The 449,992-nt window shown below is 42.5% G+C and overlaps 2 protein-coding genes across 7 annotated transcripts; one reads left to right on the top strand and one right to left on the bottom strand.

Annotated features, from left to right (window-relative positions):
- Positions 1–17,234: 17,234 nt before the first annotated feature.
- LOC119657361 (otoferlin-like) lies at positions 17,235–392,742 on the top strand. 6 transcript variants are annotated; one of them, XM_038064235.1, is made up of 27 exons: positions 17,235–17,467; positions 17,767–18,190; positions 83,068–83,118; positions 180,524–181,027; positions 264,408–264,466; positions 283,698–283,893; positions 298,397–298,467; positions 323,349–323,529; positions 324,004–324,229; positions 324,294–324,440; positions 324,932–325,115; positions 325,224–325,286; positions 359,041–359,125; positions 368,688–368,844; positions 368,926–369,112; positions 369,169–369,264; positions 369,530–370,204; positions 378,719–378,916; positions 378,981–379,097; positions 379,163–379,315; positions 379,367–379,567; positions 379,743–381,592; positions 391,191–391,437; positions 391,497–391,747; positions 391,809–392,047; positions 392,113–392,389; positions 392,452–392,632. In XM_038064235.1, the coding sequence occupies exons 4-27, from the start codon at positions 180,949–180,951 to the stop codon at positions 392,630–392,632; spliced, it is 6,120 nt and encodes a 2,039-aa protein (XP_037920163.1). In that variant the 5' UTR covers positions 17,235–17,467; positions 17,767–18,190; positions 83,068–83,118; positions 180,524–180,948. The 6 variants fall into 6 exon arrangements, with proteins under 6 accessions (XP_037920163.1, XP_037920164.1, XP_037920165.1 ...); XM_038064236.1 differs by having other exon boundaries at positions 17,235–18,190; positions 392,452–392,742; XM_038064237.1 differs by lacking the exon at positions 359,041–359,125 and adding an exon at positions 350,148–350,232 and having other exon boundaries at positions 17,235–18,190.
- Positions 392,743–417,092: 24,350 nt separating this feature from the next.
- Positions 417,093–440,163, bottom strand: LOC119658326 (TNF receptor-associated factor 3). The gene is made up of 8 exons (XM_038065665.1): positions 439,707–440,163; positions 439,355–439,630; positions 418,449–418,586; positions 418,246–418,390; positions 418,060–418,189; positions 417,705–417,985; positions 417,526–417,641; positions 417,093–417,464 (listed from the first exon to the last, which is right to left on the bottom strand). The coding sequence occupies exons 1-8, from the start codon at positions 439,806–439,808 to the stop codon at positions 417,144–417,146; spliced, it is 1,509 nt and encodes a 502-aa protein (XP_037921593.1). The 5' UTR covers positions 439,809–440,163; the 3' UTR covers positions 417,093–417,143.
- Positions 440,164–449,992: the final 9,829 nt, after the last annotated feature.

The raw sequence follows: 449,992 nt of genomic DNA, 5'->3' as shown, positions 1-449,992 counted from the left end.
ATTCACGGTTATTTCAACCATTTCGTGAATACGGCTGTCAAGCATGCGTTCAAAAATCTGCATGGTATGGGAAAGTAAGGGGCTGGGATCGTAATTTGAACATTCTGCTGGACTACCTTTCTTTTTCCATATTGGAATAGTGGTACTTTCCTGCCAGTCAGATGGTGTTCTTTCTTCCTTAATAACCCGATTAAAGAATTCACTAAGCCACAGCGTTGGGTCCCGGCTATTCGCTTTTCAGAGCTCAGGTGCGATATCGTCAGATCCTGTTGCTTTCCCCCCATTTCATTCGTATTATTGCCTCCTCGCTCCTCGACTTCAGTTGCACTGACAGTGAGTGAGTCCTTTACGTGGGTGGGGTTTACGTGGGTATCTGTCGGGGAGACTTAATCCCACGGTCTTCTTAAGACACGGATTGATTTTGTGACCACAATCAGAGCTCCGCTGAGACAAGCAACAACGGTACCAGTCTATGCCAAGTGCATGGTTTAGCATTCATACTGGTGGATGCAATACCTACCTAAATCTCTACCGAACTAAGGGGTATGGCACCCGTGTTGAAACGCAACACCACGCCGAGGGCCGAAGGTCTCCTCTCGCTTGAGTATATCCAACAACCCCCATGAAGCTCCCACTAGAGGGCCAACGGCAAACAACTGAGCTGTACTCACATACGACGGGAGTTCACCCGAAGTATGAGAGTCCAGGGGCTATCCCGGTTCCCATGGTACCAGTATTCCCCTGGTGAGGTTTCGTGACTAAATTGCCCCTTCAGATGAGTCCCCGTGCAGACTCGGGTCTGATCGCCCTGATTATGCCTTTGAAGCATTCGCCTACTGCATCACAGCCGGCAAGTCAAAGTGAGTACAACGTCTCTCGGTGCCACCACTATGGAGGTTCTCCTCGGCCACTCGGTTTTGGTTTGGTCGACAGGGTTGCCGCCCCGTTTTCCTCATCGCCACCTCTGAGCACCAGTTTCGCTGACAGATGTAATGGCTCCAAATGTCGGCAATGCCTGTGCAAGTGGAGGATGAACAAATTCTTCAGTTGAAATCTGCTCGAAATATTCGCGCCATCTATTCGTTGCGGTTCGTCGGTTGGTAAGAAAAGTACTGTTCATGCCATTATCGCAACAGAATTGTTCGATATCCTGTGTGGGTTATTGTCGGCTTTTGGCAAATCGATATAGAACTCTCTCCCCATCCCAAGTGTCCATTTTATGTTAAAAGATTGCTCGGGTAACACCAATCGCTTTCTTTGCTTCCCGGTTGGCATTCTTGTAGATTTACCAATTGACCCGCGTTTTATCGTTGAGAAACTTATGATAGAGGCGTTTCCTTTCAAAGACCTTTATTTCAGCCAAGTATCTCAGTTGATGAGCCGCTTACCTAGTTTGGTGACCCCGAGAGTGGCAGAGGCTCCTTTTTGAATCGTGTCTTTAACTTGGTTCCACGATTCTTCGGCATTCGTAATGGTTGGTAATCGCGTAAGTGAGATCATGTCTGCGTTTTTCTCATGAACTCACCACCATTTAATCTGCGGTGGACTAGTGCTTTCCTCACACTGTTTTACCGGTGGCTTGATTTGCAATTGATGCTGAGGTACGATGGTTCCATAGGGAACGGCTTTGCAGTCAGCGACGGTCTCGGCGTCAGATCGACCTGCCTCTGGTGCGTATGCGGTGAAGTAGCGAATAATGTGATCAGCTGATATAATGGTGAGCTTCAACAGCCGGTCATCAAATCGTTAGATTTCTTTAATGGTGTCACCCTCTGAGATGGCAATGCCAAAATCGTATTGAGCGTGGTGGCTATCAACATAGAAAAGTTGATTTTTGGCACCAGGCCATCGGGTATCTTGTAGAGGGCAGATATCAATGCGCCTTTCTCAAAGGGCTCTTGCGAGTTTCTCGGTTTTTTCCAGTTAGGGTACCAATGTTTAGCGTGCAGACACGAATTTTGTTTACCTACGACCCCTTGCTCATTTCTAGACAGGACTGGGGCCCGTCCAGCCGCATCCACCGAGGTGAAGGATTTAGCATTTTTCTGAGACTTAGGGCTCAACACGATCACTTTGTTTCTAATGACATTGGATATATTTTCTTGGTGGGTCTGTCGCGGGACCTTTCACCAATAGAGATCAGGTTGAATTTAGCATAGTGGAATACGTCTAACTATACTTTATTTACCTGTTTTCCTAACCTTAACACTTTATTTTTGTTTGCTAAGAATAGTATAATACAAAGTACGTTGCCTCAAGCCCTCCCACTTTACCACCTTGGGACCAGCATGCAAAGTTGGAGAAATTTATGAAACAACTAACAGAACGATATGAAGCAACGAAGGAGGAAATTACGAGCAGACAGCAGGTTACCGAAGAACAAAATTATTATGATCAGGCAGGAGGTGACTAAAGAGTAGGGGCGAAACAACCAAGAAGCAGTCGTTCATGGAGAGGAGGCCATAAGTGAAGGTTCAAAATGGCAAGAGAGAGCCATGCTATTATAGAAGCTACGAAACATCAGGAAGCAAATCGTGAAGATTGTGAGCGTGCGTGGCAGGGTAGTGCGAAGTCGGAGGAGATGACTATTCGAGAGGTGGAAAGCGTGAAGAGGTGAAAAGCGATCGATAAGAAGAACATGAGATTTTTCAGGTCAGTGGTAGCAACAGTTACATGCTGGAGGGCGGGAAATCTAGCAACACCGTACGGCTTGCTTTGTGACTCCAAGTTATAATATTGATAAGCATAAGACAACAAATCTATTAGGCATTATGTTTAGGATCAGATTGTATAAAATTATGGGAATAACTTGACTTTGCAAAAGAGCGGAAGAGACAAAGACGGAGGGACACGCTGATATATGAGATTGGAATTCAAACGGGATTTTAGCGTTGAGGCAAAGCGAGCACTAAAAAGAAATTGTTCCCTCCAGGTAATAGGAGGCAACCATGATTTGATGAAAGAACCTGTTCTGTTGGTTGTTCCAGAGATTGTAGCACAAGAAGTCGTAAAGTTTACAGCATTAGAAGGGGGAAACATTAAAGTTGCAATCGAAATTAGAAGGGTGGGGTTCAATTGAGTTTACTGTCTATTTCAGTTTTGTCAAATTTATAATCGAATCCGAAAGCGTTCAATTCAGAGCAGTCCATAATATTATAACAAAAATCGAAATGATTACATCTGAAAAGGTATAGAGCTTGGGCACATATATATACATTCAAATTATTACAACGGGCGTCCAGAAAGCATGAAAGTGGTACTCTATTTAGGCAAGATATTTTTGGGTTGTCTGCAGGCAGGGGTTCACCTTTCTCTGTTGTGACTCATTGGAATGAAACCCTTCGGCTTTTGAAAACGGTGTTCACCCAAGCAAGTTTGCGGATGCGAATCGGTTGATTACAAATCTGTAGATGATCTATATTTTGCCCCCCAAAATGAACTCACAATAGACGTCAGGGAAACTAGACTGGAATTTGGTGTTCTGATGTCTACTAATGGCAAATAATTTTTTTGTTGTCCATTGAAAGGAAGAAAGCCAAGCGTTAATAGGGCTTTTAATGGAACACTGTTTTTCAAACAACTGCGGTGTGAAAATTGGGGTGGTCATCCCGGTAATATGTAGTCAATTGAAGAATTTTATTTCATGTCCAGCTGCGCGTTCTATTTAGACTTCAGACAAAGAGACTTTAGCAAGGGTTTCTTCTCTGGGGGCCGTTTTCAGATTCACAAAAGCTAGGCGAGAGACCATTGTATAGGCTTCCTCCAGTAGTTAAGCCAAAGGGCCTCATATATGCGTGCTTGAATCAATGTCTCTGTCCAAAGAACAAAGAACTAACAACATCGAAAGGCACTGGTCAAACGAAAACAATAAAGATAGGAGACCGCTGAGACGTTGAGAGAGCCGAGAGACCGTTGAAAATTTCTCCTATCTAGGATCGAAAACCACAGCCGATAACAGCTATGTCGATGAAATCCACGCACGATTTTTAGTTGTCAATAGAATCTATTTTAGCTTACAAAAACCCTTTGGCTCGAAACGTCTCACCATAGGGTCAAAGCTCTTACTGTACAAGACTATGATCTTGCCAGTCCTTACGTATTCCTCGGAGATCTGGATTCTTAGCAAGAAAAATTGCAAACTCTTGGCCGTGTTCGAGAGAAGAATCCTCAGAAGAGTTTTTTGTCCCTTACATGAGGATGGGTGGCTCAACAGGTTACGGTGGGCGGGTCACCTAATGCGTATGGATGATAATGATCCAGCCTGGAAAGTCTATAAGGGCAATATACATATGTGGTACAAAAAGAAGGCGAAGCCGACCCTGACTGAGATGGAGTAATGGCGTAGGTCAGGACGCCAGATAACGATGTCAAATTGGTGGACCTCGGCACAAAACCAGGATGTCTGGACTTCCTTATTAGGACAGGTCTAGAACGGTTATCGGTTGTTGCACCGTTGATGATGATGATGATAGAGATATGTTTCCTACCAGTCTCCTAACTTAAGCTTACCAAGGCAATTTTGTGATCTTTCTGGCAAAATGGTCACTATTTAATTTCCGGCGGACACATGTGGTTTCTGTGTTAGCGGTGGAACGTAGCGCAAAACAGTAATCTACAACTGATGTTGAGGTGCGATATTGTCCTCTCTGTTAGACTTAAGAAAGCTCAAAGGGATGTTAATGCTGCAACCATATTGAGTGCGAGTATGGTTGGCCTGTTTTAAGAATTATCACCAGCAGAAAACACCCTTTTTCTGTGCTCTCGACGAACTATTATAGTAACGTGACACTAATAACAGCATCTTAAATTCTTTTCTTTTAACTGGACTGAGTAAGGTATGCACTGATGGCTGCGATCATGAAGTTGATATTATATTATTATTGGAGGGCGCCATGACTAGTTATCGAAGTGAGCTGATCCACAAATAGAGTAAGTGGCTCTATTAGAATTGATTCAGAGGGTCAGGTCACGTCAGGTGATGAGTGGTACAAACTGAAATTAATTTAAGAATCACAGGTTTGATTCTAAAAAAATAAAAACTTCTAGTTTTTCTAGAGACGTTTACCTTTCATATCTTTTTAACTTAAATCTATACACATCTGGGCATTCAAGCGTATTGGATCTAGTGTTACATATGTACGAGATTATAATTGGGATTGTCTTTAAGGGGGTCATCCCGTGTGAAGGCTGTTTTTTTGCCTTTTTTTGAAAAATTATTTTGGAGGACTGGACACAGACAGAAACGTGATTTTTTGTTGTTTATTGGTATCTCTAGTATATGTGATAAGCTTTCAGCTTGATATCCTAGCTAGTTTTCGGAATACGCGTCAATTTATGCACCCATCTCCAAAAAAGGTGTTTTTCTGATGCCACGCTGGAGGGCGCTGTGTTCATCTGAGGAAACTAACTAAACGGCATTTTAATGTGGATAATATTCCACGGCCCGCAAACTAGGATAATTAGAAAATATTAAAAGGTACATTTTTGGTGGGCTTTTAAACTTAATTTTTTGGATTTTGGTGTTTTCTTATGGCTTATGAATAAAAAAAACGACCTGTGTGCAATTATCCTAGTTTGCGGACCGTAGAAATATGAATTAAAGTAGTCGTGAAAATTCCAAAGAATTTGGTTGGATAGATTTTGAGCTATGATGGCAGCCGATTTTCAAGATGCAGTTTCGAGCACAACGCATTTGAAAATTTAAATGTGATTATCAACAGTAAAATTTTAACTCACCATTAATCTGCTATACCTGGCCCATAGAGAGCACCCTCCGTTTCTTCAAAAAAGTCTTGTAAGGCCGATTGTTGCTCTGGTTTCAATTCTGGTTCTTTTTGCGAGGTCTGTCGATCGTCGTTCGGACCGCCAAATTCGCGCTTCATTACGGCGGTCGGCATAAACCTGACATATGTGACCAACTTGACATCCCATTGTCACTAGGCTTTTGAGAATGCCATTGAATCCTTCATTGAAAATAATTACAGCCAGAAAAGTGGCTATTTCTACGACCTTGGCCCCAGAATGAAGGTGTTTAGGAGCGAAAGTCCGGATCAACGCATTTAACGACTCATTGTTATTCTGAGTCTCTGCTCCTAAACATCTGTTCAAGAGATTATCTCGCGACAAATCTTCGTAGATTGGTTTGATGACTGTTTGAACTTCTTCAGTCAAAGGTGCCATCTCTTGGTGGAAACTATCCAGTTCTCCTTTAGCTTCCGCTTTTCGCTATTTGCACCAACTGTCCTCGCCTGCTGGACAATTTTGATGCTGAAGATTTTCGTCTGTAGAACATTTATGGAAGAAAGTTGCCCAAATTTCTTGCTTCATTCCTTCTATCGAATTTGCGTGTCGACGAATAGCTAGCCCAAAAAATGTAGTGAGGTCGTTAATAATCTTATTAGTAAGTTTTCCAGCCCCTTTTCCACCAATGGCTTTGTGTACAATATACAAAACTTGTTGCAATTGGAACATCCATGTTCATGCTTGCTAAAGGTTTCTTTGCTGATGTTGACGCTAAGTCCTTTTTAAGGTTTTGTGTAAACACAAAACCTTATTAAAATTGGTTTACCGTCTGTCTGTCTGTCTGTCTGTCCGTCTGTCTGTCTGTCTTTTTTTTTTTTTTTTTTTTTTTTTTTTTTTTTTTTTTCCGATGGAAGGTGGAAAGCTTCAAAAGCTACCGCAGGCTCCTGCCACACGGTTATGTGGGACTCTTACCCACTAAAACCACCTCCTTCTCCTTCCACTCTCCCCGCGGGACTCCCATTTGGTATTACGTCGCGGGGCTGGATCAGAATTTATTCTGCGCTCATGTCAACATTCGTGTTCCTCTCGGGTTCATTCTTTCGGATGACTTCCTCCTGCCTAAGCTTCTTTCCGATGGCTGTAATCACTTTTTCTACTTCGGTCCATATTCCCTTGGCTTTCACCATAAGCTCCATGATATTTTCAGGTGTAAAGTGCTCCCCGGTTGTAGCTTCTAATGTAGCCCTTTGGGTTTCGAATCTGGGGCAGTGAAAAAAGACGTGTTCTGCGTCCTCTGGAATGTTTACACACTGTGGGCAATATGGCGAATCATCGCGCCCAAATCGGTACAGATATGCTCGATAGCCTCCGTGTCCGCTCAAGAATTGAGTTAGGTCGAAACCTACTTCGCCGTGAGGTCGCTCGATCCATTTCCGGATATCCCATATGATTTTGTGAGTCCAACGGCCTTTTTCTGACTCGTCCCACTTCTCTTGCCATTCCGCGACAGTTTCAGCTCGTGCGAACTGTCGCCGACGGGCAGGAGATTCTCCGGTGAGGTACGTTCGATCGTAAAGTCGTTGTATTTCTTTCGCCAGAATCTCAATCGGGATCATTCCTGCTATCACGCAAGCTGCTTCATTAGAAATTGTTCTGTAAGCGCAACATGTTCGGAGCACACTTATGCGATACGCAGCTCCAATCTTTCTTTTATTTATTATATTTTCCAGTGCATCTGCCCATACTGGGGCTGCATACAGTAGGATCGAACTGACCACCCTTGAAATAAGGAGTCGACGACTCGGCCTTGGGCCACCTATATTTGGTAGCATTCTCGCAACCAGCGCTCCGATGTTATATGCCTTGGTTGCTGCACCCTCCACATGCAATCTGAAATTCAACCTCTGGTCAATCATTACACCTAAGTACTTAAGTGCAGGCTTGGAATAAATTGTTTGCATTCCAACTTTGATCTTCATGGAAGTGCACTTTCTCCGCTTGGTAATAAGTACTACTTCCGTCTTATGCTCTGCGAGCTGTAGACCAGCATTCTCTAACCAGGATTTAATCTCATAGACTGCTTCATTTGCATAGAGCTCGACTTCCTCTGTCTGTCTGTCTGTCTGTCTGTCTGTCTGTCTGTCCGTCACACGCATTTTTCTTGGAAACGGTTACAGCGATTGACACCAAATTTGGTAGAAAGGTGGGAACTGTGAACGCTCACGCATACAGTGAGTTACATCCTTTTACGTTGAATTTAAGGGGGGGTCCCCATACATGCAAAAGAGGGGTGTAATTTTTTTTTTCATCAAATATAGTCATGTGGGGTATCAAATTAAAGGTCTCGGTTAGTACTTTTCGAAAGCAGGCTTAGTTTTGACATTTGTTGGAAAGGTGGGGAGTGCGGGGGGTTGAAAGTGACCATTCCTTTACGGGGGCCATTCTCAGAAACTACCCAACCGAAAAATCTGAAAAAAATCAAGAGGCTGCCACTATATGGTGCCTGGGCTCCGAAATACCTTCCACACTGATATCTGCACAAATAAAGTTAATAATAGTATATTACTATAATTTTTAGTAATTCGCTGCAAAACCCCCCTTAAGTTCATGCTAGGACGACGAAATTTCGCAACAATATAGGGTGTAACATAGAGCATGATGTTACCAAGTTTGGTGGAAATCGCACTATTGCTAACAAAGTTATAATACGTCAAAGTTGTCGCTTCTTTGCAAATTCAAGGCTATAAATGTCAATATCATCCGAAAGTGGATATTCTCACATAATATTGTATATGCATATATTACATGCTACGTACTAAGAAATGCACAAAACCTTTCGTAACTGAAGCGTCCAGCTTCCGGTTTCCCGACTTGTTCTTCTCTGATAAGTATCGATTCCCCTGAAATATTCGTTTTTTAGTGCGAGCATGACGTTGAACGTTAAAGCGATCTCCCTTCGTACGATCCATTTAAAAAAATCACTGAACACACTGAACGCACAATACTTACAACCAAATATAACTGAGTATAGCTTGACAGCCTTTCAGTGCTCAATCTAGACTGGATTATCCTTTTTATTCCAAACAGCAAATAAGTTTAGACAATTGATTGGTTTTCCATCTTTTTATATTTATACCTGTGTTCGAATTTATAAGGCTCAGGTAAAAAATTAACAGGTAAAAAAAAATTCGATGCTCTTTCCCTTCGAGTACTCTAGCCGCGGCTGCAAACGCCTTACCTGTTTAACACTGTAATTTCTGAACAACTCGGAATATCGGAATATTGCCCACATATTCTCCACTATATATATATACAATTCATGCAAAAAAAATCGATTTCTCTAACCCGACACATGAGATGACCCCCTTAAGCCCTGTTGGAAAACAAGCTTCTAACCAAGTAATTTGAAGTTTTGGTAAGTAACGACTAATTTACTATGGTAATCATCAGCATGAAACCTACCCAACATTTTCCATGCTTTCGAAGATTAACTCTTCTAAACGACGTTGAAAGTGGAAAGTCAAAGTCACACCATACCACACACCTTCAAAGTCATATCAAAACCCTCTTCAGAACCACAAACCAATTAAAAATTCCGCAAATATATTCAAGAAAACAACCCCGTTAGACATTCTTTCATATTAATGAAGGATAAATTATAACATAAATTCTGACTTATCCTGCTTCAAATGTAGTCAGTACACTCCATGTGTACGCGCTTATGCAAATTGTCTGCAGATAAAACATTAAAATCCTATTCATTACCCTTTCAGCCCCAAATTTCAACGTCGTCTCACATACATCCTTTCTTCATACCAATTTCACGCATCCTTGGAAAGACGCACGTCAGCCGATTAATTCCAAATCATGAAATCCTACTTAGCTCCAACAAATTCGAATCTAATCTCTAAATTTCGTTGACTAATCATTTTTAATGATACCTGACCAGAATACAATGTCCGAATGTCAGGATCGAAAGCTAGTCCTTCATTAGTTCAAGTGTCTGTTAACGCGGCATCATCCTGTTGCTTCCAACTTGGGAACAGACGCTCGAAAAAAGCGCCTCCCTTAAAACGGAAGAATCAACAGTTCATATCGTGCTGACACGAATGCCACGGTTAGCTTTTTCAAGATATTCTTTGGCAGAGTTACAAGTGGCTACAATAGCTGTTAAGGGTGAAGGCGGAGGGGACGGGGTGAGTGATGTTGGTACTAAGGAAAACTTGGACAAAACTGTTGAACAACCTGTGACGTGACGTGACCTCAAAACGAGCTCACGTTAGGGGAGGAATGCGGACTTGATGTGCCATGTGCTTGGCTGTTTACAAAATATCTTTGGATGGGGAAAAATTGTTTAGGGGTTGGAGTGGAATGAGGGGTTATGATGTTTGTAATGGAGGGGTGTACTTCCAGTTAAGCGTTGCGGAAAAGCTTTCCTTCTTTGGTGTTACCATTATAATTTTTGCTAAAGCAAGTGAAGGCAATGAGACCTACTTAAAAGAGGTTCCTTTCTTTTTTCCCTCTACACTTCTTTTCGCCATTGTCTAGCCTAAAACGTATAACAATTATTTTTCCTTTCCTATTACTTTAAATAAGGGCGCCGTTACTTGTCTGCCAAATAAGGCGTTGGGAGCTAAATTTCATGTGATTGCGTGTGTTGCGCTCAGTTACGGTAGTAACTACCGTCGATATTGATTTACCCACAACGAATCCTCAAATTAAGGAAAGTGGCCATGTAATGGATATGGAAATGAGGTATTCCAGTCTAAGCTGTAGAAGTTTGCAGTGGGATGCTTCAGGAATGAAAGGTTTTTTGTATTTCTCATGTGAGGAACTGTAACTGAACGACTGTTTTATAGAATTGGTAACCAGCCAAAAATTCAACTGTGCACTATGGAAGAGAGCACTAGGGTGTAAGAGCAATTGGATGAGGGTAAATAAGTTAGTGGCGTTTATTATGTACGAAACTTTCGATGTAGGTTTTACCATTTATATATACACAACAAAAAGGAGAAAGGCACACTAGCAGTTCTGAAGAACGGAACTAAAAGTACGATAGGGAGGAAGCCTCTGCTCCAAGTGCCACTATCTGCAACCAAAGCGAAACCTGTCTCCTTCCTGGCCAGTTTGTCCACTGCTTCATTGCCTTCCAACCCAAGATCATGTGGAACCTAGAGCAGGAATAGCAATGCTCCATCCGTTAAAGTTCTTTTGGAGGTTAAAGGAGGCACATTTGTCTATACGTAAATTTTTGTCTGGAATATGCTAGGTGGTTACCAATAGGTTCCAAGTACATTTTCCTTGGACCAATGACCTCGGCGCCCGCTCCCTCTCTTATGAAGGATCCGTCAGTGCACCAGATAATCAATTTGATTTAAGCCGTATGCCGCAGCCACGGTCTCCCAGTTTGTCCTGCTACTACAAATTCTTCAAAACTTCTGAACGAAATCAAACCTCGTTGCCATCAATAATTTGAATGTGTCGCTTAGGAAGAATATCAATCTTTCTTCGATTCAGGCAGCTCCCGGTATCAGGCTCTGTTGAAAGTCACCCGTTTGTCGTGCTTCTGTATGCGCCTATGGCAAGGAGTCAATCCCAGAGGGAACTGCATGAAAGCCGTTGGAAATGTCTTCTATGCCTCACTGATATACGGAAGCCAGTTTTTGAAGGTTGTGTAACTCCCTCAGATTACCGTGCCGTAGGTAATCATAGCCTTTCCGCTCACAAAGGTAATTTTTCTCCTATACTCCACCATGTATGAATCAAATGCGTTTATAAACTATATGGGCTTGATTTTAGCATTAGATTAAGGCTTGTATTTGGAGTCCCTTCAAATTCCGAAACCTTACTGTCCCCAATTCGTCCACAGATTTCTCATAGTCCTTTTTCGGTTATGGCGAGGGTAAACTTTTTTTATGTTGTGGGAAAAAGAATTGCATTTATTTTGGACAAGAATCGCCGGAAGGTTACTTGGAGTGAATTTTCGCCACGAATCTTATTCACTACAACTTTTTAGGTGGGGCACCACTTGTTCATATTTGCCCCAAGGCACAGTTGCTTGTAGCTAATCCGCTTACTTGCCCGTATATATTTCTTAAGGCTATTTCGAAGGTTACTTTCTCCATCTGGCTATGTTCTAGTTTCCGTTTTGTTCGTCTTCTTCAAGCTTGTGCAAAAAGTTGGATTCCTGGGATGAACTTAAAGGGATTTTCCGGTTAATTTCGAGAATTAGGTTATACAATATTAGTAAGTCTAGTTGAGTAAGTAGGGACTTTAAGTAGGGGTCAACCAATCTCTCTGAGAGTGAACTGTTTCTCCTCTAGGGTGATGTGTGGCCAAGCCTCTCGACCCTACTGTTAAGGAACGCTAGGGATCTACACTGGGCACTCGAAAAACACTTCCCCAATCTAGGGTATCATGCGAACTGTGCTCATTGGATAGTCTGCAGTCGGGGGTAACTAACTGTGGAATGGAGCATCACGGATACCTGGTCGCCGCAGGAAGTAAGTTTAACCTTACCATGCTACGATGGGCTATGGCACGGCAGACCTCATAACCTCTATACTCGTAAGAATCAAATGAGTACCCGTGTTAAAATAAAAAAACTACAGCCGGTCAAATTGTTATACTACGAGGACAACAACCAATAAACACCACTGCTTAAAAAGCAGGGACTAGCAAATGCACGTCTGAGACAAATATATCAGACGTCCGGAAGAGGACAGGTCTCAGCAGCGCAGGTGCTAAATGGTACCTGCGTTATCTGAAGGAAGGTCGGAAACCAGAAGAGGCCCTTAAGAAGGCTCAGCGCAGACCTAAGCCATATTTCTTGGAGATTAGCCCGCATGAGGGGAATGTTCCCAAAAATCCAATAATACTTCGAAAGTGGAGAAGAGCTTCAGACAAAAACGGAGTCAACGGCTAGCACAAAGATAGCCCAGATTAATGTCCACCATGCGAAAACTGCATCTGCGGTGATTGCAAGGGCAAGTTCCAAGGAGAACATTGGAATAGTGTTGGCTCTGGAGCGCTGGGTGTACGGGGGACAGATTCGCGGTCTGCAAGGAAGAAGCATGCAGGTAATTTGAGACTCCTCTTGGGAAAAACCAGGAGCTTGCATAATTCTTAAACGTAATTGAAAATATATATGCCTTTCAAAGTTCCTGCCCGCGGACCTTGTGGTTATACAGGTCTCACTCCCGAGAGGAACCTTCGGGAAGCATCCGGATGCCACCGGAGCTAGTCGCTAAACTGGTGAAGTACTGTGACAAAAGGGCGTTACCACTTCTCCTTGGCTGCGATGCCAACGCCCAGCACGAAGTCTGGGGAGCAGCAATAAGTTGAAGATAAATAACATCGGGAACACTTCAACGTTCGAGACTAGCACTAGACTAGTATTAGACTTAACTCTAGGAAATACTCTAATAAATGACCTGTTCAAAAATTTAATGGTTTCGGATTGGGATTCCTAAGCAACGCACCTGAGCAACAACATGGCTCACCTTTAAAGGGACGGTGATATTAGCAGCGAAATGGAACTAGAAACAGTGGTGGAAAACCTCAACACAGTCGTTATTGACGCCAACTGTTCGGCTAAGACAGTTAAGTTATAGGAACCTAGCCAGAATGAGAATAGGGGTACGAAAACTCTTCAACCGGAGAAAACAACACGGTGACTGACCGAGGTACTGCCTGATATTCTAACAACGAATAAAAGAGGAAACTAGCAAAAGAGGTAGGGTCGGTAGCTAGGGTAAAGTGGGCAGTGGGATCTTTTAAAACACTGAAATCACCCGGAGTAGATGGCACCTTCCCAGCACTAATCCAGAGCGGCTTAGAAATCTTCTTAGAGTTTCTTCTGAGGGTAATAGGAGCCAGTATAGCCTGGGGTATATCTACCATATGGAGGCGGGCAAAAGTGGCCTTTATTCCGAAAGCGGGAAAAAGGATCCTTTTCACCTTGAATCTTTCAGATCAATTTGCCTAATATCGTTCATCCTCAAAACGGTAGAGAAAGTCATAGACAACTATATTAGAGCTAACGTTCTGAAGCGTAATCCCTTGCACCAGTGTTAAAACGCTTACTGTGCAGGACGGTCAATCGAAACTGCTCAGCAACAACTGACGGATGTTTTTCAGGTTGCCAAAGAAACAAAATAAATAGAACTGTGTGCATTTTTGGATATCGGACAAGCATTCGATAAAACATTGAACACAGAGATACAAGCAGCTGGAAACACTCTAGCACTCTGGAAGGGCTAAATGTTAGAGAGTAGGCAAATTGAAGTACCGACAAGTACAAATTCTATTGTCATGAATACTGCTAGGTTACATAGCATGGAAGTAAAGCGAGAAACAGAGATTAAATATTTGGGAATTACCCTAGACCAAAAATTATTTCCATACCAAAGAGGCTTCACTCCAGGCAAATCAGCAACAGATCAGATTTCTCTCTGCGGCAAGCGATGGAAAAACTGTTGGAATATGGACAACAGTTGCACCATCTATTCATCTATTTTAAAGCCGCCTATGATAGCATAGCCAGGGTGAAACTGTACACGGCCATGAGAGAATTCGGTATCCCAACGAAATTGATAAGACTGACTAGGCTGACCCTGACCAATGTGCGAGGCCAGATAAAAACAGCAGGATCACTCTCAACACCATTCGACATCAACAACTGTCTACGACAAGGGGATGCCCTATCATGCGTGCTCTTTAACCTGGCCCTCGAGAAAGTGATCCGTGATGCTGAGGTAAATGCAAGAGGTACGATCCTCTTTAAGTCCACCCAACTACTGGCCTACGCTGACGATATCAACATCATGGAAAGAACCACCCGAGACGTAGAAACTGCCTTCATCCAGATCGAGCAGGCGGCGATTGAGGCGAGATCTTGGGCTGCACATCAATGAAGGTAAGATAAAATATATGGTGGCAACGTCAGCACCGAAGACGAATCAACCAACAACATCAAATCGCACTAGTCAAACATGAAGAAGAATAAGGATAGGAGAATACAACTTTGAAACCGTTGACAATTTCTCCTATATAGGGTCGAAAATCACAACCAATAACAGCTACGATGATGAAATCTACGCACGGTTGCTGTCAGCCAACAGAGCCTATTTCAGCTTACAAAGACTGTTCCGCTCGAAACGTCTTACCATAGGGTCAAAGCTCTTACTGTACAAGACTATGATCTTGCCAGTCCTCATGTATTCCTCGGAAACTTGGGTTCTTAGCAAGAAAAATTGCGAACTCTTGGCCGCGTTCGAGAGAGAAATCCTCCGAAGATTTTTTGGCCCCCTACATGAGGATAGACGATTCCGTAGCCTACATAACGACGGAATCTATGAACGACATCATGACCGTCAGAATGTGGATAAAATCCGGCTCAATAGGTTACGGTGGGTGGGTCACTTAATCCGTATGGATGAGGATGATCCCACCCGGAAAGTCTATAAGGGCAATATCTATGGTAGAAAAAGAAGACGAGGCAATCCCTGCCTAAGATGGAGTGATGGCGTAGGATCTAGGATATCGAATTGGTGGATCTCGGCGCAAAACCGGGATGTCTGGAGTTCCTTATTAAGGCAGGCCTAGACCGGATACCGGTTGCTGCGACTTTGATGATGATGATAAAAAATTACTGTAGCAGGGGCATGTCGGAAACAATTTTTGGAAAGCTACAACAGCTCTGATGACTTGTAAAAATGATGTTGCACCCCGAAGATACTAATTTGGATATACACCACAATAGTAGGGCCAATGATTGATCTATGGGGCGGTAATCTGGCCAGAAAGAACTGAACTCAGCACACAAACCAGAGAGTTACACAAACTCCGAAGACTGGTTTGCGTGTGTATCAATGGGGCAATAAGAACATGCCCAACGGTATCCCTGGAGGAAAGAAGATTGATATTCTTTCTAGGCGGTATCCTGAATTATTGATACCAAGGGATAACATAACAATAAGGTGTCGCTTCGATAAGAGATTTGAAACACGTTGCAGTAACAAGGCAAACTGCGAAAGCGTGGCTCTAACATACAGCAGCTGATTATTCGGTAAATTGATGGATCTCTTATAGCAGAGGGATTGGCTGCGGGGGTCATTGATCCAAGGAAAATGTACTGGGAGCCAATGGGTAAGCACACTAGCATATTCCAGGCGGAAATATACACCGTAGACGGGTGTGCTTCCTTTAATTTCCAAAGGAACTACAGAGGGCAGAACATTGCTATTTTGACTGGAAGCCAAGCGGCGATCAAGGCACTTAGGTCCAACCAGGTAAATTCTAAATTGGTATGGGAATGTCTTGAGAAGCTAGATTGCAGGCCATATTAGGTTGGAAAGCAATGAGCCACCGAACGAACTAGCCAAGAAGGAAGCAGGGACGCCTTTACGCGGGCCTGAATCCTTTTGCGTAATCGGAAGACGGTGTTCACTGTCGGCTAGGAACAATAAAAACACTATTCGCTAGTGTTATTTATTAGTCATGTAAATACCGGCATTTCGGGAACTACTTGTTTCCTTCATCAGTGCTAACAAGTGGTTCCCGAAATATTGGTATTTCCAAGACCAATAAATAACACTTACGAATTGAAAAAGCAAGTTTTTATTATTTAAAATAATTTATTCACTAGAAATAACGCGTAATTACACTCAGATATCACCTAAGGAACCTAGGAATATCTACGGACACTGCTTGCAGGTTCTGTGTGGAGTGTGATGAAACCTCTGTACACATTCTGGGGCAGTGTTTGGCACTTGTGTAAAGTAAGTCGGGGTGCCTGGGAGAATACTTAATACTAGATGAAAAGTTGAAATATTTGAAAGTAGGGAATATACTGAAATTCCAAACGGTTATAGGCTTACTTGAGATACTATAATTAATAGGGACACTATAACCAGTAAAAGGGGCAAAATAGTTCTTTAAGGACGTGGTGGGAATCCGCTTAAGAGAATAATTATAATACTTTAAGTTTGGAGTTTTTTACCCTTTATTTCCCTATTTTGCAACGGATATTGAAAGTTGGATCTGCTTGTGAAAGTAATAAACGCGGCTCCTCATTTGATACAGAGACATTGGGAGAAAATAAATTTTGGGCCCCTTTGGGAGAGCCCCCCTTTAAACTACACATAAATTCATGCTGCTCACTATATGTGTGAAATTTCATAGTTTCCATATGATTTTGAGAAAAGTGGGTGTTGCAGGCAGCAGCCTGATTTTAATAAGGTTTTGTTTTACACAAAACCTCAAAAAGAACCGGAAAGGGGTATTATGGACCCTTCACTACTTGACTCTCATGGACATGTGTCTAGATACAGATATGAACATATTATAAGGATCTGATTCAGATACGGCAACTCATTACCCATTGCTACACTTCAAAGCTCTATTTCCAGTTTACCTTGCGAAATCGTCCATTCTACGCTTGGTGGTATGTTTCCCAGAAAACTTATGTTAGTTCAGAGCAAATCCTCCTGTGCATCGGACGTGGAAGTCGGAGTGTCTCGATCTCCTGGGAATTGTTCTCACTGAATTATTCAGGATCTCACATACTTATCCTTCGAGTCAACTTCCACCCCCACCCCGTCAATGAGGACTTTCGGTGGAGATACAATCTGAGTGAATAAATAAATACATAAATCCTTTGTTTCGGTTGATAGCGAATAGTTGGTTACTTGGTGTGTTCCGGTGATAGTGAAAACTCATTCAAGTGAGTAATATCCTTACACGGATCATTTGCGAAAGTGGTGCGAGTCGTCCTTTTATTTGCGTGCAGTAATCGGAAAAATGTCACTGTCCTTTCCTTTGGGGATTTTTTTCGTCGCTGACCCTCGGACGGAAGGGATTTTTTCAAAGTGAAAAACGGTTGCTTATCCTTTCCCTCCGCTTATGATTTCTTGTGTTTTTCCGTATTTTCTGTGGCATTCACGTTCCGGCGGACAAATCCCTGTCGATCCAGCCATGAGTTAATTATATTTGTTGGTAACGTGTTTTTTCCCCCATTTTTAGAATTTTTCTTTCGGTCAAGTCTGCGGGCGTTTGGGGGATGTTTTCGTCCTTTCGGGTGAACTTAGCAGGTCAGCTCAGTTGGCGGTGCTTGTGAAAAGTGTTTTGAGTGTAACGAAAAGAAATTTTTTGATTAAGCCCATTACAGAGGCAGAATAAATAAAGAATTTTTTGGATATTTTCTCAACGCTCAAAGTCCGTTGCCGTGCGGATTGTGTGAAAAGTGAAAAGTGGAAAATTAAAAGAAGGAAAGTGTATGAAATTGTGGGCTTTGTGCAATGTGTGTTTAGTACCGAATTTATCAAGGCATAAGCTTTTCCTTGGAAGGAAAATTCTTTTGAGAAAAGTGTGACCAGACAAAAGATTGTTTACCTTGGGTACCTTTTCTGAGTATCTATACTTACGGCTCTCGGAGGGTCAGATCAAGGTATGTATCTTATTTAAAAAATTAATGAGTTGGGCTGGAAGTTATCTTTGTGTTAAATACTACAGAGAACACAAATAATTTAATCAGAGTCAAGGAACAGATATGGCAAGGGAAAATCCTGTTCGTCCTAAACGGAGGAGATCAAACATAACTTTTAGAGGTTTTCTGCAATTATTAGGAGCTATAAATCCACATAGGCTATGAATTTGGTGGGCGTCTTGAGAATTTAATATTCTCAGCAGGAGAATTTAATATCGTCAACGACAAGCACTTATTTTCAACGACAAGCATTTTTCGTTCTATGTCAGCTTTCCTTAATGGACCGTTCAAGATGGATTACTTAGCACTGCTTATCAGGAGCCTATAAGGTCGGAAAAATATTGTAAGTCTCAGGAGATATTTATTTTTCCCATTCTTAGTGGTTAGAACTGACTATTATCGAGCTAGGGAGAGAAAATTTGCAATTCTTGGGAACAGTTCATACTTTGTCATTGGCTGATCCAAATCTTCATAATCTTTCCTGCTAACCATTCTTTCCGTAAGTAATTGATGTGGTAATCCATGGTCGTATGTGATAGAATATAATGGAAGAGACAGCAATTCGTGCCCATTATTTTCGATGGGTTCAAGCCATCCACGTGGATTATATTCTGAAAACAGATTTTCTCGAGGCTTTTTCATTTTGGTTGCAGCTTAGTCACGATAAAGTTTGAAGAGGTGGATGCCGATGTCGTTGTTGCGTTGAAGTTATGATTCAGGAATAGTGAATGCACCTTAGATATCTTTTGAAGTTGATCATTACTGCAATCATTTCAAATTTCCGGCTTTTTTAATGTGACCAAAAGCCTTTTTTCAAACACTAGGGCAGAGCATCTGAAAATTGGTGAAAGGGATGGTCTAGGTTCATACACATGTAAGTGCAGACAATCTAGTCAGAATAGACCTTTATCAAGAATCGTATTTCTTTTTGAAACCAACCGTTTTCGGACCCCACGTTGGGCGCCATTTCGAAAAAGCAAAGATTTTCTATATTGAAGCAATCTAGTATGATAGACATTGCAATAAATGTCTATTCTAACTCTTTTTTTCGATTTTTCTTTTGTCCAATTATTAATTTAATTAGGTGAAACTAAAGGCATGGTTTAAGTATCTATCGTTGTTTTATGTTTTGGGGTTTCCTTGTTATTTAAGGTTTTAAAGGAAAAAGAGGGCTACAGGTCAGCCATTTCATAGCAAATAAAGGGAAGTTAGGGTAGGTAGGTATCAGTGCGTGAAGGTAGGTATCAGTGGCCGATTCGAGGAGCCCAATTAGCGCTGCGGTGTGCCGTTTTAATGCCACAAACTCCTAAGGTCGTGACTGTTGTTATGAGAGCTCGGAGGCAGAGTCCACTCGACCTAGATTTTCAGAGCCAGCCCGAAGCTTTTACGAAGGAAAGTAGCTCTCCCACCCCGCAGCTAGAAATCTCTCTGAGGTCCCTACAGAATGGTTTACCCAGTGTCCGTAGCCTGACTTTAGCTAGAGCTAGGCAACCACAGAGGAAGTGTCTGAGGGTTTCCCCCATTCTCCACAGCTTCGGTAATGCGAATTGTAAGGTATGCCGGGCCTGGCGGCATGGTTCCCTATGTGCCAGCGCCTCGTGCAGACCGTCGTAATCTTGTATGCATTTGCAAGCGTCTGGCACAGGAGCTCTCGTGATCGGGTTTTGTTATAAGCGGGCCAAATCCTCCTTGAGTTGGCACAGGTGATGAGCCTTCGCCACCTGAGGTCAGAATGGGTATGTTGTATTTAGGGGTTCGGATTATGCCCCAGCTATCGACAGGCTTCCAGTATCGCCACTACTTTCGCTTGGTATGCACTGGCAGAACCTGGGAGATGATACGAATCGGATGCACTGTGCGTATTCGAGAAAACCCCCGCAACGACTCAACAGATCATCTTTGATTCATTGGTGAAGAATACTCTATCATAGCATTGCAACACGCCGCCGATGTTCCACTTTGCGCTAGTTGGAAAGTCCGCAGCAAAGTTTCTGGCGAAGTTCAGCATGCGTTTGGCACAGTATGTGGAGAATGCCGGAATGTATCGAAGAACTTCATCTAGGATTTAACTATAGCCATAGGACTTCGCTGTCCAGCATCCGGGCTGACGTAGTCTGATTTCACTGCATGCTACAACGTATTTAATTTGGAGGTCTAGGGGCAGGAGTGCATTGATAGCATCTACCGGGCAGGACTGCAGAGCTCCAGTAGCATCTGGAGACGCGGTTTTTTGAATCCAATTAAGTTTTGTTCTAGTGTACTTTTTGCTCAAAGTTTGCCACCATACAATAGCGCCGTATGTTAGGATAGGATGTACCACAGCTGTGTACATACCGAGAATCCCACTCGGCCGGAGATCCCATTTCTTTGCAAGGGTTCTCTTGCAGGCATAGAAGGCTATACAGGCCCTCTTAACCCTGAGTTCTATGTTTAATCTCCAATTTAATTTTGGATCCGGGATTACACCCAGATACTTTTCATTGGAAGAAAGAACAATTTTTTTTCATTCAGCCGTCGTAGGTGGAATTCAGGCACAACATCCCTGGCACCAATATTGCTAAGTTGTCGGCATACACCACCTCCTTCACCCCGCTGCTGTTCAATATTCCCAAAATTTCGTCCATCACCATAACCAGAGCACCGGTAAATCTCGAGAAGCCGCAGCACAACCCTTTCCTGGTGCTTCTGTAGCATGACTGGCATTATGCCATCTGGATCCGGAGATTTATATGCGGAGAAGCTGTTTATAGTCCAGCCGATCTTATCCTTACCGATTACCGATTTGACAGTTTCGGACGGCTGGTGTGGCTGCAAATTATTCAAGCAAGGCTCTGACTGACAGTCTCCCTCGCTTCCGGAAAGTGCGTCTGAATCAGAAGCTCTAGAGTTTTACGAGAAGATTTCGTCTAGGAGCCTCCTGGGCTCGTATGTTCCTTGGAAAGAATCTTACTGAGCCTCCCAGATTCGCTGGTGCTTTCGATGTTCTGACAATAGTCCAACCAAGACGATCTTGGTAGCCGCTAGCCGATACCCTTTCACAATATGCAAATGATAACGGGCAGTATCACACGAAATGGTTGTAGAAAGTACCTGGTTTGGGCGGAAAGCGGTCCACAAACAAACATGGGCCTCTCCAGACGGGACCACTTTCAACTAAACTGACCACGTGCTGAACGAACATCGCCATCTCTCAGCCTTGATAAATGTCAGAAAGGGGGCCAATATCAACTCGGATCACTATCTCGTTGGCATTGTGGAGCTTGAATAATAACACCACCCAGAATCCCCTCAGACAATCAGATGAGAGTTAACACTGAAGCCATCCACAGCACAGCCCTCCGCAACACATATAAGAGAGAAATGGATGCCGTAATAACCGCAGTCAACAGAGATCCTGGGGATGAAGCATCAACTAATGATCTTCACAATCGCCTGAAGAACGTTATCATAACTTGGCCCAAGCGGCAAAAAGAGTCGGAACGGCTGGTTTGACGATGAATGTAAGCTAGCAACGGCAAGGAAGAATGTCGCATACCGAGTAATGTTGCATTCTCAAAGAGCGCGTGCTCGTGTAGAAACTTATCACGAACTTCGGCGAGCGGAGAAGCGACTTTACAGACCGAAAAAGGAAGCCTGGGAGACCCAACATGTCTATGAACTAGAAAAGTACAGGGAGCAACCGCACCAGGCGCGGAAGTTTTACCAACAAGTCAGCAGGATGAAGCCTTATACTCGATTCTCATTCTGTCGAGACAAAAAGGAAAATCTGATTTCCGACAGAATGGGCATATTGGAGCGATGGGTTGAGTAATTTGATGAGCTACTGTACAACCAGAAGATCGGCGAGTTGGAGCTCCCGCCAACTGAAGACAACGGAGAAATACTGCCACCACTAAGCATTGAACAGTCCTTGAAATTCATTGACTTAAAAATCATAAGCCGCCAGGAGCCGATGGAATTACAGCCGAATTGGTTAAATATAGAGGCCACCAATTACACCAAGTGGTTCATCAAATTCTGCTCAAGGTGCGGGACAGCGAATCAATGCCTGACGACTGGCAAAGAGGCATTATCTGTCTAATACATAAACCACGACAAGGGGATGCCATATCATGCATCCTCTTTAACCTGGCCCTCGAGAAAGTGATCCGTGATGCTGAGGTAAATGGGAAGGGCACGATCCTCTTTAAGTCCACCCAACTGCTGGCCTGTGCTAACGATATCAACATCATGGGAAGAACGGCCGGAGACGTAGAAACTCCCTTAATCTAGATCGAGTAGGCGGCGCCAGATCTTGGGCTGAACATAAATGAACAATCAACAACATCAAACCACATTGGTCAAACGGGAAGAATAAAGATAAGAGACTACAACTTTGAGACCGTTGATAATTTCTCCTATCTAGGGTCGAAAATCACAACCGATAACAACTACGATGATGAAATCCGCGCACGGTTGTTGTCAGCCAACAGAGCCTATTTGAGCTTACTAAAACTGTTCCGCTCGAAACGTCTCACCGTAGGGTCAAAGCTCTTACTGTACAATACTATGATCTTGCCAGTCCTCATGTATTCCTCGGAGACTTGGGTTCTTAGTAAGAAGAAATGCCAACTCTTGGCTGCGTTCGAGAGAAGAATCGACGATTCTATAGCCTACATAACAACGAAATCTATGAGCGATATCATGACTGTCTGATTGTGGATGAAATCCGGCTCAATAGGTTACGGTGGGCGGGTCACTTAATCCGTATGGATGAGGATGATCCAGTCCGGAAGGCTATAAGGGAAATATCAATGGTAGAAGAAGAGGACGAAGCAGAACCTGCCTGAGATGGAACGATGGCGTAGATCAGGACACCAGACAGCTTTTAGGGATATTGGATTGGTGGACCTAGGCGCAAAACCGGGGTGGCTGGAGTTCCTTATTAAGACAGGCCTAGACCGGATACCGGCTGTTGCGCTTTTCGCGCTGGATGCTCCTGCCCTGACCACATGAATGCGCTTCAGATCATTTTAGAATAGTGTGCAGAGTTCAGATTCACTTCGAACAGTCTTCATTGGGAGGAATTCGAGCTCCAAAGCTTCTACATGGATGTATCTTGTCACCAATATTATGTCTTCTTGTTATTGGTAACGTTGTTGACGCTGTCTTGTCCGGGAAGGGTTTCAATAAGCTATCACATCTTTTCTAAAATGTTTCGAATTCACCAATTGGCTCTGGATTTTGAAAGAGAGGCAAGTATAGTCGGACCGGAGATAAACACCATCAAAACCAGATTTCTTCGTCTGACTGGTTATCGGACTCTTCCTATCTGCATTAATGGGTTCGGTTCCTTTGAACACTTCAGTCCCTCATATATCAATTAACAAAAACTTTACGTGTCCGTATACCGATATATTGATCCGCACTGGAACCTGAAAAACGAATGAATGTCGGGATATCGCGTGTACCTAATAGAATTAAAAACTTTAATACTTAGTAGCTAAATTAAAATGAAATAATACTAATAAGGCAAACGGTTATAAACCAAAAAATGAAATAAATACCAGAATAGGGCAATTAAAATGAGATATAAAAGATTTATAAAAATAGAGCGATTCATTTCGAGAAAAAGGGAATAATAAACGAATGAGAGAAAGTTGAATGAAATTAGAAAAACTTGAGCAGATATCGGAATGGGATGTATTTAAAGCCTAGATTTTGGAGAGTGTGAAGTTTTCTGTTGGATAGGTTCTAAAAACGAGACCTGTTACACTTTTCGGGACATACAATTTGAGCCCTCCCTCCTCAATATTTCAACCAATATCGGAATGAGCGCAATGCTGACCACATTGTTTCCTACAGTGTCCTGTAGTGGACCGTTACGGTCTTGAATGAAGTGCTCTAACACACTTCAAGGCCCCGATCCAATATGGATTGTTGTGCCAACGATTATTATAGTATCAGAAATAAGATCAGTTTCGAAAAGTACTAATCGATGCCTTTCATATGATACCCCATATCACTATATTGTGTGAAAGAAATATATGCCCCATTTCCCATGTATGGGGAATAGAACCGATTCTAATAAGGTTTTGTTTCACGTATAACCTTGAAAGTAGCTACCCAAGAACTGTACCGGGTCCCAAACAGAATTCACTGCAGGACCCAAAAATTGACCATCCTCTGTCACCTCCAAATTGATTCTACATGAGTCGGTTGACTTCCGGTTCGCCTTCCTCAGCTATCCAATGTCGGCTCAGACAGAACTCAAAATGCCTCGCCAGCTGGGACAACAAAGCTGCCTGGAATTTTGTGATAATTTGTACGGAGACGTTCTGCCTTCAACCGGCCTCATTACGGCAACAAAATCGTTACGGAATCAATTTGCATTCGTAAGCATTTTACTTTAGTCAGAAACAAGCGTTAGAACTTAATAATATCCACACGAACTGGCCTATATTAATGCAACAACAAGAAGGTTAATGATATTTTTAGGAATATTGGAAAATTGCTATCAGAAAATTAATTTTAGTATTTTAATTTTTTTTATGTAGGTGAATGCCGGGATGCAAATTGGGAAATTGAACACACGCGAATGAAATGCTGCATATCCCGCAAAGCTGCGAATACTACAAGCTATTGTTAGTGGCACGATTTAATTCCATATTATTGTCTCATTTGGCTCTTGTGGGTCGCTCCTGATATTTTTCATGTGCAGATTCTTCTCATCGATTGCCTACTTGAATTCTTCCTTAAAGTATTCATTCCTTTTACGCCGAAGTTCGATGGTTTTTCTGCACTAGTCTTGATTGCGTCTTTTGGCTGCTATCGGCTTCCTGGTATCAGTGGAATTTTTTCTTCCAGCGCTCTGACATGATTCGATCTCATTTCTTCGTTCTGGGGCTTTTAATATTGAAGTTGATGTGGTGAGTCTACTACTCTCATTATTTGCTATCCTGCGTTGATAATTTACTATGACGAGATAGTGGTCGCTGTTGTCAAGGATGTTACAAGCAGCTCATTTTTCAATATCGGCGTAATCAATCTGGGTTAATGTCATTGTCTCATCTCAGTGAGGCAATTCCAGTATCCGCTAAAAAGTACGTTCAGTTGTCTGGCCTATAATTTCTCTAATCTCTTCATTTAATGTTTACAAGTTTTGGTTCACTGGTATTGTTATCGAGTCTACAGTACTGCTACTGATTGTCCTTGAGTTACTACCGATATTATATTAGGACTAAATGAATGAGCAATTAAGTCTTGGTCGTTTTACGTGAGTACCCGCCGCGTCAGCCAAATTCAGTCCTCTTCGGATATGGATTGATTTAGAGACTATAATGGTCTGGTTGCCTCTCCTCCACTTCATGTACACAATCAGGGTTAGCATTCATACTGGTGGATGCAAGGTCTAGCTAAAGCCTCTACCGCAACTAAGGAGTACGGTACCCGAGATGTACAACGCAAGGCCAGGCTTGATCGCACAATCACAATCCCCCACAAATAACCGGGCGAAAAGCACATCCCTTCATTCTTGCTGATAGGTTTGGACAACATTCGTATACGGCAAGGCGCTTAGGTCGGACTCACTTAGTGAAAACCAACATGCTTACCATCGTGGAAAGTTCTGTGAGTATACGCTTCCTTCTTTGGTTTCAAAGATGGAGGCTGCAACACTGATGGGTGAGTACGCGATGGGGGTGTTCGTGGACATTGAAAGGGCGCTTGAGGGTGTACCTTTCCAAAAACGTTGTGATGCCGCCAGAGCGCATGATGTTGATGATACTTCAATTACCTAGATCTATGCTATGCTAGAAATGTAAAACGTGCCTATGATCTGAACGTCAGTTCGTGCCTCAGGCAGTTAATCAAAATAAAACCACAATAGTATTATTTGAAAAAAAAATAAAACTGGGTAGACTTTGCCTACCAGAGATGAGGGGTACAACCCTCAACTCTCCGAAAAATTATATCTGGGGATCACTCTATACGAAAAGCTTCTTTGGAACAAACATATAAACGTAAAGTTCAAACGAGCCCTTAAAGCTTATGGCTTGTATTGCAATGAGAGCAACTCATAGACTAATTCGATTATATCTTCTTCTTTTTCTTCAGCCTTTGTCCCGTTCACAGGCGGGGTCGGCTCGTCGTGATCGACTTCGCCATTTGGCTCTATCGAATGCCTGATCTGGGTGCAATCTCGAGGCTTTCAAATCCCCATCCAGCGTATCAAGCCACCGTTGCTTAGGTCTGCCTTTTGGTCGTTTACCATCGACTTCGATGTTCAGACCAATTTTGGTGAGTGAATTCTCGTTTGCACGGATTGCGTGACCATACCATCGAATACGCCTCTCTCGCAATTTTTCCACGATCGGTGCAACCCCATAACGATCGCGGATATCCCCATTTCGGATGTGATCTAAACGTGTGACGCCACTAGTCCAACGTAGCATCTTCGTCTCCACTACCGCAAGACGCCGTTCATTGTCTTTTATGGTCGGCCAACACTCAGAACCATAGAGAGCGACTGAACGGACGACATTGCGGTAAATTTTAAATTTGAGACGTTCGTTGATACGTCGATCACAAAGGACACCAGTTGTGGAACGCCACTTCATCCAGGTTGCGTTAATGCGTGAAGCAATTTCATAACGCAGTTCTCCATTGGCTGATAGCGTTGACCCGAGGTATTTAAATCGCTCAGTTCTGGGCAGATCACTGCCGCTGGCAGTGATTGTGCCTGTTTCATGGGGATCGGTCGTCAAAAATTCAGTTTTGTTTAAATTCAATCTGAGACCGTGTTGCATGAGGCGATCATTCCATTTTTGAACAAGTTGCTCGAGATCGTTTTTGCTATCAGATGCTAGGAAAACATCATCTGCATAAAGCAGTGTGTAGGGCGCTGGACGTTGGATATCCCGTGTGACGGTGTCCATAACAAGGACAAAGAGGAGTGGTGAGAGGGCACTTCCTTGATAAACTCCAACAGAGACACTAAGCGGTTTTGATACACCCGCCATACTTCGAACTTTACTTTTCGGATCGTGGTAGAGCAATTGAACCCAGCGCACGAGTTCTTCTGGCACGAAGTGTTGTCGTAAAGCATACCAGATGAGTTCGTGTGGTACATGGTCAAACGCTTTCTCTAGATCCAGAAAGGCAATGTAAAGAGGGCGATGCTTCCCACGGTGTTTCTCCATGAGTAACCGTGCAGCGTGTATTGCGTCAGTAGTTCCGCAGTTCTTGACAAATCCGGCTTGATTCACGGTTATTTCAACGATTTCGCGAATACGGTTGTCAAGAATGCGTTCAAAAATCTTCATGGTATGGAAAAGTAACCGGATCGGACGGTAATTTGAACATTCTGCTGGACTACCTTTCTTTTTCCATATTGGAACAGTGGTACTTTCTTGCCAGTCAGATGGTGTTCTTCCTTCCTGAATAACCCGGTTAAAGAATTCACTGAGCCACAGTGTTGGGTCCCAGCTCTTCGCTTTCCAGAGTTCAGATGTGACGTCGTCAGGTCCTGTTGCTTTTCCCGATTTCATTTGTTTTATTGCCTCCTCGACATCAGTTGCGCTGACTGGTGGAACTGCTCCAAATGTCGGCAATGATTGTGGAAGTGGAGGATGAGCAAATTCTTCAGTTGAAATCTGCTCCAAGTATTCTCGCCATCTATCCGTTGCGGCTCGACGGTTGGTAAGCAAAGTACCGTTCTTGTCATTAACACAACAGAAGTGTTCGATATCCTGTGTGCGTTCATCACGGCTTTTAGCAAGTCGATACAGATCTCTCTCGCCATCCCGAGTGTCCAGTTTATCATAAAGATTTTTGAAATGGTTCGCTCGGGTGACAGCGACCGCTTTCTTTGCTTTGTAGTAGAGGCGTTTCTTTTCACGGACCTTCATTTCAACATCATCATTCCAAAGCCAAGTATCTCGGTTGATGTACCGCTTACCCGGCTTGGTGACCCCGAGGGTTGTAGAGGCCGCTTTGTGGATCGTGTCTTTCATTTGGTTCCATGATTCTTCCACATTCGTAATGGTTGGCGATCGTATGAGTGAGACCGTTTCTTCTTTCTTCTCACCAAATCGCCACCATTTAATGCGCGGCGGGCCAGTGCGTTCCTCACGCCGTTTTATCGGTGGTTTAATTCGCAGGACGGCAATCAACGGCCGATGTTGAGGTGCGATGGTCTCATAGGGAACGACTTTGCAATCAGTGACAGTGGTGAAATGTTGGCGTCTTGTGAGAATATAGTCGATTTGCGTTTTATTGTTCCCACTATAAAATGTGGGAAGATGAGACAATCGTTTGATGAACCATGTATTCATAAGTGCAAGGTCATGGGTGTCCGCAAAATCAATTATATGCTCGCCACCTTCATTGCGCGCTCCGAACCCCTTTCCCCCATGGCACCGGTTACCGTCTGCCTTTTCACCCACATGACCATTAAGGTCGCCGGCAATGATTATGTAATCGTCAGCAGGCACGTGATAAGTCTTTTCATCGAGAAGTTGCCAGAAGGCATCTTTCTCGGCATCAGGTCGACCTGTCTGTGGTGCATACGCGGTGAAGAAGTGAATAGTGCAATCAGCTGATATAATGGTGAGCTTCATCAGCCGATCATCAAATCGTTCGACTTCTTTAACGGCATCACGGAAACCCTCTGAGATGGCAATGCCAACACCATATTGAGTGTGTGGGTTACTAAAATAGAGAAGTTTGTAGCCATTTTTACCGCGTTCGCGTTCAATGTCGCAGCTTTTAGCACCAAACCATCGGGTTTCTTGCAGAGCGCAGATGTCAATGCACCTTTTCCGAAGGGCTCTTGCGAGTTCCTCCGTCTTTCCAGTTAGGGTACCAACATTTAGCGTGCAGACACGTATTTGTTTTGTTCGTTGTGTGCGGACTAATTTGCTTACGTCCTGACGCCGTCCATGCGTCAAGAACCCTTGCCCATTTCTCGACAGGACCGGGGCCCGTCCTGCCGCGTCGACTGAGGAGGACGCCCTAGCATTTCTCCGAGGCTTGTGACTCAATCCGATCATCATGTTTGTAACGACATTCTATGCATTTTCTTGGTCGACCTGTCGCGTGGCCTGTCACCAAGAGAGATCAGGTAGGATTTAGCATAGTAGAATAACTTCAACTATACTCTATTTATCTCTTTCCCTGATCTCAGCATTTTATTTTTGTTTTACTGAGGGTAGTACAGAGTACGTTGCCTCAAACCCTCCTCCTTTACCTGGGCTTGGGACCAGCATACTATGTTAACAGCATGGCGGAGTTACTAATTCGATTATATCTATAGGGAAATAACGGACGCTGGGGGCACAAAACGTTGGAAGAGTTATTGGGGGTACTGAATTCAGTTCTTACAATGCCTTCTGATTCTCTGGTCTCTATATATCTGTTTGGTAGAAGATACGAAGTTACTCTGAGACGTAGAAAGAACTGGGAAGGCCGAGAGGAATGCGACGCGGGATATAAGAAAGACTTCTGCACCGATGCCTAAAAAACCGAAGAGGGTTCTGGAGCCGGAGTCTATATCTCGTATAAAAACCAGAAGTGTGATGTTTCCTTTGGGACAATATCCAACGGTTTTTTAAACTGAAGTATATGCGATCCTAAGGGCGGCAAACTGGGTTATGGATGAGCTTCTGCAGTGATAACCAGGCTGCATTGAGGGCGCTGAGTACTCATTTGATCACCTCGAAAATCGTTCAGGAATGTAGAAATCGTTTGAATTCGTATCTCTAGATTCAATACGGTGGAACTACTCTGAGTACCTGGTCACTGTGGTGTACAAGGAAATGAAATCTCTGATGCTTTAGGAAAAGAGGGTTCAATCTCTCCCATGTCAAGACAGTAGCATTGGCTAAGACTGTCTTCAAGAACTGGGACCAAGGTTCCCACAATGACAGGTGGCAGAGCCTAAATGCTGCTAGAGACACCAAACTTTTCCTGTCAGAACCAAACATAAATACCGCAAAGTTTATCCTGTCGAAAAGCTGGAGGACTTACAGGTGTATTGTAGGCATTCCGAGAGACCATAACTCACTAACTGGACATATGTTCAGAATAGGAATTATTCAAGATGATACTTGTCCTTCCTGTAATGAGGAAGTTCCGCTCAGGGAACATTTTCTATATGAATGCCACACCTCTCCACGCATCAGACATCAGATCTTTGGTGCCCATGTGCTCAACTGCAAAGGGGTAGCATCAAATTCACTAATGGAAATCCTGCGATACATTCGGTATATTCCGTTAGACCATGGTGGCCCATTATATCGATTCCTCCGAGTACAATGGGCCACCATGGTCTGAGTACTCAGAGGCTATAGCTTCTCTCCCATCACAAACAGACACACACATCCCCCAGGAATTCTTCTTGGAGATATGAATCGAAGGACTAGCGCAATTCCCATGTTGTCAGATAACCTCTTGCGAGGCTTCGTAGCATGTATGAAATAAGCGATAATTTACTACTTGATTGATTTTGCCCCACAAACTTTCTCCTTTCCTCCCAACTCATTTGGGAAATTAGTGACATTTTCACGAATCATTCACATCACTTTCATCATAACTGTCTGGAAACAATACAGAAAAGCAAACAAAATTATCGAAATGTTCTCGGAAAATATTTTCTTATACAAACGCACAGACTGATTCAATTTCTGCTATTTATGTAGGGTATGCAACAGGGTTGGTTCCCAAGGGATTTTCCGGAAAATGTGGAACTGAAATGAATAGCTGGTTTCATTTTGATTCCACATTTTTCGTTGAATCCTCTGGGAGACTACATGGGGTGATATATGACTGTATCGTTCAGAAAGAGGCTAGGTTTGGACTTTTGTGCATACATATCAGGAGTGCAAGTGTAGTATGTAACATATATACGTATCTACAGATATACTTGGCTGCAGATTTTGAGTATATGGCTAACCTGTTGATGTATACACACACATGCACTTAGGTACAGTCAACCAATTAAAAAGTTGGACAGTGACTGAAAAACATTTTGAAGTCAAATATTTATATTTGAAGTGAGTTATTAAAGAAAAAACAATAACTTTTCATTTGTATTTTTTGCTATTAATTCGTAATTGTTGCTGTAATTTTAGGTTGTTTTTGTTAATTCATTGCAAGTACTGTGCATTAAAGGGCCGAAAATGAACAGTGAGCAGCTGTCCTATGACTGAAATGAGCTGATAATTAATTAATTAATTAATTTTTTTCAGATTCTTCGGTTGGGCAGTTTCTGAGAATGGCTCCGTTAAATGAATGATCATTTTCGACCCCCCAAGGCGGGGAGCCTTTCCAACAAACGTCAAAACTAATATCAGCTTCTGAAAGTAGCAACCGACACCTTTCATTTGGTACTCCACATGACTATATTTGGTGAAAAAAAATGTACACCCCCCTTTTGCATGTATGGGGACCTCCCCTAAAAATCCGACATAAAAGGATGTAACTTACTGTTTGCGTGAGCGTTCACAGTTCCCACCTTTGGTGCCAATCGCTGCCACAGTCTCCGAGAAAAATGCGTATGACGGACAGACCGACAGACAGACAGTAAAGCGATTTTAATAAGGTTTTGATTTATATAAAACCTTAAAAAGCCAAAGTTTACTCTTCATTAGGTAATAAAAACTAAAGAAAGTGGCTTCATTTCTCACGAAAGAAGCGGTGGTGGATCTGCAAAAATCTAAGGGAAGCTAACTCCAAAACAACTGCAGTACCTGCAATGAATTTTGGCATAAAAGTAGAGTAAGAATTCATCTTTAAGCTGTTTACATTTCTGTTCACAGAGAGGGATTCTTTTATGAAGACATTTGAGTGTGAATTTTTCCCATTTGTACGTAACACGTATTATACGCATATATTATGTGAGAATATTCACTTTCGGGTGATATTGACATTCAAAATCTTCAATTTCCAAAGAAGTGGCAACTTTGACCTATTATAACTTTGTTAGTAATAGTGCAATTTCCACCAAACTTGGTGGGATCAAGCTTTATATTATAGCCTATATTGCTGCTGAGGGGTCCAAGACTAAATTGGGCGCAGAATTTTTGGTATAAGAAGTCAACCAGTTTTTACAGTCGGTTGACACATAGCTTAAATAAGGGCATTAGTCGGCCGGAGGAATTTCCATCCTTCCTCACAGCGGGAATTATCTACCTTGTCCTTAAAAAGGATACGGTGCAGTATCCCGCGGATAAAAGGCGGATTACTTGCTCACTAACCCTCTACCAATTTATATCGTCCATTTTTAGTGAAAGGGTCAATGCGCACCTCGAGACCAACATGTTGCCGAGTTGGGTAAAGGGGTTGCAAAGAGCAACTCATTCATTAGTTGCTATATCGATTATACCGCATTGGTGCGCATTCATCCCAAACTAATAAAGTTTTTGGCGTCAGTCATGAAAAGGTGGCATACCATCTTATTAGTGCGTTCCTCTGAGGGTGCTTATACTACAGCCGATCTACATTCGGAGGGGCATCTTCCAGGAGGATTCATTGAGTCTCCTTCCGTTTTGCATGGGACTAAACCCCTTTTCATGGCGACTGAATGATGCTAGAGGGCATGGTTTCGCTAAGTGCGAGCTGACACATTTGATGTATTCAGATGACATCAAGCTGTATGCTGATACTGACGACCATTTCAGAAGTCTGTTGCAAATACTAGACACGCTCAGCCATGATATTCGAATGGAACATGGATCAGACAAGTGCGGAATCCAAGCCATCCGCAAAGCTCATCATGAGCCGCATGCCAGACGTTGCATTGGTGACCTCTACATCGAAGCTATGACCGAGACAGGCTTCTACAAATAGCTACGAATTCTGTAAAGAACCACGCTCGAGTTGATGATCTGAAGAATGTTCTGCTGTCCGAATTCTGTCGACGTGTGAAACTAGTGCTGAAATCGCATCTCTCGTGCTATATGTATCCACTATTCCTTCACTGGTTTATGTATACGGAATATCGTGTGGATGAAGTCTGGCCTGGAGAACGGCGGATACGGACTACCATAACCAAACTCCGAATGCATCATCGACAATCTCCCGTGGAGCGGATGAACCTGCCTCGTGACATCGGAGGTAGGGGCGTGGTTGACGTTGCGTCTACGTGCTTATTTTTACAGCAAAAAAAACAGGCGGGCTCTTTGCATGCGGCTGTTTGAAAGGCAGTTTGTGGGCTGATTCCACTTAACTTGAAGGATCGACCTTCCGATCCTATGAGTGGGGTGAAGTCGAACCAAGAACGGATCGGTGAATGGAAGTCGAAGGCAGTGCACGGTGAACAAGTGAATTGTCTTTGGCAGCCATTTGTCGATTTGCATTTATCAAACAGATGGCTGTATGCTGGTGAGTTTTTTGCTGAGATTCACATGTGCCGACGTGGTCGCCACTTGAGCTTATAAAAACCTCATCATGAAAGAGCGGGTGGAGAACGACTAGTGCAGAATGTGTGGCTCGGCGTTGGATACGTTGGAACATCTCATTTTTGGTTGCACTGTAATGGCACCGGTGCAATGTACAAACAGGCATAATGTTATATGTAAGGTGTTTGATCGAGACCTAACGTACAAGCATGGGCTGCTCAGGGGAACATGTACGGTTTACCGATGTGAGCCGCAAGCAGTATTTGATTGTTTTGCTTACAGCATGTATTATGACCGGCAAGTTCTAACATTCCGCACAACAGGTCTGACGTGCTGTTAGTTGATAAGACGCTCCGCGTATATTATTGATGTTGCTTGATGTCCACTATAATAGCCACGTTGAAAGGAAATACGTGGAGAAGAAGGTGAACTATGAGCCACTGGCTCGGGAAATCACAGAAATTTGGCGTTTCGAGCGGGTGGTTGTAGATTCCATAATATTGTCAACTACAGGTATTGTACCTAAATCCCTCCCGGTTTCCCTTGACGTCCCGCGACTCCCACACACTCTGGTTCAAACCGTGCAAAGCACACCATTCTGCATACTTGTTCGATATTGTGGGGAGTTCTTGACGGATTCGTCCATCAACCTACCATCGGCTACCACCACTAGCTTCCCTTTTTTAAGGTTTTGTTTGCAAAACACAACCTTGTCTTTTAAGTGGATAGGATCGTCCGAGCCGAGTGTTTGGCACTTAGTGCTATTGTTAGGTAAAATCCGCCATCTGTCGAGATTGTGACAACTCGAAAGCTAATAACGAAAGAAAGTGCACATTGAAATTTATTTGTTTTTCTCCAATAGTTTGTTAAAAAAATATAATCTGGGTTTCGAAATATTTGCCTTAAAAGTGTATTGCAGCATCTGTCCAACTTTCTGTTTGTCTGACAGTACGTTTTCATGGCCACTGCATGATGATAAATGCCTTTCCACTTTCGGGAAATTCCCGAAACAGAGAATGGAAAAATTCATAGTGAGACAATTTATTGTAAATTTTCTCTGTCATGGTTCAATTTATGACTTCAATTTAGAGTATTGTTTCTGCTGCAATTCATTACAAGCTGAAGTGGAAATTGCCCTTTTACCATTTATTCAAAGAGGATGGAGATATGGATGAAATGATTTTAAATTTGCAAAACAATTAACTAGAGGACGAGCAGAAAGACATTCACTTTTAAAGGTATCGGCAAATGCATGCATGCAATAATGATAATAATAACCGTTGGCATAACAATTCATATTGGATCAGGACCTTCAAATGTGTTAGAGCAGTTCATTCAAGACTGTAACGACAGACTACAGGGTTACAGTACCCTTTAGGAGGCAATGTGGTCAGCATTGCCTTCGCCCGAGATTATTACCTTGATTTGACTCAGGCATCCGGCATCCCGTCACAATAATCCTTCTGCCACCAATGAGATTTAAACCGTATTGTTGTGTATAATTCTTAAAATTCATAGGCGGTGAAGGGTTTCGCTCAGACACTACTTCACTTCTGCCCTGGGAGCAGCGTGACCGAACCGGTTTGCAGATGTTAATCGAAGTGGTTCGTCTGATGAGTTTGTTGTCTCTGTTTGACACATAGCGTTCAAAGATACAACAGCTGGATCTTGAGCGACGTGGCGTCTTCAATCGACAAGTCTGCTTCGGGCTCAGCCTGTGCTACGTTGATAGATTTTACATCGAGTTTGGTTGGCCTAACAATCTTCATCTGGAATATGAACAATGTTGGTGCTGAACTGATCTATATAATGAAGCTGCAGCATCTGACGTGGAGAGGCTTTGTAGGATGCTGTTGAAATGACGAAGGGCACAAGCGTAAAGGTCAGTACGTATCATGAAGTGTTTACCTTCATCAATGTAGGCAAAGTGCTTGAGCCTCATGAAAATTGCCAACAGCTCACGATCGTGTGGGTTGTACTTCTGCTCTGTCGGTGACAGATTTCTGAAAAAAACTAACTGAATGGTACTTTCCACCTACTAACAACCAACCGCCGGTAGTTGTTGAAGATGCGTTGGCCGAGAGAATGATTTTTGCGTCCAAATGAAGAAAACTCGACATGTGGCGTTGGCGACAACCTTCTCTCGTCTCGAAAGCTTCTATGAGCTGCGAAGTCCAATCAATTAGTCTCTAATTTCACTTCTTTGCATTTGCTTGTGCTTGAACTGTGTGTTGAATGTGCGGTCTGAAATAATTGACAGCTCCCAGGTAGCGCTGCGGTGGGGCAAGATGGCTTCGATTTTCTCTTCCAATGGCTCGAAACCATGTGTACTAACTGTAAAACCCAAGAAATCGATCTTATCTTTAGCAAACACACATTTAGTCCAGTTGAGGCGGAGTCTATTTTCCAATAGAATGTTGAAGACAATGCGTAGGTACTCTAGATGTTCCTGCATGCCGGACCACGAGATGAGAAGATCATTCAAATAGATGGTGATGAAATCTAAGTTCCCAAAAATGCAGTACATATTTCTCTGGAACGTTTGGGTCACATTTGTAAGACCTAGGGGCATCCTGATGAACTCAAAGATTCCGATTGCCATGGTCACTGTCGTCATTGGGATATCTTATTCTGCAACCAGGATTTGAAAGTATGATCTTTCCAAATTTTTCGTACAGAAGTCTATTTGTCCATGCAGTTGAAAAAGTTGGTTATATATTTGAGGAATCAGATACGAGTATCTATCCGGCATGCGCTACGCGTTGCGATTCCGGTAATCGTCTGTAAGACGGAAGTTTCCGGGCTAGCTAGCTAGCTATTTACAGTGGGCTTACATACGGACTGCTTAATGGTCCGATCGGCGCGAAACTCTTTTAACATTTTGAACTTAGCTTTAGCAGTCTTAAGTTTAATGCCAAGCATTTGACGGGGTTGAAAAAGATAAGCTGCCGGTGGTCACTATGTGGTGCTTGGCTGTAGCGGTTGGCCCGATGGTGAGACCTTCAATGGCAACAAAACGCTTATTAATTATTATTACTCTGCGACGGCTTCAGCTTCCTTCTGTATGCTATCCGTTATCCGTACCTCTTTGGATTTGCGACAATGATGAAATTGAGTGGACGAAAGCTATCTTCACACCTGCAACAATAGAAGAGAGTCTCATCGATGAGGTGTCGCCTTTCCAAGTTGCCTGAAATCGGTACTTCAATATCTGTTGGGAGAAACGACCATAGAAATGAGCGGCGAAGGTCTGGGACCAGCTGCGCTATCTTCCGTTCGAATGTATGGATAAGTGACCCGTTTGTGGCTGCAAGTTTTGGATTGAAATGGACTTTTTTGTTGGGATATGCATTATGTGGTAGGACAGATACGATGGAACCGCTGTCGACCAGGACGTGAACTCGGTTTTCTCTCCAAGGCTTGTTGAGTGATGTTTGGGCGATGGTAGGGTTGCTGCTTGGTGACTAGCCAGGTAACCGCGTTATTAGTTCAAGTTTTGCTGTGGCAGTTGCTTGCTGATAAGTTTTGAAAGCAGCTCAGAATTGATAAGGGTTGCTTATCAACAGAGTAGCAAATAGATGATGGGAAGATTTAAGCGATTTAATGACCCGTTGAATGGTATTTGTTGAAATTTAGTATCAGCTTTCCACTGGGTGCTGAGCTTCCAGTTTCCGACTTGTTTGATAAAAGCAACATTGGTCGAAAATTATGCATAAAATGAGAGGGATATTTTGGGTCAATTAAAAAGGAGAAACTCAATTTACAAAGCAGTGAAGATAGGAACGACGAGCGACTCAGAACAGTCTACACTTGTAAAGGGCATAGGGGGTGCAACGAGCGAGGAGACGTAAGGGGATTGTTTTGGAAAAATGGCAGTATCACCGATAGGATTGACTGATTGATTATTGCGGTGCCGCCTCCGTAGTGAACCAAGTTGAATCAGAGCGATATATGGGAGAAGAAAGAATGTAACAGGAAAGGGGATCAGGAACGATGTTGTAAAAGTTCTAAGCTTTTGATCGCGCTTTAACCTAGCTAATATGCGATTCCAATTGATTGATGCTAAAACTTGAGAGCGTCTAAATTGTTTAATTGCAAAAATGAGAGGGGTTCGAAAATTCCTAAGACAAGGACAAGCACAAGGTATCGGAAAATAATTAACGGAACGGAGTCGCGTGGAAAGACACATAAGACAACAAATCGGAAGGGGGGCCATGGTTGGATATCTATAATAATAGCAATAAGGACTAGATCGACGATGGACATGCGTTGTGCAGCTTGGTCTCTACCACGGCACAAAATTTAGTACTCTTCGGGGAGTTCGTACTTCACCATTTTATCATTTAGGCAGGTTTTCTATCTTTAAGCCAGAAAAGGATGTGGTTGAGCCAGCGCGGACAAATGGTCTTACTTTTTACATTGGGTGAAACATAGGATAGTGAGGGCTCAAAACGTGTGCTCCGAAAAGTGGAACAGGTCTCGTCTTCAAAACCTATTTAACCAAAAAATCTGAAAAGAATCACTTTTCATAAAGTAATCACCATTCATTGAGTGCGGGTGCTATAGCTTTGATTATTTTTGGTATTCGCTACCAATTTTTTAAACTTCAGTTTTGTATCAAAATTTTGGAAGTTCAGTTTTCTAGACCGCTGTGGTCGCAAAACTACTACTACTGAAAAATGAATATTTCATTGATGGGTACTGGTCTTTTAAAGGTTTTGTGTTAAACAAAACGAGCAATGAGTTCTACGTGGAATCTGATTTCTGACTTGTTTAGCTTAGCTTGGGAAGAACTTAGTGGAAACACCTGACTAATGACATATATCATAAACAGAACCTATAGATTTACTTACCTTAAACATACAAAGCAAATTATATCCCTCTCTTTGAATCAAACTAAATCCTCACCAATTTTTTAACCAGGTTTACTAGTTTCGCCGATTATTATTCTCTCGACCAACTTGCCCCTCCCCCTCCAACCCGTTGAAAAGTGCCTTTCCGAAAACACTTGCCGTCAAAGAGTCCTCTTCCGTTTGTTGATCAAACTGCTATCTTTCGATAACTGGGTGAAGGAAAAGCTGGAAAATGGATCATATAGAAGATTCAGAATCGATCGCCTACTACAACTCGTAAAATAGATGCGTAGAGTTATTAAGGAATTGCAACCACTTTAGGGAACCAACAGACTGAAAGTCCCAAACCCAGTACTTCTTAGGATCAAAGGTATCCGAGGATCCAAAAACCAGGCAAGAGATGAGGAAAATCGTTTCAGCAGAAATATCTCCCACGTATTAGGTTGCCAAGTATAATAGTTAGTAAAGGAGTTCCAGAATATGAAAAAACAGTTTGAGACTAGATCGACGTGAATTCTCAGGTGGGTGCTCCAACGTTCTTGAATAGATTGTAGTAATCGATGAAGGCGAAACCATAGTGTTTTTCGACGTGAAGGTTTTTTTTCCAAGTATCTCGATAAGCGAAGTGACCGCTTTAGTAAAGGACTGGCTTCTTTAATAACATGAGGATGCAGAATGAACAAGTATGGTAAAGCAATACATGAAACCAGTAGAAATGTGTACGGAGGAAAACTACTTAATTTTCAGGGGTGTGGATTATAAACAGCTAAAAGGCGCCCAATGGGGAACCCCCTTCCCTCTTGGAGGGAAAGTTAACTTCGGCAGATCGGATGACAAGATTTTGGAAGAAGTGTGTATATGGAAAAAACGCTCGACTTCCGCATTAAACTGCATCCCAATATCGAGTTCACCCTGGAGATGGAAAAGAAAAGTCAATTACTTTTCTTGCTGTTGCTGACGGACACCAAACGAGTGATCGTCAGCACTTCGAATCACGCTTATCAGCGCAAAGTTCCCTCTTTTAACCGTATGATTCACCGGATGCTAAGCTAACTCTTTCCATTTCTTCGGAGGGAGTGATGAAAGAAACGAGGCATATTTTTCAGGTTGCCAGATTGAACGGTAATTCTAATCATACTATCAGCAGCTTGATTAGCAAACGGAAGAACGCGCTCTATCGGCAAGCGCTCACCACGCTGACTAGGGGTCAACAGCCCAGACAGATAATAGCTTTGGAATTCAACAAAATTTCCCTTGCGTTGAAAAGAAAGCTGGGGAGACATGGTTTGGACGTCGCCTTCAGCAGCAGGAACAACCAACTCAAAATCCTTTTGGACCAAAAATACCATCGATCAAATGACCAAGTCTGCGGTATACGAAATTTCCTGCCCTGATTGCAGGAAAGTATACTTTGGAACACTTGAATGAAGGAGAATTGGCGGAAAAGAACGGTGCGACGGCTTTCAAGTCAAAGGTAGCGCAAAATATCGTCTTCAATAAACACAGGGTTTCCAGGGAGTACGTAAGGTTAGCGAACTACATAAACGATATGAGGAAATTAGACGTGGCGGAAGGCATAGAAATTTACAAAATATCGAAGGATGAACGGGGATCTAGGCAACGCTTACTTTTGGCCTGTCAAATTCATCAGGAGGCTCACTCGTGCACAACATTTTAATATTCCTCCCATCGGAAAGACAAATGGAGGTGACGGTAAATGAGTTTTTAATTAGCCTTGGGATACCAAGGAGAGTAAGTATAAATAGACAGATTCTGGATTTCTTTTCCCATCCAAAAGTAAGCACTGAAGCAGACGACAAATGGTCACCCAAATATGCATCTTTTTCTTCAGCCTTTGTCCCGTTCACAAGCGGGTTCGGGTCGTCGTCATCGGCTTCGCCATTTGGCTCTATCGAATGCCTGATCTGGGTGCAATCTCGAGGCTTTCTAATCCCCATCAAGCGTATTAAGCCACCGTTGCTGAGGTCTGCCTTTTGGTCGTTTACCATCGACTTCGATGTTCAGACCAATCTTGGCAAGTGAATTCTCGTTTGCACGAATTGCGTGACCATTGAAGACGCCTCTCTCGCAACTTTTCCACGATCGGTGCAACCCCATAACGATCGCGGATATCCTCATTTCGGATGTGATCTAAACCATGTGACGCCACTAGTCCAACGTAGCATCTTCGTCTCCATTACCGCAAGACGCCGTTCATTGTCTTTTATGGTCGGCCAACACTCAGAACCATAGAGAGCGACTGGACGGGACGACATTGCGGTAAATTTTTGCATAATCACAAATTATTAAAAATTGTTTAGTAAACTAAAAGGCAACTGTTTTGGACTGAAGGAAGGAAGTTTTGTTAATGTCCTAAATTATGATTATGATAAATAATTTGGAAGTCATTCATCTCCTGAAATTGGAATTGAAATCCCGAGAAAATGTTTAGAAAATTTGGAACCTCAAACTACTTCGCTGGCGCGGAATACAAAATAGAACTCTGAAAGTGATGGTAAAAACGGCCATGCACACATTGGTAGGAGCACCATCGCCTTTCTTTTCTCAAGATGTACTCGATTTTATCGGAGTCAATTAAGAGCACCGAAGACCTGTTTTCACATCAATCCATCTAAGCCATAGAAATTCAAAGGCTCCATCGAGATATAAGAAAGTATACCGATAAGAAGGAAGAATGAAGGCGGTAAAAGAGAAGAAAATATTTGTTGAAATACTATTATACTATTATATGTACCAACTATGAGAGCTATAAGGTAGAAGCTATTGAAAACCATAATCAAAACTCGATTCAACCTGGGACTCTCCGTCTGGGTGATTTATTATTAAGGATAAGTCCATCTTGGCTATTTTAGATTGCATGAAGTGGTAAGATGGATGTGGATTTAAAGGGCTTAAAAGTGAATTATTCGCTAATTCGATTTTGATTAGATTTAAAAGTTTTTAAGTAGAAATTCCTTTTGATCCTATAACTGTGAAACCTAGTCCTCCATTATTTTCTCTTTAATTTGGTTTAGGTAAACTCTTTGTGTTTTTCAAATATAAGATGATTTTTCTGGGGGTAAAAAGCTTCTAGATAACACTCCATCATTCCACCCCCGCATTGCAACCAATGCAATGTATAATATTTTGCGTAACTCCAGCTATGTCTCCAGGTTTCACTCTCTACACTTTCTAGTGCTGCTGTAACCTTTATTACCTTCAGACCCATTCTTTCAACAATGAATCTAGGAAAAAGTAATCTATGTGTTGTCCGGAGCGGGATCGGGAGCGGGATGTCCAGCCTGAATATAATCAGCTATCAAACATTAACATTTCACAAGCATGCAGATTTCGAAATAAAATTTACACTTTCCACATTTCTTTCAAGACTTTCTCTAACATTTACTTCAGTCATCGCGTAAGGGCCAACTTTGGTTTGTGAAGTGTGTCCAACCATTTGTAATGCTATTAAGGATCTTCAGTACTTTCTTAAAGTTGGCTTAAAATATAAACTTGAGCTTGTCAGTCTGAGCGAAGTAAGATGGTGGTGCGGGGTAGCGATAAAAATATTGTCAAGTGGTATAGCACTCCATCCTAAAAGGACTATTGTGTCATTCTATTAGTTATAATATACCTATTTGTTATAGTATGTTGTTTAAGGCTATAACCGACAGGAACTTTATTATGTCCCCTTCTTCAAATTGTTCAACTTGGCATTTGGTATTAGGTGCCTCAACCTACTTGTCAAAGGTGCCGGACACTGTCCCAAGATATGTGTGGAGGTTTATTCACAGAATTTACATACAGTGTCCGTAGATATCCCTAGTTTTCCCTGGTGACAGTCTAGCCTTTGGTGACTAGTGAATATTCTAACTATGTTCCGGAGGTTTCTCTTGGTGAAGTTTCCAGTGCTTGGGTTCATGTACCCCCATACCCACATGAACGTCCTGGACTGTTTCATTCCCGGTAAGTTCCCAGTACATTTTTTTCAGCCGTTCCTCTTCGTTTTTTAGCGTGGTAGCCATTGGCCCATTTCCGACACTACAGAATGGCTCTGGCCCGTGCAGCCGCGCACCTGCTTCTTTCCTGGCCAACTCATCCGCTGCCTCATTGCCATCTAACCCGATATGGTCTGTACCGCACAGTATCCAGACCTTATTGAGCGAGCCGAGCAGTTTGGAATTCACCTGGTAGGATTTAATTGCCATAATAGCCGCTTGACTGTCGGATAGAGTACTGCAACGTGTTTCAAACTTCTTATCGAACAAGGTATCAATTATTGTCATGTTAACCTTTGATATCAATAATTCGGAGCGCCGTCTAGAAAAAAATATTATTCTTCCTTTCATTTAGGCAGCTTCCTGCGTTGTAGATATTTCCGGATTTTCTGAAGATATCGACCTTCTTGCCTGCGTCAGTATGTGTGTGGCGCGGCAGTATTCGCGGCATTCGAAATTTATTTAAGCGATCAAGGACTGATGGGGAACACAGCTCCGGATTCGGTCGCTGAAACCCCTTGGTTTCATCTGGGGGCGGAGTGATGTGGCGCGGCAGGATTCGTGGCATTCGAAATTTATTTCGAATGTCGCGAATACCAGCGGACAGATGACGTCACCGGCGCTCTCCACTCAGTTCAGACCTCGCTACAAGAGTGAAGAACAGAGTAGGTGACGAGAAACGTCAGATAAAAAAAATAATAATACTAAGAAAAAAGACAGTTCGCAGTCTTTGTGAGAAGAACAAAAATAGTTACAAATAGAAATCAGTTTAATTTCACCCCATAGTAGTGTGTGCATTAGACCTTGAAAAGGCATTTGATTCCGTGTGGGTCAACGGACTTATCTTCAAATTAATCAGCCTTGATTTCCCTATCCCGGTGATCAGACTTAAAATAAGTTTCTTCGAAGATAGGCATTTTTACGTCAGCGTGAGAAATGATTATTCCGATCTCCTACCGGCCACTTCTGGAGTACTGCAGGGATCCATTTCAGGACCTAGACTCTACAACATTTTCACGGCCGACGCTCCAATCCCAGAGAGCGGCACAGAACTATTACAGTTCGCTGACGACCCGCTTATCTTCTCGTCGAGCCTCCGACCCGGTAAGGCAGCTAATGCTATAGAGAAGTACTTAACAGATCTCTGCAAGTACTACCAGACCTGGGGGATAAAAATCAACGAGGCCAAAATATAGGTAATTACTCTTCGGAGAAAATCCAGATATTTGGGATCTAGATCTATCCACAGAAAAGCTAAACATTTAAAGCTACGCATCGGGAATACCGTAGTCAACAGTCCACAACAGATGAAATACTTGGAAATGCTATTTAATGAACACCTACGGTTCGACCCCCACCTTAATCTTGCTCTCAGCAGAGCACGCGATGCACTAAGTAAAATCTACTCTATTCTTCGTAAAAGAGTAGGATTTTGCACTAAATCTAAACTGACCCTATACAAAATCTTCATAAGACCGATTCTTTACTACGGAGCCCTTACTTGAATCTCTTGCTCGACTAAAGCTATGAGCTATGAGCTACGAAGTGTACAGGCGAGCAAAAGTTAAACCTCTCCGAGAGTTCACTCTCAACCTGTTAGAAAGATTCTTCGAAAAAACGGAGAATCACCCCAATCCACTCATGAGGCAACTTTATCTGGAGGGTAACTCCACCCCATTGGCCACATTCTTAAGACCTTGCCAAATTGTGACCTCTGCATTTAAACCCGCCATTGTCCCTCTCTTCGACACTCCTTGCCTGGTAGGGGTGCACAGAGGTTAAACGCGAAATTGTGAGCGCTGTAAAAACATTAGTTATAAGAATTAGATTTAAGTATTATTTATTAGATTATATTAAGTAAGAATAAGTAAGTAAATAAGTCTTCTTGCGCTCTAGGTGCAGGCGCAGTTTTTTTCAAATATATGTCCATTTTTTAATCATGAATTGTCAAGATCAATGTGTAACGTAAATACACCATAAAAAGTAATATCAAAGAAGGTCGGGCAGGCCAAACATTGTAATAGCCACCCGTTTTTTTAAATATTTAATTATGATACATAAGCTACATTTAGGCTAGTAATAAGCAACAAACGCTATGTATTCAATGTAAGTCAGGTTTTTAAATGATTAAAAAAAAAAAAAAAATTCCAGACAGTGTCTTGTAATCCGTGAAAGAATTAGTATTGCGTATTTTTAGTTTCGTTTAGTTTCCCCGTTAATTAAAAATAGGTTATCCTCATATGTGCCAATACAAATTAAAACAATGTTATCAGGTAACCTGGACCTGTATTCTAGTACTGGTTAACTCTAATAAGAGTTCGTCAACTACCATACTCCACATTATTGGTGATAATACATCATCTTGTGGACAACCTTGAGTAATGATCATGACAAAAATGCACGTAGAGCTATTTCACCTGTTTTTATGGCACTGTCCTGTTTCAGCTGACGGATGTGTTACGTCAGCTGATACTGGGCGGTTTCAGTTGCTCTTCTTGCCTGGTAAACGTGTTTATATGGATGTAGGGCACTGGCTATTAAAAAGTTAGTTCTTATATAGTTATCTAATATCATTTCGATGTGAGGAAAATTGGCCTGAAAGATTTAGGGTGAAAGGTTTCCTTTTTACCAACTTTCAGAATAAAGACTCCCTTCATGCTCTTGGTATATATCCCAAGGCTATGCTGCTACTTATCACTCTTAGAAGAGATCGTAAAATGATTTCTTTGTCTCTCTGGAGTAGCACTGGAAAAATGCCATCTACACCGGGTGATGTTAGTTGAAAGATTCCCACTGCTATCTCACTCGAGCTTTCGAGCACACCTCTATCGCTAGTTTCTAGTTCGTCCTTTCCCCCTTCCATACGTTGTCAAGTAAAATGACGATGCATTCCGTTGTGGGGCAAGACTCCGAGAAATGGGATTTGGCAAGCAGGTGTACCCTGCTCTCCTCATTCCCGGTAAATGTTCTATCTTTCTTCTTCAGATAGATAGAAGATATTGCCTTGTTTTTGGTTATAGCTTTGTAAAGCCTGAATGCTTCAGGGATTTGCTTGATCTTTTCACAAAACTCCCTGAAGCTGTTTCGTTTTGCTTCCCTGATCGTGTTGCTATACACCATCAGTGTGATTTGTTTCACCCGGTTGGAGAGGGTTCGGATCTCCGTTTTCATTCTGGTTAGGCTTATTTGTCCCTTGATAATTCGGCTGTCTAAGCTAGACAGCTGGCTTCATTTGTGTCAATCACGGCTTTCATAAGGCGTTCCATCACTGTTTCCAGTTGTATTTCGCTTCTGATGTCACCATTCACCCGTAGATAATGTGCAGGAGTCTCAGCATTTTCTATTCTATTCTTTCTAGTAATCAGATTAAGGCAGGTTAGCGAACGTTAAATTCCAGTTTTGAGTGAGAAGTATTTAAATAGTGCTTTGGTAAACCCCACTTATTATATTAGACAAAATGAGGAAGGAATTCTATGAGAAACTCAACGCAGGCCAGTAAAGGCAATATTATTGTTATATTGCGAACCGTGTCGAATTGTTCTTCTCCATGCAAGACTGAGACCTCTATAGTCGTTTGGAAGTTGGGCAAGGAAAAAATCGATTTCGCCATGTGAATCTAAGTTACCAGTGAGGCGCGTAGTCTATCAGCCTCTTTGCTCGTTTTCCCAAAAGTGACCTCATTCATTCGTCTTTGACAAACAACACCTTCTCTGAGTACTCTTCTTTGCGCTTATAGATGATCTGGCATTCCAAGGAGGACGATGGGAATCCCTCCCCCGATTACTTTCCGTTTTAATTCACTCTCATTTGCGCCTGCATAACTGACAGAACGCGACCTTTATGTATATCTAGTCTTAGAAGGCCCTCATAGGAAGGAACTTAGCCCTAGGATGGATTTTTGTGCTACCTTCAAAGTGATTTCCCTCCAGTATGTCGTAGAGCACAGAGCGGTCGCTCAGATAATTTCCCAAAGTCCGCAAGAGGTAGTCCGGTACAGAGAAAGAATTCTTTAGCGCTCTTAAAATAGCTGCATATCTTACGGAATTGAAAGCGTTTCTAACATCTAACATTAAAAGGAGCACTACCCATTGGGATCAACGGCTATATGCCTCCATGACAGCATCCCTTTTGGATCTCTTAACTCTAAAAACGGACATTACGTTAATCTACTTTTGATTAGCTTTTCGAGCGCCTTCTTGGCTGTGTCAATCATACGGGATTGCGTCAGGCAAGCGTTGAATATGAGTACGTCGAGGAGTATGTCAGGCTGGTGGTGGGGCACTGGATTGTGTACCTCTGGCTCCATCTATTTCTTTATGAAAAGTGGGCAGCTCTCAGAGCCTTTTACGTAGCTAACGTCAACTCGAACAAAAAGCGTAAGGAATAATGTCTGAAAGAGCGGGCTCTATGTTCCGAATAAAGTAAACAATGCTTTCGAAGAGTCCTTATTTTTAAAGTGTTCCAGCAGCGAGCTGGGCTTTCACTTGTGATGCTACGGAGCCTTATTTGATATTCTTGTACCTGCATTCTCCCGGTCGCTTGAACGCTATACTAAATGCAGGAACTTATAGCATTTCCTTTGGAACACTTCTGTCGTTCATAAATACATGAAAGGCTTTTCCGGGGAATGGAAGACATACTTAAATGCAGCCCTTCTACCAGCGCGGGTCAGCCTGGTCAGGAGTTTTAATAAATCTAACAATGTCCATCTTCGCGACATTACGCGCGCAGAGAGGGCGCCCGGCTTATGGAGACCGCGCTATTTCAAACGTGAGAAGTCTTCTAGATTTCGATCATTCCACCAATGATATCAGTGATTCCAACGCGAGGTATATATCGGGAATGCTTTCTTCGTTGGTGAGAATCACCATTTGCAGGATTCGTTTCCCTTTAGAATTTGGACGGGACATGCACCATTCAAATGTCTTGGCGTTGAAGTTTTCCTTAACCAGAATCAGCTGCCTTCCTGTTGGATCTCCAGTAGGTTGTAGACTTGTCCTCATAGTCAAAACAACTAACACATTTTATAAAGGCTGTCGATATAAATATTCTACATATTAGTTAATGGATTGACGGTCCTTGCAACCCCTACAACAAGCAACCGTTGCAAGGTGAACTAGAACACTGCAAAAGCAGTTATTACCTATAAAAAGGTAAGGGGTGCCATATTGTCCTTTGAACACTTCTAAAACACCTGGCATGGATGGCATCTTTACAGCAATGCTAAAGGAAGGTAAGGAGCATTTAGAGCGATTGCTGATAAAAATTTTTCTTGCATATCTTCCTTTGGCTATGTGCTTATCTCTTGGCAGAAGGTTAAGGTAGTTTTTATACCTAAGCCTGGCAAAGATGACTGACTATTCAAACAGAACTGACAGATTAGCTTAACTTCATTCTTGCTGAAAGGTTTGGAGAGACTGGTTTAGCGTTGTATTCGTGAGAACGCGCTTAGGTTGCACCCACTTAATGAAAATCAACATACTTACCAGCGTGGAAAGTCCGGAGAGTATGCCTTTCATTCTTTAGTTTTAAAGATGAGAGGATGCAACTCTAAAGGGCGTCATGGGGGTGTTTCTTGACATTGAAGGGGCGTTTGACTATGCGCCTTTGCAAAACTTTGTGATGCCGCCAGAGCGCATGGTGATGATACTTTAATTAAGTGAATCAATGCTATGTCAACGCAGATATTGTGTGTGTTGATCGCAGAAGCAACGAAAGGCTGGCCCCAAGGAGGTGTGCTTTCGCCACTTCTGTGGAGTATGCTGATGGATTCATTATTATGCGGATTGCAAAATTTGCCAATACACGCTCAAGCTTATGCTGATGACGTTGCTGTTGATCGTGCCGTTGATCTGACAGACAGTTCATGCCTCAGCCATGGACTTTCAGTTTATCCAAATAAAATCACAAAAGGAAGCAAACTGGGTGGACTTTGCCTCCCGGAGATGAGGGGTACAACCCTTCAATTCACCAAAGAAGTGAAATATCTGGGAGATACTCTAGATAAAAAGCTTGTTTGGGGGAAGCAACGGATATGGGGACACAGAGCGCTGGAAAAGTTATTGGGTACTGAATCTAGTTCCTACAATGTGTTCTAATTGTCGCGTCCCCATACATCTGTTTGATAGAAGATATGAAGTTAGCCTGAAACGTTGAAAGAACTGGGAAGTCTCAGAGCAATGCATGACGGGTTATATGAAAGTCTCCTATACCGATGGCTCAAAAATAGAACAGGGCTTGGACTCTACCTCTCGAATAAAAACGAGAATTGGGTTTTTCCTTTGGGACAATATGCAACGGGTTTTCAAGCTGAAGTATATGCAATCTTAAGGGCGGCAAATTAAGTGATTGACGAGAGGTTGAAGGGCAGGTGCATCGCAATCTGAGCTGCATTGAGGTAGTTGAGTACTCCTTTGATTACCTCGAAAATCGTTCAGGAATGCAGAAACCGTTTGAAATCTATCTCTAGATTCAGGACGGTGTAGTAGAGTACCTGGTCACTGTGGTGTACTGGTAAATGAAATCTTGGATGCTTTAGCAAAAGAGGGTCAGGACCGGAAGCAACAATTGGAGTATCAGTAGAATTGGCTAAGGCTGTCTTCAAAAATTGGGAACAAGCAACAAACTTGACACAATGACAGGTGGCAGAGCTCAAATGATGCTAGATACATCTTTGCCTGTCAGAACCAAATATGCATACCTTAAAGTTTATCCTGTCGAAAAGAAGGAGGAATCGCAGGAGTATTGTGAATATTGTGACAGGCCATAATTCACTAGCTAGATATATGTTCAGAATAGGAATTATTCAAGATGATACGTGTTCCTTCTATAATGAGGAAGCGGAATCCACGGAGCATATATATGAATGCCTCGCCTCTAGACAGTCAGTCAGTTCAGATTTTGCGACTTGTCGGCTATCTTTGCACCCAATCTCTGCTCCATTGTTTTTTGAGCTTGCTTTTATTCCTAATTTCGCTGAGGTTTGCCTCATTTTTTGTGCGCTCCGGATTATTTGGATGAAGTTTCTTCTAGAGGCGTTTTCCACTTCTTCTCTGGAACTTATTGTGCTTTCAGTCGAAATTATGACTGTTTTTGCGCGTTTTCGGCTATTATCCTTGTTGCCGTTGCGGAGTGCATACGGTTCACAGTGGTTATAGATTTTTTAATAAGTCTGTTCTCTGGCTGGGGCCTCACTCAACCATCTTTCCCCAACAGGAGCACTGCTAAGCAGTGAGGGTGGCGGCTCTACATCAGCAGTGGTATCATTTTATGACAATTCCTCGATCTCCATTGACTTTATACCAACAGCGTGTGGTGTGCAAGGGAGTGGGCCAGAACAGTCTGAAACGAGTATACCTTGGGAACACAGTTTGTACCCCAGTTCGCTAAAGTCTTTCCTACGCTTAGCCATTCCGGTAACTCATGGACAGATCAGCACTTGCTGCAATCAATACTATTTGTAAAGGTTTGCCTGATACCTTCTGCGACCACATCGACGTCTTGAGAAAGCTGTCGATGGCTTTGTGTAGCCCCAGTCTCTTCTGATGTGTATCGGTCACTCACAGTTCGCTCTTCATTTCAAGACTTTCTCAAGGCTAATACGAAGGACGTGGGTTCAATGGCAGCTAAGGGTTTAGAACTTCTTGCTCGAACACTTCATGGAAGCCATTTGCGTTTTGTTAAGGATCGAGCAAGATTGAATATTAACAGAAGGAAGTCACCGCACATTTCTTATCTGCATGGAGGGATACAATATGGAGGATGACGAGCGACTTATATACATATTTCGGTAACAGTGTTTCTAATGACACTGGTACTGAGCTCGATGTCAGCTATCACGTTACTAATAAAACTAGCCTAGAAATTGTGTTCCACACAAATTCCCTTCTTTGAATTTCTAAATGTATGGAAGCAGTTCCTCGCCGTCACATGGCTATGTAATGCTCGCCAGATAATCAAAAAATAGGGAATTTGCAGGAACTCCTACTCTTCTTCAGTCTAACGCCAATGTTACGGCATAGATGCTTGTTTGTTCTGTGGGAGGAGGTTAAAGTCGTTCATAGATGGATAATCAATCTCTTGCTACCAGAGAGTAAGACATCAATTTTGCATTGTTACATGCCATCTGCATTGTACGTCCTGTTCATACTCTCCAACAGAATATGAATGACATATTCGTATTCTCGTTGCATGACTTAAATAATGTCAGTTCGTCGACCGCTCCTGTAATTGTTTCCTAGAACAATGGATGCAACTTGATGGTCTGCTTTTATGAAAAGAACATCAATTTAGGGGCTCAAATAAAGAAATGCCTAATTAGATTGTTCATTTACAATTGACAAAATGTCGAAGGTTTCAATCTTAATAGCCAATATTTGTTAATTACCAATGCCTAAAGCAATTCCATTACCATAAATGTTGATAATAGTGGAACACCCTTGGCTGACTACATAATTCCCTTATTATCATCAGTGTGTTAGCCTGTAGTTATTCAGGTTCACCATTTACGTAGGGTTCATAGGAAAATTTTGAAGTAGAACAAAAACCTTCTTATTGCTTTGGTCAGCATAAAAATATGGAAGCTAGTCTGCAGGTTATCATTGGATCATACTTACAGTAAAAAGGAATGAGAACAGTCGTTTAACTCGAACAAGAATGTTATTTGATTTCTCATATGTTGGCAAACCAAATCACAATTCAATTCTCCTGTACAACTTCAATTTTCAATTCATCAATACTTTGTCTTCAATGTGTTTACAACAAAATAAATTAGATCCCATAATCTCAAAATCGAAAGCCTTTCCTCCTCCGACGGAGTTAGTTAGTTAGTTTAGTTAAATGGGGGGAGCCGCAGCTCCGAGCACTCAGGCCATTATTAGGCCCATTGTACTATCCCCGTAAGTTGCCTATTCAATGGCTTCCTGCCTACGGTGTTCGCAGGCTTTAGCGAATCTGAGAACATTCTCAAGAGGCAGAGAGTGTGCAGATTCTTCATTGAAGAAAACCTTGCCAAGGTGTCTTCGTCTGAGATCTGAGGATGCCGGGCAGCTGCATAAAAAGTGCAGGGCAGTTTCCTCCTCCTCCTCACATTGGCTGCACACAGCCGAAACCACTACCCCAATCTTTTCCATATGGTAGTTTAAGGGGCAGTGTCCCGTCAAAAGCCCTACTAGGGTTTTCATGTCCCACTTCTTAAGGGACAACAAAAATGCCGCTCTAGTGGCCCTAGGCTCCTTTACAAGGATTTTCGCTTGCCGGCAAGAGTCCAAATTTCTCCACTCGGTTGCGTGAATCCTTGCAATTTCACCTTTCAGAGTAGACTTGACAGTAGATGGTCGGATTCCAAGAGCTGGTTCTGGGCCCACCATTGTGGATCCAGACCCTCGGCGAGCCAGTCTATCAGCCCCCTCATTACCGGCGATGTTAGAGTGCCCCGGCACCCACATTAGGAATGTTTCGTTCAGTCGGCCAAGTTTCAGCAGCACCTGACGACAACTCCACACCAACTGGCTTGATATGTTGTTGCCATCTAGTGCTGATAATGCCGCCCGACTGTCGGAACAGATTCGAATGGTGCGACCCCTCCATTTTTGTCGCAGACATTCTTCTGCTGCCAATGAAATGGCATATATCTCCGCCTGGAATATGGTCGTCATTTTTCCGAGGGGTCGGGCCAGTTCTATAATCGGATTCTCCGAGAACACGCCTGCACCCGATCCATCCTCCGTGACTGACCCGTCGGTGAAGATTATTAGGTCTGTAATCTGAAAAGACTCATGGCCACTTGTCGACCATTCTTCTCTTTCGGTGATTACGACAGTGTATGTCTTTTCAAAGACGAATCTGGAAACCATATGATTGGTCGGCATCAGGGCTACCGGATGTTTTTCAAGGAATTTCCATATAGACGCATGCCCGTTGGATTGGCCGCCTTTCCACGCCCCAATGGTATCGAGCCTATATGCGTCGTTTGCTGCTTTCCGTTTCACCTCCAAGTGGATGGGGGGTAAATTTAGAATGGCTTCAAGTGCCGCAGTCGGCGTAGTACTCATTGCTCCAGTAATACTTAGGCAACCAAGTCTCTGAATCTGCGTTAGCAGCTTCCTGCTGTTAGCAAAGTTCAGTCTTGGCCACCAGACGATGCATGCATACATCAAAATGGGTTTTATTATGGATGTATACATCCAATATATCCGTTTAGGTGAAAGTCCCCAGGTCTTACCTATCGCATTCCTACAGCACCAGAGCAATCTGCAGGATTTCTGGTATTGTTCCTGGATATGATGCTTCCACGTTAACTTGGAGTCGAAATGTACTCCTAAGTACTTGACTGTTTGTGCCAGCTGGATTTCCGCCCCTGCTAAGGTGGGTAGCGTATAGCTGCCCCACCTGACATTCTTAGTGAACATAACTAGTCCAGTCTTTCTAGCGTTCACCGTGAGTCCATTGCGGAGGCACCAGCTGTGGATTACATGCAGAGTTGCACTCAAGCGGTCACATACTGTGTCCGCAAACTTGCCGTTAATTATTACGGCTAGGTCGTCCGCAAATGCTTGCGCGAAGACTTTTTTGTCCTCCAGGAGCCACAGCAGGGTATCCATCACCAAGAGCCATAACAGTGGAGAGAGAACCCCTCCCTGTGGGCAGCCCCTGAGACATCCTGCTTCAATAGACTTCTGGCCGACCGATATGTGGATTTTTCTCCACTCTAGCATGTGAAGGATCCAACTGATTAGCAGCGGTTCGATTCCATGCTGTCTTGCCGCATCACAAATTGCCGCAAATGAGGCATAATTGAAGGCACCTTCGATGTCCATGAATGCGCCTAAAGCGTATTCTTTATCGGACATCGCCTTTTCAATTTTTACCGTAAGTTCATGGAGTGCTGTCTCCGTGGATTTGCCTTTCTGGTAGGCGTGTTGCCTATGGTGAAGTGGCCATTTAGGAATGTGTGTATCCCTTATGAACCGATCTACTAATCTTTCTAGTCCTTTTAGCAGAAAGGACGTTAGGCTGATCGGTCGAAAGCTTTTTGCGTCTGTGTAGGTGGGTTTTCCTGGTTTGGGAATGAACAACACCTTCACATCCCGCCATCTAATTGGAATATAAGCGTGTGCTAGGCATGCCCGATATATATTCCGAATGTGTCGACCCAGGGCATCCATTCCTTCTATTACTAGCGCAGGAATGATGCCATCCGGACCTGCAGACTTATATCTGTGGAACGAGTTAAATGCCCATTTCACTCGCTCCAGTGATACTACTTTGCATGCCAGATTCCAATCTCTCGGCTGAGGGCTGTATGCACCTGTTGGCCCCGAGATTAGATTTTGGATGCTGCCTGGGAAGTGTACTTCAAGCAAATGATTTGCCGTTTCTTCGTCGCTTTCTGTGTACTTCCCATTCTGTAAACGTAAGTAACCCAGTTTCTGGCTACGTTCTTTGACCAGAATCCGCTTCAGCTTTGAGGTTGCCTCAAGAGAGTTAGTCTCTTCGCAAAAGCGTCTCCAAGATGACCGTTTGGCCGATCTTATGCTCTTCTTTAGAGCCTTCTGTGCCTCTTTATACCGATTCCAGCTAGTGCTTGATTCGCCCTTCAGAGCACGATTAAGGAGCATCCTTGTCGTTCTCCTCTGTTTTGCCAAATCCGAGTTCCACCATGGTGTTTTACCCTTCTTTGGCATCCTGAGTGGACAGCTTTCTTCGAAAGCTTCTCTCATGCTAGTTGTGATCATCTGGGTTGTCTTCTCAATTCCAGCAATGGATTTGATGCGCCTCCCAGGGATCGTGACTCGGGCGTTCAATTCTGTTTGATACATTACCCAATCTGTCTTCCTCGGATTCCGAAATGGAGTGGGTGGAGGTAAATCCATGCCCATAACGAAATCAATGCGTCTGTGATCCGAGAGTGTGACATCGTTTGATACTCTCCACTCTCCGATCAGAGCCGCGATGTCAGGAGATGCCACCGTGATGTCGATGACCTCTCGCCTGACCACGTTGAAGAAAGTGGGTTCATTACCCACATTTAGGATCTGCAAATCGGTTCCTACTAGATACTCCAGTAGTCTCGATCCTCTTGCATTGATGTTCGAACTTCCCCAGCATATGTGGTGAGCGTTGACATCACATCCTGCTATTACCCCCATGCCTCTACTTTTGGCATATTGGATAGCTCTGATGAATGTTCCACTGGGAACGTCTTCTGCGTCGTAGGGGAAGTATGCAGAGCACCATAGTATCTCTTTATCTCCCTGTTGACTTTTTATGGTTAGCTTAGCCGATGTGGTGTCGCCATCACATAGATCGTTAACCAGGTTAGCCTGGAAGTCTTTGGAGACTACCATGCAGGTGCGGGGTCGATCGCTTCCATTGGCATACAATAGGTCAGCATGTTGGAAGTTTAGGCCCCTGACTGCCCCACCAACAACCCACGGTTCTTGTATGAGGTATATAAATGTCTTGCAGCTATTGATCCGACGACTGATAAGTGCAGTCGCCGCTTTACAATGCTGCAAATTTACTTGGGAGATGTGGCACCTCATCTATGTTTCAGATGTAGATGCCGGGGGCTGCATGTCCCCCTCAATGGTTTTAGGAGCCGACACTTGTAACGTGACGGTCCCCAGCCCATAGTAGAGCCGGCAACCCGATTTTTCCCGAACTATCTTAACATCAGGTTCGGGAACGCCGATAGTGAGAAAAGTTCCCGGCCTATCGGTTCTCTCTCCTGTTTTGCTGCCTAGCAGCAACCAGGTGGAAGTGTTAAGGTTGTTCTGTACACCAAGTTGTTCCAAAACCCCGACACCATTTCGCTCTTCTTCTGGAAGCCAGAGAAAGCACTTTTTGATCGATGGCAGCTCAGAGACCCTTTTCAAGGTTAGTCGCGCACCCTCCCACACATCGTTAAGGGAGGAGCAGTACTGCCTGAGCCACTCGCTCGTGTCTTCGTCGGCAAAGTTCAGCCGTAACATTTTACGGTATACACCTACCGACTCAAAGCAAAGCTTAATGCCTTGCGCGGACGCAGTCCTTACAGCTAGGAGGAGTTTCCTTCTAAGCTGTTCGCACTGCTCAGTATCGTAGCCGGATGGATTAGAGTCGTCATACAGGACCCATCCGTCGGCTTCGATAGCCTTGGCTGCAAATGAAGGCCTAGCCGTTGCCGGCCGAGCCCTCTTTGCCGCCTTTTGTGTCGAAGAGTTAGGATCGTCCGAGGACCGCTGCCGCTTCGGTTTCCCCTTAGCCGCAGGTGCCTCGAACGCTCCTTTCCCCTCAACCTTGGCACAGCTCTTTGGTTGTGCGTTGCCCGGAAGCGGTTTGCCCGAAGGCGGTTTGCCCGAAGGCGGTTTGCCCGGAGGCGGTTTGCCCGAAGGCGGTTTGCCCGGAGGCAGTTTGCCCGAAGGCGGTTTGCCCGGAGGCTGTTTGCCCGAAGGCGGTTTGCCCGAAGGCGGTTTGCCCGAAGGCAGTTTGCTGTCCGTGGACAGGTGCTTACCCATGGGCAAGACTTTAGCCTCAGCAGGTGGCGCCGATTGGAGCCTGGGGTCAGGAGTGCTGACAGAAGGGGCCTGCATCGGCTCATCCGTTAAGGACTGGGTCCCAATTGAATTGGTTCCCACTTGAATAAGTGGGGAATCTGAGTCTAGACTCAGGTTCTCCATCGATGAGCTCAGGGTTGCCCCTTCACTCGGGGTTGGATCGTCACGACCGAAGTTTATTTGTGTTTGCTTAGTAGATTTGTGTTTTTGTTTTTTTATTTTTTTCATAATTGGCTGCCATGGCCTCAATTTTTCCGGGGAAAGTAAGTCGATCTCGGCAGAGCCCCTTTTTGCCGAGACAAGGCTAGTTGAAACTGGGGGTCGCCTGGTACCCAGAGTTCACCGTTTACGGCCACATCTTAACCCCTGTGACCATTCAGCCCTCGGCACGGTAGTCACACCTTGGCTTGGGGTTTTGATTACCGCTTGGCTTCAGGTGTCACCTCCCGTTTCCTGGAGGATCTTCCTTACTGAGCTCCCTCACCACGTCAAGGTAGGTAATCGTCGAGGGAGTCGAGGGAGCTCCGACGGAAATAGAGAGAACCATTCAAGGATTCGATAGGTGATTTCAATCAGAGATGTTTCAACAAATATCATAGTCGAAAAGTCTATTGATAAGAGTGTTATTCCGGTAGAGTGGATTCAGGCATCAGGAGCACGTAGCTTCTCAGCACATAATGTGTTCATGCAATCCATAGACGTTCCCGTCTTATTTACAGAACGTGTCCTTCCGCCTGTACACGTTCCAGTTAGCAAACGCGAATTAGATGGAGGAATTGGGACACTTATCCATTTAAATTGAACTTACATTTTTAAAATCGCTTCTATGCAAATTCGAAAGTTTACCTTCAAATTCTCACCTGTTGGTCTGGTTTTATTTTGGGTGCTCTTATTGTAGTTTGTTGATAACCACAAATCCTGAAGGGATGTATCGCACTTGGAAGTGGGAAGTATCTAATTTGGCTAAAAGGTTTATTTTAAGAGAGCAGTTGAATTTAATTTTCTTTCTAGGCCATGCAAAGCGAATTGGGCGATACGGTGGTCAAGTTCAATGAGCATTAGTCTCCTTCAAGTCGTAGTTGCGTCACGCGAGCACGCGCAGAGACTTAGCACGAACGTCGAGCGAGGAAGCGACTTCACAGACGGAAAAAGGAAGCCTGGGAGAACCAACAAGTCTGTGAACTAGAAAAGTACAGGGAGCAAACGCACCAGGCGCGGAAGTTTTACCAACAAGTCAGCAGGATGAAGCTTTATACACCTCGATGCTCATCCTGAAGAGACAAAGAGGGAAATCTGATTTCCGACAGAATGGGCGTATTGGAGCGATGGGTTGAGTACTTTGATGAGCTACTGAACAACCAGAACATCGGCGAGTTGGAAGTATCACCAACTGAAGACGACGGACAAATACTGCCACCACCAAGTTTAGGAGAAACAATCATCGGCTAAAAAATCATAAGTCGCCAGGAGCCGATGAAATTACAGCCGAATTGGTTAAATATGGAGGCGACCAGTTACACCAAGTTGTTCATCAACTTGTGCTCAAAATATGGGACAGCGAATCAATGCCTGACGATTGGCAAAGAGGCATTATCTGGCTCATACTTAAAAAGGGAGATATCATACAGTGCAGCAATTATAGAGGTATCACGTTGCTGAGTACCATCTATAAGATATTCTCGGCTATCTTGCTAGGCCGGATAGCATCATACGCCCAGAACATCATTGGCCCATAGCAAAGAGGCTTCACTGCAGGCAAATCAACAACAGATCAGATTTTCTCTCTGCGGCAAACGATGGAAAAACTGCTGGAATATGGGCAACAGTTGCACCATCTGTTCATCGACTTTAAAGCCGCCTATGATAGCATAGCCAGGGTAAAACTGTACACGGCTATGAGAGAATTCGGTATGCTGACGAAATTAATAAGACTGACTAGGCTGACCCTGACCAATGTGCGAGGCGAGATGAAAGCAGCAAGATCACGCTAAAGACCATTCGACATCAACAACTGTCTACTACAAGGGGATGCCCTATCATGCGTCCTCTTTAACCTGGTCCTCGAGAAAGTGATCCGTGATGCTGAGGTAAATGCAAGAGGTACGATCCTCTTTAAGTCCACCCAACTACTAGCCTATGTTGACGATATCGACATCATGGGAAGAACCACCCGAGACGTACAAACTGCCTTCATCCAGATCGAACAGGCGGCGATTAGCGCGAGATCTTGGGCTGCACATCAATGAAGGCAAGACAAAATATATGGTGACAACGTCAGCACCGAAGACGAATAAACCAACAACATCAAACCGCACTGGTCAAACACGAAGAAGAATAAGGATAGGAGAATACAGCTTTGAGACCGTTGACAAGTTCTCCAAACTAGGGCCGAAAATCACAACCGATAACAGCTACGATAATGAAATCCGCGCACGGTTGTTGTCAGCCAACAGAGCCTATTTTAGCTTACAAAGACTGTTCCGTTCGAAACGTCTCACCATAGGGTCAAAGCTCTTACTGTACAAGACAATGATCTTTACAGTCCTTATGTATTCCTCGGAAACTTGGGTTCTTAGCAAGAACATGAGGATGGACGATTCCGTAGCCTACGTAACGAAATCTATGAGCGATACCATGACCGTCCGGTTATGGATAAAATCCGACTCAATAGGTTACGGTAGGCGGGTCACTTAATCCGTATGAATGAGAACGATCCCACCCGAAAAGGCTATAAGGGCAATATCTATGGTAGAAAAAGAAGACGATGGAGCGATGGCGTAGGTCAGGACGCCAGACAGTTTTTAGGGATATCGAATTGGTAGACCTCGACGCAAAACCGGGATGTCTGGAGTTCCTTATTAAGGCAGGCCTAGACCGAATACCGGTTCTTGCGCCGTTGATGATGATGATGATGATTATCTTTTCGACTGCAACATACCCCTCTAATTGCCGTTCTTTTGACATCTTACCTCTTCCATTTTTTCGCAAAAATTTCGGTGTTCCGGTGCTTTTGTATAAGAGGAAGCGGCAATTTGCCTGAAACTGAAGGCTCCGCGGTGAACTACTCGCAGGGAAACTGTCAAGCCCAGCGGTTAGACTTCGCTTGAGCTAAATGAAAACAGAGATGACTTCACTTTGATTGAGGGGCAATTCCTATCCCCTTAGTACGGTGACTTACCATTTCATTTATAAGAAGTGAAACTTTACCAAATGTAGTACGGTTGAAAGCCATCATGAGTAAGGTGTCGACTGTTTATGTTCCTGCCTGGGGTATCGAAAAATTCTCGACTATCTGCCCGCTCTTTCGTGATGTCACATACATTTCGGGAATCATCATCATTTGCTTCAGCAAGCCTAATAAAAAATGTTCTTTTGTTATGGCGCACACCGCGTTGAAATTCTCGAGATTTCTGGTGGTATTGGAACTCCAGTGCGTTATGTTCACCAGTACTCTCAGCGATCATTATAGCCTTCAATCCCGTACCGTTAATTGAAGCAATTTTGCCATTCCGTTGTCAGTCGGATCTTATGACACCCCTGTAAGACTTCGATGACTTGAGTAGCGTCCGAGAAAGGTTCAGTTTTCATGGTTACCAACATTTTCAGGCCACTCATCTGCAGTCTAACTATTATCTAACGCTCGGCTCGTATAGACGCTCGGTGCAGAATTTGGGCAGCTGAATGAAAGACATAAGCAAAGACATGACCATCAGATGATAATCCTTTTGGTGACGATGTTAACATTCCTCTGGCGGTTGCCGTGATCATTAATTCTCTACTGGATATATGCTCGCAATACCCCAGTGCCGCAAGAGAGAGGACAGTGCTTTTCAGTGTCACACCACCTAACCTCAATTAACCGTAACATGTCCAGCCTGTAACGCTGGGTCTGTTGCATAAGTTGGAGCAGCCTCCCTGCTTTCGATTCAATTATAGAAGGGCGTATACATATTTGAGAAAGCGTCTCAGGTCCTGATCCGATTGATAGAGATCGTAATCGATAAGTATGTCCTTTTCCGAAGCACTAGCAAATCCAAATATTTCTATCCCCTTTAGCCTTTTACGACCAACAAGGAATACTTTGAGTGCATTCTCCTTCCCTAACTCAAGAGGTAACCACTATCTCAGCAGGATATAAGATACATTAAGTTAGCGGAGAATTCCCTAAATAAAGCTACTCTCCAGGATTCCTAGGTATTACGCGGCCATTCAGTCTGTAGTATGTTAGCTCATCCCTCCTCCTTTCCCAAATGGATTTAATCTTAAGGGAATTGGGACAGACTAGTAACTATAAATGAGATATGAAAGGAAGATTAATGTGAGTGATTGAAACACTACCACCTCAAGGTCACTAGCCAAAAAGGGTAAAAGGAAGAAGGAGAGAATGAGAATTCGTCCCGAGCCGATCATCATTTCAAAAGGAAAAAGCTTACCTTGATTTCAAACACTTAGAGGAAGAAATGTCAGCAAGATTCGAAGGAACCAAAAGAGGGATTTCTTACTCAGAAAGTAGCAAAGCTGAAGTGGTGAGAATACAGGCGTCCATTCTCAAATGCATAAGTCGTTATACAGCGCAAGGACTCAAACGAGGTTATTTTTAAGGCAAAAATCGGCACAGGAGACATCCAGCGTAAATCTCAAAAAGGGATATGTAGCCACACAGTAGGCGACCATTCGGCTGCCAGCAGAGGTAGTGCGTAACTAGATGCACTGAGGGGTCGCGCAAGATCTGTTCTCGCAGACTATCTACGAATTGCAAGGAGCTAAAATAAGCGAACTTTCAAAATTATGTATGATTAGCTTATCTTGCATGGAGATCGGCTTTGTGGGCATGTGATGATCAAGTGATTCAGGAATGCAGCAGCCTACAATTGGGTTTGTACGGACGCAAAAGTGTAATGACCCTACAACAAATTATTACAAAAGTTATCTATTCAATTTGGCTCAGTGGTCAACGAGGTTATTATTGGGGTTACATTGCAATTGCCTATCCAAAAAGGGGAAAACGTACTTTTTCACTTGACAGGAGGTGCATTTTTGTCGTACAGTGAAACTGATTAGGCCGAGTTTGTAATTAGTTGCAATTTGTTGATAAGAATGTAATGACCGGAACAGATTCATTACATCCCCTACAAATAAGAATCTAATGACCAGAAGAGAGTCATTACAAAAGGACGGAGACAAAAAGTCATTACCTATGATTCAATGACCGGGTTGCAGAATGGAGACGTTCACTTATGAACGTAAGAGGGCCTTGTTGATGGAATCCCTCACGCAGTAAGACATTATATTGGCTAACGATGGTCTGCTTAATACTTACCGGGAAGGTCTGGTTTGGTTGTGGACCTGACCTTTATTAGTCCGTCACTTGTTCACGATGTGTCATTCGACAGGACGTAAATGGTTTCAGTGAACACTACATTCACAATGATTACCAGGCAATATAGATGTGCGACGATGTCATGCATACCCTCGAAACGAGCCTTCCATATCACGGAATGGAGACGTTATACTTTCCTCAATAGAAGGCCTACCTGTTGGGGGAACATCGAACTATCTGAGCTATAGACTGTGTGTCTTCATGCCAGTGGATAAGTCTGATCGGGAGGGGAAGCAGCAAGTTCAAAAAACCTCAAGCTAATTAAACAACGAGACAGGGGCGACCACTTTAAACAACTCTGCGCGGAGGCAGATATAACTCCCTGGGGAAGCAGGGTTGCAATGGGGTAATACAAAGGTCAGTCACCTCAGTAAATTACATGTCCAGATGCCCCATTGAAAATTGTTCACGCTTTGTTTCCATGTTTCCAGTCTCCATAGATCTTTAACATCCGCAGTAACGACGAAAAAAAACATTGGAAATTTGCAGTAGCACGGGAAACAACAAACAAGTGGGACTCGACTATATACCAAACAAAGCCCTTAAGTTGGCCGTTAGTCAAGGCGGAACATATTTATAGAGTTGTCTGAAGCATCCTTAGTGGGAGAGAGATCTTTCCTGAGATGTGAAAACGCCAAAGAGTAGTGTTGTTGTCTAAACCTGGTAAAGCTCCTGATGACCCAAGGTCCAATTTCTTGCGAGGCAACAATAGCAGGTTAGCGGTGACTGTTGTTGCAAAGCTTCTCGCAGATGTGGAGTTGTATTCATTTTAAGTAAACACTGCTATAAAGAAGTGAATCTAAAATGCAGATCTTGCGTTTACAACATAATTGCACCATTTGCCTTTAATGTTGTTAGCATGCCCAGTAAAGATGACTGAAAATGTTGGGGGCCAGTGACGCATTCGAAAGTTGCTTATAGCTAGAGTGGGTGAGTTCTATGCTGCTCTATGCAGCGCCAGTTTGGACAACTGCCTTGTATTCCATATGCAATTCTCCAGAGATGAGCGAAGTTTGTAGGAGGAGCGTCTTAAGAGTATGCTGTGGCTGTACAACCTAGACGAAGTGGCCTACGTGGTAGGTGAAATGATGCCCATCGACATTTTGGTCGACGAGATGAGGCGTATCTGCAATGGACCAGGGCCCTTCTCTGATCGGTATGTTTAACGCATCCAAAGGGAGGAATCATTGTGCAATTGAGAATCAACGGGCAGAAAAGGCTCGATTGACCCACACATTGATTCGCAAAATAAAGGTGTGGACGCAGAGAACGCATGGCCAGATAAACTATGATCGCACACAGTTTCTCACCAGACATGGCGGATACCGTAAATAGCTGCATAGGTTTAAGCTGGACAGTCTACCTTACTCTCCCAGCTGCCACGGTATTCCGGGGCTCCGGACCTGTCTTCTTCTATTGTTTTAAATTCGCAAAAGATAGACAGACATTGCGAATAGCCGCAGCACCGGAAAGTTTAACTGGAGAAATTATTGCGTGCATGAAGAACTGGAATGCAATTAGCCACACGGTGGGGCTGATTCGGTGCAGGTTCAGAGAGGCAGAGGGGAGAGAGAAAGGTGTGATTTCGAATGCAATCGATGGGACCCCCCACCCCACGACAAAATACTTCGCGGTGGTTCTACCGGGAAAAAGACAGGCGTTACAGGTTGGTTTTAGTGGGTAAAAATCGCTCAAGCTGGAACATTTTTTTTTAAGGTTTCCACTTGTGGAAAACGGAGAGACAAAAAAATAGGATGTCTGGACATGAATAGGTGGAGGAGAATTTTGAGCGAGTTAAGAGAGGGCATTACGAAGCGTTAAAGGTACCAATATGTGTTGATAGAACAAGGAAAACTGCTAGTTGGGGACGTTGCCACTATATATAATTCATAACCGAATTCCAAGTAAGAAAAATGACTTCCTTACTATTGCTCGGTGTAACTTGGTAAGAATAAGTCGAGCGCTGTCAAAGTTAAATCTTTCTTTGTGCAAAGGGGAATGAAAACCGTAGTTCAACGTGAAAGCTGCTTGCTTTTCCGTATGTTATCAAAACTAATCACAATCAAATTATCCCTTCAAATGTCAATATTGCGTCGATCCCTACTTTGTACTTACAGCAAAACAAATTACATCCTATCAAGCCCAAGTCAAAAAGCTTCTCTTCTTTCTCCATTGTAAATAAGGAAGTGCCTTCAAGGATTCTGAAGGTGATTTCAATCAAAGATATTTCAACAAACATCTAGTCGAGAAGTCTATTGATAAGAGCATTATTCCGGTAGAGTGAATCCAGGCATGAGGAGTACGTAGCTTTTAGACAGATACATAATACCTTCATACAATCTGTAAACGTACCTACTTTATTTGCCGAACGTGTCCAACGTGTCCTTCCATCTGTACACGTTCCAGTTAGTAAATATGGATTAGATGGAGGAGTTGAGAAACTTATCAATTTGGATTGAACTTACATTTTCGAAATTGCTCCTAAATTGGGAAGTTTACCTTTAAATTTTTACGTGTTGATTTGGTTTTGATTTGGGGGTTGATTCTGATACTTTCTTGGTAGCTGTAATGTCATGAAGGGATTCACCGCGTACCTACACTAAAGGTAAAATGTGTCTCAATTTGCTTTCTTCGTCGAAATTAGCGAATATTCTTACTAAATACGAGTATATACACATAGTATAATATTCGCAATGTACAGACCGTTGCATGCAGGATATCAACGCGTTCTAATAAAATATTCATTTCAGCCTATCTAGGCAAGGATAAATGCCGCCATACACATTTCCTGTGCGCATGGACCATAATAATGAAGTTTTGACTAATCGCTTTTGGTAGTCATTTATTGGTGGAATATTGATATTTCGGTCAAAGTGATTTTGGTAGATTCCGCCCGGAAATCCGTTTGCGGTTCTATAACGGATGTAATGGATATCCTTCATTTGAACTCAAAAGGCAAATTCATTTACGGTTTTTGCATGGATTGCGTTGAGTTCCACGCTGCGGTTTTATTTGAGCTTTGTGAGGTACCACGGTTGTACAGAAACAGAGCTAACCATATTTGGAATGAATTGTAACCAATTATTTCCGCGGCGAATGAGCTGAAATTGAATTGGGTGTGCTACAATTACGTTTATGGCCCATTTTGCATTCCAGAATGTTTCACATGTTCGCTGCTCTCTTATTGTAAATGGTGCTAATTAGTATCTGTATCTGTGTGTGGTGAAACTTATATTTTATGGATGCAGGGACGGTTTATCATACATACGTTGATGAGGGATTATATGTAGAGAGATAGCACAAAATAGAGGAAATTGTTCCCATATTACCTGCTATCCTGCGGTCATATTCCTAAAGGTTTGGGTGATTCGCGGAACTTACTAATTATATGGTTGTGACTTTTATTTTGGGGATATGGTTCCGTACAAAATCTTCATCATCATTTTTTCGAGATTTAACTTGTTTAGTTTCTGAGAATGGGGATTCACACACTATATTTTTTTAGCTTTTGTTATCCAAACAGTCTGTTTCTCTATTTAGTATTTTCTGAGACAAATCATACTTTCACGACTAGAAGAGGGGGAATTTCAACTACGGTGAATTATATTATAGCTACAAGGTATCAAGTTTCAGACATTTGATACCAAACATGGTTTTATTCGGAGATAAAATAAAGACAAAAAAGGCAAATAGACTCACAGTAACGGACGAAAAAACGTAATTAAGAAACAAGCCTCACAGTGGACATAAATAACTTGACTTTAACTCCCCTCAGGTCTTGCTGAGAAGCCTGCAGTTGCCCTCTACTATTCCGCGTGACTAATTTCTATAGCAATACACTCTTCGGCCATTCTGGGATAGTGGGTTTTATTGACATAGAGTGGTCAACCTTTCCTCAAGTGTGCCCACCCTACTGGCACTTCCACCTTCTAATCTACGTGAATGGCGTTATCAGTGCTTCCAGAATATCTAATTTGGTCTCGCGTTTCTTTTTAGACTATATTATGCTGCAAGCCTCTTTTACACACTTCAATTTCTCTCCTAGGTGCATCCTTGCATATTACTTTGTAGTTTGGTCATGTTGTTGTCTTCTTGGTTTAAAAAGAACTTTCTCCTTTAACAAAGTAGAACTTTCTTTAATATGTGGGCTCCTTTCAAACTTTTTAATAGCTTGATTGTCTATTCGCCCTGTGTCAATGATTGATAGGTTATGCGAAATGTGGAGAATTTCGAGGTTTTCTTATCGGAGCTTTAAAGTCTATATTCTACTACAATTGAAAGTGCACATGGATTTTCAAACATTATTTTGTCTCTTGTCTCTCTGACCATTTCTGGCTTTCTTTTTTTCCTTTCTGGCCTATTGCTAGGCTCCATTCTCCCCCAATATTATTTTTATTCCACATCAACGACCTTCCCTTTCTCCTCACGCTTCATTGTTGCAATTTCTCTTATAGACTGTGTGTCCCTTCAGTCCAACGCAGTCACGCCGTTAGTAAACGCCATTGGGGTCTGTTTTTCTCCCTTTGGTGGACACCCTTTTTACATATTTGAGTATCTCTCCAGACCACGGTGTAACTTTCAAAGATAGGCTCCGCTTCGGCAGACACTGTCTCAATGGCTGCAATTGTGCTTCCAAAACGAGTGTACCACCTGTGACTATGACTCAGTCTAGTTATCCTATCCGGCTCCTCTTTCCTAATTTCCATTTCTTGAAACTACAGTGAACCTTCCTTGATATGTGCGTCCTCTTTAGACATTTTACTGGCCTGATGCGTAGCTTTGTCTTTACTGACCGTGTGGTAAGACTCCGCATAGCCCGAGCAATCGCAAAATGTTCAAAGTGCCTTTCGTGGGGTTTGCACTTTACTTCCACTCACCGATTCCAAGGATATGTCAGTGCTATAATGTACTACAGTTTGGTCCGCTAGACTATTGTTCGTAAATAAAGTGTTAAATTTAGGTCAAGCCTTTTTCTTTCACCTCCTTTTGGGAAAATACTTGATTAGGATTTCTGTTGTTAAATAAACAAATAACAAACAAATACAACGTCCTCTAGTTCGCCTCTTTATACTTTATACTATTATGTACTTTTCGAAATTGATCTTACTTCTTATACTGAGTAGAACACAGTGGTGCATCCACACAAAAATGTTATAAGGCACTGATACGATTTGAAAGCCCAAGAAAACTGTCGTGAGGACCTTCCCCCTGACAACCAATATTTGAATATATTGCGAGCTCCATAATCCTATTTTGTTCACCAAATACTACTCTGTTTATTCTCGTGCGTGTAGTGGTCTACCTACATTTCATCAAATACCACTTTGATGTAAAAACATCATCTCCTTCATGTTTGCAGAGAATGAAAAGCCTCAGAGAAATGATAAGACGCTGTTTATATTGGCACCCTGACTGGAAAGACTGAGAAACTCGCAAGAACCCTTCGGGAAAGGCCCATTGATATCTGCGCTCTACAAGAAACTTGATGGTCTGGTGCCAAAAGCTAACACATAGAGCGCGAGGACGGTAAAAATGGCTACAAAACTTCCTTATTTTGGTGGCCCACACACTCATCTTAGAAGTTTTCCGTTACGCCATTTAAAAAGTCGAACGATTTGATGAACGGTTGATGAAGCTCACCATTATGTCACCATTTACCTCTTCATCGCGTACGCATTACAGACAGGTCGACCTGATGCCGCGAAAGATACCTTCTGGCAATTTCTCGATGCAAAGACCTGCAACGTGCCTGCTGATGACTATATCATCATATTATCAGGCGACCTTAATTGTCATGTGGCTGAAAAGGCAAACGGTAACAGGTGAAATGGAGGAAAACAGTTTGGAGCGCGCAATGAGGGTTGCGGTTGCATATCGATCGTGGAAAAATTGCGAGAGAGGCGTCTTCGATGGTATAGTCACTTAATTCGCTAAAGTAAATTCTTTTGCCAAGATTGGTCTAAATATCGAAGTCGATGGTGAGCCACCAGAAGTCCGGGCGAAACAACGGTGGCTTGATACGCTCGATGGTGATTTGAAAGCTGCGTGATTCCGTCCAGATCAGGCTTTTGCTAGAACCAAATTGCGACACCGATCGCGACGAGCCGATCCCGCTTGTTAACGGGGTAAAAGTTAAAGAAAAAGAAGAAGATTCATAAGTCTTAAATTTCACCTGACTGAAACGCTTTAACATATAGCTAGGTTCGTCAGTGACGACCTTCTACCATCACTTCAGGCTCGCATGATCCTAACTAATTAAGAAATATATAAAGACTTTGGTGATTGCGTGAAATTCCCGGTACACCAAAAGAAGCAGTAAAGGATTTAGGATACCTGTAGCTGACCATATAATGAGAACTACAACAACTCTTTCGAGACGCCAAAGTGGACGCCAAGTGGTTCGTAGTTCACCTTCTTCCTCGCGTATTTCAGGTCAATGTTGCTATTATGGTAGATAGCAATATCAATAATATACGGAGAGCGGCTTGTCTCGTCAACTAACAGTACGTCAAAATCTGCCGGTCCCATTACATACTGTAAGTAGAACTATCGAGTACTGCCTGCGATTCATATCGGTAAACCGGATATGTGCCTATGTTTGAATGCAAAGTTCTGATGAATCGTACGGTCATTATAAATTTGGAACCAAAGATGAGATGGACCGACGTTTCTAACGCCGGATCACGGTAAAAATAAGCTCATAACAAGTTGACTTGGACTTGATGTTGTGTTACCACGTCAATCACCCCCGTGTCTCCTATGTCAAGAGGCAGGTTCACCAGCTCCACTGCAAAATTTGAATGATGTATTCACAGTTTGGAGGCAGTAGTTCGTGTCCGCTACTGAACGCTTCCAAAATCGAATTCGGGCAGCAGTGCATCCTTGAAATTATTAAATAGAGCATGGGTTTCTTTCAGAATTCCCCTCCCTTTTATACTGGAACAGTGCGATATCAGTCGTTGGGCGAAGTCTTTATTTTCGTTTTACTCGGTCGACCGCCTCCCGTTTCGAAAACCCAGCAACCTGCAATTCCCATTATTAATCGAGTCCTCCCATCTGTTTCAAAGCTTAGGTATTTGAAAATCATATCCCTTTCTTCCCTCACTGGGCCTAAAATCTGCCGAAGGATCGGACCGTTAAACCCATACCTACAGTTTTCATCTGTTCCTACCTGCCGACATTCAGCCTTGCACTCCCTAAATATATGAAACCCTCCTCCACATTTTCTGCACCTTTTTGACCCGCCGCGATCACGGTCAGACATCTTCGTCTGTCTGTCATCACCGATTTATTCGGAAACTGCTAAGCCCAATTTCTACGAAATTGGGTGAAATCAAGTGGATTTAAGGACTCGCCATACATGCGAAAAGGGAGGGGAATGTAATTTCTTTTCATAAAATGTGGTCATGTGGAGTAACAAATGAAAGGGCTCTTTCAGTACTTTTATGAAACTGGTCTTATTTTTGATGCTGGGTGAAACATACCATTTGGAGTAGGGACCAAAATCAGTGCCCCAAAAAGTGTAACAATTCTCGTTCTCAGAAACAATCCAACCGAAAAATCTAAAAAAATCACAATAGTGCGTCCATCTGAAATATATGCCTCAAAATACATCCCATTCCGATATCTGCTCATGACTCTTAAAGATTCACTGCAGTGTTTAAGTTCAACCAATTTCAGGAAGGAAATTTTCCTTGATTTGATAGGAAAGAACTTTTATACGAAATATTTCAAAGTCATATTTTATTAGAAACATTTTTTTCATTGCAGCTTGTTCATAGGAAAATGTTAGTATCTTACTGAGGGCATTGACTTTTACTATTCTCAAATATGTAAGAAGATTTTCATTAAAATGCTAAAGTCCGCTTCATGACCTCATTAGACGCCAAAAGGAAATGAACAGACTTACAAGGTGAGATCAGGATAATAAGCCAAAGCAAGCAAATCTGATTTAGCATAAGCTAAGGATATAATCGCTTTAGGGAAATGAAACGAATATTAGATTAGGACGAACACTGTTTCCTTAAGCGCCACGTTTATAAATATTTCAGCAGTCCAGGACTCATTACCAACTTTTTCTTTTAATATTAATTACGTTAGGGACCCAGCTAAGGACAACAAATACCCAAGGAATTTTTTTGTCTGTCTTCTCCCTTTTTCCTGCATTATCAAAAATTTTCATTTTATTTTGCAAATGTTTGCGGAGTGAAAAGAGTATTACATTCAACTGGTGGAATGTGTGTCATGTCCTGTCGTATATAATTGCCTATTATTTTGCAAGGAGAGTCCTCACCCTCAATAATATTTGCGACGGCATTCCTCCAGAATTGAACTCCATTCGGAACAGGGTCTGGGCAAGTAATGCTATTTCATCAAATCCCCATGGAGAACTATGTCACGAAAACCCATTCATTTTTCCGGATAAAAATAAATTAAACCTTCCCAGGGTTGATTTCGAGCAACAGGGATGATGTGGATTGTGGATAAAGAACATAAAATTTACCAGGACGATGGGAAAGCTAATTATGTTGACAGGATGTTTTGTTCCGAGCAATGACTTTATGCTTGCCGGAGAACGAGACACATTCGGAATAATAAATGTCGGGAGTCTCCATGAGCCCTGTCACAACTATTCCTTAATGGATTCAATTATATTCGTAATGTCATATAATTTTTGGAAATTTGATAAATTAATTTGTTCAACTTGTTTGGGAGAAGCTTGACGCAATGCTTGTGCTTATCTTCTTCTAAAAAGTACTTCTGGAATTGTCAAGAACCTACAATTGCAGTCATTAGCTCAGACATTGGGACAGTTTCGACAGTAAAGCATTTGAGGCATTAGAATTTCTCCAGCTATTTTATTCTAAGCGATTGGAGTTTAAAATTGGAGATTTGATGCAGTAAACCTATATATATGGCAGTAAACCTATATGGTGGCATTTTTAAGGTTTCGCGTAAAACAAAATTGGCGTGGACCGGTAGAATTCTTGGCAAGTATTCCAGATTGATTCATCCAGACATCTGTCAGGGATTCGGCTACTGTGGCGGCGTTGGCGGCCTGAAGCGAAGTCGTTTCGGTGATTGGAGAGCGGATAAGATCAATGTTGACGCCTCAGAACTGCTTTTTTTTGGGGCGCTGACAGTCCATGTAATCAAGGAAAAATACATTAACGTCGGAGGTTACCCTTGCCAGGGTCTTTGCTAGGGACACCTCAAATGTCGATATTGAAATTCGGTATTTATTCCAGTTGACATTGTTGCCGTGGGTTTGATTTTCCGGGGGGTTGTCGGATAGCAATTTACAGTAGCTTGTAGCTCGAAAATCTAATGAAGGCTCTACCTTGGAGTTTGTGCCAAAAGTGGTTAATGGCCTCATAAATTGCGAAATCTACATCGTACGTCCCGTACCTCTGCTGGCATTCTGAAAATGCTCCTGAGAAGTATTCAAGTGGTACCTCCGAGTCTCTGTTAAGCTCTATCCAACCAATTGCACAGTCCGGTGCATCTACGCTAATGGACCAAGTAGCAGAGGCGCTCGGGTGTATGAAGGGAGAAGCGTTCGCTATGTTGACTTTGCTTTTCTCGAATGCGGTGTTGGCTCCTGGTACCCAAATGAGCTTCGTTTTGGCCCGTCTTTTATTTCCTGCGAGCATATGGGGGTTGGCTGGGGTGTGGGGTAAAAACACTTGTAGAAGTTGATCATTCCAAAAGACGACTTAACAGTCAACACTCGTTGGCCGTGGTGTGACAGCAATGCGTTCAGCTTTCTCTATATGAATTAGTGAACCTTTGTTTGACCGAAATGGCATTTATCGATATTTAATGCAAACCCATATTCTTTCATTATCTTCATCATCAATGGGGCAACAACCAGTATTCGGTGAAGGCCTGGCTTAGTAAAGAATTCTCGATATCGCGTGCCCTTAAAAGATATCTGGTTTATGATTTCTTCCGTTTTGGCTGCTAATATTGCCACCATGTACTTTGTCTAGCCTGCATTCATGTGCTGTCCAAAATCAAACGCAGTTTGGGGCCTGCTCGATATGGATAAAGTGTTATTAGTTTAGCTAGGATACCGCATCCATATTTGACAAGTTCGGATACAATTTTATTAGCTTTTGGCGTTTTATGTTTCTTCCATGCTTGGTGGGAGGGGGACCTCCAAATGCCTTCTAGTCTAGTTGTTGAGCAGTTCATCAAATATGCTTATACGGACTAAAGAGGTTCATCCCCAGGAACCTCTATTTGTTGCGGTTACGGTTGTGACAGCCATATATTGACCACCTATATGTTCGGACATTCATCATCATCATCAACGGCGCAACAACCGGTATCCGGTCTAGGCCTGCCTTAATAAGGAACTCCAGACATCCCGGTTTTGCGCCGAGGTCCACCAATTCGATATCCCTAAAAGCTGTCTGGCGTCCTGGCCCACGCCATCGCTCCATCTTAGGCAGGGTCTGCCTCGTCTTCTTTTCCTACCATAGATATTGCCCTTATAGACTTTCCGGGTTGGATCATCTTCATCCATACGGATTAAGTGACCCGCCCACCGTAACCTATTGAGCCGGATTTTATCCACAACCGGACGGTCATGGTATCGCTCATAGATTTCGTCATTGTGTAGGCTACGGAATCGTCCATCCTCATGTAGGGGGCCAAAAATTCTTCGGAGGATTCTTCTCTCGAGTGCGGCCAAGAGTTCGCAATTTTTCTTGCTAAGAACCCAAGTTTCCGAGGAATACATGAGGACTGGCAAGATGATAGTCTTGTACAGTAAGAACTTTGACCCTATGGTGAGACGTTTCGAGCGGAACAGTCTTTGTAAGCTGAAGTAGGCTCTGTTGGCTGACAACAACCGTGCGCGGATTTCATCATCGTAGTTGTTATCGGTTGTGATTTTCGACCCTAGATAGGAGAAATTGTCAACGGTCTCAAAGTTGTATTCTCCTATCCTTATTTTTGTTCGTGCTTGTGTTTGACCAGTGCGGTTTGATGTTGTTGGTTGATTCGTCTTCGGTGCTGACGTTGCCACCATGTATTTTGTCTTGCCTTCATTGATGTGCAGCCCAAGATCTCGCGCCAATCACCGCCTGCTCGATCTGGATGAAGGCAGTTTGAACGTCTCGGGTGGTTCTTCCCATGATGTCGATATCGTCACCATAGGCCAGTAGTTGGGTGGACTTGAAGAGGATCGTACCTCTTGCATTCACCTCAGCATCACGGATCACCTTCTCGAGGGCCAGGTTAAAGAGGACGCATGATAGCGCATCCCCTTGTCGTAGACCGTTGTTGATGTCGAATGGTCTTGAGAGTGATCCTGCTGCTTTTATCTGGCCTCGCACATTGGTCAGGGTCAGCCTAGTCAGTCTTATTAATTTCGTCGGGATACCGAATTCTCTCATGGCCGTGTACAGTTTTACCCTGGCTATGCTATCATAGGCGGCTTTAAAGTCGATGAACAGATGGTGCAACTGTTGTCCATATTCCAACAGTTTTTCCATCGCCTGCCGCAGAGAGAAAATCTGATCTGTTGCTGATTTGCCTGGAGTGAAGCCTCTTTGGTATGGGCCAATGATGTTCTGGGCGTATGGGGCTATCCGGCCTAGCAAGATAGTGGAGAATATCTTATAGATGGTACTCAGCAACGTGATACCTCTATAATTGCTGCACTGTGTGATATCTCCCTTTTTATGTATGAGACAGATAATGCCTCGCTGCCAATCGTCAGGCATTGATTCGCTGTCCCATACCTTGAGCACAAGTTGATGAACCACTTGGTGTAACTGGTCGCCTCCATATTTAACCAATTCGGCTGTAATTCCATCGGCTCCTGGCGACTTATGATTTTTTAGCCAATGAATTGCACGGACTGTTTCTCCTAAACTTGGTGGTGGCAGTATTTGTCCGTCGTCTTCAGTTGGCGGGACCTCCAACTCGCCGATGTTCTGGTTGTTCAGTAGCTCATCAAAGTACTCAACCCATCGCTCTAATATGTCCATTCTGTCGGAAATCAGATTTCCCTCTTTGTCTCGGCAGGATGAGCATCGAGGTGTATAAGGCTTCATCCTGCTGACTTGTTGGTAAAACTTCCTGGTGCGGTTGCTCCCTGTACTTTTCTAGTTCACAGACTTGTTGGTTCTCCCAGGCTTCCTTTTTTCCGTCTGTGAAGTCGCTTCTCCGCTCGACGGAGTTCGTGATAAGTCTCTGCGCGTGCCCGCGTTCTTTGAGAATGCAACATTACTCGGTATGCGGCATTCTTCCGTTCCGTTGCTAGCTTACATTCATCGTCAAACCAGCCGTTCCGACTCCTTTTGCGGCTGGGGCCAAGTATATTTGTGGCCGTATCCATGATAACGTTCTTCAGGTGGTTGTGAAGATCATTAGTTGATGCTTCATCTCCAGGTCCTCTATTGACTGCGGTTATTGCGGCATCCATTTCCCTCTTATAGGTGTCGCGGAGGGTTGTGTTGTGGATGGCTTCAGTGTTCACTCTCACCTGATTGTCAGAGGGGATTCTAGGTGGTATTGTTATTCGAGCTCGGAGCACCATGCCCACGAGATAGTGATCCGAGTCTATATTGGCCCCCCTATATGTTCTGACATTCATCAAGGCTGAGAGGTGGCGGCGTTCGATCAACACGTGGTCAGTTTGGTTGAAAGTGGTCCCGTCTGGAGAGGCCCACGTATGTTTGTGGACCGCTTTCCGCGCAAACCAGGTACTTCCAACAACCATTTCGTGTGACCCTGCTAATTGAATAGTCCGCAGTCCGTTATCATGTGTTTTTTCGTGTAAGCTATGGGAGCCAACGTATCGCCTGAATACGGGCTCCTTCCCTACTTGGCTGTTAAAATCCCCAAGTATGATTTTGATATCATATCTGGGACAGGCTTCGAGGGTTCTTTCTACTGCCTCGTAGAAGGTATCCTTCTCCGAGTCTGCAGTCTCCTCTGTAGGGGCGTGAACGTTTATGAGGCTTATATTTCTAAACTTGCCTCGCAAGCGCAGAGTGCATAGCCGTTCGCTTATACTTTCAAAGCCGATAACAGCAGGTTTCATTTTTTGGCTAACTAAGAAACCTACTCCGAGCACATGGTTTACTGGATGGCCGCTATAATATATGGTGTAGTGGCTCTTCTCCAGGAAACCGGTCCCTGTCCATCGCATCTCTCTCGGACATTGATCATGGATAAACCGTGGCAGCGGTCGACTAACACGCTGTAAATTTGGTTGAAAATGATCCTGTCTGGATCATTCCGCGTTTGTATGTAGACCTCTTTCCACGCAAACCAGGTACTTGCAGCAATCATTTCGGGTGACGCTGATAGTTGCATAATCCGCTTTCGGATATCATTAGTAATTTTATGCAAGCTATTGGAGCCTGATTACGAGCTTCATTTCTAATTGCCTGCTAAGATCTCCAAGAATGATTTTGATATCATACTCGGGGCAGAGTTCGAGGATTCACTCCACTGCTTCGAAGAAGGTGTCCTTCTTCGACTTTGCATCTCCTCCGTGGGGTTGGAACTTCACCCTACCGGGCAGAGAACCTTGCCATTCACTTTTGATTTCAAAGCCGAGGAGATCAAGTTTCAGTGTTTGGCTGATCACTAATATTATATATGATGCGACTCTTGTTCGAAACGGTCCATGTCTCGTACAAGTTCCTCTGGCAATAGGCATTGTTGCAATGCATGCTCGATTAGTTTGTGTGGTGCAGGATCAAACACCTTCCAGCAATGTAGAGAGGGCGTGACTTTTCATGATATTTCTCGATTAATAGCCATGTAGCGTCAGCGCAGTTCTTCACAAAGTTAGCCTGATTCATGATAATTTGAAAGATGTCGCGAATACGGTTGTCGAGAATTCGTTTTCCCATGGTATGGGATAAGATAAGAGTCAGATGGTGATTTGAATAGTCTGTTGAATTCCCTCTATTTTTTCATATTTAAGCGACTGTGCTTTTTTAATAATCAAATGGTTTTCTGTCCTCATCAGTAAAGTGATTGAAGTTTTTACTGAATCAGAGTTTTGTTAGTTCTTCACTTTTCTGAGCAGCATCAGGTCATACTGCTTTCCTGGATTTCTTCTTTTGATTGACACAAAGGCCTTACGTTCAGTGAGTGGATTATTGGTGAATATAATATAATTTCACTTTTGTTTGGAGGATCAATCTAGATTGACATGCTATGGTGGCTTGTCGTATCATTTACTAGAGGCAGAGCTTCCCCGGATATAAGACAATTCAGAATTATAACATTTCGTTCTTCCCTTCACTTTTTCAGGGAAGAATCGTCGTGGACGGGAAGCTTACTTTAACGTCCAGTAAGGCTGTCGAACAATTGCAAGCTTCTTCGAGATGCAATATACGATGTCAAAATTATTGCTCTTTGCGGTAGCTTCTGCTTTCTGGTTAACCCCCACTTCTTGTGATATACCATGGTAATGGAGCGATCCGCCTATACATTTCAGTAAGCGAAGGCGACGCCAGCAAACTTATTATTGATATGGTCACTCTTCATTGCTGTTGCCGCGATATGCTTATTTATTGCGGTCCACTTGGAACCAAACTAACCTTGTGAAAGACCTTCTGCGCGACCAGGGTATCGGCAGATATCTACATACGTACGAAAGTAGTTATTGGTGTTCCTAAAATCATCATCATTCCCCATTACATGATCGTGCAGTGTTATCGTGTTTTACGGCAAGTAAGTAATTTTTGTCGACCTAGTGGTTATAGCACTAGATGGTCGCAGCGCAAGGTTGCGGTCCAAATCCCACTGGGTTGGGTGGCTCGGGGTTTCTTTCTCATGACTATATCTCAATACGTCAAGCGCATGTGTACCAAAAAGTGCTGCCAAGCTTTTGACCTCCTTTTATAGTATGTAACAACTAAAACTCGTTAAAGATTATCCGAATTCGTCGAAGCCGTTCGCGTCGAAGTTCTCCCAAAAAAATGAATTGATGAAGTTCCACCCAAAAATACGACAGTTTCATGGAGTTGTCCCGCTAATGGGTGCTAGACCGTCTGTGTGCTGGTTATGGTGCCCAATGTGGGACCAAACATTCGTTCGATTTTATTATGATAAACCTGTGGGAGATACTCTGTCCAGCTTCTATTCGTTTTTCAAGTGTTTCTAAGCCTCACTCCCGCCTCACCTTATAGAGTAGAGCTTCCTATCCTTTCGTTGGTATTATACCTTAAGAATTTTTCGCTTCGTATGTTCATCCCTCATATGTAATTTCCTTCCAAAAGTCTCTGGATAAACGGAATAAGCTGAAAAGTATTACCGTTCGATTTTCTGAGGAGATCTGTAGGAACCTTTAAGTTGAATGATAATTTCTTCATTTCATTGTTTGAAGAATTTAATAGGAAGCTTAGGTTATAATTAATCTCCCCATGTTTTCTCTCCAACCACTCCCTGATGTTAGGGATCAAGCTATATGTCCAGTGACGTTTCTTTGAGTGGTCCCTTCGATGTGGCCATTTAATTATAGATTTACTCCTTTCTTTTTTTTTCGCTTTCGATAAAGGCTTGATGTTATTTTCTTTCATTTCTTTCATCTGCTAAGATGCCAATTGGCACTATTCCTGAGATGACGAAGCCGGCATCATTTGAGACAGTGCGGAAGGTAGAAACCTTTAGGGCAGTTCTTTGGTATGCTGCACTCAGTTTATGTGCGCAGTGCTGAACCCCGAGATGGAATTCACCAGCCTGGACCCGGCCCTCCTACATTCGACATCATTTTTGTCAGAACCATACTAACGGTGGATGGCTTTTTGGAAGTATACTTCAGGTGCTGCTTAATATTGAGCTTTGCATTTATCATCTGGCTTGTGATGATATTCCAATTGTAACGTGAACGATATTTCTGCTCTTGTAATCCTCATAGTTTCCGTCTTTTTCTCCGCGCCCAGCGCAATTTAATCAAGCAATTAGCGCTGTTTACTTGTCGTAAGTGCAACTCAGCACTCTCGAGATGCTTTGCAATCACAACCACTGCAATGTCGTCGGTGTAACTCAGCACCTCCTACGGAACGGGGAGGTTAAGAATACCATTGTACATGATGTTCCACAGTAGTCAACCTAGTACGGAACTCTGTGGGACATTCGTAGAACGTAGTCGTATCAGAGCTTCCGTTCTTATAAATAGTTATCGACAGTTGCAGCGAGATCGGTGTGAACACCAATCGTCGCCAGGGACTTCTGTATATGGCTCCAATTTGTCAAATTGAATGCATTTTTCACGTCCAGGGGTAAGATTAAGATTTCCTAGTACTATCCTTTCCATGAATTGCATTTTAGGCATAAACAGTCTGGCTTTATGGACCCCATACTGTCGATCTGAAAAGCTTCCATGGTTTTCAACGACCGGGAGTATTCTTTCGTAGATTACCGGTTCCAGCATTTTTCCAATAGTCTCCAAAGTCCATATGGGCCTCTAGGAGGACGGCTCATCTAGAGCTCTGCCTTAGGCAACAGTATCAACTTTTGCCGCTTCCATGCTATAGAAAATATTTCCTGGGACACACGCGTTTCGAACAAGTCGGCAAACATAGTCTGGATTTAGCGGCGAGCTTAACGCCCCTATCTGGTATTCTGCCCAGGCCCGGAACTTTGTTGTCGGCTATTCTACTACTAGGGGAATAACTTCCGGATGATTTTCAACAGGATGGTAGGGTACATGATGTGCGGAGATGACCGGTCTTTAAATCGTTCCATCATAATTCTATACGCGTTCTCCCACAGGTTTAAAACACCCTCAGAGCAGAGCTCCTTAAAGCATTCCCTTTTGCTCCACTTGATGGTCAGCTTGGAGTTTCTGCAGGGTTTGCTATATGCATGCCCTTTTGTACCCGTTAGATCCCAACTACCGCCTTCTGGGTCATTCGCCTGATACTGTCTGTCTGTCTAACGCATTTTCCTCAGAAATCGTTACACCTATTAACACCACCGGCAGAAAAGTCCCCCACATGTGGGGAATTATATTGTGCGGTTTGAACTTAAAGGGGGTCTCCATACACTTAAAAGAGGGGTACAATTTTTGTTTTCTTCGAATATAACTATATCAAATGAAAGGCCTCAATCACTAATTTTATCATAGAATGAGGCGTTAGTTTTGACATTATTTGCGAAGACACGAAAGTGCGGGGGGCTCCCCTTATTGGTGTACATATTGTTTTTCTGACATAGTCTTCTCTTGTAAGGAAAAAAATCGTTCGAGCAATATCCGTTATATATACCGTTAGTTGAAGAAATATGCTTTTTAATATTATATTGAGAAAAAAATAAGTAGTTTATCGACTAGGTTTGAAGCTGCCCTTTCATATAATTACTTGCCTACCAACCCCCCCAAATTCACGTCCAGTATCAGTGGACAACTGATTATCGACTGAGTAGTTTTAGGTCAGGCAGCTAGGCAACTAATGTATCGCATTAATCCCCAACTAATAAAGTTTTTGGCGACAGCCATGGAAGGATACTACACCACCATATCAGTGCGTTTATCTGAGTGTACCAACACCTCAGAGCCTATCCTATATACAGAGAGGCATCCTCCAGGAGGATTCGTTGAGTCTTCTCTGGTTTTGCATGGCACTGAACCCCCTTTCATAGCCACTGAATGGCGCTAGAGGGCATGGGTTTGTAATAAGATATCGCCTAAGTATTATACGAGCTGACACACTTGATGTATTTAGATGATATCAAGCTGTATGCTGGCACTGAAGACCACCTTTGAAGTCTATTGCGAATAGTAGACACGTTCAGCCGTGATTTTCGGATAGAATTTGGATTTGACAAGTGTCGAATCCAAGCCATCCGCAACGGTAATCACGAGCCGCATGCCGGACATAGCATTGGCAACCTCCACATCCAAACTATGACCGAGGCAGGCTTCTACAAATACCCAGTAATTCTGCAAGGAACAAATGTTCAAGTTGGCGATCTGAAGGATGCTCTGCTGTCCGAATTCCTGCGGAGTATAAATACTATAATAATAATCGTTGGCGCAACAATCCATATTGGATCAAGGCCTTGAAGTGTGTTAGAGCACTTCATTCAAGACCGTAACGGTACACCACAGTACACTGTGGGAGGCAATGTGGTCAGCATTGCGCTCGCCCGAGATTATTACCCTGATTTGACTCAGGTACTCATTCACAGCTGAGTCGACTGGTGTCCGACATCCAATCACGATAACAAATTCCTCTGCCTCCAGCGAGATTTTAACCGCGACCTTCCGCTACGATAGCCCAGCGCTCTAACCACTAGCCATCCGGAGTATAAAGCGGCGCTGAAACTGCATCTCCCGGGGAAGAATAAAATAGGCAATTGAATGTATTCGCTATCCCTTCACTGGTTTATGCATTCGGCATATTGCCGTGGACGAAAACAAGTCTGGAAAACGTCCACCGGCGATACGGACTATAATGTCCGAATTCTGAATGCGTCATCCAAACTCTGCCGTGGAGCGGATGAATCTGCCTCGTGACATCGAAGGTAGGGGCGTGGTTGACGTTGCGGCATAGCATCAACGCCAAGTCGACTCGTTATGCGCTTATGTTTAGAACACAGAGCAGGCGAGTCTCTTACATGCGCTGTTCGTAAGGCAGATTGCGGCCTGACTTCATTTAACTTGAAGGATCGATCTTTCAATACTCTGAGTGGGGTGAAGTCAGACCAAGAGCGGATAGACGAATGGAAGTCGCAGACAATGCATGGTTAACACATGCTAGGACTGATGGATTTATGTGTGCCATTTAGGGCCACGTCGTCGCCTCCCGATCTAATAAAAACTCATAATGAAAGAGCGGATGGAGAACGACCAGTGCAGAATGTGTGGTTCGACGTTAGAAACGTCTGCGCATATTATTAACGTTTCTATCCCAGTTTGCTATAAACCGTCGGCTCGGGAAATCAAAAAAATTTTGCGTCTCGAGAAAGTGGCTATTGTTCCCATAATACTGTCGGTTGCAGGTATTGTACCTAAATCCCTCATGGTTATTCTTGGCGTCCTGGAGCTCTCACGGATTCTTTCATTAGCCTACCACCTCCGCTTATCTTTTGAGTATGTAGGTAGGATCGGCCGGCATTTGCCGAGAATGAACTCAGAAATAATAACGGTTGGCGTGACAATCCAAGTGGATCAGAGCCTGCTGAACCACTTCATTCAAGACTGTAAAGGTACACTGTAGGAGATAGTGTGGTCAGCATTGTTTTCATCTATGATTAATACCGTGATTTAATTGAAGTACTCATTAACAGCTAGTAGACTGGTATCCGACCTCTAATTATCATGCAAGTTGCTCTTCCACCAGAGGCATTTGAAACCCGACTGAGAGCTTAAACCTCTTACCGCTGAGCCAACCGGACACCCTCTTAAGTTGATCGTGCATTAATATAGGTTTTGATATGGGGCAGCATACTGGAAAGTTAGGTGGAAATTCTACTATTATAAACGTGAAGTGGGCCAAATTACAACCCCCTAAGAAATAAAATGGCCTTACCACATCGAACTGTATTTCACGTATATTCATCATATATATGAACAAACATTCTTACATACAAAAAACAAAACCTCTCATACTTGAAACGCCGTGTTTTCGGTTCCAGACTTCTTCTTATTTTTGCTTCAATATATTAAAATGAATTGCAGCTAAATTTTTCTTGATTTGAGGACTCTCTCTCCTCTTCCCTAATCCAGGAAACCTCTTCATAAGGAGAGGTATTCTCAGGTTTTTATGAACTGAAGATACCAAGACAGGATCTTTCCTATCGATTTATCTTCTGGTAGGTTCGTGTGAATTCCTATGTTTGTTGATTTTCAGGTTCCGGTGTGGACCTACGCATTGGTTAAAGACTCTTGAAGTTGTTTGTAAAATGGTAATTGGGGGGACTGAAAGGCTCAATGGCTCGCTCTCCCCCATATTCTCGGACCTGGCTAGTATTAAGGCAAGTATGCGGGTGTTGACGGAACTCTTCGGTGGAGCTTCAAATTTGCGAGCATTTTCGCAATCTTTTAAGGCTTTTGGATAGTCTCTCCTCTTGCCCCTCTCCGGTCACTCAGGATAGTGATACCCAATTTCATTTAATCGTAACAATTCTTAATCAATGTTTCCTTTGCGTTGGATCTAGGAAGCTAGTTGAAGCAGGGTTCAAAGGCAAGGAATACCTTTCAGAGCTTCCCGCAGTAAGTTTTACAGTGATTGTCTGAAAAGTCCTCCTTAGAATACTAAATGGTAGTTTTTGATAGACCTGCCTCAGTACCTCCTGTGTTCGTGAGATAATAAGTGTAGGATAAGTACGAATTCAAAAGGAAAAGATTGGTGTAAACAGGAAAGCAGGCCCGATGGCGATTTTCGACTCCCAATAGTTCTGTCCCATCACGGATTTTGAAGGTTCCATATAAAATATTTACAGTGATTATTATCATCAAGGAGCCAGTTGCATTGTATCTTTATAAGAATTTTCGTTTCTTACCTTAATGGGGGCTTAGCAAAGATTGCGCAGACGAAAATAATACTATCAGGACCGGATTCAGTTTTCAAATTCTTTGATCTTTCTTTTACGGTAAATTATATCAACTGAATACCCGACATGAACCCTCTAAAACGACCATTAAACTTATCATCTGGAATAAGATATCTCTCACCTTTTCTTGCAATGTGTCCTTGAATCTTTGATAGACTCTTTGAAACTGCCTTCATTGCACAGCCAACCCAGGCGAGCTCAAAACCTAAGTATTGTGTTACAGAATAATTCTTGAGTAGACATAAAGTCGATCCTTTTATGGTGATTTCTTAGTTATCTCATATTCACGGGACGATGAATATTTAATGCCGTACAAAGGTAACGTAATAAAGACAGATTCCATCTCAAATAGAATTCTATTGTGTAATATATTAAAGTCGGAATGCAGAATAAGTCATGAGGGCTGTTTGTTACTCATTCAACCACTATATCAGATTGTTAGGGCTGGGGCCATGAGCAGACTTAACAGGTATTGTGGGGATAGAGCATGAAAGAATCATCCAATGACGTGGAATTTTCATAAGTTTGAATCCTTTGGAAGTTATTTCTTTGTAGTAACTTAAGATCCTATGGTAAGTTGGCTTGGAAGATCAAAGATGTCGAGCCAGCTGATGTGAATATTAAACTTTACGCGTCCAGAGAATTCATGTGGAACATTTTATCAAGGTTGGATTCAGGTGCTTAACCAGTTTATTATCCATTGGGGATTTCTTTACTCCTGCTTATGTATTGTGTATGTGCTATGAATTTTTTCCTGGAAGCGTGTATTGTATTTATTCAAATGTACTACCCAAATTAGTGTTTATGGTTGAGCTGCAATTCTAAGCCGCACATTTTCTACTAGCACGGTACAGTTGCGGAGAGTCCTGAATTTCCTTTATATGAGAAAGTTTACCTATGCATATATACACATGAAGAAGGTAAAGATATTATAATATCTTCGCGCGTATTCATGATGCGCTCCGTTACGGTTGGGGCTATATTTCTGAGCAGGAACAAAGTCGGAACAGTTTAGGTTCTCTGAAGTTCCAGGTAGTGTACACGGTATGACTTGCTTCTGTCCCACGAAATAACAATTTGATTAATTGCGTTTTATTCCTCTAATGTTCGCTATTCAAATATAACAACGCTCACATCGTACCACCATCTTCTTTCAGGCGCATGTTGGAGAAAGGAAAGCATTCTGGAACCAAGGCCATTCCGTGAAGGTAAGCAGTAAATTTTATGTCATTCAAGCAAGAAATTGCACTTTAAATTTCATTGGCTTCAGGACTCAAGCAGCTTTCAGCTGCTGCCTTGAGAGAACATGAAAAGTTAATTTTCTCTAATTTCATGTGCAAAGTACTCACTCTAGAGTTACAACGAAAAATTGCATTATGCACTCCCGCCAAGCCCTGAAAAGATGTTTTCAGGGATGCAATTTCTTCTCATCAAGCAGTGAAAGAAAGCATAAATATGACTTCCTGAGTTGCTTGACAAAGTATCGGGGATCGTCTACGTCTAATGTCTGGATTCCTTAGCGACAAGAAGAGACGATATTGTTTCATTTCGTTGCGAACGACCAACCAATTATTTTTCACATATTGATTATCCTCTCCTTGTCGCAAATACGTGCCATGCATTTCTTGTGCCCTCTCTTGTCTGAGTTTCGCTTAAGTTATTTGAGCAAATGAGGGATGGAATTGGCAGAACTTTTCAAATAGTCGCCAGTAATTGATACACGTTAGGAAAATCTCATTAGTATGCCACTTGGGAATATCGCAATGTTACTTGACTGCTCAATTTCAGCTCGCAGGAAACAACCGAATGGAGACTAGACAGGAATTCTTGCAATGAGACCATGAATTCCGTTGTTTGAATTGTCCTTTGTTGATTTTCAATCAGTTATTTATATTTACCTACCCTCTGGCTCCTAATATAGTCACGGCATCCTCTGGTCGCAGACGTCGACTTACAGGCAGAGGACAGAAAATTGCTGGGGTCCTAACTAAGGAATTTTTTGGTTATCCGTTTCAAATACAGAAGGAATTTTCGATTATGAATTTGTTCCACCGGATGTTTGGCTCGAGTATATGGACGGCCCTACATAAGTGGTTGGTTATCAGTGGCATTCCTTATGGGATTCTGTGTAATGCGAGCTCTCATGGGGATATAACGATTCAATTACGGAATGGCATTGACTTCAGGCGATGTACTTTAAATCTCTGTAGGATTTTCTATCAAGCTTTTACTCCATCTTACCTGTTGCATAGCTCTATGGAGAGCCGTTATATGTATGTACTTTGCTTAAAAAACTAAAATATAAATATATAAAATATAAAGCAATTACGTGGTGATCCCAACAGAGAACGGCGGAGTTTCGCAATCTCAATCTGCGTGAATTCCAGCAGCAAGTTTTTTTATATATTAAAGTTAAGGATTGAGAGACAATAGCTAGTTAGTATAGTAATTTGAAAGTCAGTATAGTAATTTTACAGCGGACGGCGCCCAGCTCTTTTCCTCCCACTAGGAGGTCCACGCGCGACCCATGGTTGGCGAGGTGACTCGTGACACCAGGTTGCCCAAATGCAGCAGATATTGGCAGCGGTAACAGTAATCTTTTCTAAATTGCCAAAACTAGTCGGTGGCTTGCGTTCAGGAAGTAAGACTTGATCCGCCACCCGAGAAAGGATCGGTTAGTTGGTGGCCAAGTACCACGGCAAGTCTGAGAAAGAAGTCAGGCACCACCAAAAATTCGCGGAAAAAGCCACGAAATGTACTAGCTTTTTCCCTTTTTAAAAAAAAAACTGGAATTGCTGGGAGCTCTGCCGACAGCTACTTGCAATGCAGTTCCACGTCGCCCGTTCCGTTACCTAGGCCCCACTATATAATTGATACAAACGCTGAAACCGCGGTTCTTCCCGCATTCCAGAATCATCGCCTATTACCGCAGCAAACTGCTCGTCGATCTGCAGGTATGGTTACGGGCAGGCAGACATCAGTCTAAAACGTCCACGAGCATTTTCTTGGTGACTTCCTGTCCTCATTGGCTACCAAGAAGAATCTCAACCTACACATCCCACGTATTTGCGGAAACGGTAATATGCACAATTTTCAGACACTTCCGGCTCACTAGGACGACTTTTGGACTGTGCAATGCAGCGCAAACCACACAGAGGTTTGCGAAACCTTCATTTTTGGTTCATTTATTTAGATGACGTTCTGGTTATGCCTTCTTCTGAGTTCGAGCATTTAGAACACTTCGAGTGCTTTTTTCAGCGTCTTCTTGGGAAGGCCGATCTAGTACTCAACTTTCGGAATTGCAAATTTTTACAAATACAGGCGAGATTACTCCTGAATTATTCAACCGGACCCAGTTTCGTGCTTTCCGTTGTTGAAAGTAGTTAAAAGTCTGGGAAGGTTGTTGGGCGTGCCAAACTTTTACGAAAGTTTTTTGTTCAAAGCCGCCCACTATTAATCGCTTATTTGACTGCGCCGACGACCAAAAACTACCGCCTGATTGCATGGTGCTCAGAGACTTTCCAGGTATTTGAGATCACCAAAAATTAGCTGGTGGAAGCTACCCTTCTGGTATTCTTCGATGCTTTAAGCATTTCTGTATGTGCTTCCTTTCGGCAAAAGGTGAACTTTATCTGGCAACCGCTGAACTTCTTTTCCAAGCATCTAAGCTTCAATGGAACCATGGCACCTATGTTCATGATTTATTAGCTGCATATCTCGCAATGAAAAACCCTCGATATTCCGTTGAAGGACATTCGTTTACGAGGTTCACGGACGATAAGCAACTCACTTTTGCTTTGAAACAGAAGCTCGAGCAACCACCCACCCGAGATGAGGGAGTCGTGCGCCTGATGAACGCTCTGGAAAGAGTCGGTTAGCTATGACTTTTAAAAAAAGAAAAATAGTTTTGACAGATGGCGAAAGGGCAACAATTTGGGGCAGCCTTACGTAATTTTTGTCCTTAGGTAGCGATCCACATCTTAATAAAGTATTATCACGAATATTCTGGGAGTAAAAAAAATCGTAAGGTTTTCCACGCTGATTTTCAACTTGTTTTCATTCAGAGGAAACGATGTTAGCGCCTTTTCGAAAATCTGACGTGATCAATCACACATTTTAGGAAGAATAATGTTAAGCTATGTAATTTGTTTGAAGCCTTTTAGGTCAGCTTCACTAGGCTTTCGTATGAAGAGAACCTAGAGGAAAACTGGCCAGAAAAATGTTTTCTAAAAGTCATATCTTTTCTCTTCTCTGCTCGCAGGATGAATGTCATCCATGCCTTGAAGTGCTCAAGTTTTTGCAATGTTCCGGTTTCTCTTCCAATAGTTTCCTGTTGAAGGGTTCGCAGAAACCGCTAACTTTTTCCTGTTTAATTCAACCACCTTTTCCCTCGAATAATGTACCTCCAAGAGAGTCTGAACTGGCTCAACTTTGCACATACACATCCCGTTTAAGCATTTTGCACAATATCGCTTTTCCGTTCGTCACATGTCCGCAATCAAGGGCTGCTGAAAGAATAAAATCAAATAATTCATCTCCTCCAGGGCTGTATTTGCTACTTCGTTGAGCCTTCGCATTACAACTTATTAAGTTTGAAGACTACTTGATTTTACATACTTTGTCTTATCCCTTAGTCCTTCCATTGGCGAAGGTCACAATGAGTCGTAGGGTAAGTACAAAGGAGCTGTGACGTTTCTTCTCTTCCAATTAACATGGTATTGTAAAATTGGCGAAGCTAGGTCCTGGGTACGGAATTGCCTCAACATGGTTGGTTCTAACAGTTTTGACACAGGCTTCGGGATTTTTAATTTCCCTTTACCGATCGAATATCATAGATTTCATCAGACGGAAACTAAAACCCATGGTTTTCGTCTGAAGAAATCTACCAGAAAACGGCAAGGTGTAAAGGCAACCCTTAAATTTTCTTAGCATTACTGCGAGTAGATAAGACGAGGCTTTGGATTGCTGCAGGTGCTTTAGTTTCCTTTGGTGTAAATTGATCTGTCAACAGCTGGAGGGTTTCTCAGGTTCGCTGTGCCCGATCCATATGGACATATTTTGACATGCTGGTTAGTATTAGATAAGTTGCGTTCGAGGCATGAGTTTCCCTTCAATGAGCAGGAGAGACACCCTTGCATCCAATGAACAAAGGAGGTTATCCAATGGATAGTTAGTTTAGTTTAGTGGGGTTCAATTACTCAGGGCTGTTATTAGGCCCATTGTACTATCCCGGAGTTCATCATTGAAAGTTATTGATCACGTCCACGGGGTTTGAAGGCTTTTGAGAATCTGATTGCATTCTCCAGAGACATAGCATGCAGACACTCTCTGTTAAAGAAAACTTTACCAAGGTATCTTCGTCGGAAAACTGCTGAAGTGACTTTTCCTCCTTCTCACATTGGCTGCATGTAACCGAGACCACCACTTCAATTTTTTCCATATGGTATGATACTTTAAAGAGCATTGTCCTCTTAGAAGCCCTACTAGGGTTATGATGCCCAACTTCTTAAGGAAAAAAAAAAGCCGCTCTAGCGGCCCGGGTTCTTTTAGAATGATTTTCGTCTGCTGGCAGAAGTTCAAATTTCTCCATTCGGCTGCCAGAATTCTTGTAATTTTAACCTTCAGAGCAGACTTCATAGTCAACGGCTGGATGCCAAAAGATGGTTCTGGTCCACCGTTGTGCAACCAGACCCTTGGTGAGCCAGCCTGTCTGCTTCGTTATTACCAGCGAACTTTGAATGGTTTGGCATCCACATCAGAAATGTTTAGTTCAGTTTGCAAGCTTCAACAGCACCTGGTGACGGTTCCACACTAACTGAATTTAGATGCTGCTGCTTTGTCGTGCAGATAATGCTGCCCGAATATGGGAACAGATTCGAATGGTGCGACCTCGCCATGTTTGTCTCAAACATTCTTCTGCTGCCTATGAAGTGACATATACCTCCGCCAGCAATATGATCGTTATTTTTTCGAGAGGTCAGGCCAGTCTTATTATCGGATTTCTCGAGAACACTCCTGCGCCCGATCCATCTCCCATGACTGATCCGTCGGTGAAGATTATTTAGTCACTCAAACGTGTTCTGTTATCTCAGTGATTAGAGTATTAGGCTGTCGTATAGAAGGTCACGTTTCAGCTCTCTCCCTTGTACGGGAAATTTCCACTAACGCATAGCACCACCACAATTATGATGGAGGTTATCCTGGATCGTCATGTTGCCGTAAGGATCCTGTCAGAAACTGGCTCTAAGATTAAGAGCGCCCCTTGCGGTAGCCGTCACAAACAACTTGACACCGGGTTCGCGCTTTCCATCACTTGGCTTTCCAGAGTACAAAAACCAGTGAAGGCAGGAGGAAGATGAGTACTTTCCAGATTCCCAAGATCTCACTTCGCCTAGGTCCCAAATCATCATGACGCTCTATTTATTTGTTGGACGGATCGAGGATCACAATCCTCCCGACTTCTGTTCCGGGTTTAAAAGTATTTACGTCACAAATGTTTTTGTTTGCCTTTGTGTTATTCATTAAATGCAATGATAATGAAGTATAATTTTATTTCATAACATAGGAAATGAGAGGCATGTATACCTTCTCTTTAATACTTCATAAAGGAATAAGTGGGAGACATAAATCCCCAAATTATATTCAGTTCTGTCTATCAGTTACGTCTGAACAGTTCACATTTGACTGGTAGCCGAAATGTGGATAGAGGGCTCTGGCCTGTCAGTTTGGACCCAACAAGCGGCCGGTGATCGAATGCAAAAGGATTCAGCTTACTGAGCGAGGATTGAATGTTTGTTTAGGCCATGAGCGAGAATTAATATTGAAGATTTGGAGAAAAGGAGCTTAATTCGTGATCGCTAATGAAGAGGAGAATTAGAACTTTGAAATAGTATATAAGTTGGGCGTCTAGGTGCCGGGACAATGGTCGGAAAGTGGAGGAACCTTTTGAAAAACTTTAAACGGTCCATCTATTATCGCTGGTGAACATTTTTAAGGTTTTTTTTTGTAAACAAACAATAATAATAACCGTTGGCGCAACCATCCATATTAGATCAGGGCCTTGAATTGTGCTAAAGCACTTTATTCAAGACCGTAACGGTACACTACAGGACTACAGTACCCTACAGGAGACAATGTGGTCAACATTGTGCTCCTGATTTGACTCATATATATTACGGGCTACATACAATTGGGATAGTTCTGCACTCATCTAATGATATTTATTTATATGATAAGAAAGAAATGATAAGAAAATCTTTCATAACTAAAGCGTCTAACTTCCGGTTTTTCGACATGTTAAATGTTCACACACAAAAATATCTCAAATTCTTCTCGTCCAGAATTGAACTAATTATTTTACGGCTCGCCAGTATGTGGATTGTGCATTGAGTTCAACTGGCGGCCGGCTGCATTCCGGGCTCTTCCGGCGTAACAGACAGGACAAACTGAACGTGGATGGCGGGCTATATTGAAGGAATCGTCAAACGCATTATAAAAAAAGGCCCATCCCGGTTATTGACCGTAGAGAAGTAATAGTGCAGATTTCAGGCTGCAGTAGATCAATTAAAGGCACTAGGTGGAAAATGCAATACGACAGAATATTGCATACGGTTTGAATTCAATTGAATCGAATCCAAGCATACCACAAGACCTGTATACAAGTTGAATTACTGGGACATATAAGGCAGGTTATTACAGACTATTTGGTAAGTTAACTCGGCCCCGTTCAATATATAAATAGATTTTTTTTCAAATAAGGTAGGTGAACTGGGTACTGGAGTGTCGCAACTTAGGTCTGGGTCTGGGTCTGGATAGGTTATGCCACATTCAAGTACCCTAAAATTGAAGTCACTCCATCCAGGATCGGCCCGTTCGCGTACAAAACAGTGTCCTGTAGAGAATCAAGCTTGCATCGATAGTCCAACATCATCTCATTCAGTATTAGATAGGTGTTGAAATCCTAAGCACCGAGTTCAGACAAAACAATTGCTCCAGCTGAAGTTGGAGGCCGCTTCGAACACAAATGACAGGGGTACCTGATGAGTCGAAATATCATGAAGGTGGAGCTTTGTTTGGGTACTGGTAGCTAATTTGCGCTTTATCAATTTTTGCCTTCGCAGTGAACTATGCAAGAAGTTCGTGAACGGTTGCACTGCGATACATGTTGATTTTTATGATGTGGATCATTTTAGTTGCGTTTTAGTTCACCCGTTTTTAAGAGCGGACATGGCCCCGAGCCTCGCCGGAGGTACATCCCTGCGGAGAACTCAATTCTCAGTTGAGAAGACTTGCATAACAGATCTTCACTTTGAGGCCAACCTAACTGCATGTACGCCGCGTTCCTTTCCTGTCAGATCCCCTCATAGTCTAAACCCTTATTACACTTAGTAGAGCCTATCCGTATTCATATCATTCATATTTCCTAACCAGATTTGATTTTACCGCAATTATGAAAGTGTTTTGCAGATTGTTCGACGCCTCCCACCATAGTGAGCCTTGGACTCGCAGAGGTGATGCCTATTTGGGTATTGGTTGCCTCTGGAAATTCATGCTTGATGACCTTACCTACTAGAGTAATTACTGTAAGACAGTCAAGATGTTGGATTTCCAAGGATAACATAGACTCGAGACTAGAAAGCAGAGCCTTCTCTCCCAATAGTTCCAGATCTCCTCTGAACTTTTTTCCGTAATAAAAGCACTACGGAGTACTGGATTTGCCGTACTTCGTGGTGCCTTCGTCTTGGCAAAAGGTTAAGGTAGTCTTCATACCGAAACCTGGGAAAGATGACTATTTAGTCCAAAGAACTTCAGACAGATCAGCTTGACTTCATTCTTGCTGAAAGGTTTGGAGAGACTGGTGGGGCGTCAAATTCGTGGAAACGCACTGAGGTTGCACCCACTTAATGAAAACCAACATGGCTACCAGCGTGGATAGTCCTGTGAGTCCGCTCTTCATCCTTTGGTCACAAAGATAGAGGATGCAACTTTGAATGGTGAGTACGTGATGGGTTGTGGACATTGAAGGGACTTTTGACTGTGCGCCTTTTCAAAAACTTTGTGATGCCGCCAGCCAGTATGGTGTTGATGATGCTCTAATTAAGTGCTTATGCTGATGACGTGGCTGTGCTTGCTGTTGATCGGGATCTTGGAACGGTGTGTAGGAATATACAACGTGCCGTTGATTTGATAGACAGTTGGTGCCTCAGACATGGTCTGTCAGTTAATCCAAATAACACCGCAATGGTATTATTCACAAAAAGGGGAAAACTGGATGGTCTTTGCCTCCCTGAGATGAGCGATACTACCCTCCAACTCTCCGAAGAAGTGAAATATTTGGCAGTCTAGATAAAAAACTTCTTTGGAACAAACATGTAGAGGTAAAGATGAAAGTGAAAGTTCTCACAGCTTATGGGCTGTGCAGATGGACCTTTGCCTCGACATGGAGACTCAGGCCTCACGTGCTAATGTGGGTATACGTTGCTATCATTAGGCCGATGTTCGTATATGCATCCCTAGTCTGGTAGGTTAAGGTGAGACAGAAAGGTTTTCACCGTAAACTAGCCGCACTTCAAAGAACTGTGTCTCTGGATATCACTGGTGCCATGAGCACGACATCCGGCGCAGCTCTGAATCCACTACTCAATTTGCAGTCCCTGGATATATTTATTCAAAGCACTGCAATAAGAGCAGCTCATAGACTAATTCGATTAGATCTATGGGGAAATAACGGATGTGGGGGGCACGGAACATTGGAAGAGTTACCGGGAGGACTGAGTCCGGTTCTTACAATGCCTTCTATTTCTCGTGTCCCCATACATCTGTTTGGTAGAAGATGTGAAGTCACCCTGAAGCATAGAGAGAACTGGGAAGTCCCATAGGAATGCGTGGCGGAATATACGGAAGTATTCTACACCGATGGCTCAAAAACAGAAGAGCCGGAATCTACCTCTCGAATAGAAACGAGAAGTGGGCTTTTCCTTTGGGACAATATGCAACGGTTTTTCGAACCGAAGTTTATGCAATCCTAAGGGCGGCAAACGGGCGATTAACGAGCGGTTGAATGGCAGACGCATTGCAATCTTCAGATCCAATGCGGTGGAACTACTCTGGTTACCTGGTCACTGTGGCGTAGAGGGAAATGAAATCTCGGATACTTTAGCGAAAGAGGAGTCAATCTCTCCTATGCCGGGATCGGAACCAGCAATTGGAGTATCAGTAGCATTGGCTAAGTCTGTTTTCAAAAACTGGGAACAGGCTTCCCACAATGACAGGTGGTGGAGCCCGCTCGACACACCAAACTTTTCCTGCCAGAATCGAATATGCGTACCGCAAAATTTATCCTGTCGAAAAGCAAGAGGACTTGCAGGTCTGTTGTGGGCATTCAGAATAGGTCAGAATTGAATGTCGGTTTCGTATAGGCAAACACATCACTTTGCGAGTCTGCCACAGTTATTATCTTGACAGAAGCGGGCTTAGATCACCCAATCTTAGTCATCCTTTGTACCTTTTACTCGTGATTCACAGTTGACTTAGAAAGTTTCTCTACTACTGCTACCTACGAGACAAGTATAAGACCACATAAATGGTTAGAACAACTTGCCTTCGCATTTTAAGCGAACCTTTGATGATCGCGTGCAACTCCTGATAGTTCTGCATTATTATTTTATTGGCGAATATCACCTTTGCTTATTTTGGGATATCATTTCATACCTCAGTCAAATTGATTTATTGCAAATCTCTGTTTAAACCATAAAGACCCTAAATTTGACACATAAGAAGCATCTCTAACTGAGAATGAAATTTTCCTAATACCCCACAAAGGTAAACCAAAGTCACCCAATATTTCTGGAACTTGTAGTCGGCGATGATTACTCTGTTTAGTCTCCCAACTTTTATCGAAAAAGATTGAAAAGAAACTCAAGCGATCTCAAATATATGCCCACAGTCTCGTTTGTCTGCACGATTTTACAAGGATACTGTTTCAATACATACAACACTGAAAGAACTAGAAATTGCCATCCCATTAAAGGCTATTGCCTTGCCTATGGAATTATCTGTTAATGAATTACCCATTGAAGTCCTGGGGTAGCATCGGGTCGTAAAAAAATAATCAAGATATCAAGATACTTCCTCAGTGATATTCATCTCATGAAGCTCATTGCCTTAATTGGGTCTCGGCTTCATGCTTATCTTTTTATTACAAATTATTCCATATTATTACGGATATAATCATCCACATCACATTCGTCGTTGCCATCGCCATCGTTGGAAAGTATTTTCTATTGATAATATCTTCTTCATAGTAAAAGTTAACAAACATCCCCTCAGAATGGATGAAAGCTTCCCGTCCACAACACGAGGGAGAAGGATACTGGGGCGCGAGGATCTACCTCCTCTTTAATCTAGAGTTGATTAAAATTTAAATTTGTAATGAATGGTGAAATGAAAGGTGAAGGTGAGACAGCTATTTTAACAGAAGGATACGAAAGAGTATGCTAAGAGGGAGGCAATATTGAGGTTTACCACCCATTCCTCAGTCCTGTCGCAACGAATTTTCCTGAAAGCTTTGCCACCACTCCTTTCTCTCGTGAAAAATTTTAGAGGCGACTTTTTTCAATTATCGCATTTCAAAGTAAAAGACACGCTTCAGGCGATTGATTCCAACGAAAGATACATTTTGGGAGTTTGTATGCAATTGAATACACGCTTCAGATATTCGAAATTTTAGAGGCATTTTCGAAAGAGATAACAAGGAGTCGCTGAACCTTTAGCTGATATAGGAAAATCAACTGGAAGAACGTAAGTTACGGTAGACGATGTCGAAATACGTTTATGGAAACGGCTTCAGAAGTTTATATTAATCAAGTGATGCGAACTCAGAGGAGTTTTTTCAATGCCTTGAAGAGAGCACTTTTCTTTAATTTTCTTTCATTCCTCGAAGGATTCTTTAATTTATCAAGATAGCAAGTGAAGGAAGTTGGGAGAAAAAATTATGCAGACATATTTGTTTTAAAACTTCCACGGTACTTACACGTTCGCTTCAACAGGTCGGAGTGGGGTGTAACGTGTAGAACAGAAACGAAGAATGGGAGGTAGTGATTAAAGAGGGATGAAATAAGATTTCATAGCGTGATGACTTACTGGTTTTCATGGGATCTAAGACAAATCTAAGACAAATTCGTACTGATATCATGATAATTTGTACTGATATTTTTTTTTTTATAGATTTTCACATTCATACCTGTACTCAGTAACTCAACTTATTGAAAATGGATGAAATAATACCCCTTTGGAGCAGGCTTATGGATGAAGCTGGCCTGAATGCCGACCAGACTATAATTTTGTGTATGCTGTAACAATACGAACAAACAAGAAGCGTTTGAGGTGCAGGTCGAGGTTGAGAAGTCTTTACTGGCTTAGCTAACCGGGCATTCCCTGGAGAACTTAGGGATCGACTTTGGTATTAGAAGCGTTAGGAACAAACAACCCAAGTTTGTGAGGAACACGTGAGGATTCGCAAGATCATTATCTTGTACAGTAAAACCTTTGACTATATGACGCAAGATAGCGGCAAATATCTTCTAGATGGTACTGTGCAATGTGATACCTCTATAATTGTTATACTGCCTATTATCCCCTTTTTCTTGTATGAGACAGATAAAACATTTTTGACAGTCAGCAGGCATTGATTCGCAGTCCCACATCTTGAACATTAGTTGGTGAACCACTTAATGTAATTGGTCGCCTCTATATTTAACCAGTTTGTCTATAATTCCATCGGTTCCTGACGACTTATGATTTTTAAGCCTTCAGTTTGTGGGATCTTTAACTCGTCGATATTTTGGTTGTTTAACAGTTCATCAAAATACTCCACCCATCACTTCAATATGTCCATACGATCGAAAATCACATTTCCTTCTTTGTCTTAACAGAATGAGCATTGAGGTGTATATGACCTTATCCTGTTGACTTGTTGGTAAAACTTGCGCGTCTTGTGTAGTTGTTCTCTGTACTCCTCGAGTTCACAAAAATGTTGATTCTTCCAGGCTTCCTTTATCTTTCGGCGGAGGTGCTTCTCCGCTCGATAGATCTCTACGTATGTCCGGATTCCTTGAGAGTGGAGCATTGCCCGCTATGCAGCATTCTGCGGTTCCGTTGTTAGCTTACATTCATCGTCGTTTTTTTATGACTGGGACCAAATATGTTGCTGAGCATATCAATAATAACGTTCTTCAAGTGATTGTGAAGATCATTTGTCAGTACTTCATCTCCAGGTCCTGTGTTGACTGTTACAGAGAGCTTTATTGTGGATGGTGTCAGTATTTACTCTCACCTGATAGTCAGAGGGGATTCTAGGCGGTGTTATTCGAGGTCGAAGCACCAAATCATGAACAAATCTTCAGTTAGACCCAAAGATGGAGGTGGGAAGCAGTGATTGCTGAAAAATGTCCTTCCAAAGTGATAAAAGTATTGGAGGACCGTTATTGCGGGAATTCGTCATCAAGGTTACGGGTGTAATGGACCTAATGTTGTTGAGCCTCAATGCAGATTATTCTCTCAACTAGAGAATTCCCAGGACACTCGCTCGCCCAGTTATAGATTTGGGGGACTTTATCCCTATCCTGCTATAAGGAAGCCGTTACACTTATGGGGTAACAGTAGCATTAGGCAAGAGAGCGTATCTTCTAAAAACCAAAGGTGATCATCATCATCATCAACGGCGCAACAACCGGTATCCGGTCTAGGCCTGCCTTAATAAGGAACTCCAGACATCCCGGTTTTGCGCCGAGGTCCACCAATTCGATATCCCTAAAAGCTGTCTGGCGTCCTGGCCCACGCCATCGCTCCATCTTAGGCAGGGTCTGCCTCGTCTTCTTTTTCTACCATAGATATTGCCCTTATAGACTTTCCGGGTGGGATCATCTTTATCCATACGGATTAAGTGACCCGCCCACCGTAACCTATTGAGCCGGATTTTATCCACAACCTGACGGTCATGGTATCGCTCATAGATTTCGTCATTGTGTAGGCTAAGGAATCGTCCATCCTCATGTAGGGGGCCAAAAATTCTTCGGAGGATTCTTCTCTCGAACGCGGCCAAGAGTTCGCAATTTTTCTTGCTAAGAACCCAAGTTTCCGAGGAATACATGAGGACTGGCAAGATCATAGTCTTGTACAGTAAGAGCTTTGACCCTATGGTGAGACGTTTCGAGCGGAACAGTTTCTGTAAGCTGACATAGGCTTTGTTGGCTGACAACAATCGCGCGCGGATTTCATCATCGTAGTTGTTATCGGTTGTAATTTTCGACCCTAGATAGGAGAAATTGTCAACGGTCTCAAAGTTGTATTCTCCTATCCTTATTCTTCTTCGTGTTTGTGTTTGACCAGTGCGGTTTGATATTGTTGGTTGATTCGTCTTCGGTGCTGACGTTGTCACCATATATTTTGTCTTGCCTTCATTGATGTGCAGCCCAAGATCTCGCGCCGCCTGTTCGATTTGGATGAAGGTAGTTTGTACGTCTCGGGTGGTTCCTCCTATGATGTCGATATCGTCAACATAGGCCAGTAGTTGGGTGGACTTGAAGAGGATCGTACCTCTTGCATTTACATCAGCATCACGGATCACTTTCTTGAGGGCCAGGTTAAAGAGGACGCATGATCCCTTTGTCGTAGACCGTTGTTGATGTCGAATGGTCTTGAGAGTGATCCTGCTGCTTTTATCTGGCCTCGCACATTGGTCAGGGTCAGCCTAGTCAGTCTTATTAATTTCGTCGGGATACCGAATTCCCTCATGGCCGTGTACAGTTTTACCCTGGCTATGCTATCATAGGCGGCTTTAAAGTCGATGAACAGATGGTGCAACTGTTGTCCATATTCCAACAGTTTTTCCATTGCCTGCCGCAGAGAGAAAATCTGATCTGTGATGGCCCACAAAATTTCCTAGCCCTTAAAATATGCTTCATTAACCAGATTTGCTAAACATATTTTGGACTTTTCTTTGACCGAAATTTATAAACGCTATATACTGGGCGATTCTACCCGGACTTTTGTCCTAAGATAATTTCAATTATTCGCATGATTCTCCGGCACCTTGTGAATTAATGGTCTTCTGATATCGAAGTTTCTTAAGGTTCTCCCAATTTTTCACAACACATCGGCCATTTCGTAGCACCTCTTCTAAGGTAAGTAATATTTTGGACTTACTCTTTTCAAATTCGATTCTGGATTGAATTTGTCGAATATTTTGTTTACCTGTTACTCTCAATTCGCGTCTTCCCACATCAAATCATGGTGTTCACTCTTGAAAGGTAGAAGCCATTGTTCAGTCTCTTTTGAGCTTGAAACGTTAATTGGAATTTCAAGTAGATTTACGTCTAGCCGCATTCAGTGATATCATCCTTCTGGGGCAAGTGTCACTATGTAGATTCATACTAGAAAGATGATGACAAAATTAATTTCTTCCAGCTTTTCTTCTCTACAGTAATCCTTGAAAGAGTTTAAAATAAATACGCTATTTCCATTGGATTTCCATTGGTACGATTCCCAAACACCATAGATTACTATTTAAGGTGATTTACAATCTTCATAGATTTCGTAAATGTTGTGGGATATAATGAAACAGGGTGGACTACTATAAAAAAAATGTGCTATTTTTTTTTTCTTAGCCGCAACCATAAATCTTATGTGGACAATGTGATACGTATGCATTGGATGCTCCCTCGACGATTACCTACTTTGTCGTGACGAGGAAGTTCAGTAAGGAAGATCTTCTAGGGAAGCAGAGGTGAAACCTGTAGCTAAGCGGTAATCAAAACCGCAAGCCAAAGTGTGATTGCCGTGCCGAGGCATGAATGGTCACAGGCGTTCAGATGAAGACATGCACTGTGAATTTTAAATACCGTGCGACCCTCAATTTCAACCCCCGGGTTGTGCCAATGTTGGGGGAAAAGTATCCTCCAGCCATCAAGGGCAAACCAAAGCGGTAGCGGTCTTCTGAAGATCTCAACTGTTCAGCCCAAAAGGCACGGCTAGCAACGGCCAAGTCTTCATTCGCAGCCAGGAGGAAACTAACTAAAGACGACATTTTCGCAAGGGATTAACCCTCGGTATATACTGTAAAATGTTACGGCTAAACATTACCGATGAAAATACCATCGAGAATGTACTTCTCTTCCCTCAACAGTGTTTGGGAACGTGCGCTACTACCCACGTGCCTAAAGTAACCTCAACACGTCCACCTGGACATTGTTAGGCAGCCAAGCAGGAAAAAAAGCGGATAGACCGGAAATTTTCTTTAATGTCTACATTATTGGACTAAATTTTAAAAAGGTTCAGGAACAAACGGGAGTGTCGGGACGTGCAGTCCATGGTATCTTCATCTGAAGCGTAGATGAGGTACCAAATTTCTTAAATAAATTTGCAGCATTGTAAAGTGGCCACTATATCTACCAGTGATCAGATCAAAAGCTGCGAAACATTCGCATACCTCATACAAGGACCAGGAGTTGCTGAAGGGAAAGTTAGGTGCTTATACTTCTGACATGCTGAATTACTGTATGTCAACGCTATCTTAGTTAACGATCTATTCGACAGCGACATCACAATGGTCAAAATGACCATAAAAGACAACAGGCAGATAAGGAAATTCTTTGGTGCTCTACTTTTCACATGACACAGGCGAAGTTGATATCCGGGAAGTTCCCAAAATCAATGCAAGAGAATCGAGACCACCACTAATGGAAACCAAACAGCAGATCCTCAATTAGGAGTTACCGAACCCCATTATTTCAACGTGATCAGGCGAAAGATCATCGACATCATAGTGGCAACTCTTCCATTGCAACTCTTGTAGAGCGGAAAGTATCAAATGATATCACGCTCTCGAATGACAACCTCATTGACTATGTAATGGGCATGAATCCAACTCCAAACACTCCATTTCGGAATCCACACAAGACAGATTGGGCGAATTTCAAAATAGAGCTGAGTGCACGAGTTGTGGTCAAATCCATTATTAGAAACGAGAAAATAACCTAAATAACCACAACTAGTACGAGCAAAGCCTTTGAAGAGAGCTGCCCCCTCAAGACACCAAAGAAGGGTAAAATACCCCGGCAGAACTCCAATTTAACAAACCAGAAGAGAAGAGCAACGGTGCTCCTCAATCGAGCGCTGATGTCTTATTAAGTACTGACTGGAATCGGTACAAAGGGGCTCAGAAAAAAGAGTTTAAGATCGTCTAAACGATCATCATGGAAACGCCTTTGTGAAAGGACTAATTCTCTTGAGGCAATCTCAAGTCTGAAGCAGATGCAGAAGCTATCTACATTTACAAAGAGGGAGGTTCACAGAAAGCGATGAGGAAACAGCAAACCGTTTGCTTGAAGTGCAATTCCCAGGCAGCATCCAAAATCTAATCTCGGGGCTGACAAGTGCATACAGCCTTCAACCGAGAGATGGGAATCTGGCATGCAAAGTATTATAGTATCACTAGAGCGAATAAAACGCGCATTTAACTCGTTTCATAGATACAAGTCCGCAGGTCCGGATGCCATCATTCCTGCTCTACTAGAGGGAATGGATGCCCTGCATCTATATATTCAAAATAAAAATCTTGCATGTCTAGTACGCGCTTATATTCCTATTAACTGGCCTGATGTGATACTGGCAATTCACTATAAACAAAATGCCTACCAGAAGAACAGATCCACGGAGGCTGCACTTCATGTTGTTAATCAGTTGGATTCACATGCTGGAGTGGAGGAAATTCGCAAATTGATCGGGCAAAAGTCTATTCAGGTGGGATATCTTAGAGACTGCCCACAGGGAGGGATTCTACTACCTCTGTTATGACTTTTAATTCCGGGAGGACCCTAGGTCTTTGCTTAAGCATTTGGTGGCGATCTTGCCGTAATAATTATCGGGCATTTTGAGGACTGCTTGAAGGCAACTCTATAAATAATCCACAGTTGGTGCATCCGTAACGGACTCACGGTGAACACTAGGGAAATTACACTCACCTTATCAGGGGCGGAAACCCAGCTGGTGAAAACAGTCAAATATTTAGAACTACATCTCGACTTCAAACATGGAAGCACCATATCTAAGAACAATATCAGAAATTCTGTAGATTACTCTCATGTTGCAGGATTGCGATAGGTAAGACCTGGAAGCCCTCACCACCACGGATTCATTGGATGTATACATCCATAATAAAACACATTTTGATGTATGCGTGCATGGTCTGGTGGCCCAGACTAAATCTTGCTAACAGGAGTAAGCTGCTGACATAGATTCAGAGTTGTGGTTGCCTAGATATTACTGGAGCAATTAATAGTACACCCCTACCTCCATTCATTTGACGTGAAACGGAGACCAGCTGATGACACATACGGGCTTGATAGGATTGGCGCGTGGAAAGGCGGCCAATGGAAATTACTTAACAAACATCAAATGGTTTTGATGCCTGCCGAACATATGGTTTCCATATTCATATTTGAAAAGACATACTCCGTCGTAACATTGCGGATTTTGTTAAAACGAACCCATGGCTCTTGAACCAGAAATATATAGGGACAGTCCTGCAACTTTGCTAGTAAATAGAAAGAGGGTTTAGCATGCTGCAGGCTAATCTGAATTGCTCTTATGTTTGTAGACATAAGTATAGTCTAAAAATGGAAACTGCCGCTAACTGAAAAGTTTGTTACATTCAGTGTAGCTTGTCCTCACCGAAAGTTCGGCTTTTTTGCGTTCGATTTCTCTGGATATCCCCTCACTTGGTGGTGTAGCAACGCCTCACTCTCAAGAAACTTCACCTACTTTCACAGTGTCTTCTATTGTCGCTGGCTGGGAGCCCTCCCAGATTCACGATCTCCGGGTTGCATGGATCTATTTCCGCATATCGGAATTAGACCAGTTCTGTCCACATCATCAGCTTCCCTTTCTTCTGCTTTTCTTGGTAGAGACGGAGGGTAAGGTTCTGACAGGTGAGCCTGTAGTCCCTTCTCTTTTGTGGCTGAAGTTTCCTTCTGCCGAGCCATCCTCTCCTGTTTTTTGGAAGAGGCCGGCCGTAGTTAGGTTTCCAATTCATCTCTTTATGAGAGTTGCTATACTATCTTTTCGGGCTGACAGCATAGTAAACACCGAGGGCAGGTTTTCCACTGAAGTGAGAAACCTGTTTTCCACAGATTTTTGAACTTTGTTAGGCCTCCAAAATCCAACTTCTTTGGCATGGACCAGTTCTGTTCTAAACGCATCGCGAAGAATGTCTTATAAGTGGTACTTAGCAATTTGATGCCGCTAAAAATGCTATATATATATTCTGGATTTTGAGCAGTTCATGGAAATACTCAACCATATGGTCGGAAATTATATTTTCCTTCTTGGTTCCAACAAGATGAGCAACAAGGAGCACATACCTTCATCCTGTATATATTTTGCGGTATGCGGCATTGTTCCATTCCGTTGCTAGCTTACATTCATCGTCGATCCAGCTCATACAAAGCCTGTTTGTGACTGGATCCAAATATGTTTGTGGCCGTACCAGTGATAACGTTCAGGTGGTTGCGAAAACCATTAGGAAGATTATTTGTCCATTAGCTATCGATTTCGTGGGCTTCTGTTAACTGCAGTTACGTATTACGGCACCCGCTTCCCTCCTATAGATGTTACGAAGGACTTTGTTACGGACGCCTTAATTGTTCATTTCGAATGTCAGCGGTGATTCGAGGTAACGTAATTTGAGCTCAGAGCACCATATCGACGAGGTAGTGAGCCGAGCTATATGACGGCGTTTAATTAAGACAGGATCAGTTTGGTTGAAAGTTGCTCCATCTGGCGAAGTCCACACTTGTTTTTGGATGTTGTTCTGTCCAAATCAGGTTCTTCTGGAAACGATTACGCGTAACACTGCTAATTGAAAAATCCACAGTTCGTTGATCATTGGTAGTTTTGTGCAAAGCTATGGGAGCCGACGTACCGCCTGAATACGGGCTCCTTCCCTACTTGATTGTTAAAATCCAAGTATATTTTGATATCATACCATCAAAAAAGTGCGGAAATCCCCTTTTTTCCCTAGCTATATCTATCCTTTCGCACACATCTTCTAGCGGACCAGTTCACCAACTCAAAGAGTTATTCGGTTTAGCATTCTCTATTAGTTCGGAAAATCGAGTTCCTACTCGAAATCAATCAAGACCCTTACAATAGCCTGCCTACTTGACAAAAGGAAAACTATTGACTCTACATGGCATACGAACTTGCCTATAAACTAAACAACATCATTCACTAACTTTAGAAGGTGGAAATCTCAAAAAAGCTCAAGAACAACTTCCCCCTCCTTATACCAATCGACCTAGAAGTTTTCTAATTTTTTACAGCGGATATCCCGAAATTAGTTCCACACTCAACCCAATCAAGATCCATCAATATGCCGATGATTTCATCGTTTACACCACCACAAGCGACATAGTATTTAGACATCTGAATTCGTATTTAGGCAACCTCTACTGATGCTCCACCAAGTTTAAACTAGCATCTTTAGAGGGAAAATGAAGATGAAACCGAAAATGATTTCTGACATCAGAAACCTTTCCTTAAGAATCCTTTCCTTATTTACCTTGAAATCATTATAAATTCAAACATATCCAAAACCTTTTGCATAAGCCAATAAGCCTTGCAAACTTACTCTTCGAATCATTATACTCCATTTTAAGCTTTAACTCCACTCCATCAAAAGTCAAGATTTCCTGCTGTAATTAATTAATCCGAAATCTAATCATTTTCAGTTTCATGTTCTAAACTAGCACCTCTCTTCATATTGAAAACGTCGATGATACAACAGGCATCGATTCCTCTCTGGCTAGATACCCGGTGAAATTACTTCAGAGGTGTTCATTGCACCCTAACACCTTCGTTGCTCTTGCCAGGAGATTGGTATCAGCGAGATAAACCTCCACCGCTCGAACCAATTCTCACAAATCCTCCTTAAAAAGACTGAAAATATCGACAGGGAAGGTAAGTCTATTCCCTTGTACTTTCCGCCATCCAATAGACACCTTCCATCCCTAATCTCTTTCCCATCCGTATCCTTAACTTCCCTCCCCTCTCCATCCCTATTTTTGAATTTATCGACAGTAATAGTTTGTGGTGGAATGAGAGAAGCAATCGTTAGGATAGCAGTGGCGAATCTGGTAGAACTTTTTTAAGGTTTTTTTGTAAAATAAAATCGGTTCGATTCAATTCGGTTTACTATCAGGGTTACGAATTGTTTTGCCGTAATGCTTTGAGCTGTCAATTCTTGTATCGTTAACTGCTCCGAAGAAAATTCTCGAGAAAATACCCCCTTTTGAAGCACCAATGAGTAATATGCGTAATTTGGTGAAACACCAACTAAAGCTTAGCTAAGTCAATCATCCCCAGCAGCCTCCGTAGGGCAAAATAAAAAGGCTTGAAGTGTGGGATGAACAATTCCTTATTTAAAACATTCTCTTAAATATAGTTTTTGTGCCTATTAATATTCGTACAATGCACCTAGATTGACCTGCATAGATTGCAAATGCGCTCACAGATTTCCATGCAGGTACCGCCGGTAATTGATTTCTGTGTATCTTACGTTTGCACAAAAGTTAAGTATAATATTATGGCCGAGGTTTGCCTATTTATTACGCGTACTTTACTCAAACCTGTTTGTTCTATTGGTGTGAAATTCAATGGAAATTTTGGAGCTGTGAACTTGCAGTGAATAACAACTTTCTACGCTGAGTTTAATGGAAATTTCAACATTATTCACGAATATTATGATGCCAGTGTTACATTAAAGTGGAAAGTCTGACATACTAAGGACCCATTACAGGGCCGTAGAGAGGAAGTGCGGGCCCGGGATACAAGTTGGGAGCAATCGGGTCCCGGGGTGAAAATTATACGAGCCTGGTGAGGAATATCAATTTCATTTTCAGGTCGCCGAGAAAACTGGGTGACTGCTTTCACCTCCTCTTATCAGGCATGGGCCCATACATGTGTGTGTGTGTGTGTGTGTGTGGTGGGGAGAAGCTACAGCTTCTGAGCACTCAGGCCGTGTTGGCCCATTGTACTCGCGTCCCCCGTCTAACGGAATATTCCGGATTCGTTAACGTATCGTAGGATTTCCGTTAGTGGATGTGATGCTACCCGTCGTAATTGGAGAACATCGGCACCAAAGATTTGATGCCTGATGCGTCCATAGGCGGGGCATTCACATAGGAAATGCTCCGTGGATTCCGCTTCCTCATTACAGGAGGGACACGTATCATCTTCGGTAATTCCTATTCTGAACATATGCCCAGCTAGTGAATTATGGCCTGTCAGAATGCCCACAATACACCTGCAAGTCCTCCTGCTTTTCGACAGGATAAACTTTGCGGTACGTATGTTGGGTTCTAGCAGGAAAAGTTTGGTGTGTCGAGCAGCATTAAGGCTCTGCCACCTGTCATTATGGGAAACTTGTTCCCAGTTTTTGAAAACAGATTTAGCCAATGCTACTGATACCCCAATTGCTGGCTCCGGTCCCGGCATAGGGGAGATTGACCCCTCTTTCGCTAAAGCGTCCGAGATTTCATTTCCTTCTATGCCACAGTGACCAGGTACCCAGAGTAGTACCGTATTGAATCTAGACATAGAATTCAAACGGTTTCTGCATTCCTGAACGATTTTCGAGGTGATCAAAGGACTGCTCAACGCCCTCAGTGCAGCTTGACTGTCACTGCAGGTTGCGATGCGCCTGCCCTTCAACCGCTCGTCAATCACCCAGTTTGCCACCCTTAGGATCGCATAAACTTCGGCTTGAAAAACCGTTGCATATTGTCCCAAAGGAAAAGCCCACTTCTCGTTTTTATTCGAGAGGTAGACTCCGGCTCCAGAACCCTCTTCTGTTTTTGAGCCATCCGTGTAGAAGACTTCCGTATATCCCTCCACGCATTCCTCTGGGTCTTCCCAGTCCTCTCTACGCTTCAGGGTAACTACATATCTTCTACCAAACAGATGTATGGGGACACGAGAATCGGAAGGCATTGTAAGAACTGGATTCAGTCCTCCCAGTAACTCTTCCAATGCTCTGTGCCCCCCACATCCGTTGTTTTCCCATAGATCTAATCGAATTAGCCTATGAGCTGCTCTCATTGCACTGCTTTGAATAAATATATCCAGGGGCTGCAAATTGAGTAGTGCATTCAGAGCTGCGCCGGATGTCGTGCTCATGGCACCAGTGATACCCAGACAAACAGTTCTTTGCAGTGCAGCTAGTTTACGGTGAAAACCTTTTTGTCTCACTTTAACCCACCACACTACGGATGCATATACGAACATCGGCCTAATGATGGCAACGTATATCCACATTACCACATGAGGTCTGAGTCCCCATGTCGAGGCAAAGGTCCGTCTGCACAGCCCATAAGCTGTGAGAGCTCGTTTCATCTTTACCTCTACATGTTTGTTCCAAAGAAGTTTTTTATCTAGAGTAACCCCCAGGTATTTCACTTCTTCGGAGAGTTGAAGGGTAGTACTCCTCATCTCAGGGAGGCAAAGTCCATCCAGTTTTCTCCTTTTTGTGAATAAAACCATTGTGGTTTTATTTGGATTAACTGACAAACCATGTCTAAGGCACCAGCTGTCTATCAAATCAACGGCACGCTGTATATTCCTACACACCGTTCCAAGATCCCGATCAACAGCAAGTACAGCCACGTCATCAGCATAAGCTTGAGCGTGTATTGGCAAATTTTGCAGTTCACATAGCAGTGAGTCGATCAGCATACTCCACAGAAGCGGCGAAAGCACACCTCCTTGGGGGCAGCCCTTCGTTGCCTCCGTAGTCAGGTAGCGATCGACCCCTACCTCAGCGCACAGCAATCTTTGCGTTAGCATAGCATGGATCCACTTAATTAAAGCATCATCAACACCATGCGCTCTGGCGGCATCACAAAGTTTTTGAAAAGGCGCACAGTCAAAAGCCCCTTCAATGTCCACAAACACCCCCATCGCGTACTCACCATTCAAAGTTGCATCCTCTATCTTTGTGACCAAAGAATGAAGAGCAGACTCACAGGACTTTCCACGTTGGTAAGCATGTTGGTTTTCACTAAGTGGGTGTGACCTAAGTGCCTTTCCACGAATGTGACGCTCCACCAGTCTCTCCAAACCTTTCAGCAAGAATGAAGTCAAGCTGATCTGTCTGAAGTTCTTTGGATTAGAATAGTCATCTTTCCCAGGTTTCGGTATGAAAACTACTTTAACCTGTTGCCAAGAAGAAGGCACGTAGCCCAGAGCAAGACATCCTCGAAAAATATTTGTTAGAGGTCGCTCTAAATGCTCCATACCCTCCTTTAGCATTGCCGGATAGATGCCATCCATGCCAGGTGCTTTGAAATGTTCAAAGGACAGTATCGCAGCTCTCACCTTTTCAAGGGTAACAACCGCTTTCGCAGTGTTCCAGTTCCTCTTGCAACACTTGCGTGTTGAAGGGGTTGCAAGAACCGTCAACTCTCCCCCTACCACTTCTCTCACCCGTTCCCCCGGGTGGTGTACTTCCAGGAGGGTCTGTACTGAGTCCAGTCTGGAGTTCGTGAAAGTACCGTCGGGTTTTCTAAGAGAATCCAACTTGGCCGACTCATCCCTTTTGAGGACTCTGCACAGCCTTGAAGTCTCCCTTTCGCCTTCCAGTTCCTCACATACATAGATTGAGTTGATATCGTCTGCAATGCCTTCCAACATCAGGGTTGCTTTCACTGGTTCTACACCCCTGATCCAGCGGCCTCTATGCCACGAGTTACGGTCCACCGAGCCTGCGATTCCGTTTCGCTCCATCGCGACTACTACGGGACAATATCGGTAGCCTCTTCTGCAAGTTACGAATCGGAACACAGCCGCCCCACTTTTTGACATCGTTCCTGTTCCTGTTTCAAGGTGACTTATCCACGCGAAGTTGACGTACTCGGCAACAATTCTTTTTGGCCTGAAGGTGTGTTCATCAAGCCATACAAGCGCTCCCATTCGCGGGCAAATTTCAAGGCAACCCGCCTGCCTCGCCGAGCTATATAACTAGATCCATGTTTACTGTTCGTCTGTTTTATCAGAACGTTAGGGGTTTAAGAACCAAGCTGTATCTCTGAAACCTGGCTGGACTATACCATATTAAACTCCGAGCTCCCCAAAGGGTACTCTACTTTCCGCTGTGAAAGGGACCGGGGTGTATCTCGTAAGTCAACCGGCGGTAGGGTCCTAACTGCAATAAAATATACACACCCCGCCGAACTTGTCTTCTCCTTCTCTGGCTTTCCTTTTGATTGTGTTGGTCGTTATGCCTCCCTGCCCAACTTCCTCCCGTTCATTGTATCTTGTGTATATGTCCCCTGTGCTTGCCCTTCTCACCTGTATGAAGAATTGTTTGACATATTGTCTGAACTCCTTACTGTCAGATTCCCTTCCCTCCCTTTCTTCCTTTGCGCAGATTTTAACCTCCCCATGCTCCACTGGCCTAATCATCCTACAGCCTTGCAGTTCCTTCTAATAACCTCTCCTATTCTACCCTTCCACTTTCTTCCTTTAATGAACGTTTGCTCTGCCCTGAATTTCAATACTACCAAAAACTCCTTGGGCCGCACTTTCGATCTCTTCCTTTCCAACCACATACCCGAATGTTAAAACTGACGCTCACCACACCTCGCTTGAATTTGAAGCGGAGCTCCCTCGTTCAAAGCCCAAAGCCAAACGTAAATTCACTAAGTTCAACTTCCGCAAAGCCAATTTTGACGGTTTGAACTCAGCTTTAACGTCTTTCAACTGGGCCCATATATTAAGCAACTCATCGTCTGATCAAGCTCTAAAGACCTTTTACATTATCCTGTCCGATCTCGGTAATTCTTATTAACATTCGCCTGAAACATACACTGCGGAATAAGTTTCGGGCTTCTAAAAATGACGCCGACCTTGCTCACTTTAAGGCTATTCGCGCTACCGTGAAATCAATGGTCAGAAGAGCTCATAAAAGGTGCTTATTGAGCGTCAAAGCCGCCCTTGCCCGCGGTAACTTGAAACCCTTTTGGTCTCACGCTCGCAATTCTCGTAATCCCACTCAGTCTCTCCCTTCTTCTATCAGTTTCGCCGACTCCACTGCCAACTCCCCACAATAATCCTGCGACCTACTCTGCGCCTACTTCTCTCCAGTGTTTTCTCCCTCGAGCCCTCCACCTTCTACACTTCTCATTACTGCAGACTGCTCCAAATCTCTGGCCATTCGTCTCCTTACGCCTTCCTTGGTTGATTTCCTCATTGGTAATTTTGACCCCAATCTTGGACCTGGCCCGATGCGCTTCCTAACCTCTTCATCCTTAACTTAGAAAACACATTTCCCTCCCCCTGAGTATAATCTACAACAAAAGTCTAGATGAATGCTACTTTCTTCGTCTCTGGAAAGATACCCTTATCATCCCTATCCTCAAGAGCGGAGATCCTTCTCTTGCTGTGAACTACCGCCCTGTTTCTCTTCTCTCCTCTCGCTCCAAAATCCTCGGAAGATACCTCAACGACAGGTTGACCCGACACTTCGGCCACCTCATTGTCAAAGGGCAGCATGGTTTCGTTAAACGTAGACATACGGCTTCAAACCTTTTGGTCTTTACCAACTTTGTTACTAAATGCTTGAAATCACGACAGGAGGTACATGCTATTTATACCGATTTCTCCAAAGCCTTTGATACCGTTGACCATAACATTCTCCTCTCTAAACTCTCTTTACTAGACTTCCCTCCCTCTGTCATCTCCTGGTTTTCCTCCTATCTCTCATACCGTTTCTTTTAGCAAAAGAACCTTCCACGGGTTGATTATCCGTCACGACTCAGCATCCTCAATCAGAGATTCAAAGTATTCCCTGCTATGGCTTTTGGCTTTCGAAAATGGCTTACGATTGAATTTTGGAATGTGCACACGCTCATCGAACACGATTTTGGGGCACTTCTTTCGAACCTGAACGAGAATTCCAACGATGAAACTTGAACATGACCGTAAACGAAGTGACATTGTGGGACTCTGGAGAATATTCCTCTCACCTTGCAGCGCTGCGTTTTCGTACTTTAGAAAGTCATGAGGTAGCAAACCTGAATCCAGTGTCAGACTGCTACTGACCACAATCGCAATACACTCTTAATTTGAGAGACAGAATCTTAGTTGCAGGATTCCGGTCCAGGTTAGGTAGTATCACAATTGTGCAGTGCTGCACTTTGGATATTTTCTTTGAGCAGCTACACGCAGTTCACAAGAAGTGTGATGGGAGATCTGCCAAGGTGTCTTTTAAAAACAACGACGTGTGATGAGGGCGCACGGTGTTGGTGCTGATAACAACAATAGTAAAAGTTTTTCAGACTTTCCCAACGTTCACTACCTTCTCATCGGCAGCAAACTGTTTGCACGGAGAGCTTGCCACAAATCAATAAAGTTTTTGCTGACCAGCAACAAATACCTTATCAGATCCACTATATTACGATGAATGAAGCTAGTTTCCACATAAATGCTATACAGATAATGGTAGAGCTACCTTTCCAAAACATCATTTTTTATGCGAGTTGAGGGAATCATCAAACCCTTCCTGGAATACCTTGGCTTTCCGACTGTTTGGTACCATGAATGCGTGAATCAGAAAAGCTGACAATTATATTACTAACTATACCATACAATGTTATCCTCTATCTCAGAATGACGGACAAGTGAGCCGCCCTAGAAATAGAAGACGTTGGTTTGGTATGTGCGTTTTTCAGAAAGTAGTTCAAAAATGAGTTTGAGTTTGAGAGATCTAAATACTATTACATTATCTGTCATTAGTCCGTTTATGGAATGTGCGCCAGTAAACTTTACTTTCAATATGTTAACCTCATACTGCATTGGTTTTGGTTCTAACCATGAAATCATTCCTGAACGCGGGGAAAGTTGACGTCTAACATTTCAATTTTGATATGATTCTCATTAAAAGCGCATTTGTGCATTCTGGGGTTCCTTTGCTCTTTACTTTCGAGCGAAAATCATCTTTTTGTACCTTTTCTAGATGCATCATACGCCCAAGGATTTGCAGCTGATCAAGTGCCAAAACTTACAAGTGGACATGAACGACTCGATGATGGTTGGAACATTCCACTTTCTAACATGTTAGATATCGCCTTCTGTTCGTAGTTAAGTCCAAAATTAATAGACCATTAGCTTAATCCCACCTACAATTTTATTTTATTATGTATATATATATTTCGGGAGTAACTTACTCCCTTCATCAAAGCTTTGTACTGATGAAGGGAGTAAGTTGCTCCCGAAATATATATATACATAATAAAATAAAATTGTAGTTGGGATTAAGCTAATGGTCTATTAATATTCCACTTTCTGTTCTTAATGGAAATTAAATTACGGCGGTCAAAGGATAATATAGGTTCCAGGGCGAAACGTGGATTGGTATCCATGATGGAAGATAAAAGTTGGGAAACGCCTACTGACCCAACACCAGCAGCTCTACTACCAAACCCTATGTCCACCTCCACGTTGTGATCGCCGGGTGTTCCTTCTTAATGGAAAACTGCAGATGAAGGAGGATGAAAGCGAATCTCCCGCGCCTAAAAACGGGACAAATTGTACCAACTGGTCTTTCAAGTTGGCCGTTGGGTAGAACTGGCTATCCTACACGGAAACCGATGTTACGAAGCCATAGAAGGAGCCTCAGACAGGATGGACTTTAAAACAACGAACTCGGCAACGAAATCGGAATATTTGGGCATTTTCTCATGGAACGTGCACTTCCTCTACAGACCGAATGCTGCTCAGTAGCTGGCCGATACCCTGTCCTAATATAAGGCTGATGTAACAGTGCTGCAAGAGCCACTACACCATATATTCTAGTGGCCATCCAGTAAACTATGTGCTCGGAATAGATTTCTTAGTCAGCCAAAAACTGAAACCTACTGATATCGGCTGATATCGGCTTTGCGAGACAAACTTAGAAATATGGGTTTCATAAACTTTCACGCCCGTACAGTGGAGACTGCAGAGTCGGAGAAACATACCTTCTCCGAGGCAGTTCAGCGGATCATCGAAGCCTGTCCCAGGTATGATATGAAAATCATACTTTGAGGTTTCAACAGTCGAGTAAACCCGTATTTAGGCGATACGTTGGCCCCCGTAACTTACATAGGGATACCAATGATAACGGAATGCGGATTATTCAATTAGCAGTATCGCACGAAATGGTTGTTTGAAGTATCCGGTTTGCGCGGAAAGCGGTCCACAAACATATGTGACTCTCTCCAGATGGGACCACTTTCAACAAAATTGACCACACGCTGATTGAACGCCGCCACCTCTCAACCAATATAGACTCGGATCACTACCTCGTTAGCATGGTGCTCCGGGCTCGAATAACAACACCGCTTCGAATCCCCTTTGGCAATTAGGTGAGATTGAATACTGAAACAATTCACAGGGCAGCCCTCCGCGACACCTATAAGGGGAGAATGGATGCCGCAATAACCTGAATAACAATAACTGAAGACGACGGACAAATGCTGCCACCAGCAAGCATGGAAAAAACAGTCCGTGCAAGCCGATGGAATTACAACCGAACTTGGCGATCAACTACCCTAAGCTGTTTATCAACTGATGCTCAAGGAGTGGGACAGCGAATCAATGCCTGACGATTGGCAATGAGGCACTATCTGTCCCTTACATAAAAAGGGGGAAATCACACATTGCAGCAATTATAGTGGTATTACGTTGCTGAGTATTATCTATAAGATATTCTTCACTATCTTGCAAGGCCGGATAGCCCCATACACCCAGAATATCATTGGCTCATACCAAAGAGGCTTCACTTCAGGCAAATCAGCAACAGATCAGATTTTTTTTCTGCGGCAAGTGATGGAAAAACTGTTGGAATATAGACATCAGTTGCACCATTTTTCCATCTACTTTAAAACCGGCTATGATAGCATCGCCAGGGTAAAACTGTACATGGTCATGTGAGAATTCGATATTTCGACTAAATTGAAAAAACTGATTAGACTGACCTGGAGCAATGTGGGGAGCCAGATATCACTCTCGAGACCATTCGATATCAATAACGGTCCAAGACAAGGGGATGCCCTGGAGTAACTCGCGATGCAGATGTGAATGCGAGAGGCACCATCCTCTTCAAGTCAACCCAATTGCTGGCCAACGCTGACGATATTGACATTATGGGAAGAACAACCCGAGATATGCAGTCTACCTTGGATAGAGCAGGCGGCTGCACATTTATGAAGGGAAGACGAAGTACATTGAGGCAACGTCATCGCTAAAAACGAAAGAACGAACAACATCGAATCGCACTGGTCAAACGAAAATAATGAAGATAGGAGACTACAACTTTGAGAAACTCTTCTCCTATCTAGGGTCGAAAATCACAACCGATAGCAGCGATGACAATGAAATCCGCGCACTGTTTCGTTCCGAACCTCTCACCATAGGTTCAAAACTCTTTCTATCATATGATCCTGCCAGTCCTAATGTATTCGTCGGACACCTGGGTACAAAAAAAATGCGGACTCTTTGCCGTGTTCGAAAGAAGAATCCTCCGAAGGATTTTTGGCCGCCTACATGAGGATGAATGATTCCTTAGCCTACATAAAGATGAAATCTATGAGTGATACCATGACCGTCTGGTTGTGGATAAAATCCGGCTGAACAGGTTGTGGTGGGCGGGTCACTTAATCCGTAATATGAGGCAAACCCTGCCTGAGATGGAGCGATGGCGTAGGTCAGGACGCCAAATGGTTTTTAGGGTTATCGAACTGGTGGACCTACGGGTAAAACAAAGTTCTTACTAAGGCAGGCCTAGACCGGATGCCAGCTGTTGCGTCGTTAGTGGTGATGATGAATGGAAATAATATTACTTATGTCAAAAGCGTTCGTAAAGCCATTGCGATTGACGGTCTCACCGTGGAATGATTCGTCGCGGTCCCTACGGAATTTGGAAAACTGCTACTCCACTTTAGTATGTTGGTTGAAAAGCTAGAATTTTAACCAGGGGAAGCAGATGGAGGAGGGAGTGTGGACTCTCCACGTCATAGAAAAATTAAAGGATTCAGAATCAAATTAAAAAAACACCGCGACAACTTGGCGAACAAAGAACAAATTAGTTTGGGCCTTAAATTTACTACGCCCCGTCAACACCCTGTTAATCATATTGAAATAATTTGCGGAAATCAGCCTCACGGCGTGCGAATTCTCTGTTTTCTCCGTTCTCTGGTGCCAATGTACAGCACTTTCCTCACATCACATCATCGATTCCAGCAATTGTAGCAAAGGGTTCAATCTCGTTATATGTAGATATTTTCCATGAAAGGAGTTCCAATGTTGTTGAAGTTTTCGAGCAGCAGGGTAGGGAATACCTTGTGCTGTTTCCCGGGACGGCTTTCGTTCCAAACGCGAGGGAATCAGTGTCGTCCCCGTGGGGACCGTTTTTTGTCCCACTTGTAGCTCATTTTCACTTGCATTGGACTGAAGATTCTAAGGTAGAGTAGGGACCCCACGGACCGAGACTCATTAACATGAGACATGAAGAGCATCGATTGAAGAGATGATCATATAAAGACATTTAAAATTTTTGATAATAACAGAAAAGCATCCCTCACCCCGCCCCCCACTTTCACTTGCCTGGCTAGTACAGATTTATTTAGTTGTTCTTTTAATTTTTTGGGATAGTTCTTCCTTTGTGGTCGATCATGGTTAAACTAGATGGTCGTTCCAGCAATTCCACATTCCATGAATTCAGGAGGGGGGGGGGGACTTTAAGCTGTGGACTAGGGGTTAGAGACAATAGTTTGGTATTATATTTCGTGCACTTTAAAGTAACTACTGTGCATATTCCTTTAGCGCATTATGTGCTTCAGTTCTTTCAATTCATTCTGCCTCATCCTGAAAAGATGAATCATGCATCTTGTTCTTTTTGTAACTATCTGTAGTTAGCTTAACGACAATTATGACTACACAACTTGGGATAGATCCAATTCGCAGTTTGCCAATGTTAAAGCTGCTGCTCTAAAATTGAACTTTTACTTTTTTTCATCTCTTTCAGGATTTTCATCACCTTCTGCAGTAACCCTAATTTATCTAAACTTATCACATTCCCTATCAAAATGAATTTTGTTCTGCCAATTATACCCATGGTGTTATCTCCACTTACCCTTAATTTAATGGATATTTTCTTGGCTTACATTATTTTACTTAGATTGTTGTTGACAAATTACGTTAAAAGTGACCTGTCAAAGCACTCGTCACGTTTCATTTCCAAACCTAATCACATTCAAACATAATTGCATTTCGAATCTACCTAGGTACCTTAGAAATAATTTATTCCTCACAATAAGAATTAAATGTAATTTATTTTCCGCTAATTACTTGTTATAATTACTTTTCCTCGTGGCTTTTCTTCCAACTATTCCTCTCTTTTCTGTTTTTTCATTTCTAATATGGCTTATGAGTGGCTAATAAGTGGTGGTTGATTCAGAGTCTAATAATCATTAGATCCGAGAAAGCTAACAGTGACCATGAACCTCTGTTCAATTTCCACCAAGAATCAGACTTTTTTCGGAAGCCGGGGGTTTTCCCTAATATATATTAATAATGAATATGAGGGCGAATTGCTATGGCGGTGGCATTGGTTGTGAAGAAATTAATCAACAGAAGGAAGGAGCACGAAGTTTAGACACCGTGGTCAGATCATTATGACTAAGGGGCTATTCGAAATGTGTTCTTGGTATGGCCTTGTCCTTAGTTTCATTCCGCTTAGGGCCAAATCAGGTTCGATGTTGAAGATCCTTTAACCTAGAATAAGTAAGTAAGAGTAAATCTTTTAACACAGGCAGTTGTTGTAAATACCGCCGAAGATGTATTTATCTGAACCATACGGGGAAATAATATTGACTATATAAACATAGAACAAAATTTAGGTTGGTCTTCTTCCACTTCAATTCAACATGTAATAAATGTCAATGCCAAGGGTGACTTAAATGACTGTCCGGATTGACTATGGTCAACAACGAGGGCCGAGCTTTCCCAAAAATCAGAAAAGCAGCCTGCAACTTCACAGAGTGTCCCATCGTCCCTGAGGCGTTTGCATTCCTTTGTGCCACCAGGCTCAACAGTGTAAGGAGATCAAAAGGATCAAAGTTCCCGGGATTTCACACGGCGGTATCGTAGTTCGAACACGCCACGTTCGCTATCATTTGTAGCGGTCAATAAAGCCTTCAATCCCTTCCGTTCATCGATCTGCTTCCCTGATTTCGCAGTCAACCAGATCTTGTGACGCCCTTCGGCACGCGGCTGACTACTCAAAGGTTATTTGAGATGATAATGTTCATCGATATTCTCAGGGGGGTTACCCAGGGTATTTGCCGTGCCGCATCTCCCTCTATCGGATGACAGTTGAATGTTATAAGCTGCCGATGTTGAACTTGGGGTGACCCAACTCTCCAACCCCGTGATCCCTTTCAAGGCTGTTATGAGCGCTTGTCTTGTTACGCATAACCAGGGGACAATTTCAAAATCTAGTGTTTATCCCTGGAAAATCTGACTGTTCGTAAGGTGTTGGTCTGTGCTCGAACAATATGGTATCAATGAGGAAGTAGTGTAAGCTTCAGAAATCCTCCCCCCCCCCCATTAAAGGTTCGAGCAACATTCTGTCTAAGCCCACCTTGGTATTCAGATCACCGATTACGATCACAATGTCACCTTTAGATAGCCTCTCCTGAACTGCATGTAATTGCACGTAGACACTGACCAACGCTTGATGAAATCTCACCTTCAGATCCCATTACTTAGAATTTAGTCTGACAATTGCAGGCGAACACTGTGTAATACAAAGACGGAATCCTTGGAAAACGGACTGGACAAAATTCAATGAACTGCTCGGGGACAAAGTGGAGCTCCCCAGGGATCTAAGGACTCCATTGGTGATAGAAGATCAATTGGAAACTTTGAATCACCCACTTTTAGAGGGCTTTAAAGAGGCTTGTCCTTTTTCTCGAGGACAACGCGGTGAAACAGTTCCATAAGGGAACCGAGAATTGCAAAGACTTAGGAAATCAACCAGATGACTTCTGAATCGTGCTTAACAAAGCAATAAGAATGAAGGTTGGTTAAATTTCCGGACCGCACTCCCCTCCTTTAGAGCATACTATGACGAACTGGAAGGTGAAACGGACACTTCCAGGTTGGGCAGAGTCCTTAATAAGGATGAGTGGCCAAGTTGGACTCTCTTGGAAAATCAAATGGTACTTTCACGAACTCCAGACTTGAGTCTATATAGACTCTTTAGGAAGTACAGCACCCGGGAGAATAGGTATCAGAAGTGGGCGAAAGTGAATTGGCGGCCTCTGCAAACCTTTCAGCAGGAAGGTGTCAGAAGGGGTCAGAGCATTGAAAGAGCTATAGGGAGAACTAAATCCAGTTTTCACAATTTTTTTTTTAATTTTCGGATCCCCATACATCTGTTTGTTAACAAGTATGAAAAGTGGGACGAACCACAAGAATGCGTATCAGAATATACTGGCGTCTTCTACACCGATGGCTCAAAAACAGAACAGGGTTCAGGACCAGGAGTCAACTTCTTGAATAAAAACGAGAAGTGGGCGTTTCCCTTAGGACAATATACAGCGGTCTTTCGAGCTGAAGTGTATGCGATCCTAAGGGCGGCATTTTGAATAATTACCGAGCGGTTGAACGGCAACCGCATCGCAATCTGTAGCGATAGTCAAGCTGCATTGAGGGCATTGAGCAGTCTTTTAATAATAATAATAATCGTTGGCGCAACAATCCATATTGGATCGGGGCCTTGAAGTGTGTTAGAGCACTTCATTCAAGACCGTAACGGTACACTACAGTATACTGTAGGAGGCAATGTGGTCAGCATTGCGCTCGCCCGAAGTTATTACCCTGATCTGACTCTGGTTCATTCACTGATTTGAGCAGTCCTTTGATCACTTAAAAATCATTCAGAACTGTTAAATTGATTCAAATCTGTGATTGTGGTGTAGAGGGAAATGAAATGTCGGAGGCTTTAGCAAACGAGCAACTTCCCCCGTGCCCGGACCGGAACACGCAATTAGGATGTCAATAGCATTGACTAATGCTGCTAGCAAAAACTGGGAACAAGCTTCCCATAATGACAGGTGGTTGGGCCTTAATGCTGCTAAACACACGAAACTTTTCCTGTCAGAATCAAACAAATACATTGCAAAGTTTATCCTGTCGAAAACCGGGAAAATTGTGGGCATTCTGATAGGCCATAATTCACTAGTTGGGCACATGTTCAGAATAGGATTCGTCCAAGATGATACGTATTCATCCTGTACTGAGGAATGTCTGACAGATATCGCATTTGGTGCTGATGAGCTACATTTACTAACGGAAATCCTGCGATACATAAACGAATCTGGGATATTCCGTTAGACGACTAGAGTCTAAGTGCTCAGAGGTTTTTCCTCTCCCCCACCTCAAATACACAAACAGACACCAAAGAGACTCCAATACTCATCTGGGGTAAGCGAAATCGGCATGCGATTGTTGGCAGCCAATAGAGCCTATTTCAGTTTACATGAACTATCTAGGTCGAAATGTTCCCATAGGGTCAAAATTCTTGTTGTACAAGACTCCACATGTATTCCTTGCAGACTTGGGTTCTTAACAAGAAATATTCCAAACTCTTATCCGCGTTCGTATATAAAGACAAAATTTATAAGTGATACAATACCCGTCCAGTTGTAAATAAATTTCGACTGAAGAGGATGGGGGAGGAGAGTCAATGAATCCATATGCGTGAGGATGATCTAGTCCGAGGAGTCTATAAGAGCAATATCTATGGTACAGAAAAAATATGACTTAGTCCTTGTCCCAGAAGGCGTAATGGCATAGGTGAGGTTCAGGCAGCTGTTATGGATATTAAATTGCGGGCCCTCGGCACAAAAATGGAATGTTTGCGGTTGATGACCATTACGATGATTGCCTATCATTTCTCACTTTTCTCGCCACACCTTCACCTTCCCCTTCGGTTTCCATCGAATCTCTATTTCATTTGTCTTAATTTTTGTTTCTTCATTGTTTTCTATCTCTTCTGTTTAGTTCTTCTACGTTTATCATTCGTTCTGCTGATTTTTATAAATTGTGTAGATCCTCGACAAAAACTTGAATCATCATCATCATCATCATCAACGGTACAACCGCCGGCATCCGGTCTAGGCCTGTCTTAACAAGGAACTGCAGACATCTCGCTTTTGCGCCGAGATCCACCAATTCAATTTCTCCAATAGCTGTCTGGCGTCCTGACCTATGCCGTCGCTCAATCTCAGGCAGGGTCTGCCTCGTCTTCTTCTTCTACCATGGATATTACCCTTATAGTCTTTCCGGGCTGGATACTTCTCATCCATACGGATTAAGTGACCCGCCTACTGCAACCTGTTGAGTCGGATTTTATCCACGACCAGACGGCCGTGGCTACGGAATCATCCACCCTCATGTAGGGGACTAAAAATTATTCGGAGGGTTCTTGTCTCGAACGCGGCCAAGAGTTCGCAGTTTTTTTTGCTAAGAATCCAGGCTTCCGAGGAATACATCAGGACTGATAAGATCATTGTCTTGTACAGTAAGAGCTTTAACCCTATGGTGAGACGTTCCGAGCGAAACAATTTTTGTATACTGAAATAGGCTATGTCGGCTGCCAACAACCGTGTGCGGATTTCATCCTCATTGCTGCTACCGGTTGTGATTTTCGACCCTAGATAGGAGAAATTTTCAACGGTGTCAAAGTCGTAGTCTCCTATGTTTATTGTTTTCGTTTAACCAGTGCGATTCGATGTTTTTCGTTCTTTCGGTTTCGGTGTTGGCGCTGACACCATGTACTACCCAAGATCTGGCACCGCTTGCTCGATCTGGATGAAGGTATACTATACATCTCGGGTTTTACTTTCCATGATGTCAATATCGTCAGTGTAGGCCAGTAGTTGGGTGGACTTGAAGAGGATGGTGCCTCTCGCCTTTACATCGGCCTCGCGAATCACTTTCTTTAAAGCCAGGGACGCATGATAGGGCATACCCTTGTAGTAGATCGTTGTTGATGTTGAATAGTCTCGAGAGTGGTCCTGCTACTTTTATCTGGCCTCGCACATTGGCCAGGGTCAGCCTAATCAGTCTTATCATTTTCATCGGGATACAGAATTCTCTCATGGCCGTGTACAGTTTTACTCTAGCTATGCTGTCATAGGTAGCTTTAAAATCGACGAAAAGATAGTGCGACTGATGTCCATATTCCAACAGTTTTTTCATCGCTTGCCGCAGAGAGAAAATCTGATCTGTTGCTGATTTGCCTAGAGTGAACCCTTTTTGGTATGGGCCAATGATGTTCTTGGCGTATGGAGCTGCCCTAGCAAGATAGTGGAAAATATCTTATAGATAGTACTCGGCAACGTGATACCTCAATAATTGCTACACTGCGTGATATCCCCTTTTTATATATGAGGCTAATAGTGCCCCGTTGCCAATTGCCAGACATTGATTCGCTGTCCCAGTTGATGAACCGGTTGGTGGCTGTAATTCCATCGGCTTTTGGCGACTTTTGAGTTTTAAGCCGATGAATTGCGCGGACTGTTTCTTCTTGGTGGAGTATTTGTCGGTCTTCTTCAATTGACGGGACCTCCAGCTCGCCGATATTTTAATTGTTGAGCAGTTCATCAAAGTGCTCAACCCATCGTTCCAATGTGGCCATTCTGTCGAAAATCAGATTTCCCTTTTTGTCTCGGCAGGATGAGCATCGCGGTGTATAAGGCTTCATCCTGCTGACTTGATGGTAAAACTTGGGCGACTGGTGCAGTTGCTTCCTGTACTTTTCTAGTTCACAGAGCTGTTGGTTATCCCAGACTTCCTTTTTCTATCTGTAAAGTCGCTTCTCCGCTCACCGAAGTTCGTGATAAGTCTGGTCAATTTGGTTGAAAGTGGTCCCATCTGGAGAGGCCCACGTATGTATCTGGACAACTTTTCGCGTCAACCAGACACTTTCAACAATCATTTCCTGCGATACTGCTAACTGAGTAACCCGCAGTTCGTAATTATTGGTATCCCTATGTAAGCTATGGGAGCCGACGTATCGCCTGAATACGGGCTCCTTCCCTACTTGACTGTTGAAATCTCCAAGCATGATTTTGGTATCATACCAGGGACAGGCTTCGAGGGTCTGCTCAATTGCATCGTAGCAGGTATCATTCTTCGACTCTGCAGTCTCCTTTGTACGGGCGTGAACGTTAATGAGGCTTATATTTGTAAGTTTGTCTCACAAACGCAGAATGCATAGTCTTTCGATTATAATTTCAAAGCCGATAACAGCAGGTTTCATTTTTTGGCTGAATAAGAAACCTACTCCGAGCACATAGTTTACTGGATGGTCACTATAATATATGGTGTAGCGACGCTTCTCCAAGGAACCCGTCTCTGTTCAACGCATCTCTTGCAACACTGTTACATCAGCCTTATATTTGGACAGGGTATCGACTTGCTGCTGAGCAGTATTCGGTCTGATCAGGAAGCGCACGTTCCATGAGAAAATGCGCAAATCGTTATTCCATTGTCGTTGCAGGGTTCGTCGTTTTGAAATTCATCCTGTCCGAGGCTTCTATCGTGGGTTCGTAACTTTCGTTTTCCGTGCTGGTTTGTCAACTCTACCCAACCCTCAACCTGGAGGGCCAGTTTTGTCCCATTTTTAGGCGCGGGGGACTCGCCTTCATCCTTCTCCGTCTGCAGTTTTTCATGAAGAAAGAACTTCGAGCGACCACCGAGTGGAGGTGTAGATTGGGTTTGGTAGTAGAGCTTTTGGTGTTGGTCAGCAGGCGTTTTCTAGGTTTTATGCTACATCGTGGGTACCAATTCACGTTTCGGCCTTGGACCTTTACTAGCCTTTGACCGCCTTCTTGAATCATCTCGTGCAAATCTGTGAACTTCTAAAAGTCGACCTGCTGGACTTCCAATTTGGTTCAGTTGGTCGTTTAAGCCCTGCACTGCTCCGTTCTCCTCTCTTCTAAATACATCACATTGTAGCTATAACATCCTCTGTCGGGGGAAATTAAACAAGTAGACAAGTAGGCGGTTTAGGGAACGAGTGAAGTTTTCTAAACTGATTCAACCGAATCATAACCACAATTGTAATAAAAGGATCGGATTACGGAAGTGTACTCGAGAGCATTACGGACGAAGCAGTTATAAAGAATGATAATGATAAGATTGTTTAACACAAAATCATCATAAGAAGGTATTTTTTTTTGGGTGTGCAGCAACACATAATGAAAGGATTTATTTTGCCAATCATTCTCTTCTGTCTTTTCCTGTCTCAAAACCGTTCAGTATTCTTTCGATATCTCATTTATAATAAACAAAAATTTTAATTTCACGGACTGTAGATCCGTAACTCCTAGGAGAGAGTTTGTTTTTACTGTATGAATATATCATAAAGCCGTCCTAGGATAATAGTCTGCTTCCTGAAGGAACCAGGTGCTCCTTCAATAATTCTTCGTAGCGTGAAATAGAGTCATTCGCAAGAGTGCTCATCTCTTCCGCGAAAATGTGTGACGTATTTGAAATGTCATTGATGTTTCTGTCTAGAAATTGTTTGTTCCTTTTCCCATATTCAGTTACCTCCACTTTGAATGGCATCGTCCCCGAGATGAATTATCTTGGTACACGAAATTGGATCAAAAGGCGTACTTTCACGCGATCCCTCTCTAAAGAGTAACTAGGCTCCGCATCGCGAACGGCAAGGATGTAGAGAATATTTTCCCTCCTCGTTTCAATTTCCCATTTATAATCCTAATAAGCATGTAAATGATGGCGCTCACCACTAAAAGTTCTCATTGTTAAGTATTTTCAGCACGAATTATGTGTAATTATCGTTTCGTTTCGGTGAAATAAAAGCCAGTGAAATTTCCATTCACGGTTACTTGCTTTGTCTCGGAACATGGAAGATCCTTTTATATTTCTTGAGGCCGGTGAGTGGGAGAAGGCCTCATTACCCAGCCTCCAATTTAGCATGAAAATGAAATTGGATGCGGACTTCTGTGCCATTTGAATGAATTTTCATCTTTTGAAGTAGTTGCGTTTTTGTAGACCCTTCAAGCACTAAGGACGCAATGCTCCAAATCGATTATTCTCTTGTCTGGAGATAATCGTCTGTAATGTGAAAAGAAAGGAAGGAAAAAGGATCCGGATTAGGCTGCATTGCTCTAGGTTTTGTTTTGTTTTGTTCGTGGGTCTGGAAAGATTTAATTAAGTCTAAATGTGTTTACGTTTTATAATGGACTAATTGATTCATCTACCGAAATAAATTCCTGTCATACACAGTTTTTTTAATTATCCACAATGTCATGTTAATGACATGTGACTTTGTTAATGAACATGGAAAGTTGAGAACGCTTCTTTTAAGTGATCTGTTAACAATATACTATGTGCAATACCAAACACGAGCGTTGGTTCGTATTTATTACATAGATGGGATTCGCCAGGGAGAAGAATTATGTACACCAATTCCAGAAAAGCTTTACTTCAATGTGTTGCTCTGTGATTTAAGGCGTCGAGTTGATCAAATTAATCATTAAAGGGAATACTAGATGAGTGGATTTACAATCAAATTGATTTTAATTGTTTTGTAATTGGTGCAGCGATATTGGAAGTCTGTCGATGGCTGGAGCGAGGTTCGAGGCCCAAGCGTAACATAGCTATTCTGACCGACAGTCAAGCGACCATCAAGGCCTTGTTGTCAGCGACGACATCTTCCAGGCTGGTGAGGCAGTGCAGAGGTAGAACATAGAGGTGAATGAGCGGGCTGACGGATTGGGCAGGCAAGGCTCTGCTCTTGACAGTCTTTCGATGAATATAGTCGATATTCCACTGGCGGCTGTCGGGGACCGAGTCTACTCGCAGCCGAGGGCCTAAGATGGCGAAGGCTTACGAGCTGTGTCAAGTCAAGGAGAATTTGGCCTGCTTATAACATAGCCCGATCACGAGAGCTCCTGTGCCAGACGCGTGCAAATGCATTCAAGATTACGGTGGTCGACCCGGGGCACTGATCCATAGGGGACCATGCCGCTAGGCTCGGCATATCCTACAATTTTCATTGCCGAAGGAGGGGAGACACTCATGTACTTTTTCTGTGATTGCCCAACTCTGGCTAGAGTCAGGTGGACACTGGGTAAACCATTCTTTGGGGGCCTCAGAGAGATTTCTAGCTGTAGGATGCTTGCTCTGAAGATCCGAACGGGCTGGACTCTGCCTCCCTGCTCCCATAACAACAGTCACGATCTTAGGAGTTTGTGGTATCAAAACGCGCACCAAAGCGCTAATTGGGCTCCTCAGAGCGGCCACTGATACCCACCTATCCTTGGTGCAGGGCTCCTAGGGGCCGTCCAGGGTCTGTCATTTGGACTGTATATTAATAAATGTAATATTAAATTCAATCCTTGAGCATTTCAAGACCCTTTTAACCACACCGTTGAATGCCTTAAACTAATCATAAACAAATTTAATACATTTTGAGAAAAAGTTGTGATTAATTTTGATAATTTTGGTTGCAGACGTCTAAAATTTCAATCTTAAAACCTAAGTATTATTTGATGGCGCTACAGCTCAAATCGAGCCTTGGCCTTTCGGATACAACGCGTCCAATTATCTCGATCCAAAGATCGCGCCCGCCTGCTAAAAAATCTTAGAATTGATCTGCAATCTGCATCCACTAAGTCTTCCTTTTTGGTCGACTACCATATTTCGCTCGTGCATTCGTTTCGGAATCCTTCCCTCATGCATCGATATGGCCAGCCCATTGCAATTTCCGGATTTTGTTAGCTTCGACGCGTAAAAATAATTCATACAATCCATGATTCGCCAGGCATCTCCTTCCTTAACGGCTTCGAAAATCTTTCGGAGGACTTTCCTCTTGAAGATGTCGATCTGCTTTTCCGGCATTTGCGTCAAGCTCCACGTGTCACATCCATACAGCAGTACGGGACGAATTTTTAAAATTTGTTGATGCGTAATTTATTTATCTGTGTTCTCTTCCCGATCTCATTATGGGAGGGACCACATCACCTGCATACCCCAGCAGTTGCGCGGATTTTACCAGTAACTCAACTGAGGCCACCTTCCTGATGACGTATTGGAGTATCGAGTTAAAGAAGGTGGGACGAGTCCATCCCCTTGCTAAAGTCCTCGCACTATGGGAAAGCTTTGTGTCAGTTCATTGTGGATTTTTACCTGGTCCCCATTGCGATTATTGTAGGTTTCCCTAGCCAGACTAGTAGTATAGATTAGTATTTTTTTACAGAGCATTACGATTTACACTATTATACCCGTTACAGAAGCCAATGAACAGAAGTGCAAATCGATGTCATATTCCCAGCACTTTTAAGGCACTTGATTAATTGCGAATATCTGGTCCGTTGTCGATCGTGCGAATCCGAAGCCACGTTGGTGTTCCCCAATGATACTGTCTATGTACACCCTCAGTGGTTGTTCGATTATAATCGTCCGCGCCTTGTAGCACGTGCATTGCAATGAGATCCCCTTGTAGTTTTCGCAACGCAAGGATCACCCTTTTCGTATACTGGACAAATTACACTTTCTCCCCAGTTGTTAGATCTATGTTCGGCTATCCACATTCTGATGATTAGTTTGCAGATCCGACTGGTGAGCTCTGCCCTCCCTTTCTTTTAAAAGCTCGGCTAGGATGCCATCGATTCCGGAGCGTTATACGTTTTTAATTTAAACGAAGCTGCATATACTTCGCACAAAGTTGGTGGTGTGTGCACTTGTTCTCCGTTTATGTCATCCGGAATGACGAAAGGGTTCGTTCTGATCTCTACAGAGGGTGGTTCGCGGTTTCAAACCTATCCTCATCTGTTTCACCGTACGAAATATCTCTAGTACGTTGCTCTTCTTCCAGCTGCTGTCAACTGTTAAAATTTTGTGGTTATTGAACTTTCTTTGCTCTTGTCTACAATTCTTCTTAGCGTATCACCTTAATTCATGACACTTGTCTTTCCTGGTTTGGGTTCGTCTTTAGTAGTCAATAAGCTGCGTTTGTGTTGTTAATCGCTTCCCCGCAGGCATCATTGAACCAAGGGTGTTTTTAGTTGCACCTTTGATACCATCCTTAACTTTTGGACAGATTTCGTATACATGGTTGCCCTCCACCCCTTGGTGGGGTACAGCGCGTCAACCGCATTTGCGCGCCATCGCTAGCCTTATAGAAATGCCCTTCAGCTCCGCTCATGACTTTCCGAGACGCTGTCATTCGTCCTCTATTGTTCTGCGCCAAGTGCTCTTTAGGTGACCCACTTGTCAGCCGTCTTGGGAGAGTGGATTCTACTGCATGGTGTAGTCCGCAATGCAATTGTCGTATTGCGTACGAGTGCCAAACTTGTGCGCTGACCAAGGTCTTCGTTTGAGGTAGTGACAGTCCAGCGTGCTCCGATGATATGATGACAGGTACCGATGAAAGCTTGAAGCTTTTGGGTAACAGTGGATTTCGCTGCCCATGTGCTAGTCCCATATAGCAACACAGAAAGAACACTAGCACACATTCTAGCGTTGAGATAACTGCATTTTCTGATTTAAGACAGGGCAGCGGAAGCTGTTAATGCGTCGAAACTCTGCTCGTTAATGCAGATAGGGAGAGTACCATAACCATTCAGACTGAGAATTTTGGCTATGTCGGTGTTTATCCTCTAAAGGGTAGTCCATTTTACGTTGCTGAGGTGGTTACAGTTTGATCCGCCCAGTCCGAGTCTGTATTCCCAGTTCTTAGGCTCGCTGATATTCTATAAGGAGGCGTTGTCAGCGCCTCGCCCAACCCCCTTCAAGGAAATCCCATTAGGATTGTTTTTATTTGCAATTTTAGGAGCGTCTGCCATTTTGATGGCAAAATACCTACTGGTTGCCACGTGGAGGTGAAGTAGAATTTGATAGCAGAGCTGTCGATGTGAAAATACTAAAGACGTAAATCACAGGATTTGTGATAGATCACGGTGTCGCCCTATGATCCTTACTATCATTTGATTACCTATACCAAAGTATTCCGAAAGGCTATTTCATTAATGTTTGCCTGGGACTTCCGCTTTTATGTAATAAGATGCTACTGCCTATCCAACCAAATGCGCGGCGACCATATTAGTAATTGATAAAAGCAACGTCAAATACAGGCATCACAGTAATGATGCGTTTCATTGCAAAATATTCTTCTTTTTCTTCAGCCTTTGTCCCGTTTACAAGTGGGGTCGGCTCGTTGTGATCGGTTTCGCCACTTGGCTCTCTCGAATGCGTAATCTGGGTGCAATTTCGAGGCTTTTAAATCCCCATCCAGCGTATCAAGCCACCCTTGTTTAGGTCTGCCTTTTGGTCGTTTACCATCGACTTCGATGTTCAGACCAATCTTGGTGAATGAATTCTCGTTAGCACGAATTGCGTGACCATACCATTGAAGACGCCTCTCGAGCAATTTGTCCACGTTCAGTGCAACCCCATAACGATCGCGGATATCCTCATTTCGGATGTGATCAAAACGTGTGACGCCAATAGTCCAAAGTAACATCTTGGTCTTCGTTCATTGTCTTTTATAGTTGGCCAACACTCAGAACCATAGAAAGCGACAGGACGGACAACATTGCGGTAAATTTTAGATTTGAGACGTCCGTTGATACGTCGATCACAAAGAACACCAGTTGTGGAACGCCACTTCATCCAGGTTGCATTAATGCGTGAAGCAATTTCATAACGCAGCTCTCCATTGGCTGATAGCGCTGACCCGAGGTATTTAAATCGGTCAGTTCTGGGCAGATCACTGCCGTTAACAGTGATTGTGTCTGTTTCATGGGGATCGGTGGTCAAAAATTCAGTTTTGTTTAGATTCAATCTGAGACCGTGCATGAGGCGATCATTCCATTTCTATCAGATGCTAGGAAAACATCATCTGCATAAAGCAGTGTGTAGGGCGCTGGACGTTGGATATCCCGTGTGACGGTGTCCATAACAAGAACAAAGAGGAGTGGTGAGAGGACGTTTCCTTGATGAACACCAACAGAGATACGAAGCGGTTTTGATACAGCCGCCATACTTCGAACGTTACTTTTCGGATCGTGGTAGAGCAATTGAACCCAGCGCACGAGTTTTTCTGGTAGTAAGTGTTGTCGTAAAGCATATCAGATGAGTTCGTGTGGCACACGGTCAAACGCTTTCTCTAGATCCAGAAATGCAATGTAAAGCGGGCGATGCTTCTCACGATGTTTCTCCATGAGTAACCACGCAGCGTGTATTGCGTCAGTAGTTACTCCAACGATTTAAAAATCTTCATGGTATGGAAAAGTAACCGGATCGGACGGTAATTTGCACATTCTGCTGGACTACCCTTCTTTTTCCATATTGGAACTGTGGTATTTTCTTGCCAGTCAGATGGTGTTCTCCCTTCCTGAATAACCCGATTAAGGAATTCACTGAGCCACAGCTCTTTGCTTTCTAGACCTCAAATGCGATGTCGTCAGGTCCTGTGGTTTTCCCCGATTTCATTCGTTTTATTGCCTCCTCGACTTCGCGCTGCCTGGTGGGACTGGTCCAAATGTCGGAAATGATTGTGCAAATGGAGGATGAGCAAATTCTTCAGCTAAAATCTGCTCGAAGGATTCTCGACACCTATCCTTTGCGGCTCTACGGTTGGTAAGCAAAGTACCGTTCTTGTCATTAACGCAACAGAAATGTTCGATATCTGCTTGGAAGAAAAGTCCGCATCCGCGTCTTACGGTGGCTAACCACTTTACACGCAAAAGAAGGATCTTCACTAGATGTGGTGTGGTTAAATATCATAGTGATCTCTCCAGCTGCTCGTCATTATGGGTAAGGGGTCGACCGTTAAGCACTATCACAGGACCATTAAAAGTTTTGCCGCGTTCACTACGTTCAACTTCTCCGGATTTTGCATGGTATCGGTATTGATCGTCGCACTCATCGTCACTTGCAATAATCAATAGAGCCTTTAATCCCTTTCGTTCATCGATCCGCTGCCACGATTCCGCAGTCAATCAGGTTTTGCAACACTTCACAGCGACCTGCATAGCACCTGAAAAAAGAGCCTTTTTAATGGCGATCCAGTGCTCATCAGTATTCTGAGGCGGGTTAGTCAGGACATATGTCGTCTGAATAGCAAGAATGCAAAGTGATTATGTACGAGCAATCAGGTACGGTGTCGGTCAGTTGAAATCCAACTGACCTACGGCAGACTCTGCGTTCGAACAATGTGCCATCAATGGTGACGAGGTGGAAGCTACAGAAATACACAAACCTCCCACCATTATCATTAGGGTCGCCAAGATCGTGCTGGCCCACAACATGTCCAAGCAAAGTGCTGTCAGAGTCCACCTTTTTATTTAGGTCACCCATCATGATCACAATGTCACCTTTATCAAGTCTGTCCTGAATTGCGTTGTAATTGATTGTAGAAAGTATTTTTCTGAACTACCCAGGTCATACACTAGATTCGCGTCTGCTATCACTTAGTTTTCTAGAGTATAAATGCATATTGGACAAATGGCAAGAGGGAGAGAAATACTGTCCCGAGTACCACCATTTTGCTTCGTTTTAGATAGCCAAGGGTGTTCGCGTGAGGCCAGTTTCTATTCGAGGCGTTGGTGATGTTCCGCTAGCACTAAGGTTTCGGAAATTTACAGGTTGCTAAGGATTGTAAGGACTTATCATAAATCCCAAAGTTATTGCTTTTTACATATTTATGAATAGACCTACGCCCAAAACTCTCACAGGATTAAATCCTATAGCTGAAAACACACACGGCAGTCTCTATTTTTGCCTTCCATTATTTGCCAACAGTTCTCCGTTCCAGATTTTTTTAATGCATTTCAAATGGTCAGACTATAGAGAGAATTTTGAGAACTACATAAAAGACTGATGGATAGCGCCGGTTAATGGCCGAATCTCAGACGTCCTTGATTTCTGTGTTTGTGTTATACTTGTTTCGCTGCTGTGAGCTTGCCAATTACTCAGCATTAAGTGTGATGATAATGAAACTGAAACATTTTCATCAGAGACTCTATGAATGCCCTATACTCCGCTAAGGAGAGAATAGGAAACACTGGAAGATTGGATGAATGAAGGCGAGTGTCCGTTCAAAGTCCTATGACCGGAACTGCTATAGGAAGGGCAAGTGGTGCAGAATCCAGCAGGCTCAGATCTTGAGAGCCAGCGCAAAGTTGGGGTAAGATCTTTATGAGGTCCTCGAGGATTTTTCTACCTGCATGGCTCTAGCTAGAGTTGGGCAAACGCAAAGGAAAGGTTTCAGAACCAATTGTAGGCATAGTGACTCCCAGTAGGCTAGCGCATCTGCGCGTTTGGTTCAAAAGCATTCGCGATTATGGTCAGATTCTCCTTGACTTAGTAACGCAAATGATTAGCCTTAATCGACGAAAGTCAGCAGCTGCTAAATAGTGCAAGTAGGCTTCATCCTTAATATCCGCTGGCGGGATGCGGGCTGCACCCATCGTAGTGAGATTGTTAATAGCGTAGCTTCGCTTTGAAACTCCGTTCGCCCCCTCACTTTCCTCTATGTTTCTATGACTACTAATCCAGAGGAGGGTGACTTTGAACGCTCCTACCATGTGGTCACTGAGCAAAAGACTTTAATGGTTGCCTGGCTGTTGGTCAGAAAATACGTTACACTTGGCACTCAGGTAATGTCCCTATTGCCGGCAGGCTTCCAATGTTGTCAGTGCCTCTGTTTGGCATATATGAGTACCGGGTAATCCTAGAACTTTGCTACACCGAGCGAATCCGAGAATACTCCCGCGCTGACTCTACAGATCATCTTTGATCCGACGATGAATATCATTTTACTGAATTTCGTGAAAATAGCTTTCTGCGTGACAGACAGACAGATAGGCATAGAGTTGATTCTAGCAAAGTTTTGATGTCCACAAAGCCATAAAGTAGCTGCGACTAGTGTTTATAACTACATTTACCATAAACAGCATGATGATATAGAGCACCTTCTAAATCTGAAGTCATAAAGGAGTTTAATTGAATATGGTTATAGTTATTTTTTTTCACTTCAATGTTTAAAGATTTAGGAAACAATAAAAAAATCAATCCGCTTGAATGGAGGCAATTGAAACGCAATTAACGGTTTTCCTATTATTCCGAAAATCTAACTCTTATCATCAATGAAAAAAAAAAACAATAAAACCAAGCAGATATAATTGAAAAGATATTTCGAGGTCCTTATCTGTGTCTATGTCAACAGTCTTGCTTCCTTTTGAAGCAATAAATCCCTTCCTTTGAAAATTGAACATCCGTAAACCATCATCCCCGTCTTTGAAGGGAGGACCTTTTTTCGCTGACTGATATTTATATTGCGTACCCATTACCAAATTTTCAAATGAAATCCTTTTTATTTTTTGAGTTTTTCAAAATTCATTTGCTGTTCATATCTATCTGAAAGGAAAGCCTAAATTCAAGGTAGCTGCCTTCCCCGTCTCTTGTATAAAGTACTTGAGGGACTGGTTGTATGTTCCGGTTTCCTTTCCTGTTTGTGGCTAGTTTTTCCTGGGGGGCATTATTTTTATATCGAATTTCATTAGAGTAAATGTTCTAGTTGGTGTGTAAAGTTTGTTTATGCGTATTACCAGATTTAATAAGAATATTCGCCACTGGCGTGGAACATTGAAACGTTTTTTTTGTGATGGAAATTGCGTAAATTGTGAGAGGAGATTTGGCGGTTTAACAATGTGCTAATGCAGACCTGAAATAGAAAAGTGAGGTGGAGGCATTGGAAATTGGCATTTCCTCGAATTTTTATCGTCGGGTTTTATATGAACTCCTCTTCCTCCTCTTTTCCTAATTCTCCGCTATTTAGCATTCATAGCAGTAAGAGCCGTATATGACTGACTCCGATAGTAACGATGGGAAATTTGTAACTAAACATTCCCAAATTGTGTAATTAAATATTCATTTTTCACTGACAACAAGACATTTCCTTTTCCCCTGATGGACTGGAGCAAAAGGACTCCGGAAAATAAAGAAAAATCACGGGTAATGTAATATTCCTCAAGTGAAACCCAAATAAGAAATCAGTTTCCATTTCCCAGCTGTAACATCTGTCTTGCTTCGAATTCTCTAATAAGATACATTTCTCTGCCTTGCGGCGCAGAGGTCACGCTTGCTTGTGTCTGACGGCTTTCCCATCTTGAATTGTGTACTGGAAAACATCCATCACAAAATGTGAATACATATATGTATGCTAGGGAAAATGTGACAAGACAAACAGCACCAATCCCCCCAAGTTATGTTATTTTGGTGAAATCATGGAGAAACCGATATTTTTGTACTTATCTGCTTTCAAACAAAGTTCTTGTGTTATCTGTGTCTTTTGATATTATTACTGTAAAAAATCCAGGGAGAATATTCATGTTTATTGCGTTTGACACGGCACATGACTCGCAAATTAGTGAAAAATGCTGTTGTTTTGAGATATCTAACTTCAATATTCGTGACGGAAAATATGACGGATGGAGCGCACAAATCTAAAAGTGAAACTCGGTATTAGCAAGGAATATAAAATATATCGTAGCTAACATTTCGTTTTAAACGCTAACAATCCTTGAACAAATCGAAACACGTGGATAATCCTGTTTTTACTAAAAACGGACGGTGATAGCTCGTTATCATTAACTGCGGAACAGCCGGTATCTGGTCTAGACTTGCCTTAGTAAGGAACTCCGTACATTCCGGTTTTGTGCCGATTTTTTCGATGCCCCTGAGGCTGTCTGGCGTCCTGCTCACCGATATCCCTCCATATGAGGCAGGGTCGTCACGTCGTCTGGACTTATATTATCAAGGCTCTGCTCTAATCCGAGCCTGCTGGACTCTGCCTCCCTGTTCCCATAACAACAGTCACGGTCTTAGGAGTTTGTGGCATCAAAACGGCATACCAAAGCGCTAATTGGGCTCCTCGGAGCGGCCACTGATACATACCTACCCACCCTATATTGTCAACGGTCTGAAAGTTGCAGTCTCCTATCTTTATTCTTCTCGTTTAACAAGTGCCATTTGATGTTGTTGGCTCTTTCGTTTTTGGTGCTGACATTTCACCATGTACTTCGTCTTGCCTTCATTAATGTGCAGCCCAAGATCTCGCACCGATTGCTCGATTTGGATGAAGGTAAACTGTAGATTTCAAGTTGTTCTACCCATAATGCCAATGAGTCAGCATGCTGTAAGTATTAACATCAGCATCCTTCATCACTTTTTCCGGGGCCAGGTTAGCCAATAGCGCTTACAATATATCAGAATGGTGTATTCCTCCAAGGTCTGACAAGAACACTTTCAAGATTCGATTTTTTTTTTATTTCGCGATCCAGTGGTGGATAGGCCGTCTTCTTCTTCTTCGTCTTATCTACATTCCCATTAGAAAAACAAATAATTTACTTGGAGGGAACCGTTTTATCAACTAAAACCGGCCATCCACGGTCAAGCAGGCCTGTCAATCATGTTTGAACAGTTCGTGCGCAAAAAGGCATACACGTGCCGATTTGCCTTATCCTCTTTCCGTCTGACCGCAATCATTTTTCATTTGATCATCGGACGCCTGAACAGTCCAAACTGACAGGCCAGTCCCATCTCATTCACGTTCCGGCAGACACTTTGCCTGCTACCTGTTCAGACGAAACTTACGTGGATGGCTGCCTCAATAGAACGTATGGAATGTTAGTTAAAACTTGCCATTGGGATTGACAATACATGCTGCAAAAAGAACGTTTTTCAAGCCGGTTTTCGTCCACGGCAATATATCAGTGAAAAGTAGCTAATATATTCAATGCGCTTATTTTGTTCTTCGAGAGAGATGCGATTTAATCACCAGCTTCACATGTCGCAAAGGTGCTGCCTTCCTTCATTTTATTTTCGGAGTTATCACACAGTTATACCTAAATACTAGACCTAAGTGTCAAGTATTTAGGCTCGGACAATCCATACGAATGGAAGTGGTGGTGCCTGGTAGTAGGATAATGATAAAATCCGTTGTGGAGTGGTTTGAACTGTTATCAGGTCGACCTGTTTGCGGTGCGAATGCGGCGAAGAAGTGAATTGTGCGATCAGCTGATATAATTGAGTTTCATCAGCTGGTCATCAAATTACTGGACTTTTTTAATGGCATCATGAAAATCCTTAGAGGTGGTGATGTCAAAAATATATTTATGTGGAATATAAATGACAATGCGCCTCTTCCGAAGAGTTCCTCCGTCTTTCCAGTAAGGGGAACAACATTTAGCGTGTCGATACGTATTGGCCATCGACGCATCAAGAACGGTTGGCGATTTCTCGACATATTCGCGACCAATCCTGAGCGTCAACTGTTGCTTTTGCTTGGTCAACCTGGATCTGTTCCCAAGAGAGATCAGGTAGGATTTAGCAAGGTGCAGTAACTCCAAATATACTTTATTTATCCCTATCCTTTATGCCAACATTTACCTATAACCCTTACTATCTGTGCTTGGGACCCGCAAGCTATGTAAACAACACGACACGATGCTGCTATTTACTGCCAATATTGCTGCCCTATTGTTGGAACCGATTTGAATGGTGGAGCTTCGGAATTTTTGACGTAAATACTTTTGTGTTGTCAGTAGAGTATGTTTTCTCAAAAGCAAATAGCAAAATCTTTAGCGACGTAAAGCTATCTGCCTATTTAAGAAACTCCAAACCTCTGGGATTCGCATCGAGTTTCATCAATTTGGTATCCTTAATAGGCGTAAACGCCTTTGCTCTATCTGACTTATGATCTGTCACGCCTTCTTTTTCCCTCCTGTCAGAGATATTACCATTATGAACTTCTTCATACGGATTAGGTTACTCGCCAATCGCAGTTTATCCAGCCGGAACCGGTTATGGTATTGCTTATGAATTTCATCGTTATATAAGCTACGGAGTCGTCCATCTTCCTGTCGAGAGGCAAAAGTTTTGGGACTATCCTGCTCTTGATTGCGGTTAAGAATTTGCAGTTATCTTGTTAAAGACCCATGCCTTCGAAGAATATATGAGGACTGACAACTGCAGTAAGAGGTTTAACCCTATGGTGAGACGTTTCGACGGGAACAGTTTTTGTAAGTTGAAATAGGCTTTGTTGGCTTCCAACAACTTCAATTTCATCATCACAGCTAATATTTTTTTTTGTATTTTGAAAGACAAATCTGGAAAACATATAACCGGCAGGTATCAGACCACCATGTTGTCTATCGTTTTTCTTATATGCGTCGTTAGCTGCTTTTGGTTTCACCTCGAATTGAATGGGGTGAGATTTAAGCTAGCTTCGAGAGCCACGGTTGGAGTAGTACTCATCGCTCCAGTAATACTTAAGTAACAGAGCCGTGCAAAGTTCAGCCTAGGCTACCAGATAATGCATCTGAATAGACTTTATTGTAGATCTGTTCATCCAACGAACCTGTTGACGTGAAATTCAGTAGGAACTGCCTACCTTAGTCCTTCATCATCAGAGCAATCTGCAGGATTTCTGATATCGTTGCTGGATATGGTGTCTCCACGTTATCTTGGAATGCTAAATACTTGCCACTTTGTCTTAGCCGAATTTGGAGCAGGAATAAGGTGGGTAGTGTGTAGTTGCCCTACCTAACATTTCTATTGAACATAACTAGCCCAGATGTCGTAGCGCTCACTGTGAGTCCGTTAAGGAGGCACCTTCTTCTTTTTCTTCAGTCTTTGTCCTTTTGATGATTTCGCCATTTGGTTCTATCGAACGCCTGATTTGGATGTATTCTGCATGCAGCGTATCAAGCCACTGTTTTTTCGGCCGGCCTTTTGGACGCTTACCATCATCATCATCAACGGCGCAACAACCGGTATCCGGCCTAGGCCTGCCTTAATAAGGAACTCCAGACATCCCGGTTTTGCGCCGAGGTCCACCAATTCGATATCCCTAAGAGCTGTCTGGCGTCTGCCTCGTCTTCTTTTCCTACCATAGATATTGCCCTTATAGACTTTCCGGGTGGGATCATCTTCATCCATACGGATTAAGTGACCCGCCCACCGTAACCTATTGAGCCGGATTTTATCCACAACCGGACGGTCATGGTATCGCTCATAGATTTCGTCATTGTGTAGGCTACGGAATCGTCCATCCTCATGTAGGGGGCCAAAAATTCTTCGGAGGATTCTTCTCTCGAACGCGGCCAAGAGTTCGCAATTTTTCTTGCTAAGAACCCAAGTTTCCGAGGAATAAATGAGGACTGGCAAGATCACAGTCTTCTACAGTAAGAGCTTTGACCCTGTGGTGAGACGTTTCGAGCGGAACAGTCTTTGTAAGCTGAAATAGGCTCTGTTGGCTGACAACAACCGTGCGCGGATTTCATCATCATAGTTGTTATCGGTTGTGATTTTCGACCCTAGATAGGAGACGCTTACCATCGACTTCGATATTTAGACTAATCTTGGCGAGCGAATTATAGCTAACGCGAATTGCGTGTCATATCGATGGCGGATATCCTCATTTCGGATGTGATCAAAACGTATCACGCCAGTAGCCCAATATAACATCTTCGTCACTATTACCGCAAGACGCCATTCATTGTCTCTTATAGTCGGAATAATAGAGAGCAACAAGACCGACGACATTGCGGTAAATTTTAGATTTGAGACGTCCATTGATACGTCCACCGCAAAGAACACCAGTTGTTAAATTTCTTCTTTCAGGTTGCGCTAATGTGTGAAGCAATTTTATAATGCAGTTTTCCATTGGCTGATAGCATTGACCCGAGGTATTTGAATGCTCAGTTCTGGGCAGGTCACTGCCGCTGACAGTGACTGTGTTGTTTCCTTTAAGGAGGCACCAACTGTATATTATCACCTGAAATGCATTCAAACAGTTACCTACTGCTTCCACAAACTTACTGGTGATTGTTACGGCCAGAGGATCCGCAAATGCTTCCACAAAAACCTTTATGACCTCCTGGAGCCAGTACAAAGAAGATAAAACTCCTCAGACTTCCTGCCTTAATAGACTTTCACACCGCCAATATGTAGCTTTATCTCCAGTTCAGCATATGAAGAGTCCAGAGTTTGCCGGGTCAGAAATCGCTGCGAATGAGGCATAGTTGAAAGACCTTTCGACGTCTATGAATGCGCCCAGGACGTATATCCCTTTTCGGATGTCGACTTCGCATTAGGGATCTGACGGACGAGGTCATTGAACTAAGAAAACAAACAAGAAAACAATGCGTTTAAGAACCCCACGTTTGAAGCCGAACAAATATAGTGCTTGAGGAAGTAATTAACGAAAAAATAAGGAAGATAAGAAAAACCTGAGCTATATATCGTGAACAACAGCAAGAAAGGGCTGTGTTTAATAATAGAAGATACTTCTCAATGAGAGGGAGCTGTATCTTTGCGCTATTTTACACCTCGGCTCTACTAGTTGAGCAGCTAAAATGTTTCCTAACATTATATTTAATTCGGGTCTAGTTTCTCTTATTTTACTAACTACCCCCTAAAATGAAAGAGAAAACAGTTTTTCCTAATTTAATAGAGTTTTTCCCAGTGAAAATTTGTTTATTTGAAATAAACTAAAACAAGATATTTGCATGTAGCCTTGGCAAAGAAAAGTTATAAGGACTTCGTCACGAAGACGCAATGTAAGCTTGGCATTTATGTGTTTTTCTATGAATTCCCACAAAAATTCTATTTTTCTATGGAATATCCATAAAGTTCCTTATTAGCGTGATGTACCAGCTAGTCACCGACCCAGTAAGAGTAAAATCTGACCCCAACTCTTTAATAACTCCACTGATTTTCAAGATAGATATTTGTTACCACAATTTGTCCTTAATTTGTCCTGATGTCAGCACACACCAGAACAACGAGTGCTATTTTTAGCGTTAATGAGCAGGACATCCTAATTATGTGACTAACTGACAATTCAAATTAAGTACACATGAATTACAAACCGTGTTATGCAACAACTTTCGACGCGCATTGGTGGCGAATGGATGCATCAGAATTATCGTCCTTTGCCGGCAGAAAATTAATGCAACAACCGCAGTTGAGTTCAGTGTTATTGCAGCTTGACAGGATGCTATTCATACGTACGTTGGTTTATGGGCACTTCATCGTGCGGTGAGTTCACCCAGCTGGGTGTTTGCTGCTCATTTAATTCCAGCCATCAAACTAAGCAGGAACATGGAGGAGCTCTGTTTGCTTGTTGATACTGTATTATGACTACATAATGTCTACTCGAGTAATAAGTGTCATTAAACGGTGGTGTGTACTCTGAACACAGTTAATTTGGTTCCAGTATGTGTAGTTAAGGCGGTTTTGTTTGGAAGAGACAGGATAATGACAATTTGAAGAGGAGTGTGAAAATGGGAGAGAGATGATATCCATGAAATAGTGCTTCTGTTTGCAATTTAATATTTTATTAAAACTGATACTTTATTGATAAAAACCGATCACAATTTGCAGTACCAACCGGTTTGAGAAAAGATGTCATTATCCATTGAATTCCTCTATGTCCTGTGGCCAAGACAGCATGAAGAACGTCATCGACAACAAGAATATAGTAATATCGGTGACAGGGTGCAACCCTGGAGGACTCCGCTTTGGACCTGAAAATCCTCCTAGATTTGACCTCGGTGCAGCGTGTGACATTTCCCTCCCTCACATGTCGCTCTGATAACAGTTATTAGTTTCTCCCTTATGCACTCCAGATACGCTCCTTGTTCACGCTATCGAGAGCTTTCTCGAAAACGATGAAGACCAGGTGCAGCGAAGATCTAAACTCCGCGGAAAGTTACAAAATGATTCATAGGGTGTTGATGTGGTCAAGGCAGGATGATCCGGAACGGAAACCAGCCATCTCTCTGTCAATCAAGCTTCCGATATGTCCTTTGATGCGTTCCAGGTTCCAATAGTCACATTCAAACCGGGTCCCCTTCTTTGGGATCGGATCTTGACGATCATAGTGTTCTTCCACTCCTTGGGATCTTGACGATAATACCCTCCTTTCACTCTATGGGAAATATCTCAGATTCCCAAGATTTTCGTACTAGTTGAAATAGCAAATCAGCAGTAACTGCAGATGCAGCGATAAATATTTCGTGAGAAGACCGTCAAGCTCCGGCTTTGCTCCGTTTCAGTGCATTGATGTGTGAAATGATTTCCCTTCTGCTTGGAGGAACAGACCCTACCTGCATGTTACTGTGGCTAGCCATTTAATCCACAAGAGGAGGAACCTCACCGGAAGTGAAACGGTTAAGAACCGTGGTGAAATGTTCTTTCCACCTCTTCGGTTGTTCATCACCGTGGATGAGAAGTCGACCGTTAAAGTGTTTCACAGGGGTATCAAAAGATGCAAGCTGTTTCGTGATGTGGTATACAGTCCTAAAATTGTTGCGATCTGCGGTGTCTTTCGGTTCTCCGACCAGCGCAAGAGCAAATTCTCCGTTACTAAGACGTACGCTACGCCGAACTTTTCGGGATTTCACTCGGTTTGGGAGTTTGAGCGCGTCGTGCCCGCCATCACCTGCAGCGGTCAGTAGAGTCTTATAATGAACTGAAAGGGAATAGGAGGATCAAACAATCATCCTAAGTGGCCGAAAGACCTATCCAAAAAACCTAAAAAAATAGCAAAATTGACCGTGAAGGTCCGCCCGCAAAGACTGAAGTTCCATCAAAGTGCTCGGTCGACACGTTCTTGCATGCCTCTGTGCTAGCCAGGCTCGAGGATGTGGGGGGTCCTTGGAGCGCTTTGGTCTCTCACGTGCCATTAATACAAAATCAATGGGCCTATGCATTCTTCCGCACCGGATTTCAAAATAGACAACAGCGAAGTAATTCGCGATGGCCTAACGAACCAGAACGCGAGCTAAAATTGAAAAATAAAAAAAAACGGCTCGATCGCACACGTGGGGCCGTAAGTGTCCGGACCTGAGTGTCACGATTGAGAGGGAAGATCCACGACGGATCGCAATCCCGATCATGATTTCTGCTGCCTCAGATCGTGATTAAGGCGTGGCCCCTGAGTTTCCCTCCCTTCCTTGACATACTCAGGCCACTCTAACAGAAAAAAAAACAAATATATAAAAATAAAAGAAAAATTGAAAATAATACAATTCAAAAGGAAAAAATTAAATAAAATCAAAGAAAAAAAATTAAAAAAAATATAGGCAAAAGAAATGAACTCTAAACAAAAGAAAAATTAACACTTATCCATGGGATCATTCCGAGCTCGGCGTGGTGTGTAGATATGATGACCCTGATTCTGTTGGCGGCTAAAAGAAAATATCTACAACATTACAATGTGAATTTAAACAAATTTGCAATTTACTACTTCATTTTCCTTTTTCAATACAAAAAGCCCTTTTTGAGTTCGCGGTTGCTTCTATGCTACGCACTGGGATTTTCCCAAGATCGGGCTGTGAAAACGACACTTTTGGCTTGCATTGTTATACCACAGGAATAACAACGGTATTCACATCAACTTAACATGAATCCGAAATTGATTTTTGAACAAGGACAATATCCAAAATTCTTTCCTTTGGATTTTAGAACTTCTGCGGCAATTGATACACATGAGTTTACAAGCTCTGTAATAATCACGAATGAAGTCTTTGGACAGTTGTCCGCAATGGCAGAAGTCAAATCGCGAACGATACCAGCATTGGTGTTGAACCAATTACTTCGAGTCCTTCCGGGTATTCGTGATGCGCCCGCTGGGATAACAACTCCGTGGGTGCCTTTAAAATCATACGCAACTTCCTCAGCTCCGACGTATCCTTTTTACCAGGCCTTCCAGGCTGCTCCTTACCGCCAGATGCTTCCGCGACAAAAAAAAAACCCAAACTTTTCCTCTCCAGATGTTCCAGCGCGAAATTTTTTCCAATTTAACCGCCAAAAGAAAACCGATCTTTAAACCTCCTTCCTTACTAAAAACCAGAACCGAACTTTTTCGCAAAGGCAAGAACGATCTCCTCTTGTCATCACCCGCCACTCCAGCTGTTCACCCGAGAACCGCTCCCCATGCCGCTACGTTCCTGTTGAGTTCATGTTGCAGCAACATGCGCGTGCACCTACGGATGCGGCAAATCATTCCCCTCTATCAAGATTAATTCGCCCGAATGCATTCAATAATGTGCAATCTGCGGCGAACGTTAGGGTGATTGCACATTATAAAATGCGTTATTTGAGTAAATTAATTCAGAAAGAGACGAATGAGATTTCGCTCCTGTCGCGAAGCCGCGGTCACTTCACTTTTCAATCCCTCTCGTTCATCGATCCGTTTCCACGATTCCACAGTCAATCAGATCTTATGACACCCCTTCGGGACGTTGCCGAGGATCTGTGTAGCACCCGAGAAAAAAAAATTTTTGTTGGCAGCCCAATGGCGGGTTTCTCGGAATATCTGCCGTTCGATCAGCATGGTAATTCCCACACTATCGAGCAGCAACTGGGTTATATACATCACACACATCAGGCTCGATGTCAGCGGCTCTCCTGTTACGCACATCCAGGAGACAACTGCTAAATCGACTGCTGATCGCGAAGTATGTGATCTGATTTCTCGTACGGCGTTAGTCAGTTGAAATTCAACTGACCATATGCCAGGTCCTGTGCGCGAACAATCTGCCACCAATGACGTGGTGGTGGAATTTGCAGAAATCGTCGAATCTCCCAGCATTACCGCCAAGACCGTGTTTTCCAACCACATGCCCTAACAAGGTGTTTTCAGATCCCACCTTGGCATTCAGATCACCCATCACGATCTTGTTATCGTCACCATTAGGAAGCTTCCCCTGAATCGCGTTTCGTTGCTCGTAGAAAGCGTCCTTCTCTACTAAATCAGAAGTCTCCGTTGGTGCGTAGCATTGGACTGAATTCTTGCAGTTAGAAGTCTTTCAAAAGCCAGCTCACAGGTGAAGAAAGCACGCCCTGTGACAGCCGTCAAGAGCAAGGCTTTCCAGACTACAAAAGCACATTTTCATAAGTGTGGTAAGAGGGAGAGGAGTACTCTCAAGAGTCCCATCATCTTATTTTGCTTAGGTTCAGAATGTCTAGTTCGCTGGAATTCCCGCTCAAGTTGGGGAAATCGAGCATTCTGAGGACCCTTGCTATCATTGTCGATAAGGGGCCCATATTGCAGTAACCAGTCATAGTCCGTTTTTGATAGCCAAAGGTCGTTTCCGTGAGGTCAGCCTTTATCCGAGGCGTTGTTGACGTGTCGATAGCAACAAAGTTTCACAATTTGTAGGTTGCTAGCACACAAATTTCATTCCCTTTTAGTCACTTCTTACAACAACCAGGGCAGGCTTTGAATGTATTCTTAAACCCCAACTCACAGGGCATCCACTTGTTTGGTTTTAGCTTTTTTATGTTCATTTATGTTCTCATTTGATTCCCTCAAGTATGGGGGTTAGGATGTTTGCCGTACCATAGCCCCCGTAGCATGGTAAGGGCAAATCTACTAACTGAGGCGAGCAGCTATCAATGAGACTCCGTTCGAATGCAGTTCGTTGGGGGGTTTGTATGCCACCTATGATTGGGGGATGTGTTTTTCGACTACTCAGTTTAGATCCGTAGGGTTTTCTTAATAGTAAAGTCACCTGGTACAGGGCGTGGCTATGACCATTCTATAATGGGCTTGGTAGAAAAGTAACCATTAGAGAAAACTTGGCAATATTCAGAACAGTGACAGTAAAGTGATGTAATTCAATTTAAATTGGAAACTCATTAATATTGGATGGCGTTTATAAAACTATACAATGCGCCCGTGAATATTCCTGAGATACTTCTATACACCACGTATGCACGTTTTCCTATTCAAAGTTTTCTTTTGTGACGTCATGCAATCGACCCATAAAAACATAATCCATTTCATGCGCAAATTAAATCACGTTACTAACGTGAAAGACCACCGTCAACTCTATTTCACTTGAAGAGTCTTTGTCGGGTTCTTCTCTTTATTTTACGTAGTAAATTCAGCTATTTTACATATTAAAACCTCTACAAAGTCGGGGCATGACAGTGTGCAGGAATCATATCGTTGATGTCCTTTCGCATGCTAACCAATTTTCTGTTATTAGCACAAGTGAATGAGGATATAGAGGGAATGGCAATTATTGTTGGATAGAGGAGCAGTGGCTGGATACTTTTAGTTATCTGTCAGTAAGAGGCAACTAAAGAAGGCCTTCCTTTCTTCTCGAGCACTGCATACACATATGAGATTGAAGAAACCGGCAAACTCGCGCTAAAGAAACAAACCTTGCGACCGATGCATAGACCTTCATTTAACCCGGAAACATCCTGAAATTGACAAGATGAAGCGTACAATTCATTAGGTCTCCGAAAACAACTGAGACAGCAAAGTTTCCATAATGCAGCGACTCTCCTCTATGCGTTCTTCATATCAGCGAAGGTTCAACAGAATAAAACCACACGGAAAGGTGTATGTGTAATTATCCTTCGTGAATAAGATACAGAGTTGTAATTCAAAGGGAAGGCAGAAACTGAAAAAATATATTCACAAGTCCGCACACATATTTAAACACGTCGAAAATAAAATACTTTCACTCCGCCTACACCTTCAGAATTTTACTTGGAGCCTAGGAATGTAACAGCAACGTTTCCCGATAAGCCTCTAAATGGGGTACGTTACCGAGGGTGAGAAGGTTTGAATATTAGCTCGCCTCTAGGATATGCGCACACAACAATTTGTCGAAAAGTTTATCCTTTGAACGTAAATTCAAAAAAATTTCAAAGTGAGTTACAGAAATTTCATGACAGTTAAAATGGAAACGCTTTGTTCATTAGTAATTTGCAGGAGAATTTCTGCGGTTCAAAGTGCAAATAGCGCTGAGCACATTTTTCGCAAATTGTGTTTCCTTTTTCATGGGATGGCATGCAACGGATTCAAATACGAACGAAAAGTACATTTTCTACAAGAACTATTCTGGGAAACTATTTCAAGTGGTTTTACATGGGAGGCATTCAAATTATGAGTACAACGAAGCGGTTGAAATTACAAATATTCGAGTCATGTAAAACGATGAAAATGTAAAGAGCCTGTACCGTAGACGGGATGAAAAAGGAATCTTTCGTTCCTTGGGGCACGAAAATGTAATAAAGTTGGATAAAGTTTATGAACCAGAATAATGTGATGTGACAAGCAACATACATTAGTTGGTATACGAAAATTGTTTCCCATGCTTCCTTACATAGAAACCCATGTACCCTCCAGAGGTCGTTCTGGTATTTATAAAAGCATCTCCGTTGTCCTGGCCGAGGTTATGAAAGAATTTTTAAGGTTTTGTGTAAAACAAAATCTTATTAAAAACGTCTCATTATCTGCTTGTCTGTCTGTCTATCCGTCAATCACACCCAATTTACTTGAAAACCTTGAAACCTTTTATCACGTAATATGTGCCCTGAGAAACTCGTTACACATCCCGGTGGCCGGGAGGTCTACTCATACGTGGGAAAATGTGCGGGCTTGAGGTGTCAAACGAAAGGGATCAACTAGTATTTTTAGAAACTGTCAAACTAGACAGTCGTTGGAACGTTGAGAAGTTAGGGTTCAGCATGTATGCATCATAAAAAGAAGGCGAGCTCTATCTGAGAACCCAGTTAACCTAATATGAACAAAAATACAGGGTGCGGCAGCATAACTTCCTTTTTTAAAATGCGCGCCACTCAGTTAGTTGATGTCATAGCGGAGCGCTAGTGGTCTTGTTCAAGATACTGTAAAGTTTTGTCCCGACACGGTTCAGTCGCCATCATGCGTTGGAATAGTGAGGAGCGTGCCTTTGCCGATGAGGTTTACTTTTCTAGCGGATGTTCGGTTATTGCAACACAGCGTGCATTTCGGTTAACAAACAAAACATGCGGTACTGGGCTGACACCAACCCTCGAGAATTGCATCAAAAGCCTTTGCATTCACCCAAAGTCACAGTGTGGTGTGCAATTTCCTCAGCTGGAATTATTGGTCCCTGGTTTTTTGAGGAAAATGAGGTTACAGTGACAGTGAATTCGGACCGGTATGTAAACATGCTACAGAATTTTTTTTTCCCACGGCTAGAAAATTTGGATTCGGGGACACTTGGTTTCCACAAGACGGTGCAACAGCACACACTTCAAGAGCATCGATGGCGGTTTTGAGGGAACACTTTCCAAAGCGCCTTATCTCAATTAGAGGCGATTTGGAATCGCCGGCACGCTCTCCCGATCTGTCCCCTTGTGATTTTTTTCTATGGGGTTTTTGGAAATCCCGTCTTTATGTGAACCGTCCAAGAACCCTACAAGATTTGAAGACCAACATCCAAGAAGAAATTGCCAACATAACACCTGCTATGCTAACAAGAGTCATGACAAACGCCAGATATCGGTTTACGCAATGTATGGAGAATGGGGGCGTCATTCATACATTTAAATAAATAATAAATATTTTCCGATGCATACAATAGTTTTTATTGAGTTTTGAAAAAAGGAAGTTGTGCTGCCGCACCCTGTACAATGATATATATTTGAAAAATTACAATGTCTTCTCAAATGAAGTTAATAATCATAGTTTACTATATTTTGGAAATTTGCGTGAAAAGCCTCCTTAAGTTCACTCTAGAAATACAAAGTTTATTGGGACATCAAGCACGATATTGGTTAGTTTGGCGAAAATCCTACTATTATTAAGTAAGTTGTTATAGGGTAAAGTGACGTCTTGCGAATGAACTTAACTAATCAACTCTAGCATATCCATGCGCAATTAATGTCTGTTCCTGTCAATGTTTTCCATCATATCACCGTTCTACGCTATGCACCGGCCATCATAGCATAATGGATACCGCGGCATACTACATTAGAACCAGCCATGCAGTTTTCACCTGTTCTCAATATGGGACTCCCATCCTGTGGTGCTCCGCGTTTTCATCAATATTTCTACACATAGTCCGTAAGTCGGCGAAATTTTTCATTTTTAAGGTTTTGTCTGCTGTCTGTCTGCCACACGCACTTTTCTTAGAAACGGCTATACCGATTGACACGAAATTTAGTGAGAAGGTGGAAACTGTGAACGTGCAGACATATAGTGGTTGAGATCTTTCTACGTTGAGATAAAGGGGGGGGGGGGGTCCTCATACATGCAAAAGGGGGTGTAGGGGGGGGGTGCGAATGTAGTTCAAACGAAAGGTCTTGATTAGTACTTTTAGATTTTTGACATTTGTTTGAAAGGCGGGGAGAGAGAGAAGTCGAAAGTGATGATTACTTTAACGGACCCATTCTTAGGAACTACCCAACCGAAAGAGCTGAAAAAAATCATGAAGCTGAAAATACTCTCCATATCGATATCTGCTCAAATTAAGTTAGCAATAGTAAATTACTACATTTTTGCCAAAATTGAGTAAAAACCCCCTTAAGTTCATCCTGGAGTCATAAAAGTTTGTAGTAATATGGATTATAGCATGGAGCATGTTATCCTCTGTTTTACAAATGGGATAGTTCTGCGCCCAAATATACTCATTGAAGAAATAAACAAAAGCTGAACCTGAATACCCCGATCATACGACGTAGACATGAATTGATGAAAGTTTGGAACTCTCGTGTAACAGTGGCAGTCAGTTTCCCTGAGGGTAACGCTGAGTGATCATTGGCGCTGTAAAATCTCAACGTACTGTAGGTGTTGAGATGACTGCATTTTTGGATTTTGGACAAAGTAGCGAAGGTGAATCTAGTACTGTTAATCCATTGAGCGAAATCAAATTGGGCGCCACCGTCAGCCAGATTAAGAACCTTCCTTTTTGGCGCTTATCTCCAATCCAACTCTACTTGCTTGCTTCCTTCCAGAGTTATTCTACCATAGTCTATGACTTCGTGAGGGTAAACAGATGTCATGAGCAAATTCGATGTGTTGACGAAAAGATGACGTAGTCCATTGAACCGCTCTACCTTCTCCAACCAAGGCAGCATGAAAAACATCTTTGATAATCAGGAGAAAAATATCGTCGGTAAGATGCAACCCTGGCGGAATTCGCTTTGGATTTCAAATTTCTCTGAGATTTTATCTCCACGCAGAATGTGACATTTGGTCCCATCATATGTTGCTCTGATAATAGCTATTGATTTGTCAATGGCCACAATGATCGAAACGGTGTTAATGTATTCGATATAGGATGGTCCATAGTTAAAACCAGTCTTCTCTTTTTCCACCAAGCGTGACGCGTTCCAGGATAAATTTAGCTAATATCTTTGCGACTTCTGGGAGCACGGTATTGCACCTCTAATTGTCGAACTTAAGACAGCTGAATTGCAGAATTGTTCCTTAAGGCTAATTAGCTGCTCATTATCTTGGATGAGAACCGTTACCGTCCCTCGTAGGAGCAACAAAAGGGTTACGACCACCTGCGAATTCTTTCACGATGCAGGCGGACAAAATCCTTCACTAGTTTTGGTAGCTTCTCATCAACTTACCACCGCAATGGTGGGATTCCCTTTGTCATGGTGCATACTGTGCCGAACTGCTTGTACTTTTCTCTGAAAATGGAGATCCAGAGCGTCCCGCTTACCCCCGTTTGCAGCTTTCAGCAGAGCCCCACGTTTCCGCAACTGGGCGGGGTTTTTAACGTGCTTTTTGGGACGTGGTCATCAATACTTTTGGGTGGGTAGTTTAAAATTTGTGTTGGTTGTGCAGCAACAAACTTTCCTTTCATACATAATAATCTGGTTCTGTGAGTTGCCCATATTGAATTAGGGAGACCGACACTCTGTGCGAATGCAGAAGCGGCACGCAAGTGGAAGCAACGGACCTTCAAATGACGGCCCCATCTTGATATGCAAGTCACCCTCCACGGTTATAATGTCACCTCTGGGAGTCCCTCCTGGGCTGTGTGTAATTGCTTTTAGAAAGCATATATCTCTATTATATCGGAAATCTCCGTTGGTTTAACATTGAAAATTGTGATGCTTATTAACCTGGATCGCAACTTTGCGATCAAGATCTTGTAAGAAAGCGACTCCAAGGTCAAGAGAGCGTGTCTGGCGGTAGTCGATAGTGTCAGTGCGACATATATCTGCTACCACTTGGTCTTCCAGAGTACAAAAGCACATTGCCATAAGACATAAAATCTACTCTCTGCTCTGACTAAAACTCACTGAGGAAAAGGACAATTGGTCCTTAAAGTACCTGTATCTGTAATAAAAAAAAAATGCAATTGGTATTTAAAAAACAATTTAGTCTTTTTCTTTTTAGTTTTTTCTCCATTAAAAATAAACCGAAAAACTACATACATAGCAGAAGGAATTCTCTCTACAGTCCCACTAGTTTACATTGCTTAGGTCTGAGGAGGAGACAAAGGTCATAGCTGTTCCCATTTTGAGACGTTTATGCCGTTTCAGTAGCAACACAGATTCAAAACTTCCAGATTGCTGGCTGACAAATTCGCTTTTAGTCACCTTTTACGACAAGCAAGGGAGACTTGGAATGTATACTTGAACCCCAATCCATGAGGTGAATTAGAATTGGGTACGGCATTTAGGAATTATTCGCGTGGCAGAGGTGCAAAGCCTGTGGCAAACCTGCTGGTTCGCGAATGTGGAGAAATCTAGATACTCACTTTTAGAGTCTCGAATAAGTATGTCTAGCGGTTTATGCAAGATTGGGTTGTAATATTCAGTGATTCTGGACCCTAATTCGTTCAACCCAGTTTGTTTAATTTTGGTGACAGTTGAAAATTTGAAAAATCCCAGGTATTGTGTCTGTTCTCTCTACAAAGGTAGTCATTTGTGTAACTCTTTCATTAGCGAAGAATTATTGATGAAAGTGATTGAGGATAGTCCACTGATTTATCAGGCCACCTGTGTTGGCCAAACTCGGCTTAGAGCTATCCAGGAAATCTAAAAAGATAGTGAAATCGATCGTGAAGGTTAAAACTTCACGTACCCATTTCATCTTGTGTGGCATCTCGCCGGAGCCAGGGGAACTAATTAATGAATGCAGCGTGAAATTCTGGTTCGACCGCGCAAAGAGGGAGAAGAACTTGGGACCCGCGAGTCGAGATCGAGAGGTAGATTCATATTAGATTCTCAAGACGGGCGGTCTTTGAGGTTCCTACTTTTTCTTACCACCTTGCGGCCGCACAAAATTAAAAAATAAAACTAATGAAAAATGAAGAGAGAATAAGATCAAACAAAAATTAAAAGCAAGTCGGAAAGGCAACTTCAGGTTTGAAAGCCTTTGTATTTTCTCTCGTGAGGAGCCTTGAATAAAAAAATATATTAAAAAATATTCAATTGCATACTAATAGTAAATATAAAATAATAAAATAATAATAAAAAAATAATAATAAAATAATAAAAGTAAATATTCAATTGCATACTATTTCCGAGAAACATTTATAACTTTGAAGTAGTATAATTGTGTTATGGTTAGCAAGATTTGGACGATATTTTGCAATATTATGCACGATACGATTCTAGGACCTAATTGGAATGAGGTGTAGTTTAAGGAATATATTTCACATAAGCGCATCAACCTGATTTTTTTTTGTTGAGATTTTTGATACGTTAATTCCCCATTTTCAAATTTACATCGAAACCCTCCTGAAAGTACTAATTGAAACCTTTCATTTGATATCCCACCTGGGTGCATTTGGAGAAACGCATTGCATTTATGAGGATCCCCCTCTAAACTCCACGTAAATCTATGGCATTCACTGTATGCGTGAGATTCAATAATCCCAAAAGGTCCTCCAATTTCATTTCAAGCCGATCCAACGCAATTGAGCAAACAAATGCAAAGTCGATTCTTCAAATCCACGACATTTTCAATTCGAATTTAAATAAATTCCGTTTACAAGTTTAGCTTGTTATTCCAAAGTCCGAAATACCAATCTTACAATTCTCTTCTTCAACTTTTAAATGTTAGTGAATCTTTTTAATGAAACAAAACTGCCTAACTGTCGTCTCAAATTCCTTGGCCAGTAAAAGAAACAGCCCCTCCAATTCCTGGAAAAAAAAACAGACTTCATGGAGAACAAAATAATAAGCATCAGTCTAATTCTCATAGAACAGATCCCTACGTTTATAATAAAAAATTCCACAATATGGGCTGATTTCGCAGTAATACCTTCATAGAAATATAACTTTGTTGTAGTTTCCAAACAAGCGCTAAAAATGCATTTGCTAATACACATCATGGCATGTATATCGACGAACCATGCAATATATGGGGCAAACAACAAGGAGAAGAAAGGGTTAATGATCATATTTGTACATTGGACAGATTTCTCAAATATTGAAAATGCCTAAATAGGTATTAGGGTTTCGAGAAATTTAAAGAAGGAATGAAAGTGATAATTTCTAAATCAATATTTTAAAAAGCCATTCCACTTTTAGTGTTATATGGTGTAGGCATGGGAAGTAGGAAATTGAAAGGAGGATAATCGAGGTGTTGAACGAAGCTAAATAGGAAAACAAGTCGGAAAACGGTAAGCTCGGTGCTTCAGGTATGAAAGGTTTTGTTTGCTTCTTCTTTGAGTATATTTGAGTGAAGAACTGTCCCACTTATACGTACCCCATTATGTATATTTAGCATGTCAGACTACTCACTTTAGTGTGATATTGATATTTAGTTGCAGTAAATTTACACGGTAAAGTTAACTTTGAGTTACTGTAACTTTGTTAGTAATAGTATGATTTTGATCAAACTTGGGGATAACATGCTTCATATGATATTCTATACTGCTTTATAACTATGAGATAAACTTAAGAGGAGTTTTTGCTCAATTTCCCCAAAAATATGGTAATATACTATTATTAACTTAATTTGAGCAGATATCAATATGGAGAGGCCTAGACATCATATAGAGGCAGCTTCATGATTTTTTTTTCAGATTTTTTGGTTGGGCAGATTCTGAGAATGGGTCCGTTAAAGAAATCATCACTTTCCATCCCTCCTACTCCCTGCCTTTCCAACAAATCTCAAAACTAAGAACTTCGAAAAGTACTAATCGAGACCTTTCATTTGATACCCAACATGACTACATTCGGTGAGGAAAAATGTTACACCCCCTTTTTGAATGTATGGGGACCCCCCCCCCTAAATGTCAACGTAGAAGGATATCACTCACTGCATGTCTGGGCGTTCACAGTTCCCGCCTTCTCTCCAAATCTCGTTTCAATTGGTATAGCCGTTTCTGAGAAAAATGCCTGTGACAGACAGCGACAGCGCCCACATTGCAGGAAGCAGTAAATGCGCAGTGTTCAGAAAGGCGTTCATAAATAAGTACAAATGAAGTTTATGCAATTAAATCTGAATTACTGTCGAGCGGCCAAAGACCTGCTCTCCCAGAGTGTGTTCCAAAATAATGTGGTCATAGCTATTGTGTGCGAACAATATGAAAATCTACATAGCGGAGTATGGGTAGCCGACAAAAACAGCAAAACCGTGATATGAAGCTGCGAAAGTCGCGCTATAGAAGATGTGAAAAAACATCCAGAAAACGGAATTGCACGTGTCAAGATAGGAGATATATATATATATATAGTTGTTACGCAGCCTGAGCCTCAAGCTGGAGAAATTCACTTTGTTGCTTGAGAAACTATCCTTTGATGCCAGACTCTACAATCTCAAAATAATTGCCGGCGATTTCAACTCATGGGCGGAAGAATGGGGAAGCAGAAAAACCAATGCAAGGGGGCAAATACTGCTGGAGACATTCTTGCGTTTAAATGTCGTACTTGCGAATTCTGGGGGAGCCAACACATACCAGAGGGGAGAATTACAATCGGTAGTAGAACTCACTTTCGCCAGTGATACCCTTATCAAAGACTTGCAGTGGCATGTTAGCGAAGAGTACACACACAGTGATCATCAGGCTATTGTCTTCCAAACCTCGCGTAGGAATTATATGAAGCCACCAAAAAGAATAACGACGAGCTGGGTAACTAACAAATTCGATGAAGAAATGTTCAAGGAGGTACTTCAAGATGACATATTATTATCGGGATGCGTACAAGAAAAACAGGTCGCGGAAAAATTGCAGTGGGCATGCGATGCCTCTATGCCACGGTGTAGCGCTTTCCGAAGACGAAATCCCAATTTCTGATGGATTTCAGAAATAGAGGAATGTTGAAAAAATTGCCTCAGAACTAGGAGATGCTTCCAGCGCAGAAAAAATCAACCTGAATTCGTTGAGCTACACATGCAATACGAGAACGGGAGGAAAAATTGCAAGTAGCTGTCAAGAAGAGCAAATCCGAACATTTCAAGCGGATGTGTACTGAAGCTGATTCTGATCCATGGGGTGGCGTCTACAGGTCTGTAATGTCATCACTGAAAGCCAAGCGGTTCCCCACCGATTAACTGTCCTAAATTACTACAAAACATAGTGGACACTCCCTTCCCAGAGGATGTGTACTACACAAATCTGCCTAAAGTCCATGTAAACCCCGACGAAATTCCTGTAGTGGTAGAAGAGGAAATTTTTTATGCAGCAAGAAAATTCGCTGAAAATAAGACCCCAGGGCCAGATGGAATCCCGAATATCGCATGAAAGTGGCAGCCAGGACAGCACCAGGTATATTTGCTAACGTTTTTACGGCATGCCTTAGAGAAGGAGAGTTCCTAGAGCAATGGAAGCTTCAAAAGTTTATACTTATTCCGAAGCCAGGTAAACCATTGGGTGACCTCATATCGACCGATATGTTTGGTCAATACCATTGGTAAACTATTTGAACGAGTATTATACAACAGGCTGTTCGCTGTTGCGGAAAAGGAAGGAGGCCTATCCGACAAGTAATTCGGGTTTCGTAAGGGGAGATCAACCGTCGATGCAATCATCATGGTGACTGGCCTAGCTCGCGCTGCAATACAAGATGACAAATGGTGACACACGATGTAAAAAATGAATTCAACACTGCAAAGTGGACGAAAATGGTAGAGGCTCTAACCAAACTACAGGCTCCGAAGTACATTGTACGCATCGTTGTTACATTTCTTCTTGAAAGAAGATTATATTGCGCCTCGGACGATGGACAGAAATTATTCGCAGTGACGTGTGGCGTACCGCAGGGGTCTGTCTTAGGTCCCATACTGTGGTTAATTATGTACAATGGAGTGCTGACGCTACGCCTTCCTAACGACGTGGCAACTATTGGCTTTGCGGACGATATCGGGGTAACAATAGTTGCTAAACGCTTAGACGAGATCGAAATCTACGCAAATTAAGCCATATGAGAGATCAATTTCTGGTTAAAAAAGTCCGGTCTGCCACTTGCTGAACATAAAACGGAACTGGCGATAATCAGGCAAAAGAAGGAAAGACACGACCGTGAAAATTAAAGTTGGTGAAAAAACAATTTACCTCCAAGAGTCGCTTAAATATTTCGAAGTAATGATTGACAAAAGGCTCAACTTTAAAAAACACATTGAGTGCGCTGCAACTAGAGCATCTTCCATCGCTGTAACGATCTTGAGGATACTACCGAACATTGGTGGACCAAGACAAACCCCACGTCGTCTTATTTCAAGGGTAGTTAGTTCCGTGCTAGTCTACACAGTTCCAGTTTGGGCAACCGTTCTCGAAAACAAATCAAACTGCGGAAAACTAGGAATGGGGTATCGACTAAGTGCACTCCGGGTATGCAGTACTTATCGAACAACATCAGGAGAAGCAGCATATGCACTGGCAGGGACAATCCCCATAGACATCTTGGCGGATGAAGGTCGGCATCTCTACGACAAAATGTATGCAATCGGGGAGTCTATTGTACCTCGATGGCAACTAGCACGGAGGGAATCCATCGCAAAATGGCAAAAGAGATGGAACGAAGCACAAACTGGTCGTTGGACCTACCGTATCATTCCACACATTCGCAGATGGATTGAAAGGAATCACGGGTAACTAAGCTACGACATGGACATGGAGGTTATTCGACTTATCTATATCAATTTGGACACGACGAGTGACCATGCTGCCTAAGATGTGGTAATGTGGCTGAGAATACGGAACATGTTGTGTTTGAGTGTCCAAGGTTTACACCGAACTAGGCTAGAGGCGATCGTAGACAGGCGCTTAACACCTGAAAATATAGTTGAGTTTAGGTTGGAATCAAGTGGTAATTGAGCTGAAAATGATTCATCAACAGCTAAGGCATGATTTTGAAAGGGCGCATCTAAAAATCTAAAAAAAAATCAGATAGATATAAATGTGTCCTTCTTTCAATTTACTAAATACATTAGACATCATTTTCTTATCAAAAGATTCCTATTCGTGTTTGAAAAATTACTCATTAGTTGCTGCACTTAAGAATTTTCATATTCAAAACTAAAATAATTCTCTTCACTTCACTTTCACTTTCTGACACTACTTTTCTCACTCCTGGCTAAAACAGTCGCAACAATGTCAATCGAATGAATGCTGGGGAATAGAAATAAATTTTATTCGGGAAAAAGTTTATTACATGTTGATATTAAGCAATATTCCTCGGAAACTTGGGTTCTTAGCAAGAAAAATTGCGAACTCTTGGCCGCGTTCGAGAGAAGAATCTTCCGAAGAATTTTTAGCCCCCTACATGAGGATGGACTATTCCGTAGCCTACACAATGACTAAATCTATGAGCGATACCATGACCGTCAGGTTGTGGATAAAATCCGGCTCAATAGGCAACGGTGGGCGGGTCACTTAATCCGTATGGATGAGGATGATCCCATCCGGAAAGTCTATAAGGGCAATATCTATGGTAGAAAAAGAAGACGAGGCAGACCCTGCCTAAGATGGAGCGATGGCGTAGGTCAGGACGCCAGACAGCTTTTAGGGATATCGAATTGGCGGACCTCGGCGCAAAACCGGGATGTCTGGAGTTTCTTATTAAGGCAGGCCTAGACTGGATACCGGTTGTTGCGCCGTTGATGATGATAATGATTAAACAATATTCACCATTGTTGATGTTAATTGATGGCTAAATTTGTCAACACTGTTCCAGTTGATGACTCTAATGCAGGTAGCGTCAGGTAATCTCGTCAACTCAAATACCAACATGTATTATAAGAGGATTGGTGTTAGCTGTGAATTACTAGATAATCTCTAGGATCCTCATCAAGTGAAATTGTATTATTGAGTAATGCCATAATTACCAGTTGCAGAGACACGTGACTGAATGGTATATAAAATTACACCGTATAACATGACTTTGCATTACCAATTACTAAATCGATTCGGTTATTCGAGGATTGTCCCAACGGATGAATTGGTGGTCATTCGATCCCCAAGGTTCAATGTTTTTTGTAATGGTTAGTACTTGGACCGTGGACTGAATATCGTTATTTTCATTTTGCTGCTTTTTTGATTAATTATGTGATAATTTGTTACTACAAGATATATCACCACCGTTTGCCTAAGTATTAGACAGCAAAACAGGGCAAAATTCAATTTTTACGTACGAATTTTAAGCAAAATCCTCACTTCAGAAATATATAAAACTGTGTCCCCTTCCGGTTTCTTATGTTTACGACAGTTTATGACTGATCTCATCCAATTGAATGCGTTATTCAGGTAAACAATTATTCGCTAATTTAATATGTGACAAATCAATTCCAATGCACTAATACATAAACACAAATGTAAATTAGAGTGTCGTTTTGAAAGTTTGATTATCACACAAAAAATAATTTGTCCTGAATTTATTGCCCTAAATATAATCCGTGAACTTGCCTCTGGAACGGACTCTGCAACATTCTATAAGTTGTATAGAAACTACCTGCCTGTAACAAACTTAATGATTAAAGTTTTGGTATGGAATCAAAAGTAGTTTTCATTAACCTTATACTACTATTGGTTCCCATTTCTATGTTAATCATATTATCATTGAAGGATTTTAGCCACCTCTGACTCGCGGATGGGTTTTGTACTAAACTTTCCACGTGTACGGCCAACATATTCGACTTGGAAAATGTCACCGAGTTTGAAAATGTCACCTAATTCATTGACAAAATATATGGAAAAGTGACATTTGAAGATTGAATTTCTTTATGTCGTAGGCATTATCGATTTTGTCATCCTCAGTTTTAAAAAGAAAGGAAGACGATTCATTCTCATTGACGATATTAGTAGATAACACCGTTCGCAAAACAGGAAAGGTAAAAACAAAGAAAATGAGGTGGACGAAGTGAATGAGCTGATTTACAAAACAATGGAAAAATGCTCTCCTAATCCAATAGGAAATGTTCGAGTTTCAATGATGAGTACTAGCGATAATTTTAAAAATATCAACTTTGTGGGAAAATAAATTCTTTGGTGTTCATATCAGAGTATGCAGACATAAATGCCAACAACGCAAGTTTTTAAGGTTTTGGTAAAACCCCCCGAGACTTGAATCCGTTAAAACCAATATTCATCTCGAAAATACAACAAGGGATAAATTTGACCATACCATTATCGCCCATCTTCCCAGAATGTGTCTACCCTAATTCAGTCCATTGTGCAGTTGAAGCCTCCGATGGCCCATACAATGCTCCTTCTGTCACAATTTTCTCAAACAGTTCCGCCACAAAAATCAGATCGATCCCCGTCCAATTTGCACTTTTTACTCACTCCCCTGCAAGCGCTCCAGTTAGCTTATGGAAAATGAAGGTAAACCTTCTTGCATGATTGAAATCTCAAATGAATCGACACCGACTGTCACTATATTCACTTGCCCTACTCCGGTTACCATAGCTGATATCCTTCGTTTCAAAAATCAACCTCCTCGCTGACAAAGGAACACTATGTGCTCCGGTCCACTAACACCCCAATTGAACCCCATTGAACATTTTGTATCGCTTTGAAATAGGACCTGCCTGCGCCATCTGCATCTTTTGGAAACAATTAAGACAGTGCCTTCTGCGCTGACCCATTCTTGCCCTCCACTTGGAGAACTTCCCCCAAATATAGATTTTATGACACTTATTGCAAATAGCACACTCTGAAAACAGAACTGTTCAATGATACGACTTGAGCTTTTTACCTTGGTCTAGGTCCTGGCTTATTTTCCCTTCTTTGTCATCTCCTTAGACTAATCAGATTAAGTTCCGGTTGCACAAGCATATTTTTAAGTTACGTTTTGGCTATGCTCCGATTTTTGTCAACCAACCCCACAGAAGGATTGTTTAAAGAAGGTTACTTGAAATAAGAGACCCGCATGTCACGCCTCTGCCGGAACTACCTTTAGCAACTATCCTGCTGTATAATTTAGATTCAACACGATATATGCTTCCAAACGAATCGAACACCATTTTCTCACTGTACAAAACTACAAAATTCTACACATAGCTCTCGATAAGTGCACATCTTTGTTTTTATGTACCCTAGAAACCTGATTTTTTATTTATTTTTTATTTTTACCCTACCCAGGCTTAAAATGTTTATTAAGGATTTTTGTTTTCAATGTTTTGTGTGAATCACAACCTTATTCAAAACAGTTCAATATCTGCCTGTCTCTCTGTCTATTAGCTCGTCCGTCCGTCTGTCCACCCGTCCACCTGTCCGCCTGCCCGTCTGTACGTCTGTCTGTATGACTGTTTGAAGTATTCTTTCGCTGAACTTCTCGTAAGTTCGCGCCACATCGGAGTTCGAGTGCGTCTCGCCCGTCATCATTCGCAGTGATAAGTAGAGCCTTCAACCCCTTCCATTCATCGATCCGTTTCCATGGCAGTATATCTGCGTTCGATCAATAAGATAGCTCTGCGAGAAGTGACAGACATAACAGGCAAGCCAACGTAAGCGACCATCAGATGGTGATTCCTCTCGACTCTTCGCTTGTTACATACATCCAGAAGACAACTTCTAAATTTACTGCAGATCGCAAACTAGGTGATCTGATTGATCGTATGGTGTCGGTCAGTTGAAATCCGACTGAACACTGTGCCACCAATAGCGAGGCAGTGGAAGTTGCAGAAAACCACGAACCTCTCATCGTTATTGTTTCTGTCACCAAGATCGTGTTTCCCCATCACATTTCCGACCAAGGTATTGTCGGAGCCCATCTTGGTATTCATATCATCCATAATGATTACAATGTCATCTTTAGGAAGCCTCCCCTGAACTGCGTGTAATTGCTGGTAAAAGCATCCCTCTTCACAATATCCGTTGGTGCGTAACACTGTACAATTGTGATGCTCTTTAACCTGGAGCGGAATCTTGCAATTAAAAGTCTGCCAGAAACCAACCCCGAAGTCAAGAGAGCGTTCCTTCCGGTAGCTATTGGTCGTCTCCGGCCATTTAGAATGGCAATCGACAAATCACATAAAGTTCTTACAGTGCGATCATCAGCTGGTTTTGTGGCATTTATGCTTAGTCCGATTTTACTTAGGGTTTACGAGTATACCTGCTTCTCAAAACTTATTTTCCAGGGTACTACCCCCGGCGGCAGGCTTTCTGCCTGACATCCCAACAACGAATAAAAGGGAAGAAAGGAGAACTGGAAACTGGCAGGTGCGCAGTTAGAACTTTTAAACCACTGAAATCAACTGGAATAGATGACGTTTTGCCAGTACTAAACCAGAGAGACCTAGAAATCATCTTAGAGTCTCTTCTGATAGTAGTAAGGGACAGCATAGCCCTGGGATCGTGTCCAGATCGCTGAGTGTTTAGAGCACAAGGCTGTTGTACAGAAGGTCGCGGTTCAAATTTCATTGTATCGTGATTTGACGTCCAGCCGACTCAGCTGTGAATGAGTAATAATCTCCGGGGAGCGCAATGCTGACCACATTTCCTCCAACAGTGTAATATAGTGTACCGTTATGATCTTGAATGAAGTGCTCTAACACACATCAAGGCCCTGATCGAACTGGATTGTTGCGCCAACGATTATTATAACTCTGGGACATATGGTCTTTATTCTGAAAGTGGGTAAAAAGGATCCTTTTCACCCTAAACTTTTTGGCATCATCGTTCGTACTCAAAACAGTGGAGATGGTCATAGGCAGCTATATTAGAACGTCCAAAAGCGTAATCCCCTACATCAGTGTCAACAAGCTTACCGGACAGGACAGTCAACGGAAACTGCTCTGTATCAGCTGACGGATGTACTACGGGATGCCATAGAAACAAAAGTAATAGCACTGTGCGCGTTTTTGGATATTGAAGAAGCATTCGATAACACCACGCACACAGAGATACAAGGGAGTGGGAAACACGCTGGCTCTCTGAATGGGCAAAATGCTAGAGAGTAGGCAAATAGAAGTACTGTCAGATACAAACTTATGGATGAGCTAACAAATACTGGAATTCATGTCCAGGGTTACGCGGACGACATTGTTTTAGTATGTAGGGACAAATATGAGGATATGCTATGTGATAGAATCCAACCCGGATTCAGGGTTACTAGCACCTGGTGGAGGAAGGGGGGACTGCGTATCAATCCAGCCACAATAACTATAGTACCATTCACTAGGAAGCATAAGCTTGGTCAGCTGAGAACCATAAGGTTACATGACATGTATGTGAAGATATTACTTTGAATATTCACTGCAATAGTAAGAATAATGTTTACCTATGGGCGGTAATCTGGCAGAAAGAACCGAACTCACTACAGAAGCCAGAGAGTTACACAAACTCCAAAGCCTGGCTTGCGTGTGTATCAGTGGGGCAATGAGGATATGTCTAACGACATCCCTGCAGATCCTTCTGGAACTAAACCCTCTCCATCTGCACATATAGATGCAGGCAAGGAGGCAATCTTCAGGATTTTGGGGAGGATCAATAAGGTGGGGAGCTGCCTAAATCTAAGAAAAATTTTTATTCCTTCTAGGCGGTACTCCGAACTATTGATACCGAGTGATAACATGACAACGCAAATTCACTTCGATAAGAAGTTTGAAACACGTTGGAGTAACAGGCAGCAAAGGAGAGCGACTTCGATGTTCAGACCAATCTTGGCAAGTGAGTTCTCGTTAGTGCGAATTACATGACCATACCATCGTAGACGCCTCTGTTAAAGTTTTTTCACGCTCAACGCAACCCCATATCGATAGCGGATCTCGTCGATGAGATCAAAACGTGTCACACCACTAATCTAACGCAACATCTTCGTTTTCATTATCGCAAGACACCGTTCATTGTCTTTTATAGTCAACCAAGACTCAGAACCATAGAGAGCGAAAGATCGTACGACATCGGGGTAAATTTTACATTTGAAACGTTCGTTGATACGTCGATCACAAGGAACTTCATCAACGCCACTCCATCCATGTTGCGTTAATGTGTGAAGCAATTTCATAACACAGTTGTCCATTGACCGATAGTGTTGACCGGAGGTATCTAAATCGCTCAGTTCTGGGCAGGTCACTGTCGTGATTGTGTCTCTTTCAGTGATTGTGCCTCTTTCATGGGGATCGCTCGTCAAAAATTCTGTTTTATTCAGATTCAATCTGAGACCGGGTTGCATGAGGCGGTCATTACATTGTTCGAGATCATTTTTGCTATTAGATGCTAGGAAAACATCATCTGCATAAAGTGCGGCTGTAATACGCGGCTTAAACCATAAACTGATTCCTTGGAATACTGCGGATTCCTCCAAGTAGAGAGAGCGGGTACCGGGGTCATTGATCCAAGGAAAATGTACTTGGAACTAATGAGTAAATACAAATCAGTAAATACAAATAAATGAGAGGCGGTGATATATGCCATAGGGAGATCTCCAAAAGAACTACGGGGGGTAGAAGATTGGTATTATGACTGGCAGCCAAGCGGCGATCAAGTCACTTAGATCCGACCAGGGGAATTCTATACTGGTATGCGAATGCCTTTAGAGACTGAACACCCTCGGCGCGCTCAGTAAGGTGTGGATACTCTGGGTTCCAGGCCATATTGAATTGGAGGGCAATGAGGCAGCGAACGAGTTGGCCAAGAAGGGAGCAGGGATGCCTTCACACGGGCCAGAACCCTTCTGTAAAATTGGAAACGGGCTCAAAGCTATGAAATTAAAAAAAGAAGTGAAACAATTGAGTAAACTATGCTGGGCTGGCCTACCAGGAATGGAGTAGTCCAGGGTGCGTATAGGGGATACAAACCTAAGTGCACAAAGGACTGATTAAAACTCACCAAGGAGAACCTCCGAATCATAGTTGTCACTGTCGGCTAAACTATCACCCAGGGAAGCTAGGAATATATACGGACACTGCGTGCAGGTTCTGTGCGGAGTGTGTCGAAACCTCTATACCCGTTCTGGGACAGTATTCGGCACTTGTGCAAAGGTCGAGGCCCTTGGGAGAACACTTAATACCCGATGCAAAGTTGAAAGATTTGGAAGTAGGGAATATACTAAAATTCCTAACGGTTGTAGGCTTGCTTGAGATACTATAGTTAATGGGTGCACTATAACCAGTAAAGCGCCGAACACAACATATTATACGATGATACCTTTCGAAGCCAACGTCAGCGCCCCGTTTGTTGTACGTAGCCAGGGGAAAACTGTTACATTGATTATTGATCACAATGTGGCTCATGGTGGTCCATCGCATATAGGACCAAAGTTTCGTTAAGATCTATATTTGCATTCAGATCATCCATAACGATCAAAATGTCACGCTTAGGAAGTCTCTCTTGGACTGCATTCAATTGCTTATAGAAAGTCTCCTTCTATTCCGCATCTGAAACCTCCGTTGGTGCCTTTTACTGTACTATTGAAATGTTCTTCATGCTGGATCAGCATCACGCAGTCAGTACAATATCCGACGCTCCATCCCAAAAAAAGAGGACATACCTTGTAGTTTTCCTGAATTTCATGAATTCAACTCCGGATTCACGTTTGCTTCTGTCAAACTTCCCAAAGTGCAATAGTACAGGGCCACAAAGGGTGAAGATGTGTTCCCCAGAGTACTACCATTTAACCTTTGATTTGATTGCCATTACTGGTGACTATATCCTTATCCGAGGCATGAACAACGTTTCCATAGCGAGGAAATTCGGAAGTTGCAAGCCGCCAAATGTCAATTTCCTTAGGCAGTCGCCTTTTCCGATAAGCAGGACATACTCTGATTAAATTTGTAATCCCCACCTCGCAGGGAAGTGACTGGCTCACTGAGGTAAAGAAGCAATAAATTACTAACGAATATTATTAAGAAGCCTCTGGGTACTTCACTGCAATTCAGACTGCTGTGACTCGTCTTTACTGCTTTCTCAGGCGGAATTGGTCATCCCCTAACCCCTCTACTTATTACAGATTTCTTGCTTGTTATTCTCGCAGAATATCAGAGTATATAGAATGGTTCTACGACACGACTGCAATCGATTACGGCGTTTTCTTTTGTACTTTCAAGGAATCAACAGGATAAGATTCGTGAGTTCTGCGGCGGGAAGTTTGGGTGAAGGTAATACCAATACCCATACACCTCGGGCTTTCTCATGGCTCTGTCCCCAATGGTTAACATTAGCCACTCATGCTTTTTTCGCTCTTCCAACAGTGAAATTGTTTATCTATAGTACTATGAAGATTGCAGCGGTTTTAGTAGTGGTAGAAGGGTAATTACTGTAACCTCCCCATATCAACGTCCCACCACTCGACAGTTATTTCTCATATTTGGCATCGTGAAGAAGATTATATAATCTATAGTTGTATAGTGTTGCTGTATATATATATATATAGGATGCATTTACACGCAAGCACCATAGTCACATAAACTTATAGTCTACATATGGCCTACATAAAATACAAGTATGACAGGATTTGCGTAAACTCCCCGTCATATGAGTAAAGACTTTAAAGTGGAAACGTGCAATGGGTAAACTTTCAAAACAGATTCTTCTCTTACAAGCAAGAAGTAACCAAAGTGTCTATGGGTGAAATAATGCAGTTTGGAAAACGTAGGAAGTAGTTTTCGCAACTTTACATCTTCAAGAATGTTTCGAAAGTAATTTGTTAAGCTTCGCAATCTTGTTAGAGTTTTGATTGTGGGAAATAACTGCAACTTTGGACAAGAAGAATATTACGGCTGAAGTTGGACTATCTGTTGCAACTATACAATGTCACTCGGTTGTGAATCTACACTAACGAAAAGTTTGCAGTTTCTTCCAGTTACTACTGTAAAAGTGTGCTCAGAAATGAGGGAGGAAACCTGGCTTACGGTTTTCATTCAGCTTCAATTTATAAGATGCGTACAATCCGATTATAACAAAAAATATTCAATATAATCCTCGCGACACATGTTCGCTTTACGACAACATAAAATTGCAATTTTCGGGGTCCTTTTCAGATACAATAGCGGAAACGATCCCTTGTCATCTACAAACACGTAAACGGTGATTGTTGCGAATATGCTTTTCCTGAATTTAATTCCAATTTTATGATTTGCATTGGTACCAAGCACTCGTATCTCAATGTGGATATACCATATATCCAAGAATTTCCTAGTAAAGTAATAACATATCTTTTCCAATACATATAAAAATATCGTAGATGCAGGACTTTATTGGGGAACGAGACAGATATTACAAGATATTGAATGACGGATCTGTAACCATGCTTGATCCTTCAGTTCAAGCGTAGACAATAGTGAAAGATGGAAAATGGGTGAAGAATGTTATCAGCAGAAAATGGAACTCCCAATCCAAATTCTATTAAATAAATTCGCTCGCACTTTCAGTCGAAAATTTAGTGAAAACACTTCGAATGCAGATGAAATGAAAATTGTATACGTCTGGAACTGAAAAATGAACTGAAAGTTTTCTTAAAACATTTCCCAAGGCATCAGCATCTATTGTCTTATCATCTAATTCAGTCCAATTTTGAGAACGAGATGATAGAACTGTAATTTGAATAAGTTGGTTTTGAAAGGAGCGAGCATTTGTGTTCTTTCAATTATCCTCTATGGTGGAAAGCACTTGTTGATATTTCAACTGATTTATTCTGAGAAGCTGGGGTGCATGCCTTTTAGGGTTTTTCACGTCTTCTGAAAACAAAGGGTTTGTGGAAGCTTTTTTCTTAAAATTGAGTTTCTGGCTGTCGTTCTACATGAAAAATTGAACATAATTTCACGTCCTTATCGCGTACCAGTTCGAATATCCTTTATATGCTGATACTGCTATATCTATTAATCTGCTGCGTCTACTCTGCATTCCTTCGAAATTTAGTGGATTGTAAGTGTTTCAAATCTCCGGATGGTGAAAAATGTACAGATAGATGTAACTATTTTTTAAACAGCATTTCTATTTATAAATTGAGGACAAAACAATTTGAAGATTCGTAGCCTAAGAGATCTTAACAGCTTACATAAGTATTCTAAGGTTGATGTCCTTCATTCATTGATGGTATTTGGAAGAAAAATAAAAAAAAAATACTGGGGGTGGTATGGTGGTGATAGGGAATAACAGGCGATGCAGGGATAAGGGTTGGTAAGCGGATCTAAAATAACCGTGGCGCTTTTGTTGGGAGATATGTTTCCAGTTTACTCCTTTGTAGAGCACTGAACACCCTTGTTTTTCGTACCATTTTTTTCCTATTTTTTTTCATTAAAACTATACTTTGACTTTATTAACATCACATTTAAAACTGTGCAAATCACAAGTCTATAGCAGCGTTACACCATAAAGTTCAACATTATGGGATGCGCAGATTATCATAATTAATAATATCATCACCATAATAGTTGGGTGGAATCGCATTAATTCCGTGTGTCGAATCCCCGGAATCGAATTCTGTATCAATTCTGTCTAGAAATAGTGTAGAATATATGGGCAAAGTAATTTTTTGATATTCGGAGTCGTTCGGAAATTATAAGTTTAATGCTAGATTTATGTCGATCGTCGTAATAAAGCTCGTATTTATCGGTCCGAATGACGTGCGAATGACTTCGCTAAAAGGACAAGAATTGAAGCCAAGGCCGTACATGTGGTTCTTCAAGAAATCTAAGGTTTATTGATTAGGTATAGCAGAATAATGATCAGTTAAGATTTTATGGCTACAAATCACATTCTACTTTTTAAATGTGTTTTTCTCGAAACTGCATATTGAAACCGGCTGCCACCATAGCCTAAAATCTACTCAACGAATACTCTGATATTTTCACGACTTGCTCAGAACATATTTCTACGGTCCGCAAACTAAGATTATTGCGAATCATTCAGTAGTTTTTTTTATTCATTGAAGAAGCCGAAAAAAACCACCAAAATTCAAAAAAAAGTTTAACAAGGCACTAAAAATTTAGTTTTTAATATTTTTTAATAATCCTAGTTTTGCGGACTGTAGTTAAGTCTGTACGTTAAAATGCTGTTTACCTTTTTTCCTTAAGATGATCGCAGCGCCTTCTAGCGTGGCAGCAGAAAAACACCTTTTTTTGGAGATGGGTGTATAAATTGCTCTGTATTTCAATAATGAACCATGCGATCGGGCTGAAAAAATTACTATGCATGCTCAAGATATTAATAAATCTGTGGTGAAAAAATTGTATTTGTATCTTCATCCAGTTCTTCACAAAAAATTTATAAAGAAAGCCAAAAAAAACGGCCTTCACGTGGGGTGACCCCCTTAACATCAGTTTTTCCAACTTTTTCCAGGGCCAGATTAAAGAGGTGCACATCCCCCTATCTTAGACTGTTGTTGACGTTGAATGGCCTTTAAAGTGATCCTGCTGCTTTGATCTGGTTTCGCACATTGGTTAAGGTCATCTTAGTCAGTCTAATCAATTTGTACAGCTATTCAATCATAGACGGCTGTGAAAAGATAACAATATGGTGCAATTGATAGCCATATATCAGTACCTTCTATGGTGTGAACCGGTGAAGTTGCGAGTATGGGGCTACCAGGCCTATTGAAATAGCAGAGAAAATAGTACAGATGGCACTAAGCAACATGACACCTATTATTGCTGCACTGCCTGATATCTCCCTTTTTATGGATGGGGCAGATAATGCGTTGCTGCCTATCATTAGGCATTGATTTATTTTCCCACACTTTGCGCATAACTTGTCAAACTGCTGAATGTATGTAGTTGGTCACCGAATTCCATCCGGCTCCTGGTAACTTTTGGTTTTTAAGTCAGTGGATAATTCAGTGGATTGCACGGATTGCACATGCAGGTAGTATGCTTGGTAGTGACCGTATTTCTCTATCATCTTCGGTTGGTTCCAATATGCCCATACAGTGAGTCATACAGGATGAACATCGAGGTGTATAACGTTCCATACTGCTGACTTGTTAGTAAAACTTTCCCACCTAGTGCGGTTGCCCCCTGTACTTCTCGCGTTCATAGAGCTGTTGTTTCCCCCAAGTTTCCTATTTCTCCCTTTTCCACTCGAGTTCGTGATAGGCCTCTGCGCATGCCCGCTTTGTTGCGTGGAGCATTACCGTTACTAGCTTACATTTATCGTCGAACAAGCTGTTCCGATTTTTTTTGCGGCTGCAGCCAAATATATTTTGTGGCCGTATTAATGAAGATCATTTATTGTCTATGTTGCCCCCCCCCCATATGTTCTGACATTCAACGAATTAACGCGTGTTCAGTTTGGCTGAAAATTGTTGTTTCTGGAAAGCCCCACGATTGTTTGTGGACCGCTTCCAGAGCAAAACAGATACTTCCAACAACAATCTCATGCGACGCTACTAACTGAATAATCCGCAGTCTATTTTAATTTATGCTTTATCTAAGCTATAGGAGCCGATATGTCGCTTGAGTACCAGCTCCTCCCTATGTGTGTTTTATGCATCGCAGGGTATTCGTTAGTTGATGTGATACTATTCGCTGCAGTTATAGCACATCAGCACCAAAAATCTGGTGCCTGGTGCGTCCATAGGCGGGGCACTCACATAGAAAATGTTCCATGAATTCCGCTTCCTCATTACAGGATGGGCACGGAGAATTCTAATTCTGAAGCTAGTGAATTATGGCCAGTCCGCTTTTGACAGGATCAATTTTGCCATATGTATGTTTGGTTTTGACAGGAAAAGTTTTGAGTGTTTAGCAACATTAAGGCTCAGTCTCTGTCATTATGGGAAGCTTGTTCCCAGGTTTTGATAGCATCATGCCAATGCTACTGAAACCCCAACTGCTGGTTCCGGTCCCGGCATGGGGCAAATTTGACCCCCATTTGCCAAAGCATCCGAGATTTAATTTCCCTTTACAATACAATCACTGAGTACCCAGAATACATCGTGTTGAATCTACAAACAGAGATTAATCGATTTCTACATTCTTGAACAATTTTTGAAGTATTCAAAGGACTGTTCAACGCCCTCAATATAGCTTCATTATCTCTACAGATTGCGATGCGTCTGTCCTTCAACCGCTCGTCAATCATCCAGGTTACCACTCTTAGAGTCGCATACACTTCTCGTTTTTATTCGAGAAGTAGACTCCAGCTCCAGAACCCTGCTCTATTTTTGAGCCATCGGTGTAGAAAATGTCAGTATACCCTGACACGTAGTCTTCTAGTTCGACCCAGTTTTCTTTTCATTTCAAGATAACCTCATATTCTGTACCAAACAGGTGTATAGGGATTCGAGAATCAGAAGGCATTTCGAAAACTAGATTCAGTTGTCCCAATAACTCTTTCAACGCTCTGTGCCCCCATGTCCATTATTATTATTATTCTATTAAGGGAAAGTCGCACCGCGTCCTTGAAGAACTATTGTGCCTCTTTTACTGGTTACAGTGTACCTATTGATCAAAGTATTTCAAACAGGCCTATAACCGTCAGGAACTTTAGTATGTTCCCTACTTCCTGATCTTTCAGCTTTGCATCTGGTATAAAGTGTTCTCCCAGATGTCTCGACCTAGTTTGCACAAGCGCCGGACACTGTCCCAGGACGTGTATAGAGGATTCGTCGTCCTCCTCACAAAACCTGCAGGCAGTGTCCGTAGATATCCCTAGCTTTCTTAGGTGATAGTTCAGCCGACAATGACCAGTGAGAATTCTCGCTATGATTCGGAGGTTCTTTTTGGTGAGGTTTAAGCAATCTTTTGTGCGCATGGGTTCGTATCCCCCAATAAGCACTCTGGACTGCTCCATCCTTGGTAGGCCCGCCCAGTATAGTTCCCTCAACCGTTCCTCTTCATTTCTTAGATTCATAGCCATGAAACCGTTTCCGATTCCACAGAAGGGTTCTGGCCCGTGTAGAGGCATGCCTGTTCCCTTCTTGGCTAGTTCGTCCGCTGCCTCGTTGCCTTCCAACCCAGCATGGCCTGCAACCCAAAGTATCCAGACCTTGTTCAACAACCAGTGTGGCAAGTTTATAGCAAAAACTCCTCTGTTTCACCTTAGTCCATCACACTACGAATCCATGAGCGAACATCGGCCAATGATAGCAACATATATCCACATTACTACCTGAGGCCTAAGTCATATCATATCGAGGCAAAGGTCCGCCTAGACAGCCTATAAGCTGTGAGAGCTCGTTTCATCTTTATCTCTACATGTTTTTTCCAAAGAAGCTTCCTGTCTTGAATAACTCCCAGATATTTCGCTTCCTCGAAGAATTAATTGGTTGTACCCCTCATCTCTGGAAGGTAAAGACCATTCACTTTCCTCCTTTTTAAAAATTATAGCGTTGTGGTTTTATTTGAATTTACTGGAAGTTCATGCCTCTGACACTGTTAATCAAATAACGGCGTGTTGTGTATCTCTACACACTGTTCCGAGATCTCGACTACAAACTAGCACAGTCACATCATCCACATAAGCGAGCGTGTATTTTGCAGCTGGCATAAGTAGTGCGTCGATCAACATACTGCACAGAGCACATATCACATCTTCTTGAGCGTGTTATCATAGCGTAGAATTACTTAATTAAAGTTTCGTCAACACTATGGTCTCTGGTGACATTGCAGAGCTTTTGGGAGGGCGCATAATCAAAAACCCCTTCAATGTCCGCGAATACCCCAATTGCGTACTCGTCTTTCAAAATTGCGTCCTCTATCTTTGAAACCAAAGAATGAAAACCAGATTCATAGGATTTTCCACGTTGGTAAGCATGTTGGTTTTCATTGAGTGGGGGCAACCTTACCGCCTTCTCGTGAATGTAACGCGCAACCATTCCCTCTACACAATTCATCAGAACTGATGTTTAGCTGATTAGCCTGAAGCTCTTGGGATTTCAATGGTCATCTTTCCCAGGCTTTGGTATGAAGACGACCTCAATCTTCTACCAAGAGCAAGGCAGGTAGTCCAGAGCAAGACATCCTCGAAAAATATTTCTTAGAAGCTGCTCTAAGTGCTCTATACCCTCCTTTAGATTCGCTGGATGGATGCCATCCATGCCAGGTGCTTTGAAGTTTTCAGATGATAGCGTAGCAGCTCTCGCCTTTTCGGTGGTAATAACGTTCCTACTTGGAGATTAGATTTTCTTCGATTACTTGTGTTTCAGCCTAGAATTAATAGACCTACTTAGCTGTTAAAAACTCCATGTATGATTTTGATATCATATTTGAGACAAACTTCGAGGATCTGCTCTACTGTCTCGCAAAAGTTATCCTTCTCCTACTCTTGTGTCTGCTCTTTAGAAGTGGCAACGCTAACGATAGATATATTTTAAAACGTGCCTCGAAAGCACAGAGTGCAAAGTCTTTCCCCTATGTTTTCAAAGTCGATAACAACAGGTTCCATTTCTTGACTGACTAAAAAACCTACTTCGAGCACATGGTTTACTGGACGGCCACCATGTAGTGGTTCTTCTCCAGGAAACCGGATCACCACGTGGAAGTGGAGACAGGGTTTGGTAGTAGAGCTGTGTGTATTGGTTCAGCGGGCGTTTTCCAGGTTTTATACTCCATCGTGTGTATCACTCCTAGTTTTTCTCTGACCTTTGACCTTTGACCGCCACCCCGCTCAATGGGAATGAGGCAAGTTGTCCTCTTTTTAAAACATGTTTGAAATAAGTTCGGATCGAAAAATGATTTGTATGTGCCCTGTGAGTGCTCCTGAGCCGCTTTATCCAAATGTTGTGAAACTTATCAACTGCTACTCCTTATATTTACGTGCCTTTTCATGGGCTACTACAACGTAAACTTTTGTTATATTAGGCGTGGTTATTTCCAGGAGGGTTTCGCAAATCCATTTTGGTTTTGGATAAACAAGTGGTTGTCTGTCCTTCCTTTCAAGCTCTGTTGATACCTGCGAATGCGATTGTATCATACCGCAAGCACCCCGGGGATTTCTGTGATTGACGTATTATTGGGGAGGTGGTAATTTTCAATGATATTTGCGACGTATCTGTGCATTCTAGGCGTGACGCAGTCGATCCTATCTCTTAATTTTTCGGCTCTTTTGCTGAGTTGACACATACAATGGTAAAGTTTTCTCCGCATACCTCTTTCTTTCACTGCAAGAACTGGTTGCGAATACGAAAATGGTTTCAACGCAACGTAGATAAAACAATGAACCAGCCAAACAATCACTCAAAATTGTGGCAATGGCAACGATGATGTCATTAATTGCCGAAGTAAACTTCAGTTTTGGGATCTCTGGGGTAGAACCTGGAAAATCTCAGCATCATCTGTGAATACGATTACAGCCTGATTCTAAATTTGTTCAACATCCCAAGTTACTAAGCTTCTCCAGACTACAGGGGTTACAGGGTGCCTTGCATGTAGAGTATTTGAATTGATCCTTTGATCCGTGTAGTAAATTGACAACTTCACACCGAGCTAAAGTAAAATTTGTTGGAAAATTTGTAGCCTAGTTGGTAGGTCAACTCGGTTATAACCACCCGATATTAGTTGACAACGTTCTGTTCCCTAGTCCTTCTGTCCCTGGTCAAAATATCCAAAGCCTACGGGCAACTCTGATGTTGTTGAGCTCTCTCCTAATGTCTTCCAATGAGTAATGATGAAGCAGTTAACCTTGCAACCCAACCTCAATAAGTCAGAGGAAGGGAAGGTATTTGAAGGAGAGCCCATAAAGTAAATTGCAATTCAGCCGGTAGGTGCGCCGATCCCATCCCACGTTGGGCGCCTTTTATAATAACTTAAGTAGGATGATCTCTGGCCACCACACAATTGACTTAAGTCATTACGATCATGCTCCATATTATGTCCTATAATGCTGCAAGGTTTGCATTTCTGTGATTACTTTAAGAGGGCATTTCCAGCAAATTTCAAAAATTTGGTGTGAATGTGTAACATAAGCACATAAAATGCGGCAAATAAAATGGAATATTAGCAGGCACTAAATTTGTAATGTCCCTTTAAAGCCGAATTAAGGTGGTGCGGCAGTACATAAGAAAAATCCCTGCAAAGTAAAATGACAATGAAATTTGAAATCGAAATTATTATTTTTTCATTCCAAGAGATAGATTGAAATCCATATCTTTAAACAAGTACCGTCTTTTCAGCATGGACCATAAAACGCACGCGTTGGCCATATACTCTTTGTGCCAATAACCTGTGTATTATTTATTCAACCGAAATTCCGTTTGAATTTACTTAGATTGACGTATTTCCATCCACTTTATTCCAATCTTTCCTTCAACATTGTTCTAGGTGCAGGACAAATACCTTTCTTAAACGGTTTCTTTCAATTTCTAAGAAAAAATCGACTTAATTGTCTCTTCATGAGATTTTGTTGAGAAATATTTCAGAAGCAGAAAGTAGGAGCAGAAACAGCTTCTTCTGGAATTTATGGCGGTAATTTATAAACTTTTAAGACATTAAAGTGTGTTCGTTGTAAAACAATTTTCGGAGTAGACTTTCTTGAGCTTTTTCTGAGTCCTCTCGGTTTACTATTGTTCTTGTCCTTGGGATGAATCTAATCCACTTATGGTATAATGGACCCAAATGGACGTTAAAAGTTGGAAAGGAGTTCTTTGGGGAATTATGTTAGCGTCAAGTAGAATTACTTTTGTCAAGAAGGATGTCTTAACCATTGATTTCCGAAGAAATTTCTTTTTTCAACCGTCTGCTATCGCCCAAAAGTACTTTTGAAATCTCCTTTGAGACTATTAGGGACAAATATTTTCTCTCTTGTTTCTACACAGCCATAACTTTACGTGTTATCTTCATGACGCTGAAGCTGGTGGAGATAAAAGGAATGACAAACTAGAGCACCATCGAATAATCAACTTTGCAATGAAAATACAGTAGTTGCAACTGAATGAACCGCTCACTTCTATTGTCTTTCGCGATGTGTGAAACTTCCGTACTGTTAGTATTCGTTGGACTTTTTTGGGTCGAAATTCATAACATAGCATATTGGCTATTCATGGAACCAACTTTTGAAAACTAGCAATGAGAGATGAAAACGTCTTTCTATTGAATCCTTCCATTGATAAGCTCGAATCAATTGCACTGAAAAATGCTGTTAATAATCAAGCTTCGACAATTCAATTCAATCCATTTCGATTGTGAGATCTCCACATTTTCCGATTAACCAATCACTCAAAGAATTGTTCCATTTTTCATTGCGCTGTAATTAGGACTTGGTTAAAAAATAAGAGGAAAAGGCGGCTTACGACTTCGCATCAGGACAAAGGCAATTCATCAGACGATCGCCTCTGAACTCGGAGTAGCGTGGTCGAAGTCGTGACCGTGAATACAAAGTTGCTAAATCCAAAGTGAGTGCGATTTATATTATACGTAAATCTGCCCATACCAAAGACACCAAACCGTGATTGGAGTTAACATTTGTATTTACTTATTTAGGCATCCACGGACCGGACCAACGAACCTGATGCTTAGCATCTTGACACCATACTTGCCGTTTACCTCTCACGAGGTTTTCAAAGATGTTGTTGGTGAAAGAATGAATATATTTTCAATCTTTATATTATATGTTTATATATGATTTTGGAGCATATTTTATATAGAATCATTATCATCATCAACCGGTATCCGGTATAAGCTTGCCTTAATAAGGAACTCCAGATATCCCGGTTTAGCGGCGTGCGCGGATTTCGTCATCGTATCTGTTGTATAGTTGTGAATTTCGACCCTAGATAGGAGAAATTATCAACGGTCTCAAAGTTGTAGTCTCTTATCTTTATTCTTCCCGTTTAACCAGTGCGGTCTGACGTTATTGGTTGGTTGGTTTTTGGTGCTGACGTTGTCATCATACATTTTGCCTTGCTTTGATTGATGTGCAGCCCAAGATCTCGCGCCGTCTACTCGTTCCGGATGAAGGCAGTTTGTACGTTTCAGGTCGTTCTTTCCATGATGTCGATATCGTCAGCATAGGCCAGTAGTTGGGTGGACTTGAAGAGGATCGTACCTCTTGCATTTACCTCAGCATCACGGATCACTTTCTCGAGGACCAGGTTAAAGAGGACGCATGATAGGGCATCCCCTTTTCGTGATGTCGAATGGTGTTGAGAGTGATCCTGCTGCTTTTATCTGGCCTCGCACATTGGTCAGGGTCAACCTAGTCAGTCTTATCAATTTCGTTGGGATACCGAATTGTCTCATGGCCGTATACAGTTTTACCCTGGCTATGCTATCATAGGCGCCGTTAAAGTCGATGAATAGATGGTGCAACTGATGTCCATATTCCAACAGTTTTTCCATCGCTTGCCGCAGAGAGAAAATCTGATCTGATGCTGATTAGCCTGGAGTGAAGCCTCTTTGGTATGGGCCAATGATGTTCTGGGCGTAGGGGGCTATCCGGCTTAGCAAGAGAGTGGAGAATATCTTAATAGATGGAGCTCAGCAACGTGATACCTCTATAATTGCTGCACTGTGTGATATCTCCATTTTGATGTATGAGACAGATAATGCCTCTTTGCCAGTCGTCAGGCATTGATTCGCTGTCCCTCACCTTGAGCATAAGTTGATGAACCGCTTGGTGTATAATAAGAATATATAGAATAGGATATGTAATTTTAATTTTTGGAAAAAGTCATCATAAAGTATGATTGCTATCTTTCGTATCTTGACGTAGAGTCTTGTCGGGTTTATCCGCCCAAGGATTGGCTTTCTGTTTACGAGTATAAGCCTTCTCGCTATTTTTTTTGCGGCTTTGATTCCTATGTATTAGGTTGTTGCATATGAAATGACCGATTTGGCAATCAAGTGAAGTTAATTGCGATTTTGCTGTATCAAACCACCACCAGTTTTCTGTATTAGTTCAAACTCAGTCATAAAGCAGCGGAAAAGTCTAGGAACATTGACAGCGCATTTGGAGATGATACGGTGAGCGAACAAACCACACGGCGGCAGTTCGAAAAATTCCGGTCAGGCGATGTAAACCTTCAAAGTGATCCAGGACCATCGATTGATAACGACTGTTTCCCATCACTTGCAACAACTTGGAAAGGTGAAAAAGCTCGACAAATGGGTTCCGCAAGCCCTGACGGAGCAACACATGGCGCTTCGAATGAAAATTTACAGTTCTTTACTCTCCCGCAACAGAAGTGATCCCTTTTTGTACAGAATAGTAACATGTGATGAAAAGTGGATATTATATGACAATCGTCGCCGATCAGCACAATGGCTAGATGCTGATGAACCATCGAAGCATATGCCGAAACCCAGCCTCCATCCGAAGAAGGTAATGGTGGCTGTTTGGTGGTCTACAGCTGGAGTTATCCGCTATTCTTTGTTGGTACCTGGAGAAACGATAAATGCGCAGATAGACTGTGCCAAACTCGAGGAAGTGCACCAAAACGGTGAGATAATGTGATACTCCTTCACGACAATGCATGACCTTATGAATCCAGAACAATTGTTCCACCATATTCATCAGACCTTTTGCCAACCGACTACCACTTTTTTAAGCATTTGGATCATTTTTTAGTGGAATAACAATTGAGGAATAAAGAGATCATTAAAATTGCTTTCGACGAGTTTATCGACCACTAAAAATTGGACGTCTACAAAACTGGCATACATGCTCTTGTATCTTGCTGGGAGAAGTGTTTTGAATCGACTGACACCTATTTTGATTAATTAAATAAATTTTTGTAAGCTTTACAGCCGATGCCAATTTTAGTACCAAATCAGCCATTTCATGTGCAACAATATACTCTTCTATCTGCTCCATCGTTAAAATATTCTAAAGTCTTGCAAAGCCGGTATCCGGATACACTTACCTCAAGCTAGAGTCCTGCAATATAGCGAAAAATTGTGATTTTGCCCGCTCAAAAATTTATTTGAATTCATACTTAAAAGACACAATCAAGCGTAATAAAAGGCATGATACCAGAAAGTTTGAAGTAAATCCTAATATTACCAACAAAGTTATAATAAGTTAAAATTGTCATTTTCGTGGAGCTTTATGAAAACGTCTCACCATAGGGTCAAAGCTCTTACTGTACAAGACTATGATTTTGCCAGTCCTCATGTATTCCTCGGAAACTTGGGTTCTTAGCAAGAAAAATTGCGAACTATTGGCCGCGTTCGAGAGAAGAATCCTACGAAGAATTTTTGGCCCCATACATGAGGATGGACGATTCCGTAGCCTATACAATGACGAAATCTATGAGCGATACCATGACCGGTTGTGGATAAAATCAATAGGTCACTTAATCCATATGGATGAGGATGATCCCACCCGGAAAGTCTATAAGGGCAATATCTATGGTAGAAAAAGAAGACGAGGCAGACCCTGCCTAAGATGGAGCGATGGCGTAGGTCAGGACGCCAGACAGCTTTTAGGGATATCGAATTGGTGGACCTCGGCGCAAAACCGGGATGTCTGGAGTTCTTTATTAACGCAGGCCTAGCGGATACCGGTTGTTGCTTCGTTGATGATGATGATGATATGCAAAGCGATCATGGGACTTCCATCCAATTAAAATGAAAACATCATAAGGCCACACATTTTTATATATACTAACTAACTCGACAGAAGTTGCCCTGGCTTACAGCATTGCCATTCCACCATCAACTTCGACTCGTTTTTTCTTTCAATTTTGAGCTACCAACGTTTTTTAGACCATGTCAATTGAAAGCTGCCAAAGTATTTTGCACCAGTCAGATGATAGTAGAATTTGTTTCCCTTTATACTTATTTGAAAATAGGCAGAAAATTATTTCATTATGACGTCATTTGAAAGCAACAATTGTATAATAATCATAATACCCGTTGACGCAAGAATGAGAGAAGAGCTGGGTTTTGAAGTGTGTTAAAGCGTTTCATTCAAGATCGTAGCTGTACCCTACTGTACACTATAGAAGGCGATGTGGTCAGCATTGTGCTTGCCCAAGATTTGACTCAGCCATTCATTCCAAGCTGAGTCAACTAGTATCCGACATCCAGTCACGATAACAAATCCCTCAGTTACCAATGAGATTCGAACCACGACCTTTCGCTTCGATGGCCCAGCGCTCTAACCATTTGAGCCATCCGGACACATAATTGTATGATGGCGGTAGCAATGGCATCCAATTGACTTGGCTACTGACGCAACAAACCATTGATTTCACTTTTGGGTTTTGTTGAAAACAAAATTTGAGTAAAGGCGGTTTACTGTCTCTCTGTTGATCTGTCTCTGTGTCACACGCATTCCCTCAGAAACGGCTACTTTTATTCAAACAAAATTTTGTGAAAGGGTGAGAACTTGCATGCAGAGGGTAATATTGTTTTATATTGAGTTTAATGAGGAAACCTCGCATATGCAACATGAGGGTGTAATTTTTTCACTGAATATACCCTTGTGGGATATCGAAGCAGATATCAGTTTTGAAATTGACTACCAAGAGGAGGAGTCAGGGGGTCCGGCAGAGCTCAATTACTTCCAGGATCCGTTCCAACAAACTACTCCACCTAAAATTCTGAAAAAATCATGGTTCCCGGTACGCATGGTATCTAGGCCTCAAAATATTCCCAGTTACGATATCTGCTCAGATAATTTTGAGCATAGTACATTATTATATTTTGAAAATAATCCCAGCCTTGCAGTAATATAGGCTTTAATATGAAGCAGTACTTTTGGAAAGTTTAGTGGAAATACTACTATTTCAATTACAAAGTTTTAGTAGCTTAAGATTTGTATCTGGCGTGCCAAATGACTACCCCTCGAAAGATAAAACATCAGCACCAAGCCGAATTGAATATCGAGCATATTCAACGTATATTGACTACGAGTTCCATATAAGCGAAACCATCGTGAAACTAGATAGAAAATCAACAAAAACTTTCATATCTGAAGGGCTGAACTTTCGGGTTCCGACTTGTAAAGCTTAAATTTAATGTCTTGCTAGATAGAAACATCACGCTGGATTGAACCTAAATTTCTACGTTGTTCATTTCGATTTTATCGATTCCAGTCAACTTATTCATTTCGCACTTTGCGTTGAGCCCTTTCATTTGATACCCCAGATGGCCATATTCTGTGAAAAGAATGTACATCGCCCTTCAGACTCAATACAAAATCGCTTGCTTTATATATAAAGGGATTCACAGACCACAACTACTTAACAAATTTCGAGACGATTGGTTCAGCCGTAACCGAGTAAATCGGGCGTGACAGACATTGTTTCACACAAAACGTTAAAAATTGATTCACTTTGTGTTTCTGTATAGCTGAGTACATCATCTGTTAGTCTATCAATACTTACCAAAAATCGACATTAAATTAAACTTTTACTATAAGGCATGATCGCGGTGAAACAGCTGTCACCCTTTTCAACTCTTGTTTATAATTTGTTTCTGAACAAACATTTCTTAAAAAACTTACTGAACAAATTGAAAACTGGATAAACGTTCCGATCGGGTCGGCTACAAGTGCTTGTTAACCTACAAAAATCAAGCTAAAAACTCTAGGGACTTGTTTGAATTTGCAATGGCACATACACTTTTCATTTTAGGACTGACTCGCTCTGAGCACACCATATATTTAATGGCCGCTGCACTAGTTTAAGGAACAACTTATTTCCTCGGTGTAGTGGACGAACCAATCTATTTCTTGGTCGAGTGCCTAAAATGTTTAGAATTGCTTTCGGTTATTAAGCCGGAACTGCGATGGGTATATCATAATGTCAAAATTTTAACGAAAGTAAATTACAGATATGTCAAAACCCATTCTCGCCTACAATGGCATTGACTCTCTTGAATATTTGTTATTTCGAGTTGACATTTCGAACATCTCACTTTTCACTTGGTTACACGCAAAAACCAATTTTGAATGACACTCCCTATGACCTCTGTTTGACATTTCTTTCATTATCAAGGGCGCAACAACCGGTATCCCGTCTAGGCCTGCTGGTGCTCTTTTTAAGGTTTTGTTTGTAAAACAAAACCTTATTAAAATCGGTTTACTGTCTGTCTGTCTGTCCGTCTGTCTGTCTGTCTGTCTGTCCGTCACACGCATTTTTCTCGGAGACGGTTATAGCGATTGGCACCAACTTTGGTAGAAAGGTGGAAATTGTGAACGCTCACGCATATAGTAAGTTACATCCTTTTACGACGAATTTAAGGGGGGGTCCCCATACATGCAAAGGGAGGGTGTAAATTTTTTTTTCATCAAATATAGTCATGTGGGGTATCAAATTAAAGGTCTCGATCAGTACTTTTCGAAGCCAGTGTTAGTTTTGACATTTGTTGAAAAGGTGGGGGGTGCGGGGGGTTGAAAGTGGTCATTTTTTTAACGAACCCATTCTCAGAAACTACCAAACGGAAAAATCTGAAAAAAATCAGGAGGCTGTCACTATATGGTGCCTAGGCTCCGAAATACCCTCCATACCGATACCTGTCCAAATAAAGTTAATAATAGTACATTACTATAATTTTTAGTAATTGACAGGAAAATCCCCCTTAAGTTCACCCTAGAATCACAAAATTTTGCAACAATATAAGCTACAGTATAGAGCATGATCCTGCCAAATTTGGTGAAAATCGCACTATTACTAACAAAGTAATGCCAGGTCAAAGCTGTCGCTTCTCTGCAAATTCGAGACTATGAATATCAATATCACTTGAAAGTGGCTATTTTCACATAATATATGCATATTTTACGTGCTACATGCTAATAAGACAAATGCACACCTAAATCTCTTTGTAAAAGAAATACACAAAACCTTTCATACCTGAAGCGTTTAGCTTCCGGTTTCCCGACTTGTTTTAACATAGATACCGCCTTTATAGATTTTCCGGGCTGGATCATCCTCATGCATACGAATTAGGTGAGGCGGATTATATTCATAACCAAACAGTCGTGGTATCGCTCATTGATTTTGTTGTTACGTAGACTATGGAATCGCCCAACGTTATCAAAGGAGTCAAACATTTTTCGGGGGTTCTTCTGTCGAACGCGGCCAAAAGTTCGCAGTATATCTTGTTAAGAACCCAAGTCCCTGAAAAATACATAAGGACTGGCAAGGTCATAGTCTTGTGCAGTAAGAGTTTTGACCCTATGGTGAGACATTTCGAACGAAACGGTTTTTGTAACCTGAAATAGGCTGTGTTGGCAGCTATCGATTGCGATTCTGGACCTAATATCAACGGTCTCAAAGTTGTAGTCCCCAAACTTTATTCTTCTCGTTTGACCAGTGTGATTCGATGTTGTTGGTTCTTTGTTCCTTGGCGCTGACGTTGCCATTATGTACTTTGTCTTGCCTTCATTAATGTGCAACCCAAGATCTCGCACCGCCTACTCGATCTGGATGAAGGTAGACTGTACATCTTGGGCTGTTCTTGCCATAATGACGATATCATCAGCATAGGCCAGTAGGTTTTGGAATTAAGCATGATGATGCCTCTTGCGTTGACATCTGCATCGCGAATCACTCTTTCCAGTGCCAGGTTAAAGAGGACGAATGATAAGGCATCCCCTTGCCTTAGACTGCTGTTGATGTTGAATGGTCTCGAGAGAATATTCTAGAAGTTTTTCCATTGCATGCCGCAGAGAAAATCTGATCTGTTGCTGATTAGTCTAGAGTGAAGAACGTTTGGTATGCGCCAATGATGTTCTGGGCGTATGGAGCTATCTCGCCTAGTAATATAGCGAAAAATATCTTATGTGGAACTGGTCCAAATGTCGGCAATGATTGTGGAAGTGGAGGATGAACAAATTCTTCAGTTGAAATCTGCTCGAAGTATTCTCGCCATCTATCCGTTGCGACTCGACCGTTGGTAAGCAAAGTACCGTTCTTGTCATTAACGCAACAGAGTGTTCGATATCCTGGCTTTTGGCAAGTCGATACAGATCTCTCTCCCCATCCCGGGTGTCCAGTTTATCGAGATTTTTGTAATGCTTCGCTTGGGTGGCAGCGACCGCTTTCTTTGCTTTCCGGTTAGCATTATTATAAATTTGCCAATTAGCAAGCGTTTTGTCGTTGAGAAATTTGTGGTAGAGGCGTTTCTTTTCCCGGACCTTCATTTCAACACCATCATTCCAAAATCAAGTACCTCGGTTGATGTACCACCCCGAGGGTTGGTCGGTTATCGTGAGAGTAAGATCGTTTCTTCTTTCTTATTACCAAATCGCCACCATTTAATGCGCCGCGGGCCAGTGCGTTCCTCACACTGTTTTATCGATGGCTTAATTCGCAGGACGGCAATAAATGGCCGATGTTGAGGTGCGATGTTTCATAGGGAACGGCTTTGCAGTCAGTGACATTGGTAAGATGTCGGTGTCTTATGAGAATATAGTCGATTTGCGGTTTACTGTCCCCACTATAAAATGTAGGAGGATAAGACAATCGTTTGATGAACCATTTATTCATAAGTACAAGGTCATGGGTGTCTACAAAACCGATTATACGCTCGTCACCCTCATTGCGCGCTCCGAACCTCTTTCCCTATAGCGTCTGTTACCGTCTGCTTTTCACCCACATGACCTTTTTTGACCACGTGACAGGTCTTTTCATCGAGAAGTTGCCAAAAGGCATCTTTCTCGGCATCAGGTCGACCTGTCTGTATGCGTATGCGGTGAAAAAGTGAATAGTGCGATGGTGAGCTTCATCAGCCGATCATTAAATCGTTCGACTTCTTTAATGGCATCAAGGAAACCCTCTGAGATGGCAATGCCAACACCGTATTCAGTATGCGGGCTACCAAAATAGAGAAGTTTATAGCCATTTTTACCACGTTCGCATTCAATGTCGCAGCTTTTGGCACCAGACCATCGGGTTTCTTGCACAGCGCAGATATCAATGCGCCTTTTCCTCAGTCTTTTCAGTTAGGGTACCAACATTTAGCGTGCAGACACGTATTTGTTTTGTTCATTTTGTTCGGACTAACTGGCTTACGTCCTGACGCCATCCATGCGTCAAGAACCCTTGCAAGCGTGCAAGCGAGTAAAATCTAATAAGGAAACGTCGATAAATTTTCTGGTTTGTAACTTGTTAGATCAAATTTAGTTTTTAAAGCATTGAAAAGGCGAATTCAATATTGAAGATGAATCAGTTTTTAGTGATAACGAGATGTATTAGGAAACCTTCAGTGCTAGCCTTGGAGTTGGAAAGTCAATAAATGATAATGAATGTTCAAATTCATTATTCAATGAGTTGGGAATGAATACTTGAAACCCGAAGTCAATGTTTCATGAAATTAAAGAAAACAATTTACCCAATTTAATTTTATTTCCAAAATTTACCTCAAATCACCATTCGGTACCCATATAAGCTTCTCGACATTATTTTTTCTTACCCCCAACTTCTTTCTTCCTTCAACAGGTACCGAGCATCGGAACAATACTGCGCCAAGGACGACCCCAACTGTTGCTACAAACTCACTCAATCAGGACTACTCAATCAAACTTGAATGGCTATGCAATAAAAACAATTACATCGAGGCCAATTCCTTGAGGACACGAACCGTGAAAACGTAAAAAAGCAATTCTGTGGCGAACAAGCAGCGTCAATTGTTCACCAACTGTGAAGGATAATGGCCAAGAGCTGGCCCCACTCAGAGAAACGAAGCACTTTCAGCCACAAGCCTGAAGCGCCATTTCATGTCCGGAAAAATGCAAACCGACTTGAAATCACTGATATTGTGGCTAAGCTGATTCGAAAACGCTAAACTGTCCAAGTATTAGTAATTAGTCCTCTGTCGGACACACACAGTTGCACAATTTGCACTTGATGTGAAACTATTCAAAATGTCGTTAACGGTTAAATTGATCCAATTCAGGCTGGCTAAGAGCAAATCGAATCTGATAGGACGCGTGGAGTTCAGAGGTAAGTACGTTCTGGAATGAAATTGAAATCGGAAATACATATCTTTAGGGCATTCTGGAGATATTATTACGGCCTAGCCAACTGGGAGATAGAAAGGAGATGTATTTCGCCCGGAAATTGACGTGAAATATAATAAAGATGAAAAATATTTTCTCTCAAATATAAAAGATTACCTTCCGGAGGGCTGACAAGGTTCATTCATTTCTGATGCTCGAAATAAAGGAACGTGATTCATGTTTTATTGAGCACAATGTTCATTGAGGGAGGCTTTTGGAACTACAATAGATATATACATATATATATGAATTGTGTTCAGAAGCACTCACGTTTCAGTGGAGAATCCCACAAGAAGAAAAAATTTCGGGCCAAAGGCAATTTTTCCTTTCGGAAAAATACTGATTCGTGCCCAAAAGTCATCATACCTTAAAATCACTACCAAATTAGAATTTCTTCTCACATATTTGACACATAATACATATGGTTCTGTCATTCATGAACGCACTGTTGTCTTTCTCAAAAATTGTTTCTAAATACTTTTAGGAAGATTCAAATCAATTGAAATCTAAACCAAATCGAAAACCGGAAGCACCGAGCTTGAAAGATTTTGTGTATTTCGTATGTAAGAATATTTAAGCGTACATTTGTGTCATTTGCACCTAGCTCGTAATATTCAGTGTGATACTGATACCCAGACCCCCCAACCGATACACTATTTTGAAGCTCAGACCTTCTACGAATAGCAGTGATCACAAATTAAGCTCCAGTAAATTTGCACAAAAGAGTAATGGTGCAATTCCCACCAAACTTGATGAGGTCACCCTATATTACCACAATTGCACCTAAGTTGATGATTCTGAAATAAACTCAACGGATGCTTCCTGTCAATTAATAAAAACATAATATATTATTAGTAGCTTCATTCAAAGAGATATTATCAGGGAGGTGTTTGGTGATTTTTTCAAATTTTCGGTTGAGTAGTTTTCGAGAACGGGTCTGTAGAAGAAATTATCACTTTCCCGGTGCTGCCTTCCTTTCTTTTGCAGCAAATGTTAAAAATGAGCCAAGAAAGTACTAATAAAGACCTTTACCACGTGGCTATATTCAGCGAAAAAACTTTTACACTCCCCTCCTTTTCCATGTATGGAGACTCACCGTAGAAAGATGCATGCGAAAGGATTCACAGTTGCCACTTTTCCACCCATTTTAATATCAATAGCTTTGGATGTTATTTTGAATATTATTACCCTAGCATCCGAAGTTCTGTGAGTTGGGCCATAAAAATAGACTCACAGTCTTCTGCTTGTCGTCCAAGGCTACTACAAAGAATAGGAATCTGGGCCTGGTAACCTGGCAATTACTAAACTTTAATGCTAGCGAAACGTCAACAACGTCTCGGATAGGGACTGACTTCACGCCGAAGACCTTTGGTTATCGAAAACGGATTATGATTGGTTTCTAGAATGTTCGGACGCTCATCTACACCGGTGTAAGTGGTCCTCAGAATGTTCGCTTTCTCCAATTTGTACCAAATTTTCAATGATATAAGTTGGACGTTCTGGGTCTAAATGAAGTAAAATGATAGAAACCTGGAGAGTACTCCTTTTCCTCTTTCGGTCATCTGCTTTTGTACTCTGCAAAGCCTTGTAGTAGCAGACAAGGGGGTGTCGGGTTGTTACTGACGGCTATCGCAAGGTGCGCTTTTTTGGCCTGCGGACGAAATTCCGGTCCAAGTTAAGGAGCATTACAATTGTAAAGTGTTATGCCTCAACAGAGATTTCAAATATAGTGGACAACGATGCTTTCTACCGTAACGAAAATGGTAGTCGCCTCGTCATTGACGGCGCGTTGTTCGTCCACAGAGCTTGCCAAAAGGTCAATTGGGTTTCAACTAGCAGACACCGTACAAACAATCAGATAGACCACTTTGTGATCAATGATAGATTCGAGAGTAGCCTTTCCTGTATATTAAGAGCGGCACTGACATTAGCTTCGAAAGGAATCACCATCTAATGATCACCTACCTTCGCTTGTTGATCGAGCGGCAGATGCTCTCTGTAATCCGCTTGAGAATCTCGGTGAGCATGTTTTTTTTGTAGGGTGATGCATCCCGAAGGGGTGTTGGAATCCCATATCGTGCGACATCCCGGAAAGTTCAGTATAGTGGGCGCCGTGACAAAAGAAAATTTGTTCTTACGGTGGTTAGTGTTGCAAGGTAAGGGGTTGTTACCAATGAAAAAGTTATAACTACCATACTGTTCTTTAAATACTTCAAAGCACCTAGAATGGATGGCATCTATTCAACCATGCCAAAGAACTAAAGACATATCAGCTTGACATTATTCTTGCTGAAAAAGTAATTGAGACTGGTTCAGCGTCATATTCGTGGGCAGGCGCTAAAATCGAATTCATTGAATGAAAACCAACTCTTCATTTTTTGGTTACAAAGGTAGAATATGCTTCTTTGAAGGGTAAGTACGGGAACGAGTGTTCGTGGACTTTGAAGGGCTGTTTAACTGTGCGCCGTTCCAAAAACTTTGCGATATCTCCAGAGCCCATGGTGTCGATGATACTTTGACGCTGAAATAGCAGAAGTGGTTATCGGATGCTACTTAACAGCAGAAGCATCGAAAGGCTGCCCTCAAAGAGGTGTGCAGTTACCGCTTGTGGAATATGTTCATCGACTCATTGCTATCCGAACTGCAAAATTTGCCAACATACGCTCAAGATTATGCTGATGATGAGGCTGTAGTAGCTGTTGATCGGGATATCGGAACTGTGTTTATAAATATAAAATACGCCGTTGCTTTGATTGACGGTGGCTGAGGCATGGACATTTAATAAATCAAAATAAAACCATATTGGTATTGTCTACAAAAAAGAGAAAACTGAATGGACTTTACCTCCCAGAGATGAGGGTTACAACCCTTCAACTGTAGATAAAAAGCTTCTTTGGAACAAACATATAGTGTTAAAGTTTAAATTAGCTCTCAGACTCTACGGACTATGCAGACGGACTCACGCCTTATGCATCCGTAGTGTAGTGAGTTAAGGTGAAATAAAAGAGTTTTCACCGTAAACTAACCGCACTGCAAATAACCCCATACATCTGTTTGGTGGCAGATATGAAGTTATCCTGAAGAGTAGAGAGAACTGGGAAATCTTGGAGAAATGCGGGGGGGGGGGGGGTATTACACGCCAAGAGATTGACGGGCTCCTAGCAGAGTTATTTATTGCTGCGCCTGCAGTTTTGAAGGTCTGCAACTTCTGTATGTACGGAAATCCTCGGAATCCGGGACCCTCCCAAAGGGCGGAAGAAGGGGATGATCGTGAAGATTACAAAAAGAACATCGGTTTTAATTATGACAATTGGATGGGTATCTGCAAAATGATAGCTAAAATAATCTTACTTTTCGCTTTGGATCCTCCCTCATTAACCACATCAGCAAACACAACATACGGTCCATTTTAGAAGAGTGCTCGGAATTGAGATTATCCCTTCACTGCTTTTCATCGATTCGACAGTGTATTTGGAACGCTCCACACAGGAGCGCTATTCCGGCGAAGCTAGTAGTTATTATCGGAACGAAGTGTGAGACGCAAAAGATCCATGATTTGGAAAGAGAAGGAAATAAAGTTGAAGATAAATACCATCAAAAACACGGTTCTCAGTCTGACGGGTCGCCACACTCTGCCTGCTTGCATTGATGCTTAGAGTATCGAAGACATTGGTCCATTTGTATATCTTGGAAGCAACGGCGGCACCAAATTGGATGTTGCAAGACGCATTAACAGTGCTTGATCCGCGTTCGCTGCTTTGTCCAAAATCTACAAATATAGTTATCTCAACACCAAAATCAAGATAAGACTGTTCTGTGCTGCTATATGAGAGTAGTACTTGGAAAGTGAACCTCACTGTTACTGAAAAGCTTCAATCCTTCGTATACACTCGTGTGCGGCGTATTGGGGGAGTACCCTTGCGTGATTATACTTCGAACAGGCCAGTCACCCGTGGTCGGCATGATCTGAAGGCGGAAGTGGCAATGGTGAGGTCATACATTAAGGAGGCGCGGTTCTCTCTCTCTAGATTGCCCTTGAGTGAGTCGATCCAAGAGCCCTTGGCATAAAACGATTAGGTTGAGGCGCATTTCAGCGAACCGTGAACGATAGAGCGTAGACGTGGTTGGCGATGTTGAGATATTTTTATTCTAGTTTACATATGCCTAGATTCGGGGAGCAACTAGTTCCCTTCCCTTATAAGGTCTGCTCATATATGTTTTTTCCTGCAAATTAGTGGCAAGAGGTCCTAGACTTTTATAGAGGGTTCGGTAATTAGATATATCAATAAATAAGTAATTTTGCTAATACTCATCATCCTAGCTGTGTTTCTCATTAAGGATCCTTCAATGAGTGCTGCGGTTATTGGTCCTGCAGGGGATCACTTTGATGGGCCTTGATGGACAATCTCCTTCTTCGGCGTTTTGTAGTTTTTTTTGCGGGTAGTTCCTCATTATTCCCAGGCTCTAGCATACGTCAAATGTATGGGCTTAAATATCGATCTGGTTATACGTTGTGCATGGTCATCGTTGATTTCAATATATTTGCTCCTCGTGCTTCACCGTATCCTGCTTCCTTTGCAGGATGATGAAATTTTGTCGTGATAGATTTTGTCATACATAAGTTATTGTAACGTTGGCAAGTTATAGTGAGAGTCAAATGGTTATAAAAGCGTTCAACTCTACTTATCATTTTAGCTAGGGTCAAAATGGCATTGTTACGTGGCATAACGTCAAAATAATTTCAACACAATTTCATAGATATTCGAAAAACGGAAGTTGCACGAATTTTGCGTTGTGTGGACAGCTGAGACCTGGATGAATTGATGGTGATTTGGTTTTCCAAATGGTGATGTGCCGCCTACTGAAAATGACGAACAAATGCTGCCTTCGTCAAGAATAAAACAAATACCATTTTTTATCGACTTTAAAGCCGCCTATGCAAGAGGGACTATTCTCTTCCAGTCCACCCAACTACAGGCCTATGCTGACGATATTGACATTATGGGAAGAATAACCCGAGATGTATAGTCTACTTTCATCCAGATCGTGTAGGTGGTGCGAGATCTCGGGCTGCAAATTAATAAAGGTAAGACGAAGTATGTGGTGGCAGCGTCAGCGCCAAAACCAAAGAACAAACAACATCTAATCGCTCTGGGCAAACGAAACAATAAAGATAGGAGACTACAACTTTGAGACCGTTCAAAATTTCTTCGGTCTAGGGTCGAAATCACAACCGATAACAGTTACGACAATGAAATCCGCGCACGATTGTTGGCTATAAACAGAGCCTATTTCAGCTTACAAAAATTATCTCTGGCTCGAAACGTCTCATCCTAGAGTCTAAACTCTTACTGCACAAGACAATGATCTCGCCAGCCCTTATGTATTCCTCAGAGACTTGGGTTCTTAGCAAACGAACTCTTGGCCGCATCCGAGAGAAGAATCCTCCGAAGAATTTTTGAATCCCAACTTGAGGATGGACAATTCTGTAGCCTACATAACGACGAAATCTATGAGCGATACCGCTACCATATGGTTGTGGATAAGATCCGGCTCAACGCGGGTCAACCAATGCGTATAGATGAGGATGATCCAACTCGGAAAGTCTTTAAGGGCAGTATCTATGGCACAAAAAGAAGATGAGACAGACCTTGCGTTAAATGGAACGATGTCGTAGGTCATGACGCCAGACTGCTTTTAGGGATATCGAATTGGTGAACTTCGACGCAAAACCTATCTGAGGCAGTCCTAGACCGGATACTGGTGGTTGCGCCGTTGATAACGATAATGAAAGGAGTTGAAACAAGTGTTTCATCTGTGGTTTCGTCCGAGAGTCATCCAGTTCGTCCTTACATTTTCCATTGATTCACTGAGGCCAGGGCCTATCACCATTGATGTTGTCTTTTATTTGCAAAATACTTGTGCAAGTGTGACGCCCATCCGTTATTTTTTTTTATTATATTTTAGTTATAATCACTACGGCAAGGAGCATGCAAATATTCACCCAATTGTCGCATCCAAGACGGGGTTTTTTCGAGGGATAATTTGAAGTAACAGTTCTGCAAAAATCGCAAGGGTTGCTATGAATAGTTCCACGAGGAAGCCGTCAAATCAGAAAGCTTTCTTCCACTTGAGTGCGGTGGTGCCGAGATATGGTAATTTCCCATTTATTTTATATCAAGCCCTTATCAACGCACTGTACATACATATAGTATTTGAGCAACTTATATGTGGATGCTCTTGCTTAATTTGCATCAGATGATCCAATTTAGTTTTATAATGAAACATTTTCAGGGATGAAAGTAGAAGTTTCTATCCAATTTTCCTAATCAGCTTCCACCTCTATTATCAAAAGTTTGTGAATTTCAGTTCGCGCAATGCTGGAATAATATTAAAATGTTTTCATATGCCAGAGAAAACCACACATTCTACCATTTTGTATATCGCCTGGAGATTTCCGCTTGATTGAATCATACGTTCAACCATTGATTCGGTTTTAAATTGTGACCTATATTTCGTAGCTGAAATGAAATTAAATTTTAATTATGAATTTCGTTTGGATTTCATGAGAAGTAAATGTAGGAATAGGACGCATCAGATCACTGCTGTTTGCCATGGGGTGTAGGGACTTGAAGCTTATTCATTGAAGCCACCTAATTCAGAAGAATTTAGAGTTGTAAATTACTTAAATACTTTACAGAAATATGTATTCCTGCATTTTGCAACCACAAAGCCTACCTAGCTGCACGATACCTTGTGAATCATTCAAAAGAACTACCGCGCTAATAGATGCCTAGATACAAAGATATCAGGAATCAAAAACTCCGTGCTTTAGGTTTGGAAGATTTTGTGGATTTATCATGTAAGAATATTTGAGTGATGGTTTCATTTGTACGTAGCTCATAGTATAGATGCTTTAAATATGCTGGCTACTCGTTAATACTAGTAGCATTCCCGTCAAACTTTCCATATTCCATATTATGACCGGAATGGAGAGTATTTTGTTTAATATTCTATATAAACGTCACCATGGTTTTTGCACATTTTTGGGCAACAGGGCTAATCATCGAGTGTAGTAGTGAATTCAGGATACTAAGGAGACTCATGTAATCGAAAGTGAAGTAAATGTTTCAATGTTAGGGATCGGCGGAAAGGTCCAGCCAGTTTTTTTCCTTCCTTCCTTCTTTTCAAATGTTAAAAGCCCACAGTCACGTCGGATGGTTTTGCTTTGCTCTATTCCTTCATTATTAAAGACATTGCACATCAATCATCATTGCTACCATCGCTGACTATACCTTGTAATATTTGCCCTCACCCAAAACCTTCTGAGAACCTCTCGTCTTTGACTGACGCCCATGGCTTCATCGGCTCAATGAGTGGAGACTTACTTTACACCTTAGAGTCGCATCCCTTAATTGCGATAGAGCCGATAGAGGTTGACTTGGCCTCACATGTTGTGCGAGCATTCACTATAAATAAATGCCGCGGTTTTACTCCTGACAAGGCAATGATTATGGTCCCCAAATTAATCCTTGTTTAAAGAAGGCCGCAGTTTTAACATCTTAACAATCGTCTATTTCTTCCACTCTGATGAAAAGGCTTTTGAAGAAGAAGAAGTGGTGTCTCTTCAGGAACTTCAGGGGCTTTATGGAGGGGTTTCGCGATCATCAGGCCAGGTTTGTTTCATGTTGTTCAGTGTGCTGATGAACGGGATGATTCCACTTCTACTTTGCAAAATAGTGCATATCTGTGTGTAAAGTACGCGGCCATCAAATAACAGTGGTGTTCATGTTCCTTACAGCTCTTAAAAATACTGCTGATCGTCTAGTGATCGATCTGATGAGATGTTTGTTGACCATCACATGAAAACCAATTGATCTTGTGGCAGAATCCATGCTCGAATAATATACTACCAACAATGGGGTGACTCAATGTTTTAAAGCGTTCACCTTTACTGTTACAATCACTGACACCGAATGTCTTCATAAGATGTTTTAGCAATAGGTATTCAAAGCCCTCTTTAATGTTTAGTTCACTCATCCTGATCACAAGTTTACCTATAAGAAAATTTTCATAGAATGCGTGCAGCTGCTCATAGAAAGCGTCTTTCTCTACCATATCGGAAGTCTCCTTTGGTGTGTAGCCCTATATGTTATGCTTCTTACCTTCAGCCAGAATCGCGCAATCAAAATCCTGTGTAAAACCAATTCAAACGTCATGAGGGAGCGCTTTGTATAAGCTGTCGCTGTATGTCTACCATCGCGCATTCATAAGAATGTAAAAGCGCAATACCGCAAGAAGCCGTGGGGTGTTCTTCAGAGTCTTATTTTTGTTCTTATATAAGGTCAATTTAAGCCTCCATTTTGTAGATTATCTTGAAGAGACAATTCTGCGCGACTACTTTCTGCAGTATCCCCACCATCCAGGTTCACCTTTCTGATACACAGCATTCATTAGAGGTTCAATCTAGATCGTTTAAATCAGTGATCGGAAAATCGATTCAATATCTGTTTGTTACATCAGAATTACCCGGAAACGGCTGCGCCTATTGTCACGATCTTATGTGGTGAGGACGTGTCTGTGAATCCCTTTACGTGTAGGAAGTGGCCCCATTTTCTGTTGAGTTTAAGGCGGCCCCATACTTGTAAAAAAAAAGGTGTATTTTTTTCACTAATTACGGAGGGTGTGGGGTATAAAATGAACAGGCCCAATCTATACTTTTCCAAACTAGTTTTATTTTTGATATTGGACGGAATATTCCCAAGAAATGAAACAGGTCACGTTTTTACAACCTCTCCAACCAAAAAATCTGGGAAAAATCACAATGATGCACATATAAAATCTAAGCTTCAAAATTCATCGCGTTCCGATATCTGCCCAAATATAGTTAATTATGGCATGTTAATATATTTTAGAAACTTAGCGAGAAACCCCCCTCCTTAAGTTCATACAAAATTTGTCGTCAATATAATTTATAAGATAGGACATCATTCTGAAAAGTTTGAAGTAAATCCAAATTTATTGCATTCTAGGACATGACGACGTTGAAATGAATGAATGAATGATGCAATAAACCCATATGAGGGGCGGGTTACAAGGGAACAGTTTTCCTTTTAATAGAAAAATATGTGTTGAAGTTTGGAAATATATGAAAAAAATGTTTTAAATCCTTAGCTATGTACGAGTTGAAAACGTGCATAGAAAGTTCATATTAGATGAACATAAAGCCGCACCCGAAGCGCTCAACTTTCAGTATTCCGATTTACTCTCACGAGCAGGAGGTCCTAGGCTACCTTGACAAAAAGTTATATGCATGCCGGTTCGTGTAACTTCGATAAGTTAGTACACGTGGGGAGGGCTGAGTGTCATTAACAACGATATTATCGGGAACCAGTTTTAGACCCTTTCTTTTCCTTTACCCCTTTCTTTCGTGTTTAGTAAGAACACCACTTTATTCTTTGTAAAGTTGGAGAGCTCAACAGTTTTAGCTATAAGCAAAGTGAAAGGTGTACCCTTCAGATTAGGATTCTTACCTATGATGTAAAAACCCCAGCCCCTTTATATCGCTTTAAATGTGCTAGAATATTTTGAAAATATGTTTGTGAAGCGCGTAGGAGTCGAGCTGTATCAAGTTTCACAACTGTACCGGAAAAATGTATATCTGTGTGCCGAGATCGAAAAGGGAAAATCCCCAATTGATCGCAGCTTTATCCGATGAAGTCTCAGGTGTTGATGAGGCGCGATCTATGGAACAATTAACCTGCTGAAGCTATTCTCGGTCATAAATTGTAGAGATCTTGCTATAATGAATGACAAGAGTGTTACCTGATCAGAAAAAGAAAGAAGGAAAGGCCTTCAAAGTTGAAAAGATGGAATTTCCAAGAAGCCGAGGAAGTTTGTCGCAGTCACCAACATTTAAAATTTTTTTTAGTATAGATGCGGCCTGTGGAGTTGGCATAATACCCTGGCTTTCTGAGACCATAATAATGGAGGATGCCTCCATTTTCGCTATGAATTCTATAGAGTGTTCAGAAAACAAAGAGAAGGAATTTTCAAATCAAAAGAATTATCTTATAGAGGTCATTATCTTATACGCTAAATAAAAGTAATAATTCTTGATCTAGATAGGAAAAGAAAAGAAACATCACAACCTGTGGTCAGTCAGTTTTTCATATTAATAATAGTATGCTGAGTTTTTGCAGGTTATAATCCTTTGGTTACTTGAGCCGACACCGCTGTTGGAAGCGGAGTTAATTCTCGTCAGCTATTTGGGTGTCCTCTCCTTTATTAGCTTGTTTGTTTTTCTTTTAATGCTAGCACGCTTGCCGTTTTGTACCAGTTAATGATTCATTCGAAATTAACTTGTTAGTACTAAATGCTATGCTATTATTACTGGTATGGACAGTGTGATACGTTATAAAATGATTATGGTATTATATTTTGAAGTTCTTCCCACTTATTTGCCACCCGGATCCCGTCTCACTCCAAAATCTGCATGTTGGCTTGGCCAACATAGCATCGATCTTCGTATAGGGATACCAGCAAAATACCAGACAAGTACAAAACACATCATCATCATCATCAACGGCGTAACAACCGGTATCCGGTCTAGGCCTACCTTAATAAGGAACTCCAGATGTCCCGGTTTTGCGCCGAGGTCCACCAATTCGATATCCCTAAAAGCTGTCTGGCGTCCTGACCTACGCCATCGCTCCATCTTAGGCAGGGTCTGCTTCGTCTTCTTCTTCTACCATAGATATTGCCCTTATAGACTTCGCCGGCTGGATCATCCTCATCCATACGCATTAAGTGACCCGCCCACTCTAACCTATTGAGCCGGATATTATCCACAACCTGACGGTCATGGTATCGCTCATAGATTTCATTGTTATGTAGGCTACGGAATCGTCCATCCTCATGTAGGGGGCCAAAAATTCTTCGAACGATTCTTCTCTCGAACGTGGCCTAGAGTTCGCAATTCTTCTTCTTCTTCTACGATCACTGTCTTGTACAGTAAGAACTTTGACCCTTTGGTGAGACGTTTCGAGCGGAACAGTTTTTGTAAGCTGAAATAAGCTCTGTTTATAGCCAACAGTCGTGCGCGGATTTCATCGTCGTAGCTGTTATCGGTTCTGATTTTCAACCCGAGATAGATTATCAACGGTCTCAAAGTTGTATTCTCCTATCCTTATTCTTCCCTTTTCACCAGTGCGGTTTGATATTGTTGGTTGGTTGTTTTCCGGTGCTGATGTTGCCACCATATATTTTGTCTTGCCTTCATTGATCTCGCGCCGCCTGCTCCATCTGGATGAAGGCAGTTTGTACGTCTCGGGTGGTTCTTTCCATGATTTCCATCGAATCGTCAGCATAGGCCAGTAGTTGGGGGGACTTAAAGAGGGTCGTACCTCTTCCGTTTACATCAGCATCCCGGATCACTTTCTCAAGGGCCAGGTTAAAGAGGACGCATGATAGGGCATCCTTTTGTCGCAGACCGTTGTTGATGTCGAATGGTTTTGAGAGTGATCCTGCTGCTTTTATCTGGCCTCGCACATTGGTCAGGGTCAGCCTAGTCAGTCTTATTAATTTCGACGGGATACCTAATTCCCTCATGGCCGTGTACAGTTTTATCCTGGCTATGCTATCATAGGCGTCTTTAAAGTCGATGAACTGTTGTCCATATTCCAATAGTTTTTCCATCGCCTGCCGCGGAAAAAAAATCAAATCTGTTGCTGATTTGACTGGAGTGAAGTCTCTTTGGTATGGGCCAATGATGTTCTGGGCGTATGGGGCTATACGGTCTAGCAAGATAGTGGAGAATATCTTATAGATGGTACTCAGCAACGTGTACCTCTATAATTGCTGCACTGTGAAATATCTCCCTTTTTATGTATGAGATAGATAATGCCTCTTTGCCAATCGTCAGGCATTGATTCGCTGTCCCGTACCTTGAGCACAAGTTGATGAACCACTTGGTGTAACTGGTCGCTTCCATATTTAACCGATTCGGCTGTAATTCCATCGGCTCCTGAGGACTTATGTTTTTTAGCCGATGAATCGCACGGACTGTTTCTCCTAAACTTGGTGGTGGCAATATTTGACCGTCGTTTTCAGTTGGCAAGACCTCCAACTTGCCGATGTTTTGGTTGTTCAGTAGCTCATCAAAGTGCTCAACCCATCGCTCCAACATGACCATTCTGTCGGAATTCAGATTTCCCTTTTTGTCTCGGCAGGATGAGCATCGAGGTGTATAAGGCTTCATCTTGCTAGTCAGCAGTTGCAGATGGTAAAACTTCCGCGCCTGGTGCGGTTGCTCCCTGTACTTTTCTAGTTCACAGACTTGTTGCTTCTCCCAGGCTTCCTTTTTCCGTCTGTGAAGTCGCTTCTCCGCTCGTCGGAGTTCGTGATAAGTCTCTGCGCGTACCTGCGTTCTTTGAGAATGCAACATTACTCGGTTTGCGGCATTCTTCCGTTCCGTTGCTAGCTTATATTCATTGTCAAACCAGCCATCCCGACTCTTTTTGCGGCTGGGGCCAAGTATGTTTGTGGCCGTATCAATGATAACGTTCTTCAGGTAGTTCATTTGTTGATACTTCATCTCCATATCCTCTGTTGACTGCGGTTATTGCGGCATTCATTTCCCTCTTATAGGTGTCGCGGTGGGCTGTGTTGTGGATGGCTTCAGTGTTAACTCTCACCTGATTGTCAGAGGGGATTCTAGGTGATGTTGTTATTCGAGCTCGGAGCACCGTGCACAAAACACAGCCTACTTAAATAGAGCTAGGCGTTTTGGAATGTAGAGATACTGCGTTTATTATATCATATATTATAGTTTATATTATTAACTCTAAGATAAATACATCGGCAGCCTCTGGTCAATTTTCAAAAACATAGTACCATATCATATAATTTTATTTGAGCGGATATCGGCGTTAAGGGTGTTTCGAGTCCCAGACCCCTCAAATTATAGAGCGAATAAATGAGAGTCCTTGAGGTGCACTTATCCAAGAAATTAAAGTAAGAAACACCAACCTTTTAGTTATCGAGCTCAAGTTTTATTGATGGTAATACACAATTGACAGCCGAATACTCTTAATCTGATTCACAACTTCAATGCCATATTTTTAACATTATCTTTCAATTTTAGTCAACCGTTAATTGACTATCACTCTAACAACTGCTGGTATTTTTCTAATAGCAGTTTCATCCAAAAAGCTACTTATTTGATACTTTAGAAAACCGTTTTAGACTCTCGAGTGAAAATCCTCACCTTTCCAACTAGTGTCAAAATCAAGACCGGCTTCAAATGTACTAACTGGGACTTTTCTTTCGATACTGAACAAGTCCTTTGGTGAAAAAAGTTGAAACCTCTCTTTTGCACGTATGGGGATCCCTTTAAACTCAATGTTGAGCGTTGTAATTTCAAATCATAGTTCCACCATCCCACCAAATTTCCTTTTAATCGGTTCAACCGACAGACAATGAACCGATTTAAATGAGGTTTTATTTCACACATCTTAGAATCATTGTTCGCAGATTTCAAGGAAATAGAATACAACCACTAATATATCTACTCGAGTGCTTCTAAATCCTACTCTATTTCGTATATATATCCTAAAAATTTGTTTATGACTGCTCAACACTCTGATACCAACACACTTTTTAAGGTTTTGTGTAAACACAATCGGTTTACTGTCTGTCTGTCTGTCCGTCTGTCTGTCTGTCTGTCCGTCACACGCATTTTTCTGGGAGACGGTTATAGCGATTGGCACCAAATTTGGTAGAAAGGTGGGAACTGTGAACACTCACGCATATAGTGAGTTACATCCGTTTACGTCGAATTTAAGGGGGGGTTCCCATACATGCAAAAGGGGGGTGTAAATTTTTTTTTCTTCAAATATAGTCATGTGGGGTATCAAATTAAAGATCTCGGTTAGTACTTTTCGAAGCCGATCTTAGTTTTGACATTTCTTTAAAAGGTGGGGAGTGCGGGGGGTTTAAAGTGCTCATTTTTTTAACGAACCCATTCTCAGAAACTACCCAACCGAAAAATCTGAAAAAAATCAGGGGGCTGTCATTATATGGTGCCTAGGCCCCGAAATACCCTTCATACCGATACCTGTTAAAATAAAGTTAATAATAGTACATTAGTAGATTTTTTAGTAATTGACAGGAAAACCCTCCTTAAGTTCACCCTAGAATGCAAATATGTAGGCTATACCATAGAGCATGTTCCTGCCAAATTTGGTGAAAATCGCACTATTACTAACAAAGTTATACTAGGTCAAAACTGTCGCTTCTCTGCAAATTCAAGACTATGAATGCCAATATCATTTTTACATAATATATGTATATTTTACGTGCTACATGCTAATGGGGCAAAGGGGCACTTAAATCTCTTTATAAAAGAAATACACAAAACCTTTCATACCTGAAGCGTCTAGCGTCCGGTTTCTCGACTTGTTTAAGATTTCTTCGTCTCTATTATCAAACTTTGAGTTACTGCAAACAAAATGGTCACGTTTCGCCCCAAAGAACATAAATAAATTGCAAAATTACTCCATTTACGCGAAGGGTTATTGAACGCATTAACCTCTAAACTTTCTCCTAACCATAACTCACATAATAACAATCCTCCTTATAATAAACAAACAAAATAGGGTATCCTTTCTTGAGCACGAAAGCTAAATTTTTTATCGCCGACACACGTCCCAACACTTTAGCGGATTACATTCGGATTTGAGAATATCGAAATTGGGATGTGAATATTACTTGTCTGATTTAGGTTTTGTTTCTTTGTATATATATCCTGGAGGATTAATGGTTTTATCCTATTTTGATGCAACTTTTTCTAACGAATAGATGGAGTGCATTCGTGAATAAAATATTAGCTGCATCGTTTCCTAAATGTATTCCACCAAGAAAGCGTAAGTAGTACACTCGGATGTCCGTATGATTGTGCATTGGAAATAAGATAGTGATGACACTAGAGAAAGTTTGTCCTTTTTGGCTACAAAATAATTTCTTAAAGAAATACCGTATTTCGGAAATCAGTCGTTCCCTTCTTCAGTGTTTTTCTTCTTGAAAAACAAGTAACTGATTCCCGAAATATAGGTTTGACATTTGCTTAATATATTATTTTGTTGCCAGAAAAGGATGAATTTTCTGTAATTTAGTGGTTATTTTAAAATACTAAGTATCAAACCATACCAAATGATGATGGAATGTGCTGCAAATGGTGCTCTTCAGGTTTCGATAGTCTCGGCCATGGTCATTGAAGGATATTGCAATCCCAATTTATTAATATATTTTCAAATTCCAGTCATCAGTGAAATACTTACCTCACTGTGTAAGTATGTTCTATATATGTATCTAACATGTCAGTCGTAGTTACCCAATTCAAGTCACTCAATGCATGTGGCAGATCTCATTATCTTTCGCTTCGGGGCGACTTTCCAGACATTATTTTCAATTAAACGTTGGCTGTTCAAGGTAAAGCCACGAGCAGATCTTCAACATCTCCTTTGCTTGAAAATGAAGGTCAATTCCCAGTGAGATGCTGATTCGAAGTAAATTTCTTCGTTACCGTCAAAGTTGATTATATACTAAATACCATATAAATTTACCATCCTTCAATTCTGGATTGCTTACACCAAGTTATTTATAGAAACTCTTTCCTTTTTAAGTGAAATGTTCTTATAAATTCCTAATGGGTTGGATGTGTTTCTATATGTAGAGTATGTACAGAAAACCGTAACCATAAACCACAAGAGGTAAAGCGGTTTGTGAGGCAAACTTACCGAAATCTATAAATATTAGTAAATGATATGTAATAGAGAATTCAATAGAAACTTTATATAAGATAGAATCTAAGCCTATTACCCTTAAGGGTTTTCTTATTCACTGTGCAACTAAATATTCACATGACAGCAAATGAAACTAAAATTGAAAGGTTGACTCAAAATCTTAGTTTTGCTTATTTTCTTTTCAAACCCAGAGAACATTAGTCGGATAGACTATCCTCTTTATATATATTGTTGATATGTTGTTCGACTACGATCCACAAAGTGTTAGGATGTCTACGCTCGGTGGTTCACACCTTTGAAATGTCCATTTATCCGATCCAGTTTTTACTACTGTCAAATTTTGCTATCAAAACCTATCCTTCTTCCGGACCCCAAACATCATCCGTTTTGTGCAAAACATAATTTCATAAAAATTGGTTTACTTCCTGTCTGCCGGTACACCGATTGGCACAATGCACGCGGTGAATAGCGTCATTTTAAGTTGAACTTAAGGGTGGACTCCCTACATGAAAGCAAAGTTTTGGAATCACTTGTAAAGGGAGTGATGAAGGAGTGAAAACTGACGTTGAGAATCACCAACCCATTCTCAGAAACTATTAGATCGAAGAAGCTGAAAAAGGAATTATGAAATCGCGAAATTATAGTGTCGTTCAAATTTCTTTCAAGCAAGAATCTGGAATACTAGAACATATCATTCTCCGGATCCTCCGGTGCAGCGGAACATTCGGGAAATGGAAAAGGGAGATCTATCCAATCCAAAGTTACGCAAATGCTTCGTTTGACCACCGGGTCCGGTAATTTAACTTTCCCTCGACCTATCTCTAAATTCACCGGATCGCTCTGTGGATCCAACGGCCTTATTTCTTCCTTATTCCTGCTTAGTGGCTTCCCGGCAGTCCACAGGCAACTGGGATGGATTTTCCCTCCTCCTTTGGTGGAGATAGTGTGCTTCATCCGCTAGATGATCAAAAGGGGTCATTTTCGCCATGACACACACTGCCACATTCAATGTTCTATACGCGCTGCATCCTCTCTTCCAATGCTTCTGCCCAGGGAGGAGCCACATATAGGAGGATGGATTTTACCACTTCTATGACTATATTTTTGACATCCAATATAAGACGTCAGTTTTTTCCTTGTATAATCCGAAGTTTTTAATAATCGATTTTAAAACAACCTCCGGATTTCTGACTTGGATTTTTTCGCCACTATGACTACCGTCAAGTCGTCTGCAAAATCAATCAATGTTGCCTCCTCTAGCTAGCCATTTTCCAGCTAGAGGAGGCAAGCATTCCATCAAAAATAGTGTTCCACAACAGAGATCTCAATACGGAACAACAGAGCCCTACTTTTCAGTGTATTTTGTAGGCGGTTGTCCCTCTTTTACGGAAGAGGCTTCTCCGAGAAGTAATCATCGATAAACCGAGTCTTTAATCTCAGCCAGTTGGCCGAATGAATGAATGAATGAAGCGTTACCACAGCCTATTTCTTACCAATAGCCAACGTTTCTCGAGAGTAAAGAGAGTACTTTTCAGTGTATTTTGTAGGCGGTTGTCCCTCTTTTACGGAAGAGGCTTCTCCGAGAAGTAATCATCGATAAACCGAGTCTTTAATCTCAGCCAGTTGGCCGAATGAATGAATGAATGAAGCGTTACCACAGCCTATTTCTTACCAATAGCCAACGTTTCTCGAGAGTAAATCCGCGACTATTGCGTCGACCGAAGATTGGGTTCACTGAAACTCATACTATCGTTTCGATTGACCACCCACTAGCTTGATAAATGGAAGCAACTGTCATATATCATCGAAATAGAGCACGTGAGGTTGTTCATGTTCAATAGGAGACTTAATTTCTGTTTCATCTATTGGGCGGGAAATACTTCTCCCTCCAAGCGCGATTATAATTTGCTAATGAACAACTTGCGCCTTCTCTTAGCAGTCAACTTGAGGGTTCTGTTCGGGATCTTGTTCAATCTCGGAGCGTTGCTATCCTCACTATGTCCAAATATTTCTTGTAGTTTTTCTTTGGTAAAGCCGGAGATCCAAAGGATGCTCTGTAGCACCCCTGACCGAGGTCCACTCTCCTCTTCTTTTTGAGCAAGCGCCATGGACACGTCACCTGGGGTGCCTTTTAGCCACGTATCCTCTTCGTTGCCGTCTAGATAGCGTATTACAGGTATTTTCCTTAAGGCACAACTGCCTACAAAATTTTCGTTTGCTTTCCTATATGGCCTTTTTAAAATAACTGCGAACATCTTTAAACAACTGCTCTAGATAGAAATTACCACCGCCGTTCCCTTCCGGTGGTAATTTCTATCTAGAGCCGCCAGGGATGTCTTCTGCTTAAGAGTCCCAGTGAATCACCCATCTATTCTAGTTTGTTCACTTCTATTATGATTCGACTATCGCTTTCTCCGTTTTCAATCTCCAGAAAGATTAAGTAGTGATCATTATGGGGGTGGTGTTTACTCATCCTATTGACCATCTCTTTTGTTAGCGAGGTACTAAGGCATATCAGGTCGACAATTCAAGCTTAGCGTCAACTCGGAAGTTGAGCACGCCTCCAATGTTCATTAGTTCAATGACCAGCTCCGCAAAGCGCAAACGTCAAAACCGTCAGCAATTATTTGAAAGCTGTTGTCTTTAGCAACTATTATACCACCAAACTCTCTAGCATCTCCTCATATTATATTGCCGTAGGACCGGGATAATAGCTGTTGATATGGACGGAATTGATTTTGGCTCCTTCAAAGTCAACTCCTGCTAATGACATTGTCTCCTTTACGGCTTATCTTCCACATGTCTATATCAGGGTGTTACCAGATGTAACCGTAACCCCCGTTACGCTAGCAAAGTTTCAGTATAACTCGCAGATTACCACTACGCCCGCATTCAACTCATAAATGGTTAATTGGTTTGAGAGATCAGATCTTGATTTGTATCTTATCTTTAGCAGTGGCACTTTGCAGCTTGCTGCTTGGATGTTTTTCTGCTCCTTTGCCTAATATAAGACAACTTAATAGTCCATTAACAGGGCCCTGATATTTTAGAGAATATTCCGCCTCTGCTGAGAGAACTCACATTTATATAGTTCAAAAAGCCCACGGACCCTCTTCCCGCCCAACCGGACCGAGGGGCGACCAACCTAAGGATGGGCTGAAGACAACATCCAAAGGCCCGCATCACAGCGATGATGCGTTTTAACGCAAAGTGTGTGCGACCATGCGAAAATGTATTGCTACATCCCGATTGTCGCAAACACTTCAGCCAATGACGCGGAGGTCCTACACTACAGAGACATGGATCTTATATTGAAGACAGTGCGGATCAAGACTGAAACCCATTAGGTCAGATTGTTACCGGACAGGACTCTTCGGACTATAGCACAGGTTGCAAGGATAACTGCTTTTTGCATCTCCATGTATAGTCCAGCCCTAAGATCGAGCGTTTTCAGCGCTTTATGTAAGTTCTGCGGGACTAATCCCGTCGCTGAAATTATTACTGGGACTACTTGGATCTTTTGTAGCCTCCAAGTCTGCTTCATATCGTCTGCCAAGGGGCCGTAGTTCCGGATTTTTTCGTGCTGTTTTTCAACAGTGTTCCGGTCCAACGGTACGGCTACATCGATTATAAAGCACGCTCGTTCTTCCTTCAGAAGCAGAACTAGATCGGGTCTGTTATGATTTACACTGTGGTCGGTGGCAATAGTGTGATCCCACAGTAGTTTGACCCGATCATTTTCCAGGATTCTCTGCGGAGTATACTGATAGTAAGGATGGTAGGTTGCCACTAAGTTATACTTCAACGCAAGGTTTTGATGGAGAATCTTGCAGACGGAGTTATGACGATTGGTGTACTCGGTACCGCTCAACATCCTGCACGCAGATGTTATGTGCTGGATGGTCTCCTCTTCACAGTTGCATAACCTACAACTGGAGTTGGTGATTGAGGAGTCGTGAAGAATGTACCGTTTATAATTTTTTGTTGGGAGCGAAGCATCCTGAATTGAAGTTAGGAATGCTTCGGTCTCATAGAAAAGTACACCATTTGTCAACCATTTGTTGGAGGCTTCGATGTCAATGCCTGACAACAACAAATTTTTTATATGACCTCCGTGAATGGGTTTTTCTTTCCACATGTCGATCTTCTGGTGGACTGAAGTAACATTCGACATGGGATCCCATTCTCTGCTTCTCAAGTTCAAAGGAGATAACTTATTATCTGCCATGACGGTAGCCTGATGTATTTGGCTAGAGGATTGTTTCTCGTAGAAAAACTCACGAAGAGAATGCACTTGATTGTAGTGCATCGTTTTTAAATCAAGTACCCCCCTTCCTCCCTGATGACGTGGGATAGTGATCCTCAATTTTTCGGCAGCTCTATTGTGCATGTTGTTGTTTGCAAGAACTACCCTTACCCGTCTATTGACAGATTCTAAATCAGTATTACTCCACTGTATCACACCGAAAGTGTATAGAAGGACGGGAATGGCAAAGGTGTTGATTGCCATGATTTTATTTTTCCCGTACAGCTCAGTTTTAAGGACAAGATCCAGACGCCGCTCAAATTCCCCCAGCAACTTAGATTTAATTATTGCCACAGCAGGTGTTGTTGCTTGCAATATGCCGATGTATTTGTAGACGTCGTCCGAATCCATGCCCTCAATTCGGATGTTATTTTGGCTGTATCCTTCGTTGTCGGTGTGTTTTCCCCGAACAATTGTTTTTATGCGACATTTCTCTAAACCCAACTGCATGCCGATATCCCTGCTGAACTGGATGGTGATGTCCAGCAAGGAGCGAAGTTGGTTCTCGTCTTTCGCATACAATTTGATGTCGTCAATGTACATTAAATGGCTTAATGTACATTTCGACAATATGCCATGCTTGACTTGGAACCCGTATTTGCTTTCATGCAAAAGATGGGATAGCGGATTCAAAGCCAAACAAAACCACAGTGGGCTTAGAGAGTCGCCTTGGAAAATGCCACGCCTGATTGGTATCTCTCCTGATGTTTGCGAAGATACCGATAGCTTCGTGCTCCAATTCTTCATTACTGTTCTCAGTAGAAGAACAACATTCGGGTTGATTTTATACAAGCGTAACACTTGTAGTAACCACGAATGTGATATGGAGTCAAAGGCTGATTTATAATCGATGTAGGCTGTCGAGATGTTTCGTTTTTGGTGGACAGCTTGCTTTACAGCTACCGTATCGATTATAAGCTGTTCTTTGCAGCCTCGGGAGCCTTTTGCGCATCCTTTTTGCTCCTCAGCTATCAATTTATGAACATCAAGATGTTTTGAGATGTTCGCGCACAGAACTGAAGTGAAGACCTTGTAGATGGTAGGAAGACAAGTAATTGGTCGACATTTTGAAGGGCAAGAGACACCCTGTTCCTTGGGGATGAGGAAAGTTATCCCCTTGGTGAAAAATGGTGGAACTAAATCAGGATCGGCAATCATATGATTAAATTGATTTGCCAATATCCTGTGAGTGCTCTTGAACCGCTTCAGCCAGAAGTTGTGAATCTTGTCAACTCCTGGCGCCTTCCAGTTACCTGCCTTGTCAAGGACTGCTTTAACGTCGACTTCAGTTACGTCAGGCATGGTCATTTCGGGGAGGGCCTCGCATGAACGCATAAGGTGTGGGAGCCACGCTGCTTCTAAATTGCAACGACTGGATTCGCTCCAAACACTTCTCCAGAAGTCTTCTGCCTGATCCAGATTGAGGTTACTTTCCCTACCTGAGTTGATGAGATTTTTGTAGAATCCTCGTTGGTTCTGGAAGAACAAGGTGTTGTCTGTCCTTCGCTGAAAGCTTTTCTGATACCTACGGATGCGATTGGAGCATACCGCAAGTTTCTGTTTCAGCACCTCGAGGATTTCTTCGATTGGCATATCATTGGACAGATGGTAGTTTCCAATGATGTTCGCAACGCATCTGTGCACTCTTGGTGATGGATTTCCAAGGAGTGCTTGCGTCACACGACCAATCTCCTTTCTCAACTTTCCGACTCTTTTGTTGAGTCGAAACACCCAGAACGGTAAAGTCCTTCTGCGCATACCTCTGTTATTCGCTCTAAGATGTTGGTTATGGAGACGAATAACCGTGGCAGCTGCAACGTAGATCAGGCTGTGAACCTCTGCAGCAGTAATCTCGCTAGCCAAACGATCAGCCAAAATTCTGTCAACGGCAGCAATGATGTTAGTAGTTGCCGAAGTAAACTTCAGTTTTGGGATCTTTGGCCTAGCGTCTGGGAGAATCTCAGCATACTCTGTGAATGCGACCTGGAATGCGGTCAAAGCCTCATTATAAATTGGGTCGACATCCCCAGTTACTAAGCTTCTCCTGACTACTGGATTCATGGAGTGCCTTACAGGTGGAGTACTTGTGTTACTCCTTTGACTAGTCCGGTAATTTGATGACTCCAGCCCGAGCTCAAGTGAAACCTCTTGGAAGATTTGTTGCCTAGTTGGTAAGGCAACTCGGTTGTTATTCACTATCACCCGGTACTGGTTGACGACGTTCTGTTCCGGAACATGACTTAGCTCCGGAAATCGGGTTATGAACGCGTCATGTAGTCGATGTCTGTACCCTGATGGATTCCGTTCCAAATCCGTGACACGGTAATAGGCGCGGACGATAAATTCGTTGAGTTGGTTCGTCCAAACCATACGACGCCTAGGTCTCCCGTCCCTGGTGGTTGACGGCATAACCGCCAAAACATCCAAGGGCGAAGAGCCGCTCTGATGTTGTTGAACGACCCTTAACCGTGTTGGGTACAGTCTTCGTGTCCCTGGGGTCCCATTAAGAGAATTTAAATTATTTTCCCCAATTTTGTTCCCACGAGTATTGGGGAAGCAGTCAACCCTGCAACAGAGCCCCAATGTTGCAATGCCCCATGGTTACCTCCAAAGGTAGGGAAGGTATTTGGAGGGGAGCCACTGAAATACAGTGTAACGTCACTGCAATTCATCCGATAGGCGCGTCGATCCCTTCACCCCGGATTACGGATTTGTTAAGGAGGTTTACTCCTCCTGATCGGGAAGAATCGGTAAGGGAGGACGAACACAAAGGGAAACGTTCTGCTTGTCCGCGGCTACTTATTTACAAGATTAACTTGCGATATTCGTAGCTGACCCGGTGGGTCATGTCATTATCCGCAACCCATGACACGCGCCTGGTCGCATGCAGCTCTGCGTTTGCAACTCAGGTGAGGATAAACCTGGTACGCCAGGTATTGAGGTATATATATATATATACATTTATGTGCTCTCATAGAGAAAGAAACTTTGATATCGATCCGGGGACTGCTTGCATTCCCTTCCGAATCCTGTACTGTCGAGAGGCAACGTTTCTCTCTGTGCCACACTCGAGCCCGAGCTTTTACGAAATGAACCTTGTTCGAAATTCTTTTTCACTATTACTTGTGTTTCTTGTAGCATTAGATGTTATAATATCCTAGTCTCCCATTATCGGTTCGGAAGCCAGCTTTCCCCTCCTCAAAATCTCGGGAATTGGGTTTCCGAAGCCCTGCACCGTAAAAACTTCCTCTCTCCTTCTCCATATTAAGTTCATTTTCCGGGTATTATTTCCGTTGCCATTTTTATCCACGGGTGCCCTTCGTTCTCTGGGATCCTATTGAAGTTTTGACAACCGACTTAAAGCTACAGGGTTACTGATGGTTTTCTGGGCCCGGTGAGATTAAAATTTATGAACTCATTCTTTCTCCCCAGCCCTTTCATCCCCCCCCCCCCCCCCCCTTTCACAAACGTGGCCATCACTGTTACCATTTATCTATAGATCTTTTTCTAGCGACGGTCTACGTCTCCCATAAGGGAGAGATAGACGTTATGTATTCTCCATCGTTACCTTATGGCGCAGCAGGATTCGCAGCATTCCTTGACCAAGGACAAACGTGCGCTTTGAGACGAGCCCGTTTCAGATATTTACATTACTTTTGAGTGCAGTGAAATAAGAAATTATATTTAGTTATTTTTAAGTGATGAAAGGTTGCTTGACTAATAAAAAAGTGTTTCTTTTGTTTTGAGCAGTTTCTGCAGTTTTTCATGCTCATTGTTTCGCACCAGCCAATGCAGCGGGGATTGTCTCTCGATTTCCGCAACGGATAATGTCATTTTCGATTTGCTGACGATGTTATTCGATTTCTCTGGAAAATGATGCTTTTCTAAAGCCTCTTCTTCCGGAATGTCAACTCGCATTATTCTCGAAATGGCAAATGCCACATCATATGAGACGCTTTTGAAAACAGAACACATTCATTGAACTGCCTTTCGTTTTTGCTTTCTGCTCCGTAAGTGTTTATCAAAGCGCTACCCTGCTTTACACCTATATCTATTTCACCGATGTATCCCTTACCTCCCACTGGAACCATTGTACATGATGTTCCACGACAGGCCCAGTAGAAAGTATAAAAACACACTCCTCCAATCGGCCATTGATTTCATAATAAATAAATATCTATTGACAATAGTAGCAGGATAGTTGGGAATACTAATTGAGGGATAGGTGTCACCAAACACGCTCTAATTGGGTGAATCAAATGAATTTTTCACGTCCTTTCTACCCTTTCCGTGGATCGCATTTTCCATCAAGTCAATAACTAATTCAATGACATCAATGGTTGACCTGGCTTTATAGAATCCATACTGACAATCTCGGCTTCTAGAAGTCTGTCAACCTTAGGTAGCAGTATCAACTTCTCCTACATCTTTCAGGAGGGAAATATCCGATATATCACTTCGAGAGCCAAGAGGCCACTCTCAGAAATCACCTGAATAAAAAATCTTCGAACAAATTATGCCCTTGTTCATGGACAGTCAGAAATACTTCGCGGTGACTAACCGATTTGTTGTCCTAACGCCTGGGTGTGCCAGATCGTAAACGGTGGCGTTAAATATTTCCCCATCGGAAATCGGCCGAAACATATGACCTTGGTCCCTTGTCTGAGGTCTCGCAATAAATACTGGATGTTGAGCCGAAGATAGGAAACTTCCAAAATGTGTATTTGGAGTTGGTCATGAAGTTCTGAAAACTGCGTCGTTTTTCTGCGTCTCGGCGATTGCCCGAAAATCGACGGTGGTGGGGATCATGACGTCTGCAACACGTTGAATGTCGGAAGTGAACTGGCTGATAAAGCTCAATGGAGGAAGTTGGCGAGAGGACGCTTTGTCGAGCTTTTATTTTAAAGCAAAAATTAGTGGCTTATGGTCCATAAACGATGTGAACGTCTTGCCTTCAAGGAAATACCGGAACTATTTAAAAAAAAAATGTGACGCGATGACGGCTTTACGGTTTCTTACCAGGGCAGAGGCAAATCGTCAGACGCTGCCTCAGCTCTGCCCTGGGAGCAGCGTGACCGAAGCGGCTCGCAGATGTTGAGTGGTCCTTTATATAATTCGCAGAACACGCCATGACTACGAATTATATTGAGCGCAAATCCGCCTTATTGACCAGAGCTTGGCCAGACCTGAAAATCTTTTTTTGAGAATTGTGGGGTCCTAAGTCCGCATCAACTTAATGCTGGACCGGACCAAATGGGGAGCAACTTACTCCCTCTTTTTTTGGTCGACGGACCCCCCGTTTAGGGTTTAGTACCCAAAAAAAAAGTTGATGCAGATTTAGGACCCCACAATTCTCAAAAAAATATTTTCAGCCAAGCTCTGGTCAATAAGGCGGATTTACGCTCAATATAATTCGTAGTCAGCGTGTTCTACGAATTATATAAAGGAGCACTCAACATCTGCCAGCCGCTTTGGTCACGCTGCTCCCAGGGCAGAGGTGAGGCAGCATCTGACGATTTGCCTCTGCCCTGGTAAGAAAGCGTAAAGCCGTCATCGCCTGACATTTTTTTAAAGTTTGGGTGCTAAGCCTTAAACGAGGGGTCCGTGGACCAAAAAAAGAGGGAGTAAGTTGCTCCCCATTTGGTCCGATCCAGCATTAAGTTAATGCAGACTTACCACAGTTCTCAAAAAAATATTTTCGGAACTATTTAATTGCGAAGCACGCGGCTAATGACTCACGACCATAAGTACTGTAGTTCCCTTGAGGGGGATTGAACTGTTTGGAGAAGAAGCTCAACAGCTGCCAGATTTGGTTCACTTTTTGATGAAGAGCAGCACCTACGGAAATGTCTGACGCATTGACGAATACGGCTAGGGTTGCATCTTATTGAGGGCATGCCAGAAGTGTAGCATCCACCAGCGGTTACTTGGTGGTCTCAAACGCCTGGACAGCCTCTTGGAAGTACACAATCAGACGGGAAAGTTTGATTTTCGGCCCAAACAAGAAGGCGTTAAGAATCGTTTCTTGGTGGGCGGCCTTGGGCAAGAAACGACGATAGAAGTTTACCATGACCAAGAACGTTCTCAGATCCCTAACAGTTTTTGGAAGCGGGAAGTTCGAAATCGCATTGACCTTGACTGGTTCCCGTTGGATGCCTTCAGGGGTAATCTCACCGCCAAGGAATCTCACCTGCGATTACGAGAATTTGCATTTCCCCATGTTAAGAACGGCCTCAAGGAGATGTTGAAAAAAATTCTCAAGGTGCACTAAATGCTCGCACTCAGAGGAAGACGCAACCACATCATCATCCAAATATACGAAACAGAAGTGGAGGCATCGTAGCATAGAATGGATGAATCTATGAAAGGTTCGCACCACTTTGCACAGGGTAAAATTTATCCTAGTTAATTCGAAGAGCCCGAAAGGTGTGCATATTACCGTTTTCGAATGTCTTGGGGAACTACAGGAGTCTGATGTTATGCCTTGACTTGTCCAAGGTCGAGGAAATACGGTAGTTCGTCACAAAGTACACGAAGTCAAGGATGAGTGGGATAGAGTAACGATCTGGTCCCCATTCGCTAATGGAGTTAGGAACCATTTGAAGTAGCGAATGTTAACAACTGTCTGAAGGTGTGCAAATACCCAGTCTAAGAAGTTCGAGCTTCTGCGGTGGACGCACCTTAAAAAAGATCGGGGAGCCAGTAGTGTTTATGTGATGCTTAACAGGCTCAGAGGGACTACGCTCGGTAGTGATGTTACAGTATTTTTGAAGAAAGAGTATTGAGTGGGCAGGATGAGATTTTTCTTTATGGGCTAAGGGAAATTGTGGCGAAAGACCTATTATATATATCCACTAGCAATCCATGGTGGCACAGAAAATCCGCGCCTAAGATAGGTATACTGATTTCAGCGATCATGAAGCGCCAAGAGAACGCTAGTCGAAGTCCTAAACTCAAGTCTACCTGCCATATGTGCGGATCGACGAAGAATTTGCTGCCGCGAGTTTTAAATTATGATGCCGAAATACGGAAAGAAACGAAATTTCAGCGCCTGTACCGATCGGGCAGTTGCTCCGGCGCAAGGGGTGGCAGATGGTGAGGCGACGTGGTGTTGCATTTCCGGTAGCAGCCGCCAGAACTCCTGGCAAGTCAATTACAGAGGCTGGTATATTGCTTAGTTTTTTCAGTGAACTTACGATGGTACCAACAAGCCCCGATACTTACCTAAGGTCCCAAAGTCCTACTATCCGATCGCCTATTTCGGGAGGCGGATCTTGACCTTGATCTAGTACGACTCCCCAAACGCAAAACACCGACGGACGGCCTATGCCAACTCAGCGACGTTGGCTGTTAATGCTGCCTTCATCTACGGCAGCTGAACCACCTGTCGCGAGACACCTCACCAACCGTCGTGGGCCTCACGAACTTCGTCGTGGTGTCTAGGGACCCCGAATCCGCACATGCCAGGATAGTATGTGTGCTCTCCGAGAGTCTCTACAGCCACAAAGACTGAAGTAGCTCGGCGCCGACTTTGCCACCACCCAACTGCTTCATTTAACACTGCAGTTGGCTTGTCGCATGGTTACCTAGCATTAGCTCTGTCAGTATGTGGTTAAGTTTATCCGTCTCACTTACTCACAGGCGTTTTATGAACTGCTCTCGAATACAAGAGCAGTTTTCGAGGACGTCGAAAACAAGCTCAACCGCTTCCGCGTTCAGTCTGACCAGTGCGTAATTGAAATGTTCGCTGTGATGCCGGCCAAAGTGAATTGGGCTTCGAGCTGGAGGAACCACGCTGCCGAGCTCCTACGCAACACGTCGGCACCCGTACGGCCAAGGTAACTATCGAGGGACTTATTTCTATTCCGGAAGACATCGTTAGCGGAAGTTAATAACCCACACGAGAAAGAACATGCAAGTGGAACGAACAGAGAAAAGAAAATGGTTCTGCGCAAAAACAACAATTACGCAAAACAACAATTTTTTATTTTCTAGGAGTATTGATATAAACTTATAGCTAACTTAGGCACTACCTTTAACAGTTAAACTTAATCTAAGGTATGACATAAAGCTTAAACTAACTTATTACCAACAAGGTTATGTGTAACAGAGCTGATGACATTTCATTTTGGAGGAAAAGTCGAAAAAAACCTCCACTCGTTGAGCATATATAAAAACGGGGTGGGGCTAGGAGGGAACAGGACTGGGGTAGGATGGGAGGCGTGCGGGAGAGGGATGGGAATTAAAAGCTGGGAGGGGTGCTAATGATGGGAAGGTTTAAAAAAATGGGAGTCGGAGAAATTGCCTGTGTAGAAGACTACTCTATCTAGGGAATCGAACAGACGGTTCTGGGACTGGAGAGATAGAAGGATCTGAGGGAACAGATGAGTTCGGAGAAGGTTATCTTCAACGATCTCGATCTGCATGGCATTGGCTACAAGAGGATTGGGATGGGCTTGACACTTGGCTAGGAAATTGAGGGCAAGACGAGCAAGGAAGGCGTCGATGCGTGGAGTTTGGCAGGATTCATAGAGGATCTGATTGGAAATGTACTTGGAGCGGTCCTCGTTCTTAAAGATGTTGGCGCAGTGGCGAAAGATCCTGCGCTCTCTGAGGCGGAGTCGCTCCATTTGGGATGGGGAGCAATCGGACCAGAAAATGAAGCCGAAGATGAGGAGTGGGCGGATAAGCTGTTTATAGCAAAACAGCTTAACCTTTCTTGGAGTCGGGATGTTGTATTTAAGGATAGGATACAGGGACCGGAAGGCACCAGTTGCACGGCCTAGTGCCTTCCTTATGTGAGGTACGTGGGAGAGGCGAGAGTTCATTGTCACCCCGAGGTAGGTGACTTCTTTAACAGTGGGAATGGGCTGGTCATGGATTGTGAGTGATAGTGATCTTGTGTCACTCCACATCTTCGGAGTCATCCTCATGTCTCCATGGAAGACGATGGTCTCACACTTGTCGGGATTTAGGGAAAGTTTCCAACGGGTGAAATAGTGGTAAAGTTCGTCTAAATAAGCATTCAGACGCGCTTCACCACGGGAGATGTCTTTGGTGGCCATGTAGATGATTAGGTCATCCGCGTATTGCAGGATCTGGATGGGACACGGGTGTGGAGGTGGTTTGGGGATGTCTGCGGTGAACAGCGAGAAAAGGGTTGCAGACAAGACTGAACCCTGGGGAATGCCGGCTGGGCAAGTATATAACGAGGAAAGGTGCTGTTGGATGCTCACTAAGGCTTTCCGCCCATCTAGAAAGCTAAGTATTAGCTTACAGAGGTGCGGATGGAAGTTGAGGATTTCGGAAAGCTTGTACGTGAGTCCATATTGCCATACGGAGTCGAAAGCTTTCCTTAGGTCAAGGAGACAGGCTATGGTGGGTGTCCTCCGATTGAGACCCAGGATGATATCAATCTTGAGGACAAGTAGCGCGTGCTCAATCGAGTGTTTAGTTCGGTTGGCGAATTGAAATTCTGGTAATGTGTTGTTGGAAGTGCAATGCTCGTCTATGAGGGATTTGATAATCCGCTCGAAGATTTTGGTGGAGGAAGAAAGGATAGAGATAGGCCTGTAGCTATCGGGATTGAGTGGATTCAGGTTCTTTTTTGGGACGGGAACTATGCGAGCATTTTTCCATTCGGTGGGGAAGTGAGCGTTGAGGATACAGTGGTTGATGATCGAGGAGAGGGTGGTGGAAATATTGGGGGCGCACTTTTTTAGAACTACGGAGGGGATTTTGTCGAGACCCACTGATTTTTTGTTCTTGGAGGCTGCAACTGCAGCTTCCACTGAACTTGGGCTGACAAAGTGGATGGGAGAAACATTATCATGTTCATCGGGATGGATAAGGGGTTGAGTGGATAGGGTTAGGTTGGGACTGGGTTGGTAGAAAGTTGGAGTGGATTGTAGTTTTCCTATGGATTCGCTCACAACACTTTCGAAGTGTTGATCGCGAATGTGGAGGGTGCAATGGTGCGCTTAAAGGAAGTGATCGGCTAGGATGTTCACCTTTTCAGGGGTTGAAATGTTCTGTGGGAGGATGGTGGTTTGCTGGGAGGGCTTGCCTAGATGGGGCAAGTTTTTCTGATTTCCCTGAAGGTCTCAGGTTTCAGTTCGATGTTGGAGAGGCGTTTGTGTAGGTGGTTGGTGTAGAGGGTTAAAATTCTGTTGCGGATTGACCTGTCAAGGGAAAGGATTTCGTTACGGAGAGGAGAGGATTGCGGAGAGTATCTATTCCTAAATAGCCTCCGCCTTAGGGTACGCTTGTATTTGATATCTGCGAGGATATCGTCAGGGAGAGAAATAAGGTTGCGGTAGTTAAGGGACCGAGAAGGTATCAGCTCGTCACATATTTTCTGAATTGCTTCAGTGTACTGACGGACTGTCCAATCTTTGGTGTCGTTGGAGACTGTTTCGTTGGTAGGGAGGAGGAGAGGTTCGAGTCTGGATTTAAGGGTGCGGTTGATGAGTTTCCAGTTCGCCTTCTGGAAGTCAGGGACTAAGTTGGGTGAGGGCCTGGTGGCTCTGTCGGGGAGTGAAACTTCTAAGACCACGGCATCATGGTCACTGATACCGGGGGCTGTTTCTAGGAAGGGATAGGTGTTGGGATTGGGTTTGATGGTGAGGTTGCTGCTGATTAGGAAGTGGTCAATGTAGGAATGGTAGTACCCTTTATTAAATGAAGGGAGGGCAGGGCTGAAGTGGGAGAGGTTAATATTGGGATTAGAGGTGGTTAGGAAACGGTGGAGCTTTTCCCCGTTCTGGTTCGACAGTACATCGAACCACGACGGGTGCCTGGCGTTGAGGTCTCCCCCTATAATTATGTACCAGGACTTGTTTGCTCTCGGTTGAGCGGCACAGTGGGCTAGGATCGAACGGATGTCGTGGGTATCAAAGGATTGGTCGGGACAGTAGACAGCAGCTACGAAGACCAGGGATGATTGAGTTTCGAAGGAAATAAGGGTAACCTCAATAGATTTAAAGCTATTGGGCGGTGGGAGCAGTTGTTTGGAAAGGAATTTATCTGAAATAAGGATTGCCGTTCCACCGCAGGTGTCTTGGCCTTGTGAATTGGACTGTGGACGGTCAGTTCTGTATAGGTTGAAATTTGGGAAAATGGGTCTATGTCTATAGTTCAGCCTGGTTTCACACAGGAGAACTATGTGGGGCTTATGCTCGCCAAGAAATAGCTCTAGTTCGTGCGGGCACGGCCGATGATCGAGTTAATATTCAACTCGATGATCTTAACATCCATTATTGGACATTAAAATACCGACCATCGCGTTGAACATTTTTAGGAATTCCTGCGATTTCCTGGCGAACTCGAGGAAATCGGGGTTGGAAATGTTTGCGGGCTTCGGGTGTTGGGATGCTGGGGCGGACGGGTGTCTGCTCCGCACGGTGTCTGCGAAGGATACAGATGGCCGTGTGAAAGCAGGGTGAGCATTCCTCCTCGCCACAACTCGGACGAACATTGGGCAGTTTCTATAATTTGCAGGGTGGTCATTGCCCCCGCAGTTCACACACTTTGGTACCTGCTCAGGTGTTTTTCAGCACTCGCCCGGACCATGAACTACGTCACACTTGACGCAGCGGTACGTGAGGTGGCAGTTTGTTGCTGCGTGACCCACTCGTTGGCAGTTCTTGCATTGCAAGACCTGCTTGTTGTTAATTTGTTCGAAGCGCACCAGGGTATGTTGGATCGCCCTGATGCTTGAGATCTGTTACTCCGAAAACGAGGAGGTTTTCGCCCAAGTTGTGACGAAAGGTTTCACACTCATTGCACTGGAGGCTCCTTGTGCCTTCAGTTCTTCCAGAATCTCGGCAGGCGAGAAAGAAGCGTCCAGGCCCCTGAGGATAAGGCTCGTGGTTTTTTCTGAGGGAAGGGTGTAAGTAAAGAACTTGTTCTTGTTCTCTACCAGGATTTTTTTGGCTACAGAGTAGTCTTCAGGCGTTTGGGTAATGATTTGATGGGAGTTACCTGATTTTTTAATCAGGTACCTCTTAGGTAGGGCACGCGCAATTGAGTCTTTCATTGTTTTAAATGAAGTTAGCGGCTCAACTACAACTAGTGGAGGAATCTTTCGACTTACCTCCTTTTTGGATGGCACTGCAGCAGATGGTCTCGGCTGCTGTTGTCTAGTCATCGACTGTCTAGCTGTACTGGCTGGCTGGTGTTTCTTCGCTTCGTTCAGGGAAGGGAGGGCTTCGGGTTGCGTCCCGGATGGTAGGGCGAGTGGCGCCGGCGATGTCTGCTCGGTGTGGACAGTGGTGTCCATCACCTCAGCTATTGTTGTTGGTGTCGTTGGTGTGGTTGTTGGCTGCGCAGCGGCTGACGACCCGAACGTCCGGGCGATGGTCGCTTCTAGCGACTCGATGACGGACAGTAGGTGCCTGTTGTTGGCGCGAGCTTCGCGTAGTTCTCGGAAGAGCCGCTTGTTCTGCTTGCGCAGAGCAACGGAATCCTGGATGGTGCCAACGGACGCGGAGCTCTTCACCGTTCCGTCCGAGCTCGTCTGTGAGTCAGACTCACAGTCGCTGGAGAGCGTTACCTCACACGCGGTCTCCATTCCATCGTCTGAGTTTCGTGATTTAATTTCGGCTGTCGGGCTGTCCATCGCCTTGCGCCTCTTCTTCCGGGTCACCTTCGTGAACCCGGTTACGTCCGTCTCACTCATATCTCTTTCACTTCTTTATTGTTTTTGGTTTCTTCGACACTTCACTTCTTCTTGTTAAAAATTACGTGTTTGAACACTTATTTCTGTGCACAATAATATTGCTACACACAACTGCCGCTTCTTAACAATTACAACGATTTGAGTTCCCGCACTCGCAGACTAAAGAACCGGCCGTCTCGGTCGGGCGTTGAACTGAGACTGATCTTGAACTGTCTTGAAATGGTTCTGCGCTGTCTCTTGGGGCATTTTTATGATATTCGTAAGAGAAAGCAGCGGTGCCGGCTCTTACGTGTTTTACTTTAATATTACCTTAAATCTTTACAATTGAAACCAGTTAATAAATATAAACGGGTCAATAACATTTACATATTGTTGCTGCTGTTTCAAACTAGTCTGTTGTTGCTGCAGTACAAGTTTGTGCTGTTATTGCTGGAGGTAGTACCTGCGATTGTGGTTGTTGCACTTGCGAGTGTTGTGCTGTTTGCGATTGATGAAACCGTGCGTGATGTGAATGATATGGTGGACAACGGTATCCTTACTAAATTTCCTACCGACACCGGTGATTACTGCAGATAAGATGGGTGCTGTTGTTGCACCTGTGCCTTTGATGCTGCGGTAGCTGTTGAGATGAAGTCTGTTGTGATGTTGGTGGATTCTGATGTTGGTCGATTATGGTGATGGCCAACAAGATACTGGTTCTTGAGCCAATAGCTCCTCAGAAATCAGCAAATAAGAGAAGCACACCGATCAACAACCACTCAAATTAGCTGCGGCATCCTTCGCTGAGCTCGCTCGATTAGCAGAACACCTTGTTAGCTACTATGTAGTGGTAAGCGCTGCACAACAATTCCCTCTACATTCACAAACAAACTATGATAATCTACCACTTCTGTTGGGAACGAAAACAACTTTCGTTGTCGAAAATTGTTTTCCGGTGGTATGGCCATCGCCATTCGCACTTGCGTGCGTCCGACACATAAGCCGCTCGTTCTGTCACTACACACCACTTCCAGCTGAAACCAACGGGGGTTTCAGCAAGGAACCAGATGCGCGCTTCGTATGTAGGGTTCCTTCTTGGGATATTAAATGAAGGTGGATACAAGATAATTTCCTTCTTTCCTTTCCGGGAGATGCGAGCTAGATGGGAACCTCACAGACCCCGCTCCATCGAAATCTAACAGAAAAGAATCATTGAGTGAGAATGTGATCTGTCGTGGATCTTGCCTCTCAGAGTTTTCTACTTCTTTAGCCTCAAACGTTACGTTGCAAATTTTCAGTATTTCAGATCTTGATGCTAACCCAAAGCACGTAACGTATAAGACACGGGAAGTTTTGTACTTTCACCACTTTTCTGATTTTGGGGATAACTCTGCCTCCCTTATTAACCAAAGACCCTATTATCAACTTCGCTCCGGAAAGAATGTCTTCAACCTTTCATGTCCTCAAATTACGAACACCATCCTTCGTGATTTTCGCCAAAGGAAAATTTATTCGCAAAATTGAGTTATTCTGATCACAAACACAAAATTAGTAGTATATTTGTGTCTTAAAGGAATTGATTTGAAATGCAAATTGTCAAATTTACGGTCATAACTGCGAAATGAAAAGATTTAGGATATTTACGTTGAGAAAAGGGTGTGCCTGACAGTCATTGATAATGAAAAATTTCCCAGCATCGCACTTTTATTTGATACATTCCAGCAAATGTACACCAACATACATACGTATTGTAAGATATTAAATGTATGTATCTTTGTATGCATAGCGGAAATTGCCTTGTAATTACCCTTTTTAGGAAAATGAAAAATGAATTTACAATTTTTCTTCGTTTTCTTAACCGGAGGCCGTTAAATATTATGAAGAATTCATTGGGTTACCCTTTTCCAGCTAAGTGAACTCCTTTTAAGCCAGGAGATTTTCTGAAAACTTTTGTGTGAACATAAAGTATTTATCAACTTTGATAACGAATCTGCGGTTAATTATATTTAACGTGCCACCCACTGACTGCACGGCTTTTGAATATTGCATATGCCTGAAATTCTTTTAGGTGCGCCATACTTTTACAGAGCTCCAAACAGCGTACTTGTCAATATTAACACGGAAGGCTGAATGAAAATATCGTAATTACTTGAATGTTGTAAACGTTATCCAAACTACTCAAACTACCTAATGGGAGTACGTAATGGTAGAAATCATGCAGAATATCAAAATATGTAATTCTTCCCCTACTTTTTTAATGAGCCAGATAAAGTCATGGTCCGAATGTATGGATACCTTTCCATGTCCTTTTATGTGCGAGTTCTAATCTTGTTGCGTGTTGCATGTGCATACTGTATCCCTACATATTAGTAAAGTCACTGAATTCATATATTCACACCAAAGTGGATTTAAATAATTCTCCATAGTGTTAAAACTAGAGGTCTCCATGCAAGCGAAATATACCGTATAACAAGTTTACGTTGATTTTAATTTTCAGTGGGTATAATTCATAAATCTTGGATATATGAAATGAAAAGATTTAAATTTCACGTCTTACTTTATATCTACAACGAGCTCTTACAAATTTAACATCATCTAACGGGAAGTGTTTTCAGAAAGATCCTGTTGTAGCCACCATCTAATAGTGAGTGGAATTCGCGCCCACGAAGGATACAACAGGGCGCTGTAAATTTTGGCACGGTGCAGCCAGTGTTTACTTAAAGCTCCTACAGCTAAACTAGTCATGGAACATTATTATCATCTTTTGATGCACAGCCATTCAGATCCTGGATTGCTTATAGACAAGCTGCGGAAAGCAGTTTGAGAGGAAATGTACACACTTCTTCAAATTAAACCCGAAGCCACGTCAACCGTTAATGGGAGAATTATTGTACCGTAGAGTCCGACCCGGTAAATCCAGGTCGGACCGGCATTGACTTTACTGGATCGACCACTTTGGACTGGTTCGACCACTATGAAATGGAGCAGTAACAGAAGGGTCAAAACCAGTGTACGCGGACCAGACAAGATAATATCAATACGAAACGTGAAATCGCTGAAGATGTGAAATTTAATGAACATCTCTGGAGCTGTTATGGCTAAAGGAAAATTATTTATTAAAATTTGTGGGTAACATCTCTATCTATGAATGTAAACCATATCTATGAAAATCGGTAGAAAAGTCTCAGAAATATTTGATTTTGAAATTCTAATTTGGTAAGATTTGTTAATATTGCGACCAAAAATGAAGTCAGTTGCATTCAATTGCCAACAACACCCATCTTTCGGAAATTCAGAAAAAATGTGCAAAATTCATTGATAGTAAAATCAATCAATCACGTTTATGATCAATAAAGAACATGAACGAAACATGAACACATAAATTAGCAAAAAGTCTTAATGATTTCGAATAAATAGTACCTACTTATAGGCATCTTCTTATGGCTTTTCATAGTGAATGCGAAAAGGTTGAATAGCTAGCTTAACTTTTTGTCTTCCAACATTTTTCACATTTAAATATTCTTCTCCAATTTTATAATAAATTAATAAATCACCAATTTTCAAGGAAAATCCACGACGGATCACAGTCTCGATTCCTGATTCTCCTGCCTCAGATGGTTATTGAGATGCGACCTTTGAGGTTCCGTCCCATCCTTGACATACTCAGGCCATTATTTGGAAGATGTCCTTAGAAAGGTTTCGTGGGGTTAAAGAGGAAGAAGGAAAAAAGTCCTCAGATAGAAAAAAATTCCTGAAATTATTATTATCCTGTATTATAAAAAAAAGAAATCGGGACAAAATTAATTAAGAACGAGGAGCTAAATTCCAAATATCAAAAATAAATCATAAAATAAAATGCTCTAGAATAAGAATAATATAAACAAAACAAGTCGAAAAACCGGAAGCTGTACGCTTCAGGTACGAAAGGTTTTGTGTATTTCTTTGATAAAGATATTTGAGTATGAATTTGTCCCATTAGTACGTAACACGTAATATAAGCATATATTCATCATCAACGGCGCAACAACCGGTATCCGGTCTAGGCCTGCCTTAATAAGGAACTTCAGACATTCCGGTTTTGCGCTGAGGTTCAGTTTTTTTAAGCTAAAATAGGCTCTGTTGATTGAAAACAGCCGTGCGCGGATTTCATCATCGTAACTCTTATCGGTTGTGATTTTAACCCTAGATAGATTAGCAACGGTCTCAAAGTTGTATTCTCCTTACTTTAATTCTTCCCGTTTGACCAGTGCAGTTTGATGTTGTTTGTTGGTTGGTTTTCGGTGCTGACGTTGCCACCATATAATTTGTCTTGCCTTCATTGAAATGCAGCCCAAGATCTCGCGCCGCCTGCTCGACCTGCATGAAGGCAGTTTGTACGTCTCGGGTCGTTCTTCCCCATGATGTCGATATCGTCGACATAGGCTAGTAGTTGGGTGTACTTAAAGAGGATCGTACCTCTTGCATTTACCTCAGCATCACAGATCACTTTCTTGAGAGTGATCCTGCTGCTTTTATCTGGCCTCGCACATTGGTCAAGGTCAGCCTAGTCAATCTTATTGATTTCGTTAGGATATCAAATTCTCTCATGGTCGTGTACAGTTTTACCCTATCTATACTATCATAAGCGGTTTTAAAGTCGATGAACAGATGGTGCAACTGATATCCATTTGCTTGCCGCAGAGAGAAAATTTGATCTGTTGCTGATTTCCCTGGAGTGAAGCCTCTTTGGTATGGGCCAATGATGTTCTGGGCGTATGGGGCTATCCAGACTAGCAAAATAGCGGAGAATATCCTATAGATGGTCTTCAGCAACATGATACCCCTATAATTGCTGCACTGTGTGATATCTCCCTTTTTATGTATGAGAAAGATAATGCCTCGTTGCCAATCGTCAGGCATTGATTCACTGTCCCATACCTTGAGCACAAGTTGATGAACCACTTGCTGTAACTTGTCGTCTCCATCTTTAACCGATTCGGTTGTAATTCCAATGGCTCCTGGCGACTTATGATTTTTTAGCCGATGAATCGCGCGGGCTGTTTCTTCTATAATTGATGTGACAGCATTTGTCCGTCGTCTTCAGTTGGCGGGACCGCCAACTCGCCGATGTTCTGGTTGGTCAGTAGCTCATCAAAGTACTCAACCCATCGCTCCAATATGCCATTAATAAGATTTCCTTCTTTGGCTCGGCAGGATGAGCATCGAGGTGTATAAGGCTTCATCCTGCTGACTTATTGGTAAAACTTCCGCGTTTAGTGCGGTTGCTCCCTGTACTTTTCTAGTTCACAGACCTTTTAGTTCTGCCAGGCTTCCTTTTTCCGTCTGTGAAGTCGCTTCTCCGCTCGACGGAGTTCGTGATAAGTCCCTCCGCGTGCGCGCGTTCTTTGAGAATGCAACTTACTCGATATGTGGCATTCTTCCGTTCCGTTGCTAGCTTACATTCATTGTCAAACCAGCCGTCCCGACTCTTTTTGCGGCTGGAGCCAAATATGTTTGTGGCCGTATCAATGATAACGTTCCTCGGGTTGTTGTGAAGATCATTTGTTGATATTTCATCTCTGGCTATTGCGGCATTCATTTCCCTCTTATAGGTGTCGCGGAGGGTTGTGTTGTGGATGGCTTCAATGTTAACTCTCACCTGATTGTCAGAGGGATAGTGGTCCGAGTCTATATTGGCCTCCCTATATGTTCTGACATTTATCAAGGCTGGGAGGTGACGGCGTTCGATCAACACGTGTTCAATTTCGTTGAAAGTGGTCCCATCTGGAGAGGCTCATGCATGTTTGTGGACCGCTTTCCGCGCAAACCAGGTACTTCCAATAACCATTTCGTGTGACACTGACAATTGAATAATGTTTTGGTGTAAGCTATGGGAGTCAGCGTATCGTCTGAATACGGGCTCCTTCCTTACTTGGCTGTTAAAATCCCCAAGTATGATTTTCATATCATATCTGGGACAGGCTTCGAGGGTTCGTTCTACTGCCTCGTAGAAGGTATCCTTCTCCGACTCTGCAGTCTCCTCTGTAGGGGCGTGAACGTTTATGAGGCTTATATTTCTAAACTTGCCTCGCAAGCGCAGAGTGCATAGCCGTTCGCTTATGTTTTCAAAGCCGATAACAGCAGGTTTCATTTTTTGGCTGACTAAGAAACCTACTCCGAGCACATGGTTTACTGGATGGCCACTATAATGTATGGTGAAGCGACTCTTGTCCAGGAAATCGGTCCCTGTCAAATGCATCTCCTGTAATGCTGTGACATCAGCCCTATATTGGGACAGGGTTTCGGCTGGTTTATCTCTGTACAGGGAGCGCACGTTCCATGAGAAAATGAAAAAATTGTTATTCCGTTGTCGTTGCCGGGTTCGTCGTTGTGTAATCCATCCAGTCCGAGGCTCCTGTTGTGGCTTCGTAACAAGTTGTTTTCAGTGTAGGGTTGTCAGTCCTACCCAACCCCCAATCTGGAGGACCAGTTGGTGCAATTTGTCCCGTGTTTGCTCCATTGTGGATACCAATCCACGTTTCGCGCTGGGACCTATACTACTCTTTCACCACTATATATATAATATATAAGCATATATTATGTGAGAATATTCGCTTTCGGGTGATATTGACATTCAAATTCTTGAATCTGCAAAGAAGTGACAACTTTGACCTATTACGACTTTGTTAGTGATAGTGCGATTTCAATCAAACTTGATAGAGTCAAGCTCTATATTATAACTTACATTGCTGCTAGGAGGGGGATTCTGCAGACAATTACTGGAAATAATAGTAATATTAATAATATTATTATAATATTATTAACTTCATTTGAAGGGATATCGGTATGGAAGGTATTTCGGAGCCTAGTCACCATATAACAGCAGCCTGTTGCTTTTTTACAGAATTTTTATTTGGACAATTTCTGAGAATGATCCCGTTAAATAAATGATCACCTTCAACCCCCCAAACTGCCCGCCTTTCCAACAAATGTCAAAACTAAGACCAGCTTTTGAAAGTACTAACCGAGTCCTTTCATTTGATACCCCATATCATTATATTGGGTGCAAAAAAAAATTTACACCGCCCTTTTGCATATATGGCGAACTCCCTTAAATTCTATGTAAAAGGATGTAACTTACTCCATGCATGATTGTTTTATACAAAACCTTAAAAAGAAAACCTTTTACATTCCGAGCTAGTCGTGGCGTGTATCTGATGTTTTTTCATGAAGAGATAAGTAATCTCAGAAAGAAGAAAATATATGTATATAGAAATATAATAAAGTATAATACTAGACTTAAGGTTAAAATATACCGCAATACTTTTTTCCCTTATTTTCTTTCCTGAGTCTTGCCAGCGACGCACACGCGAACGGGAAAATGTCTCGAACACACTCCACACTCCAGAAATTCTTGGAGGCTACAAGGGCGATATTCTCTGTATGTCGCACACTCAATGGGAAGGTGTCCCCGCAGCTCCACGAAATTAAAACTTCACCACATAATCACTATACGATTTTCCCAGCAGGAAACTGAGAAAATTCACCATCAGCGGCAGCAAAGCAAGCTGCTTTTTGACAACCGTTTCGCCGTTCGTCAATTATGCCCTCTAGGCAGACTATGTTTTCTTCCGCCTCACGCTCATGTACAAACTTGCCAAAACTTGATTAATGTCCTTTTAAAACACATATTGGTAATTATTGGTACTTCGAAAAGATCGCCCGTCGTCACAACATCCAAAACTATTCACCGCTAGCTCAAAAAACTAATTCCCTGACTTTTCGACTACGCCTCCACGACATCCACCTCCTCGCTCGCCAACTTCCGAGCTATCTTTTCGTTTCAGAATTTGAAAAACTAAATATTCTTCCAGGGCAGAGGCAACTCATCAGACGCTGCCTCACCTCTGCCCTAGGAGCAGTGTGACCGTAAGTGGCTACAGATGGAAAACGCTCCCTTATATATTCACAAAAACACCCCCAGGGTATGAATTATATCCAAGTGCAACCGGCAATAGTTTGAGCCTAAGCTACTGGACGAAACCGTTAGTCCTTGTTTTTGAATGCTTGGGTGCCGTGCCCCAAACGAGCGGTCCGTGGACCAAGAAACGTGAGAGTAAGTTGTTCTCCATTTGGTGCGGTCCAACACAAGAGGATGTGGACTTAGGATCCCTCACTATCCTTAACAATAAATATTCTTTCTTCTTTGTAGGGATGAAGTGATGGGTGAGATGAATCCTTGAAGGAATATGAAGGTAGTTGGCTATACGCTGTGCCTTCCGTCCTCAATGATCCATCTTCACTTTGTTCTGTGACTTCAGACGAGGAAGATTGAATTCTTTCTACTCTGCGACGAGGAACAACTCGTTTGTTGTTTCTCTGTACTTAAGAATAGTGGGTGGAAGTTATTATGCACACATGTTGCAACAAATGGGGCAGAATGGCATTTGGCCACCCGAGAGCCTCTCGCAAGTTGATTAAAGGAGTGACAATTTAGAGAGAGAGAAGTCCTCAGCGTACAAATTTTTTGTTGTTGGTTATTTTTCTGTTTTCTGTTTGTATTTCTATTCTGTTTTGTATTTCGTTCTTTTTATTGTTGATTTTTTTTGTTCTCTTCTTATACTATTTACATTATTTCCGCTTTATCTTTTTGGTTATTTAAACTTTGATAAGAGATGACGTTTCTCGCGGCCTTTATCGCCTTCCTTCGACGTCACTTGTAGGTCAACGGAGCTCTGCTGAGCTTGACCTCTTAGCGCACTGCCATGATTGACGGTGGCAGGAGTTTACGAGAAGAGATCCTGTGGTTTGCGTTGATCCTTCCCCGCAGGATCCTAGGCGACGGACGAGTATGCTGCTTGACGAGTTGAAGGACTGGTTCGAGAACGATCGTCTGCGCTTCGAGCCTGGAACACAAATGCGTGCTCAGAGCATCAGGCACCACACCATCAGCCTGCTTCAACTCGTATCGCGCATTTAGGAGACAGACGTGACGATAGACGGAAGACAAACAATTTTTGCAGACACGTTAATTTTTTACGAATGACACGTGAGAAATCAAAGCGCTTAAAGCGCCCCTACATTCTCGAGCCTGGCCACAATAGAGGCGTGCAAGAACTTGTCAACCGTACACTTTGGTGGAGCTTCAGTATTTGCGGGCGGACCTTCGTGACAGTGAAGTCTTCAACTTTTTAGGTTTCTGGGACAGCTCTCCCTCTAGGTCGTCTTCAGCTACTCAGGATGGTTGTTTGATCATCCTACTTCACCCAAGTTCATTACACAGTGAAATTAATACTCCGTAGTCACTCAACTATATCTTTAAATATTGAAGCGGTTATACCACAATCGTAACTGTAATATCATATCATATTTTAACTATTATCTTCACAACGGCAGGGAGCACGCAGATTTCCTTCCAATCGTCACACTCAAAACGGGTGCCCTTCTTTGGAATCTTAATGATCATCTGCATCTTCCACTCTCTGGGAAAGGTCTTGGATTCTTAAAATTTGCATACGCGCGAAAGCAGCAGATCTAAAGAAATTGCAAGTTAGCTTTACTCCATTTGAGCGCAGTCGTGGCTGAAATAATTTATCTTCTGCTTGGTGGAACAGTCCGTATCCGCATATGCCGGTGACTAACCATTTCATCCACAAGAGCAGGTGCTTCATTCCTAAGAACTACGGTGAAGTGTTCCTTCCGCCTCTCCTTCAGAGGAAAATTGAGAGGTTTGCGACTACATGGAATCTCTTTCGTGATGCGGTATACCCTTCTGAAATCATTGCGTTCTGGGCCATTCTCTGACTAGCGCAATAGCAGATTTCCATTTGTCACGTCGGTCGATGTCAAACTCAGAGGATCCCAGTTTCCAACCCCACGAGAAGTGATGGACGTAGCATGCATTCGAACGTAAGCGACCATCGGATAGTGATCTCTTTCGAGGTCGATGTCAGTGCATCTTTTGTCGCCTGTATCCAGAAGACAATTCCTAAATCTACTGCTGATCGCGAAGCGATCAATTGCTCGTGTATCAGTCAATTGAAACTCAACTGATCTTATGGCAGGCTCTATCCTCGAACAATGTGCCACCAATGACGAGCCGGTGGAAGCTGAAGAAATCTACAAATCTCCCATTTTGATTGCTGTTGTTCTTGTTTGGGCTGCCAGAGCCCACTCTGGCATTTAGATCTTTAGCACCACTATCAAAATATCACCTTCAGGAAGCTTCTCCTGAACTGCGCGTAATTGTTCGTTGTGCATGACAATAATAGTCGTTGACACAACAATCCAATTGGATAAGGGTCTTGAAATGTGTTAGAGCACTTCATTCAAGACCGTAACGGTACACTACAGATTACATTACTACCCTGTGGAAGACGATGAGGTCAGCATTACGCTCGCACGAGATTATTACCGTGATTTGACTCAGGTACTCATTCACAACAGCGTTGACTGATATCCGACGTCAAATTACGACACAGATCCCACTGCCACCAGTGAGATTTAAATCGCGACCTTCCATACAAAAACCTTGTGCTCTATCGACTCATCTATCCCGATACATAGCATTGTACTATTATGATGCTCCTTAACCTGCACTGGAATCGTATAGTTAGAAGCCTATTAGAAACCGGTCCCAAACTGGGGTACCTTGCAGTAGCCGTCAGAACTAAACCAACACGGATTCGTGTCTGCTACCATTTGGCTTTCCAGAGTACAAAAACACGTTGTCATTAATGTGGCAAGAGGGGGGAGGAGTATCCTCCAGAAACTGACCATCTTACTTCACGTATGTCCAGAATATCTAGCATGTTTCGTTGGAATTTTCGCTCAAGTTGGTGAAAATGGGTAGTTTGAGTACCCTTGCTTCCATTGTAGAGGAGCGTGTGCAAATTCCAGAAACCAATCATAGTCCATCTCAAAATTTGCAGTTTGCTAGTCCGCAAATTTCTATCCCTTTTAGTCACCTCTTACAAGAAACAGGACACCCACAACAAGAAACAAATATGGAAGGAGGAGGGGGAGTAACAATTACGGTGCAGGCTCTCATAACCCCAGTACCAGCAGCTTTGGGGAGTGGGCAAGCAGGCTTAGGCCGTCGTTATCCCTCGACATCAGTGCCTCAATGTGAGATTGCTTGGCCACCATTGGGCATCAGATATTTAAGAAAGCCTTGAATGCAATGAAGAAATCAGGTTGGCTCAAATCAACCTCAACCAATGCGAGGCAACGCAAGACTTACTCTCACAACCATCTATGAGAAGGAAGTCGAATTGTCCACAATCAGGGAGCCTCATCGATACAATAAAAGTGGTGCCTGGGCTGCAGATGTTACAGGCAAGCATCCAAGAAGTGATGAAATTTCGAGAAGTTAGATTCGACTACATATATAGTTGCTATTCTCCACCAAGGGCGACGATAGCAGAATTCGAAGCAATGCCAGGTATGCTGGTCTTAGATGCTAAATAGTGGGTGATTTCAATGCGTGGGCTATGGATGGGGGTAGTCGAACCACGAGCACCAGATATCGTATTTTGCTCGAAGCTTTTGCGGAGGTGATGCATGCAAAATTCGTGCGACAGAGTCGGGCTCAATAGTCAATTTGAAGTATGTCAGTGTAAAATTGGTCTGATTCGTCAGTGAGTACTATACTCGAAGCGACCACCAAGTAATTTTCCTTCAGGTTGAGATTGGGCCCCGCAACGAGGTGCGTTTACGCGGAGCTGGAAATCAGGACTCGTCTTTTCACAATTAGAAAGCCATGATCCCGGTGAAATGGCGTCAGAAAGGTAAAGATGCGATGCGAACCTTCGAAGTAGTATTTAGCTGGCTGTTCGGACCAGCAAGTGAGAATATTTTGCGCAGAAGGAACCCTAAGGAACAGCATAGAGGGTGTTATGAATAAACAAGAGGATGAACACCTTAACTGCCGTGCCCGCACTTTCTTCTTGATATAGTGATGACGCTCTTCCTGGCACATAAAAGGGAGTGCAAAAATATAAACAAGGGCTGGACATCTCCTTGCGGAGATTTCTCTGAGCATTGTTGATAATAAAACTCCTGATTGTTACCCTCAATATAGCTCTAAACTCGCTGTTGAGAAAAAACCCAACTGGTTTATCAGCGTATTGGAGGTATGGATGTTAAAAGAAGTTCTCCCCGGTCGATGGAAATGGCAAAAACTAGTTTTGATACCGAAGCCCGATAAGCAACCAGGATCACCAACCATCACTGTAGCGCCCGATTTGTCTCATAGATACGGAAGGAAAGATGCTAGAAACAATCATCAGCAATTTTTAGTTTTCAATTCAAGCTACCCTAAGTAGCTTCGCACTGATGAAGGAGGTAAGCTGCCACCGAAATATATATCTACATTGAAAACTAAAACTTGCAATTTGGGGGAAGCTACCCCTTGTCTATCAATTTTAGGCTAGACTACAAACAGCGTACAAAATTATAATCTCTTAACAATCACCTACAATCATATTCTCCCTAACATAAAATACAGGGATAGATCATCGGAGCGACGGTTTGGTTTTCATCAAGCTTATTCAAAAAACTGGATGGTTTTGAAGTTGACTCGAGACACGATCGTCTCTAATAAGTGCTGTGCCGTGTTAACATCGGACGTCAAAAATGCAGTCAATTCAGTCAGATGAGAGTGGCTAAAAAGCTCATTGGCTAAAACGAGTATCCCTAGCTATTTGATTACGCTCCTCAAAAGTTACCTCTCCGCAAAGACACTTTGGTGTACGGAAGAGGGAACTTAAATAGTACACCGTCACAGCCGGAGTACCATAGGGCTTAGTATTCGGTCCTCCCCTGAGGAACATGATATAGAACGGGTGCTTGTTCTTCCCGTGTTATGCAGGTCATGATAATCTGTTTTACAGATAATCTAGCTGTGGTTGTCATCACAAACAACCTGAAGACGCTAGCGACACCATCAGCACCATAAAAGTGAAGCTGGAGATGGTTCAGATTGACCTTGCGGAACAAAGGACAGAGGCGGTCCTGGTTACCAACTGTAGAAAAGAAATACGATTAGTATTCGTGTTGATTGCCACATCATCACTTCAAAGCCAATTATCTAATGCCTCAAGGCGATGATTCACGTGAGGACAATTTCGAGCGACTGTACGTGTGAAAAAGCGGTTTATGCCAATGTGTCGTTATACGCAACACAGGTCTCGGAGGAAGCACCAGAGTGTGAGAGCTATCGGAGGATAGTAAACATGATTTCTAGCTTAGTGGTATTAAGGGGAAGGACGAAAGAAAAAGGGGGGGGGCAGTTTTATTGGGCAGGCGTTCAATACACTGCTGCAATTTTACGCTGGTGCCTCCATCCGTAAACAAGTTGGTATGAAAGGTTTTGTATATTTCCTTCATAAAAGCAGTTGAGTGGATATTTGTCTGGTTGATACCTAGCACAAGTTAGATGAATATGTGAAAGAAGTCTTGAATTTACACAGAAACGTCTACTTTGACCTATTATTGTTAATAATAGTGCGATTTTTATAAAAATTGTAGATTCATGCTGCTTCATCATGATTCTTACATGAACTTAAGGCTGGTTTTACAGTCAATTAGTAAAAATTATAGTAATGTACTATTATTAACTTGATTTGAAAAGATATCGGCGGGTATTTCGAAGCGTGGGCACTATATAGTGCAAGCTTCATGACTTTTTTCAGATTTTTCGGTTGAGTAGTTTCTGAGAATGAGCCCGTGAAAGCAATGATCACTTTCGTTCAGCTTTCGGTGTCCCGACGCGTTTATATGGTACTTGTAGGTATGTTTGCCTGCTGGAACTGGTCAGTCAGTAGAGCCTAAATAAACTTTATGCATGGATTTTAGGGAATAATTCTCGTTCGAACCTAATATTTCTAGTCTCCATGAATAGAATTGTGGTACTTCATGAGGTTTTATTGGCCTGAGAACTTACACAAACTTCGTATGCATTTTCAAGTTGCTACTTGCAGCATCGAAACACAAATCTATTCTACCGTCAAGCACTCTTTCCGAAGATGTCCTGAGTGGGCAGCAACTAGTTCATCCAAGCTCCGACGGAAAGGGTATCAATTCATGTAGACACACCACAATCGTCTTCTTTCATGCAAACTTTAAACTGGAAACCAATCTGAGCATGATAAATATCAAATTCAATTAGTCCTTGCTGCCGGCGGAACTTTACATCTATCTATGCATATTATATAGTAATGTGATGCTACTACTTAGACAATCTGAGAACCAACTCGAGAGCATAACAGTGCATAATGGATAGGACATAAGGATTCATTTGTATATTGCGAGGAGTAGGGACGCTTCGCCTGCTAGCTGTGGTAGACTAGGGTTTCATTCGTTCTTGTCTTCATTCTTTTGTTATCCTTAATATCTATTATTGCATTAGAGAGCACATTGTCATTCACTGCAGGAGCGATATTGGTGACGGACTTTTCCAGGCTAAGTATTGAATTCGAGATAGCATGTCTTGCTTTATGACATAGGTATCTCCCCTCAAGGAATATGAGCTTAGACAGAACAGATACAGGATGATGCTACTCACCTTGCACAAGTTCAATCCGAACCGGATTTCTATAAGTAGTCAAGCGTACATAATTGAGTATATTCAATTTGAGAATCGATTCGAAAACTGCGTCTGTACTTAGTATCATAATATCTATTCATATAATACTCCTATAATAGGTTCCATATACGAGTATGTAATTGTTTCGACTCCCGGATTCTCTTAACTGTTTGCTCGCATTTTTTTTCTAATTTTTAGTTGCAAGCTTTATACAATGCAACCTTTTTAGAAGGCTCTATTCCGGAAAAGAGAGCCGTGAGTATCTCAAGCACCACTTGTGTTAATTGGAGCTGTTGCAACGTTTCAGTTGGATTCAGATTTAAAGTTGAAGTTGTTAATACAAAAGACCCACATAGACGTTCCTCGTTAAAAGACCATGAAAATAGAATAGGCACAACTAAACTTTTGAGATTAGTGCAGTGGATGCTGTGTTGAATACAAGGTGAAGTAATTGTTATTTTAATTGTTTACTTAACTCCGAAATATTTCTGAATTTCACGGCCAGTGACAAGGGTAGTACTTAGATTTTGTTCACATCTTCTACTCGAGAAATTGTTCCTGAACATTGGTACAACGATTTCTCCTAGAATAGTTATTCATACGAAAATTGGCGATATTCGCCTCACCCTTCATAATCTGACAGGAATGATGATAATAATGGATCCAAATTTGAACTAAAAGAGAATTCACACGTTTTAAATGTAATAAACTGATGATCGGAAGCTGCGCGTGTCAGCTTCATCTAAGTAGCCAACAGTGTTTAACCTTAACAATAATTATTCGTTAGATACCACTGCGTCAATTGGTGTCAATTGTATCATCCCCAAGAGCTCGATGAGGGCGACCAGACCCAAGTCTGCAAAGTGACTCATCCACGAAGCCTCACCGAAAGTTATCTAGTACCATGGGGGCCGGAATGGGTCATATGCTTCAGGAGAATTCCTGGAAGATGTGCACTTGACCCGGTTATTTGCGGTTGACCTCTTGGTAGGAGTTCTAAGATGGTTGTATCCATATCGGGGGCAGGACTCCTTGTGTATTAAAGCATGTTCGACTCGGTACACTGGAACTAATGTTAAGCCTGAACTTAGTATAAACTAATACCATGATGCTCCCCCTCGGATACCACCTTATCGTGATGGGGAGCTTGTGGTAATTTACTACTACACTAAGAGTGTCCAAAAACACCTGAAGATGAAAACAGCAGATTGCAACTCTCCAAGTAGTAAGAAGTCATAGATTTCGAATCCACCCGCGACTCTGAGAAATCCGCCGAGGCACGGATTTTGGAGGCCTCACCTAATTCATGTTCCCCACGGAAAAATCTGGGGAAGACAGGCTCTTCACTTCAATGGAAAACCTACACCTGGTATCTATGGCGCGGCCAGCCAAAAAGGATAGTACAGCAACTCCCTTAATGAGAGGATTGATACTGTTACCTAACTCTTCTAAAATACGGGGGAGGAAGGCTCGGCAGAAGGAAACTTCAGCCGCAAAGGCGAAAGAACTACACGCTTGCCTGTCAGAAACTTCTCCTCCGACTGTAGCCGGAAAAACGGAAGAAAGGGAAGCTGGTAATGTGGACGCAATTGTTCTAATGCCGACATATGGAAATAGATCCATGCAGCCCGGACTCCGTGAACCTGGGAGGGCTTCTAGCCGACGACAACGGAAAGCAGCTGAGACAATTCTGTTCCCAGGACCTTGTTGCAGTCAACTTACAAAATATCAGCTTAATGGTAAGAGGAAAAACTTTATAGTTGCCTCTGCCTACTTATCCTATGATTCTTTCTGCCCTCCGTCGACGCAAGAACTAAGGGATCTGGTAGTGTATGCAGAATCAACTGGCCTTGGACTTTTGATAGGTTGTGATGGGAACGCTCAGCAGTAGCAAATGCAATCCTAGAGGAGAGAAACTCTTTGATTTTATTACTTCAACTGGTCTGATGACCGTGGACGTAGGGTACGCCCTATTTTAGAGTATACTGTGAGGAACTGGAAGGCGAAAGAGAGACTTGCAGGCTATGCAGAGTCCTCAAAAGGGATGAGTCGGCCAAGTTGAACTCTCTGAGAAAACCCGACGGTACTTTCACAAGCTCCAGACTGGATTCAGTGCAGACCCTCCTGGAAGTATACCACCCAGGAGAACGGGTGAGAGAAGTAACAGGGGCAGAGTTGACGGTTCTTGCAAACCCTTCAACACGCAAGTGCTGCAAGGAGAACTGGAACACTGTGAAAGCGGTTGTTACCCATGAAAAGGTGAGAGCTGCCATACTATCTTTCAACATTTCAAAGCACCTGCCATGGATGGCATCTATCTGACAATGCTAAAGCAGGGTATGGAGCAACCACCAAAAAATATTTTTCGAGGATGCCTTGCTCTGAGCTGCGTGCCTTCCTTTTGTCAAAAGGTTAAGGTAGTGCTGATACCGAAACCTGAGAAAGATGACTGAGAGATGAGAGACTGGTGGAGCGTCACATTCGTGGAAACGCACTTATGTCGCACCCACTTAATGAAAATCAACATGCTTACCAGCGTGGAAAGTCCTGTGAGTCTGCTCTTCATTCTTTGGTCACAAAGATAGAGGATGCAATCTTAAATGGTGAGTGCGCGATGGGGGTATTCATGGACATTGAAGGGGCTTTTGACTGTGCGCCTTTTCAAAAACTTTGTAATGCCGCCAGAGCGTATGGTGTTAATGATGCTTTATTTAAGTGGATCCATACTATGCTAACGCAGAGATTGCTGAGCGCTGAGCTGGGTGTTGATCGCTATCTGAACAACGAAGGCTTGCCCCCAAGGAGATGTGCTTTCGACACTTCTGTGGAGTATGCTGATTGGCTCACTAATATGCGAACTACAAAATTTGCCAATACACGCTCAAGCTTATGCTGATGACGTGGCTACGCTTGCTGTTGATCCGGATCTTGGAACAGTGTGTAGTTGGTGCCACAGACATGGTCTTTCAGTTAATCAAAATAAAATTACAATAGTATTATTCACAAAAAGAAGAAAATTGGATGGACTTTGCCTCTCTGAGAGGAGGGGTACTAACCTTCAACTCTCCGAAGAAATGAAATATCTGGAAGTCACCCTAGATGAAAAACTTCTTTGGAACTAACTGTAGAGGTGAAGGTGAAACGAGCTCTCACAGCTCATGGGCTATGCACACGGACCTTTGCCTCGACATGGGGTCTCAGGCCTCATGTAATAATGTCAATATACGTTGTCATCATTAGGCCAATGTTCCTATATGCATCCGTAGTGTGGTGGGTTAAGGTGAGACAAAAAAGATTTCATCGTAAACTAGCCGCACTGCAAAGAATTGTGTGTCTGGATATCACTGGTGCCAAGAGCACGACATCTGGCGCAGCTCTGAATGCGCAACTCAATTTACAGCCCCTGGATATATTTATTCAAACCACTGCAATGAGAGCAGCTCATAGACTAATTCGATTAGATCTATGGGAAAGCAACGGATGTGGGGGGCACAGAGCATTGGAAGAGTTATTGGGAGGACTGAATCCAGTTCTTAATGCCTTCCGATTCTCGTGTCCACATACATCTAGAGAGAACTGGGAAGTCCCAACGGAAGGCGTGGGATATACGGAAGTCCTCTACACCAATGGCTCAAAAACAGAAGAGGGTTCTGGAGCTGGAATCTACCTCTTGAATAAAAACGAGAAGTGGGCTTTTCCTTTGGGACAATATGCAACGGTTTTTCAAATCGAAGTTTATACGACCCTAAGGGCGGCAAACTGGGTGATTAACGAGCGGTTGAAGGGCAGACGCATCGCAATCTGCAGTGATAGCCAAGCTGCATTGAAGGCGTTGAGTAGTCCTTTGATCACCTCGAAAATCGTTCAGGAATGCAGAAACCGTTTGAACTCTATCTCTAGATTCAATACGGTGGAACTACTCTGGTTACCTGATCACTGTGGCGTAGAGGGAAATGAAATCTCGGCTGCTTAAGCGAAAGGAGGTCAATCTCCCCTATGCTGCGATCAGAACCAGCAATTGGAGTATCAGTTGCATTGGCTAAGTCTGCTTTTAAAAACTGAGAACTAGCTTCCCACAATGACATGTGGCGAAGCCTAAATGCTGGCCGACACACCAAACTTTTCCTGCCAGAACCGAACATGCGTACGGCAAAGTTTATCTTATCGAAAAGCAAGAGGACTTGCAGGTGTTTTGTGGGCATTCTGACAGGCCATAATTCACTAGTTGGGCATGTGTGCAGAATAGGAATTACATAAGATGGTAAGTGTCCCTCCTGTAATGAGGAAGCGGAATCCACGGAGCATCTCCTATGTGAATGCCGATGTTCCCCAGTTGCGACGGGTCGCATCACATTCACTAACGGATGGCCTGCGATACGTTAACGGATCCGGAGACTTTTCACTTCAAACCAATACGGACGTCTACAATGTCTTGGATCCAGTAAATTGACACGAAAAAATAACTTTGACCTATGATAACTTTGTTTATAATATAGGATTTTGTAAAATTTTATTCTGGTTATGGATCGATTTTATCACTGACTGAAAGTTGAAAAGGCTTTCATTTGGCTTAATCTCATTCACTCCATTGAGGAATATAGGGCATCCATATAGCTTCTAATTTCTCTCTGCAATTTTTTTGACAATATCTTTGCCTGCAGTAAATTCTCACGAAAATGACAACTTTAACCTGCTGCAACTGTGTTTAATATGTCCAATGTTATTGCTTATACTCGCACAAACTCTCGTACACCTGCAATATATTTAAAGGGGGTCTTCCACCAAATTTCCAAGTACATAATTATTTAAGCAAGTATTGGGAAGGGTTGCATTTTGAGACCTGAATTCATCATATTTTTCTACAGATTTTTTGGTTGGATAGATTCTGAGAACAAAACCCGCTTCAGTTTATGGTACGTTCCCTTCGAGTTCTAACCCCAGCATTTTTGAACTAATATTAAAAGTTGAGCCGATTAAATTATTAATAGAGCCCTTTCATTCGATATCCCAAATGGTCCTGTTCTGCGAAGCAAATGCCAATGCACTTTTGCTCGTACGGTGCAACACTGTTTTAAAATAATGCAAAATCGTGCTACTTGCTGCAAATAAAGAGCTTTATAGAACAGGCACTTCTACCAAATGCCTTCACAATAGTTTTAGTGTTTTCGAGTAAATTAGAAATGTACAAAGGCAAAGAGACAGGTGGACAGGTAGAGAGGCAGATGGAGAGGTAGACAGACATTGAACCGATTGTAATTAGATAGGAAATTGTACCCAAAGGAAAGAATTCCTCGAAAAGTAGTTGGTTTTTATAAGTTTCGGATCTTGTGTAGTTTTTTCCGAAAATAAACTGTGTCGAGTTTCCCCCTAACAAGCTTGGACTGTGCATTTGACTTTGATAATTTATGCCAACATCAGATACATTTTACCAATATAAAACAGACATTTTACCAATATAAAGCATAAGTGCCAAGATAATATCCGATTATTTCGAGATAAGGGCTCTCGCTACAGTTTTGGGTCAGGTTTAAGCTATATGAATTTTTGGAACAATTGTGTGCGTAAGGAATGGAGGAGCGAGCGATTTGACTCACCTTTCAGAGGCAGCTATTAAAAAGCAGAAGCAGCTTAGGTGTATTGGAACTTGAATGCCTAAAATTCGATTAGCGATGCACAAAGCGATATTTGTCCTTCTGAAACCTGAGATTTCAAGAAAAGCCCACCTAGATAAAGTTCCCATTTGCATAGTACATCAAAGGTGCATGAGCTCCACTGTCCACCGTTTAATAAAATTCCTCTCGGGTCCCTGCAAGGCTTCCCGTGGAGCTCCCACTGTTTTACGCCATGTATTCCTGGGGTTCACTGGCGGCAATGGGATTTGCATCGCGACTTGCGGTCGGACACCAGTCGACTCAGCTGTGAATGAGTAACTGAGTCAAATCAGGGTAATAATCTCGGGCGAGCGCAATGCTGACCATATTGCCTCCTACGGTGTACTATACTGTACCGTTACGGTCTTGAATGAAGTGCTCTAACACACTTCAAGGCCCTGATCCAATATGGATTGTTGCGCCAACGATTATTATTATTATTATTCCTGGGGTGACCCACTTATCGGCCATCTTAGGATTGGAGGCTTCAATATAAAGCGCAGCTACTAATAGAGTTTTTGCCCTACCTTACATAATACGATACCCATCCACGGGATACTTATCAACTTCTTTTCGAAGCGCCCGGATGACTCACTGAATGAGTTTCTGGCTAATAATCACGGACGAGCGCAATACTGACCACATGGCCTCCTACACTATACTGTAGTAATGTAGTGTCTCATTTCAGTAACTCGCCAATGTGCCGTTCAAAATTGTGTCAGGCCTAAGTATGATGAAGACACGTTGCATTTATTTATTGGCGAATGCTTGCAGCTTTTGAATAACAGTGGAAGTCATCTTCCATATGCTATTCATATGTAGCAACACAGAAAACACACCTACAGAACAGTCTGAACTGCCTTTCTAGAGGTTGAATAAAACAGCAAGGGCACATCTAGCACTGTGTCGAGCGACATCAAATTTGGTGTCACCATCGGTAAAACCTCGCTTCTGGGATATGCAAATTGATCGACGCTTTCGATGATTTGCCTATTAATGCAGATAGGAAGAGTGCAGTGGCCGATCAGACTAAGAACTTTGGTTTCGTTGATGTTTTCATTAGTCCAAATCTACTTGATATCTTTTCCAAATCCAGAGCGATTTAGCCCAGATTCTTGTCTTGGTAATCGACCAAAAAGGTGTCATCAGTATATTGGAGCTGCTTGAGGAGATATGTCATCGTTTATCGAAGCCCTCGAGGTCTTGCAGCCAAGGTAGCATTTCGAGTATCATCGATAACAAAAAGAGATAATACGGTGACAAGATGCAACCCTGACGCCCGCCATAGATCTCAAATTTTTCTTAAATTTCACCCTCCTTCGTAGAGTACGTCAAATATACTCCCTTTTCAAGCTGTCGAGAGCTTTCTCGAAATGAATCAAGAGCAGGTAATGTGGAAATCAGAACTTGGCGAACACTACAAAACACTATGGGAAGCAATGTGGTCAGGATTGCGCTCGCCCAAAATTATCTGAATTATCTGAATATAATTCATAACTACCGGAGTTGAAAGCAACACCCGAATAATATTTACAAAATTTACATAGTCCCACCATGAGAAAAATGGCTGAACTGAGCATGGCCACCGCTAATCGGCATCCCGAAGCCACCAATTCGAGGAATTTTCGTTTTCATCCTCATAATTTGACGAAGCAGTCCTGTTAAGTGCGTGCAAGCGCGCAGGCATTTTCTTTCAAAGATCCTTATTTTCTCCACCTGGCTAGCGCTCAAGTTAAACCAAATCGAATACCCGTAAGTGAGTGCTGGTCTAACCAGAATAAGGTAGCAAATGATTTAAACCTTTCGGTTAAGATGTGGAGTATAAAAAAGTCTTTGAAGACAGATTAATGCCTTGCGGGCGCTTTCTAGCGCAACTTTAACGTGCTCGTTACATTGAAAATTTTCGTCAAGATGCATATCCAGGTATTTAACGTTCTTCTTATGAGGGATGCGCTCAGAACCATCTTCTTTCGCGACAATATAGAAATCTCTCCAATTCCTTGTACTGTCGATTTTTATCCGCCAGCTGTCATTGAACATCTGTTCAACTTGCACATCAGTTACCTTCTTATGGGCCGTGTAGGCTATCAAATCGTTAGCGAAGGCAACCAACGACCTTTTCGGAGTTTTATTGAACTCAAACAACAGCCGGCAAATAGTGCAAAAAGTGTAAGCGCAGTCACTGTTCCTTGCTGCAATCCATTCAGAATATGAAATTCTCTATTAGTAGTGAGATTTCTGTGATGATAAAGCCGTATAGCATGTTATATATCATCGCTACGAGGTGATTGGGAAACTCGTTCTTCAAGAGCCTAAAGATCAGGTCATCCAAGCAGACCGTATTAAAGGCATTCTCCATGTCTATAAGACTAGCGCACGCACTCTCCATTGTTAATCCACCAACAAATATCAAACGTTACCTTTGTTATTGCATGTATTGTCGAAGGTCCAGATCGAAATCCGAATTGTGCATTCGACAATAATTCCTTCCTCTTGATATGCCAGTTCAAGGCTTTCAATACCAAAATATCAAATGCCTTGCTGATGTTAGGCAACAAACTGATTGGGCGGTAGCTCTTTGGACTCAATGAATCTTTCACTCTTTTTAGTATCGGGAACACCCGGGGGCCTAAGAACTACGTTGGGAATGCCATCTATACCGGATGATCTCCTTTTGTTTACCTGACAAAATATGCAGATTAATTCCCCACATGAAACAAAGTAATCAAGCAGATTATCACTCGGTATGAGATCGACCTGCATTGCATGACTGACTAGAGAGCTGTAGTGCCATTTAGGCTGCTTTTGAAATTACGGGGACCTCGTTTCACGATTTTCGAAGGTCGCGTTCGTCCTTATTCCATTTTTGGAAGATGCGCTGACCCAAAGTGCTCTTCTATAAGCTCGAGTTTGAGAGCATCATCAATCACAATGCAATTGCCTTGCACATCAGCAATTACACTATTAGTGTCTGTACCTAAATCAATAAGGTTTTGTATCTCGCTATTACCGACTTTGATTCTCGGCACAGTTACTCGTGAGTTCTTCCGGAATAACAAATTTGTCTTCGTGAACACGGCATCTGAATCGTTTGGCCTTACCCTTTAGCTTTTCCTGCCATTGGGAGTTCACTTCATTTATGTAATATTTTCGAATAAGATTCCGCGCAATTTTAAGGAGTGATTTGAACTCAAATATTTTGGGATGACGATAGTCCTCATATCCCCGATACATTTTGTTGACGCGAGTAAGCAGAAGACTTTTCACTTTTCTGAGCCGTTTTATGGCTGCATGTCCATATCCTTTTATATTATTCCGGGGTTTAATCTTAGGGACGACTTGTTCAATTCTGCCCAGCGTCAAGTTCTCCAGCTTGAAAAGATGCTGAAGTATTTCCTCGTTGCTCAAGTTTCTGTCACTTGGCGTAATTGTAGTATCGTTTTCCCCATCAAAAGCTGAACATTCCTCTCGATATCCCCGAATAAACATATTTTGGAATTCCTTCCAATCTGTTTGTTTAAATTTCAACCCGTGGACGCCGATGTCCATCGGCAAAAGGTGAACTCTTCGCCCATCAAACAGAACCTCAATTAGAATAACATTATGGTCGCTATCGTAAGGGAGAGTCTGCAGTTTTCGATGCGAATTCCTAAAATTAAAGTTCAAGCGCTCATCACCAATGCACAAATCCAGATAGGAATTGGTCGTGGGCCAGGTTGGACTATCTGACCCGTATAATTTGCATTTATACTCTATCTGGTATTGCTCTATCCAAGATTTGAGGAATACCCTTCTGGAATTGTTTGTGCTGTTTAGCTAGCCAACATTCAAGTCGCCCACTGTAACATAATAATTATCCAGCCTATTCAATTCGAGTACCATAAATAGAGAATGGAATTCCAACTTAAACTTGACTGGATTGTTTCCCACTGCAGGAATGACAGAATGTATAAATCTACTCCTGTAGAAAGCGAAAAGAAAATACAAGAGACTTTCATCCATTCAAAGGTTTCAAACTCGGGCCTACTTATATGCCTCAACCTTGCGATACCACCTCGGCCGTCTATCGTTCCTCATGAATTCGAAATCCTTAAATGTTATTGCATGTCTCGGCCTGAGGTGGGCGGGAAAACCATCATGCATAGTAGCTTGATTCCGTTTCCATGCTGCATTAATTGCCGAGATAATTTCTCTTCCATTTGGAGGAACAGTTCATATCCATAAATTACGGCTACAAGCCATTTCATCTTCCAGAAGCGGAACTACACCGGATGTGGTAAGTTTGAGAACCCTTTCACCTTTTCAAATGCTTATCATCATGAATGAGGAGTCATTCGCGAACGTCCACGACTATCGAAAGACTTGCAACCATATTCAAGTTTTTCGCAGTTCAATGTGCGGTTCTGAAATGATTGCTACTTGCAGCAGCTTCAGATTCTTTAACTAACACAAGACTTTGTCATAGTGCCCACTACTTCTACACTACGATCGAGGAAGCCTTTAATCCCTTCCACAACTCGGTGCAGGCACATGGAATTTTACGTCATCATATGTCGCTCTGATAATAGTTATTAGTTTCTCCGGAATATTCCTTCTGCGTAAAGCACACCAAATACCCTCCCTATTCACTATGTCGAAAGCCTCCTCGAGATCGAAGAACAGCAGGCGAAGCGAAGACTCTGGGTACTGTTCTGAAATGATCCGTAGGGTATTAAAGTGAGGAATACAAAAGGATCCAGAATAAAAATCAGTTTGCTTTTTGCCGGTCATGCCTTCAAGATATTCCTCCTCCTTATTTAAGCTACTACCTTTGCGACGGCAGGAAGTACGTAGATACTTCTCCAATTAGCGTACTCGAAACTGGAGCCCTTCTTCGGAACCTTAATGATAATTTCATTCTTCAACTCTATGGGATAGGTTTCGAATTCCACGATTTGCGATCTACTGAAACCACAGGTGCAGCGATATAAAATTCTGCGGGAAGGCCATGAAGCCCAGTGTCTTTATTGCTTTTAATGCATTGATGGCCGAAATGATTTGCCTTCTGCATACAGGAACAGTCCGTATCCGCATGTGGCGAAGAGCAGAGGCGAAACTTCAGACCTCCCTTTTTACGCGAGTCCAGGGGACGCAAAGTGGCCCATTTGATTGTTCGTATGGTGTCGGCCAGTTGAAAACCAACTGACTTTTTGGCGGGCTCTGCGCTCAAACGATGTGCCACTAGTGACGCGGCGATGGAGGTTGCATAAATCCATAAACTTCCCACTATTATCGTGACGGTTAGTAAGACCGTGTTTCCTCATCACACATTTTGTCAAAGCCTACCTTGGAATTCAAATCACTAATCACCATCACAATATTACCTTTAGGAAGCCTCCCTTGAACTGCTTCTAATTGGATCAAGAAAGCATCCTGCTTCAATATAGTGGAAGTCTCCGTTGGTGCATTGTGTACAATTGTGGCGCCTCTTAACCTTGACCGGAATCTTGCAGTCAGAAATCTGCGGCCACTGTCAGAAACAACCTGACACCGGATTCACATCTCCCTCGCATCTCGCATCTGGGCTTTTCAGAGTACAAAAGCACTTCGCCATAAATGCAGCAAGTGGGAGAGGAGTACTCTGCAGTGTACCACCATCTTACTTCGCTTAAGACCAGAATGCCCAGCTTATATCGGTGGAATTTTCGTTTCATTTTGGGAAAGCAAACTTTCTGAGGACACTAGCTACCATCGTTGAGGTGCGTCTGGTCATTTCGGAAACCAATCATAGTCCGTTTTCAGTAGCCGAAGGTCGGTCAGTTCATATCCGGGGCGTTATTGACGTTTCGATATAAATAAAGTTTCGATATTTGCAGATTGCTAGCCCACAGATTTCGATTCCTTTTAGCTATCTTTTACGAGTGTATTATTAAGCCCCAACTCACAAGGCACCAAATGCTAAGGAGGATTGGATTGAGGTGAAATCGGAGGAGAAAAGTAGGATAGAGCGAAACATTTCGAGATCACGATTAATGATGTCAACGAAGTGGCAATTGAAAGAAGTTTATTATCGAAGATTACCTCAGGTCTCTTAATAAGGTCTAAAGGAGCAGTGATAGAAGTTTTTCACCAAAAGAGTCTGAAAAGGATGTTTGGAGGGCTTACGAGAATAGCACAACCAGTCTGTCTGCATGCTAGCACCAACGGACTAGAGTGTCTAGGCTGTACTTCAAGATAACGCAGTTCTGGGTTGTCTGCGTAAAGCAAGTACAGGCAGTTGAGGGTTATTAAAAAAAGGTAGGAGTAGTAAGTTCTAAGTATAGAGTAATCATGGTTTGATAGATAGGTGGAAAACCCTGCGTTGATTGAGGAGGGCAAATCGATTAGAGCGAGCTGGGAGTGGAGAATATTGTCATCGACGGTATTAAATGCACCTCCTGTCGTGAATTAAGGCATTTAGCAACGAAGTTGGTAAAGACCACTTTAATGTGACGGAAGTGCGCGATTAGCCAGTCGTTGATGTATTTCTCGAGGATTTTCAAAAGGAGAAAAAATTGATAGGACGGTAGTTCACAGTTAGAGTAGGGTCTCCGCCTTTTGAGGGTAGGGATAACAAAGACCTCTTTCCAAAGATGACGAAAGTAGCATTCTTCGAGAATTTTATTGAAGATTATGCACGGAGGGAGGGACGACGTTAATGTCAAGATTACCAATGAGGAACTCAACTAAGGAAGGGGTAGGAAGCCATGGTTGAAAGTAGGTCGTAAAATTGTTGTGGGGAGTTGACAGTGCAGTCACCAAAATTCATGGAAGAGAGGAAAGATTGGGTGGGGTTGTGGAAATAGCGAGTGTGGTACCATCACGGTTTCAAGTCACCGCGAACAAGAGCGGTCTCCGCACTCAACAAGTACCTCTTATGCATTTTTTTAATGATATACTTCACAGTGGAGCGAACCTTGAAATGAACCTGGTCGGCATCATTCTTCGAAGCCCGCAACTTCTTCCGCAATGCATGCTCCATGCGGACATTTTTATCGATATCAGACCAGTTACATAAATTTGGCGAAGCCTATAGAATCTACGCGTCGGGCGATTGCTCGAAGTTTGTGACTTCTTACAACTTTGAGAGTACAAATCCTTCGCTTCTGTCTGCAATTGACAGTCATTCTTAATCGAGGGATTACCTACTACTAGCGAGCTCTCCAAATGAAGGTGAAGCTCGAGCCACGGAGCGAGGAGGGTTTTCATTGCAGTTGTGCGATCTTAAAGTATTTGTAACATTTGTGTTCTGCGGAGCACTAGGCTATCTTTCAAGTTGCGTGCCGATAATTTCATCACATTCACATCACATCGCCTAAGTCAGAAGATGGCGTGAACATATTTCTTGCGCATGCTACGCACCAACGAATTCACCAGTGAATACCTGGCGCCGACAACTTGCTTTTTTGCTAGTCTTTGTAATTATTAAATCAAACCTTGCAGTTCTATTTTAACCTATACCTGTGTGAATGTCTCAATAGAATTCGGCAATGGACTGCTTAAGGAAATTCTCATTGGTGGTCACATGTCTGATCATTGAGCGAGCGACGTAGCGTGTTGTCTTCACTTCAAATCCATGACGAACCATTTTTATCGTAATAAAGTTGTTTGATGTATTATTCACATTGACTTCTCAAGGATGAAAAACACTAGGCCACATCTGTATTTCAGTATTTTCATTCTTGTCATACCCGCTATCTTTGACTCCGGTGATCATTGAGTTGTACCGGAAACTTTTTAACGAAAAAAGAAAGACTCAATTATTAATGTTCATAAATCATCGATAAAATATCATCGGCATCTCGCACATCTGACTGTTTGATAGTATCTGCCCAATCTAAAAAGAAAATCCAGGCCCCGATTCTAATTTTCCATTCAATGGAACTTTAAATAATTGAGTACGAACAAAAAATTGACAGTGTTCAGAGCCCGTTCCTGATTTTATCTGGTATTTGACATTAGAGAGTTGCAGGGAGGAATAGCCTTGGCTATTCTGCCACCCATTCCTGCTCCTAATTCATTGAAATTATCGATTTCCCTCTAATGTCGGCTCGAGAACGAATGCCCTGGATAAAGTTGGATATTGTAAGGAAGAAACAAACGGAAATATGTATAATAAATATTTCATGAATTGAGGCTTTTCCAAGTGTATTTTGCTACCCTCAGGAGCTTGTTTTTGGACGTGTGGAAACCATACTATATTATTCTCTCGAGGACCAGATCAATTTGAAAACAATTCGCGGAAATGCTGCACTCAGTATTTGATAATGTTTATTCTGGGTTTTAGTTGGGAAGTTGGTGAAAGTTGCTATACTTTCTTCTTCAATCGTTTCGCAGGTACTTCAAGGCGAAGTTTTTTGATTAGAACAATGTTTAATCAATTCTTTCTCACCATTTTGGGAGGCGAGTAATTTCGTTTAGAAGATTCGGGAAGATTTCTACAGAATTCTGAAATATGTATTCGAGTGCCGAGTGGTTCAATTGGCGACCATTTAATTTTAGACTACTTTTCGTCGAACTCAATTTACCCTGCTTATTAACTGCAGAGTTATTATTGACGCTCTGTTTTTAAGGTTTTGTGTAAAACAAAACCTTATTAAAATCGATTCCATTTCTGTCTGCCGGCCTGTCTGTCTGTCACACGCACTTTTCTCCAAAACCGATCCGAACGAAATTCGGTGGACAGATTGGAACTATGAAATCCCACGCATACAGTGAGTGGCATGAATTTAAATGGAGTTTAAAGGGGGCTCCCCATACATGCAAACAGGGGATTTAAAAATTTTTTTCACCGGATATAGACGTGTAGGATATCAAATGAAAGGTCTTGGTTAGTGTTTCCGAAACTGATATTAGTTTTGGCGTGAATTGCTAAGTGCACGAGTAAGGAGTCAAAATATACGCACTTAAAGTGGGACTAGACCCATTTTCGGAAACTGCCCAACCCAAAAATCCGAAAAAAATCAGAAAAGTGCGATTAGATGAAATTTAGGCCTCCAAATATTCCGATATGTTTTCAAATAAACTTACTAATAGTATATTACGAACTTTTATAAACCGCCCTTAAATTCATCCTAGCGATTCGCTAACTGACGTCATAATTAGCGAGAATAATTGAAATTTGCGTGAAATATTAAAGTCACTTTCCTGAAGAATCTACTTCTCCCCAGGTCTTTTTAAGGTTTTGTGTGAAACAAAACCTTATTAGAATCGAGACGGTGTCTGTCTGTCCGTCTGTCTGTTTTTTTTTTAAGGAGGTGGAAATCTTCAAAAGGCTCTGGCCTGGGCACGCCAGAGTGTGGGATTTTTGCCCACTAAAACCACCCCCAACTCCCCCCCTACCCCGTCGAACCACCTTTAGGTATTACATCACGGGGCGGAGTTAGCTTACTTTAGCTAGGTCTCCTTCCATCTTCCCGCGGGGTTCGTAGCTGCGCCTTCTTCACTTCTTCTGCTTTTCGCAGTTCTCTCGGATTACTGCGATCATGGAATTGATCGCATCCCAGTCTTCCTGGCAAGCTACCATTCTCCGGACAAAATTTTCCGGTGATAGCACTTCACCTAGGGTTTCCTCTAGGTTCCTTCTTTCTTCCACGAACCTAGGACATTGGAAGAATACGTGCACTGGGTCCTCTGGGATCCCGTCGCAGTTTGGACAATTAGGTCCGGTGTCCAATTTAAATCTGTACAGGTATTGACGGTATCCTCCATGACCGGTGAGAAACTCGGTGAGATTATAATTGATCTCCCCATGATTTCTCTCCAGCCACTCCCTGATGGAAGGGCCTGTAAGTCCAACGACCCTTTTCTGACTGGTCCCATCGCTGTTGCCATCTGCTTATGGATCTCTCTCTTTCAGCTTTTTTCACCTGCGATAAAGGAGAAATGGACCTGGTGTAATAAATGTTCATCATTGCGGTTGCCAGGATGTCAATTGGCATCATTCCCGAGATGACGAACACTGCATCGTCTGACACGGTGCCGCGGTCCTCCTACGTTCGGCATCATCCTTGTCAGAGCCATACTCGTAGTGGATGCTTTTTTACAAGTATGCTGTATGTGCTGCTTAAAATTGAGTTTTCCGTCTATCATCACCCCAAGGTATTTGATGTCCGGCTTGGAAGTGATGATATGATTCCCGATTCTGACGCAGGCGTAATTTCTTTTGCGGCGCTTAGTGATGAGGACCGCTTCCATCTTTTCCTCCGCGAGTGCCAGTCCAACACTCTCCAGCCAAGCCTTAACAACACTGATTGCTTCGCTTGAGTACAACTCAGCATCCTCGAGATGCTTTGCGACCACAACCAGTGCTATGTCATCGGCGTAACCCATTACCGTGGCCTCCTCCGGAACTGGAAGGTTAAGTACATCAGAGTCCTGTGGGACACCCGCGGAGACAGCGTACTCCTTGGGTCCATCATCGGTATTATACCACAATGTTCGCTCATGAAAATAGCTATCTATAATAGCGGCGAGGTAGGTGGGAACACCAATCGTCGCCAGAGACTTTCGTATAAGGTTCCAATTGGCCCAGTTGAATGCATTCCTCACATCCAGGGTGACCACCACAAAATATTTGCTGGTAGAACCCCTTCCGCGAATTGCATTTTCGGCCAAGCCAGTAACCATTTTGATGGCATCAATAGTTGATCTGTCGCCTATTCGACTGCAGATCTCCAGCAGCTCGTCCCTGGTGACTGGTGGAATCGGCGTCACATTCACGGGACGCTGGAAAGTGTTAGTACCCCGCTCTTGCTGGGGAAATAACCCCTGGATTATTTTCAACAAGAGCATAGTGCACGTGATCTGCGGAACTGATCGGCCTCTGAATCGCCCTGTCACGATTTTATAGGCGCTACCCCACGGCTTTATGTCCGCTCCCAAACAGAGCTCCTTGAAACATTCCCTCTTACTCCGCTGGAAGGCGAGCTTTAGATTCTTACGGGCTTCCCTAGACGCATGCTCTTTTTGCCCTTAATCGATCCTACCTATTGCCCTCTGAGCCGTCTGTCTGTCTGTCTGGCTGTCTGTCACACCCGATTTATTCGGAAACGGCTAGACCGATTGTCACGAAAATTGGTGAGAGTATATAATCTGGTGTTCCCTTTACATGCAGTAATTGGCGACATATTGTGTTAAGTTTAAGGGGGCTCCCCAACCAAGTGAATGGAGGGTGCAAATTTTTTTTTCACAGAATGTAGCCATGTGGGTATGAAATGAAAGGTCTCAATTAGTACTTAATACGAAACTGGTTCAGTTTTTGATGTTGGGTGAAACATAGGGGAGTGAGGGCTCAAAATATGTAACAGGTCTCATTCTCAGAACCTATCCAACCGAAAAATCTGAAAAAAATCACAGCCGTGCATCTCTACGAAATCTAGGCCTCAAAATATTTCCAGTTCCGATATCTGCACAAATAAAGTTAATAATAGTATATTTCCACATTTTAGTAATTTAAACGGCAAAGTTTTTTTAGTTTTTTAGTTATTTGTCAACCACACATGTGTGTATGTAGGTATATAATATATGCGTGCTAATGAACTTTGCGGGTAGTGTCTAATTCAGATAGATATAAGAAGTAAATCGGAAATATGGGTACGATCAATTTATATACGTGCATATATGTGTACAGTATTCGGAAATAGGCAGCTTGTTTGTTTAGGGTGAGCGCAATATCTATGGCTGTAATATGCACGTATATCTCCTAGTTTGAAAAAATATGAAGGATTATGTTGGATTTGTAGCTATATACGGATAGAAAAATGTGCGTTGAAATTTCTTACATAAGATGAACACAAACCTTTATACCCGAAGCGCGAGCTTCCGGCATTCCGATTTGTTTATATCTGATCTAGGTTAATTTTTTCGCATTTACTAATAATATTAAACTCAGAATTTAAAGTGTATAAGGTTGTCATGTACTCGTCACTCCCCACATCTTTTGCAGCCTTTGTACCAGTCACAAGCGGGGTTGGCTTGTCGTGATCGGTTTCGCAATTTTATTTTATCAAATGCCTGATATGGATGTAATCGCGAGGCTTTTAAATCCCCATCCAGCGTATCAAGACACCATTGTTTCGGCCGGCCTTTTGGTCGTTTACCATTGACTTCGATGTTCAGACCAATATTGGTAAGCGAATTCTCGTTAGCGCGAATTACGTGACCACACCATCGAAAATGCTTCACTCGCAGTTTTTCCACGATCGGTGCAACCCCATATCGATCGCGAATATCCTCATTTCGGATGTGATCAAAACGTATCACGCCACTAGTCCAATGCAACATCTTAGTCCCCATTACCGCAAGACGCGGTTCATTGTCTTTTATAGTCGGCCAACACTCAGAACTGTAGAGAGCGGCAGACGGACGACTTCGCGGTAAATTTTAGATTTGAGACGTTCCCTGATGCGTCGATCACAAAGAACACCAGTTGTGGAATGCACTTTATCCAGGTTGCGTTAATGCGTGAAACAATTTCATTACGCAGTTCTCCATTGGCTAATAGCGTTGACCCGAGGTATTTAAATCGCTCAGTTCTGGGCAGGTTACAGCCATTGACAGAACTGAGCGATTTAAATATCTCGAGTCAACGTTATCAGCCAATGGAGAACTGGGTTATGGTCCTCACATAGGGAAACACCAAACCTTTTATACCTGAAGCGTGAAGCTTCCGGTTTCCGGACTTGTTCAGCTTATATTGAATACATTTTTTGTCCATTATCTATCAATTAATATTCTTTCCGCGATATTCTTCTATGTCATCATCATCATCATCAACGGCACAACAACCGGTATCCGGTCTAGGCCTGCCTTAATAAGGAACTCCAGACATCCCGCTTTTGCGCCGAGGTCCACCAATTCGATATCCTTGAAAGCTGTCTGGCGTCCTGGCCCACGCCATCGTTCCATCTTAGGCAGGGTCTGTTCTCGTTTTCTTTTCCTACCATAGATATTGCCCTTATAGACTTTCCGGGTGGGATCATCTTCATCCATACGGATTAAGTGACCCGCCCACCGTAAGCTATTGAGCCGGATTTTATCCACAACCGAACGGTCATGGTATCGCTCATAGATTTCGTCATTGTGTAGTCTACGGAATCGTCCATCCTCATGTAGGGGGCCAAAAATTCTTCGGAGTATTCTTCTTTCGAACGCGGCCAAGAGTTCGCAATTTTTCTTGCTAAGAACCCAAGTTTCCGAGGAATACATGAGGACTGGCAAGATCATAGTCTTGTACAGTAAGAGCTTTGACCCTATGGTGAGACATGATGAGCGGAACAGTCTTTGTAAGCTGAAATAGGCTCTATTGGCTGACAACAACCGTGCGCGGATTTCATCATCGTAGTTGTTATCGGTTGTGATTTTCGACCCTAGATAGGAGAAATTGTCAACGGTCTCAAAGTTGTATTCCCCTATCCTTATTCTTGTTCGTGCTTGTGTTTGACCAGTGCGGTTTGATGTTGTTGGTTGATTCGCCTTCGGTGCTGACGTTGCCACCATATATTTTGTCTTGCCTTCATTGATGTGCAGCCCAAGATCTCGCGCCGCCTGCTCGATCTGGATGAAGGCAGTTTATACGTCTCGGGTGGTTCTTCCCATGATGTCGATATCGTCAGCATAGGCCAGTAGTTGAGTGGACTTGAAGAGGATCGTACCTCTTGCATTCACCTCAGCATCACGGATCACTTTCTCGAGGGCCAGGTTAAAGAGGACGCATGATAGCGCATCCCCTTGTCGTAGACCGTTGTTGATGTCGAATGGTCTTGAGAGTGATCCTGCTGCTTTTATCTGGCCTCGCACATTGGTCAGGGTCAGCCTAGTCAGTCTTATTAATTTCGTCGGGATACCGAATTGTCTCATGGCCGTGTACAGTTTTACCCTGGCTATGCTATCATAGGCGGCTTTAAAGTCGATGAATAGATGGTGCAACTGTTGTCCATATTCCAACAGTTTTTCCATCGCTTGCCGCACAGAGAAAATCTGATTTGCCTGGAGTGAAGCCTCTTTGGTATGGGCCAATGATGTTCTGGGCGTAAGGGGCTATCCGGCCTAGCAAGATAGTGGAGAATATCTTGTAGATGGTACTCAGCAACGTGATACCTCTATAATTGCTGCACTGTGTGATATCTCCCTTTTTATGTATGAGACAGATTATGCCTCGTTGCCAATCGTCAGGCATTGATGCGCTGTCCCATACCTTGAGCATAAGTGATGAACCACTTGGTGTAACTGGTCGCCTCCATATTTAACCAATTCGGCAGTAATTCCATCGGCTCCTGGCGACTTATGATTTTTTTAGCCGATGAATTGCACGGACTGTTTCTCCTAAACTTGGTGGTGGCAGTATTTGTCCGTCGTCTTCAGTTGGCGGGACCTCCAACTCGCCGATGTTCTGGTTGTTCAGTAGCTCATCAAAGTACTCAACCCATCGCTCTAATACGCCCGTTCTGTCGGAAATCAGATTTCCCTCTTTGTCTCGGCAGGATGAGCATCGAGGTGTGTAAAGCTTCATCCTGCTGACTTGTTGGTAAAACTTCCGCGCCTGGTGCGGTTGCTCCCTGTACTTTTCTAGTTCACAGACTTGTTGGTTCTCCCAGGCTTCCTTTTTCCGTTTGTGAAGTCGCTTCTCCGCTCGACGGAGTTCGTGATAAGTCTCTGCGCGCGCCCGCGTTCTTTGAGAATGCAACATTACTTGGTATGCGGCATTCTTCCGTTCCGTTGCTAGCTTACATTCATCGTCAAACCAGCCGTTCCGACTCCTTTTGCGGCTGGGGCCAAGTATGTTTGTGGCCGTATCCATGATAACGTTCTTCAGGTGGTTGTGAAGATCATTATTTAATGCTTCATCTCCAGGACCTCTGTTGACTGCGGTTATTGCGGCATCCATTTCCCTCTTATAGGTGTCGCGGAGGGTTGTGTTGTGGATGGCTTCAATGTTCACTCTCACCTGATTGTCAGAGGGGATTCTAGGTGGTATTGTTATTCGAGCTCGGAGCACCATGCCAACGAGATAGTGATCCGAGTCTACATTGGCCCCCCTATATGTTCTGACATTCATCAAGGCTGTGAGGTGGCGGCGTTCGATCATCACGTGGTCAATTTGGTTGAAAGTGGTCACGTCTGGAGAGGCCCACGTATGTTTGTGGACCGCTTTCCGCGCAAACCAGGTACTTCCAACAACCATTTCGTGTGACCCTGCTAATTGAATAGCCCGCAGTCCGTTATCATTTGTTTTTTCGTGTAACCTATGGGAGCCAACGTATCGCCTGAATACGGGCTCCTTCCCTACTTGGCTGTTAAAATCCCCAAGTATGATTTTGATATCATATCTGGGACAGGCTTCGAGGGTTCTTTCTACTGCCTCGTAGAAGGTATCCTTCTCCGACTCTGCAGTCTTCCCTGTAGGGGCGTGAACGTTTATGAGGCTTATATTTTTAAACTTGCCTCGCAAGCGCAGAGTGCATAGCCGTTCGCTTATGCTTTCAAAGCCGATAACAGCAGGTTTCATTTTTTGGCTGACTAAGAAACCTACTCCGAGCACATGGTTTACTGGATGACCGCTATAATATATGGTGTAGTGGCTCTTCTCCAGGAAGCCGGTCCCTGTCCATCGCATCTCTTGCAACGCTGTTACATCAGCCCTATATTGGGACAGGGTATCGGCTAGCTGCTTATCAGCTTCATCTCTGTACAGGGAGCGCACGTTCCATGAGAAAATGCGCAAATCGTTGTTCCGTTGTCATTGCCGGGTCCGTCGTTTTAAAATCCGTCCTATCCGAGGCTCCTGTTGTGGCTTCGTAACAGGTTGTTTTCCGTGTAGGGTTGTCAGCCCTACCCAACCCCCAACCTGGAGGACCAGTTGGTACAATTTGTCCCGTTTTTAGGCGCGGGAGACTCGCCTTCATCCTTCTCCGTCTGCAGCTTTTCGTCAAAAAAGAGCTCCCAGCGGTCGCCACGTGGAGGTGGAGATAGGGTTTGGTAGTAGAGCTGTTGGTGTTGGTTCAGCAGGCATTTCCCAGGTTTTATGCTCCATCGTGGGTACCAATCCACGTTTCGCCCCGGGACCTATACTACCCTTTGACCACCAATTTTTCTATCATCATCATCATCAACGGCGCAACAACCGGTATCCGGTCTAGGCCTGCCTTAATAAGGAACTCCAGACATCCCGGTTTTGCGCCGAGGTCCACCAATTCGATATCCCTAAAAGCTGTCTGGCGTCCTGGCCCACGCCATCGTTCCATCTTAGGCAGGGTCTGCCTCGTCTTCTTTTCCTACCATAGATATTGCCCTTATAGACTTTCCGGGTGGGATCATCTTCATCCATACGGATTAAGTGACCCGCCCACCGTAACCTATTGAGTCGGATTTTATCCACAACCGGACGGTCATGGTATCGCGCATAGATTTCGTCATTGTGTAGGCTACGGAATCGTCCATCCTCATGTAGGGGGCCAAAAATTCTTCGGAGGATTCTTCTCTCGAACGCGGCCAAGAGTTCGCAATTTTTCTTGCTAAGAACCCAAGTTTCCGAGGAATACATGAGGACTGGCAAGATCATAGTCTTGTACAGTAAGAGCTTTGACCCTATGGTGAGACATGATGAGCGGAACAGTCTTTGTAAGGTGAAGTAGGCTCTGTTGGCTGACAACAACCGTGCGCGGATTTCATCATCGTAGTTGTTATCGGTTGTGATTTTCGACCCTAGATAGGAGAAATTGTCAACGGTCTCAAAGTTGTATTCCCCTATCCTTATTCTTGTTCGTGTTTGTGTTTGACCAGTGCGGTTTGATGTTGTTGGTTGATTCGCCTTCGGTGCTGACGTTGCCACCATGTATTTTGTCTTGCCTTCATTGATGTGCAGCCCAAGATCTCGCGCCGCCTGCTCGATCTGGATGAAGGCAGTTTGAACGTCTCGGGTGGTTCTTCCCATGATGTCGATATCGTCAGCATAGGCCAGTAGTTGGGTGGACTTGAAGAGGATCGTACCTCTTGCATTCACCTCAGCATCACGGATCACTTTCTCGAGGGCCAGGTTAAAGAGGACGCATGATAGCGCATCCCCTTGTCGTAGACCGTTGTTGATGTCGAATGGCCTTGAGAGTGATCCTGCTGCTTTTATCTGGCCTCGCACATTCTTCTATGTACTTACATATATTCATAAAGGAGCGACTTCATTGGAAAAATTTATTTCCAGAGTTGTCATAATCTCGGTAAATGCCAAATTTTATTTAATACTGTCATTAAGCGCCAATCATTTAGGCCCGGACGATCATACCTACTACGCTTGCGGTGGCGACCGGTAGTAGGTTAGTGGGAGAATCCGTGGAGAACTCCTCGCAACATCGAACACGTTCGTAGAATGGTGTATTTCTGCATGGTTCGAACCAGACTCTGCGGATCTCCCGGGACATTAAGGGAAGCTGTGAGGGATTTAAGTAGAATACCTGTAGCTGACAACATTATGGGAATCACAACCATCCGCTCGAGATGACAAATTTGTGTGATTTTCCGACCCAGTGGCTCATAGCTCACCTTCTTCTTCACATATTTCCGTTCAATGTTGTTATTATGGGGGATAGCAACATCAATAATATTCGCGGAGCGACCCGTTTTGTCAACTAACAACAAGTCCGGTTTGTTGTGCGAGATGTGGATCCAGAAACGAGATGGTCCAATGTCTCTAACGCCGAACCACACATTCAGCACTGGTTGTTTTCCACCAGTTCTTTCATTATGAGCTTTTTATGCGTCGTCCTAAATGGCACACATAAATCCCGCCAGCACACAATTCACATTGTTACCGTGGATTGCCTTCGACCTCCATTCAACGATCCCCTCTTGGTCTGACTTCACCCCACTTAGAGGATTGAAAGATCGATCCTTCAAGTTAAGTGGAGTCAACCCACAGTTTGCATTACACACATGAGGTCGATGATGACATTTGCGGGTGGCTTGGGTTCGACACTTGCCTAATCCACATTCCATTCGTATATCTCGGCTAAACATATCTACTATTCGCAATAGATCTCTAAGGTGGTCATCAGTAGCAGCATATAGATCAATGTCATCTACGTACATCAAGTGTGTCAGCACGCACTTAATATGTACGTAGGCTCTTTTTGTATAATTAGTCAAAAAATGATAATAATTAAAATTTTTCAACAGCTGCAATTTTTTTTTTTAATTTTAATTATTTTTACCTGCATTCAGATTCACATTCTTAGAGAATAACTTAGTAATCTTAAATTAAAACCTTTTTGGTTTGAAATAAGCTATACGTTATGGCCAATGCTGCGTAACTTTTGGCTTAAATTATTTCAAATAAATGTAAAAAGCTGTCCGAACTAACTATAAACTAAAACAACATTACAAAAAGTACGTGTAAATAAGCTTTTTAAAGCCAACTAAGGTTGGATTAAGAGCACCTTGGCTAAACTGAGTGTGCCTGGGTATTTACCTAGGTTACTGAACAGTCACTCTTGGCAAGCTTCTCTGGTAGGAAGCAGCATGTGCTCCTGTGGAATATAATGTATGATGAGGACTTGGATTCGCGCAACAGAAGAGGTAACGCTGATTGATTTTGCACACGACCCTCGCGCCGATTGTTGTAGTTGAGAAACACCCGACGGATGTTTAACTTTATGGAAGTGAAACCATTCTTCTTTTTCAATTCAGTCTTTGCCCCGCTCACAAACGGGGTCGGCTGATCTGGATGCAGTCGCGTCAACTTCGATGTTCAGACCAATCTTGGAAAGTGAATTCTCGTTAGATTTAAGTGACCATACCACCGTCTCTCCCGCAATTTTTCCGCGATCGGTCCCAACCCACATCGATCGCGGATATTCCCATATGCATGGGAACAAAAATTCTTCAGAGGATTCTTCTCTCGAACACGGCGAAAAGTTGGCGCTCGTCGATTCATAAGCGAAATACCGTTTTTGTTATTAACACAAAAGGAGTGTTCAATATCCTCTGTTGATATCGGGTTTTGGTAAGTCGATACAGGTCTCCATCCAGAGGGTCCAGTTTATAGCAACGACCTTTGTAATGGACCACTCGCCTAAAAACAGCGGTCACTTTCTTTAGTTCTCGATTCTTGTCAATTCTTGTCAATTTGCAAATTGGCCAGCGTTTGTTCAGCCAGAAACTTGCAGTAGAGGCGTTTTTTACGCGCACAACATCGTCATCCCAGATCCATATCTCGCTCGATGAGCCGCTTACCTCGTTTGTCACCAAACGAGGATTGCATAGGCCGCCTTGTGAACCGTGATTTTAACTTGTTTCCACGATTCATGGACATTCACAAAGATTACTAATCGTGTGCGAGATCAGTTTTCCTTTTTTCTGACGAAATTGCCACGATTTAATGCGCGGCGGGTCTAGCTTGATTCAAAAGGTGCCAACCAACAACCGACGTTTAGGGGCGACGGTGTCATAAGGAACAACTCTGCAGCCAGTGACTCCTCTCTTCACCCAAATTGCGCGCTCCAAACCGTTCTCTCTGATGGCACTTGTTAAAATCTGTCCTTTCACTCACGTGCACATTAAAATCTCCCGTAATAATGATACATGATAGTGCATATGCGGTGAAGAGCTGAACATTGCGATCAGCTGATATAATGGTGAACTTCATCAGTTATAGTCTCACTATCTCGTTGGCATGGTGTTCCGAGCTCGAATAACAACACCACTTACAATATCCTCTGACAATCAGGCGGGAATTAATACTGAAGCCATCCACAACAATGGCCTCCGCAACAACTATAAGGGGGAAATGGATCCCACTACCGCAAGGCAACAGAGATCAACAAATGATCTTCACAATCACCTGAAAAACGTTATCATAAACACGGTCACAAAGAAAAAGTAGGCTGACATTTGTAGAGAACGGACGTGTCTACAAATTGATATTATTAATAAAAATAATTTAAAATTCAAATTAAATTAACTTTTATCAAGAATATAAAAAGATACTTATATTACCTAATTAATAATATATAATTTAAAACTTAATTGAAACTAATTTACTTTTGAGTTGTTATCTAAGTTACTTTTCCTTAAAAAGTTTTGAGAAAAAATTCGTTTTTTTTTGGCTTGGCGGGAATGAGCCGCGAGCCGCCGGCGGGTGGCGGACCAGACCGGCCCCCCACCATAAGGCCTAGGGGCACTCGGATCGGTCGTGGAGTCCGCAACGAGGAGGATCCAGACTTGAAAATAGCCAAAGTGAGAATAGCCAATCTTGAAATAAGAAATGGCGAGCTGGTGAAGCCACTCGAAGATTTGAAAAAGCAAATGACAATGTTGATAAAAAAAAATGGAAAACTTACAGAGCAGCTAATGGCTGGGGAGGCGGGCCCGCCGTCTCCAAAGGTAGCCAGAAAAAAGGTTAAGCTTTCCTCGACTACTTTTGCAGTCATGGAGGAACCGGGCTGCCTTGAGGGCGAACAAGTTCTCGACAGCGAATCTGTCCGTATGGAGGACATAGAGAGCAGTAAAGCAGACGATACGAGAGTCAGCGACAACGGTGGCGATGGAAATGTCCCAGAAGAGGATGCTAACCAGGCAAGTTGCAGTAGTGAAGATGGAAAATTGGGTGAGTTTTTGCTCTATGTTTCCAAAAAATTAAAGAAAAAAAACAAAACTCAAGAAAAAATGTTAAATAATGTTAAAAATAATGCAAGTACGAGTGAAAATTTAAAAAATGGTCCGACTGGGGATACAATTAGCACCCGAAATAAAGAAAAGGGGGAAAGGGTGCCCCCCATTAATGTTTATAAATTAGGTGGTAGAGATTTAGCCACTCTACTTAATAGGAGCGCGGGGCTCTCAAATTTTGTTATTAAAGAGACGGGGGCCGAGAGAGCCCAAGTCAAATGTAATAAAATTGCAGATTACAAAAAAGCACGGGAGGTCCTCGAGCGAGTGAAGGCTCCTCACTTCACCTACACTCCAAAGGAAGAGAAGGTGCAAACCTTCCTTCTGAAGGCTTGGATGCGGAGGAAGAGCCCGATGAGGTGCTCAAAATGCTCCGGGAGACGGGAACTGAGGTCAAGTTCCTCTCAGTGTCACGGTTTAGTACGAGGAGATCCGTTTTGGAAAAGCGAATCCTGCCGCACTTCCTCGTGCAGATAAGCCCGGAGAGCCGGGGAAGCCATCTGATCGGCATCAGGTCGCTTAATTACCAGGCCATTCGTTTTGAGCGCCTGCTAAGGGGCGAAATAGTCCAGTGTCGAAGATGCCAGCGCTATGGTCACTCGGCAGTGAACTGTCAAATGACCTTACGATGTGTAAAGTGCGGGAAAGACCATACCGCAGCTGAATGTTCGCTGACTGAAGCAGATGGCAAGGAAAAAACTTTCTGTGTTAACTGCGGAAGTGGAGGGCATCCGGCTTCGTACCGTGGATGCCCTGCATACCGCAATGTTAAGGTCACAAGGCAGCAGGCACCGAGATCGGCCCAAAGAACGAAGGTGTCAGCGGCGTTGGACAGTACCGTCCCTTCGGCACCAATCGTCTCGGGGATCCCATTTGCAGAAGTAGTTCGACAAGGGGGAGCTAAGAAGCCCCAACAAGATGCAAGTGGCGGGATGAACACTATCCTCAATAAAATACTAACCATGTGTGAAAACATGCAGCATACGCTACACGTACACAATTTCGATCTGGACATTCGACAATACATGCAATAACGAAGGTAACGTCTGATATTTGCTGGCGGATTAACAATGGTGAGTGCGTAGGCGCTTGCCTTATAGACATGGAGAAAGCCTTTGATACCGTCTGGTTGGATGGACTGATTTTCAGGCTCCTGAAGAATGAGTTTCCCAGTCACCTCGTAGCGATGATGTGTAGTATGCTGTATGGCAAGTGCTTTGTCATTACGGACGAAAATCTCACTACTAACAGAGAATTTCATGTTCTGAATGGATTACAGCAAGGGACAGTGACTGCGCCTAGACTTTTTGCGGTATTTGCCGGCGAATTGCTCAATTCTTTCGATTTTAATAAATCTCCTAAAAGGTCGTTGGTAGCCTTTGCTGACGATCTGATAGCCTACATGGCGCACAAGAAGGTAACTCAGGTGCAAGTTGAACTTCAGAAGATGTTCAATGATATTAAGTTCTTCACGAACAGTGGGCGGATGAAAATGAATGCGCAAAAGTGTGAATCGATTCTGTTTCGAAATTCCTTGGCGTATGCCAGTAGGAACTTAAAAAGGAATTGGAGAGATTTCCACATTGTCGCGAACGAGGATAGTTCTGAGCACATTCCTCATAAGAAGTGCATTAGATACCTGGGTGTGCGTCTTGACGAGCGTCTCCAATTTAACGAGCACGTTAAAGTCGCGCTAGAGAGCGCTCGCAAGGCATTCATGTCTCTCCGAAGACTCTTTTATGCTCCACATCTTAGCCGGAAGTTTAAGATTATTTGCTATCTTACTTTGGTTAGACCGGTGCTCACCTACGGGTGTGCTATCTGGTTTAATTTGAGTGTTAGCCAAATGGAGAAAATAAGGATCTTTGAAAGGAAATGTCTGCGTGCTTGCACGGGGCTTAATAGGACTGCTTCATCAAACTATGAGCACTATGTAACTAATGAAGTGATGTATGCAGCTGCTGCAGTGCCAAGAATCGACACAGTTATCGTCAGATTGATTCGGAATCATATAGTGCGATCTGCTTCGCATGGTGAGAACCCTTGGGTTTCGCAGCCATTCTACCCAAATGATGGGTATTTCGAGAAAACTCTCACGACAGGCTTCATTCCTCCCGAAGCGTTCGTGTATCTTGACAGGAGTGGTCTAATTCTTGATTCTGCCGGTGATCCGGTTATGTATCATATACATAGACGGGCCACGGACAAAAGGATAGAATACCCCCCGAATTTGACAGTGGGGGCTCCGGGATTCGACTGGAGATACTCCAGAGCGAGAGCAATTGATATTAAGCGGGATGAAAAAGAGAAATCTTGGTACTGGTGGCTGCGGGATGCCGGTTAGCAGTGGCCGTGCTCAGTTCTGCCATTTGTTTCTTGGTGGGGCTTTGTAAATATGTACATATTGAACGGGTGCTGATTTTGTCTCCAGCTGTAACTTATAAATACATACGTATTGTAAAAAAAAAGAAAAAATGTGTAATATAAAATATATAATTATGATAGTTTTAAGAACAATAATTTAAGTTAAAAGTATTTTTTGAAGCGATCAAATATTTATTATTACTTTTATATTTCTTTATTTGCCACTAAGGCCAAGTGAATTCTGTCGGGTTTTTGACCATTTCCCGACAACTTATTGTAAAATTAGATTTTTATTTCTTATCTCTCTGTCTGTAAATTGTTATTCGAAAACTTTGAGAGCCCACAGTGGCCATTAGAATTAAGTTATTTTTGTTATTTTAAAGGATTGTTTTTTATTGTTCATTTTTCCAATCTATATACTATTGTTACCTATTTCTTAAAAATAAAAATGATTTTTTAAAAACACGGTCACAAACATACTTGGCCCCAGCCGCGAAAAGTGTCGGAATAGCTGGTTGGACAATGAATGTAAGCTAGCAACGGAACGGAAGAATGCCGCATACGGAGTACAATTGCATTCTCAAAGGACACGGGTACGCGCGGGGACTTATCACGAACTCCGGCGAGCGGAGAAGCGACTTCATAGACGGAAAAAGGAAGCCTGGGAGGACCAGCAGGTCTGTGAACTCGAAAAGTACAGAAAGCAACCGCATCAGGCGCGTAAGTTTTACCAACAAGTCAGCAGGATGAAGCATTATACACTTTGATGCTCATCCTGTTAAGACAAACAGGGAAATCTGATTCCCGACAGAATGGGCATATTGGAGGGTTGGGTTGAGTGCTTTGATGAACTGCTAAACAACCAGAACATCGGCGTGCTGGAGGTTCTGCCAAATGAAAACGACGGACAAATACTGCCATCACCAAGGATCGAAGAAACAGTCCGTGTAATTCGTCCGTTTAAAAATTATTAGCGACAAGGAGCCGATGAAAATACAGCTGCGAATTGGTTAAATATGGAGGCAAGCAATTACACTAAGCGGTTCGTCAACTTAGGATCAAGGTGTGGCAGTGCCTGAGAACTGACAAAGAGGCATTATGTGCCCCATATATAAAATAGGAGATATCACACAGTGCAGCAATTATAGAAGTATCACGTTGCTGAGTACCTATATAAAGTAAGATATTCTCCGCTCAGGTCAGATTTTTTATCTGCGGCAAGCGATGGAAAAACTGTTGGAAAATGGGCAGCAGTTGCACAATCTTTTCATCTACTTTAAAGCCGCCTATGATCGCAAAGCAAGGGTAAACCTGTAAACGGCTATAAGAGATCGGTATCCCGACGAAATTGATAAGACTGACTACGCTAATCCTAACCAATGTGCGAGGCCAGTTAAAAGCAGGAGAATCACTCTCGATACCATTCGACATCAACAATGATCTAAGACAAGGGGATGCCCTATCATGCGTCCTCTTAAGCCTGGCCCTCGAGAAAGTGTTCCGTGATGCTAAGGTAAATGCAAGAGGTACGATCGTCTTTAAGTCCACCCAACTACTGGCTTATGCTGACGATATCGACATTATGGGAGAACGACGCGAGACGTACAAACTGCCTTCATCCAGATCGACCAGGCGACGCGAGATCTTGGTCTGCACATCAATGAAGGCAAAACAAATATATATGGTGGCAACGTCAGAACCAAAAACCAACCAACCGACAACTGAACGGGCTGAACGGGAAGAATAAAGATTGGAGACTACAACTTTGAGACCGTTGAAAATTTCTCTTAAGTTGGGTCGAAAAGCACAACCGATAAAAGCTACGATAATGAAATCCACGTGCGGTTGTTGGTTGGTTATGTATTCCTCGGAGACTTGAGTTCTTAGCAAGAAGAATTGCGAACTCTTGGCCGCGTTCGAAAGAAGAATCCTCCGAAGAAGTTTTGGCCCCCAACATGAGGATGGACGATTCCGTAGTCTGCATAACGACGAAATCTATGAGTGATACCATGGCTGTCAGGTTGTTGATAAAATCCGGCTCATTAGGTTACAGTGGGCAGGTCACTCAATCCGTACGGATGAGGATGATCCAGCCCGAAAAGTCTGGAATTGCTTACTAAGGTAGTCCTAGACTGGATACCGGATGTTGTAACGTGGATGATGATGATGATGTGTATTTGAGGGGATATCGAAACGGGAAGTATTTTGAGGGCTAGATCTAATATACGCCCATTACGTTGATTTTTTTTTTCAGATTTTGGGTATTTTCTGAAACGCATTTTGCAAGTGTATGTCAAAACTTTCAGAAAGTACTAATCGAGACCGCTCCTTTGATACCCCACATAACTATAATCAGTGAAAAAATTTACTTCCCCCGCTTGCACGTATGAGAATTCTCGTGGGATTTCATAGTTCCCATATGTCCACCAAATTTGGTTTGAATCGGTGTGTTTCCGGACAGATTTCTAAAATATGGAGATATGCTGTAACTTTATTTGAGCGGATATGGAAATGGCAAAATACATCCATAGATAAAATAAAACTATGTAGCTTCTCCTTCTACAACACAAAACCTTATTAAAATCGGTTTACTGTCTGTCTGTCCGTCACACGCATTTTTCTCGGAGATGGTTATAGCGATTGACACCAAATTTGGTAGAAAGGTGGGAACTGTGAACGCTCACGCATATAGTGAATTACATCCTTTTACCTCCAATTTAAGGGGGGGTCCCCATACATGCAAAAGGAGGGTGTAAAATTTTTTTTCATCAAATTTAGTCATGTGGGGTATCAAATTAAGCGTCTCGATTAGTACTTTTCAAAGCCGGTCTTAGTTTTGGCTTTCGTTGGAAGGGTGGGGAGCGCGGGGGGTTGAAAGTGATCACTTCTTTAAGGGGGCCATTCCCAGAAACTACCCAACCGAAAAATCTGAAAAAAAAACAGGAGGCTGCCACTATATGGTGCCTGGGCTCCGAAAGACCTTCCATGCCGATATCTGTTTAAATAAAGTTAATAATAGTATATTACTACAATTTTTTTTAATTGGTTGGAAACCCCCGTTAAGTTCATCCTAGTACCAATTGCAGTGATATAGGCTATAATATAGAGCATGATCTTTCCAAGTTTGGTGGAAATCGCACTATTACTAACAAAGTTATAATACCTCAAATTTGTTGCTTCTTTGAAAATTGAAAACTATGAATGTCAATATCACCCGAAAGTGGATACTCTCACATAATATATGGATTTTATTTTAGTGATAAGAAAAAGGCTATTCAAATATTTAAGAAAACATTAACTTGCTTTTAGTGAAAATAACTAAAAAGCCAACCCCAAACTCCCTAAAACTGAACTCGACAATTGTGTTTACATTACCAAATTGTGTTTTTCCCGTTCATTAATTTGCTTAAGGAACAAAATATTCAAAATGCTCTATAGGTCTAGATTACCTTCACATATATAAATAAAACAGATATCATATGTTTTTGCAAATTGTAAAAGCTTTAATATTTATTTCAGTTAAAAAAATAGTTAAGTTCATTCCTTCAAATCATTCACAAATCACAGAAAATATATCGTTTTCTACCATCCACTTGAATGTCATCGTCCTGAAGACCATCGGCTTATTATAATTTGTAGATAGGTATTTCGAGAGCTACTTACTCTCTTCCTCAGTACTTTAGATTTCATGTGGATGCATCGTTCATTTGATACCCCACGGCCATATTTAGTGAACAAAATGTTGCACCCCCTTTCGTATATATGGGGAGCCCCCTTAAACTCGACAGAAAATTGAGTCACTTATATCTCTTGATATGTAACCGAGTTTTTAAAAAGGGGTTATCCGGTCACAATTCATAGAAAACAGAAAACACTGACGTGGAGAATCACCCTTCATGCAGTTTGGAGCAAAAATAGCTGAGCTTTCCGAGTCCATCAAGGACAACCACTGCACACAGTAGTAATTCCAAAAAACGGAGCTAAAAGTGTAGACAGGAGGCAGCCTGAGCCCTTAGCGCAATCGTCGGTAATCGAAGCGAAACCTAGGATAATCGAAAATGGTGGATGGACCAAAGTCACTCACAAAAAGACGAAGAAGAAATCGAAGGTGCGAATTGTTATCTCCAGCAAGGAGAATCTCTCGTTCGCAGAGATACTGAAAAAAGTCAAAGCTGACTCTGACCGAAAAAGATCTAGGCGAAAATGTTAGCGAAATCCGAAGGACCCAAGACGACGATCTCATGTTTGAGCTGAAAAAATCCAGTTTGGGCAAAACTTATGGTTTTCGTAACGAAGTTAATAACTCAGTTGGAGAGAATGTCGCGGCACGGGCCCAAAAACATGAGATCTATCTACAGTGCAAGGATTTCGACGAAGTAACATCCAGTGGAGAAATTTGCACTACATTGAAAAAGCAATTTCAGTTGGATGAACTGGAAGTTTGAGGAAAGCCAACAGTAGTACTCAAAAGGCCACAATGAGACTACCAGGTTCATTCAAATAAAAATCAATTATTGCAAGGTCGCTTAAGATTTATTTGAGCAGACCACCCACGAGTTTGAGACGGATGTTGCCGTTGTAAGTGAACTATACAGGAACGGTTACGAGGCGTATGAGTCACAGATTCGACTGATAGGCCTGCGGAAGGCAGTCTATACAATAAACCATGAGTCTGTTGGCTAGTGGCATTGTGTTGGCAAAAATAAGCGGGGTGTACGTATATGTTCTACCCCGTCTGACCTTGTCTGAGTTTATGCACGTGACATGATCATTATATTCTATCTATTAGAATTTTTTGCCCAGTTAGATAGTGTTCTAACCAACGAAGGTAATCTCAGTACCTTTAGGCAGGGAGAATCTGCTTAAACCGTGGACCTGACTTCTGTTAACCTGGCACTGACGCGTTATATGAGCTGGCGCGTCAGCGAGGACTACACCCACAGCAAACATCAAGTGGTCACCTTTGAATTAAGGAAACAGCCAAACGGTAGGCAAACAACATACCTAAAGCCGAGAGGAACTTCAGGCAGATCCGCAAAAGCACTCGATGAATAGACCTTCATAGAGGTGTGGCTGGACCAACCTACTAATTCTGGCAGCCCACGGAAAAGCTCTCTATGTCACTCAATTCATCTCTAAAGCATGTGACGCGTCCATGCCGAGGAGCTGCACATTCCCCAGTAGAAGACCCAACTACTGAACTGGCCGGCCTTCGATTAGTCTGGCACTGAGTCAGAAGAACCGCCCACTCGTTGAGGAAAAGACAGAAGCGGTCCTTATCACCAAGCGCAGGAAGATAAATTTCGCTCACACTAGAATTGGGGGTCATAACATCACTTCCAAGTCGGCCATCAAATACTTGGGAGTGATGGTAGATGCAAAGTTCAGTTTTAAGCAGCACGTTCTGGCTAGAATTATACCGAACGTATGAGGTCCGTGGCATACTTGGAGGCTGTATGCAGTCTCAATTTGGAAATCAGCGCTGCATATCTTATCTAGCGCAAATAAACTGAGTGTAGTTTACAGAAGAACAGCCCTAAAGGTGTGTGCTGCCTTTTGCATCGTCTCAGATAATGCGGCGTTTGTCATCTCAGGAATGGTGCCGATTGGCACTGATGAGATGACGAGCATATGTAATATCAAGTCCATCTCTTCTTTATCGGAGGCGAAAAGAAGTGATATATAATTAGATGGCAACATCGATAGGTCCACTCGAACAAGGTTTGTGGGACACACATGTTGATCCCTAACATCAGGGAATGGCGGGAGAGAAAACATAGGGAGATCAATTATAATCTCTTAGAGCTTAGAGAGAACTCTCCTTTAAATGCGATAACCGGAAAATTATGTTCGGAGAATGGTAATTCACCCGCGATTGGGATGCGATCAGCTCCATGATCGCAACGACCGAAAGTAAACGGCGAAAAGCGGAAGAGTTGAGGAAGGCGCGGTTGCGGGTAGACGGAAGGAGTCCTAGCTAAATGAGCCTAATTGGTGGCTCTACAAAGTAGACGGGGAGTCAAGGGTCTTTTTAGTAGGTAAGGTAGTAGTAAGATCCCACGCACTGGCTGTCCAGGTTAGTGTCTTTTGAAAATTTACACCTCTTCAAGACGGATGGACAGATGAGCAGATAAACATTGAATTGATTTTAATAACGTTTTGTTTGACACAAAAGCTTCAAAGAAATACTAGAGGCCATCTTGTTAGTTTTATGTGGGTCCTTAATGCTTATATCACGTTTATTTGACTATAGATAGTATACCCCACTCCATATGAATAGCGTGTATTGTTCCAGAGTTCGTAGTCTGGGAAAATGATAAATTTTGGAATTGTCTAAAGAGGTCGATTAGCGATTAAAATGAATGAACGACACCTGTTTCTGTTGATTCATTACTGAATCCGGCTAGGGTATCAATCATCGCAGAAACACTTACTGGAACATTTACCTTATTTGTATATTATAGATGTCACCTTCATGGTGTAAATGCTCCCCTCATCGAAAGATCATGTTGCTTTTTGGGAAAACATATTTTTCATGCAGAAAATTACATTTATGCATTTAGATAAATGAGTTACATATTTATGAAATGGGGTTATATTTCGAGATGTTGTACGCAGTTGCTACTGTCTAACAAGTTGATTAAATAGAAAAATGAAACAGGCTATGTTGGTTGGCTTTTATTTTTGGCCCAGATACTGCATTCCAGAGCTAGGCGAACTAAAGTTTTTCAAGAATGGAAGAGTAATTTATTCCCGAAGGAATTGCGACATTACCTAACTAAGTATACTCCCCTTGTTTTTCTTCCAGTTTGGATCAAAGTTGAAGTTAAACTTTATTTGTCAGCGACAAAGCACATATCCTTTTCGGTATTTATGAGATGGAAGTCTTCCTTTTCGTTATTTATGCGAAGGAAGTCATCTTTTTCGGTATTTATGAGAAGGAAGTCACTTTTTGTTCAATGGGAAACTTCCATCCGGCGGTTTTATGAAAAACATGAAGTAGCAGTAGCTTTACTCTAAACTTGGGTTGGTTATTTCATATGCATTATTATTTTTGCGGAAGATATCATAAACATACTTCCAGGTTATTTTAAACCGAACATTTATATTTTCTACAACACGCTTCAATGAAAAATGCTCCTAAACTTCCGCCCACAGCTGCTATATGCTGTGCTTTCATGGCATTTTTATGAAACGTGTCTCCTGTATTCACCGTGGCTCTAGAAGTTGATTTGAAAAAAAGTGCTCGAAATCCATTAAGAAAATAACATATAATGTACTGTACTTTTTTTCTTTCCAGGGGTAGCCCACACCACAACGGAGCTAAATTCTTCCTCAGATACCATTGACGTGAACCAGGTAAGGTCATCAATTAAATGGGGTTAATGTCAGCTAACCCGACTCATTCGAGCACATGTAGCTGCTAAGGGTATTACGTATCGAGTTCCAAAGGCAGCTGGAACATCCCATCCCGAACGAGCACTCTGAAAAGGCAGAATGGCTCGCTACTGCTCCAACATGTGTTTTAACATGTGCCTCCTTTTTATAGATACCCTTATTTGTGCTTTCGGGCTGAGCGAGTTGTGAATTGGGCAATCGAGTTTTCCTAATTACCTGAAAGCACATCAATTATTGACAGCGCTCAAGGACAGAGAAATTTCGTTATTGAATATGTTGAATTTGTTATTAATTTTATTATCTGAATTAAAGGGCAAGTTGTATTGGAACCCGTATGAACTTATGGGAAAGTTATTTTTGCATCCATGAGCCTTGAAACACCTATCACAGCTTTGTCATCGGGAGCTATTAAAAAAGAATTACTATTTAATGCACAAATTGCTCCTATGACAAAACTAAATGAACAATGGAGATGGACACTTTCTTTGGCGCCCAATGTGGGTAATTATGAACAAAACATTTCACGTATCTACGCTCGCATCCCCGCCCACATACTATTACAAAACACGTTGGAGTATACTAAAAGGGAGATACCGTATACACCATCCATTATATTACTCAACTCAAATAAATAATGTTTTTTTTTCAATTTTGATAAAGTGAAAGGTAGTGTGGCTCTCAAATCCCCATGCCTATCCTTGATTATTTTTAGCCATTTCCAAGCGTTAACCACGGTGTCCGCAGCCAAACCTTAGGGGGATATCATAAAATAATGAAATCATGGAGGAAGTTTTCCCATGAAAAACAAATACAATTCTCTTTATTCGAGGCTGTGCGGGTTATTTAAAGGTGAAGGAAAGGTTTAGAGTTGAAAGTTGAAGAATTTAAAAGATATATCGTAATGGCGTAAACTGTGCTGCCGTCTTTCAACCAGATAAAACGTTGGAAGGAATTTTGTGAGTAGCGACCGTAACCCGACATAAATGTTATCGGCAGTCGAAAACCAATTGAATTTTGACCAATTCTGGGAAGTTGTGCCATCAATGGCGAGACATTAAGGGTTGTGGGCATCCACGAAAATTCTGTCATAAACATATCTGAGCAAGGTATTGTCAGAACCAATTCTTTTGTTTGTTTTTCCAGATTCGGAGTTATTTAAGGATGATTTGGTGAGAAGGAAAGCAGATGCCATCTAAATAATCCAAGTGTTTTATGTCATCGTTCATTAAATTTCTCGGTATCCTCTAGACAAATAAGCATAAGTTTGTCACCTTTCATGAGAAGAAATGATATCAGTGGCACAATACTACCCTCAGCAGACACCACTTTCGTATTCCTCCTACACAAAGCTCTCCGAAACTTTCTGAAAATTTGCAAAAAGTGAACAAAGGTGTTCGACAGCGTGATGATTAAAGGGGTAGAATGCTAGCCACTTGATCCCGTTGCCCTGGGTTGGAATCTCAGTCGCCATGCATACTTTGGTTCGTCTTGAATTTTTCGTGCTAGCGTGAGATTATCACTCGCACAGCATTAAGTGTGACGATAATGGAACTGAAGCACAATCTCATTGAAAGTAGGGTAGAGAGATTCAAATAATAACAGCAGAAAGACTGTGTGGATACCCCATTTTCCACAAAGGAGTGGACGGCGGAAAATAAAGGAAGGAGCTATCAATATTTCCAAAATTTAACACAATCGGCGCGTTTTCCAAGTAAGCTGCTACGCACCAGTGAAAAATGTTAAGGTTTGGAGAACAAAGCCTTGTGAAATTGGTTTATTGTTTGTCTGCCCGCCTCACGCGCTTTTCTCCAAAACGGTAATACCTATTGACAAGAAGCTTTGTGAAAAGATTGAAACAATGGACTCAAGCGCATGTAGAGTGTGGACGTTTTTTCCATCAAATGGATATCAAATGAGAGTACTTTTATTAACAGCACACAGTTTTTTACAAAGACATCATTTAGTTTAATCAAATTTAATCAACGGAAAAAGCTGAACAAAAATTAAGATAATCGTCCCATATGACGCCTAAATACCTCCTACACTGGTATATCGACACGCTCAAATTATGTTAATAATAATATATAATTACGCTTTGAAAATTGCCCCGTGAGGCGAGGCTTAAAAATACACTCAAAGCTTCTTTTCCTGCTTGTCATAAGTGCTGACTAAAAAGGAAAGAAATTTGCGGGCAAGCAACTTTCAAATTTTGAAACTTTGTTGCTACGAAACGTCAACAACGCCCCGGATGGGGACTGATCTCACGCCAAAGAACTACTATAATTGATTTCTGGAATATGCGTACGCTCCTTGACGACGGTAGCGGGGGTCCTCACAATGTTCGATTTCTTCAACTTGAGCAGGAATTCCAACGACATAAACTGGACATTCTAGGCCTAACCGAATTAAGATAATAGAACTCTGGAGAGTACTCCCTTCTCTCTTGGGGCATGATGCTTTTCTTCTCAGGGAAGCCCAAAGGTAGCAAACGCGCCCTCTTGACAGACTACCTATGGTTTCTGACGAACTTCTAACTGTTAGGTACCGGTCCAAGTTAAGGAGCATCACAATTACACAATGTTATGCACCAACGGGGGCTTCCGATATAGTGGAGAAAGATTTTTTTTACGAGCAATTACAGCCGGTTCAGGGGAGGCTTCAGGAAGGTAACATTGTGCTCGTGATAGGTAATCTGGATGAAGAGGTGGACACGGACAACACCTTGCTCAAACATATGATTGGTAAACTCGATCTTGGTGACCGTAACGACAATGGCTGGAGGATTGTGGATTTTCATCGTCTCATCACGTTATTCGAGCGCAGAGCCTGACAGATAGTTTTCAATTGACCAACACCGTACTAGCAATCATAGCGGCCACTTCGCAAATAGTAATAGAGAAGGTTGGATGTACGAAGCAACAGTGGCGCTAACATCGGCCTCGCAGGTTAGCCGAGCTGTGAAGCCACAAATTTTACATCGAAGGCCTACATGATCCAGCTGACAGTGAAAGAGCTATCCTGTTGATCAGACGGCAGATGTACTAAGTAACCCACCTGAGAATACCAAGAGCATTAGGCTGCTGTCAAAAATGATCTTTTCTCGAGTGCTGCGTAGGTCGTCGACCTCGTCCCAAAGTGGCGTCATAAGATCTGGCTGACTGTGGATTCGTGGAAGCGGATCGGCGGAAAGAAGATGCGAAAGGCTCTACTGACCGCTGCGACTGATCGTGTTGTGTGACGCGCTCGAACTCCGATACCGAGCGAAATCCAAAGAAGTTTGTTATTGTGCTGGTCAGGGAAGCGGAAGATGGCGTAGAACGCAACGGTTTCAGATACGCATCACGAAGGAGCTTGCATGTGGTCGGAAATCTTTCGATGGTGAAAGACGACAACATGCGACTTCTCATCTACGATGACGAACAACGGCAGAGGTGGGAAGTACACTTCGCCATGATTGTCGATAAAATGGCTAGTCACCGTAATATACGGATACGGACTGTTCCTCCAAGCAGAAGAGAAATCATACGGCCCATCAATGCACTCAATCAAAGTAAAACTTCTTGACTTGACGGTCTTACCGCATAGTTATTTATCATTGGAACTTCAATTACTGCAAATTTGCTACTTCCTTTCGTATGGAAATCTTGGGAATCCGAAACCTTTCCCTGGGAGTGGAAGAAGGGGATTATCTTGTAAGATTCCAAAAAAGGGCACACTCCCTGCCGTCGCAAAGGAAATAGTTAAAATAATCCTGGAACGCATCAATGAACATCTCGAGAGTAGGCTGGTTTTTGCTTCGGATCCTCCTGCATTGACCATATCAACACCCTACGAATCATTTTAAAGCAGTGTGCGGGATTTAGATCTTCGCTGCACCTGCGTTGATCAATTTGTGTATCTAGGAAGTGTGTTTTCTACCGACTGTGGTACCGAACTGGATATTGGCCGACGCATGGTCATTCCATGTGATGGTCGTTTTATTTTCGTTTTTTTTTTTTAATTTTTCTTCAAAAATTCAATAAAGATACGAATCCGAACTTTTTTCCATATATTTATTAATACCGTGAGCAAACGTAACAATTTTTCAGACCGATTTCATTAATAAACGATGACATCGGTCTGAGAAAATACAAAAAAAGTGTTTTTCGAAGGTCACGCTATTAGGCACTCTGCTCATCTTAAAGAAAAAATCAAACGGCATATTAACTTGAGGTTCGTAAACAAGGATTATTAAAAAATACTGAAAGGTAAATTTCTGGTGCTTTGTTAATTTTTCTTTTTTTGTAAATATTTGTATTTTTCCCGACTTCTTTCATGTTTGAAAAACGACCCAAGGATCCGCAATTATCCTGGTTTGCGAACCGTAGAAATATGTTTTTAGTCATGAAAATTGCAAAGAATTTCATTAGATAGAGTTTGGGCTGTGGTGGCACCTGATTTTCAATATGCAGTTTCAAGAAAAACGAATTTCAAAATTAATTACTTAATTTAAAAATTAAAATCTGCCATATGCGGTCCATAAACCTTCGGTTTCTTTAAAAAGCACGTGTAATACGTTGGCTTCAATTTTCGCTCTTTTGGCTATCGATATAAACCTAACACACGTTATCTGTTTAATATTGTAGTTTCCGAACGACTGAGAATATCGAAAAATTACACTGCCCAAATATTCTGAACTATATCTAGATACAATTGATGCAAAAAAAATCGATTCCACGGATCCGAAAAACCCTCAACAGCGGTAGCATTGTGACTGGAAGGCAGATGAGACAGTGGATTAGTCACATATTAAGGAGGGGTGACAATTGCATCACTGACTACCCCATGCAGTGTAATCCATTCTCCCAAGACGGCCGACGATTGGTCGCTTCAAGGGCAGTGGGCGCAGAACAGTAGAGAAGGAGTGCGAGCGTCGCGGGAAGTCGTGGGAGGAGCTGAAGGGAATTTCAGATAACCGCGAACGATGGCGCGTAGGTGTGTTGACGCCTACACCCTACCAGGGAGTAAATGGGAGCCATATGCTTATTTTTAAAATGCGCTAGAACTTCTCCTTAAGTATTTGTCAGTACCCAATGCAATTGAAGTTATGTATGACGACGGAGAGCATCATCATGGTCAGTGGAATGGAAATCCTCTTATTATTACTGAAGGTAGACTAGATCAAATTTTTCTGTTGCAATCAAATTTTCTACACATTAAAGTGAGTAATCTGGCTGACTTAAAGGGGGAAACTACTTTGGGGGTTGTTTAGGATCTGCGGGATCCTAAGTCCCCATCCACTTGATGGTGGACCGGACTAGATGAGGAGCAACTTACTTCCTCGTTTTTTAGTCCTTGGATCCCTAGTTTGGAGCGTAGCACCCCAAGCATTAAGAATCGAAAAAATCAAAAATTTGACTGACGGTTTCGTCCAGGGCAGAGGCAACTCATCAGACGCTGCCTCACCTCTGCCCTCAGTCAGTCAAATTTTTGATTTTTTCGATTCTTAATGCTTGGGGTGCTACGCTCCAAACTAGGGATCCATGGACTAAACAACGAGGGAGTAAGTTGCTCCTCATTTAGTCCGGTCCACCATCAAGTGGATGGGGACTTAGGATCCCGCAGATCCTAAACAACAACCTAGCTTTAGTCTAGCTTAGACAACAACGACTGGCGTTTTCAGTCCAATGTAACTCGCAACCTTGTCGTGTTTTTACGATGATAAATGGGAGCGTCTTTCCACCTGTTGGCACTTTCGGTCATGCTGCTCCCAGGGCAGAGGTGAGGCAGCGTCTGATGAGTTGCCTCTGCCCTGGACGAAACCGTCAGTCAAATTTTTGATTTTTTTTTTTACTTTGGGGGGTTTTCAGAATCAAATTTTTTTACTGGATTGATCGCTAATTTAACTACCCCAGAATACAATGCAGAAATTGCAAAGCGAAATTCGTGATTCTCGTGGTTTCCAAGATTTCCGTACAAGTCGAAGCAGCAAATTTGCAGTAACTTCAGGTGCAGCGATAAATATCTCTGCGCGGAGACCGTCAACCCCAGCGACTTTACCCCGTTTAAGGGCGTTGATTGCCAAAATTTTATTCTCGCAGCCATCAATAGAGCCTTCTATTCATCGGTCCGGTCCACCGACTCCAAGGTCAAGAGGGCGTGCCTTGCGGTAGCTGTCAGATACAATCCCACACAGAATTTGCACCTACTGCCACTTGACTTCATAGAGTACAAAAGCAAATTTCTATTATTCTATCTCTCTGCAGGTATATTAATCAACAGTTTCTGCAGCGCAATGCTGACCACATTGCCTCCTACAGTGTACTGTAGTGTACCATTACGGTCTTGAATGAAGTGCTCTAACACACTTCAAGGCCTTGACCATATTGGATCAAGGCAAATTGTTGCGCCACCGATTATTATATTATTCTGCAGATGTCCTACTTCCACTTATACGAAAATCTTGGAATCCGATATCTTTTGCAAAGAGTGGAAAAACGGATGATCGCTAAAATGCCAAAAAATGCCCTATTGAGGATGAAAATTGGAGGGGTATTTGCAGCAAGGCCGTCGCAAAGATAATAGCCAAGATAATCCTGGAATGCATCGGTGAGCGTCTCGGAAGCCTGGTCGACAGAAAACGGGCTGGTTTCCATGCTAGATCCTCCTGCACTGCACAGATCTAACACTTTGTGAATCGCGTTGTATTTCATCCATTTCAAGACGGTCTTCGACAATGGTAAAAGGAAGTGTATCTGGCGTTCTCTACGCGGGAACGGAATTCCGTAGAAACTACTTCAGTTTCAATCTCATCGCACTTAACGCGGTGGGAGTGATAAACTCACAGCAACGAGACAAAAATAAAACGAACGCATACACCGATGGCGGATGGGATGCGAACCCAGGTTGACGCTATACCCACCCAACCATCAAACCGCTGAGATATATGATAGCGCCAAATAGCACATGCTGCATCGAGATAAAATCGCAGAGGAATTTGAGGTCCAAAGCAAAGTTTTTCGGGGTTACATTTTATCACCGATATTATAATATTTCTTCTTGTTATCATGGAAGTGATGTAAGAGGGATTTCGTAGTTGCACATAGAGACTCACCAAGTATGACTTTTTTTTGTAATTCAATCATCAACATAATGAAAAATATTAAATACTTTTCTCACTCTAAAATTACAAAAAAAAACTCCGAAAAATGGCGTGACATGAGAACACCCCCTAATGCCGCGTAAATAAGTTGTGCGAAATATGACTAATATAATATCATGTCCAAATTGAATTCCAATTAATTCTTCCCACAAAACAAAAACCCAAGAAACCCAAATATTCTTTTATACAAAATTTCACAAAACCACAAAAGAAAGCTCCGGTCTTCAGGGAGATATGGGATTGTCTATGCCATTAAATAGGTTCCCGTCTTCCTATTTCTGGTTCAATAGACCTATTTTGTTACTGGACTCCAGACAGCTTTTTGTCGAAATGTAGGAATTCTCTCGCAAGTAATTCAATCAGCTTTATGAAGAGTCAATTTAGTTCTGGTCCACTGTATTTAGATTGTCTCCAAAAAGTATAAATTTGCATTTTGGTATACCCGAGCTATAGTGGTATTTGCCAAGAGCTACCAAACAAAACAAAACAGGGATCGAAACGCGAGCCGTGAATATATTGCAAAATGGTGGCCTTGAAATGGATCCTTGCGATGCTCCCGAAATCACCGACAGGAGATTGGCGTATTCATTTTCACGCTCACATAACAATATAATAATCGCCGTATTGAATTGAAGATCAATCAATTTATATATATAACCCAATTACCTTCGCTCTCTTCTGGATTCGAAAAGTAACAATTGTGGATGCAGTTATTAAAGACTGCAAGAAGAAACTTCATTGAGGGCTTCATCACCATCAATAGCGCAACAATTGGTATTCGATCTAGGCCTGCCTAACTAAAGAACTCCAGACATGCTGGTTTTGCGCCGAGGTCGACCAATTTGATATCCCTAAAAACTATTTGGCATGCTAGCTTAGCAATTGCTCCATCTGAGGAAGGGTCTTAAAGGCTTTTCGGACTGGTTCATCCTTACCCATACACACACTGCACCCTATCCCACCGTATTTTATCCACAACCAGCCGGTGGTGGTATCGCTCATATATTTCCCTAATATATAGGTTACAGAATCATTTATTCTTTGGAGGGCCAAACATTAAAAATTTCTCTCTAATGTGGTAAAAGTTCACAATTTTTCTTGCTAAGAATCCATCCACTTGAACCTATGTTGAGACATTTCGTGTTGAGTAGTTTTTGTGAGCTGAAATAGGCTTTATTTATCGGTTGGTTCTCCAACCCTAGATGCAATTCGATATTTTCCTCATTAATACAAATAGGAAGTGAAACTGACAACCTTGGTTTTGTCATTGTTTATCATTTACTCTTAACTGATTTTTCAAATGCAGAGCTATTTGACCAAGGACCATGATTAAGTGAAGGACATGGATGTAAGTATCAGGGACCGCTCCAAGGAGCCCAACTACCGTAGCGGTATGGGGTTTTGTTGCCAAAAATTAGCATTCACAAAACACAAAGGATAGTAGCTCCCCCTAAGAGTTGAAGATAAATAGCATTGCCCATTGAACCCTCCTCACATTATTAAAACCAATTTTACTTCAATGTACATGCGACACATGTTCTGATAACAGGAAATAGTTTCTACGGAATACATCTTCTGCGTAGACCACTCTAAGTACAGTTCCTATTTACGCTGCTATTTTCTTGAAATTGATGGAAAGTAGGTAGAGCAGCAATCCAATCTCGGCACACTGCCTCATAATGATTCGAAGTGCAAGCTATTACCTGCGGCGACAGAAAGCTTGTAAGTACCCCTGAAATTGTCGCAATCAAATCAGGTTTTTCAGAATATTGACTATTATTCGACTAAATAGGAAATATTTTAAATTCTCATTATTTACACATAGAGAGGTTGAACAGTTTCGCACCTTTAAGCCCAGTAACCTTCTTCTTCATAGGTTATCGCACTTTTGGAGGGGCAGTTCATATCTGCTGGTTACGGTAATTAACCAGCTCATCTGAAATAGGTTAAGTTCGCCGGATATTTTCCGATTGAGCACCATGGTGGATTGATCGTTCCACCTCTTAAGCTGGTCATGGTCATAAATAAGGAGATTACAGTTTATATCATTTGGACCGTCGAGACACAAAGTCGTTTCATCCATATTTGGTAACGAAATCTTTACCGTTTGTAGCAGCTTCTGGCTATGGCGCGTTAGGATGTAACATCCTAAATTTGCTGTTCGGGGCCAATGTCAACACCCCTCTTCTTCACCCATCCGGGAGACAGCTCCTAAATTTATTGCTAATCGCAGTATGGTCGATCTGAATAGAAGTACCTTGCGGTTAGTTAAATCCAACTGTCGTAAAATATGTGTGCGGCAGCAGAACCTGCAAAGAGCCACCTCCTCACTTTTATTATCGTTGCTAATTCCGCGTTTCCCCATCATATGCCCAAACAAGGCGTTATCAAAACCCACCTTGCTTTTCAGGTCATCAATCATTATCACGTTGCCGCCTTTAGGAAGTCTCTCCTGGACTGAATTGAGTTGCTTATAGAAAAGTCTCTTTCTTCTCTGTATCGGAAGTCTCCGTTGGTGTGAAGGACTATACCATTGAGATGTTTCTCATTATGGACCGGAATTTCACAGTTACCTGTTCCCAGGGCATGAGAATGCAGCTCTGAAATCAATCAATCTTATTCAAATTTGACGACTTTCATGATTTTTATAAATTTTCAGATGGTATATATAACTGCGCATAATGAATTGTAGTGTCCGCGGCTTAGCGATAGGAGTGGTATTCCATTTTCCAGGGGTCAATCTGACCAATCCATCCGGATGGGTCAAGAGGTTAGAGGGCTGGGCAGAGGGATTTGTTATCGTAACAGGATGTTGAATACCAGTCGACTCAGCTGGGAATGAGTACCTGAGTCAATTTAAGGTAATAATCTCGGGCGAGCCCAATGCCGACCATACATTGTATGGTGTGCTCTAACACAATTCAGGCGCTGATCCAATATGGATTGTTGCGCCAACGATAATTATTAATAATCTCACCAAACAATGCTTTAAATAATGTGTAATATTTTTTTTATCCTCACATTTTTTCTCTCCTTTAGTTTTCTCAATTATCCTTCTTTATTTCACAATTCCCATCCCTTCCTTCATTTCAAAAGATTTCAACTAATTAAATTTTAAACTATCTAACCACTGGTCTCCTTCCCTTAAATCCTATTTTTGATAAATTGTTGGTATTGTTCGTGGTTGAGGGGATGGACTTTGAAGTTCAAGATCATGGACGGAGAACGAAATTGGCGGGACCGTCACCGACTGATTGAGAGACCGCTGATGAGCTGGATTGGTGTCTTTAATTTGAAAACGAGTCTCGAACGGTGTTCTTTGGTGAAAGAGCGTGCGTAGTTGGAAAATTTAAAATTTTGTGAAAATAAATCTGTGAGTCAAAAGTAGGAAAAATCGTTCATATTCAAGCCGGCTAATGCAGAAACTACATTGGAGCCAAGTTTTAGAAATCATCTCCAATGAACATGAAGTATATAACCCGAGGGGGATATTGACTTTTTTTCTGTAACAGAAAGGGCTTCAGGCACGGAATTCAGCGAAAAGTAACAATGCCAATGCACTTTTTTCCACACTCAGGAGTGTGCAGCATAAATAGTTATGCCGTGGCCGGTTTGCGGTTGCTGTGCTGCACCGTGCTCAGGACAATCCACTCTTGGATCCGACCAGGCCAACGACAAGTACGTGCTCGACGGGATCGTATCTTTTTTCCTAAATAATCCAACCTTGCATATTTACTTTTCACAGCTACAACTAGTGCAACCTAGATACCTGCGCATTAATTGCAGAAAAAATCACCGTAACGGAAGTAATTACGAGGAACAGTTTAATCCCACTAACCTCATGTGACGGTGCTTCCAGCTGGGCTGCTTCGCTTCCACCAAGACTCGGGAGTGCACCCTTTGTTCGAACAAACACTGAAAATAGGTCTGAGTGAAATTATGTGGTGTTTCCAACGATTAATTATCAGAAATAATAAAAAACTTGTTGTTTTTTTTTCGTTGGTGTTTACTTATTCTTGCAAAAACCGATATTTCGGGAACCACTTGTTCCCTTCATCAGTGCTAACAAGTTCAGATAACCACTTGTTCCCTTCATCAGTGCTAACAAGTTCAAGTAATCTGTTAGCACTGATGAAGGGAACAAATGGTTCCCGAAATATCGGAATTTGCAAGAATAAATATCCACACCAACGAAAAAGAAACAACAAGTTTTTTATTATTTCAGACTGAAAATAGGGTTTTTAAACGTGTTGTTCGGGGGTGTATTTTTTTTCACCAAATATAGTCATGTGGGGTGTCAAATGAAAGGACTCGGTTAGTACTTTTCGAAGCCGGTTTTAGTTTCTACATAGACTGGTGGGGAGTGTGGGGAGCCGAAACTGATAATATCTTTCACCGAGCCAGTCTCAGAAACTACCCAGCCGAATTATCTTAAAAGAATCAAGAGGCTGCCACTATATGGAATAGTTCTCCCCTCTTGGTCTGGTCGTCTCTGACACTTAGGATGATCTTTTGACCTTGGCAATTTCAATTGGTCATTATAGAATTTTAAATCTTTTAGTCATTTGATATCAACAGAGGATGTTACTATGTACTACTATAATGCTACTATCTATACAACTCAAGGAGACAAAAAATCAACTTCTCTTAGCATATCTTTGTAAATGAATGCCAGATGATATTGAGAGTCAAATTCTACTCCCATATTAACGGCCGTGCCTTTTATTTTGATCCTGGTGTTGTAATGCGTGCCTGTTCATATCTTGTCCTCCTACTACAAGCTTATCATCATTTGTACAATATGAATCGTAAAGACGCCGCAACCCAGCACAGCCCCATTAATAATAAAAATAGATAACCAAAGAAGGACACCATGTGATACTCTACATATTATAGAAGTGAAGTGCAGACATTAATAATCATGGCTCTGCAGACAATTTACAACATTAAAACTAGGCAGACGACACTGCCAAGTCCTCAACGTAGAATCACCCGTTTTGTGAGGATATAAACACATCAAAAGCAGTCTGGCTGCCTGAACTGCTCCACCTTCCAACCAGACTTCCATTAATCTCCTTATGTAGACCACGTACTCATATACACTCGCACGAGCAGTTTCCAACCAATAAAAAAATATTCTACTTGTTGGGTTGGAAGCGTCGTCGACCTTTTCCTTTAAGCCTGAGATAATCATAAAATGCTCCCATCACTTTAAAATCCTGTTTTATGTAGCAAGTGGGACACAACCCGGAAAATTTATGCGGAATCACATATCTTGTTTGTGAAGGTTTGACAAGGACTTTGAAATGTTTTCCTCTGGACAGATAAAAAAATTTGGAAAGTTTGAAAATATGGATGGCATGTAGTGGCGTAAACGAGGATTATTGAACGTTTTTCCAAAACTATGTACATCCACTTGTCGGAATGCGTTTTAGCTTAGGCAGGCTGGTCTGAAAAAGTAAATCCTGATAATAATTAGGGGACAATTTCGGTTCCATTTTTCAGAGGCTAGAATGGCCAGAATGAATGTGTTTAGAATGAAAGGCAGTTATTGTTGTTCTTGATGTACATGAACATTTTTTAGTTCTGCCCTACCCAGAGAGCAACAATAAAAGATTTTCCATGCGCCTGCCATTTCAGTTATGAAGTGCCCTCGAGCTGAATAATCTTTTGAAATTCGGACAAAAGCGTTCAAATATTCTGAACTCAACAAAATATGGTGCCGTTGCATGCCGTCTAGTGCCACCCTTTCCGTTCATGTGCATAAAAGTTTATTTGCTAAGAGTCATAATAAAGCCCTTCAAACGGCTGACGCTGTTCCTTTATTTGTCCAAACCCAGTTAGAAGAAGAGAAGGGAAAAGCCCGTAAAATGTCGAGGATCAATTAGGCGATTCAAAGAATAGGAGCAGTGAAAACCAAAGTACAATTAGTAGTTAACATTTATATTCGTTGAAGGGAGGCTGGTTTGTTTAAGGCTTTGTGTAAAACAAAACCCTATGGAAATTGGTTTACTGTTGGTTTATTGTCCGTCCGTCTGTGTGTCAATCGGCTGTCTGTCAGAAATGGTTACTCCTATTGATATGAAATTTGGTAGAAAATTGGGAACTATGAATCCCTTCGCATGCAATGAGTAACATTTTTCCACGTGTTTAAAGAGGGGTCCCCATACATGCAAAAAGGGTGTCAAATTTTTCTAACCGCATATAATCATGTGGGGTATCAAATGAAAGGTTTCGATTAGTACTTCCCGAAGCAGATATTAGTTTTGATAATGAACGTAAAGGGGTGAAGTGCCACGGCTGTTTGATGATCATTTCTTTCACGGACCCATTCTCAGAAACTACCGAACTCAAGAATCTGAAAAAAATGACGAGCCTACCACTATACTACACTACACTAGACTTCAAAATACCCCCATACCGATATGTGTATGAATAAAACTAATAATAGTGTACTGCCAAATTCCCTATAGGTATATTTTTTAGAAACTGACTGCAAACCACCGTGGGCTATATTCAATCATGATTTCGCAACAAATTGCATCTGCGGGCAACTTTTATTTTTTCGTTTATTCTGAGCTGCTAGTATAGATACGGGCATAGAAAGAGCGAACACTCCACTGTACATTAAGTTCCATAAAAGAAGTTTCAAAACGCAACCTTGAAGAACCCATTTCATCGTTTTCACCGGTTTATGCTCTGTGTGACGATTTTCTGAAGAATAAATTTCGTTTATTTATGCCATATACCTAAAGGCATCTCATTTTGTCAACTTCCTTTGAAGACAAAGGCATTTTTGGCGTAGAACGCCTGAATACGTGTTGTTTTTCGCATCCTAAGAGTTTTCCTATTAACTTCCATGAATGTCCGAAACTTTCCACCATACCTTCTACATTTCCCTCTGCTTCTCCTGCGTTTTATTGCTCATATAAGGATGCCAAATATGCACTTGACATAGACCGGACCTTCAACTTAAGGTGAGAGGGCGTTGAATGAAGTTCCTCCTTTCTTGTTTTTTTGTTATAGACGGGAAAGTCAGACGCACGGGAGGCAGGACAAGCTGTTTAAACTTGGTTGGAGAAATGGAGTTGAACATATTTTCAGCGTTTTTTAATATCCTTAAACAAACAATTAAAACAATTATATTATAGATCTAATGCTTTTTCAACGCTTTATTGAATGGAAAGTGACAGAAGTTTTCAAATCCCCCATAAGATAGATAAGGGTTACTTCGTGCGGATATAACAACTCACGGAAAGCAAACCGATACAGATCTACTGTTGTAAAACAAAAGAAGGATATTTTCGGAAATGATCACTACCTCCTGAGATAATCATTACCCTCAAACAAGGAGTAAAATCAATCTGAGTTTGGGGGTAAAGCAGATTCGCAACTTTTCATCCTATAAGAAAAATATAGTGTTCGGGTAGCCTAAGTGGTTAGAAGGCTAGGCTGTCGTAGTAGACGTTCACGGTTCAAATCTCTGTTGGCAGAGGGATTTATTATTGTGACTGGATTGGATACCAGTTGACTCAGCTGTGAGTGAGTACCTGAGCCAAATCAGGGTAATAATCTCGGGCGAGCGTAATGCTGACCACATAGCCTCGTTTAGTGTACTGTACTGTATCGTTACTTCCTTGAATGAAGTACTCTAACACACGTCAAGGCCTTGATCCAATACGGATTGTTGCGCCAGCGATTATTATTACTAAAAAAATATCGACCATATCAATCAACGAGCAGTGTAGGTTTCAGCGCAAAAACATATATGGACAATAAAACTTGAGAAGCGCCTGCTGAACGCCCGCAACTATTACCAAATCTTATTTCCACTTCCACGTCGGGATCGGTAGCAATTCTTTTTTAATAAAAAACTTCAGACTAAGAAGGAAACTAGTCTTCCAGGTTGGGAATTGGTCGACCTTCAACCACATGCTGACCGAACACCACCATTTTCGCCGCCTTGATGAAAGTCACAACATACAGGGAGGCCAATATAGACTCGGATCAATATTTTGTTGGAATGGTGTTCTGGGCTCGAATAACAACATCATTTTCAATCCTTTCCGACAATCAGTTAAGACTGAACACAGAACCGATCAACAAAGCCCTCTGCAGTACTTATAAAGGGTAAATGGGTGCCGTCATAACTGCAGCTATCAGATGTCCTATAGATCGATAAGTGCGCTTCACTAAGCATGGAAAGCTTAGTAACCACAAGTCGCGTTTATTGTTACTGAAGCGTAATGCATAATGTGCCACCACAAGACCAAACCTCAAATCGCATTATTCAAAGTAATAGGTAAGATTATGAAAAGAGTCATCTTAAAATGGCTTTAAAGTACAGCTGCAGCTATTTTACTATGCTAAATCCTACCTGATATATTTTAGTGACAGGTCCCGCGATAGGTTGACCAAGAAATGGCATCCAATATCGTTCAAAACAAAATGATCGTGTTGAGATATCCTAAGCCTCGGAGAAAGACTAGGGCCCCAGCCGATGCGGCAAGACGGGCCCCGGTTTTATCGAGAAATGCAGAAGGATTCTTGACGCATAAACGGCATCAGGACTTAGATTAAATAGTCCGAACAAAACAAATACGTATCTGCACGGTAAATATTGACACTCTCAAGAGCAAGAACCCTTGGGAAAAGGCGCATTAGTATGATATCTGCGGTTTACAAGAAACCCGATGATTCGGCACCGAAAGCTGCGACATAGAACCGGATGCTGTAAAAATGGGTATAAATTTCTTTCTGTTAGTAGCTTACATATGAATACGAAGTTGACTGAGGGTCTCTGTGATGCCATTAAAGAAGTCGAATGATTTAATGACCGGCTGATGAAGCTCTATATCTGGTTATATCACCTGATCAGGCTATTCAATTCTTCACCGCATACCCGCCACAGATCTAATACCGAGAAAGATGAATTCTGGCAACTTCTCGATTCAAAAACCTGTATCATGCTTGCTGATAACTTTATCCTCATTGCAGGCGACCTTATTGTTTATGTGTTGTGCGTTATGTGTGTGAAAAGGCAGACGGCAACAGGTGCCATTGCGAAAATTGGTTTGGAGTTCGCAATAGGTGTAACGAGCTTATAGTCGATTTTGTGGACATTTATAACTTTCTACTTGATTGTCCTATCTTCCCGCATTCTATAGTGAGGACAGTAAAACGCCATTCGACTATATTCTCACTGCAAAGCCGTTCCCTGCGAGACCATTGCACTTCAACATCGACCGTTGATTACTATCTTTCGAATCAGGCCACCAATAAAACAGTGAGGAACGCACTGGCCGAAATCCGCCGTGCTTTTAATGATGGCGACTTCATGAGCAGAAAGGACAAATGATCTCACTTATACAGTGACCAACCATTACGAATGTTGAAGAATAGTGGAACTAAATTAAAGGCACGATCCACAAAGTGGCGTATGTAACCCTCGGGGTCATCGATTCAGGTAAGCGGTTCTACCGCGATATTATAGTTGACTTTTGGATGGCGATATTCAAATGAAAGTCCACGAAAAGAGACGCCTCCAAGCCTCTAAGTTTCTCGATGGCAAAACGCTCGCCGATTGACAAATTTACAAGAATGCCAATCGGGAAGCAAAGAAAACGATGGCTGTTAGCCAAGCAATCCATTACAAATATCTTTTCAAAGGACTGGATACTCGGGATGGCGAGAAAATCTGTATCGACTTGTCAAAAGCCGACACGAACGCACACAGGTTATCGAGCACTTCCGTTGGGTTAATGACAAAAACGGCTTTGCTTACTGACCGACGAGCCGCGAGATTTCAATGGAAGAACTTCTTCATCCTCCACTTCTGCAAACATTGTCTACATTTGGAGCAATTCCACTTGTCAATTTAAGTGAATTCGAAGCAGCAATAAAAAGGATGAAATTGGGGAAAAAACCTGATGACATCGCATTCCTGCCCCATACCAGAAAGATTTTTGAATGTATTCTTGACAACCGTATTCACGAAATGAGTCAAACAACCGTGAATCAAGTCAGGTTCGTCAAGAAATGCGAAACTGCTGACGCAATACACGCTGCGCCGTTACTCATGGAGAAACACCGTGAGAAGCAGAGTCCTTTTTGCATTGCATTTCTAGGTCTAGAGGAAGCGTTTGACCATGTGCCACACGAACTCATCAGGTATACTCTACGACAAAACCTGATGCTAGAAAAACCCATGCGCTAAGTTCAACTGCTATATCATGATCCGAAAAGTAACATTCGAAGTGTCGTGGGTGTATCAAAACCGTGTCGTGTTTTTATCGGTGTTCATCAAATATGCGCCCTCTCATCACATTTCCTTGTTCTTGTTCTGGACAGTATCACATAGGACATCCAGCGTCCAGCGCCCTATACACTACTTTATGCAGATTATGTATCATAAGTCATCTGATAGCAAAAGTGATTTCAAGTAACTTGTCCAAAAATAGAATGATCGCCTGATGCAACACGGTGTCAAACTGAAACTGAATAAAACTGAATTTTTGTCAACCGATCCCCATGAAATAGGCACTCTCACCGTCAGTGACAATGATCTGTCTAGAACCGACCGCTTTGAATATCCCTGGGCAGTACTATCACCCCATGATGAACTGCGTAGTACAACTGGTGTTCTTTGTGATCGACGTATTAACGAACGTTGCAAATCTAAAATTTAGCGAACTGTCGTCTGCCCTGTTGCCCTCTGTAGTTCCGAGTATTGGCCGACCCTAAAGGACAATGAACGACGTCTCGCGGTAATGGACACGAAGATGTTGCGTTGGACTAGAGGCGTTATACGCTTCATCCGAAATGAGAATATCCGGGATTCATATCAGGTTGAACCGATAATGAAAAAATTGCGAGAGAGACGTTTTCGATGGTATAGTCACATAATTCAAGCTACCGAGAATTCAGTTGCCACGACTGGTCTAAGCATCGAATTCAGTGGTAAACCTCCAAAAGGCTGGCTGAAACTACGGTGGCTTGATACACTAACTGGGGATTTGAAAACCTTGCTACTGAATCTAGATGAGGTTTTTATAGAAAAATGGCTCAGATTTGAAGCTGAGAAGAAAAGACTGGACGAGGAGCTGAAGCGCAACGGTTGTCCAAAATAGCTATAATCTATATTCCATACCTGGTCAACTTGAGTATGCTGAACATGTCTTCTAGTGTATCTTTGAAGATGGTTAACATGGGCTGGATTGCGGTTGTTCATATTCTGTAGCATGCGGATGATCGAAAGCTTAATAGAGAACGACGAAATGACGAAAAGGAAGAAGCGATTATTGAACAGGGCGAACAATTTGTAGTAAAACGAGGATGTGGATTGAAGCTATTGGCCAAGGACCTGCCAGAACAAAAAAAGGAATACAAAGACATAATCGAAAAACTAGAACTGGTAATATGAACGGTAGTCTCTCGATCTCAGTCTCCGTGTTTGAATTAATATTAAGTAATGGAAATTTGTAGCGTTTAAGCTTGTACCACTGATGTATAGTATGTAGTATAGTGTGTAATAATAATGAACCTCGAGGACAGTTTTCTTTAAATTGTAAATGGGAAAAAAGTAACGCTAAGAAAAAAGTGCTGCTTGGAATGGCTTATTCACAAAGGGGTAAACAATAAATGAATAACTCCAAAATGAACAACAGTGAAAAAAGGCATTATACAATTTTCTGGAAATCACAACTTTTAAAATCACATGGGTTTATTCAAAGTTGATTGAGTGTTTTACATTTAAATGTTAAAGCCGCATCACTTCACTTGATTATTTAGTCCCAGCTCTGTTCCCTCAAAGTTTTCTCATAAGAAAAAGGTATTATCCCGGTCGGCTTGTTTGCTTCCAATAAAAAAGATTTCACCTGTATCCATACCCATTCGATCAGCGGATAAAAAAAGCTTAAAAAGTAACTTACAATCCAAGAAACTCAATTTAGGTTGCCTTTCTACAACTTTCCATAAATCCCCTCAATTATCTTTAAAAGTTCTGACCAAATGGAGTCACTTTAATTCATTCCAATGTTTTTTACGTTTCAGTCCTTTATATGGCCTTTGGCGAGACCAGCATCACCTGAGGAAAATGTTATTGTGGAGTTGCGTTCCCAAACGACAAAGATTCTCCTGAAGACTGGCTTAGCGACTTCTTCAACATCTAGAGGCGGATCCGGAGGATCCAGGGGCACCATCAGCAGTAGCAGTAAATGTATCGGGCAGTATGTGATATTGATGCAAGGTAAGCCCTACCGTCCACTTATTTATTCATAAGAAAATGGAGTTTGTTACTAGGCAGGATGTGGTTGGGTGAACAGCATTCCATCTGTATGGATTAGTTTCATTTCTTATTTAATCTATTTGAAATGAGATTGCGGTGACATTGTATATAATAGATTCGACACTGAAAATTCTTTTTGAGGGGCTTATTGTGTTTTGGAAAAAATCGCAATCAGAATTTTACTTATTAATCTGCAACGCATATGATAGGTGATGAAGTGCAGGAATCACACTAATTATGTTACTTTAATCAATTTGGCGCACATTTCCTTCTCCCCTTAATGTGCACTCAAAGACGTAAGCCACCAGAAAATATATGTTATCAAACAAAAACTTCCTAGAAGTGGAAACCTTTCCCCTACCGTTTCCTTCTGGCTTCAATAAATCTATGCACCAGTTATGCATCAATTATCTTATCAATCAATCAATCAATCTTATCAAGCGCAATAGAACAAGGTTTGCATAAAATTGGTGAACCGTTTGACCAGAACCTTGCTATTTCCTAGGCTTTTGCGAAAAAGCATAATATCGAATTGGACAACGGTTATCAATGATATAGCTTCTGTTCCGTTAACAGGCGTCCTATCAATAATGGATTTCCGTGTTGTTGAGGGAACGAGCTTTTCGGGTAGAATTAACTATGGACGAATCCACCTATGTGGACGTTGTTGACCTTTCTACGGCATCGAAAAGTGGTGCCTGCCAATGTTCTCCAGACATCCCGGTTTTGCGCCGAGGTCCACCAATTCGATATCCCTAAAAGCTCTCTGGCGTCCTGACCTACACCCATATAACATGGAGGGATTCAATAATATCTCCTTCTGACCGTCTTCATCAAGAAATAACAGCGTCCGACTCACCAAGTGAGCAGTATCGCACGAAATGGTTGTTGGAAGTACCTGGGTTGCTCGAAAAGCGGTCCTAAAATATACGCGGGCCTCTCCAGGCGAACCACTTTCAGCCAAATTGACCATGTGCTGATTGAACGCCGCCACCTCTCAACCTTGATGAATGTCAGAACATATAGGGGGGTCAATATAGACTCGGACCACCATCTCGTTGGAATAATGCTCCGAGCTCGAATTACGATACCACCTACAATCCCCTCTGACAAACAGGTGAGTGTGGATACTGAAGCCATTCACACCACAGCCCTCCGTAACACATATAAGGGCGAAATGGATGCCGCAATAACGGCAGTCAACAGATGTTCTGGAGATGAAACATGAAAACAAGATCATCACAATCGCCTGAAGAACGTTATCATGGATATGGTCACAAGCATACCTGGCTCCAGCCGTAAAAAAAGTCAAAAGGACTTATGAATTCGGTATCCCAACGAAATTCACAAGGCTAACTAGGCTGACCCTGACCAATGTGCGAGGCCAGATAAAAGCAGCAGGATCACTCTCGAGACCATTCAGCATCTATAATGGTCTAAGACAAGGGGATGTCCTATCATGCGTCCTCTTTAACCTGGCCCAGGTAAAAGTGATATGAGTTGCATGATCCTCTTCAAGTCTATTCGACTACTGGCCTATGTTGACGACGTTGACATTATGGAAAGTATAACCCCCATAAAGCTACATTCATCCAGATCAAGCAGGCGGCGCGAGATCTTGGGCTACATATTAATGAAGGCAAGACGCACTATATGGTGGCAACGTGAGCACGAAAAACCAATCAACCAACAACATCAAATCGCACTGGTCAAACGGAAAGAATAAAAATAGAAGAATACAACTTTGAAACCATTGAAAATTTCTCCTATCTAGAGCCGAAAATCACAACCGATACCAGCTATGACGATGAAATCCGCGCACGGTTGTTGACTGCAAATAGAGCCTATTTCAGTTTACAAAAGCTGTCCCGCTCGAAACGTCTCACCATAGGGTCAAAGCTCTTACTGTACAAGGCAATGATCTTGCCAGCCGTTATGTATTCCTCGGAAACTTGGGTTCTTAACAAAAAAAACTGCAAAATATTGGCCGCGTTCAAGAGAAAAATCCTCCGAAGAGTTTTTGGCCCCCAACATGAGGATGGACGATTCCATAGCCTACATAACCATGAAATCCATGACCGGTACCACGATCGTCTGGTTGTGGATAAAATCCGGCTCAACAGGTTGCGGTGGGCGGGTCACTTAATCCGTATGGACGAGGACGATCCAGCCCGGAAAGTCTATAAGGCCAATATCTATGGTAAAAAAAAAAGACGAGGCAGACTCTGCCTGAGATGGAGCGATGGCGTAGGTCAGGACGCCAGACAGCCTTCAAAGATATCGAATTGGTGTACGCCGGCGCAAAACCAGTTGGCGCCGTTGGTGATAATGATAATGACTCACTCTGACAATTTCCGGAACAATCGACGCACTTAATACTATTATCTTTTTACTACCAGAATATGATGGGCCTCTGGACCTGATTGGATGGGATGAAAAAATGGGGAGGGTAGAGAAAATTGTGGGAACTATATATTTTTTCCATTAAAAATTGGTCAAATGAGTCGAATTTCTAGACTTTGACCCCGTAACGTTCTTCAGTTATCGACTTCGTCCAGATTACATCAGGCAGTGTTTGGGTCATTTTCCATCGACGTTTATCTTAGCCGTTCACAATGAGATGACCGATATGCGCGGTCAACCAGTCGTAGACGTATCTCTCGGGGATTTTGGGGCAAGACGAAAGAAGAGCGATGGGGCGGTAGTTCACAGGTAGTAAAAGGATCACCACTCTTGATGATAGGGAAGATAAGGGCCTCTTTGCAAAGATAAGAAAAGTAGCATTCTTCTAAACTTTTGTTGAAGATAATACACATAGGGAGGGAAATGTGTTGTTTACAATTAAGCAGAAAGAGGTTAGGAAGCCCATCGGGACCAGGTCCGTCATTCGTGTGAAGATTATCAATAAGGAACTCAACTAAGGACCAAGAAGTGACGTAGAGAGCGCACTGGTTGAGAGAGTAAACACGGAAGAGAAGTAAGAATAAAGGAGTTCGCAGGATTGTTGTGAGGAGTTGGCAGGGAATTAGCAAAGTTGATGAAAGAAGGGAAAGATTGGGTGGGGTTACGGGAACAGCAAGTGTGGGATCAAAACGGTTTTGAGTAACCGCGGGCAAAGACGGCCTCGACGCTTAACAATTATATCTTATGCGCCATTTTAATCATCGACTTTGCAGTGGAGGGAATGGCCTTGAATTGGCTAAGGTCGGCGTCGTTCTTTGAAGTCCTTAAGTTCTTCCTCAGAGCACGTTTCAGTCAAATCTTATTAAGGATCTCCGTGGTGAACCAAGTTGGGTAGGAACGAAGACAAGTAAGAGAATAAGGGACGTAACAGGCTGTTGGAAGCAATAGAAAGGCTAATGCGACTAGGCCACTTGAGCATGGGGAGGTTGAAATCTCCCCAGAGGAAGAAAGCGTGAGGAGGAAATTTGACAGTAAGGAGTTCCGTCTGTCAAACAATTCTTCGTAAAAGTCGGAAGGGCTAACATAGGGAACATAGATACAAGATATAACCAACAGGTCGGAGTTGGGCGGGGAGGCACGTGGGACTTCACAATCATATGAGAACCAGAGAGAAAAAGGCGAATTCGACGCGGAGATGATCTTTAATTGCTATTAGCGCTCCACCACTAGAGGACTTGCACAACGCAGCGCGGTCCCTGTCGCAGCGGAAAATGAAATATTCTGCGGGGAGCTCAGATTTCAGTATATTATTATCAAGCCAGGATTCACAAATACAAATGCAGAGCCAGCGCCTCCAGCTTGGTGCATAAATCCTTTACATTCTGATAAAACAGACGTACAATGAACACAGAACGGGGAGGCAGGCGCGGTGCCCTGAAATTTACTCACGGGTTACTACGCCTGTACCGCTTAATAAACATACATTCAGGCCATAAAGAAGGATTGTGTCACATTCGTGCGAATAAGTGACTTTAAAAGAAGTTATCAGTCGATCGTGGTTGCTGTCTTTTGTCCGTTTGACACCAGACAATGCTTTCACCATACCGACCTTGCTTTTTATGTAATCCAGCACTTCGCTCGTAGAAGTGGAGGACGCAAGCCTGAAAACTGTTTTGGTGGCTGGCATGAGTGAATCAAGCGCGAGGATTTAGAGCAGCAATGGCGAGTGGAGCTTCATCGACAACGTTGATAATTTCTCCTATCTAGGGCCGAAAATCATAACCGATAACAGCTACAACTACGAAATTCGCGCACAATTGTTGGCAGCCAACAGAACTTATTTTAGTTTACAAAAACCGTTGTTTTCGAAAAGTTTCGCCACGGGGTCAAAATTCTTATTGTACAAGGTAATGATCTTGCCCATCCTTATATACTCCTCGAAGACTAGGGCTCTTAACAAAAAAAAAATATGTGCACTTAGCCGCTCATTTAACTTTATTTCAACACTTGGGATTCCAAATTACTATGTCCACTGAATTTCTATAATCTTTCGCCAGAGGGTGGCAGCGGTATTGCCGATAACTACAATGAAGCAGTGACAGCTAGCCTACAGAACATTCGTTGCGAAACCTTTCAGCGATGTGACCAGGAATCACTTACAGTTGTCGGATGAATATTGGGATAGGGACAAACTGGCGGCGGAGATATGAACCAGCGTTAAGGCTAGTCTGTGTGATCAGCGAGCAACTCCCAGCCTGCAAGGGGAAATAGAGCAGATGTATCCACGGCTTTGATACATAATAACATATCAGGCTCGATTCTCCAATGAGTTTCTCAATTCGCACGTCGCTAAAATCAGTGACGCTTGGGAGATCGTGAAGTTCAAAATTGTCTCACCTAGTTAGAACAAGCCCATCCTATCTCTGCGCCAAAGCCCGAGGATAGATATGGACGACTGGATGGTCAATAAGGAAGAGGAACCTCTGGCGAACAGCTAGCCTATCGTACTCCAAAAAAAACGAAGACCTCTCGGAAGCATTAAAAAAGGCAGACTACACAGTACGGTTCGAAGTATGAAAGCAAAGGACAAAGTTTTTCCCTCTGCGAAATTGAACGATGATTTCGACCCTGTCGAAGCCAATAATGAACTGTTAAAGGAGATGAAGATCGACCATCTTACGTGGACTACTTTTCTATCTGAATCTGAAAAGACCTTTCCAACCTCTGCGGTGCTCTCAAGCCCAGAGCCAAATGTCGCGGACTTTGGGAAGGCAATTAAAATTGCCTGTATCGTCTTATTGCCGCAAGGGCATAAACAAGGTATATCTAATCTCAGGAAACTGTGCCGAGTGATGTTCAAATACCATAAATACTGTCTGACGAGACATAAGTGAGCAATTAGGACTACCAGGAAATGATCTTGCCAGGAGAATTCTCATTGGTCAACCCTTCTGCGAGGCTCGGTGAGAATCTGGTCACTAAACAGGTAGGTAGGCAGGTAATCTTCTGGTAAAACCTAGAATGGGCTGTATCGTAGCTCCGCGAGACTTATTGGAGCGCATACGCGCCATGAGTCCGCGAGCTAACTTCACCTTTTTTATATTGAATAACTCAGAGTGCGTCTTCCCGATGTAATTAATCACAATTGTGGAGAGACCGTTTCCTCCAAATTTAAGCAAGCCTACCATAAACAAAAATACACAGGTTAATTAGTATAGTTGAACGGTCGTTACTTTACAGGCAACATAGCTTAACCACCCTACTAAATATAGTTGGAGCATTCAGTGCACAAAACCATTCCGCGAGGCTCTAGATCTTCGGGTGTCTTACGCAAAGGATAGTATCCAAGCTAAGAACCAGAATAATTCAATTTGATCTGCAAGGTGGTAACGTGGCCCTAGCTGTGAGTACAGGAACGCTCCAGGGTGGCGTCATCTCCCCGGTGTTCTGGTTGATAGTGATCGCTTAAATTCTTTTGTACTGGACAGAAGTGGGGTGAGGGTGCGCATGCCGACGGCTTGGTGATATTAATGTCAGGGATGTTTTCTTTCGTTGTGAGTGAAATTATGGAAGGGTTACAAGATGCGGTCTCCGCATAAATTTAATCAAAGCATCCTCAACAAACCATGCCATATGTAAACTGAGCTTCAAGAGGAATTTTGCTATGAAATTTCCACCCAAGGCAGAGCTGATATTCTCTGAAATCAGATATGGTGTATTCTCGGATACGCAAAATGTAGCCCAGTCATGCGGTGTTCCAATATACCCCAATGCATTTCAATCGGAGGGACTGAAAATAGGAGAGGCCCTATTGGTGGCAAGAGCACGATCCGAGCCCCAAGCGTAATATGGTCAATCTGATCGACAGCCAAGCAAACCATTAAGGCAGCAGTGAGCACTAAGATGGTGAGACAAGGCAAAAATACGTTGAATAGTCTAACCGACGCGCGAAGAATGGGCATGCCAATGGAGTAGCCAAGCGGGCTCGTCTCTTTATGTACAGTCCTTTGGTAAGCGTAGTATTCGCCCCGCAAGCGACTATGAACAGTGAAATCAACTCGCAATACTTAATAGCCGTCTAGACGACGAAGGTTTAATACCTCCGCTATTACTATGGTTTGACGAGACACTGGTCTATAAGGGGTCGTACCGCTATTTTAATGGTGCTCTATAATTCGATTGTCGAAGATGCGGAGAAGGGGGAAGAACCCTCTGACACTTCCTTCTCGACTGGCCAGCTAGAACCAGACTGCCGACAGCAAATAAACAACTCTTTGGGGATCTCAAGTCGGGAAGCTGCTATCGTTAGTGAATGCTACAGGTAGATCTGAGCGGCCAGATTCTACTCCGCTTGTCCTTCCCACAGCAGACACGGTCTTAGGAGTTTATGGCTTTCAAAGCAGCTCACCACCGCTAATTAGGCTCCTTGGAACGGTCATTTTTGTAATAAACAATTTCTCAAACCTCTACTTAAAACCGGAGTCGATTTGAACTGAACAAAGTTAACATTGCGAACCGTTAATAGCTACTCGATCACATACAATCTACCCATTGAAAAGTTAAGGTATTACGCTGTGCTACGGTACTTTCTTTAGGTTGAGCTGATAACTCACTCTCCCATCTTCAAATATGCATAGAATCACATTCTATTTTTATAAAGTGTGGTCGGCCACATGTACCAAGTTATTCACATTTCTAGGGGGAAAAATAATTCACGTTCCAATTGCATGTCCTTCATAGATTGTTCAATCTATTTCACGGTTCAATTCTCAGTTGCATAGCAATGTGATAACACCGGGAAGGATGTCCGGCATCCCACAGCTGACGTATTATTCTGCTAATAACCTGAACGATATCATGAGAGAGTTCTTGTAGGTTCTATTGAGGACCGTAGCAATAGATCCCATACATTCATATTCGGATAAAAGGAAAACGCGAAAATTTCGCCTCAGGAAATTCAACGAATCTTTTATTTTATTTTGCAGAAAGACCAAAAACAACTTTATCTACTCCAATTTACTTTGTATAAAAAGTATAACATTTTATTACCTCTTCGAATATTTCCAAACTTAGTCCTTTCATACCCCAATAATAGTTAACATTTTGTAAGCTAGTCTTTTCCTACATAAGAATCCTAGTTTTACGTAGGGTTCAGAGCTATATAAAAAACAACATTTTATGTCCAACTTTATTTTGTTCTTTGCTATGCTACGAAGAAACTCATCATATTAAAAAATCTAATCAACATTTTGCCTTTATTAAAGTCGAATCTCCCAGAACAACAAACAGAATTTATTGCTGCATCCCCGGGTTGGGTTTACGAGAAGGAGAAGTCAGTTTCATTTTTACCTGCCAGCTCCAGTATACTAAGCAACCTTGTCTAGAAGCACATGACTTTGAAGCGGAATTATTACAGAAATTTGCTGGTTTCCTATGTGAACCACTCGCATCCACACTTGTGCAACACTCAATACGACCTTGCTGCAAATATTATTACCTCAATGAAAACTCCTGACCGAAGTGCATGCAGCCTTCTAAAACATGCATCAAGGACTGCGTACTCCCACAGAATCGCACTCCTTGGCTGGAGTGCGAGTAATGCAGCACGTAACACTAATTTAAATTTGTATGTCGCAGGATCCGGGTCAGTGGGTCACTACCGGCATCTGTTTGTGTGTATTCTCCCAGCCCACACTCTGAGCCCCAGGTGCAACGTAAATTTGGTATTCGGTGCAGCTCCTCAGCATCTGTGGCGTATCGGACCTCGATGGAATGAATTCTGGTATAAAGTTCGTGATGCTGCTCGGTAACCACAAGTCCATGAAAAGCAAAGATGAAAGTCATTTGCGATTTAGCAGAGACTTTTTGGGAAAATTGGTCGTGCTTTCGATGGGGTTTTGTGTCTTTATTTTAGTAATGGTCTGGGGGTGAAAGCGGAACACACGTTGAATAATAGAAGAGAGGATTTCAAATAGATCCGATTGGGGATGTGATTTGAGCTTTGTGTTAATAGAGATTTCACTTCCGGCAGTGGCTTAAATTGAAAATACGTACGGAGTCACTCGGGACATTTTCTACGTATGCGACTCCATGGCACTCAAATTATTAAAGGTGAGAGCGACTCAACCCATTTCTCGTACACTAATGAGTTTTTGATCACGCATTGCACCTTATTTAATCAAACGCAGACCTTTGGCTTTCCCATGAGGTAAAATAAGCACCCGAGATGCATTACTTAATTTTGTTATGACCTTGAAAGCGTCAGAAAGTCGATGTAACGATCGAAAAAGCGTGCATCAGAAAAATCTGTGCTTAAAACTAAGGCGGGCACGAAGGGCGGAACACCAAAGGAAAACGCGGAGAGACGAAGGAGGACTAGATTGCCAGCTCTGCTTATTAAGCCGACGGAGGGCAAGACTTTTGCGGAAGTCCTTAATGAAATCCGTTACAAGATCAAACCCGAAGATTGAGGAGCAGAGGTGCTTTCCATTCGTAAAACGAAGGGTGATGGACTCCTAGCTGAACAAGGAGGACAACAAATAAAATTACATTCTGTGAAGAGGTCAAGGGGCTTCTGGGAGAGAAAGATTTGGTTTCCAGCCTGGAACCCACCTGTTCTCTGGAAATCGAGACCTTGACTGCCTCACAGAAAAAGACGAGGTAGAAGAGGCCATCAAACGCGAATGTCCGGAGGTAACCAATGTCCGGATTGGTCTCACCTCTCCCGAGGCCAAAAACTCGCTGTGGTGGAAATTGCCGAGCAATACGCCAGGAAGCTTCTAAAAAGCGGGAAAATCGGAATTGGTTGGGTAGTGTCTAAGATACGAATCCGGGGCGTCCCAACCAAATGTTACAGATGTTTGGATTATGGGCACCCATCTGCAACCTGTCGGGGACCTGGCTCAAGGGCAATATGCGAGGGCCGTGGTGCGTCTTATGAGAACGTTACGAAAACTGTGGGCTCGAGGTGGTGTCCAGTCTCCAGAGCAGAACTAGAAAGAACTAGGACGCGGAAAACATGATTCGCGTCCTACAAACCAATATACGCCGGAGTGCAACCGCTCACGAGTTGCTACCGCAGTTCGCTGCGGAGACCGAAGCTGATTTGCTACTCATCAGTGAGCAGAACCGAAACAAAGACCTAGTTTCATGGCACCCTGGCATATCAGGTATAGCAACCATATGGGTCCTGGACGGCACATCGTTAGTGCTCTTACCCCGGGGGGACGACTTTGTCTTAATCTTCGCGTCAGAGTCACTGGTGTCGCTGGTGGACAGGCGGCGAGTTTTGGAAAACTTCTCGGCAAGCGACCATTAATAGATTGCCTTCGTAGTGGTGGACACAAACTCTTCGTGTGCGCCAACCCGGCGTTCTTTCTGTACATGAAACTTTGCGAAAGTGAACACCGGCGGTTTGTCAAAACTCTTGGAACAGGTGTAAATTCAGTCGTAAATTCAGTCATGAACCTGATAACGACGGCCTGCAGAACTTCCATGAGCATGAAGGTATCGAGACGTGGCAAACCTTCTATTTATTGGGGGACAGTGGAAATTGCAGAGCTCCGGAAGAAGTGTCACAAGGTCCGCCACTTAACAAAACGTCTAAGGGACTGGGATGAGGCATGTACTATAATAACAGAGTACAAATCAGCCAAAAGGAGACTTTGCAAAGCAATAAACAGGAGCAAAGCTCGTTGCTGGCAGGATCTGGTTGACCTGGTGACGAGGTGGACCCGTGGGGACTCAGTTACGAACTGGTAACCCGAAAAATCGGGGGTCTGCGGAAGCCCGGTTAATTTAAGGCCGAGTAGATGAGTCGCATTGTACGGGCATTATTCCCTACGCACCCCGTACGGGATGATCAGATCGACTCGGAGAGCGCGGAGTCCGTGGCTGCATCGGAAGTATGGTGAGACTTACTATTTCCTTACGCAGTTCTTAAGTGAGCATGGAGGTTTTGAGTCTTACTTGCACAAGATTGGAAAGGCACGATCTCCGGATTGTGTGTTCTGCAATGGAGTTGTGGACGACGCCCATTACACTTTGCTTTCTTGTGGAAGGTGGGGTGAGATTCGTCAGCAACTCTATTTAAATACAGGCGATCTCTATCCAAACAACATTGTCGAGGGGATGCTGAGGAATGCTGGAAGGTGAAGGCTTGTTGCCCCTTAGGTTCCGGGCCTTCTCGTTGCAAAGAAGATAGAGCTCATTCCCAAGAAACTGGGCGCCTCTTGCCCTTCAAAATGTCGACCAATTACTCGTCTTCTTACAAAGTTTTTAGTGCAATTCTTTGCGGGAACTTCTCTTCTCCTGAGCATGAACGGCTGGATCCTGTCCTGAAAACTGAGCTGTTCGGGAAAAATAAAATCACGGCAACCAATACCTTCGCCATTTAGGGTGATACAATGGAGTAATACCGATTTAGAATTTGTCAATAGACAGGTAACGGTAGTTCTTGCAAACAACAAAATGCACAATAGAGCTGTTGAAACATTGAGCATCACCATCTCACGTCATCAAAAACAATAATCCAATACGCAATTTCTTCGTGAGTTTTTGTATGAGAAATAATTTTCTAGCCGATTATAGTAGGTTACCATCATAGCAAATAATTAAGTGTCTCCTTTGCACTTGAAAAGCAAAGAATTTGATTCCATGTCGAATGTTACTTCAGTCCAACAGAAGATCGGGATGGGGCACGAAGGTCAAATTAAGAAAAAGAATTTATTATTGCCAGGAATGGACATCGAAGCCTCCAACAAATGGTCGATTAACCTTGTATTATTCTATGAGACCGCAGCATTCCTCACTTCGATTCAGGATGCTTCAGTCGCAATAAAAAATTATACACGGTCCGAGGAGCTTCACGAATCCTCAATTACCAACTTCAATTGTAGGTTATTCAACTGTGAAGATGAGACTATCTAGCACATAATATTTGCGTGCAGGATGTCGAATAGTACCGACTACACTAGTCGCCATAACTTCTGTCAGATTCTCCATCAAAATCTTGTGTTGATGTATCACTTAGTGGAAACCTACCATTCTTATTATGATATAACTATACTCCACAGAGAATCTTGGCAAATGATGGGGCCAAACTACTGTGGGATCGCACTATTGGGACCAACCACCATTTTAATCACAATAGACACGATCTAGTTCTTCTTCTCAAGAAAAAACGAGCGTGCTTCATAATCGATTTAGCCGTACCGTTGGACTGGAAAACTGTTGACAAACAGCCAGAAAAAGTCTGGAACTACGGCCCCTTGACGGACGATATAACGCAGACTTGAAGACTACAAAAGATCAAAGTAGGACCCCGTAATTTTAGCGAAGGGATTAGTCCCGCAAAATCTACCCCTTGATCTATGGGCTGGACTATACATGGAGATGCAAAAAGCGGTCGTCCTGGCAACCTGCTCGGTAACAGTCTGGCCTAGTAGGCTTTAATCTTGATCTGTACTGTCTTCCCTTTAAGATCCATATGTCTCTACACATAGGAACCGCCGCTTGCCTGCTTAAAGTGTTTGCGACAATCAAGAATGCATCAATGCATTTTCGCATGGTCGCACACACTTTGCGCATCGTCGCTGGGACGCGGGTTTTTAATTGTTGCACTCAGCCCATCCTTAGGTGGTGGCCCCTCGGACCGGTTTGGCGAGGGAGGGTACGTGGGCTTCTTTTTAACTATATATATGTATACAGACTGACGCACGCTTACCTCAAAGGTAAAGGCTCTTAGCTACTTTCCAGAATATCGCGCGAAACAAGGTTAAAACCGAAGCTATGAAAAAGGAGTTAACCCTATTTTCAGGATTGGAGGAGTTCTTGCGCGGTGAATAGTATCCATGGTAAGAACCAGGATAATCCAATCTGAATTTGGATTCTCCGGTGCTCTGTTTGATAATGATAATGAAATTCCACGGATGGACAAGATGGACAAGAGCGCGGTGAAGGCGGACGATTTGGTGATATCACTAATATCATCATCTAACTAGATGTTTCCCTTAATGATGAGTGAAATTATGGAGGACGCACGATTGCGCAGCAAAATGCAGACTTCCGCGGTTACTTGGATACTATGCTAAGGTAAATTATGAACGAATCATTATAACTGAGGGTCACGAAGGCCTGTATAGCCTTCTACGCCTACAACAAGAGAACGCCTTTAATGTACTCCTACACCTTCGTATTAAATACGATGTATCGTACATTGCTGTCAGACTCCGTGAGTACGGTTGTTAAATAGGAAAGTTTCACCGCCATAATAACACGAAGTACCTCGGAAACTCTAAGCAATCCCAAGCCATACTTCAAGAAGAATTTTATTGTGGGCTACTGTGTTGCGAGGTCATGGCACTGTATTCTTCGGCGATGGATCATAGATGACCTGCAAAGTCATTGCGAGCGTATTCTCGGATCCGCGAAGTATAACCGAGTTGTGCGGCCTTTCATAATTCGGCAGTGTATTTCAAGCGGAGGTACTGAAAATATTAGAGGCCTGCCAACGGCTGAAGCATGATCCGAGCCTCAAGCATAACACAATCATTCTGCCTGACTGCCATGACACCATTAATCCTTTGTATTCAATGACGGCATCCTCCCTGCTGTTGAGAAAGTTCAGGGACCCCATTCGGGTCCTAATCATAGAATCATAAGGGGAAATGTGTAGGCTGACGGAAGCCAATAAAACCATCTGACCCGATCACTTGAGACGCATGCTAGACGCGATCCACACACGATTAGGGCGGTTCGCATTAGGCACTGGCCAATAGGGAAATATACCGCCAAATTGAGCATACTCTGCAATTCGTATCACCGAAATTGGGGAAAGGAGGGAGAAACTCTTAAGCGTTCCCTCTGCAATTGTGTGGCTCTAGCTAGGTCCAAGTTGCAAACGTTAAATAAACAATTGTTCGAGAACCTCAAAGAAATATCTGTGCCGGTTTAGTTATTCTGCCTTGCCCTTCCTATATTTTCCTTCCCATATGTGAATCCTACAACCAGCCATGTGAATCCTACAACCAGCCATGTGAATCCTACAGCCAGTAAACACGAAACCTTATTAAAATCGGTTTACTGCCTGTCTGTCCGTCACACGCATTTTTTTCGGAAGCGATTGACACCAAATTTCGTAGAAAGGTGGGAACTGTGAACGCTCTCGCATATAGTGAATTACATCCTTTTTCATCGAATTTAAGGGGGGAAGGGATTCCCATACATGCAAAAGGGGGGTGTAATTTTTTTCTTCATCAAATATAGTCATGTGGAGTATCAAATTGAAAGTTTTGATTAGTACTTTTCGAAGTTGGTCTTAGTTTTAACATTTCTTGGAAAGATGGGGAGTACGGGCGGTTGAAAGTGATAATTTCTTTAACGAACCCATTCTCAGAAACTACTTAACGGAAAAATCAGGAGGCTGCCATTATATGGTTCATAGGCCCCAAAATACCCTCCATCCCGATATCCCTTCAAATTAAGTTTATAATAATACATTACTATAATTTTTAGTAATTGGCAGGAAAACCCCCCTTTAGTTCCTCCCAAAATCACGCAGTAATGTAGGCTACAGCATACAGTATGATTCCACGAAATTTGGTGAAAACCGCACTATTACTAACAAAGTTATAATAGATCAAAGCTGTCGCTTCTTTGCAAATTCAAGACTTTGAATGTTAATATCACTTGAAAGTGGATATTCTCACCTAATATATTATATGTATACATTACGTGCCACATACTAATGGGACAAATGCACACTCAAATCTGTTTATAAAAGAAATATACAAAACCTTTCATACCTGAAACGACCAGCTTCCGATCTCCCGACTTGTTATGCTCTCTTCTCGATTAAATTCAGTCATTTATTCGATAAAACAAACTTTAATTTCATCAATTATGTACGAGAAGCTCTGTTGAAGTAAAACTTCATTGCGATATGTTGAATAAATCCGACCCTTGTGTAATTTGATTGCGAATTCCTCGGCGTTCGAATTGTTTTTTGAAATACAACCCTTTTAATGCTGCCTCTAATTTGATATAATTTTCTTAATTTCAGGACTTATAGCCGAAGGCAACATTCGCGTGGAAGACCGTTTAGTAGATTTGTGTGCAAACAGACCTATCGAGGTAAGTGTCAGTACATACATACATACTAGTGTGCATTACATACCAATATGAAAGTTCAGAACGATATACTTAGATATCCTTGGTTCAAGTATAACGGAATGATTAAACGTTTTCGTACTAATAGTTACATAAGTGAATAGTCTTGACGACCCTCTACACAATTGACACTTCCTATGTGCATAGTGTACTAATATCGTTTTTAAGGGTTTTGTTTAAAAGAAAACTTTTTTCAAATCGGTCTATATGTCTGTCTGTCTGTCACACACATTTTCCTCGGAAACATTTATACCGATTGACACTAAATTTTGTGGGAACGTAGTTACCATGAATTCACACACATACAGTGGGTTACATTGTTCTACATCGAATTTAAGGGGGGTCACCATACATGCAAAAGGGATAGTTTGTGGAAGGTGCCTAGGCTCCGAAATATGCCTCATACCGACATCTGTTCAAATAAAGTTAATAATATGATAGTATATTATGCGGAATACATCATTTTTCTTGGCATAGGCTTGTTCCGGATGGAGTCGCGACCGTCTCTAATAACGATGTAGCGTATTACAGAATGGCTGTTTCGGTCGCAGCTTAAGTTCTCTTTAGCATGAATTACATGACCGTACCATCGAAAGCGTCGCTCTCGCAATTTTTCGATCGCGGATTTCCTCACTTCAAATGTGATGATATTGATCCAACGCAACATGTAATTTCAAGTCAATTTTATGATAATCGTGTCGATCATCGGCACAGCAGCAGCTGCACACATCACCTCATTACTCACTTAATCCTCATATTTTGACGTCCTGAATGTAAGCATGCGGACATTTTCATTCGAAGATCCTTAGCTTTCACAGTCAACTAGCAGTCAAGTTAAACTAAACATCGATAGATCGCTCTGGCCTTAAAAAAGAAAATGATCTCATGCCTTGTAAGCGCTTTTTAGCACGAATTTAACATGCTCTTTCAATTGGTAACATTGGTCGAGTTGTACATGCAGGTATTTAACAACTTATCCTCTAAAGTTGAACTTGCACCCAGTTGCCTTCTTATGTACCGGGCAGACTATCAGGTCATCAGCGAAGACCAATAGTGACCACTGTGAAATTAAAGTTAAGTAATTCGCTGCCACATACCACAAAAAGTGTAGACGCATTCACTGTTTCCTGCCGCAAGTTACATTTCATCCGTGATTAGAAAGCATTTACATGGCTGTCCTTCGCCCCTTAATGGGAATAGCGCGTTCACTACGGCTACGTGTCATTACTGAAATACGCTTCAGTTCGCTGCTAAGATTTCCTGAGGCAAGAAAATCCCTCCTCCATTGTTTTGCATCATGTTCTCGTGAAATAACCATCGGTCGGTCTTGGATAAAGGATTCCATTGAATGTCGTAGCCAGCAATCAAGTTAGGTCCTTCTCAATGTTTAAGCTACTCACCACGAATTTTGCCTTCTTATTTATTCATTATTTTTATTTTATTATATTTGTGACGTAACTACAGGGATTAGCCTAGACTGAAATCTTTCCGTCAAAGTCTTGCCTTTCCAAAGTACAAAACCGCTTAGGTCCAAAATGTCCAGCGTTGGGATTCTCGCTCGATTTGGAGAAAGCTGACATTCTGGTTACCCTGGATACCTTATCAAGTCGCAGGGACACATTCGAGAAACCAGTGATAATGCGTTTTCGATAGATTCATCCACTTACAGTATTATTTGATTAGCTAGCTGTCTCTCCCAGATCTTGAAATATTGCCCCTCGCAACCTCGCTAACTTACACCAAATAGATTTAGTTTACTGTCGTTCAGCCCAGAACTATCTTCATAAGAGGTGAGGTTTTATGAAAACCGTTTACGCCCATCGCATTGCCGCGTTTTACCCTCTCCATTTGAAGTCACATGTTTTAATAGTAGTGCTCCCAGTTCATTTCGCGTCGTCATCATCATCAACGGCACAACAACCGGTATCCGGTACAGACCTTCCTCAACATTTTAGGCAGAATCTGCCACGTCTTCCTTTTCTACCACAGATTATACGCCCGCCTACCGTACCCTGTTGAGAAAGATTTTATCCACAACCAGACGATCGTGGTATTACTCACAAATTTCGTCGTTATACAGGCTACTGAATTGACCATCCTCATGTAGGGATCTCGAACTCGGTCAAGAGTTCGCAAGAACCCAAGTCTCTAAGGAATACTTGGGAATTGGCAAAACCATTCTTTTGTTTGTATATTTAAAAGTTTTAAAAGCAACAGTTTTGTGTGCTGAAATGGCTCTGTTAGCTGGCAAAAACCGTGTGCAGATTTCATTATCGTAGCTGTTATCGCTGTTATCGAAGTGCTACGCGCCGGCCTCGTTCAAGGTGCCTAGGTGTATCGGCGGCAGTTCAATGCGTCGCCTGAGGTGTTCACACCGCCGGCAATGCAGTCGGTGGTCCTTGACTCCGTTGTGCCGCCCCATCATTCCGTCCCTAGTCGAAACCGTACCGGTTAAATGGAAGAACCCGTGACGTGATCACGCCAAAAGGGCTACGGAGAGAACCACATGCTTCACGGACACTTTTTTGTAGCGTCCCCCGATTCGGCGAAGGCCTTCAGCCTCATTTTGCCCCTCCACCCCCGAACGTCGAACTTGAAGGAGTGCTCTCGTCACTTTAGGACTTTAAAGGGGCCCTCATAAGGTGGGTACCGCGTCTTCCAAGGAGCGTCCATCTTAATCAGGACCTGCGAGCATGTCTCGAGATCCCTGGAGGTGTCGACCTGCTGCGTCGTATGTCGGAAAGGTAGAGTCGGCAGTAATTTCGAAACCGCGTCCCTGAACAGACGCAGCATGCTGGAATTGTTTAACCCTAATCGGGTACCCAGCATAAGATTGGCGGGAAGTCTGGAATTCTCTCCATATACCATCTCCGCCGAGTATACCGTGCACTACTCTCGATGGACTGTACGAAGGCCGAGGAGGACAAAAGCCAGGGACTGCGACCATGACGGATCGTCACCAGCCATTAAGGCGGCCTTCAACGTCCGGTGCGAATGTTCCAGCATCCCATTGGACTGCAGATGGTATGTAGTGATCCTGTGGCGTTTGAAACGCAATGTTAGTGGAAGGCATTGCTTCAGGTCACGGCGTAAACCGATCGATGATTGTTAGCCAATACTTGTATCCGTGCGAGTCTCGCAAAGGGCCAATGATGTTGAGGTGAATGGTGTGGAAGCGCTTGGTTGCCCAAGTAAATACCCTTGCTTAGTACGTAAGCGTATTGATCTTACACTTCTGGCATGCGTTGTACTGTCTGGCCCAAGAGTTCACCTTCTGCTTCATTGACAGCCAGAAGTATTTTACGGTGACTAGCCGGTTCGCCATCCTGATGCCTGGATGCGCGTGCAGTGTGTTCGCCGTGGAATACGTCCTTGCGAAAATCTGAAATCTCGGAGGATAAGTAGGAGTTTAAACCGAGGATGGGAAACTCCTTGAATTTGTATTTGAACTTTGTCCTCAGGCTCTGAAGCTCTGCGTCGGGGCGGGGACTGTGACCCCCAAGATTCGTGGCAACGACTTTGTCTTTTCCAGACACGTGTTGGATATCGTAAGTCAACTGGTTGATGAAGCTCAACTGCCAAAGTTGACGAGAAAACGCTTTGTCTTGGGATTATTGACCGTGAACATAGTGAACGGCCAGCCCTCAAGGGAGAAATGGAAGTATTTAATGGAGAGGTTTGCGCCGAGTAGCTCACTATCGTAAGCACTGTAGTCATCATGTTGAGTTGGGTTGAGTTATTTTCAAAAGAAGTTCAACGGTTGCCGCTGTATCTGAGGCATATGGCCGAAAAAATGCCAGTAGTCTAGCTCAACAAGCTGTTGTTTGACGGTTTTGTCTTCTTCTTTGAACGTTTTGTCTTCTTCAACCTTGTCTGGGTCTGGTTGAATTTCGTCATGTGGACGATAAATTTCAGCTGTTTCTGTATGAAAGCGCATTTTTCAACGTTTAGAACGAGCCCAGCCTCAAGGAGACATTGAAAAATGCGCTCGAGATGGCCCAAATCCTCAGATTGGTAACAAGAGGCGACCGAAACATCATGCATGTAGACAAAACAGAAGTTTAAATTTCGTAGGACAAAGAGAATGGATCTTTGAAATGTCTGGGCAGCGCTGCACAAACCAAATGTCATCCTGGTGAACTCGAAGAGTACGAGAAGAGTGCAGATGGCCGTTTTCGGTATGTGTTTAGAAGTAACAGGGATTTGGTGGTACGTCTTGGCTAGATACAAGGTCGTGAAAACACGGCAGTTTGTCAGTGAGTGCGCAAAATCATGAGTGGGGTATTGGTCGGGAATTGTCTGAGCATGCAGACGCCTGTCATCTCTGGCTTAGGGAGTGGATATTACCAACAGCAATTGAAGGTCTACAAATAGCAACGAAGATCACCTAACTGATTCATTGCAACCGCTAGCATCTGGGTTGATAAGGGACGCACCTTTGAGAAGATCAGAGAGCCGGTCGTGTTGATGTAGTACTGCATATCGTGCTTAACCGGCTGGGAGAAATTACTTTCAGTAGTAATGTTGCGATATTTTCGGAGGAGTTCGCGAATCCGAAGGTCTGCAATGTCCTCGAAAACAGTTGAAAGAGTGTCGTTTGCGCAGATGCAAATTATTCCTGGCGACTTTAGAGAGGTTGCGGTGTCTATTAAAGCTTTATTCTGCAGATCCACCAACAGCTCATAGTGACACAGGAAGTCTGCGCCTAAATAGGGGTGATAATATATGCCAAACGAATCGTCACAAAAACATTCGGCGCAATCCGTAAGTGCGGATGGAAGAGGAATTCGCGGCAGCCAGTCGCAAGTTTTGCGATATCAACATAGTTTATTTCGTTATTATAACGTTTTTATTGAATAGAAAATATATTTTTAAAGAATAATTAATAATTTAATCTTCTCATCAAAAGCTTCTGCCTATTTACTCCAGTTAACAATAATGTTCGCATATTTGCAAAAATCTTCCTAAAACAGATAATATGTAATTCGAAGCGCATGGAAAGAAATTACTGTATGGTTCCATGTAAAATGAGGATTCCTAATCGCAACTTAATCTAACTTACCCTAGTCGTCCATTCGCCCAACATTACACTTATTCCAATAGTTACTCGCTCCACTTATCCTCCTATTACCGAAACAGGTGACTACCATCCACCCACAATTACAGATAATCAGATTAGGATTTTCCCCGTACGAGCAGGGTGTGTATCACTACATTCGTTACACCGCAAGTGTGTACCGAACATCCCATTGAAATTGGTAGGGTAATTACTTGTGCTCATGTAAACATATTATCGCCCAGTCACATTATGGTATAATCTACACATTTGTGAAGTTGTTTCCGTTGAAATTCCATTAAGTTATAGACCATCCTAATGGAGAGGGTAACCTTGAATGTGAAAGTTTAATCAGTGGCACAAACAAGCGAGGATGTTTGGTGATGTATGGGGATGTAATACAGTCATGTACCCAGATATGGGCAAATATTTATATATGTCATTCAACCTTGGTAAAATGCTTGAAATTATTGTGACCACGCTACTGATTGATGGATTGTGATTGCAGTGTGATAATGGAGCTGATATCAGGCCCATTACTCTGACCTTTAGTGCCTTCAAGTTAAGATCAGTGATACCTGCACCATTAAAACCACGCTAGCAAGAAAGGACTTGGATCACGGATCAAAGCAGTCTAACATGTTTTTATTGCCTAATAACTGTTACACATTACTCAAATATATTTCGTCCCTTTTTCATCGGAATGTGAGATTGAAAAAGTGCGAACGTCTAGACGGCAGTGTCAATCATTATTCTCAAATGCGTGAGATTATTTTTATATTTATTTTCAAAGATTCGAATCGCGATACAATTACCACAGTGGAGTCCTCGTTCCTGCTCGGCTTCAGCCCAAAATTTCAACTTTGAACGTGACTCATGTCTCTATTGGTAGAACTGTGGCAGACACAAAGCGTCAATAAAAAGCCTTGATCACTCGTCCTTAACGTATTCCACACGCACAGTAAATGTAAAAAGGAAAATATGTCCTTCGTCGACGTAGCTGCGATTCAATCCGTGACATTCACGCACGTCTTCTCAATTTGAATTGCCTTTTACACCTCCCTTGAAGTGATTATGGAATCCCTGCATTATGGGCTCCTAAACATCAGTGTAGTCCTTTTGCACACCGTGCTAGCTTAGTCGCTTTGTAGAGTCTCCCCCAAGGTATTAACTAGTGACATCAAAGCATATGTATGTTCACCCAGGGGGTCTTCCAAAAGTCAATCTGTGCCTCATCTGGCCAGAAAATCTTTACTATTAACGATGTTCTTTGCTTAAGCCAAAGGGCTTGCACTCAGTTTCATTAATTTCGAGGTCCTTTTATTTGAAAGTAACTGTTGCTATTTCCAACATGGGGGGATTCTTTTCTGGGATAACTTGAAGTGAATAGTCGCCACTTAATTGCCGCATCATTTCTCATCATTATCACTAAAAACCACTCACCCAGCAATGAACGGGTCACCATTATTCCTGCCCGCCAAGCAAAACTTTCGACTTCCTCGGCAAACACCTGTAGTCATGTCCATTTATCAGCCGTTCCAGTTAGTTCTTTACACCCTCACATTCTATTCTTGTTAGCACCTTCCTTTATAGCAGGTAATCTCAAAGGCCCACCTGTTACACCCTTCAAGGGTTTTATTAAGTGCCATCATCGAATGAGTTATTGATTTTTAAGAGTGCTATTTGTGAACGTTTGAAGCACATGTTCAGCGAATTCCGAAGGAGCGAGGGAAGGGAACGGAGACTTTAGCTCAGTGAAAGCAAAATAATATTTACTGCCCCGAAGACAGTGTGATGAATGAAAGTGGGAAAACTGAAGGAGCGCATAAGGATACTATTGAAACTGTTTTACTTTCTAGAGGGGAAGAAAAGCATCAAGTTCTGTTTTCCCTTGAATGGAAAACACGTGGAAGCTATTGTCTTAATGCTCATCAAAGAAACAGACACGTGCTGATCAAACACTACTAAAATTAACTATATCTGTAAGGGGAACTATTGTCACGTAATTGCAATGAAGGGTATATGAAATATTGTAATATAGCGTTGCTTACTGGAAGATTATGGAACTTGAGAATTATTCCGGAAAAATCAACCATCAATGATACCAAGCTGTTAAGTGGGTGAAGCGACCGCATCCCCTAATTTCCGAAATTAAGTAGCGTACAACTTGTGTTATCTACTGAGTCCTTCCATCTATTTCGAAGTTTTCCTGGTAGTCGTTTACCTTTCATCATGACTTGCGAGTAGTGAGTAGTGAGTAAGCACCTGAAAATATTTTGACGTCCATACGTTTTACATGGCCTACCCAGTCTCGATATGGGTGGCGGTTTTGGTTCTTCATATAATAGGTACAACTCACTGTTATATTTACCATACGCTCCCATTGGATCTAGGGCTCTCCTGAAGAAGTCTGTCCGTCTGACCGTCTCTCCCTTTCTATTTGTTAAGGTGGTGGAAATCTTCAAAAGACATTGACCCATTAAAACCTGACGCATTTTTTGCGACTTATCCTGGATTAGATCACAATCTTCTTTCCATGCTACCATTCTCCGCATAAAATTTTCCAGTGATAGCATGTCACTTAGATTTCTCTCTTCTTCCACAAACTTCGGAGATTGCAAGAGTATGTGCCATGGATCCTCTGAGACCCCATCGCAGTTTAGACAATCAGGCTAGCTGTCTAATTTGAACCTGTACAGGTGCAGGCGGTATCCCCGAAGGCTCATGAGAAACAGGATGGGATTATAATAATTCCCGTGATTTCTCTCCAACCCCTGCTCGTTGGCAATGATCAACCAGTATGTCACTCAACTATTTTCCGGAGAATGCTCTTGTCATTTCTGATGTTTGATGCGTCCCTAGGTGAAGGCATTACAGGATGGACAAATATCATCTTCGAGAATTCCTATTGTGAATATATGTCCAGCTAGTGAATTACACGCAATCAGAATGCCTACAAAATTTCTGCAAGTGCTGTTCGACAGAATAATCTTAGCAGTATGTTTGTTTGGTTCTAATAGGAAAAGTTTGGTGTATTTAGTAGCATTGCACAACGCTTTCCATGCCACTTAGCACAAATATATATAACTACAAATTGTGATGCGCCTGCCAAAAAAAGGAGAAAAAGAAAACAGTATGGTAATCTTTAGAAAGAGCACGATCGTCACTTATGTATCTACTTAGAGACAATGCGACTCTTTCCACAGGCTAAAAGACTGCTTTTTAGTAAAAAAGGTTATGATGACTATAGGGAGCGGATCCACTATTGACGCGTTTAGCTAAGGCAGGAATAAAAAGACTGCAGCATCCAATCGATGAGAAAAATTATACAGTGAACAATAGTTATTACGATAATTGATGATTGCTAAAACTGGTTGAAAACTGGGCCGGTTCGCGGGTGTTGTAGATGTAAGACTAGAAGGACTCAAAGTTTCTTCATGTGAAAACCGCCTCCCTACTGGCTAGAGACTCCTTTCTGGACTTAGTTATCAATGGCTTTACTGAAATAAGCAAAGGTTTAAAATGAGCGAAATCAGGTTGGGTTCCAAAGGACTTATTTCTTCTTTACTGCCAGAGTCAGGCGGAGCTTTTTAGTATTTCCGCAGTGATTCAGAATGCATAAGAGGGCAGGGACCTGGGGAAGGAAAGGACGCAAAAACGAAACAGGTCAGATGAAATAGATTAGTAAGAGCCCTGGGATTGGTCGCATGATAAGTGAGTTAGGATGAAATCCTTATTGATATTTGCCAGAGCTGAAGCATGACGAAATTGCCCCTTCGAAGGTAAAACTTAACAGGCCACGATGATGAACATCGGGAACGCCGTAAGCAGGAGCATCTGGAGATTGAGAATAGCAACCCTTGTGTTACTTTTCTTCTTAATATGTTGATGACTCCTAGCACATCAGAAATTATATGCTTGGCAGTGGTTTCTTCTCCCCATGTTGGTCATAATTCTCCTTTAACAAAATATTTATCGTTGCATGCTTTGTATATTTTTGTCAAATTTGACTTACTTGAATCGGTTGAACTGGCTGAAATTCACTGGCTTGCCGATTCGCAAATTTTCTAAAGTCCGCGTTTCAGGCTCCGCTTTTAGAAATTTCTGCATTAGATAATCGAAGAAGCTCGTCGCCGTTCCGTTCTTGTATCCGCAAATCTCTTAGATCTTCTCCAACTTCAACCTATCAGGTTTCAAATGGTTCGGTTCGAACTGCATGCAATTTAGAAGTTAGTATCTATCAAATTATAGACAGCTGCTGTTATCTTCTCGGCTTTAGTCATGTGAAAATTGAAAATTGAAATTTTTGTATACGACTGGTTAATAATTCCAAATTGTTTTATATCATCGTTCTCAACGACCAATGGTGGTAACCAGAAGAAGTTTTTTTCCCGTTTGACCCCAGTTGGTTCCTTGGTTGTCCTAAAACTAATATCTATCTTCTCTAGCTAAAATTTCATGATTCTGGTGAAATTCTCAATCTTGATACGTAGGTTGTTGGCTGATTTTTCTGATCCAGCTCTTTGACCGTTCTAAAGCTGGGAAAATTTGGAACACGGGATTATTCATTCATCCTCTAAGCATATCTTTGCTGCTTGAACCCAAGTTTTCCTAGAGTTGAATCAAATTTGCATTTCTGATACCATCTTCCGGGTGATCTGCTACAAGGACGAATCATTTATTAGGTTCTTACTTGTAGCCGATTATCAGGTCGTCGTTTGATAGCATTTCATTACAAGGAAATGACATGGTTTTGGACGACCATATATCAATACCTACCTACTTCAGTTTGCTAATTTTGCAGTAAACCATCTTGATTCGGTATCCCGACCAAACTGATAAAACTGACTAGGCTAACCTTGCCCAATGTGTGAGACCGGATCAAAACATCAGGATCACTCTCGAAACCATCGATTATTAACCGGGGTCGACATAGGAATAGGCCATACATTCTAACGGGAGGCAATATCCTTTTCAAATCTACCCAGCTATTGGCCTATGCTGACTATATTCACATTATGGGAAGAACAAGTTGAACAACCTGATGTACCGTTTACCTTTATTCAGATTCAGCAGGCGGCGCGAGATCGAGGAACGCACAGCTCCCTCTACTCAGCTGCAGCAAATCAAAATGGCCGCGCTCTAATCTTTCAAGCTTCGCTTTCTTCCCGTTAAGGTTATAAAGGCGTGGTCCTCGCTCAAAGAAGCCTTAGTAAAGTGGCTTCAGCGGCTTCGAGAGGCGTCCGTCCTAACCAGGACATGTCTTAATTAGGATATTCGTGCAAGATTCCCTAGACATCCAAGTGGAACTAGTGGCAGCACTTGCACCCAACAAGTGCAACTCCTAGCTTCTGCGATGGCAATGTACCCACCTCAGAACAGATAGTGGCTGCCCATAGTGTTGATGTGCGGCTGAATATTACGCTTAACAGGTTCAGAGAGACTACGATCAGAAATGAAGTTGCTGTTTTTTTCTTAAGGGAGTCATCCCGTGTGTCGGGTTGAAGAAATCGATTCTTTTTTGCATGAATTGTATCTATAGATAGTGGAGAATATGTGGGCAAAGGGATTTTCCGATATTCCGAGTCGTTCAGAAATTACAGTATTAAACAGGTAAGGAGTTTGTAGCCGCGGCTAGAGTACTCGATGAGAAAGAGCATCGAATCTTCTTTTATCTGTTAGTTTTTTACCTGAGCCTTATAAATTCGAACACAGGTATAAATATAAAAAGATGGAAAACCAATCAATTTCCTAAACTTATTTGCTGTTTGGAATAAAAAGGATAATTCAGTCTAGAATGAGCACTGAAAGGCTTTCAAGCTATACTCAGTTATATTTTGCTGTAAGTGTTGTGCTGTTTGTGTGTTCAGTAATTTTTTAAATGGATCGTACGAAGGGAGATCGCTTTAACGTTCAACGTCGTGCTCGCACTGAAAAACGAGCATTTCATGGGAATCGATACTTATCAGAGAAGAAAAAGGACTTCGCATTAACATCAGCAAAGAAACTTTTAGCAAGCATGGATGTTCCAATTGCGACAAGTTTTGTATATTGTATATTGGATTTTGCTGCAAATTTCGCGGTATTTCTGCAAATAATAGAATATACGTAGTAGTAAACAAGTCGGGAAACCGGAAGCTAGACGCTTCAGGTACGAAAGGTTTTGTGTATTTATTTTATAAAGAGATTTGAGTGTGCATTTGTCCCATTAGCATGTAGCCCGTAAAATATGCATATATTATGTGAAAATATCCACTTTTAAGTGATATTGACATTCATAGTCTTGAATTTGCAGACGAGTGACAGTTTTGACCTAGTATAACTTTGTTAGTAATAGTGCGATTTCACCACATTTGGCAGAATCATGCTCTATGCTGTAACCCACATTGCTGCAAAATGTTGTCATTCTAGAGTGAACTTAAGGGGAGTTTTACTTTCACTTACTGAAAATGATAGTAATGTACTAAAAAAAATGTACACCCTTCTTTTGCATGTATGGGGACCCCCCTTAAATTCGACGTAAAAGGATGTAACTCACTATATGCGTGAGCGTTCACAGTTCCCACCTTTCTACTGAATTTGGTGCGAATCGATGCAACCGTCTCCGAGAAAGATGCATGTGACGGAGAGACAAACAGACAGTAAACCGATTTTAATAAGGTTTTGTGTTTACACAAAACTTTAAAAAGGAATGTTGAGAAAAGAATGGGAACGCGGCTTAGAAATTCAAAGAAGAATCACAAAGGCATTGGTGGCAAAGAGGCTGGAAAATTTACTGATAAGGTTATTAACTTCACTTTTTGGGCTAGCTATTCGTCGACACGCAAATTCGATAGGAATGAAGCAAGAAATTTGGGCAACTTTCTTCCATAAATGTTCTACAGACGAAAATCCTAAGCATCAAAATTGTCCAGCAGGCGAGGACAGTTGGTGCAAATGGCGCAAAGCGGAAGCTAAAGGAGACCTGGATAGTTTCCACCACAAGAAGATACCTTTGACTGAAGAAGTTCAAACAGTCATCAAACCAATCTACGAAGATTTGTCACGAGATGATCTGTTGAACAGATGTTTAGGAGCAGAGACCCAGAATGACAATGAGTCGTTAAATGCATTGATCTGGACTTTCGCTCCTAAACACCTTCATTGTGGGGCCAAGGTCGTAGAAATAGCCACTTTTCTGGCTGTAATTATTTTCAATGAAGGATTCAATGGCATTCTCAAAATCCTAGTGACAATGGGATGTCAAGTTGGTCACATATGTCCGGTTTGTGCCGACCGCCGTAATGAAGCGCGAATTTGGCGGTCCGAACGATGATCGACTGACCTCGCTAAAAGAGCCAGAATTGAAACCAGAGAGTAACAATCGCCCTTATAAGACTTTTTTGAAGAAATGGAGGGTGCTCTCTATGGACCAGGTATAACAGATTAATGGTGAGTTAAAATTTTACTGTTCATAATCACATTTAAATTTTCAAATGCGTTTTTCTCGAAACTGCATCTTGAAAATCGGCTGCCACCATAGTTCAAAATCTATTCAACGAAATTCTTTGAAATTTTCACGACTTCTTTAATACATATTTCTATGGTCCGCAAACTAGGATAATTGCAATCGGACGGGTCGTTTTTTTTTATTCATAAAAAAAGCCGTAAAAAAACACCAAAATCCAAAAAAATAAAATCTAAAAGCCCACCAAAAATTTACCTTTTAATATTTTCTAATACCATAGTTTGCGGACCGTGGAATATTGTCCACATTAAAATGCAATTTAGTTTTTTCTCCTCAGAGGAACACAGCGCCCTCCAGCGTGGCAGCAGAAAAACACCTTTTTTTGGAGATGGGTGCATAAATTGACACGTATTCTGAAAACTGGCTACGATATGAAGCTGAAAATACTAGAGATATCAATAAACATATACTGAAAAAATCACGTTTCTATCTTTATCCAAAATATTTTTTCACAAAAAGGCAAAAAACGACCTTCACACGGGATGACCCCCTTAAGTTGTGGGCGAGCGTAGGTTGGCAACGTTTCCGAAAAGGATAAAAAGAGTGCTAGGTAAGCAAGATGAGATTTTTTTTAATGACCTGTGGAAATTTGAAGGGATAATGAGTGACCTGTTATGTAGATTCACTAGCAATCCACAGCTGCACAGGAAATCTGTGTCTAAGATTGGAGTGCTGATAAGTAGATGCGCTGGCTCAAAGAGTCGTAAATTGCGAGGCGACCTGGTACCGCATTTTGGGTCGCAGTCGCCAGAACTCCCGGCAAGTGTAGTTTTCTTGATGAGAAATTGCAGGGGCTGGTGAATTTCGCGGCCTTTTCGTCGACAATCAGGTGAGAGTGAACACTGAAGCCATCCACAACATAAGCCTCCGCGACACCTATAAGAGGGAAATGAATGCCGCAATAACCGCAGTCAACAGAGGACCTGGAGATGAAGCACCAACACACCACAATCACCTGAAGAACGTTATCGTGGATACGGCCACAAACATACTTGGCCTCAGCCGCAAAAAGAGTCGGAACGGCTGGTTTGAAGATGAATGTAAGTTGTGAAGATAACGGAAGAATGCCGCATACCGAGTAATGTTGAATTCTCAAAGAACGCGGGCGCGCGCCAAGACTTATCACGACCTCTGTTGAGCGGGGAAGCGACTTCACAGACGGAAAAAGGAAGCCTGGGAGAACCAACAAGTCTGTGAGCTAGAAAAGTACAGGGAGGAACCACCAGGTGCGGAAGTTTTACCAACAAGTCAGGCAGGATGAAGCCTTATACACCGCGATTCTCATCCTGCCGAGAAAAAGAGGGAAATCTGATTTCCGACAGAATGGGCATATTAGAGCGATGGGTTGAGTACTTTGATGAGCTACTGAACAACCAGAACATCGGCGAGTTGGAGGTCCCGCCAACTGAAGATGACGGACAAATACAGCCACCACCAAGTATAGGAGAAACAATCCGTGGAATTCATCGACTTAAAAATCATAAGTCGCCAGGAGCCGATGGAATTACAGCCGAATTGGTTAAATATGGAGGCGACCAGTTACACCAAGTTGTTCATCAACTTGTGGTCAAGGTATGGGACAGCGAATCATCAGCGACGATTGGCAACGAGGAATTATCTGTTTCATACATAAAAAGGGAGATATCACACAGTGCAGCAATTATAGAGGTATCACGTTGCTGAGTACCATCTATAAGATACTCTCCACTACCTTGCTAGGCCAGATAGCCGCATACGCCCAGAACATCATTGGCCCATACCAAAGAGGTTTCACTCCAGGCAAATCAGCAACAGATCAGATTTTCTCTCTGCGGCAAGCGATGAAAAAACTGTTGGAATATGGACAACAGTTGCACCATCTGTTCATCGACTTTAAAGCCGCCTTTGATAGCATAGCCAGGGTAAAACTGTACACGGCCATGGGAGAATTCGGTATCCCGAAGAAATTAACAACACTGACTAGGCTGACCCTGATCGATGTACGAGGCCAGATAAAAGCAGCAGGATCACTATCAAGACCATTCGATATCAACAACGGTCTACGACAAGGGGATGCCCTATCATGTGTCCTCTTTAACCTGGCCCTCGTTGTTCAAGACTATGATCTTGCCAGTCCTCATATATTCCTCGGAAACTTGGGTTCTTAACAAGAAAAGTTACGAACTCTTGGGCGCGTTCGAGAAAAAGAATCCTCCGAAGAATTTTTGGCCCCCTACATGAGGATGGACGATTCCGTAGCCTACACAATGACGAAATCTATGAGCGATACCATGACCGTCCGGTTGTGGATAAAATCCGGCTCAATAGGTTACGGTGGGCGGGTCACTTAATCCGTATGGATGAGGATGACCCCACCAGGAAAGTCTATAAGGGCAATGTCTATGGTAGAAAAAGAAGACGAGGCAAACCCTGCCTAAGATGGAGGATGGCGTAGGTCAGGACGCCAGACAGCTTTTAGGGATATCGAATTGGTGGACTTCGGCGCAAAACCGGGATGTCTGGAGTTCCTTATTAAGGCAGGCCTAGACCGGATACCGGTTGTTGCACCGTTGATGATGATGATTTCGTCGAACCTTCGATGGTACCAGTATGCCCGGTACTTCCCGAAACTCCCGGCCACCTGCTATCCAATCTAGTCATACTTCTCGAACGCAAAGCGCATACAGCCTCTGCCAACTTAGAAATAGTTGCAGTTAATGCTGCACCTTCTGCGGAAGCTGAACCGCCTGGCTTGATGTTTCGCGAGACGTCAACAATGGGACGCACATCGACATCAGCCTTTTGTCCGCGGTGGCGGCTAACGTGTCCAGAGATCCCTAATGCGCACATGCCAAGATGACTTTTATATTCTCTGGAAGTTTTCCCGCTTCTATTCCGACACGAATTTTGTGGTAATTTTAGTTTTCAAATTAATATTGTTAAGAACTTTTAGTAGCTCTACACCTTCTCCCATCTAGTCTCCCTTGAATTCTGGACTTCTCTCTGAGGTTTGCAATATTTTTCGTACTTGTTTCATATCGACTACGAGTACTTTAGATAGTTTGCGTTCCGTTGAAAAGTGCATTTTACCCAAACTGATTCGAAAAGTTTGATGCAGTAGCTTTTTATCAACAAACCACTCGAAAATACGTTCAAATGCTCTTCAATTCGCGCAAACTTGATAGTTCTGGATTTGTCTGCGTTTTTTTTTCAGGTTCAATAAATTTCGCTTCGATAGCCGTCATATCAAAATCATCGACTGTACCAGTGCTTTCTGTATCCAGGCCGAATGATCCAATTCTTCTGAGCTTATCGATGAATTTTCTCGACATCGTAAATTAATGAATAATTTCTGATTGCATTTGATTGATTTTGGCGATTGGTTCTAGACTGAAACATATTCATCATTCCCTACTCCCTACACTCACTACCTGTTGTGATGGAACACTATGGACGGCAATATATCCTTCCAATCGCAGTCTTTTGAGTGATTTATTTTTCCGATTTCCACCAATAGTAATCGAGTATTGAATTGAAGTTGCGGTAACGGCTACTCCCACTGGATACTATCTAATCAATTTGCTGCTCATAGTAATGAATTTGTATCGAACCCAATTAAGATGGTGGAAAACTTTTCCGGTTGGACTCAAGTATTCTTTTACAGTGTTTACAGCTTATTTTGGCGGGATGCGTTAATACATATGTATATATATATATATTTGCAAAAATAATTTCTTAGAGAACTTGCCGAAAACAATTCTTCTAATTGTCTACCTCGTCATATCTTTTAATTAAAAACTAGGAACGGAGTGGAAGAAGGTGAAAACCTATCCTGCAAAATGCTAAGTAGTTAACTCGTAATGACTTGTCTCGGAAGATAAAGGTCCAAGTAGACCTATTCCTATAAACTTCCAAAAAAACAGTCCGACCCTTTCCATTACACTCTGAAAAGAAAAAAATGTTGGGGGAAAATATTTAACTTGAAAGTTTCATGTGAGCCTTTATTAAAAGTTTTCCTCATGAATTCGGAGAGAACTGGAAAAATTGGGAATTCATTGGAGACGTACCCTGAAATGTTTATATGGAGGGAGAGACTTCATAAAACATTAATGTGAACCAGAAAACCCACTTTAGACCTATATACATACGCGCTAAACAAAACTGCTTGCTCCATCAAATAGTCATTTATGGCGCTACGCCCTTGATGATAATGAGAAAATATGAAATTGCAGGAAAACTTGCACTTAATGGCTGGTAATTTGCTGTTATGTATGGAAATGTTGTTCTTAATTTCAATTTTTCTACTTCACAATGAAGGGAACTTATTGTTGTGCTTGGGGGGGAATAATTCCCGAGGCGATGAAAACAATAGGTGGTCACGGAGGAACATAGTCGCGTTATTTATTCATATACATATATGTATGTAGATTCCGATAATCTTACCATTTATTCTTTTGCTCACTCCTACAAAATGAGAATCAATGAGGTTTGTCTCTTTACGAGTTTGTCTTCAATCAAAATCTCATGTTTAGGATCCTGCCAGAAACTAGACCTCAAAACACAGACAAAATGTTCCACTCTATAATCAACAGTAGCCTGTACTGCTTCCATTTGCAGCAAGAAAGAAATCCTCTCCTTTTTGTCAATGCAGACAAGAGTTAAATCCACAATTGACGCACCTTTTCGGCATATATATACGTCACTTTCTTTGGACAGTATTGTACATATTAAATTCCGTGTGCCTTCTTCAACGAACAGACTTCCACAAAAATCCTCGAATTCGTTCAATGTGTGACTTGGAGGCATGGATTAGATGTTCACATATACAAAGCAGATTTATAACTTCAGTATATCGGCAAAGTCTGGAACCCATATATTATCGCCAAGGCTTCTTTGGTATTCTGTTATATATTATGATATATCAATTTTAGACTTAACTACAAATAGTAGACAATATCTAACCTCTTATATATTATGGCAATACCTACCACCGATTGGTCAGTGGGCTTACCTTAAACTACCCTCGATTTATGATTGAAGGAGTCCTGAGTGTGTACTCACTTTTGCCTTGATAGCAATGCGACCGAAAGTGGTTGCGAAGTGTGAATCATACTCAGGCCGAAAACCACCTATTGCTATTCTCGCAGAGATGCGATTTGAGTACTAGTTTCACACGACGTGAAACAGACTGTAGAGCATTTTTGAAATCACCAATTCGAGCATTGATTCCTTCCAAAACTCCTAGGCATCTAGGATATCTCTCGGTTGTAGCTGTGATATGGAGCTCACCAATGCAATGTCGCGGATTACTTTGATTCGGCACTTATTGAAACTAAATTCCAATATCACGGTAGGACATACCAACTATGCATAACCGACTTTTCAGATAGTTCTCAGTACCATACAAAACCACGGAGGGTTCAATAAATTTCCTTGGAAAATGCCCCTCCGTAAATGTTGGTACCCTCAGATGAACGCATTGACAACGTGGTATGCCACCCTTTCACTTGCTAGCAACTATACTAGTTTCGGATCAATGCAGAATAAACGTAGAGCATCTATAAGTCAGGTGTGCGGGATGCTGTCAAAGGCCTTGGCGTTATTGATATAAAATTTAAGTCAATTTCTATGGAGTTCAGTTGCCCACCCTTCAACCACCGAGTCAACAATGAGTTGCACTTTGCAACCTCTCCGTCCAAATCGGTAACCCTTTTGCTCCAGAGACGAATATCGGTGATCTCAAGGCGCGCCCTTCCTGTAATAATGGAAGACATGAATTTTTAAAGGGTTCACAAGTAAGTAATGCCCGCAACGAAGAAGGGTGAGAATTCCGCCAGGTGACTAACGACCTACTTTATACTGTATATTAACTTACCCTGTAAATTTTTACCAGCAATTCTTCATCGATCCATGCTAAATTGATGCATTCATACATAATGGCATGGTAGGTATCCCCCAGGATGCTGAGCGGATAGTACTCGAAGATCGCCCCGATATACCTTTTTTCCTGTTATCGAAAACTACGCAATCTAAGCGCTTTGTTGAATTCATTGGCCAACCTGCTAACCTGAAAAACTAGTTCCTCGCATATGTTGCATTCTGAACATATCTGAATTAATTTTCGCATACGATAGAAAGTTTGTGGATTGTGTCGCTGATAATTATAACGCAGCATATAGTGCGAGAAATTATCGCCCAATTTTAGATGTAACAAACAGGTACAGCAGGCAGAACTATGCTTCTAGTCAATGTGGCGCCTAGACGTCCAGCAGCCCTACAATTAAGGCTTCGACGCCATACTTGATCCAATCACTATGTCATATGGATCATCTGTATCGGACCTTACTCTTTTTTTTCTCTTTATTTTATGGGTTTATACTTTACACCTGATTGTCAGTTGTAATAGCTTCCCCAGGGAATAATCTGCAAAACTCCAAATTAATTGTTTGTATCTTACCTACCATTAACCTACAGCACTTTACACTGAAACTATCTACCCCTCCTCTTTCACAACCGGGCTTGCGAATGGTTACAATGGGGTCATAGTTCGGCGTGGTTGAAAGGTAACACTGAAGTGGGGGACTATATCTTATTATTTCACCTTTATTCAATGTTTCCTGGTCACTCCTCAGTGAAGTATACGACATTTACGCAGTCTCTTTATTGTTACCGATTTTTTTCCTCCATTTTCCAAAGAGTCTGTGCTTCAATTTCATAACCAACGATTTACGTGGTGCGAATGATAAGCTCAAAGCAGTGTTTCAAACAAAAAATTTACACATTCATCCATAACGACTAGGATTCTACCACAGAGCAATGAAAGGCAGAGGCTGGCGCTCTACCCCCTCAACCATCCCGCTGTCAAAATTTTATTGATTTTTGAAATTTTGTTAGTTTAGTCTTTAAAAACAACTGCCATTTTCATTGCTGGTCTTTTTGAAAATGGCTCCTGTAATTTTTAGGAATTTCAGCCAATTTTGCGTATGCTCAACACGCTATTGGACAAATATAATAGTACACTACAATTTTGTTTACTAGTAGCTCCTTGTTATGAGAAAATGTGGGAACCTGAACCGAAGGCAATGAGGCTCCAATATGCAATCCTAACTATTAGGAGGAGGCAATCCTAACTATTAGGAGAGGCAGAAGTGAAAAGCTGGCAAAAGTGATGTCAATGATCGAACTCATACCAGCTTTAACGTTATATTTGTAATTCCTAATCCCAAAAACGCAAACGTTTCCAGTAGCTTTCGTTAGTATTCTTGCTACACCACCGATGACTAGTGCACCCGTAATATTTGCGTCTATCGCCATATTGTCTACCAATGTCTGGATTTCTTCTATTGTCCAACTGAATCTTACATAGCAGCTGTAAAACTTAACGCCGTTTATTTTAGCCCTGAAGAAACTTCTAATCGCTCTTCAATTTTTAGGAACGGTTGTTCCTCGCATGCCCATATAGCGACCGGTTCGCTCTTGTCATGAATCCACTCATTATTATCTGGTATTTTGTATAGTTCGCTGATTAGAACCACGTCCGCTCTCTCGTCTATTACAGGTTGTGCCAGGAGATCTTGAGCCGCCTCGCAGTGATTGTATTACCTTCTTGTTGATTTCGAAGTATTCACGGCCCTCATGATAACCGAACATTTATTATTGCCTATGTGGCCTGTGTCTTTTGTCTGATCTTTTCTACGTGATAATGTTTTATTGCAGTCCTTTGCTATATGGGCTTCACTTCCGCATCTCCTGCATAGCTTGGAACGATCTTCCTAATTTTTACAAAGTTTGGCACTCTTCCAATTGCAGACATTTGAAACACTTTCTAATCCTTGCGTGTTCCTTCCGCCCCCCCCCCTCCCACACTTTTACTTTTCCTGTGTCCAGAAGCTTCGCGCTTTCTGCAGGAAGGACAAGTGCCGCAATTTGTGCTTTTCGCAAAGATACCGTCTCTAAAGTTACTCCTTCTCCGACTTCAAACTGAGAGCGAATGGCCGCGTCCCCCTTCGTAGGGATTCCATCGATTTCTTTACTTTCGACGGTAATACGATGGGTTAGGGTTCTAACCTCTGCTTGGACGCCCAGGGGTTCTCCAATGGTCTTTCTATACTCAGCTGAGTTTAATCAATAGATCCCCATTTTGGTTCCTTGTAATTTTGGACACCATTTTGCTCATTTGCTACAATTTGGGGTCAGCTTGCACGCTGCGCAGTATATCCGTATACGACATTTCTCCCGTGTTCTTAATGAAAATAGCGTTGGGCCTAGGGTTTTGGGGTTCTTTGGTCTTCTTCGTTATCCGTTTCTTGGTAACTTTTGTCCAAATTATTTCTCTATCGTCCATCCAGATTTATATCATTTGCATTCTCCATTCGCGGCTTCTATGTCAATTCTTGCTTGCGTCTCAAGTTCGAGGAGTCTCCATTCGGGATACTCTCCCTCTTTACCACGGAAGCGTTTAATCTGGGAGTTGTCTGCGAGGATTTATTCTTCCGAATCGCTTCTTTAGCTTTGTCTTCACGCCATTCAATCTCCGCCAATTTATAGAGAGCTCTAATACTCTCAGTTGCATCCCTTATTGGTTGAAAAATGGAACGTCTTTTTGCGTCCTTCAACATCACGACCAATTTCTTTATCAATGTTCGGGTGTCTAGTCACTAGGTGATCCCATGGTTATACGTGCAAGCAAGGAGGCCATGAAAGAGTTGGCGCAAGCGCTCAAAGCCGGATCAGTGGTAATTAGATATAGTCCATCTAAACCTACGCCACCAGCCTAATGGTGACAAAACATTGAGCGTTCTCTGAGACCTGCATTATTTAAATTTTACATTAGCCTGAATGCCATTTCGGTTAGATTTCACCCTACTCGGTAACAGAATGTTGCAAATGTCAGCCCAAAGTCAACAATCTAAATCATATTCCAATACCGTGTGCCGTGTACATTGCGCTCCTTGGGTATATTTTCATTCTGACCTTACCAGAGCTTTTTATACCTACAGCAGGTATGGCTTAAAACCTTGTTTTCCGGTGCCAGAAATCCGCCGGTACTTTCTTTCGTTAGCTGCAGATGCAGTGCCCGACGGTTACCATGTGGAGGTGAGAACGGGGCGCTGTGAAATCAAGCTTGTGATCGAACTTTGACGACTTGAAACTTGTCGACGTTGAATGTTCATTCTTCATTGCAGTTGCAAGCGAGTTGCAGCTTACTTCGCGCGATATTAGAGGTTTGGATTTTGCAGCAAGCGGCAAACGTGTGGAGACGGCTTAAAACAAGCCACCGACGTTATTAGTTGCAGCGAGATTGCATGTTTGTCGGTAAGTTGCCGTTGCAGCGAGACTGCATGTCTGTGGACAAATTGCGGTGACTGCAACTTGTCTATAGACGTGCAATCTAGCGCCAACCAACAACTTGCTTGACAACTTGCCTGGTCTGTGGCTAGTGTAACGCTCTTGCACACCATGACGATACTTTAAATTAAGCCAGAAATTTCTGAAGGTTTGGAGTTTGCAACAAGCGGTAAATGTGTGGAGCCGCCTAGAGAAGGCGCTAAATCGTGAAGAGATGATACCCGGGGAATCGATTATAAGGGCAACGAAACTCTGACGATAGAGTATGAGGAAAACCTTAACATGCGCTTATAACCGTTTTCTGTTGCATATTGAACTGCGCTTATGTAAAGTAACTTTGAGCAAACCAGTCTGAATCTTGCCAAAGTCTCTTCCTTGCCTTTGTTTTTTTTCTTGGACAAAATCTGTGTATTCGATTTAAAAAAATCAGTGGTGTCGAATCAGTTAAATGAGCTAGGATTTTTTACGAAGGAAGATCTACAAGACCAAGAGTCTGTGTCCTGGTATGAAGATTGTTCGAAGCCACAAGATTGAGATAATTCTGCACCCAGGACCTATTTGTGGCCGTCTTACAACACTAGGTCTATTACCAGAGAACAAAAGCTCAACGGACAAACAGTTGACTATGTATGTGTAGCTACCCTTAAATTCTTTATGTCCTCCGCCGATGCAAATCTAAAGGATCTGACAATGTAATAACAAAATTAGGCGATCTTGAACTCCTAATATGTTTTTATGCAAACGGTCAACATATGTATTTGTTGATGGAGTAGCGAACACTCAACATATTTGCTGGTCTAATGACCGCGAACGTTGTGCCTGATTTTATTTTTTTATTCTGCCCAAATATACTGAGCTGATTAGAGACTGGCAGGCACTAGATGAAGTTCCATTGTCAAACAACCGTTACTTAGAATTTATTCTGACTATTACGGGCGAACAAACTGTAATTCAAGGACTGAATTGCAGAAAAACGGTTTTGGCAAAGTGTCAATAAGATGAAGCTTCCTAGGGACTTTTTTGCTAGAAATTTAATTAGAAACTCCGAATCCCATGGTTTTAGAGTGCTTGAAAGTGGCTTTCGCCACTGCTTCAGATAAATGCAGTAAACAGAAGCAAAACCCATTTAGAACGCGAGTAACTGGAAAAAATAGAGGAACTTCAAGCCTCTCCAGAATCCATGAAGTTATGAGCTGACCAAATCTTTGTCTCAGAACTTTCAGCAACTGTCAAATTGAGGCAATGGAGACTCTCCGAAAAGCACACCACCCGGAAGAGCAGATGGAAAAATCGAGCAAATCCATCCAGCGTTAATGTATTGCAGCAACCGCTAGTCCTATCCTTTGAACATTTTAAAACACTTCACATAGATGGCATCAATCGAGTAATATTAAAATAAGTTATAAAGACAGCAGCCTCTGGGAAATATTTTCCATGTTTGTCTTGCTCTGGGAAACGTACTCACCTTTTGACGCAACGATAAGGCAATTTTCATACCAAAGCCTAGGAACAAAAGCTATTCAAGGCTAGACAGGTCAGATTAAAAGAGAGACTGATTAAGCGTCGTAGGCTCGTACCCGTTAAGGGAAAATGAACAAGCACGCAAACATAGGAAGCCAGATGCGTCTGATTTTCCATCCTCGGTTTCCATATATATGTATAATATAATTCGGGAAAGCGAATGCACGAAGCAAAGCTATTTTCAAAGGAAATGTGCTATCGCGGAAGCTGTTGATCGAGACCACGGAACGGACAGGCTTTCAGTAATTCCAAAAAAACCACGATGATGTTATTCATAAAAAGGAAGGCAATTGAAATGCTTTGCAAATGCTTTTCAAAAGTGAGAGGAGTAACCAGCTAGCTCTCCGAAGAAGTACGCAAATAGTCACCTATGCATCCGCGATGTGGTGGATTAAGATAAGTCGAGACATACGAATTTTCACTGAAGAGATATTAGGAGAACTGATCGGAACCCCATAAACCTGTTTCATGGAAGATATAAAGTTATCTCCAAGCGCATAGAAACTTGGAATAGATAAGAAGAATGCATGGGGAGATATTCTGAGGTTTTCCACACTGCTGGCTTACTCGTGATCTTAAGCGCGGCAACCTCGGTAATTGACAACCTATTGAAGGATAAGCCCAAAGCTGTCTATAGGCGAAAAGGGCTCGATTGCATTAAGTGACTTTTTGGTTGCTCCAGAAGTCGTTCGGAAATGCAGAACTGTATATCTTGGTTCAATATGGTAAAACTACTCCGAATATTCACTTTGCCGTAGAGGGAAATTATATCTCAAATGCGTTAGAAAAAGAGATTTTAGTGTCAGTAGCATTTACAAACGCTGCTACTAAAAACTAGGAACAGACATGACATTAGGACAACAGAGTAGATACATCAAACTTTTCCTGCTATCAAACAATCTGCTGCGAAGTTTGTTCTGTCGAAAAACAGGAAGGTATGAATAATCATTGTATTCTGATTGGCTGATTGATAGAGATATTAGAAAATCCATCCTGTAACGTGGATGGAATGGAATGGAATGGAAATTCACAGAACACCTTCTATAAGTACCCTATCTACGAGCATTTCAATCGGTAGATCAATCCTACTAAGCATTAAGAAATCTGGACTATTACGTTTGAAGAGGGTGTCAAGTATAATGAACCAAGTCAAGTCTGAGGGATCAGAGGCTGGGCCTTCCCTCCATCCTATACACTTACAAAGCGATACACTGTCAATATCCCTTCCTCAATAGGAAACACGAGCAAACAACCCGAGAAAATAACTATAAAACGGGTGAAAATCTCTCAAGAGGCATTTCAATTTTCATAAGTTCATGGCTACCACCATTAGAAATTTGATACATCATTTGCAAATAATATTTACTCTCTCCATTCATTTCCGTTTTGACAGCATTTTCCACTTACCATCTGTATATCTTTTATCCTTGACAGGCAATTGTTGTTTTCGAAGCAAAATATATTTCACCCGATGATGCCGCTGGCAATTTCGAGCCAACTAACCTTGTTAAGCCGATTCAGGAGGTCCACAATACCAACAGCATGGATGACGACCAACAAATGCTCCTTGACATCGAACAGAACATCGCAAATTTGGAGAAGAGTCTTCAACGAGGTACAAATAGAAAGTCTTATCAAAGGAAGTTGGGAAAGGGGAGCTCTTATCTCGCGATAAATTAATGTTCACCGTTCGGGGAGAAGTCATTAACTAACTTTTAACCGTATTGTTGTTTACACAACTGAAAAGGATTCTTAAACCGATGAGATTGAATGATGTAGCCAGTCCTGATTTCTTAGGAAACTGATTTTTGATACCTGGCCGAAATGCTCTTTGTGTACGGATGAGACACTGCACGTGGAACAAGATTTGATGTTTTAGTTTTAATCCAAAGTTTCGAAAAAGAAATTTATCAAGAAAACTTTGGAGATTTTTTACAGAATTTACGGATAAATCTAATCTAATATAATTTGGGTTATTCAATCTTAAAGGTAGATAGAAACTATGTTCGAGACTTCCTCAACTTTCCACTAAATGAAAATCGACACATTCTGAACGAAATAACGTTTCCTTTGAACAAACAAAAAACAGACAACCAGCAGGAGACACCCAGCAAAAAGCGGCATATCCTTAAACGAGTTATATCATCGTCTCAGGGCAATGGTTACGATAGGAATGATGGAAAACTCGATAAAGCGGGAAAGTCGTCGTCACGTGAAAAGAAAATGACACTGAGAACGGTTAGAAATTTGATGAAACTTGGAAAACAACGTCCCCGCTCACAATCCCGGGATAGCAGTACAGAAGATGAAGGACGGTAAGTCGTTGCCAGGAAATTTGCTCATGTCTGTGTATATCAAATTTCTTAAGGTTTTCATTAGGTCGCCGCTTATTGTTGAAACGGATCAAACTGGACTCACCTCGGCTACCGATGGCGAGGATGATTCGAAATCACAAATGTATGACACAGGACAATCGAATGCATCGAGTGACGGTGAGGAGGAGAAACATTACGATAAAGGGAAAATGTAAGGCTACACTTGATACAGAATTTTCTTTTATTTTTTCCTCTCAATTTTCTTACATGAGCTAACTTAGTCTATGTTGTTTCGTAACCTTGTTGGGTAACGTTGTACCTAGAATTGTTCTTCTGTTTTCTCTCAATTCCAAGAACATTGTTAACATCCTTCTGGTAATTCAATATGCATACCAGCACATTGAATTCCGTATTTCCAACAGTTCTGTCTGTGTATACGGGATATGTTATTCTAGGCATGATGTCTCTCATCAAATACTCATTTGACCACTACACACGAAGAGGTATGCAAACTTACCATTAGACGATCCATTATAACCCAACTGTGTGAACTTTCTGGAACAGTAGTCCAAAAGCCTCAATGCAACCATATCCCTCTCCGCCCTAATAACAGACGCCTCTCCCCTAATGCCTGATTTCCACTTCACTGAATCTATTACTCGACATTCTGCCGCAAACTAACATTAGTTTAATTACTTGCAGAGTTAAAGTGCTGGCACGAACTGATGACCATCTCAAGTCGCAGGATTTCCAAGTTTGTGTGACCATAATTGAGGCCCGACAACTGCCAGGACTCAACATGGATCCCGTGGTCTGCATCCAAATCGGTGACCAGAAGAAGTACACTAGCGTCAAGGAGAGTACAAACTGCCCGTACTTTAACGAGGTAATTTGTGCTTCTGCTGGCAATCAGCGCAAATAGGATCCTGCCCGAGGCTTATCGATGTCGGGCAGACCGCAGTGAAGCTCGTTAATTTAATGTTACTTTTTCCAGTATTTTGTTTTTGATTTCCATATGCCGCCCGTAATGCTCTTTGATAAGATCATAACATTGTCGGTAAGTATCTGCATGCGTTACGAGAGTATCCACGATTTTTTAATTAATTTAATTGGTTTCATCTGGAAAAGTAAGGGTGGGATTTAGAAACGTATAAACGTATGACGACTGTATAAGCAAAAGCAAATTCTGGTAGCCTTAGGAGGTTTGTACAAAATTAAATGTTTAATCTGGATGGGCCTTTCAATTGGCAAAAAGGAAATCATACAACTGGAGAAGATAAGCTTTGCCTTTTAGACTAGAGAAGAAAAAAATTGCCAAGGATGAAGCTAGCTTTTTAGGAATCACTAATTTTTAAAGCATAACGAACTAATTTCAACACAATGTCTTGGGAAACATTTTATAGATTCGGGTGTCTCAAAACACACAGAATAATAGCACACACATACAGGTCTCCATTTAGGTAAAGTATCCATGCAAAATATAAGTCAAGTTTGCGAAGCATGCAAAAACATTTTCATTAGATGGTACCAATTGCGAGTGGATTTCCTATAGTCTCTGCGTCTGCACGTAAAAGGGGGAACTTCAAAATGATTATGTGCAACACAATTGTCTAAATTAAGTTTTATATTCAACGGCAGTTACATGAATGTACTCATAAAGTTACATACTATCTAGGGACATTAAAATTTAAATGCCTTAGGCTTAATTTTTTGTCCCACAAAACAAATCTATCCTCATATGTGCTATTTGGTGCCATTTATTTGTAACCACAATTAGAATGAAGTAAAACAAGGATTTATTACACAAGGGAACTGCTTGGATTCAGGGGCCAGTTTCTAATAAAATTATAAATCTTCGCAGTAATAAAAAGCTTCCTGCCTTGAACAAGAAAAGTTTCAACAATTTTCTTACCGTAAGCCTCATAAATATAAAGTTTTAGTTTCTGTATCCGTTTATGAATGCAGGTTGATCAAGCACACACCAAAAATAAACCAATTGCGTAAATATGAAAAAGAGGCTCACAGTAGTACGCCAAACCCATCTAGTGGAAGGGAAAGGTTCGGGAGAACTTGGAATAGGAAAACTGTAGCGAAATTTGGTTCATCATCATCATCATCAACGGCGCATCAACCGGTATCCGGTCTAGGTCTGCCTTAATAAGGACCTCCAGGCAGCCCTGTTTTGCGCAGAAGTCCACCAATTCGTTATCCCTAAAAGCTAACTGCCATCTCGCAGGATCTACCTCGTCTTCTTTTTCTACCATAGATATTGCCCTTATAGACTTTCCGGCCTGGATCATCCTCATCCATACGGATTAAGTGACCCGCCCACCGCACCCTGTTGAGCCGGATTTTATCCACAACTAGACAGTCATGGTATCGCTCATAGAGTTCGTCGTTATGTAGGCCACGGAATCGTCCATCCACAGGTACGGGGCCAAACAATTTTCGGAGGATTCTTCTCTCGAATGGCAAGATCATTATCTTGTACAGTAAGAGCTTTGACCCTGTAGTGCGGCGTTTCGAGCGGAAGCTAAGCTGAAATAATTCGTTTGACCAGAACGATTTGATGTTGTTGGTTCTTTGGTTTTTGACACTGACGTTGCCACCATGTACTTCGTCTTGCCTTCATTAATGTGCAGCCCGAGATCTCGCCCCGCCTGCTAGATCTGGATGAAAGCACACTGTAGGGGGGTTGGTTGTTTTTCCCATGATGCAAACATCATTAGCGTAGGCCAATAGTCGGGTGGACTTGAAGAGGATGGTGCCTCCCGAAAAGGATTCTTAAATCACATCTTTATCGCGAATCAGTTTCTCAAGGGCCAGGTTAAAGAAGAAGAGTGGTCTAGTTGCTTTTATCTGACCTCGCACATGGGTCAGAGTCAGTCTAGTCAGTCTCATCAATTTCGTTAGGAGACCGAATTCTTTCATGGCCGTATACAGTTCTACCCTGTCTATGCTGTGTTAGGCGGCTTTAAAGTCGACGAAAAGATGATGCAACTGATGGCCATATTCCAATAGTTTTTCCATCGCTTGCCGCAGGGAGAAAATCTGATCTGTTGCTGATTTGCGTGGAGTAAAACGTCTTTGGTATAGGCCAATGATGCGATAGCGGAGAATATCTTATAGATATTTAGCAACGTGATACCTCTATAATTGCTGCATTGTGTGATATCCCCCGTTTTATGTATGGGACAGATAATGCTCCGTTGCTAGTTGTCAGGCATTGATTCGTCCCATACTTTGAGCATCAGTTGATAAACTGCTTGGTGTAATTGGTCGCCTCCATATTTAACCAGCTCGGCTGTAATTCCATCGACTCCTGACTACTTTTGCTTTTCCAGCCGAAGAATTTCACGGACTATACTTGGAACTGGCAGTATTTGTCCTTCGTCTTCAGTTGACGGGACCTCCAACTCACCGATATTTTTGTTGTTGAGCAGTTCATTAAAATACTCAATATGCCCATTCTGTCGGAAATAAAAAAATGCTGACTTGTAGGTGAAACTTGTGCGCCTGGTGCGGTTGTTTCCTGTACTTTTCAAGTTCACAGACCTGTTGGTTTTCCCAGACTTCCTTTCTCCGTCTCTGAAGTCGTTTCTCCACTCGACAGAGTTGGTGATAGGTCTATGTGCGTACCCACGTTCTTTGAGAATGCAACATTGCCGGTATGCGGCATACTTGCATTCCGTTGCTAGCTTACATTCATCGTCGAACCAGCCATTTCGACTCCGTTTGCGGCTGGGGGGAAGCATGTTTGTGGTCATATCAACGAAAACGATTTTCAAGCGATTGTGAACATCATTTGTTGATCCTGCATCTCCAGGACATCTGTTAGCTGCGGTTATTGCGGGATCTATTTATTTATCTATGTTAAGGATAGCTGTGTTGTTAATAGCTTCAGCATTCACTCTCACCTGATTGTCAGAGGGGATTGTAGGTGGGGTCGTAAATCGAGCTCGAGGTAGTAATCGGAGTCTATATTCATCCCCCCCCCCCCTACTATATGTTATGACATTCATCAAGGCAGCGTTCGATCAGCACATGGTCAATTTAGTTGAAAGTGGCTCCGTCTGGAGAGGCCCACGTATGTTTGTGGACCGCTTTCTGCGCAAACCAGGTACTTCTAATAACCATTTCGTGCGATACTTCTAACTGAATAATCCTCAGCCCGTTATCGTTGGAGCCGACGTGTCCCCTGAATGCGGGCTCCATCCCTACTTGACTGTTGAAATCTCCAAATTTTGATATCATAACATACTTGGGACAGGCTTCGAGGGTGCGCTCAACCGCTTCATAGAAGGTATCCTTCTCCGACTCTGCAGTGTCCTCTGTAGGGGCATGAACGTTTAGAGGCTTGTATTTTTAAATTTGCCTGGCAAACGCGGAGTGCATAGCCTTTCGCTTATATTTTCAAAGCCGATAACAGCAGGTTTCTTTTTTGGCTGACTAAGAAACCTTCTCCGAACACATGGTTTACTGGATGGCCGCTATTATATATGGTGTAATGGCCCTTCTCCAGGAAACTGCTCCCTGTCCAGCGCATCTCTTACTACGCTGTAAAATCAGCCTTGCATGGGGATAGGCTGTCGGCAGCAGCATTCGGTCTTTACAGAGAGCGCATTTTGCATGAGAAAATGCGCAAATCGTTATTCTATTGTCATTGCCGGGTTCGTCGTTTTGAAATCAATCCTGTTCGAGTCTCCTTCCATGGCTTCTTAACTTCAGTTTTCCATGTAGGATTGTCAGCCCTACCCAACCCCCAACTTGGAGGACCAGTTAGTACATTTTGTCCCGTTTTTAACCGCGGAATACTGTTACTATTACTGCCGAAACGTGAGGTAAATTGAAGGATTGTCGTTTCACGCAACAATTAACCACTTTCCTGTTAAAAACTGATTGATTACTTGAAAATTAATAAATAAGCGTTATAAATTAATTTTTTTAAACGAATATGGTTATTGGGCAGGTCCCACTACTATTTAGACGTAAAGAAACATACAGCTATTTTCTAACGTGGGGAGTCTATTGTGTAGTATTATGAGCTAATGGAGAGATAATGAAGGAAGTTGCTGCCTATGAGCAATTACACACAGTTCAGGAGAGGCCTCCTAAATGTGACATTGTGATTGTGATGGGTGATCTGAGTTCGAAGGTGAGCTCTGATGACACCATGCTTGAATATGTGATGGAAAACCCCGATCTTGGCGATTAGAACAATAATGGTGCCATAAGGTCATAAAGGCGTTAACTGACCGGTACCGTAAGAGTAATCAGATTGGCCACTTTCTAGATTTAAGAGTTGTGTCCTGCATATACATAATAAGGGAGGGACTGACATCGGCCTCGAATGGGGATCACCAACTAATAATCGCTTAAATTCGCTTGCGTGTTGCGTCCACCAGTTCTCGTAAACTTGCAGTGCTGCGCCCCCAAATTCAACATGGAGTCGCCAGGATGAATATTGGCTGATCGCAGGGCAGATACATTGAATAACCCGTCTGAGAATATCGATGAACTATCAAAAATTATCCTTACTCCGATGCGACGCAAGTCATCGGGTAGGTATCGAAGAGGCTTTACAAGACTTGGCTGACTGGAAGACTGGAAGAAGTGGATCAATGAACATAAGGAATTGAATGCTTTTCTGACCGCTGTGATGCGCCGGAATTTCGATACCGCGTAGAATTTCAGGAAATTTAACATAGCGTACGCCATGAAACGAAACGGAAAATGGCGCAGAATGCAATCATTTCAGATGTATATACCGCATCATGAAAAAACTTGCATACGGTCGGAAATCTTTCATTGGTCCTGTGAAATCTCATCTCAAAGACGGTGAGGAGAAGCTGAAAAGAAAGGAACACCGTTTTTAACGCATCACATCCGGCGAGGTTCCTCCTAGTCATGGTAATACACGGATACGAACTATTCCTCTCAACAGAAGAGAAATCATCTCGTTCAACAACACAATCAAACAGAGTCAAACTGCTGGAGTGGATGGTCTTTCCGCAGGGTTCTTTATCGCTGCAACTATCTGCAGATCTGCTACTTCAACCCAGAGAATGGAAAAAGCGAATGATCACTATAATTACAAAGAAGGGCAACCGTTTTAAGTGTGACCCTTAGAGGAGTATCTGTGTGCTCTCAGCCCTTACAAACAAAATCGCTAAAATAATTCTGAAACGCAGCAGAGAACGTGTCGAAGTCTTGATCGATAAAGAGCAGGCTGTTTTCCGTTGTCCATTTCTGCATTGACCACATCAACACCCTGCCCATTTCGGAACAATGTGCGGAATTTTGATCTTCGTTGCACCTATTTTTCTTCTACTTGTTGTGCTGTGGAAGAATCAGGAGGAGTATTCCCGAGAAACGAATGGCTATTATCAGAGCAACATATTATGGCGCAAAATGTAAAGTTTTGCGCCGTGGTAAAATTTTAGAGGTATTTGAGGTCGAGAACGGAGTCCGCCAAGGTTATAGCTTATCTCCGATTTTATTTCTCCTTGTTATCCATGAAATCCGTGATGCTGTACTGTCTGGAAAACGTGAAAGAGCTCAGTGGACGAAGACATATTTCCTCAAACACCGTGACAACGCTGATGACATCTGTTTGGTGCCTTCCCGGGTCATGAACTTTGGCCGAATGGCTCTAGAATTGGGAAAAAAAGCAGATGTAGTTACAGTCCAACATAATCAAGGTTCTCTGTTTGACGAATTATCCTACTCTCCGAATCTGCATCGATGAGCAGAGCATCGAAGGCATCGATCAGTTTGTATATCTAGGTAGCGTGGTCCCTTCCGATGGTAGCACCAAACTGGATGTTACCTGACATATTATAATAAAAGCAGTTGATCCACGTAAGCTGCCTTGTCTAAAGTCTGGAAATGCAATTATCTCAGCATTCAACTTAAATTAAAAATGATCGCCTCATGTAACACCGTCTCATATTTTGAGGGGGCTATGCTTCTCTCGTTGTTTCTCCTTGAGTAATCGCGCGGCGTGGATTCAGTCAGTATTTCCGCAGTTCTTGACAATTGACGATAATTTGAACGATTTCGCGAATAGTTTGTCAAGAATGCTTTCAAAGATCTTCAATGTATGGGACAGCAACCTGATCAGATGTTAATTTGAACATTCTGCTTGACTACCTTTCTTTTTCCATATTAGAATAGTCGCGCTTTCTTGCCAGTCAGATGGTGTTCTACCATCCTCAATAACTCGTTTCAAGAACTCACTGAGCCACAGTGTTGGGTCAGATGCAATGTCATCCGATCCTGTTGCTTTTCCCGATTTCATTCAGTTTATTGCATTGGCGCTGACAGATGGGATTACTCCAAATGTCAACAATCAATCATATCGGACATCAATTAGTTTTGACCAAGGTTATTTTTTTCAGCTTAAACATGAGGTCGCCCTTCTGCGTCTTTCGGATTTTGATGACATTACCGCTTAGTTTTTTTAGGTCGGGGTCAGCTTTAATCTTTTTCAAAATCTTCGCTTATGAGAGATTGCCTTGTTATCGCTGGCAAGGCATTGCCTCTAGGCGAATTCTCATCTATGATTTCTTTTTCACCTTTTTGCTGTTTATGAGTTTGGTCTATCCACCATTTTCATTACCCATTCATTCTGCATTTCGCTTCGATTGCCGGAGTTCGCACGTTAACAATTCCTCGGAACTGGTCCCACTTCTACAACCTTTGATTGGTTCGCAGAATTTGCGCTCGCTCGTCGAGAACAATAGCGAGGGTCCTCAGAATGATCGCTTTCTCCAACTTGAGCGGGAATTCCAACGGTATAAGCCGGACATCTGGGGGTTAAGCGAGGTAAGATGGTAGGACTTTGATTCTTGCCAAACTTATGGCAACGCGCTTTTGCATTCTGCTGGATTACCTATTTTTTTCCATATTGGAACTTGGTGTTCTACTTTCCTGAATAAACCGATTGAAGAATTCACTGAGCCACAGTGTTGGGTCCCAACTCTTCTCTGACCAGATGATGAACCATATATTCTCAAGTAGACGGTGATGGGTGTCCGTAAAATCGACTATACGCTCACTACCGTCATTGCGTACTCATGTTCCTATCTGCCTTTTAACCCATTAAAATCGCCCGCAATGAAAATATAGCCATTGGCAGGTACGTTACCGGTTTTTACTTCGAGAAGTTGTCAAAAGGCATCTTTCTTAGTATCAGCTCGACTTGTCTGTAGTGCGTACGCGGTGTAGAAGTAGATAGTGCAATCAGCTGCTTAATGGTGAGCTTCATGAACCGGTCATCAAATCTTCTTTAATGGAATTACGGAAACCCTATGAGATAGCAATACCGACACCGTATGGTGTATGTGGGCTACCAAAACAGAGAAATTTGTAGCCATTTTCACTGCGTTCACGTTCTATATCACAGCTTTTGGCATCTGACCATCGGGTTTCTTGGAAAGCGCAGATACCAATGCACCTTTTTCGAAGGGCTCTTGCGAGTTCCTCGGCCTTTTCAGTAAGGGTGCTAATATTTAGTGTGCAGACATGTATTTGCTCTGCTCTGACTACTTTACATGCGCCTGGATGCCGTCCATGTTTCGAGAAGCCTTACCCATTTCTCGATAGGACCGGGTCCCACCCTTCCGCGTCGACTGTGGTAAGCGTTTCTCTAAAGCTTTGAATTCAACGCGATTATTTTTGCTTTTAATGATTGAATGTATTCTCTCGACTAGTTTGTCGTGGGACCTATCACCAAGAAAGATCAGGTAATAGTTGGTGTAGTGGAATAACTCCAAATATACTTTGTTAATCTATTTCTCTGTTCTCATCATTTCAGTTTTGTCCTAGTGCAATGTCAATAACAGTTTTCTTAGGACATCATATATTGTGTATATATAATACATTAAGGTGAATAGTACGACATAGTTAATGCATAGACAGGTACGAGTTATACACAACACATCCATACACAAAATCTTTCTCGGTTGAATCAACGAGCTTCCGGTTTCCAATTTGCGGCGGCTACAGAACTTCATAGTTTGTCCTGTCTCCGTTTTGTAAGCTTTTCCCCGAGGCTTTACGACTACTATCACTGTCAAATAAGTTACGGATTAACAATCGTGGTCCTCTCAAAAATAGAAGGCGCATTAGACTTACTACCGACAGGGCCGCATCGTCCATCCAGAGAGTGCCTCCCTCTTCTCTGATAAGTCATCCTCGACCTGCCAGATCTGGTCTCCGCTCGCACCTGTCCGATATATATATATATATATATTATATCCGACATGCCAGTTTTGTTTTCAATTACAGTCCATTGTTAGTCATTTTCTCCTTAATCTCCAGTAAAAGTATTTCTTCATCAATTGAAATCAAAAATGACGTTACTGACGTTTTGGTACCAATAAAGTTTTGAAATTTGTACGCCGATAACGCACAAATTTCGATGCTTTTTAGTCACCTTTTACAGCAAGCAGGAAAGACTCTGACTGTATTCTTAAGCTCGAACTGAGAGGGACACACTGGCTTTGGAGTCTGCTCAAGTGTGTTGGAGGAGACCTAGATTCGCCAGCCTGTTGGAACCTGATTGATATGCTTTCAGTAACTATGTAACAAAATAAGCTGGAGCTCCATATTGTAGCAAGCCACTGCAGAAAATAAACGTATTGTGAGGGAAATGCTTGTTTTCTTCCAAACTTTCCGAGCAAGGATACTTATTACCCTTTGCTGGAGGGTGGGGGTAACTTTAGTTCTAAACTAGCCCTAAAAGCTTTACTGTCAGGCATGGTAATGTTTTGCATTCGGGGGCTTTTATCTGTCATGACTTTCTCTGCACTATTGCTGTTAGACGAGATATAAATATGTCAGTGAATATATTGTATTTACTGGAATTGTCATTACCTCGCAGATTACACCTTCAACCTGCCTACCTATGATTGAACATTCAACATAAAATATATAAGATAATTTTGCATGACTTAGCTAGATTCTAAATAACCATCACATGTATCCCAACATCACGTCCCCCTCATGCATATTCAACACGTGCGCCTGCAAATGACCATTGCCATTACGACCCTTGAAAGCTGCTTTGGAAAATGAGATATTTTATTTGAAAAGTTCTGTTTATGTAACTACTTTGTGAATAATCTAGCAGTTTGCTGCTCCCAACCCTGAACTTAATCCTGAACTCGAAGTTGAGTCCTTATCCTCCTCTAATTAAGCACCAACCCCATAATCATTTGACCCAGAGTGCTTAGTATAATACATGCGATTGACTTCTCCATACTCGCATAAGGTGAAACTCTTCTGTGGAGACGCATTTGAATGCCTTCATATCCTACCATAGTGCGGAGGGTGCTAAAAGTTTCATTAGATTGAAACGTAAAGCATTCATAGCAGGCAGTCATGTCTGAAACACTAAGAAAACTCCCGTGGCTAACACTAATCCGGAAGCAAGCAAGGTCAGGATAGTATTCTTCCTGATGTGAGAAGTGCGTCCTATTCGGATATGCAGTCTGTTTCAAAAGGAAGTGCATCTTAATTGGTTGTTGATTACAGTAAGTCGCGGCGGAACGTTGTATTTTACAACCATGTGTTTCAGTAAATACTTACGCTGACATACTTTCAACCGAACCTTGCAATGATTCTGCTCTATTTCACTAATAACATGATCCTGGAAACGACGAAATATGAATAATTTCACCGAACTTCTGTTAATAAAGGGAAAAGGGCGACAGCTTCAGGGCAACTGACTTTCAGGTCAAGTTGTATTCCATGTTACAACATCCATCTTATCCTGTTAGGCATAAACTGTACGAATGTTTATAGTATCCTTAAACGAGTCACAACGTTTTACGGCATCTCATATGAATCCGAAACAGGATATTCCTCATTCCCTCTAATCTGGCACCAAATCGTGTCTCTCTTAATACCAACAATTTCCCATATGCGAGTATCCTAGGTATTTCACCGTAACATGCTGGAAAAAATAAATCCGGTGAATCGCCTTCTGGTATTCCGTTTGTAGTAAAAGATCTTTGCATACTCGTAGCAAGGCAAAGGTTACACGTAGTGTGTACACATGTTATCCTTGAAGTTGTCGTCACAGCTTTAAGCGAAATTCCGGATTTGATTTCATGATGTCAAGAGGGAAAATGAGAAGTTTAGCGGGCAAAGCTTCGAATAGCATTTAAAAAGGATGCAACATGGATTCTGGCTGACTATGAAAACAACCGAAACAGTTTACATTCTCCTTGTATTTGTCACGTTAATATCGATTTTTTCCAGAAAGGATGTTTTGGTGAACAACACATGTGTGTACACGAACGAATATATGGTAGTTCTGGTAAAGCTTCCAAGAGGATTGTTTTAAATTCTACCCGATAGCAAGGATCAAGTTTAGGACTTTAACATGGTTTTCAAGGCGAAGCACTGTTTTAAGTCGGAAATGGTGGCATACTAAGCTCCCGAAAAAAATAAAAATGCAAATTCAATATTCCATTGCATAACTCCTTAACATTTAACGTCTGACATGTAAGTTGGGAAAATAAGTATGGTCATGAGTTAGTCCTCTTTGTATTCAATTCTTTAAGGAAGCGGTGTGACTTTCCCTTTCTCTTACTAAATGAAAATCTTCAAACAGTAGACTTCCACTCTCATTCATTTTCAGATATGACGATGATATAGGAGTCCCTTCTCGAAAATTGTGGCAACCGATTACCCAGAAAAAGTACAACCTGATAATAATTGCTTTTGAGTGCGGTTTCAAATCACGTAAAGGATATTTCAACTATCCGAAAGGCTAATGTAAAACAATTCTGCTGCTAAATGAGAGAAAAAGATATGTTTGTTGTATGATTATATAAAAGGACAAAAGTTTCTTCTCGCTAGCGTCCCCATCGCAAAGTAAAATACTGGGAGTTCCCTGGTTGTCTCATCAAGGAGGTACTGGGCCCTGAAGAACTATTACTCCCATTTAGCCGCTAAAATATGCCCATCATAACTATAATATACCAGTCTTAATCGTCGGGAATTCCAAGATGACTCTCACTTCCAGGTAAGATGCATCATAGGCACACTGTGAGTCTACGCTGCTCGAAAAAACTACCAAAAGGGATAGAAATTTGTGGGTTAGCGATCTGCAAATTTCGAAACTTTAGTGCTGACTAGAATTCTAACTATATAAGCTAAACATTCTGCGTCTAAGTAAAGTAAGATGATTGGACTTGAGAGTGTACCCCTCTCCCTTTTCCCACACTAATGGCAATGCGCTTTTGTACTCAAGAAATTGATATCGAGTTGCTTCTCACGGCTATCGCAAGACGCGCTCTCTTGACCTGAGAGTCGATTTCCGACAGGATTTCGATTTCAAATTTCCGGTCTAGGTTACGGATTAATCGGTGCTATGCACCAACAAAAAAATCAGTTATAGTGTGGAAAAGTCAAGCATTTTGCGATCAGCAGTAAATTTAGGAGTTGTCTCCTAGATGTGCATAACAAGAGAGACGCTGGCATCTGATCCAAAGGGTTCACCGCTCACATATTTCAGCCACCACAGGATTCAAGAGCTGCGACTCCGAAGTTCAACATCTATCGCTATCGCTTGACAGTGGGAGAGTTTTTTGCCGATTGGACGGCAGATATACTGAGTAACCCACCTGAGAACATCAATGAACAAATGACTGCCATACAAAATGCTATATTCTTTGGTGCTTCACAGGTTGTCGACCATATTCCGAAAGGGCGTCACAAGATCTGACTGACTGCGAAAGGGCGTCACAATCTGCAACTCTCGATACCCATTTGCTTTTGTTTTTTTTTTTTGCTTCTTGTTTTATCGGCTTCCGACTTATTTCAATGCGGTTTTCTTGTTCTGAGGCTTTCGAATATCAGATCTGACAGCTGCAATGGACCTACCTCGTCTAATATTTGATGTCTGGCATCGACGTCTTGCTTTAACAAGATAGTGTATTCTTTAAGCCTGCTTCCAGTCTCGTTAGTTATATAGTAGAGAATGTGGACCTTAGTAATTTCACAGTGGACCAACCTTTTTCCAATCTTTGCGCTGAAGTCGGCGAGTACTAATTTCACGTCGTTCGTGAGCAGTAAATCAAATATACCGACTCAAGAGGGCGTCCTTGTCATCCGTTGGAACATATACACAAGATAATTAAGTAAACGCTAAAAAATATCATTTTCATTTGAAGCGCACCAATTCCTTCGTTGATTGATCTGAAGGCTGTGGTGTTGCAGACAAAATTTTTGTGAACGACAAAGGCTATACCGCATTCTGACATTTCAGACATTTTTCAGCTTTTAAAAATAGTACGCGTTCTATAACCAAATACTTCACTGCCATAATTTGGTTTCCTGAACTGCTGCGGCAATCTCTGTTGTACTTTTCGATCTGTTCAAATGGTGCTTTAAGAGCTTCAGTTCTGAAAGGGGAGTGTACTTTTCAGATTCGAAACTAGTAGTTCTTTTTAAATTGTCGTACACATTTCCAATCCGATTGAAGGGCTAATTTCGGAGTGGAAGACAAAAATATAATGGGAAAATGTTCTGAATCCATTGCACAGCCTCCAATCTGTAAGACCAGTCAGCATTTCTCATCATTTGGTTTGAATCGCCCTGGGTTACCTACAAGGAGGATAGAGTAGGATTTAAAAAAAAAATAAATCTGCTTGCAATATTTAGGCATTTTTAAAAATGCATTGATGAATCTTCCAACTCCCCTGATGCACGATTACCCTTCAACCCCCGGCAGTACGAAGATTGGAAACTGGTTACTTATTTTAAGGGCCATTCTCAAAAACTTCCCGCTCGAAAAATCTGATAAGAATTCAAGGTAAAGCGCTTATATAGCATATGTGTAGGCCTTCTAGTGATGTCTACTCAAATGAAATTAGCAGTATATTTTTTGTAAATTTTGGCAATAAAAAATTTGGAATCATCTTTCGATAATATATGGAATACCATTCTGTAGAGTTTGGTTGAAATCCAACTATTATTAACAAAGTTCCATTAGGTTGGAGTTAAGAGATAAAATTTCAAAGTGAGCATGAGCTTTCTTACCTGAAACGCCGAGCTTCCGGAGCTTCTTCAAAATACCGTATCTCTCTTGTGTTACTACCACTACCACCCGCTAACTTCTTACCTTCGCCTTAGAACTATCGCACAATATCACGTCGCGGGACAGAGTTAGTCTTAACTACCATTTTACCTCTCACTCATCGGTTGCTACCGCAACTGCGTCTTAACCATTTGGTTAACTGCATTTCAATTTTCCTGGCAGGCAAGCATTTTCTCAACTTGGTCCACTAGTTCTATCGCCCTACTAACTTTCTCTTCCAGATCTCTTCCTCCATTTACAAATCTAGGGAAGGAAGCCTTACTCCGAGTCCTTCGGGGTTTATATTTAATTTTTCCGTGCTTTTCTGGGTCCAAGCCTTGATCTTATCAATCACTTTGTACAATAGTCCTTTCAGATTGTCCTCATCCTTTGCCTCATTTCTTCAGTAATTACAGGCTTTCGGTGTCCTTGACATCGCTCAGAATGCCAATTAGTATCTTGTCAGCAATGGCACTCACTGCGTCATTCGAAACTATTGGGAAGACACAATCGACGCTTACTCCGCTAAACCGCATTCACTTTTAAGGTATTGGTCATGGTCAAAGAATGTACCCTTACAGTGAGGCAGGATTCTTACCTAGATGCAACTCATCCGAAGAACCGAAAAATTTTATCAAAAAATATGATGCCCCAATATAAAATCTAGCCCTGAAATTCCTGTAACTCCTACATCCATCATGAGCCAGTAGTTGAGTGAACTTGAAGAAGTTGATTCCTCTTCCATTAACATTTTCATCACTTCTTCCCAGGCCAGGTCAAGCAGAGGATGCATGATCGAGCATCACCTTGTCATAAATCGTTATTGATATTGGATATTCCTCATCTCTTATCAGTCTTATCAATTTGGTCCAGGTAACGTATTTTCTCATGGCCGTGTGAAGTTTCCCTTGGATATGCTATCATAATGCTGATGACCATATTCCAACAGTTTTTCCATCGCTCGCCGCAGAGGGAAAATCTTATCTGTTGCTGATTTGCCTTGATTGAAGCCTCTGATGTTATGGACGTATGGCTATCCGGCCTAGTAAGATAGTGGAAAATATCTCCCCATTTAGGTCTGAAACAGATAATGCATCATTGCCAGTCGTCAGACATTGATTAGTTGTCCCCCACTTTGAGCATCAGTGGATGTGGTGAGTGGCCTCCATATTTAACCAATTCGGGTGTAATTCCATCGGTTCCGGACGACTTATGATTTTTAAGTCAATGACTGTTTCCTCCATACTTGGTGATGGCAGCATTTGGTCGGAAATCAGATTACTCTCTTTGTCCCGGTAGGATGAGCATCGAGGTGTATGAAATTGCCTCGTGCAGTTGCTCCCTGTAGTTCTCGAGTTCACAGACTAGTTGGTACTGACACGCTTCCTTTTCTGTCTGGGAAGATGCTTCTTCACTAGGCGAATGCATGGCCGCATTCTTTGAGGGTGCAGAATTGTACGACATACATCATTCTTCCGTTCTGTTGCTACCTTACATTCATCGTCGAACCGTACCCGTCTATATTGGCCCCTCTATATTTTCTGACATTCATCAAAAACGAGAGTTGGCAGAACAGGGTACCAGTTAGCTGTTGGACAGCATTCGTAAATCGTTACTCTGTTTTTGTTGTCGCGTTCTTCATTTTAATACCCACCCAATTCCAGGCTCCTTTCGTGGCTCGGCAACTTTGATTTCTCATGTAGAAGGAGGGCCAATTTGTACAATTTGTCCCGTTTTTAGGCGCGGGAGGCATGCCTTCATCCTTTTCCATCTACAGTTTCTTATCAAGAAGGAACCGCCACCGCCACTGGAATAAAGAAGCCGGCTCAGTTCATTAAACCACTAAAGTCAAAATTCAGTGCAAAGATTTGCCTATCCTTCTTGAGAGGCTTCGACGCTGCAATTCAAATAAAAGATAAAAGTAAATTGGGCAGGATGCTGCCTCTGATAAGTGTCCGTCCTAAGCTTACTCTTTTTGATAATTACAATATCTATAACGAAGCACCATTGTTTTTGATCTTGCGGAGAAAGGGCGCGACTATAAGGACATATAAATTTCAAGCCACATTAGGACACAATTAGGAGAAACAAACAACTAAGATATAAAGCATTGGAGGAATTATCGCTAGAATGCTATTAAATGCAGGCGACCCAAGGATGAGGTGTCTTTAACTTCTCTCATGCGAGTCTGCGTGTGGCAATTGCATTGGAAAGGAAATAAAGATGGAAAATGAGAGCCTCATTTTGTGAAGCACCTTCCTCTTGGACTTCGACGGTGCTTTTGTCAACATGTGCCATGCAGAAATACAGAATGGTCCTTCGCCCTCGACTTCTGGATGAACAACCAGCAGAAACCAAACAACTTGCGGCTTGCTTCAAGGCAGATTCAATTTATAAGAGAATGACCCACCTCTACTCTGAAAGCAGGGTAACCGAAGTGGTAACAAGGCGTTTTCACCCCCTAATATACATATATTCATTAACACGACTTGAATGTGAATGATGTTCAGAAAAAAAGATTACTTGGGGGCAATTTTAGACCTAAGCCGTCCGGAGTGGAACTAAATTAAAATAAAATTCAATTTGAGTCCGTTTGAGAAGGATCGTACGACCGTTTTATTTAAATTCCAAATTTTGACTAGCCACTACTTACAATATTTCTTACAAAGTAACCTATCTTGTAAACATTATCCTATCTTTATCTTTATCATGTGTCGCGTACATGTCCATATTGCATTTTACAATGCGCAGGTCAAAGTGTCTTCATTAACGACCACACATTTCTTACGAAATAGGGTACAAGCAATATAAATAACATTATGCTTGTACCATTTTTATTATCAGGCCCGCTAACACATGTTACAAAACAAGATGCGTTCTTCGAACAAGGTCCTGTTATTATCTTAAGATAAGAATATGTCAGTGGAGAACTACAACTATGGTACAGGCAATATAAAATACATTATGCCTGCACCCAATAATATTTATTCTATATGTATGTCCTAAATATTCATATTGTGCTATTACTACCCCTCCCCTTAAGCTGATTCGTCCCGAATCTGTTTGTGATCGGCGATGTAGCGTACGATACGTTCGATTTCATTTTCGACGTCGAAATTCATAGGTCGGTTAGGTCGTCTGATCGTCGGCTTACCACGGCGTTTTCTACGCATTACTATAATACCAGCCGGAATCACTGTTGCCACGACGAGGACAAATGCATACCATGCATACTCATTGTTGTTGACTTTGTCGGCATCAAATTGTCGGATCTTCTCCAAATTGCGGAGATGTACCTTATGCAGGTACGGCAATGTCAGCTGTGTCGAATTAAACTGGAACTGCTTTGAAATTTGCAGAACCACTGATGACACCTTACCTGTAACTTTGTACAGTGTGTCGTTGACGAGAATATCCTCTTCAAACTGTACGAGGAATGTACACGTAACAGTCACCGAGTGATTTTTCTCTACTATTGTGGCTGTTGCATCATTAATGATCAATGTATCATCATCAACCCTTTCGATTGGTGAGATGTGATATGAAGTGACCGTTTTACACGTTGCGACGTTTCCATTGAAGATCATTGCAAGGCATTTATCAAAACGATCGTGCTTGCAGACTGCTTTGCCCTTACCTTCCTTACAATTAACCAGTGGCAGTGTGTTTTTTTTGCACCCGGCAACATACGTATTACTTAAATCTAATATGGTATTGTTATGAATTACAGGGTACACAACTATGAGAGAACAAATAGTAATTATATTTGGTACTTTAACTAAATATTTAAACACATTATTACTAATATATATTTTAACAGTAGAAGATGAAGTCAATTCACTTATAGTAATGGGCATTTCTTCCTGTTTTACGATTGAGAGGACCTCTTGGTCTGTTAAAATGACAGGATTAACAATGTTTAATTGAGCAAGGGTAACCGAGTAGACAGCGTTCGTTAATAAGGATATTACTCTTTGATTTCTAATGGTAATAATTTGAAATAACTCAGGAAATCTTGGTTCGCTGATATCATATTACTCTTTTTTTATTAAATTTATGCGCTCTGTCAATTCATTAATTTTCTCAGTTAGCTCAGAATTAACTTCTACCTGCTGATTTTGTGCGCCTACTAGCCTAGACTGTCGTTCTCCTAACAAAACAAAGTCATCGTGATCAGGTGTACCCGCAATAAATTTGATAGCAGAACCAAGGAAGTCGATTGATCGTCTATGCCTGCGTTCACCAAGCTTTAGAGACGACAATAATCTAGACATTTCATTCGCATCTGCGTCCAGTGATTCCTTCTGTTCCGATATTGAAAACATTTTTCTTAAATCACTAATATCTCCTATTATACTTTCAAATTCAGTTAAATTTATATTATATACCTTATATATAATCTTCGTACATGATGATATATAATTAGATGAACTATAGTCAAAGATTTTACCAGCGACGGTGGTGACCAATGTTAATCTGGATAGAGAAACATTAACGAATATTATCTTTGTGCACCTCTTTACCATCTACTAGTACCGCAGTACCTAAATCTTTCTGCACATTTTTCCTATCATACTTATTCGAAAGCTTATTCCCACAACGTTTATTCCTTTTGACAAATATTTCTTGCCCCTTTTTAAATTTTCTATTGACCCTTTTTTTGTTGTGATAATTATTTTGAGCTTTTTGGGCATTTAACAAAAGTTTTTCCGTATTAAGTTTATTTGAATCAGAAATGTTCCAAAGTAAGTCAATTGGTCTTGCTTTTGTTACAGAGTGTATAGAATTGTTATACTTTATTAACGCTAATTGGATAATTTCACTAAGATCTGTAAGTTGCATATCCTTTTTTATCGCTCTCGATATTTCTGCTAGAGTTGAATGGAATCTCTCGACTTGTCCATTGCTTGTACTGTGCATAGCTGGAACTTTATGGTGAGACATACCAAAGTGGTCCCTAATAAGGGATTGTATAACATTTGAACAGAGTGATGGCTCATTATCCGTAACTAATATTTTCGGATTTTTGAAGAAACCAATTATTTTCGTAAGAGGAATTTTAATATCTACAATTGAACGTGAATCAATTTGTTCCACTAGAGCATATTTTGAAAATTTGTCTATGCACATAAGGAAGTAGTTATTCTGAGTACTGTAAATATCCATATGCAGGATTTCACCAGGATATTTGGGTAATGGCGTACGCTTCATAATTTGCCTTTTCGGATGTCTTTGGTATTTAGACTCTACGCAAATTTTACAATTACTAACGAATTTTTTTATTTCCTTACGAAGTCCAGGAAAAAAGTATGTATCCAGAATTTGGTCATAGTTCTCCTTCGCTGAACGATGTGCTCTATTGTGTTCCATTGCAATAGTTTCCAGCTGATCATTTATTAAATCCATCACAATCTTTTCGGTATGCTTAAAACGAACCGAGGGAAACAGATTGATAATATCATTCTGTATTTTTCCAAGAATTTCCAAAGAACAGTGGACTCCATTAACTACCTTCGCGTCAACTATCTCCTTTAACTTTGAATATAGACTTTCGGTGTTCGAAAAATCAATTTCGTGACGTAGGTACCCATTAAACAATCTAATTGTTGTTACTTTTAGATCCTTGCCCACCGAAAGAATAATCTGACTTTTAAAGCAATTTATAGGCGTTGACACTGTCCTTATGACCTGAGATAGGGATACCTCACTGTTGTAGCAATTTCCGCTAGATTCACCATTTCCAGTAAGATTCTGAATATACTGGCGAGATAGCGCGTCTGCGACAACATTTTGAGACCCAGGCTTATAATGAAAAGTCGGTGTGAATTCTTCGATAAAGCTTTTCCAACGCTTTAGCTTGGTGTTAGGATTTCGATCAGATATCGCGAATGTTAGTGGTTGATGAACGGTATAAATGTGAAGATTGTTTACTCCATAGAGATAATTTCTAAGAGACTGCAATGCCCATGCTATGGCAAGCATTTCTCTCTCATTGGTCGCATAGTTTTGCTCAGTCGCACTAAGCGTTCGTGATACGAAAGTAATCGGATGTTTGTCCTGAGATAACACAGCACCAATTGCTACCGATGAGGCATCAGTTGTGAGCTCGAATGGTCTGCTGAAATCCGGAAAACGTAAAGTAACGTCCTCTGATACTAAAATCTGCTTTAACTTGTTGAAGGCATCTTGAGCATCCTTCAACAATGTAATTTTCTTTTTTTCTGACTTTTTTGCACTAACATTACCATTTTCTCCTCGCAATAATTGAGTCAAAGGTTTTGCAAGTTTTGCATAATCACGTATAAACCGTCGATAGTAACCCGATAATCCTAAGAAGGATCTAAGGCCCTTAATAGTAGTTGGCTCTTTGAAACTAAGAATAGCACTTACTTTGCTATCTGCAGTTTTTAAACCATTTTCAGATACAACGAAACTCAAGAACTCGAGTTGCGTTTTGAAAAAATTACATTTTCCAAATGAAATGCGCATATTCGCATCTCGAAGCTTTTTTATTACTATTTCAATATCTTTTAAATGACTCTGAATATCGGAAGAAACAATTATAACGTCATCAATGTAGACGTGGCAACGGACTCCTATGTCGTCCCTTAATACATCATCGATCGCTCTCTGAAAGATACTCGGAGCATTTTTCAGACCAAATGGCATTCGACAATATTCGTATTTGCCATTATTAACGGAAAACGCCGTTTTCTTACGATCTTTTTCTGACAACAAGATTTGATGAAAACCTAACTTTAAATCTAAAGTAGAATAATACTTGGATTTTCCTAAATTCGACAATATAACTGAAGTATCTGGAATAGGATATTTATCCGAAACAGTTTTCGCATTGAGTTTTCGAAAGTCAATTACCAGGCGTAGTTTAGGATTTCCCATTTCATCTACACCCTTTTTATTAACTACCCAAATTGGGTTATTATAAGGAGAAGAACTCTTTCTGATTATACCATCACGTAGCATAGTTTCAACCTCAGAATTTACAAATTTAGTTGCCGTCATCTGGTATGGGTAACTCCTTGAATATATTGCTTCGTCAGTGTTAGTTTTAATCATAGCCACAATGTTAGTATTATGATATAAGGTAATGCTTCATTTGGATCAGCAAATGCTTTTTGATTTTCCGTAACGATTTTCTTAAACCCGTCTACACCTTCCTCAGGAATAGAATTGTAATCTAAATCCTGTAGGAGATTTATTTGTGTGCTATTAGGAGGAAAAACCTCTTGAATTCCACCTATAGAATAAAGTTTACTACCAGTGACATCAATCATTGCATTGATTTCCTTTAGAAATCTGTAACCTATAATTCCATCCATATCATTAATTTCAGACAATACATAAAAATCAGAATTACGTCCCATAATGCTTATCTGACATTTCGCGGTGATACGTGTTTCCCCATGAATGCAATGTACATCAAATTCATCGTTTTTAAGGTTTTGTTTGTAAAACAAAACCTTATTAAAATCGGTTTACTGTCTGTCTGTCTGTCCGTCTGTCTGTCTGTCTGTCTGTCTGTCCGTCACACGCATTTTTCTCGGAGACGGTTATAGCGATTGACACCAAATTTGGCAGAAAGGTGGGAACTGTGAACGCTCACGCATACAGTGAGTTACATCCTCTTACGACGAATTTAAGGGAGGGGTCCCCATACATGCAAAAGGGGGGTGTAAATTTTTTTTTCATCAAATATAGCCATGTGGGGTATCAAATTAAAGGTCTCGGTTAGTACTTTTGAAGCCGGTATTAGTTTTGACTTTTGCTGAAAAGGTGGGTAGTGCGGGGGGTTGAAAATGGTCATTTTTTTAACGAACCTATTCTCAGAAACTACTCAGGCGAAAAATCTGCAAAAAATCAGGGGGCTGCCACTATATGGTGTCTAGGCTCCGAAATACCCTCCATATCGATGCCTGTTCAAATAAAGTTAATAATAGTATATTAAAATAATTTTTAGTAATTGACAGGAAAACCCCCCTTAAGTTCACCCTAGAATCACAAAATTTTGCAGCAATGTAGGCTACAGTATAGATCATGATCCCGCCAAATTTGGTGAAAATCGCACTATTACTAACAAAGTTATACTAGGTCAAATCTGCGCTCCTCTGCAAATTCAAGACTATGAATGTCAATATCACTTGAAAGTGGCTATTTTCACAAAATACATGCATATTTTACGTGCTACATGCTAATGGGACAAATGCACACCCAAATCTCTTTATAAAAGAAATACACAAAACCTTTCATACCTGAAGCGTCTAGCTTCCGGTTTCCTGACTTGTTTAATTTAGATACACCAACTAGAAATGGAAGATTTTTCACATAGTTTCTTTCGGCACCTGTGTCCAAAAGAAGTTTAATTTTCTCACCGTTTAACAAAGTGTGTTGAACGTATGGAAGACATACTTTTGATTGTAAAATGTCTACAACAGAACTATCCTTTAATTTCTCTACTCAGAATGTGTTCAATTGATGTCTTTTTGAAAAATTATTGTTTGATGATTTCGAACGAAAATTGTTATTTTTTCCCGAATTTTGTCTAAGTCCAGACGTTGATGGATCTACATCCATTGGCTTAGGTGGAGATTGGGCTTCATCTTGGGTAGTTTTGTTAACCACTTTATAATGTGGACTTTTACCCAAATTACTCGTATGTTCCCTATCAGAGTTCGAATTAGCAAAAGCAGCGGCGAAATTATAGCGTTGTCTGTTAGACTCTAGTTCCTGTGCGAGAGCCAAGGCAGATGGTAAATCCTTTGGTTGACTCGCAAAGAGAGTATCACCGATAGGTCTTTTAATACCAGAAATGAAAATACGCAATGCGTCGTCTCTACTCGTATACTTTTCATTCAAGGATTTCAAAACTACGCTTTCATCGCCATATTGCATAATAGCTTTATTGGTTATTAAAGTCAATTGTTTTTCTACCAAATTGTGGAATAGAAAAACGACCTTGTCTAAGAGTAGACAATTCCTGCTCGAGTAAATACAGTGGTCTCTTATCGGAATACGTATGGTCCAATCTAGCCAATATAGCGTCAAAATTCAGTGGTGTACTGAACGACGATAAAACCATATCAGCAGAACCAGTAATGCCAGCATGTCAGAACCAACATATGGTTGATGCGGCTTTATTGCAGCTTTGGCTGACTGTCGCCATGATGGATACTTATCCATAACACCGCTAAACTCGTGCATTGATTTTGGTAAGTCAAGCCTCATATTACCACCACCAACCCTACTTGTGATGGCAATTTCCTCATACCTCTGTACAGAAGGACCTGGTGTCTTCAGTTGCTGCAAAGAATACTGAAATTCTTCCCTTAATTGCGAAACAACCACATTAATATCACTCTGTTTTTCAACAGGTGGTGCTGACGCTCGCAGTTCCTGTATGGTAGAATGAAATTCCTGCCTTAACTGAGAAACAACACTGTGAATGTCACTCCCTTGAGTTGACGGACCTGGCTGAGATTTCAATTCCGCAATTGCCTCTTGAAATTCCTTCCTAAGCTGAACAGCTAATGAAAGGTTAACCCTTTCAATCATATTCGAAATAGCTTCGGCAGATAAAAACATTTCTATTACTTTTTTTCTAAGAGATTTAAAAAATTTAAACTGTCGATTCGGTTAACCCTGTAATCGGCCGTTTTTAAGCTTAAATTTCTCAATTTAATATGTTAGGATGTTTTTAAATTAATTGTACATACATAATACTCGTACAGATATCATATTCATATCTGTTTGCAAGTTAGACACACGCCACCAGTTGATTCGATTCGCTTTGATTAGATATTTCGTTCACCCAGTCACAGTCACTTGTTGCAATGTTGCAATATGTAGGTACGTCTGAAAACTCCGCTACCAGCCGTATCGTGAACGTTTATATAACTAAATTTTCACACACTTTTTTACGAAATTAATACCGACTCCTTATACAAGGATTAAAGATTGTGGTTCAAACCACGTTGGGCGCCAATTAAAATAAAATTCAATTTGAGTCCGTTTGAGAAGGATCGTACGACCGTTCCTAATTGTTCCGGTCCGCTTTCAAGTGGATGGCGAACTTAGAATTCACTTAATTTCTAAGCAAGCTGGACACCGGGAGTCCAGTCACAGAAATGGTTATGGGGAGGTCACCAGAGGAGAAGAGGTGTAAACTTACCGCGTAGGAACCCTAGTATTTTGGGAGTGAACAAGAAACGGAAGTCTAACCTGAAATTTTTTAATTTTAATAAAAAGAAGCCCAACGGGCAGCTACCATCAGGGCTCCGTGCAACAAATCGCGGGATAATGCGAAGGAATCGACGGAGAGAGAAGAGAAAAACAGGTTTCCAAAACACCTCAAAGAAGCCTTGTCGCTCACTTAGAGGAGTGAAGCTGAAGGGGGGAAAAAGCTTAAAAAAGGGAAGGTGAAAATGACGGTCCGTCTCGTGGCGATCAAGCACGGCTAATATGTCCTATGCAAACAACTACGAAAAATATGAGTAGGATTCGGAGGATCCAAAAGAGGAATCTCATGTCAGAGCTAGAAAAGTCCGAAAAAGGCAAAACCTAAGGATTCCGCACGCAAGTTAAAAATTTTCTTGGGCAAAGTGTTGCAACGCATGTTCAAAAGCATGAAATCGCTATACAGTACAAGGACATAGACGAGGTCACTTCTAAAGCAGAACTCTGCACTCCCTCAAGAGAGCAGTTTAAGTTGAACAACTTGCACGAGGCATCCATTGCAAGCCTCAGAAAGGCGATATGGCAAAAATATACTGCATATACGTCTATAATTGTCATGCTCCTTCAAACCTGAACTTAGGAGTATTCGAGGACATGTTGAGGAGATTGGTCTTAGACGTTTGGGACCTGCCGTCCGAAAATGAGAAGAATGTCACCTTGTTCGGGGAAAGCAACTGACGAGCGAACATTCATAGATAGCCTTCTGTACGGTGTGATTCCCGACGTTGTGCGATTGATTGATGCCGAGATATTATACTTTCCACAGTAGAAGGCTGGTGCTGGTGGTCATCGGGCTAAGCGAACGGCCTAGGGAGCAGTGGGTAGGATTGACCAGTAGGTAAAGCAGCGTGTCTAAAAGGAAGCTCGAAGGAGCCTGAAGCTAGCTGTATAATGAAGCAAGAGGAGCTTCTTCAAAAAACTCTGCACAGAAACTGATTAGCAAGCACTTAAAGCGTTGTAATGGGGAAATTCAAATGACAGGCAGGTTTGGAAATTACATATTCAATTCTCCCCCTGAAAACTGTTTTCTCAGAACTGCTAATGACGAAACAAGTAGACGAAAGAATTTAAGGAATGAGTTTTTTTGATGATGACAAAATTGCATTACAATATAAATAACGTTTTAAACAATTATTTTACTATTATAGGACAAACGGTTTTGTCCAGGGCTCCATTTGGTCCGGTCCAACAACAAGTGGTTGTGGACTTAGGATCCCTCACTTATCCTAAACAATTAATTATTTTACTGTTTTTGACAAATTAAACATGATGGGACGATAGCGTTGTGCTAGTATGGATTATCTACCAATAAAAAATCTTAGGCAATTGTGTTGCACATAAAAATAAAAAAACCATACATATTTCCAAGCTTCGTGATTTCTATATACATGTAAACACATATGTAAGACAAAGGTGACATTTTTAGGGTTGGTTAAACTAAATAATTAAAGTATTTATTTCTTAATTATTACACATTCCTTCGTATTTCCAATTTGTTTTCTTTATATAGCTTCATTAACGCATATAGAAATAAAACGTTTTATGTAATTTGAAACAATTTCGAAACTTATCCAGGTGATCCACTCAAGGAAATTTCTACGACCAGGAACTGTTGTAGGGTCATTTAAAATTGACCTCAAAACCGTCTACGATACTCCTGGTATACGCAATAAGATTTTTTTATATTTATTGATATAATGCGCAAGTAATTTCTCTATAAATCTCTACAAATTGCTTCATGTCGTGCTCTCTATTTACATACATACGTCGTCTTTCGAAAAGTCAATGGGTAGATTGTGTTGTGATTGTGATACAGCTTTATCGACATTTATGGATTATATTTTAAGACAATGTAGTTTTAGAATTTATTCTTTATTTTAATTAAACAGGGTACAAGTGGTGGTAGAGACCAAATAAATCTGATGGTTAATAATTAATTGGAGAAGCTCTTAATTACTGGCAGTTTGAATTATCGTTTTTGGATAAGATATAATACGATCAATAAGATTCTTTTATGTGATTTTATCTGGATGCGCGAAAAATGTACATATAATTAGTTAGTAATATAAAATAATTGTATTGACTGGAGTCATAAAAATACACCACTTTGTAAGCTTAACTCTGCAATGTGTGGCCACCTGATATTCAACGTACATCTGAAATAGTAAAATAACATGTAAATATTAGAAACACCTCATAAATCCGGAACTTGACCAGCTTTGATGAATTCAAATCCTCCCTTCTAGAATTTAAAGCCGGATGTTACCCTCCTTTCCGTTTGCATCTGTTTCAACCCTCAACACACGGAACAGTTCCAAAATTTAAGCAAAGAATCACTATGGAAAGTCCCACTCTATATCTGTACGTATTTCAGTAGATATTCAAGTGCATACTTGCTCGTACCAGCAACCGAGCTAAAAGGACCTGAAACAATTGCGACCATCGACCGGTGGAATTCATTACTCTTCTCAAGAGCTCTTGCATGCTCCATCAAAAGCAGGAAGTACGAGTTGATGGCTTGGATATTATCTGATCCTTTTTGAGAATACCAGGGAAAATGGATTTGAACATGTTCATGAAGACATAAATGGCTGACCACGAAATTGTGAAATCGTTCTTAGAAATACATCCAGCTGTGCACGACCAAACTTTTTTCCGGCAGAGCAAACCTTTCTGTTTGTTAAATAAGTTGAAGCCTTCAATCACGGTAGATTATCCTCCTCTACGATGAGAGCGAAATAACTGGTGAATGGTGAGAAGAACGTTTCCCTTATGTCAACGTCAAAGGGTAATAACATTACTTATGTTACATTTGTGGACTTGATTTGATAATAAAGGATAGAATAGCTATGCAGGGTGCTCTGAATGCATTCATATAAGCATACATATATATATGCATATATATGCACATAAAATACCAGATGTAGATATGACATGATTTTTAGGCTTGGTCAGCAGTTTTGCAGTAGTTTGTGCAGCGCTTGTTTGCAATTTGTTTGTGCAATTTCATATCATGGAAATATGGAACATAGTAATAAATAAAATGACCTAATGAATCAAATCTTGTTATGATGATGAAATTTACAACGCCTATCAGCCATTAGTCTGCCTTTGCAAATTCAGAAAGGGATCAAAAAGCACTTCTTTGAATTCTCCCAAAATTGCTTTTAGATAAAACGAGGGATATTTGGAAAATTTTCACTCTCAACAGGAAGGAGATAACACTCATTAAACGCACTTGAGTAATACGGTCATATGGATGTGAATTTGAAAAAGGTGGCAAGCAGAATCGAACTGAAGCACCTCCACAGCATTCCCCTGCCAGTGATTTAGTAGAATTAAATTACGATAAATCAGTTGACCGTGCCTTGACGCCAAATGTATATATGTGATATTAATAATAATAATAATAATCATTGGCGCAACAATCCATATTGGATCAAGGCCTTGAAGTGTGTTAGAGCACTTCATTCAAGACCGTAACGGTACACCACAGTACACTGTGGGAGGCAATGTGGTCAGCATTGCGCTCGCCCGAGATTATTACCCTGATTAGACTCAGGTACTCATTCACAGCTGAGTCGACTGGTGTCCGACATTCAATCACGATAACAAATTCCTCTGCCCCCAGCGAGATTTGAACCGCGACCTTCCGCTACGACAGCCCAACGCTCTAACCACTTGAGCCATCCGGACACGTGATATTAGTACGGTTAAACTTATCAGACGCTGACTCACCTCTGCCCTGGGAGCAACGGGACCGAAAGTGGGAATGGACGCCTTTTGGATCAGGGCCACAGATAGATACTAGCCAGCTACAGCTAATGGGTACGCACAATTTCACATCGTTTTGCCCTTGAGCATAAGCGAGATATAACGAAAATCCGATCAGCTATGTTTGACATACCGCCCGGACTTGCCAATGCAATTGGTGAGATCGGCAAGTTTTTGCCTATGCATAAGTGAATGCGTGAAACTACTTTTTGCTATATGTGTGAGCACGGCAGCAGTACCAGAATAGCAAAAGCTCACCGATTTCTTTCTTACCAATACGATTTGACGAAGATTATTCCTTGTCCTTGTTTAGCATCTTTGCTGTGTACAAATAAGCTTCTGCAACACATTCGCAAGTTGGGGCATTTTATTGTGGGTACTGCCTATTAGATATACTGTGATCAGGGCCTTGAAGTGTGTTAGAGCACTTCATTCAAGACCGTGACGGGAGACACTACAGTGCACTGTAGGAGGCAATCTGGTCAGCTAGGTACTCATTCACAGCTGAGTCCATTGGTATCTAACGTCAAATCACGATATAAACTCCACTGTCACCAGTGAGACTTGAACTGCGACCTTCCGTACGAAAGCCTGGTGCTCTAACCACTTAGCTATCCGGATGCACAGGTGTAAAATTATGTCAGCCCGCTTAATCTGCTAAATACAGTTCGAAAAAGGGTAGCGAACTAACTGAGCACATTTTTGATGAAATATATTGCAGCCAGGGAAATGTAGTTCAAAATGTTACGTTCACTAGTGTCTCACTGCAGTTTGAAGAGGCAAAAAAGACAACTTACGGTTTTGTCTAGGGCAGAGGCAACTCATCAGATGCTGCCTCACCGAACCGCGAAAGCTTGTCTATCCACAATTCCTCCGGAATTACTTCACTTAAAAGCAAGCCAATCTTATCTTCTCCGTAGTATTACCCTTTTATAGTCGCTCCCTTAACTAGTAAGACTTCGCATACTCGCGAAATTCATATTTTTGACCCACTTCAACTGGTAGAGAAGTCAAATGAGGGGGGGGGGGGGCTTTCAGTTTTGAATCAGTGGGCTACACATGCCATTTTCGGCAAGGCGCCTCAATTAAACTTTTTCGGAATTAGCTCTTAGTCGACAGAATAGACTGGCCGGCATTAAGCTTTGCACCTGCTTTTGGGATGTATAGAGTAGACAATAATGTACTTCACAAGTTGATAAGAAGCAAAATAAACTGGAGACCATACGAGTACAGATACTGTGAGGCGTTTCTTGTCAGTTACCCCGCTCTTAGCTTAAAATTCCATACTAAGTATTAAGAAGGCGGGTACTTCAGATTACCAGAGATACTACGGTGTAGATAATTTACACCGATAAACTAGACCTATAACTATTTTTTAAAAAATAATAATATCCTTCAGTACCTGATTCTGCTGCGCTGGTTCCTGTATCAGTTTGCTGTCGAACTTTTTGGTAAAATTATACCCACCTTTAGAACGTTTCTAACTTTTCCAGATCTGTTTCAGGTCATTGGATAGAATAGTGCTATCAGAATGCACTATCAAAATAGTCTAAAGTTTCGTCGAGAGATTCAAATGTCTCCTATAACAAATTGTGTTAGGAAGTTACTTCTTCGTGTATACGCTCAACCAATTTTTCAAATTACAAGGTTATGGCATGGATCTAGCGGTCTTTCTAAGGATTTAGCACTTGCAACTATGGGATATTTATTTTTCTTAGTTATTGGGAAGGCCTCTGTTACATAGAATGATCTCTCACTATTGCTTTTCTAAAATTCATTCCCGTGGTCACGGTTCGAATCTCACTGATGGCAGTGGAATTTGTATCGTGATTTGAAGTCCGATACCATTCGACCCGGCTGTGAATGAGTACCTGAGCCAAATCAGGGTAACGCTGACCACATTGCCTCCTACAGTGTGCTATAATGTACCGTTACGATCTTGAATGAAGTGCTCTAACACACTTCAAGGCCCTGATCCGTTGAATAGCACGTTCAGTTTGTATTTACACACAGGCTTGAACTCTGCGCTGGGCACAACATCCGGTACTGGTTCCCTTTTGTCCTGAATCGAGTGTATCATTATTTTTTTTTTAAGTTCCGTTACATTGACGGGTGGTCTTTCCTAGGGTAGACAAGAAAAGAGCTTGCATGATTTCGTACATCCATGAGACAGGATGATCAATGGGCCCTGAGGCTCCCTGTTAATGTCGCTGATAAACTCCTACCAGCAGCGTGCTTTCTGTCCGTTGATTTTGTGGCAGAATTTCCTTTGCCTCTCTTGTATTCTACGGATCCAAGAATTATTTCATCTGACCTCTCATACGTTAAGCAATCCTCCGTAGTCTGAGACAGTTTCTCCGTAGATTTCCAATTTCAGTTACTTCCACAGACAGAGTCTCCTTTTGAGCGCCGATACTTCTGAAACTGCAGTGCTAAGGCTCATTTTTGAATGTAGTAACAATTCTTTTGTCTGTGCTTGGGTTTTGTCGCTCATTTACTGCTCTTGAGAAAGCTTCACCCGTCGCTGCTAATTCTTACGACAATAGATTCTGTTCTGGAGGCCATCTCCAAAATTTGTCTGCCCCTAGAACCTGGTTGAGACATGCCCCATTCGAAGGTTCTGCCTACAAGAACTCTTCCTTCCAGGTTTCGGATCTCGTCCTCCTTGTTTCGGTGTGAGGTAAACGCGGAGTCACTCCCACCACCCGCCATCTCCTCGAGTATAGGCCCTTACTCATAGGTTGACCGTATCTCTTACCAAGATCATATCAGTGCCAGATACGTTGGCGTACCACGATGATGACTTCTTTCTTGGTACTCCTCGCTAAGGAGCAACAAAGTAGCTCTTCTCTCACTTGTTTGCTTGTCGAACTTTCAGGAACTTCTCTTTGAAGACCTGGCACCACCCGGAACCGAAACTATGAGCTACATCTTCTTTCTGCAACTCTCGACCATACCATTGGCTGCCGAATTGTATGTGGTAGTTCTGCACCGGTCAGGTTGCTGAGTTCTTGAAACAACCTCGATTCAGACTATATTCCTTGATCATGTGTCAAGGAACGCTCTGGCAAGGGTGATGCGTTCCTGACCGGGGGTTGGTGTTTCTTCTGGTCAATGTGCGAAACGGTCTACTACGGTAAGGTAGTAGAATCGCCCCTCGTGGATCCAGATGAATGTGCTCGAACTTATATGGTTGTGGCGCAAAGGTCCCGACTGGTGCAGTCATATGGCGACTCACTTTTGATTGCTGAAAATTATTACAACTGCGTACCCAATTCCTCCGATTGATTTTGACAAAAATACCTCTCTGTTGCCAGTTTAAGAGTGACGTTTGTTCCTGGGTGGCATAAGTAGTTTAATCTGCTGAAATTTTTTTTTGGAATAGGTGAGTGATTTAAGGTCGGATGATACCAGCAGACACAACACACTGGGATTTTAACACTTTGATTTATTTATTTAATTCTTTTATTTTTATCTTTAATTACAAATTAAGGAGTTTTGCTCCTCCTCGTGATTGTTTTCGTCTTGAACTGACATCGAACAACAATTTTCGCTGTCGAAAATGTTTTTCGATGTTGTGGCCAGCTCGCGTGCGACCCGTGGAACCTAGAATTGATTTAGTCGAAGCCCTGTGTTTCCTTGCTGTAGCATTTTGAGCTCTTTGTCCACGGACAGAGATGCTGCGTAATCTATAATTGATTGAAACTTCTCAACACACGATATTCCGTCCGTAACAGCATTGTTGCACCTATGGCTGTGAGGAACCGTGTCCTCGTATTTTAGTATTCGATGCAACCTTGCCAGATGCAAACACTTCGACCTCAAAATCCCCCGTGATTTGACCTCGGTGCACTTACCACCTATTAGCTCCTTCAGATACATTCCCTGTTTACGCTATCGAAAGGTATCTCTCCCACTGTCAAGCGACACCTAGGTCATAAAAGCGGTCGATGTTGAACTTAGTGTGTAGCGGTTACTAAACCCTTGCGAGAAGTGGTATACACAACACGCAAGCGCAATTAAGCGACCGTCCGATAGTGATCCCTTTCAAGGCCAATATCAGCGCCTCTTTTGTTACGCGCATCCAGGAGGCAGCTCCTAAACCTAAACCTACGGATTGGTCGACCTAATTGCTCGTACAGCGTCGACCAGCTGAACCCCAGCTAACCATGACATGCTTTGTGCTCGAACGATGTGCCACCAGTGACGAGGTTGTGGAAGTTACAGAAATCCACGAATTACCCGCCATTACCATTGCAGTCGCCAAGAATCTCCATCACATGTCCGAGCAAGGTGTTGTCAGATCCCACATTGACATACAGATCACCCATCCCCACTAATATGCCACCTTTAAGAAACCTCCCCTGAACTGCGTTTAATTACTCATATAAAACATATATCGGAAGTTTCCGTTGATGCGTAGCATTGTAATCACCACAAGGTGTTGCGTCACGGGGCGGTGATAGCTCATTTTAGCTTGGTCTGTTTTATTCTATTCTCGGCGTACATAATCGTGCTTTTATCCTCTCCTCTGCCTTTCGCATTTTCCGTACCCGATTCTCTGGTACTAGCAACTCTAGTTTCCTCCATTATTCCACGAATCTTTCACAATGGAAGAATACGTTCTTTGGGTCCTCCATCGCAGTTTGGTCAATCGTTATCGTTTAGTTTAAACCTGTACAGGCACTAGCAATATCCTGCATAAGATTATAACTGATCTCACCGTGGTGTCTATCCAACCAGTCCTTGATGGTAAGGATGAGCCTATCTGTCCACGGACACTTTCTCAAGCGTTCCCAGCGCTCTTGGCATCTATTTACATCTCCCTTTTGGTGTTCTTCATCTGCGATAAAGGAAAGATGGACGTAGCTATAAACAACCTAGAGGCATATCGCGGCGCTTCCATGTCCGGCATCATTCTTGCCGGGGCCATATTTGCAATGGGCGCTTTGTTGCAAACATACTGGACGTATTGTTTATTATTGAGCCTTGCGTGTATCATCACTCCCAAGTATTTGATGGCAGGTTTGAAAATGATGATATGATTCCCAATTTGAATACGAATATAATTTCTTTTTGGGCCCTTGGTTATGAGAACAGTTTCCGTTTTCTCCTCCGCAACCGTCAGATCAGAATTCTCTGGCCAAACGTTAATAACACTGATCGCTTCCACTTGTCTTCGAGACAGCGAAATCCATTACCGCGACTTCTTCCGTAACCGGACCATTAAGAAAATCATTCGTTGTACATGATGTTCCACGGCAATGAACCCAGTAGAAAGCCATGTGGGACAACCGCGGAAACAACGTACTCCTGGGGACTGCCATCAGTGCTATAACAAAGCGTCCGTTATTGTAAATATCTGTTGGTGATAGCTGCGAGATAGGCGGGAATATCAATCTTCGCGAGAGATTCCAATTGAATTGAGTAGATTTCTCAAATCCACCACGCAATATTTGCTAATACTACCCTCTCCGTGAATTGCATCTTTGGCTAAGCCAGTAACAATTTTGATGATATCGACTCATACTGCCGATCTGAGAGACCTCCCTGGCTCTGAACAACTGGGTATAATCTATTTTAGATTACTTCCTCTAGCCTTTTCCCCCACAGTGTCCAAAAGACATATAGGTCTGTAGGAGATTGGCCCACCTGGAGGTTTACCAGCCTTAGGCAATAGTGCTAACTTCTGTCACTTCCATGATGCAAAAAACATCCCCGCGGACATGCACGCTTCGATCAATTCAATGAAAATATCCAATCTGGATTTCACAACAACGTTAAGCCATCCGGACCCGAAGCTTTGCTGTCCCCTATTCTACCGTAGATCTCCAGCAGCTTGTCTTTGGTGGCCAGCGATATAGCCGTAACATCCAGAGGTCATGGAAAGCGTCAGTACCCTCCTCTTGCAAGGGATGGATCAATGAAATACGTTTATTTCGGAGCGCAGCCCCTTAAAGCATCCGCTCCTGCTCCTTGGATGGCGAGCTTGAATTTTTTGTGGGCTTCCTTAAAGGCGGGCCGCCGATTACTGGGTCGATTTCAAGGAGCGATAATGTCGTACAATTAGTTGAAGCAGGGGTATCCCCACTGGAGGCAATCGAATTGTGGGTGTCTTCAAGATACAGCTAAAATGGAAGATATTAGGTATAGTAAGGTAGATATTTAGGCAAAGGTGAAGATGAGGAATGGGATTGTATGTCTGCTCGCTATCCAATTGATCATAATAGTAGGTTTCCATGCAGCAAGGTTTATAACAAGAATCTCGTTAAGAGGTTTAAGACATTTTAAGGCGAATTTATTGGTAACTTTGAGAGTTGAGCAATGTGGGTTAGTAACATGTTTTAATTTATTTAAATTCGATACTGTGAAATACCTACGGAAGTCAAATAATCGCCAATATACTACTGCATTTTAAATTAATCCAAAAACGATAATAAAACATACTATTAGCTCCTTAAGTATTCTAAAAATACTTTCTCAAATAGCGCTATCGCATATGTAATAAGTAATTTTTCTTTTTTTCTTTCTCTCTTTCATTGCTTCCACATCAACTTCAATTCCTCAAACTTCCTCAATTGCAAAAATCACACGACATGCCTCTGCCCACCAAACTGCCAACTTCTTCTGTTATCAATTGCAAAATCATTTCTTCTTCCGTTCCTTATTTCGAATTGCCAAACACTCGCAAAAGGTATTACAAAGTAGAAGTGTCCTTCGTCCTAATAAATTGATTGGTACTTTCAAATTGGATATTGCAACCGTATGGAATCAGAAAGGTAAATGCTTAGATGTAGGAAAAATTAAGTTTCCATTTGTCATAAATTTTTCATGAGTGTAGCAAGCGACGAGAGTTTTCACATAGTAACACTTATCCGTAGATATATATACAGCATTTGTACCCGTAGATAAGATAATCTGCACCCACGATTTGGGTTCATGACTGGAACCTTATTGAGCCTTTCGGCAGGTGCATATGTCTCCAAAAGTATTCGAATTACAAATCATTCTTCCGAATGTGTAGCCTCATGAATTCAAAACGTACGATTTAGATAGAATTTAAATAATACGAGTCAGGAAAACGTTTTAGAGCACAATTTCCTTTTCAAAATTAACATATGGAAAGCAATTTATGGAACTTTTATGTTCGAAGCACATTTCTATTTAGAAGAGAAAGAAAACCAGCACAAAAAGATTTAAGTCAAAAGGAGAAAACAAAAATCTCATAATTGAGTTCGAGGAAAAGTTTATCTTAAGGACAAAGAAAAACAAATTGACTGAGTGTATTCACAATTCTTCTGGAATTTCTAATTTTCTCAAGTTTTCGCTTTGCGTTTTGTTTGCCTGTATCTTTTATTCAGTGTTGTTGCAAGAGGTTGCTAAGATGGAATGAAAAGTTAATGTTTGCATGATTTCTTTGCAGTAATATTTATTCAAGCACTGCTTCAGCCTTGAATAATTCAATTTTAATATTAAAGCACCTTGAAAAGTAATCATTCAAATCTTTTTCTAAAATAATAAGCTGAAACTTTCCGTTCCAGGTGAAATATTAAAACAAAAACGGCCTTAGAATTCTGCTTTGTTTAATGTGTATGGTCTTAAGTGGGTTTTAATGGCAATATTTCAGCTGGAGATCGCCTTCTTAAAAGCAGCATTACCCACAGAATACGTCAACTCAATTTCAAGCTCTCAGACTCATATATATCATATATTTAATGGCCTCCCGCCCGCCTGAAAGCAGTCTCCAGAGGATGAGACTACGCCGATTCTTCGTTGAAGAAAATTTTCCCGAGGTTTCCTGGTCTGAGATATATGCAGGGCAGGGCCGCCTTTTCCTCCTCCTCATATTCGCTGCACATAGCAAAGAAAGCCATCCATATGGTTGTTTAAGGTCTCCTATCAAAAGCCCTTTTAGGGTTTTCTGCTCTACTTAAGTGACAACAAAAATGCCGCTCCGGGTTTTTTCAAAAACATTTTCGCTTACCGACAAAAGTTCAAATTCTCCATTCGGCCGCGAAAATACTTGCAATTTTACTCTTCAGAGTAGACCAGTAGATGACCGGGTGCCAAAAGCTGGCTCTGGCTTCACCATTGTGCACCCAGACCCTTCGTAAACCATTCTGTCAGTTTCCTCATTACCAGCGATGTTTCAGTGGCCTGGCACTCACATCCAGAATATTTTGTTCAATCGGCCACATTTCAACAACAACTGGTGGTTACCGGATACAAAATGTCCTGATATGTTGTTGCTGTTCAATGCCGATAACGCTGCTTCACTGTCGTCACAGATTCGAATGGTGCGACTCTACCAGAAGCATTATTTTGTTAACAATGAAATGGTGTATATCTCCAAATGGAATATGGTTGTCATTTTTCCAAACAGATCTGTAATCGGATTTCCCGAAAACGCTTCTGCACTCGATCCGTCTTCTGACTGGCCCGTCGATGAAGACCATTGTGATCCCAAAAGATTTGTGGCTATTTATCGATCATTCTTCCCTTCTGATGATAACGATGCAGTGTGTCTTTTCAATGACTGGACAATCTGGAAATCATATGATCGGCCGGCATCAGAGCTACCTGATATTTGTCAATAAATTTACAGATGTATGCATGGCCGTATGATTGACCGGCTTTCCACACGGCGATGATTGCTGGCTACCTGCCTTCTGTTTCACCTCCAAGTAAATGGGGGGAGGAGGGGGATAGCTTCGGGTGGGGCAGTCCATATAGTACCCATTGATCCTATAATACCGAGTCTCTGAATCTGAGCCAACAGCTTCCTGCTGTTAGCGAACTTCAGTCTGGGCCCCCAGACATTTCATCCATACATCAAATTATTACGGATAGATACGTCAAATTAATCAGTTATAGTAGATGCCCGCAGGTCTTACCGAACCCCGTCCTACAGCACCAGAGCAATCTGTACGATTGCTGATATTGTTCCTTGATATGGTGTTTCCACATTAACTTGGAGTCAAAAAGTATTCCTAAACACTTGACTGTTTGTGCTAAATGGGTTTTCATCCCTGATAAAGTGTGTCGCTGCCCCACCCAACATTTCTAGTGAATAAAACTAGTGCAGTCTTCCTAGCGTTCACTTTGAGTGTTCGCACACGTGAGTCCATTATGGAGGCACGCACTGTGTCCGCAGACTTGGTGATAATTATGGCGGCTAGATCGTCCAAAAATACTTGTACAAGATTGTCCTCCAGAATGTGTCCATTACGAGGAGCTACAACAAACAAGAGAGAATCCCATCTCTGTAAGCAACTCCTAAGATATTCTGCCTAAATAAACTTCTGTCCGTGTGGGCATTGCTCCACTCTAGCATGTGTACGATCGAACTGATTAACAGTGGAATAAGGTATAATCGTATTCGCCTCAGGACTATTTTTTGGACATCATCTCCTCAATTTTTGCCGTGAGCTCGCAGAGTGCCGTCTCTGTGAATTTGCCTTTTTGGTAGGCATTTTGCCTACTGTGAGTTGACTGCTTAGCAATATAAGCTTCCCTTCCCTTATAAACCTACCTTTTCCAGAAAGTTAGACTAATCGATCGGAAGCGGAATAAATACAGTGAAATCGCGGTAATTCGTGTGGTCCAGGGATTGGCAATTTGGTATGAAATATCGGGATTACTAATCATCGGGAGTGCAAAATAAATAAAATTAACCCTGGGGGTCGACAATCTGTACAAATCAGCCGGAAATACGAATAATCGATGTATAAATTTTCAGGATTCCACTGTATAATATATCTATAAATAAATATCACCTTCAGATTGCATCAGTTAATTGGAATTTAACCGTGCGCTACGCATGCACGGTATATATTCCCAATTGATAGGCCCAGAGGATCCATTCTCTCTATTACTAGAGCAAGAATAATGCCATCCGAACTCGCATATTTGTATCTATGCAACGAGTTAAATGCCCATTTTACCCACTCCAATGATACTACTTTGATATAAATAGAAAATCCAAAACAGTTTCCTTTCACTTTAAAAAAAAATGTTTATTAATTTGCAAATATGCATATTTCGGCGACTATCTATCGCCTTTCTTTCATTTAAATCAAAGCACTGGAAACCCAAACCTTCTTAATATCCAATTCAAGAACGCCGATAGGAAGGAAAAGGGTATTATCGGTTCTCTCCCCTGCTTCCCTGCCTAGCAGTACCTCGAGGGAGGTGTTGAAATTATTCTGGATACCAAGTTATGATAAAACTAAAACTTCGACACCATAACCCTCCTCTTCTAGAGGCTGGAGCGACCCTTTTCAGGGTTAGTTTGGTACCCTCCCACACGTCGTTGAGGAAGGGGCAGTACTCCCTGAGTCAATTTTTCGTGTTTTCGTCGACAATATTTAGCCGTAACATTTTACGGGATAAACTTACCAACTTAAAATGAAGCTTAATGCGAAGATGCAGTCCTTCTTCCTAAGCTATTCGCATTGCGCGGTATTGTAACTGTATGGATTGATGTCGTCATATAAGACCCAACCATCAGCTTCGATGATTTTGGCTGCAAATGAAAACTTAGCCATTGCCGATCGAGTGCTCTTTGCTGTTTTTTGGACCAAGAACGTTGCTGCTTCAAATTGTCTTTAGTGTGCCCCTTTCTCCTCAACCTTGGCACAACCCATGGGATATGGCCTGTCTGGAGACGGTTTACCTAAAGGCGCTTTACCCGAAGACAGATTCTCACTCGCGGGCATGACTTTAGCATCAGCAAGTAACGCGATTGCAACTCTTGGTCAGCAGGGCCTGCTTCGGACTGGGTCCCAAGTGATTCGCCTGGAACCCAGAGTTCACCGTTCGCGGCCACATCTTAACCCCTGTGTGGAAAATCTTCATTTAAGATCTAAGGATTTTCGCCTTCCAACAGAATTTCCAGTTTCCCCATTCAGCAACAAGGCCCCCGTAACTTCCTTTTTCAGATAAAATTTCACAGTAAATAAAATAACGCCAAATGTTTGCTCTGCTCTCGCCATTGAGGAACCAAACATTTGGCGGGACTTGACGCCATGTCAGCCTCCTCATTATTGCGATTTTTGAATAGCCACGCACCCACTTCGGGAATGCTTCGTTCAATTGGTAATCGGGTTTTCCAAAAAAAATCCTGAGCCCGATCTACCTTCCATTACTGACCCGTCTGTAAAGATAATTATACCTATAATCCCAAATGACTCGAGGCAATATGTCGACGATCATTCTTTCTTGGTAGTCAAAAGAAGGTGCGCTTTCCCAAAGGCAAATCTGGACGCCATAAGTTTAGAAAGCTGATATTTTCCTAGAAAATTACCGATAGACCCATTACTACACAATTGCTTCACTTCCCACGCGCCCATAGCATCAAACCTTCATGCATGGGATGGAAATGGTTTAAGGGTAACTATGTATTGCAAACAGCGCAGTTCTCATCGCTCCAGTAACAACTAGTCAAACGAGCTTTTAGATCCATTTCTTACTGTTAGCAAAGTTCAGCCTAAGCGAATGCGTACTTCTAAATGGAATTTATTATGGATGTGTACATCCTCGATATTTATGGAATGAAAGTCTCCACGTCTATCGCATTCCTACAAAGAGAGCCTAGTCTGCAGGATTGGTAAGATTTTTGTACATGATACTTCCGCGTTAGTTCAGATTCGAGTTGCACTCCTATGTACTTGATTGCCTATACCAGTTGAATCTTCATCCCCAATCAAGGTTCCTAGTGAATAGTACAGTGTTCCTAATTTTTACTCTAAGCCCAATACGAAGGCTCCCATCTTGAATCAACTACAGAGTTGCATCTAAACGATCACGGCAAGTGCTACTATATCGCCCCTTTGGGCAAATACAGATGGAACACCATTCTCTAGACAGTCTGCAAAACATCTTACCTGAATACATTTCCGTCCGACCGCAATGTGGGTCTTCTTCTACTTTAGCATGTAAGGAATTCACCTCGTTAACAATGTCTCCGTAAATTTGCTTTTCTGAAAATTTCTAAACAATGCGATCATCTGGAAATGCGGTAACTCTACGATTTTTTTCATCCCTTTTAAAAAAAGGGAAGTTAGGTTAATCGGTTTCTTCTCTTTCTTCTTCTTTTGTGTTTATATAGTTAAATTTTCACGGGAGTAAATATTACATTCAAATCACCCCGGATAATTGGAACGTAGTGGTGTGCGCTACATATTCCGAAAGTGCATGCCCAAGGCAGCCTTTTTAAGGTTTTGTGTAAAGCAAACCCTTACTAAAATCGGTTTGCTGTCTGCCTGTCTTTTTGTTTGTGATAGGTGGAAAGTTTCAAAAGCTACCACTGCCTTCTGGTTATGTGGGGCATTTACCCACTAAAACCACCTCCTCCTCCATCAATTCACCCCGCCGGACTGCCATCTGGTATTACGTCGTGGGGCTGGATAAGTATTTAACTGTTATTCGCAATGGTGATCATCTCCCTCTCTTTCTTCCTTCTAAACTCCCGCTGGCGTAGTATTCCGCATTCCACACCTCAATCGAACTCAACATATTCTCCACAATGCTTTCCGCTGATAAGCGGGTATTACCTACCGCTGTATGATGCTCAACTTTAGTTGGCAGACACGAAGCAGTTGCTTTAATCCCCACACTCCCTGGTTTTGCCCCTTCATATTATACCTTGTTTCGCACCGGCCAGATATGTTTGTTAAGGCTATGAGCGAAGACTTCATGTTTATTTAGGCAAGCATTTTCTATGCTTCTTTATGGCTAGTGAACATTTTTCATAAATGCTCACACACCAAGATATCTCAAATTCTCGTTTCAACCCCTTCCAAGTTAAAAGTTTAAGTAATAAGGTGCGGCTTGCCGGTACGTAGATGGCGCATTCAGTTCATCTGGTGGTGGGTGCATTGCGGGCTCTCCCGGCATATCTAGCAAGCTGAACTGTACGTGGATGGCAAGCTTTATCGACCGCCACTTGAGAATTCTCATCAACACGTCCACCAGCACCTTACCCGTACCTCATTGAAGTTTGTCACAAGCTATTACCCTCGGTAAGAGCACCACAACGTGTAGAGCCATGAATTGGTAAAAAAGCAAGCAGTGTTATCATCGTCCATTTAAGCTCTCCACATCTTCCGATCAAGGCAGTATGAAGAACGTCTAGGTATAATGTAATTGTCTAAGACCTTGTCCACTATTTTGAATGCAAAAAATATCGGGCAAATTAGTATGCAAAATTTAGTGTGCAAAGGATTCTTTTTACCCGTTTTATTCCTCTAAGAAGAAATCTTAAAATGATTTCTAGGACTCTCTGGAGCAGTGCTGGGAAAATGCCATTTGCTCCGAGTGATTTCAGCGAGACAAAGGGCACAGGCACCATTTTACTTAAACTTGCAAGCATGCCTCTTTTGCTAGTTCCCCGATTTCCTTTCATCCTCCTTCTGTCTGTTATTAGAGTATTAGACAGAATGTGTTTGTTTTCCACCGTGGAATTGGAATCCAATAAGTTTTGATAAGCAAATATACCTTGTCCTCCTCATTCTCGATAAATGTCCCATCTTCCTTTCTCAAACAGGGAGAAAATAGTGCCTGATTTTTGGCAATAACTCTATACAGCACAGGTGTAAATGATTTGTTCAATAATTTCCCAAAATTTTCTCAGACGGCCAGCCTTAGTTCGTTTCCCCGGTTCTAGAGTCGGACCTCTGTTCTCATTCTAGCTAGGTTGTTGTTCCACCAGGGCGTGTCTCTTTTAGACGGGCAGCTGACCTCATATGTGTCAACTTTTTTGGAGTCGTCCACCATCGCCTACATAGCCCAGCTACTTTTTACTGCTCAACAGCCTTATATAGAACCTGTTTCCATGGGATTCCTTACTATCTGCTTCAGAGTTACCCTCAATGTCGAGTCTTATTATTCTATTATCCCATATTAAAGGTTCATCCGACACCCTCCAATACTTAACATGTCCATTGACGACAGTATTCATTAAAGTTATGTCTATGCATTGTGCATGGTCTTGGCCACGAATACTGCCTTTAAGCTATTGTTTAAAGACGAGACCGCTTCAATTGGTGTCGTTACTTTCACAGTTCTCATCACATCTGTTGGCATCATCACCAATAACAAATGGTAGCGCCTTCTTTTCGCAAGATTTCACCCGTCTAACGACTAATTACGGGGGAAATCGTGTGTCGTCTCTTGGGAAGTAGTTCAATGATGCGACTGCCCATCGAATTCTCCTCCCGGCTTCCAAAGAAACCTTGAGAACCCCGAAGTCTACAGGAACTCTGTAAGACATATATGTATATTTCAAATTTGGTTTGAGAATGAATCCCAAATTATCGGCATACTTTCTTTCAAGGCCAAAAATCTTCCCTTTGCATGGCGAGAGCTCTCGCATTATTCCAATGTTGTCCCTGGAAATTGCTCTTGTAATTACTGCTTATGCAACTCCAATAGTGGAAATTTAGTTGTGCTATATCAGTGCTGGGTGGAATGTTTGGAACTCCTCTGGCTGCCAATCTTAAGCCCTAGTAGATTCAGGTCTAAGTCATCCAGCTTTTCTCTTCTATGAGCAGCAGGTCCATTTCCACGATCGATCGTACCTTTTTGGCCTCAACAAGCGCAACGATTAAGTTGGCGATCTCGGTAGGCTTTTCACCAGACGTGTCCTCCGAAATGTCTTTCATCAGTTTCTGCTTGTCCTCATGCACGAGGATGTTACCGAATCTATAACTGATACAGCATTTACGATATTTAATTGCCTCCCGAGCAAGGTCATCCACTCCGATCGTAAGTTAAAGTTTGCCATTCCCCTCCATCTGCTTCTGAACGCGCTCCACCACCTTGTGGGAAAATGCATATTCTGAGCGATTAAGAAGTGCAGGACCACCTACTCCTTCTGCTTCGGTTTTATTATTAAAAACTTAGGTCTGTGCTAAACCTTTTTTAGGTCCCCTTCCTGTTCTAGGCCTTCCTACAGGTAGCGTGGACACCGTGTAGCGGCTGCGTTCTCCCGAGTATGGAGTTAGGAGGTCCACAGTGCCATAGCAGCTTATTCACTGAAGCGACGGAGTATCAGTCAGACTCCATTCGTATAACACGCTGGATTGAGGGAGCTATTTTTGAAAGTAAGCAACATGTGATAATTTCGCCTGAAGCGATGTTACGGGTTCTCTTGTTTCGTACATCCAGAAGATAACTCCTGCTGATCGCGGTGGTGCTGAGAAATGAAAGTCAGCTCACCTCACACAAAAGTCTTCCACCAAGTCCGTGTTTCTCCATCACATGTCCGAGCAATGTGAACGCGCCTTGCGAATTCGGTAAATACTAATCTAACACAAAATTCACTCTTGCAGAATGCCGAAAGAAAGAGACAATTTTTGCCCAGAGACTTACCGTATTATCTCGCTTAATCCTAGAATCTCCTTGTATCACTGAAATTCTCGCTGTAGGACATACAAGTATTCTGGAGCCGTCCACACCGCCTTTCACAAATTCCATGATCCAATCATAAAGAACGAAAATGTCGTAGGGAGAAATTCTGTCTGGCATGGTAGCCGTTTCTGGAGCATTATAGGACTAGAAATATAGTGTTTACTAGACATGTCTCTATCTGATTTAGTCAGGGAATAAATTCTAAAGGCTGAGACCACAAAAGAGGCACAATCCTAATAAAATTTACCCCACCTACTTCCATAAACACTATTCAGACTATAGTGACCCCCCCCCCCCCCCCCCCCCCCGCTTTTCAATTGGGATTGGAACCGTCTGTCGAGGACTTGCTACATTCTGTGGTAGGAAAAAACCTTTTGTAAGTGGTCTTCTTTGAACCTTCATTATTATGGTATATGCTACCAAAAAAAACCCTCGCTACCTTGTTACCGAGATACGCCTCCATACGCCTCATATACGAGTTGAGTTTGGTCTGGATAGCAAATTTATGGACTTGTTCAGTTTCCTCTCTTACGAGTAATATGAAAGAAAAGAGGAACACTAGAGAATAATTGAAATTGCAAAGCCTCCATGCACGCGAAAAATATGAAACGTGCCTACAACATGGCAAAGCAAAAATCTAACTTTTATTTTATCTCTTTGAGTTCAAATAATTTATTAAAAAGTTATTTTTTGGCCTTTATTCTTTTCGTTGCCATAGAGAATGTGACAAATTTTCTTCGAAATTTAGACAGTAACCCATCTCTGAAATTGAATAAGCACTGCCTAAAGCTTGTCCTTCTTAAATGCACCCATCCTAACTTTCCATCATTTCGCACAACGCTGCATGTTCGTCGCTTCTGTTTTGTACACAAAAAGTCCCAACAACATCAATTTGTCGCAATGTAGCTATAAATTAGTCTCATATTCCAGACCATCAATTTTATCACAAATGGGCTCTTCTATCGGATCCTGATGATTTCATCAGTGGACCCAAAGGTTATTTAAAATGTGATATTGGAATTATTGGAAAAGGTGATACAGTAAAGGTGCCTCAAAAATCCGAAAAGGATCCTGATGATATAGAAGCGTAAGTATGCATCAGAAAGATGCACAAAAATCTTTTCTAATTTTCCACGGATTAAGAAGTATCCTTTCCATCACTCTTTAGGAATTTATTATTGCCAGACGGTGTCCCAATAGAGCGACAACGGGCAAAATTTATAGTTAAAATTTACCGTGCAGACGGTTTGCCCAGAATGAATTCATCGCTGATGGCCAATGTGAAAAAGGCATTCACAGGAGAATCTAAGGATTTGGTTAGTCCGTACGTGCAAGTATCTTTTGCAGGCTTGTCAGTAAGTACGAAGAGGCATAATTCTATTCAAGGTAACTAGTCTCACTTCGTTAATAGGGTAAGACCACTGTTAAGAAAAATGCGTATGCTCCTGTGTGGAATGAACAGCTTGTCTTCACTGAGATGTTTCCCCCATTGTGTCAACGGATTAAGGTAGGTTTATCAAATAAATACTAAATTTTTAGAAGCTAGGTCTCCTATTTCAAATTAAAATAAGTAAATTTAGGTGTATATAATAGGACAACAAATGAGTACGATATGCATCCTTTCTCTAATTTTCTAAGCCAGTATCCAATTCATGAAATTCTGATGAAGTGATTGAACTTTCTACTTTTTATTATTCACCAATTTACTAGCGCACTTCATCCACACAATGGCAATCAATACTTCCTTAATTTCCATGAAATGTCAATTTCAGATCCAACTACGAGACGCGGACCCTATGAAACCGTCTATAATAGGAACTCATTACATCGATTTAAAACAAATTTCCAACGACGGCGAAAAGGGGTTCTTGCCTACCTTTGGACCATCATTTATTCATCTCTACGGTTCGACACGTGATTACAGCCTCCTTGACCAGCATTCGAACCTTAACACTGGCCTGGGCGAAGGAGTCAGCTACCGGGCGCGTCTTCTGCTTGCCATCCGCACCGAAATAGCTGACAACATCGAAACAAGTAACGAAAAGAATGTCGAACTGGAACCAGCTTATCCAATTTCTGAATCGTCTTATTCGAAAAACGAAGAGTTCTTCCTTTTCACGACCATCCTGGAAGCGTCAATGCTCGATAAAAAAGTTAGTGATAAGACGGTTTACTTCGAATTAAGCATGGGAAATGCTGGGAATTCCTTGGATGGACACAATGAGAGTTACATGTCACCAGAGGATGAGGATGGAGAACTGGAATCGGTGGATACGGCTTCGTATAATAGCACGACTGGGTCATGCAAACCAATAAGTCATGACAAGGCACACTACTACCTGCCCTACTGGGACTACAAACCGTGCATGGACGTCCGTTGCTGTTTGCCGGACCTGCGGAGGCGAATGTATAATAGCAACATGATAGCCAAAATGGCTGATAAGCTGGTAACGTATGCTCCCTGCGTCTTTAACGCAGCAAGGATTTATGAACACGAAAGATTTTATTTTTTATGATATGTTGATTTTCCACATGCAAACACACTGGGTGCTCATTTCTGTGGGAATGAATGTCTTGACACGTTCCATTTTTCATGCTGGAGCGTGCACAAGGCTATGGGGCAACAGCTACCATGCTAATTCCTTGTTACGTACTCGCAGATTACGTTCTATTTTTGTTTACCAGCTTGAAATATGCATATTATGATATATAGAAGAATCATGGAATATATGATCCAGATAAGCTCTCCAGTAACGGAAGGAAATATACTATATTCTATCCCCTTATGATAGTAACTGTGGTTGTGGGTTTGCATCTGTTTTTATTTGAGGATGCACATGCACTTGTTATGACATTTTCTACTAGCATTCCTATTGCCTTAATTATTCATTAGATTTCATATGACCCAACTGAATCAAACGGATTCCAGACACTTCAAAGCAATTTACCACCAAATTTTATTATTTATTACCAAAGCATGAATGAAGTGATGGATTTAGTGGTAAGAGCATAAGCTGCAACAACGGAACGTTCCAATTCAAACCTTACTACCGGTCCAGGATGAATAGTGTCATATCTGTGGGTTCACAGCAAGCAGATCATTTCATTTTGCCTTTGTCCTGCAATTAGCTGACGACAAGATTCATATGCTTGATGCAGCATTTTTCCTTCCACTCACATCTAGTATCTTTTAGCACCTCCATTATCCGCCTTTAAAATTTATAGTTCCCATCCCACTTCATACTTTACAAAAGCATTAATGATTGTAACTTTTATCCCAAAACCCTCTCACCTTCACAAACCCTAAATATTACCCAATTATCAATCAAATATTCAAAATGATTACTGACCTTTTTTGTTCAAATTGCATGGCCCGATCGTATACATATCCATGCTGTGTGCCGGTAAATGAATTTTGTACAGCGGTATATCTCGGGAAGTTGTGAGAAATTTATGTCTGCGTAAAAAAGCGGACGATGCGGTCTTGGGTTGTTACGGCAGTGTGTCTGAGGATTGCTCGCGGAAAATACGATAGTTATTTGTATGTGCCTTATTTGTTCCGTGGCAAGTGTAGTGAAAAGAACAATATTTTTTATCAATCAGATGCTTCGGAAAAACACGAGCCAGGAATTAATTGCAGTTTGGGTATTCGTTGCGAAAATTCAAATACAGCTTCATAGCATCGCGTCACAGTGCATGTAATTTTTGCCGTTTTCCGTGGATTTTTAACTTTGAATTTTTCCTATGGTATAGTTCTTTTTTAAACAAGCCGTAGAACGGATAGGAGTGTAAATACAGGTGTTTTCTTTGGATTGAATGAGTCGATAAAGCAGCCTAAAAGGATAATCGCAGAACATTGAATTTGAAAGGAGGATTCGTATTTCGTTTGATCGTCCGTATTCAGTGAAAAGAAAATTTGTGTGCGTACCTGAAAACCCTTAATCCAAGAAAAGCGATCGCTAAGTGGTCGACAATATCGTATATATATATTAGTAATATATTGAACCAGCAATCCGTATAAAAGCAATTATAATGATTTGTGCTCCTCAAAAGTGAACATTGACATAAATTGACCCTTAAAGTCCTGGGGAAGGGGTCCAATTTTTGCTGACCTCCTAAACCAATGGACCAGTAGTCCTAAACCATGTAGTTTCATTCCCTTGATTACTTTGTTCATTTTTAAGGACCTGTGTAAAACAAAACCTCATTAAAATCGATTCAGTGTCTGTTTATCCATCTGCCTGTCTTCCGATTTACTTCGAAACAGCTGAAATAGTTGTCACGAAATTACGTGCAATGCTGTTGTGTTGAGTTTAAGAGGGATGGCTACCCATATATGTGAAAGGGTGATGTAAACATTTCTTCATTACATGTAGAATATGAATCAAATGAAATTGATCGAAACTTGGTACTTTGGAAGCTGGCCTCAGTTTCTATATCCAATAATGTGGAAAACGACTCACTCTCAACCAAGACAGCTTGCACCTGGTTAAAAGGTAGGTCGCAACATCCCATTCCATCATCATCACCATCAACGGCGCAAAAACCGGTATCGAGTCTAAGCTTGCCTTAATAAGGAACTCCAAACATTCCGGTTTTGCGCCGAGCTCCACCAATTCGATACCCCTAAAAGCTGTCTTTCGTCCTGACCTACAGAGTCTGCCTCGTCTTCTGTTTCGACCATAGCTATTGCGCTTGTAGACTTTTCGGGCTGGATCAACCTCATCCATACGGATTAAGTGACCCGCCCACCGCAGGTCTGCATCGCTCATAGATTTCGTCGTTATGTAGACTATGGAATCGTCCATTCTCATGTAAGGTTTAAAAATTCTTCGGAGGATTCTCTCTCGAACGCGGAAAAGAGTTCGCAATTTTTTCTGCTAAGAACCCAGGCTTCCGAGGAATACATGAGGACTGATGCCTCTATGGTGAGACGTTTCTAGCGAAACAGTTTTTGTAAGCTGAAATAGGCTCTGTTGGCATCAAACAAATTTGTGAGGATTTCATCCTCATAGTTGGCCAGTAGTTCGGTGGACTTTAAAATATGGTGCCTCTCGCATTTACATCTGCATCACAAATCACTTTCTCAAGGGCCAGGTTGAAGAGAACTCATGTGCCTTAGACCGTTGTTGATGTTGAACGGTATTGAGAGTGATCCTGCTGCTTTTAGCTGGCCTCACACATTAGTCGGGATCAGCCTAGTCAATCTTATCAATTTCGTGGGGATATCGAATTCCCTCATGACCATGTTGAGTTTTACCTGACTTCAAAGTCGATGAAAAGATGATGTAACTGATGTTCATATTGCAACAGTTTTTCCATCGCTTGCCGCAGAGAGGATAACTGATCTGTTACTGATTTGCCTGGAGTAAAGCTTCTTTGGTGTGGACCAATGATGTTCTGGGTGTATGGAGCTATCCGACCTAGCAAGATAGCAGAGAATATCTTATATACTCAGCAACGTGACACACCTTGAGCATCAGTTGATGAACCACTTGCTATAGTTGGTCGCCTTAATATTTAACCGATTCGGCTGTAATTCCATCGGTTTTTAAACCGATAGATTGCGTGGACTCTTTTTTTTATGCTTGGTGGTGGCAGCTTTTGTCCATCGTTTTCAGTTTGCGGGACCTTCAAAATACTCATACTTGTAAAGTCCATCCTGTCCGAGGTTCCTGTTATGGTTTCGTAACTTCTGTTTTCGTTGTAGGGTTGTCAGCCCTACCCAACCCCCAACCTGGAGGACCAGTTGATACAATTTGTCCCGTTTTTATGCGCGGGAGACTCGCCTTCATCCTTCTCCGTCTACAGCTTTTCATTAAGAAAGAGCTCCCAGCGGTAACCACGTGGAGGTGGAGATAGAGTTTAGTAGTAAAGCTGTTGGTGTTGATTCAGCAGGCGTTTCCCAGGTTGTATGTTCCATCGTGCATATCATTCCACGTTTCGCCCTGGGAACCATACTACCTTTAAATCCATTCCGAAATCTGCTTCAATGTTGTTAATACAGTGGAATCCCTAAGTTCGTACATTGATAAATTGCATTTCCGGCTGATTCGTACAAATTTTTCGATCTCCAGAGTTAATTTCTTTTATTCTCCACTCCCGGAAATTAGTAATCGCGATATTTCGTAGCAAATGGTCAGTCCCTTGATGATATATAATTATCGGAATTCTACTGTAATAGTATATTACTAAATTTTCTATATCTATTTAACCTCGTGAATTGGGGCCTGCTTCTCGTAAAAAGCGACTAAAAGGGATAGAAGTTTCTTGTGCTAGCAATCAGCTAATTTGGAAACCTTACTGTGACCGAAACGTCAACAACGCGTCGGATAAAGATTGAACTCATAACTATGACTAATAGAAACGATTAACGACCAGCTTCTCCAATGTGCACTGTTCTTGGACAACGGTATCGGGGTCCCCAGAATTATAACTTTCTTCAATTTTGGCGGATGTTCTAAGGTGAACATCCTGGGACTAAATGAAATAAGATGGTGGGACTCTGGACTCTCTTCTCCCGATCGCCGCAACGTGCTTTTGTATTCTGGAAAATCAAGTTGTAGAAGACGCGAATCTGAAGTCGAATTGTAACTAACATTTGCCGCAAGGCGCGCTCTCTTAATTTCGAACCAGCTTTTCACCACTTCTTGACTCCATCATTCCGATCCGGGTTAAAAAAGTATCACAATTGTGTAGTGTTTCACACCAACGAAGATTTCCGATAAACTAGGTCAGTTAGGTTTAAACTGACCGGGACCGTACGAGCAATCAGACTAGCCTGTTTGCGATCAGCAAGTCATTTAGGAGCGCTTTTCTGAATATGCGTCGATAGGCGGCGACATGCCTCGAAACAGACCACCTTCTGATGGTCACTTGCATTCATTCGCGTGTTATGCTTGGCGCTTCTCACAGGTTTGGAGAGCTATGGTCCCCCAAGTTAAACATGATCCAGCTTTATCTCCACTCGCAATCCATGAAGTTGAAATCATCACGACCTGCGGCAACTTCTACTTCCCTGAGCAGTGCAATAACAGATTCCTTTTTAACACGTTGACTTTTCCGGGAATAAACACGCGGTCTTGGAGATCGACTGAGTGCTCGCCGTCGCTCACAGCGATCAGAGACTTCAATCCTCTCTGGTCATCGACCCGCTTCTACGATTCCAAAGTCAGCTAGATCCTCTGACGCCCTTCGGTATGTGGTTGATGACTTGTGTAGCATCCGAGAGAAGAGCATTTTTGATGGTTGCCCAATGCTCATCAATATTGTCAAGCAGGTTACTCATTGTATCTATTGTATCAGAAGGGGGGGGGGAGGAGGGGGAGTCATTGCACATCCTGAGAAGTGGCAAACGCAACACGCAAGCGAAAGCAAGTGACCATCAGATGGTGGTTGCTTTCGTGACCGACGTCGGCGCTATTTTGTTACGCACATTCACAATCCAACTCCTAGATCTACCGCTAATTGTAAACTGGCCAATCTGATTGCTCGCATGGTGTCGGTCAGTTGCAACCTAAGTGTCCTTATAGCGAGCTCTGTGCTTGCCATGACGGGCCGTGGAAGTTATAGAAATCCATAGGCCTCCAATCATTACAATTACTGCCACCAAGTTCATGCTTCCCCATTACATGAGCAATGTGTTGTCAGTGCCCATCCTAGCATTCAGATCACCCATAAGAATGAAAATATCACTTTAGGAAGCTTCTCCTTAACTGCGTATGACATAATTGCTCACAAAAAAAGCATATTTATCCAATCTATCAGACATCTCCATTGGTGCGTAGCATTCATTTTAGAATTGTCATGCTGGATCGGAATTTTTCAGTCAAGAACATGTTAGAAATCAAGAAATCGGCTAACAGCTAAAAAGAGCATCTGCTAGCGTTTGACTTTACCGAGTTCAAAACCATTGTGGCAAGAGGAACAAGGGCACTCTCCAGAGTCCCACCATCTTACTTCGCTTAGGCAGAATATCCAGCTCATATTGTTGGATTTCTTGCTCGAGTGAGAGAAAACGCGCATTCTATGGACCTTCGATACCGTTGTCGAGAAGTATGCGCACAATCCAGAAACTAATTAGCAACTGTTTTTGATAGCCAAAGGTCTTTGCTGTCTGGTCAGTTCTTATTTGACGCACTGGCAACATTTCGGTTTCACGCTGGTAGCCCGCAAATGTCTATCCGTTTTAGTAGCAGGAAATGTATTGTGTGTATTCTTAAACAGCGTTTCTTCAGCCTTTGTCCCCATTTGCCATTTAGCTCTACCAAATGCCTGATCTGGATGCAATCTCGAGGCTTTTAAATCCCCATCCAGCGTATCAAGCCACCGTTGTTTCAGCCTGCCTTTTGATCGTTTACCATCGGCTCATTTCGGATGTGATCAAAACGTGTCACGCCACTAGTCCAACGCAACATCTTCGTCTCAATTACCGCAAGACGCCGTTCATTGTCTTTTATAGTTGGCCAACACTTAGATCCATAGAGGGCGACAGGACGGACGACATTGCGGTAAATTTTCGATTTGAGACGTTCGTTGATACGTCGATCACAAAGAACGCCAGTTGTGGAACGCTACTCCATCCAAGTTGGGTTAATGCATGAAACAAATTCATATTATCCAAATTCATTATATCCATTGGCTGATAGCGTTGACCGGAGGTATTTAAATCGCTCAGTTCTAGGCAGAACACTGCCACTGATAGTGACTGTGCCTATTTCATGGGGATCAAAAATTCAGTTTTGTTTAGATTCAATCTAAGATCGTGTTGCATGAGGCGATCAGTCCATTTCTGGACAACTTACTGGAGATTAGATGCTAAGAAAACATTATCTGCATGAAGCAGTGTGTAGCGCGCTAGAGGCTGGATGTCTCATGTGACGGTATCGATAACAAGAACAAAGAGGAGTGGTGAAATGGCACTTGCTTGATGAACACCAACAGAGACACGAAGCGGTTTTTGTACACCCCCCATACTTCCAACTTTACTTTTCGGATAGGGGTAGAGCAATGGAACCCAGCGCTTAGTTCTTCCGCCCCTAAGTCTTGTAGTAAAGCATACCAGATGACTTCGTGTGGCACACGGTCAAACGCTTTCTCTAGATCCAGAAATGCAATGTAACGAGGGCGATGCTTCTCACGTCGTTTCTCCATGAGTAACCGCACAACGTGTATTGCGTCAGTAGTTCCGTAGTTTTTGACAAATTGAGCTTAATTCACGGTTATTTCAACGATAGATTTTAATGCTGATGATAAAATGTTAAATGTTAAGGATCGGGATCGTATATAGGAAAGTGGAAGCACCGTGATTAACACGATAATTCTATGTAACATGAAGTGTTGCACCAGCTTGACACAAGAAAATAACAAAAATAATAATGATTTGAATGTTTTAAAACCAGTGAATACTACCGGGCAGCTGGGTTTGACCTACTCAGAGAAAACCAACTGGAGGCCAAGGTACCATCAATGGAAGGATAGTAAATTGCAATTGCGATATCATGTGATGGGCGCCTACAAGAACTAAATACAACGATTAAAAATAGCTCAAATTCTCAATTTGAATCAGAAAGGAAAGGAACCCAAGAACACTAAAAGAAAAAATTGAAAATCTTCTCCCTTCCAAACCTCTCGCAGGAACCCGAGTACTATTTCAATGCCCAAAAACACTGCAAAATGTACACTAGTAGAAGAAAACATCAAATAAGCCTTCCTTCGTCGTAGAAAAGCAGAATAAAATAAACAAAAATCAAAAAGGAAAATTGGGGACTGTGCTCTTGTTTATTTGGAAAATGACCCCCTTATCCACTTAAATGCAGCTTTTTCCTACAAAGAAGGAAAATAAAGGCGAAATTTTCATACAAGCCGCACCATTACGAGACGCAAAGCCCCGAACACAAAACAAGCAAATGTCAGCGAAAGACACTTCCCAATGCCCCTAACTATCCAGAATAATCTGAGAGACTTTCCTTAAAAAGATTAGAAAATTCAACTCAACAAGATGCGACGGTGAATGGGACTAGGAACATTTGCCGTGTACCCTCAAACTAAAGAAATGAGGTCAAGGGCTTGTAGGGCCGCAAAGAAAGTGGAAAAACTGGTGTATCTCTATCCAACACCCGAAAATAAAGCGGACTTTGCGAAAAGGTTATCTTCCACGGGTTCAATTGGTTGAAATCTACCGAATGGTATGCCCACTTTGAGCATCATTTGTCGATCACACTTAATTAGGAAAGCCAAAGTGTCCAACTGGGTTGGCCATGGTCATCCATGAGGGTTGAGCTATCCGAAAACCTTAAAGAAATTAGGGGAAAGTTGGCCATCCATGTTCGGGCCAAAAGCCGAGTTACACTGAAATGCTGGTGAAATTGCAGGGTCAGATTTCGCCATTTATCAGATTTTCAGGGTGACTCATTCCTCGTGGTTCACCATAATCAATGCTGATGATCATTCTAGCTGTCCCAAATATTTACTATCATTATCAAATTTGCAAACCTTCCCCTTTAATGGCAACCTGCCTGAGATCGTTAGCAAAACTAGTTCTGGAAGAAAATTCACGAAGTCAATAAAATGCCACATAACTTATTTCTGATCGAACCAAACTTCTTGAGGACCAAAACTCATTCCGCTTATTGCATCGCAGGGGACCATTGCTCAGTTTTGACTCTGGTACTCAGTCACAGCTCAGTCAATTGTTATCCGATATTTATTCACTGCACAGATCCCTTAATGACCACTGAAACTCTTACCACGATCCTCTATTGCAACAGCTTAGTGCTTTCATCACTAATACTAAATAGTAATATCTTTTGAATATCGTCCGTTAGATTACGCATTAACATACGAGAATACACAAACTTTTCTAATTCCACTAAACATAATTTCTTCCAGCAACAGAAATTCTATTAATTTTTTACTACAGGAGTCTAATTTATTTAAACTGTTATCTGTTTATTACATAGGAGGATGACCTTTCTAAAACTCGAACCCTTATCGAGGAAGAAGATCCAAAAATTGAAGTGAAACTGCGAAATTGCTTAGAAGAGTTTGCAATAAGTTGCTCAAAATATTTGACAATAACTAAAAGTAATATCATGGGACCAGGAAGTGGAAAGACCAAATTAGATAAGGAACGAATGAAGCTCTGCCAAAGAGAAATCGTAAGATCCTTTTGTACTATACCTCGACTATGAGGCTGCTTTTTGAGCCCATTTCATTTTGCAGGAATCATTAGGAAATATGGCTCGAAATCTGCGCGCCTTAGTTACCAAAAATTCTGCGAAAGAAAGATTTAGAACCGCACAAACTTATCTTCAAAAAATCAAGTTTTTGGTTGATGATGTAAGAAATGATGCAATGATTGATTTGATTAGATTTAACCTTATTTTCTTCTTCTCTTTCTAAAGCCCCAGGACTCACTACCTGATATTTTTATCTGGTTGATAGCGAACGGGAAAAGGTATGCCTACCACAGAATGTCAGCACGGGACCTCATCTACTCACCAATCGAAGAAGAGTGTGGTATTTATTGCTCAAAAGTCCAGACAATATTCCTCAAAGTAAGTAAGCATATCCTTCAATGCTTCCGGCTTGACAGCTTTTCCCTCTAGTTACCAGGCAAACAAAGCAATGAGACATCAGGCTGGTTTGTCCAAGCTAAACTTACCCTTTATCTATGGCTTGGAGCCGTCTCACATAAACAGTATTTCTTCGAAGGACTTCCACAGGGATATGATTTATCACAAGAGTTGAGAAATGCTGATAGGAGTCGAGCCTTAGCTCCGAGCAATATTCATTATTTGGAGAAACACGTACGTAAGATTCGTTCTAAATCTTATTTGTGGAAGACATTATTTTTTCAAACAAATTTTTTTTTCACGTGCAATATCTATACATATGCATCATTATCAAAAGATGGAATAAGCATCAGTTGAAGCATCGCTCTTTCTGAATATTTAACTAATGACCCTTCCTTTCATTCCATAGGTTTTCCAGCTACGCGCACACATCTACCAAGCACGATCTTTAATCGGTTCTGATGCATCTGGATTAAGCGACCCATACGCTATCGTCTTCATTACAGAATACGCAAAATCAACGCAAGTGATTGAAGAAACTCTGAGTCCAACATGGGATGAGCTTCTCGTGTTCGACGAAATTCTTGTATATGGGGCCAAGGATCAAATTAAAAAAGATCCACCGACAATCACCATTGAAATCTATGATCAAGATAAAGTTGGCAAATCCGAATTTATAGGACGAGCAATAGCGAAACCTCGGGTCAAGTTAAAAGATAATGCTTACGTGACGCCTGCACTGGAATGGTTTGACATATTTCGGGGAACCGATAATGCTGGAGAGCTGCTGGCAGCTTTCGAAATGCTAGAAATGGGTTCAACTGACATTCCAAGACTTACTGAACCGAAATTTATGCCTATTGAAACAAAGAAGGACCGAACTTATCCACCGCCTCAGACTATACTTCCTGTACCCCGGGATGTAAGACCGCACTTAGCAAGATTCAAACTTGAGGTTTTATTTTGGGGATTGAGAGACTTAAAGAGGATTCATTTCATGTCCGTCGACAAGCCCCGAATCGACGTTGAGTGTTCTGGGAAAATCCTCGGGTCCAGTATTATACAAAACGCTCGGAAGAATCCAAACTTCCCCAATATGCTAAAGTCTATTGAACTGGAGCTTCCAGTTGAAGAGACTTATGCCCCACCTATCACAATCCGATGCGTTGACTGCCGATCCTTTGGTCGATATACTTTAGTTGGAACCCATCAAATCACATCTATTCATAGATACATGTACAAACCACCTCCTAAGGAGGACCTGAAAAATTATCAAACAATGGGCGGCCAAATCATCTTAGCCGCTCCAACCGCTGACAGTAACGAGGACCAAACGGGAAACCAAGTCGGCCATAAAGATCAAAATGTCCACAAGAGTTCTTCCTGTGAGAATTTGACAATCTACGGTGCAGCCTGTGTTACGAAAATGGTTAAACGACAACTACCTAAAAGGAAGCAACCACCGCCAGAACCAAAATATGAAGACGAGATGGATGATGATAACAGCAAGGATTGGTGGACCAAATACTTTTGGTCTTACGAAAAATTAATTGAAGATTCGAAAACAACGACAAATCATTTAAAGCTTCTACCAAATCACTTTACGAAAGAGGATAAGCCGAAACTTGGTGTGAAAGGATCAAAACTTGTATCAAAGCTAAGCCCAAAGCACCACAAAAAAGAAATCAAGAGTTCAACCGCCCTTTGTCAAATATACCCGAATGATTTGGAGTCTCAGCTCGAATTCAATAACTTCAAAGAATGGCTCCACTCCTTTGCACTGTACCGGGGAAAGAAAACAGGCGATTCGACTGAAGATGAAAGTCGAATTGTGGGCTATTTCAAAGGAGCCATTAAAGTATACAAACTGCCGCTACCGAAAGGAGCCGAAGCGAACCTAAATCCAAGTCTTCCGGGAAACGATCCAATTCATGTCCTTGTGCGCATTTATATTGTTAAAGCAACGGATCTTCATCCAATGGATTTGAACGGCAAAGCCGACCCCTACGTGGTCCTTCATTTGGGAAACAAGCGAATATCCGATAAGGAAAATTACGTTAGTAAGCAGCTGAACCCGATTTTCGGGAAGTGTTTCGAAGTGGAAGCAACTTTTCCACAGGATTCCATGTTGACTGTGCAGATTCTGGACTGGGATTTAGTGGGATCAGATGATTTGATTGGAGAAACGAAAATTGATTTAGAAAATCGATTTTATAGCAAACATCGAGCGACATGTGGCCTTGCGTTTCGTTATGAGGAGTAAGTATAAAATGTTTTCAATGTTAAGCTGTTGTTAATAGGAAGTAGAATTCAATTGAAGCAACACTGTTTGCCTTTCGTTTATTGGAGCCTGTACTTTGGGGTTCGTTATGAAATTAGGCGAAGAAATCTTTCTCATAATTTATCAGCTGGTAGGGTGGAAAGCTGCATTGTCAAAATGGCCTTAAGTATAATAGAAAAAGGACATTAACCCCCATCCTATAATCAGCATAAAAATAAATAAACTATTCACTTCCATTATTATTACGACCTACAACTTAATTTATTCCAAGGAATTCATAGATTTTTTGGCATCTAATATATCCTACGCTAATTCAGATATGTGTCTCTAGTGTAATCTATAATAGTGTTTAGGTGGCATTTCATAATTTGTCTAGTTCCTTCTAAAACTGTGTTTTGTGCGTGGCCCTAAATCTAAGTTGGTGTTGTTGACAGGCACCTACGCATATTGCATCGACGATGGCTTCTCATGTTTCAAAAGAGTAAGTTCACATGGGTGGATACTGGACTGTTTACTGTAGAGTAGGTGATATTGAACTTACAAAAACCTGTTGCCTCCATTTCTCATTTGGGAATATACAGAGAGTATTTTGTACAATGAGACATTTCTTACATCAGACAATCGTTTAACAAACTGGAATACTTACACTTGGAGGGATCGCCCTCTGAATGAGTGTTACTTCTCCTTGAATTTGTTGTGGTGTCAGAAGTGCTGGATGAATGATACCATGTCGCAAGTCAGGCATTGCATTCCACAACCTCGCACTGCTAGCACTTCCAGAGGGTCATTTCAGGTAGTCATCTATCATCTGTTCCTGGACGTGGTTTGATTAGTTTGAAAAGTATTGTGAGGGTCCCGGCTAGTGATATTTGTATACCCCTTCAAGACAAAACACAACCCCTGGGTTGTACCAAGCTGAAGGGAATGGATCGAGCGAGGCGTCTTCTGCTGAAGGAAACGCCAAGCGACAGCGGCTCTCTGTCGATCCCAACACATCAACCCAAAGGATAGCAAAGGGGGCCGGCAACGGCCAAATCTTCATTTGCAACCAGAGTTATCGAAGCCAATGAATGGGGCTTATATGACAACAGCAATCCATCCGGTTACAATACTGATCCGTACAAACAATTAAGAAGAAACTGCTCCTAGCTGCATTACAAGGCAGTTTTCCGACAAAAACACGAACGATTGGGTCCGGCAGTTCCGCTTCTCCCTCAATGATCTGTGAAAGATGGCGCGGTTAGTCCTAAGAACAATCTCTGAACTGTCACTGCTCAGCATGTGCTTTTTCTTGCTTACAGATCAAACGCATAGGGACACTGAAGCTCTGGAACCGCTTGGTGTCCACAACAACCTCAACATTAGGCATTATGTTAAGGCACGTCATATCTGTTGAAGGAGTTCTAGTGTCGTAATTTTGATTTGTTTAATATTCCTTTAATTATATATCATTTAATAATAATAATAATCGTTGGCGCAACAATCCATGTTGGATCAGGGCCTTGAAGTGTGTTAGAGCACTTCATTCAAGACCGTAACGGTACACTAGGAGGCAATGTGGTCAGCATTGCGCTCGCCCGAGATTATTACCCTGATTTGACTCAGGTACTCATTCACAGCTGAGTCGACTGGTATCCGACGTCAAATCACGATACAAATTCCACTGCCACCAGTGAGATTTGAACCGCGACCTTCCGCTACGACAGCCTTGCGCTCTAACCACTCAGCTATCCGGACACATATATCATTTAGACATCTCGATTAAAGAGCTAACAAATGTGCATATTCTGCTTAACGAAAATCAATAACTTAACAAGAGTAGTTCCAAAGCATGAATATAATATTCTGGAAGACTGTTTTTTCTGCAGGTTGCTCCGCCAGCCTCGTGGCTCTCAACCTGTTGTCAACAGGTAGGCAAGTCACTCAGGCGGGTGAGTTTCCAGTCGTGGTGAGTTGCGCTACTTTGGTGTCGAACTCAGACGAATCACCGCTAAGCGGAGCACTATCAGGATTGAGAAAAAAATTCAATCCAATCCATCTAATGAGCCCATGGCTTAAACTGAGAAGGTGGAATCCGAAAAAGAATGCGCCCTAGGTGCATTCCTGGATATCACAGCTGTCTTCAACTATGCCTCATTCGCAACAATTTATGAAGCAGCAAAACCACATGGAATCGATCTGCGGCCAATCAGTGGGATTCTTCATATGTTGAAGCTGTGATCGGACAGAGATAGCTTTGAGGATGCCTACAAGAGAAGGGGCTCCTATCTGTCCTAACAATGGACACCTTACTATGGCTCTTGGAGGAAACAAAGCTCTTTGGACAAGCAGCAGAGGCCGTAACCACTCGAAGCCATTTTAAATCTGCAACAAACTTAACAACAACAAACAGCGAAGAATAATCGACAACTGGCCACAAGTCGTTTGGAATTTGATGCTTAATAGTCATCACCGACGGATCAGACGAATCTTTTCCGACAGTCAGGCAGTTTTGTCAGCACTCAATAGCAACAACATATTAAACCAGTAGGTGTGGAGTTGCTACCAGCTGCTGGGGAAACTTCTGAACCATCCGCACCAAATATTCTTGATGTGGGAGCCAGGTCACTCGAGCATCACTAATAATTAGGTGCCTGAAGAACTAGCACACCAGGGGTCTGTCTGGCTTCACAATTGTGGGACCATGTCCTTTGTGGTGGTGGTGATATGATTGCATTTCCAGATTTTAACAAAACAGCAAAGACGGGATTACTAGATTGATGCCGTAGTTGGCAGAAACATATCATAAAAACTGTTCGACGCTTTTGATGCTCCGCACATTCCAGGTCGAACGACTGTTTCTATCGGATATTAAAACAGTGATGAAGCGCCTGAAAGCCAAATACTATGCCAGAAAAACTAACTTGTCTCACACATGCTCGAGCCACTTTAAGACAGCCTACTCTGTGCAAATGGAGACGCCTATTGCGGAAACCTGAATTATTAAAACTTGTCTTCGTTTCTGGCTTCAATATTATCTCCGACAAGGGTTCCCGGATGATTTTAAATTGTCCCTCTGCCATCCTTAGAGGAAACTTCCACGACAGCGACCAGAAATGTGGGTAGAACTTGCGCACACTCTTGCGGATTTGATGACCTCACGGAGCCCCGATCCTAGTCTCCGCGAAAAGGTGGGAATAAGTCGTAATGTGGACCACAACAAAGCGTTACACACTACAGATGTGTTCATCTTACACGATTCGCGCGTAATACTACTAATTGGCTCTCACGGGGGTTAGGGCACTAGGGCACTAGGAATGACTAGAATACTTCCGACATAGTCAACATTGAAAACAACCCTTTATTAGGAGGAATATAGTCAATTCGAATGAATCTTTGTTTTCGTGTGGGAAGCAATGAAAGCTTACGGGTAAGTTTTTGTTCCGGCAAAGTCAATTAGTCTTTGGCCATTATTGATTGTTTCGGCATGTGTCATTGGGCGTAGAATTCACGTTTTACGACATCATCTCTCCCCTCCTAGAAAATGTCTGTGTTTCAATGTACCAAATTTCTTCAACGACGGTTACAAATCATAAAACTGTCTTGTCTGCGCAGACTTCCTACTGCTCTCCTTCGTCGCTTTCTGCCACTGATAGAGATCATGTCCTCTTGCAGATTCGATAAGATGAGATGAGATGAAGTGACGATTTAAAAGAATAATCCAGATTTCTTCTAAAGCCATTGTCGGTTAACTCCGACTTAGGTTGCATTCTTGATTGCTGGACAATATTAATTTTTTTGTCGAAGCAGTGGTAGCGGCCTCATGCAACAGTGTCAAATTGAATCTAAATAAAACTGAATTTTTGACGACCGGTTCCTATGAAGTAGGCACGATCACTGTCAGTGGCAGTGACCTGTCCAGAACTGAGTGATTTATGTAAGTATCTCGCGTCAATGCTATCAGCCAATGGGGACCTGCGTTATGAAATTGCTTCACGCATTAGCGCAACCTGGATAAAGGGCCATTCCACATCTGGTAACGTTTCAACGAACAACTCACAAATGAACAACTCAAATCTAAAATTTACCGCAGTCCTTCGCCCTGCCGCCTTCAACAATGTTGAATGTTTCTCGTAGATACCAAAAAAAAACCAAAAAAATTCATGCAATATGTATTTTCAAACTCCAACTCCGTCGCCCACATCTTAGAGTGCGACAAATTCATGTAGAATACACAATTTCGACCTTTGTTAACAATGGTTGGAGTTTCTCCAAATTTTCCGAAATTGTGCATTACATTATTACTTATTTTTTTGAGCATATAGCGCAATGTGATGTTTTTTTAGGTCGAGATTTCATATGAATGCACCGTCGTAAAATTTTTCGGTTAGATAGCTACCCAGAACAAGACCTGTTAGACTTTTTGGGCACACATTGTGAACCGCTATGTTTCATCCAGTATCAAAAATTGGAACAGTTCCGAAAAGTATTAATCTAATATTCTGTGAGCATGTACGGGGAGTCCTCCTTCAATCTACTGCAAAAATATGCCACCCATTGTATATACTACACCACACGTTGTTACAAAATTTCGTGAAAATTGGTTCAGCCGTTTCCCAGTAAATCGGATGTGACTGACAGACAGCCAGTCGGACAGGCAGACGCTAAATCGATTCTAATAAGGTTTTTTTTCACACAAAATTTTAAGAAGAAGAAGTGTCGGTCTAGTTGGTTGCTCCGTCCATCTCATATGTAAATTCAGGATTTACTTGAGCAGGCCACGTTCGAATCTGAGATGGAAATCGCCATCATAAGCGAACCGTATAGACACCGTCACGGTGGCATATGGGTCAAAGATTCGACTGGTGGAGCGGCGATATGGGCTTGCGGTCGACAGGCCATACAATGTACTGCAAGTCAGGCAGGCAGTGGCTTCGTGTGGGCGAAAATAAGTGGTGTATATGTATACAGCTGCTACGCCCCGCCAAGTTTGACACTGTCTGAATTCGAGCAAATGCTTGATAATCTTGTTCCCGACGCGAAGGGACGAAGTCCAAAGGTGATTGCTGGTGATTTCAATGCTTGGGCCCTAGAGTGGGGTAGTAGGGAATCAAATGCTAGGGGGCGCAGTTTATTAGAAGCTTTTGCGCAGATGGATATAGTTTTGGCTAACGAAGGTGCTGTAAACACCTTCCAGAAAGGGGGATCAGGCTCGGTTGTAGACCTGACCTTTGTCAGCCCTTCGCTGGCGCGTGGTATGTCCTGGTGCGTCAGCGAACGCTACACCCACAGCGATCACCAGGCAGTTTTCTTTGAGACATGTGTCGAACCTCAGGGCAAAGAGCTATCATGCCCGAAACCGAAAAAGATTTCAGGCTGGTCTGCAAAATCTTTAGATGAGCAGAGCTTCTTAGAGGTGTGGTTGGATCAACCTGATATAGCAGGCGCCTCTACGGAAAGAGCTGTCCATCTGGCTCAATGCATCGCCAAAGCATGTGACGCGTCCATGCCTAGAAGGTGCGCATTCCCCCGTAGAAGACCAAACTACTGGTGGAATGATGAACTGACCGGCCTTCGATCAGACTGCCACCGAGCGAGAAGAGCGGCTCAGAGGGCGGTAGGCAGAGTCGATCAAGGGCAGAAAGAGTGCGCCTACAAGGCAGCCCGCAAAACCCTCAAGCTCGCCATCCAGCGAAGCAAGAGGAAATGCTTTAGGGAGCTCTGCTCAGAAGCGGACGTAAATCCGTGGGGGAGAGCTTATGGAATCGTGATGGGACGATTTAGAGGCCGTTCATCTCCGCAGATCACGTGCCCCGCCCTCTTGTTGAAAATCATCCAGGGGTTATTCCCTCAGCAAGAGGAGAATACCGACACATTCCAACCACCTCTGAATGTGACGGCAATCCCGCCAGTCACCAGAGACGAGCTCCTGGAGATCTGCGGCAGAATAGGAGACAATAAAGCACCGGGTCTGGACGGAGTACCGAATAAGGCCTTTAAGCTTGCCGTGAAATCCAGGCCGGACATGTTTGCTGAGTTGTTCGAATCGTGCATGTCCGAGGGAATATTTCCAGCGGTATGGAAGCGGCAGAAGTTGGTGCTTCTGCCTAAGCCTGGTAAACCACCAGGTGAACCATCCTCATACCGACCCATATGTCTTTTGGACACGGTGGCGAAAATGCTAGAGCGGGTAATCTATAATAGATTACTCCCAGTAGTTGAGAGCCAAGGCGGCCTTTCAGATCGGCAGTATGGATTCCGTAAAGCCAGATCAACCATTGATGCCATCAAATTGGTTACTGGCTTGGCCGAAGATGCAATCCACGGAAAGGGTAGTACCAGCAAATATTGCGTGGTAGTAACCCTGGACGTGAAAAATGCATTCAATTCGGCCAATTGGAATCTAATCCGGAAATCCCTAGCGAAGGTTGGTATTCCCGCCTACCTCGCCGCAATTGTCGATAGTTATTTAACTGAAAGGAGGCTCTGGTACGACACTGATGACGGACCGCAGGAGTACGTCGTTTCCGCGGGTGTCCCGCAGGGGTCCGTATTGGGCCCACTACTGTGGAACATCATGTACAACGATGCACTTAATCTTCCCCTTCCGGAGGAAGCCACAGTGGTGGGTTACGCTGACGATATTGCACTGGTTGTTGTCGCAAAGCATCTCGAAGATGCTGAGTTATACTCAAGCGAGGCAATCGCTGCTGTCAAATGCTGGTTGGAGAGCTCAGGTCTGACGCTTGCGGAGGAAAAAAACGGAAGCGGTCCTCATCACGAAGCGCCGGAAGAGAAATTACGCCTGTGTTAGAGTCGGGAATCATATCATCACTTCCAAGCCGGCCATCAAATACTTGGGGGTGGTGATAGACAGGAAGCTCAGCTATAAGCAACACGTACAGTATGTTTGTGATAAATCATCCACTGCCAGTATGGCCCTGGCCAGGATGATGCCGAACGTGGGAGGGCCATGGCATACCTCAAGGTTGCTTATAGCCAGGGTGGTGACCTCAATCATGCTCTATGCGACCCCAGTTTGGAGCGAGGCGTTGCGGATGTCAGTTAACACTAGCAAACTGAATGCAGTCTACAGGAGGACAGCTCTGAGGGTATGCTCTGCCTTCAGGACTGTCTCAGATAATGCAGCATTCCTCATCTCTGGAATGATGCCCATTGACATCTTGGCAGATGAGATGGCGAATATATACCATGCGAAGCCAATCTCTCCCTTATTGCAGACGAAGAAAGCTGAGAGGGAGAGATCCATAAATAGATGGCAAGAGCGGTGGGAACGCCCGGGAAAGGGTCGGTGGACTCACAGGCTCATTCCTGCCATCAAGGAGTGGTTGGAGAGACGACACGGTGAGGTTAATTATAATCTCACCCAGTTTCTCACGGGACATGGAGGATATCTCCAATACCTTCACAGGTTTAAATTGGAGACCTCACCCGACTGTCCAAATTGCGATGGAGTCCCAGAGGACCCAGAGCATGTATTCTTCCACTGTCCGAGATTTGTGGAAGAAAGGAGGAACCTAGAGGAGACTCTAGGAGAGGTGCTGGTACCAGAAAATCTGGTGCCGAAAATGCTAGCACATCAAGAGAATTGGGATGCGGTCAACTCCATGGTCGCATCAATTCAAGATAAATGGCAGAGGAAAGGAGAAAAACGTGGTCACGTGCGCCGCGTATGGAAGAAATGGGATTAAGCTAGAGTAAGCTGACTCCGCCCCGTGATGTAATACCTTATGGTGGTTCCGCGGGGCAGGGAGGGAGTCGGGGGTGGTTTTAGTGGGTAAAAGATTCTTCTGAAGATTTCCACCTCCTCAAAAAAAAAAAAAAAAAAAAAGCCAGACGCTAAATCGATTCTAATAAGGTTTTTTTTTCACACAAAATTTTAAGAAGAAGAAGTGTCGGTCTAGTTGGTTGCTCCGTCCATCTCATATGTAAATTCCCAATGGTCACCGTGTGGGGATAGAACTAAAATTTCATATCAGAGCTGCGGATGGTATTTATAATGGGCCTTTCACAAGACTTTTGTGTAGTCGTGTGCCAGATCGCGGCCTCGCCCTGGGACCGTTTCTTCAATTTCATCGCCTGAATGATGGTATGTATCTAATAAATTTAACTAGCTGCAAAATAGGCCTAACCCAAGGAATGAAAAAGAGTGGCAATTCAAATTAACTCCAATCTAAGCTGTAGATATTCGAGTTTATTTGAATGAGATTGTCCTTGGCACCAAGAAGACTATGCACAATACAAACAACTTCAGTGGCAAAGAGGCACGGAATCTTAATGTGCACCTTTTGTGTAGGTATGAGGTAGATAAATGGTACTAGTATGTCGATGGCGAATAAACGGTTTTCTTATATGTGTTTCTTCATCTTACCCCTCAGGAGGCGAATGCATCCGAAAGATTGATCTTGGATGCATCTACTTATTTCCTCCTCACTTCCTAGGAGAGCAAACACGAATATATTGCTGAGAATGAAGCCCATATTTGCTTGAAAGCTTCAGTGTCCAGACAGCTGAGTGGTTAGAGCACTGGGCTGTCGTACGGAAGGTCGGGGTTCAAATCTCACTGGTGGCAGTGGGATTTGTATCGTGATTTAACGTCCGATACCAGTTGGCTCAGCTGTGAATGGGTACCTGAGTCAAATCAGGGTAATAATCTCGGGCGAGCGCAATACTGACCACATTGTCTCCTACAGTGTACTGTAGTGTACCGTTACGGTCTTGAATAAAGTACTCTAACATACTTCAAGACCTAGATCCAATACGGATTGTTGCGCCAACGATTATTATAAGCTCCACGTAGAGTAATTTTGAAGCATCATTCGCTCCATGATCCGATTAAGATCCATTACCACCACCAATCCAAAAAGAATCTTTAAGGAAGCTTTGCCTTTGGTTTCCCGCTGGGATGCGGTGCAATAACAAAAAATAAATGTAAATCGAAGACGGCTTTATGATTTCTTACTTGGGCAGAGGCAACTGTCAGCCGCTCCATTACATAATTCGCAGAATATGGCATGACTACAGAGATAGAGTTTGAAGGATCCTAAGTCCCATTTGGTCCGGTTCGATATCAAGTGGATACAGATTTAGGATCCTTCAATCATCATCATCAATGGCGCAATGACCGGTATTCGGTCTAGACCTTCCTTAATAAGGAACTCTAGACATCCCAGTTTTGCTGTCTGGCGTCCTGACCTACGCCGTGGCTCTACCTGACAGAGTGTCTGCCTCGTCTTGTTTGACTGTGTGGACTTTTCGGGCTGGATCAGCCTCATCCATACGGATTAAGTGACCCGCCCACCGCAACCTCCTAAGCCGGATTTTATCCACCACCTGACGGTCATGGTATCTCCCATCGATTTCGGCATTATGTTGGCCGTTCTCCGGTGGAACCTGTGCAAGACTTTTCCGACTCCATAAAATTTCAAAGAATGTGCTTGGAGGAGAGCCTCCTGTTTATAGTCTTCTAGCTTATGATTTATTTTTCATTCAGCTTGTAGTCGCTCATATGAAAGATTTGATTTATATATGCTTCATATAAACCAAATGACTTCAAAGTGCTCATTTCAATTTCAGTTCGGGTTATAATCGTTGGCGGGATCCAATGAAACCCACACAAATTCTCTCGAAACTATGTAAAGAAAACAAACTGGAAACACCGCATTACTTTCAAGATCACGTCGTTATTGGAAAATATTGCATGACCTTCTCTGAAGAGGAAGTCATCGCATGGAATGGCCCTACAACCTGTAAATATCGCGACGAGCATCTAGCATTGGCCGTTTTGCACAGATGGCAAGAAATCCCTAAAGTGGGATGCAAGGTGCAGTTTAACTTTTCGATTTTTTAAACGACTTTGGTTTTGACCAGTTTTCAACGCAGATTGTTCCTGAACATATTGAATCACGATCTCTTTACAATCCTGACAAACCTGGTATTGAGCAGGGCAAGCTAGAGATGTGGGTCGATATGTTTCCAATGGACATGCCTCTTCCTGGCCCGCCGGTGGATATATCTCCTCGTAAACCCACATCATATGAGCTAAGAGTGGTTATCTGGAATACAGACGATGTAGTGCTGGAGGACGATGCCTTCTTCACAGGAGAAAAAATGTCGGATATATATGTTAAAGGGTATTTTTCACCTTCTTAAAAGTAAAATTATGTGACATTGTTATTATTTTGTATGTTTCAGATGGCTGAAAGGACCACAAGACATTCAAGCGACAGATATCCACTACAGATCCCTAACTGGAGAAGGTAACTTCAACTGGAGATTTATCTTCCCATTTGAATATTTGGCAGCTGAAGAGCGAATCGTTCTCTCGAGGAAAGAATCGCTCTTCAGTTGGGATGAGACAGAAGTTAAAATTCCAGCAAGGTTAGAACTTCAAGTTTGGGATGCTGATCATTTTTCGGCAGATGATTTTCTAGGTGAGTCTCTTGAGGATAATCAGACAAGCAACTGATTTGATTTTTTCATCCAAATTTCTTTTCAGGAGCAATATCTCTCAATCTAAATCGCTTTCCTCGTGGCGCGAAGTCATCAAAACTGTGCACTTTGGATATGCTCAAAACTGACAATGTTCCAACTGTAAATATTTTTAAGCAGAAACGAGTCCGAGGATGGTGGCCATTCTTTATCAAGAAACAAAACGATGAAATGGAGCTGACTGGAAAGGTTGAAGCCGAATTTCATTTGCTTACCAAGGAGGAGGCAGAACAAAGTCCTGCTGGCTACGGACGAAACGAGCCTGACCCGCTGGAGAAACCAAAGTAAGAAAATTATTGTAGCTCCGTGCTATTGAGAGACAATAATTATCTTTTTATTATTTCAGTCGACCAGATGCATCTTTTATGTGGTTCCTCAATCCACTGAAATCGATTCGGTACATCGTCTGGCACAACTACAAATGGGCTATTTTGAAAGGTTTCATACTTGTTTGCTTAACCATCATGATCCTTCTGTTCTTCTATGCTGTGCCTGGTTATACGGTTAAGAAAATGCTCGGGGCTTAAAATCGATCACCTATACGTGCACTCTGTCCCCATACAGAAAATATCATACTCCACACATATCTAATAAGCAAATTTGGTAGTATTCGATAAATTAGCTCCTTTTTTCCAAACCATCTTTTATTTTAGGAATTTTGTATTATCATTAGAAAAGGTGTCGATATGATTAGCAATATAAAGGAGGACGCGAAAGAGAAAATTTAGAAACCAAAATCAAACTTTTGCTTTATCGGAGTCACTTTTAAACTCACTTTTACATTCTACAGTATTTGATAGGTTTGGCGTAGAGTTAAGTCTTAACATTTATAACTAAACTCTGTAGCTGGTCTACGAAATTGTTAATGAAATGTATCTTTCTGAAATCATAGAAAAATGTTAATATCGAATTGATTTTGAGCATTTGAACTGTACTTTTGAAATCAAATTTTTTAAATGATTGTTATCTGCCTACTTGTATTGCCCGTTCGTTAGGAGGGTAGCGGTGAAAACAAAAAGAAAAGTCTATCTATATTACAAAAATACTTTTTCTTTACAGTTCTGAAATCTCCATCAGTTTAGATTATAGTGAAAAAGAATGACATATATCAAATTAAAACTGAAAATTAAGCTTTTGAAACATATCTGTGTTAAAAACTAGTTGAAAATTTGTTATTTTAAGTGAAAAAAACCGCTAAAGGGCCGTCAAAGTGAGAGTATGAAACTATAAATGAAACTTACCTACCTTTTGCACAATGTCTACTTTGTCTGACAGTTTGCAACAAAATCACAAACTGAAAGATGTTTTTATATTACACATTACCGTAACTATGTAACCAAATGAACGAAGAACATTCGAAATATCTAGTGCTCAATATATTCATAATCATGTGAATCTCTTAATTCTTGATAAATTCAACTCAGAACGAAAAGGCATTAATATCACTTATGAAATGCTGTTTTATCAAATCTTTTGCTGTGACTATTGTTCATGATATCTATGTACGAAATCGAAAGCTTTTTTAATAATGACATCATCATCTGTGTACAAAAAAGGAATATATATATTAAATATACAAAGTTACGTAGAACAAAAATGGTTCGAGTATATATCAAAAATAAAAGAAAACTATTTTGAAAATGAAGTGAATATATTCTTTTTAATTTATTTTTTTTTTTTGGTCTTCTTCTAACGAATATTGCCTGTCCAAAAGATAAAAGGTCATAGACTTCGAATCCACCTCCCACTTTGAGCCCTGCGGAAGATACGCTCTCCACTTTAGTAGAAATCCTGTACTTAGTATGGTCCATGCCTGTGGCACTGTTGCATAAATCTTCCAGAAAATAGAGAGGAAGGCAAGGCTGAAGAAAACTTAATCAACAAACGAGAGGGGAGTACAGTGGTAATGCGGGCGCAGCTAGTCTAATGCCGGTATGTGGAAGTGGATCGGTATAGACCAAACACGGTAAATCTAGAAGGGCGCTCAGGCAACGGCTGCAGAATTCACAACGAAAAAAAGCGAAAATCCTTAAGAATGATCATAACTGTTGTTGCATCACCGGGTATGACAATATCCAGATATATCGAAAGGAAGAAATGGAAACCAGGTGGGAACCACACTAAAAGCAGCAAGCTCTTCAGTTACCAACGGCTTTTCAGTATATATAGGACTACACTAATGTCTAAAAACATTAAAGTTAATCAAAGCAGTTTGCAGCAAGTCAAAGTCCCTTCCTTTTTATTAGCAGCCAGACGGGCAAAGTTGCAAGTATACCCTAATATCTTCCCGTCATAAGACCCATGAGTTCTGTTTAACAAAATCTGTAGTATCGGTAAAAAGGGCTGAAATTTTCTACGATGAAACATCCACAAGACCGATAACATGCATCCTTATATCAAGCAATCATGCTGAGACAATTTCGTATCCAGAAGCTACTACAATCATCTTCATCATCAAAATCAACGACGCAACAAGCGGTATCCGGTCTAGGCCTGCCTTAATAAAGAACTCCAGACACCCCAGTTTTGCGCCCAGCTCCACCAATTCGATATCCCTAAAAGCTGTCTGGCGTCCTGACCTGGGCCAGTGCTCTATCTCAGGCAGGATCTGCCTTGTCTTCTTTTTCTACCATAGATATTACCCTTATAAACTTTCCGGGCTGGATCATCCTCATCCATACGGATTAAGTGACCCGCCCACCGTAACCTCCTCGTCAACGTCATTATGTAGGCTAGAGAATCGTCCATCCTCATGTAGGGGGCCAAATATTCTTCGGAGGATTCTTCTCCCGAACGCGGGCAAAACTTCCCCATTTTTCTTGGAAAAACCCAAGTATCCGGGATCATAGTCTTATACAGTAAGAGCTTTGACCCTATGGTGAAACGTTTCCAGCGGAACAGTTTTTGTGAGCTGAAATAGGCTCTTTTGGCTGCCAAGAACTGTGCGCGGATTTGCTCGTCATAGCTGTTATCGGTTGTAATTTTTGACCCTAGATAGGAGAAATTTTCAACGGTCTCAAAGTTGCAGTTTCCTATCTTCATTGTTTTCGTTTGACCAGTGCGATTCGATGTTGTTCGTTTTTTTCGGTTTTAGTCTTGACGCCGACGTTTCCACCATATATTTTGTCTTTCCTTCATTGATGTGCAGCCAAAGATCTCGCGCCGCCTGCTCGATCAGGATAATGTTCTTCCCATAATGTCGATATTGTCAACGTATACCAGTAGTTGGGTGGACTTGAAGAAGATGGTACCTCTCGCATTTACATCGGCATCGCGAATCACTTTCTCCAGGGCCAGGTTAAAGAGGACGCGTGATATGGCATATCCTTGTCTTGGACCGTTGTTGATGTCGAATGGTCTCGAGAGTAATCCTGTTGCTTTTATCAGGCCTCGCACATTGGTCAGGGTCAGCCTAGTCAGTCTTATTAATTCCGCCGGGATACCGAATTCTCCCATTGCCGTGTAAAGTTTTACCCTGGCTATGCTGTCATAGGTGACTTTAAAGTCGATGAAAAGATGGTGCAACTGATGTCGATGTTCAGCAGTTTTTCCATCGCTTGCCGCACAGGGAAAATCTGATCTGTTGCTAATTTGCCTGGCGTGAAGCCTCTTTGGTATGGGCCAATGATGTTCTGGGCGTATGGGGCTATCCGGCCTAGGAAGATAGCGGAGAATATCTTATAGATGGTACTCAGCCACGTGATACCTCTATAATTTGTACACTGTGTGATATCTCCCTTTTTATGTATGAGACAGATAATACCTCGTTGCCAGCCGTCAGGCATTGATTCGCTGTCCCATACTTTGAGCATCAGTTGATGAACCACTTGGTGTAATCATCGCCGCCATACTTAACCAATTCGGCTGTAAATTCATCGGCTCTGCGACTAATGGTTTTTAAGCCGATGAATTGCACGGACTGTTCCATCCTGGTGGTGGCAGTATTTGTTCGTCGTCTTTAGTTGGCGGGACCTCCAACTCCCCGATATTTTGGTTGTTGAGCAGTTCATCAAAATACTCAACCCATCGCTGCAATATGCCCATTTTGTCAGAAATCAGATTTCCCTCTTTGTCTCGGCAGGATGAGCATCGAGGTGTATAAGGCTTCATCCTGCTGACTTGTTGGTAAAACTTCCGTGCCTGGTGCGGTTGTTCTCTGTACTTATCTAGTTCACAGATTTGTTAGTTGTCCCAGGCTTCCTTTTTCCGTCCGTGAAGTCGCCTCTCCGCTCGACGGAATTCGTGATAAGTCTGTGCGCGCCCGCGTTCTTTGAGAATGCAACATTATTCGGTATGCAGCATTCTTCATTTGCGTAGCCAGCTTACATTCACCGTCAAACCAGCCGTTCCGACTTTTTTTGCGGCTGGGGTCAAGTATCTTTGTGGCCGTATCAATGATAACATTCTTTAGGTGGTGGTGAAGATTATTTGTTGATGCCTCATCTCCAGAATCTCTGTTGACTGCGGTTATTGCGGCATCCATTTCGCCCGTGTGTGAGTGGCTTCGGTATTCACTCTTACCTGATTGTTAGAACTGATTGTAGGTCATCTTAGAATATCATATTAATAATAAGAAGAAAAGTTGCCTCTACCTCTTGCATATCCGTTAATCCCCTGTACCGGCTCCCGATGCAATCACTAAGAAATCTGGTATCGTATGCGGAGTCAAATAGTCTTGAACTCTTAATGGTTTGTGATGTGAATGCTCATATATTGGGGATGCAGCAAATGGAATCCTAGAGGAAAGAAGCTATTTGATTTCAACACGTTTGCTGGTCAACTGACGCAAGACGGGAAACGGGAAACTAAACGCTCCAAGAATGGAAATTTCTGTGTATTTAATCAAGTCAGGTAAGCGGTTCATAAACGTTGATACTTCCCATTGGAATAATGACAATCGCTCAACGATAAAACACTTGCCAATTAGCGAATTTGCAACAGCGCCAATCGGGAAGCAAAGAAACGAGGGGCTATTACAGAGATATTTACGATAAACTGTACACTCGCGATGGCGAGAGAGATCTGTATTGACTTATCAAAGGCCAACAACAACGCACACAGGACATCGAGCGCATCTGTTGCCTTAATGGCAAAAACAGATTGATGGGCAGAATATTTCGAGCATATTTCAACGGAAGAATTGCTTCATCCTCCACTTACACAAGCCAGCTCCACTGAAAACGAGGAAACGGATGAAATTAGGGAAAGCAACAGGACCTGACGACATCACATCTGAGCTCTGGACTGGAAGAGTTGGGACCCAATACTGTGGCTCAGCGAATTCTTCAATCGGTTTATTCAGGAAAGTAGAACACCATCTGACTGGCAAGAAAATACCATAGTTCTAATATGGAAAAAGATAGCTAATCCAGCAGTATTCAAAAGCGCTTTGCAAAAAGTGTGTCAAGAAGGGGGGAGTCAGAGCCCTACCTTCTTACCTCGCTAAAGCCCAAGATGTCCGTTGGAATTCCCGCTCAATTTGGAGAAAGCGATCTTTCTGAGGAACCTAGCTACCGTTTCTGAGGAATGAGTGCAAATTCCAGAAACCAATCATAATTCGTTTTCGATAGCCAAAGGTCTTAGCCTTGAGATCAGTTCCGAGACATTGTTGATGTTTCAATAATAATAAAGTTTCAAAATTTGTATGTTACTTGCCCACAAAGTTCTATCCCTTTTAGTCGTCTCTTGCGACAAGCGGGGAAGACTTTTACACAGTCTTCCAAGTCATACCTAAAGATATTGTCGTAAACTTGTTACCAGACAAGAGAGCGCGAACGAAATGTGGATTCTCTAGGAAATCAGGAGACGCCTAAGAGGAAAAAAGGTAGCAGTACCGAAGAATGGAATTAAAAGCGGAGAAGGGAGAAAGCATGTCTCCAAGTGCGAACTCCGGAAATTGAAGCAGATGGAACGAAAATGGTGGATAGACCAAAGCAGCATAGGTGGGAATTCGCCCAGAGACAATACCTTGCCGGAGGTAACAAGGCAATCTCTCATAAGCGAAGATGTTGAAAAAGGTTAAAGCTGACCCCGACCTAAAAACTAAGCGGCAATGTCAGAACAATCCGAAAGACCCCGAAGGAAGACTTCATGTTTGAGCTGAAAAAATCTAGCTTGAGCAAATCTGACTTTTTTCGCCCCCAAATTAACAACTCACTTGCGGGGAATAGCTCAAAATTTTTATAAAATCACAAAAGGAATTGATGAATGCAGTCCACCACATCATAAAAGGGATGGGATAAATTTTTATAAAATCACAAAAGGAATTGATGAATGCAGTCCACCACATCATAAAAGGGATGGGATAATTCACTAAGTTGGACATAAAATTGAACGACCTATTGCAGAATCTGGCAGTACGAAAACAACTCTACCTCCTTCGCAATTCACATAAAAGGCGGTTCAAAAACACCACGGAGCACTTTTATAGCGTACGTAGCGAGTATTGTCGGTAGTAAAATTCCATAGTCGTCCGCCAGAATCAAAATAAATCTTCACTTCTGCGGTTCAGTAAAAGTAAGATCAGGAATCTTGAAGGTAAACCAATACTAACAACATGCAACCCTCAAGCATGGTGGGGGTATCAGTTGAAGCTTCAAAGTGACCACAGTGAATGGGTTGGTATTTTTGACTAAAACATACATATATCAAATCTAATGTGCTGTGTTTTAATTTGTTACAAAACGGCACTTTAGACATAAAACAACCGTTTGTCTTTCAATAGGACAGCAACTCCAAGTACAGTTCCTTCTCGGCACGAGAATGATGATTGTATAATGTCCCCACGCTAACTCCCTCGGATTACTCAGTAGATCTACCTGTCGATTAAAAAGATAGCTCTTCCACTATCAAGCGACAACTGGGTCATACAAGCGGTCGATGTTGAACTAAGGGAGGCAGCTCTCTAACCCTAAGCGAACCTAAGCGTCCATCAGATAGTGATCCCTTTGGTGGCCGATGTCATCGGGAGCTACTAGAATGCTCTATAACACATCGCAGGAGGAAGAGCAAGAGGAGAAGAAGGAAGAACGAAATATCAAGGACGCGCCGAAACCTGCTACACAAGCCACCCAAGTGACACCTAAACGTGTTTTCGTCAATCTATTACCAGACAAAAGAGCGCGGGAAAAAATGTGGATCCTTTCAGAAATTAGGAGACGTCTAAAGAAATAATGTCCCCACGCTGACTCTATGTGCTACCCCAATCGGCAAATTTTTACCTGATTGAACATCTGCAGCATTTAGTCGAATGCTATCTGAATGCGTTTCAAAAACAATGTACCAATAATATAACAGAAGACGTGAAAATCTTTTCCTTTTACATGAACACAGCTACGCTCATATAAAAGTACCATTTAGTATCTTTTTACCACATTTTTTAGTATCAGAGTTTTCTCGCTTCCAACAACACTGGTACTGCCAATTTAGATTGACAAACCTCCATCTCCCTATAGACCCATATGTCACTATGGGTAAAATGTTAGATCGGTTAATCTATACTAGATTCTTCCCGGTTGTTTAGATCAACCTATACTGCTTATCATATCGGCAGCACGAGTTTCGTAGACGCAGAACAACTATGGATGCCATCAAATTGGTTACTGGCTTGGGTTCCTCACCCAAGTTCATTGTTCAGTTCGTTGAAAGGGTTGGACTAGGAAATATTGCGTGGTAGTGACCCTGGACGTAAAGGATGTATTCAACTTGGCCAATTGGAGCCCGGTTTAGGAAATCCCTGGTGACGATTGGTGTTCCCACCTACCTCGCTGCTACTTATAAAATGCTACTTGAAAGAACGGAGGATCTAGTATGATGCAATGATGTACTTAATATTCCAGTTCCAGGGCAGGCCACGGTGGTGGGTCACGACAATCACATAGCACCGGTTGTGGTTGAAAGTATCTCAAGGATGCTGGGTTATACCCATACAGCAATCAATGCTCTTAAGGCCTGGCTAGAGATCGCTGGGTTGGCACTTGGGGAGGCAAATACGGAAGCGATCCTCATAACCAAACGCCATATGAGAAATTATGATTGGATTCTCATCTCATCTCATCATTTCCAAGCTGAACATCAAATATTTGGGAATGATATTAGATGCAAGGCTCAATTTTAAGGACTATATACAGTATACTTGCAAAAAGGATATCGTCAGTACCTATGCAAGTTTAAATTGGGCAACTCACCTGACTGTGCGAGCTGCGATGGAGTCCTTGTGGACCCACACCATGTATTCTTCCAATACCCGATGTTCGTGGAAAAAACGAGGAACTTAGTGAGAAATCTAGATGAGATGCTATCACCGGAAAATTTTTCCCAGCTAATGCTAATATTCCAGGTAAACTGGAATGTGATCAAATCCATGACTACAACGATCCAAGTAAACTGTGGAAAATGGAAGAGGTTAGAAAGGTCCGGTTACAATCGCCGGGGATAGAAAAAATTAGACCTAACTAAAGTGAGCTAACTCCGCCCCGTGATGCAATCCATGGACTAAGGCGAAAAAGGAGCGTCGGTGGTGGTTTTAATAGGAATAAATCCCTTACACTGGGGTATCCAGGCCAGGGTGTTTCCGTTCCTGCAAAGAAAATAAGACAGACAGATAGGCAGATGAGACAGTAAATCGATTTTAATAAGGTTTGGTTTCACACAACAACTTCACAATGTTACAGTTGTCTAGAGACATACAGTTTCTAGATAAACCCTTGCTGTTAGACCACCGTTACTTAGAATTTAGTCTGACAATTGCGGGCGAGATGGAATAGAAACATGGAATCCTAGCAAAACCAACCAACCAAACCAAAATACCAAACCTAAATCAACCCGACGACTTCATCGTTGCAGGAACTTGCAGCGTGAATGTAAGAGACACGTTAGAAGTTCAAAACGGGTCTCTTTTAGAACAGGAATACGCAAGCGAACGTAAGCGACGATCAACCGAGGGGTTGGTAATCACGAGGTTATTTGAAAATTGTTCATTTGATACCTGAGGGTAATGGTGGATGCCAACGGAGGGCACTAGGACTATACGCGAGAAAAAACAGTAGAGACTAGTTTTTCCTAGCAAGGAAGGTGCCTAATATCGGAGGGCACACATATAGTCTCCGGCAACAAGGCGGAAGTACTGAACGGCATAATGAACCAGAGAAGGGGGAGTTCAAGAGAGACGAAGGCGGACCACGATTCTCAAGTAAAGTTGATAATAATATATTATTATATTTCGAGAATTTACTACAGACCCCCTTAAGTTTATCATAGATTTGTAATTTACCGTAATAAAGGTGTTAATACGAAGCATAGTAATGGGAAGTCTGGTTTGAATACTACTATTATTAATAAAGTAATAGGAGGTGAAAATTGCTTTTTTATAACAAATTACCACCCCCTACCTACCAGATGATCGTCCTCTCAAGACGCCAAAGAAGGTTAAAACACCTTAGTAGAACTCGGATTTGGCAAAATGGAGCAGACCAAAAAGGGTGCTACTCAATCGAGCTCAGAAGTCTGATTCAGCCGCTGGCTGGGATTGGAACAAAGAGGCTCAGAAAACTCCAGAAAAGAAGCTATTTTGAAAAAAAACCAACTCATTTCCCAGGGAGCATCAAAAATATCATCTCAGGGCAAACAGGTACATACAGCCATCAATCGAGAGACTGAACTCTGGCATGCCAAGTAGAACCACTGGAATGTGTGAAAGGGGCATTTAACTCGTTCTACACATGCAAGTCTGCGGTGCGGACGGCATTATTTCTGCGCTAGTAATAGAAGCAATGAATATCATGGATCTACATATTCGAAATATACGGTATATATTTGCCTAGCACAAGTTTATACATATTTATTTAATTGAGGCAGTATACAGGGAAGTGAATTCCTAGTTAAATATTGTCCTCGGAGAAACGAGCAAGTATAAGCCATTTACATGCGCTTAAAGCTGAGGAAGGAGACTGAGCCAAAGTACCCGAGTTGTAGCGCCTTGTAGAACCGGCATAACCTCGGGATAAATATTGAAAGTAGATGTCGAGCTCCGCGAAAGTTATTTCAAAAATATCCGCGTTGAACTTACTCCGAGAAGCAATGTGGAAAATCTTATCGGAGTTGACGGAGCAGTCCATCAGGCAATTTCAGAGTTTGAATAAGGTACACATATCAACGAAGAGGCGGCGTTGCTGCAGGGTGGAAAACTGAGGGTGCGAAGCCGTGACGAATGGTCTACCCGGGGAAGGTTCTTTTTGAAAAAAAGGGTCGGTGTGAATTTACCTTATACAGCTTCAAGAGCGCGACAGTGACGGTTGCAGAATGGGAACAGGCTACACAGTAATATTCAAGGACCTTTCTGACAAAGGAGTTGAAAAGTCTTAAGGAAGGCAGAATTGACGTTATTTCGGAGGAGGAAAGTAGGATTAAACCAGAGATTTTGTTTTTAAGCTCGATTGATGATGAATGAATGAAGTGGGAACTGAAACGAAGTTTGTCATCGAAGATTACACCCAGGTCTTGAACGAAGGTCAGTAGTTATAATTAACATTACAGTGTCAAGATGATATTTATTCCTAAATCAGGGAAACCCCCCCTTCCACTTGGTTATGTGCACCTAGAGGATGCAGAGGTATTTGCACAAGTATTTGCGGTCAATATAGCCCTAATAATTATCAACAGGTTTGCCGACACAGTATGTGGCTCTGTATGTAATCCCCAGTTGCCCAGTGCCGCCGTAACGAGCTCACAGTGGACGCGAGGAAACCTGGACTAGTGATGTTCACTATGAACGTCAGATGGGGCAGCTACACGCTACCCACCTTAGGAACGGAAATACACCTGGTACAAACAGTCAAATATTAAGGCGTACATTTCGACTTGAAGCAAACGTGGAAGCATCATATTCAGGAACAACACCAGAAATCCTGCAATTGCTCTGACGCTGCAGGACTGCAATAATAAAACGCATTTCCACGTACTATACATGCATCGTTTGGTGTCGAAGACTGAACTTCGCTAACAGGAGGAAGCTGCTGACGTAGATTCAGATGCTCGATGGCCTAAGTATTACTGGAGCAATAAGTGCTAAGCTGACTGCGGCACTCGAAGCTAACTTAAATCTACCCCCATTCATTTGGAGGTGAAAGGGAAATTAGCGAACGACCCATATAGCATTGATACCGTTGGCATGGCCAATCATGCGGTAATGTGCCCATCTGGAAATTCCTTGGCAGTCATTAGATGGCCTTGATGCCAGTCGATCATATGATTTCCCGATTCGTCTTTAAGAAGACTTACACTGTCGTAATCACCAAAAGAGAAGAATGGTCGATAAATGACGAGTCTTTGGAATTACAGACTTAATAATCTTCACCGACGGATCAGTCATAGAGGACGCCTGCATACGGGTGGCCTCGTAAAATTCGATTATGAAACTAGCCCAACCTCTCAGTTGCCAATAGAAAAAATATTTCGACAACAATAGAGTATCGCACCATTCGAATCTACTCCAACAGTCAGGCAGCATTACCAGCACCAAACAGCAATGGTTGAAGGGGTAGAACGTCAGCTCGCTGCTTTGGATTCGAATCCCAGTCGTCATGGATGTCTGTATTCATCTCGCTGCTGTGAGCCTATCACTTGCACAACGTTAAGTGATGATAGTGAAACTGACTGTGTGGATGCCCTATACTCCATCAAAGAGTTGTCAGGAAACACTAAACAGCAACGGCATATCTAGCCAGTTGGTGTGGAATTGTCATAAAGTACTGTTGAAATTTGGCCAACTGAACGCAACGTTCCTGATGTGGGTGCCAGGGCACTTAAACTTTGCTGGTAATGAGGAGTCTGACAGACTGGCATGCCCATGCAGTTCTTAATAAATTAAAAAGACATTGACAACACAACAATCAAGGAAGTGAGAAAAAAATCCGGTGAAACTGTCAATGGTATAGTTTCCTTTTAATTGATCAAACTTCTCGACAAACTTCATGTTCGCGTTGTAGTCTTTCACAGTTTGTGGACAGGATAAGTACCATCAGTCTTATGTGATTAACTTTTCTAGCATTCTTAGGATCATGACAGTTTGACAAAATATATACTGCTCTCGTATCTTTCCATTTCAGCAAACTTATTTTGGTGTTACTAAACCGATAACCGATTTTAAGTGCTTATATTCTTTCGGAGTCGGCAAGAACTTTCCATTTGAATTCGCCATTCCGCAGGCGAAAATTTTGTCCTATTGTAATTTTACTTGCAAAGGGTAAATGTTGAAATAATTGCTAAAATAGACGTTATGATTTCTCCCTTTGAAATTTTTGCGAAAATTCCAGGAAATCTAGGCAATAACCTGACTGTACACGTATCACTCAGATCTTGTAACCTCGTTTAGACTTTTTTTGGCATACACTGTTTCAAATAGTTCCTGCCTTTGAATTTGACCGTGCTTTCATCAATCGCAACCTTTTCGGATGGCTTGTATTTTTTGGAAATTAGTATATAGAATGTGGCGGACAGTCATAATTTTATAAAGTTTATCAAAATCTAAGCAAATTCTGTTGGTCATTACGTTATTGTCAATTACATGCAGGTTATCCAAAATCCAACTGAATCCACTTTGTAACATAGCTATCATGCGAATCTGATGCTGCAGACCAGTAATCTCTGTAGGTAAAACATCCGAAGTAGGTAGACTGGAAGAGTTAACCAGGAGTCTGCCCATTCTCTCCCTCTGGAGGAATTTCTCTGATTCGCGAAAGCCTGCGAAGCCCCTGGTCTAGAAACCATTAAACAGGCGATCTCCAAAGATAGTACAATGGACATAACAAAGGCCTGAGTGCTTGGAGCTGCAGCTCGTGCCACTAAACTGAACTAACTAACCTCCTAAGATACAAAATGTCAGTGCCACACCGAATTGAATATCGAGTATATTCAACGTATATACATTGTATGTAAAACATGGTGCACGAGCTTCAAGCAGACCAAAAATCAATATTAATAAAGTTGAAAACGCTTCGTCCTCTGCCCAAGGAAATAATCTAAAATCTTCAGCCTACGCATAACTGCGCTTGAAATTAGTGGTACTGTTTAAGCGATTTCCCACAATCAATCGATCTTGTAAGTTCACATCAACAGCGTCAGCAATCATCGGTAGTGATTGCTGCAAGGTCAGCGTACGTTGCTGACTGATCCCATATCATAATAAACAACAGCAACCTTGCCCATGTGCTAACATACAACATGCAAGCGATTCCGTGTTCCGGCTTGCTACTGGGCGATGTCGTCACCAGCACCATAACATATGGGAATATTCTGACGACCTCGGCCAACGGTTGACTGTTGTGTGTGCAGTTTTTGTTTGATTGGACTTTTTCAAACAAACTTAAGTTCCGGGTTGCTACTAATGGACTTTCCATATTTAAACTGCAGCAACGCGGAAACGTTCGGAAGTCAGGTGTGTTGGAGTGGAGCCGTGGTTGGAGTCATACGTGTGGAAGTCTAGTCGTGGGGAAGTCAAACGCGTTGGAGTCGGGTCGGGTCGGAAGTTCTGTTGGAATCGAGTTGGAGTTCTCTTGGAGTGGAGATTTTTCGGTTATTTAAGTTTAAGGTAGAAAGTTAGTGATAAATTAAATAAAGTATTCAAGAAACCCGAAAAGAGTGTTTGTGTCTTTGTTTCGCTGGAACTTCAGAAACAATTTGGTAAGACCCTAATTTAGTTCTTTCCACAGCCTCACTTGACAGCGAGGGATAAAAGAAGCAGGACTCCATCGCGCCCAAGGGATAAGCGCGCCAAGTTGGATACTTGGCTGGACTGGGGTGCGAACCACACTCTATTAGGAGACTTCTCGAACAATTGGTCCGTCGAGCCGGATAGGATACCAAATTAGGATCCTTCAAGTAAGTATCTGTAAATTAAAATTTATAAAATAGTGAATTTTTATAAAGTTTCTTGTGCAAATTGTTGTTAATGAGTGCGTAGTTTACAAACGTGTTAGTGTTCCGCCGCGACAATACTGAACGGTTCATATAGTACATCGGTAAAGTTATCGGTGCTTTGTTTGTGCTGGAACAACATAGGAACGTTCAGACCAAAGGAAAGATCCTTGTAGTGTTGCGTCTCCTACGTTTTCAGTGCACTATTTTGTTGTTACGTGGGCGCGTTCAGACCAAAGGAAAGATCCTTGTAGTGTTGCGTCTCCTACGTTTTCAGTGCACTATTTTGTTGTTACGTGGGCGCGTTCAGACCAAAGGAAAGATCCTTGTAGTGTTGCGTCTCCTACGTTTTCAGTGCACTATTTTGTTGTTACGTGGGCGCGTTCAGACCAAAGGATAGATCCTTACAGTGTTGCGCTTCCCACGTATTCAGTGCCCCGTTCAGAGTATTGCCATTGCGGAGTGGAAATCACTAATTATTGTTGTTGCGGCGCCTAAATTAAGGGCGCAAAATTATTGTTGTTGCGGCGCCTAAATTAAGGGCGCAAAATTATTGTTGTTGCGGCGCTCAAATTAAGAGCGCAAAATTATTGTTGCTGCGGCGCTCAAATTAAGAGCGCAAAATTATTGTTGCTGCGGCGCTCAAATTAGGAGCGCAAAATTATTGTTGTTGCGGCGCCTAAATTAAGGGCGCAAAATTATTGTTGTTGCGGCGCCTAAATTAAGGGCGCAAAATTATTGTTGTTGCGGCGCCTAAATTTTAGGGCGCAAAGTTGTTGTTGTTGCGGCGCCTAAATTAAGGGCGCAAAGTTGTTGTTGCGGCGCTCAAATTTAGAGCGCAAAATTATTGTTGTTGCGGCGCCTAAATTTTAGGGCGCAAAGTTGTTGTTGTTGCGGCGCCTAAATTAAGGGCGCAAAGTTGTTGTTGCGGCGCTCAAATTTAGAGCGCAAAATTATTGTTGTTGCGGCGCCTAAATTAAGGGCGCAAAATTATTGTTGTTGCGGCGCTCAAATTAAGAGTGCAAAATTATTATCGTTGCGGCGCTCAAATTTAAGAGCGCAAAATTATTGATTCGGTGCTTAAATTAGGAGCGCAAAATTATTGTTGTTGCGGCGCCTAAATCTTAGGGCGCAAAATTATTATCGTTGAGGCGCTCAAATTTAGAGCGCAAAATTATTATTGTTGCGGCGCCTAAATCTTAGGGCGCAAAATTATTGTCGTTGCGGCGCCCAGATTAAAGGCGCAAAGTTACTATCGCCGCGGAGCTTGGTATTATCGCGATATTTAAATTTAGCCAGAATGGAGATTCAGGCAATTATTGATGCCCAGCAAGAAAGGGTCGCAAAACTTGAAAGTGTGCGGGAGTCCCTAGTCAAACTCCGGCAAGAAAAAAGGACGCGAGAGCGTTTTGCTGCGGCATGGGAAGAAGTGCAACAGCTTTATTGGGATTTCCTCGCCGGCCACAGCCAACTTCTTCGCCAAAACGCTTCTAAGGACATAGTCTATTTCCGAGAAAATAAACTATCCGTTATGATCGGTATTTACAATGCTACTAAGGAGCTGATTGGGCGTGTTCATCGCGATCTCATTCCCGAAAGCTCTCCCGTCGATATAGAAATCACAGGTGGAAGGGTAACATCAAGTCCACGCCCCGGACCTTCAGTCGAGCTTAATGAAGCTCAAGGGGAGTCGGAGGACGCGACAAAACAGCCGGAAAACTTGTTCTCTAGAGAATGGTTTCCCAGGGTTCGCGATGACTTGAACATACCTTTTGGTGACATACCGTTGCCGTCAAGAGGCTTCGGGCTAAGAAGCTCCGAGACCGAAGGCATTCCTTATTGGAATCGCGGTCATAGACCTCGTCCTTGTCCACCAATCCCTGATATTCCTTCGTTTGATGGGGATCTTCGTCACTTTGAGTCTTTCCGTAGTATTTTTCAATCAGTCTATGAAGGATCTGATATTGGGCGAGCTGAAAGGCTAATGATGCTGCAGAGCAAATTAAAAGGTGATGCGAGGAGAGTCGTAGAGCACTTAGGAGTGCATGGGGAAAACTACGATAAGGCCTGGGAACTTCTGGAACGACGCTACAGTAATCCTCGGGCGCTGGTTGAAAAGGAGATCCAGGCCCTCATAGATCTTCCCCAGATAGTATTACAAGACCCCAGTACCATTGGAAGGGCACTTGATACAATGCGCTCAGTGGTTCAAAACCTGAGGAAGGCTGGGTTCAATTGTGATCAAGGTGTACCTTTCATACCTTTTATCCTTACCCGTAAAATGGATATCTCCACCCGACGGGAATTTGACTCATTGCTTAAACAGCCAAAACTTCCCGTAACAATTGATGATATTGATCTATTCCTGGAAAATAGATACATAGTTATGTCTCCCAATTGGGAGGGGTTAGGCGGACTCGCGAAGGTTCAAGCAGAAGAACATTCCGTTGCTAAGAAGGCAGAGATCTTAGGTGGTCGAAAAAAACCGCATAGGGAAATTTCCCTTGCCGCAAAAGCACAAGGGGGAAAAATTAAGCGGTTTCCATGCTACATTTGTATGGAAGATCATCTGGTATTAAAATGTCCACGGTTAATAAACAGCAAGGACAAAGGGGATCTTCTCCGGCATTATGGTATCTGTGTCTTCTGTGCCTCCCATAAGTACAAAAATGGTACGGAATGTCAAAGGCGTAAGTTTTTGAAATGTGAGCTTTGTCATGGGCAGCATGAAACAGTATTGCATCCCGGCAAAGATCGATCGAGCGGGTCATACATGCAAGGGAGTATTTCTCATCACGCAGAAAACTCTACAAAACTTGCCCATTCCGAAACTATATTGCCCACAGCTGTAATAAAGATAAAGGCAAAGGATGGAAGTGTAATTTCAGTTCGGTGCTTGGTCGACCAGGGTAGCCAGAGCAGTTATATCACTGAGGAGTTAGTTCAAAGGCTGCGACTAACTAAGAAGAGAACCAATGTGGAAGTATCCGGAGTGGGAGGAGTATCCGCAGGAAGAGTGTCTTCAATTGTCGGGTTGACTCTTAGTTTAGAGGATGGCTCAAACGTGGAAACGAAGGCGCTGGTAGTCAAGCGAGTTACCAAAGGGGGTCTTCCTCGTCCACCTAGGGGAATAAATTCATTGTTCCCAGGCAAGAGGCTGGCAGATCCAGTTACAGATCACGCTTCGCATGTTCCGGTTCTTCTAGGTTCCAATGTCCTTCCTCAATTATTTTTGGAAGGAGTGGAAGTTGTGGAAGGATTTTTAGCTCAAAATACTCGATTTGGGTGGGTAGTATCTGGTTCTGCAGCATTGCCTGCTTCTAAAGTTACGGCCTCATATGTTTCCTTGGAGGAACTTGAGCAAAACCTAAGGTCTTTTTGGGACATGCCCATTGACAAAAATGAGAGGGTTGAATTGGATGAAGAGCGATGTGAACATCTATTCCAATCGCAGCACTATCGAACTGAAGACGGTCGGTATGTTGTACCAACCCCGTGGCGTCAGGAGGATATTCAGTTGGGAAACTCATTTAACAAGGCAGTTCAGTATTTTCTCGGCCAGGAGAAACGGTGGTTAAAGAACGCCGAACTCAAAACGAAATCGGACGAGTTCATGTCAGAATATCGGGACTTGGGTCATATGGAAGAGGTCCCTACTGAACTCCGAGGTGATACTAGTGGAGACGTTTATTACATACCATACCTGAGTGTGATTCGCAAGGATGCTACCACATCGAAGCTCAGGAATGTTTTTAACGCCTCCAGTCCAACGTCGAATGGCGTTAGTCTTAATCAAGCAATTCTTCCTGGGCCAAAGTTACAAACCCACATCTTTGATATTGTTACCCGTAGTCGGAAATTTGAGTTTGTCTTCTCCAGTGATATTACTAAAATGTATCGCCAGATTTTGCTGAAACCAGAGGACCAGTTAAGACTAAGAATCTTATGGAGATCTAACCCGAAGGAACCTATTCAGGAGTATTTTCTGAAAACAGTGACCTATGGGATTGATTGCGCTCCTTGGCAGGCGATTAGGACACTTCATCAGGTAGCCGAGGACAACGCACCCGATGAGGAGACAAAATGGGTAGTAAAAAACGCCTTCTACATGGATGACTTGTTGTATGGGGCAACAAGCATTGGTGCTGCCAAGGAAATTATTAAAAAAATTTCGGTAACATTGGAGAAGGGGAAGATGTCTCTAACGAAATGGGCCAGTAACCATAGCGAAGTTTTGGAAAACATAGATAGATCGCGACAAATTGATTCCTTTGTAGAATTGCAAAAGGCCGAGAGTGACTTAAAGATCCTGGGGTTGCACTACAATCCTCAAAAGGATTGCTTTCAGTATAGTATCAAGATAAGAAAAATTACTATGTTCACTAAAAGAAACATCCTGAGTGTGAGTGCATCTCTGTTTGATCCCATTGGCTGGCTATTGCCCGTTATTATGAAGCTACGAATCGAAATTCAGAAGTTGTGGCAAGAAGGTTATGGCTGGGATGAAGAGATTTCAGGAGTTGCCCAAGAACAAATAGAAAAAGTGTTTGCTTCATTAGGAGATTTGAATCAGGTCCAAATTCCTAGATGGATTGGGTACGGTAATGAGAGCCACGTAACTGAGTTAGTTGGTTTCAGTGATGCTTCGGGGGATGGATACGCTGCCGTTATTTATAGCAGAGTCAAGACACATCGGGGGTACGTTGTCCGTCTTATTGCATCAAGAGGGCGAGTTACGCCTCTGAAGGCCCGGGTTGGTCAAGCCGAAGGGCTTTGTACCATTCCCAAGCTCGAACTGGAAAGCGTGGTATTATTAGTCGAATTATTAAGGGATGTCAAAAAAAGCTTAGGGGCAATTCCACTAAAGTGCTCAGCCTACACTGATTCTGAGGTAGCCCTCGCTTGGATCCGAAGTCAGAAGGAAATTGAAAATAAGGCTGTAAAGCGGAGGGTCGCATCAATTAGAAAGGTTCTCGCTCCTTCTGAAATTCATTATGTACAGTCAAAGTTAAACCCGGCTGATTGTGCATCAAGAGGAATGCTCCCCCGGAAATTTGTAAACCATAAGCTATGGTTTGAAGGTCCTCCTTTTTTGCAAGGGGATCTACCTGTCACTCCCTTTGTGATAAAAAATTCAATAATAAGTTGCGTCTCTTTAGATTATGGGGAATCGAAGGGCTTTATCAATTTTAGCACCCGGTTCTCGTCGTTGACTAAACTGATCAACACCGTTGCGTGGAGCTTGAGGTGGAGAGACAGGAAGTCGGGCTTCCTTTAGGCCAGGGAGTTGGCGAGAGTCAGGGGAACAAACCAGGGGTGAAGGAATCACCACTTCAATTGTATAAGAAAATTGACCAAGAAGGTGCACTGTATATATGTATTGGATTTGTAAATAGTAGTTGAAGTGAGTATCTAGTTTTTTTTCACGGCAATGTAAATATATTCCATGTTACGAATTAAGGTTCATGAATTAGCTTTCACGGCAATGTAAATAAAACCCATGCCGCGTCCTAAGATTCATGATCCTTACTGTGTTTAATTTAATGCATGCATGATTTTAGTATTGTTGTTGGGTGATTAATCAAAAAAAAAAAAACAGTAGTAATAGTTTACTAAACTAACATTGTCAAGTATGAAAGTCTGTTTTCAATACAAACGTATAACTTCTTTCTATATGTAGATGTTTACATCAAGAAAAATTACGAAAAAAAAAATGTAAAGTAACTTCCATTTTAAAAAAAATATTTGTAAGGAAGTTACTAGTAAGTTCAATTAAATTAACATTTTGTAAAGTTACTTCCATCTAAATCTTGTAAGGAAGTTACTAATCAACAGAAAGTTAAATAGAAACTGTTGTTACGCTGTAAAGTTGCTTCCATTAAAAAAAAAAAAACTGTAAGGAAGCTATTAATGAACAAAAAATTTTTAAAGCATTCATTACCGTAACTAATAAGCATAATGTAAAGATTTTTTTGTAAACTAGATAAAACTATATTCCGTAAGAAATAACTTTGTAACATTAGAAAATAAGTGCAAAATGTACACATCTTGTAATTCGTTATGTAATTCGTAAGAAGAAAATCTTTTGTAATAATAGGTAATAAGTTCAACGACCCCAGATTACTCATCTGGCACAAGCAGATCATCAGGACCAACCGAAGTTATTATGACCGTCAACAAAATGCTCCGCCTCAGCAAGAAGTTTTCTCGGGTGGGAGAATGTTTAAGCGATTTCCCACAATCAATCGATCTTGTAAGTTCACATCAACAGCGTCAGCAATCATCGGTAGTGATTGCTGCAAGGTCAGCGTACGTTGCTGACTGATCCCATATCATAATAAACAACAGCAACCTTGCCCATGTGCTAACATACAACATGCAAGCGATTCCGTGTTCCGGCTTGCTACTGGGCGATGTCGTCACCAGCACCATAACATATGGGAATATTCTGACGACCTCGGCCAACGGTTGACTGTTGTGTGTGCAGTTTTTGTTTGATTGGACTTTTTCAAACAAACTTAAGTTCCGGGTTGCTACTAATGGACTTTCCATATTTAAACTGCAGCAACGCGGAAACGTTCGGAAGTCAGGTGTGTTGGAGAGGAGCCGTGGTTGGAGTCATACGTGTGGAAGTCTAGTCGTGGGGAAGTCAAACGCGTTGGAGTCGGGTCGGGTCGGAAGTTCTGTTGGAATCGAGTTGGAGTTCTCTTGGAGTGGAGATTTTTCGGTTATTTAAGTTTAAGGTAGAAAGTTAGTGATAAATTAAATAAAGTATTCAAGAAACCCGAAAAGAGTGTTTGTGTCTTTGTTTCGCTGGAACTTCAGAAACAATTTGGTAAGACCCTAATTTAGTTCTTTCCACAGCCTCACTTGACAGCGAGGGATAAAAGAAGCAGGACTCCATCGCGCCCAAGGGATAAGCGCGCCAAGTTGGATACTTGGCTGGACTGGGGTGCGAACCACACTCTATTAGGAGACTTCTCGAACAGGTACCCTTTATGCAAATTATAAAGACATCAAGGTGGTCAAAGGGTAGTATAGGTCCCAGGGCGAAACGTGGATTGGTACCCACGATCGAGCATAAAACTTGGGAAACGCCTGCTCAACCAACACAAACAGCTCTACTACCAAACTCTATCTCCACCTCCACATGGTGGTCGCTGGGAGTTCTTTCTTAATGAAAAACTGCAGATGGAGAAGGATGAAGGCGAGTCTCCCGCGCCTAAAAACGGGACAAAATGTATCAACTGGTCCTCCAGGTTGGGGGTTGGGTATGGCTGACAACCCTACATGGGAAACCGATGTTACGAAGCCACGCAAGGAGCCTCGGACAGGATGGATATTACAACGACGAACCCGGGAACGACAACGGATTAACAATTTGCATATTTTCTCACGGAACGTGCGCTCCCTATACAGACCGAATGCTGCTGAGCAGCCAGTCGATACCCTGCCCCAATGTAAGGTTGATGTAACACCGTTGCAAGAAATGCGGTGAACAGGGACCGGTTTCCTGGAGAAGAGCGGCTACATCATATATTATAGTGGCCATCCAGTAAACCATATGCTCGGAGTAGGTTTCTTAGTCAGCCAAAAAAGCAAATCTGCTGTTATCGGCTCTGAAAATGTCAGCGAAAGGCTATGCACTCTGCGTTTGCGAGGCAGGTTTAGAAATATAAGCGTCATAAACGTTCACGCCCCCCACGTGCTGATTGAATGCCAGAACTAATAAGGGGGGGCGGTGCAATATAGACTCGGATCACTATCTCGTTGGCATCATAGTGTTCCGAGCTCGAATTAGGAATCCCCTCTGACAATCAGGAGAGAGTGAATACCGAACCCATTCACAACACAGCCCTCCGCATCACCTATAAGGGCGAAATGGATGCCGCAATAACCGCAGTCAACAGAGATCTCTTCACAACCACCTGAAGAACGTTATCAATGATACGTCCACAAAGATACTTGGCCCCAGCCGCAAGAAAAGTCGGAACGGCTGGTTTGACAATGAATGTAAGCTTGCAACGGAACGGAACGGAACCGAGTAATGTTGCATTCTCAAAGAACGCGAGCATGCGCAGAGACTTATCACGAACTCCGTCGAGCGGAGAAGCGACTTCACAGACAGAAAAAGGAAGCCTGGGAGAACCAACAAGTCTGTGAACTAAAAAAATATAGGTGGCAACCACACAAGGCGCGCAAGTTTTACCAACAAGTCAGCAGGATGAAGCCTTATATACCTCGATGTTCATCCTGCCGAGACAAAGAGGGAAATCTGATTTCCGACAGCAGCATATTTGCAACGATGGGTTGAGTATTTTGATGAACTGCTCAACAACCAAACTATGGGCGATTTAGAGGTCCCGTCAAGTGAAGGCGACGGATAAATGCTGCCACCACCAAACATAGAAGAAACCATAAGTCACCAGGAGCCGATGGAATTACAGCCGATTTAGTTAAATATGGAGGCGACCAATTACAATAAGTGGTTAATCAACTGATGCTCAAGGAATGGAACAGTGAATCAATGGCTGACGACTGGCAAATAGGCATTATCTGTCTCATACATAAAAAGGGGGATATCACGCAGTGCAGCAACTACAGAGGTATCAGATTGCTTCTATAAGATATTCTCATCTATCTTGCTAGGCCGGATAGCCCTATACACCCAGAACATCATTGGCCCACACCAAAGAGGCTTCACTCCAGGCAAATCAGCAACAGATCAGATTTCCCCTCTGCGGCAAGCGATAGAAAAACTGCTGGAATGTGGACATCAGTTGCACCATCTTTTCATCGACTTTAAAGCCGCCTATGATAGCATAGTCAGGGTAAAACTGTACACGGTCATGAGAGAATTCGGTATCCCAACGAAATTGATTAGACTGACTAGGCTAAGCCTGACCAAAGTGTGAGGCCAGATAAAAGCAGCAGGATTACTTTCGAGCTATTCAACATCAACAATGGTCTAAAAAGGGAATGCCTTATCCTGCGTCCTCCTCAACCTGGCCCTGGAGAAAATGATTCGCGATGCCAACGTAAATGCGAGAGGCACCTTCCTCCTCAAATCCACCCAACTACTGACTTACGCTGACGACATCGACATCATTGAAAGAACAACCCGAGATGTACAGTCTACCTTCATCCAGATCGAGCAGACTGCGCGAGATCTTGGGCTGCACATTAATGAAGGCAAGACCAAGTTCATGGTGGCAACGTCGCGTCGGCGCCAAAACCAAAACCGAAAGAACGAACAACATCGAATCGCACTGGTCAAACGAAAACAATGAAGACAGGAGACTACAACTTTGAGACGTTTCTATCTAGGGTCGAAAATCACAACCGATATCAGCTATGACGATGAAATCCACGCACGGTCATTGACAGCCAATAGAGCCTATTTCAGCTTAGAAAAACTGTTCCGCTCGAAGCGTCTCACCATAGGGTCAAAGCTCTTACTGTACAAGACTATGGTCTTGCCAGTCCTTATGTATTCATCGGAGACTTGGACTCTTAGCAAGAAAACTGCATAGTCTTGGCCGCGTTCGAGAGAAGAATCCTCCGAAGAATTTTTGGCCCCCTTCATGAGGATAGACGATTCCGTACGTTGCATAACGACGAAATATATGAGCGATACCACGACCATCTGGTTGTGGATAAAATCCAACTTAACAGGCTAGGCTGGCCGGGTCACTTAATTCATATGGATGTATGTGCCCCAGGCGGGATACTCCATAAGGGCAATATCTATTGTAAAACAAGTCGGAATACCGGAAGCTCGCGCTTCGGGTATAAAGGTTTTGTGTTCATCTTATGTGAGAAACTTCAACGTACATTTTTCTGTCCGTATATAGCTACAATCCAACATAATCCTTCATATTTTTCCAAACTACGAGACATACGTATATATTACAGCCATAGATATCACGCTCACCCTAAACACACAAACTGCCTATTATCGAATACTGTACACATATATGCACGTATCGTACCCATATTTCCGATTTACTTCTTATATCTATCTGAATTAGGCACTACCTGCAAAGTTCATTAGCACGCATCTATTATATACCTACATACACACATGTCTGGCTGGCAAATAACTAAAAAACTAAAACAAAATAATTATCTGCGACCCAATTCATAAGAATTCACTTCGTTGTGGTATTGACGACGCAGGTTGTAGAGTGCACGAAATTCACAAAAAATTGTAAAGTTTCACCCCCTATAACTTTGTTAATAATTGTTGGATTTTCTTCAAACTTGACCAATCTGTGCATTATGTTCTTCATTACAAGCATGCCAAATTTTGTACTTCTGGGATGAACATAAGGGGGGGTGCCGGGAAAATTTCTAAAATGTAGAAATATACTATTATTAACTTTATTTGTGCAGATATCGGAACCGGATATATTTTGAGGCCTAGATTTCGTAGAGATGCACTACTGTGATTTTTTTCAGATTTTTCGGTTGGATAGGTTCTGAGAACGAGACCTGTTACACTTTTTGTGGGTCATATTTTGAACCCTCACTCCCCTATGTTTCATCTAATATCAAATATTGAACCAGGTTCGAAAAGTACTAATTGAGACCTTTCATTTGATACCCAACATGGCTACATTCTGTGAAAAAAAAATTTGCACCCTCCATTCACATGTATGGGGAGCCCCCCCTTAAACTTAACACAAGATGGCGCCACTTACTGCATGTAAAGGGATCACCAGATTACATACTCTCACCAATCTTCGTGACAATCGGTCTAGTCGTTTGCGAATAAATTGGGTGTGACAGACAGACAGACAGACAGACAGACAGACGGACAGACGGACAGACAGATACCGTCTCGATTCTAATAAGATTTTATTTCACACAAAACCTTAAAAAGAAGATGAGGCAAACCCTGCCTGAGATGGAGCGATGGCGTAGGCCAGGACACCAGACAGGTTTTAGGGATATCGAATTGGTGAACCTCGGCGCGAAACCGGGGTGTCTGCAGTTCCTTATTAAGGCAGGCCTAGGCCGAAAGCCGGTTGTTGCGCTGTTGATAATCAAATGAAACAAAGTGTAGGGTCCTTTTAGAACCGATATATATATATTTATCAGTTACATTAACTAACAAATCAAAACCTAGCTTCCACCTCGCACCTTGTGCACCCTCACCTCCAAAATGATAGCATTATTCCGCAGGTAGTTTCGACTCGAAATAATTTTATGCGGGATATGAATATACTGGTTAATGTCATACTCCTCATTCTTTTTCTTAACAATTAAATTCCGCAGATAATCTTGTGCCTGACTCAAGTCCGGCGGCTGATCCTTAAGAATAATGTCCGCTTCGAGCTTACACGGCCACGGCAGTAAAGTATCATATTCGCCCGGCACCACATTCAGACACGCAATCACGTTTCGTCCTTTCCAATTTCCAATCCCATTCAGATGAACATCCAGCTGAAACGAGGGAACAAATAAATTGACTATTTGATATATGATTGCCAGAACAAGTTCTTACTCTAAGTGTGTAGCCATATTGCTTGTTGCAGAACATCGGACTCTGCAGGCAAGTCTCATGCTCCTTTGCGTCAAGCAACTTTCCTGAATAGTCATCAATTCTCCATATCAAATGACCTACAATTCGCAATGTGGTATGGTAAGGAAACGATTTAAGGGATTCTGGGAATAAGTGCTTGCCTCTCGTGTTGTGGATTCCCAGCAATTTATTCTGGTAGAGGAGGTGAACCTCTAAGTCGGCTAGTGCTTGCTTGGTGCCGTGGATTGTTCGGTCTGCTTCCTCCACTACTTTTCCAAGTTTATCACATCTGTCTTCTGTGTTGCAAACAATGTTTTTCATGCTTTTCACCTCGTAATCGAGAGTTGTTTGTTTTGTACTTAATTCAGAATTCGATACGAATTTCGACTGAAGGTCAAGTTGGATAGTCTCAAAGGCAGTCTGGAGGTCCTGTTGCATTGTCCTGAAAGACATTTTTCATATCAAGATAATCAGTTATAAACTCCTGAGGGAATTACTTCATTTATAAAAAGTTACCTTTCCTGTTCTTCCCTTTCTTTAAGCAATTCTTCGAATCGTAGGATTTCCATTGAAATTTGTTCGGCTGACTGCGATGCTTTCACGGACATTTTTGATAGTTGTTGTTGAAGTTCCTCCATTTCTTCCGCTTCAGGAATACATTGCTGTTTAGTTTATGAAAAGCTGAGTATATATTTTACTTACTTAAAGTAAAAACTGAGTTCTCCGAGAATTTAGATTTATTTTCAATCGTGCTTATGATTTGTTCTCGAACATTCTCCTCTTCAATGAGTTTATTGTGAATTTGATCTATGCGGCCTGATGTTGCCATTTGCCAATTATGGATTTGCTAATATTAGACAAAAATTAATTAATCGGAAATGTTTCACATATTTGTAAAGAGCAACCTGCAACTGGTGATATATATTCTGCATGTCCTCACCGAACTTCTTTAATTCAGAACATCTTGCTGCTCTCTCCTCATTGATGCATTTCTTGAGGGCGCTTAACACATCGCCTACCTTCTGCGTCCACTCTTCTGAAATCTTTGCAATAAAACATTCATTAGTTTTAAAAACATAACCATACTCTACTATAAATTGTAACGGTTTCTGGGTGGATGATTTTCATTGATTTGGTAGACAGAGCACGCAATTTAGGCAATCACCTTGGGCGAAAAAAGTGAAAAGTCAAGGATTCAAGTAAAGACCTTTAAATACCTCTATTTGTATATCTCCATCTACATTTGTTGTTTTTGGCAGAAAGGCCGCGAAGACGCGAAGGATGAAGAGTGGATGAAAAGGAAACTAGCAACGTGAACATCAATGGTGACCGGTCACTGCGAACCTTAGAAACCTCCAAGTCGACAGCATTGGAAGCTACTGCAAAAGAAGGCTGTACTACTAGGTGTGGAAATATCCAAAAAAAATTTGACGCAAGGAAGCGAGACCTGCAGCGAAACATGAAGGCAAATTCGTGGTCCCGGTGAAATCCATACTGTACGCATCAAACTCTGCTTCTTCTTCAATGTCGCGATAGGCCAAATTTCAGCAGCTTTTTACTGGCCTCGTCCACTCAGTCCTTCTACCATGTGCATGGTATTCTCACTGGGTAGCATCCTTCGGGTATGCCTTTGAATACCCAATTAGGTGTTCGCTTGTCGTCCATCTAATCTACGTGTCCGGCCCACTGCAATTTTCGTCGCTTTACCACTATTGAAGCCGCTGGGTCGTCATAGTATCATGTATCATGGTTGTATCTAATTCGCCAGTCAGCTACATCTTTTATCGGTCCAAATATTCAACGTAGAACTTTCGGCGAGTCGCTAATCGAGTCAAAATCAGCGGTAAAGTACCTCGGGTTGACTCTTGACTCAAAGATGAGCTTTTTTGAGCAAATAAAAGCAGCAGCGAACAAGGCTGCAGCTGGAGTTTCGGCGTTAAGTAGGCTAATGGCAAACAATGGGAGTCCTACGTCTAGCAGGGGACGTCTCCTGATGAGTTCAACGCAGTCTGTCCTGCTCTACGGTGAGAGGTATAGGCTGACGCTCTTAACAATGAGGTATATCGTAAGCGTCTCGCGCAAGTACAGAGACGGGGTGCTTTGAGGGTGGGGTCTACGTACCGCTGAACCGGCCGTGATGGTGATCGCGGGAGTGACCCCCGTTTCTCTTCTTGCTAAGGAGCATCAAGTCATATACAAGCGCAAGGGAAACGCTGTCCCCCTCGGACACCACCTTGTCGTGGTGGGGGAGCCTGTAGTAGTTTACTACTACACTAAGGGTGTCCAAAAATATGAATATGGAAACAATGGATATAAACTCTCCAAGTGGTAAGAAGTCACAGACTTCGAATCCACCCGCGACCATGAGCAATCATGTCGCGGCCGAAGCGCGGATTTTGGAGGCCTCACCACGTTCATATTTGCCTATAGAGCAATCTGTAGAAGGCATGCTTTCCGACTCAGTGGAAAGTTTGCATTTAGTGCCTACGGCGAAGTTAGCCAGAAAGGAAAGTACGGAAACTCTCAAATTGGGAGAAACTGGAAATCCGACTACGGCCGGCCCGTCCGCGGTACTACAGCCCAAATCTACCCGCAAGCGGAAGAGAAAGGCCTGGCAGAAGGGAACTTCGGCCACTAAGGAGGGGGGACTACAGGCTGAATCCTGCCTGTCAGAACCTTCTCCGCCATCCTTACTGGGAAGAGCGGAAGAACGGGAAGCTGGTGACGTGGACGCTACTGGTTCAACGCCAGTATGTGGAAATGGATCCAAGCGGTCCGAACACCGTGAACCTGGAAAGGCCCTAAGCCGACGGCAGAAGAGAGCACTGCGAAGGAAGATGAAGCACCTTGGGAATGAGGACATGGACGTGGCTGTACCACTGGGCGCGGTAACGCCCAGAGAAATCGGACGCAAGGTAGCGGAATCTCCGGCGGAAGGTGGGGATAAACTGGAAACCCCGGTAAGATCCACACTGGACGCACCAGACTCTTCAGTCAGCGGTAATGCGCGCAAGAAGCGTAAGACCAACACATCTGCTGTGGCCGACGCTTTATTGTGCTCCGCACCAGGGCTTACATCCACGCGTCTCGCGGGGATTAGGACCGGTGTGCCGGGAGGTGATCAAATCAGCGAGAGAGATCTCAATGAAGCTGGTCCCTCCCACAGGAATACGAACACGAAGGCGGGAAGGAAGAGGACGTATGCGCAAGCTGCGGCCTCTGTTCTGACTGTTGCCGTGGGAGTTTCCTCCAAGGATGGCAAAATGTCAGAGGGACAATTTACCATCCTCCAGGAATGCCTGTGGAAGAAAATGATGGAGCCTGGAACGAAGCCACGATTTAACGATCAAGGTTTTCGTGATGGGCTTCTACATTTGGAGTGCGCTGACGAGGCTGCCTTAAAGTGGCTCCAGCAGGTAATCCCAACTTTGAGTTCCGGCGGTCGGCCCAAGTTCACTATTGTGAACACTGAGCTACGCAGGACAGAACATGTCGGATGTTGGCTACCGGGCCCTCGAAGGAAGGCAGAGGACATCATCCGCTTGCTGGGTGAACAGAACCCGGGCATGGACTTTGGACACTGGAGGGTAAAGTTCATGAATGCCAGGAAGGACCAATCTACAAACGTGGAGGGCTTCAACTTGGTATTCGAACTGGACCAACAGAGTCTGAATGTGCTCAGGGGAAGTCACCATATGGTGCTCCACTTTTTCCTATATAGACTGAAATTCAGTCATATCAGGAGACTGTAGGGCATCATCTCCATTTTGAGAGCGAAGAACAATGATGGTCTTCGACTTACACAACATAGAGCAAATTGCAGCATCTTCGGTGCGCTCTCCCACAATGGAGACGTGCGCGAAGGATAGTGCATACAGGGGCAGAACCCCCGTATGGGGGCTCGCACTGGGGAAGGGACTACAGAGTGAATCCTACCTGCTAGTAACTTCTCCTACACCTTCCAAGGAACAGGCGGAAGGAAGGGAAGCCAGAGACGTGAACGAAACTGACTTGATACCAGTTCGAGTGATCGAATCTATGCAACCCGGACACCGCAAACCAAGTAAGGTGCTAAGTAGAAAACAGACGAATGCTCTGCGGGATGAGGTGAGATTTTTCGTGGATGAGAACATGGGAATTGCGGTACTCCCAAGTACGGCTTTTCTCAGAGAAATCAATCACGAGGGGATCGAGTCTCTGGCGGTACGGTGTGGGGGAAACCCCGTCATACGCGGATTGCCGCATACGCTTCTAACTGTTTTCTATAAGACAATAGACTAAGTTTATGTCGAAAAACATAAAGATTGGTCAAATCAACCTGCAGCATGCCAAAGCTCCCTCCTACCTGTTGGCAGCGAGAATGACAAAGCTACAGGATTTCCCCTATATCTTTCTGGTGCAAGAACCGTGGGTTCGATTTAACAGAATCTATGGTATTGGATCAGTAAAGAGGGCTAGGATCTTCTACGACGAAAGATCCATAAGACCGAGAGCCTGCGTCCTGATGTCAAGACGGTTAGAGGCAACTATGCTGAGACAATATTGTTCCCAGGACTTAGCTACGGTCATCATACAATACCAGATAAATGGCGAGAGGAAAAACATCATAGTTGCCTCCGCTTATTTACCCTATGATTCTTTGTATCCTCCACCGACGCAAGAACTTAGGGATCTGGTGGCGTATGCAGAATCCAGTGGTCTCGAACTCTTAATAGGTTGCGATGCGAATGCTCAACATATTTGTTGGGGCAGTAGCAAATGCAATCCAAGAGGAGAGAAGCTGTTTGATTTCATCACTTCAGCTGGTCTTATGACTGCAAACGTGGGGTGCGCCCCTATGTTCGTGGGACCGAGAAGAAGCGAAGTAATTGACCTAACAATCTGTACCCCAAAATTGTTAGAGTTGATTACACACTGGCGAGTGCTAGACGAGGTCTCACTGTCAGATCACCGATATCTAGAATTCAATCTGACTATTGCGGGCGAACAGTCTGCAGTACAAAGACGGAACCCTAGGAAAACGGATTGGGCAAAGTTCAATGAACTTCTTGGCAATAAAGTACAGTTCCCTAGGCGACTAAGGACTCCTTTGGTGCTGGAAGATGAATTGAAAACTCTGAACTACACACTTTTAGAGTGTTATGAAGAGGCTTGTCCTATTTCCCGAGGCCAAAGCGCTAAAACAGTTCCTTGGTGCTTGCAGTTCTCGCAAAAACTCAGGAAATCAACCAGGCGACTTCTAAATCGTGCTTGCAAAAGTAACAAGAACGAAGACTGGTTAAATTTCAGGAACTCACAACGTGAATATAAGAGGCTCGTGAGGTGCTCGAAACGAGACTCCTTTAGAGCGTACTGTGAGGAACTGGAAGGCGAAAGGGAGACTTCAAGGCTGTGCAGAGTCCTCAAAAGGGATGAGTCGGCCAAGTTGGATTCTCTTAGAAAACTCGACGGTACTTTCACGAACTCCAGACTGGACTCAGTACAGACCCTCCTGGAAGTACACCATCCGGGGGAACGGGTGAGAGAAGTGGTAGGGGGAGAGTTGACGGTTCTTGCAACCCCTTCAACACGCAAGTGTTGCAAGAGGAACTGGAACACTGCGAAAACGGTTGTTACCCTTGAAAAGGTGAGAGCTGCGATACTGTCCTTTGAACATTTCAAAGCACCTGGCATGGATGGCATCTATCCGGCAATGCTAAAGGAGGGTATGGAGCATTTAGAGCGACCTCTAACAAATATTTTTCGAGGATGTCTTGCTCTGGGCTACGTGCCTTCTTCTTGGCAACAGGTTAAAGTAGTTTTCATACCGAAACCTGGGAAAGATGACTATTCTAATCCAAAGAACTTCAGACAGATCAGCTTGACTTCATTCTTGCTGAAAGGTTTGGAGAGACTGGTGGAGCGTCACATTCGTGGAAAGGCACTTAGGTCACACCCACTTAGTGAAAACCAACATGCTTACCAACGTGGAAAGTCCTGTGAGTCTGCTCTTCATTCTTTGGTCACAAAGATAGAGGATGCAACTTTGAATGGTGAGTACGCGATGGGGGTGTTTGTGGACATTGAAGGGGCTTTTGACTGTGCGCCTTTTCAAAAACTTTGTGATGCCGCCAGAGCGCATGGTGTTGATGATGCTTTAATTAAGTGGATCCATGCTATACTAACGCAAAGATTGCTGTGCGCTGAGGTAGGGGTCGATGGCTACCTGACTACGGAGGCAACGAAGGGCTGCCCCCAAGGAGGTGTGCTTTCGCCGCTTCTGTGGAGTATGATGATCGACTCACTGCTATGTGAACTGCAAAATTTGCCAATACACGCTCAAGCTTATGCTGATGACGTGGCTGTACTTGCTGTTGATCGGGATCTTGGAACGGTGTGTAGGAATATACAGCGTGCCGTTGATTTGATAGACAGCTGGTGCCTTAGACATGGTTTGTCAGTTAATCCAAATAAAACCACAATGGTTTTATTCACAAAAAGGAGAAAACTGGATGGACTTTGCCTCCCTGAGATGAGGGGTACTACCCTTCAACTCTCCGAAGAAGTGAAATACCTGGGGGTTACTCTAGATAAAAAACTTCTTTGGAACAAACATGTAGAGGTAAAGATGAAACGAGCTCTCACAGCTTATGGGCTGTGCAGACGGACCTTTGCCTCGACATGGGGACTCAGACCTCATGTGGTAATGTGGATATACGTTGCCATCATTAGGCCGATGTTCGTATATGCATCCGTAGTGTGGTGGGTTAAAGTGAGACAAAAAGGTTTTCACCGTAAACTAGCTGCACTGCAAAGAACTGTTTGTCTGGGTATCACTGGTTGCCATGAGTACGACATCCGACGCAGCTCTGAATGCACTACTCAATTTGCAGCCCCTGGATATATTTATTCAAAGCACTGCAATGAGAGCAGCTCATAGGCTAATTCGATTAGATCTATGGGAAAACAACGGATGTGGGGGGCACAGAGCATTGGAAGAGTTACTGGGAGGACTGAATCCAGTTCTTACAATGCCTTCCAATTCTCGTGTCCCCATACATCTGTTTGGTAGAAGATATGTAGTTACCCTGAAGCGTAGAGAGGACTAGGAAGACCCAGAGGAATGCGTGGAGGGATATACGGAAGTCTTCTACACGGATGGCTCAAAAACAGAAGAGGGTTCTGGAGCCGGAGTCTACCTCTCGAATAAAAACGAGAAGTGGGCTTTTCCTTTGGGACAATATGCAACGGTTTTTCAAGCCGAAGTTTATGCGATCCTAAGGGTGGCAAACTGGGTGATTGACGAGCGGTTGAAGGGCAGGCGCATCGCAATCTGCAGTGACAGTCAAGCTGCACTGAGGGCATTGAGCAGTCCTTTGATCACCTCGAAAATCGTTCAGGAATGCAGAAACCGTTTGAATTCTATGTCTAGATTCAATACGGTGGAACTACTCTGGGTACCTGGTCACTGTGGCATAGAAGGAAATGAAATCTCGGACGCTTTAGCGAAAGAGGGGTCAATCTCCCCTATGCCGGGACCGGAGCCAGCAATTGGGGTATCAGTAGCATTGGCTAAATCTGTTTTCAAAAACTGGGAACAAGTTTCCCATAATGACAGGTGGCAGAGCCTTAATGCTGCTCGACACACCAAACTTTTCCTGCCAGAACCCAACATACGTACCGCAAAGTTTATCCTGTCGAAAAGCAGGAGGACTTGCAGGTGTATTGTGGGCATTCTGACAGGCCATAATTCACTAGCTGAGCATATGTTCAGAATAGGAATTACCGAAGATGATACGTGTCCCTCCTGTAATGAGGAAGCGGAATCCACGGAGCATTTCCTATGTGAATGCCCCGCCTATGGACGCATCAGGCATCAAATCTTTGGTGCCGATGTTCTCCAATTACGACGGGTAGCATCACATCCACTAACGGAAATCCTACGATACGTTAACGAATCCGGAATATTCCGTTAGACGGGGGACGCGAGTACAATGGGCCAACACGGCCTGAGTGCTCAGAAGCTGTAGCTTCTCCCCACCACACACACACACACACACACACACACACACACAAGGGAAACGAGTGGCAATTCTCGTGGCAAATTCAAATTAGATTCAGATGGACTGCGCGGCTCATCGGCAACTTAGGTGCGTGGCTGAACCGGAAGCATGGTGAGACTGACTCGTTACCCACTTTTTAAGTGGACATGGAAGTTTTCAGTTTTACCTGCACAAAATTAGAAAGGCGCGATCTCCGAATTGTGTGTTTTGCAATGGCGTTGTGGACGACGTCCACCACACTTTTTTTTCTTGTGGAAGATGGAATGGGGTTCGTCAGCAGCTCTATTTAAACACAAGGAATCTCTCTCCAGACAACATTGTCGCTGAGATGCTGACGAGTGCTGACAGGTGGAGCCGTGCTGCCATTTTCCTTAGGACTGAGTAGTTTGATTTGTTGGCCATCATTATTCATCGCTGAACTTCGTCCACGTTTTGAAAAAATTATAGTCGCCCATCGTCAGATTTTATCGTATTCATATCTATTTTCTTGATTGGGTTGTGGCGGCACATCGGAAGCGCGAACCTAGGCGCCATTACGAATTTGCCTCCGCCGCTATATTCGATGGTACATTTAGTCGCTGAAGCTCCATGTTTACTATGGTACCAGCAAATCGTTGAAGCCGATGAGGGTCCCGGCATGCGACTGCCCGAACGCCCATTTCGGGAAGCACCTCGACTGTGATTGCCTCCCGAGCGCAAAGTACCAACCGTCGCGGCGAGCTTAGTGACCGCATCGACCAGTGTCGTCACCAGCTCGTCAACTTCCCGAGTTGTGTCTCGGGAAATTTATGTGACCACGGGACGCGCATACACCTCGTGCACTTTGCCGGCCGTGGAGGCCAACACCTCCAGTGATCCCGAGTCCGCGCAGATCGGGAGTCGTTGCAGCCAGAGGCACTTCAACAGCTCAAAGCCCACCTTATCTGCTGCTTGATTTCATGAAGCAACTGGCTGGGGGTACGGTCACCTAGCGCCAGCTCATTCAGTAAGTGATTAAGCTTCGCTTCCTCCTACTGAAAGTCGCCCTATTAGTTGCTTGTTCAGACGGACGTAGGAGCAGTCCTCGAACATGTCCGTCACGAGTAAAAGAGTCTCCTCGTCGAGACCGATGGATGCGTCTCGAGTTGGCGGAATCATGCAGCCGGATTGCGCCGCCAAAAGTGAGGTACCCTAACCGAGACTGCCGCCAGCGGCGATATCGCCCCTTCCGCGAATTTTTGGTCACGTAGGGCTGCTCTCGCCTCTTCAATAGGAGGAGACTGTTATTTATAACATCCGGGTTTATCAAAGCTACACTTCTCGCTGGCGCTTCCATTGGGTTGAGCAGTTTCTCAAAGTATTCCATCCATATTATCTTGATATCGTCGGGGTTACCTAGGATGTTTCCTTTGACATCCTTACAGAGACTTGTCTGCGGCCTACAGCCTCGCATGAAATCTTTTACCACGGTATATGGGGCTCGTACATTTGTAAGGTCGTCTGTCACACGCACTTTTTATAGGAACGACTATACCGATTGACAGCAAATTTAGTGAGAAAGTGGAAGCTGTGAACGCCTAGACAACAGTGAGATACAGCTTTCGACTATGAGATTAAGGGAGGGGGGGGAGCCTAATACATGCAAAGGGGGAAGGGGGGCTGTAAAATTATTTTCACCGAATATAGTCATGTTAAGTATCAAATGAAAGGTCTTGATTAGTGCTTTCCGATTCCAGTCTTAATTTTGACATTTCTTGGAAAGGCGGAGAGTGCTAGGAGCGCGATGATTTCTTTAACGGGCTTATTCTCAGAAACTACCCAACCAAAAAATCCCGAAAAAAATCATGAAGCTGCCACTGTAGAGTATCCAGGTCTCAAAATACTCTGCATATCGATATCTACTCAAGTTATGTTAATAATAGTATACAACTATATTGGAATTGGAAACTCCGGGAACATCGAGTTTCGCTAGCCATGCATTATTGAAGTAGCTCTGTAGTGTATGCAGCCGTTATTAGCCCGTCTCTGAAATTACAACGTCGAATGTCTGCGACGCTCCAATCTGGGCGATGAAATCCCCAAATATTTTACAATTTTTATATCGTTAGAAGGCAGGGTGTCATCAACTCGCTCCAGGGTATTATAGAACTCGTCCCTGACCGTCTTTTTGTTCCGTTGATGTTCCAAGTTTCAAAGGAGTAAACCATATTCCATCGTTGCCGTTGAATCCGTGCAGTCTCAAGTGTTGTCCTGGTTGCGCGGCAAAAGGGTATTATCAGGAGGGGTTGACGGTCACTCGCTGGTAAGTGAGAATATAGCTTCTCATACTCGCTACGAGGGTCGTTGGCGTCATCCAGCAGACACCGCGGGGAGGTGGCCGGGGTACTTGGCCCGCGAAGGAAAGCAATATATGTTATCCGCATGCTTGGTGGACAGAATCCAGACATTCATCTTGAGGGTGCCGTTCATGAATTCCAAGAAAGATCAATCCACAAGTGTGTAAGATTTCAATCTGGTGGCCGAACTGGACCAAATAAATCTGAAGCTGCTGAGTAACTTTCTGGATGAATTGTTGTAAATAGAGCATGGATTAGCAGACACCCTGTATTATAAGATAACCGAATTCTTGACGGTAAAATGTGAAGGTAACCTGATGACACCAGTGAGCTCTAAACTGAACTGTTTCCTATCATATATAAGACTAAATTTATGCTAAAAAAGATAAAGGTTGGCCAGCCAGCCAGCCCATTCTAATTAAATCTATGGTATTGGATCACTCTACGATGGAAGATCTACAAGATCAAGGGCCTGTATTCTGATGTTATAATTATTAGAAGCAAATATGGTGGAACAATTCTGCATGGAGAAACTAATTGTGGTCACCTTACAATACCAGGTTAGTGGCTAGAGAAGAAACGTGATAGTTACCTCTGAATGCCTCGATTATAATTCTCTGCATCGTCCACCAGATGCAACAACTCAGGCATCTGGTGATATATTTAAAGTCAAGGGGAACTCAGTTCTTAATCAGCTGTGATGCAAAAGCTTGTATGCAAGAGGAGCTATTTGATTTCATCATTTCAGCTAATATCATTATGCTGATCGTAGGGTAGATAGGGTAATGAAGTGAAATTGTTGATAAAAGACTAGCGGATGGTTGACGAAGTCTCACTGTTAGGTCAATACTACTTAGAATCCAGTTTAACTATTACGACCGAACAAGCTGAGATGCAAAGACGAAATCCTCAAAAAACCGAATTGGACGAAGCTCACTAAACTTCTTAGTGGTAAATTACAACTTCCCAGTCGATGAAGAACTTCTTTAGCGATAAAAGCTCAATCTGAAACTCCGAGTCGTATGCTTTTAGAGTGCTTTAAAAAGGCTTACCCTTATAGGCCCCATACACTGTCAAACAATTTGTGCAACCGAGCGATGCCCAACATTGCGTTGGGCAATTGTATTACAAGTTGGAAATGATATGAGTAACATGCCATTAAATATATATCCTCTTTACACTCTTACTCTCCGGGGTACTGCTTAGCAAACTCGACTTAGCATGAAATACCCCCCTTAGATGAAGATAATTTAAGAGAGAGGACAAAGGATGTCCACCACCACTACGGGAATAGGGCTCAAAATTAAACCCTTTCATTTAAAGGGTTGGTGACCGCCGCTGTCCTCTAACGAGGTTAGAAAAAGAGAATCTTCCTCTTCCTTCTACATATGCACCCATTCTGTCCCCCTCACGGGATAGCCTTGAAAATTCAATTTAGCCATACTGACGAAAAAAGAACCCCACTTTGAATGGCTACAACAGTTTAAGGACGATGGACGCATAGAGTTTTGACCGGGTTTGAAGAGTAGGCACCACCCCCTCCTCCACAAATTTCCCACCCTCTCCTCCATAAACGCTCCACCCCCTCCTCTATAAACTTCCCACCCCCTCCTCCATAAACACTCCACCCCTTCCTCTATACACTTTCCACCCCCTCCTCCATAAACTTTCCACCCCCTTCGGGGATGATGTTGAAAATTCGACCTTTAAGAAAATGATATTTCAGCCATCAGCTGAAAAATATTGTCCAACAAAGCACAATATGCCCATACACAACACAACGGGTTGCGCAAACGTCTCCGTTGAGACAAAGATTTCAAACATGTTTGAAATTCGTCAAACATTTGCACAACTCATCAACCACGCCCATACATTAGGAAATTATTGCGCAACAGCCTGCGTTGCGCAATTTGTTTGATAGTGAATGGGCCCTATTACACTTGTGGTTTCCCAGTGGAATTGAAAAACGTAAAAAGCTAAGAAAATAACTTCTAAATCGTTCTTGTAAAAGCAATAAAAATGAAGACTTGAAAACTTCAGGAACTAATAAGATGCTCGTAAAAAGTTCGAAATGAAAACAAACTGTGAGGAACTGGAAGGTGAAAAACAGATTTCCAGGTTATACAGAGTCAATAAACAGATTGAGTCAGCTAAGTTAGACTATCCTAGAAAACCGGTTGAAACCTTTAAAAGTTCTATAACTGAGTCAGTGTCCGGATAGCTGAGTGATTAGAGCAGAAGGCTGTCGTACGGAAGGTCACGGTTCAAATCTCGCTGGTGGCAGTGGGATTTGTATCATGATTTGACGTCGGATACCAGTCGACTCAGCTGAGTCAAATCAGGGTAATAATCTCGGGCGAGCGCAATGCTGACTACACTGTGCCCCTAGAGTGTACTGTATTGTACCGTTACGGTCTTGAATGAAGTGCTCTAACACACTTCAAAGCCCTGATCCATTATGAATTGTTGCGCCCACGATTATTATTATTTATTATTATAACTGAGTCAGTGCAGACCCTCCTGAATAATCATTCGGGAGAACAGCTAACAAAATTGGTAGAGAGAAATTTAGTGATTCCTGCCATCTTTTCAACACGAATGTTGCGGTGCATTCGAGAGTGGTGGTTCCCAGTCAAAAAACAAGAGCATCCTTTGGACACTTCAATTGATCTGGCATGGATAGCATCTATCCAGCTATGCCAAAGGAGAGTATAGTGCACCTGCAACGACTTCAGCGAAGTATTTTTCAAACATATCTTGCTCTGGGCTACGTACCTACGTCTAGGAAAGACAACTAACTCAAACCCAAAGAACTATATATAAATAAATTTAACACCACTCTCGCTGAAATATCTGCACTTGGATATATACATACGAGTACATTACAGAATAGGTGATTATTACAGAATTACATTACAATATTACAGAATAGGTGAGGATCAGTACAGACTCTCCCCATACCTGTAAATTATTTAAACAAACTACGCCATCCCATCACCTAGTTGAAAAAAAATACATGCGCTTGCTTATAACCCCCTTTTTAAGGTTTTGTTTGTAAAACAAAACCTTATTAAAATCGGTTTACTGTCTGTCTGTCTGTCCGTCTGTCTGTCTGTCTGTCTGTCTGTCCGTCACACGCATTTTTCTCGGAGACGGTTGTAGCCATTGGCACCAAATTTGGTAGAAAGGTGGGAACTGTGAACGCTCACGCATATAGTGAGTTACATTCTTTTACGTCGAATTTAAGGGGGGGTCCCCATATATGCAAAGGGAGGGTGTAAATTTTTTTTTCATCAAATATAGTCATGTGGGGTATCAAATTAAAGGTGTCGATTAGTACTTTTCGAAGCCGGTCTTAGTTTTGACATTTGTTGAAAAGGTGGGGGGTGCGGGGGGTTGAAAGTGGTCATTTTTTTAACGAACCCATTCTCAGAAACTACCAAACCGAAAAATCTGAAAAAAATCAGGAAGCTGTCACTATATGGTGCCTAGGCTCCAAAATACCCTCCATATCGATGCCTGTTCAAATAAAGTTAATAATAGTACATTACTATAATTTTCAGTAATTGACAGGAAAACCCCCCTTAAGTTCACCCTAGAATCACAAAACCATATAGGCTACAGCATAGAGCATGATCCTGCCAAATTTGGTGAAAATCGCACTATTACTAACAAAGTAATACTAAGTCAAAGCTGTCGCCTCTCTGCAAATTCGAGACTATGAATGTCAATATCACTTGAAAGTGGCTATTTTCACATAATATATGCATATTTTACGTGCTACATGCTAATGGGACAAATGTACACCCAAATCTCTTCATAAAAGAAATAAACAAAACCTTTCATACCTGAAGCGTCTAGCTTCCGGTTTCCCGACTTGTTAAATCTTTAAGCGTTGTATGGTACCCGGCGCGCGCGAGACACCCATTAAAAGAACTCACCCATGTAGAGGCCCGTAAGACTCTTGACTCTAGTCCCAAAAGTTTGGTCAAATCCTCCCCTATAGATGTCCTGAAAACACTTGGCGATATCACGTGTCTTTTTCTTTACATTCACGCTGCTTTAACCATAATTTAACCAGAGACTATGCGTACGCTCACAGCTTCCGAAGAAAAATTATTGAAGACCAATCACACATATAACAAAGTTTTTCTCAAAAGGTTTGGAAGCATAGATTCGGACAAATGCGACACTTGCATGGTTAGAGAAGCTAACAAACACATAATCTTCGAATGTGGTTATGCCCAGTTTCGGCTTAAATGTAGATGGTATAATAAGTTTTTTAACCTTCAGTAAATCTTTTTGAGTAGACATCCTTGCATGATTGATGACTTTTTATATCTTTCAGGAGGCTAGATTATAATACATATGGTTTCATTTTCCTCGCAGCACGACCCCTGTCCTGTCATCTTCGTTCTTTTTTCTTACATGGATCTTCCATTACCCCTCGGCGTCCAATGGTTCGCAATGGTAAAAGAGTTGCGGAGAAGTACCTGATCCACACGGTGTCAGATACGTTCAAACTACCGAGCTGCCATTGCTGCCAGCTTTCTGGACTGGGCCGGGGGCTTTTCGCATGGAGGATGCAGACAACCCTTTATTTCACCCAAAGGAATACTGAATTTTGTTTACCGGACCTCAACCATCTTCGATTCCACAATGCGTCCTGTTTTTTCCTGGAACTCATCTTTTTGTATACTAAAACTAATAAATTTGTGTTTGGCTTTACGATACGATAGCATATTTCTGGTAACATAGGCTTAGTGATGGCACTGCCCTGTTGGTGTATTTCGTGAGTGGTATCAGGTTCTGTTGCGCCTGTTAGCCTGACGGGTCCCATTGAACAAAAAACAACAACAACAGCACATACATACAGAGTAGACTTGCACCTTCCAAATAAGAGCAAGAAAATTGCGTTTTCCTTTGGCAATATGTGACTGTCCTTCAGAGTGAAGTGAAGGAATAAAATCAACAACAATCTGGTTTAGCGATTGAATACGGTGGAACTACTCTGAGTTGTCAATCACTGTAGCGTAGAGGAAAATGATATCTCGGATACTTTACCGAAAAAGGATTCGATTTTTTCTTTGCCAGGCTACTTTCAAAAACTGGGAACCAACTTTGAATAACGACAAATGGTAGAGCTTAAATGCTTATCGACATAATAAATTTTCTCAATCAAAACCAAACGAACGTACTGAAAAGCTTATCCGCTGAAAATCAGGACGATCGACAAAAATATTCTAGCATTCACTGACCCTCAACGGGTAGTATAAGTCTCACGACGAAAACATAAGTTGATACTCACGATGGAGCACAAAACTAGGACAAACTGTACTAACTAGTCCTCCAGGTTCGGGGTTACGCACGGTTGATAACCCTGCACGAAAAACTGTATATTACGGAGCTCGAATAACAACACTGATGACAGTATGAGTAGTTTCTGAGAATGGGTGCATGAAAGAAATGATCACTTTTGACTCCCTCACTGCCCATCTATCCAACAAAGATAAACTGTAAGACGGTTTCGGAAAGTACTAACTGAAACTTTTCATTTGATACCCCACATGACTATATTTATTGAAGAAAAATGTACACCCCCTTTTGCATATATGGAGACACCCTTAAAATTCGATGTAGAAATATGTAACTCACTGTATGCATGTGCGTTCACAGTTCTCACCTTCCCACCAAATTTGGTGTCAATCGCTATAACCATTTCCGAGAAAAGTGCGTGTGACAGACAGACAAACAGACGAACAGACAGACAGACAGTAAACCGATTTTAATAAGGTTTAGTTTTACACAAAACCTTAAAAATGATCTTTACAATCGCCTGAAAACGATGATAGTTGTAAACTAACAATGGAACTGAAATCGCCAGCAGGACCACTCTCGAGACCTATCACCAGCAACAACAGTCTAAAACAAGCGGGTGCCCTATCATGCATCCTTTTTAACCAGACCCTGGAAAAACTGGTATGTAACTGATGTAAATGCGAAAAGCACCATCCTCTTCTAGTCCACAAAACTACTGGATGTACAAACTGCCTTCGTCCAAATCGAACAGACCGGACTAGATCTTGGCCTGAACATTAAAGACGGCAAAATGAAAAGCATACTGGTTATGCCAGCACCAAAAACAAAGTAAATGACAGCATCAAATATCACTGGTCAACAATTACCAATAAAGATAACTTTGAAACCACTGATAATTTCTAGTATCTAGATTCAGCTATTGTTAGGCAACAGCGTCTAATTAAACCTACAAAACCTGTTCCCCTCGAAACGTCTCACCATATGATCAAAAGTGTTATTATACAAAACAATGGTCTTGGCAGTCCTCACATGTTCCTCGGAGACTTCAGTTCTTACCATGAAAAATTGCAAACTCTTAACCACACTTGAGAGAAAAATAATAACAATAATCGTTGGAAAGATAATCCAATTGGATCTAGGCCTTGGAGTGTGTTAGAGCACAGAGCCTTAACGTACACTACACAATTACATAATAGGCAATGTGGTCAACAGTGGGCTTGTAACTGTACACTACAGGATTACATAAGAGGCAATGTGGTCAGCATTTCCCTCACCCATGATTATTATGCCATTCGATTCAGGTACTCATTCACAGCTGAGTCGATTGGTATCCGGCATTCGACCTTGATACAACCCTCACTGCCACCAGTGAGATTAGAACCACGACCTTCCGTATGGCAGTCAATCATTGAGCCATCTGGACGCCAAAGAATAATCCTCCGCAAAATATTTGGCCATCTCCAGGCAGATGGACGATTCCGAAAGACGAACTTTATGAACGATACCACGAACTTCTAGATGTCGATGAAATCCGGCTAGATGGGTAACGGTGGACAGATCGCCTCATCCATATGGGTGAGGAGAGCGATATCTATGGTATAAAAATAAAACGTGGCAGACCCTGCCTCAAATTGAGCGATACTGTAGACAAGGACTCCAGACAGCTTTTGTGTTTGTCATGCATGCACCAGCAGGTCTGTTGACTAGGCTGCCTGCAGTTAACTGGCAGTCGGAACGTGTGTGAGATCCGGCTGGCCTGTCAGTGTTAACTGTACAGGCCGCCTGTGATCGATTGCAAAACGGTTCGGTAGGCTGAATAGCATAAAAGTTGGTTTGGGTTACCCTATTCAATTTCAACAAACTACGGCTTCCTTATCTAAATCACTCACTAGGAGTTATATACCTAATTAAAAACTCTAGATCATTCCTCCACCGGATTCTCTTAAAAATAAGGAGTATAACTCTGTAAGAAAGGAGCGCCTTATGGAAACTGATTCGTACACTTCGGAGAAAATAACCAGCCTCATAATCCGATGCGTAGACCGCATTAACACGGTAAATAAAGCTATCAAAAAATGAGTTGTCTATTCATAGTTAATCACTTTCGATATCACCTTCAGTGAAGATTGCAGTGCAACAAACTTGACAAAGTGAAATGCAAATGTGCCAATGGCCCCAACGAAAATCTGACCACCGCCATTGCCCGGTATGTACAAATATAGTGGCAAAATAGAATGCACCCGTCCAGCTGATCGCAATCCTTTCTTTTTTCGTCAATATTTTGTTCCTCCTAATACGGGCGCAAGAGTCAAATTCGCAACCAAATTGCCCCATATTTTTGAAATCCTGAATACCCTCATTAAAACTCTAACTACCAATAGTGGCCATCACTGGTCGTGGCACAGGTACGAATTCAAATTATTCTTACAGGATCATAAGCCGCACTTTGCTTGGTTCTTTGAAACGAAATCACACTGCGGCCATAGACTTTTTCCCCAATTACAATTTTTACTACACTGATGATGACGACCCAAGCCTTCCAAATACGTCAGCTTTTCCCTCCTATCAACATCTTTAGGAGCGATGATGACTGGGTCGGGCTCCCGGAATGGACAGCACAGCGTCGAAATCGTTAATGGTGAAGCGATTCGAAGTCTAAACGCAATGCAGGTGTTTCGCCACAATCTGTGGCGGTCACTTCAGCAAGTTCGCGTATAGAAAGGATGGAGTGTACTGCGAAAATGAACCTCTCTATCATTCGGTCCTACTTCGAAATAACGGCAGGGGCAGGTACAACATCTTACCGCTACTTGTTGCACCAGAGATGCGTTGAGCGTTTCCCGCAGTTCGCGCGAGTGAGTCGTAGACTTGTTCGACTTGTGGTCATCACGGAAACTAGTGATCAAGCGTCGATGGGGCAGACGCGGGGGCACCACCGCCAGGCCGCACTGCGGGCAACAGTTTCAATACTCGGAGAAGCACTCTTTTTCACCGTCCAGCAGTAGTCTTCGCAGACGTTCGGGGCGAATTCAAAAGAGCGTATATATAACTTGCGGAAATGGATCGTTTGTATAAACCAGGTATTCCCAGACTCTATGCTGTTGCAAGTACAATCACTTGTTCATTGCGGTGCAGTTGCGACTGTCCAATTACACGGTCAGAAGATTCGATTTCGCGTTATTGGTTTGGGTGACTAAAGAGATCGACTATGGAAGAGATAAGACAGAACATTCCCAGGCTGAGTCAAAACAGCACTTACACATAAAATGCAGTGGGTTTACCGGGACTACGCCATCCCCAGCAACACACACGTAGTTGAAATTCTGAACATACTAAAGCAGAAACTTTCTGTCGTATGCAGTCGATTCCGACGGTATGGCCAAAGGCGCTACCAACGTGTTCAGCGGAGTTTTTTCATATCATTCAACGAATCCCAACAGAGCGTCCAGGCAGTACAGTGTTTGGTAACGGAAGCGAAGGAATATTGGGAAGGACTTTGAGGGTCACCCTCCCAACATGTTCAGCATGCTCAGTGGATCACCGCCAAATGCAATTCCAACATGCGAAAATGCTTCAAAGAAATTTGCGAGAAGGCTGATCAAGGCCCCCGGGAATAGCGTAGGGTTGTTATGTAGAAAATAAGTGGCAAACACTGCGACTGACCTGCCCGCATCTTCTTCTCGATACAGTTACGGCGCTCTTCTCCCCGCGTCGCACAAAGGGAAATTCAAAATATAACAAGCTTTGCACGTCTTCACAATACCTGCGGTATCTGAGGGGATACTTGTGATAACAAAGCTCCTTGTTTGGAAGCTATTCCCAATAGAGCCCTTAAACTTAGAACTTACTGGTACGACCAGACCTGACTGGGTTATCAGCATATTTGAGATATCCCTAATAGAAATAGTTTTACTCCGGAAGCCCCATAAGCAACCAGCTAGAAAAGATGGTCGAATTAGTCATCGAACTATACTTCACCCTATCATAGAATATAGGGATAATCTATCGGAGCGACAGTTTGGTTTTTGTCCAGCTTATTTAACGGCCGACGCCGTATACGTGGTTTTGAAGCTTTTATGCCGTAATAATATTGGACATCAATAAAGTGTTGAATTCAGCCAGATAAGAGGTCATAGGCTAAAACGGGTGTCGCTAGTTGCCCCGCGAAAGTTGCCTCTCGTAAAGGGCATTTTGGTACGATATGGATGAGGGACCTATGTAGTACACTGTCACAACAGGAGTACCACAGGGCTCAGTTTTGGGTCCTCTCCTGTGGAACGTGATGTACAATAGAGTCATTGTCCTTCCTGTGCCAAAGGAAGCGACAGTTGTCGGTTTCGCAGAAAATCTAGTCGTGGTTATCTTCGCAAAACAATCTGAAGCTCTTGAAGTGTTCGCTAGCGAAACCATCGGTGTCATGAAAGTGTGACTGGAGAGTGTTCAGCTTGACCTTGCCGAACAAAAGACGTAGGCGATCTTGATTACCAACCATAGGAAAAGGAATACTATTAGTATTCGTGTTGGTGATTACATCATCCCTTCATTGATTGATTGATTTTGAAATAGCTGAGGGTGATTTTTAACGCGAAGATCAATTTCAAGGGACACCTGGGCTATATCTTAGAGAAAGCGAGAGAACTATAGAGGATTATAGCTTAGAGAAAGACTTGACAAAGCAGAAAATACCAGCGTTTCGTTAGTAGTCACAGATTACACAGGCCTAGGAGAGAGGAGGGTAAACATAACTTACCCCTGAGTGACATTATGGGTGTGCAGCGGCTTCAGGACAATCTCAGACGAGGCAGCATCATTGCGGGAATGATCCCGGTGGGCATTCTAGCAAGTAAGACACGCTATCTGTACGAAAATGAATCTACCTGAAAAGGATACAGAATACCGAAGCCGGTAAATCGGTAGTCGCGGTCCCTGGATCCATACTTTGATTCTCTGTACCAAGGAGTAGATTCAGCGACGATAAGGTGAGATTAACTATCACCTGACTCGATTCCTATCAGAGCATGGTAGTTACAGGAATATCTAAACCGATTTATGTGGATGATTCCTTCGTCTGATACACGTGGAACTTAGAGAAGCGGAGCGCGCAAGGAGGGCGTAAAAAGCGGAAGCCTTGGACGCTTAAAATGCAGCCCTCCCCACGAACTACTGGGAAGGATGGTACTGCTGGGAAGGAGGAAGTATATGGAGGTGGTTTTAGTGGGTGAGAATCCCACACAAAGACAGGCAGTACATTGATGAAGCAAAAGCACATTAATCCGGGAGCAGACTTGAGAAACCGATGTCGTCGTTATCCACCAATTCAAAAAGAAAGAAAGTTGGGAATAAATTATTTTTCAACGTTTCCCATTTGTAAAAGGTAATAATATAGGCGCACGAAGCCATCTACATATAATGAACTTTAGAGATGGGGAATGATATGATGATGAAACGAAGTTGGCTGTTTCGAACGACAGGGCATAGCTAGAAGGGGACTGGCTTTTAAACCCAATAGTCAAGATACGTAAGCGGATACTTTAAATGAGGGAAACATTCTAACCGTTTAAACCTTATAGGGTTGTAACCCATTCCATTACGTAACGTCTCAAGATAAATTGCGCCGCGAAATGTATGTCGAAAGGAAATTTGAGTGATTCAAAGCAAAAAACCGACGTTTTTTCAGCTTTTCATCTTATAAAGAAGTGAGGGGAATCGAAAGCAAGAGGCTTTATTTCGCTCAAATAAAAGTAGAATTTTGAACGTATCTATGTTTCCAAATGATTACTTTACAAGAAAATTTGCAATTCTTCAAGCATCTTTTCGAGTTGATTTTGGGTATTTGAATCTTTTTCCACAAGGAACATACTCAGAAACCCGTCTCTTAAACACATAAATATATTTATGTAGCATTATGTTATTTATGTATGTTCAGCTAAAGCCATGTGTTTAGAGGCACTAATTGTAGGCGGACGCCTGATAACTCATTGGGTAAACAACTTCCAACAACAAGCAACAGAGTTATCATTCCTCTCACTAGTGCGGACATTGAGTCGATATGTGCTTAGCTCCATTCCCGATAAGCGTGTGCACCTGCTATTATCAGTAGATCGAGAACTGCTAACTATATAGAGTAAGACTTACCTGATTATGCTTCCTCAGACTGCCAACATCGGTGATCAGATGCAACCTCTGCTTGATTTCCTCATTAAGAACCGATCTCAGTGCTGAGATATCCTGTTCGAGGATAAGTATCCGATTCTCATATTCAGTCAAGTCAGGCTTCGTTTCACCGTTCGTCGCACCACTTCGCACTTTGGGGCAAGTTTTCAGGTGTGAATTCATTCTTTTTCGTGGAACATAGGAGCTGCAAGAGTGGGGACATTTCTCGAGTACCTGCCCACAATGAATGATGTGTTCCTGGAAGAACGAGCTCATTCTGTTTTCACTCGAACACTTGACTGCAGTGAACAAAGGCACGCTAACGACCACTCACCTTGAAGCTCTGCGTGTCAAGCCATTCGTTACAAAAGTAGCACGACGTCTTCTCGTATTTGATCTGAGTCAACTTTGGAGCTGCTTCATCGTTGCTTTCCATAATGGCACTTTTTAGTTGCACTAATTAAACCGTGATGTCGCGATTGGTTTTCCACCGAACTATTAGACGCACGTCTCGGTAGATCTATGCAGCCACAAACGTCGATATTCACCCGGATTGCGACTTTACGCATACAAAAAATCTTACATCACTTTTCCGATTACAACTTTTTTCCTCCAATTGTTATGTATTTGCACTCAGAATGTATCTAATGCTGACTAGGAGAGCTAATGAAGCGAAGATAAAAATTCAATTGGCTGTAACTTTTGTAGCCAGCAAAAGTTCAACAGGCCGGAGCTGACGAGCAGCGCAGTCGATCTCATTTCTCTCTATAAAACCGCAAAACCTTTAAAAATGCTGAACGGATGGTATCCAAAAATTAATACGTTATCTTATCATTTCGCATTTTCCCATGAGAGAATTAGAATTAAACTCTTCTATCACAACGACGTCACTACTGATATGGAAAGTTGGTAGAGGGTAGGGTTGCTTCGTTATCGGCAAATTTGTATATTTGGGAAACTCGGTTCTGTGTTCGCATCAGTGGAATTAGGGCCCTTCCACGGAATTTTCAAAGCCTCATGGTATTGGAAGCAGAACAAAAACAAAAACCTATAAAACGCTGTGGTGTCGAGAATATTTTCGTGGAAACGCGTATATGTACATCCAAAAAGAGAATTTGAATGAATTCAGCAGCGGAGGAAAAGCATACACGTTTGGGAACTTTTGAATCTACTGAATCTTCAATGACAGAACAGACGAATTAGATATTCCTAGTCTGAGTGAAACTCGCAACAGAAAAATGTTGCATACTACATAGTACGTTCTATCTAACGAGCAGCTGATTTCAGCTATTATAATTTTTGGAATATGTTGATATCAACAAAAGTTGTGTCTTCCACGTTCAATGCTACTGCTCCTATCTTATCGCCCAAAATATTTGTTATCAGATCAACGTGATAAGCCATCTCTCGACAAATTGTTACAAATTGTTTGGATATTTCTGTATTGTGATAAGACATGATATGAGGCCATTGATGAATGGTTTTTCGTCCCCCAACCTATATTTCTCAGTGAAAGGTAAGTATCGCGTGAATCAGACGAATGCGTCTAAGCATATAGCAAACTCCTGGCGTCAAGTCACTATTCATTATCAACTCATAATGCCAACTTGGTAAATAGTAAGCAAACATGCTGGGTACATTTTGAATATCGTTAGGGTCGGAGAAGATTATATTAATCCCATATTAATACCGATGGGCTAATAAAAACTTATATTTTTAAAGTTAAAAAAATAACGCACTTAAGTTACTGTAGTTGTTTCTGTTGGAATTTTGTGGAAGGCTAAGCTTAATAAACATCGATTCAGTGTTTTTAAGTAGGTTGAAATCTTCAAAAGAAATTTGCCAGGACACGTAAATGTTTGTTTTTACCGACTAAAACCGCCTCAGCCAACCCCTACTCCGTGAAACCACCACAAGATATTACACCATGGAGCAGAACTAGCTTACTTCAGCTAGGTATCCTCTTAATAATCGCGCTTTTATGATTTTCTCTGCGTTTCCCAGTTTACGTTAGATGGATCCGATTATCCTAATCTTCCTCGCATGCTAGCATGCTCTCCACCTGATTTTCCGATAACAGCAGAAGTTCATCATCATCATCAACGGAGCAACAACTGGTATCCGGTCTAGGCCTGCCTTAATAAGGAACTCCGGACATCCCGGTTTGCGCCGAGGTCCACCAATTCGATATGCCTAAAAGCTGTCTGACGTCCTGACCTAGGCCATCGCTCCATCTTAGGCAGGGTCTGCCTACTCTTCTTTTTCTACCATAGATATTGCCCTTATAGACTTTCCGGGTGGGATCATCCTCATCCATACGAATTAAATGACCCGCCCACCGTAACCTATTGGGCCGGATTTTATCCACAACCGGACGGTCGTGGTATCGTTCGTAGATTTCGTCGTAATGTAGGCTACGGAATCGTCCATCCTCTTGTAGGGAGCCAAAAATTCTTCGGAGGATTCTTCTCTCAAACGCCGCCAAGAGTTCGCAGTTGTTCTTGCTAAGAACCCAAGTCTCCGAGGAATACATGAGGACTGGCAAGATCATTGTCTTGTACATTAAGAGCTTTGACCCTATGGTGAGACGTTTCGAGCCGAACAGTTTTTGTAAGCTGAAATAGGCGCTGTTGGCTGACAACAACCGTGCGCAGATTTCATCGTCGTAGCTGGTATCGGTTGTGATTTTCGATACTAGATAGGAGAAATTATCAACGGTCTCAAAGTTGTAGTCTCCTATCCTTATTCTTCGCGTTTGACCAGTGCGGTTTGATGTTGTTGGTTGGTTGGATTTCGGCGTTGACGTTGCCACCATATATTTTGTTTTGCCTTCATTGATGTGCAGCCCAAGATCTCGCGCCGCCTGCTCGATCTGAATGAAGGCAGCTTGTATGTCTCGGGTTGTTCTTCCCATGATGTCAATATTGTCAGCAAAGGCCAGTCGTTGCGTGGACTTAAAGAGGATCGTACCTCTTGCATTTACCTCAGCATCACGAATCACTTTCTGCAGGGTCAGATTAAAGAGGACGCCTGATAGGGCATCCTCTTGTCGTAGACCGTTGTTGATGACGAATGGTCTTGAGAGTGATCCTGCTGCTTTTATCTGGCCTCGCACATTGGTCAGGGTCAGCCTAGTCAGTCTTATCAATATCGTCGGGATACCTAATTCTCTCATGGCCGTATACTGTTTTACCCTAGCCATGCTATCATAGGCGGCTTTGAAGTCGTTGAATAGATGGCGCAAATGGTGCCCATATTCCAACAGTTTTCCCATCGTTTGCCGCAGAGAGAAAATCTGATCTGTTACTGATTTGCCTGGTGTGAAGCTTCGCAACGTGATACCTCTGTAGTTCCTGCACTGGGTGATATCTCCCCTTTTATGTATGAAACAGATTATGCCTCGTTGCCAATCGTCAGGCATTGCCTGGCTGTCCCATACCTTGAACACAAGTTGATGAACCACTTGGTGTAACTGGTCGCCTCCATATTTAACCAATTCGGCAGTAATTTCATCGGCTCCGGACGACTTATGTTTTTTTAGCCGATGAATTGTACGGGCTATTTCTCCTATTCTTAGTGGTGGCAGTATTTGTCCGACGTTTTCAGTTGGCGGTACCTCCAACTCGCCGATGTTCTGGTTATTCAGTAGCTCATCAAAGTACTCAACCCATCGCTCCAATATGCCCATTCTGTCGGAAATCAGATTTCCCTCTTTGTCTCGGCAGGATGAGCATCGTGGTATATGTCTTCATCCTGCTGACTTGTTGGCAAAACTTCCGCGCCTGGTGCGGTTGCTCCCTGTACTTTTCTAGTTCACAGACTTGCTGGTTCTCCCAGGGTTCCTTTTTTTGTCTGTGAAGTCACTTCTCTGCTCGACAGAGTTGGTGATAAGTCTCTGCGCATGCTGGTATTCTTTGAAAATGCAACATTACTCGATATGCAGCATTCTTCCGTTCCGTGGCTAGCTTATATTCATCGACAAACTAGCCGTTCCGACTTTTTTTGCGGCTGGGGCCAAATATGTTTGTGGCCGTATCCATTTCCCTCTTACAGGTGTCGCGGAGGGTTGTGTTGTGGATGACTTCAGTATTCACTCTCACCTGATTGTCAGAAGGGATTGTAGGTGGTGTCGTAATTCGAGCTCGGAGCACCATGCCAACGAGATAGTGGTCCGAGTCTATATTGGCCCCCTTGTATGTTCTGACATTCATCAAGGCTGTTTAGAAGTTAAGAACAACAATGTTCACTGTTACAAAACTTCATTTTTATTTTATTAAAAACAATGGAACTGCAATGCTACAACAAAGGGTAAATTTCATAAAACTTTTTATAGAATCCTTTCACTATATCGAACGACACAACTAGTGCTCGTTATTGTTATTAATCTAATCACGTCTTGTCTCTTTCCGTATTCACTTTTTTCTCTATGACATCCGACATTTCTCGTCACCTAATCCGCTCTTCACTCCTGTAGCGAGGTCTGAACTGAGTGGAGAGCGCCGGTGACGTCATCTGTCCGCTAGTATTCGCAACATTCGAAATAAATTTCGAATGCCGCGAATCCTGCCGCGCCACAGCTGAGAGGTGGCGGCGTTCAATCAGCACATGTTGGTTGAAAGTGGTCCCGTCTGGAAAGACCCACTTTTCTCTATGAACCACTTTCCGCGCAAACCAGGTACTTCCAACAACCATTTCGTGTGACACTGCTAACTGAATAATCCGCAGTCCGTTATCAATGGTATTTTGATGTAAGCTATGGGAGCCGACGTATCGCCTGAATACGGGCTCCGTCCTTACTTGGCTGTTGAAATCTTCAAGTATGATTTTGATATACTTACTTGGGACAGCCTTCGAGGGTCCGCCCAACTGCCCCGTAGAAGATATCCTCCTCGGACCCTGCAGTCTCCTCTGTAGGGGCGTGAACGTTTATGAGGCTTATATTTCGAAACTTGCCTCGCAAACGCAGAGTGCATAGCCGTTCGCTTATGTTTTCAAAGCCGATAACAGCAGGTTTAATTTTTTGGCTGACTAAGAAACCTACTCCGAGCACATGGTTTACTGGATGGTCGCTATAATATATGGTGTAGCGGCTCCAGGAAACCGGCCTCTTTTCATCGCATATCTTGTGACGCTGTTATATCAGCCTTATATTGGAACACGGTATCGGCTAGCTGATCAGCAGCATTCGGTCTGTACAGGGAGCGCACGTTCCATGAGAAAATGCGGGGTATGATGAATTAAAGACGGCACACGCGAAACTAGATTTTCATTTAGCAGTATGCAGGATGAGTGACCACTCATAAATCCAAACGTAACCGTGGAATTGAGAGCACCTCAAAATTTGTGCCAAGCCTTGCTGGCACTGTGTATTGCTCCAAACCATTAATTAGCTTCAAAAGTGATAAAATTCGGAATTTAACTCTTTCCTTTTATCGCATTAATCCAGTAAAAATTATCCTTCTTTAATTCGCAAAGGCTTTCACGCAGTGAACCGCAGAGTAGACTGATACAAAATAGAGAGAGAGTACTTGGTAGGCATCTATAGATCCTCAATTAGGATAATGAACCTAATTTCTTCGACGTAGTTAGGCGAGAAGTCATCAACATGACGGCGGCATCCCCTGACATCGCGGGGAGTCTTAAACTACATCACACTCTCAGATCACAGGCGCATTGATTTCGTAATAGGCACGGATTGACCCCAATCACTCCATTTCGGAATCCGCGCAAGACAGATTAGGCGACGTACAAAGTAGAACTGAGCGCTCGAGTTCCGATCTCTGGGTGGCGCATAAAATCAGCTTCTGGAATTGAAAAGACAACCCAGATGATTACAACAAGCATGAGAGATACTTTCAAAGAGAACTCCCCACCTAGGACGCCAAAGAAAGCAAAACACCATGGTGGAGCTCGGATTCGGCAAAGCAGAAAAGAACGGCAGGGGTACTACTTAACCGAGCTGTGAAGTCCGATTCTGCCACTGGCTGGAATTGATACAAAAAGGCCCAGAAGATCTAAACTGGAGCACAAGATCGGCTAAACGAACATCATGAAAACACTTTTGGGAAAACACTAACTAACTCTTGAGGCAACTTCAAAGCTGAAGCGGATCCTTATCAAAGAATGTAGCTAGAAGCTCGGTTATCTACGTTAACAGAGCGGGAGGTATACAGAAAGCCATGAAGAAGCAGTAAACAATTTGCTTGAATTGCGCTCCCCAGATAGCATTAAAATCATCATTCCTACTCTTTCAGAATTTTCAGAATATATACCACGCATACCTAGCACACGCTTATATTCCAATTAACTGGCGTTATGTCATGTTTCTATTAGAAGGACTAGAAAGACTAGTAGATCGGTTCATAAGGGACACACAGAATCCTAAATGGTCACTACACTATAGGCAGCACGCCTATCAGAGCAATTTAGTTTTGTCGCCTAAGGAGGGAATGACTTTGTCGGGATTTGATGGATGGACAATGCCGGATTTTTGACGCGTTTTGATATTCTGGACGCCATTTCGAACACGGCGGGATGAACCCTGATAGACAGTGACTTTAATGCCGGGGCATGCCTCAGCCAAACTCTAGAGAGAAACGGGTCTTGGAAATGGTGGCAAGAACCCGGCTCGATGCTTTAGGCATCATATATAACTTTTGCGTCAGAATCTCTAGCACCCTCGGTGGACGGGTGGCGAGTCCTAGAAGACTTTTCGGCAGGTGATCACCAGTACATCGTGTTCGAAGTGGTTGATGTTATTTGCCGGCGTGCATCAACCCGACACTCCGCCTACTTGTGGAACGTCGCGAAGGCGAACATTGGGAAATTTATTGAAACTGTAGGAACAGGCAAAGTCGCGCTGGAGGATGCTTCGAGGGCCGGTAGCGTTGCGGCTGACCCTGTCGTTTACTCAGTGATGAACCTGATAACGACAGCATGTGACGCTTCCATCCCATGGGTGACAAGCCTTCTATATCCTGGTGGGCGACAGAAATTGCCGACCCACAGAAGTAGTATCATAAGCTCCGCCGTTTGGCACAATGTGTGCATGCGTCCATAAAGGCAGAGTATAAATCAACAAAACGCGATTCTGCAGCTGCGATAAATAAAAGCAAAGCTCGTGACTTGCTGGACCTTGTCGAAGAGGTCAATGAGGAACCCTGGGTACTTAATTATAAACTTGTCACCCGGAATGTCCGGGCTATGCGCAAACCCTGCGTACCAAGTACCGACTAGATGGATCTTATTGTACGGGGATTATTCCCCAGACATCCTGTACGGGCTGATGTCAACAGTGCGAAGAGCATCAGGGACTGCTCCCTTTTCACAATAAGAAAGCTTGAAGAAGCACTTCTCCCCAGAAAACGCCAGGTCCTGATGGCATCCCGGCGGAAATTTACAAACTGGTATTCCGCTAATGGCCAGACTTGCCGTTTGGGACGTCCAACGCTTGCTTGAAGGCGGGTATTTTTCCTTGTCGCTGGAAGGAGGCGAGATTCGCGTTAATCAGAAAACGAAAAGGAGACCCTCAGCTGTCGTCTGCATACCGACCGCTATGTATGCTGGATACGCCGGGAAAGTGCTCGAACAGCTCACTACATCCTTGTGTCGACATATTGAGGAAATATCAGAGAGAGAGAGAGAGAGAGTGAGAGATCCGAGTTGACTTAGAGTCAAAACCGGCTGTTGAATATTTTGGTTTAATGTTCGCCTAGTGTGGGGATAGCTGAGTGGTTAGAGCACAAGGCTGTTGTACGGAAGGTCGCGGTTCAAATCTCATTGGTGGCAGTGGGATTTGTGTCATGATTTGACGTCGGATACCAGTCAACTTAGCTGGAAATGAATACCTGAGTCAAATCAGGATAATAATCTCGGGCGAGCGCAATGCTGACCACATTACTTACTACAGGGTACTGTAATCCTGTAGTGTACCGTTACGGTCTTGAATGAAGTTCTCTCACACACTTCAAAGCCCCGATCCAATATGGATTTTGCGCCAACGATTATTATTATTATTAATGTTCGACTCGAAAATGAGTTTCTTGAAGTAATCCAAGCAGCAGCTAGCGTATCGGCCCTGAGTCGGTTAACGGCGAATGTTGGGGGCCCTATATCTACTAGGAAACTCATTTTCATGAGAGCAACGCAGTCCATTCTGCTCTAAGACGCGGAGGTATTGGTTGATGCCCTTGACAAGGAGGTTCATCGTAAGCACCTTGCCCAAAGGCAAAGACACGGAGCTTTACGATTCCAATTATGGAACTGCGCCTACTCCTCGTAAAAATGGTGACTATACTCCACGCGGAGATATATGACATTTCATTGGCAGCAGGAAAATGCTCGCAACAGAAATGGCGAGGACGCAGATTTTTAAAGATTAGGAAATTAGAAGTGCCGACAGGTGAAAACTCTATTGTCATGAACACTACTTACTAATTCACCGGTCGGTAGCAGGAAAAAAAATATTAAAAATATTACATTTGATTTACACTCCAACAGTAAGGGCAATGATTACCTATAGGATGGTTAACTTGGTAGACAGAACTGAACTCAGTACAACAGCCAAGAAGTCATATAAACTTCAAAGGCTTCAATGTAGGTCCTTTAATTGACTCCTCTCCTTATTCACATATAGATACAGACAAAGAAGGCAATCTTTAGAATATTCAAGGGTATCAGCGAGTGGGGAGGAAGGTTGATGTTCTTTCTAAGCGCTATACCGAATGACTGATCCCCTATCCCACCCCCCCCCCTAAAATCACAACAGGATTTCGTATCGATGAAAAATTTGAGCGTGGTAGGGACCTGCGGCTTAAAACAGCAACTGGTTACGTGGTACAAGGACGGACTCCTCACCGTCGCCGAGGTCAATGGTCCAAGGACACCGTACTTTTAACCAATGGGTAAACACACTAGTATAATGCAGGTGAAAATATATGCCGTAGATAGGTAGCCTTCTTCAAACACCAAAGAAAATTTAGAGAACATTGTTGTTCTGTGCGATACATTGTTGTTAAGTGACTACCAAGTCTGTTAATACTTTGTATTAAGTTTAGTTTCACGAGCAAATGGAAATATTCAACAGGCCATCATTTCGATATGTCATTTAGCTTCTTTAAACGTTTTCATCTTGCATGAATATCAGAATCACCGGATTTAATTCATAAGAAGGGAAACCTCACCGGATATGATACGGTTAAGAACTGTGGTCAAGTATTCTTTCCCACACTTCAGCGGCTCGTCATCATAGATGAGAAGTCGACCGTGAATGTTCTTCACAGAACCATTGAAAGAGTTGTGACCATTTAAGTTATTTCGTGATGCGGTATACTTCTGAAATAATTGCATTCTGCACCATATTTCGCTTCTCTAACTAGCAATAACAAATTCCCTTTTGCCACGGTGCACACTACGCTCAACTTCTCGGGATTTTGCTCGGTATCGGAGTTAGGGTGCGGTCAATAGAGTTTTCAACCCATATGACGCTTTTCGGGATATGGCCAACAACCAGCATGGTACCTGGGAAAAAATCATTGGTGATGATCATTCATATTCTCCGACGGGCTACTTAACATATCTCCATCCGATCTACAAGATAGTTCTTCCACTGTCGAGCGACAGCTAGATCATACAAGCGGTCGATATTAAACTTGGGCTTTCGCAGCTCTCCAACTCCCACGGACGCAATACACAAGCGAACGACCATCAAATGGTGATTCCTATGGAGGCCCTCTCTTGTTATGCACATCCAGTACAAAACTAGAAGGTATAGAAACCCGCAAATCTCCCACCATTATCGCTACAGTCGCCAAAACCCTGTTTCCACATCACATAGCCGAGCAAGGTATTGTCAGAACCCACCTTGGCATTCAGTTCTTCCATGGCCATCACACTGTCCCCATTAGGAAGCCGCTCTTTTTTTTTTTTTTTTATGGATGGAGGTGGAAATCTTAGAAAGACGCTGCTGCGCCAGGTTGCAGCAGTGTGTGGGATTCACACCCACTAAAACCACCCCCACTCTTCCGCCCCTCCCCGCGGGACCACCGTGAAGTATTACTTCGCGGGGGAGGCTCTGGTTCGCTATACCAGCTCGTCCATGTTACGTCTCCGTCGCGCCGCCTTCCGAGCTCGATCCAACTCCAGGAGTTTTGTCTGCACCACGGCTACTGCCTCATTTACCGCCATCCAGTTTTCCTCCGACTTCAACATCTCTTCCACCAGGTTGGAGGGCTCGATGTCCGCCCCTAAGATGCTGTTCAACCTCCTTTTCTGCTGCAGAAATCTGGGACAATAGAACATAACGTGCTCCGGGTCCTCGAGTGTAGCACCGCATTCAGGACAGTTGGGAGACTCGTCCAACTCGAAGCGATGCAAGTACTTCCTATAGCCACCGTGTCCCGTAAGGAACTGTGTCAGGTGGTAATTCAATTCTCCGTGCTTTCGGTTGACCCATTTCTCGATGCACGGGATCAATGTATGGGTCCACCTGCCCTTGTCGGAGTTATCCCATCGTTGTTGCCACTTGCCACACAACTCTCTCCTGATGGCTTTTCGGAAATCCGCATTCACCTCTGCTGGATTTGCCTTCCGTTTTTCGTAGAGCCAGTGTGCCTCGCTCGC

This window comes from Hermetia illucens, chromosome 5, assembly GCF_905115235.1.
Source record: "Hermetia illucens chromosome 5, iHerIll2.2.curated.20191125, whole genome shotgun sequence".
NCBI classification, from domain to species: Eukaryota; Metazoa; Arthropoda; class Insecta; order Diptera; family Stratiomyidae; genus Hermetia; species Hermetia illucens.
Note: the sequence above shows the minus strand (reverse complement) of the source record. Positions and strands in the feature narration are given on the sequence as shown.

Excerpts from the sequence above, each read along its gene's own strand:
- LOC119657361 (XM_038064236.1), top strand. The coding sequence starts at position 180,949 with ATGTCGTTAACGGTTAAATTGATCCAATTCAGGCTGGCTAAGAGCAAA. Across the intron at positions 369,113-369,168 it reads TATCTTTTGCAGGCTTGTCA|GGTAAGACCACTGTTAAGAA; the intron begins GTAAGTACGAAG and ends CTTCGTTAATAG. Across the intron at positions 379,098-379,162 it reads TCAAGTTTTTGGTTGATGAT|CCCCAGGACTCACTACCTGA; the intron begins GTAAGAAATGAT and ends CTCTTTCTAAAG.
- LOC119658326 (XM_038065665.1), bottom strand. The coding sequence starts at position 439,808 with ATGGAAAGCAACGATGAAGCAGCTCCAAAGTTGACTCAGATCAAATAC. Across the intron at positions 418,190-418,245 it reads GAACTCAGTTTTTACTTTAA|CGGAAGAAATGGAGGAACTT; the intron begins GTAAGTAAAATA and ends GTATTCCTGAAG. Across the intron at positions 417,642-417,704 it reads GGGAATCCACAACACGAGAG|GTCATTTGATATGGAGAATT; the intron begins GCAAGCACTTAT and ends TGCGAATTGTAG.